This window comes from Anabrus simplex, chromosome 4 (assembly GCF_040414725.1).
Source record: "Anabrus simplex isolate iqAnaSimp1 chromosome 4, ASM4041472v1, whole genome shotgun sequence".
Taxonomy (NCBI): domain Eukaryota; kingdom Metazoa; phylum Arthropoda; class Insecta; order Orthoptera; family Tettigoniidae; genus Anabrus; species Anabrus simplex.
The window spans coordinates 196,781,820-197,358,535 of NC_090268.1; the positions used below are offsets into that span (position 1 = coordinate 196,781,820).

The following is a 576,716-nucleotide window of genomic DNA, read 5'->3' on the forward strand; positions in this document are numbered from 1 at the left end:
ACTACACCGACCCTGAATACATTGGAGGAAGGTATATAAGCTTTTAGGTTTTTCTCAATGAGACTGAGGTGCCGCATAAAATTGTTAGCAGCGTAAGCTGTGAAAAAAGTTAACTGGATACGGTTTCTCCCTTTTCTATGAATAGCTTTGATGCCCTGAATTTTCCGCTTATAAAAGAGCCAACAATTTTTTGCAAATGACAGGATTAAACATCTAAGATGACACTAAAATAGAAATCTGCTGTGGTAGAGTTTGAGGTTCAAATGTGATCTTCACAGTTTCAGTCAATAGGTGTAAGTTGCCCACATTATTGGTGGCATTTGCTTCGACGAACACTACGTAGGGGCCCATATGATTGCCAGGGTATCGTGTCGATGGTGTAATCTTACTCCTGGGAGTCTTTTGGGAATTATTAATTCCGTCCCCAGGCGGGGGTTTTCCTGACTGCTGAGTAGGGGTGCTTGGTGTTTGTGATAGGTTAGTAAGGCAACCCGCTTGTGAATCGATAGAGTCATAAGCCTCATTAGTTGAATTGAGGATCGTTGAATCGTCCATATCAACTGTTCCATCAACCAATAAATCGTCACCCACAAGGAGGTTCGGATTACAATTAACTCCTCCTCCCCCACTGTCAAAAGCCATTGTGAATGAATTACATTAAATTCACTATAGAACAGGGTATGTAGCACACGATATATAACACTGAGTCACTATGCTACCAAGGTAGCAACTTGCACACGCTATGAACAATTACACTCATCTGCGTTGTGAACGACTGCATTCGGTGAGAGCTCGAACACGACTCAAAGCGATAAACCAAAGCGATAAGCGGCCCAATCGACCGGGAATTCTCAACTCTTCTTCTTCGTTTTTACTTGGACTCTGCGCAGCGCACTACGTCCAGTCACTGCGTTCTTCTTCTCCTTGAAATTTGAATGGGCTCTTCAGTTTTCACCCAGTTCCAATACCTTTAAAAAGTAAACACTTCACAATACGATTAACCATAATATGCGATGGTGTATAGAAGTACAGTACAAAAACAATTTCCGTATGTGCCAATATTTGGGAACGTCTTGCTAAAGATGTCTAACGGATACCTCATTAATATGTAAGATTGATGCTACTATGCGTGATTTATTATGACCCAATAACGTCTAATAGTAATGAGAAACAACACATAGTCAGAAGGGTAAATAAACATAGGAAAAAAGCACCAGGACACAAGGTTCTAATCGTCACGCCGAAGTGATCCATCTTGGCGACTTATTACCAGGCGAACAGGACTGGATCAACAATTGGGAAGAAAGGGAAGACATGTGACAGCAACATTAAACGAGGTCATTTTGGGGATTGGAGAACACCAATGGGAGGGATTACATTGAAGGAGGGATCTAGGAATGTGTGAAAAATACCTGAAGATTTGGTTATTGATGTCGGCGTCATAACCGAAACCCGTAACGTATGATGTTTGGACTTGTGAACAAAAGTAGTACGCACATAGACACTGGTAGTAGGAATAACAAAAAACAGTCGTAATGCAATTACAGGCACAGTAGCTGCAGTAACTATAGCGAGAAAAGAACCTACACTCGGGCGCAATCCAAGTTGCTTGCAGTACTATTATATACAGTGATGATTCTTGTAGTATGATGTGCAATTTATGATATTTATGTCATATAACCCTAGCATTCCATAGTAGAATTTTCATTGTCTAGACCGAAAAGTAGCTGGATGCATTGATTCAATTGGCCAATCATAGGTAAGATATTGGGCTGATCCTTAAGTAAGTGTGTAAGGTGTAACATGAGCGGTTGAATGGAATCTGGGACCTGTCCCATTTGTGTATTGGGGGAACTGGCACAACGGTTCGTTGTGCCGGTTGCAGGGGTATGAGTTGTCTGGATGTAGATGGGCGAGGCTGAGCAGGGGAAATGGGACCTTGCTGATTCGGAATATGTACTTGCCGTGGTAGATGATATAACTGAAGAAGGTCCAAATGTCCGATTCTATCACATCTTGGGGTTGGTTTAGGAGGCAAATCCTTAACAATAACTTGAGTAAACTTCCGCTTTCGCGGAGCTTCAACAGTAATAGGAGGTGCAGGAAGGGGAGGGAAATTCTGAAGAGAATCATTTGGAGCAATCTGTGTGGGATATAACCGGGAAGCAGCCTCATAAAATGAGATATTCTCTAAAAACAATAATTTCTTAATGTCTACCATCGCTTATGTAACGCGCACTCGGTAGAACCCGTGACATGATGGAGGTTGCAATGTAAACATTGTAGGACATTAGACATGCAGTCAGCTGTTGTTCAAGGCACAGTTCCGACATCGAAATGAGGAAGACTGGCAATTGCGTATAGTGTGGCCATATCTTTGGCATTTAGAACAAATAATCTGATAAGAAATGAAGAGAGTAACCTCTAATATCACTTGGAAGATAGAGACATATTTTGGGAGATTTTTCCCACCAAAAACAATTTTCACTGATCCCGTAGGCACATATACTACTTTGCCATCTTGTAGGGTCTTTCGATGTAGTCTCTGTACAGAGTGCACATTTATTTCACTTTTGATTAGGGCTAGTATGTCAGCTTCAGCAAGATCTTTATCTACACCTCTAATGATCCCAATACGAAAGATGTTTGAATGCGGCATGAATGATTGGAGCTTATGTGATGCAAGAAAAGTGCTTTGCAAAAACGTATAGGCATGTATAGCAGATTGAAAAGTAAGCTGTATTCTGTTTCTACCTTTGGGCTTAATAGATTTTACCGGAAATTTACTTTCATACATGAGTCTACGTAGTGCCATTGGGTGCAAGTTACCAATGTTATTAGGACTTTTTGCTGAGACAAATACTATATACGGTCCTGGATGGTTAATTGCGTAATATGGGTCACACTTAGTGTTAGTGGTATTAGAACGTGAATCATTAGAGTTACGAGGGGTGGTATTATCCAACGTAGATGTCTTCAGGAGGCTATTTGACGAAAGTAGATCCGTATTCACTATTTCTTCCCGTCCTACATTTGAATTAGGTGCAGGATCAGGCTCCTCGTCGCCACCACTTTCACTATTCATACTGTCACACACCGATGCACCCTATGAATCGGCAAGAACAAGGTAGAAATTTCGAGAACCGACACGCACTCGCGAAACAACCTCACTACTCGAAGGAGCAAACGAGACTAGTATGACCAGCTGACTGGAACACGACTGTAGTCACTGGGTTGATTTAAACATCACCAATCAGAGGAACTGTTCAAAAGGATAGATTAGAGGGTAGTGAGAGACGGAAGTACACACTAGTGTCTTGGTAGAGGTTGTGTATAAAAGATACATTAGGAATATTCTAGGCGTCTAACATACAGTTATGAACAAGTATACATTTGTTAGAGTACAGGTATTTAACACAGGGACACAGGGTTCTAAATCTTCACGCCAGTGTGATCTACCACGGCGATTTACTACCATAGACAAGCATGACCAGATCACAAATAAGGGAGGCAGGATCGTCCATATTAAATCGTGATATTACATTCGTGAAAACAATTAGTCAGTAACTCAGCTAAGTGAACTGTTGGATGGTATACTAAACAAGAAATATTGAGAGGAAGTTGAAATCCGAGTGATATTAAGGTGGAAATGAAACGTTGTTGCTGTCTTGGATATTTATCACATTGAAACAAGATATGTTTTATAGTGCCGACATAATTACCACATTTACACAAGTTGTTATGCTTAATCTTTAAACGATACAGATGTTCCGGTATACAGGCATGATTCAAGCGAAATCTGAATAGAGTAGTTATATCGACTTCGAGTGTACTGTACTTTTGCGAACCATGGTTTAATAGCAATTGTATTTTGAATATTGTAGAAATGTTTACCTTTAAATTGTGCAGATTGGCGCCATTGTTCGTTCCACTTTTCTCGGATAACTTTCTTACACAGTGTCCATACGTTATTTTGTGGGATTGCAATATGATAACGTAAGCCTTGTCCTTCAGCTGCCTCGTTTGCCAGTTTGTCGACCGGGATCATGCAATAGTTTCCGAAGGTTTTCTATATACCAATTGTCCGCCTTTGTAGGATTTTGTAATGTTTTAAGAACACTGAGAGAATCGGTCCATATGATATCGTTTTAGATAGTGGAATGCTTAATAAATATTAACACTTGACGAACTGCAAATATTTCCGATGTGTATATGGATGCCAATTGAGGTAATATGAATTGTTTGGATAATTGCAGCAGAGGGGGGTAAAAAGCGGCTCCAACTTCGGATGTGTCATGATGTTTTGTCCCGTCAGTATAAGATGTGATATATTTATCATATTGATCTAGAATAATTTTGAATGACTTAGTTGTTATCAGTCTGTTTAAATTCCCATATGCCCATAGGAGTGCCGGATATTTGTCTTGTAATACATTTCCGTTTCCATAATATTCGGATAATAATTTCAGCTTGGGAAGAATCGGCTGTTGATATCTGGCCATTTTCTTAAGAAGATATTTAGTAGCTACTGTATATATTTGCGTCGCAAATGTAACGGTGGTTCGGTAACTTAAGCTACTAAAGCATTTGTAGGAGTCGAGTTCATGGTACCTGTAATCAGTCTAATAGCTTTTGCCTAGTCTCTGCTTTTGATCCTATAAACTGACTACCAAAGTAAAAAACAGACCTGATTATGTTTTTATATACAGTTAAAAGGGTAGCTGTGTCAGCTCCCCAAGTTCTGTTCGTTAAGGATCTTAATACATGTAGTTTTTGTTCTGTTCTTCGACATATCTCTGCAATATGATGTTTCCAGGATAGTTCATTGTCGATCTCTACCCCAAGATACTTAACTGTTTCTTTAACGGAGATTTCCTATTCACCGCATCTAATGGGTGACTGATCATATATACGTTTTGTGGTAAATATGCTATCTCTAAGCCATTTTTTTCGTCCATGTCTGAAGTACATCTAAGTCTTCTCTAGAGTAATCCGACATTCTTCTATAGTATTGTGAATGCAATAGATTACTATATCATCAGCTTATTGTAGTATCCGAGCTGTTTTTACAATTTCTCTTTCAAGATACGCAGTATACAAAATATACATAATCGGACTTAAAATGACACCTTGTAGAAGCCCAACGGATGCGGTATGGCAATTGCTTTGATGGGCGATTTGTTGGAGACATACTCGTGGATGCGTATATAGAGTTGTCCTATGATATTAATCAACGTTGAAGGAAAATCCATATTCCTTACTTTCTGGAGTAAGATGGGAATATTAACATTGTCATAACGACCCTTATTATCTAAAAAGGCAGCCATAACGACTTGTTTTCTGTATTTTGCTAACAATATATCTACTAATAAAATATTCAAAGCATCTATCGTTCTGCGGTCTTTAAGAAATGCAAATAGGTACTTCAGTAGAAGGTCATAGTATTTTAGAGCCCACATTTTTCTGTTTAGTAACATTTTTTGAAACAGTTTCCGAATACAAGAAGTTAAACAAATTTCTCTGTAACTAGTTGGATCATGTTTCGGTTTACCAGGTTTCTTTATAGGTACTAATACGCAACAGTTCCACTCCATAGGTTTATTTCCAAATTCCAAGATAAGGTCAAATTTTTGAAGGAGGATAGTTTTACCTTTTGGTGGTAAGCATGTAAGCCTATGATATGATATATAATCCATTCCTGGGAAGTGTTTTCCGTATTATATAAAGCAACATCGAATTCCGATAGGAATATTGGTCGCAGCAATGTTTGAAATGTATGCATAACTAGCAAGATACCTGTGCTTCGCTACGATATTATACTGAAATTTATAATTGAGTGCTTATTGTTTTATATATGTGTTCGCGATCTGACTCGTTTTCTGAGAGATTACGGCAACGTTCCTCCCATTTTTCAATCTTTTTTCCAGCAATTGATTTCGTACTTCCCGGGATAGGTCCAGGTATTCCACCCGGTCAGTTGGGTCCCTAAATCTTTGCCTTCTTTTCCTATAACCATTTTTAATGTGGATCAAATCCTTGAGGAGATCCGGCGTGGTGTCGTCTTGGGTGCCTTGGCGGTACTGAACCGGCGATCGGACTGCAATCGTAGTCATTACCCGTCCAGGACCCGTTTCCAGCAGGGTCCGCACATTTTGATGACGGTCCAGATCATTATTATTATTATTATTATTATTATTATTATTATTATTATTATTATTATTATTATTATTGATGTTCTGGACCCCACTGCAAGATGCAAGACCTTTACTTGGCGGTAAATTACATCTGCTGCCATTGTCATTGATGAGAGTATGACCAGCACCATTGTCGCCCGTAGGCAAGTGCGCAGGAATGACATACTTCCGTGCATTATTGACCTTATTATAGAGGTGAACAATTGCACGGTCAATCTTATACCTATCGTTTATTTCAAATGTGTTTAAAATTTTACTTATATGCCAGAAGAATCTACTGTAATCTAAGAAGGTTCTCCAAAGGAAAAGATGGCTCTTGAAAACGAACCCAGGAAAGATTAAAAATGATCGGTTTATGATCAGAATAAGTACATTGAAAATCCACAGCCTGTTTCCAGTCATTCGACCGGGTCAGGAAAGGAATGAATAAGCCCCCAGCTAGCAGTGAGGATATGAATTGTGCCTGCTGCCGAAGACTGTCGAACTCCTCTGGGGCAATGATTAATGAATGACACATGAAATGAAATGATATTGGAGAGTGTTGCTGGAATGAATGATGACGGGGAAAACCGGAATATCCGGAGAAAAACATGTCCCTCCTCCGCTTTGTCCAGCACAAATCTCACATGGAGTGACCGGGATTTGAACCACGAAACCCAGCGGTGAGAGGCCAGCGCGCTGCCGCTTGAGCCACGGAGGCTCCTTATAAGTACATTAGGAACAGTAAAATCAATTGGTCTCACCTCCGTTTTCACTCCAACGCGGTTAAGTTGATTTACCCCTTCCCCCCAAAAAAAAGAAATAAGGCGTGTTTCTTTATGTTTAAAGGAGATTCCAAATACCAATGTTCACGCGTGTTACCTTCAGTTTTGAGATATAAGTATTCCCATAAAAATAATTCACTTAATATTAAAGGATCCTCTAAATACCGATTATTTCACACCCGCCCCCAATGATGATTACCCCCCCCCCACACCCACAAAATGCGTCGTTTTATTTTTAAAGAAAATCTAAATACTAATTTTCACGTCTGTAACAACTTTAGTTTTTATTAGATGTAAGTATCCTCATACAATTAATTTTTCCATTTTTCACCCCCCCCCCCCATTGGATTTTCCGAGAATACTTGTTTCTTTACTTTAACAGGAGATTCCAAATACCAGTTTTTACGTCTGTAACATTTTACGTTCCTGAGATAAACTGTAGATATAGTCTTTTTAAAAATTCACCCCAATCTGTTTAACCCCCATTAATTAGATTTTCCAAAAACAAAAAAATTAATGTTTCTGTATTTTTTAAAGGAGATTCCATATGCTAACTGTCTCGTCCGTAACATCTTCAGTTTCTTAGATATAAGTATACTCATTAAAGACATTCAACCCATTATTCACAATTTTCACCCCTCCTATTGGGATTTACAGAAAACAAAAAATACGTGTTCTTTTATTTTTAAAGGAGATTCTAAATATCAATTTTTACATCTGCAAACTTTCGAAGTTGTGATATATAGATACAGTCGTTTTTAAGATACACTCCCCACTATTTGGATTTTCTAAAAACAAAAAAGACATGTTTCTTTGTTTATAAAGGAGATCCCACATACTGTACCGTTTTTCAGGTCTGTAATATCTTCAGTTTCTGAGATATAAGGATCCTTATTAAAGGCATTCAACCATTATTCACCCGTCCTATTGGGATTTTCCGAAAACAAAAAATACGTGTTTCTTTATTTTGAAGGTAGATTCTAATTACCAACTTTTACATCTGTAAACTTTGAAAGTTTTGAGATATAGACACACTCATTTTAAAAATTCACCCCCCTTTCAACCCTCCACTATTTGGATTTTCCAAGAACAAAAAGTACACGTTTCTTTATTTTTAAAGGAGATCCCAAATACCTTTTTTCAGGTCTGTAATATCTTCAGTTTCTGAGATATACGTATCCTCATTAAAGGCATTCAACCAATTTTTCACTCCTTTTCACCCCTCCTATTGGGATTTTCCGAAAGCAAAAAATACGTGTTTCTTTATTTTGAAAAGAGATTCTAAATACCAATTTTACGTCTGTAAACTTTTACAGTTTCGAGATATAGATACACTCATATTAAAAATTCACCCCCCCCCATTTTCACCCCTATTAATTGGATTTTCCAAAAACAAAAAATACGTTTTCCTTTATTTTTAAAGGAGGTTCCAAATTTAAATTTTCATGACTGTAACCTCTTCAGTTTTTGAGATATAAGTCTCCTCATGAAAGGTATTCAACCGATTCCCCCCCCTTTTCCCCCTTCATGGGATTTTCCGAAAACAAAAATACGTGTTTCTTTATTTTGAAAGGAGATTCTAAGTACCAATTTTTACATCTGTAAACTTTTAAAGTTTGAGATACAGATACACTGATTTTAAAAATTCACTCCCCTTTCAACCCCCCACTATTTGGATTTTCTAAAAACAAAAAAATACATGTTTCTTTATTTATAAAGGAGATCCCAAATATCGATGTTCAGGTCTGTAACATCTTCAGTTTCTGAGATATAAGGATCCTTATTAATGGCATTCAACCATTTTTCACCCCTTTTCACCCCTCCTATTGGGATTTTCCGAAAACAAAAAAATACGTGTTTCTTTATTTTGAAAGTAGATTCTAATTACCAATTTTTACAGCTGTAAACTTTGAAAGTTTTGAGATATAGATACACTCATTTTAAAAATTCACCCCCTTTCAACCCTCCACTATTTGGATTTTCCAAAAACAAAAAGTACATGTTTCTTTATTTTTAAAGGAGATAACGAATACCTTTTTTCAGGGAGTTCATGTGGATGGTACGTGTCTAAATACAGCTTTATAATATTTAGTAATATCTAGTCTTAAGAAAATAACTGAATCAAGGCATAAAAACTCAGGATGTCCATGGATGACTCCTGAACTCCTCAACCTCATAAATTATAAAAATAAAATATATGGGAAAATCAAGAGACGGCATTATAGGTTGGGAAGGGGATGCCAGTATGTCTCAGAATATCTAAAAGAGGAATATAAAATACTCTGTAATAAGGTCACTAAACTCAAAAGAGAAGCTGAAAATTCTTATTACAGTAAGGTTAGCTTCTAGTAAAAATCCATGGAAATTAGTTAACGAGATACTTCAAACAACAAATAGCAACAATAGAGATATTCAACTAAAAATTAATAATAATAATAATATAATCACCAACCCCTGTGATATTTCAACAACATTAAATAAATATTTTACTAGTATTGGTCAGGATCTAGCTGTTAATTTGCCTACAACCAATACCAGTAATCCATATAGTTATCACACAGCTCCAAGAAATTCTTTATTCTTGTACCCAACTGACAATGAAGAAGTAGCAAGTATGATAAAAGAACTAAAAATTCCAGTAGTTGCGATTGTTATGGTTTAAGCAACACAATTCTCAAACAGTTATCAACCGAAATAGTTCTATACATCGCTGCATTTATTAACAAATCATTAGCTGAAGGTACAGTTCTTACATTGTTAAAAATTGCCAAAGTTATACCCTTCCATAAAGGCTTACATAAACTAGACATAAACAACTACAGACCAATCTCTATCGTGCCCATTTTAACCAAAATATTAGAAAAAATGGTTAAAATAAGATTATTGAAATTCCTTCTTAAGAATAATTACTTTTATAAATATCAATATGGCTTTATTCCGAATTCCAGCACATACAATGCTGTTGAGGATATTATCATTAGACTGCAGGAAGCTCTTGATTCACGAAATTAGCTTCTGGGTTATTTATAGACTTAAGAAAAACCTTTGACACAGTTGATCACGAGATCATGATGAGAAAACTGGAAGACGCAGGAGTAAGAGGTGTAGCGTTGAACTGGTTTAAGGATTATCTCAGTGATCGATCACAATTCGTCTCATATAAAAATGCTAAAAGTTTATGTCTTCCTATGTCAATTGGAATTCCTCAGGGATCAGTACTGGGTCAAATTTTATTTGTAATATTTGTGAATGATATAGGCTCCCTAAAATTACAAGGACAATTATCTCTTTTTGCATATGATACAAATATTTTCTATGTTGGTACCTCTGCTAAAGAACTTGAGGTAAAAATGCAGTATGACATTAGATTACTACAAACTTGGCTTTCAAACAATAGACTATCCATTAATCTTAGCAAGACCAACTACATGATTTTTCACAAGCCCGCATGTGCAACTCCTCTTGATCTTACATTAACATTCTTCGATCATCCTTTACCAAGAGTTTACTAAATTTATAGGTTTAAAAATAGATGAAATGCTTGACTGGAACGAGCAAGTTAAAACCATATGCAAAAAACTAACTCCAGCAATTGGAGTGCTTCACAGACTAAGATATAAATTCAACCATAAGTTTTTAAAATCTATTTATCAGGCTCTCATTGAAAGTCACCTGACTTATATGATTCATGTTTGGGGATGTTGCAATAAGGAACTCTTTGAGAAAGTTGCCATTTTACCAAAAAAAAGAGCACCAAAAACACTTTTTAATTTACCACCCTTAACACCTGCAGATTATTTGTATAAGAAATGCAGACTTCTACCACTCCACATTTTACGTGATAGAGCTTCAGCTATAATGGTATATAAAATTAAGCATAAATTGGTTGATACAAACACTATCTGTATTATAAATTCTGACATGCACTCATATAACACTCGAGGAGCAAAGAGAGACCATACCGAATTTGTAAAAACTAGTAAGTATGGTTGTAACTCCTTATGGCACTACTCTGCGAAGGTGTACAATGCTCTTCCAAAACATATACAACAGGCAACAACAATTTCAAAATTTAAACAAAAAATAAATAATCAATGGACAAAAGAAAATGAGCAGTAAATTTTACAACCAAGAAATGTACAGTGGTATTATATATTTGTATTTATACTTGTAAGACTGTAACGTATTTAGAAATAAGCTATTATTGTATTGTCAATATTTTGTAAACTCTGCCAATATTTAATCTTGTATTGCGCCATAAGAGCCTCGGCTCAGGTGCCCTTTCTAGAGTAAATAAATAAATAAAATAAATAAAATATTGATCATTATTCCCGTTGTTATCGACAATGGACAATTTATCCTGAATATATCTTAGAAATAACGAAGTATCCTTATGTTTTATTTGTCGTACACTCATCGGAAATTGTTGTGTCTTTCGGACGGCGTTCGAGATGATAGTAATGAAAATAGGAAAATGATCTTTTTGGTGGGTATCATTCCCTGTTTGCCACAACAGCTTATGTGCCAAATCAATAGTTGCAATAGTTAGATCGACAGCACTGGGATTTGTATTGGGCGTAGTGATCCGTGTTGGTGATCCATCATTCAAAATTGTAAGAGGGGACTTATTTATGATGTTCTCTATATCCCGGCAGTTTTTGCAACAAGAAACACATCCCCAAATCGAATTATGGGCATTGTAATCGCCCCCAATAAAAGTGGACGTTTGGAATTGTGCGAAGAAATTCTTCCATTGCTCATACGTCGGTCTAATTTTAGGAGGACATTGGGAATCTCATTTATGATCTCTCTGACTTGGAAATCTATAGTATTCTTAATAAGGATACACACACCATTCGCAACATAGCCATCTAATCGTATGGCATTGAAACCAGTGACTCGGAAGGGATATTTTCGTTTGAGCCATGTTGCACTAACGATAACGATTTGTGGATCAAAAATGTGTATAATCTGAATTTATTCATGTTTCTTGTTTAAAATACTCCGACAGTTCCACTGCAAAATTCTCATTTTAGTTATTTTTTAATAAAGTCAAAACTTTATCGTGTAAAACTTTAATTAAATGACGCCACTGAACATCTTGTCCCATTTGGTTCATTATGAATTCAAATTTTTTCGAAAATTCTAGAACTTTCCCCTCAGACTGAATGCTTACATTAGAAGATTCGCCCGGCATAGAAACAGAAGCCTCAGTAACACAGTTCCCAGAACGGACTTGGTCTGTACTGGTAGCGCTATTAATTAAGGATACATTCCCAGAAATAGAAAGTAACTGAGATCTGATTTCCGGAATAGATTGTGTGTCTCGTGGAGAGTCCCTTATCAAATGGATGTAGTTACTTCTATCGAAACCTGCTCTGCAAGGTTTTCGAGGTGGGCTATTTATAATAGCAGTAAACTTCCTTTTACGAGGGGTAATGGTTCATATGTACTAGAAGAAGGCACTAACGGGGGGAAATGTTGTGGTATTGTTGTTGTTGTTGTTTGAGTCATCAGTCCATAGACTGGTTTGGTGCAGCGCTCCATGCCACCCTGTCCTGTGCTAACCTTTTCATTTCTACGTAACTATTGCATCCTATATCTGCTCTAATCTGCTTGTCATATTCATACCTTGGTCTACCCCTACCGTTCTTACCACCTACACTTCCTTCAAAAACCAACTGAACAAGTCCTTCGTGTCTTAAGACGTGTCCTATCATTCTATCTCTTCTTCTCGTCAAATTTAGCCAAATCGATCTCCTCTCACCAATTCGATTCAGTATCTCTTCATTCGTGATTCGATATATCCATCTCACCTTCAGCATTATTCTGTAACACCACATTTCAAAAGCTTCTATTCTCTTTCTTTCTGAGCTAGTTATCGTCCATGTTTCACTTCCATACAATGCCACGCTCCACACAAAAGTCTTCAAAAACATCTTTCTAATTCCGATATCAATGTTTGAAGTGAGCAAATTTCTTTTCTTAAGAACGCTCTTCCTTGCTTGTGCTAGTCTGCATTTTATGTCCTCCTTACTTCTGCCATCGTTAGTTATTTTACTACCCAAGTAACAATATTCATCTACTTCCTTTAAGACTTCATTTCCTAATCTAATATTTCCTACATCACCTGCCTTCGTTCGACTGCACTCCATTACTTTTGTTTTGGACTTATTTATTTTCATCTTGTACTCCTTACCCAAGACTTCATCCATACCATTCAGCAACTTCTCGAGATCTTCTGCAGTCTCAGATGAAATAGCAATATCATCGGCAAATCTCAAGGTTTTGATTTCCTCTCCTTGGACTGTGATTCCCTTTCCAAATTTCTCTTTAATTTCCTTTACTGCCTGTTCTATGTAAACATTGAAAAGGAGAGGGGACAAACTGCAGCCTTGCCTCACTCCTTTCTGGATTGCTGATTCTTTTTCAAAGCCCTCGACTGCAGACTGATTCTTATACAGATTGTAGATAATTCTTCGTTCTCGGTATCTGATCCCTATCACCTTCAGAATCATAAATAGCTTGGTCCAATCAATATTATCGAATGCCTTTTCTAGATTTACGAATGCCATGTACGTGAGCTTGTCCTTCTTGATTCGGTCCTCTAAGATCAGACGTAAAGTCAGGATTGCTTCACGTGTTCCTACATTTCTTCTGAAGCCAAATTGATTTTCTCCCAACTCAGCTTCAACTTGTTTTTACATTCTTCTGTAAATAATACGTGTTAAAATTTTGCAGGCATGAGATACTAAACTAATGGTGCGGTAGTTTTCACACCTGTCAGCGCCGGCTTTCTTGGGAATAGGTATAACAACATTCTTCCGAAAATCGGATGGGACTTCTCCTGTCTCATACATCTTGCACACTAAATGAAATAACCTTACCATGCTGGTTTCTCCTAAGGCAGTCGGTAATTCAGAGGGAATATCATCAATTCCAGGTGCCTTGTTCCTATTTAGGTCACTCACAGCTCTGTCAAACTCTGACCTCAAAATTGGGTCTCCCATTTCATCAGCATCAACAGCCTCTTCATGTTCCAGAACCAAATTATCTACATCTTTACCTTGATACAACTGTTGGATATGCTCCCGCCATCTTTCTGCTTTGTCTTCTTTCCCTAGAACTGGCTTTCCATCTGAGCTCTTAATATTCATACACCTAGATTTCCTTTCTCCAAAGGTTTCCTTGATTTTCCTGTATGCAGCATCTACCTTTCCCAGGACCATACAGCCTTCGACATCCTTGCACTTCTCCTTCAGCCATTCTTCTTTAACTACCTTGCACTTTTTATCCACTAGATTCTTTAATGGCCTGTATTCTTTTCTGCCCTCTTCATTTCTAGCATTCTTGTATTTTCGTCGTTCATCAATCAGGTCTAGTATCTCCTGAGTTATCCACTGATTCTTAGTTGATCTTTTCTACCTTCCTAACATTTCTTCAGTAGCCCTACTGACTTCATTTTTCATGACTCTCCACTCTTCCTCTATAGTGTTTCCTTCAGCCTTTTCATTTAGTCCTTTTGCAACATGTTCCTTGAAACAATCTCTCACACTCTTTTCTTTCAAATTGTCTAGATCCCATCTTTTTGCATTCTTTCCTTTCTTCAATTTCTTCAACTTCAGATGGCATTTCATGACCAACAAGTTGTGGTCAGAGTCCACGTCTGCTCCTGGGAAAGTTTTGCAATCCAACACCTGGTTTCTGAATCTCTGCCTAATCATAATGAAGTCTATTTGATACCTTCCAGTGTCTCCAGGTCTCTTCCACGTATACAGCCGTCGTTTGTGGTGTTTGAACCAAGTATTGGCAAGGACTAAATTATGATCCGAGCAGAATTCAACCAGCCGACGTCGTCTTTCGTTCCTTTGTCCCAATCCAAATTCTCCTACTGTACTACCTTCTCTTCCTTGGTCTACCACTACATTCCAGTCTCCCATCACAATTAGATTATCGTCACCTTTTACATATTGTATGAAGTATTCTATCTCCTCATGTATTCTTTCGATTTCTTCATCATCCGCTGAACTAGTAGGCATATAGATCTGCACTATTGTGGTGGGCATTGGTTTGGTGTCTATCTTGACGACACCAATTCTTTCACTATGCTGGTTATAGTAGCTTACCCACTGCCGTATTTTCTTATTTATTATTAAACCAACTCCTGCATTTTCCATGTTTGATTTTGTGTTGATAATTCGGTAGTCGCCTGACCAAAAATCCTGTTCTTCCTGCCAACGTACTTCACTTATACCAACTACATCTAACATTAGTCTATCCATCTCCCTTTTCAGATTCCCTAACCTACCACAACGATTGAAACTTCTAACATTCCACGTTCCGACTCGCAGAATGTCAGTAATCATCTTCCTGATGATCGCCCCCTCTCGTGTAGTCCCCACCCGGAGATCCTAATTGGGGACTAGTTTGCCTCCGGAATATTTTACCCGGGAGGAAGCCTTCATCAGTACATCATTCATACAGAGAGAACTGCATGTCCTCGGGAGGTAGTTACGGCTGTAGTTTCCCGTTGCTTTCAGCCGTGTGGCAGTATCAACACAGCTAAGCCATGTTGAGTATTATTACAAGGCCGTATAAGTCAATCATACAGACTGCCGCCCTTGCAACTACCGAAAGGCTGCCACCCCCCTTTCGATGAACCATTCGTTAGTCTGGTCTCTCAACAGATACCCATCCGATATGGTTGCACCTGCGGCTCGGCTATCTGCATCATTGGGACACGCAAGCCTCCCTACCGCGGCAAGGTCACATGGTTCGCAGAGGAGGGTGGTATTGTTAAAGGATTAAAAGCCTGTTCCAAAGGACCAAAATAATTTTTTACCTCCAAGAAGGACTTATTCTCAACACTCATTATGCTTTTAATTTCCTTCTGTCGCTGATGTTCGGTTCGCCTTTCATCCTCTGCCGGATGATTACCTTCACAATTAATGCATTTAACCAGTGTCTGTGTACAGTCCTGGGTGTTATGATTAAAAGCACATTTCCCACAGCGTTGTTCCCCAGCTCTACAATTTGTCGATCGATGGCCGTATCTTTGATATTTTCGACAAATGAGAGGTGCAAAAATGAATGTTTGTACTTCCAGAATTACGTTAAATATAGAAATGGTCTTAGGTAGATTTTGAGATTGAAAAATTACCTTTACTGTACCGGTAGGTATGTGTTCAACCTTACCCTCCTACGGCAGTGCAGCATATGGCTCAGCAAGGCCAAACGTGCTTGGGAAGCTGAACAGCATCCACCACAGCGGGGTTAGGTTGGCGACGGGAGCTTTCCGTACAAGCCCCACTGCCAGCCTGCTCGCTGAGTCTGGTGTGCCGCCTTTACATCTGAGGCGCCAGCAAATGCTTCTTTCGTATGCTGTAAATTTGCGACAGATGCCACTTCATCCAAGATATCCTTGCGTGTTCAACAATGGCAACCGTTTGCTGTACGCTGCTTGTTCTCGAGCAACGCGGCCTGTTGGAATACGCTTGGATGGCAGTTACGGATTGTTCGACCTACCTTCGGTTCCTTGCCTTGTCAGACAACCAAGTGGGGTACCTCCGTGGGTAGTACGACGACCTGAAATAATCCTGGATCTGCACACTGGCCCGAAAGAAAACACGGACCCTTCGATTTATCGGAGGCTCTTCCTGTCCGTTGTTGGCTGCTATCCAGGTTCAGTCGTCGTCTACACGGATGGTTCGAGGACAGATACGAAGGTGGGCTGTGCGTTCGTTGTCGACAATGATAGGTTCCTTTTTGCTCTTCCGGAAACCTGTAGTGTGTACACAGTAGAGCTCTATGCTATCCGCGTACCTCTGCGGTACACACTGTACAATGAACGCCGACACTTTCTCGTGTGTACTGACTCCTTGAGTTCGCTCCAGTCTATTGATACTTGTTTCCCTCGGTACCCTCTGGTGGAGCGGATTCAGGACCTGCTGGCCGGGTGTTCGGGTGCCGGCACCAGAATCACGTTTCTGTGGCTCCCAAGCCACATGGGCATAGAGGGAAATGAATTAGCAGATAAGGCTGCCAAGGAGGCAGTTACACTGCCCCCGTTGCCTTTCAAGGTTCCAGCAAATTATATTCGCTCTCAGCTGAGACATCTGGTTATGTCCTATTGGGAGATGGAGTGGCAGGCCATTCCACTTCCCAATAAGCTGAGAGCGATAAAAGGAACAACGAAGGTTTGGAGGACTTCCCTTCGGGCTTTGCGGAGGGAAGCCGTGGTATTATGTCGTCTTCGGATCGGCCATGGTATCCTGACTCACTCGCATCTTTTGAAAGGGGAACAGCCTCCGATGTGTACCTGCGGCGAACACCTTACCGCGGTACACATCCTTACGGAGTGTGTAGATCTGGTCGATCTGCGCCGTAGTCTTAACCTTCCGAGTACAATCTCCCTTATCTTGCGAGATGACGAGCAGTCAGCAGACCTCGTCATCCGCTTTATGAGGGATAGGGGTCTGTTTTATCGTGTGTGAAAATGTCCTTTGTCCTAGTGTGTGTCAATAGCGCTTTTATCCCATTGACTTGATTTTAGTTTGTGTTGCGCATTTTAATGTGTTCTTTTACAGTCTGATGTAAAGGACGTATATATATCTGTCCTAGCAAGCAATGCCTTATTCCTTTGTCTCCTGTATTTTCTCTTATTTTATTACAAAATAAGGCATTGCGAATCAGATCCACTGATTGTTTTAAACTCATACTCATTTTCCATCACCATTGTTTAAACTCTAGTCAGTGGATACGTTTTAAAATTTTAACTGTCATGTATCCTGTCGTCCGTCTCGTTCCATTAGGGGCCGATGACCTTCGATGTTAGGCCCCTTAAAACAATAAGCATCATCTTCATCATCATCATCATCACCTTACCCTCCTTGGATGATCTTCGATTCATTCTTTGAACCTTGATAACCGGGTATGGTGAATCTATGTACTGTAAGAGTTCAGACTCTGATATAGGTGTATCATATCTCCTCACCAAACCAACTCCATTTACATTTGAGGATGGTACAAACGGTTTCAAGTGTTTTTCTTGAAGAATCGAATTGGAAAGAAAATTGTCAGCAGCCTGTCCAGAGCTAAAAGTAATTTGAATTTGTTGCGGCCCTTTTTATGAATGGCTTGGATGTTGGGAATCTGCCGTTCATAAAAAAAATTCTGCCTAAGGCCATAGGGTGTAGATATCCTATTTCTTCCGGATCATCCGATACGACATAGACAAATACGGCCCTATATGAGTTTCTGTATAGGTGTTTATTTTATCAATGTGAGACACTGCATTATTATTAACTCTTTCGCTATCCATACCTTTTTCATTAGGTAACTATTTATCAACAATCATCGCATCTAAAGAAACTTGTTCCAAGATTAGATTTCCTTAGATACCGGAATTGGATCTGGAGGTCTAACCAAAGCTCCACCTCCACTATCTACAGACATCCCTTAAACTATTCACTCTACTACTTGTCTATAGGTAGCCAGTGACAGGACGTAGTCGCTTCAAGAAGGCACTAACGGGGGAGAATGATGTGGTATTGTTAAAGGATTAAAAGCCTGTTCCAAAGGACCAAAATAATTTTTTTACCACCAAAAAGGACATATTCTCAACACTCATTATTCTTTTAATTTCCTTCTGTCGCTGATGTTCGGTACGCCTTTCATCCTCTGCCGGATGATTACCTTCACAATTAATGCATTTAACCAGTGTCTGTGTACAGTCCTGGTATTATGATTAAAAGCACATTTCCCGCAGCGTTGTTCCCTAGCTCTACAATTTGTCGATGGATGGCCATATCTTTGATATTTTCGACAAATGAGAGGTGCAAAAATGAATGTTTGTACTTCCAGAATTACGTTAAATATAGAAATGGTCTTAGGTAGATTTTGAGATTGAAAAATTACCTTTACTGTACCGGTAGGTATGTGTTCAGCCTTACCCTCCTTGGATGATCTTCGATTCATTATTTGAACCTTGGTCATCGGGTATGGTGAATCTATGTACTGTAAGAGTTCAATCTCTGATATAGGTGTATCATCTCCCCTCACCAAACCAACTCCATTTACATTTGAGGATGGTACAAACGGTTTCAAGTCTTTTTCTTGAAGAATCGGATTGGAAAGAAAGTTGTCAATAGCCTGTCCAGAGCTAAAAGTAATTTGAATTATGTTGCGGCCCTTTTTATGAATGACTTGGATGTTGGGAATCTGCCGTTCGTAAAAAAAGGTCTGCCTATAGCCATAGGGTGTAGATATCCTATTTCTTCCGGATCATCCGATTCATGTAAATAATGTAAATACGTACATAGCCAACGGATGAGGCAAACTACTGAATCCCGGTGACATAATTGGTAACGGCCTAGAAGGTTGAGAATTCTCCGACAGCATTATTTAAAAAGAAGGGTGGAATTGATGTGCGACGATCGTCTGCACAATTTGATCTTCTGGGAAATGAAGAGCGAATACCCTGGTGTAAAACTTAATATCTTGGATGAAGTCTGCCAGGTTTTCATCCAGTCGCTGTACTCTGAAATAGTACTTTCGAATTAATGATGACATTACTCGAGCCGGAATGAAGTTAGCTAGCAGATGGGCGTGGAAGTTTTCTACAGAAGATTGTTCAGCTATTGCTCTGACTATTTTGTCCGAGAGGACACCAATGGAGTAAGGATAAATAATTTGAAAAATTTGAGGAGAGAGAGAAAACACTAGAGCGTGATCTTGAAATTCAACTAAGAATCTTAAAAATGAAATGACATCATTAGTAGAATTAATAGAAAACTTAGAAACACCTATACAGAAATTCATATAGGGCCGTATTTGCCTATGTCGAATTTATAAAATCCTTAGAAGCATCAGGATGGCCATCTATGAACTCACTTCTGAACTAAGATGTGTATGTGCTGCCATCTATCGATAAACTTTTAAACCAAGAATCAGTTGTTCAACTTACAGTGTGTTTCAGAGTATGGCTCCAACAAACAAAGCAAAACTTGCTGCTTTAGCTGCAATTATATCTTGTACAGTGGTAAAAAGGAAGAAAAGAAATGCCAGGAAATGATAGACTCGGGATTGGATCAAAAGAAGAGAAGAAGGTAGAGGATTGTTGTCCTTGGTCGAAAATTAGTTGAGGTTAGAAGACCAGCATTCATATAGGAATTCGGCGATTGTGTTTTCTGCCTCTCTTCTTGTATTCTGTTGTGGTAAAGTGGTGTTTTAACTTCGTACAAAGAAGGATATTTCTGGTATTCGTCAGTAAAACACTAACAGCTTCTTTAGTCCACCCGGATCCTGCCACTTTAGAAAGAAGTGTTTGTTTACAATCGAGCTACACAATCTTCTCACGACCTAGCGCCAGCATCATCATGATGTCAGCTTCGCTGATTGGTTCGTTTCGTAAAATTAATTTTACGGAATAGAACATGTCCTATTTTATGAAGAGTTTTATCAAAGGTTTTATAAAACTAGAATTTGACCATGATCAATAGAAATTTTATAAAATTAATTTATTGTACAATAAATTTGACAGAAAATTTTACCGTGAGCAACAGGCATTCCTGAGATGTATTGTGGAGAGAACACAACATGTAATAGTTTAAGCTCTGTCATGGAAGGGAGCATACCTAATGAAGTCACAGCTAAGTTGTATGAAACATTGGTTTTTTTTTTTTTCACGTTTAAGCTCGCATGCTTTAGATCTAAACTCAAAGGACGCGTACATTTATCGTCTTATTACTGTAATGTCCTTACTGTACCCGAAAATATGTGTCAGAGCCCACCTGGTGGCATTGAAGTCTAAACAGTCGGACACCGTGGTTAGCCAGTTCGAGTCCCATTGGTCGAAAAATAATTCATTATCAGAATGTTGGCCGGCAAAGTAGGGGAGGTGATGGTATACAATATCCAATCATTAGATTGCGTGCCAAAAGCCAGGATTAAATCACAAACCACTCCGCAGTGCTCAAATGGAGTGAGTGCATATGACGCTGCTGATGGTGATTCGCCCGTCGGATGGGGAAGATAAGCCTCGAGCAGGCCCCTTGGTGCTATTCGACAGGAGAAGACTATGTGGCGGCATCGGATTTCACCCTCTCCCTTCCTACTATCATATATCACGTCATTCATTTCATCTCATTAACTCCTCTGTTGAGGTTGACGTCAGGAAGGTCATCCGGTCTTAAAAACTCGCCACGACAGATTCATCTCACTTCATATCCGACCATGTACAAAAACGGAACAAGGGTTGGACAAACAAACAAACCTGAAAAACGTGCAAATCGTTCTGTAAGAGTGTTGAATTGAAACAGATTTGACCATAGATCGGTCTAAAACAGGTTGGCTATTTTTAAGCATTCGTAAATTGATATACCAGTGTTTCTTTCTTTAACAGTAAAAGGAAGGAACCAGTAGGTCTAATTATTCAGTGTTGTTGTTATTATTTCGATGTCCTTTTAATTATTTTAATTATCTCCTGTCAAATATTCCCGCTTCGCCTACTATGTTACATTAATACATCAGGGTAGTATAGTGACGTAAGATGGCCGCGGCCGCACGCTTCCGCCTTCAGAATCCTGCTGCTCATTGCCAGTCTAGATCTATATATCTGTGGTTTTACATTAATCGTGCTGCTCATTGCCAGTCTAGATCTACATGCCTGTGCTGGGGCCCAATGAGTTGACCCTTTATAGGGCAAAACCCTGGGGAACAAAATATATTACTTATTTGATTAAATGCCATGTCATTGGGGTCTATTGTTTGACTTTCCACTGTGTTTTACAAATAATAGGTGCAAAATGCATATGAAAAGCATGGAACAAGAAGTACATATAATTATAAATGTCACACTGGCTCTGAAAATTGCACTAGAAACATGGGATCATGGGGTATGTGATGAAATTGATGAGAGCCCCTTCTGAGAGGCCTTTGTTCGTAAAAGACATTCCTGGAACAATATCACAGACATAGAACTAAGGCACATAGTTCTCCTTACAAACTATACGATGCAAAACAAGCCATAGTCTAAAATTAATTTCTAAGATCGTATAAGAATATCTTACAAAGTAACATAAATATGCATTCAGGCAGGTAAGTGCCTAGGGGAGCGAGGGATATTTTGGGGTATATCCCCCAATACATGTTTGATTTGTCAACTCCTCCCCTGTGGAAAGCCCTGATGTCAGCCACTACATGAGGCAGTCTATTCTTACATCCATAATTACCCTAAAATGTATATTATTATTATTTTCTATATACGGCCCTGAACTCAGAGGAACTGAATACGATGCAGATGGACTAAATTTATATTTTTTCCGAAATACGCTTGAAGTGTTGTTTGGATATAAATCCATTTTTCATAATTTGGGAAGCTAATATATCTTGTGACTGATAAAACGTACGTCAATTACCTTACATTCCTGCTGCATGTTTTCATATTAGTGAATATAACATGTTGGCCAGAATAGTGTGGGAAAGGGCATATGTAAAACATGTAACTAGAAGCTCTGAAGTCTATTTTCCGATATTTATATTACCAATTGCATTGAAAATGAGTACATTATTAATATGCAAAACGAGCACACTATTTCGCCTTTCTTGGTACCGTACTTTATGTGTAGGCCAATGATAATTTGGACAAAATCTTTCAAAGTTAACCACAAAATATGCAATCTATGTTCACAAAACAATCAAAATATTCAAAAATATACATTGTTGTCTTATTTAAATCGGGGAAACCTAGTATCTCGCTTAAAATGAGCTGTATTTTACGGTCAACACAATGCTTACACGAGTGAAGTTCAAGTAACGCTCTCTGGTAAACATACGTACCACTTCCCGAAGCGGAACGATTCAAATAGCCGTGAAGCGCGAGTTTCGGAAAAACTGGTAAATATTCTTACCAGAGAGCGTTACTAGACTAGAAAGCAGACAGTTACGGCCACTTAGGGTATTACCATCTGAACAGTTTCTATGGAAACCCAACTGGTAAATATATTTACCAATAACCTATAAAGGGTTAATGTATTAATAATAATGCTATTTACTTTACGTCCCACTAACTGCTTTTACGGTTTTCGGAGACGCCGAGGTGTCGGAATTTAGTCCCTCAGGAGTTCTTTTACGTGCCAGCAAATCTACCGACATGAGGCTGACGTATTTGAGCACCTTCAAATAGCACCGGACTAAACCAGGATCGAACCTGCCACGTTTCAGAAGGCCAGCGCCTCAACCGTCTGAGCCACTCAGCCCGGCAGTTAATGTATTACTTGTATTATTTATTGCACTTAACTTCGCCTAAAATAATTCCAAATATCACTTAAATGTGCTTTACATTGCATCAAATTACTCTAAATCATACTTAGGTCCTAAATTAATTATTTGTAGCTTTTTACATATTTAAATCCAACTATTAAACTATCTATCTATCTATCTATATAAAATCGGTATAAAGAGTTTTGTCTGTACATTGCTCAGAATTTGAAAAGAATGGTATTTCTGTATCGGTCATGTCCACAGTAACAAGGAAATGCAGTTTTTACTTTTCCGTAATTTCTGTCTGTCTGTCTGTCTGTCTGTCTGTCTGTCTGTCTGTCTGTCTGTCTGTCTGTCTGTCTGTCTGTCTGTCTGTCTGTACGCGCATCAAGAGAAAACGGCTGAATAGAATTTAATAAAAATCGGCATATAAACCTAGGCTATAAATCATTTTATTCACGCAGAGTGAAATGGTAGTTTAGGGGAAGGCCTAAAATTTAATTCTCAAATATTTATATTATTAATGTTCATATCGATAAACTACATAACTAAAGTTATATAGAATTAAATTTTCTTTCATTTATGTCTTATACATTTTTACCGCACCGGCTATGATAACACAGATATTCATGACTTTGTATTTTTATTGCTAAGGCCATATCAACGCTGAGTCCCGAGAAAATGGGTAAACAGAATTTAATGATAATCGGTGTATAGAGTCGGGAAATAAGAAACTACAGTTTAAGCTGTAAACAATTTTATTCACCCTGGGTGAAATGGTAGTTTATGGGAAAGCACCTAAAATTTAATTTTTAAATACCCATGTTATTGGTCCTATGGAAAAGTACTACACAACAAAAGTTATAGAGAATACAATTTCCGAGCATTTATGTTCTATTTAGTTTTACCGTGAGAGTGGTATTTCAGAGCCGGAAGAAAATTAAATGTGAAGGCCTACAATATCGAAAGCGCGTAATACTGATCAACAATAACATTACATTGACAGTTGTTTGTTGTGATGTTCTTTGTCTCTTATGCTGACACTCAACTCCGATAGATGGGATTACTGCTGCGTTCCGAGTATAACAGCCTGACTGAATATTGGCGGGAAATAGCTGGGGAGTTAGATAACTTTCTTCTTTAGCATGCCATTCCTCTGGTTCATACATTTTCTGATACTGCTGGTACGTAACACACTCCTTCGTCATAGTATTCCAGCTATTCGATCCCTCCTCGGACGCGCTGTTTTGAATTAGCAGTGTGCACACTTAAGACAGAGGCTCACTTAGTAGTGGTAGTAGTAGTAATAGTAGTATGAACTGGTCTAGAATTACAATTTAGGCCTATTCCACATTATAGTACCACAATTCACTAAATAACTCGAAATTCAACCCTGAAAAGAGTCGTTTCTTAAGAAAAGCTTCTTCCTCTTCACTTTTATTAAATCTACATTCATTTTATTCCAAATTAGCAGCGAAGATGTGGTTCTCCTCTGGCTTGGAGGAAAAATTGCCACCACGCCAGATAGTATTTCCCCCGCCAGTGTAGTGAATTGAGATTTTCCGACTCATCGGGTACTCCAAGGAAACAGGTAAGTAAACGGGCATAGTTTTTGCCCTGGGACTATCCACTATTCCACGAACCTACTACGATGGCTTAGCAGGGGGAGAGGTGATACTCCCACGTGGCGCGTCCCAGGTGACGGATAGGGGGGTCCTAACCGGCTTGCCGACGGACTTGAGGGAAATAAAATACCTCTCGCGGACCAAACACACTACCCCCTGCGGGTGGGGGACACACATGCAGAATACACCCGCGGTATCCCCTGCCTGTCGTAAGAGGCGACAAAAAGGGGCGACCTTGGCGCGGACATGGATTGCGGTTGGTATAATGTGATGGACCTCCTGTGGATGGGAGAGGCTGAATACATCCATAGGTAATCCCTGCCTGTCGTAGAAGGCGACTTAAAGGGTCATGTGGCCATGGCCCCCTCTTTATTTTTTATTATTTTTCTGAGGGTCAGATGTAGACCATTCAAAATTTGATGTGCGTGCTGCCCGGCGATGGAGCTCCTATGTGTGCGACTACGCTCGAAAGCCCGTGCCAGCAACCACCCAGGACGCGGCGGGTGGGAGTATCATGTACCCGGGCAGTGGTATCCGCCTGACAACGCAGGTCCCCGCACAGCCGAATGCCAGAAGGACATATTATTATTAATTATTTTTATTTATTTTTTCTATTGTTAGTGCTCTGTACACGCTATGGGGTACATGCTATTGCGGGTGACCGGAGGAAGGGAGTCCTAGTGCTCATTGCCTCAGTCATCCCGTATTAGGCATCGTTCAACATCGGACCCCGGGCAATACCTGCTACGACCAGGTGGGTATTGCCTTGGCTGCTTGGTTCGGCTACAGAGACCCCTGATCGGAGTGGGTGGCATTCGGGGAGGATGCTATCGGGCATGGCTTCCAAACGAAGTCGGCTCTCACAAGGTGGTCGCCCACCTAAGTCTTTAACTTTTGCTTCCCTGAGAGGTTCAACTCCCTGGGAACATGCGCAGCGTGAAGGAATGGGATCTAGCTTCCCTAGGTTTCTGGTCGCTACCAGAACCGATGGGCAGGATTTTAAGCTGGTGAAGTCGATCCTGTTTAGTAAACACATCGAAGGCGTCTATGGCGAACTGGAGGATCTTAAGAAAATGCGCAACGGTAGTTTGCTTCTAAAGACTCGTACAGCACTGCAAGCTGATCAGTTGCTTAAGTGCGAGCACTTTGGCGAAATCCCCGTCAAAGTGGAGGAGCATAAGTCCTTGAACCTGGTTCGCGGAGTCATCTTTCAACGCGACCTTATTTTGAACACTGACGACGAGTTGATGGAAGACATGAAGAACCGTGGCGTGACACACGTCCGGCGTATTACGCGCAAGGTCAACGGTGAAGACGTTGCCACTGGTGCCTTCATTGTCTCCTTCAAGTTGTCAGTGTTACCAGAGAAAGTCAAGGTAACAACTTATCGTTGCGATGTGAGGCCGTATATCCCGCCTCCTATGCGATGCTATCAATGCCAGCGATTCGGACATATGGTATCTCGCTGTTCGAATCAGGCTGTATGTGGTACATGTGGACGAGTAGCTCACGGCGCGGAGGAGTGCACAACTCCATACAAGTGCACTAACTGCTCCGGTTTTCATTCTCCTCGGGATCGGAATTGTCCGACATACCTGAGTGAGAAGAAGATCCAGGAGATCAAGACCCTGGATGGTCTTTCCTACCAGGAAGCGCGCCGTAAGTTTCATTCTATGAATACACCTGCCCGTACACTCGACTATAGCTTGATAGCTCAGAGTCTTCCAGGTTCGTCATTTACGACTAAGACACCTGTCCAGACCGCTGCGCCCAAGGCGACTGTTGCTGCTCCCAGCAACGTCGCAAATAGTCAAAGCTCGAAGGGGGGGACCACCCCACCTTCGACCAACCAGAAGTCTATGCCGGCTGGGAACTGCCAGCCGGCACAGCAAGGGGGGAAGACTAAGTCTCCCCCCCCTAGGAGGTCGACGAAAGTCGTGCCCCAGCCGGCGGAGGCGGCTTCGTTGACCAGGGCTGGGAAACCATCTCCCAGCCCGTCTAAACTTGAAAAGAAAAAGGGGAAGAAGAGCGCCCGTCCTGAGCGCTCTCGGACTTCCCCTGCGAAGGAGAAGTCATGCCCTCCATCTGGGGGTTTTGAGTCTGCGCCGGGAGGCACTCCTGCTCCCAAACCTGCGCGCTCTCCTCGTAGGGGACCCCCTCGCGCCCGAAAAGCGTCGAAGTTCTGGGCGGCACCCCTGCCATCTTTTGATGACGGGATGGATGTCGCGCTGTCCTCTACATCTACGGATGTAGAACTAGATAGTGTTTAGGCTTACGAGCATTTTGTTGCTCATAACCTAACACTCCTTTTATAGTCCACACTATGGCACTGTTACAGTGGAATTGTAACGGTTATGACAGGCATCTTGCTGAGTTACGGCAGCTTATTAGTGAGTACGCAGCGAGTATAGTCTGTATTCAGGAGACCAATTTCCGACCTGGTCATCACACGGTCTTGAGGAATTTCAAACTATACTCGACAGAACGATACTATGCTCACCGGGCTTCCGGAGGCGTTGGCATTTTTGTACGTTCTGATAGCTACAGCGAAGAGGTTCCTTTAAGAACCCCTCTTGAGGCTGTAGCTGTTCGCGTCTCGCTGCCTATCATAGCCACAGTGTGTAATGTTTATCTTCCACCAGGCCAGCATCTGAACATCACTGATGTCGCTGATCTTATAGATCAGCTTCCACCACCCTTCCTCTTATTGGGGGATTTTAACGCCCATCACCCCATATGGGGCTCTGAGACGCCTTGCCCCCGAGGAAGAGAGCTGGAAACACTCCTATCAGATCTGGATTTATGTATTTTGAACACAGGGGAACCAACTCACTTTAGTGTACGTTACGGCACATATTCTCGCATAGACGTTAGTCTATGCAGCCGAACGTTGGTTCCACTGTTTCGGTGGAATGCACACGATGATCTCTGTGACAGTGACCATTTTCCCATCGGTCTTACTTTGTTGAATCATAAACCCGTCGAGGCTCGCCCTCGATGGATTCTTCAACATGCTGATTGGCCAAAGTACACATCACTAGCTGTCTTTAGCGAAGATGTCAGGCGGACCGTCGGCGAGGAAATAACTTACATCACCCAAGTTATTCTTGCTGCTGCTGAGGAGTCCATTCCGTTCTATTCGGGGACTCCTCGCCGAAAACTCGTTCCTTGGTGGAACGATGAAATAGCAGCAGCCATCAAAGAACGCCGTCGCGCTCATAAGCGTTACCGTAAACAGCCTACTGTGGCCAACTTGGTAACATTTAAGAAATTCCGCGCTAAGGCGCGAGTTCTTATTCGACAAAGTAAGAAGGCTTCATGGGAGAGATATGTGTCGTCCATGACGTCACATACTCCATCATCTCAAGTGTGGACGAAACTTCGACGAATTTCGGGTCTTCAAGGATCATCTGCTGTACCGGGAATTTCCATTGCAGGCAGTGTCGCCACTGATCCCCTCGCGATTGCTAACCATCTCGCTAGTCATTTCGCGGATGTCTCTGGCTCCGGAAATTACAATCCTGATTTCCTTCCTCTGAAGCGGGAGGCAGAACGTCATCACCTGAGTTTTGCCACCCAAGCTTCAGAGGACTACAACGTGCCCTTTACGGAGTGGGAAATCCGCAGCGCCTTAGCGCTTTGCAAGGACACGTCTCCTGGACCGGATAACATCCATAACCAGATGTTGAAACACCTTAGTGATGATAGTTTACTATATCTCCTTCGTGTGTTCAACCGAATCTGGACAGAGGGTGATTTTCCGTCTCAGTGGCGAGAGGGCATAGTCATCCCTGTCCTCAAGCCTGACAAAGATCCTAAGTATGCAGGAAGTTATAGACCGATTTGTCTTACAAATTGCCTGTGTAAGCTATTTGAGAGGATGGTAAATCGCAGACTCGTGTGGTGTCTGGAGAAACAAGGACTCTTGTCCGAGTACCAATGTGGATTTCGAGCCGCTCGATCCACCACAGACCACTTGGTACGCCTGGAGAGCTCTATCCAGGATGCGTTTCTCCGAAAACAGCACTTCGTAGCTGTCTTCTTTGACTTGGAGAAGGCCTACGACACCACCTGGCGATATGGCATCCTTTCAGTCCTGCATCAATGGAGATTCCGAGGTAACTTGCCGGTATTTATTGCGAATTTTTTGTCCCTCCGTCTATTCCGTGTCCGAGTAGGGAGGACATATTCGCAATACCACGTTCAAGAAAATGGAGTCCCACAGGGATCGGTTCTTAGTGTCACTCTGTTCGCGATTGCCATAAACGGTATTGTCGCTGCTGCTGGTCCAGCCGTAATACCGTCCCTATATGTGGATGATTTTGCTCTGCACTATAGCTCGTGCAGTATGGCAGTCGCAGAGCGACAGTTACAGCAAGCTATTAGGAGGGTGGAGAAGTGGACCTTAGAACATGGCTTTCGGTTTTCTGCCGCAAAGACCTCCGTTGTCCACTTTTGTCGTCAACGTACACTTCACCCTCATCCTGAGCTTTATCTAGGTAATGTCGTTCTTCCAGTTGTTGACACCTACCGATTTCTTGGGCTCCTTTTGGACAGTAAATTATCGTGGGAGCCACACGTGCGGGAGCTAAAAGTGCAATGCACCAAGAGGCTTAACCTCTTGAAGTTTCTTAGCAGCACTAATTGGGGAGCTGACCGCGTGGTGCTCCTGCGATTCTATCGGGCACACATTTTATCTCGGTTAGACTACGGCAGTGCAGCATATGGCTCCGCAAGGCCAAGCGTTCTTGCGAAGCTGAACAGTATCCACCACTGCGGGGTTAGGTTGGCGACGGGAGCTTTTCGTACTAGCCCCATCGCTAGCCTGCTCGCTGAGTCTGGTGTGCCGCCTTTACACCTGAGGCGCCAGCAACTACTACTTACGTATGCTGCAAATTTGCGACAGATGCCACTTCATCCGAGCTATCCCTGCGTATTCAACAACGGCAACCGTTTGTTGTACGTTGCTCATCCTCGTGCGACGCGGCCGGTTGGGATACGCTTGGATAGCAGTTATGAATTGTTTGACGTACCTTCGATTCCTTGCCTTGTCAGACAACCAAGTGGGGTACCTCCGTGGGTTGTACGACGACCTGAAATCATCCTGGATTTGCACACTGGCCCGAAGGGAGACACGGACCCATCGATTTATCGGAGGATCTACCTATCCGTTCTTGGCCGCTATCCAGGTTCGGTCGTCGTTTACACGGATGGTTCAAAGACAGATACGAAGGTGGGCTGTGCGTTCGTTGTTGACAATGATCGGTTTCTTTTTGCTCTCCCGGACACCTGTAGTGTGTACACGGCAGAGCTCTATGCTGTCTGTGAGGCTCTGCGGTACGCACTGGACAATGTACGCCGACACTTTCTCGTGTGTACTGATTCCTTGAGTTCGCTTCAGTCTATTGATACCTGTTTCCCTCGGCACCCTCTGGTGCAGCGGATCCAGGACCTGCTGGCCGGATGTTCGGATGCCGGCACCAGAATTACGTTCGTGTGGCTCCCCAGCCACATGGGCATAGAGGGAAACGAGTTAGTAGATCGGGCTGCCAAGGAGGCAGTTACACTGCCCCCGTTGCCTTTCAAGGTTCCAGCAAGTGATATTCGCTCTCAGCTGAGACATCTGGTTATGTCTCATTGGGAGATGGAGTGGCAGGCCATCCCACTTCCCAATAAGCTGCGAGCGATAAAAGGAACAACGAAGGTATGGAGGACTTCCCTTCGGGCTTCGCGGAGGGAAGCCGTGGTATTATGTCGCCTTCGGATCGGCCACGGTATCTTGACGCACTCCCATCTACTGAAAGGGGAACCCCCTCCGGTGTGTACCTGCGGCGACCATCTTACCGTGGTACACATCCTTACGGAGTGCGTGGACCTGGTCGATCTGCGCCGTAGTATTAACCTTCCGAGTACTATCTCCCTTATCTTGCGCGATGACGAGCAGTCAGCAGACCTCGTCATCCGCTTTATGAGGGATAGCGGTCTGTTTTATCGTGTGTGATGATGTCCTTTGTCCTAGTGTTGTTTATGTCAGTTGCGCTTTTATCTCATTGACTCCATTTTAGTTTGTGTTGCGCATTTTAATGTGTTATTTTAACGTCTAACGTACATTTTGTGTTAATATCTTTATTACTGGGCGATGCCTTATTCCTTCGATTTCCTGTACTTTCTCTTATTTTAATAGAACATAAGGCATTGCGTATTAGATCCACTGACTGTTTTAATCTCACCCTCATTTTTCTTCATTACCATTCTTTTTTAACTCTATTCAGTGGATACTTTTTAAAATTTTAACTTCATATCTCATGTCCTTCATTTCGTTCCATTAGGGGCCGTTGACCTTCGATGTTAGGCCCCTTAAAACAACAAGCATCATCATCATCATCACTATCCACTATTCGAACCCCCCCCCCCTCCCGCCGATAAAAAAAACGAAGAGTGTTCACGGATCACGGATGTCTGCGTCTTGGTCATTCCAGCTCTGTAACTTTGGACTGTTAGTACGGCAGCGTAGTACTGTTCGTTAAAAGTGAGAAAATCTGTGGTTTTTCATTTAATCGAGTATTTCATATGAAAGCACTGCTTTTAATCGCGCCATTCCTACTGACGTCATTGTCATTGTAATGTTCATTACAGTTGGATATTCCATCGGTAAGGGGGTAAAAAGGGGGGGGGAGAATTTTTAAAATGAGTGTATCTCTATCTCAAAACTTTAAAAGTTTACAGATGTAAAAATTGGTATTTAAAATCACCTTTAAAAATAAAGAAACGAGTATTTCCTTTGTTTTCGGAAAATTCCACTAGGAGGGGTGAAAAAGGTTTAATAAGTGATTCAATTCCTTTAATGAGGATACTTATATCTCAGAAACTGAAGACTTTACAGACCTGAAAATCGGTATTTGGAATCTCCTTTAAAAATAAAGAAATGCGTATTATTTGTTTTTGGAAAATCTAATTAATTGGGGTTAAACAGGAGTTCAAATGGGGTGAATTTTTAGAAAGACTAAATCTACAGTATATCTCAGAAACGTAAAATGTAACGGACATAAAATTGGTATTTGGAATCTCCTGTAAAGTCAAAGAAACATAGGTGATTTGTTTTCGGAAACTCCACTTAAGGGGAATTAAAAAGGGGTGAAATTTTAAAACGAGCATGTCTACAGTATATCTCAAAAACGTAATATGTTACAGAAGTGAAAAATGGTATTTTATTCTCTATTAATAATAAAGAAACATGTATTTAATGTTTTCGGAAAACCACCTGGGGGGGGGGGTAAAATGCCTGAAAATGGAGTTGAATTATTTTCATTAGGATACTGATATCTCAAAAAATTAAAGATGTTACAGGCGTGAAATTTGGTCTTTGGAATCTCCTTTAAAAAGTAAATACGTATTTTTTTGTTTTCGGAAATCCACTTAAAGGTGAGGAGAACTGAAAAATTAGTTGAACTATTTGTATGAAGATATTATTATCTCAAAAACGAAGATGTTGCAGACGTGAAAATTGGTATTTGGAATCTGCTTTAAAAGTAAAGAAATACGTATTCCTTTAATTTTGGAAAATCCAATGAATTGGGGGGGGGGGTTGAAATAATTGAAAAATTGATTGAATTAATTGTATGAAGAAACTTACATCTAATCAAAATTAAAATGTTACAGACGTGAAAATTGGTATTTTGATCTCCTTCACAAAGAAAAACTCATTTTTGGGGAAAATAATCTTGGGGGCGGGGGTGAAAAGGAGTTGAATTCATTTTATGAGGGCACATATCTCAGAAACTGCAGAGGTTAACGTCGTGATAATTGGTATTCAGAAGACCCTTTTTTTGTTTTCGGAAAAACCACTTGCGTGGGGTTTAAAAATGATTGAAAATGTGGTTGAATTATTTTCATTATGATACTGATATCTCAAAAACTGAAGTTGAAACAGACGTAAAATTTGGTATTTGGAATATCCTTTAAAAATAAAAAAATCCTATTTTTTGTGTTCGGAAATCCACTTAAAGGGGGGAGGAATTGAAAAAATTAGTTGAATTATTTGCATTAAGATACTATTATCTCAAAAAGGAAAGATGTTTAAAGGTAAAGAAACACGTATTCCTTTGCTTTCGGAAAATTCAATGAAAAGGGGTGTGAGAAAATTGAAAAATTATTCTTCTACTTAATCTGCTTACGCTCCAGGGTCGGTTTTTCCCTCGGGCTCAGCGAGGCATTCCACCTCTACCGCCTCATGGGCAGTGTCCTGAAGCGTAAGGCATTAGATCTGGGATACAACTGGGGAGGATGACCAGCACCTCGCCCAGGCGGCCTCACCTGCAATGCTGAACAGGGTCCTGGCGGGGGGATGAAAATATTGGAAGGGATGGACAAGGAAGAGGGAAGGAAGCGGCCGTGGCCTTAAGTTAGGTACTATCCCGGCATTTGCCTGGAGGAGAAGTGGGGAAATCACGGACAACCACTTCGAGGGTGGCTGAGGTGGGAATCGAACCCACTTCTACTCAATTGACCTCCGGGGCTGAGTGGACCCCGTTCCAGCCCGCGTACCACTTTTCAAATTTCGTGGCAGAGCCGGGAATCGAACCCGGGCCTCCGGGGGTGGCAGCTAATCACACTAACCACTACACCACAGAGGCGGACAATTGAAAAATTAATTGAATTAATTGTATGAGGACACTTATATCTAATCAAAATATTACAGATGTGAAAACTGGTATTTTGATCTCTTCACAAAGAAAAACTCGTTTTGGGAGGAAAATCATCTTGGGGGCAGGGGTGAAAAGGAGTTGAATTCATTTTATGAGGACACATATCTCAGAAACTGCAGAGGTTACCGTCGTGATAATTGGTATTCAGAAGACGCTTTACTAATATATATTTTTTGTTTTCGGAAAAACCACTTGCGTGGGGGTTAAAATGATTGAAAATGTGGTTGAATTATTTTCATTATGGTACTGATATCTCAAAAAATGAAGTTGTTACAGACGTAAAATTTGGTATTTGGAATATCCTTTAAAAATAAAGAAATACCTTTTTTTTTTTTTTTTTTCGGAAATCCACTTAAAGGGGGAAGGAATTGAAAAAATTTAGTTGAATTATTTGTATGAAGATACTATTATCTCAAAAAGGAAAGATGTTGCAGACGTGAAAATTGGTATTTGGAATCTGCTTTAAAGGTGAAGAAACACATATTTCTTTGATTTCGGAAAATCCAATGAAAGGGGTGTGAAAGAATTGAAAAACTCTTCTTCTACTTAATCTGCCTACCCTCCAGGGTCGGTTTTCTCTCGGACTCAGCGAGAGATCCCACCTCTACGGCCTCAAGGGCAGTGTCCTGAAGCGTGAGACATTAGACCGGGGGATACAACTGGGGAGGATGACCAGTACCTCGCCCAGGCGGCCTCACCTGCTATGCTGAACAGGAGCCTGGCGGGGGGATCGGAAGATTGGAAGGGGTAGACAAGGAAAAAGGAAGGAAGCGGCCGTGGCCTTAAGTTAGGTACCATCCCGGCATTTGCCTGGAGGAGAAGTGGGGAAACCACGGAAAATCACTTCGAGGATGGCTGAGGTGGGAATCGAACCCACCTCTACTCAGTTGACCTCTCGAGCCTGAGTAGTCCCCGTTCCAGCCCTCGTACCACTTTTCAAATTTCGTGGCAGAGGCGGAAATCGAACCCGGGCCTCCGGGGGTTGCAGCTAATCACACTAACCACTACACCACAGAGGCGGACAATTGAAAAATTAATTGAATTATGTATGAGGATACTTACATCTAAGCAAAACTAAAGTTGTTACAGACATGAATGTTGGTATTTGGATCTCCTTTAAAAACAAAGAAAACTCATTTTGGGGGGAGAATCACCTGGGGGGCAGGGGTGAAAATAAGTTGAATTCCCTTTATGAAGACACATATCTCAAAAACTGAAGATGTTACAGTCATGATAATTTGTAATTATAATATCCTTTAATAATAAAGAAACAAGAATTTTTCCGGAAAATTTACGTAAGTGGGAGTGTGAAAGGAAGTGGGGGAAAAGTGAATTCTATTTATGGGGATACTTTTATCTCAAAGCTGAAGGTGACAGACGTGAACACTGGTATATGGAATCTCCTTAAAACATAAAGAAAGACGGCTTCTTTTGGTGGGGGTGGGGGAAATCAACTTAACGGTGGTGGTGTGAAAAAGGAGTTGAGACCAATTGATTTTACTCTTCATAATGTACTTGATTTTGATCATAAACCGATCACTTTTAATCTTCCCTGGATTCGTTTTCAAGAGCCGTTTTTTTTCCTTTGGAGAACTCAAAGTTAGATTACAGTAGATTCTCCTGGCATATAAATAAAAATTTAAACACATTTGAAATAAACGATGGGAATGATATTGACCGTGCAATTGTTCACCTCTATAATAAGGTCAATAATGCACGGAAGTATATCGTTCGTATCGCCAGAAATCCCGCGCACTTGCCTACGCGCGACAATGGTGCTGCTCACATTGTCAGCAATGACAATGACAGTAGATGTAATTTACCGCCAAGTAGCGGTCTTGCATCTTGCTGCGGGGTCTAGAACATTACTACTACTACTAATAATAATAACCTAAATTCAACTAATATCACCCACCCTAATAATAATAATAATAATAATAATAATAATAATAATAATAATGTGCGGACCGCGCTGGAAACGGGTACTGGCCGGATAATGACTACGAATGCAGTCCGGTCGCGGGCATAGTACCACCAAGGCACCCAAGATGACACCACGCCGGATCTCCTCAAGGATCCATATTAAAAATACTTATAGGAAAATATGGCTAAGATTTAGGGATCCAACTGACCGGGCGGAATACCTGGAGCTAGCCCGGGAAGTACGAAATCGATTGCTGGAAGTAAAAATTGAAATATGGAAGAAACTTTGCCGTCAGATCGCGAATTTTTGCGGATTATATATAAAATGTTAAGCATTCAATTATAAATTTCAGTATAATATCATAGCGAAGCACGGGTATCTTGTTAGTTTAATATAATTTGCGCGAGCAACATAGCTCAATGTTGAGACCTCTAGCGGACGTTCGTTAATCTACTTGCGACCCGCATTTCTATCGGTCCACTTCCCGGCCTTGTGTATCTCGTAGGCAACGCCCTGCATCGTGATTGTCAGGTAAGAAATGCTATACATAGGAGGATGGGAACACGCCGCCATGTTTTACAAAGTACCTTTCCATATCTCCTCCTAAACCACTGAAGCAATTTCCGGCTAACTTGGTACACTTATGACTTACTAAATGCGGACAAACACTGTAGTGGTAAGTCAACTGTAGCACCCATTTATCGAAAATAGTGTCGAATCCATAGTTTTCGGGGTCGTTGTAATATCAAGTACGTAATGCCGGTTGTAATTGGAGTATTATTATTTAGCGTTTGGCTGTACATATCAACATTAGTCAAAAATAAATTACGTATTTACATTATTTACATGAAGATGATGATGCTTATTGTTTAAGGGGGCCTAACTTCGAGGTCATCGGCCCCTAATGGTACGAAATGTAATGAAAAATTAAAAGTCCAAAATCCTCCACTGACCAGAATTCAAAACGTGAGGGCGAAGAATGAATGGATGGATATGAATTTAAAACAATCAGTGGATCCGACCCGCAATGCCTCACAGTCACAGAAACTGACGTAAAACAATAGTATTACTGGCCAACGGACTGCCTCTATAACATAATACTGAATCGATGATGCTTGCAGTCTAAAGGTGTCCGAAATCCAAATCATCGGCCCCTCATAATGGTACTTATCGCTAGGAAAGTAGAATCATGGTATTTGTCATTTTGCGATACTTGTCAAAAGTAGCGTAGACTCGCGGTATCCCACACATTATGATACTACTCACAGGTAATGAAATTCGCAATGTAATACAGACCTTATGGTGTTTCGCACATTGCGGCGCCATTTACAGGGAACGCAAACCTATGGTGTTCATCACATACGTGTACTAACCACAGGGACCTGCACTACTCCGTGGTGTTCCTCGTATAGTTGAGTAGACCGTAATTGGAGTACAACTCTGTTACAGGCATATATAATACATAAAATAAATAAATAAATAAATAAATAAATAAATAAATAAATAAATAAATAAATAAATAAATAAATAAATAAATAAATAAATAAATTCAATAAATAAATAAACAGAAGCCAGAACCATGGTGTCGCTCCTAATGTGGTACTAATCACAGGTTCTGCAAAAGCCGGCAACGCACTCTGTAGCTACTAATCACAAACCTATTTTGTACATAACATAGTGGTACTACGCGCAAGTAAAAGCGACCCACCGAGCTCGATAGCTGTAGTCGCTTAAGTGCGGCCAGTATTCAGTATTCGGGAGATAGTAGGTTCGAACCCCACTGTCGGCAGCCCTGAAGATGGTTTTTCGTGGTTTCCCATTTTCACACCAGGCAAATGCTGGGGCTGTACCTTAATTAAGGCCACGGCCGCTTCCTTCCAATCCTAGCCCTTTCCTGTCCCATCGTCGCCATAAGACATATCTGTGTCGGTGCGACATAGAGCCAATAGCAAGAAAAAAAGCGACCCATGGTGTTCCCCGCGTGGTGGTACTAATCACAAGTAGTTTCATGGTTCTAATACAATAATCCATTGGTCGCCCCTTTTAGTCGCCTCTTACGACAGGCAGGGGATACCGTGGATGTATTCTTCGCCTGCGTCCCCCACACACAGGGGGTACATTATTTACAGTTTGACTTCAAGTATTTAATAAAGTCTATTACAGGTGGACCTGCTTCCAACAAAGTCACTGAAGTTGCCACTATAGGAATGCGTTGGCCAGTCATTCACTATGTGCCGTATGGTCTGCCTGGGAGCACCACAACTGTATTCTGGCGAAGATATATGTCCCCACTTGTAGAGAAGATCTACACATCTGCCATGGTTTGTTCTTATTCTGTTTAGCTTTGACCACGTTTTCCTGGGTAGGTGAAAGCCAGTTGGTGGTGTTGTGGTGCTTATGATGTCTTGCAGCTGACGTGGAATGTTTTTCACCAGTTCTTCCTTCCAGGTTTGCAAGAGGTTGAAATTATTGTTCACCAGGTGTCTTGCTGTCTGGATGGAGGGGTTCCGTGATTGTAGACGTCTGGCTTCAACAGCAGTGATGTCCTTGTGTATTGGTAGCTGATCGTTTGCATTTATCTTCTTATACTCCCGGAGTAAGTCGTGTTTGCGTTTGAGTTCCCGCTGGTAGAATGTGACTCAGTGCTGGTAACCAGAATGTTGGTGTTGATTTTTCTGTGCAAGATACAATTCTCATTGCCTGATTCAATTGGGCATCAACAAGTTTGGTATAGCTGCTGTTGAACCACACTGGAGAACAGTACTCAGCTGTTGAGTAGACCGTAATTGGAGTACAACTCTGTTACAGGCATATATAGTACATGAAATAAATAAATAAATAAATAAATAAATAAATAAATAAATAAATAAATAAATAAATAATTCAATAAATTCAATAAATAAATAAACAGTGACACCCTGGATGCCGTTTAAGCCAAATTTCAGCCCCCATCGGCATGGGGGTTAAGAAGAAAATGTCCAAAAATGACCAAGATTATGGATATATGTGTGTATGTTCCAGAATAGCTCTCAACCAAACTTGGTGCAAATATGACTTACTATCTGGAAAAAATACTGTGTGTGCAAGACACCTCTAGCACCCCTAGGGGAGGGGATGAAATGTAAACAAATGTAAAAAATAATCGAAACCGGCAGATATTACTGTCGAATCCATAGTTTTCTGGGTCACTAAGATGAAATGTGGCAATCTGAATGCCGTGTAAGTCAAAGTTCAGCTCCAATCGGAATGGGGGTTAGAAGGGGTAAAAAGAAATATGTCCAAAATGACCGAAATTACGGGTGAATGTGTGTGTGTTCCAGCACAGTTCTCAAGCAAACTTGGTACACACATGTCTTATTATCTGAAAAATACTGTGGGGGGGTTAGACACCACTAGCACCCCCAGGAGAGGGGTTGATAAGAAAAATAAGCGAAAACGACCGGTATTAGAGTCGCATCCATGGCTTTCGGGGTCGCTGAGATGAAATGTGACACTCTGGATGCCGTTTAAGTCCAAATTCAGTCTCAGTCGGCATGGGGGTTGAGAAGGGGTGAACGAGGATAAGTCCAAAATGACCAGTATTTGTGTTGAGTCCACAGTTTTCGGGGTCCCTAGTCTGATTGGTGACAGTTGGCATTATGTACATCACATCTATTGCGTGAGGTGTAAATACCTACAATTATAACTTACTTTTATTATTTGATTGAAAGGATCAGCTACTTCCCTGACAATTCGGGCTGTCGCAAGGAAATAGTTATAATCTCAAATTAAACTTAAAATTAAACACCTAGCTATAACTATAATCTTACAAAAGAGTTCGTGAATTATCAGCCAACGCCTCGATAAAGGAATTTACAAAAATATCACTTCAAGCAGTTAATACAAATTAAACATTGAAAGAAATTGCCCGAGCAGAGCCGGGTACTGCAGCTAGTAGTATACATAGATGAACACTAGTTGCCATGTTTACAATAGAATGTTATTGCTTCTACGTCCCGGTCGGGAAGCTGATGACGCTAATTCCAGATAGACGTCGAGTCCAAAAAATCCATGTTAAGTACAATGACTACCAGAAGGTGCAATTACGTTTCGTTCCTCAACAACGACGCGTGATGCTTAGTGTTATACACCGAGTGGCAAAAAGTCATGGGAAGACACTGAATGTGCTGTTAATAACGAGTTGCTCCTTCCTCAAAACAGCAACAATACGGCGAGGCATCGACTCTACAAGGTGTTGGAATCGTTCTGGAGGGATCTGGACTCACGCATCTTGCACTGCTACACACAATTGATCTTGTGTAGTTGGTGCGCATCGATAGCGTCCCATAAATGCTCGATTGGATTAAGATCGGGGAATCTAAAGGGCAAATCCATGGTCGAGCCTTCAGTGGATCGTTCCTCCAACCATTTCTGCCACCACAGAGCGGTGACATGGCGCACTGTCCTGTTGAATCATGACATGCAGATGCTCTGAAAGAATGTCCACATAATGTGCACCTGTCAGCACTCCCTGCAGCCGGACAATGGGGACTAATGTGACCATGGAAACGCTGCCCAGACCAGAACTGAGCCACCTACCGCATGGACACGTCCTCAGAGGGCACCCCCTGTGAGTGGGGGCAGTAGAATAACACCCGCGGTATTCCCTGCCTGTCGTAAGAGGTGACTAAAAGGGACCTCAGGGGCTCTGAACTTTGGAGCGTGGGTTGGCGACCACGAGGACCTCAGCTGAGTCCTGGCATTGCTTACATTTACTTGTGCCAGGCTCCTCACTTTCATCTATCCTTTCCGATCTCCGTTGGTCAACTCTTGTTCTTTTCCGACCCCGACGCTATTAGGTTTGCGAGGGCTTGGGAGTCTTTCATCTTCACGCCCTTCGTGGCCCTTGTCTTCCTTTGGCCGATAGCTTCATTTTTCGAAGTGTCTGACCCCTTCCATTTTTCTCTCTGATTAGTGTTATATAGAGGATGGTTGCCCGGTTGTACTTCCTCTTAAAACAATAATCACCAGCACCACCACCTCAGAGGGCAGTCCTTCCCAAGGTTTTCCACAGTCACAAGCAGGAGAGAGAGTTGCAAAGTCCCCATTTATACATGGAAGTGTTGCATTTGTCCATAGTCCGTTCAATCTAGTCCACTCCTCCTTCTTTAGACTGAATCCCTACAGTTTCTTGGTAGCATCTCTAACATCTTGGTTGTTAATTGGTACTGAGTTCCAAACCAGGCGCTATTCTTCTTTAACGTTGAATTTATCTCGTTTACATTGACATACGTGGTCCCTAGACTTCAGCCGACTTGATGAAAGAACATTCAAGACCACCTGGATTGAGAGATCATGCATTTGGTTTGGATGGTCTAGTTTCCAGCATTCCCGATCGTCGCTTCATGTCTTCTCAAGTGTGGTGGCGAGATATTGCTGATTTGGTATGCAGCCATCTTTTTTTTTTTTTTTTTTTTGTTTACATTTTGCTTTACGTCGCACTGACACAGGTCTTATGGCGACGGTATATGAAGCCAGGGAATAGGAGCAGGAGTAGATTTCAGTGCTCCCCTGATAATTCTCACACATGCATTTAAATGGACATTGATCTTATTAGTATAATAATAATAATGGCTTGTGGCCCCCGGAGAAGGCTGGTGCAGGTCTTTTGATTTTACACCCGTAGGCGACCTGCGCGTCGTGATGAGGATGAAATGATGATGAAGACGGCACATATACTCAGTCCCCGAGCCAGGGGAATTAACTAGTTCTGGTTAAAATTCCCGACCATGCCGGGAATCGAACCCATGACCCGTGTGACCAAAGGCCAGTACGCTAACCTTTAGCTATGGAGCCGGACATCTTCTTACTGGGGGCACCGCGCATCCACACTGGATCACTGTATTTAGTGGCGGGCAGTTGCGTCGGCTCCCCAAGAAGTGACAGCCAGTTTACTAATGATGCTGTTGCACTTTCCTACTCAAACTTGGTAACCAGTTTCATTACTCTCCTTACTAGTATTTTTGATTGTATAGCACAAGGTAAAGTCATCTCCATACAGGCCATGAAGACCTTTGGAGGAGTAAAGACAGCCACTGTCCGTAACCTCGACCCTCAGGGAATAGGAGCCGTGTGCAGTGCCCTTACTAGGAAGATCAGTACCCTCCTGAATGCATGTGTGAGAATTATCAACGGAGCACTGAAATCTACTGGGAGAGAGTGGTTAGCTTAGCTTTGTCTCCAAGAATTCACCTGGTACTCATTGGTGATGTAGGATAAGTGAACCTCAGGGCCATTCACGTCTTCAGAAGTTGAAATCATGTTTCTATATTTTTTTCAATTTCTTGAAAGGGAATCGAACCACGTCCTTTCGAGTGAACCGAGCATGCCTCTATGGTCTCGTATAGGCACCTCCTACTTTATAAACCCACATAGTACACTTACGGAATTTTTATTTTTTCTTAACACTTTTATTCATATTTTACTTGTGTACGAATTATTACATTTCAACTATCAATTTATAACTTAATTATATAGACGTTTTTTAGAGATTGAAGACATTGGGAATGGCTCATAAACTCACTCTACGACGTTACAACAAACGATCGATATCGTTCCAGGCACCACACAACTGTAATTAAATCATGGATCGGAATGTTTAACGGCGAGCAAGAGGAATTACAAAAGAAAAAAGAAAGAAAAATACTTAGGAAAAAATTTGGGGACCCCATAAGTGTAAAGATATTTGGATGAAAAGAACAAATCAAGTCTGCCTCTGTGGTGTAGTTGTTAGTGTGATTAGTTGCCACCCCCGGAGGCCTGGGTTCGATTCCCGGCTCTGCAACGAAATTTAAAAAGTGGTACGAGGACTGGAACGGCGCCCACTCAGCCTCGGGAGGTCAAATGAGTAGAGGTGGGAATCGAACCCGCCTCAGCCATCCTGGAAGTGGTTTCCCACTCCTCCTCCAGGCAAATGCCGGGATGGTACCTGACTTAAGGACACGGCCGCTTCCTTCCTTCTTCCTTGTCTATCCCTTCCAATGTTCCCATTCCCCCGCAAGGTCCCTCTTCAGCATACCAGGTGAGGCAGCCTGGGCGAGGTACTGGTCATTCTCCCCAGTTGTATCACCCGACCCAATGTCTCGCGCTCCAGGACACTGCCCTTGAAGCGGTAGAGGTGGGATCCCTCGCTGAGTCCGAGGGAAAAGCCAACCCTGGAGGGTAAACAGATTAAGAAGAGGAAGAAGAATAATAATAAGAAGAAATCAAGAACTCTTCCGCAATATAGAGAAAATCACAGACACAATTAAAAGACGAAGACTACAATTTTATTGTCTCGTTCACAGAATGAACAACGACTGGCTAACTAAGAAGAGTTTGATTATACACTGACTGACAGTGACAATGCAACACCAAGGAGGAGTGGTTCGAAAGGGATGAAAGTTGGGGAAAAAACAGAGATGGCACGGAAGAATAATTGATGTTTATTTCAAACCGATATGCAGGTTACACAATGCGCACGGCATCGACTCAGTAGGATGTAGGACCACCGCGAGCGGTGATGCACGCAGAAACACGTCGAGGTAGAGAGTCAATAAGAGTGCGGATGGTGTCCTGAGGGATGGTTCTCCATTCTCTGTCAACCATTTGCCACAGTTGGTCGTCCGTACGAGACTGGGGCAGAGTTTGCAAACGGCGTCCAATGAGATCCCACACGTGTTCGATTGGTGAGAGATCCGGAGAGTACGCTGGCCACGGAAGCATCTGTACACCTCATAGAGCCTGTTGGGAGATGCGAGCAGTGTGTGGGTGGACATTATCCTGCTGAAACAGAGCATTGGGCAGCCCCTGAAGGTACGGGAGTGCCACCGGCCGCAGCACATGCTGCACGTAGCGGTGGGCATTTAACGTGCCTTGAATACGCACTAGAGGTGACGTGGAATCATACGCAATAGCGCCCCAAACCATGATGCCGCGTTGTCTAGCGGTAGGGCGCTCCACACTTACTGCCGGATTTGACCTTTCTCCACGCCGACGCCACACTCGTCTGCGGTGACTATCACTGACAGAACAGAATCGTGACTCATCGGAGAACACGACGTTCCGCCATTCCCTCATCCAAGTCGCTCTAGCCCGGCACCATGCCACGCGTGCACGTCTATGCTGTGGAGTCAATGGTAGTCTTCTGAGCGGACGCCGGGAGTGCAGGCCTCCTTCAACCAATCGACGGGAAATTGTTCTGGTCGATATTGGAACAGCCAGGGTGTCTTGCACATGCTGAAGAATGGCGGTTGACGTGGCGTGCGGGGCTGCCACCGCTTGGCGGCGGATGCGCCAATCCTCGCGTGCTGACGTCACTCGGGCTGCGCCTGGACCCCTCGCACGTGCCACATGTCCCTGCGCCAACCATCTTCGCCACAGGTGCTGCACCGTGGACACATCCCTATGGGTATCGGCTGCGATTTGACGAAGCGACCAACCTGCCCTTCTCAGCCCGATCACCATACCCCTCGTAAAGTCGTCTGTCTGCTGGAAATGTCTCCGTTGACGGCGGCCTGGCATTCTTAGCTATACACGTGTCCTGTGGCACACGACAACACGTTCTACAATGACTGTCGGCTGAGAAATCACGGTACGAAGTGGGCCATTCGCCAACGCCGTGTCCCATTTATCGTTCGCTACGTGCGCAGCACAGCGGCGCATTTCACATCATGAGCATACCTCAGTGACGTCAGTCTACCCTGCAATTGGCATAAAGTTCTGACCACTCCTTCTTGGTGTTGCATTTGCTCTGTCAGTCAGTGTATTTCCAAATTAAAACACTCCACCGTTTGGCTGGAAGAGATACGATCGGATCTACAAAGACTGAAGATTTCAGATGACATAATAAACAAGAGACCACTTCTGAAGATTTTTAGCTTTTGAAAATTCAACGTCAACTTCGGAGAATGTTATCGGAGAGACATTGGCAGACGATCAGCCTACGTATGAGAAGTTCTGGGAAGAAAAGAAAAGAAAAATACTGTACCAAAAATCTGAGGTTCTAAGCGCTAAATAATTGACCAAATACTTTAATAAAAATATACTAATTTCTTATTATTGCTTTATCTCATATTTCTGAAATACTGAAGACGGCACAAACAGCCAGTCCCGAAGCGAGAGGAATTAACTAACGGAAATTATAATCCGCGACCCAGCCGGGAATCGAATCCGTGACCCCTTTGACCAAAGGCCAGCTTGTTAAACATTTAGCCATAGAGCCGGACATCTAACAGAGACTGAATAAGACGGAACCTTAAACATATTTATTGTACTTATATACCTTATGGCGACAATGGGGTAGGACTGGAGAGGAAGTCACCGTGGTTTCTTCAGGGTTGCCCACAGTGCGGTTCGAACCCACCACCTCCCGAATGCAAACTCATAGCTATAGTACGTGACCGAAACCGCGGTAATTATACCGGTTGCCTCCGTGGCTCAGACGGCAGCGCGTCGGCCTCTCACCGCTGGATACCGTGGTTCAAATACCGGTGACTCCATGTGAGATTTGTGCTGGACAAAGCGGAGGCGGGACAGGTTTTTCTCCGGGTACTCCGGTTTTCCCTGTCATCTTTCATTCCAGCAACACTCTCCATTATCATTTCATAGCATTTATCACTCATTAATAAATCACCTTGGGAGTGGCGACCCCATTGTAATAACAGCCTATGTATGTTTCATTCATTACATCCCTGACCCGGTCAATGACTGGAAAACAGGTTGTAGGTTTTCATTTTCAGAGGTAACCGGCTGTTCTACCTGACGTAAAACTCTACAGCTGCTACAGCGTCCTCTTGAGCAACAGACGTGTATTTAATATTCATGTACCCGCATTTCGGAGCTCTGATGGCATGGCATGATTAGGTAGCTTAAAAAAAATTAAATAAATCTAGTGCTTCCAAAATGAGACGATCATGGACTTCATCCATAATAATTTATTAACTACGAAAGGAACTCCTTGGTTAGCAGCACCTGTACCTTGTACGTGTGAATGTTATTTAATTTACTGTATAATAAATGTTTCTTCATTCATTCATTCATTCATTCTTTCTTTCTTTCTTTCTTTCTTTCTTTCTTTCTTTCTTTCTTTCTTTCTTTCTTTCTTTCTTTCTTAATCCGCTTACCCTCCAGGTTTGGTTTTTCCCTCGGACTCAGCGAGAGATTCCACCTCTACCGCCTCAAGAGTTGTGTCCTGGAGAGTGAAACTGGGTTGGGGATACAACTGGGGAGGGGGCCAGTACCTCGCCCATGCTGTCTCAGCTCCTATGTTGTGGGGGGATGGGAAGATTGGAACGAATAGCCAAGGAAAAGGGAAAGAAGCGGCTGTGGCCTTAAGCTATGTACCATTCTGGCATTTGCCTGGAAAAGAAGTGGGAAACCACTTCGAGGATGGCTGAGGTGGGAAACGAAACCCCTCTACTCGTTTGAACTCCCAAGGCTCCTGTTCCAGTCTTCGTACCACTTTTCAAATTTCGTGGTAGAGCCGGGAATCGAGCCCGGGCCTCCTGGAGAGGCAGTTAATCATATTAATCACTACACCATAGAAGCGGACATGTTATTTAATAACGATTTTATTATCTATGAATATATAGTTTGGGGACTGAGGTCGGTGTCCCATGGGCATTTGCCTGAAGGAGAAGTGGGAAACCACAGAAAACCACTTCCAGGATGGCTGAGGTGCGAATCGAACCCACCTCTACTCAGTTGACCTCCCGAGGCTGATTGACCCCGTTCCAGCCCTCGTACCACTTTTAAAATTTCGTGGCAGAGCCGGGAATCGAACCCGGGCCTCCGGGGGTGGCAGCTAATCACACTAACCACTACACCACAGAGGCGGACCACTATTGTAGTACCTTCGAAGAATAAGTTGGTAGAAACCCCCGGAAGGGAAACACGGGATAGCCGTGAAAAATTACCTCAAACTGGGATGGAAACGTTCAGTTTTGTCTTCCGGATACTCTTAAATATAAGGAAAGTAGATTAAAACCTTCACAACACTAAACTTGGAGAATTTGATCTTGAGAAAATCAATTAAAACTGTTTGTCTTTGGACGGAGAATGTCAGCAGCCTAGAAGTTCTTGAGACAATCTTGTAGGTAACATCTTATTATTTGGAAGGTCGGCATAGCCGAGTGGCTTTGCAACAAGAAGGCTGTAGTTCGAATCCACAACAATGCATGTGAATTTTTAAAATGTTAAGTCCCGTCCCTGTGGTTCAGAATCCACGTAGGACTGGAAGTAACTTAGCCATGCTCACGATATTATCAATCACGTAAGACCACAAGCTTTCTTCTTTTTTCCTTTCTTTCTTAATCCGCTTATCCTCTAGGTTTGGTTTTTCCGTCGGACTCAGCGAGAGATCCCACCTCTACCGCTTCAAGGGCAGTATCCTGGACTTTGGGTCGGTGATACTACTGGGGAGGATGAACAATACCTCACCTGCAATGCTGAACAGGGCCTTGCGGGGGATGGGAAGATTGGAAGGGATAGGCAAGGAAGAGGGAAGGAAGCGGCCGTGGCCTTAAGTTAAGGAGAAGTGGGAAATCACGGGAAACCACTTCGAGGATGGCTGAGGTGGGAATCGAAAGCCCTCCACTCAGTTGACTTCCCGAGGCTGAGTGGACTCCGTTCCAGTCCCGCACCATTTTTCAAATTTCGTGGCAGAGCCGGGAATAGAACCCGGGACTCCGGGGTGGCAGCTAATCACACTAACCACTACACCACAGAGGCGGACTTGCTTGTTTGTTTTTAATTTCTTGATATTTTTGTCACCCTCGAAAGACACAACGCATTTTTGGAGGAACGTACACTTTGAAGACAAAATCATGGACAAAATAACAAAACAGGAAGGTAGGCTTAGTGTAAAAACTTCTGTGAGAGAGAAAATAAAATCTTAAGCAAATAGATAGTAGAGGATGGAACGTGTAGAACAAATATATATATCCTAATAGACCTTACATCGATGTTGGCAATACACTCTCACAAGCTAGTGTTGTTCACCAGCTTTAGAAAACGTTTATAACTGTTCATGCTCAGAGGATGGCACGGAAAGCATAGGAACTTGTGCGTGCGGTGTTGCGTTTAACACTTCAATGGCATTGTACTCTTCACGCACGCTTGAGCGTAAAACATGTGTTGCTGTTAGATAGTAACTAATCAAATTAGAGGGATTCTTGTCGTACTCAAAGAGAGAGTTTGTTACAACACCATCCAACAAGATAAAGTGGTGAACACTGTTTCAGTGAAAACTACTGTCATTTCCCACTTGAGAATAGCATTTTATGACGAGAATGTCTCAAATAACCGAATCTTTATATGTATTCACTTTATATATATTAAGTGAAAGCTATTGAATTGTTATCTAGACCAAAAGAACCATAACAGAGTTAACTAAGTTTAATATTTTTGTGAATACTATATACATGCTATAACTGAATTTAAACTGTCGTCATTTTGTATCATAAGGAAAATTCCTCAGCAAATATTCGTGTACAAAATCGTAAATAATGCGAGTGATGACAGTGAGCCACTTGCTAGAGTGAATTTTAATGTGAACATTACGCATTTACGGACAAGACAAACGTTTTATTGAGAACACTCCAAAACAGTGAGTCACAAAACACCTCCAGTAGTTAGAATATGCCATCTTTTCAACAAAATGCTCCATATAATCTGAGATTATTAAGACCACATGGACTTGGACTCAATACTAAGAAACCTGAGTACATGAAGTGCGGTCCGCAGACACATGGAACCATTCAGATAGATGGCCAAAATCTCAATAAAGTAGCACAGTTTAAGCACCTTGGTTCTTTGGTCAACGCTGACTGTAACACTATTGCAGACGCTCGTGCACGAGTAAATGCGGCGTGGATGAAGTGGCGGCAAACTACTGGTGTTCTCTGTGATCGTCGGATACCAATCCACATGGAGTTTAAGGTTTACAGGACTGTTGTTCGGCCAGTCGCTCTGTATGGCTCTGAATGCTGGCCAGCCGGAGTCAAGCACTTCATGTCATGGAGATGCGAATGCTTCGCTGGTCACTTGGACTGACCCGGCTAGATCATGTCACTAAACTAGAAATCCGGACGATCATGGGAGTTGCCCCGATCGTAGAAAAGATGCGTGAGACCCGACTTCGGTGGAATGGCCACGTAATCCGTAGAGAAGGCTCATCTATTGTACAGACTGCACTTTGTATCACGCCATCTTGATATAGGCCACGTGGTCGACCCAAGAAACGCTGGCTTGATCGCCTTCAACAAGCCATGCGCTACGTTCATCTTGTTCAAAATGATGTGCTTAATAGAACCGAATGGAGATAGGCATGCAAAACAGCGGACCCTGCTCCATTGCGGGACAAACGCTAACAATAAGAATAAGAATAAGATGATGGTGATGATGATGATGATGATGATGATGATGATGATGCATGTAAATAGTGAGTTGACTTTACTATGACTCTTCGAGACTTAATGCATCATGTGGAAACTGCAGCATCAAATATTATATTATTATTTTGAAGTTAGTATGTATAAAATCGGGTATAACAGGATTTGTTAAAATATTATTATAGAAAAATTGTTTTACTGTATAATAACATTAATATTTATACTAAACTAAAGCTGAGTTGGGAGATCAGTTTGGCTTCAGAAGAAATGTAGAAACACGTGAAGCAATCGTGACTTTTCGCCTGATCGTAGAGGATCGAATCAAGAAGGACAAGCCCACATACATGGCATTCGTAGATCTAGAGAGGCATTCGAAAATGTTGATTGGACCAAGCTATTTAAGATTCTGAAGGTGATTGGGATCAGATACCGAGAACGAAGAATTATCTACAATTTGTATAAAAATCAGTCTGCAGTGATAAGAATCGAGGGCTTTGAAAAAGAAGCAGCAATCCAGAAAGGAGTGAGGCAAGGCTGCAGTTTGTCCCCTCTCCTTTTCAATGTTTACGTAGAACAGGCAGTAAAGGAAATTAAAGAGAAATTTGGAAAGGGCATCACAGTCCAAGGACAGGAAATCAAAACCTTGAGATTTGCCGATGATATTGTTATTTTATCTGAGACTGCAGAAGATCTCGAAAAGCTGCTGAGTGGTATGGACGAAGTCTTGGATAAGGAGTACAAGATGAAAATAAATAAGTCCAATACAAAAGTAATGGAGTGCAGTCGAACGAAGGCAGGTGATGTAGGAAATATTAGATTAGGAAATGAAGTCTTAAAGGAAGTAGATGAATATTGTTACTTGGGTAGTAAAATAACTAACGATGGCAGAAGTAAGGAGGACATAAAATGCAGACTAGCACAGGCAAGGAAGAGCTTTCTTAAGAAAAGAAATTTGCTCACTTCAAACACTGATATCGGAATTAGAAAGATGTTTTTGAAGACTTTTGTGTGGAACGTGGCATTGTATGGAAGTGAAACATGGACGATAACTAGCTCAGAAAGAAAGAGAATAGAAGCTTTTGAAATGTGGTGTTACAGAATAATGCTGAAGGTGAGATGGATAGATCGAATCACGAATGAAGAGATACTGAATCGAATTGGTGAGAGGAGATCGATTTGGCTAAATTTGACGAGAAGAAGAGATAGAACTATAGGACACATCTTAAGACACCCCAGGACTTGTTCAGTTGGTTTTTGAAGGAAGTGTAGGTGGTAAGAACGGTAGGGGTAGACCAAGGCATGAATATGACAAGCAGATTAGAGCAGATGTAGGATGCAATAGTCACATAGAAATGAAAAGGTTAGCACAGGACAGGGTGGCATGGAGGGCTGCATCAAACCAGTCTGTGGACTGAAGACTCAAACAACAACAGCTATATTATCCGGCGCTGCTCGAGCACTTCATTAAATGTTTACTTTTAGGCTTTTTATTACCTGTTAATTTTGCGTGAGGCGAATGTTTGCAGATGTCATTATTGTGACGTTGATATTTTACAAACTATATTGTAGTTCAAGAATTATCAGAACATCTTCTCTTTACTTTTACCCCTGATGATTGTTGCCCCGATGTTCGGCATTAGCTTTTTTGATGGCAATTCTGGTTCCGCTGTATAGCTTCGGTGGATCTAAATTTCGAAAGAGCCATTATTGGTGAGTCAGCTTTCAAAGTCAATTTGTGCAGTGGCATGCCAGATGGTTTGCATGATGCACGATGTTCATTGCAATGCGAGTAGTCACACGACATTCTTTTTCCGTTTTTAATCTGATGCGAAAATGAACAGATTCTTCGGCGTGCCCGCTCGGGAGCAAACAAGATTCAGATAAAAACACTATTTTTCCAAATTCAATCCAGCAACGCTTAGCGATTGTCCTTGGGCTTTATTGATTGCAATCGCAAAAGCTAGATGCACTGGAAACTGTAATCGCTTGAAGTCGAACGGCAAATCCTCCAAAGCTCATTGTCATTAGTAACATCTTTTGTTCGAAGTAAGTTCATACTGTTAACCCTCAAGAGAATGTGTATATTTTGCCATCATGGACGAACATCATTTTTTATGACATAATAAAAATTATTACCAGCCACTGATAACATCAAATCATATATAAAGAAAAAGTGTTCCGATTGAAAAATCGAATGTGAAGAACTAAAGACCCTTGGTAGCAACAAAGCATTTAAGTTAGGAATTCCATTTCAGATATTAGAAGAAATTGAAAAGCCAGAGTTGTGGCCAAAAGGAGTCATAATACGACAGTTTATTTTTCGGAGGAGGCAACAATACAGTGGAGTCAACCTCGAATAAAAAGACGACGAGGAACAAAACGAAGAGGATCGATCAACGAAATATAAATGTAATATCGTGTGATAATGAAGACCTTAAAACAACATTAATCCCAAGTATATCTTTGGAAGAAGAACTTCATTTGGACATTCTAATTTGGAATACTGAAGGACTTAAGTCACTTATCTCGCTAATTCCAGATAGCTTTTGGTGCCAGTTTAATATAATCATAGCAACTGAAACCTTCCTTACAGAGCAAATCAGCATACCATATCTGTACAGCAAGCATGCCTTAGCCACTCCAAAAGAAAGAGGAAGACCGGAAGGTGGAGTCAGCATATTCCACAAAAACAACATAGGTGCTGTAAAGGAAGTTCACCCAGAAGAAAACATGATATTTATCAGAACAAACAAAATTACTGTTATAGGTATCTACATAAGCCCGGCTAGAAAGGTAGATGATGTAATTGAACATATAGTGAAAGCCATTACATTATCGAAAGAAGACCAAAACGTGGTCCTGGGCGGTGATATCAACTGTAGAATTGATAGATTCGATCACAAATCCAAACTTATCCTTGACCTTCTATATGATGAAGGATACACATTGATTAATAGAACGGAAGAAGTTACCTACATTAGTCCCAATGGGAAAAGTACTATTGACCTAGCTTTAGTTAAAGGCGAATGCTTTAAAATACTTGCTCGAAAAGCTATGTACCAAGACCCAGTGGCCACATTAAGAAAGCACATTCCAATTTCAGTATCTGTTGACTTCGGTAAAACAAGAGGAAATCTTAAGAATAATTTTCAAATGCTCACCACAAAGATCTTGAAGTCCTTGAAAGGAAGATGAGCAGCCTAGAGAAAATCCCAGAAATGATTGAGGAGGGCCTCACCGACCTAGCCCTGGACATGACGCTGAATCTCATTAAGGAAGCCCAACTAAAAAGACCTCCCAAAACTGCAAAGATATGGTTCGATAAGGAATGTTACTACCTTAGAAAAGAGACTTTAGAACTTCTGCAAAAAGCAAGACAGTCGGACAGTAATTACATACTGGCAGAATATGCGGCGAAGAGAAAAGAATATAAAATAACAATCAGGAAGAAAAAAGCTATATTCTTTGAAAACCAAGCTCTCACGCAAGCTAGGGATGCTCAGAGGGACCCCTTCATCGCTTTAAAGAAGAGAAAGGATTGTATCACCCCAGACTTCCCAATAGCATCATGGGAACAGCATTTCTCTAAGACTCTAAACGCAAAAAATGTTCAAATAGCTCTACCACTTCGTGAGAACACGGAAGCAGTGTCCGAGCCGATAACACAGGACGAAGTTAAAGCAGCAATACTCAGCTCAAAGGATAAAATGGCTGTGGGACCAGACGGCATATTCAATGAAAATCTGAAAGACACTATCGATGTACTACTAGATATATGGACCACTCTGTTCAACAAATGTTTCTCTTCAGGGAAAATTCCGGAAATTTGCAGACAATCAAACTTAAAAATGTTGTACAAAGGAAAGGGAGACAGAGATGATCCTGATTCATATAGAGGAATTGCTCCAGAAAATAACATCTACAAAGTGTACTCAAGAATTTTATAGAACAGGCTCGTCGCAGAGACCTACACAAATATTCCAGAACAGCAGTTCGGCTTTATGAAAAGAAGAGGAACACTACATGCAGTAGCAAACCTCATCGATAGCATACATGACACAATCAGACATCAAAATGGTAAATTCTTTGCAGTCTACTTGACAGAAAAATTATAATTACAAAACTGGCCAATATGATTGGACAAGATAATCCACTAACCATAGCAGTCAACAATATCCTAGCCTTCAATCAGATCACAGTGCAAGATGGGAAATCATAATCGAACAACATAACTCAGGGAAACGGAGTATTGCAGGGCGACCCTTTAAGCCCCCTCCTCTTCAACATAACCTTAGCAGATATCATGCAGGTCATTGACAATAGTTAAGTTGTACTTTATCAATATGCAGACGATATTGTTATGGGTTCGAGTAGCAGGGAAGAGCTACAAAGATCAATGGACAAACTTGAAGAGTACGCAGTCAAAAACAGCCTTGTTATAAATAAGAATAAAACAGTTCAGATGGTTTTCCGGAAAGGGGGGAGAATCGCATCTAGTGACAGAATACAATGTGGAGGGGTGGACCTAGACATAGTGAACTAGTTCTCATATCTGGGTGTCACTTTACAACCTACGGTCACCTCATTTAGAATTCACGTAAGAGAAAGATCTTTAGCAGCCATCAGAAGCATATATGACATTACAAACCCGAGTAGACTATCGCTAGACACAGCCATGGCCTTATTTTACGCCAAGGTCCTCCCAGTTCTCACATATGGTTTGAAACTTATTTGGTAAAGACTAATGGTGTCCGACCTTCGGACTATTGAAAATGTAAAGGCCAGTTTTCTGAAACGAACACTGGGCATCATGACTTGCGTATGAATTATCCAATGAAACTTTTTTACTGGAAGATTTGAAAATGAGAATGCAGCTTCCACATACGCAGCAAGAAGAGGAAGTTCTCCAAGAGAGAAAGAGGAAACAAGCAGAAATCAGCCTGGACTTTTACTCAACTGATGCTATGATTGACCGCAGCTGGACCGGTCCAAATAATGGCATGAGAAGTGCTTTGAATAGGCTGGCGGTACATGGGTTTCACCATCGTCTATGCCGGCGATCAGGCTTCCATGAACCGTCTCTACATTGTGTGTGTATGTTGTGTGACAAACATTGCGATCGATATCATTTCAGCAAGTGCAACAAGAGAACAAAATCTTTACTATAATATGCGAAAGATTAATGTATTTTTAATGCACATTTGTGCGCTATTAAATAAATAAATAAATAAATAAATAAATAAATAAATAAATAAATAAATAAATAAATTTTATTAAATGATTTACTCTACCATTATTATAAGCTCATCATCATCATCATCATCTTCTTCTTCTTCTTCTTCTTCTTCTTTATCTGTTTACCCTCCAGGGTCGGTTTTTTCCTCGAAGTCAGCGAGGGATCCCACCTTTACCGCCTCAAGGGTAGTGTCCTGGAGCTTCAGACTCTGGATCGGGATACAACTGGGGAGGATGAGCAGTACCTCGCCCAGGCGGCCTCACCTGCTGTGCTGAACAGGGGCCTGGTGGGGTGATAGGAAGATTGGAAGTGATAGACAAGGAAGAGGAAGGTAGCGGCCGTGGCCTGAAGTTTGGTACCATCCCGGCATTTGCCTGGAGGAGAAGTGGGAAACCACGGAAAACCACTTCCAGGATGGCTGAGGTGGGAATCGAATCCACCTCTACTCAGTTGACCTCCTGAGGATAAGTGGACCCCGTTCCGTCCCTTGTGCCACTTTTCAAATTTCGTGGCAGAGCCGGGAATCGAACCCGGGCCTCCGGGGATGGCAGCTAATCACACTAACCACTACACCACAGAGCCGGACTATTATAAGCTCACCGGACAAAAAAAAGTCATCCCTGGAGAAATCTTTACAAACACCGTATGACTCAGCCTCTGAACTTGATAACCGTCTGGATTCGGTTACGAAATGAGTCCACAAGGTTGTACTCGTATGTCACATCCAGTTTAAGCCACTCGCTGAGGATTTGGTCGCGCAATTCCACCAAATTTCGGAGAAGATGATGTTGGCGTTTTACCCGCTATCCCAACATGTCACACAGATTTTAAATGGGGTTGAAGTCAGCTGATTTTGCAGGCCAATCGAGGTATAATAGGGTGGGGGAGTGTTCATTAAACCGATAGCATATGCGTCCAGCCCGATGAACATTGCTGTTGTCATCTTGAAATATCGGAGTATCAGTAGCATACTCATTATGCAGATGTTGACTGAAAGGTAACATCTGATCGTCCAGAATGTTTAAATAAACATGGTGGTTCATGTTAGTGGTCACCTCAGTGATCGAGTCCTCAGTGATACAAAAAACACCCCCAAAACATCTCCGGCTTGAACCTGACCTTGCACACATCCAGGATGAAATGCTTCATTTGGCCTTCGGTCCACTCGACGACGTGTGTCATTGGAATACAGGCGAAAACGTGATTCGTCAGACCAGTTAATTTCCGCCAGTCAGCTACTGTCCACGTTCGATGATTTCTAGTCCAGTGAAGACGCGCAGACGTATGAGAAATGCGAGTGCGGTTGAGCATGGGACTCGATCGCTGCGCCATCTGTACAGGCTTAACGATCCATCTCTGCGTGCGCACTAGGGTGAATTTAATGTTTTGTCGTTCCGTTTATGTATTCGGAGTTAATTCACAGCCACGTATAAGACCTTCCTTAAAATGCATGGTTATATTTAAGAACCCTATTTTGTTTGCGTGTAGATTTTGTACAAAAACAAATGTATTTGGAGTCCTCTTTGCTGTTGTCTGACTTCATCCAAGATTTCTCACATTTCTAATTCACTTTTCCTTCTTCTTCAGAAGTTCTTATTTGAAAAATAAATTCAACACGAGGGTTTTGATGGCAATGAAGTATGGTAGCAGTGAAACGATTTATGATTCCCAGAACAAGCTGGATTTTTCGAGGTAAAGGCACAAGAGAACAGATATTAAACATCCGTCAGTTGATTGTAAAAATTCAGAGAATTTCATCTTCCTCTCATTGTCTGCTTTTTAGACAACCGGAAGGCCGGAAGGAAGATGATGATGATGATGCTTGTTGTTTTAAGGGGCCTAACATCGAAGGTCATCGGCCCCTAATGGAACGTGATGGACGACATGATACAAGATATTTAAAATTTTAAAACGTATCCACTAACCAGAGTTAAAAATATGGTGATGAAAACATGAGTATGAGATTAAAACAGCAGTGGATCTAATTCGCAATGCCTTATTTCTAATAAAAGAAGAGAAAATACAGAGAGAAAAGGAATAAGGCATTGCCTGGTGGTGCATATATAGATACTTCATTTACATTAGACGTTAAAATAACACATTAAAATACGCAACACAAACTAAAATGAAGTCAATAGGTTAAAAGCGTAATGGAAACAAAGACACGAAGACAAAGGACATCACTAGACACGGTAAAACAGACCACTATCCCTCATAAAGCGGATGACGAGGTCTGCTGACTGCTCGTCATCTCGCAAGATAAGGGAGATGGTACCCGGAAGGTTAAGACTACGGCGGAGATCGACCAGGTCCACACACTCCGTAAGGATGTGTACCACAGTAAGATGGTCGCAGCAGGTACACACCGGAGGGGGTTCTCCTTTCAAAAGATGCGAGTGAGTTATGATACCGTGGCCGATCCGAAGACGACATAATACCACGGCTTCCCTTCGCGAAGCCCGAAGGGAAGTCCTCCATACCTTCGTTGTTCCTTTTATCGCTCTCAGCTTATTGGGAAGTGGAATGGCCTGCCACTCCATCTCCCAATGAGATATGGCCAGATGTCTCAGCTGAGAGCGAATATCACTTGCTGGAACCTTGAGAGGCGACGTGGGCAGTGTAACTGCCTCCTTGGCAGCCCGATCTGCTAACTCGTTTCCCTCGATGCCCATGTGGCTTGGGAGCCACAGAAAAGTAATTCTGGTGCCGGCATCCGAACACCCGGCCAGCAGGTCCTGGATCCGCTGCACCAGAGGGTGCCGAGGGAAACAGTTATCAATAGACTGGAGTGAACTCAAGGAGTCAGTACACACAAGAAAGTGACGGCGTTCATTGTGCAGTGCGTACCGCAAAGCTCTACAGAGAGCATAGAGCTCTGCTGTGTACACACTACAGGTTTCCGGGAGAGCAAAAAGAAACCTATCATGGTCGACAATGAACGCACAGCCCACCCTCGTGTCCGTCCTTGAACCATCCGTGTAGACGACGACTGAGCCTGGATAGCGGCCAACGACGGACAAGAAGAGCCTCCGATAAATCGAAGGGTCCGTGTTCTCCTTCGGGCCAGTGTGTAAGTCCAGAATTATTTCAGGTCGCCGTACTACCCACGGAGGTACCCCACTTGGTTGTCTGACAAGGCAAGGAACCGAAGGTACGTCAAACAATTCGGAAATGCTATCCAAGCGTATCCCAACCGGCCGCGTCGCTCGAGGACGAGCAGCGTACAGCAAACGGTTGCCATTGTTGAACACGCAAGGATAGCTTGGATGAAGTGGCATCTGTCGCAAATTTGCAGCATATGTAAGTAGAAGTTGCTGGCGCCTCAGGTGTAAAGGCGGCACACCAGACTCAGCGAGCAGGCTAGCGATGGGGCTTGTACGAAGAGCTCCCGTCGCCAACCTAACCCCGCTGTGGTGGATACTGTTCAGCTTCGCAAGAACGCTTGGTCTTGCGGAGCCATATGCAGCACTGCCGTAGTCTAACCGGGATAAAATGTGTGCCCGATAGAATCGCAGGAGCACCGTGCGGTCAGCCCCCCAAGAAGTGCTGCTAAGAAACTTCAAGAGGTTAAGCCTCTTGGTGCATTGCACTTTTAGCTCCCGCACGTGTGGCTCCCACGATAATTTACTGTCAAAAAGGAGCCCAAGAAATCGGTAAGTGTCAACAACTGGAAGAACGACGTTGTCTAAATAAAGCTCAGGATGGGGGTGAAGAGTACGTTGACGACAAAAGTGGACAACGGAGGTCTTTGCGGCAGAAAACCGAAAGCCATGTTCTAAGGTCCACTTCTCCACCCTCCTAATAGCGTGTTGTAATTGTCGCTCTGCGACTGCCATATTACGCGAGCTATAGTGCAGAGCAAAATCGTCCACATATAGCGACGGTATAACTGCTGGACCAGCAGCAGCAACAATACCGTTGATGGCAATTGCGAACAGAGTGACACTAAGGACCGATCCCTGTGGGACTCCATTTTCTTGTACGTGGTATTGCGAATATGTCCTCCCTACTCGGACACGGAATAGACGGAGGGACAAGAAATTCGCAATAAACGCCGGCAAGTTACCTCGGAATCTCCATTGATGCAGGGCTGAAAGGATACCATATCGCCATGTGGTGTCATAAGCCTTCTCTAAGTCAAAGAAAACAGCCACCAAGTGCTGTTTGCGGAGAAACGCATCCTGGATAGAGCTTTCCAGCCGTACCAAGTGGTCAGTGGTGGATCGAGCGGCTCGAAATCCACATTGGTACTCGGACAAGAGTCCTTGTTTCTCCAGACACCACACAAGCCGGCGATTCACCATCCTCTCAAACAGCTTACACAGGCAGTTTGTAAGGCAAATCGGTCGGTAACTTCCTGCATACTTAGGATCTTTGTCAGGCTTGAGGACAGGAATAACTATGCCCTCTCGCCACTGAGACGGAAAATCACCCTCCATCCAGATTCGGTTGAACACACGAAGGAGATAGAGTAGACTATCATCACTAAGGTGTTTCAACATCTGGTTATGGATGTTGTCCGGTCCAGGAGACGTGTCCTTGCAAAGCGCTAGGGCGCTGCGGAGTTCCCACTCCGTAAAGGGCACGTTGTAGTCCTCTGAAGCTTGAGAGGCAAAACTAAGGTGAGAACGTTCCGCCTCCCGCTTCAGAGCGAGGAAATCAGGATGGTAATTCCCGGAGCCAGATACATCCGCGAAATGACTAGCGAGGTGGTCAGCAATCAGGAGGGGTTCAGTGACGATATTGCCTTCAATGGAAATTCCCGGTACAGAAGATGATCCTTGGATACCCGAAATACGTCGAAGCTTAGTCCACACCTGAGATGATGGAGTATGTGACGTCATAGACGACACATATCTCTCCCATGAAGCCTTCTTACTTTGACGAATAAGAACTCGCGCCTTAGCGCGGAGTTTCTTAAATGTTACCAAGTTGGCCGCAGTGGGCTGTCTACGGTAATGTTTGTGAGCGCGACGGCGTTCTTTGATAGCTGCTGCTATGTCTTCGTTCCACCAAGGAACGAGCTTTCGGCGAGGAGTCCCCGAGTAGAACGGAATGGACTCCTCAGCAGCAGCAAGAATAACCTGGGTGATGTAAGTTATTTCCGCGCCTACGGTCCGACTGATTTTGTCGTTAAAGACAGCTAGTGATGTGTACTTTGGCCAATCAGCATGTTTAAAATTCCATCGAGGGGGAGCCTCGACGGATTTGTGGTTCAGCAAAGTAAGAATTATGGGAAAATGGTCACTGTCACAAAGATCGTCATGTGTGTTCCACCGAAACAGCGGAACCAACGTTCGGCTGCACAGACTTACGTCTATGCGAGAATAAGTGCCGTAACGTACACTGAAGTGTGTTGGTTCCCCTGTGTTCAAAATACATAAATCCAGCTCTGTTACTAATGTTTCCAGCTCTCTTCCCCGGGGGCAAGGCGACTCAGAGCCCCAGATGGGGTGATGGGCGTTGAAATCGCCCAACAAGAGGAAGGGAGGTGGAAGCTGATCTAGAAGATCAGTGACATCATTGATGTTAAGAGCCTCACCTGGTGGAAAATAAACATTACACACTGTAGTTATGACAGGCAGCGGTACGCGAACAGCTACTGCCTCCAGCGGGGTTCGTATTGGAACCTCCTCGCTGTAGGTATCAGAACGGACAAAAATGCCAACGCCACCGGAAGCCCGGTGAGCATAATGTCGTTCTGTCGAGTATAGTCGAAAATTTCTCAGTACCGTATGATGACCAGGTCGGAAATTTGTTTCCTGGATACAGACTATACTCGCCGAATACTCGCTAATGAGCTGGCGCAACTCGGCAAGATGCCTATCATAACCGTTACAATTCCATTGTAACAGTGCCATAATGTAAGTGTGGACTATTGTGGTTTAGGTTAGGAGCAGCGTAATCCCACCTAACCTAACCTACACTCACCTCCCCATCCGAGGATGGAGATTCATGCTCCACGTGCATCTCCCCGCCACTAGACGAGGTGAAGCATGCCTTCAATTTCTTCGACGTTGTTTTGGGGTGGGGTTTCCTCTTACGAGGGGAGCGCGCAGGTCTTCTAGGAGGAAGACCCGCTGGCGTGGAATCAGGCCCTCCGGGTGGAGGGCGTGAAGCCCCATTCGTAGGAGAAGTGGAAGAACGCCTGCTAAGGTCGCTCTTCTTCCCCACAGTCGATTCTTGTTGAGACGGGCTGGGAGGTGGTTTCCCAGCCCTGGTCGACGATGCCGCCTCCGCCGGCTTGGGCTCGGCTGTCGCCGACCTCGGGAGGGAAGGAGACGTTGTCTCCTTCCCCTTTTGTGCCGGCGTAGGTTTCCTAGCCGGCACAGGTATGTTGGTGGTCGAAGGCCGGGACGGACCCATCTTCGAGCTAGTTCTCTTTGGCTTGGGCGCAGCGATCTTCTGGGCAGGTGTTCCAGTTGAAAATGAGGAACCTGGCAGGGACTGTGCTATCAAGCTGAAGTCAAGTGTCTTGGCCGGTGCATTCAGAGAATTAAACTTACGGCGCGCTTCCTGGTAGGAAAGACCATCCAGGGTCTTGATCTCCTGGATCTTCTTCTCGCTCAGATAGGTCGGACAATTCCGATCCCGAGGAGAATGAAGACCAGAGCACCGGAAGGAAGAAAATGTGGCAAGTTTTGATGAAAATGGTTGTTCCTGCACACCTGGTTTGGCTGATAAGGAATTTTTATGAATACAACTCAGCTATGGTTAAAATAAATGGAAAACTCTCTGGGAATTTCAAGATCCAGGAAGAGATCTGACAGGGCTCTATACTGTCACCCGCGCTCTTCAATATCTATGGCGAGTACATAATGAGAGCTGCACTTCAGGAATGGGATGGCGGATTTCCTAGTTATGGTAAGAAAATATCCAACCTCCGTTATGCAGACGATATCGCACTCATTGCTAGTGATGAGAAGGAAATGGTAGAGCTCACTTCTTGTGTCAAAAATGCCAGTGCTCAAATGGGACTGCAAATTAACACGAACAAGACCAAAATAACGATTGTTGATAGAGCCGAGAATTTAGCGAGCACAGACATCTTCAAGGAATTGGAGAACGTCCTAGAAATGCTATACCTTGGTTCGGTCATTTCCAGTTCAGGTAGTTGTGCTCCTGAGATTAAGAGAAGAACAGTTATGGCCAAAAATGTAAAGACGAATTTGTCCCATTTATGGAAGGATCGTTCTATATCCTTACCACTGAAAATGAGAGAAGTGTCCAGTCTGGTATTTTCAGTTTTCATCTATGGAGCCGATACGTGGACTCTACAGACCTGAAGGAAATCGATTCTTTCTAATGTGTTGCTGGCGAAGAATGCTACACATACGTTTGAGAGCAATTCGCACCAATTATTCCATTATAAACCAGTTCAACCCCAGAATCAGATTATCATCATGTAAACAAAGAGATATAGAATTCTTTGTACGCAACATGCGACGTGAGAATGACAGCATAAAAAACTGATCATTCTTGGAAATGTTTCCGGCAAGAGATATCGTGGACCAGTTCCCACTCGATGGTCGAGCATTATCAAGAATATAACTGTACTAAACCTCTTCGGTGCAGCACATATGGCCGAGGACCGCAAGAGATGGAGACAACTGACCAATAGCCTACTCGGAGATCACGATCCTCAGAACTGAGCGAACGATAAGAGAGAGACATTAATCTAACTCTGTAAGGAACTTAAATTCTTAATATTTTTTCTAACATTGTAAGCTATTCTTATTTCTTTATGTTTAAAAATATAACATGATTTCGTTTCCTTTATCTCTCTACATTGTTAAATTTCACTATGTGAAATTTCCGACGATTTGACACTCGATAGTCAACAAAAGTCTCAGTATCGGCAGCTATAAGTGTTACGGCGCGTTGGGAACTTAGTAGATCATCCACCTTCCAGCCGTGTATAAAAGGTATATGGAACAGAAGGTTGTTGATGATGATGATGATGATTGTTGCTTTAAGGGGCCTAACATCGAAGGTCATCGGCCCCTAATGGAACGAAATGAATGACATGAGACATGAAGTTAAAATTTTAAAAAGTATCCACTGAATAGAGTTAAAAAAGAATGGTGATGAAGAAAAATGAGGGTGAGATTAAAACATTCAGTGGATCTAATACGCAATGCCTTATGTTCTATTAAAATAAGAGAAAATACAGGAAAACGAAGGAATAAGGCATTGCCCAGTAGTACAGAAATTAACACATAATTTACGTTAGACGTTAAAATAACACATTAAAATACGCAACACAAACTAAAATGAAGACAATGAGATAAAAGCGCAACTGACATAAACAACACTACGACAAAGGACATCACACACGATAAAACAGACCGCTATCCCTCATAAAGCGGATGACGAGGTCTGCTGACTGCTCGTTATCTCGCAAGATAAGGGAGATTGTACTCGGAAGGTTAAGACTACGGCGCAGATCGACCAGGTCCACACACTCCGTAAGGATGTGTACCACGGTAAGATGGTCGCCGCAGGTACACACCGGAGGGGGTTCTCCTTTCAGTAGATGGGAGTGCGTCAAGATACCGTGGCCGATCCGAAGAAGACACCACGAACCTGCTACGCAGGCGTAGCAGGGGGAGAGGTGATACTCCCACGTGGCGCGTCCCAGGTGGCGGATAGGGGGGTCCTAACCGGCTTGCCGGCGGACTTGAGGGAAATGAAATACCTCTCGCGGACCAAACACGCTACCCCCTGCGGGTGGGGGACGCACATGTAGAATACACCCGCGGTATCCCCTGCCTGTCGTAAGAGGCGACAAAAAGGGGCGACCTTGGCGCGGACATGGATTGTGGTTTGGTATAATGTGTTGGACCTCCTGTGGATGGGAGAGGTTGAATACATCCATAGGTAATCCCTGCCTGTCGTAGAAGGCGACTTAAAGGGTTATGTGGCCATGGTCCCCTCTTTATTTTTTTATTATTTTTCTGAGGGTCAGATGTAGACCACTCAAAATTTTGATGTGCGTGCTGCTCGGCGATGGAGCTCCTATGTGTGTGACTACGCTCAAAAGCCCGTGCCAGCAACCACCCAGGACGCGGCGGGTGGGAGTGTCATGTACCCGGGCAGTGGTATCCGCCTGACAACGCAGGTCCCCGCACAGCCGAATGCCAGAAGGACATATTATTATTAATTATTTTTATTTATTTTTTCTATATTTAGTGCTCTGTATACGCTATGGGGTACATGCTATTGCGGGTGACTGGAGGAAGGGAGTCCTAGTGCTCATTGCCTCAGTCATCCCGTATTAGGCATCGTTCAACATCGGACCCCGGGCAATACCTGCTATGACCAGGTGGGTATTGCCTTGGCTGCTTGGTTCGGCTACAGAGACCCCTGATCGGAGTGGGTGGCATTCGGGGAGGATACTTTCGGGATGGCGTCGAAACAACTTCCGCCAGCAACCTCGGGTAGTTCGCTACCCAAGTCTTTAACTTTGGATTCTCTAAGGGGGGCAACCCCTTGGGAACAGGCGCAGCGATTGAATTTGGGATCCAGCTTCCCTAGGTTCCTGGTTGCTACCAGAACCGATGGGCAGGACTTCAAGCTGGTTAAATCCATTCTATTCAGTAGGTACATCGAAGGTGTATATGGCGAACTTGCGGACCTGAAGAAAATGCGCAATGGTGGTTTGCTACTGAAGACGAGCACTGCGCTCCAGGCCGATCAATTGCTTAAGTGCGACCATTTTGGCGACATCCCCGTCAAAGTGGAAGAGCACAAAACATTGAATCTGGTTCGTGGAGTTATTTTCCACCGTGATCTCGTCCTGAACACTGACGATGAATTGATGGAAGACATGAAGCACCGTGGCGTGACCCACGTCCGGCGTATCACACGCAAAGTCAACGGTGAAGACGTTGCCACGGGTGCGTTCATAGTCTCCTTCAAATTGTCAGTGTTGCCCGAGAAAGTCAAGGTAACAACCTATCGTTGCGATGTGAGGCCGTACATCCCGCCTCCTATGCGATGCTATCAATGCCAGAGATTCGGACACATGGTATCTCGTTGTTCGAATCCGTCAGTGTGTGGTACATGTGGGAAAGTAGCTCACGGCGCGGAGGAGTGTACACCTCCGTTCAAGTGCACTAACTGCTCTGGTCTTCATTCTCCTCGGGATCGGAATTGTCCGACCTATCTGAGCGAGAAGAAGATCCAGGAGATCAAGACCCTGGATGGTCTTTCCTACCAGGAAGCGCGCCGTAAGTTTAATTCTCTGAATGCACCGGCCAAGACACTTGACTTCAGCTTGATAGCACAGTCCCTGCCAGGTTCCTCATTTTCAACTGGAACACCTGCCCAGAAGATCGCTGCGCCCAAGCCAAAGAGAACCAGCTCGAAGGTGGGTCCGTCCCGGCCTTCGACCACCAACATACCTGTGCCGGCTAGGAAACTTACGCCGGCACAAAAGGGGAAGGAGACAACGTCTCCTTCCCTCCCGAGGTCGGCGACAGCCGAGCCCAAGCCGGCGGAGGCGGCATCGTCGACCAGGGCTGGGAAACCACCTCCCAGCCCGTCTCAACAAGAATCGACTGTGGGGAAGAAGAGCGACCTTAGCAGACGTTCTTCCACTTCTCCTACGAATGGGGCTTCACGCCCTCCACCCGGAGGGCCTGATGCCACGCCAGCGGGTCTTCCTCCTAGAAGACCTGCGCGCTCCCCTCGTAAGAGGAAACCCCACCCCAAAACAACGTCGAAGAAATTGAAGGCATGCTTCACCTCGTCTAGTGGCGGGGAGATGCACGTGGAGCATGAATCTCCATCCTCGGATGGGGAGGTGAGTGTAGGTTAGGTTAGGTGGGATTACGCTGCTAATAACCTAAACCACAATAGTCCACACTTACATTATGGCACTGTTACAATGGAATTGTAACGGTTATGATAGGCATCTTGCCGAGTTGCGCCAGCTCATTAGCGAGTATTCGGCGAGTATAGTCTGTATTCAGGAAACAAATTTCCGACCTGGTCATCATACGGTACTGAGAAATTTTCGACTATACTCGACAGAACGACATTATGCTCACCGGGCTTCCGGTGGCGTTCGCATTTTTGTCCGTTCTGAAACCTACAGCGAGGAGGTTCCAATACGAACCCCGCTGGAGGCAGTAGCTGTTCGCGTACCGCTGCCTGTCATAACTACAGTGTGTAATGTTTATTTTCCACCAGGCGAGGCTCTTAACATCAATGATGTCACTGATCTTCTAGATCAGCTTCCACCTCCCTTCCTCTTGTTGGGCGATTTCAACGCCCATCACCCCATCTGGGGCTCTGAGTCGCCTTGCCCCCGGGGAAGAGAGCTGGAAACATTAGTAACAGAGCTGGATTTATGTATTTTGAACACAGGGGAACCAACACACTTCAGTGTACGTTACGGCACTTATTCTCGCATAGACGTAAGTCTGTGCAGCCGAACGTTGGTTCCGCTGTTTCGGTGGAACACACATGACGATCTTTGTGACAGTGACCATTTTCCCATAATTCTTACTTTGCTGAACCACAAATCCGTCGAGGCTCCCCCTCGATGGATTTTTAAACATGCTGATTGGCCAAAGTACACATCACTAGCTGTCTTTAACGACAAAATCAGGCGGACCGTAGGCGAGGAAATAACTTACATCACCCAGGTTATTCTTGCTGCTGCTGAGGAGTCCATTCCGTTCTACTCGGGGACTCCTCGCCGAAAGCTCGTTCCTTGGTGGAACGAAGACATAGCAGCAGCTATCAAAGAACGCCGTCGCGCTCACAAACATTACCGTAGACAGCCCACTGCGGCCAACTTGGTAACATTTAAGAAACTCCGCGCTAAGGCGCGAGTTCTTATTCGCCAAAGTAAGAAGGCTTCATGGGAGAGATATGTGTCGTCTATGACGTCACATACTCCATCATCTCAGGTGTGGACTAAGCTTCGACGTATCTCGGGTATCCAAGGATCATCTTCTGTACCGGGAATTTCCATTGAAGGCAATATCGTCACTGAACCTCTCCTGATTGCTGACCACCTCGCTAGTCATTTCGCGGATGTATCTGGCTCCGGGAATTACCATCCAGATTTCCTCCCTCTGAAGCGGGAGGCGGAACGTTCTCACCTTAGTTTTGCCTCTCAAGCTTCAGAGGACTACAACGTGCCCTTTACGGAGTCGGAACTCCGCAGCGCCCTAGCGCTTTGCAAGGACACGTCTCCTGGACCGGACAACATCCATAACCAGATGTTGAAACACCTTAGTGATGATAGTCTACTCTATCTCCTTCGTGTGTTCAACCGAATCTGGATGGAGGGTGATTTTCCGTCTCAGTGGCGAGAGGGCATAGTTATTCCTGTCCTCAAGCCTGACAAAGATCCTAAGTATGCAGGAAGTTACCGACCGATTTGCCTTACAAACTGCCTGTGTAAGCTGTTTGAGAGGATGGTGATTCGCCGGCTTGTGTGGTGTCTGGAGAAACAAGGACTCTTGTCCGAGTACCAATGTGGATTTCGAGCCGCTCGATCCACCACTGACCACTTGGTACGGCTGGAAAGCTCTATCCAGGATGCGTTTCTCCGCAAACAGCACTTGGTGGCTGTTTTCTTTGACTTAGAGAAGGCTTATGACACCACATGGCGATATGGTATCCTTTCAGCCCTGCATCAATGGAGATTCCGAGGTAACTTGCCGGCGTTTATTGCGAATTTCTTGTCCCTCCGTCTATTCCGTGTCCGAGTAGGGAGGACATATTCGCAATACCACGTACAAGAAAATGGAGTCCCACAGGGATCGGTCCTTAGTGTCACTCTGTTCGCAATTGCCATCAACGGTATTGTTGCTGCTGCTGGTCCAGCAGTTATACCGTCGCTATATGTGGACGATTTTGCTCTGCACTATAGCTCGCGTAATATGGCAGTCGCAGAGCGACAATTACAACACGCTATTAGGAGGGTGGAGCAGTGGACCTTAGAACATGGCTTTCGGTTTTCTGCCGCAAAGACCTCCGTTGTCCACTTTTGTCGTCAACGTACTCTTCACCCCCATCCTGAGCTTTATTTAGACAACGTCGTTCTTCCAGTTGTTGACACTTACCGATTTCTTGGGCTCCTTTTTGACAGTAAATTATCGTGGGAGCCACACGTGCGGGAGCTAAAAGTGCAATGCACCAAGAGGCTTAACCTCTTGAAGTTTCTTAGCAGCACTTCTTGGGGGGCTGACCGCACGGTGCTCCTGCGATTCTATCGGGCACACATTTTATCCCGGTTAGACTACGGCAGTACAGCATATGGCTCCGCAAGACCAAGCGTTCTTGCGAAGCTGAACAGTATCCACCACAGCGGGGTTAGGTTGGCGACGGGAGCTTTTCGTACAAGCCCCATCGCTAGCCTGCTCGCTGAGTCTGGTGTGCCGCCTTTACACCTGAGGCGCCAGCAACTTCTACTTACATATGCTGCAAATTTGCGACAGATGCCACTTCATCCAAGCTATCCTTGCGTGTTCAACAATGGCAACCGTTTGCTGTACGCTGCTCGTCCTCGAACGACGCGGCCGGTTGGGATACGCTTGGATAGCATTTCCGAATTGTTTGACGTACCTTCGGTTCCTTGCCTTGTCAGACAACCAAGTGGGGTACCTCCGTGGGTCGTACGACGACCTGAAGTAATCCTGGATCTGCACACTGGCCCAAAGGAAAACACGGACCCTTCGATTTATCGGAGGCTCTTCCTGTCCGTTGTTGGCCGCTATCCAGGTTCAGTCGTCGTCTACACGGATGGTTCAAGGACAGATACGAAGGTGGGCTGTGCGTTCGTTGTTAACAATGATAGGTTCCTTTTTGCTCTTCCGGCAACCTGTAGTGTGTACACAGCAGAGCTCTATGCTATCTATGAAGCTCTGCGGTACGCACTGTACAATGAGCGCCGACACTTTCTTCTGTGTACCGACTCCTTGAGTTCGCTCCAGTCTATAGATACCTGTTTCCCTCGGCACCCTCTGGTGCAGCTAATCCAGGACCTGCTGGCCGGGTGTTGGGATGCTGGCACCAGAATCACGTTTCTGTGGCTCCCAAGCCACATGGGCATAGAGGGAAACGAGTTAGTAGATCAGGCTGCCAAGGAGGCAGTTACACTGCCCCCGTTGCCTTTCCAGGTTCCAGTAGGTGATATTCGCTCCCAGCTGCGACATCTTGTTATGTCCCATTGGGAGATGGAGTGGCAGGCCATTCCACTTCCCAATAAGCTGAGAGCGATAAAAGGAACAACGAAGGTATGGAGGACTTCCCTTCGGGCTTCGCGGAGGGAAGCCGTGGTATTATGTCGTCTTCGGATCGGCCACGGTATCTTGACTCACTCGCATCTTTTGAAAGGAGAACCCCCTCCGGTGTGTACCTGCGGCGACCATCTTACCGTGGTACACATCCTTACGGAGTGTGTGGACCTGGTCGATCTGCGCCGTAGTCTTAACCTTCCGAGTACTATCTCCCTTTTCTTGCGTGATGACGAGCAGTCAGCAGACCTCGTCGTCCGCTTTATGAGGGATAGTGGACTGTTTTCTCGTGTGTGATGCTGTCCTTTGTCCTAGTGTGTTTTGTGTCACTTTCGCTTTTGTCCTATTGACTTAATTTTAGTTTGTGTTGCGTATTTTAATGTGTTATTTTAACGTCTCTCGTAAATTATGTACTACCAGGCAATGCCTTATTCTTTTGTTTTCCTGTAGATTCTCTTATTTTATTCGAAAATAAGGCATTGCGTATTAGATCCACTGATTGTTTTAATCTCACCCTCATTTTTCTCCATCATTTTTTTTTTAAACTCTAGTCAGTGGATATGTTTTTTAAAATTTTAACATCATCTCTCATGTCGTTTATCTCATTCCATTAGGGGCCGATGACCTTCGATGTTGGGCCCCTTTAAACAACAAGCATCATCATCATCATCACCGAAGAAGACATAATACCACGGCTTCCCTCCGCGAAGCCCGAAGGGAAGTCCTCCATACCTTCGTTGTTCCTTTTATCGCTCTCAGCTTATTGGGAAGTGGGATGGCCTGCTACTCCATCTCCCAATGAGACATAACCAGATGTCTCAGCTGAGAGCGAATTTCACTTGCTGGAACCTTGAAATGATGATGATGATGCTTGTTGTTTAAAGGGGCCTAACACCGAGGTCATCGGCCCCTAATGGTACGAAATGAAATAACAAAAGAAATCAAATTCATCCACTGACCAAAATAAAATAAAAATGTCGTGAAGAAAGAATGGATGGACATGAACCAAAAAAACAAAAAAAACGAGCAAACAAAAAACAGTGGATCCAATTCAAAAAAGATCATAATTAATGTATGACTGACCAAGGGACCACCCATAAAGCACAATCCTGAATCGAGAATGCTTGATGTCGATAGGGGTCCAAAATCCAGATCTAAGGCCCCTCAGAATGGTACATGTCGCGAGTAAAGTAGAACCATGCTATTTGTCATGTCGGGGTACTAATCAAAAGTAGCGAAGACTAACGGTGTTCCACACAAGAAGGTACTACTCACAAGTTTTGCACTTCGTACAGGGAACGCAGACCTATGGTGTCTCGCACACAATGGCGCCACTCATAGCCAACGCAAACCGATAAGGTTCCTCACCTAGGTGTACTAACCACACATCCCGTGGTGTTCCTCACAGAGTGGGTACCAATCACAGCCAACGCAGACCCACGGTGTCGCTCATATAGTGGTACAACTCACAGGCAACGCCCAGACCCGCGGTGTTGCTCACATGGGTACGACGCACGGGTACTGGAAACCCACAGGAGAACCCCCTCCAGCTGCTACTAATCACAAACTTATTTCATACCTAATATAGTGGTACTACTCGCAAGTACAGGCAACCCATGGTGTTCCCCACGTGTTGGTACGAATCAAAAGTAGTTTCATGGTTCTAATTCCGTCATCCCTTGGTCGCCCCTTTTAGTCGCCTCTCGCGACAGGCAGGGGATACCGCGGGTGTATTCTACATGTGCGTCCCCCACCCGCAGGGGGTAGTGTGTTTGGTCCGCGAGAGGTATTTTATTTCCCTCAAGTCCGCCGGCAAGCCGGTTAGGACCCCCCTATCCGCCACCAGGGACGCGCCACGTGGGAGTATCACCTCTCCCCCTGCTACGCCAGCGTAGCAGGTTCGTGGGGAACCTTGAAAGGCAACGGGGGCAGTGTAACTGCCTCCTTGGCAGCCCGATCTGCTAACTCGTTCCCCTCTATGCCCATGTGGCTGGGGAGCCACACAAACGTAATTCTGGTGCCGGCATCCGAACACCCGGCCAGCAGGTCCTGGATCCGCTGCACCGGAGGGTACCGAGGGAAACAGGTATCAATAGACTAGAGCGAGATCAAGGAGTCAGTACATACGAGAAAGTGTCGGCGTTCATTGTACAGTGCGTACCGCAGAGCTCCACAGAAAGCACAAATCTACAGGTTTCCGGGAGAGCAAAAAGAAACCGATCATTTCCGACAACGAACGCACAGCCCACCTTCGTATCTGTCCGTGAACCATCCGTGTAAACGACAACTGAACCTGGATAGCGGCCAACAACGGACAGGTAGAGCCTCCGATAAATCGAAGCGTCCGTGTCTCCTTTCGGGCCAGTGTGCAAATCCAGGATGATTTCAGGTCGTCGTACAACCCACGGAGGTACCCCACTTGGTTGTCTGACAAGGCAAGGAATCGAAGGTACGTCAAACAATTCATAACTGCTATCCAAGCGTATCCCAACCGGCCGCGTCGCACGAGGATAAGCAGCGTACAGCAAACGGTTGCCATTGTTGAACACGCAAGGATAGCTCGGATGAAGTGGCATCTGTCGCAAATTTGCAGCATACTTAAGTAGGAGTTGCTGGGGCCTCAGGTGTAAAGGCGGCACACCAGACTCTACGAGCAGGCTAGAAAGCTCCCGTCGCCAACCTAACCCCGCTGTGGTGGATACTGTTCAGCTTCGCAAGAACGCTTGGTGTTGCGGAGCCACATACTGCACTGCCGTAGTCTAACCGGGATAAAATGTGTGCCCGATAGAATCGCAGGAGCACCACGCGGTCAGCTCCCCAATTAGTGCTGCTAAGAAACTTCAAGAGGTTAAGCCTCTTGGTGCATTGCACTTTTAGCTCCCGCACGTGTGGCTCCCACGATAATTTACTGTCAAAAAGGAGCCCAAGAAATCGGTAGGTGTCAACAATTGGAAGAATGACATTTCCTAGATAAAGCTCAGGATGTGGGTGAAGAGTACGTTGACGACGAAAGTAGACAACGGAGGTCTTTGCGGCAGAAAACCGAAAGCCATGTTCTAAGGTCCACTTCTTCACCCTCCTGATAGCTTGCTGTAATTGTCGCTCTGCGACTGCCATACTGCACCACCTATAGTGCAGAGCAAAATCGTCCACATATAGCGACGGTATTACTGCTGGACCAGCAGCAGCGACAATACCGTTTATGGCAATCGCGAACAGAGTGACAATAAGGACCGATCCCTGTGGGACTCCATTTTCCTGAACGTGATATTGTGAATATGTCCTCCCTATTCGGACACGGAATAGACGGAGGGACAAAAAATTCGCAATAAATACCGGCAAGTTACCTCGGAATCTCCATTGATGCAGAACTGAAAGGATACCATATCGCCATGTGGTGCCGTAGGCCTTCTCTAAGTCAAAGAAAACAGCTACCAAGTGCTGTTTACGAAGAAACGCATCCTGGATAGAGCTCTCCAGGCGGATCAAGTGGTCAGCGGTGAATCGAGCGGCTCGAAAACCACACTGGTATTCCGACAAGAGTCCTTGTTTCTCCAGAGTCTGCGATTTACCATCCTCTCAAATAGCTTACACAGGCAGTTGGTAAGACAAATCGGCCTGTAACTTCCTGCATACTTAGGATTTTTGTCAGGCTTGAGGACAGGAATGACTATGCCCTCTCGCCACTGAGACGGAAAATCACCCTCCATCCAAATACGGTTGAACACACGAAGGAGATAGAGTAGACTATCATCATTAAGGTGTTTCAACATCTGGTTGTGGATGTTGCCCGGTCCAGGAGACGTGTCCTTGCAAAGCGCTAGGGCGCTGCGGAGTTCCCGCTCCGTAAAGGGCACGTTGTAGTCCTCTGAAGCTTGAGAGGCAAAACTAAGGTGATGACGTTCTGCCTCTCGCTTCACAGCGAGGAAATCAGGATGGTAATTCCCGGAGCCAGATACATTCGCGAAATGACTGGCTAGATGGTCAGCAATCAGGAGAGAGTCAGTGACAATATTGCCTGCAATGGAAATTCCCGGTACAGAAGATGATCCTTGGATACCCGAAATACGTCGAAGCTTAGTCCACACTTGAGATGGAGTATGTGACGTCATAGACGACACATATCTCTGCCATGAAGCCTTCTTACTTTGACGAATAAGAACTCGCGCCTTAGCGCGGAGTTTCTAGAATGTCACCAAGTTGGCCGCAAGGCTGTCTACGGTAACGTTTGTGAGCGCGACGGCGTTCTTTGATAGCTGCTGCTATTTCTTCGTTCCACCAAGGAACGAGCTTTCGGCGAGGAGTCCCCGAGTAGAACGGAATGGACTCCTCAGCAGCAGCAAGAATAACTCGTGTGATGTAAGTTATTTCCTCGCCGACGGTCTGCCTAATATCATCGTTAAAGGCAGCTAACGATGAGTACTTTGGCCAATCAGCATGTTTCAAAATCCATCGAGGGGGAGCCTCGACGGATTTTTGGTTCATCAAAGTAAGAATGATGGGAAACTGGTCACTGTCACAGAGATCATCGTGTGTATGCCACCGAAACAGCGGAACCAACGTTCGGCTGCATAGACTTACGTCTATGGAAAATATGTGCCGTAACGCACACTAAAGTGAGTTGGTTCCCCCGTGTTCAAAATACATAAATCCAGCTCTGTTACTAATGATTCCAGCTCTCTCCCCCTGGGGCAAGGCTTCTCAGAGCCCCATATGGGGTGATGGGCGTTAAAATCGCCCAACAAGAGGAAGGGAGGTGGAAGCTGATCTATAAGATCAGTGACACCAGTTATGTTAAGAGCTTGACCTGGTGGAAAATAAACATTGCACACTGTTGTTATGTCATGCAGCGGAACGCGAACAGCTACAGCCTCGAGGGGAGTTCTTAATGGAACCTCTTCGCTGTAGGTATCAGAACGTACAAAAATGCCAACACCACCGGACGCCCGGTGAGCATAGTACCGTTCTGTCGAGTATAGTCTGAAATTTCTCAAGACCGTATGATGACCAGGTCTGAAGTTGGTCTCCTGAATACAGACTATACCCGCTGCGTACTCACTAATGAGCTGATGTAACTCAGCAAGATGCCTGTCATAACCGTTACAATTCAACTGTAACAGTGCCATAGTGTGGACGATATAAGTAGTGTTAGGTTATGAGCGATAAAATGCTCACAAACCTAAAGACTATCAACATCTACATCCGTAGATGTAGTGGACAGCGCGACATCCATCTCGTCGACAACAGACGGCGGGGATGCCGCCCAGAACTTCGACGTTTTTCGGGCGCGAAGGGGTCCCCTACGAAGAGAGCGCGCAGGTTTGGGAGCATGAGTACCTCCCGGCGCAGACTCATACCCCTCAGGAGGGGGGCATGACTTCTCCTTCGCAGGGGAAATCCGAGAGCGCTCAGCACAGATGCTCTTCTTCCCCTTTTTCTTTTCGAGTTTAGACGGGCTAGGAGATGGTTTCCCAGCCCTGGTCGCCGATGCCGCCTCCGCCGGCTGGAGCACGACTTTCGTCGACCTCCTAGGGGGGGGGAGACTTAGTCTTTCCCCCTTGCTGTGCAGGCTGGGAACTACCAGCCTGCACAGACTTCTGGTTGGTCGAAGGTGGGGTGGTTCCCCCCCTCGAGCTTTGACTCTTTGCGACGTTGCTGGGAGCAGCAACAGTCGCCTTGGGCGCAGCGGTCTGGACAGGTGTCGAGGTTGTAAATGACGAACCTGGAAGACTCTGAGCTATCAGGCTATAGTCAAGTGTACGGGCAGGTGTATTCGTAGAATTAAACTTACGGCGCGCTTCCTGGTAGGAAAGGACATCCAGGGTCTTGATCTCTTGGATCTTCTTCTCACTCAAGTATGTCGGACAGTTCCAATCCCGAGGAGAATGAAAACCGGAGCAGTTAGTACACTTGTATGGAGTTGTGCACTCCTCCGCGCCGTGAGCTACTCGTCCACATGTACCACATACAGCCTGATTCGAACAGCGAGATACCATATGTCCGAATCGCTGGCATTGATAGCATCGCATAGGAGGCGGGATGTACGGCCTCACATCGCAACGATAAGTTTTTACCTGGACTTTCTCTGGTAACACTGACAACTTGAAAGAGACAATGAAGGCACCAGTGGCAACGTCTTCACCGTTGACCTTGCGCGTAATGCGCCGGACTTGTGTCACGCCACGGTTCTTCATGTCTTCCATCAACTCGTCGTCAGTGTTCAATATAAGGTCGCGGTGAAAGATGACTCCGCGAACCAGGTTCAAGGACTTATGCTCCTCCACTTTGACGGGGATCTCGCCAAAGTGCTCGCACTTAAGCAGCTGATCAGCTTGCAGTGCTGTACGAGTCTTCATAAGCAAACTACCGTTGCGCATTTTCTTAAGGTGCTCAAGTTCGCCGTAAACGCCTTCGATGTGTCGACTAAAAAGGATCGACTTCACTAGCTTAAAATCATGCCCATCGGTTCTGGTAGCGACCAGAAACCTAGGGAAGCTGGATCCCATTCCTTCACGCTGCGCATGTTCCCAGGGAGTTGAACCTCTCAGGGAAGCAAAAGTTAAAGACTTAAGTGGGGGACCACCTTGAGAAGGACGACTTCGTTTGGAAGCCATTCCCGATAGCATCCTCCCCGAATGCCACCCACTCCGATCAGGGGTCTCTGTAGCCGAACCAAACAGCCAAGGCAATACCCACCTGGTCGTAGCAGGTACTGCCCGGGGTCCGATGTTGGACGATGCCTAATACGGGATGACTGAGGCAATGAGCACTAGGGCTCCCTTCCTCCAGTCACCCGCAATAGCATGTACACCATAGCGTGTACAGAGCACTAAATATAGAGGAAAAATTAAAAATAATTAATAATAATACGTCCTTCTGGCATTCGACTGTGCGGCGACCTGTGTTGCAGGCGGATACTACTGCCAAGGTACATGGCGCTCCCACCACGCAATGGTCCTGGGTGGACAGTTGCGGGCTTTTGGGCGTAATCGCACACGTAAGAGGCCCATCTCCGGGCAGCACGCACATCAAAATTTGGAATGGTCTACATCTGACTCTCGGAAAAATAATAAAAAATAAAGAAGGGACCATGGCCGCATGACCCTTTAAGTCGCCTTCTACGACAGGCAGGGATTACCTATGGATGTATTCAGCCTCTCCCATCCACAGGAGGTCCATCACATTATACCAAACCGCAATCCATGTCCGAGCCAAGGGCGCCCCTTTTTGTCGCCTCTTACGACAGGCAGGGTGTACCGCGGGTGTAGTCTGCATGTGCGTCCCCCACCCTCAGGGGTAGTGTGTTTGGTCCGCGAGAGGTATTTTGTTTCCCTCAAGTCCGCCGGCAAGCCGGTTAGGACCCCCCTATCCGCCACCTGGGACGCGCCACGTGGGAGTATCACCCCTCCCCCTGCTACGCCATCGTAGTAGGTTCGTGGTGGAACAGAAGGGGAACCTCCGATAGTTCAACATTATTTCCCAAATGAACTTGAGTAATAATTCTTTGTATCGCTGCAATGGATGTGCAGCGAAAAGGTTACACAGTTGTGCAAAGTGAGAACTATGCAATTGTGCTAATGTTATCATCACCATCGTGTGTTATATCTGTACCGGGCGGTACACCTCCACGCCGCTAATTTAAAATGTGCGCCAATTGAAACTCCTCTGCTGGAGGAAGTCTGAACTTTATCGACGGTATTAATTTTCAAGTTTCTCAGAAGATGTCACTACGTGGAAAGTTTGGAGTTTTTGAACTGTGCCACTTTTGATGTATTTTTGTTTTACCGGTAGTAAGAAGTGTGAACTTTCTCTTCTAGAGGACACTACTGAAAAACTACAATGGTGCACCCTAGTGCGACGTGAAAGAACTATGTTTTGGAGAAATTTTTATTTCAAAAGTTTGTTTCTTGTTAAATTTCTTTCTGTTATTGTTTAAGTTGGCTGTATACCCCTCTCTTTCCCCTTGTTTTGTATTTAGCCAATCCCGAATTTCTTTTATTAATTTCTGACCAATCTGATGTATCTTCCCCCAACTTGAATATGTTGCTGTACCCTACCCAATAAAAGATTGTGGGTGGGTGTTTTCCTTCCTAAAACGCCTCGAACCTTCCGCGAGAGTATATAAACTGCTGATTTTAGGGTCTCTGCGCCACTTCTGTTCCATCTTTCAGTGTGTAAAGTACATAGCAGGGGGCGGGAAGCGCCTCTTTCTTCGGCAGCGGTCAACAACAAGGTAATGGCCGATTAATAACTTCTTTCTTTGCTAGCTCAGCAGTTTAACTCTCGGGGCGGGTCCGAAGTTTTTCCATAATGTAACCTTCCTTAAAATATATCTATCGTATCTTTAAACTGCATATCGGGATAGAGAGTGCTTAATCCTCTCGAGCTCCCAATCATATGGTTTTGAGGTGAACTTATTTTTCTCAACCTATTTTTCGTTAACGTAAAGCAAATTGTTCTTTTCTAAAGTCACCTCTGTAGTATGGGATTAGCCCTTGCATTAGTGGCCTAGAGCCAGATGAGGTTTTAAAAACAAATGCATTAGGAGTGCAGATCGCCTCCTCTGTAATTGTTATTTTGGAGGTCATGTAATTAACCTTCTTCTCATTTAATAGACCTCAGTAGGTTGGGTATTTTACCCCTGTGTCTATGTCCAGAGAGGACAACTTGAAGGTGGAGTTTGGTGTGGCCTTTGAGAGGCTTAAAGTTTGAGAGCGAGCGGCTCTTTCTTGAAAATTGAGTGTTGTATGCCTCGAGGAGGCTTTTCTGTGTAATTTGGAGCAAGTGCTCCTGAGCATGAATGGGGTTTTCTGCCCCCCTGTTAATACTTATTTTGAAGTAAGGTTGGGCTGATTGCCCAAGCATTGTGAAGTCGGGGCGCGAAGCCCAAATCCAGTAAATATTGTAACTACATATTGTTGACTTGCTACTCTGTACCTGTCTTTTGTGTTATTTCTGAATTTTGGAAAAGAAAATATAACCTTGTTAATTTTACATGCACTATAATTTCGTAGCTTGAGACCCGTTCACACCCGCACCTTCTTTCACGCATAACTACCGCAAAAACACGGTAACAATATCAATTCATCATCAGATGCTTGACAGCTCTTTGTCTCTCTCGTTTTGCAATAGCGAATAATTGCTCCGTTAAAACCCTTATCTCCTGTACGTAAATGCTGCTAGAGTCGAGTGGAAGTTCCGTTGAAAAATAAAATTAACGCTGTGATTAAGTTATAAGTACAAACTGTATCTTATCAGTATCATAGTCCGTATCTGGGTGTCTCGTCACAAGGAAAGTACTCAAACATCTTGGTTAATGATTTTAAATTCCAGAGCCATTGAACTGATAACTTATCTTGTGAATTGCAAAAGACTACTTAATTTTGGTCATTTCGCGAATTCCCTCAATCTGCGTCTCTGGGATTGTGAAATTTATACTTGGTATAAACTTTGAAATAATTGGTTATTTAAAAATGAATGCGCTGAAAGTTATCCCGTTTCCTTTTATAATAGGACTCATTTAAGAGAACAGATCCGTTGAAATAATTTGTAAGTATGTATTCGTATTTTTGAATGTTGCTGTCCATTAGGTAGTAATAATAAATTAACACACCATCAAACTGACTTCACTACTTCTTCCTGTGGTTAACGAATTACTTTGTACCGAGCGAGTGGCTGCATGGTTTGGGTCACGTAGTTGTCAGCTTGCATTCGGGAGAAGGAAAGTTCGAACCCCACTGTCGGCAGTCCTGAAGATGGTTCTCCGTGGTTTCCCATTTCACACCACGAAAATGCTGGGGTTGTACCTTAATTAAAGCCATGGTCGCTTCCTTCCCGATCCTAGCCCTTTCCTATCCCATTGTCGCCAAAAGACCTACCTGTGTCAGTGTGACGTAAAGCAAAGTTTAAAATGAATTACTTTGTTTTGCTTTCTAAATCAAAATGAGTTTAAACAGTCGAACATGTCTATCAAACGTAGCGTAAATCTAAATACAAATAGTAAATATTTGTTATAAATTTAATTTATATTACAAATTATCAAATTTCATATACATTTAGTATGAATTTGATGAAAATAGACATTCGCATAAGTAATGCTTATCCGAATTAGTATCATTATCTAAATATAATTCGTATAAATATTCAAAGCGTCTAGCAAATTTTGTATCATTTGAGGTGAACTCAATAATAGTATAATTGGTTAAATTACTTATCGAATTTCGTACGAATTTAGTATAAATCATGATTAATGAATACTTTAATTTTGAAACAAAGATTTTTCAGCTTCTCTGTTTTTGTTTCAGTGCTCTGGTGTGTTTGGTGTCCCATGTTTTGAAAAATTCGGACGTTTAGTCCACGTCGCAGAAAGAAGAGTGAAGCTAGTTGGATTCTGTTTTGTTCTTTGAAATGCCATTCTAAGATATAAAAGAATGGGATTGAAAAATTGAAACTTGTGGAAGCACATTGACAAAGATAACTGTGCCGCTAAAAGGTACTGGTAGTATCCAGTATTCGGGAGATAGTAGGTTCGAACCCCACTGTCGGCAGCCCTGAAGATGATTTTCCGTGGTTTCCCATTTTCACACCAGGCAAATGCTGGAGCTGTACCTTAATTAAGGCCACGGCCGCTTCCTTCCCACTCCTAGCCCTTCCCTGCCCCATCGTCGCCATAAGACCTATCTGTGTCGGTGCGACGTAAAGCAAACAGCAAAAAAAAAAAAAAAAAAAAAAAAAGAAAAGGTACTGGTACTATTTTTTGAATGCCGACGCTGTTGCCCTGATGGAGTCCTGCTCTCGTGATAACTTCTTGGGTAAGAAACCCACGTGCTGTTGGCTAAAGGAGGAGCCGAAAATAAATTCCGGCTGAGAGTGCCCGATAAGTGGTTCCTGGCCATCTCACTAGACTAGGCCATCAATGCCCAGTTACTGGTTCCTTTCATTTTACAAAATCAGATACAGATTAATAAACATCAATATTGAACATGTATAGCAGAAGCAACAGGGCAGTCAGACTCCCCCGAATTATGTTGTCTGTTGATGAGACGTCATGTTCAGATGATCTAGTCTAAGGCTAGGCGCGTACTTGCGATTTATAATCTCGCGAATTTTTAGCCGCAAAAAATCAAACGCATGCTACAAATACGAATGCACATATATGCGACTGTAAAACAGAAGCGATTTAAAAGATGCAACCGGTCCTATTTTCTTGGCGACGGGACTGTCGCGCTCCCGGCATGAGTCACATAGAAAGAAATGAACCTGCGCGCACAAGCGACCCTTCAGTCGTAGTTCAAGTACCGTACGGAAGACAGAAGCGCTTTGTGTACACTGTCTCACTGTGTGAATTTAAAATAGAGCCAAAATTTCTGACAACGAATCAAATGGTGAAGATGATCTTGTAAATAGTGTCAGTGTACGGACATATTGATAATGGAGATGGAAAAGGGACAAGTTCTTTACAATAAGGAACTCAAGGAATATAGTGATCGTAACTTAAAGGAAAAGCTTTGGGAAGAAATGTGTACAAACTTTTATCGAAATCAGAGAAGAAGAATAGCTACTGAATACCTAATTATATTACTTACAATATTTTCATGAATTCGCTGTTCCAATTTGTAATAACCACGCCACTTAACGAAAAATATAGAAATGTTTCCCCTCGGCCCAGAAAGCAAAGCAGTTATTTTACTTATATTTAGTTGTATGTATGTATTTTCTTTCTTTCTGTTTCGTACTTCTATAATTTAATTATAAAATTTGCAGCTATATTACATTCTTCATTAAACTACCAGCTACAATAAATGGCAATAAATTTTCACATCTACGCCTTTCTCTTTTCTTCTGTTTTGTCGCCTTTGTATAACCAAACATTCTTTTACAAAATATACATATATCAAGACTACTCCCAACGTTTGTTCACTGAATATAAAACTATACTCAACTCAGGGGCGTAACTTTAGGGCCTACATTGCAGGCGGGCCCGGGCCTTTGATAGGCCCCACAGACTCCTCTCAACGGAAACATATATACCTTGGCTCAAAAAAGTATTGGTCTGTCGAGATATGCTACATGTAAGGACGAGGAACGAAGGGATTTATGATAAAAATGGACATATACTAGAATCCTTGATTATTTATCACTTTGTGTAACATGTACGTTGTAAAAAAATCATCATTCTTCCATATCCATATAAATGAAACACCATAAATTAAAACAATTATTTTCACTTGCCGCCAAAAAAGCATTGCTCTGAATTAACACAACACAGTTTCTTGATCCTTTGTGAACGTTTCAGTGCTTGCTAGGTCCTCTTTTCCTCTTTATAATCTCAGCTAACCTATTTGGCATCGATCATACCAAGGTTTCCGTAGATTCCTTTGGTATGTTATTCCATTCGGTGAGCAAGGTTTCTTTCAGGTCAGCTTTGTTTGATATTGCATGTTTTCTCACGTTTTGCTCCAAATAGTGCCACAAATTCTCGATGAAGTTGATGTCGGGAGATTGTGGTGGAGTTTTCATCCAAAGCGGTGTATTATATAACAGCCATAAATTCGTGTTCAGGGCTGTGTGTTGGGGTCGTTATCTTGCATAAACGTATACTTTGCTGAACGTCCCATTTTTGTACACGTGATGGAAGATGTGTCTTGAGGATGTTAATGTATGCTTTGTGATCCATAGTCCCTTCAGTAAAGGCTAATTCACCCACAACATTGTACTAATGCAACCATACTCCATCAGAGAACCACCTCCATGTTTCACAGTAGCTGTCAGGTTCTTCTCTTCAAGTTCAGAATTCGTCTTCCTCCACACAACCATTCGTATGTCTGATCTGAAGAGGGTAAATTTACTCTCATCGGTAAAAACGACTGTCTTCCAATCCTCATAGCTGTTATTTACTTAGCGTACGCAAGTGTCTTCCTGATAGCCTTACTGATGAACGGCTTTTTACGGAGTGTTATGCCTGCATATCCTCTTCCGTGTAGCACATTTCGGATGGTTTCAGATGACACTTGCACTCCTACTTCTGGTTGTAACGCAGCTGCTATCTTCGGCGCACTTAGCTGAGGATTTTGGGCCACTTTACGCACAATTTGCCGTTTGTCTTGTACTGATAACTTTGAGGGGCGGCCACTTCTTGGTCTATTTTCTATTGTCTTTGTTCTTTTGTACCTGTACACAATATTTTTAACAGTTTTAACAGAGAACAGCTCTTCCGATAATTTAACTTGTGTCTTTGAAAGATTTACCTTTTTGAAACAGTCGCACTACAGTCCTCGTTTCTTCCACTTATTTTTTCTTTCATTTTCCTTTCCATTGCTAGCTGAACACGGGAACAGTGCTGAATATTAACTTCCAGCGTGTCAGCACAGACACAATGAGCCCGAGCTGCGGCAGATAGCACGATGTTACGATGATATTGTTTACTAGACCAATACTTGTTTGACGTGTAATGACGCACGCTGTTGTATTACTAGTCCATTTGCAAACAGCGTGAACCTCCTTGGGTCCATATTCAATCTGTAGATGCAGTTGAGTGTTCTACATATCTGCATAGGTGCAATTCCATTATATGAAATATTATTTTTACTATACTGATCCCTTCATACCACGGCTATGGGCAGACCAATACTTTATGAGGCACTGTATAATGTCACTCTGCTCGGGTCTGTTTTGTAGAATCAGTCGAAATAGTTTGTTTTATAATTCGTACGTACAGGAATAATTGCCACTTGGTTGCAAGTAGCAGCAGTTATTATAGTTGTGTACAGCTGTGAACAATATTTGCTTTCACCGTCTCTCGAAATACCGCAACAATCTCCTCACAAAAGCCCCGCGCCAATTTATTTAAATATATAATCACACCAATGAAAATGGATACAAAAATACTTACTTGATGTGTAGTGCATCTGAGATCGCATTATGTACAAATTTTTCTGAACATTTTACTTTTATCACACATTATTTGACAAAAAAGTTTGTGTAATAACTATTAGTCAGTTATTTGCAGTAAGGTAATACCAGGATTATCAGTTATGCGGTTTTATGGTTTCAAAATTTATTTGAACAGATTTTCACCTAATTTTGTTCGCATATTTTTCTGTGTTAGAATCGAATAAATTATTATACTTTGGTATCGGTTACAGAGTAGTTCTGCAGTTACTAAAACAATGAAACCAGTTTCAAGTACCAACAACTAAGTGGTGTATAGTTGGCAATTCAGCAGCTTGGCTGTCCCTAAACCACCGAGGCAATCAAATAAAACCTATTATACATTATTTTTAATAGTCTTAAAATAATAATAATCACCTTGTTTATACAATTTCACAACATATTACAATATTACTAGACTACTTTATGTAATTTATATATATAAAATAACTTGTCCTGACTGACTGACTGACTGACTGATTCATCATCGCCGAGCCAAAACTACTGGACATAAAGAAATGAAATTTTGGGTATATATTCATATTAAGATGTAGGTGCTCGCTAAGAGAGGATTTTTGGATATTCCGTCGCTAAGGGGGTGACATTTTAAAATGAGTGTATCTATATCTCAAAACCTTAAAAGTTTACAGATGTAAAAATTGGTATTTAGAATCTTCTTTAAAAATAAGGAAACACGTATTTGTTTTTGTTTTCAGAAAATCCCAATAAGAGGGGTGAAAAAGGGTGAAAAGGGGGTTGAATGCCTTTAATCAGGATACCGGTACTTATATATCAGAAACTGAAGATATTACAGACCTGAAAATTGGTACTTTTGATCTCTTTTAAAAATAAAGTAACATGTATTTTTTTGGTTTTTGGAAAATCCAATTAATGGGAGGGTGAAAATGGGGGTGAATTTTTAAAATGAGTGTATCTATATCTAAAAACTTTTAAAGTTTACAGATGTAAAAATTGGTATTTAGAATCTTCATTAAAAATAAAGAAACACGTATGTTTTTGTTTTCGGAATATCCCAATAGGTCTGGTGAAAAGGGGTGAAAAACGGGTTGAATGCCTTTAATGAGGATACTTATATCTCAGAAACTGAAGATATTACAGACCTGAAAATTTGTACTTTTGATCTCTTTTAAAAATAAAGAAACACGTATTTTTTGTTTTTGGAAAATCCAATTAATGGGGGGAGGGGTGAAAAAGAGGGTGAATTTTTAAAATAATTGTTTATAGATGTAAAAACGGGTGTTTAGAATCTCCTTTAAAACTAAAGGAACACGTATTTTTTTGTTTTCTGTAAATCCCAATAGGAGGGGTGTAAAAGGGTGAATAATGGGTTGAATGCCTTTAATGGGGATACATATATCTCAGAAATGAAGATATTACAGAACTGAAAATTTGTATATGGGATCTTCTTTAACAATAAAGAAAGATGTATTTTTTGTTTTGTTTTGGAAAATCCAGTTAATGGCGGTTAAACAGGAGTGACAAATTAGGGTGAAGTTTTTGAAAGACTCTATCTACAGAATATCTGAGAAACGTAAAATGTTACAGACGTAAAAAGTGGGTATTTGGAATCTCCTGTAAATGTAAAGAAACATAAGTGATTTGTTTTTGGAAACTCCACTTAAGGGGAACTAAAAAGGGGTAAAATTTTAAAATGAGAATTTCTACAGTATATCTCAAAAAACTGAACATGTTACAGAAGTGAAAAATGGTATTTTTATCTCCATTAAAAATAAACAAACGTGTATTTTTAGTTTTCGGAAATACCACTTGGGTGGAGGGGGGTAAAGTGACTGAAAATGGTGTTCAATTCTTTTAATTAGGCTACTGATATCTCAAAAATAAAGATGTTACAGACGTGAAATCTGATATTTGGAATCTGCTTTAAAAGTAAAGAAACACGTATTCTCGGAAAATCCAATGAACGGGGTGGGGGTGAAAGAATTGAAAAATTAATTGACTTAATTGTATGATAATACATACATCTAATAAAAACTTTGTTACAGAGGTGAAAATTGGTATTTAGATCTCGTTTAAAAACAAAGAAAAACGCGTGTTGGAGGGAAAACCATCGTGGGGGGCGGGAGTGAAAAGGAATTGAATTCCTTTCATGGGGACACATAAATCAAAAACTGAAGAAGTTAGACTCGTGATAATTGGCATTTAGAAGATCCTTTACTATTAAAGAAACAAGTATTTTTTGCCGGAAAATTCACTTGGGGGGGGGGGGGTAAAAGGAAGTGAAAAAAGTTAATTATTTTTGTGGGGATACTTATATCTCAAAACTGAAGGTAATAGACGTGAACATTGGTGTTTGGAATCTCTTTTATACATAAAGAAACACGCCTTCTTTTAATGTTTTGGGGGTGGGGGTTTTAATAAAATTAACGGCGGTGGGGTGTAAAAGGAGGTGAGACCAATTGATTTTACTGTTCACAATGTACTTATAAGGAGCCTCCGTTACTCAGGCGGCAGCGCGCCGGCCTCTCACAGCTGAGTTCCGTGGTTCAAATCCCGGTCACTCCATGTGACATTCGTGCTGGACGAAACGGAGGCGGGACAGGTTTTTCTCCGGATACTCCGGTTTTCCCTGTCATCATTCATTCCAGCAACACTGTCCAATATTTCATTTCATTTGTCATTCATCAATCATTGCCCCAGAGGAGTGCTTCGGCAGCCGGCACAATTTCTATTGTCGCCGCTAGATGGGGCTTTATTCCATCCATTCCTGACCCTGTCGAATGCCTGGAAACAGGCTGTAGATTTTCTATGTACTTATTCTGATCACAAACCAATCATTTTAAATCTTTCCTGGGTTCGTTTTCAGCCATTTTTTCCTTCGCAGAACGTTCTTAGATTACAGTAGACTCTCCTGGCATATAAATAAAAATTTAAACACATTTGAAATAAACGATATAAATGAGATTGACCGTCAAATTGTTCACCTCTATAATAAGGTCAATAATGCACGGAAGTATGTCATTCGTAGCGCCAGAAATCCCGCACACTTGATACGCGCGGCAATGGTGCTGGTCACATTGTCAACAATGACAATGGCAGCAGATGTAATTTACCTTCAAGTAGCGGGCTTGCATCTTGCTGTGGGGTCCAGAACATCTAATAATAATAATAATAATAATAATAATAATAATAATAATAATAATAATAATCTGGACCGTCGTAAAATTGTGCGGACCGCGCTGGAAACGGGTCCTGGCCTGGTAATGACTACGAATACATTCCGGCCGCGGGTTCAGTACCGCCAAGGCACCCAAGACGACACCACGCGGATCTCCTTCAGGATTTGATCCATACTAAAAATTCTTATAGGAAAAGCTGGCAAAGGTTTGGGGACCCAACTGACCGCGTGGAATACCTGGACCTAGCCCGGGAAGTACGAAATCGATTGCTGGAAAGAAAGATTGAAAAATGGGAGGAACTTTGCCGTGATCTCTCAGAAAACGAGTCAGATCGCGAATTTCGGCAGATTATATATAAAACGTTAAGCATTTAATTATAAATTTCAGTATGATACCGTAGCAAAGCTTGGGTATCTCGCTAGTTAAGTATATATTAGTTACTCGTAGTTTTTATATTTTATTTGAGGGGCTCGAAGATTTATATTTACAAACGGGCCCGTATCGTATTCCCGTATCACATTTGTTGCGCCCCTGACTCGCCTCAATGTCACCGATAAATATTCTTCAGGTGGAATAGTCTTTCTGCATCTTCTCTTTTTGTATTTAGGTTTTTGTCCAATCAATTTAAGCAGCTCCTCAAAACTAGTTTTACGTATTCGATAATACCGAAAAATTCCACGGGGATGCTCACATAAATCTTCATATAACTTGTAAAATTGTCCTTTCAGTAATCCTTGGCTTGAAATCGGGTGAACCCAATAGCACCTTCTACGTCACCGTTTATTTCTCGCACGGAGCAAAAGAGCAATCACGTAATCGATTTCAATGAAACCCGTTGTTCAACTGCAAAGAATCAGCGGTCTATCAATCGCAGTACGCGTATCACAATATATTCCTGCGACAGCAATTTTTATGTCGCAGCGACCAGAAATCACAAGTGCGCGTCTAGCTTAAGAGGATATTGTAAATGAGACTCACCTGCCGCCATACAATGGGGTACTCTCTTCATCGTCAGAGAATTTGTCGTCATTGACTTCAGTTCGCTTCGTGTTGTGCACCCCTGACATATTACTCTGAAACACAAATACAAGAACTGCAAGTCAAAAAAACGCCACCCTTAACATGTAATGCACCGATAACAAAATGTTAATCGTCCTCCTTCTCTTCCTTATCAACATCATCAAATCGTATACTAGGCAGGAGGAGTATTAGAATCTCTTATTTGTTTGCAGTTCAAACGCCTCACTAATTTATAAATACTATTAACCCGAAATGTAGTGAAGTGTAAAGGTACGGTATGTATAAGAAAGAAAATAGACATGAATTAATGAGGGACTCTCAGGCACCCTAGAACGGGGATGGCGAACACGGCTTCTAAGGCACGCCACACAACATATTAACATATCTAAATGTTTTATCATGTAACAAATAGGTCGAAAATCTTGCAACATACCATGTTTTACCAATATGCTCTAACAATGATGATTGTCACACTTACAACTTGAGCATAGTTTTTACTATTTTTTTAGGTTAAAGCAAAAATATTCTTAAAATTTTCTAGTTATTAAAACGTAATTTTTAGTGATGTTAGGAAAATAAAACCATGAGACATTCAGTCGAATGAATTTATATGTAATACCTAAACTAAGCCCAATGAAAGGGTTTCATGACGATTTGAAAAGAAACTAACCGATCGCACACTAGATAGTAAAAAGGAATAAACAAGATCTTAACTGACAGTATAGTCGGAAAGGGTTTGCCATCCGTGACTTAGAACATCACAGACTCCGAGATCCCTTGTGAAATCGAAAATTCACTTCCCGAGGGAACAGAAATGGGAGGGTTCGAAATTGCAATTCAAAAGCAAGACTAACATAAGTACGCAGGCGTAAGCACTATTTCATCCAGTGGGATACTTTTTCAAACCTGGCAATCTACAGTCTTCTTGAGCTTAAATTAATTCATATTTAACATTGAACCTCGAGATGTATTTCAGGGAAATTTTTGTTATGTTAACGAGGTAAGTACTGTACCGGCTCACCTCCTGAGTCCCAGACTAGCCTTAATCTCAGGAATGATCAGTTCGTATAAGACGTTAAAAATTTATAATCAAAAACAATAAAAATATATATGCGCACCAAATGAAAACAGGGATGAACGGGGCATGCAAATTAAGGTAAGGGAGGGCGGCTCATTCATAGATACAAATTATAGACTCCACAATAGGACTGGGAAGTGACAACTTTAATTTCATGGTCATACTGGACTAACTACAATAAAAAGATATGGAAACTGTTTCCTATTGAAATTGCAATGAGGGGCTATTTATTGACTTATTTTGCAAACTGCACATGATGACAATTATTACATTGGGAAACTTCCATCCTAAAAAAGAAATTACATAATACTTGGATTCACCTCACTACCCTGGTAGTGTAAAATATTTCGTGAATTCGCCCCAATGGTTACTGGGGATCGAATCCACATCCGTATGAGTGGACGTTTCACCGCTGGAGATCTTCTTTCGGAGACGAAGGCATGAGAGTAACTATTTACTGTCATCTCCCCGTTCCGTTGGACATGAGTCACTTCTGGTATGTACATTTTAGTGGGCCGGACATCCACCGTGCAAATGTTATCGTATCTAAAACGGGAATTTATAGTACGGACAAACTCTAGCCTATATTTCTAGATTCACAAATATGCCAGGTGTAGCTCATTAACTCAAAGCTTATCTCAATATTTACTTTTGTCAATACGACAAGACGTACGGAAAAGTTCATTACTATGCTCTGACAATGAAGACATGTGCCGTCCGTGGGTTATTTTGCATCTACCGTTAACAATCTCCCACGTGGAAACCCAACATCTGGTTCCGACCAGTTCGACACATGACGACTGTCCCTATCATATCTTCCTATGATTATTAAATAATTATCATTATCATCCTTTATCTGATCATGATTGCACCCTACGGGTCAGGGTAACCACAGTAATTCCCAACTAGTCAGTTAAACACATCTCAGGGTATCCTTGCCTCCAGAAAAATGGTTAATTTTTCTATGTTTGGTTTTACGTGTGTCCGAGGAGAAATACCGGTACCATACGCAGTTCAGAGAAAGTAACGATACCATACGCTCAGTAGTTGTTTTGTAAACGCAAATTTCAGTCATCCTTTAAGAAATAAAAAAATATATATATTCACACAACGAGAACCTTACATACTAAGTAAAACTATTAACTACCAATATAAATGAAAACTCACTTCATTATATAAGAAACTAATCAAGAAACACATTTATTAAATTGTCAAGTCTCGCAAAAGAAATGGTTAATATCAGGTATGTCTCATTAGCTTCGATTATCAACTTAATAAATAAATATTTTAATCAATGAGTCAAATATCTTAGGTCAGCGCTGCCTATTTCCTAAACTAAGCTTTCATCTTAATACATTGAGTAACGTATTCCTGAAATGAATTATCTTCCATTTAAAAATTACATTTGGTCACAAGAATATATTACTTCACAGTCTTTTGGCCACGGTCGAAATTCGTTATTTCAATAAATTATTCCATCAGTCACGGTATAATTATATACCTCATTGAAATACAACCATCACGTTGTTCAAGTCTCTACGAAAAAGAATTGAATTTGAATAATATGTCCTGAATACAAATATCAGTGACCTATGTTATGTTGAAAAGTATCTGAGTTCGTTGGTGCAGGTTAGCGTGAAGAAAATGAAATATTGAATGACGCACTAAGTTCCTCGGTCCTATTGCCACATAAATTACGGCTCCTAACTAAGTATTCACTCTAATAATATTCCATATAAACAAAACATCGATGATATCCTACGTAAATGTCAAATAAATTCCCTATTCTAGCTAAATAATTTCTTATGTATCGTATTCCAGCTCGATATACATACAGTCAGTAAGCATTTATCATATATAGGTGTGCTAATGCCAACACAAAGATATTTCAATACTACATTACGTTACTACTTGCATACACGCTTATTCTTCCATGCAATATCCATTCATTCAGTATATGACATAATCATGTATTCATTTATACATCACCGGTTGTTATTCCTGTCAAACCACTTTCACACATCATTAAAATATACGAAATATTATTGTTCGTACCTTGCTGTAGTTCCTCGCTGGGGCATACTTATATTCTGTAATGGCACTGCATGTGCTCCAACATCACATATTAAACATATCAAATATGCTTTACTTCCTATTACTCTGCGCAATATTTCATTTCAAATACTATACACACTTCCAAAATCTCACCATTAACCTCCAATTCAATTCATATTTAACTCATCTAGCATTCACAACTAGCGCGTTTAACCTCCAATACTTAATTATACAACGATATGTATCCCATCAATAGCGCAGAATTTGTTCCTCAGAACGCATTTTTAATCTTGCAATTCCGTATATAACCCCAAATTCAGTATCTTTCCTTTCAATAAAATCATACAGCAAAGAGTATGGTAACTAGTCTTAACCAATTCAACGTGCGTCCTTCTGTGACGTAACCGGGTTTGACTATTACTACATCACGCATGAACCTTCCTAACTAACCGGGATTCCTTGAAAATGGCTGTTGCACTATTTCGTATTTTTAAATGGTATTCCTTCATCCTTGGATAAAGTAATGTAGTAACACGCTATCACCTCATAACGAAATGTCAACTTAAATATTTCACATTGCACTTTCTTATATTCATAAGCACACTTAATTATCTCATGCTTAGGCTATTCAGATCTACTGTATATACTGGTAATACTCCACATAAGAAATTATATTATTTAATACTATTACTTAGCTCGCCATTCAATATCTCGGGCCTTAGTTGCTTCTCGGTGCGGTCGTAGTCCTTGGGTCAGGAACTAGGTAGAAATTCCACCAGTGGGATGTCAGGTAGAATGATCTCCTCCGCACGGGTCGGGTGGTTTTAACGGCCAGGACGACATCTCCCTCCAGGTTGGTCTATGCCGATTTAGCAAGCCATCATCTGCTCAGCAAGACAGTAGACAAAATGCGATGATTCTGAAAAATATAAGCTCATCATAGTTCTGCGTAGAATATATATTTTATGGTGATTGCTTCCTTATTTTGTTTTCCTAGTGATTATTTTCACTCAGCGTGGCTTAATCTCGAGCTCTCTCGTCTCAATCAAGTTCCTATTTTCAAACGGCTTTGCGTCTGAGTATCTGGACGTATTATTCTAAGCTTCAGGATTTTACTTGCTCTTTCCAGTATTTTAACGCTTATTTATTCAATTCGCTCAATACTTCCTTGTTCTCAGCGTAATACTTCTCGCTAAATGTTGCCAATATTGCTTATTTTAGAGTGCGAAGTTCGGAACGTCTTGTTCTCACCACGTCAGTTTTTCAAGTCAGTTTTTTGTAATAATCTGTTTTATCCTTCTTATTTTAAAAAAAAAAAATTCTATCGATTCTCCACCATTGTACACCGCCTTCATAGTGGTAGGTTTAAGTTAGTCAAGGCCTCCTAGCATACATCAATATCGATATCTTGTTATACATTTCTTTGCCTTGGCTGGCCTCTACCTTCCGTAGGCGCCATTTTGAATACGTCCAGTAAATGCATCGGGTACATTTTATTCCCCCAGTACAGATTAAATATATTGCTTGCGATATATTTATTCTCTTGAATTATGATTGACAAATGTGACGATGCATTTCTGGTATTTCTCCATGGTTCTTTGATCGATTAATGGATTTTATTTCTCTATGGAATCGTATCGATTATTCTGTTATTACGATTGATGTTTTTTAGCTTCTATAAGCTTATCTCTTTGCATATCAGCTGACTCACAAACGTTGCCTACGTTATAATACAAGGCCTGGAAAAAGAGCCCGTAAAACGCTATGGAAGTGGTTACACTGAAGTTCAATGCCGGGCCGATAGGATCGCTTTCTTGCCAGTAGTATAATGGGAGAGTTCGGCGGCCACCGCCACCTCCGGCTCCCAGTGGCCACCTCCACCTCCACCTCAGCCAGAGGCCTCCCAGTGGCCACCTCCACCTCAGCCAGAGGCCTCTTCCAGTGCTGCCAACTTAACCTAACTAGCGCGAAATTTGAATTTGTAAACAAAGCCACGTGCTTTTTGACAGCTGACATCGACAACAACGCATCGCTAACCTCAGTACTGCCATCTTGACGGGCCTAAACCTCAGTAGTGCCAACATAACCTAACTAGCTCGAGATAAACAAAGCCACGTGTTTTTTGACAACCACGTGCTTTTTGACAGATTTGTAAACAAAGCCACGTGCTTTTTGACAGACAACAACGCATCGCTAACCTCAGTACTGCCATCTTGACGGGCCTAAACCTCAGTAGTGCCAACTTAACCTAACTAGCATGACGTAAACTAAGCCACGTGTTTTTTGACAGCCACGTGCTTTTTGACAGATTTGTAAACAAAGCCACGTGCTTTTTTGACAGACAACAACGCATCGCTAACCTCAGTACTGCCATCTTGACGGACCTAAACCTTAGTGGTACCAACTTAACCTCACTAGCGAGAGGTAAACAAAGCCACGTGCTTTTTGACAACCACGTGCTTTTTGACAGCTGCCATCCGCCATCTTTGAGCACCGTGCTGCCCTCTTTCGTCACCTGTCATCGGCAGTGCTGCCATCTTGACGGGTCTAAGCCTTAGTGCTACCAACTTAACCTAACTAGCGCGAGGTAAACAAAGCCACGTGCAGCTGTCATCCGCCATCTTTGAGCACAGTGCTGCCCTCTTTAGCTACTTACCTTTGAAATGTGGTGGCGGATAATTTGAAAAATGCTTTTTTTTGACAGCAGCCATCTTGCATCGCAAACCTCAGTGCTGCCCTCTTTAGCTAGATACCTGTGGTGGCAGGCAATTCCACGTGACAGCAGCCATCTTTAATCAAGAGAGCACCGTGCTGCCCTCTATGTGGTGGCGGCAAATTCCACGTGCTCTTGTTTGAAAACAAACTCACGTGCTTTTTTGACAGCTGTCATCCGCTATCTTTAATCCAGAGAGAACAGTGCTGCCCTCTATGTGGTGGCGGCAAATTGAAAAATTCCACGTGCTCTTGTTTGAAAACATACTCACGTGCTTTTTTTGACAGCCGTCATCCGCCATCTTTAATCCAGAGAGAACAGTGCTGCACTCTATGTGGTGGCGGCAAATTCCACGTGCTCTTGTTTGAAAACATACTCACGTGCTTTTTTGACAGCTGTCATCCGCCATCTTTGAGAACAGTGCTGCCCTCTATGTGGTGGCGGCAAATTGAAAAATTCCACGTGCTCTTGTTTGAAAACATACTCACGTGCTTTTTTTGACAGCTGTCATCCGCCATCTTTAATCCAGAGAGAACAGTGCTGCACTCTATGTGGGAGGTAAACAAAGCCACGTGCTTTTTGACAACCACGTGCTTTTTGACAGCTGCCATCCGCCATCTTTGAGCACCGTGCTGCCCTCTTTCGTCACCTGTCATCGGCAGTGCTGCCATCTTGACGGGTCTAAGCCTTAGTGCTACCAACTTAACCTAACTAGCGCGAGGTAAACAAAGCCACGTGCAGCTGTCATCCGCCATCTTTGAGCACAGTGCTGCCCTCTTTAGCTACTTACCTTTGAAATGTGGTGGCGGATAATTTGAAAAATGCTTTTTTTTGACAGCAGCCATCTTGCATCGCAAACCTCAGTGCTGCCCTCTTTAGCTAGATACCTGTGGTGGCAGGCAATTCCACGTGACAGCAGCCATCTTTAATCAAGAGAGCACCGTGCTGCCCTCTATGTGGTGGCGGCAAATTCCACGTGCTCTTGCTTGAAAACAAACTCACGTGCTTTTTTGACAGCTGTCATCCGCTATCTTTAATCCAGAGAGAACAGTGCTGCCCTCTATGTGGTGGCGGCAAATTGAAAAATTCCACGTGCTCTTGTTTGAAAACATACTCACGTGCTTTTTTTGACAGCTGTCATCCGCCATCTTTAATCCAGAGAGAACAGTGCTGCACTCTATGTGGTGGCGGCAAATTCCACGTGCTCTTGTTTGAAAACATACTCACGTGCTTTTTTGACAGCTGTCATCCGCCATCTTTGAGAACAGTGCTGCCCTCTATGTGGTGGCGGCAAATTGAAAAATTCCACGTGCTCTTGTTTGAAAACATACGTGCTTTTTTGACAGCCGTCATCCGCCATCTTTGAGAACAGTGCTGCCCTCTATGTGGTGGTGGTAAATTCCACGTGCTTTACAAACCTATGCGCTTTTCTGACAGATGTCATCCGCCATCTTTAATCACCGTGCTGCCGGGTGACGGCAAATTCCACGTGCTCTTGTTGGGAACTTGCGTCAGGAAGGGCATCCGGCTGTAAAACAATAGTTCGTGATTTAAAATCTAAGAAGTGGATCTAGCTGTAAATCCCCGATTCCCGTGTTAGACGTTGTAAAACAGATTCTTAATCCGAGTTGTCAGGAAGGGCAACCGGTCGTAAAACTATAGTGTATGAGGTTAGATACTGCTAGTTTTGCATCAGGAAGGACAACTCAACACATTGATGTGATTTAAACACATTTTTATTCCCAAGAGAATCGAACCCGAGACTACCGGGTGAGAGGCATGCATACTGTAGGCTATAGATTTGTTCTACAGTCCTCGAAGTATCGGCACAGTCATTCTGAGCGAGTTGTGTGGAATGCGCGTGTTAGCTGAAATTGTACACGTATCTTCCGGCTCGACCTTGAGCGAGGACACTACATGCTGACAAGCGGCTTGTAACTCGCGAACGTCTTCTTAGCTGAGTACCATTCAAGCTCTTAAAACACAGTACTAATTAAGGTTGTAAAATATTCTGAAATAGTCCTCTTCTGTAGTGCAGTAGTTAGCTGCTACCCTCGGAGGTCCGAGTTCGATTCCTGGCTCTGCTACGGAATGTGTAGCATTTAGCCTATGTAAGTTCCTAACGTAAAATATCATGATTGTACGGAGAGGTTAAAACACACACAGTGCCTACTCCTATCGAAAGAACCTGCACGGTACCGGCATGTAGGCTTCTCCTGGTGAAGGAGCTTGCACATGGTTTAACGCCTCCTATCAACAGCCCTTACTTAATGCTGGCTTTTTTGCACACCCCGCCCTACACCATAGTTTTACGACCGGCTGCCCTTCCTGACTAGGATTTTAAATCGCAGTATACGTGATAAATTTGTTGTAGCGGGTTTTATAACTAGATATCCCGGTACCGATACATAGCCTACTCCACTGAAGAAGCCTGCACAAGGCTTATTGCCTCCATCCGACAAATGAATCAGCATCAACACTCTTGTACTCAAAAAATCATTTTCGAAGGAGTCTGCACAAGGTTTAACGTCCCCATCAACAGCCCTTACTTATTGCTAGCTTTTTTTGCACGCCCCGCCTCACACCATAGTTTTATACGACCGGCTGCCCTTCCTGACTAGGATTTTAAATCGATATCCCGACATAGCCTACTCCTACCGAAGAAGGCAGCTTAACGCCTCCATCCAACAAATGAATCACACTCAAACACTCTTCAATCATTCTCGCTACTTCGGAAGATAGCGGGTTCGAACTGGAAGCCGTAAATGCTAGGTGAGGGACCTGCGCGATCGTCATAACATGATCTAGCTAGATGCCCTTCCCGACGGCATAAGTTACTAGGATTTGAATCGCGTACCCCGACTAGAAGAAGCCTGCGCATAGCTTAACGCCTCCATCCGACGAATGAATCACCCTCAACACTCTCCAATCATTCTCGCTACTTCAGAAGATAGCGGGTTCGAACTAGAAGCCGTAAATGCTAGGCGAGGGGTCTGCGCGATCGTCATTACATGATCTAACTTTAGCTCAATACCTACAGGTAAGGAATACCGCGTATGTACCCTCGAGAATTCGAGGATCACACGCTAACTTTCCAAGGCTCGAACTCTTAAATTCTGACACCTCGGCATCAACAGGAGGTTCAAATACGTCAGCCTGCAGGTAGGAGCTCTTGTTTGCATTCGTCCCGACTGTACCCGCAGTTTGTCAGCGATTTTTTCACATCCGGTTGGTGACAAGCAGAATATTTAGCCGCTGCAGTCTGCGCGAAGTGCTCACAGTTCTCTGTATGCGTTTATTACGTACACACACATCTCCCGTCTGCTGTGAATATTATTCTTCAGCCTTTATCTTAAGGTAAGCTAGAACTGTTAGTTACTTTTTTTATTTGCAAAGCAACTTCTACGCTAGACATCTACATTCATATATGTTTGTTCTTTTTTAGGTACCGTTCGAAAGTACGCAATTTTATTCATCCGAGTAACAGTCTGCAGCACGTGCATTTTTAAGGTATGTTTTCGAACTTTGAGTTGTAAAGATAATTAGGTTAGATGATGCACCCTACACTACATTCATATACGTTTCTTCTTTTTTTTAGGTACGACCAGAATATTATCATTCGAGTTTCAGGCTTGAACGCACGCATTTTATACATCCGAGTGACAGTTTGCAGCGCGAAGATTTTAAGGTATGTCTGACCTCTATTCGTTGAAACTTGGTTTCTTCTAAAACATCGTAACTTTAGTCTATTGATAAATAGTTGTTCTCTTTAATCCTCACGCGGGGTACGTACATAGCTATGTCTGCCCTCAACAGGCTGAAACTTGGTTTCTTCTGTAACTTTAAGCTAATCATAAATAGTTGTTCTCTTTAATCTACATACTATAGACGTGGTATAATTTCAAACACGCACACATAGCTATGTCCATCCTCAACAGGCTTAAACTTGGTTTCTTCCGTAACTTTAGTCTATTGGTAAATAGTTGTTCTCTTTAATCTACATACTATAGACGTAGTATAATTTCAAACACGCACACATAGCTATGTCTGCCCTCAACAGGTTGAAAGTTGGTTTCTTCCGAACATCGTAACTTTAAGCTAATCATAAATAGTTGTTCTCTTTAATCAACATACTATAGACGTGGTATGATTTCAAACACGTACACATAGCTATGTCTGCCCTCAACGGGCTGAAACTTGGTTTCTTCTGTAACTTTAAGCTATTCATAAATAGTTGTTCTCTTTAATCCACATACTATAGACGTGGTATAATTTCAAACACGTACACATAGCTATATCCGTCCTCAACAGGCTTAAACTTGGTTTCTTCCGAACATCGTAACTTTAGTCTATTGATAAATAGTTGTTCTCTTTAATCTACATACTATAGACGTGGTATAATTTCAAACACGCACACATAGCTATGTCCGTCCTCAACAGGCTTAAACTTGGTTTCTTCCGTAACTTTAAGCTATTCATAAATAATTGTTCTCTTCAACCTACATACTATAGACGAGGTGTGTACATAACTATGTCCGTCCTCAACAGGCTTAAACTTGGTTTCTTCCGAACATCGTAACTTTAGTCTATTGATAAATAGTTGTTCTCTTTAATCTACATACTATAGACGTAGTATAATTTCAAACACGCACACATAGCTATGTCTGCCCTCAACAGGTTGAAAGTTGGTTTCTTCCGAACATCGTAACTTTAAGCTAATCATAAATAGTTGTTCTCTTTAATCAACATACTATAGACGTGGTATAATTTCAAACACGTACACATAGCTATGTCTGCCCTCAACGGGCTGAAACTTGGTTTCTTCCGAACATCGTAACTTTAGTCTATTGATAAATAGTTGTTCTCTTTAATCAACATACTATAGACGTGGTATAATTTCAAACACGTACACATAGCTATGTCTGCCCTCAACGGGCTGAAACTTGGTTTCTTCCGAACATCGTAACTTTAAGCTAATCATAAATAGTTGTTCTCTTTAATCAACATACTATAGACGTGGTGCGTACATAGCTATGTCTGCCTTCAACGGGCTGAAACTTGGTTTCTTCCGTAACTTTAGTCTATTGATAAATAGTTGTTCTCTTGAATCTACATACTATAGACGAGGTGCGTACATAGCTATGTCTGCCCTCAACAGGCTGAAACTTGGTTTCTTCCGTAACTTTAAGGTAATCATAAATAGTTGTTCTCTTTAATCTACATACTATAGACGAGGTGCGTACATAGCTATGTCCGTCCTCAACAGGCTTAAACTTGGTTTCTTCCGTAACTTTAGTCTATTGATAAATAGTTGTTCTCTTTAATCTACATACTATAGACGTAGTATAATTTCAAACACGCACACGTAGCTATGTCTGTCCTCAACAGGTTGAAACTTGGTTTCTTCCGAACATCGTAACTTTAGTCGTTCTCTTCAATCCTCATGCTATAGGCCTAACTCACAGCCATGTCCAACCTCTATAGGTTGAACATCGCAACTTTAGGCTAATCTCTATTGGTTGTTCTCTTTTCAGAACTTGTTGCATACGCTGTTCACCTAAGCACTTTATTCGAAGAAAGAGAAGACACTATGTTCCCATGCGAGCTGTGTAAGGCAATGTTCACAAGACGTGACAGCCTTACACGCCATGTAAAAACAAAACATCATCAGCTATCTGCTTGCGACTATAACCCTACTATGTTCCCCTGCGAACAGTGTAAGACAACGTTCGCAAGACGGGATAACCTCGCACGTCATATAAAAGCAAAACACCCTAGCATAACATCTGCTTTATGTGATGTTTGCGGGCTGTACTTCGCTAATGTAGAGCAATACCAGGCTCACTTAGCAGAGGTACATCAAATATCTACTCGCCCTCAGGTAGTAGTAGGGAAAAAGCGTGCAGCTACTGATGTAGCTGTAGAAAGTACTAGTAGTAAAAAACCTAGGAAAAATGAACTTCAAACTATTCACTGCGAGCACTGTAACACTGATGTACCATCTTCGCATTTTCAGGGACACTTACGGAGTAATGCGCATAAAAATAATGCGTGTAGAAGTGGTAGTAATGCAAACATCGAGGAAATTAATACAGCATTTAAAAGTAGGATTGCTAGTTACCGAATTCGCACCAGTCAAAAGTTTCAGAGCACTTCAAACTTTTTAAATTGCGTTCAACCGGATGTACAACAGCTTCTTGCTAAATCTTTGTCCAATCATAGTTTATTTAAAGTTAATTTTGAACTTTTCGCCTTGTACATTAAAAGCACGGATGAATCCGAAATAACGGACATTAAATCATTTAATACGAAGAATTTTGTCATAAGTGAGTCGACTAATTTTGGTGATGTACTTAGGGATGTCTCTAACATTATTTCAACTAAGAGCGAGGAATTTCAGGAAAAGGAATCAGGGTGGGCTTTAGTTGAGATAATGTATCTAGAAGTTAACATCAATAAGTACAATCCCATGCGAGGTTCATCGTACATCGAGCTGCCGGCATGGATTCAGCGAAAAGAAGCTGTTGTAAACATCCAAAACAATGACGAAGCATGTTTCGCATGGGCGGTGATGTCGGCTTTAAATCCTGCGAAATCAGACGTAGCTAAGAGAACATCATCCTATCCACACTATTCAACGCGGCTAAATTTCGATAGTATAGAATTTCCTGTGCAGATAAAGGATATTAAGCGCTTTGAGGAACTAAATAACATTAGTATCAATGTGTATGGTGTAGAGAAAAAGTCTGTAGTAGGTCCTCTGTATTATACATGTCATAAGAAGAGTACTCACGTTAATTTACTCTATATTGAGAACAGTGAGAATAGCCACTTTTGCTGGATTAAAAATCTGAGTAGACTTGTTGGCAGTCAGTTGTCAAAACGTAATGGTAAAAAGTGGCTATGTGATGGATGCTTGCAGTATTTCAGAAATGAAGATCAGTTAACGAAGCATTCCAAGAATGACTGCAATCATGTACGTACGGAGATACCTACTACAGGCAATAATGTTTTAAAATTTACAAATTTTCATAAGCAGATGTGGGTACCGTTCGCGATTTATGCAGACTTTGAAGCCATCCTCACGCCATGCAACACATGCTCACCTAATCCTGACAACTCTTTCACTAATACTACGCACATGCATGTCCCGTATAGCTTCGCGTATTACATCAAGTGTAGTTACGATAGTACGCTTAACAAGTTAGAGCTGTATCGAGGACATGATGCTGCTAAAGTATTTTTAGAAAGACTTGAAAGTGATGCAGTTCGTCTCGGTCGTATTCTGAATAGTAATATTCCTATGAAGCCACTCACCGACATTCAGTTAAATGATCATGAACGTGCTACAAAGTGTAGCATTTGTGATGGGGAATTTTCCGAAAATGACCCTAAAGTTTTTGATCATGATCATTTAACTGGTTTCTACAGATGTGCCGCTCATTATAGCTGTAATCTTAAGTATAGAGTTCCTAAATTTATCCCTGTAATTTTTCATAACTTATCTGGTTACGACTCTCATTTCATCATTTCACAATTTGGAGCTTCGGATGAAAAAGTAGATATAATCCCTCAGAATAAAGAGCGGTACATTGCGTTTGCAAAGTCTGTAAAAGTAGATGCTGAGCATTCTATAAAACTGAGATTCCTTGACTCGTTTCGCTTTATGGCGAGTAGCCTCGATAAACTTTCTAGTCATTTACAACCTGAACAATTTACAGAAATTCGACGCGTTTTCCCTGAAGAAGCGCAGTTAAATTTACTTCGGCGTAAGGGTGTTTTTTGTTACGAATATCTCGACTGCTTAGACCGCCTCGAAGAACGTGCCTTACCATCGAAACAATCCTTTTACAGCTCGCTGAATTCAGCAGATATTAGTGATGATGACTATTTACATGCACAACATATCTGGGAGCAGTTCCACATTCAAACGCTGGGTGAATACTCCGATTTATATTTAAAGACAGATGTACTTTTGTTAGCTGATGTTTTTGAAAATTTTCGCTGTGTTTGCATGAACACCTACAGCCTTGACCCATGTCAGTATTTTACTGCACCTGGGTTAAGTTGGGACGCGATGTTGAAACACACGCGTGTGAATTTAGAACTGCTAACTGATATTGATATGGTGCACTTTATAAAAGCATCCATTCGAGGCGGTCTGAGCCAGTGCAGCGGCCGGTATTCGAGTGCTAATAATAAGTACATGCCGAGTTTCGATTCCAGTCAGGAATCTCGGTATATCGTTTACCTCGATGCTAATAATCAGTATGGGTGGGCGATGAGTCAGCATCTACCGGTGAGTGGTTTCCGCTGGCTGACGCAGTGCGAAATTGATGCTTTACAGCTACACGCCCTAGGTGATGAAGCTGATAAAGGTTATTTCCTCGAAGTTGACTTACAGTATCCTAAAGAGTTACACACTTCTCATAATGACCTACCGTTCTGCCCTGAAAATATGAAGTCCCCGTACATTGCATCAACGACGAAAATGCTCATTGCTAATTTATGCGATAAATCTAAGTATATCATTCATTACCGAAATTTAAAACAGTGTTTGCAGCATGGTTTGAAGTTATCCAAAATTCATCGCGTACTAGAATTTAATCAGTCACCGTGGCTAAAGCCATATATCGATCTGAACAATAATTTAAGAACGAATGCGGTTAACGAGTTTGAAAAAGATTTCTACAAGCTCATGAATAATAGTGTGTTTGGTAAGACTATGGAGAATGTTGACAAACGCGTTGATGTAAAATTGATTACAAACTGGGATAATATTAAGAAAAGGTATGGTGCTAACTATTTAATAAGTAAACCAAATTTCCACAGCTGCACCATCATACATGAGAATTTAGTTATTATACAGATGAATCGTGTCAAGGTTAAGTATGACAAACCTACCTACGTCGGCTTCACAGTACTTGAATTGGCTAAAACACTCATGTATGAATTCCATTACGATTATATGATGAAGAAGTACGCGCATAATGCGCAATTGCTCTACACAGATACCGATTCGTTTATTTATCAAATCAAAACTGATGACTATTACAATGATATAAAGCCTGACTTGGGTAGGTTTGATACGAGTAACTATCCTGCAGATAATCAATATCATCTACCGCTAGTGAACAAAAAGGTTCTAGGTAAAATGAAAGATGAATGTGCTGGGAATATTATCGATTCATTTGTAGGTACTAAATCCAAGTCATATTGCATAAAACTCTTAAATGAATTACAAATAAAGAGATTGAAGGGGGTTAAAAGAATGTCGTTCAGAATCAGCTAAGTTTTGAAAACTATAACAATTGCATTAAAAGTAATCCACCTGTTTTGCATAAGCAAATGTCTGTCATTAGAAGCAAGAAGCATCAGTTGTACACTCATTTAATTAGTAAGGTAGCCCTTAATAGCGATGATTGTAAACGGTTTGTCATTCCAAATTCTACCAACACGCTAGCCTGGGGGCATAGTAGTATTGATAAGTACTACTTTACATAAACATTATGCTAGAGGTGTGTGTACTTACGTTACGCTGTCTTACATCACAATTCGGGAGAGGAACGCTGGTACGGCAAGTCTAAACTTGTACATTCAAGAATTGCATCGAGAAGTACGCTAGGGTAAAATGATTCGAGATAAAACTTGTACATACAAGATGTAAATAAATAATGTAGAATTGGCATATTCTTTTATTTTAGGTTAGGTATCACCTTCCTCCCGCTCCTTATTTGCAGGATAGAGTTTTTGTTTATTACTCATAGAAGAAGAAAGAAGGTGATGAGCAGTTTCGTAAGTATAGTTCGGTAAGTATCTCGAGAGCAGAATTTTTTTTTTTGTCAAAAAAGCACATAGCTTTGTAAAGCACGTAGAATTTGCCACCACCGGGGCAGCACTGTTCTCTCTGGATTAAAAGCTTTGTTTCCAAACAAGAGCACGTGGAATTTGCCGCCGAGGGCAGCACTGTTCTCAAAGATGGCGGATGACAGCTGTCAAAAAAGCACGTGAGTATGTTTTCAAACAAGAGCACGTGGAATTTTTCAATTTGCCGCCACCACATAGAGGGCAGCACTGTTCTCAAAGATGGCGGATGACAGCTGTCAAAAAAGCACGTGAGTATGTTTTCAAACAAGAGCACGTGGAATTTGCCGCCACCACATAGAGTGCAGCACTGTTCTCTCTGGATTAAAGATGGCGGATGACAGCTGTCAAAAAAAGCACGTGAGTATGTTTTCAAACAAGAGCACGTGGAATTTTTCAATTTGCCGCCACCACATAGAGGGCAGCACTGTTCTCTCTGGATTAAAGATAGCGGATGACAGCTGTCAAAAAAGCACGTGAGTTTGTTTTCAAACAAGAGCACGTGGAATTTGCCGCCACCACATAGAGGGCAGCACGGTGCTCTCTTGATTAAAGATAGCTGCTGTCACGTGGAATTGCCTGCCACCACAGGTATCTAGCTAAAGAGGGCAGCACTGAGGTTTGCGATGCAAGATGGCTGCTGTCAAAAAAAAGCATTTTTCAAATTATCCGCCACCACATTTCAAAGGTAAGTAGCTAAAGAGGGCAGCACTGTGCTCAAAGATGGCGGATGACAGCTGCACGTGGCTTTGTTTACCTCGCGCTAGTTAGGTTAAGTTGGTAGCACTAAGGCTTAGACCCGTCAAGATGGCAGCACTGCCGATGACAGGTGACGAAAGAGGGCAGCACGGTGCTCAAAGATGGCGGATGGCAGCTGTCAAAAAGCACGTGGTTGTCAAAAAGCACGTGGCTTTGTTTACCTCTCGCTAGTGAGGTTAAGTTGGTACCACTAAGGTTTAGGTCCGTCAAGATGGCAGTACTGAGGTTAGGGATGCGTTGTTGTCTGTCAAAAAAAGCACGTGGCTTTGTTTACAAATCTGTCAAAAAGCACGTGGCTGTCAAAAAACACGTGGCTTTGTTTACGTCATGCTAGTTAGGTTAAGTTGGCACTACTGAGGTTTAGGCCCGTCAAGATGGCAGTACTGAGGTTAGCGATGCGTTGTTGTCTGTCAAAAAGCACGTGGCTTTGTTTACAAATCTGTCAAAAAGCACGTGGTTGTCAAAAAACACGTGGCTTTGTTTATCTCGAGCTAGTTAGGTTAAGTTGGCACTACTGAGGTTTAGGCCCGTCAAGATGGCAGTACTGAGGTTAGCGATGCGTTGTTGTCGATGTCAGCTGTCAAAAAGCACGTGGCTTTGTTTACAAATTCAAATTTCGCGCTAGTTAGGTTAAGTTGGCAGCACTGGAAGAGGCCTCTGGCTGAGGTGGAGGTGGCCACTGGGAGGCCTCTGGCTGAGGTGGAGGTGGAGGTGGCCACTGGGAGCCGGAGGTGGCGGTGGCCGCCGAACTCTCCCATTATACTACTCTTGCCCCCTGTCTACCAGGTTCGTGCCTTTAAACGTGTTCATTAACGTAGTTGGTTGTGAATGTGTTATGTATTCGTCTGATGTTAAGCATTCGCAGTTCCAGTCATGGTTTATTCACGAGAAATTAAAGGTAGTGGAATTTTGTTTCACAAGTTTCCAGTGAATGTTCGAAACATTATACAGAGGAAGTATTACGCATGAGATACGACTTCAAGCTGATCTAAGTAAGCCTCTGTTCCTAAGTTTTGATCCGAGTTACGTCATAAGAATCGGGCGATCCCAAAATTTGTCACTGGAATTTTTTGTAAACAATACTACCGTGACCGGCGATCATTTGAGAGGCATCTTCAAACTCAGAAATATTAAATTACGAAACCAACGAGGAAAATAATTTGCCCAACAAATTTGGCGAAAATGCATGTAGCAAGAGCTAAAAGTACTTTTCCTCCCTGAAACAATCTCTGGTTTGAAAAGTATGGGGGTGGTTTGTCCCGAGAGCATTAAATACAATTTAAAATAAGCCATTTGTTTTATGGAGCATTTTATGAAATTGTTTGATGCGCATGACGTCTGTAACACCTCACATAGGACATATTCCAGGGACGAGAACAAACGAGCATCTTTTAACCGGGCGAGCTGGTGGTACGTTTAGGGGCGCGGGGCTGTGAGCTTGCATCCGGGAGATAGTGGGTTCGAACCCCACTGTCGGCAGCCCTGAAAATGGTTTTCCGTGGTTTCCCATTTTGACACCAGGCAAAGGCTGGGGCTGTACCTTAATTAAGGCCACGGCCGCTTCCTTCCAACTCCTAGGCCTTTCCTATCCCTTCGTCTCCATAATACCTATCTGTGTCGGTGCGACGTAAAGCTACTAGCAAAGAAAGCATCTTTTAGTACTGAAGATGAACGCCTCAGTTGGTTAATTAATGATTTCCTGCCATATATTAAGAAATTTCGAATGCATTCAGAGAAAGTAAAAAAGATTCATGAGGGAAATGTATCAGGCATAGATCTTGACTACCCAATCCACTGTGGCCTGCGTAAAACACCTCATAAGTATACATTTGCATTATGCATTGACGAGGAACCTAACGAGCTATGACATCGAGCTCTTCTTCAGCTACCTAAGACGCCAAGCGGAATAAAATGACATTATGGTTCGTGTGGCAAAAGAAAAAAACAGACTGTAAAGGCTGTTTAGAACATATTTCTTCTCCAGCTACTCAAAGTTCAACATTGTGTCTTATTCGTTTTCAAGATCGAGGAACCCTCAGATACCTAAAATCATCGTCTATGGCACTTCTGCAAAACGACGGAATTTGTTACCTCCGCTACGCAGTACTTACCCCGAAGAGAGTTACTAAAAGGTGTATGTTTATTTTTTCGAAAGACGTGTTCAACAGTGACATTAAGTGTGGAAAGTGTAAAGGCGACAAACCACCTCTTATTCTACTGTGAAAATTTCTGAGACCTCTGTTAGACAACATTGCTTTGAGCCACTCAAGTACTAGAGAGAACGTTTTGAAACTTGATAAGAAGCCCCTCAAAAGGAAAGTTTTGAAACTTCAATGACATATCCACGCCAATGCAGCACCGCTCTATAAATAAAGTACCGTCAATACTCTCAAAAACATTCAGTTCTTTTTATTTAGGGTATAATTTACTTATTGACATATACGGCCATGCGAATAGAAGGGGGCAAGGACGCGATCCAAGCGGCTGAATGGTGAACTAGGAAGCAACCCGTTTCCACGAGTGCATTTCAAGGCTTTGTATTATAGCGTAGGCAACGCTCACAAATATGTTTACTCTAGACTTGGTTTGCACTTCTGTAGGACTTATATTATCGTTTCTCCAGCCTTATTTTCTGGGAAATATAACTTCATATTACACGCATTGTGAACGTTTTTGTATTTTCCATCCATGCTTGTAATAAGATATGCGTTATTTCCATAAGCATGTTCAATTCTATACGGTCCTTCATATAAATGGTTGAACTTAGCGCATATTTTAGCTGGTGCGTTCGTTATTGGTGCCTTTTTAATTAAAACGAGATCGTTTTTCTTGAATGGTGCGCGAAATCTTGTCTTTCTTAACCTTCTTAGTCTCTTCTCAGACTGTTGTTTTAGCCTCTCTTGGACCATTTTATTGATCTGCTGGATGTCTGGTTTCTCTTCAAGTGATATGTTTAATATATTGTCCCATGTTCTTCGTGATTCTCTATTGTGATGTACCAAGTTTGGGACCTGAGCAGTTGATTCATTTATGGTGTTATTTAGGCATTCCTCTATTGTCTCTATTACATCAATCCATTTCCAGTGACAATGATTGCAGTATATCCTACAGAATTTTGCTATTTCTTTCATGTATCGCTCCACTGGATTTGCAGATGGTTGTCGAACTGAACATAATGTGTGTTTTATGCCCATACTTTTCATTCTTTCTCGGAACAGCATAGATGTGAATTGTGTTCCCCTGTCTGACAATATCCTTTCGGGCTTGCCCATTTTAGGAAATACATTCTCCACTAATCTGTGTAGAACTTGCTTCGTATTTGCCCGTTGTATTGGCTGTAGCGATATGTACTTCGAAAAGATGTCAATTACTACCAATATGTATTTGTTTCCCTTTTTGGCTGTCGGTAGTTTTCCAAAAATATCGATTGCATATATTTCTCTTACTTTAGATGGCAATATGGCGATAGGTTGGTTACTAGTGATAAAATTGTTGTGTTTGACCCGCTGACAAATATCACAGGTCTTAATTGTGCTTCTGACTGACTTCCTCAATCCTGACCATGTGAACTTCTCTGATAGTGTTGCAATGACTTTATCAATTCCTGCATGTCCTGTTACTTTATGCACGTGCCAAATTAATTCACATTGTAGTGTTTGTGGTACTATTATTCTTTCCTTGTTTGTGGTCTTATCTATGACTTTCGTTAATAAGCCGCTCAACATCTCATATTTGTCTTCTATTAACGGTTCCCTCTCATCAGCCATCAACTTGTCAATTATGATCTTTAATTTTTCATCCATTTTCTGATATTCAGCAAGGTCTTCTAGTTTTGATAGCAACTCCTGGTCTTGACTATCTAGCGTTAACTGTAAAACATTCTCCTCATTGTCTGCTGGATTTCTGCTTAATGCATCAGCTAATATATTTTCTTTCCCGCTGCAGTGTTCAATTTTTAGATTAAATTGCTGTGTGTAAAGCATCCACCTAGTTACTCTTTCGCTGGTCATCATTGCTTTTAACCCAAAGGTTAATGCCTTATGATCCGTTCTGATGATCACGGGGTATCCATAAATAATTCGTCTCCATTGCTGTAGTGCATGTATTATGGCAAGGAGTTCGAGCTCCGTCGTCGTATAATGTAGCTCGTGTTTTCGCAGTTTCCTGCTCGTAAAGGCTAAGTATGTCCGTCTCTTACTCTCCTTTTCCTCTTGGTATAAACATGCTCCAACACCAATATTTGACGCATCTGCCTGGACAATAAAATCTTTCTCAAAATCAGGGTACCCTAGTTTGATGCTTTGCCTAAGCAATTCTTTCATTCTTATGAATGCGTTTTCGGCTTCCTCGTTCCATTTCCAACGGTTATTCGCCTTTAAGAGTTCCTGGACCGGTGCAGCTATTTCTGTATAACCTCTACAGTGGTCTGAAAAGAATCCAGTCATACCTAGGAATTGTCTTATGTGTTTCACTTTAGAAGGACGTGGGAAATCACAAATTGCTTTGATTTTTACCGGGTTTGGCTTAACTCCTTCGCCGTCTATTATATGTCCAAGGAAAAGCACTTGCTTTTGGCAGAATTTTGACTTTGCTAGGTTAATTTTAAATCCGGTTTTCTGCAGGTTACTCAGCAATTTTTCTAATTTTTCACAGTGTTCTTCGAAAGTTGTACTGCCAAATACTAGATCATCGACATAACAGTTGACAAATCCTTTTACTTCATCGGTTAGGTTCTTATCTAAGGCCCTTATCAAAACGGCAGAACTGTTCTTCAACCCAAAAGGCAACCTGCAGTAAGCGTACGTTTGGTTATCAAACATAAATCCCGTCAATATCCTTGATTTCTCCTCCAGTACAATGTGATGGAAGGACGATGTGCAGTCTAAGCTTGAAAAGTACTGCAGACATCTAAAATTTTTTATTATATCCTTAATCCTTGGGACCTTATTGTACTCTGGGATAAGGCTTTCATTGAGGACCCTGGCATCCACGCACGGCCTGAGTTTTCCGTTGCTTTTCTTTACTATTACCAGCGGGTTCAAATAAGGTGTGGTTGTCTTTACTATTATTCCGTCAGCCATCATTTCCTGAATAATTTTTCTTACTTCTGTTAAATATCTTTCTGGTACATCGTATAATTTTCCTTTATATGGTGTCCAGTCATTGACTAATATTTTGTATTTAAAGTTGGGTATTTGACCCGGTTTATTGTCGAAAACTTCGATATGTCTCTTCAAAATTTCATAGATTTTCCGCTTTTCTGTGGATGATATTGTGGCTTCGGTCATAGTCTTCCAAATTTCAGTTTTCTCTTCCTCCTCCTCTTCGATAGCCATTATTTCTTCGAGCCTATCAATTAATGCTAAATCTGTCTCTTGTTCATACACGTCTTTCTTTTGATCTTGGCCTTCCATGATCTCAGGATCAATTTCCTTCACCATAATCTTCAAGTGTTCATTTTCGTCTGTAAGATTATTAAGTTGTATGGTTTCTATAGATTGCATTCCACCGTTTTCTGTTACTGGGAACCGGACTTCTCGTCTTTCCATATCAATGGTCATTCGTGTCGTTAACATGAAGTCTATACCAAAGATGATATTATATTTTATCCTCTTCATGATCATGAATGGATGTTCAAATCTGTGTCTTCCTATCATGACTGTAACGTATGCTTGCAGCTTGCAATCAACAGATTTATCTGGGATTATTCCTCTTATTTTAACTCCTGATACTGGGATTGTCGGTATGTCGATTCTTTTAGTAAGCTCTTGGAAAAATGTCGATGCCATTACACTAATACTTGCTCCAGTGTCCACCAAGCAATGCAACTTTATGTCGGCCACTGTTACTATGATTACGGGTAACCTAAATTTTGTTCTCTCTTTGCCATGATCATTTTCGTCAAGCAGGTCATCAGGTCGAATATCCCAGTGGTCTACTTGCGCAATTATCCAACTACGAATTTTGTCAATTTTTCCATTTCTTTTGCTACTTGTTGTCTCCTCATTTTTCAATTGGAATTCGGAGTTTTTTTTCCAGGTGGCTCCGAATTTCCTATGAACTCAGGAGTGTTAGGGTTGAGTCTCCCCTCTTCAGCTTTCCTTCGTTTATACGATTGTAATTCGAGGCTCTCCGCTCCCTCGATGTCTCCATTTATATCTTTGTCTTTTATCGCTTCTTCCCATCTGTTCTTATTTCGTCTTTCCTCTCGCAGTTGTTGTATATACTTACGATTTTCTTCGTTCCTGCGATAACTGTTCTGCCCTTTCCGGTTATTAAACCATGATCTGTTTCTGTAATGTTGTTGGTTCCTGTTGTCTCGAAACCTTGAATTATTTGTATAATATGGGTTGTGTCTATTATTATTCTGTCCACATTGCCCATTAGATTTTCCACTGCATTGGCAACAACATCTCTTTCTGCCCTTCTCTCTGTGTTCATCATGGTCCTCTGGCCTATTCTTTGATTTATGACTTTCCCTATGGTTTGTTTCCTCGGGACTGATGGTATTTATTACTTCTTCTTGGGCCGTATTCCGTATATTTCTATTCAATGGGTACGAGGATGTCATATCGATCTGTCTGAGCTTCCTTTCCATATCGACTGCGGTTTCAACATCTGAGGCTGCTAATAACCTCTGCACCTCCGGTGGGAATTGCCTTTGAATAGTTTTTATGGCCTCTAGCTCGCTTGGAGCTGAGTCTAAGTCCTGAAACCTGTGAAATTGAAACGAGAAGTAATCACTGAATCGGGTTTGGCCTGTTAACGAAAACTTTCTTGCGTAAAGTTCGATTCTTAGTTGTTGTTGAATTTCTGGACTCCAAAACTTTCTTAGGAACGCTGCTTTAAATTCCTCATAGCTGTGGAAAGTATATTTAAAAGCTTGGAACCAGATGTTCGGGTTTCCGTCTAGATGTTTTTCTATCACGCGCAGCTTCTTATCCTCTTGAATTCTACCTTCGCGGAAATGTTCCTCCATATCTCTGAGAAATTGCTTGGGTGAGATTTTTGATGTGTTATCAAAATGCTTTGGGTGGTCGTCGTAAGTTTTTATGACGTTTATTATGGTTGGACTTTCATTTTGGCTGCTTCCATTTACCAAATCTATGCTCTGCCTACTTGGATCCAGTGTTCTTGATGGTGTAGTCTCCCTTTCATTAATCTGAATCTCTATCGCTTTTTGCCGTTCACTACAATTCGAAATAACGGATTTCGTTGTCTGGTTTTCTATCTTAATTTCTTGCATTTCCTTCCTAATCTGCCTTAACTCCTCTTCTGTCTTCTCCATCTTCTGGTCCGCCTCATTCTTATCGCTCTCGATCTTCTCTTTTAATTCATTAATTTTTCCGGCCACTGTGCCAGCTGCCTGATCGAATTTCTCCTCTAATTCTTGATGTCTGACCTTCAATCCTTCCATGCCGCTTGTTATTTCACTTAATTCGTCCCATTTCTTCTCATTACCGATTTTTAGTTCTCGGAGATCGCTGGTCAGTTTGCTAATCTCCTCATCCTTTAACTTCTTGATGATTTCCTGGCTCTCTGTAACCTGTCCTTTAATTCTGTCCATTTCTTCGTATATCTGCTTGTTTCTATTCTCCATACTCTGAGTCATTTCATCTAGCTTATTCTGTATTTCCAATCGAGTTCTTGTGTTGTCTTCCTTTATTTCCTCCAGTTCCTTTTTCCTCTCTTCTCGTTGTTCTTCCTGTTCTTTCCTCCATTCTTCACGTTGCTTTTGTTGCCATTCTTCCTGTTTCTCTTCTTGTTCTCTCCGGAACTCCTTTAAGAACTCTTGTTGTTCCTTTTTCCTTTCTTCTCGTTGTTCTTCCTGTTCTTTCCTCCTTTCTTCACGTTGCTTCTGTTGCCATTCTTCCTGTTCTTTCCTTCTTTCTTCACGTTGCTTTTGTTCTTTCTCTGCCCGTCTCCTATTCTTCTCTTCTTCCTGTTTCTTTTCTTTCTCCTCACGTTCTTGTTTTTCTTTCTTCTTTTCATCCTCTCGTTCTTGTTTTTCTTTCTTCTTTTCGTCCTCCTGTTTCTTTATATATTCTAGAAACCATAACGGCATTCCTTCATGCTTTTCCTGTGCTCTTTTCATTTCTTCTTCTTGTTCCCTTCTGGTTTGCACTCTTCCCTGAGTTGCCATTTTTTCGTCAATTTCAGTTAAATTTCGAATAATTCCTTAATTTCCTAACCAACTTTAAGTTTTTAGGTACTCTAATATCACACAGTGTCAATGGATATGTGAAATATTCAATTACTAAATCTAAAATATCCTTAAAGCTAGCAATCAAGTCTTATATACTAAATGTTCAGTTAGTTTCTCAAAATTATTTGAAATATAGACCTTCCTGAAGATCGATATCATCCTACCCGTTAAAATATGAGCAACTTCCCAACGAACTTAGATCATTTTCCTTTGAATTCATTTCAGAAATAGTTTCCCAAAAAGAGAAAAATGGTTATCCGCCATGTGGTATTCATCATTTACTTACATACTAATTATTAATTCAAATATCAAAAGTAAATTCAATCATACTTTAAAAATAAAAAAAAATGAAATATGAAAACCTACAATTATTTCAATAAAAATGGTAAAATATCCTCCTATCACTCCACCTAATAATCTACCTCTGGAAAATATTCATATTTACACATCATTCTCTCAATACTTAATTATCAGTTTCTCATCTGAGCCTATTTTCTTGAGAAATCTCCAAGTATTTCTTTCACCAACTGCACGTTGGGTTCCTTTGCTTCCCACAACGTTCCGCAATATCATTCTCTTTTGACCTCCATGTTGGTTCAGCAGTAAGTTATCGGGCTATTCTCTCGGGTCTAACTCTCAATTAAATATTCGATCCCGCGGTGTCTTTCTCTTCAAGCGCCCCATTCGTGTATACCTTTTCCTCATTTCGCACGGCACCTTTCTCCTTATTTTGCTCCACTGTTGGGGGCCAAAAATTACTTCCTTTGGCAACCAACAGTTCCCACGGCGTCTTTCTCCATTTGCATCACGTTGAGGCGCCAAAAATTACTGCACCCTACGGGTCAGGGTAACCACAGTAATTCCCAACTAGTCAGTTAAACACATCTCAGGGTATCCTTGCCTCCAGAAAAATGGTTAATTTTTCTATGTTTGGTTTTACGTGTGTCCGAGGAGAAATACCGGTACCATACGCAGTTCAGAGAAAGTAACGATACCATACGCTCAGTAGTTGTTTTGTAAACGCAAATTTCAGTCGTCCTTTAAGAAAAAAAAAATATATATTCACACAACGAGAACCTTACATACTAAGTAAAACTATTAACTACCAATATAAATGAAAACTCACTTCATTATATAAGAAACTAATCAAGAAACACATTTATTAAAATGTCAAGTCTCGCAAAAGAAATGGTTAATATCAGGTATGTCTCATTAGCTTCGATTATCAACTTAATAAATAAATATTTTAATCAATGAGTCAAATATGTTAGGTCAGCGCTGCCTATTTCCTAAACTAAGCTTTCATCTTAATACATTGAGTAACGTATTCCTGAAATGAATTATCTTCCATTTAAAAATTACATTTGGTCACAAGAATATATTACTTCACAGTCTTTTGGCCACGGTCGAAATTCGTTATTTCAATAAATTATTCCATCAGTCACGGTATAATTATATACCTCATTGAAATACAACCATCACGTTGTTCAAGTCTCTACGAAAAAGAATTGAATTTGAATAATATGTCCTGAATACAAATATCAGTGACCTATGTTATGTTGAAAAGTATCTGAGTTCGTTGGTGCAGGTTAGCGTGAAGAAAATGAAATATTGAATGACGCACTAAGTTCCTCGGTCCTATTGCCACATAAATTACGGCTCCTAACTAAGTATTCACTCTAATAATATTCCATATAAACAAAACATCGATGATATCCTACGTAAATGTCAAATAAATTCCCTATTCTAGCTAAATAATTTCTTATGTATCGTATTCCAGCTCGATATACATACAGTCAGTAAGCATTTATCATATATAGGTGTGCTAATGCCAACACAAAGATATTTCAATACTACATTACGTTACTACTTGCATACACGCTTATTCTTCCATGCAATATCCATTCATTCAGTATATGACATAATCATGTATTCATTTATACATCACCGGTTGTTATTCCTGTCAAACCACTTTCACACATCATTAAAATATACGAAATATTATTGTTCGTACCTTGCTGTAGTTCCTCGCTGGGGCATACTTATATTCTGTAATGGCACTGCATGTGCTCCAACATCACATATTAAACATATCAAATATGCTTTACTTCCTATTACTCTGCGCAATATTTCATTTCAAATACTATACACACTTCCAAAATCTCACCATTAACCTCCAATTCAATTCATATTTAACTCATCTAGCATTCACAACTAGCGCGTTTAACCTCCAATACTTAATTATACAACGATATGTATCCCATCAATAGCGCAGAATTCGTTCCTCAGAACGCATTTTTAATCTTGCAATTCCGTATATAACCCCAAATTCAGTATCTTTCCTTTCAATAAAATCATACAGCAAAGAGTATGGTAACTAGTCTTAACCAATTCAACGTGCGTCCCTCTGTGACGTAACCGGGTTTGACTATTACTACATCACGCATGAACCTTCCTAACTAACCGGGATTCCTTGAAAATAGCTGTTGCACTATTTCGTATTTTTAAATGGTATTCCTTCATCCTTGGATAAAGTAATGTAGTAACACGCTATCACCTCATAACGAAATGTCAACTTAAATATTTCACATTGCACTTTCTTATATTCATAAGCACACTTAATTATCTCATGCTTAGGCTATTCAGATCTACTGTATATACTGGTAATACTCCACATAAGAAATTATATTATTTAATACTATTACTTAGCTCGCCATTCAATATCTCGGGCCTTAGTTGCTTCTCGGTGCGGTCGTAGTCCTTGGGTCAGGAACTAGGTAGAAATTCCACCAGTGGGATGTCAGGTAGAATGATCTCCTCCGCACGGGTCGGGTGGTTTTAACGGCCAGGACGACATCTCCCTCCAGGTTGGTCTATGCCGATTTAGCAAGCCATCATCTGCTCAGCAAGACAGTAGACAAAATGCGATGATTCTGAAAAATATAAGCTCATCATAGTTCTGCGTAGAATATATATTTTATGGTGATTGCTTCCTTATTTTGTTTTCCTAGTGATTATTTTCACTCAGCGTGGCTTAATCTCGAGCTCTCTCGTCTCAATCAAGTTCCTATTTTCAAACGGCTTTGCGTCTGAGTATCTGGACGTATTATTCTAAGCTTCAGGATTTTACTTGCTCTTTCCAGTATTTTAACGCTTATTTATTCAATTCGCTCAATACTTCCTTGTTCTCAGCGTAATACTTCTCGCTAAATGTTGCCAATATTGCTTATTTTAGAGTGCGAAGTTCGGAACGTCTTGTTCTCACCACGTCAATTTTTCAAGTCAGTTTTTTGTAATAATCTGTTTTATCCTTCTTATTTAAAAAAAAAACAATTCTATCGATTCTGCACCATTGTACACCGCCTTCATAGTGGTAGGTTTAAGTTAGTCAAGGCCTCCTAGCATACATCAATATCGATATCTTGTTATACATTTCTTTGCCTTGGCTGGCCTCTACCTTCCGTAGGCGCCATTTTGAATACGTCCAGTAAATGCATCGGGTACATTATCATATTCTGTGATTACCATCAATTATTTATTATTATCGTTAATTTCAATTATAATCCTATATTTGATTATTATCATTTGTCATCCGGGATGATTATATGCTAACCCTTGCCGACGTTTCAAACGAAGGGTCGTTCTTCCTCGTAATTTATCCGCACAAATTAATGATCAGTTTCCTAATAAATTATTATTATTATTATTATTATTATTATTATTATTATTATTATTATTATTATTATTTCATATTCGTAACACTGAATCATCGTCCATTAAATATCTTAATTTCCTTTCAACATAATTATTATTCTCAAAATACTATTGCAAGTTCTTCTTCTGCTTCTTCAACTTTTATTATTATTATTATTATTATTATTATTATTATTATTATTATTATTATTATTATCAGTGGCGATTATCATTATCGCATAACTTATTATGAATTTAATATTTTACCTTGATCTCACCATAATTATTCTCAAATTAATCGAATAAATTCTTCCTATTATTCCTCTTCATATTATTATTATTATTATTATTATTATTATTATTATTATTATTATTATTATTATTATTATTATGGTAACTTAATTCCACGTGTTACTCTACCGTTAGCGATATTTATGGTTAATGCATAAGCTTTTACAATTTCGGTCTACTTTGGCACTAAGCAATTGATTTAAGACAAGATTCACTTGGATTATTATTATTATTATTATTATTAAATGGGAAGTTTTATATTTTTATCTCCACTCTCTAGAATTTAGTCACTTATGTGAGTCCGAACATGAACCACCAAGATCCGATTTACATTGATCGGGACACCACGGTATTCGGAACCGCAACCTTCATTTCGTACTGCCGCTAATTTTATGGGTACACCATGTCCTCCCAAGACACACCTCATATCCCATGGCACATCGCGGCTGGGCAAATACATCCAATGCCTGCGATTGCTAACTTTTAATATACTAATTAATCCTCGGTGCGTAGATTCTGCCACTCATAACACGGGAATCGACATTATATCGTCTTAGGCATCGAGATTTCTCTCTTTCATCATCAAAAACAGTACGGCTCAATTCGCATCTCATGCCGGATTTTCGCCCCGCACGGCTTCCGATCTTAAAAATGGGTTCAAACCACTCTGGGCTTTCAACATAACGTGACCTTCCTATACACGTGCCTCTACCACTTCTAAACAAATTGTTATGGTAATTATAGAGTCCAAAACGTGAAATCAACAATTTACGTAAACATATAATTTACTGCCCGAATTAAGTTCTTTAACGCTACATGTTATCTCAACATTGATTACTATTTTCACTAGCCACTCACGAAGCACTGTCATTATTATTATACTTTAACTTGCAAGCGCACAAAATCTTATTATTGTTATGACCTTCCGTACGCAACACAAATTTTACACTCTCTGGCACTTTCATAATCTGGTTGTCTGGTAACAAATATTCATTCTAAAATACAAATAATCACCGCAGTGATTGAAATGGGTTAGCACAAAAAGACATCTAACACTTAAAATGAACTTAAATCAAAGTATTCACAAACAGCATGCATTAATTGAAAGAAATATCCCATATTTACATTATATACAACAAACAAATACTCAGTTAATTAATCTAACCCATAATTACGTTAATACAAATGAGTTCGTCCGTCTATCTCAAAAATCATGGATTCGGGAGGCGATCCATGTTAAGTAACCATGATTAATCTACACTGAATACCGTTTTGTCGCGATAACATCCCCAAATATTAAATTCGTGTACTCATTCCTATGTAGAATTTTTTTTATTAAGATAATTTAGAGTCACTTTAACCCTAAGGTCTTATCGTGACTTCTAACTGTAGAATTTACATTATATTACAGTAGGGTGAAGAATGAAAAAATCTAGATTTTGGTATTTTAAACTGAACAGTTAAATTTTTGAATACAGATTAGTGTCTTTGAAAAACTTGATAATTTGTTTACACAGTGAAGGAGATGAGTGTGCCTTCTTAATATCCTTAGGTATACCATGGTACTGGCGCCATTTGTCATACAGTGAACAGTCTGTTATGATGTGCTTCACAGTCAACACACTATTGCATGCTGTACAGATGGGAGGCAGTTTCTTCCCAAGGAGGTAGCTGTGACTTATCTTGGAGTGGCCGATCCGTATTCTAGTTATTAGGACTTGATCTTGCCTGTGAAGGTTGTGAAGATAGTGTTGTACTGTAGATTCCGTTGTTACTTCGTGGAGTTTGCTGTTCGAAGTTTGAAGCCATTTTATCTTCAACTGTTGGTATAATTTTGTTTTAGCATAGGCAATAATGTCAGAGTGAGGGGTTGCTATTGTTAGGTCGCCTAGCGGGAGGTAAGTAGCGTCTTTAGCTGCTTGATCAGCAGATTCATTGCCTTGAATACCTCTATGAGAGGGTATCCACACAAGGATGACTTGTTTGCCTTCTTTCATGATGTTGTTAAACAACAGTTGTATTTCTTGTACAAGGATGTGTTTCGATGATGGACTTTCTATTGCGTTTAATGCACTTTTTGAATCAGAAAAAATGATGGAGTTATTACAGGTGCTGGTTTTCAAAATATATAGCATAGCCTGCTTTATTGCGTACAGCTCATTAGAGAAGACTGTATAGTAGTCAGGCAATCGGTATAGCATGGTACGTTCAGGATATATAATCCCACATCCATTTCTTTCCTCACATTTAGATCCATCAGTATAGATTGCAGTGTGCCTAGGGTATTTATTAGAAATTTCAAGAAATAATTGATGGTAGTGAGATCTGTCAGTTTCATCTTTGACACTGTAATTTATTTCAAAGTTAATTTTTGGAAGGGTAATAGTCCATGGTGGGACATTAAGAGAGTTGTCTGCGAGGAGTATTGGAGGGATATTTAAATTTAGTTCTTCAAGAAACTTGGCTATTCTGACATTGAAAGGCTGTGGTTGTGATCCTGATTTAATGAGTGTACCTTGATGCTTGTTAGGAAAAACATACAACTTAATTCTTGATTCACTCATAGTTGCTACCTTGAGCGCGTAAGTCAAACTTAGTTGTCTACGTCTAATTGTGAGTGGTGGTTCATTTGCTTCTATTTGAATGCTGGCTACTGGACTGGTACGGAAGGCTCCTAGAGCAATTCGAGAGCTGTGGACTGGATGGAATCAAGGATTTTGAGTGAAGATATTCTTGCGGAATTGTATACAATGCTGCCATAGTCTAATTTAGCCCTAATAATGGCTTTGTACGTGTTCATTAGCACTTGGTAGTCTGCCACCCAGTTCTTTGCTGCCAGGATCTTCATTATGTTCAGCCTTCGCAAGCAGTCATCTTTAAGGTTTTTCAGGTGAGGTATCCAACTTAACGTAGTGTCGAATAAAACTCCTAAGATTTTCATAGTTGTTACTGTTTCAATTTTGTGATTGTCCATGTACAGCTCAAGGTCTTGTACAGTATGTTTACATTTGGAGAAGAGTATGCATTTGGTTTTAGTTTTGGAAAACTTGAACCCTGTAACTTTAGCCCATTTTTGGATATTATCAATTGATTCTTGAAGTAACTGTTGAGTAGTTAATTTATTTCTTCCTGCACTTAGTATAGTCAAATCATCTGCAAAAAGGCAAGCCTTTACTGGTAGGTGAATGTTGGAAACAATGTCATTTATTGCAACGAGGAATAATGTGACACTGATGACTGATCCTTGGGGAACTCCATTGTCAATGGTTACTTCATGTGAAAGAGTTCCATTTGTCCTGACTTGAATTCGGCGATCTTTAAGGAAATTATAAATGAAGTGAAGCATGTTTCCTGAAATATTATGTTTCATCAGTGTTTCAATTAGATAGTCTTTCCACACCATGTCGTATGCCTTCTCAATGTCTAAACTAACAGCTATGAGGTGCTGATAATTTCATTCCTATGTAGAAATCCATTGTCTCGTAGCGGATGAGAAGCCTCATGGCCCCATGGTGATTTACTCGTACATCATATCGCACTTTATAAAATTAACACAACAAAACACTTCTGGGCGATTACCCATGATTAACACCTTACTAGAGAATTTACAATAATTTATACAAGAATAAAAAAAACACTTATAGGTGCCCCTAGACCCATTAAACTTGCACAATATATTCTTCCTTGAGCCCGAACCACAAGTCGTGACACGTTACGACGAAGTGTCGTTTCATTCGAACCGGCGCGTATCGCGTTCTTCAACCGGCACTTCCTGAAGTATACGATGCCGTCTTGTGATCGTCTCGCTCCTACAGTTCCCTGCTACAATAATTGTTACACCGTTTATCTTGAAATATTTATTTCGGTCTCTGAACACTGCCTTCAAGAAGTACTATCGGCGTTCCGTCGATCCTTTAAATTCCAACACATGAAATGTTGAGAAATGTATTAATATCACATACAGTGATACTGATTATTTACACTCGCTATTCTAAATAATTCTCACCGTTCGTCTTCACCTTCATGACTACTAACGTACTTTCAACTCTAACAGAATCTATAATGCGTTTCCTGGCACAGAGTCACCGTGTCAGCGTATCAAATTATTCCAAACGATTGGTTGGTGTGAATTTTTTTATTTTTTTATACGGGGGGCCCCCGTAGCCCGCTCCCCCGCCGTGACCATCGACTCAATCTACATGGCCTCCGATATGCTATTAATTTCTAAGAAGCTCGATTCCCTAGTATATATGGTCGACCTGGTTTCGCGCGTGGGTTATCTGCGTTCACTCCAGAGGGAGGGGGTTGGTTATCCTAAATCGGCATTTGCAGGTGGATTTGGATCTCTGAATTTATCCCACTTAATAAACTGGCGATACACATTCACGTGTCATATTCTGATCTCATATCGTTCGGCGATTACGGAGATATTACTTGATTTCTGTCCTCCACTTTTCGCGCGCTAAGTCGGCGTCCCTGATGAAGTGATCGTCTTGACCATGGCGAGATAGCGTGGGTCATTTCCTAGAATTCTTTACTTTAATTCATTACAATTACAATTAATCAACATTGGGATGATATCACAAAAATCCCCTCTGTTCAATTTGGTGGTTGGAATATTTTAATTATTGTTATCGGAGAAACTAACTGGAGTTCATATTGGTTTCACTTATGTTGGCGCATCTCCGAGTCCTTTACTAATTTTGTCATTGGCTAATACTGCAGCGGTTCGTTTAAATATCTTCTTCTGTCAACTTAACAGCAATATGCCTGCAGGCATGGGACACTCTATTTCGTCATATTCTCCGTATTGGTGATGCATTTGGCCTCGCCTTGTTCAGAAATAAATGCTCCTTCACTTCCTTGTAGCAATTATTTCTGTTGTTGTGAGCGCTTGATTTTAATCCTCTTAGCTTCTGACAAGGAAATTATACCATCCCTTATGACAAGCTTAACTTTGGCGACAGATTGTCGAGTACACGTCTATGTTGAAACTCTTCCTTCCACACCAAACTGATTCAATATTCCCATATGTCTACATTTATTTTATATTAACAAATCATCATAACTATGGCCCATCTCATCCGGGTACAGTCAAGGCTCGGACCGTGACGTCACAAAGTGGCTGGCGTTCAGCATGGCAGTGCAGGGCCCGCTCTCATTTTCACCATGATATTGTTCATTTATTCAACCTTAACGATATAATTGAACACTCCTTCAATTGTGGCTTTACTTAGGCTTGTATACTACACGAGTTTTGTGCGGGGAGAAAACTGGCAGGGCAGTATATGTATATTTCTTTACGTAAAATTATGCTGACGTCTGTCACTTGTAACTGAACACGGTATCATGTAAAAGATTAGAACGCATAATACGTATATAAATAGTTGTAATGTTACTAGGAAAATACATGATGGCAATTCACAACAATAGTCTGAAACCTTTTTTAGAAATTAAGCTGCAACTTAAAACTTACCTAACAATTCCTAAGGTTTCAGTTTATACATATTTATTTTCCTGAGGATTTCTTCTTCTTAGCCATGAGTTTGTCTACGGTAACTTTTCAATTGTTATTCAATAATATATTACAAAAGATGTATATACATTTGTCAACGAAATGTTTAAAACTATTTATTTAATCACTGCATGTTTTAAACATGACGTTTTCGTTTTCCAGAACATTGTTGACAAGCGAAATCAGAATTTTTATCTGAGAATCTTCATGTAAAAACATTAGTATACAGGTTTACATTTTGTAGCTCTAAAAGAGTCTGTACAACACCTTTTGGTCCAGGGCAAGAGCAAACCAAGGCCGCACTAGATAGACATTTTTTTTGTCTGACTCAGGGTTGGCAAAGTCAGGATAAGTTGTTAGCTTGATTAAGCCAGTTATTTATTAAGATTTTAAATAAATGACCAGTATCAAACAATTATTTATTTTTTGTGTTTCGTCAAATGGGTTTTGAAAAGTGGTTTGTAAATTGCTTTTGCACAGCTTTTCAAACATTTTCCTACTAACACTGTTATTAAAAATTACGCATGCTACCATATAAGCTATAGGCCTATCTGTTAATACTTTAAAGACTTGCAAAGTTAGTTCTTCTAAGAAATGTCACGTTAGGTTCTTACATGGAAATAAATCAACACGTCTTTATTTTTTAAAGACTGGATGACAACATAAGAGTTTGTGCAGCTGTAGCTAATGTAGTGTTATTTTCTCCGCTTTTACTACTAAAAGCAACTCCCTCTCCCTTTCCTCCTACCGGGAGATTTGGCCGTGTGGTTAGGGGCGTGCGGCTGTGAACTTGCATCGGGAGATAGTGGGTTCGAATCCCACTGTCGGCAGCCCTGAAGATGGGTCCGTAGTTTCCCATTTTCACACCAGGCAAATGCTGGGGCTGTACCTTAATTAAGGCCACGGTCGCTTCCTTCCAGCTGTTAGGCCTTTCCTATCCCATTGTCGCCATAAGACCTATCTGTGTCTGTGCGACGTAAAGCCACTAGCAAAAATAAAACCTATCCTCCTCTATAGTTCAGGTCACGTTTTACGTAGACTCCATGCAACAAGTTACAAAATCTTTCATGCTCCTTTAACAATTTTAGTTTCTTTTTCAAGTAATTCCAATGTAAATCATCAATACCCGAATTTCCCGTGCCTAGTTTTGCAGTAAAAGATTGTGAATAACCGGGTGAGGCATTGTAAGAAACGTTGACTGTCTTATCTTCTTTTACGCCCCAGGAAATGCGAAAAATATTGAAGTGAACCATGTTATTGGTATACAGGACTAAGATACTTTCTTTGCAAAGGCTATATTTAACTGTTCCTTACAAAATTATACTTCTATTTTGTCGTGGACAGTCACTTTTGAGTTACAAGCAGGTCTAAACAGGAAGTTATAAATACTTTTCTAATATGACCATTTTAATATCTTGCCCCCGTCACCTAGTGCACGTATATCAGGGTTATCACTCATGAAAATATAATGTTTAATGGCTTTAAAATCAACAGCCTCGTTTAATGTTAAGGAAGTGCCAATTTTCGGAATATTTTCCTCAGTCATATACATTTTGAAAATACAGAGACTTTGGCTGTTAAAATTGACGAAAACTTTGTCCAAATCTAATTTGCGTTCAATACTGAAATTACCCTGAACGTCATCGAAGTCCTTGATCCTGTCATATTCCTCAGCTTTCTTTTTTCCTTCCTCTTCCCGTTTTTCAATTTCTTCATGTCTTTGAATAGGATTTTTGCTCGGTGTTGGAAGATTTTTAGACAGATAGGCAGACACATTTTCAAATTTAGGAACAGCGTCGTTTGAGAGTTTTAAATGGTTAGATTTTACAGTTAAAATAGACTCATCAGGTCTTTTAACAGAATCGTCCCTGATTACGAAACTTCGTCGAAGTGTTTTATGCACACAACTGAGCTTGCTGAAGGGACGAATTCGGCTCGATGGATGGCTATGATCCACTTTTGTTTCCGAAACAAGTCAGTAGGAAATTTAAACACTGAAATACAACCAGCTATACAACACGACGTGGCCATAATTCACAATGTTCACACACGTTTAAATAATTCAACATCATCGATAGCCTCACTTCTGCGAGGTTCAGATCAGCCTACCGCCGGGCTGAGTGGCTCAGGCGGTTAAGGCGCTGGCCTTCTGACACCAACTTGGTAGGTTCGATCCTGGTTCCGTCCGGTGGTATTTCACGGTGCTCAAATACGTCAACCTCGTGTCGGTAGATTTACTGGCACGTAAAAGAACTCCTGCGGGACTAAATTCTGGCACCTCGGCGTCTCCGAAAACCGTCAAAGAAGTTAGTGGGACGTAAAACAAATAACATTATTATTATTAGATCAGCCTACAAGTCACTGGCGAGAAGTGAAGCGGCTGGCGACTTGTGTGACGTAGCGTCCGAAGTGGAGGGGTGCCTTATGGCTTGTCTATCTAGTTGGCCTTGGTACAGTACACATACTGCAAGTCGAAGAGTAGCAATGTACAGTACGACGTAAAGTATTAAAAAAAGAGAAATATAAATGAATTATTAATAAGGCACATCCAGGCGCCATAGAAAATGAAAGCTTGAAAAATAAACAGAAAATAGAAGCACAAAACCCTGGCGTTCTGTGACTCTACAGCGGAAAGAGGTTCTTGGTTAATTTCAGTTTATAAAACTGACCACTTAATAGAGTGATAGCGTCTACCTCCCACTCCTGCAGCGACATTCATGACTTGTTTGGATATGGCCTTCTCTTGATTTTCCTTTTTAAAAGAGGGACGAAGTTGGAATTCAAAAGCGAGACTAACATAAGAACGCAAGCGTAAGCACTATTTCATCCAGTGGGATACTTTTTCAAAACTGATAATTTATAGTTTTCTTGAGGAATAGAAAACTCCAAAGAGAAATCACTTTTCCCTTTGCGAAAACCAAATGATCATAAATATCTCTCTCTGTCATGGCAATCCATCAACGGCTGCTAATTTCAGATGACAACCAGCCATATGACATAGCCTTCACGGTTGCTAAGTATCACTGTCTTGATATCCATCCTTACCATGTGTACCGGGTACACAACGAGTCTCGTTGAACTGCCCGCCCTCTAGAAGGCCATCTGTGCTGTGAATCCTGAACTAATGTAATTCATGATACGTGGACTTTTAACCATTAGATGGATCTACCATCGGCCTATGTGCTCCCTCTGGCGGGATTAAGGAGAATTAATTCTGAAGGGAATTTCAATTTTTTTAAGGTGGCAAACCTTAAGTTTTTGTAGATAGTTTTTAATGTATCTATGTTGTCAAGACTCCTGCGGCTTCCTTGTTCCTTAATTTATTAACCAACCAGGAATTTTGTGTATATTTCTCTAGCCAATTAAAATTGGGAGTGTGTACAGGCATTCTGCCTATCTCAGGAGAGATCTGGAATCCTCCCCTCTGAGATGCTATAACAGCTGGGCGCTTTAGGGCCGTATTGTCATCATCTCTCCGATCTAGTGTGTGTGCGGCGTAATAAGGAGGCGGGGTGTGCCTGCTGTCGTTCGGAAGGTCCATCTACTCAAGGTAATGGCAGAAATGTCTTAACATATGATAGCTCCAGGCAGATAACTTGAGGGGAAGGTTTCAGACTCCTTTTACTAATGTAAAGTTCTAAAGTCACTGTTTAAATGTATTTTTTCGGCAAGTCTGAGGACTCTGTTTAAATCTCTGCTGGGAAGCATGTAAATTAAGGGAACAATGAGTGTTCTCCCTCTGTTGATTCCCATTCAACTTGGAATGGGTTGACTAAAATTGTCTAAACCTCTCTCGCCTTCGGCATTTCATATTTTTCGTTTAGTCGCCCCTTTATAGTATAGGCTTAGCCATTTAAAATGGGCATTCATTGCCACTGCTGTGTTGGTAATCGTTGATAAACGAGTGTGTAACAGATCGTTGAGCAGAAATGACTGTAAACACGGTGTTTTAAAGTTGTAAGACATAATTTTGTAAGAAACGTGTGCCTCTTAGAGGCTCAACTACAGTAACCTTTCGGAGCTAAGTCTCCTAAAATGCAAATGAATGGAGCAAATGTCCTTATAAACGTGTACTGGTTCAGAGCAATTACGCTTATCCCTTGTATATTATTGTGTCGATAATGTTCTCTATTGTACCTGATTTTTGGACTTATAGTCCACTGCTGTTATCCGAGCTGACGAGCTCTTTGACTGTTATTTGTTGTTGCTTATTCAGATTATATATCAAATTTTAAAATAAAAAAGGAGGAAAGAAATCAAATTTCAAAATTTATTGCTGCAACCCGACAAAGATAAAAACAGGAATGATAATAAAACCCCATAAATATAACCAAATGTGCACAAGAAGCAAAATACTTACCATCGAGCAGGAGCAGTATTAACAAAACCAGCGTGGAGGGCACAGAACATAGGACTGGATCGAGCTAACTACTTGAGGGGTTGCCAGGTCAAGATTGCTAAATGAAAGCAAGATTAATGTTTAAATAACTTGAACTTTACTTAAAATTAGGAAAAATATAGACAGAATTTAGGAATGAAAACTGCAGAGCAAAAAAAAATCTGTAAATAATGTCTTTAAATTATAGATAAAAATCAATTGTCAAAGCAAAATATACTATGAGTGCGCACTCGGATAACAACGTAAAATAATTTTTATGTAGTAATAAATAAGTAAATAGAAGAAAGATAAAAATTGTAATAATTCAACTCATTAAATTAGGAGACAAATGTCTATTTTTAGGATAAATAAAATCGTGAAAACACACTCAGATTACAAGCTACACTTTGCCTTAGAATCAATGAATGACAAATGTTAAAACGGATCCGTGCATTAAATATTAATTACATAACTGGCCAGCTTTTCTTTGTGAGCAAGTATACTACAATTAATCACAATAAACTGGAATTTGCTTCCGGAACCAGTACACAAGGATTTCAATCACCCCGAAACACGGAAACACACTCAATATTTAAGGCAACGATAGCAAACCCAAAAAAAAAATTCCACACGTAAATAATTGAAAGGACACAAGAGAAAATCGCACGAACCCGAATAAAAATATGTCTCAAATAAACTACAAATTACGAAGGGAAACACATAAAATTTCACAGACAACAAAACAATGGTACACACGAAGCATACAGCTTCCCCAAAACCGAAGCCAACATCCGACTTAAAGAGACAATAGGCAAAGCCCACACAAAATTAGCGTACCGGAGATAAGATAAAAACATGGCACGCAATAATGAAAGAAGAAGGAAAGAAAAACGGACGCGAATAATCTGAGGAGGGCAAAAGTATCATCAAGAAATAGGGAACAAATTCCAGTTTATTATAACCAGAATATTACAATAATTATGTATAGTCTTTTAAATTTAACATTTCTTCCAGCCAAAATATTAATAAAGGATTTAAATGCCGGTTACACAATTTTAATTTTAAGAGGCCTTGGAAAACGGTAATGGCCGAATAAGACCGGAAATAAACTATCCCATTAAGTAATTAAACAATGAGCCATTACGAAAACAATACTAGTACATAACGTCTTTCAAAACGTTGTCAACAGTCCATCGGATGCCACAAATTTGAACCAAGAAAAGTAAAAAGTAATCCACCAACAAAATTAATAATAATAATAACTTTAAGAAACAGAAAAAGGCAGCACAACGATAATCTCAGTTAAATTAAAGTAATGGAATAATAGGTCTCTCACCCGCGCATATACCATGTTCCAGAATTACTCCATAAGAATAATTTGGATATAGAACATTACCAAAATCACGTTAAGTTACATTTTAATATTTAGCAGATACAATTTATATCATTAAAATGTCCGATGAAGAAGAAAGTCCAGCTTAATTTAATGAATAAACGGTGGTCGCCAGGTCCATAAACTATAGGCCTAATTTCAATTACAGTAGCGGAGTAGAGACGAAGTAATATTAACAGCGTTGCCAAAACATTTCTTCTAATATAATAGTTGTCGCAGATAGCTTGATACACACGTTCTTCTCCAAATAATCCGGCAGCAGAACAGTTTCGAAACAATTAAGTAGATACTTGTACTTACATTTTTGGGTGTCCAATTTAATATACTGTAATCCAATAGCTTACATTCTAGCTCATTTTGTAATGAAGAACCCTCCTTCAGATAGTGCGGTCACACTAATATTAAAAAAACTGTAAATATGAAACACACAACATTATTGCGCTACAATGAAGGCAATGCCTTAATTAACGAGGCTATTAGCCTGGTTTATCAAACTCCACTCCAACAACTTTCAATCGCATTTTGTACACAACTTCTCCAAACGCGTCCATCTTGGCGATCTGCCGGGAACAGACTGGCGTTCAGTCCAGTCAAGCCGCGGGTCGCTCAGTTGAAGATCGACACTGCGCACGCTCAAGTCAAAAATTTGGTTATAGAGCCAATCAGAATTTCGAAGCAACCGACGTAACAATGGCAAGAAGATACATTTTAAATCGCCACAGTTTCAGGCACATAATTTAACGGCAATGCAAACAATGGCCGAGAATTGCAGATAAAAGTCCCCACACACAAATGTATATGTCCAACAAATGAGGGTATGGAAAATTATTGTCTCAATTGCTTTAACTTATGCTCTGGTCATTTCCCTCTCCACCCATTCGCCCGGCAACTTTTTACACCTCTGTGTTCTATGAAACCCCGGAACACCTTACATCAGAACCTGCACGGTTGCTAGATAACATTGTCTGGATATCCATCCATCCCTTGCATTACAGCCTGCACGGTTGCTAGATAGCATTGTCTGGATATCCATCCATCCCTTGCATCACAGCCTGCACGGTTGTTAAGATTACTCTTCCGTCACACTAACTCCCGTAACACGAATTTTCAGATGGCCCCCAAACATAAGACATATTAATGTCAAAAAATCAGTATGTTTAAATAAGTTGCTAAATTAATTTTACATACACTTTTCTCTATGTCCAGCCGTTCAATATTCTTTTGTAAGTTTTTTAGTTTTTAATTTTTTAAATTTTTTTCATAATCTTCATGCACCCCTGCTTTACTGAATTCCGCTCCGTGTTGACTGTTGCAGCAAGTATGCGACTTATGTTACGGATGCCAGTACTTATCCCGTACATAGCAACCTTGCCGGTCACTTGCTTACACAGAAGATAATTATGTAACCTTTTCTCTTTTTTTTTAAGAATCGGTAGTCGCTTAAGTTAAACGTCGGTCGTGTTTTGTAATTTGTAACAATAAACACGTTGAAATGTTCATATCTTTTTATTTATTAATTTACATTTTCACTTGTACAATTTTGAGCAATTGTCCACATTTTTTGAACAATGGTGAATGATGTGAGAAGTATGAGATGTGTGATTTACATTGTATATCTGTGTTTTTTTAGATATGTTAAATCTAGTCAGGTTTTATTCATTACCAGAAGCCAGTGATAAACTGAATTGTTATCTCTGAAACTTGTGCAATTTTAAATTTGATGTGTCTACACTAAAGTGGTTTTACAAAAGGGCAGGACTGTAGGCTCAAGTCTGAAATGCTCCCGTAGCTGCTTCATTATTGTATTGGGATTATTCAATCCGTAATTGAGTCAAGTGTCTCCTGCATACGTTTCTTATAGGATTGTATACGCTTATTAGTAATTGTTTTGGACATTTTTGTGAAGTATACGAAAATCTGTCAATTTACAATCACAAAATCTTCAATATACTTTTTGCTATAGTTACATTTTAATTTTTCTCTTATTTTCTGATAGATTTCGTCAAGGCAAATCAAATTATACCTCTCTCTCTCTCGTCTCTGCGCGACTTCTGCACATCATTCTAATACCGCGCGGTAATTTACTTTACCGACAAAACATACCTGAAATGTGCGGCCGTCTTATGAAGACGTCATGTGCATGATCTCAGCTGCCATGGTCACATCTTGTGTACTCATATATCTACTTTAAAGATATATAAACCATTCCTGCATATGTAGTACATTTTCAGCTTTAAGTTTCTGTTACATGAAAAGATTTTCATTTTTTGTGGATTAGGAAGGAAGCCAGTCTTTTTTCAGTATCGACTTAGTTAATATAACGTCCAGCTTCTTGGATGGATGGTCGGCGTATTCGCTTTCGGTTCAGAGGATCCCGGGTTCGATTCCGGCCTGTTCAGAGGTTTTCACCTTAAACTGGTTATTTCCTCTGGTTCGGGGACTGGATGTTTGTACTGTCCCCATTCACACACAACACTATTCTCCACTACATGAACACGCAGTTTTCTATACACAGCAGATGACCACAGACTCTCGTTGGAGGGTCTGCCTTACAAGGGCTGCACCAGACTTGGAACAGCCACACGAAATTATTATTATTATTACTATTATTATTATTATTATTATTATTATTACTAGCAAGATACCCGTGCTTCGCTACGGTATTATACTTAAATTTAGAATTGAATGCTTATTGTTTTATATATAATCCGCCAAAATTCGCGATCTGACTCGTTTTCTGAGAGAATCCGCCAAAATTCGTGATCTGACTCGTTTTCTAATAGATTATGGGAAGTTTCCTCCCATTTTTCAATCTTTCTTCCCAGCAATAGATTTCGTACTTCCGTGCTAAGTCCAGGTATTCCACCCGGTCAGTTGGGTCCATAATCTATGCCATCTTTTCCTATAAGCATTTTTAATATGGGACAAATCCTTCAGGAGATCCAGCGTGGTGTCGTCTTGGGTGCCTTGGCGATACTGAACCCGCGGCCGGACTGCATTCTTAGTCATTACCCGTCCAGGAACCGTTTTTCAGCGCGGTCCGCACATTTGACGACGGTCCAGAACATTATTATTATTATTATTATTATTATTATTATTATTATTATTATTATTATTATTATTATAGATGTTCTGGACCCCACAGCAAGATGCAAGACCGCTACTTGGCGGTAAATTACATCTGCTGCCATTGTCATTGTTGAAAATGTGACCAACACCATTGTCGCGCGTAGGCAAGTGTGCTGGCCATACGAATGACATACTTCCGTGCATTATTGACCTTATTATGGAGGTGAAAAATTGTACGGTCAATCTCATTCCTATCGTTTATTTCAAATGTGTTTAAATTTTTATTTATATGCCAGGAGAATCTACTGCAATCTAAGAACGTTCTCCGAAGGAAAAGATGGCTCTTGAAAACGAACCCAGGAAAGATTAAAAATGATCGGTTTATGATCAGAATAAGTACATCGAAAATCTACAGCCTGTTTCCAGTCATTCGACAGGGTCAGGAATGGAATGAATAAAGCCCCATACAGCGGCGAAAATAGGAATTGTGCCGGCAGCCGAAACCTGTCGCACTCCTCTGGGGCAATGATTAATGGATGACAAATGAAACGAAATTATATTGGACAGTGTTGTTGGAGTGAATGATGACAGGGAAAAACGGAGTATCCGGAGAAAAATCTGTCCCGCCTTTGTTTTGTCCAGCACGAATGTCACATGGAGGACCGGGATTTGAACCACGGAACCCAGCTGTGAGAGGCTGGCGCCTGAGCAACGGAGGCTCCTTATAAATACATTATGAACAGCAAAATCAATTGGTCTCACCTCCTTTTACACCCCACCGCCGTTAAGTTTATTTAGCCAACCCCCCCCCCCCCAAAAAAAAAGACTAAGAGATGGCGTGCTTCTTTATGTTAAAGGAGATTCCAAACACTAATGTTCACGTCTATTACCTTCAGTTTTGAGATCAAAATAATTCACTTTATTTCACTTCCTTTCACACTCCTCCAACCCCCCCCCCCCCCCCATAAGAGAATTTTCCGGCAAAAAATACTTGTTTCTTTAATAGTAAAGAATCTTCTAAATACCAATTATCGCGACTCTAACTTCTTCAGTTTTTGGTTTATGTGTCCTTATGAAAGAAATTCAACTCTTTTTCACTCCCGCCCCCCCCCCCAAGATGGTTTCCCCCCAAAAAAACGCGTTTTTCTTTGTTTTTAAAGGAGATCCAAATACCAATTTTCATGTCTGTATGTCCTAACAACTTTAGTTTTTAATAGATGTAAGTATTCTCATACAATTAAGTCAATTAACTTTTCAACTCTTTCACATCCCCCCCCCCCCCCCTTCATTGGATTTTCCGAGAAAATGTGTTTCTTTACTTTTAAAGAAGATTCCAAATATCAAATTTCACGTCTGTAACATCTTCATTTTTGAGATAACCGTAGCCTAATTAAAAGAATTCAACACCCTTTTCTGTCGCTTTACCCCATCCCTCCACCCAAGGGGTATTTCTGAAAACTAAAAATACACGTTCCTTTATCTTTAATAGAGATAAAAAATACCATTTTTCACTTCTGTAACATGTTCAGGTTTTTTTTTAGATATACTGTATAAATTCTCATTTTAAAATTTCACCCCCTTTTAGTTCCCCTTAAGAGCAGTTCCCAAAAACAAATCACCTATGTTTCTTTACATTTACAGGAGATTCCAAATACCACTTTTTACGTCTGTATCATTCTATGTTTCTCAGATATTCTGTAGATATAGTCTTTCAAAAAATTCACCCCAATATGTCACTCCTGTTTAACCGCCATTAATTGGAATTTCCAAAAAAAATACGTGTTTCTTTATTTTCAAAGGAGATCCCATATACAAATTTTCAGTTCTGTAATATCTTCAGTTTCTGAGATATATGTATCCTCATTAAAGGCATTCAACCCATTATTCACCCTTTTACACCCCTCCTATTCGGATTTACAGAAAAAAAATACGTGTTCCTTTATTTTTAAAGGAGATTCTAAATATCAATTTTTACACGTGCAAACTTTTAAAGTTTTGAAATAGAGATACACTCATTTTAAAAATTCACCCCCCTTTTCCCCCTCCCATTAATTGGATTTTCCAGAAACAAAAAAATACGTGTTTCTTTATTTTAAAGAGATCAAAAGTACCAATTTTCAGGTCTGTAATATCTACAGTTTCTGAGATATAAGTACCGGTATCCTGATTAAAGGCATTCAACCCCTTTTTCACCCTTTTAAACCCGTCCTATTGGTATTTTCTGAAAACAAAAAAATACGTGTTTATTTTTAATGAAGATTCTAAATACCAATGTTTACATCTGTAAACTTTCAAAGTTTTGAGATATAGAAACAATCATTTTAAAAATTCACCCCGCTTTTCCCCCTCCCATTAATTGGATTTTCCAAAAACAAAAAAATACGTGTTTCTTTATTTTTAAAAGAGATCAAAAGTACCAATTTTCAGGTCTGTAATATCTACAGTTTCTGAGATATAAGTATCGGTATCCTGATTAAAGGCATTCAACCCCTTTTTCACCCTTTTTCACCCGTCCTATTGGGATTTTCTGAAAACCAAAAAATACATGTTTCCTTATTTTCAAAGAAGACTCTAAATACCAATTTTTACATTTGTAAACTTTTAAAGTTTTGAGATATAGATACACTCATTTTAAAATTTCACCCCCCTTTTCACCCCCTTAGCAAAGGAATATCCAAATATCCTCTCTTAGCGAGCACCTACATCTTAATATGAATGTATCCCCAAAATTTCATTTCTTTATGTCCAGTAGTTTTGGCTCGGCGATGATGAATCAGTCAGTCAGTCAGTCAGGACAAGCTATTTTATATATATATAGATTATTATTATTATTATTATTATTATTATTATTATTATTATTATTATTATTATTATTATTATTATTATTATTATTATTATTATTTATTGTTTGTGTTGTTAATAGTATACATTTTAAGATTTTCGGTGTAACGAAGCACCACTGCGATTGTTCGCATGAGACCCACGGCCCCAGTTTAAATGAAATTCCTCGTCATATGTATATTTAGTTTACCAAAATATAATTTGTTACTGTGTTAATGTCTTCCCGGTGATAACAGCCACGGGCAGCAATTAGTACGCAATGACCTCGACATTTGTGCATCCTGTTATGGAATTTGTGTAGAAATGATTATGCATGTTGTTGAAAGGGGCCTAACATCTAGGTAATCGGCCCCTAATGGTACAAGGTGAGACGAAATGAAATGATAATTAAAATGTTACAATGTATCCACTATATCACCTACCTATTCTGGAGGCGCGTAGAGGCGCGCGGCTGTGAGCTTGCATCCGGGAGATAGTAGGTTCGAATCCCACTATCGGCAGCCCTGAAAATGGTTTTCCGTGGTTTCCCATTTTCACACCAGGCAAATGCTGGGGCTGTACCTTAATTAAGGCCACGGCCGCTTCCTTCCAACTCCTAGGCCTTTCCTATCCCATCGTCGCCATAAGACCTATCTGTGTCGGCGCGACGTAAAGCCTCTAGCAGCAACCTATTCTGGATCGGTCGAAACTGGCTAATACTGCCAGGAGCTGAATCCGGGTCTCTTAGACTAGAAAACCAAAGTATAAAAGGCATGTCCCCAAAGTAGAGAGACAATAACGTAGAGCTGAGGTCGATTTAAATGAATTAGGTTCATTAACATAAACTGGAGATAAAAGGCTTGAATATAGGCATAAAACAAATACATGAGGAATACAGGGAGTCAAATACTCGCATGCATGGTTTGTAAAGAAACTCCAATCACAATAAAATCGCTTGACTTATCAGTCTGTATCTTATAGAATCTTACACCATCGCAACAGAGGTATCGTGAACTGTGATACAATTTAGTTATTACCAGACAGTGGCAATTAAAACGTGATCCAAAGTATTTCTCTCTTAAGGACCATTTGCAATCATGAGGTGAAAGAAATAGCTTTCACACAATAAAATTATCACGCCTCCCCAGACAAAGCTAAGTCCTTTTTGTCAAAAAAAAGAAACATTGCTCCCAACAATCTTCATAGAAACAGCATCCCCAGAAATCAAAGACGCCAGTGAACCAAGTCTGGCAGAAAAGTAAACAAATATGGAACACAAGGAGGTAAGAAAGGAGTTGCCATAGTTACGGAAACAAATAAACATGATTCCTAAAGCAAGCAAACCGACAGAAAAATTCTGAAATAAACATATTAATCGGCTGAGGAAGCTGGAAACAATAACGAGATAAAATAAGAATAATGATAAAGCAAATATCCATAAGATACTGAAAAGTAACACAGATCCGATAACTATTGCACACCCACACACACTCAGAGACCAAATATGCGAAGCAGAGTGAATAAAAATGTAATATCAATACACGTTACGACAAGAATCATAACAGCATGACATGAATCAGTCAACGGCTCATGAGCTTTACCTGAGATCACAGGTCAGATACCTGGGTCACCGTCAAGAGGCTGGCTCACCCAGTCAAAACACATAACGTATATAACATACACGCCGCATGAAACGTATCCATATCGCACACACCAAGGCGAACATGAATCGTACAGTATCAGCGTTAAACCATAATATAGAACATAAGCTCGAGCCAGACGTCGGAGACCTAGAGAAATAAAAGGTCTCCAATCGAAACCACAAACAAACTCATCACACACACGTATGATCGGATCGGTGCTACCTTTCGCTCTATGTAGGAACGATTACATAACAAGCAGACATGAGGAGAAAGGAAGGACATTGAAATAAGTCTGCAGGAATTTCCGGACATTCACTGCTAAATTAATTCAGAGTAAACTGTACTTGACTGGTTTCAGCACGCGACAGAAAGACGAACTGTGGTAGCAAGTGATTCAGCCAATTTCGTAGCGAACAACTTTGGTGTACTTCAGTGAATTAGACTTTCATTTAAAGAGCTTCAGTGCTAAGCTTAGCAATATTACTGTATAGAAACCTTGTAATGAACAACTTTATTGGTTTGCTCTGACGGAAGTGAAACAGAGAAGAAAACGAATATCTGTACACAATTATAAAAGAATAATACACTAAATAGGGACCCTTCAGAAAACAAACTAGCATAACTATGGCAAGCCAAGAAAGGATAAGTAGGATAAATACCTTGAGATTGAAGAAATCATATTCATTGACTGAAAGTAGTCACGTTAATGGACTCTAAACTAAGAGAAAAATACAAGATATTTGAATCTTTTTGTAGAACCATTTGAACGAGATGAAAGTCATCTCGTAGACCAACGTCTCCATCTTTTCTTTTAAAATATTTTGTCCGAAGACCAGAGATAACTCGAATCAAAGATAAGCTAGAAAGAAATCCTCCGTTATATGAGGTGCCAACTGTCTAATCGGGAAGAACTACACGCCAAGTCAGGCATAGACAACACTAAGCAGCCTTGACAGACTGATCTATGACATCGTAAAGAATGCGATATCTGTAAATTATAAAAGTAAGCTATGAAGGCAATGAGGTGCGGCTCACCACTGACATTAATTTAAAACAAACGGCGCTGAAAAAGATTGTGAATTTAAGGGCCGGTTGCATAAACATAGCTGATCCGAGATCAATTTTGATTCGAGATCAGAAAATGATCCTTTCCAAGCTGCTCGTTGTGTTGTATAACATTGATCTCGGATCTCATGATCCGGATCAACTTTGATCCGTCATCGTAGAATTTCGCTTGGCAACGTCGTAAACAGCGTGGGAAATTCGTACTAATCAGGAGTATGTTGGTAGTAAAGTCACGTTATTTCATGTTTTTAATCTCTGTGACGTAGTGTCAATCTTGGTGTCAATCAGATCTCAAACACCGATTGAAAAATGGACATGAACTTGGATGTCAATGAGCGAAGAAATCGAGCGCCGAATTTTACAGCGTACGAAAAGGAGTTGTTGATTGATTTAGTTGTTACTAAATATAAGAATACGATTGAAAATAAAAAGACAGATGCTGTAAGTACGAAAGAGAAGGAAAACGCCTGGAAAGCACTAGCTTCAGACTTCAATTCCCACGCAAATGTGGCGCGACGGGATTGGAAAACATTGCAGTTATGTTACAAGAATGTAAAACGACGAACGAAGAAGTCGGCTGCAGACGATAAAGTAAGTAAAGAAATACATATTTGCGCATTAATCACTAGTTGAGACTTCGGAGTATCGTACTTAACCAACTGTACATTCTTACTAGGTCAGCATTCATAAAACAGGCGGTGGTCCATTCGTACAACCTACGGTGGATGAAGCTGGACGGAAACTCGTAGCAGCATTAAAACCCCAATTCCTTCCACTAGCCTGCGAGTCCGATTGCGATGCGAACTTCCACCAAGAAGTTATTTTTGGTAAGTTAACCTTGAAATCCTGATATAAATAATTAGGAATACCGGTACAGGATGTTCGAAGTGTAGACTCATACAGAGCTACGCTTTTCACAAGCATAAGGCATTGTAAATTAATTACCGATACACAGGACTATGTCTGATGTTAGTTTGTTTTTCGTTCTGGTAAATATTGCGATAAGCCCTTTCCCTTAATTAATCGGTCCTCAGTAACTCCAATAAAAATGATAAACTACCCCTTGTTGACGAATGACAGGTTAACTAAATACAGTGCACATTTACTATGGAAGTACATAATGTCTAATTTTATGATTTAGATGTACGTGAATGTGATGTGGAGGATCCTGCACTTGCAATGGAAACTGCAGTGAACGAATCACAATCTCAATCCGTTGCTTTCGTGGAGGAAATAGCTGTCAGTGGGGTTTCTTACAACATGGTAATGTATCAAGTTACGTGACTACTGTATGTTGCAAAAAACTTAAGGGTGTTAATTCAGATAGATATTACATATAATGGCCGGTTTCTGGTACACTACATTTCTCTATGAGTTACCTAAATGTGCTTGTAACTAACTGCGCTGTTAACTTTAGTGTGTTTCTGGAAACTTAAATCCATATTAATAAGCCCTGGTAATGAACAGTACAGATATCGTCATGTTTAGTATTTCTCGTCCTCCAATAGATGTATCTACGCAAATGTTTTTAGGGTAATTTTGGTAATATCTAGTTACTTTTACTAGCAGAAGTTTCCTATAATGAGAACTGGTTGGCAAATATGTACACAGTCATTTCAATCAATCTGATTCAGCATGTAATAATCTCTCATAATAAGAATATATTTGATCTAATAACGCAAAAACTAGTTATATTTCCCCTTCTTTCTAATTCACAGTACGCATATATAGTCTTAAATTTCACCTAGATGCGTTGCCGTCACTAAAATTATAGAAATACACCGTGATTACCAAACAGATCACTTTTCTCTGATCCAGAACACAAGCGTAAACAATAATAGTATAAATGAAAAAAGTGCATGTAATTTCACCTGATCAGATGCCAAACTCTTCAAGAATTCCATTTCTTCTGGGCTTTCACGGCACAACTTGAACAGCACGAAAGCGTTACAAACTGCAATCTCCAATAGCCGAAAGAAAATAGATACCGGTACCACTATATTTTTCATTAGTATTTCCGTAATGTACTCTTCGAACTGAGGATTTATATTTCTTATAACTGCAACGGACTAGTCTCTTGAGAAGTTTTACTTGCACTGACCACGCAACATGCATTGACAAAAATACTCTCGCAACTGCTGACGTTAAGTCCACAGATAAGTAGCTAACATAAACTACAGCTCCCTGCGAGATTTTTAATTAAAGAAGTCCAGATGTTTTATGTTTATTGGGAGTCTATCAGACCTCACGTCACCGGTTAAAATATATAACAACATTAAAAAAGCAACAAAAATCGGTAGAGTATTTATTATTCAGCAGGCTTATAGTAAGTGCATACCGGTACCTAAGAGATCATTTAGTACAAATGTAAATGCTAATGGTAAATACTCCATAATTTCAGATTGGGTGTTCACGAACTGTTGGTGAGACTCGTGGTAAAAGCCTGATGAAAGAAATTTTTAACATTATAGTTGTACTGAAAGATAAATTTGAGCCTGGTGAAAATCCGTTTGATTTGAGTTCCATTTTATTTGACGATTCATTTCCCGTGTTAGAATATTTATCTACAGTAGGAGCGTCAAGCTCCGAGGTGATTGTAATCGAAACAGCTGAGACAGATGACACCATACAGGTGGAATCAGTTACTAAGCCAGTGATAACGTGGAAGTAAACCTACGGACCGAAATATTGTAAACTCTAGCACACCCAAGCACGTTAAAACTAGAATGAATGACTGTAAATATAGTATAGTCAGTTCATTATCACTAATGTTTACGAAACAAATTTGCTGGGATCAGTTCTAGCAAAGAGGTATCTACATACAGCACTAGCTGCAGTTACCAGTCTTTGCGCAGATAACTGTGAATAAGCCGATAACTGTTGTTTCGGAAACTCATTTTAAATGTACACTGACTGACAGAGCAAATGCAACACCAAGAAGGAGTGGTTCGAAAGGGATGAAAGTTGGGGAAAAAACAGAGACGGCACGGACGAATAATTGATGTTTATTTCAAACCGATATGCAGGTTACACAATGCGCACGGCATCGACTCAGTAGGATGTAGGACCACCGCGAGCGGCGATGCACGCAGAAACACGTCGAGGTACAGAGTCAATAAGAGTGCGGATGGTGTCCTGAGGGATGGTTCTCCATTCTCTGTCAACCATTTACCACAGTTGGTCGTCCGTACGAGGCTGGGGCAGAGTTTGCAAACGGCGTCCAATGAGATCCCACACGTGTTCGATTGGTGAGAGATCCGGAGAGTACGCTGGCCACGGAAGCATCTGTACACCTCGTAGAGCCTGTTGGGAGATGCGAGCAGTGTGTGGGCGGGCATTATCCTGCTGAAACAGAGCATTGGGCAGCCCCTGAAGGTACGGGAGTGCCACCGGCCGCAGCACATGCTGCACGTAGCGGTGGGCATTTAACGTGCCTTGAATACGCACTAGAGGTGACGTGGAATCATACGCAATAGCGCCCCAAACCATGATGCCGCGTTGTCTAGCGGTAGGGCGCTCCACAGTTACTGCCGGATTTGACCTTTCTCCACGCCGACGCCACACTCGTCTGCGGTGACTATCACTGACAGAACAGAAGCGTGACTCATCGGAGAACACGACATTCCGAAATTCCCTCATCCAAGTCGCTCTAGCCCGGCACCATGCCAGGCGTGCACGTCTATGCTGTGGAGTCAATTGTAGTCTTCTGAGCGGACGCCGGGAGTGCAGGCCTCCTTCAACCAATCGACGGGAAATTGTTCTGGTCGATATTGGAACAGCCAGGGTGTCCTGCACATGCTGAAGAATGGCGGTTGACGTGGCGTGCGGGGCTGCCACCGCTTGGCGGCGGATGCGCCGATCATCGCGTGCTGACGTCACTCGGGCTGCGCCTGGACCCCTCGCACGTGCCACATGTCACTGCGCCAACCATCTTCGCCACAGGCGCTGCACCGTGGACACATCCCTATGGGTATCGGCTGCGATTTGACGAAGCGACCAACCTGCCCTTCTCAGCCCGATCACCATACCCCTCGTAAAGTCGTCTGTCTGCTGGAAATGCCTCCGTTGACGGCGGGCTGGCATTCTTAGCTATACACGTGTCCTGTGGCACACGACAACACGTTCTACAATGACTGTCGGCTGAGAAATCACGGTACGAAGTGGGCCATTCGCCAACGCCGTGTCCCATTTACCGTTCGCTACGTGCGCAGCACAGCGGCGCATTTCACATCATGAGCATACCTCAGTGACGTCAGTCTACCCTGCAATTGGCATTAACTGTCATTCCAGAAACCGGCCATAAATCAAATATACTTTTCACACGCTTAACTGTTCCTTATTACTATTCGACTAGCTTTTACAGCACGGCCGTTCTTCTTCTTCTTCTTCTTCTTCTTCTTCTTTATCATCACATTCTCGTATTTCAATTCTGACTGACTGATTTTAGGAACAAGTACCAGATACAGATGTCAGTCCTGGCCCCAGCAGCCGAACTTCACCTCCTAAAAAGAGAAGAGCTAAAGCTGAGGGAAGTTTAAGGGACAACTTCTACAAGAGAAGACTGGAATGTCTAGAGACAGAACACGCTAAAAACATGGAAAATCTCAAACTAGACCAGGAAATTAAAAAAATATGAGCTAGCGGAGGCTAAAGCCAAAGCAAATGAGCATTCTTGTTAATACAAATGTACAGTCTTGTTAGTACTTAGAAATATTAAAAACATACCTGAACACGTTGTTAATTATTTCATTCCTAACAGCAGTATTTCCTCCATTCATCCCAGCTTCCTCGAAGACAGGAAGTTCCTCGAAAACCCTTCTTCCTGCAAAAATATCTCCTTCTACTTCAGGTTCACCATCTATGGAATCTAAAGCCATGTTATGTAGGACAATCGTTGCCACTATAATAGGAGGAACCCGAAGTAATTTCACTCGAAGACCCATCTTCAAGCAGGGAAATCGTCTTTTAGCTAGCCCGAAAGTTCTTTCAATTGTGGATCGCGATCTCTTATGAGCTCTGTTATATGCCATCTCTGCAGGTGTCGCTTCGTGTAATACTGGAGTGAGAAGGTACTCGCAGCAACGGTAGGCACTGTCTCCGAGAAGAAATCCTTTGGGCATTTCCCCCGCCTCAAACCGAGCATGAACTCTAGAGTTATCGAATATATTACTGTCATGTGCAGATCCAGGCCACCTTGCTATTATGTCTAGATAACGCAGATTAGCATCACATATAACCTGTACATTCAAGGAGAACCATCCGTGCCTGTTCCTAAACACTTCGGCGTTGTTACCCCCTGGCGATATGATAGGCACATGTGTACAGTCTATAGCACCAAGAATTCCTGGAAAATGAGCTGTGTCATAGAAATTACGCATGATTCTCCTTGCTTCTCTCTGGTCAGTCGGAATATTGATAAATTGAGGTCTCAACGCAACAATTTCTCGCGTTGCTTTATGGATGACTCGACAAACCGTAGCTTTATCAATTTTGAATAAATCACTAACTACGATTTGAAAACTCCCTGTCGCGTAAAATCGCAGAGTCAATAGAATCTGGAACATTGGAGTAAGTGGCTGGTTTCTATTCGTTCGTCTCATTAGAGAGTTTCGAAGTCTACCTTCAATAACCTCAACAGTGTGTTTGGTTAGACGGAATCTCATCTTAAAAGCTTTGTCGCTAAGTTCTAAGAATGGGTTTCCTCTTTCTTGGAATACTCGGAGAGACCGCCGAAATTCTTCATTATCGTCATCTGAAGAAAAATCGGAGAAGTCAGACATCTGTAATTCAAAGACAGAATCGCGATAAAAATCCCTTCATCAGATTAAATACCGGTAAAATGCAGAACATCTTTTTTTTTTACCATGATTATTGTTACGGCACTATTTTGCACTACAAAAACCCTCTTCTTTTCTCGTTGATAAATGCGGCCTACATTAACAAGAACACTACTTGATCCGGCTCACAAGGCTTGATCCAAGGAAATCGTTGGATCAATTTTGATTCGTGATTATGATCTCGGATCAACGTTTATACAACACAAATTTGAGGATCAACGTGATCTAGAATCAGTTTTACGCCTTGATCTAGGATCAACTGTTTTATACAATCGGGCCTTAAACAATCATTGGATCTACACTGACTGAGCAAATTTCATGGGATAGTGGAGCACTGATGCGCAGGTGTGTTGTCTGCGCACCACACGCCCCCTGTGCCAGACGCAGTTGCATAGGAGACCTTGTGAGCAGTGTCTGTGCATGTGACAAGTGTAATATGGAATGCCGTCGTGAGCTGACACCGTTCGAACGGGGTATGGTGGTCGGTGCCCGACGGATGGGAAGTGCGATTTCGGAAGTGGTGCGGGATTTCGGCTTCACACGATCAACGGTGTCCAGGGTGTATCGTGAATGGTTGAATGCGGGTATCACCGTCCACAACAGACAAGCGACTGGCCGTCCAGACACCCTCGATGACCGTGACCGGCGACGTCTGAGACGGATTGTCAGTAGTGACAGACGGGCAACCGTGCAACAAATCACGGCTCAATTCAACACAGGCCGTGTTAGACACGTCTCCCAGTGGACAATCCGTAGGAACATGGGTTCTATGGGTTATGGGAGCCGGCGCCGCACACGGGTGCCAATGTTAACTCAACGTCATCGGGCACAACGACGCGGATTTGTCGCCAGTCACCAGGGATGGACACTGGAACAATGGCGTAACGTGATATGGTCGGACGAATCACGATTTCAACTGCACCATGCCGATGGGAGGCACCGTGTATGGCGCAGATCACATGAAGCGATGGATCCCGCCTGCCTCGAATGTGTGGTCCAGGACGCTGGTGTCTCTGTTATGGTCTGTGGTGCTTTTTCCTGTTATGGAATGGGCCCCCTAGTTGTTATCATCTTGAAACACCACAGAATCGTCTGGGTCCAGCGCCCAGACGATTCTGTGGTGTTTCAAGATGATAACGCGCCGCACATCGCTCCCACGTCGCCCGGGAATGGTTCCAGGAACATGCAGCGGAGGGCCAACGACTGCCATGGCCACCCAGGAGCCCCGATATAAACCCTATCGAGCATATCTGGGATGTCCTGGAATGCAGCCATGGAACCTGCACTCACGAACAGACCAACATTGGCGGCCGCTCTGCAAACTATTTGGTGTCAGCTGCGTCCAGAGGACTACCAGGGACATGTCGACTCACTTCCACGGCGTCTCACTGCAGTTCGCAGAGCCAGAGGAGGCCTCCGCACGCTACTAGGTGACTATCTCATGACATTTGCTAAGTCATTGTATTTCACAATGCCTTATTTTCTGATATAATGCTAGAGAAAAAATACGGTACAATAAGTTCTTGCTTTGGGATCCAGTAATATATATTATTCAATGTAATAATCAAGAATGACACATTAAAATATACAAACATAGACTTAAATAGAGTCGAGTGAATAAAACGAAGTGAAGTCCGGCTCTATGGCTAAATGGTTATTGTGCTGGCCTTTGGTCACAGGGCTCCCGTGTTCGATTCCTGGCAGGGTCGGATATTTTAACCATCATTGTTTAATTTCACTGGCACAGGGGTGGATGTATGTGTCGTCTTCATCATCATTTCATCCTCATCACGACGTGGAGGTCGCCTACGGGTGTCAAATGAAAAGACCTGAACCTGGCGAGCCGAACTTGTTCTCGGGCACTCCGGGCACTAAAAGCCATATGCCATTTCATTTCAACGTAGTAAACAATAATATAGAGACTAATAGGAAATACTACGTTTATACGCGATAAAACAGCCCACTATCCCTCATAAAACGATGACGATCTCTGCTGACTGCTCGTCATCTCGTACGATGAGGGAGATGGTACACGGGAGTTTTATACCACGGCGCAGAACGACCAGGTCCATGCACTCCGTAAGGATGTGGACCACGGTAAGAAGGTACAGACCGGAGGGGGGTCTCCTTTCAGTAAATAGGAGCGCGTTACTATACTGTGGCCGATCCGAAGATGGCATAATACCACAGATTCCCTCCGAGAAGCCTGAAGAGAAGTCCTCCATACCTTCGTAGTTCCTTTTATCGTTCTCATCGTATTTAGCAGAGGGGCGTCCTGCCACTCTATCTCCCAATGGGACGTAACCAAATGTCGCAGCTGAGAGCGAATATCACTGGCCGAAACTTATAAGGCAACGGGGGGGGGGGGGAATGTAACAGCCCCCATGGCAGCCGTATCAACTAACGCATTTCCCTCTATACGGATGTGACTTGAGAGACACATAAAGGTAATTCTGGTGCTAGCATCCCAACACCGGCCAACAGGTCCTGGATCCGCTGCACCAGGGTGCCGAGGGAAACATACATCACTAGATTTTAGCGAGCTCAAGGAGTTCGTACACAGCAGAAAGTGCCGGCGCTCACTGGACAGCGCGTACCGCAGAGCTTCGAAGATAGTATAAAGCTCTGCTATGTACACACTACAGACTTCCGGTAAAGGAAAAATAAACCTGTTATTGTCGACAACGAACGCATAGCCTACTTTCGTTTCTGCCCTCGAACCATCTGTGTAAACAACTACTGAATATGGATACCGGCCAACAACGGACAGAAAGAGCCTCCGATAAACCGAGAGGTCATTGATCTCTTTTGGGCCAGTGTGCAGATCCAGGATTACTTCAGGTAGTCGTATTATCCACGGAGGTACCCTACTTGGTCGTCCGACAAGACAAGGAACCGAAGGTACATCAAACAATCTATGACTGCTATCCATGCGTATTGTAACAGGTCGCATTGCTCGAGGATAAGCAGCGTACAGCCGACGGTTTCCATTGTGGAATATGCAGGGATAGCTTAGTTGAAGTGCCATCTGTCGCAAATTTTCAGCATAGGATAGAAGCATCTGCTGGCACCTCAGGTGTAAACGCGACAGGCGAGCAGGCTAACAATGGTGCTTGTACGTAAAGCTCCTGTTACCATCCCAACTCCGCTGTGGTGGACGCTACTCAGTTTTGCAAGGACGCTTTGCCTTGCTGATCCATGTGCTGCACTGCCGCAGTCTAACCGGGATAAAATATGCGCCCTACAAAATCATAACAATACTGTGCGGTCTGACCCTCAAGTAGTGCAGCTAAGAAACTTCAAAATATTCAGCTTTTTAGCGCATTTCGCTTTTAACTGCCGCACGTGTGGCTCACACGGTAATTTGCTATCAAAAAGGAGCCCAAAAATAGGTAAGTGTCAACTACAAGAAGAGTGACACCCCCGAAATAGAGCTCAGGATGGGGGTGAAGAATGCGCTTCCGGCAGAAGTGAACAACAGAAGTCTTTGCAGTTGAAAACCGAAAGACATTTTCTAAGGACCACTTTTCCATTCACCTAATAGCTTGCTGTAATTGTCGCAATTCGACTGCCATATTTTGCGAACTATAATGCAGAGAAAATCGTCTGCAAATAGCGACGGTATTACTGCTGAACCAGCAGCAGTGACAATACTGTTTATGGCAATCGAGGACAAAATGACACTAAGAACCGATCCCTGTGGTACTCCATTTTTCCGAACGCGGTATTGCTAATATGCCCTCCCTACTCGGACAAGGAATTCGCAATAAAAACCGGCAAGTTACCTCGGAAATTCCACTGATTCAGAACTGAAAGGATGCCATATCACCAAGTGGTGTCATAGGCCTTTTCTTATTCAAAGAAAACAGCAACCAAGTGCTGCTTTCGGAGAAAAACGCCTTGGATAGAACTCTCCAGGCGTACTAAGTAGTCAGTGGTCGAGTAGCGGCTCGAAAACCACATTGGTACTCGGAAAAAGTCCTCTTTTCTCCAGACACCACACAAGTCGGCGATTGGCCATTCTCTCAAATAGCTTTCACAAACAGTAAGTCCTGCATACATAGGATTTTGGTCAGGCTTCAGGAGAGGAATTAATGTTCCCTGTTACCACTGTAACGGAAACTCACTCTATACCCAGATTCGGTTGTACACACTAAGGATATATAAGAAACTAGCATCACTAAACATCACTGAACATTATCTGGTCCGGGATCCGTGTCCTTGCAAAGCGCCAAGGTGCTGAGGAGTTCCTACTCCGTAAAGGACGCGTGAGTGGCAAAACTGAGATGATGACGTTCTGTCTCCCGCTTCAGAGTGGGGAATTCACGATGGTAATTCCTGGAGCCAGACACAACGTCGAAATGACTGGCTAGATGATTAGCAACCGAGAGTAGTTCAGTTTCGATACTGCCTGCAATGAAAATTTCCGATACTAAAGATGATCCTTGTATACCCGAAATACGTCGAAGTTTAGTTCGCAATTGGGATTGCGGTTTATGTGATGTTATAGACGACACATTCTCTCCCATGAAGTTTTTTTTTTTACTCTGTCGAATAAGAACTCGTGGCTTAGCGCGGATTTTTTAAAAATGTTTCCAAGTTGGCCACAGTGGGCTGCCTATGATAGCGTTTATGAGCGCGACGTCATTCTTTTATAGCTGCTGCAATTTCTTCGTTCCACCAAAGAACGAGTTTTCAGCGAGGAGCCCCTGAAGAGGTGTTGAATGGACTCCTTTGCAGCAGCAAGAATAACTTGTGTTATGCATGTTATATCGCCGTGAACTCTCCGCCTGGTCGCGTCGTTAAGGACAGCTAGTGATGTGAACTTTGGCCAATCAGCACGTTTAAGAATCCATCGAGGATGGATTTCGGTTTCAACAAAGTAAGAACAATATTGGAAAGTGAGAGTTTGTGCTGTAACGTGCAGTGAAATGAATTGGTTCACCTGTGTTCAAAATACATGAATTCAACTCTCTTCCTAATTGTTCCAACTCCCTTTCCCTGGGGAAAGACATTTCAGAGCCCCATATATAGCGTTGGGCGTTAACATCCACCAATAAGAGGAATGGAGTTGGAAGCTGATCTATAAAGTCAATTACATCATTTATATATTAAGAGGGCTGGCATGGTGTAAAATAAACATTACGCACTATTGCTATGACAGGCAGTGGATCACGAACTGCTACAGCCTCCAGCGGGGTTCTGAGAGGAACCCCTTTGTTGTAGTTATCAGAATGAACAAAAACGCCAACGCCACCGAAAGCCCGGTTAGCATAATGTCGTTCTGTCGAATATAGTCTAAAATGTCAAGACCGTATGATGACCTTGTCTGAGATTGGTTTCCTGTATGCAGACTATACTCGCCGCAAACTCACTAATGAGCTGGCGCAGCTCAGTAAGATGCCTTCCATAACTGTTACAATTCCACTGTAACTGTACCATAGTGTGGACTGAAAAGGGCGGGTGTTAGGTTATAAGCGGCGAGGTTCTTTTAAACCTAAACCCTAACATCAACATCTACATTCGTAGATGTAGGTGAAAGTGCGACGTCCATCCCGTCACCAACGGATGAGGGGACTAACGTCCAAAACTTCGACGTATTTTTTGGGTGAGGTTTCTTCCTACGAGAGGAGCGCTCATGTTTTGCAGCAGGCATAGATGCTGGTGCTGATTCATATCCTCCAGATGGAGGGCATGGTTTCAACTTCACATGAGGTTTACGGGAGCGCCCGGCAAGGACGTTCTTCTTCTCCGCCTTTTGTTGTTTAGACGGTCTGTGAGATATTTTCGCAGCCCTGGTAGACGATGCCGCCTCCGCTGGCTTGGGCGCGGCTTTCGCCGACCTCTGACAGGTACTCTTCGTGGCTTTTCCACAGGTACAACAGCCGCCTTAGGCGCAGCGATCGTATCAGGTGAAGCTGATGTAAACGACGAACCTGCTAGACTCTATGCTATCGTACTGTAGCCTAGTGTCTTGGCAGGTGCATTCATTGAATTGAACTTACGGCGCGCTTCCTAGTAGGAAAGACCATCCAGGGTCTTTATCTCCTGGATCTTCTTCTCACCGAGATATAACGGATCCAATCTCGTGGGGGAATGAAGACCAGGGCAATTAGTGCACCTGCAATAAGGTGTGCACTCTTCCGCGCCGTGAGCTCCTCTGCCACATGTACCACACACAGACTGATTCGAACAACGAAATACCAAATGTCCGAACCTTTGGCACTGATAGCACCGCATGGGAGGCGGGATGTACGGCTTCACATCGCAACGATAGGTTGTAACCTTGGGTTTCTGTAACAACACTTACAGTTTGAAGGAGACAAGGAACGCTGCCGTGGCAAAGTATTCACCGTTAACCTTGCGCTTAATGCGTCGGACGTGTGTAACGCCACGGTGCTTCATATCTTCCATCAACTCATCACCAGTGTTCAAGATGAAATCACGGTGGAAGATGACTCCACGAACCAAATTAAGGATTTGTGCTCTTGCACCTTGACGGGAAGTTCGCCAAAGTGGTCTCATTTGAGCAACTGATCAGCCTGAACTGCAGTGAGCGTCTTCAATAACAAACAAGTGTTCCGCCTATTCTTTAAGTCTTCAAGTTCACCATAGACACCTTCTATGTGTCTACTGAATAATATAGACATTTGAAGCTTAAAATCTTGCCCGTAGGTTCTGGTAGCAACCAGGAACCTACGGAAAATGGATCCTATACTAACACGCTGCGCCTGCTCTCACGAGTTTGTCTCCGTGAGGGAATGAAATGTTAAAGACTTCGGTGGCAGACCACCTTGGACAGGCCGAAGACGTTTCTAAGCCATGCCTGAAATCATCCTTCCCGAATGCCGCACGCACTCCGATCAGGGGCCTCACTAGCCGATCCAAGCAGCCAAGGCAATACCCACCTTCTCGTAGCAGGTATTGCCTGGGATCCGATGTTAAACAATGCTTAATACGGAATGACTGAGGCAATGAGCACTAGGACTCTCTTCCTCCAATCACCCGCAGTAGCGTGTACACCATAGCGTGTACAAAGTAATAAGTACCGGTATAGATTTACAAAAACAATAAACAATTAATAATAATATGTTCTTCTGTCATTCGGCTGTGCGGTGGGAAATCTGTGTTGTCAGTCGTATACTACTGCACGAGTACATAGCGCTCCAATCCGATGTGATCTTTCGGAATACCGTAGGGTGTTCGAGCGTAATCGCACACGTAAGAGGTCCATCTCTGAGCAGCACGCACATCAAAAATTTGGAATCGGTCCACAACTAACCCTAAAACAAACAAAAAAGTGAAGTGGGAACCGATGACCACATGACCCTTTTAGTCGCCTTCAAAGACAGGCTGGGATTACCTGTGTTGTATTCAGCCCCTCCCATCCACAGGAGGTCCAACACATGGTACCAAACCAAAATCCATGTACGCGTCTCTTATTATTATTATTATTATTATTATTATTATTATTATTATTATTATTATTATTATTATTATTATTATTATTATTATTATTTTGTCCGACTCGTTTGGTGAATGGTAAGCGTACTGGCCTTCGGTTCAGAGGGTCCCGGGTTCGATTCCCGGCGGGGTCGGGGATTTTAACCTTCATTGGTTAATTCCAGTGGCTCGGGGGCTGGGTGTTTGTGCTGTCCCCAACATCCCTGCAACTCACACACCACACATAACACTATCCTCCACCACAATAACACTCAGTTACCTACAAATGGCAGATGCCGCCCACCCTCATCGGAGGGTCTGCCTTACAAGTGCTGCACCCGGCTAGAAATAGCCCACGAAAATTATATTATTATTATTATTATTATTATTATTATTATTATTATTATTATTATTATTATTATTATTTCTCTACTCGATTTTGGCCATCTTAGGACCACGTAAGGTAACCCACTGCATTCATTTCCGTTTTCCTTCTAATCTTCCTCCTTTCCAATATTTCTTCATTATTTCACTGGGTTTTTATTCCCCCCTTTCTTTTGAATTATAGTCATTATGAAACATTAAAGCCATCTTATTAACAGTACTGATAGTAGTACTTATTCTTATAATTAACCATATACAGTCGCATCCGTTCCTTCTTTCCTTCCTTCTGGAAACCCTTGTACTTTTGTTTCAGTCTCCTAAATGTTGTTCTGTCCTGTGTTATATCTGCTGTTATTCCCATCTCTGCCATATCTCTCTTTATACTTTGCATCCAGTGACTAGCATTCTTATTCTTGTGAGTATGATTTAAATTTAGTTTTGTGAGTCTGGCATTATCCATCCTCATTATGCGACCAAAGAACTTAACTCTCCTCTTCCTGATCGTATTAGACATTCTTTCAGTCTCTTTATTTTTTGTAGATATCTTCATTCTTCCTGTGTCTGAACTCCCCATTTTCAATTTTTAATGGCCCCCGATCTTTCTTAGAATTTTCCTTTCCTTTATCTCTAACTCTTATATTTTACTTATTATTATTATTCACCTTATTATTATTATTTTTTTTGCTAGTTGTTTTACGTCGCACCGACACAGATAGGTCTTACGGCGACGATGGGACAGGAAAGGGCTAGTAGTGGGAAGGAAGCGTCCGTGGCCTTAATTAAGGTACAGCCCCAGCATTTGTCTGGTGTGAAAATGGGAAACCACGGAAAACCATTTTCAGGGCTGCCGACAGTAGGGTTCGAACCTACTATCTCCCGAATACTGGATACTGGCCGCACTTAAGCGACTGCAGCTATCGAGCTCGGTATTATTATTATTATTATTATTATTATTATTATTATTATTATTATTATTATTATTATTATTATTATTCACTCACGTTCATAAAAAACAGAACACCTTGAAAGACTAGAGATAGGAAGTTGATATTCACAGGACATGTTCATTAGTATGTTCTGCAGAAACGATTAGCGTTTCAGTCACATAGGTTCAGCACGTGTCCTGTTGCCTATTTAGGCACTGGGTCCTCCATGAGGCACTGGTAACTTGTTCCATGCGTGATGGCATCGACGCGTATAAGGCGCGAATGGCGTCCTTGTGTGTAACCATCCATGCTGCATTCACCTGGTTCAGCACCGCATCCATCGTTTCACCATATCCTACAGATTTTCCATTGGCGACAAGTCCGGTGATAAGGCGGGCCAGGGCAACAGTCTGACATCCTGTGACAACAAGAAGGCACGTGTTCGAGCAGTAACATGTGATCCCGCATTGTCCTGCTGAAATATGGCGTCTGGGGTGTCGTGCAGAAAGGGTATGGCTACGGGTCCCAGATGTCATTCACGTAGGTCAAACTGGTCACAGTACCCTGGACACGCCCCAAGTGTGATTTGAGGTTTTACCCAATAACACCCCCCATCATAAGGCCTTGAGTTGGCGCTGTATGTCTTGTGTGAATGCAGCCAATGTCATGCCTCTCCCCCTGTCTGCGACGATCCAAAATGTGGCCATCCTTTTCAAACAAACAGAACCTGGATTCGTCCGAAAACACTATCTGCTGCCATTTCTGTCCCCAGTGACGTCCTTCCACACACCATTGCAGTCTAGCATGTTTATGCACATTAGTCAAAGGTAGGCGGAGAAGTGGACGACGCACCGGTAACCCAGACCGTAATAAACGACGAGGGACTATCACTCCTGACAGCGTACGATGTGTTACACTGTTCCACTGTTGCGCCAGAGCCGAGGAGGACGCATATCTGTCCTGCAATGCCATTCAGATGAGGTGCCGATCTTCTCGGGAGTTCTACGGCCTTCTGTGAACCATTTTGTACACACCCGTTGCACTGCCGGCACACTTCGTCCCACACGAGCAGCAATTTATCGGATGGATGCATAACGCGCCCTCTTTCAAATTTACTCATTTGATGATATGATTCTCGCATACGTCTCCGAGGCATCCTGCACGTCTGCTCAAGTAACACTGATCCATTGCCTTCGGTTTGTAGTGACAACGAGAGCCGCAGGTACATTTTACTAGTCGGTGGTGGTACGCCGAGATATCGATGTGGACCTTGAACTTGAGGGCCGACATAGTTCAAATGCTAGTCACAACATACTAATGCCCATGCCCTGTAAATATCAACATCCTATCTCTATTCTTTCAAGGTGTTTTGGTTTTTATGAACACGAGTGTATTATACATTATTATTATTATTATTATTATTATTATTATTATTATTATTATTATTATTATTATTATTATTATTATTATTATTAACCTGTTCACGTAATAATACTATTATTTACGCGAACTTGCTAACTTGCTAACTTAAGGAAGTGAGTAAGTGATTTATTTTCTTACCGTCTTAATTATCTTCATTCTTCAACGAACACTGTATTAAAATGTACTGATTCGAGACCTTTTTTTCCGTTTCAGCACCGAACTACCCACTCTTGCTTCTTAGCAGGCACCTGACGCCGCATTCTGTTATAAGTGACATTGCTATCAATATTATATAAATGACATCTGTATGGCAAATCTACGTTTATGCTTCGATACCACAGAACTTTATCTTCCTACTTATAAAAGACTTTATATGACATGATAGAGTAAGTAATGCTTATAGCACGGATCAACGAATACTGGCACTGGCAATTCCATATCATTCTTTCCTTTACTTTCTCCCCACCCTGCTCACCTTCTGTGATAGCCTTATCTTGATGGGCAAGAGGTTTCTGATTAGAAATTCTCTTACATAGAGGAAACGATGGCTTGGGAATATTTACAAGAATTACATGAAGGAGCATGGATTCGAAGCGAAGAGTATACGAAATTGACATAATTTCTAAGTTCTACTCTTTGTGTTTCATCCGGTGATCGCGTCAATTGCAGATTGTGAATGGGTGGCTGTTCACCCAAGAATGCCTCTATCCACCCACCTAGGTTCGGATTTAGGGTGCACAGCAAAATTTGGCATCCGAATACAGGATAGTAATAAAACCTGATATTTAAGGATTCAATGTTTACTAGCTGAAACCCGTCGGGGTAAATATTTATTGAAGGATTTCCTTATACCGTACTTTTTTCTTCTTTTACAATTGTCTTTACGTTGCACCGACACAGATGGCCACGCTGGGACGGGAAAGGGCTAGGAGTGTGAAGGAAACGGCCATGGTGTGAAAGTGGAAAACCAGTCTTTTCATCTGACTCCCGTAAGGGACCTGCGCGTCATGATGAGGATGAAATGATGAAGACGACACATACACCCAACCCCCGTGCCAGAGAAATTAACCAATTATGATTAAAATTTCCGACCCTGTCGAGAATAGAACCCGGGACCCCTGTGACCAAAGGCCAGCTCGCTAACCATTTAGCCATGGAACCGGCCTCTATTTCCTGTGACTTAACTTTTTTCCAATTCATCTTTCTCGAAACGTATCGTTTTAGCTTCAGTCGTGTGTCTCTGTAACTGCGTATTTTATCTTTGTCACTTCTGCCTTTGTTTACTCATTTCGTCTTCCTCGTGGAGTTTTAGTATGGCTCATTTAAAAATTTGTTCATTTAACATACGAAATTCATACAGCCTTTGACGATCGAAAATTCTTTCAAGTGAGACCTCATACCTTCATGAAGGTCATGTTCTCCGGAAGTATTTCTGATGAAGTGGCGGATGCAGCAAAAACGATGGCTCAAACTCCACAATCGATTTTGTTTGACAAATGATCTACTCGGTGATAAACACCGGGACATAAGTCAAGAAGAGCCTAAATATAAAATCCTTCTGTCGTGACAACGAAGTATTAGTGTTTAAACTAGAGGCGGAAAACTATCGATAGCGACCACTATCGTCATACCAAGACCGACTCCAATCCTCAGACCGTAATATAAGAAAAACATGGCGGCCGAAGTAGCCGAATTGCTGGTATTGGCTAACACGAAAATATCACGTGCATTTTATATAAACGGCCGTAATTTAATATGATAAATGTAACATCGTAAGGAAAATCACTTTTACACGAATGAAATTGCTTCGCCAACAAGTACGCATCACATATAATCAACTAGAATCACATATATTCTACTAGAAAAGAGACCAACAAGCTGATTATTTAGACATTTCAATTCGTCAAATAACGTTTTCTCTTAGATTTCACTTCGCTGGATAGATGAAAATACTTGATAAAACTGTTAAAATGATATTTCTAACATCATTTTGAATGTTTCAAAATAAATTAAGGTGCAAAATTCCTCGATTTATTCGCTCTCATGAGAACTGTGAAACACAAACATAACTTGTTGCCTGAGTTTTGAAGTGGTAGATAATTTCTTAAATTCACCACCCAATGAATGGGAATTACACCCGAAATCATAATGTTATTCGTTTTACGTCCTACTAACTACATTTTTTACGGGTTTCGGAAACGTCGAAATGCCGAAATTTAGTCCTGCAATAGTTCCTTTACGTGCCAGTAAATCTACCGACACGAGGCTGACGTATTTGAGCACCATCAAATAGCACCGGACTGAGTCCGGATCGAATCCAGCAACGTGGGATCAGAAGGCCAGCTCCTTAACCGTCTGAGTCACTCAGATCATTGCTAGTTTTTTGCTAATTGCTTTACGTCGCACCGACACAGATAGGTCTTATGGCGACAATGGGACAGGAAAGGTCTAGGAGTGGGAAGGAAGCGGCCGTGGCCTTAATTAAAGTACAGCCCCAGCATTTGCTTGGTGTGAAAATGGGAAACCACGGAAAACCATTTTCAGGGCTGCCGACAGTGGGGTTCGAACCTACTATCTCCCGAATACTGGACACTGGCGCACTTAAGCGACTGCAGCTTTCGAGCTCGGTGTCACTCAGATCAAGTACACCCGAAATGATTATGTTAACATGATGTTAATATAATGTTGACATATGGCATAACAGCACTTCACGCAATGATAGTAACCTTAGTAATGAAACGTTCAGACACTAAAGATATAGCCTAATAGGTTTTTACCCATTAAATAACATGAGTGGAAAAACTCTATTGACTAAACATTGATATTTAACCACATGCACGAGCTTCAGTTCGGCACAGTCTGCTTGATAACTGATAGCCACAGCATGAATCGGAAGGTGTTGGTAGTGTAAAACCCTACGTTACAAACCCAACTAATCCCTCTAAGTCACTATTTCTTTTGTGTAACAGTATACAGATTGCTCCATCTGTCACACTTATAAGTTTTGTTATACTCCAAGATCCAGCCAAACATTTCCGCAGGCAAAGCACAGATTATTGCAAAATACACTTGCATTTAAATCACTAGACACTTTGAAGCACATAGACACTGACGGAATAACACAATATCAATTATATTCTATCTAAGTTAATATTTTTCGAGGAACACGAATAGTTTGGAAGTAGAGAACTAGATTTCCTAACCTCAGACCTATTCTCAAAATGATGTATGCACGCTACGGTTCTGCCATGGACTTCAAAATAATCACGATGTATATTCCTAATCGATTTCTCTTCTAATGTTCTATTTCGTAGGAAACTTAAGAATAGTTGTATGAGAGGCATTGCCATAGTTATACTAAAAACTGGTCCTCCTAGTGCACTCATGTTTTTTAATGAGTACAAATACGATCAAAACAAGCACATTCTCACATTACTGCGTATAATTACAGATCCTATGTACCCACCGACTCATATAAATACACTCGCATACTTATATTCTACAAAGAAACTAACATTTATCGTCAAATTTAATAAAATTACACCGACTACATACGATAACAACAAACCAAAACAAACCCACATTTCCAACAATTTCGGCTACTCGATTCGCCATCTTTGAACGATCGAGAGTAGCATTAAGGTCTGAGGATTGGAGTCGGTCTTGGTCATACCAAGACCATCTACAATACCTCAGACCTTAACCGACCTATCGAAACTGTCCATAATGGCGGCAGCTGGAGTGCTAGCATGCGTTTGTTTTGATTTATGGAAGTCGTGTTGTTACCAAATATTTATGGAAATTTGAATATTATTAATCGTACACTACATTTACTTATAGTATTAAGAGGTTATAGATCCTCTTTCAGTGCCGTAAGAAGCTGTTTGTTCTCAAATGGTTATTTATTCCAACAGTATTGGTGGTGATTAGGTTAATGTTGATTCTCGTGTTCTTCTCTGAAAGTGTTTTCTTTATTTTTAGTTACCTATGCAATGTGTTTATAGTTTAATGTGCTGTGTGCCTGGTTGTAAGTAAGAGGTAGGGCACAAGCTTCAGTGTTCCCGTTTCCAAAAGCCTAGTATTAAGGCAAAACTGGGTTAAAAGCATTCGTAAGGAAAACTTCGAACCGAATAATAGGCATAATAATGTTGTGTGCATTAATCATTTTATCATTTCTGAAATGAAATGCATTGTTAGGGAAGATATTATATACCCATAGAAGGTGGTGATCTAATTCGAGTATCGCGCAAACTTCCGAAATTAAAACTAATGATGCCTATCCTAGCATTTGCCCTATCAGCCAATGTACCTTACTACAAAGAAAATTAAACCACTCCCGGAAAGATCCGGAAAATCATGACCAAGATTTATTATTTAGAGACTAAATTAATCTTAAACGGTGGTGCAAGAATGATGTAATTAATTTTCAACGTTTTACAATGAAAGTGGGTAAACTAAACCTAACCCCAATTCCCATGGGTGAACATGAGGATTATGTTCTCTTTTTATATAAAATACAATTGTGCCATCAATTCTGGTGAGTTTTAAGGTGACGAGTTCTTTAGATGGTCAGGTGTATCATACAAATATCGCTTGTACCTAATCAGTAATACAGATGGATTTTGAAGAATTGAAATTCTCTTGGAGAAATTTGTTTGCGTGTTTTACATAAAGGACTGTGGTTAATGGTGGTATTGCATAATATTTTCATATAAGGTTAATAATGTTATTTGTTGACATCTATATTATTATCTTATTTGCTGACCGGAGTTTGAACCATGCTTGTTGCATGTTCATTTATTTGGCACTTTTATGCAAATGGCTTCTATCACCCTCATTTTCCCATATTTACTTATGTATGTCTTGTAATGACCAGTAGAGAGCAGCACCTTCTATGTTTAAACTGGGAGGTCGTTCGTTTTACGAGAGCGGTGACTTTTTCTCTTTGAAGCTCATGTTCTCTGTGTGTATGTGGCAGGTAACAGCAATGCAAGCCACGATGGTTGAGGTGGTTTTTGTGTCATAAATATTCATTTAACGTCTTCAAGATTGGATTATTTACGTTTATCTTTTCTTATTTTAACTATTGATAACTGCAGGTATGTTGGTTTTTTTTCTAATATTTGTTTTTGGTGATGATTTATTCCCAACTGTCACATGCATCTTTTCCGCTCCGTCGTATGATATGTTTCGTGTGGGTGTGGCTGTGATCTTGTGATGATGGCAAAGGGGTCTCTGTGTGGCTACGTTTTGGTGCACTGCGCTCCCCCATACTTCGTAATCTCAATATATATATGCCTCTCGTCTCGACCAAGGAGCTACATCCAGGTCGCACGAGACGCGCCATGTTGATGGATGTGAATAAAGCGATGGCTTGCCCCGACCTAATAATATAATTGCACGGTGCACGCAAAAACTTGGAATATGGGAGACCTGTTGATAATGACCGTGGGGTCATAAATTTATGATTTGCATTTGACTGTGTTATTTGAATGGCCGTTCGCCTTTTACTTCTCGATACCCTCATGTGTGCGTGCGAATGCTGGAAGCGTATGTGTTGGTGTGTGGAGGAGTGAAAAAGGTGGTATGTCGGTCGACCTGCCTTTATTGTTTGTTTGTATCCGTGCCCCGTTTGGTTCTCGGCACAAATCTGTCAATTTATTTTTATCCGTGGCCGATACTCGCTCGAATAGCCGCCATGTTGGCTGCGTATTTATGCATTGGGCGTGCCTGTAGTATTCTTTGGATTTATCATTCTTGGTTTTGGTCCATGGAGGCTGGTTTTAGCCTCACGCCGATATTTCCCTTCTTCTTACCTGTCTTTTGTTCTCCGTGATGGGCGTTTTGATGTGTGAGCTATTCATATTCCTGATTAAATAATGGTGTAGTAAAGCAGTGTCGTGAATGAATGGCATTTTATCGTAAAACGGGCGACTTTATTAAGATGTGAATACGGTAATTACACTGCAAATGATATAATGAAGGTGTGCTTGACAGGCGCTGAGCTCACGCCATGATTCAGAGATGTTTATTAATGCAAGGTAAGTCCATGTTTACTATCTTTACACTTCTTTAGATTTCACTCATGGGTTATGTTTTCTGTCTTAATGTTTCATTTTAATTTTATTAATAAACCCTAGTTGTAAGTCATTTTTTCTTTTATTGCTAGTAGTCATAGTCTTGCCCCTTGTTTACCAATTACAGGGGTGTGTTTCCAGCTTGGGGTGATATTTCAGCCTTTCCTAATCGAAGATCCCGCACCTCGAGTTATTCCTTACGAAAGTGTTAATGTCGATGTTGTGTGGATTACTAATATGTCTAGGGGTGGTTCAGGGTTCAGGGGGTTTGACACAAATGGTAGCAGAGGCGTGCTCGATTAGGTTACCTCCTCTGAGGAGAAATCAGACGGGGTAGAGCTGGAAACGCATTTTAAGTCAGTTCTCGTTGCTTTAATTTAGCCTTATGATACTATGAATTTCCGAGCTTAATCTAAAGTTAATTTATAGTTTATGTGCATTGTTGTCGCCTAGCGTATGCGTCTTGTGTCTGATATCTCTGAAACTTGGGTTACGATATGGAGAATCAAAAGGCTTTAGAAATAAGTAATCGTACTGATAGTGTTACTGGAGATATGTCGAACCTGGAAAGTGAAATGAGGCAAGGTGCAAACGAGCTCGATGATTCCCTTGTGGGGAATAGGAATGGTAATAAATGCCCTGATGATAATAATGCTGTTGCCTGTCGTAATTGTGCTCTTGGTGAGAATCGTGTGGATCAAATTTCTCCCATTTCTAGGTCTGTTTCCGATTACCATGCTAATGTGAACCCCGTATTTGATGTTGTGAGAAAGTGGAGGCTAAATTTCTCAGGGGAAGGGAAAACTTCCAGTGTGATTGAATTCTTGGAACGGGTTGAAGATATCGCTGAGTGCAGCTCGTTGCCTCTTGATTTGTTTGTCCCTGTTATCCCGGGATTGCTAGAGGGACCAGCTCTTAAATGGTTCAGGCTTATAAAAAGTAGCATCCTGGCGTGGGACGAGTTTGCTAGCCGCATCAAACAGCGCTTTGGGGTGTCCGATATGGACTACTGCTTGAAGCAGGAAATATTCCGGAGGACGCAAGGAGTAGGGGAAAGTATTGACGATTATGCCACCGGGATCCTAACTCTTTTTAACCGCATGTGTGTTAAGGTGCCCGAAACTGAGGTTTTCGACCAGTTCTACAGGAATCTAACACCCGAGTACAAACTGCACATTAAACGATCTCAAGTCGAAAGCGTTGACGACATTACTGACCTAGGTCGCGAGTTCGAGTCCACTGTAAGTCAAAACAAACAGTACCGTCCGCCTCCTATTCCGTCCGATTGCTCATTTCCTGACGTTGCTTGTCGTGCGCCCGTCAAATCTGTTACTTTTGGTACCTCTTCCTCTCCATCTCGTTCCGTCCGTAGCCCCGAACGCAAGGCCAGCTTTGAAACTCCGCACCAATATTACATCAATGCAACCCAACCGTCCAACTCGGTCACTGTAAATAGGGGTAGAGCCAGGTCGTGCTGGAATTGTGGCAAATTAGGTCACGTCTCGAAGAAATGTAGGTCTAAGTCCACTGTAAAGTGCTCTCAGTGTGGTCCTGCTGGTGTCACTGTGCGCGTGTGTCCTCGGGGTTGCAACCCTCAGCAGGGAAAGTAGAGGCGCGCCGACGTGATGGCCCGCCGTTGGCGCCTGATGTTGGTCTAAATAAGAGGATCTGGGGCCTTCCCTCATCTACCCCATGGGCCAAAGTTTATGTTGGATCTCGTATATTGTATGCCATGTTAGATACCGGTTCGTGTATTTCCTTTGTTGATCAATCCCTTTTGCTTTCTATGAATTTAGAGTATCTCCCTGAGCGTGAGAGCCTGAGAAGGCACGTGTCTGTCGATGGTCGCGAGGTATGTCCCGTAGGTCGGACCAAATATATAAAAATGCATGGTCTTTCGTGGGATTTTACCTTCAGTGTTGTACCTAACCTGCCCGCGCCGATCATACTAGGGAGTGATTTTATGCTTTTATGATTTCATCAATCGCACTTTCGCCTTCCGCTTTAAATCTGATGTCAGTCACCCCTTTGAGGCCCCATTTCAGCGTCCCACTTTGTGCGCCCTGTCGAAATCTCCACTTGCCAATGGGTCGTGTGAACTCACCTATAGTCAAAACCTCATGTTCAACTGCTTGTTGGAGGAATTTCCTGATGTCTTGACTGATAGGCTTGGGTGTGCAAAAAAAAAAAAAAATTCTCCTATTCCATTGAACTCAAAGATGATACGCCCGTCAGGTCTCCTCCGTTCAGTTGTTTGCCCCCGAAATTGTCCGCTATGAGAGAATGTGTCAACGACCTGTTGGATAAGAAGGTCATCAGTCCCTCCAAGTCTCCCTTTAGTAGCCCCGCCTTCCTAGTCCCTAAAAAGGACGGTAAATTTAGGTTCGTTATAGACTATCGTAAGGTAAATAAGAACATTGTCTTTGACAGCTTCCCCTTACCCACCATTGAAAGTGCCTTCCAAATTTTCATGGCGCAAAATACTTTACCGTGTTTGACTTTAATTCTGCATATTACCAGATTCCCTAGGATGTCAATAGTCGTCCTTGTACTGCTTTCGCTACTCCGTTTGGATTATTCGAATTTAATAAAGTCCCGATGGGCATATCGATTGGAGGACAAGCGCTTAGCCGCGTGATGGATTCGATCTTCGGAGATCTCAAATTTTCATGTGTCTATTTTTTTGGATGATCTTCTGATTATTTCATCAAGCTTTGACGAGTACCTGGCTCACCTTCGTGAGGTTCTCAGTCATTTGCGTAAGCACGGTTTCACGATCAACCCTAAGAAGGTGTCGCTTTGCTCCCAACGTCTAAATTTCCTAGGTCACATCATATCCGATTCTGGAATCGCTGTAAACCCAGACAGGGTCAAGTGTATCAAGGAGTTTCCTCAGCCCAAACACGTTCGTGGCGTGAGAATATTTCTGGATATAGTCGGTTTTTACAGCCGATTCATAAAAAAAAATTCTCAGATTTCGGTCCCCTTAAACCTGCTGAAAAAGAAAAGCTGTCGCGTAGTCTGGAGCCAAGATCAAACCCATGCCTTCGATCAACTGAAAAGAGCACTTTGTGAAGCCCCATTGTTGCACAGTCCAGATTTCTCCCGTTATTTCGTCCTCCAATGTGACTCCAGTGAGCTCGCTATTTCGGCCGTGCTTAACCAAGCCGATGAGGAAGGTAGGCTAGCCCCGGTCGCGTACTTTAGCAAACTGTTACATGGAGCTGAACTGAGGTATTCCACTTACGAAAAGGAATGCCTAGCCGTAGTTTTGGGTGTCGAGAAGTTTCGCTCCTATTTGGAACACCGCCATTTCTACGTCCATACGGACAATCAGGCCCTATCATGGATGAGCGATAATGTGAAAAGACTTGGTCGAACTGCTAGGTGGATTCTCCGGTTGTCCGCTTACAAATTCACGGTGGTACATGTTCGTGGGAAAGACAATGTTGTAGCCGACTGTTTGTCGCGCATGTTTGACGGGGTAAAGGAGAGTGAGGTCGAACCCGAGGAAGACCGTGTTCTGATTGAAGAAGTTAACAGCATTAGCATTTTACAAAATTACCATTGGTCCTCCGCGGACATTTCCGAATACCAGAAAGATGACTCGGAGTGTCAAGAATTGTTGAAACGTATCGCGGATGGGTCTCTCGAAGACGACTCGTATATTGTCAAAAGAGGGTTGTTGTTCCGTAAGAATCGCAAAAACGTTAGCGACAAAATTTACGTTCCTCTCAAATTAAGGTCCATGCTGCTTCAGTTTTATCATGACTCCTGTCTGGGTGCCCATCTGGGTCAATATAAAACCTTAAATCGCATCTCTCGTGACTTCTTTTGGCCCAACCTCAAAAAGGAAGTTCTGGAGTATGTGAAAAGTTGCGACGTTTGCCAAAGAACTAAGCCCGCGCAGTCGTCTCTTACTGGACTCCATTCTGCTGACGTAGCAACGTGCCCTGGGGAAAGGTTGTTTGTTGACTATTTAGGCCCTCTCACAAAATCCAAGAATGGCAACGTTGGGATTCTGTCCGTCGTTGACGCATTTTCAAAATTCATCTGGTTGTTCCCTGTACGTAAAATCAATTCGAATAACGTCGTGCACCTTCCATCCCGGCATATTTTTGGAATTTATGGACCCCCTAAAATGATAGTGACCGACAATGCGTCCACATTTAGCTGCCGTAAACTCCGACATATGTGCTTTGGATGGGGAGTGAAGCATGTGTATCTGAGCCCCCATTATCCCAAACCCTCGCACGTTGAAAGGTTGCACCGAAACCTCAAAGCCTGTTTGACGACATTTCACAGCGCTGATCACCGCAATTGGGACTGTAACTTGGATGTTTTTGTTTTAGCTTTCAACAGTGGTGTGCATGAGTCGCACCGGCAAGCCCCGGCAACTCTGTTTTTAGGAAGGAACCTCGTCGACCCGCTGCAGTTGAAGTGGCATATCGGGTATCTGTCCAAGCCGTCCAGGACGATGGATGTGGAGGCCAAATGGAAGGAAGCTGTGGCACAGTTAACCAGAGCCCGAGACCGCGTGGCAAAGAGGTACAATCAAGGCAGGAAAAAGGTAAACCTGGAAGTCGGAGACCTGGTCGTGGTCAAGACTTTTCCTATAAGCTCAGCGGCAAATCAGGTCACGGCCAAATTGTGTAATAAATGGTCTCACCCCAAGAAAATAATCATGTTTTTGGGACCTGTGACGCTCGAACTGGAAGATGTCGTAAGTAAAAGGTTGAGTAAGGCCCACGTTTCGTTGGTGAAACCTTACCACCAAAGGAGCCAGTAAACCTTGAGTATTTTGATGATGTTTCGTATCAGTTGTGATGCATATGAACCTTGTCCTTGTCGAATTCCCCAATTTCTAAACTAGTTTTTCTTTCAGGTAAAAATCATGTTTAACGAATGAGGACGGAAGGAAAAAAAAAGAGATTGGTTCGCTGGAGATGAACTGAATGAAATTCCAAATCCCTGGTTACTTGACCGCATCATGCCTGATTACTCTGTTTCTCTTGAATGCCTGATTTTCGATCTGTGAATGAGTGGAATAAATTGTGTAATAATGGACTGATTCGATTCAGCGTTACACGTATCAGGCAAGAACAGAGCTCTCTTGAGCAAGACTGTTTTCTTTTTAACTGTGTACATTGAAACTGACTTTGAAAATTTCATGTGTCTGTAAAAATGTAGCTATAAGTAGATTATAAGTTTCTAGGTTAATTGGGCGCGCGCTCGTAGTTTTAAGTTTCTGGACCTCGTTTAAAATGCGACCGCTCGTTTTGGCGCATTTTAAAAGGGGGCCGCTGGATGTTTGAACCATGCTTCTTGCATGTTCATTTATTTGACACTTTTATTCAAATGGCTTCAAGCAGCCTCATTTTCCCTTATTTACTTATGTATGTCTTGTAATGACCAGTAGAGAGCAGCACCTTCTGTGTTTAAACTGGGAGGTCGTTCGTTTTACGAGAGCGGTGACTTTTTCTCTTTGAAGCTCATGTTCTCTGTGTGTATGTGGCAGGTAACAACAATGCAAGCCACGATGGTTGAGGTGGTTTTTGTGTCATAAATATTCATTTAACGTCTTCAAGATTGGATTATTTACGTTTATCTTTTCTTATTTTAACTATTGATAACTGCAGGTATGTTGGTACTTTTTCTAATATTTGTTTTTGGTGATGATTTATTCCCAACTGTCACATGCATCTTTTCCGCTCCGTCGTATGATATGTTTCGTGTGGGTGTGGCTGTGATCTTGTGATGATGGCAAAGGGGTCTGTGTGGCTACGTTTTGGTGCACTCCGCTCTCCCTTACTTCGTAATCTCAATATACACCGACTGACAGAGCAAATGCAACACCAAGAAGGAGTGGTTCGAAAGGGATGAAAGTTGGAGAAAAAACAGAGACGGCACGGATGAATAATTGATGTTTATTTCAAACCGATATGCAGGTTACACAATGCGCACGGCATCGACTCAGTAGGATGTAGGACCGCCGCGAGCGGCGATGCACGCAGAAACAAACACGTCGAGGTACAGAGTCAATAAGAGTGCAGATGGTGTCCTGAGGGATGGTTCTCCATTCTCTGTCAACCATTTGCCACAGTTGGTCGTCCGTACGAGGCTGGGGCAGAGTTTGCAAACGGCGTCCAATGAGATTCCACACGTGTTCGATTGGTGAGAGATCCGGAGAGTACGCTGGCCACGGAAGCATCTGTACACCTCGTAGAGCCTGTTGGGAGATGCGAGCAGTGTGTGGGCGGGCAGTATCCTGCTGAAACAGAGCATTGGGCAGCCCCTGAAGGTACGGGAGTGCCACCGGCCGCAGCACATGCTGCACGTAGCGGTGGGCATTTAACGTGCCTTGAATACGCACTAGAGGTGACGTCGAATCATACGCAATAGCGCCCCAAACCATGATGCCGCGTTGTCTAGCGGTAGGGCGCTCCACAGTTACTGCCGGATTTGACCTTTCTCCACGCCGACGCCACACTCGTCTGCAGTGACTATCACTGACAGAACAGAAGCGTGACTCATCGGAGAACACGACGTTCCGCCATTTCCTCATCCAAGTCGCTCTAGCCCGGCACCGTGCCAGGCGTGCACGTCTATGCTGTGGAGTCAATGGTAGTCTTCTGAGCGGACGCCGGGAGTGCAGGCCTCCTTCAACCAATCGACGCGAAATTGTTCTGGTCGATATTGGAACAGCCAGGGTGTCTTGCACATGCTGAAGAATGGCGGTTGACGTGGCGTGCGGGGCTGCCACCGCTTGGCGACGGATGCGCCGATCCTCGCGTGCTGACGTCACTCGGGCTGCGCCTGGACCCCTCGCACGTGCCACATGTCCCTGCGCCAACCATCTTCGCCACAGGCGCTGCACCGTGGACACATCCCTATGGGTATCGGCTGCAATTTGACGAAGCGACCAACCTGCCCTTCTCAGCCCGATCACCATACCCCTCGTAAAGTCGTCTGTCTGCTGGAAATGCCTCCGTTGACGGCGGGCTGGCATTCTTAGCTATACACGTGTCCTGTGGCACACGACAACACGTTCTACAATGACTGTCGGCTGAGAAATCACGGTACGAAGTGGGCCATTCGCCAACGCCGTGTCCCATTTATCGTTCGCTACGTGCGCAGCACAGCGGCGCATTTCACATCATGAGCATACCTCAGTGACGTCAGTCTACCCTGCAATTGGCATAAAGTTCTGACCACTCCTTCTTGGTGTTGCATTTGCTTTGTCGGTCAGTGTATATATGCCTCTCGTCTCGACCAAGGAGCTACATCCAGGTCGCACGAGACGCGCCATGTTGATGGATGTGAATAAAGCGATGGCTTGCCCCGACCTAATAATATAATTGCACGGTGCACGCAAAAACTTGGAATATGGGAGACCTGTTGATAATGACCGTGGGGTCATAAATTTATGATTTGCATTTGACTGTGTTATTTGAATGGCCGTTCGCCTTTTACTTCTCGATACCCTCATGTGTGCGTGCGAATGCTGGAAGCGTATGTGTTGGTGTGTGGAGGAGTGAAAAAGGTGGTATGTCGGTCGACCTGCCTTTATTGTTTGTTTGTATCCGTGCCCCGTTTGGTTCTCGGCACAAATCTGTCAATTTATTTTTATCCGTGGCCGATACTCGCTCGAATAGCCGCCATGTTGGCTGCGTATTTATGCATTGGGCGTGCCTGTAGTATTCTTTGGATTTATCATTCTTAGTTTTGGTCCATGGAGGCTGGTTTTAGCCTCACGCCGATATTTCCCTTCTTCTTATCTGTCTTTTGTTCTCCGTGATGGGCGTTTTGATATGTGAGCTATTCATATTGCTGATTACATAATGGTGTAGTAAAGCAGTGTCGTGAATGAATGGCATTTTATCGTAAAACGGGCGACTTTATTAAGATGTGAATACGGTAATTACACTGCAAATGATATAATGAAGGTGTGCTTGACAGTTGGTAAAACCGGGAAAGAACAAGGTTTAATTCCCAGTTTTACGGGAATGAAAGATAAAGGATCAGCAGTCAACAACAATATTTTTATTATAATCTTTCAGAAAAAAACAACAATAAATTATTTGAATAACTTGATCCATGATTAAATACGAAATTCAAGTGACGTACACCTAGCCTTGAGCCGAACTGACCACCGGCCGTGCACATGATAGTGATTATAAATTGAAACTGAGAAAATTCAGAACTATCTGAATATTGCATTAAATGTGAAAGGCTGGCGCAAGCCAAACCAGTATTGAAACTTTACATAGTAGTAAATGAATATTCAAAAACATCAAATGACGAAGCTAAATAGAAAAACCATGGGTTGCTTTAACAATAGATTGTAAAAGACACGAAATTTAATAACGAACTTGAGGCAGACTTGCAACATTTAATTCTCCACCGGGGAGATAACATTAACAATAATGAAAACATTGAGCTGTCAGATTAATAGTCCAACACTGCAGTGTAAAATTCAAATCCTTTTAGGCAAACCAGCTCAGTAGGAAATGTCATCTTCTAGATCAGACATGCCGACAAACGTAGATTAAAAGTGTCCATATAATAAAGCTGAATGCTAACTCCAGGCTCGCATTAATGAAATTTAATAGAGTTGAATTGCTGAATAGGCCAGCTGGTGCGAAGTAGAAGGTACTCGGCTTGACATAGTTTTGTTTATACAGGAGGGCAAGCCCGTGTCAACGGCCCCAAGCAGGGCGAAGTGATTACATGTCATGAGAAATGCCGCTTCCAAACACGCGGCGAGGCTTGCAGGCTGGGTGTGTAGTCCCCATGGACGTTGCTGCGAATTGACAGTTCTAGCGGGCTGCCCGAAGCAAAGTGAGGAGCCAAGTCCTCACGCCGAGTCCTCAAGTCGAGCCTTGGAACAGAGTCCAGGTTCGGAGTCTAGTGCAGAGTGCAGAGTGCAGAGTAGAGTGGAGTGGAGCATGTTGAGTAGCAGTCCTTAAGAAGCACTGCAGAATATTCCAGATTCAAAAAAGTAGTGCTGCAAGACTAACCATAATAATTACTAAGAAGTACATGAGAAACCTTACCAAAAAATACAAAATAATGAAAAAAGAGAAGTCCAGAAAGAATATTCATAATTTCCATACAATTAATAATATAATAAAGGCAAGGGAAAAAGCAGAAATAACCAATGAAAAAATAGAAAGACGCGGAAGAACACATTCTCGGTACCAGAAGGAGACAAGTTACAGGTGACGCAAGCAGTCATGTGAAGGTAATGTGACCAATCAACAGGTGACGTAAAAATGACGTAGTTTAGCGAAGCGAAAGGAAGAAATAAGCAAACAGTGTTCGTATGACCTGCAACATGAGTGCACGCCAAGGGAAACTTGTTATAAATCAACGAAAAATAACTAAACGTAACATAATTAAAGGTAAGCGCAACATCAAACTTAAATTCAAACAAGTAGAAAAGTACCGAAAATAGTGAGAATTGCCAATAAATCATACGTTCATGGGCGCATGAACCATACTGGGGAGAGGGCGAAAAGAAAAAAAGAAAAAAGATATTCTTTCGGGACTTGAAAATAACAAGGTTACAACTTCATTCATTTACATCAAGAGGGAGAGGGCACAATGACGTAATGGGTCTAACAAAGATTCCATTACTAGTGCGGATCTTTACCACCCTAATCCTTTTATCCTGACCAGAAAAAAACTTGAACAATTCTGCCCAACGGCCATACTAAAGGAGGACTTGGATCCCGCAAGAGAACCAAATCGCCTTCCTTAATGTTGGGTTGCTCAAATTTCCATTTGCTCCTTACCTGAAGCTGCCCCAGGTATTCCAGGCGCCAGCGCTGCCAGAATCTTTCACGAGCAGCCTCTACTTTTCTCCACAAAATCGGCAAAGGTAAATCTAGCCTTCGGAGCAGTGCCGGAGGAGAGGAGACCATAGATTGCCCTATCAAGAAATGTGAAGGGGTAAAGGGAAGAAGATCTTGAGGGTCCTGAGATAAAGGGGTGAGTGGCCTAGAATTTATCACAGCTTCAATCAAAATAAGTAGCGAATTAAATTCTTCATAGGAAAGAAAAGATGAATTCAAAGTTCTCCTCAAATGCCGTTTTAGAAGTTTAACACAAGATTCCCATCTGCCTCCATGGTGGGACCCATATGGAGGAATAAAATTCCACTTAAATCCTTTTAAAAATGCAAAATTTTGAATTTCCTGCTGAGCTGAAGAAGAAGCAATAGCTCGCCTTAATTCTTCGGAAGCTCCACAAAATGTTTTAGCATTGTCAGAAAAAACTTCTGAGGGGAACCCTCTACGAGAGAAGAACCTAGAGAAAGCAGCTAAAAAATAGGAAGTAGAAGCATTAGTAACAAGCTCGAGATGTATAGCCCCAGTGACCATAGAAACAGACAGAACAACATAATCCTTACCTAAAGTCTTAGAGGCAGGCCTTAGAGGATTGGTTTTATAAGAAAATTGACCAGCATAATCAACACCGGTGTACTCAAAAGGGCGACAGGGTTGAGATCTAAATGAAGGCAGATCACTCATGAGCTGATATGAAGGTATGGGAATGGCACGAAAACATTTTACACATTTACGTATCACAGAATTAACCTCATGAATCCCGTTAATAATCCAATAATATTCACGAATAAGGTATAGCAAAGTGCGAGCACCGGCATGCAAATGCTGATAATGATATTGCCTTATAATCAATTCGGTAACGTGATGCTTAGAAGGTAAGATGATGGGATGCTTCTTATCTTCTGATAGAACAGAAGAAGACAACCGACCACCTACTCGTAAGAGATTATCCTGATCAAGATAGGGGGACAACGACAGAAGTTTACTGCCCTTCTTTAAGGGAGTGCCCTTACTAAGTGATCGAATCTCCTCCAAAAATACTTCTTGCTGCACTAAAAACAATATTTTATTAGTAGCTGTTCTTAATTCTAAAGCAGTTAGAAATTCTCGAGGCCTTAAGGGTTGATCTAATACAAAAAATTTCCATCTGAGAACATAAGCCATAACTCTTACGAGCTTGTGAAAAGTGGAAAATTTGTGAAGCAATGGATAAGTTGCAATAGCAACATGCGCAGAAATTAAAGTCGTGCGAACTTCAAATTGCTCAACAGACTCTAAATTAGGATGGCTAGGCCATAGAGGGGTAGGTTGAACAAGCCAAATAGGACCGTGCCAATATAAAGCAAGGTTAGCTAAACGCCTAGGACTACAACCTCTCGAGATCACGTCAGCAGGGTTGTCGCGAGTAGGAACATACCGCCAAGAGTCTACTGAAGTTTGTTCCTGAATTTTAGCAACTCTGTGAGAGACAAAGGGTTGCCAATGATATGAAGGCTTAGCAAGCCAAGACAGAACGATAGTCGAATCAGTCCAGAAAAAAGTTTGAGAAATGTGAACCTTTAAATTTTGAAGTAGTTTATTAGACAATTCCACAGCAAGTAGGGCTGCACAAAGTTCTAACCTAGGCAATGAAACGACCTTCAAAGGAGCTACCTTGGATTTCGAAGATACAAGATTGGAAAAAATTGGTTCGTTTCTCGAGACAAGGTAAGCACAACACCCGTATGCCTTTTCAGAACTATCAGAAAACAAATGGAGTTCCAGAATATCAGCAGGGGGATGCTTAATGAGAACTCTAGGTATAAAAATAGTAGAAACCTCAAGAAGGCTGTCTCTATATTTAATCCATTTTTGAAGATAACTAGGGGGGTCAACTTCATCCCAAGTTGTTTTCAATGTCCACAACTCCTGCATGAAAAGTTTAGCCAGGACAACGATAGGAGCTAAATATTGCAAAGGATCATAGATTTTTGCAATTTCAGAAAGGATTTGACGTTTAGTGGTAGGCGGCTCTGAAGAGAATGCCAATTTATAAGTGAATATATCCTGCTTAGGACTCCCAATATATCCCAAGAGTCTTAATGGTAGTTTCTTCCTTAAACAATTCAACACAATCATTAATCAGATCTCTATCCTTAAAGGCGTTTAAAAATAGGTTGTGATTGGAACACCACTTGTGTAAGACGAATCCACCACCTTCAAGCAATTGAATCAAACCCTTAGCAACCTGGGCAGCTTCTTCGATTGAATAGAAAGAGGACAAGAAATCGTCCACATAAAAGGATGTAGTTAGAGCCTGACTTACCTCAGGAGGAAAAAGATGACCATCTAATTCAGCAAGATGATGAAGAGTTCTGATCGCCAAAAAAGAGGAAGGTTTCAATCCATAAGTTAGAGTTTTTAACCTGAAGACCTTTAGCGGTTTATTAGGATCATCGCGCCAGAGGATCCTTTGCAGGTCACGTTGAGCGGGATCAATCAGAATTTGCCGATACATTTGTTGAATGTCAGCCATCACGGCAACCGGGAATAATCTAAAATTTAACAAAATAATAGATAAATCAACTTGAATAGAAGGACCAGCCAAAAGAGTATCATTTAAAGAAGTTCCTTGATCATCCAGGGCTGAACCATTAAATACTACTCGTATTTTCTTAGATTTTTCATTCCCAGTCTTCCAAACTGGATGATGATTAAGATAGACAGAATCAGTAAGAATAGTGTCTTCATATTTCCTGACTACTTCCATGTGATTTAAAGCTTCATACTCTTCCATGAATTGAGCATATTGAAATTTAAGACAAGGATCATTCCTAAATTTCGATTCAATAGCTATCAGGGCCCTAAGAGCACGAGGCTTAGTATTACTTAAAGGAGGGGGGTTGGAGACACGAGGAAGTTGAACCACGAATCTACCATCACAATTACGAAGAGTAGTTTGTTTATAAAGTTGTTCACAAATTTGCTCCTGCTCAGAGAGCTGAAGTGAATCTAAAGAACATTCTTCCAATTTCCAAAATCTTTCCAAATTATGTTGATCCTGAGCGGAGATGAAATGACATTGAGGTTTAATAGCTAATAGGATTCTTAGGGAGGCGCCCGGTAAGAATCCAACCCAGCTTAGTTTGATGATGATGATGATGCTTGTTGTTTTAAGGGGCCTAACATCGAAGGTCATCGGCCCCTAATGGAACGAAATGAATGACATGAGACATGGAGTTAAAATTTTTAAAAAAATATCCACTGACTAGAGTTAAAAAAGAATGGTGATGAAGAAAAATGAGGGTGAGATTAAAACAGTCAGTGGATCTAATACGCAATGCCTTATGTTCTATTAAAATAAGAGAAAGTACAGGAAATAGAAGGAATAAGGCATTGCCCAGTAATACAGATATTAACACATAATTTACGTTAGACGTTCAAAACACATTAAAATGCGCAACACAAACTAAAATGAAGTCAATGAGATAAAAGCGCAACTGACATAAACAACACTAGGACAAAGGACATCATCACACACGATAAAACAGACCGCTATCCCTCATAAAGCGGATGACGAGGTCTGCTGACTGCTCGTCATCGCGCAAGATAAGAGAGATAGATCTCGGAAGGTTAATACTACGGCGTAGATCGACCAGGTCCACGCACTCCGTAAGGATGTGTACCACGGTAAGATGGTCGCCGCAGGTACACACCGGAGGGGGTTCTCCTTTCAGTAGATGGGAGTGCGTCAAGATACCGTGGCCGATCCGAAGGCGACATAATACCACGGCTTCCCTCCGCGAAGCCCGAAGGGAAGTCCTCCATACCTTCGTTGTTCCTTTTATCGCTCTCAGCTTATTGGGAAGTGGGATGGCCTGCCACTCCATCTCCCAATGAGACATAACCAGATGTCTCAGCTGAGAGCGAATATCACTTGCTGGAACCTTGAAAGGCAACGGGGGCAGTGTAACTGCCTCCTTGGCAGCCCCATCTGCTAACTCGTTTCCCTCTATGCCCATGTGGCTGGGGAGCCACACAAACGTAATTCTGGTGCCGGCATCCGAACACCCGGCCAGCAGGTCCTGGATCCGCTGCACCAGAGGGTGTCGAGGGAAACAGGTATCAACAGACTGAAGCGAACTCAAGGAGTCAGTACACACAAGAAAATGTCGGCGCTCATTGTCTAGTGCGTACCGCAGAGCCTCACAGATAGCATAGAGCTCTGCCGTGTACACACTACAGGTGTCCGGGAGAGCAAAAAGAAACCGATCATTGTCGACAACGAACGCACAGCCCACCTTCGTATATGTCCTTGAACCATCCGTGTAAACGACGACTGAACCTGGATAGCGGCCAACAACGGACAGGTAGATCCTCCGATAAATCGAAGGGTCCGTGTCTCCTTTCGGGCCAGTGTGCAAATCCAGGATTATTTCAGGTCGTCGTACAACCCACGGAGGTACCCCACTTGGTTGTCTGACAAGGCAAGGAATCGAAGGTACATCAAACAATTCATAACTGCTATCCAAGCGTATCCCAACCGGCCGCGTCGCACGGGGATGAGCAGCGTACAACAAACGGTTGCCATTGTTGAACACGCAAGGATAGCACGGATGAAGTGGCATCTGTCGCAAATTTGCAGCATACCTAAGTAGTAGTTGCTGGCGCCTCAGGTGTAAAGGTGGCACACCAGACTCAGCGAGCAGGCTAGCGATGGGGCTAGTACGAAAAGCTCCCGTCGCCAACCTAACCCCGCTGTGGTGAATACTGTTCAGCTTCGCAAGAACGCTTGGCCTTGCGGAGCCATATGCTGCACTGCCGTAGTCTAACCTGGATAAAATGTGTGCCCGATAGAATCGCAGGAGCACCACGCGGTCAGCTCCCCAATTAGTGCTGCTAAGAAACTTCAAGAGGTTAAGCCTCTTGGTGCATTGCACTTTTAGCTCCCGCACGTGTGGCTCCCACGATAATTTACTGTCAAAAAGGAGCCCAAGAAATCGGTAGGTGTCAACAACTGGAAGAACGACATTACCTAGATAAAGCTCAGGATGAGGGTGAAGTGTACGTTGACGACAAAAGTGGACAACGGAGGTCTTTGCGGCAGAAAACCGAAAGCCATGTTCTAAGGTCCACTTCTCCACCCTCCTAATAGCTTGCTGTAACTGTCGCTCTGCGACTGCCATACTGCACGAGCTATAGTGCAGAGCAAAATCATCCACATATAGGGACGGTATTACGGCTGGACCAGCAGCAGCTACAATACCGTTTATGGCAATCGCGAACAGAGTGACACTAAGAACCGATCCCTGTGGGACTCCATTTTCTTGAACGTGGTATTGCGAATATGTCCTACCTACTCGGACACGGAATAGACGGAGGGACAAAAAATTCGCAATAAATACCGGCAAGTTACCTCGGAATCTCCATTGATGCAGGACTGAAAGGATGCCATATCGCCAGGTAGTGTCGTAGGCCTTCTCCAAGTCAAAGAAGACAGCTACCAAGTGCTGTTTGCGGAGAAACTCATCCTGGATAGAGCTCTCCAGGCGTACCAAGTGGTCTGTGGTGGATCGAGCGGCTCGAAATCCACATTGGTACTCGGACAAGAGTCCTTGTTTCTCCAGACACCACACGAGTCTGCGATTTACCATCCTCTCAAATAGCTTACACAGGCAATTTGTAAGACAAATCGGTCTGTAACTTCCTGCATACTTAGGATCTTTGTCAGGCTTGAGGACAGGGATGACTATGCCCTCTCGCCACTGAGACGGAAAATCACCCTCTGTCCAGATTCGGTTGAACACACGAAGGAGATATAGTAAACTATCATCACTAAGGTGTTTCAACATCTGGTTATGGATGTTGTCCGGTCCAGGAGACGTGTCCTTGCAAAGCGCTAAGGCGCTGCGGAGTTCCCACTCCGTAAAGGGCACGTTGTAGTCCTCTGAAGCTTAAGTGGCAAAACTAAGGTGATGACGTTCTGCCTCCCGCTTCAGAGGGAGGAAATCAGGATTGTAATTCCCGGAGCCAGAGACATCCGCGAAATGACTAGCGAGATGGTTAGCAATCGCGAGGGGATCAGTGGCGACACTGCCTGCAATGGAAATTCCCGGTACAGCAGATGATCCTTGAATACCCGAAATTCGTCGAAGTTTCGTCCACACTTGAGAGGATGGAGTATGTGACGTCATGGACGACACATATCTCTCCCATGAAGCCTTCTTACTTTGTCGAATAAGAACTCGCGCCTTAGCGCGGAGTTTCTTAAATGTTACCAAGTTGGCCACAGTAGACTGTCTACGGTAACGCTTATGAGCGCGACGGCGTTCTTTGATGGCTGCTGCTATTTCATCGTTCCACCAAGGAACGAGTTTTCGGCGAGGAGTCCCCGAGAAAAACGGAATGGACTCCTCAGCAGCAGCAAGAATAACTTGGGTGATGTAAGTTATTTCCTCGCCGACGGTCCGCCTGGCATCATCGCTAAAGACAGCTAGTGATGTGTACTTTGGCCAATCAGCATGTTTAAGAATCCATCGAGGGGGAGCCTCGACGGGTTTATGATTCAACAAAGTAAGAACGATGGGAAAATGGTCACTGTCACAGAGATCATCGTGTGCATTCCACCGAAACAGTGGAACCAACGTTTGGCTGCATAGACTAACGTCTATGCGAGAATATGTGCCGTAACGTACACTAAAGTGAGTTGGTTCCCCTGTGTTCAAAATACATAAATCCAGATCTGATAGGAGTGCTTCCAGCTCTCTTCCTCGGGGGCAAGGTGTCTCAGAGCCCCATATGGGGTGATGGGCGTTAAAATCGCCTAATAAGAGGAAGGGTGGTGGAAGCTGATCCATAAGATCAGCGACATCATTGATGTTCAGATGCTGGCCTGGTGGAAGATAAACATTACACACTGTTGCTATGACAGGCAGCGAGACGCGAACAGCTACAGCCTCAAGAGGGGTTCTTAATGGAACCTCTTCGCTGTAGCTATCAGAACGTACAAAAATGCCAACGCCTCCGGAAGCCCGGCGAGCATAGTATCGTTCTGTCGAGTATAGTTTGAAATTCCTCAAGACCGTGTGATGACCAGGTCTGAAATTGGTCTCCTGAATACAGACTATACTCGCTGCGTACTCACTAATAAGCTGACGTAACTCAGCAAGATGCCTGTCATAACCGTTACAATTCCACTGTAACAGTGCCATAGTGTGGACTATAAAAGGAGTGTTAGGTTATGAGCGACAAAATGCTCGTAAGCCTAAACACTATCTAGTTCTACATCCGTAGATGTAGAGGACAGCGCGACATCCATCCCGTCATCAAAAGATGGCAGGGGTGCCGCCCAGAACTTCGACGCTTTTCGGGCCCGAGGGGGTCCCCTACGAGGAGAGCGCGCAGGTTTGGGAGCAGGAGTGCCTCCCGGCGCAGACTCATATCCCCCAGATAGAGGGCATGACTTCTCCTTCGCAGGGGAAGTCCGAGAGCGCTCAGGACGGGCGAACTTCTTCCCCTTTTTCTTTTCAAGTTTCGACGGGCTGGGAGATGGTTTCCCAGCCCTGGTCAACGAAGCCGCCTCCGCCGGCTGGGGCACGACTTTCGTCGACCTCCTAGGGGGGGGAGACTTAGTCTTCCCCCCTTGCTGTGCCGGCTGGCAGTTCCCAGCCGGCACAGACTTCTGGTTGGTCGAAGGTGGGGTGGTCCCCCCCTTCGAGCTTTGACTATTTGCGACGTTGCTGGGAACAGCAACAGTCGCCTTGGGCGCAGCGGTCTGGACAGGTGTCTTGGTCGTAAATGACGAACCTGGAAGACTCTGAGCTATCAAGCTATAGTCGAGTGTACGGGCAGGTGTATTCATAGAATGAAACTTACGGCGCGCTTCCTGGTAGGAAAGACCATCCAGGGTCTTGATCTCCTGGATCTTCTTCTCACTCAGGTATGTCGGACAATTCCGATCCCGAGGAGAATGAAAACCGGAGCAGTTAGTGCACTTGTATGGAGTTGTGCACTCCTCCGCGCCGTGAGCTACTCGTCCACATGTACCACATACAGCCTGATTCGAACAGCGAGATACCATATGTCCGAATCGCTGGCATTGATAGCATCGCATAGGAGGCGGGATGTACGGCCTCACATCGCAACGATAAGTTGTTACCTTGACTTTCTCTGGTAACACTGACAACTTGAAAGAGACAATGAAGGCACCAGTGGCAACGTCTTCACCGTTGACCTTGCGCGTAATGCGCCGGACGTGTGTCACGCCACGGTTCTTCATGTCTTCCATCAACTCGTCGTCAGTGTTCAAAATAAGGTCGCGGTGAAAGATGACTCCGCGAACCAGGTTCAAGGACTTATGCTCCTCCACTTTGACGGGGATTTCGCCAAAGTGCTCGCACTTAAGCAACTGATCAGCTTGCAGTGCTGTACGAGTCTTTAGAAGCAAACTACCGTTGCGCATTTTCTTAAGTTCCTCCAGTTCGCCATAGACGCCTTCGATGTGTCTACTAAACAGGATCGACTTCACCAGCTTAAAATCCTGCCCATCGGTTCTGGTAGCGACCAGAAACCTAGGGAAGCTGGATCCCATTCCTTCACGCTGCGCATGTTCCCAGGGAGTTGAACCTCTCAGGGAAGCAAAAGTTAAAGACTTAGGTGGGTGACCACCTCGTGAGAGCCGACTTCGTTTGGAAGCCATGCCCGATAGCATCCTCCCCGAATGCCACCCACTCCGATCAGGGGTCTCTGTAGCCGAACCAAGCAGCCAAGGCAATACCCACCTGGTCGTAGCAGGTATTGCCCGGGGTCCGATGTTGAACGATGCCTAATACGGGATGACTGAGGCAATGAGCACTAGGACTCCCTTCCTCCAGTCACCCGCAATAGCATGTACCCCATAGCGTGTACAGAGCACTAACAATAGAAAAAATAAATAAAAATAATTAATAATATGTCCTTCTGGCATTCGGCTGTGCGGGGACCTGCGTTGTCAGGCGGATACCACTGCCCGGGTACATGACACTCCCACCCGCCGCGTCCTGGGTGGTTGCTGGCACGGGCTTTCTAGCGTAGTCGCACACATAGGAGCTCCATCGCCGGGCAGCACGCACATCAAATTTTGAATGGTCTACATCTGACCCTCAGAAAAATAAAAAATAAATAAAGAGGGGACCATGGCCACATGACCCTTTAAGTCGCCTTCTACGACAGGCAGGGATTACCTGTGAATGTACTCGACCCCTCCCATCCACAGGAGGTCCAAAACGTTATACCAAACCGCAATCCATGTCCGCGCCGAGGTCGCCCCTTTTAGTCGACTCATACGACAGGCAGGGGGTACCGCGGGTGTATTCTACATGTGCGTCCCCCACCCGCAGGGGGTAGTGTGTTTGGTCCGCGAGAGGTATTTTATTTCCCTCAAGTCCGCCGGCAAGCCGGTTAGGACCCCCCTATCCGCCACCTGGGACGCGCCACGTGGGAGTATCACCTCTCCCCCTGCTACGCCTGCGTAGCAGGTTCGTGGCAGCTTAGTTTTACGGGCAAACACATTGGGCATGATTTGCACCTTCTCAGGCAATAATACTTGCCAAAACATATCAGCACTTAATAAAAGATCTATTGGTGCACTCTCAAAGAAACTAGGGTCTGCTAATTGAACTTGAGGGGGGATATTCCAGTCCTTAATATCGAAGGAAAGATGAGGTGTGTTACTACTGATAACTTTCATAGCTAAACAATTCAAATTAAAAAATACATTGTTTTGAATAGAGTCCCTTACACAGATCCTAACAAAGCTAGTAGAACATGTTTTGTTGTTATTGATGCCTGTGACCTCCACATCGGTGGGAATGTTTTGCAGTCCTAACCTTTCTATCAGATTTTCACTAATAAAGTCGTGGGTGGCTGCATTATCCAACAGACATCGAACAGAGTTCCACTGACCTTCGGAATCCTTTATCTGAACAACCGCTGTGGAAAGCAGTACTTGAGAACCTCGCAAAGTGGATGAGCCCTGAGTAAAGGTTTGTGCACTAGCAGATGGAGTACTGTCTTGAGCAGAATCTGCCGATGAAGCATTAACTCCAGTTTCGATATGACGGTGTATTAAAGAATGATGCTTAGAGCCACAATGCTTACAAGAATTAGTAGAGTTGCATTTGTTTAGCAAATGATTGCTGGATAGGCAATTAAAGCAACGCTTGTTTGCCTGGAGAAAAAACCTCCTGTCATCTATGGACAGCGATTTAAATTTAGGGCACAAATATAATAAATGACCTTCCGAACCACACCCGCATTTGGCATTTTTGGTCTGAACATTCAACACCTGAGGTTTTGAAAATGATCTGAATTTAGAGACCTTTGTGGGCAGCGGAAATTTATTCGTCAATTTTGAAGGCTGACCATTCATTTGAAAATCAACAGCTGAAAGAATCTGACATCTCTGCTTTAGGAATTGAATTACATTTTTATAAGTAACTGTTTGAGAATTGGAAACCTCCGACTCCCAGATTTTTAAAGTATCCTGATCAAATTTAGAAGAAACCAAATATACTAATAAAGTATCCCAGTGCTCAACCGGTTGGTTTAAAATCGCCAAAGCCTTAACATGAAGTTCAACAGTGTCTAATAATGCTCTAAATGTTTGAACCTTATCTACTCTTGTAGCAGGTAAATTAAATAGGGCTTGCATATGCCGATGTATCCTCAGACGGGGGATTAGCATAACGCTCCTTCAATAACCCTAGAGCAACCTTATAATTATCATTAGTAAGAGAAAGAGACGCAACGAGTTTCAACGCCGAACCCTGTAACGAAGAACGAAGGTAGTGAAATTTTTGAATGTCAGGAAGCGACTCATTCTGGTTGACTAAAGAGTCAAACAATTCAAAAAAAGAATCCCATTCTTCTTCATTACCGTGAAACGGAGGAAGCTGAATTTTAGGCAATGAGGCCTGAGCGGGAGTGTCAGGAGTTTTCAACAATCCTGACCGGGGAGTAGAATTTGAAAGTTCTTCCTGCTTTAAGGAATGAGTAAGACGTCTATAATTTTAACAGCTTGAGCGTGTCCTTCATAATAGAGGTTCTCAACCTCCTCCCTATCAACTGACTGCTCCGGACATTGAATTTCTAAATTCGTTTGGTCTTCATAACGACTGTAAGCCACCCCGTAATTTTTCAACCTTTGAACAAGATTGTCAACATTACAAGTTTCGTCTTCCCAGCTGGCAAGGAACTTACGAAACAGGCTTAACTGTCCCTTGCAGGCTGCGCGAGCACGTATGAGCTAGTCCTCGGGCAGCATGCTGGCTTCCGGGTTAACTGGGGCAACTGCAGGCTGCATCAGGAACGCAATGAAGTAATTACAAAATCAACTTCTGAAACAGTAACAATTCAAATGAATACAAAATAGTAAGAAACCGAAATCTGCTGATCCTGGTCACGGCACCATATGGTAAAACCTGGAAAGAACAAGGAGTAATTCCCAGTTTTACGGGAATGAAAGATAAAGGATCAGCAGTCAACAACAATATTTTTATTATAATCTTTCAGAAAAAAACAACAATAAATTATTTGAATAACTTGATCCATGATTAAATACGAAATTCAAGTGACGTACACCTAGCCTTGAGCCGAACTGACCACCGGCCGTGCACATGATAGTGATTATAAATTGAAACTGAGAAAATTCAGAACTATCTGAATATTGCATTAAATGTGAAAGGCTGGCGCAAGCCAAACCAGTATTGAAACTTTACATAGTAGTAAATGAATATTCAGAAACATCAAATGACGAAGCTAAATAGAAAAATCATGGGTTGCTTTAACAATAGATTGAAAAAGACACGAAATTTAATAACGAACTTGAGGCAGACTTGCAACATTTAATTCTCCACCGGGGAGATAACATTAACAATAATGAAAACATTGAGCTGTCAGATTAATAGTCTAACACTGCAGTGTAAAATTTAAATCCTTTTAGGCAAACCAGCTCAGTAGGAAATGTCATCTTCTAGATCAGACATGCCGACAAACGTAGATTAAAAGTGTCCATAAAAGTAAAGCAGAATGCTAACTCCAGGCTCGCATTAATGAAATTTAATAGAGTTGAATTGCTGAACAGGCCAGCTGGTGCGAAGTAGAAGGTACTCGGCTTGACATAGTTTTGTTTATACAGGAGGGCAAGCCCGTGTCAACGGCCCCAAGCAGGGCGAAGTGATTACATGTCATGAGAAATGCCGCTTCCAAACACGCGGTGAGGCTTGCAGGCTGGGTGTGTAGTCCCCATGGACGTTGCTGCGAATTGACAGTTCTAGCGGGCTGCCCGAAGCAAAGTGAGGAGCCAAGTCCTCACGCCGAGTCCTCAAGTCGAGCCTTGGAACAGAGTCCAGGTTCGGAGTCTAGTGCAGAGTGCAGAGCAGAGTGGAGTGGAGCATGTTGAGTAGCAGTCCTTAAGAAGCACTGCAGAATATTCCAGATTCAAAAAAGTAGTGCTGCAAGACTAACCATAATAATTACTAAAAAGTACATGAGAAACCTTACCAAAAAATACAAAATAATGAAAAAAGAGTAGTCCAGAAAGAATATTCATAATTTCCATGCAATTAATAATATAATAAAGGCAAGGGAAAAAGCAGAAATAACCAATGAAAAAAATAGAAAGACGCGGAAGAACACATTCTCGGTACCAGAAGGAGACAAGTTACCGGTGACGCAAGCAGTCATGTGAAGGTAATGTGACCAATCAACAGGCGACGTAAAAATGACGTAGTTTAGCGAAGCGAAAGGAAGAAATAAGCAAACAGTGTTCCTATGACCTGCAACATGAGTGCACGCCAAGGGAAACTTGTTATAAATCAACGAAAAATAACTAAACGTAACATAATTAAAGGTAAGCGCAACATCAAACTTAAATTCCAACAAGTAGAAAAGTACCGAAAATAGTGAGAATTGCCAATAAATCATACGTTCATGGGCGCATGAACCAACAGGCGCTGAGCTCACGCCATGATTCAGAGATGTTTATTAATGCAAGGTAAGTCCATGTTTACTATCTTTACACTTCTTTAGATTTCACTCATGGGTTATGTTTTCTGTCTTAATGTTTCATTTTAATTTTATTAATAAACCCTAGTTGTAAGTCATTTTTTCTTTTATTGCTAGTTGTCATAGTCTTGCCCCCTGTTTACCAATTACAGGGGTGTGTTTCCAGCTTGGGGTGATATTTCAGCCTTTCCTAACCGAAGATCCCGCACCTCGAGTTATTCCTTACGAAAGTGTTAATGTCGATGGTGTGTGGATTACTAATATGTCTAGGGGTGGTTCAGGGTTCAGGGGGTTTGACACAAATGGTAACAGAGGCGTGCTCGATTAGGTTACCTCCTCTGAGGAGAAATCAGACGGGGTAGAGCTGGAAACGCATTTTAAGTCAGTTCTGGTCGCTTTAATTTAGCCTTATGATACTATGAATTTCTGAGCTTAATCTAAAGTTAATTTATAGTTCATGTGCATTGTTATCGCCTTGCGTATGTGTCTTGTGTCTGATATCTCTGAAACTTGGGTTACGATATGGAGAATCGAAAGGCTTTAGAAATAAGTAATCGTACTGATAGTGTTACTGGAGATATGTCGAACCTGGAAAGTGAAATGAGGCAAGGTGCAAACGAGCTCGATGATTCCCTTGTGGGGAATAGGAATGGTAATAAATGCCCTGATGATAATAATGCTGTTGCCTGTCGTAATTGTGTTCTTGGTGAGAATCGTGTGGATCAAATTTCTCCCATTTCTAGGTCTGTTTCCGATTACCATGCTAATGTGAACCCCGTATTTGATGTTGTGAGAAAGTGGAGGCTAAATTTCTCAGGGGAAGGGAAAACTTCCAGTGTGATTGAATTCTTGGAACGGGTTGAAGATATCGCTGAGTGCAGCTCGTTGCCTCTTGATTTGTTTGTCCCTGGGAATGCTAGAGGGGCCAGCTCCGAAATGGATCAGGCTTATAAAAAGTAGCATCCTGGCGTGGGACGAGTTTGCTAGCCGCATTAAACAGCGCTTTGGGGTGTCCGATATGGACTACTGCTTGAAGCAGGAAATATTCCGGAGGACGCAAGGAGTAGGGGAAAGTATTGACGATTATGCCACCGGGATCCTAACTCTTTTTAACCGCATGTGTGTTAAGGTGCCCGAAACTGAGGTTTTCCACCAGTTCTACAGGAATCTAACACCCGAGTACAAACTGCACATTAAACGATCTCAAGTCGAAAGCGTTGAGGACATTACTGACCTAGGTCGCGAGTTCGAGTCCACTGTAAGTAAAAACAAACAGTACCGTCCGCCTCCTATTCCGTCCGATTGCTCATTTCCTGACGTTGCTTGTCGTGCTCCCGTCAAATCTGTTACTTTTGGTACCTCTTCCTCTCCATCTCGTTCCGTCCGTAGCCCCGAACGCAAGGCCAGCTTTGAAACTCCGCACCAACATCACGTCAGTGCAACCCAACCGTCCAACTCGGTCACTGTAAATAGGGGTAGAGCCAGGTCGTGCTGGAATTGTGGCAAATTAGGTCACGTCTCGAAGAACTGTAGGTCTAAGTCCACTGTAAAGTGCTCTCAGTGTGGTCTTGCTGGTGTCACTGTGCGCGTGTGTCCTCGGGGTTGCAACCCTCAGCAGGGAAACTAGAGGCGCGCCGACATGATGGCCCGCCGTTGGCGCCTGATGTTGGTCTAAATAAGAGGATCTGGGGCCTTCCCTCATCTACCCCATGGGCCAAAGTTTATGTTCGATCTCGTATATTGTATGCCATGTTACATACCGGTTCGTGTATTTCCCTCGTTGATCAATCCCTTGTGCTTTCTGTGAATTTATAGTATCTCCTGAGCGTGAGAGCCTGAGAAAGTACGTGTCTGTCGATGGTCGCGAGGTATGTCCCGTATGTCGGACCAAATATCATATAAAAATTCATGGTCTTTCGTGGGATTGGACCTTCAGTGTTGTACCTAACCTGTCCGCACCGATCATACTAGGGACTGATTTTATGCTAGCTACCGGTTTATCTATCGATTTCATCAATCGCACTTTCGCTTTTCGCTTTAAATCTGATGTTAGTCACCCCTTTGAGGCCCCATTTCAGCGTCCCACTGTGTGCGCCCTGTCGAAATCTCCACTTGCCAATTCCTCGTGTGAACTCACCGATAGTCAAAACCTCATGTTGAACTGCTTGTTGGAGGAATTTCCTGATGTCTTGACTGATAGGCTTGGGTGTGCAAAAAAAATTTCTCCTATTCCATTGAACTCAAAGATGATACGCCCGTCAGGTCCCCTCCGTTCAGTTGTTCGCCCCCGAAATTGTCCGCAACGAGAGAATGTGTCAACGACCTGTTGGATAAGAAGGTCATCAGTCCCTCCAAGTGTCCCTTTAGTAGCCCCGCCTCTCTAGTCCCTAAAAAGGACGGTAAATGTTGGTTCGTTATAGACTATCGTAAGGTCAATAAGAACATTGTCTTTGATAGCTTCCCCTTACCCACCATTGAAAGTGCCTTCCAAAATTTTCATGGCGCAAAATACTTCACCGTGTTTGACTTCAATTCTGCATATTACCAGATTTCCTAGGATGTCAAAAGTCGCCCTTGTACTGTTTTCGCTACTCCGTTTGGATTATTCGAATTTGATAAAGTCCCGATGGGCATATCGATTGGAGGACAAGCGCTTAGTCGCGTGATGGATTCGATCTTCGGAGATCTCAAATTTTCATTGGTCTTTAATTTTTTGGATGATCTTCTGATTTTTTCATCAAGCTTTGACGAGCACCTGGCTCACCTTCGTGAGGTTCTCAGTCGTTTGCGCAAGCACGGTTTCACGATCAACCCTAAGAAGGTGTCTCTTTGCTCCAAACGTCTAAATTTCCTAGGTCGCATCATATCCGATTCTGGAATCGCTGTAAACCCAGACAGGGTCAGGTGTATCAAGGAGTTTCCTCAGCCCAAACACGTTCGTGGCGTGAGAAGATTTCTGGGTATGGTCGTTTTTTACAGCCGATTCATCAAAAAATTTTCTCAGATTTCGGCCTCCTTAAACCTGCTGAAAAAGAAAAGCTGTCGCTTTGTCTGGAGCCAAGATCAAACCCATGCCTTCGAGCAACTGAAAAAAAGCACTTTGTGAAGCCCCTGTGTTGCACAGTCCGGATTTCTCCCGTGATTTCGTCCTCCAATATGACTCCAGTGAGCTCGCTATTTCGGCCGTGCTTAACCAAGCCGATGAGGAAGGAAGGCTAGCCCCGGTCGCGTACTTTAGCAAACTGTTATATGGAGTTGAACTGCGGTATTCCATTTACGAAAAAGAATGCCTAGCCGTAGTTTTGGGTGTCGGGAAGTTTCGCTCCTATTTGGAACACCGCCATTTCTACGTCCACACGGACAATCAGGCCCTATCATGAATGAGCGCTAATGTGAAAAGACTTGGTCGAACTGCTAGTGGATTCTCCGGTTGTCCGCTTACAAATTCACGGTGGTACATGTTCGTGGGAAAGACAATGTTGTAGCCGACTGTTTGTCGCGCATGTTTGACGGGGTAAAGGAGAGTGAGGTCGAACCCGAGGAAGACCGTGTTCTGATTGAAGAAGTTAACAGCACTAGCATTTTACAAAATTACCCTTGGTCCTCCGCGGACATTTCCGAATACCAGAAAGATGACTCGGAGTGTCAAGAATTGTTGAAACGTATCGCGGATGGGTCTCTCGAAGACGACTCGTATATTGTCAAAAGGGGGTCGTTGTTCCGTAAGAATCGCAAAAACGTTAGAAACAAAATTTACATTCCTCTCAAATTAAGGTCCATGCTGCTTCAGTTTTATCATGACTCCTGTCTGGGTGCCCATCTGGGTCAATATAAAACCTTAAATCGCATCTCTCGTGACTTCTTTTGGCCCAACCTCAAAAAGGAAGTTCTGGAGTATGTGAAAAGTTGCGACGTTTGCCAAAGAACTAAGCCCGCGCAGTCGTCTCTTACTGGACTCCATTCTGCTGACGTAGCAACGTGCCCTGGAGAAAGGTTGTTTGTTGACTATTTAGGCCCTCTCACAAAATCCAAGAATGGCAACGTTGGGATTCTGCCCGTCGTTGACGCATTTTCCAAATTCATCTGGTTGTTCCCTGTACGTAAAATCAATTCGAATAACGTCGTGCACCTTCCATCCCGGCATATTTTTGGAATTTATGGACCCCCTAAAATGATAGTGACCGACAATGCGTCCACATTTAGCTGCCGTAAACTCCGACATATGTGCTTTGGATGGGGAGTGAAGCATGTGTATCTGAGCCCCCATTATCCCAAACCCTCGCACGTTGAAAGGTTGCACCGAAACCTCAAAGCCTGTTTGACGGCATTTCACAGCGCTGATCACCGCAATTGGGACTGTAACTTGGATGTTTTTGTTTTAGCTTTCAACAGTGGTGTGCATGAGTCGCACCGGCAAGCCCCGGCAACTCTGTTTTTAGGAAGGAACCTCGTCGACCCGCTGCAGTTGAAGTGGCATATCGGGTATCTGTCCAAGCCGCCCAGGACGATGGATGTGGAGGCCAAATGGAAGGAAGCTGTGGCACAGTTAACCAGAGCCCGAGACCGTGTGGCAAAGAGGTACAATCAAGGCAGGAAAAAGGTAAACCTGGAAGTCGGAGACCTGGTCGTGGTAAAGACTTTCCCTATAAGCTCAGCGGCAAATCAGGTCACGGCCAAATTGTGTAATAAATGGTCTCACCCCAAGAAGATAATCATGTTTTTGGGACCTGTGACACTCTAACTGGAAGACGTCGTAAGTAAAAGGTTGAGTAAGGCCCACGTTTCGTTGGTGAAACCTTACCACCAAAGGAGCCAGTAAACCTTGAGTATTTTGATGATGTTTCGTATCAGTAGTGATGCATATGAACCTTGTCCTTGTCGAATTCCCCAATTTCTAAACTAGTTTTTCTTTCAGGTAAAAATCATGTTTAACGAATGAGGACGGAAGGAAAAAAAAGAGATTGGTTCGCTGGAGATGAACTGAATGAAATTCCAAATCCCTGGTTACTTGACCGCATCATGCCTGATTACTCTGTTTCTCTTGAATGTCTGATTTTCGATCTGTGAATGAGTGGAATAAATTGTGTAATAATGGACTGATTCGATTCAGCGTTACACGTATCAAGCAAGAACAGAGCTCTCTTGAGCAAGACTGTTTTCTTTTTAACTGTGTACATTGAAACTGACTTTGAAAATTTCATGTGTCTGTAAAAATGTAGCTATAAGTAGATTATAAGTTTCTAGGTTAATTGGGCGCGCGCTCGTAGTTTTAAGTTTCTGGACCTCGTTTAAAATGCGACCGCTCGTCTGATCAACGAGTTTTGGCGCATTTTAAAAGGGGGCCGCTGGATGTTCTTTAAATTTAACTCATGAGTTATGTATTCTGTCATAATGTTTCATTTGAATTTTATTAATAAACCCTAGTTCTAAGTCATTTTTCTTTTATTGCTAGTAGTCATAGTCTTGCCCCTTGTTTACCAATTACGAGGGGATGTTTCCAGCTTGGGGCGGTATTTCAGCCTTTCCTTATCGAAGATCTTGCACCTCGAATTATTCCCTACGAAAGTGTTAATGTCGATGTTGTGTGGATTACTAATATGTCTAGGGGTAGTTCAAGGTCAGGGGGTTTGGCACAAGATTCATATGTGAAATATTTTTATACTCTGTGTCTGTTTCAACCTGACGTTGATACAATAATTCTCCCTTCGTTATTTCTCCCTCTGAAATTACATTTAGACTTACAATACGCGATAACGCTACTTTGGTGTTTAATTATTCATATTTTGAGTTAGTGAGTTGCATTTCATGACGTTCGACTTGTGATCTTTTCTTTAGGTGACTCGAAATAAACATGCATAACCTTCCCCTCAACCTCTCATATCGCCCACCGATGTCCGCCATGTTTTTTTCTGGATTACGGTCTGATGTAATTGTAGTTGGTCTTGGTCATGCATGGATAGTGAGCAAGACCGAGTCCAATCCTCAGACCGTAATATAAAGAAAACATGGCGGACGAAGTAGCCGGATTGCTGGTATTGGCTAACACGAAAATATCACGTACATATTATATAAACGGCGGTAAATTAACATGATAAATGTAACATCATAGGGAAAATCACTTTTATACGTATGAAAATGCTTCGCCAACAAGAATCACATCTATTCTTTTAGAAAAGAGACCAACAAGCTGATTATTTAGAAATTCGTCAAATAACGCTTTTTCTTAGATTTCACTTCGCTGTATAGATGAAAATACATGATAAAACTGTTAAAATGATACTTCTAACATAATTTTTAATGTTTCAAAATAAATTAAGGTACGAAATTCCTCGATTTATTCGCTCTCATGAGAACTGTGAAACACAATTTGTTGCCTTAGTTTTGAAGTGGTGGACAATTTCTTAAATTCAGCACCCAACGAATAGGAAGTACATCCGAAATAATAATGCTATTGACTTTACGTCCCACTAACTACATTTGTTGCGGATTTCGGAGACGTCGAAGTGTCGAAACTTAGTCCTGCAGTAGTTCTTTTACATGCCAGTAAATCTACCGACACGAGGCTGACGTATTTGAGCACCTTCAAATACTAACGGACTGAGCCAGGATCGAATCTGCCAACTTGGGGTCAGAAGGCCAGCGCCTTAACCGTTTGAGTCACTCAGCCCAGGTACACCCGAAATGACTATGTTAACCCAGTAAACAGCCCAGGTAATGTTAACATAATGTTTACATACGACATAGCAGCACTTCACACAATGTTAGTAACCTTAGTAATGAAACACGCCGGGCTGAGTGGCTCAGACGGTTGAGGCGCTGGCCTTCTGACCCCAACTTGGCAGGTTCGATCCTGGCTCAGTCCGGTGGTATTTGAAGGTGCTCAAATACGTCAGCTTCGTGTCGGTAGATTTACTGGCACGTAAAAGGACTCCTGCGGGACTAAATTCCGGCACCTCGGCGTCTCCGAAGACCGAAAAAGTCGTTAGAGGGACGTAAAGCAAATAACATTATTAGTAATGCAATGTTAAGTCACTAAAGATATAATAGGTTTTTACCCATTAAAGAACATGAGTGCAAAAACTCTATTGACTAAACATTGATATTTAACCACATGCACGAGCTTCAGTTCGATGCATTCTGCTTGATAACAGATAACCGCAGCATGAATCGGAAGGCGTTGGTAGTGTAAAACCCTACGTTACAAATCCAGCTAATCCCTCTAAGTCACTATTTCTTCTGTGTAACAGTATACAGACTGCCCCATCTGTCACACTTATAAGTTTTGTTATACTCCAACATGCAGCCAGACATTTCCGCAGGCAAACCACAGATTATTGTAAAATAAACTTGCATCTAAATCACTCGACACTTTGAAGCACATAGACACTGACGGAATAACACAATATCAATTATATTCTATCTAAATTAACATTTTTGGAGGAACACTAATAGTTTGGAAGTAGAGAAATGGCTTCCCTAATCTTAGACTTATTTTCAAAATGATGTATGCACGCTACAGTTTTGTCATGGACTTCAAAATAATCGCGATGTATATTCCTAATCCATTTCTATCTTAATGTTATATTCCGCAGGAAACTTAAGAATAGGTTTATGAGGGGCATTGACATAGTTAGATTGAAACCTGGTCCACCTAGTGCACTCACGTTCTTTAATGGGTAAAAACACGATCAAAACAAGCACATTCTCACATTACTGCGTATGATTACAGATCGTATGTGTCCACTGACTCATATAAATACACTCGCACACTTATATACTACAAAGAAACTAACATTTATCGTCAACTTTAATAAAATTACACAGACTACATACGACAACAACAAACCAAAACAAACCCAGATTTTCAACAATTCTGGCTACTCGATTCGCCATCTTTGAACGATCGAGAGTAGCATTAAGGTCTGAGGATTGGAGCAAGACCAACTACAATATCTCAGACCTTAACCGACCTATCGAAACTGTCCATAATGGCGGCAGCTGGAGTGTTAGCATGCGTTTGTTTTGATTTGTGTAAGCCGTGTTGTTACAAATATTTATGGAAATTTGAATATTATTAATCGTACATGATATTTATTTATGGTCTTAAGAAGATTATAGATCGTCTTTCAGTGCCGTAAGAAGTTGTTTGTTCTCAAAGAGCTTATTTATTCCAACAATATCGGTGGTGATTAGGTTAATTTTGATTCTCGTGTTCTTCTTCGAAAGTACTTTCTTTACTTTTAGTTACCTAAGCAATATGTTTATAGTTCAATGTGCTGTGTGCCTGGATGTAAGTAAGAGCTCAGTGTTCCCGTTTCCAATAGACCTAGTATTTAGGCAAAATTGGGTTAAGAGCATTCGTAAGGAAAACTTCGAAACGAATCATAGGACTAATAATGTTGTGTGCATTAATGATTTTATCATTTTCGAAATCAAATGTATTCTGAGGGAAGACATATACCTATAGAAGGTGGTGATCTAATTCCAGTGCGCGCAAACTTCCGAAGTTAAAACTAATGATGCCTATCCTAGCATTTACCCTATCAGCCAACGTACCTTATTACAAAGAAAATTAAATCAGTCCCAGAAAGATCCGGAAAATCATGACCAAGATTTATGATTTAGAGACTAAATTAATCTTAAACGGTGGTGCAAGAATGATGTAACTTAATTAATTTTCAACGTTTTACAGTGAACATGCGTTAACTAAACCTAACCCCATTTCCCGTGAATTAACGTGAGGATTATGTACTTTTTTATATAAAATACAATTATGCCATCAGTTCTGATGAGTTTTAAGGTGACGAGTGCTTTAGACGGTCAAGTTTATCATACGAATATCGCTTGTACCTACTCAACAATAGGGGTGGATTTTGGAGGGTTGAAATTTTGTTGGGGAAATTTGTTTGCGTGTTTTACATAATGGACTGTGGTTAATAGTGGTGTTACATAATATTTCATGTAAGGTTAATAATGTACTTTGTTGACATCTATATATCGTATTTGCTAACCGGAGATTCATCTGTGAAATATTTTTATACTCTGTGTTTCAATCTGACGTTGATACAATAATTCTCCCTTCGTTTTTTCCCCTCTGAAATTTCATTTAGACTTACAATACGCGATAACGCTACTTATGGTGCTTATTCATATTTTGAGTTAGTGAGTTGCATTTCATGAGGTTCGACTTGTGATATTTTCTTTAGGTGACTCGGAATAAACATGCATAACCTTTCCCTCAACCTCTCATATCGCACGCCGATGTCCGCCATGTTTTTTCTGCATTAGGGTCTGATGTATTGTAGTTGGTCTTGATTGGAGTCGGTCTTGTAGTGAGTTGCCTATTATCGATAGTCAACGATAGTTTTTTTGCCTCATTGGCCTATTTTTCGCGCTAACAGAAAATGTACAGCTTTTTGTAGTTAACTGGTGAGGACTGAAGAGTGTGTTCCAATTCATAGGTGTTTATTTAAGTATCTCTGCGTACCTGCGTCTTCAGTGCTGGCAGAAAGACTATTTAGCATTTTGGAAGGTGGGATTCTTCATTCAACCTAATCTTAGTCGAGTTGATGCTAATAAGGGACAAAAAATGAGATTTTTTATGTTGTCAGAGACTGTATGTAGGCGAGAGAAGATAAGGCACATTTTAGGTCAAAGACTTCATGAAAGCACCAGAAAACTCTCCTGCCATCTGTTGAGAATGCTGTAAAGCATTTTTCCAAAGATACTACAACACCCGAGAAAATGTCGGACGTTCGCAAAATGAACATTGCAGCTAAACGACAATTTCTCGGGCGGTCACGTTATGGGCAAGCGCGTGCAGCCCGAGAATGTCTCGGACGTGCCACTGAAGAGATTTATGAGTGATTCCGATTTGAATTTAAGAAATTAAATAGTATGAAATAGTTGTGCTTTCTACTGATTTTTTGTGGATTGTGTTCAACACATGTTCTATTTTCGGGCATAATGATATGACTCGTACCACTTTTTGAAAACTATCGATTACTATCGATAGTAGAGCTTATAATATCGGAAAATATCGATGGCGATTATTATCGATAGTTTGCCGCCTCTAGTTTAAATTAACGTACATATTGATGTTGAAGCAATCATAAAAAACACGCATTCAATGACAAAATCAGTGTTTTGACATTTCCTTTAATTATTATATGCCTATGTCTGGACGTATAGCCGGTTGAACTTTGTTCAAGACTCCAAGCTGCAATAAATAAACATTTTGTGGCGTAAAATATGTTTCACTGGAGAGAATATCATGAAAAAATAATTAACTTGATATCCCGGTAAATAATCACCAGATTATAATTCACTCATTAAATCTGCCATTGTAGTCCGAGCAAATGGAGACGAAACACTTATATGCACATAATACAAAAATATTGAATAATTGTTATTTGCGAATTTGTGTATCTGTAATGCGAAGACATCAAATCGGGCAGCAGGACTTGGTTCAGTCTAATGCCATTAGATTGCTTTAAAATGACAACCTCACTCCATTGAATGAGAAGCATCGATGATTGTTGTCTGTTATCGCATTCAATACTCGGAAACTTCAGCTGTTGAAACCTTCCTGTTTTCTCAATATCGCTGTGAATGACAGACGGAATTTAGGATGTTATATATATACAAGATTATCTTAGATTAGCGGCCAACCTTTCTCCGATAAAATTTTAAACCGAGATAATACCGGTTATCCAAGATAATGTTGTTGGTAAATACAAATGTAACTGTTATCTCGGTTTTCTTAGCGTTAAACTTTTAATCGCATTAGTGAATACGGGTCTTAGTAGCCTCTTCCGACATGCAAGGGTACAGATAATGCATCCTTTCATTCCAGCCACAGGAGAGATAATGAAGTCCGATAAATTGAAAGAAATATGTAGCATAATGATCTGCGTCCAACAAAATAGTCGTTGATTTAACACACAATTCCATGGCCATAGATATTCGCAAGATACGTATTATGAGAAAAATTCCGCTGCCTTCCTCAATAGCAATTCTGATTGGTTGTTGCGTAGTGATCTCTGATAAGTCGTATTGCCTGACTGAAGGGCCCCACTCCGAAGCAAACAAGCACGAGGTTATGAGAGAAAGTGTATGTGACAACACATCACAGGCAGTAGCAACACATTAAATTCATTATAGAACTTAAATTACAATAAAGTCCTGTGAGTCCAGTCAAGTGCTGTCTTTTCGATGGCTCCTACGGGCCTATCCAATGCTGTTGAGAACATTCTCCCGGGCTCTAATTACTCCCAATGAGAACACCATCTTTTTTAGTTTTATTCTATCATTTCGGAGGCGTTGCTTTTGACGACAGCGATTCTTCTTCGATAGTTTGCGTAACATATCCCACTACAAACCTACCTTCGGTTTATGTAAGGATTATGGGTCTTGGCCAGAGGTCTAATGTGGGGGTGAATACTTTCTTAGAGGAAGTAACCATCCTCCATTAAGACTAATTAGAAGGAAAATCGAAGAGGTCAGCCACTTCGAGAAATGAAGGTATCGGCAAGAGAAAGCCAAGGATCATGAACAGCGTAAAAATGATTCCTTAGGCCTCTAAAACCAAATATCATCGGGTTAAGCTGAAAGCAAAATTTGATAACGTAGGAATTACATGTTTTCGAAGGCTTTCGTCTGGAGCGTGGCAATGTGTAAAAGTGAAACGTGGACGATAACGAGCTCAGAAAGAATGAGAATAAAGCTGTCGAATTGTGGTATTACACAAGAATGCAGAAGATGAGATGGGTAGATCATTCACGAATGAAGAGATGCTGATTCCGATTGGTGAAAGGAGAACGATTCGGTGAAATTTGACGAGAAGAAGGACGCATCCTAAGACATCCAGGACTTGTTCAGTTGGTTTTTGAGGGAATAACGGTAGGTGGACTACGGATTGAATATGATAAACAGTTTGGAGTAAACGTAGGGTGTAGTAGTTACGTAGAAATGAAAAGGTTTGTACAGGATAGGATGGCATGGACAACTGCATCAAATCAGTCTATGAACTGACTACCCAAACAATGTATTTAAGGATTAAGAGTAGCTGATTAACAATCTAAAAATAAACTTGTGTATGGTTAGGTTATTACTTGACGTACTTGGCTTAATTCCTGTTGTTGCTCCTTTTGGAGCATAGGGCTTTCGCGAAACACTTCCCTCTGTCCCTATTGTTGGCCAACCTCTTTACTTCGCTCCAAGTCTTTCCCGTTGCTAGACACTCCTCCTCGATCGTCTTTTTCCAGGTCTTCTTCGGACGGGCCGCATTTCTAGCACCTTCGGAGTTCCAGCCGGTTGCTGTATTTTCAATGGCTCCTGCGGGCTTCCATAAAGTATGGCCTATCCAATGCCATTTTCTTTTCCCTTATCTGTATTTCAACTGGATGCTGATTTACTTCTTCCTATAAATCTTCATCTGCAATAACATCAGGCAATGTTCCGTTGATGATACGTCATGAAACAGCCATTCATGAAGACTTGCAGTTGTTCGGAAGATTTCTGAGTTACTTTCCATGTTTCAGAGCTGTAAAGGAGAACGGCCTTAACAGCCGTGTTAGAATTAAGTTATGCAGTGTATTGTTAAAAACATGTTTTGGTATAATAACATTTGTCTACATAAAATCATTGATTACATCTTACACATTTAATAAAGTCATTGACTTTGAAATGTCTTCTACGATCTACGTGTGAACAGCATGGAATTAGTGGGCCTATATTAATGTCGCTACATTGTTTGTATGTGTCAAGTCAATGAGTTTTGGAGACTTAGTACAGATAGATGACGAACACTGGTTGTTATGGTTAGCACGGTGTCCATGTTAATTTCAGATAGATCCCAGCCCGAAAAGATATATGCAAATTTCTCCGCTACGTGGAATAGCATAGAATCATGGATATATTTCTGGGCTTAGAAGACGAGAGAGCCAGTGCACATTCTATGATTCTTCCCCTCTTAGTAGCCTTTTACGACATGCAGAAGATACAGAAAAGGTGAGGAGCCTGACACAGCTAAGTAAAGCAATACCAGACTCAGCTAAGGGAACTATGGTCGTCAACCCACGCCAGCAAGTTGAGCGCCCTTACGACTGGAAGGGAATACCCTGAATCCGGACGTCCGCGATACTTTTTATGTGATAATAACAACCCGTGATGCACCAGGTTTCTATCTTCGCCCAGCTGCTAGGTTATTGAGGGAAAACGTGGTCATCAAAACCGCGAATTTAATGTAATAATGGTTTTGCGTCCCACTATCTACGTTACAGTTTTCGGAGCCAGTGGGACGTAAAACCAATGGATCAGTGGTAGTGTGTTGACCTCCGGATCCCAATATAGCAGATTCAAACCCGACAGAGGTAATCGGATTTTTGAAGGGCGGTAAAAAGACCATTCGTCGCTCCTTGTCGTACGACGTCGGCATGTAAACGATCTCTGGTGACACATTTGGTGTTTACCCGACAAAATTAATTAAACCTCAGCCGTAGACGCCCAAGAGAGTTTCGGTTTACTCTGCCGTCTAGTGGGCCTACAGTAAAACGAAACGTCGAAATTGACGAGCAAGCGGTCAGATGGCTTAAAATTAAAATGCTTGCACACGGTAGCTCAGATCGTACAATTATTATTATTATTATTATTATTATTATTATTATTATTATTATTATTATTATTATTATTATTATTATTGGATCGTCTAATGTGCCAGAATTTTGTCCCTCAAGAGTTTTTCAACGTGTCGGTTTGGAATGGCGATTGGTTCCGGTGGTGGTTATTGTTTTAAGGCGAAGTAATTGTAGAAAACTACCCCGTTTTTATTCTAATCAGAAGTGGAAAAGAAAGAGGCCCGAACCTTCAAAGAATGAAGTTAACAGCAAAAGGGAGGGAAGGGACACGAAGTGGATGACAATGAAAGTCACCCTGGCCTTTGCAAGCCTACAACCATCGCTTGGACCAAGGTAGGTGAAGTGGGTGAAAGCTATAGTGGACTTCCAAGGTTTCCTGGTATGTTTTCACCGTAAAGCATTCCATCACATGAACCAGGTTCTTGACCACACGTGTCTTTCATTTAAGAAGAAGAAAAAGAAGAAGCTTGGCTGAATACCTCGGATGGTAGGAACTCTAGGCTTGTGACTCCAAATGGGTTGGTTCGATCCAGGATCGGAAATGTGGTATCTCAAGATGTTCGAAAACACAACCCTCCTGTCAGTAAATATGCCGGCAAATAAAAGAACTCGTGCGAGACAAAACTCAAGCACTCAACGTGTAGTTATACAAGGAGTTAAAAACCAAAATATTGTTATATTGGCGGAGATAACTGATCGGGGTCAAAAATGCATAATTTTGAAAACTATGTTCTCTGAATTCAACTTTGTAGCTGAACAGGAATTATTTTAAAAATGACTTTGTTATAGTTGCTGTATTAATTTGACCACGCCATTAGAGGTCTATTAACCAGTGGAGATCTCAAGCTTCTCTTCGAGTTCGGATGTTGCGATGCTACGTTTTTCCTGCCCTCCTGTACGGTTTCGAGGGCTGGACGCTCAGCCCTTTGGTGGAGAGAAGGATTGAAGCTTTCGAAATATACTTGTACAGAAGAATACTTCGAATATCCTGGGTGGAATGGAAGTCTAATAAGGAAGTCCTCAACTCAGCTTATAATAACCATCCAGGTACATCGTGCACATCATGAGAGGTGAACGATATTGATCTTCTTCAGCTCATCATCGAGGGCAAAATTGAAGGACAACGATCTTTGGGGAGACGCGGAAATTCTTAGCTTAAAGACTTGCGCCACTGGAACTTCTATTGAAATCATTCAAGCAGCTGTTTCGAGTGTTATCATAATCAGCTGGATCGCCAACCTTCGTGGAAAGACGGCGTTCTAAGGAGAAGAATAGGAAATTTAAGCGCTGTTCTCTGAGCTTTCAATTGTTTCAGGACATAGGTGTACGTTCCTCTGAAAGTACGAGCGCTAATGCTAATTTTGACACAAATGTTAAGTCTGTTTTCCTTTACAGCTGTGAAACCTGGAAAGTTACTCAGAAAACTACTAAACAACTGCCAGTCTTCATGAATCGCTGTTTATGACTTATCATCAACGGAAGATTGCCGGATGTTAATTCAAATGAAGATCTATAGGAAGAAACAAATCAGCAGCCGGCTGAAACACAGATAAGGGAGAGAAAATGGCATTGATTAGGCCATACTTTAAGGAAGGCCGCAGGGGCCATTGAAAAGACAGCACTCGTGGAACCCCGAAGGTACTAGAAAGTGCGGCCGTCCGAAGAAGACTTGGAGAAAGACGATGGAGTCACGTCATAACCTAATCATAAAAAAGTTTGTAGATTGTTAATCAGCTACTGTTAATCCATAAATGCGTTTTTGTGTAATCAATCCATATACATTTGATGCAGCTATCCATGTCATCCTATCCTGTGCAAACCTATTAATTTCTACGTAACTACTACATCCTACATTTACTCTAAACTGTTTCTCATATTCATTGTTTTGTCCACCTACCGTTCTTATCGTCTACACTTCCCTCAAAAACTAATTGAACAAGTCCTGGATGTCTTAAGATGTGTCCTATCATTCCATTTCTACTTCTCGTCAAATTTCGCCGAATCGTTCTTCTCTCACCAATTCGAATCAGCATCTCTTCATTCGTAAATCGATCTACCCATCTTTGAAAGCCTTCAAAAAATTCCTACACCAATTTCCTTTCGTAAAGGAAGGTCTTCCTTTTTTGTGCTAGTCTGCATTTTCTGTGCTCATTACATCTGCCACCATTAGTTATTTTCTACCCAAGTAACAATATTCTCCTACTTCCTTTAAAACTTCATTTACCAATCTAATATTACCTGCATCATCAGACTTCGCTCGACAGCACTCTGTTTATTTATTTTCATTTTGTACTACTTCTCCACAACTGTGCACATACCATACAGTAATTTCTCCAGATCTTCTGTGGACTCACATAAAATATCATCGGCAAATATGAGAGCGTTGATTCCTTTCCTTGGATTGTTGTGATTCTCTTTCCAGTATAGTCCTATTTGGTTTCTTTTATCGCCTGTTCTATATAAACATTCAAAATTCTTAAATGTCAGGTTTTATTACTATCCTGTATTCGTTTATCATACAACACGAGGAAATGCCAAAATTACCTGTGCACCTTAAATCCGGGTCTAGGTGGGTGGATGTATGGGTGGGTAGAAGCATTTTTGGGTGAACAGCTACCCATTCACAATTTGGTATTGACGGCATCACCTGATGAAGTATAAAAAGCAGATCTTAGAAGTGATATGCTCTCAAGATATCAATTTCGTATACTCTTCGCTTCGCACCCACGCTCCTGCATTGTAATTCTTGTAAATATTCCCAAGTCATCGTTCCCTCTATGTAAGAGAATTTCTAATCAGAAACCTCTTGTCCATCAAGATAAGGCTATCACAGAAGGTGAGCAGGGTGGGGAGAAGGTAAGGGAAAAAATGATAGGGAAGTGTCAGTGCCAGTATTCGTTGATCTGTGCTGTGAGCATTACTTATTCGATCATGTCATATAAAGTCTTTTGTAAGTACTAAGATAAAGTTCTGTGGTATCGGAACATAAACGTAGATTTGCTGTACAGATGTCATTTATATAATATTGATGTCTATGCCAGTCACTGATAATAGAGTGCGGCGTCAGGTGCCTACTAAGTACCAAGAGTTGGCAGTTCAGTGCTGAAACGTAAAAAATAGGTCTTAAATTAGTACATTTTAATATAGAGAGTGTTGTGCACTTTTGGAAGAATGACAGTAACAAAGACGGAAAGAAAGTAAATAAATAAATAAATAAATAAATAAATAAATAAATAAATAAATCACTTGCTTCCGTATGTTAGCAAGTTCACGAAAATAACAGTATTGTTACATGTACAGGTTAATAATAATAATAATAATAATAATAATAATAATAATAATAATAATAATAATAATAATAATAATAATAGTCGTAGTAGTAATAGTAATCAGAATATTTCTATTCATCATAAACACTAATTTTGAAAAGCAGACCTCGAAAATATCAGGAAAGAGCGTAAAATCATGACGAGAGTAATAGGTCCAAAACTCACAGATGTACAATAGTGACAGAAACAAACGGAATACGTGCTTTTTTTAAATATGGAGTATGTGAATTACGTGCAACGAAAAAGTGAAATAAATTAATGCTAGGATTGGGAAGAAAGCGACCGTGATCTTAACTGAAGTACAGCTGGTGTGAAAATCGTAAACGACGGAAACTAATCTTTAGCGCTGCGCGCAGTCGGTTCAACCCCACTATCTCCCGAGTGCAAGCTAACAACAACACGTCCCGAACCACATAGCCAACTCGCTCGGCAATAAGGAAATCAAACTGTCTTTTATTTTCGTTCCCTCAGTTCTGAGGATCGCGATTCCCGAAGAGGTCAGTTGTCTCCATCTCTAGCGGTCCTCGGCCAGACGGGCTGCACCGAAGATGTTCAACCCAGTTATATACTTGATAATCTTCGACCATCAAGTGGAAACTAGTGCACGATCTCTCTTGCCGGGGACATTTCCAAGAATGATCAGCTGTCATCCGTCGCATAGTGTGTCCAAAGAACTGTAAAATTCTAGTTGCTCGGTCTACCACCACGCTTGCGCTTAATACCTATGAATTCGAGCACAGTTCGTGCGACGGAACTTCATTTAAATGTCTGTACTTGGAGACAAAACATGACGACCTCGCCCCACCACTGCTCTCCAGCAGCAGCCCGGTATATATTAGCGGCTTATAGGATTTACTATGTAAACTGTAGCCGGAGTTATCAATTCGTCGACTGCACTCGACACGAAGAAAGGGTAAAGATTGAAGAGAGTGTTTCGGCAAACCAGGATCACTTAGAGTTCGTTAAGGGGAGTCGGAAAGCATTTTTTTTTTAAATTACTTTTTTCAAATGTTGCCTCATTCAGTTATTTGGACTCTGCTGATTAAAATGGTGTATAATTTATTTTAATACGACACATGGAAGCACTGTAAAGAAATATTTTAAAATATCAATGCATAAGTGTCAAATTGGGCAACTTGGACATGTTTATTTTTGAAAATATAAATATCTAGAACATTTTAATCTAGAAGGCTGTGGTTTTCACTGTTTTATTCCTGAATGTCATGCGCAGAGGTTTCGGGCACTGCCATAACAAACATTTCAATAGTTCTGATTAAATAGAGTTGTATTTTAGGCACTGTTGTGAGTAAATATGTGAGTGAACAATCATATTCTGAAAAATGACTTTCTTTTCCACATGATTGACCCATTATCTCAGAAACTACACTGGATAGGCAGTTCATTGTTTGCAGAGAGTCATGATACAGCTACTGAACCAGATAAAAGCACTTCACATATAGTTTCAGATTTACATATATTTTTAATGACATTTTTTGTTAAAAATTTGGAACTTATTAAACAAATTCACAACTTTACAATCGTTTGCTCCAACCATTCCATCCTGGTTCAGTACTTATAGGAAGGGTGTATATGTAAGTAGGAAAAATATCAAAGCTCTAAACTTAATACTTCTTGAGATAACGGGGCATCTTTTCTGTCAAATTAACATTATCAAGATGGGGCTTTCCGACTCCCCTTAACTCAACAGGGTGCAGGGCGTGATTGACTGCTGGCTCCATGCTTTCTTCCAAGAACTGAGGCCGTCATGTTTTGTCCCAAAGTATACCACTCTAATGAACTTGTCAAGGACTTTCGCGTGTGAAGTCCATTGAATCTTCCGCATGTTGAAACACTAACCTTTCTACACTAATTGCATAACACCAGGTACAAATGTCGAGGCTCACTGCGTACTAATTGCTGCCCTTGGCTATTCTCACCATGAGGACATTAACACAACCGAACCAGTCTCGTAGATCAGTGTTGCAAAAACTTTATTGCATTTCTTTCTTTCTTTCTTTCTTTCTTTCTTTCTTTCTTTCTTTCTTTCTTAATCCGTTTAACTTCAAGGGTTAGTTTTTCCCTCGGACTCAGCGAGGGATCCCACCTCTATCGCCTCAAGCCTCAAGGACAGTGTTCTGGAGCGTGAGACTTTGGGTCGGGGATACAGCTTGGGAGGAGGACCAGTTTCTCGCCAAGGCGGTCTCACCTAGTATGCTGAACAGGGGCCTTGGGATGATTGGAAGAGATAGACAAGGAAGAGGGTAGAAAGCGGCCACGGCCTTAAGTTAAGTACCATCTCGACATTTGCATAGAGGAAAAGTGGGAAACCACGGAAAGCCACTTCGAGGATGGTTGAGAGGCAAATCGAAACCCCCCCCCCCCTCTACTCGGTTGACCACCCGAGGCTGAATGTACCCCGTTTCAGACCTCAATTCACTTTTCAAATTTTTTCGGCAGGGCCGAGAATCGAATCCGGGCCTTCGGATGTGGCAGCTAATCACACTAACCACTACACCACAGCGGTGGTCCTTCCTTTCTTTTTTAGCACTAAATATACTTCTGACGGGAAATTTAATTTAAACTGGGGTCGTGGGTCTCCTGCGAACAATTGCTGTGGTGTTTTTCTGGTAACATAACTTTTGAATTTTAATTTTTGGTTTGTCAAAGCACGAAATACAGGACTTAGAACACAGTAACATACCAGTAAAAGAACATATTTTTCAGCCTATCGAAGCATACAATGTGTTCTTTTGTAGGTATTTTACAGTGTTCACCGGGCGAGTTGGCCGTGCGCGTAGAGGCGTGCGGCTGTGAGCTTGCATCCGGGAGATCGTGGGTTCGAATCCCACTGTCGGCAGCCCTGAAGATGGTTTTCCGTGGTTTCCCATTTTCACTCCAGGCAAATGGTGGGGCTGTACCTTAATTAAGGCCACGGCCGCTTCCTTCCAATTCCTAGGCCCTTCCTATCCCATCGTCGCCGTAAGACCTATCTGTGTCGGAGCGACGTAAAGCTCGTAGCAAAAAAAAAAAAAATACAGTGTTCTACGTGCTTCGTTCAACTTAAATACTTAAAATTTATATTAACTGTAATAATAATAATAATAATAATAATAATAATAATAATAATAATAATAATAATAATAATAATTTCGTGTGACTATTCCAAGTCTGGTGGAGCCCTTGTAAGGCAGACCCTCCAACAAAGGTGGGCGGCCATCTGCTGGTTATAGAAAACTGCGTGTTTTTGTAGTGGAGAATATATTTGTGTGTGAATGTTGGGGACAGTACAGATACCCAGTCCCCGAACCAGAGGAAATAACCTTTTTAAGGTGAAAACCTACTACCAGGCCGGGAATCGACTCCGAGCCCTCTGAAGCGAAGGCGACTACGCCGACCATTCAGCCAAAGTGTCGGGCGTTATATTAACTAAGTCGATACTGAAAAAAGACCGGCTTACATGTAACCGGCCTTTCATGTAACGGACCACGAACCTGCTACGCAGGCGTAGCAGGGGGAGAGGTGATACTCCCACGTGGCGCGTCCCAGGTGGCGGATAGGGGGGTCCTAACCGGCTTGCCGGCGGACTTGAGGGAAATAAAATACCTCTCGCGGACCAAACACACACCCCCTGTGGGTGGGGGAGGCTGACGAATAATACACCCACGGTATCCCCTGCCTGTCGTGCGAGGCGACTAAAAGGGGCGACCAAGGGATGAATGAATTAGAACCATGCAACTACTTTTGATTCGTACCATCATGCGGGGAACACCATGGGTTGCATGTACTTGCGAGTAGTATCACTAATATGGTACTAAATATGTTTGTGATTCGTTGCAGTAAAAAGCCTGGCCTGGTGGATTCCAGTACCCGTGCGTTGTACCCATGTGGGCAACACCGCGGGTCTGGGCGTGGGCTGTGAGTTGTACCACTATATGAGCGACACCGTGGGTCTGCGTTGCCTGTGATTAGTACTCACTATGTGCGGAACACCACGGGGCCCTTGGGACCGGCACCCGTGACTAGTACCCTAGGTGAGGAAACTCATCGGTTTGCGTTGGCTGTAAGTGACGCCATTGTGTGCGAAACACCATAGGTCTGCGTTACCTGTACGAAGTACAATACTTGTGAGTAGTACTATCTTTTGTGGAACACCGTGAGTCTTCGCTACTTCTGATTAATACCCCAACATGACACATACCATGGTTCTATTTTACTCGCGACATGTACCATTCTGTGGGGCCTTAGACGTGGATTTTGCACCCCCTTTAGACACCAAGCATCATTGTGCTTTATAAGTGGTACCTTGGTCGGTAATACTGTTATTTTCGTTCTCTATTGAATCCGATCCACTGGTTTTTGTTTTTGTTTGTTTTGTGTTTTGTTGGGTTCCTGTCCATCCATTCATTCTTCATGACATTTTTTATTTTTATTTTGGTCAGTGGATGCCTTTGTAATTTTTGTTCTTTCATTTCGTACCATTAGGGGCCGATGACCTTCGCTGTTAGGCCCCTCAAAACAACAAGCATCATCATCATCATGTAACGGAAAAGTTCTTAAAGCTCAAGTACTACATATGCAGGAATGGTTTCTATATCTTTAAAGTAGATATATGAGTACACAAGATGTGACCATGACAGCTGGGGTAATATGCATGACGTCATCAGAACATGACCGCCCACTTCAGTATGTTTTGATGGTCGAAAGTCAATTACCGCGCGATATTAGCATGATGTCTTTGGAGTATACAGACCGGGAAAGGGTAGCGCAGACGCTGATTCAGAATTATTTGATAAGATAATCAGCTATGTGAAAAACGATAAGGAAAGAAACGTGATTGTAGCGGGTGATCTCAATTTACCAAATGTCAATTAGAAAGGTAATGCGAACGACAGGAAGCATGACCAACAAATGGCAAATAAGTTAATATGGGAAGGGCATCTGATTCAGAAAGTGATGGGACCAACTAGAGGGAAGAATATTCTGGATGTGGTGCTGGTAAAACCAGCTGAATTAATAGGTGATCACGAAGCTGTTTTTGTGGTAGTTAAAAATAAATGTGAAAGAAAGGCAGATATTAAAATTAGGACTATTAGGCAGTGCCATATGGTTGATAAAACAGGCATGAGGGAGTTTAAAAAAGTCACTATGATCGGTGGAAAACGGTAAATAAAAATGTAAACAGACTCTGGGATGGGTTTAAAGCAATTGTTGAGGAATGTGAAAATAGGTTTGTACCTACAAAGGTGGTAAGGAAAAGATACACCATATTATAATAGAGAAGAAAAGAAACTAAGAAGGAGGGTGCAGGTTGGAAATAAAGAAGAGTTAGAAATGGCTGTGGAAGTAAGGAGAAATTGAAGGGACTTACTAGGAAATTGAATCTAGCAGAGAAGTCAGCTAAGGGTAATATGATGGCAAGCATTATTGGCGGTCATACAAATATTTATTTATTTATTTATTTATTTATTTATTTATTTATTTATTTATTTATTTATTTATTTATTTATTTATTTATTTACTTTAGCAGTGGCGAAGTTAGGGCTCGTGGCCCTCTCTTACACTTAACCACATAATTGATCTACAGATAATACATATATAAAAGAAATGTACTATTCTATCATAAAATCAAAGATAAGCTAAAAATTACAGATTTGGACAACATATAATGAAGAAAGAAAGCAGAGTTCAACAAATAAAATAGAATAAAATTCGGAGCGTATAGGTAATGAGAAAGAGACAAAGTCATAATGAAAAAGTAAGATACAAACTGACAAAATAAGCAATACTTAAAGAGAACACAATAAGTAACAAAGTAAATGGAAATATAAGTATGGCAATGAAAGTGATCTATGTACATGAGTAAGAAGCTAAATATTATGTACATTACACTATAATAATAATAATAATAATAATAATAATAATAATAATAATAATAATAATAATCACAATCACACAACCTATCATACGTCATCATACCCATGAAACAATCACTCGAAACAGTCAGCGGTATTCAACAGGTAATCTCTACATGCAATCTTAAATTTCGATATTGAGTTTGAGTTCCTGACAGCAACTGGGAGTGAATTCCAAAGTCGTGACCCAGCCACAACGAAGGATCTGTTATATATTGAGGAGTGGTTGACGAGTATAGTGAGGGAAGTGCCAGATCTAGTGTTACAATTATGGAATGAGGATAATAAATGGAATTTTGAAGAGATGTATTTGGGTAGATTTTCCTTCTGAGTTCGATATATCAACGTAAGTACGTGGAATTTCCGTCGCCTCTCAGGTTTCAGCCAGGAAAGAAATGTGTAGCTAGGGGTTATGTGAGCATCATAACTCAAGTTAAAAACAAATCGAAGACCAGAGTTCAGTGCTCGTTGAAGTTTCATAGTTTGTTCACGGGTTGCATCAATGATGACAATGTCGCAGTAGTCAAGTATTGGTAGTATCAAAGTTTGGAGTAGTTTTATCTTTACGTCTTGTGGCAAAATGTCCTTATGTCGTTTCAGTGGGTGTAGCGTCGCGTACATCTTTCTACATGTATTTCAAGAGTTACAGACAGGATCATACCTAGGTTCTTCACTTCCTTACTGAACGGGATTACGGTGGCATTTAATGTCACCGGACGAATAGCATAATTTTTATACATGATGTTTAATAATTTCTGAGAACCGATAATAATTGTTTGAGTTTTTTTAGGGGTTGAGGAAGAGAGAGTTTTCACTGGCGTACACACTGATTTGTTGAAGGTCGGAGTTAATATCTCTTATTGCATTCGATATATCGTTTATATTAACGTGGCAGTAAATTTGGAGGTCGTCGGCAAAGAGGTGATATCTATTATACTTTATTTTAGAGGAGATATCATTTATATAGAGGACAAACAAAAGGGGACCGAGAACAGAACCTTGGGGGGTTCCTGCCTTCCGAAGTCGCCACTGAGAAGCAGTATCTTGTACTGTAACACGTTGCATACGATTTGTAAGATATGCGGTGAAAAATTTTAAAGCAACATTACCGAAGAACGATTTGAGCTTCATCAGCAATGTCTGGATGTTTATCGTGTCAAAATCACTGCTGAAGTCAAGGAGTGTGAGTATTGTCACTTGTCTTTCGTCCATTGCTTGTCTAATGTCCTCAGTCACTTTGAGTAAGGTAGTGGCTGTGCTATGACTCTTCTTGAAGCCAGATTGCAGGGGGTCAAGAAGAGAGTGAGCCTGAAGGTATTCCAATTTTTGCGCATGTACCAACCGTTCTAACGCTTTGGAGAGAGCAGGGAGAATCGAAATGGGACGGTAATCGGATAGGAGTTTCGAACCTGGGTTTATAGGAAGTGGAATTACATTGGCGTACTTCCAAATTGTCGGTAATGTGCCGTTTTTGAGACAATAATTAAAAATATGGGTGAGAATGGGTAGAATAGCGCCAATAATATTATGTATGAAAGTAATAGGAATTTCATCGACACCGCTTGCTTTGGATTTAATAGAATACAAGACTTTCTTAACTTCATTAGTGCTGACGATACGAAAGGCAAAGCAGGGGCGATTTTGTGAGACAGGTGCTGGGACGTTATTTACGTGTGGTCTGTTAAGCGGATTAGAATGAGCTCTCTCTTCCGTGAAATACTCATTTAAATCGTCGAGTGGAATGTCAAGTACCTGAAGCTGTTCATGTGTTTTTCCTATGCTCATGGCTCGGAGATGCCTCCAGGCACTAGCCGTGTTTAGGTTACTTACTGATTCGCGAACATATTTACATTTAAGACTACGGATGATTTGTTTAGTTTTATTCCTAATTATTCTATACTGTTCATAGTCATTTGGGTCCTGAGTAGGTTTGTAATGTCGGTAGAGAGCATCACGTTGACACGTCATATTTTTAACTGCAGGGGTTAGCCATGGATTAGGTTTGCGGGATATTCTTATCTGTCTTTTCGGTGCATGTTTGTTGTATAGATTGTGTATTAACGAATTAAATGTATTTATTTTTTCATCAACGTCTGTCAGATTTAAAATGCTATTCATGGAAGATTGTAGGCATCGTGTCTTAATTCATAGATGTCGATATCTTTCATATTCCTGCACGTTATATACCTAGGTTTATATTTTGGAACGCGAAGTAAGTACGCAAGAAATATAAGATCGTGGGTGGACACGCCCGGTACTGAAATTTGTCCGTGCCTTACCACTTTCTGAGGGTTGTTTGTTACTTTGAGATCTATCGAAATGTTGTTGGCAGTACGTACATGGTTTGTAGGGTCAGAGGGAAGGATAGTCAAGTCACATGAGGAAAACAAGTCTTCTAGTTTCTTAATATCGTATTTCTTCGTAAGTAGATTTGTATTGAAGTCGCCTAATATAATGATATATTGATAGGCTGGTAGCAAGTTAAGCAGGTGCGTTTCAAACTCGGTCAAGTAAGATACTTTAGGTGGTCGGTAAACCACTACAATAAGTATTTTCTGTCCACTAGCAACTACTTCAACGAACATAAACTCTGTTCTCGGCAATTCACCGGTCGATGAGGTACAAATGACACGGCTCTTCAGGTCATTTCTACAGTAGATAACAATACCTCCACCCCTCTTATTTGTACGATCATGGCGGTAGAGATTATAGCCATCAAGACGAACCATGTTGTTTGGAATTGACGGCGATAACCAGCTTTCACTAATACCTATCAAATGGACACTATTTTTGTTAAATATAGCCTGAATTTCGTTAATGTGTGCGGGCAAGCTTAGGCTGTACAAGTGACAACACTAGGTTCCAAGAAGGATACTCCAGGAATTATTAATGAACAAGAGGAGTGTGTGTGCTAGGGTCTTCAAAAGGCAGGAGTATTCAGTCAGCAGTATGTAAAGATTGTTGGTTATGAGGATAATGTCCAGATAGAGGAGGTGAATAATACTAAAGAAATATTAAAATTTACCTATGACAACAATGACATTTACAGTAAGATACAAAAGTTGAAAACTAGAAAAGCAGCTGGAAATGATAAGGTTTCGGGGGATATGCTAAAGACAATGGGCTGGGATATAGTACCATATCTGAAGTTCTTATTTGATTAATGATTATTGTTTGCATGAAGGAGCTATACCAAATGAATGGGGAGTTGCTATAGTAGCTCCTGTCTATGAAGGAAAGGGTGAGAGACATAAAGCTGAAAATTACAGGCCAGTCAGTTTGATATGCATTGCATGTAAGCTTTGAGAAAGCATTCTTTCTGATTATATTAGACATGTTTGCGAAATTAATAACTGGTTCTATAGAAGGCAGTTTGGTTTTAGGAAAGATTATTCCACCGAAGCTCAACTTGTAGGATTCCTTGGACTATCGCGATTGACCTATCTAAGGCATTTGATAGGGCAGATTATGGAAGACTACTGGCAAAAATGAGTGCAATTGGACTTGACAAAAGAGTGACTGAATGGGTGGCTACGTTTCTAGAAAATAGAACTCAGAGAATTAGAGTAGTCACAGCTTTATTTATCTCTGTAAAAATTAAGAGGGGAATTCCTCAAGGCAGTATTATTGGACCTTTATATTTTCTTATATATAAATCAGTGATATGTGTAAAGAAGTGGAATCAGAGATAGGGCTTTTTGCAGATGATGTTATTCTGTACAGAGTTACAAATAAGTTACAAGATTGTGAGCAACTGCAAAATGACCTCGATAATGTTGTGAGATGGACAGTAGGCAATGGTATGGCGATAAACGGGGTTAAAAGTCAAGTTGTGAGTTTCACAAATAGGAAAAGTCCTCTCAGTTTTAATTACTGTGTTGATGGGATGAAAGTTTCCTTTGGGGATCATTGTAAGTACCTAGGTCTTAATATAAGGAAAAATCTTCTTTGGGGTAATCACATAAATATGATTGTAAATAAAGGGTACAGATCTTTGCACATGGTTATGAGGGTATTTAGGTTTTGTGGTAAGGATGTAAAGGAGAGGGCATGTAAGTCTCTGGTAAGACCCCAGTTCAGTGTATGGGACCATCACCAGGATTACTTGATTCAAGAACTGAAAAAAATCCAAAGAAAAGCAGCTCGATTTGTTCTTGGTGACTTGCGACAAACGAGTAGCGTTACAAGAATGTTGCAGAGTTTGGGCTGGGAAGACTTGGGAGAAAGGAGACGAGCTGCTCGACTAAGTGGTATGTTCCGTGCTGTCAGTGGAGAGATTGAGTGAAATGTCATCGGTAGACGAATAAGTTTGAGTGGTGTCTTTAAAGGTAGGAAAGATCACAATATGAATATAAAGGTGGAATTCAAGAGTACAAATTGGGGCAAATATTCGTTTATAGGAAAGGGAAATGTTTAATAAATTTCCAATTTCTTTGCAATCTGTGTTTTTTTGCTAGGGGCTTTACGTCGCACCGACAAAGATAGGTCTTATGGCGACGATTGCAATCTTTTAAGAAAAGGCTAGGAAGACAACAGATAGGGAATCTGCCACCTGGGTGACTGCCCTAAATGCAGATCAGGATTGATTGATTGATTTTTTGAGTGATCGGTGTGTAGATGTCGCTCAGAAACGAGAGAGAGAGGTGAAATTTGATTAGTCTTTACGAGACCTATCAGAAAATAAGAGAAAAATTTGACTATAGAAAAAAAAAAATTGATGATTTTGTGACTGTAAACTGACAAATGTGCGCATACTTCACATAAATGTCCAAATATATTAATATTAAGCGTATACAATCTTATAAGAAATGTATATAGGAGGACACTTGATTCAATTACCGACTAAACAAGCCCAATGCAATAATGAAGCAGCTACGGGAGCAATGCAGACCTGAACCTACAGTCCTGCCCTTTTGTAAAAACACTTTAGTCTAGTTGGCTGAACGGTCAGCGTACTGGCCTTCAGTTCAGAGGGTCCCGGGTTCGATTCCCGGCCTGGTCGGGGATTTTAACCTTAGTTAGTTAATTCCAATGGCACTGGGGCTGGGTGTGTGTGTTGTCTTCATCGTCATTTCATCCTCATAACGACGCGCAGGTCGCCTACGGGAGTCAAATAGAAAGACCTGCACCTGGCGAGCGGAACCCGTCCTGGGATATCCCGCCACTAAAAGCCATACGACATTTCATTTTTTTTTTTTATTGTAGACACGTCAAATTTAAAATTGCACGAGTTGCAGAGATAACAATTCAGTTTATCACTGGCTTCTGGTAATGAAGGGACTACCTTGATGAAAACCTGATTAGATTGAACATCTGTAAAAATGACCTATGTACAATGTAAATCACACATCTCCTATTTCTCACATCATTCACCATTGTACAAAAAAAATTTGACAATTGCTAAAAATTGATCAAATGAAAATTTAAATGAATAAATAAAACGATATGAACACTGCAACGTCTTTATTATTACAAATTACAATACACGACAGATATTTATCTTAAGCGGCTGCCACGTCTTTTTACAAAAATGGGAAACGAAATGGTTAAGATATTTTCCGTGTTACTAAGTAACAGGCAAGGTTGCTATGGACGGGATACGAACTTCGGAGAAGCGCAGCCCGAGGACTGGCATTCATGACATCACGCCGCATACCTGCTCCAACAGTAAATATGTAGCGGAATTCAGTAAAGCACGTGTGCATGAAAATTATCAAAAGAACCATATGAAGGCTGTTCTGTAGTTAAAACAAATACAGAATATTGAACGGCTGGACATAGAGAAAATTATATGTAAACATTAATTCAGCAACTTGTTTAAAGATACAAATATTTTTTGACATAAATACGTCTTATGGCTGAGGGGCCATCTGAAAATTTGCGTTACGGAAATTAGTGTTGCAGAAGTGTAATCCTAACAACCGTGCAGGCTGTGATGCAAAGTATGGATGGTTATCCAGTCAATGTTACATAGCAACCGTACAGGCTGTGATGCAAAGTATGGATGGATGGTCAGACAGTGTTACCTAGCAACCGTGCAGGCTATGTCTTACGGGTGGTTGTCATCTGAACTTACTAGGCGTTGATGAATGACCATGTCCGAGAGACATATTTATGATCACTTGATTTTCGCAAAGGGAAAAGTGGGGTCGCTTTGCATAAATAATGCAACGTTACTCTTTTAAAAAAGAAAATCAATAAAATACCATATCCAAACAAGTCATGAATGTGCTGCAGGAGTGGGAAGTAGACGCTACCAATCTAGTAAGTGTTTAGTTCGATAACCGAAATGAACAAAGTGCCTTTATTGGTGTAGGCTCAGAGAACTCCAGGGCATTGTGCTTCTCCTTACTATTTATTTTTCGAGCTTTCAGTTTCTAGGGTGCCTGGACGTGCCTCATTATTTGTTTGATAATTTATGTCATACTGTACATTGCTACTCTTCGATTTGCAATATGTCTACTTACGTCGTTAACATAACATAAATTTCCCTAAAATACTTCTCGAGGTTCAATGTTAAATATTAATTCGTTCAAGCCCAAGAAAACTATAGATTATCAGTTTTGAAAAAAATATCCCACTTGATGAAATAGTGCTTACATTGTGTACTTATGTTAGTCTTGCTTTTGAATTCCTATTTCGAACCCTCCCATTTCGGTTCCCTCGGGTAGTGAATTTTCGATTTCTCAAGGGATCTCAGAGTATTTCATTTTCTAAGGCAGGGATGGCAAAGCTTTTCCGACTACCCTGTCAGTTAAGGTCTTGTTTATTCCTTTTTACTATCTAGTTTGCCATCGGTTATTTTCCTCTAAAATCATCATGAAACCCCCTCATTTGACTTCGTTTGGGTATTACATTGCATTACACATAAATCTATTCGACTGAATGTTTTATGATTTTTTGCTAACATCACAGGAAATTACATTTTTTAAACAGGTAGATTTTAGGAATATACAGTATTTGCTTTAACATAAAAAATAGTTTTAAAAATGTGGTCAAAGTAGTAATTGTGACATACTTCTTTATTAGAGAGTAATGTTTAAATAAAGTATGAGCAAGATTTTAGACTTATTTATTACATGTTAAAAACATTTGGATACATTAATATGTTGTGTGGCGTGCCTTCAAAGTCGTGTTCGCCATCCCCGCTCTAGGGTGCCTGAGAGTCTCTCATTAATTGGTGCCAATTTTCTTTTTATACATACCTTTACACTTCACTACATTTCAGGTTAATAGTTTTTATAAGTTAGTGAGGCGTTTGAACTGGAAACAAATAAGAGTTTCCAATATTCCTCCTACCTATTCTATGATTTGATGATGTTGATAGGGAAGAGAAGGAGGACGATTAACATTTTGTTATCGGTGCATTACATGTTAAGGGTGGCGTTTTTTTGACTTGCAGTTCTTGTATTTGTGTTTCAGAGTAACATGTCAAGGGTGCACAACACGAAGCGAACAAAAGTCAATGACGACAACTTCTCTGACGATGACGAGAGTACCCCATTGTATGGCGGCAGGTAAGTCTTATTTACAATGTCATCTTAGACTAGTTCATCTGATCGTGACGTCTTACCAACAGACAACTTAATTCAGGGGAGTCTGATTGTCCTGTTGCATCCGCTATACATGTTCAAGATTTAAGTTTATTAATCTGTACCTGTAAATGGACATTGATGGCCTAGTCTAGTGAGATGGCCAGGAACCACTCTCAATAGGAATTTCTTTTCGACTCCTCCTCTAGCCAATAGCACGTGGCTTTCTTAACCAAGAAGTTACCACCCCCATGTTGAATGACCTCTGAGGGCTCACGGGTTGCAGGGCTCCATCATAGCAACACCGTCGGCATTCAAAAAAATAGTACGAATACCTTCTAGCGGTACAATTTTAAAGTAAAAGCCATTAAGCAGTTATCTTTGCCAATGTGCTTCCAAAGGTTTCAATTTTTTAATCCTTTTATTTCGTAGAAATTGCATTTCAAAGAACAAAACATAATCGAACTAGCTTCACTCTTCTTTTTGCAACGTGAACAAACCGTCAGACTTTTCAAAACATGGGATACCGAACACACCAGAGCACTGAAACAAAACAGAGAATCTGAAAAATCTTTGTTTCTAAATTAAAGTGTTACATTAATCATGATTTATACTAAATTCGGTAAATAATTTAACCACTTTTATTATTCTTGAGTTCACCGAAAATTATACAATTTTTTTAAACACTTTGAATATTTATACGAATTATATTCAGACTGAATTGATACTAATTCTGATAGGTAGCTTTCTATTTATACGAATGTCGATTTACATCAAATTCATACTAAATGTATATGATATTTGATCATTTATAATATAAATTAAATTTATAACAAATGTTTAACTATTTGTCTTTAGATTTACACTAAATTTGATAGACTTAAACTAATTTTGATTTAGAAAGCAAAACAAAGTCATTCATTTTACACTTTGCTTTACGTCACACCGACACAGATAGGTCTCTTGGTGACAGTGGTATAGGAAAGGGCTAGGAATGGGAAGGAAACGACCGTGGCCTTAATTAAGGTACAGCATGGAGTGAAATGGGAAACCACAGAGAACCATCTTCAGGGCTGCCGATAGTTGGGTTCGAACCCTCCTTCTCCCGAGTGCAAGCTGACAACTGCGTTACCCTAATCACTTAGCCACTTGCTCGTTACAAATTAATTCGTTTACAGCAGGAAAAAGTAGTGAATTTCAAAGGATATCTTCTCTTAAATGAGTCCTAATACACTGTGTTTCTCTCATCGGTTGTCCGGCAGGCGCGCCCAGCTTATCTGCCTCCCTTTGAGTCATCACTTCCCGTTACACAGCGCAGCGACAGACGGGAATGCCCGCACTTCACAGTTCAGGTCCGTGATTAGAACGTGCATTAAGTGATGATCTCTCGCTCCAATTGTTCTCGAACAGTGAAATGTTACTTCAGGGTTAATTCTCACAATGCCTCCACATGTGTACACGGTAGAGGAAAGGGTATTTATGTACGATAATCATGTGAAAACAGAGTCTTGCAGGGAAGTCGTTAGGCGATTTGTAACACATTTTTCAGGTGTACGCCTTCCTCATAGAAAGACCATGCGGAAACTTGTACATAAATTGAGAGGAACTGGTTATTTACTCGATAAGAAGCGAAGTGTTTAAAAACTTGTACTTGACGAGGATAGAGTAAATGAAATCGCAGAAATATTAGAGCATACGCCTACAAAATCCCTAAGACGACTTGCTTGGACAAGAAGTCGGGGTTTCGAAGAGCTCAGCTTGGCCGACTACGAAAATGTTAAAATTTAATCAATACAAGGTAACTGTAGTACACGAACTACATCCACGTGATCATAATAAGCGGGTACGTTTTTGTAATTGAACGTTGCGAAACGTTCGTGATGAAATAATTGATCCACGCATAATGTTTTTTTCTCTGACGAAGCATGATTCCATTTACACGGGTATGTTTCGATGCAGAATAACAGATATTGGAGTACAGAAAAATACCATCGCATTTGCGAAATTCCTCTACATGATGAACGGATCAGAGTATGATGCGCAGTGAACGGATACAGAATTATAAGACCTATCTTTTTTTCAGGGTACAATTAATGCCACAAAGATACACGAATGATATACTCAAACCATTTTTTGACGAACTGATTGACACTGACTGTCGAAATGAATATTTTCAGCAAGATTCTGCCACCGCGCAGACAGCTAGCGACACATTAGACTTAGTTGAGGCATTTTTTGAAGACCGTACGGAGTTATAGCCGTTACGGTCCCCAGCTTTAACTGTTTGTGACTTTTATTTATGGGACAGGTTAAAAAATAAAGTTTGTGCAAGAAACCCTCACACGTTTGGACGAACTGAAAGAACATATCCAGAGAGAAACAGCCTCCATTAGGGAAGATGAACTTATGCGTGTGAATCGGAGTCTCCTAAGACGACTCCAGACATGTCTGGATGCGGGAGGAGAACATTTCCAACATCTCCTATAATAAGGTTCGAGCGTATTTTCGTAATTATTAATTACTAATTTTCTTCATTCTTATTTTCTTATTTGTAATTGTTATCACATGTCATGCACGGATAAAGTGAGCTGCACATCCATTGTTGCTATGCCGTGGAGCGGGGAGTGATGAGTCAACGGTAGGCAGATAAGCTGGGCGCGCCTGCCGGCCAACCGATGAGAGAGACTCACTGTACATTTTGAAACAGGATCAGCAACTATTTCAAAGTTTTTGGTATACATTTCACAATCGCATAGACGCAGGATTAGGAAATTCGCGAAACGTCAAACATTTAAGTAGTCTTCTGCAATTCACAAGATAAGTTATCATTTCAAGTGCTCTTAATTCTAAAAGCATTAACCAAGATGGTAGAGTACTTTCCTCGTGATGAACCACCCAGATACGGACTATGAGACTGATAAGATACAATAGGGAACATGCATGATCCGGGGTTTTAATTAAAAATATGATAATCTGATACAAAATTGCATGCAGAATTCAAAAATGTGATCAGAATGTACAAATAATAACTCCAAACATGATAAAAATCTACGAAAATGTCACGTCACGCAAGTACGCGATCTCATTGGCCTGACGTCATCGTACAGGTTGACTGAATTAGCAGACGAAATAACACGTAGTGTGCTGTGAGAAGCAGGATACACTTCGCGTATTTCTACTTTACGTTAGTGTCTAGTATGGTTAAATTCGAGGTCTATACATTGGATAATAATCTGAGTGGTATATTTTAGACTTAAAATGAATCCTGCGCAGACAGTGAGGCAGAAAACTTATAAATGGTGTAGAGTTCCGATGTGCAATAGCACATCGCATACCATCCCAAACAAATTGTTTATAAACGTTCCAAAGACGCTAAAACTAGGGAGAAATGGATTTTGGCGAGCTGGAGAAATGCTGGTGATATATCGGAAAAGTCTACAGTTTATTTTTTTGAAGATTTTAACGTAAGATGAATTTGTTTGAATTTTCAAATCACTTTTCCATGTCAGCTGTTCTAGTGGTAAAACTTTAAATTTTAGTGTATGATGCTTTATTTAAATGCTTCAATTACATCTTGGAATATGAAAGTAATAAACGGTGCATTAAATAATGCTGATTATTAAAGTATTCTCCAAACCTAACCTATGTTTTGGGTGATCCATGTCAAGATAATAAATCAAAGGGGTTATGAACCATTTTGACAGCTCTAATTCTACCAATATATCTTGGCATGGGCTTATTCTTCTATTATTGAAGAGCTTAATTGGTAAAGAAATTTAAGGCTGTATCTAAATACCCTATAATGTAACAAAGAATAGGCGTGTACATCATAAAAGGAAACGACGTGAATTTAACAAATGTATAACTCTACACAAAACCAATGCTTGTCTGTTGGAGTCTTATAAGTTAACAATGCTCAATTATAATAATTATCATAATATTAATGAAATAAATAACATAATTGCATACAGGTGAAAATAGTGATGTAGGTGTTTAAAATATAATCCAACTTAGCCTAAGTTTTAGGTCATACAAGCCAAGTCAATAAACCGAAGGGTAAACATACCGCGCGAGCTGGCCGTGCGGTTAGGAACGCGCAGCTGTGAGCTCGCATCCGGGAGATAGTGGGTTTTGAACCCCACTGCCGGCAGCCCTGAAGATGGTTTTCCGTGGTTTCCCATTTTCACACCAGGCAAATGCTGAGGCTGTACCTAAGGCCACGGCCGCTTTGTTCCCATTTCTAGGCCTTTCCTGTCCCATCGTCACCATAAGACCTATATGTGACGGTGTGACGTAAAGCAAACAACAACAACAACAACAACAACAAAATTAAAGTCACAGCACCCAAAGACATTCCTGTATTGAGCGACTAAAATGTCACCAGGACACTTTTCTTTCCTGATATGCTCAGCTTGTTAAAAGCCAAATGTAATTAATGTTACTGGCTTCACGCCCCGCTAACTACTTCTACGATTTTCGGAGACGCCGATGTGCAGGAATTTAGTCCTGCAGGAGTTATTTTACGTGCCAGTAAATCTACCGACACGAGGCTGACGTATTTGAGCACCTTCAACTACCACCGGACTGAACCAGGATCGAACCTGCCAAGTTGGGGCCAGAAGGCCAGCACCTCAACAGTCTGAACCACTCAGCCCGACTTGTGAAAACTAGATGAAGTCATATTTACCTTTATCATGTTTAACTTTTTCCCTCCACAAGGATATTTAATTCTCTTTCATGGGCCCCGGAAGTGGGTAGGCCAGTTGTCCCAACCATAAATATATATTTTTTTGGGAATGATAGATTATAGCCCTATAGTACTATGATCTTTCTTTCTTTCTTTCCTTCTTTCTTTCTTTCTTAATCAGTTTATCCTTCAGGGTTGGTTTTCTCTCGGACTCAGCGAGGGATTTCACCTCTACCACTTCCAGGGCAGTGTCCTGGAACGTGAGACTTTGAGTATGGTGATGCAACTGGTGAGGAGGGCCATTACCTCTCCCAGGAGGCCTCACCTGTTATGCTCAACAGGGGCCTTTGGAGGATGGGAGGATCGGAAGGGATAGACAAGGAAGAGGGAAGGAAACGGCCGTGGCCTTAGGTGCCTGGAGGAGAAGTAGGAAAATACGAAAAACCACTTCGAGGATGGCTGAGGTGGGATTCGAAACCCTTCTACTCAGTTGACCTCCCGAGGCTGAGTAGACCCCGTTCCAGCCCTCGTACTATTTGTTTTCAACTTTCATGGCAGAGCCGGGAATCGAAACCGGGCCTCCGGGAGTGGCACACATTAACCACTACACCACAGAAGCGGACTAGTACTATAATGCTACCTATAGGTTTATGTTAGTGCTGAAATCCGATTTCTTACTTTACTAATGCTGAAAGCCCGAAAATGTAATGTTATTCTTTAATAGGGGAATCAGTCTAGAAGGAAATGTTGAAAGTGATGATATATCTATCCAGGTTCGTTGTTATCCTAATACTATGGGTTACAGTACATTGCACGTATATAAAAGATGCCACTTACAAACTTGTTTTTTATCCGCGAAATTCTGCGGCCACAAAAGTCACTATTTTTCAAGAATGATGACATCTACACATGATAGATTGTCTGATTGTGCTGTTTTGAACCTTTCTTCTGTCATTTTGAAGTTATTCGCGATCATGAATAATAAACAATCGGCTTTTAGCAACGGCTGATGCACAACGGCTGGTAGAGCTCCATGCGGTACTGGATCGTGACGTCACAGCGCGCCGCTTACGTCAGATGCCGTTTCACTCGCCTTGCGGAAAGGCACTATTAAATATTTTTTTAATGGTAGAAAACAGGGCAACATACCACAATGTAATACGTTTACGTACTATTTCATTGGTGTACTTTTCAAAAAAAATATTTTTGAAAATGATGCATGTTCCCAATTTGTACATACTGCTTAATCAGTGCGTTCATTTTGTTCTTCAACGAAACTTCCACTAGATTCTAGCATCATGTACGTACAGGAGTAGGGGTCATAACGAAGCAATTATTCGCTATTGCAACAACGAGACAGACGAAGATGATGAATTGACGTAGCACATGACGGTGATGATAGCATTAGCACAATTGCATAATTCTCACTTTGTACAAATGTGCAACCTGTTCTCTGCACATCCATTGCGGCGTGACAAAGAATTATTGCTCCAGGATATTTGGGAAATATTGATGGACTATCGGAGGTTCCCCTTCTGTCCTTCTGTTTCATATACCATCTACACACGGCTGGAAGGCGGGAGATCTACTGAGTCCCGAACGCGCCGTAACACTTACAGCTGTCGATACTGATACTCTTCTTGAGTATGAAGTCAAATGGTCAGAATTTTCACAAAGTGAAATTCAACAAAGTAGAGAAATAAAGAAAAAATGTGTCAAAATATTTTTAAGAGTTAAGAACGTTTTATCCAAGACCGACTACAATTGAGGACCGTTTTTTCAAAACTCGCTCCTTGAAAAATCATAATTTTTCAGGAGACAAAAAACTGGTTAGACAATAGAGTAAAAAGGATAATTTGACAACGTACACCTTAAACAGTTTATTTGTTAGTTACAATTTGATATAAGTATAGCCAAAAGCACAAATTTGAATAGTTTTTACAAAAAAGGTAGGGAAAAATGTTCGTTTTTTTTCTTCAAAACTCGCTCATTGCATAATCCTATTGAGTAAAAATTTCCTCCACGGCAGATATAAAACAAATTTAAAAACATAAAATGTCAGAATTTACACACGGACACACAATACTATAAATGAAGAATGGTAGTGGCAATAGTATATACGATACCAGTGTTTCAAAATTTAACAGACATAAAATTAATGAATCTCTGTCTTTATTGACTAGACCTCTTTACTTCTCAATCAGTTTCCCCAACTTCTGTATCCTCCATCACATCACTTACATTCAGCTTGTTCTTGGTATGATTTCCCTGAAATGAAATGAAATGTCGTATGGCTTTTAGTGCTGGGATATCCCAGGACGGGTTCGGCTCACCAGGTGCAGGTCTTTTCATTTGACGCCTGTTGGCGACCTGCGCGTCGTGATGAGGATGAAATGATGATGAAGACAACACACACACCCAGCCCCCGTGCCACTAGAATTAACCAATTAAGGTTAAAATCCCCGACCCGGCCGGGAATCGAACCCGGGACCCCCTGAACCGAAGGCCAGTACGCTGACCGTTCAGCCAACGAGTCGGACATGTTTTCCCTTAAGAACCGCTTCATAGAACTACGTAGCTTCCCCAGGTATTTGTATGAATTTCATTAATTTTGCCATATCTTGGCTCTTTTCCTTACTAACGTGATTTACTATTTCCATTTTTTAAGCCAAGTACATTTCTTTGAAGGAAATCTTTCCTTTATTGAGTATTCCTACAATGGTTGATTCACCACTGTATGTGTATCGAACAGCGACTTGTACCTTGAAGTTTTCATGTTTCCCGTATTGAATGATGCGGGTTTTTGTGATGTTGAAAGGTAGTTTCCCTTTCAAAATCTTTCTTGATTTTGCCTTCAGATCATAGATGTTCCAATCTTTTTGCAGCATTCTCACTTGTCCGTGACCACTGAGTAGGCTATGATACTTCATAGGCGATACAATCTCTTCTTTCTGTCTGTATTTTTTCTCTACGTTCCCGAACACACAATCTGGCGGCAAAAAGCTATGACCTCGAATGGGAAAATAATGTTCAACTGATGTGAAAACTTTAGACTTTTCGAGGAAACATGCCACAGATCCTAATAACATACTATTCTTATTTTGGGACACACAAGAGTCTGAAAATAGTCTGAGTTTTTTTTTTTAATATCTAGCCCCTTCCTTGCGAAGATTATTTTCTAAGTGCTCAAGATAGTCTTTTACATCCGAAGCTATTTCATTCGCTCCATGAGCCCCCTTCTGTCTCCAACCACGTATAAAAGAAACCTTTATTTTTGTCCAGTCGTTTTTCATTTGTCATGACACAAAGATTATATAGCCATGCTTTTCTCAGTAAAATGCTTCCTCTATAGATATTTTAGGAATGGGTTGATTTTGTTGCGTGTCAAATATAACATCAACATGACTATCATCCTTTTCTTTAAGTATGGCAAAAAATGTATTAGCTCGTGCTTTGTGTAATTTATAATCAATTCGAGCCTTGTTCCTTACAACGTCATTTTTCGTATCTTTAATTATCAATAAAAGTTCTTTACACGTCGAACATGTATCTGAGTGTGGATTCCCAAAACCTAAATTGAATTTCGTATAGAAAATTTTCTTGTACTTTGAGATTGAACATTTTGATTTCCCTTCTAAATCTCTTTCTTTGCAGAACTGAATGAGCATTTTATTGATATTAAGGTCCGGAGGCAAATACTATCGTGTACACTTATTGTGACTATAGTGGCTTTGCCTACACTTATATTTCAATATGTGATGAATAACTGCGTCCGTAGTTTCCTTACATGTCAGCAAAATATCCAGCAGTCTAGCGACGTTTGCTGTAATGAGCGAGTTTTGGTATACCACATATCGTAGTAATGAGCGAGTTTTGGGAAAACGACCCATATTTAGCGGCTTGTTATGATGACAATAAACAACTTTTGCTAAAACCAGTTTAAGGACATGAAAGCCAAGTGACCTAACATTCACGTCCCGTATATAACTCAATTCACCCCATTTTTGCAATGAGCGAGTTTTGAAAAAACGGTCCTCGATTGCACCACACCGTAACCCAGAAAAACAAAACAAAAAAATACATGGCGGCCCTCGGTGGGCGACATGAGAGGATGAGGGAAAGATTGTGCATGTTTATTCCTAGTCACCTAAAGAAAACATCACAAGTCGATCGTCGTGAAATGCAAGTCACTAACTCAAAATATGAATAATTATATTGCAAAAGTATCGCTAACGTTATCGAGTAAATCTATTTAAGTCTAATTGTAATTACAGTGGAAAAATAACGAAGGGAGAACTACTTTATCAACGCAGGTTGAAAGAGATACACACTATAAAAATATGCCCCATGTGAAACTTCGGCCAGCAAATTAGATAAATAGATTTCAACAAATAACATTATTTACTACCTTTTCTTTTACAATCTGCTTTACGTCGCACCGTCCTAAAGCGACGATGAGACAGGAAAGGGCTAGGAGTGAAAAGGAAGCGGCCGTGGCTTTAATTAAGGTACAGCCCCAGCATTTGCCTGGTGTGAAAATGGGAAACCACGGAAAACCATCTTCAGGGCTACCGACAGTGGGATTCAAAGCCACTATATCCAGAATCCAAGCTGATAGCCGCGTGACTTATTAACCTTACATGAAATACAATGCAACATCACCATTAACTACAGACCATTACGTAAAACATGCAAACAAATACTTTTCTGGAACAAAATTGTGTAAAACTTAAAAATCCACCTGAATTGTAGAGAGAAAGAGAATCCACAATGCATAGCTGCCCTAGAACAAGGGGTACCGTACGGTAAAAGCATCAAACAGATAATAATTTTCGCACTATTTAGCTTAGCAGAGAATGAGCTTATATTTATACTTTTTTAAATTTTGAATTTCCCCTGCTGTAGGCCTGCAGCTATCCCTGATCAGGAAAACTTTATTTTTCTTTACACATACCGTACCGTACAAATGATGATTTACAATTGCCAATGAATCTCGTAAAACATATAAACAAATATATTTGAGATATGAAACAGGAATACCAAAACGAAGGAAGAAATTCACTGAAAATTTTGTGACAGTTACTCCCGCACCGAAGAGTAACCCAGTCACTTCCCAGCAACTGGCGGGTATGTGATACTTTTCTTCAAAGTACTTAAAACAGGGTTCGTAGTGTCTCTTCTTTTTAGAATCAACTTCTTTACCTGTGAACTGTTATTCTCAAACTATATTGTTGGATCAGAAACAACGCCGATGTTTCTTTTCCTGTCATCGCGACATTATATAATATACTGTATGATATCCTTCAACATCTAAAGCACCAGTCACGTTAAAACTCACCAGAATTGATGGCACATCATACACTTGTGATTTATAAAATTTAAAAAAACGCAATCCTCATCTTCACTCACGAAAAATGGATTTAGCTTTAGTTAACGCACCTCCGTTGTAAAACACTGCAAATTATTAATTACATCATTCTTGCACCACCGTTTAAAATTATTTTCGTCTCTCAATCATAATTCATGATCACGACTTTGCGGATCTCTCCGGGACTGATTTACTTTTCTCTGTAGTAACGTACGTTGGCTGATAGGTGAAAATGCTAGGATAGGCATAATTAGTTTTAACCTAGAAATAATAATATTATCATGTGGCTATTTCTAGCCGGATGCAGCCCTTGTGAGGCAGACCCTCCGATGAGGGTGGGCGGCATCTGCCATGTGTAGGTAACTGCGTGTTGTTGTGGTGGAGGATAGTGTTATGTGTGGTGTGTGAGTTGCAGGGATGTTGGAGACAGCACAAATACCCCGCCCCCGGGCCACTGGAATTAACCAATGAAGGTTGAAATCCCCGACCCGGCCGGAAATCGAACCCGAGACCCTCTGAACCGAAAGGTACTACGCTGACTGTTCAGCCAACGAGTCAGACAATCAAAATGATTAATGCACACAACACTATTTGGCCTATAACTTGTTCGAAATTTTCCCTATGAACACACTTAACCAATTTTTTCATTTTCACTAGATCTTCCCGAAATCTGAACATGGAAGTTGTACACTACACCTATAATTGGACTTACATCTAGGCACACAGCTCATTAAACTACAATTATAATGCGGAGGTAATTGAAAATATAAGATAAATATAAGTTAAGAATACGAGAACAAATAATAACATAAACACCATAGGCATTGTTCATAAAGAGCTTATTTGTTCGAACAAACAGCGCCTTGCGGCACCGAAAAAAGGCTACATAGCCTTTTAAATACTATAAATAAATATAATTTACGATTAATAATATTCAAATTTCCGTAAATATTTGGTAACAACACGACTTATACAAATCAAAACAAATACGCGCTAGCACTCCAGTTGTCGCCATTATGGGCAGATGGGCAGTTTCGATAGGTCGGTTAAGGCCCGCTCCCACCTAGTGGAATGGTATCGAATCGAACCGAACAGAATTTGTTTTTAACATGTGTTTAAATGGGAGATAGAGATGGCGATCGCCACGAATCGAATCGAACCGAACGGAACAGGATTCTCTGCCAAGAATATTTTTCGACTAGCGGAGCGGAATCGAACAGAATTATCAAGATTCGTGCAACTTTGTAGACGGTCGGGTCGAGATCTGTCGGGCTACCATTTGGCGGCAAATGTGTATCAGCTTCAGCTGGAAAGTCAGCTTTTTGTTGGATACGGTCGGGAACGCTCTGTTTTGTGATAGTTTATTTAACTTATTATTACTAGACACGGAAAAAATTATTTTACTTCAAAAATATAATTCCCTCTACTATAAGACCCACGAGCATTACTGCAAGAACGTAAAACATAATGCCTGGGAGGAAATAAGCTAGGCCATGAAAAACCAAACTTATTAGAATATTCAATTTTGTGGTACGTTACTGTAGTCTATATACAATTTATTTCATAATTTTTGTTGACTTCATCACAAAATCATGTTATGTTGGAGTCCACATACTGTATATCAGTACGATAATTGACATCACATCTCACATGGGATGTATCATTTAAATGTTTATTATATTTACAGTGAACGATTTCGTAAATAGCATTCCCTAGGTTTCAAACTATCACATGTGTGTTCCTAACAAATAGTAGGCTACTGTATACGAAATTGCTCTGCTGTTGACAATAAATGCACCTCACGGTCTTTAATTAATGTTGCAGACAGTTGGCCATGGGGTTAGGGTCGCGTAGGTGTGAGTTTTCATTCGGGAGATAGTGGGGGGTTCGAAACCCACTATCGGCAGCCCTGAAGATGGTTTTCCGTCGTTACCCCATTTTCACACCAGACAAATGCTGGGGCTGTACCTTGATTAAAGGTGACGGTCCTAGCCCTTTGCCATCTTACCTATCTGTGTAGGTGCGACGTAAAGCAAATTGTAAAAAGAAAAAAAGTTGCCACGGGACGCAATCTACTGCATTAAAGTAGTTTTAAAAATGATCACGGACTCCCATTGCATCTGAGGTAGCATTTCCTCCTGTAAAATTGAACGTTTCTGTTAAATTCTACTATCTGAAATAGTTGTTGAAATTGCAGTACAGGAACTCTGAAGTAGGCCTACCGTCCAAGGTTCTTAAACACTACTAGCGTCGAGACTTAGCTTCATCGCGCAATAAACATTCAAATAAAATTGAATACTCTCCTTTTGGCGCTCTTGTTAATTTCATGCACCCATAAACTACTCCGATCTCTCGTAATTTTCTGTCTCCTCACACCTTCTATCAGACCGTCCATTGCAAGCCTGAAGTTTCCCGTTGAATGCTGTTCGATTCTGTTCCGCCAGATGTGAGCGGTCGAGTGGAAATTTCGGCTGTTCGGTTCGATTCGATTCCACTAGGTAGGAGCGAGCCTTTAAGGTCTGAGCAGGACGAATAGAAATGCACAGTGTAACGACTTTTGCGGGTTGATACGTTCCTACACTACGCGGCGCTGGTGTAGATAGGAGGTGATCAGCTGTTTCCGAACATGTGATTCTAAATGAGATCTGATGTGACTTAATTCGGAATTTATCGTTTAAATAAATGATTTAAAATAGTGTGTTCATTATTGTGATGTTTCAGGACTGTGCATTCTGTTTACTGACCAATGACTGTGTTTATGGGCGACAGTGTTTTCGTTCAAATTAAGATATAGTGTTCGTTGTTTTGAAAATAATATGTGAAAAATACGTAAGAAATATTTTACATTTAGTAATAATGTAATGACATTACTTCTGAAATTGGCTCGTCAGTATCTTAACGAATATCTCAAACGTGTATGTGTCTATAGAGCTAAGTGATCTTTCATTAATTCACTCCGAAATCAAACTCAGTTGCAATTATCAATTATAACCTTAAAAACCTATGTTCAACTGGTAGTGTACATGCTACGTAATATAAACATATTATAGCTCTGAAGGCAGCCACATGATTGTTACGTACCGGAATGTCATATACATTTAATTCCTATATAACAACTTAAATTATATATTAACATGCTCAGTTTAATGAATCTTACCAGCACTTCACCCCATCAGTCAGTTAACTGGACATTATTTTCCGGGTATGTACGGGCCTGCATTTCATTCCTTACTTCGGTATCGTATGTAATGGAAAATTAATTTCGATACCAATTCCTGAGCATGTTCAGTACAGCACCCAAGTCCATGAGGAACAGTAATTGGAGGTAAACTATCCCGGCAGTCTTGAAATATTTCTCCCCTTAATGCTTCTTGTGCATTAAAATTTCTCACAACTTCCTCTACATGAGAAAACAAAAATGATAATTAATTCCTCGTCAAATCGAAATACCTGCAACTCCTCTGTATTAAATAAAATGACGTATGGCTTTTTGTGCTGAGAGTGTTCGAGGACAACTTGGCTCGCCAGATGCAGGTATTTTGATTTGACGAGGCGACCTGTGCGTCGTGATGAGGATGAAATGATGAAGATGACACATACACCCAGCCCCCGTGCCAGCGAAATTAACCAATTATGGTTAAAATTCCCGATCCTGCCAAGAATCGAACCCGGGACCCCTGTGACCAAAGGTCAGCACGCTAACCATTTAGCCATGGAGCCGGACTCCTCTGTATTGTTTTGCAGAGAACCAATACATGTTGTAAAATCTGTCACTTTCCTTGCATGTTTAAAGGTACCCACAAAGGTGATGAATAACATTCATTTTTGAACTGGTAAAAGGAAATATTTCTTCATCTTCCCAACTTGAAAATAGTGGCTGATCAAAGGTAAGCTAGCTGTATTTTTTTTCCTGAGCTGTACTTACGATTTTGGCATTCTCTTTGACAACAGCTTTTGCCATGGCTCTAATCTGACTGAAAAATGATGTTAAGGGTACTATCACTTAAAGGCAGATTTTGACGTGGAATAGGCGTCGACCACATTGAGAATAGAGTGGGATCTTTTGGGGGTGAAAAAATGCCGTTTTTCATTCGAATGTTCATCGTAACCCGACTTGCAACCCTGCTTAATCTTTTTCAATTTTCAGTTCACGAAAAGTTAACGCCAGATATTTTGCACGTATAAAACTGGATAACGTATAAAACTACCGAAAAAGACCACAAACTGTTTACACACTTCCACATTAAGCCGACAAAAAGAGCGCGTACATGGACATTCACCGACAGCAGCGCTGCTGGTAGCGAAGAACGCGTACACCGTGTCTGTTAACATGTGATTCAGAGGAAGTCGTCACACTATTCTTTTATATTCTTCCTGGTCTGAGGTATTGTAGTTGGTCTTGGCTCCAATTACCGCCGTCTCGAATTTGGTCTTGCTCAAATTAAGATGTTTCTTGTTACACCGTATGTGCGTTGCAAAGTAACAGAAAGGTCATCAGACGGATCAGGGACGAATGTGGTAAAAGAAATAGAAAATAAAAAAATAAAAATACAAATAATAATAAAAAATTAAAAATAAAATTATTTATTCTTGTGAAATCTCTTTCTTCTTGCGCTGATGATATTTTCTCGATCGCTGCACATTCGATTTTGGTCCTGCAGGACTGTTTTCTGCCTCAGTTTGCTTGGAATTCAATCGTCTTATCCATGGTGGAGTAATTAGACGTTTTACTTGCTTTTTGATGGTTTAAATTAGACGTTATAAACATTTGTCGAAAATTTCACTTTTCTTTTCAATGAGACGTCCAACGTGAAATTATTTCTAAGTCACTCTGTAGTGTATTATGTAGGCTTTAAAACGACACTTTGTTTTTCGAAATCGGACTGACGGTTTGCTTATTTGACGGCCATACTGTTTTGACTACTGACGTCACACATTTAGTTTTTTGTTTGTGTGTCAAATTGTAGTGTAAGAGTTCTTCTTTGCAATTACAATGGCGATAAGGTCAATAGATACGGAGATATCATCGATGCAAAATATCTCGAACCACCATTATTAGAATTCTCAGTATCTCGAAGTAATTTCAATTTCTTGGCCGTCATTTCTGTTCTTCCCGTGTATCTATTTATCTGTCACGAAAAGTTCAATTATACGAATTTCCCGATTTCTCGAAGCAAACGTTTCCTTCCCAAAAGCTGAAAATATTCTGAATTTCGATTGCTGTACAACAGTAACTCTGCAATACAGAATTTAAAGCTTGTGTGTCGTTATTCCTCAACGTACTACAGGCTACAGCTGGCTAAATCTTCCCGGTCGACTTCGGTATTTTTACATCTGCCACTGGTGCATTCAGTTGGAGCTACATGAGCCCTTTCTGTATAAGCGTTAAATGCAGTGGGTATTCTTCGATCCTACATACAGAGTCAAATGTGAATAATAGTGTTTTCACAACAATAAAGAATAAACCAATGTATTTTTCTCAAGGTGATAACGGAGGTATTTTTAATGGTCCTCTACTGTATGTAATGTGTCAATAACGAGTCACTATAATAAGGGCTGTAATTAAAATAATAAAATACTTCGCGTGCATTTTATATGGCGAATTACTATTTTGTCAACTCGTAGATACATATGATTCGGTTATACATGGTCTAAACCGAGAATTGTCCATATCACGAAATTTCGATAACTCGCAATAATATTTAGCCACGAGGAATAGAAATGAATAGTGTGACGACTCTCTCTAAATCACATGTTCACATGTTAACAGACACGATGTACATGTTCTTCACCGCCAACAACGCTGCTGTCGATATAAAGGCAAAGTAGGCGCGGTTTTTGTCGGCTTAAAACGGAAGTGTGTTAACAATTTCTGGTCTTTTTTCGGTAGTTTCATACGCGCAACATATCTGGTGTTAACTGTTAGTGATTTTTTTAAAATTTCGTATGGCTATTTCTAGCCGAGTGCAGCCCTTGTGAAGCAGACCCTCCGATGATGGTGGGCGGCATCTGCCATGCCTGGCCATGTGTAGGTACTGCGTGTTATTGTGGTGGAGGATACTGTTATAGTGAATTGAAAAGTGAAAAATATTAAGTATTTGAGGAGTAGGGCGCATTTTTCCAAATCTTCCATTATATTTATCTTGTAACATCATAGTAAAAATATGCCCATGTCAACGCCAGTCTACTAAATCAAATGTTCCTTCCAGTCATGGTTATTCCATACTGGACTCCTCTAGTATTAGCTCTGTATGATCAAGTGCTGGTGATAACACAAAGTTAGTCTTGATAATCACCAGGAATTCATCTCGAAAAAGAGAACTAAGCCTCTCCAGATGAAGTTACTAGCATGATTCGCGATTAAGCTGAGCATGTTAACATATAAATTAAGTAGTTATGTAAGAAATACATGTGTATGACATGCGTATTTATAAGAATGATATGACAAGCCTCCAGAGGTTCAATATGTTCACAGCTATATATTTCGCAGCATGTACACTGAACAGTTGATATATTATTTTTAAGGTTATAACTGATAATTGCTACAGAGTTTGATATGCAGTTATTTTCGTGGTTTATTGCCGAAATAACACTTAGCGCAACTATGCACAAACGTTTGATATATTGATTTCGTTACTGACGAACCAATTTCTGAAGTAATGCCCTTATGTCATTATTAACTGTAAAATGCGTCCTACGTATTTTTCACAGATTACTTTCAAAACATGAAACACTATAACATATTAATTTGCATCAAACATATACAGTAGGCATACCACATAAACGGTATATAAGGAAAGCTGAGTAATGACACATACATTGCTATGACCCACACACTTAGTTCACTGGTCGAATTATGCAAATATCTGTGTGATACATATAACTGAGGCTACATTTTGACTGCTAAATTAAATCAAGGTATGGTGCCTACAGACGATTAAGTGGTTGTAGCTATAATATGTCTGTGAAACAGGTTCTGGAATCTGAAAGGAAACTGAAAGTGTTAAGTGTGTTGAACCTCAAGTCTGCTAAATATGGAGAACTGAACTTCAGTGATTTCACTATGACAGTTCAAAAATGTAGTAAAGGTAGTGTACCTGATAATCTAGAATATCTGGAACCTGCAACAAATGAAATATCGCATGTTCCAATCTACCCTGAAACGCAGATAATTCTTTATATGTACTGCAAGTTACACTAGCAAGATAGTCATTGAGAAATTAAATAAACATGGAAACTGTGATGAGTGTTAGGTAATGTTACAGTCCAATGATGAAATGCAGGTGGTATGTGATAGGTACCTTTTTCATACTTCTCACAACTAAGTCGAGGGGGCTGAAATGTCCCTCGCCTTTCTTGATTACCTTGTGTTCAAATGTCTGTGCACTGTGTCAAATTTTGATAAGCTGTGCATATGACCCTGTATTTATAAAATTAAATAATCAGCAAGATGCAGTTACAACATTAGTGATTCAGATTTGCGAACTGAATATCAGTCACCTGGATAAACTGTGCAGATGTGCTGTGCCTCTGAAAGTGATTGTTAAAAAGTGTGTGAAAGTGTTAAGCAATATTTTCATTAACAATTACACCAAAGCGATAAATGAGAAAAACACCTTACTAGAATTAGCTAAAAAGCTTGCGAGGAAGAGAAATGGCAGCGTCTGTGGTCATGAACTTTGTGATAAAGTGAGACCGCGTAAGCAGCTGAAACTCAGCAACTAACAGCTCCTTCAGTCATCTATCAGGTACGCCCCTTTGGTATGTAATTACTTGTTTTTAATTTGATAATTAGGCCCACGTAGCATTCTCTGTGTGTTTATCAAAATAATGTAAACAGTTTAATAATACAGTATGTGCAACATTTAGAGGTAAGAGTGTCCATTAAAGCAAGTACATTTTAATTAATTATATTCCTTCGTGTATCATACTGTTATTTATAAGTAAACGTTCTGATTTACAGTTGATGATGAATATCTGTTAACATAATTAGCGCAAAAACATCGCACTTGGATTCTAGGTTATGCACGTTGAAGTTTGATATTTAGTTATAAAAGCGTGTTAAATTTTCGTATTACTTCCAGAAAGTTTTCAATATTTCATTATTTTCGTTCTAGAAAACGTGCTTTGATTAAATTTGTAGACCATTCTGGGGAGGACAGCACTTACAGATCTTAAACAAAATGCTGTGATAATACAGTACAGAACTGTACACGTCAAACCGATACGGCGGCCATTTTTATTTTGCATTAAGGTCTGAGCAAGACCGACTACAATATCTCAGAACGCAATATCAAAACCAACATGTTGGGCGTCAAAGGGGGATCAGCTGCCTACTGTTCAAGGTTAGGGTGTCATCTAAATAACTTCATTTCAATGCGAAAGCTTCGCATATTAGGTTTATTTCCTCCAAGAACACTAAGATTAATGTCAAAACCATGTACTTTGTAGACAATAATTGGAATGATGCTTAATAAACAAGACGAGGATTATGAACGAATGTATTATAGTTAGGTTAATGCATTACCTTAGCCTCGTTTAAAATACGAATAACACAACACTGACATAACCAAACATGTAAGTAAATATGACATGCAACACATACATTTTATCTAACAACCAGCTGGTTCCACTTAACATGGTAATAAAGGATGATATCGTTCCTTTTATTAAGGTCACGATGGCGGTAGATTTGACGGAATCCATCAATGCGATCCTAACTGAGCAGTTACAGAAATATTAAGACAGATTTGCTACGGTAGGAAATTCAAAGTAAGTTAATGTGAGCATATAGACTGGACACACCTCTGTTAATCCACTATTTAGGTATTACATTCAGAAATTGGATACCGGTAGTAGCCTCAGAAATAACAGAACACTAATTATGTAAAATCGTATAATATGCTGTTATGTTATGACAAATGCTAATAGCTAGACCAACTTTCTCTCGATAACTGTGGGATACAAGGAGTTCCTGGTCAAATTTTAAAGCAAGTTGTAATAGTATTCGTACGAACCTATTCTGTCAAAAATATACATGATGAGACAGACCCATAATGTTAGTTCATTGTATGAACTGATAGACTCCTGAATATGTGTGAGAAATTGTAGAAGTCCATATCAGAAGCTCTGGTGGATACTGTGCTCTAAACTGAAACTAATAACTTCAATATCATTCCAAAGCAAATGTTATTTTCCTACATCTTACTATACCCATATCACTATCAGAAATAAAGGCATCATCAAAAATATTCACTAGGATATAAATCCTGTTGGAGTTGGTAAGATGTTCATAATTGTAAACTGACTCGCTAAATTGTACAGCTTATCCCAGCTGTTATACAGAAGGTCGCGGTTGGCACACATCTATTTTCTTATAAAACACCTTCACATTCGAGGTACTAGAAACTTCGAAGCAGCCGTTCCTTGAAAAGATATGGTCAAATCTGCCATCATCGTGTACATTATTAAAAAAAGAGCGCTATCATCCACATTTAGTGGAACCAGAAGTTTTTCTAAGGTCATCAAAAGTAGATCAAATCTTATCAAAATTCAACTCGTCTCCCTAAAATACTACCACTTTCTGTTGGAAAGAGAAGCTTCCTAACCACAAATCTTGGTTCAATACGTTGAACGGTTTAGCCTTTGACTTACTTTTCCAGGTGACTTAATTTTCCTTACATATTTCTCACTTAGAGCTGTATTTTCAGGGAATTTAAGAACTGAAGTACGGTATCTGCAACAGTACCATATCATTTAATCTACAACCTAGTACGCAGCATGAACGAGCCATTTTGGCAAATGCTACAGCCGTTATAGCACAACAATAGACTCTGTTATGCACAATTATTTACGCCTCTATAACATTATGCGTACCGGTACACAATATGCTTGTTTTTGCGAGTGGCTTTACGTCGCACCGACGCAGATGGGTCTTATGGCGACGATGGGATAGGAAAAGCCTAGGAGTTGGAAGGAAGCGGCCGTGGCGTTAATTAATGGGAAACCATCTTTAGGGCTGCCGACAGTGAGATTCGAACCCACTATCTCTAGGATGCAAGCTCACAGCCGCGCGCCTCTAACAGGCATGGCCAACTCGCCCGGTACACAATATGAATTACTCGTTAATGACTACGTACATACTGTATAATTAATAGCGCGGATGAAATAGTACTTCCTATCCTCTAAACACAATGTAAACAAACATAACCATATGGGAACCACACATCCCTTACGACCACCACGAATTCCACCATCTTCCCGCCAATCGATAGTAGCATTAAGGTCTGAAATTTTGTAGTCGGTCTTGGTCTGAGTATTGTAGATGGTCTTGGCTCCCGAGATGATTCGGGATATCAAGATTCTACTGTAGCGTCGCGTTTTTTGGCGGGCGTTTCAACGCTAGTCCACGCCGGACCGAAAAGAAACACTTTTTCACGTAAAAAAACATACATTTCGTACACACCTTGAACCTGCTGAGGTGAAAGATACAAATAGTTGTATTTCTTATACGCACAGCCCGGCTCCATGGCTAAATGGTTAGCGTGCTAGCCTTTAGTCACAGGGGTCCCGGGTTCGATTCCCGGCAGCGTCGCGAATTTTAACCAGCATTGGTTAATTTCGCTAGCACGGGGGCTGGGTGTATGTGTCGTCTTCAACATAATTCATCCTCATCACGACTCGCAGGTCGCCTACGGGCGTCAAATCAAAAGACCTGCACTTGGCGAGCCGAACATGTCCTCGGATACTCCCGGCAATAAAAGCCATACGCCATTTCATTTTTTCTTACACCCACAAAATAAAACAGTTCGTGTGTTCTTGTCTTAGTCCACAGAATAAGTGGCGTACAGTAGTCTACTCGTCAGGTAAAGCTATACACTAAAAGGCAAATATCGCCGCCCCATTTTTCTAATGGCTCATCACTGCTGCCTACTTGACTAGTTACATATTGAGATCACGAGACATAACCATCAACAAACTAACCTCAATGTGTGTACCAATAATGGAGGTTCCCTTATCCAAGTAAATGATAAATACCGGTACATGTTCATTCAATATATTTATAATTGAGTTGGTTGTAAAGCTTAATGAGGAATTTGGGAAATGCACACTCTCCCTCAACCTCGGTTAATTTAATGTTATATATTTCTGCCTTTATTTTGGTATATGCATTACTATAACCGCATTCTTCGGTGTTTGCCTTGGGTAAATAATTCAGCTCCCTTCTTGAAATTTGCTATCACTTGTCGGACTGAAGTGAAACCACGCTGTAATAACAGACACACAAGAAAATGCATTACATGTACAGATGTCGTATGTCAATAAGAATAGACAAAGACTAAATCTGCAAATCGTACCAAAGTCGTGACAAGACAAGGTTAAGTTAGGTTGATAACGAAATTTCGTTCCATTTCAACTGAACTGATCTTTATAGAGGAGACAAAATTGCTTTCCTTTTCGGAGGAATTCTTGCAGATTTTTCTTGCTTCTTAGATATTCTGATCGAATTCTGTATTGGACGAAATAAGGCCGTAATTCATTAAATGCTGCGTTCGTCATTTCACACCAACTACATTATTAAATGAATTATTCGGACATGCCAACCTGTAAAGTATGCTTTATTTATACCCGCAAATGGGAAGGGCCCCATACACGCGCAGACGTCTGGAATACTTACCTGCACAGACTTCCCTCCGGGAGGTAAGTCGGAAGTATGCAGTTGTCCACACACGCTCAGACTAAATGACTATTTACCGAGGAAGTTGAATACGTCACGCTCAGCTGTTTTCTGTTGAAGATTATGGGCTTCGGATGGTTGAAAAATGTATACGATCGAAATTAATTAGATAGTCGGTATAGAAGGTGAGTTGTTATTTGGACACAATTTAGCGCTCTGCACGAAAAGGACGCGCAAAAAATAAATTTCAGTTTTCATATTTGTAGGTTACCATATTTACATTTCTGCCGCAACTCTGAGATGGCGCTTTAGTCGCAAAGTCTCCGGCTGAATTCAAGCAGCGCTAGAATGTCAGAGACTTGCCTGCAGACTTTATGTCGGCAGACTTATCGGCCATACACACAGCGACATGTCTGAAGAGACTGGTTTGTGCAGACTTACCTCCGACTAAGTCTGCGCGTGTATGGGACCCTTAACACTAGTGATTTTAACAATACGGTCCGGCAGTGGCAATACATAATTCTCGCAAGTCGCGAAATAAACCATTACTGTTTAGGGCCAGATTAATAGTAACTGTAAGACGTCTTATCGGCAAGTAGGATCCCTAAATTGTATGGTTAGCGATGCTGAATCGAACCCAATAGTTAGAAAATAATAAATCACTACCTTCAGTATTAACTGGGGAAATGCGTAAGGTTGTACCCTTAGTGTAAATCACAGAACACCAATATATATGCTTACGTGCCAGGGAGTATAACTAAGTTTGTACTATCCACCGCCGTCTCGATCCTCCTATACTGCCTGCTCTATGCGAGCCTTTTTGCGACTACGCTGCGACAAAATTTCTCCGCTAGATGACAGACATAGACGCACAATGTTATAAACTTATTCTAATGACGACAGCCTACAAAACACTATGGAGTATGGTCATATGGTCACTGAAGCTCGTAAATTACATCAGTAATATTAAATATCGGTCATATTACCTGTATGAAGTCGCAGTTGGCCTCTTCATGCACAATTTAAAGATTTTCCTGGAGGAAGGCTTGGAGTGGCACCGTAATTTTTATGTTCTTGCCAACGCAATATCAAATAATAGAGGTCTTACGAACTTCGTTAGGATAATATCACTAACAGTTTGCTGATGTTCTTTGACTTCAAACTGTAACAAAACACATTCTGAAAGGTGGTTTTTGCTATTTGTTTTACGTCGCACCGACACAGATAGGTCTTATGGCGACGATGGGATAGGAAAGGCCTAGGAATGGGTAGGAAGCCGCCGTGGCCTGAATTAAGGTACAGCCCCAGCATTTTCCTGGTGTGAAAATGGGAAAACATAGAAAACCATCTTCAGGGCTGCCGACAGTGGGGTTCGAACCCACTATTTCCCGAAAGCAAGCTCACAGCTGCGCGCTCCTAACCGCACGGCCAACTCGCCCGGTATTCTGAAAGGGAAGACGTCATAAGTCCTCGTATTACGCTCGTACGTTTGAAGGACTTCGACAATACTGCACAGCAGCTTAAACGAACTCCTGCAGATGTTTCACCAGAGCAACAAAACAAGGTTTTGGGTATCGAACTCCTCCTCCGTCCTGATATACACTGACTGACAGAGCAAATGCAACACCAAGGAGGAGTGATTCGAAAGGGATGAAAGTTGGGGGAAAACAGAGTCGGCACGGAAGAATAATTGATGTTTATTTCAAACCGATATGCAGGTTACACAATGCGCACGGCATCGACTCAGTAGGATGTAGGACCACCGCGAGCGGCGATGTACGCAGAAATACGTCGAGGTACAGAGTCAATAAGAGTGCGGATGGTGTCCTGAGGGATGGTTCTCCATTCTCTGTCAACCATTTGCCACAGTTGGTCGTCCGTACGAGGCTGGGGCAGAGTTTGCAAACGGCGTCCAATGAGATCCCACACGTGTTCGATTGGTGAGAGATCCGGAGAGTACGCTGGCCACGGAAGCATCTGTACACCTCGTAGAGCCTGTTGGGAGATGCGAGCAGTGTGTGGGCGGCCATTATCCTGCTGAAACAGAGCATTGGGCAGCCCCTGAAGGTACGGGAGTGCCACCGGCCGCAGCACATGCTGCACGTAGCGGTGGGCATTTAACGTGCCTTGAATACGCACTAGAGGTGACGTAGAATCATACGCAATAGCGCCCCAAACCATGATGCCGCGTTGTCTAGCGGTAGGGCGCTCCACAGTTACTGCCGGATTTGACCTTTCTCCACGCCGACGCCACACTCGTCTGCGGTGACTATCACCGACAGAACAGAAGCGTGACTCATCGGAGAACACGACGTTCCGCCATTCCCTCATCCAAGTCGCTCTAACCCGGCACCATGCCAGGCGTGCACGTCTATGCTGTGGAGTCAATGGTAGTCTTCTGAGCGGACGCCGGGAGTGCAGGCCTCCTTCAACCAATCGACGGGAAATTGTTCTGGTCGATATTGGAACAGCCAGGGTGTCTTGCACATCTGAAGAATGGCGGTTGACGTGGCGTGCGGGGCTGCCACCGCTTGGCGGCGGATGCGCCGATCCTCGCGTGCTGACGTCACTCGGGCTGCGCCTGGACCCCTCGCACGTGCCACATGTCCCTGCGCCAACCATCTTCGCCACAGGCGCTGCACCGTGGACACATCCCTATGGGTATCGGCTGCGATTTGACGAAGCGACCAACCTGCCCTTCTCAGCCCGATCACCATACCCCTCGTAAAGTCGTCTGTCTGCTGGAAATGCCTCCGTTGACGGCGGCCTGGCATTCTTAGCTATACACGTGTCCTGTGGCACACGACAACACGTTCTACAATGACTGTCGGCTGAGAAATCACGGTACGAAGTGGGCCATTCGCCAACGCCGTGTCCCATTTATCGTTCGCTACGTGCGCAGCACAGCGGCGCATTTCACATCATGAGCATACCTCAGTGACGTCAGTCTACCCTGCAATTGGCATAAAGTTCTGACCACTCCTTCTTGGTGTTGTATTTGCTCTGTCAGTCAGTGTATAATCAGTTCCATTTAGCGGTGTCGAAGCTTTAGGCAGTGAGATGTTGCTGAAACAAATGTCACACTCCATCCTCTCTTTAACAACACGAACCTAGTACCCGCAAATTAGAATTTGATTTCCTGTTCCTAGTTTGATTGGAATATTATCGTCTGGATATCTGAGGTTGTCCAAAATGTCTAAACATGAAGAGTTTGTTTTGTGATTGTCCGTCACAGTTCTTATCACAAGGAATCCACTATCCTCCACGGCTTTATTCACCTTCTGGAAAAACCCGTCATTCGACCGGGTCAGGAATGGAATGAATGAAGCCCCCATCTAGCAGCGAGGATGGAAACTGTGCTGGCTGCCGAAGCCTGTCGCACTCCTCCGGGGCAATGATTAATGAATGGCAGATGAAATGAAATGATATTCGAGAGTGTTGCTGGAATGATATATGACAGGGAAAACCGGAGTATCCGAAGAAAAACCTGTCGCGCCTCCGCTTTGTCCAGCACAAATCTCACATGGAGTGACCGGGATTTGAACCACAGAACCCAGCGGTGAGAGGCCGGCGCGCTGCCGCCTGAGCCGCGGAGGCTCCATCACCTTCTGAAATAAGTTGTAAAGGCACAGACGCGAGGGTAATCTGAGGATATCCAAATTTCTTCCTTCAATAGGCCCTTGCCGAGATAAAGCTGACAGCCACTTTTCTCTTAATTCCCTTCTAGACGGTATTTCATGGAGTCGTACCTTTTCTGGCTGCGAACCACCTTGCCGAGATTGGCAAAATGGTACACAAGTGTTGAATATTTCGGGGAAAGTATCTGAAGTTTCAGTTCTACGAAAAATATGCCTTGCATGAACAGGAAGAAACAAGTACCAACACCTTAATATCACTTTTGAAATATCTATAAGCATAACATGATTAATTCATTTCACAGTTCTATACAAAATATCTCATGTACGAACGGAAGTGACCAAACACGTTTACTCATTGTACGGAATAACTCAGGTTTTCACACACATTCATGCTCCAATAACACAATGCTACACCCCATACTGACAGCCAAGATTGTGCGTCTACTGCTGCACTCTTACGGCGACTTGGAGAAATATTGGTAGTCGCGCCTTCCTGTGTTAAACTAGTGGCATAGAGCAGGCAATATAAGAGGATCGAGACGGCGGTGGTACTATCATATCGGTCATAATGTTGATGTGATTAGAATTTAATTTTCATTCCTGATTTTCTTGTGTGTTTCAGCCAACGTGTTATCCAGGAAATTAAAGGATGGGACGTGTTCCGGAATCCACCACCAAAGACAGACAGTGGTTCCATGGCAAACCAACGATGCGTGGAAATCACTGTCAAAATGCTCAAGGTGGTCACGTACCTGGTAACGTTTATCATTGTACTGGTATCTGGAGTCATTGCGAAAGGCACAACGCTCTTCATGACGTCGCAGCTCAAGAAAGACAAAATCCTTCCGTATTGCAACAAAGTCCTCGGTAAGTTACACTTACTACTGTCAGGCTGAGTCAATTCAGAGAGTCTCAGGTTTGGTTCCCGGTCGGTTCAGTTATTTTAGCCGCATCTGGTTAATTGCTATGTATCAGAGACTGGCTGCTTTTGTTTGTCCTAATACATATCTCTTCAACGCAGGACACAACACTTCTAACCAGCACAGAGACACGCGATATTACCTCTCTCATGTGGGGTGGGTGGCAGGTGCTGCAGGGCATCCAGCCGTTAAACTGGGCAAAATTAGCGTCAACTATTGACCCCAAATTATCGGGAGAAACTCGGGAAAAGAAATTAAATAATTTAATATTTGTGCCTATGTAGCTGCCGTAAAACGCGATTAAATGCGATCAAATGTGCGACTAGGGGCCCCTAGCTGAGTCTGGCATTGTTTCCCTTTAATTGTGCCAAGATTATCACTTTTGTACTTCAAATCACATCTTTCTCGGTCAACTCTTGAATTATTTCTAGTGTCGGATTACCCAATAGGCAGAGTAGGCCGCCACCGCCGCTTATGGGTCCCGCCATCCTAGGGGCCCCAAGACAGCAGGTCAAATTTAGTAAACTGTGTGGCTATGTGAACTGCGGATAAGTGTACAAACAAATTTGCGAGTAGTTTCTGAATTACAGTGGCGAGCTGAGTTTCTTTCAAATAACGTCCGCCCTGCGAATGGCACTTGCCTTCCATACAGTTCATGAAGCATACAGCTCGAATTGTGTTACCGTAGTTTGTGATTAATAAAAATATCACACCCTCGCACTGTATTCACAACTAAGAGATATTATTAATATTATTATTATTATTATTATTATTATTATTATTATTATTATTATTATTATTATTATTTCATTTGTATGTTTATTCTTAATACTTTAAGCTGGAAGGTCTTCACATGTAATATTAGTAAATTGTTTTGTACAAGCGGATGGGAAAACAGTGCTATTTACAACTCGGAAAGTTTTCGTGAGTCATGTGGAACAGCCCAGATTCCGACGACGTGGCCTTGATGTTATTGTCTTGGCAGCCGGAAGAGGTTCGGTGCGTGGTCTTGGTATGGCAAGAGGACCTTCCACTAGTGACTGGATGGCCAGGATGAACCTAGACGCATTATGAGAGAGTAGGGGTAAGCTGAGGTCTATATAGGCATGTGAGAAAACTTTTGTAAAACGTGGTATATATTACAAATGGCGCCCAAGAGTGAGGCCATTAAGTATTTTATTTTATTCATATTTTATTATTTTAATCACATTCCATTGGCACCCAGCAGTGGCGCAGTGGCTATTAAAGGATGTCCCTAGCGACCAGTTTTACTGTCCAAATTTCCTTCGGTGCCATACAGACACGTTTAAAAAAAAAACAAAGTGCAATGTATATTTTCAAATGTCGTGACAGCATTGAGTATTCATAACAGTCTCATGATAACAAACGCTTCTGGTGAACGGACATTTATCAATTACAATTACCTAAGGAATGTCATAGAACTTCAGTGGTAAAAGAACGACCAAATTATCTTGTTATTATTTCTACTAGTAAACTGGTGTCCAGTCCGCCTCTGTGATTAATGTGATTAGCTGCCACCCCAGAGGCCCGGGTTCGATCCGGCTCTGCCAAAAATTTGAAAATAGGTACGAGGGCTGGAACGGGGTCCACTCAGCCTCGGGAGGTCAACTGAGCAGCGGGGTTTCGATTCCCACCTCAGCCATCCTCGAAGTGGTTTTCCGTGGTTTCCCACTTCTTCTCCAGGCCGGGGTGGTACCTAACTTAATGCCCCGGCCAATTCTTTCCTTCTTATTTTTCTGTCTCTTCTAATCTTTCCATCCGCCGCAAGGGCCCTCTTCAGCATGGCGGGTGAGGCCTCTTGGCCTCCTCCCCATTTGTATACCCGACCCAAAATCTCACGCTGCAGGACACTGCTCTTGAGGCGGTGGAGGTGGGATCCCTCGCTGAGTCCGAGGAAATAAACAACCCTGGACGGTAAACGGATTGGGAAAGGAACTCGTGTCCACATCCCGAGATAGTGCAGCTCTTTTCAGATACACAGCTTCAGGTTTAGCTGCATGTAGGGTTGCCAGACGTCCCGGATATTACGGTATAGTACCGTATTCTTGTTAAATGTCCCGCGTCCCGGACAGTTGACCCGTATTTTGAACCTCGAGCGAAATACGCCACTGTTTCCACCTCTGTTAAGTACCAAGAGCTTTTCTTCTTTCTTTCAAAGAAGATACATTTCTTCACTCCTTGGTGTCTAGTGAGTTCGTAGATTTTAAAAATAGTTTTATAAAATTTTATTGTTTGCAATTCTCGGGTTGTCCATCCTGGCGAATAAGACGCGTGATAGTGGACAGCTACCTAAGGTAGTCCGAGTCCACCGCATGCTCGAGAAAAATTGTCAGCTGTGAGAAATATTATTTTCTGTTGATTTGATTAGTCTGAGCTGTTCCTTTCTGTAAATTTTTCTTCAATGAAACTGCTAATAATGACAAAAATCTTTTAACAGCACTTCAGGAAATTAAAAATATATTGAAATTGAAAGAACTGGTACGAATAATGAAATAAACTAAGTTTTGTCCTATTTATTTTACGTCACACCGACAGAGGCAGGTCTTACGGTGACGATGGGTTAGAAAAGGGCTAAGATTAGAATCGACCGTGACCTTAAGACAGGCTACAGCCCCGGCATTTGTTTGGTGTAAAATGGGAAATCACGAAAACCTTCTTTAGGGTCACCACAGTAGGGTTCGAACCCATCGTCTCCAGAATAGAAGCTCATAGCTACATGACCCAAACCACGCGGCCAACTTGCTCGGCACTGTAAGTTTCAGTCTATGTATAAATATTAAGGGATCCATTAATAAACTGCACTATGATGTCAAGATAATAATAAGCGCATCATTTTGAAACGAAGTTTAAACTTGTAGAATACGAGCCCGTTGATCTCGATCGCACATCTGGCCCGTATTTTAATTTCAGGTATCTGACAATCCTGGCTGCATGTGCCAATTTATATAGATACCATCCCTCCTACCATTCTTAAATCTCTGACACTATCGGGAATCGAACCCAGGCCTCCGAGGATGGCATTTAACAGCGCTAACGGAACGCTACAGAGAGAAACATTATTTCTACTGAATATGACATCTTGCAAAACAAAGAAAAAATTTCGAGATAATGTGAATGGTTCAATTGCAAAAATATGTTAGGGAAGAGAATGTTGAAAGTTATGGTAGTTTGTTTAGATTTAACATGTTCTTTTCTGTTTTGTAGTGCTGTATTATATTGCTTAACCATTGTTATAAACTGGGTGCTTTTACGGTTCTCGTTAATATTTTGTTACTGGCGAAAATATAGTATAAATAAAACATGGTCGTAAGAAACAATCAGTACCGGTACTGACAAGTTAATTACTTGAAATATTAGTGTTATTCCCAGCATTTTGGTGACCCCAACGTGATCTCCATGACTATGCGATAAGATTAAGACATACCGGCAACAAGCATCTAGTTAATTGGAAGATGTCAGTCAGTCCCGTTTGCTCCTTCGAGTACTGAGGTGGTTTCGCGAGTGCGATTGAGTAATATCGTGTCGGTTCTCGAACTTTCTACCTTGTTCTTGCCGATTCGTAGGGTGCATCGGTGTGTGACAGTATGAATAGTGAAAGTGGTGGCGACGAGGAGCCTGATCCTGCACCTAATTCAAATGTAGGGCGGGAAGAAATAGTGAATATGGATCTACTTTCGTCAAATAGCCTCCTGAAGACCTCTGTGTTGAATAATACCACCCGTTGTAACTCTGATGATTCACCTTCCAATACCACTAACATTAAGTGTGACTCATATTACCCAATTAACCATCCAGGACCGTATATAGTAATTGTCTCAGCAAAAAGTTCTAATAACATTGGTAACTTGCACCCAATGGTGCTAGGTAGACTCACGGATGAAAGTAAATTTCCGGTACAATCTATTAAGCCCAAAGGTAGAAACAGAATACAACTTACTTTTCAATCTGTTATACATGCAAATACATTTTTGCAAAGCACTTTTCTTGTATCACATAGGCTCCAACCATTCATACCGCATTCAAACATCTTTCGTATTGGGATCATTAGAGGTGTAGATAAACATCTTGCTGAAGCTGGCATATTAGCCCTCATCAAAAGCGAAATAAAGGTGCACTCTGTACAGAGACTAAATCGAAAGACCCTACAAGATGGTAAAGTAGGATATGTGCCTACGGGATCAGTGAAAATTGTGCTTGGCGGGCAAAACCTCCCAAAATATGTCTCTATCTTCCAAGTGACATTAGAGGTTACTCCCTTCATTTTTTATCCGATTATTTGTTCTAAATGCCAAAGATATGACCACACTATACGCAATTGTCAGTCTTCCTCATTTCGATGTCGGAACTGTGCCTTGAACCACGCCACAGCTGACTGCATGTCTAATGTACTACAATGTTTACATTGCAACCTCCATCATGTCACGGGTTCTACCGAGTGCGCGGTACATAAGCGACAAGTAGGGATTAAGAAATTAATGTGTTTAGAGAATATCTCATTTTCTGAGGGTGCATCCCGTTTATATCCCACACAGCTTGCTCCAAGTGATAATCTTCAGAATTTGCCTCCCCTTCCTGCACAGGCATCTCCAATAACTGTTGAAGCTCCGCGAAAGCGGAAGTTTACTCAAGTTAATGTTAAGGATTTGCCTCCTAAACCAACCCCAGGATATGATAGAATCGGACATTTGAATCTTCTTCAGTCATATCATCTACCACGGCAAGTACCGATTCCGGATCAGCAAGGGCCCATTTCCCCTACGTCTAGACAACTCATACCCCTGAAACCAGCACAGCAAACCGTTGTGCAAGTTCCCCCAATACACAGAAGGGACAGGTCCCAGATTCCATTAAATCGCTCATGTTACACCTTACACACTTACTTACCTATGATTGGCCAATTGAATCAATGCATCCAGCTACTTTTCGCTCTAGACAATGAGAATTCTACTATGGAATGCTAGGGTTATATGACATAAATATCATGAATTGTAAATGATACTACAAGAATCATCACTGTACATAATAGTACTGCAAGCAACTTGGCTTGCACCCGACTATAGGTTCTTTTTTTCGCTGTAGCTACTGCAGCTACTGTGCCTCTAATTGCATTACGACTGTCTTTTGCCATTCCTACTGAAAGTATTTTATACTAACGACTAACAGGGTGTGGGGTAATAAGCTTACTTTTGACAACATACCATATAAGTTCTGGGAAAAGGAGATTGGCGTTCGGTTTCCCCATTAATTTTGAGGTTAAGATATTTTACTGTCATTGAAATAAAACTATGAATTCGTTTGATAGAACAAAATATATTCGTTAAATAATATATGAAAAATAGTGAGTCTTGTTGCGATAAAACAGATGAGAATATGAAATTATGACATTGCAACTGAAAGAAACTAGGCATGAATTTGAATTCTTCTTGACCGGACATTTAACAATTTATACGAAATATTTCCCTCACTGATTCACTTGACTGTACCTTCAACACTTTGAGTGTAATTACGACGTATTCCTTTGATCTGGTGTTTACTGTAGATGTGTCACGCCTAACTTGGTGATACATCCTTGTGACTGCTTCTTCTCCATATTATCTGACTTCTTTGTAAGTCAATATGGTATTACCTCATAGCAGGTGGTATCCCTCTCTGACTCCATGGTAAGCCCTTGCGTCCGTGTCTTCAACTAAGTAACCGACCAACTAACTTTGGCCTCACTGTCTCAATGACCAATGATTAATGGCTCACTGAGTCTTCTCCATCTCTCGTTCACACTCGTTGACTGACCGACTGAGGCCTCTTCATCTCGTAGACTTCTTCACTGTTCAGCTTCCGTTTAACTAATGACTGACGCTACAATATGCACCCACCTTATATAGGTACAGCATGGCACACCTACGTAATCTCCAGAAATAACAATGACCTACTCCCACATATGCGACAAGTATTACATGTAATGGTGAAATCCCCTGGGGCGGCTGAGTCTCTGAGCGCATTGCTAAAAGCTCACGATGACGTAGCCATGACGTAGCAATGATTTGGCAGAATCGCCAGCAATATTGCACAATGTAACGATGCCATATCCAACATCTGATATATAACAATTCTCACTGTACATGTATTGAGTGTTATTCTACACATACGTATATATGCATATATCTAAGTACAATCCTGCAAGCGACAAGCATTGCAAAATTGAATTGAATAGGAATGATAATTACAATAATAGTAATAATTTCATAGATAAAATAATAATAATGCTGACATAATAATAATAATAATAATTGTTACGGAGATTTCCGTGGTAGTTAGAGGTGAAAGAAGGTGCGGGGTGGTGAACAGGTCTCAAGCTACGAAAGTAAAATTAATTTAAAAATTTAACAAGGTTATATTTTCTTTTCAAAATAAAGAAATAACAAGTACGGCAGGTACAGAGTAGCAAGTCAACAAAATGTAGTTACAATATTTACTGGATTTGGGCTTCGCGCCCCGACTTCACACTTCTAGGGCAATTAGCCCAACTTTACTCCAAAATAAGTTTTACCAGAGGGGCAGAAAACCCCATTCATGTTCAAGAGCACTTGCCCCAAATTACACAGAAAGGCCTCCTCGAGGCATACAACACTTAATTTTCAAGAAAGAGCCACACGCTCTCAAACTTTAAGCCTCTCAAAGGCCACACCAAACTCCACCTTCAAGTTGTCCTCTCAGGACATAGACACAGGGGTAACATACCCAACCTACTGAGGTCTATTAAATGAAAAGGGTTAATTACATGACCTCCAAAATAACAATTAGAGTGGAGGCGATCTGCTCTCCTAATGCATTTGTTTTTTAAAACCTAATCTGGCTCTAGGCCACTAATACAAGGGCTAATCCCATACTACAGAGGTGACTTAAGAAGGAAACAATTTACATTAGGTTAAAGAAGAATAGGTAGAGAAAAAAATAAGTTCACCTCAAAGCAATATGAGTGGGAGCTCGAGAGGGTTAAGCACTCTCTATCCCAATATGAAGTTTAAAAGATAGAATAGATACAAGTTTCTTTACATTTTAAGGAAGGTTACATAATGGAACAACTTCGGACCCGCCCCGAGAGTTAAACTGCTGAGCTAGCAAAGAAAGAAGTTATTAATCGGCCATTACCTTGTTGTTGACCGCTGCCGATGAAAGAGGCGCTTCCCGCCCCCTGCTATGTACTTTACACACTGAAAGATGGAACAGAAGTGGCCCGGAGACTCTAAATCAGCAGTTTATATACTCTCGCGGAAAGTTCGAGGCGTTTGGGGAATGAGAACACCCTCCCACAAAAACTTTATTGGCTAACCAAGAAAACCCCTACACAATATGAAGAAGAAACACCTAATTGGTGGAAAATTAATTCAAGAAATTCGGGATTGGCTAGATACAAAACAAGGGGAAAGAAAGGGATAATATTGCCAACTTAAATAATGACTGAAAGAAATTTAGCAAAGAACAAACTTTTGAATTCAAAATGTCTCCAAAAAAACAGTTCTTTCACTCCGCACTAGGGTGCACTATTGTTGATCTTCAGTAGTGTCCTCTAGAAGAGAAAGTTCACACTTCTTACTACAAGCAAAACAAAAAATCGTCGAAAATGACACAGTTCAAAAACTCCAAAATTTCCAGGTAGTGACATCTTCTGAGAAAGTAAAAAATTAATACCGTAGATAAAGTTCAGACTTCCTCCAGCAGAGGAGTTTCAATTGGCGCACATTTTAAATTAGCGGCGTGGAGGTGTACCGCCCGGTACAGACCTCCCCCCCCCCCCAAAAGTTCCTCCAGGGGTGACACTGGCAATTTGTTTGGAAACAAGTTTCAAGTTTTGATGTTTATATGGAGATTAATTGCACAAGTATTTATAGGATTTTCTTAATGTGGTTTGATTCAGTTTCAAAATTTTTGTTGTGACAGGCGAAGTAAAGTCTTTATGTTTGTAGAAATTCAGAAGGAAAACTTTAGTTTTTAAAGTTGAGGAAAATTTTCTAAGTCCACCAAATATTGCAGTAGAATACCCAAGAAAAGGTAGTAAAGTTAATCTGGAATGTCCATATAGTTGATGTTGATTAAGTTGGATGGCCAGACCGGCCGTTGCAGCTTGCATCCAAAGGCGGCCGCTCGGACCCCTCAAGTACCCTGAGATACCGCTCGCCCGCACTATGAGGGGAGCAGTGGTGTTGAAGCACGCCGCGCCCGCGGTGAACATATACAGGCTGCGGGCAAGTAGCAGGTCGTGCGCCGCACATCAGCCTTGGCCGGGAGGAGGGCTCCGGCTCGCCGTGCACATGTCGTCCTCGCTGGGACCGAGGGGGCCCTTCCTCTAAGCCAGTCGCAGCGCGGCGCCGCGCGGCTGCGGGGGCACTGAAACATTAAAGCTAGGCGGCAGAATTGTTGGACCATCATCATTTTTTGAGGGCACAGGCTTTGTGGAGAGGTTGAGGGGCCAGCGGCGTGCAGAAATTCATTTCAGATGCGAGCCACTGAGTGTAGTGGAGCAGGAGACGGGAGCGTGGTAATGGCCGTGGCAAGGACAGGATGGCAGTTTAATGGTTCGGGGCAGGTTTCACAAAAATGCTTACATATAAAACAAAATACTAGAGAAGGGGCAGAAAGCCTTAAAAGTGAAACTCAAAAAAAAATATATATATATATAACCTTCATATTCCTTTCACGATTATATGAAGCAAGTTAACCCAGAAATTACACCGGTTTCACCTGTGACAGGTGAACCCTGAATATCTTCTCGGTGGCTGGATTGCTTAATAACAACATAACCGGCATAAGGAAATCGAGAATGACACACGGCCCATGGAATCTGGGGGCAAGCTTGCCCGCGGGAACAAAATTCTTGACCATTACTTGGTCACCTACCTTCAAAGGGGTGGGTCTCCGTCCACGATCATACCTTTCCCTAACCTTTTCATGAGACACTGTGAGATTGGCTTTAGCCTTCTTCCAAAGATCTTTAATGTTGTCCGGATCTATTGTCTCAGGTAGAATGTCACTCAGGGACCAGAGGTTAGAGAGCGGCGTGTTGGGAACAAACTTGAACATCAAAGAGGCTGGAGTAAATTTATGTGATTCATGAACCGCCGAATTCAAAGCAAAAGCTAACCAATGCAGGGACGTGTCCCACCTGGAATGATCTTCATGATGATAGGCAATAAGCGCGGACCTGAGATTACGGTTAACCCGTTCAGCCAGAGATGGTTGAGGGTAATAAGCAGAAGTAGTTACATGAGAGATGGACAAGTCAAAACAGAATTTACGAAAAAGATTTGATGTGAACGCCTTAGCATTATCAGACACAATATATTGGCACGGACCAAAAGAAGCAAAAATAGAATTTAGGCAAGTAATGGTGGACTGAGCGGTAGCCAGCTTAGTCGGAAATAACCAGGAAAATCTTGTAAAACCATCTACGCATACAAAGATGAACTTGTTGGCATTTCCCTTTGACTGGGGGAAGGGTCCTACATAATCAATATACAGGCGTTCCATGGGGCGCGACGCTTGATGCGAAGACAAAAGGCCTACCTTAGTGGACATGGTTGGTTTACTAAGCAAACAAGATTTACAAGCTTTTACTAGTTCTCGGATTTCACCGTCCATACCCTTCCAGATGAACCTTTCACGAATCTTTCACGAGTTTTAAAGATTCCAAGATGCCTCCCTAATGGGGTCTCATGATAGTATTTGAAGATCATAGGCACAAGAACAGCTGGAACGACAACCTTCATCATCTTATCATGCCTCGAAGGGCAACATAAAACACCATTCCTCAGAACATAAGGGACAACATGTTCCCCAGAAGAAAGGGTTTCCATTATCGGAGCCAGCGTCGGATCTTCACGTTGGTATTTCTCGATATCCCTAAAGAGCATGGGAGCATCTGTTAAGATGGCATTAACATCAGATAGCATGGACTCGGGAGGAGATGAACTATCGACCGGTTCATGGTTCTCAACGTCGTTGGAAAACATTCGGCTGAGTCCATCAGCAACAACATTTTCGGTGCCTCTGATATGCCGGACATCGAATTGGAAGGCAGAAATACGGATGGCCCAACGGGCTATACGACCAGTACGACGCGGCCTACCTAAGACCCAGCTTAAGGCTTGATTATCTGTCTCCAGGTCGAATTTGACATGTTCCAGATAGAGACGGAACTTCTCTAAGGCAAATAAGACTGCCAACCCTTCGAGCTCATAGATAGAATACTTGGCTTCTTGAGCCGATAGAGTCCTAGATGCATAGGCGATGGGTCGCCTCCCTAGTTCAGTCTCTTGAAGAAGGACTGCAGCTACTGCTGACGACGACGCGTCGGTTTGGACGATGAATTTCTTCGAGAAATCAGGCATAGCAAGTACAGGGGCATTACAGAGAGCTAATTTAAGATCTTCGAAAGCGGCTTGTTGAGAAGGTCCCCACTCGAATTTGATGTCTTTCCTACGAAGAAGGTTCAAGGGCGCCGCTCTATCAGAGAAGTTAGGAATAAACTTCCTGAAGAAATTGACCATACCAATGAATCTGGCGATACCTTTAACGTCCTTGGGAGGTTTAAAATCACGGATGGCCTGTGTTCTAGAATGATCGACTGCAACACCATCAGGTGACACAATATGCCCTAGGAATGGCATAGAGGGCTTAGCAAAGGCAACCTTGGACAACTTGACAGTTAACCCAGCCTTACGAAGGCGATTGAGAACTTCTTGCAGATGATCTAGATGTTCTTCAAATGTCTCCGAAAATACGACGACATCATCCAAGTAGTGATACAAGTACTCAAATTTGATGTCGGAGAAGACCCTATCTAGCAGCCTAGTGAGTACAGCTGCTCCCGTGGCGAGCCCGAAAGGCACGCGGTTGTATTCGTATAAATTCCAGGCGTGGCAAACGCTGTAAGATGTTTAGACTCTTCCGCTAGGGGAATTTGATTATAGGCCTGATTCAAGTCCAAGATAGTAAAGAACTTGGCCTTGCGAAACCATGAAAAACAAGAATGAAGGTCATGAAGGGGCACGGATTGCAACACCACCTTCCGATTGAGAGCCCTATAATCAATGACAGGCCTGAAGCCTCCTTGGGGTTTCGGGACTAGAAAAATAGGCGAAGAATACGCCGACTTAGAGGGCCTAAGAATACCATCCTTCAACATCTGATCGATGATTTCTTTCAGAGCCTTCATTTTAGGTGGAGATAGTCTATAAGGTGGAAAACGGACAGGAATCGAATCCGTGACCTCAATTTTGTATTCAATAAGGTCAGTAACACCAAGAGTATCAGAGAACACCTCTGGAAATGACTGACATAATTTACGAATACTATCAGCCTGCTCCTCAGGTAGATGTCTAAGGTCTAACAACATCTCATCCTGGGTAGGCGAAATAGATGAACATGATACAGAATTACACTTTAACAAGGGAATTTTACAATTGGAAGCAAATTTGAATGTGCACGACTTACTCTGAAGATCGAGCACAAGGCCAGTGTGAGAAATGAAGTCAGCTCCCAATATGATGGGGCAAGACAGGTGCTTAGCCACAAACAATTTGGTTTTCCATGTAAATTTAAAAATACGAATTTTGACCTGTACAGAACCTAGAATTTCTAATGGAGATGAATTAGCCGAAACATATTGAACAGTAGATGAGCCATAGTCAGGTAGTTTACAAACAGACTTCAATTTAGAATACCACTGGTCCGAAATAATTGAACAAACACTGCCTGAATCTAATAGAGCGGTTATAGGCTCGTTATTCAACTCAATCTTAAGAAAAGGAACAGGTGCGGGGGTATCCGCCGCAATCCTAAGACACTCTTTGGGGCATTCAAAAGATAGATTTGCAGATTGAACATTCCCTGAATTTACGACGAGTTTGCCAGGGGCTGAGCCTCGGGAAGATGGATTAGTCGACTCAGCCGAAGCCACTAGTCACTTTTGATTGTTGTTGGAAGTTGCACCTGAAGTTGAGCAGGAGGGGGTGCTATTTGAATTTGGGCAATTTTTGGCGATATGTGAGAAAACCCCACATTTAAAACAGCCTTGTGATGAGCCAGCTCCCTTATTTGCCCTACTATCTTTGATCAATGGACACTTATTGCGAAGATGGTCAGGCGACCCGCAAGCATAACATTTACGGGGTGTGACTGGTCGGCGAGGTGGAGGCCGAGGATTACTAAACGAAGGAGGGGGTTCTTTCGCGACACGCAAGGAATCGGCGTATCTAACTCCTTCCGCTGAGACGGCCAATGCTTCAAGTTCAGAGAAGGTTTGCGGACACGCCGCGAAACACAAATATGACCTATAGGATGGTGAAATTCCTTCTACAATAGCCTGTACAATTTGATCTTCAGGAAAATGAAGGGCAAACACCCTAGTATAGAATTTAATATCTTGGATGAAGTCTGCCAAGTTTTCATCCAAACGCTGTACACGATAATAGTACTTCTGAATAAGGGAGGACCTGGCCCTAGCCGGGATGAAGTTAGCTAGCAAGTGGGCGTGGAAATCCTCAATAGATGATTGCTCGGCGATGGCTCGTACTATTTTGTCGGAGAGAATCCCAATTGCATAGGGATAGATGATTTGCAAAATCTGACATGGGGAAAGAGAAAAAACAAGGGCATGGTCCTGAAATTCAACTAAAAATCTTAAAAATGAAATTACTTCACTGGTGGTATTAACGGAAAACTTAGAGATACCTCTGAGCAACATTGCCAATGGATGAGGCAAGCTGCTAAACCCGGGTGACATAGTAGGTAAAGGTTTCAATGGCAAGGAAGTTAATTCAGGACGTATATTACTCAACGATGCACGTCGTTCCGACTCGTTGTCCAATGGGGCAGAGATAGTTTGAGCGGCAACGGTTATCCTATTGGCTTCTCCCTTAGGAGGCTCTTCCTCGCTACCTACATTCATCGTGGTGGGTTGATCAATTTTGGGAGGAACTTCCCCAGTTAACAATTGAGTGACCTTGCTAGATAATTCAGAAATACTTTCAAGCAACGTACTAGCTTCCTTCCTCTGAACGTCATTCAACTTCAGAGACAACAGATCGTTAACTCTATTTGAAAAATGATATAGCCTGGCTTGCACACGCTTAATTTGATTAGGAGAAGGATCATTTTCGTCAAAAAAACTAACTACCGATGCTAGCCCAGTAGTATTCTCGGTGATCGTGGAAAGAGAGTCGTCAATTTCTTTCTCTCCCAAATTGGGGATGGAAATGGGCAAATCAAGGGACTCTCTAAGCTTGTTGGTGTCTATCGCAACCGTGCCTCCAGATTGCACATTTCTGATAGTTAACTCATAGATCAACTCCTCTTTGCGCAAATAGTTAAGATGGAGAACATCGCGAGGGCCGGGCATGATGGCAGAACAATTTTGAAAAACTCAAAAAATTCCAGCAACTGAGAAAATGGTTAGAGTTCGGAACAAAACAATGTTTAGCCGTCAAAAGGGGCTAAAATGAGACCCATTCAACCACGCTCTGCTACCACTTGTTACGGAGATTTCCGTGGTAGTTAGAGGTGAAAGAAGGTGCGGGGTGGTGAACAGGTCTCAAGCTACGGAAGTAAAATTAATTTAAAAATTTAACAAGGTTATATTTTCTTTTCAAAATAAAGAAATAACAAGTACGGCAGGTACAGAGTAGCAAGTCAACAAAATGTAGTTACAATATTTACTGGATTTGGGCTTCGCGCCCCGACTTCACACTTCTAGGGCAATTAGCCCAACTTTACTCCAAAATAAGTTTTACCAGAGGGGCAGAAAACCCCATTCATGTTCAAGAGCACTTGCCCCAAATTACACAGAAAGGCCTCCTCGAGGCATACAACACTTAATTTTCAAGAAAGAGCCACACGCTCTCAAACTTTAAGCCTCTCAAAGGCCACACCAAACTCCACCTTCAAGTTGTCCTCTCAGGACATAGACACAGGGGTAACATACCCAACCTACTGAGGTCTATTAAATGAAAAGGGGTAATTACATGACCTCCAAAATAACAATTAGAGAGGAGGCGATCTGCTCTCCTAATGCATTTGTTTTTTAAAACCTAATCTGGCTCTAGGCCACTAATACAAGGGCTAATCCCATACTACAGAGGTGACTTAAGAAGGAAACAATTTACATTACGTTAAAGAAGACTAGGTAGAGAAAAAAAATAAGTTCACCTCAAAGCAATATGAGTGGGAGCTCGAGAGGGTTAAGCACTCTCTATCCCAATATGATTTTTAAAAGATAGAATAGATACAAGTTTCTTTACATTTTAAGGAAGGTTACATAATGGAACAACTTCGGACCCGCCCCGAGAGTTAAACTGCTGAGCTAGCAAAGAAAGAAGTTATTAATCGGCCATTACCTTGTTGTTGACCGCTGCCGACGAAAGAGGCGCTTCCCGCCCCCTGCTATGTACTTTACACACTGAAAGATGGAACAGAAGTGGCCCGGAGACCCTAAAATCAGCAGTTTATATACTCTCGCGGAAAGTTCGAGGCGTTTGGGGAATGAGAACACCCTCCCACAAAAACTTTATTGGCTAACCAAGAAAACCCCTACACAATATGAAGAAGAAACACCTAATTGGTGGAAAATTAATTCAAGAAATTCGGGATTGGCTAGATACAAAACAAGGGGAAAGAAAGGGATAATATTGCCAACTTAAATAATGACTGAAAGAAATTTAGCAAAGAACAAACTTTTGAATTCAAAATGTCTCCAAAAAAACAGTTCTTTCACTCCGCACTAGGGTGCACTATTGTTGATCTTCAGTAGTGTCCTCTAGAAGAGAAAGTTCACACTTCTTACTACAAGCAAAACAAAAATACGTCGAAAATGACACAGTTCAAAAACTCCAAAATTTCCAGGTAGTGACATCTTCTGAGAAAGTAGAAAATTAATACCGTAGATAAAGTTCAGACTTCCTCCAGCAGAGGAGTTTCAATTGGCGCACATTTTAAATTAGCGGCGTGGAGGTGTACCGCCCGGTACAATAATAATAATAATAATAATAATAATAATAATAATAATAATACAGATAAATAATAAACTAATAAAAATAGAGATATCATCTTGTAACGGGATTTGAACCGTTACAATTCGCCTCCCTCATAAATAAATCGAAGAACAAAGAATTGATTGATTTATGAACAAAATTATATGTATAACACTGATACAGTTAAACACTTTAAATGAGTATACAACAATAATTTTCTTTTTTTACATCCATATATTTTATAAAATATCAAAGGTATGAGAATTTTTCTCGCACATTGTCATCGCAGATAACTGTCCAGTGTCCTATTCTCTGTCTCTCTCATACAATTCACAAGAGTATAGCAATTGCTTAAACACATACAAATAATTTTAATTGATTATACTACATTCTTCTTTTTTTACATATGAAAACGTTTTGTGAAAATTCACTTATACGAGAACTTTTCTTGCATTTTGTCATCACAGATAACTGTCCAATGTCTTGTTCTCCTCTTTGTCACACAGTACATGACAATGTAGCACTTATTCTTCCAATACACCAATACAACACTTGGTTCACACGCAAATCGCAGATGTTAGTTTTATTTTGCCAGTTTCTCACTAAAATTAATCATTGTTATCTCAACAAATCTCACGTGAAGTACTTCTTTAAATTCTTAATGTTGTAAGTACCGACAATCTTCCCTTCCTGATCTTTTAAGGAATATGCACACTTCCCGATACGGTTCACAATAGTGAAATACCCCTGATACAAAAGAATAACTTCAACATATTTCCCGCCTCTGCTGATGATGAAATGGAACTCTGAATAGCACTCCGTCACTCAAACTGAATCAATTTTGCCCTTATTAACTTACATATCTCAATAGATCACCTCCTCCTTGGCAGCAACAATTAAAGAATCAATACTATGGCTACAAGATGGTTCAATTATTCTGTAATCCAGCATAATGTTTATTTGTTCTTAGACGTCACTAGCATATTTAAGTTGAATGGGGTACTTACCTCCCACAAATGATGAATGGTCATGTACTACAAATTTATGTTCATATACGTGTTCTTCCTCACTTACCACTAAATACATCTCGATGCTTACCTAACATCGAACACAATTACTCCTCCTGTAATTCACTCAAATTACCTCACGTCACTGCCTCATACCGACTATCCCTCGGATACTGCTCGTTATAGACACGTAACACACACTAACATTTCCTCTCACTAGGAACACCTTCACTTACCTCTCATATATCTTTAAAGAACACACGTTACCCAAACACTCACCTCAGACCATCATAATTAACACGTACTTCTTTGCTAGTTTTTTAGAACAAACACACACTACCTAAATTAAAGTCTATTCTACTTCCATGATTTGCAACCACGTCAGCTCCTAAAATGACTGAATACACAAGTTTGGGTACAATAAGGCATGGCTGAAACTTACAATTATATTCAATCGTGCTTGGTACCGCTATCATCTTATTTACTCACTGTGACTTGCCCAACGGCTGTTATAATATCTAATAGTACCTTTGCTTACCTTCTTCGTATCACAATTTCTATCGTCGGAGTTATCACCTCACTACTAACATCATATTCTCAGTATTATAAGTACTTACATCACTTAACAGAACACTTCTTACGTCTACCTTACTGCTACCATTAATTACTTCATTATCTAAGACTACGTCACTACTTAAATATCTCACTTAACATTACTTCGGTCACAATCACACTATACTCTTAAATCTACTTTCATTACATAACTACTTATACTAAATACCAGTTCATCTTCTACCTTCGGACTGTTCACTTAATTTACCCGATTCCCTGTGAATCTGAAATACTCTGACTCGACACCTGGATAACATTCATATTCAGACTATCATAGTCTCTTTGATAACTCAAATCCGTACGCCTCCCATCTTCCGATTCTCTCTGGTTACTCCTTTGACCCTCTCTCTCATAACACAAATCCATACGCCTCCCATCTTCCGATTCTCTCTGGTTACTCCTCTGACCCATATCACCATCGACACAACTATTAATTCTCTGCTCATCAGGATTACCACCTCTCCTCTGATACACGGCTAACATTTCCCCCCTCTCTCTACTATACTACTTTCCCCAGCCATCATGCGCTCTCTCTTTCGCGCGCGCCCTTGCACACATTCCTCCCAAAACCTATCAATGAACTTGTCTTTCAATTCTCCTAAATTAGACATATTATCCCAGTACACTCGAAACCATACTTTACTTTCACCGATAAAAACAGTAGACAACATTTCCAGCACGTATTCCCATTCAATAACATTATTCCTCAACTTACTTGCAAATCTTTTCTCGACTACTTTTACAAATCCTGTAGTACTGAACTGTTTTCCAGAAAACTTGGTTAAATCACGATCCCTACTGAACAAACCACTCGCTACTATCACCTCACCCGCCGACTCACCTCTAATTTCCTTCCTATCACTCCCTGGCAGTTCACAATTTCTTCTTCCGCTACGCTCTCAGCATTCTCTTCCACTATTCTCACTTCTTCCTGCAATTCTACCCCTCTCTCTCTCACCTGCTGTGATAGCGTTTCCTGTTCGTTCCGTAGTTCAGTGACCTCCACAAGCTTGCTTTCAATGTGTTCGATACTACTAACCTGTTTCCTCGTATCTTCCCCAACTGCATTGTAAAGCTTGTCCAATCTTTTCTCTACTACCACATGAATTTCTTCCCGATTACTTGAAATTTTATTACTTAACAGTACGATCTTATCTGTACGTGTTCCTTTGGCATGCTCAATTTGAGTATGAAGATCGCTCCGATTCAACTCCATTTCTCCTCCAAAGTCAACACACTCTTTATTAAACTTATTTTCTAACTTGCATATTTGACCAGTTACCTCTACTATCTTAGTATCTATTTTAGAATTTAGTGATTCACTTAACCTATCTATTTTATCATCGATCACATTAAAATTTTCGTTACTGCTACCAATCATTTCTTCCATATGTTTATTATTATTTTCGTAGAGCTCGGTCATTTTGGCCTTTAAAAAATTAAAAATCTCGGTTCATTCCCCCTGCGATTTTCTTTTGGATTTCAGTGTGCTTCTAAACTTCTGCCCTTTCCTGAATTACCTCAGAAGCTTCCATCGTATTCACCTGCTCCCTACTCTGAATTTCACCTTGGATGTTCATAGAAGCAACAACCTCGTCGTCACATGACCTGTTATTGTCTTCCTTGTCAATCTTTGGTTCACTAGTGATAGTACGCGATCTCAAACTAATTTCCCTCTTCAAATCCCTTGACATATCCCCAAAATACAAATATACCGGGTGGTACAGCTGCCCCTATTCACGCAGTTTTATGGAACCCGCAGATTATAGTCGAACCTAAAAATATTGACCTTGACTACTCAGTACAATGTCTGCTCTTACAACGCTTTCCATAATTCGTTTATTCGTGTCAAGCAAATCAGCATTAATGATAAAATACCGATTGATGGTAAAGAATCGTGAAAATTATGTGTCGCAGAAACGTCCTGTACAGAGAAGATTATTGGTGAATGACTAGAAGTAGCAGCAACCCGTGATAGCCGAGCTTGCTAAAAGTTAGAGGAGAGTACCGGGGTTCGTTAGTAGGCGGTTCGAGTCCTGTGTACGACGAATATTTTTATTGCGTTGTTGATGTTCGTGAGCCACGAACCTGCTACGCAGGCGTAGCAGGGGGAGAGGTGATACTCCCACGTGGCGCGTCCCAGGTGGCGGATAGGGGGGTCCTCACCGGCTTGCCGGCGGACTTGAGGGAAATAAAATACCTCTCGCGGACCAAACACACACCCACTGTGGGTGGGGAGGCAGACAAATAATACACCCACGGTATCCCCTGCCTGTCGTGCGAGCCGACTAAAAGGGGCGACCAAGGGTTGATTGTATTAGAACCATGAAACTACTTGTGATTAGTACCACCACGCGGAGAACACCGAGGGTTGCTTTTACTTGTGCGTAGTACCACTACATTAGGTACGAAATTGGTTTGTGATTAGTAGCACACAGGAGCACTGCGCGGTCAGCTTTTGCAGTACCTGTGATTAGTACCACCATATGAGCAGGACCATGGGATGATAGCTACCATGGTTCTGCCTTGCCTATGATTAGTACCCACTATATGAGGAACACAACGGGATAGGGAGAGGTCCCTGTGGTTAGTACTCTTATGTGATGAACACCATAGGTTTGCGTTGCCTGTAAATGGCGCCGCAAAGTGAGAAAAAACATAGGTCTGTATTATAGGTCGAATTTCATAAGCTCCGAGTAGTACAATAATGTGTGGAATGCCGCAAGTCTCTGCTCCTTTTGATTAGTACCGCAACAGAACAAATACCATGGTTCTATTTTGCTAGCGATCAGTACCGTTATGAGGGGCCGACAAATTCGATTTAGGACCCCCTTTTGACTGCACGCATAATCGATTCAGTGTTATGCTATAGCAGAAGTCCCTTGGTCAGTAATACTATATTGTCACGTCTGTTTATGTGCATGTGAGACATTGCGGGTCGCAACCACTGATTGTTTTAAATTCATGTCCATCCATTCATTCTTCGTTCTCACGTTTTTACATTCTGGTCAGTAGATAATTTTAGACTTTTAATATGTCCTTCCATTTCGTCTTATTTTGTACCATTAGGGGCCGATGACCTAGATGTTAGGCCCCTTTAAACAACAATCATCATCATCATCATCTGATGTTCGTGAGAGTCGTGTTGTTGACGACAAATCTAAATCATGATCAGTTCTCATATTGCAGGTACTCAGCTATGTTTGTTTTTTAAGGAGCTCTTAAAAGAGCTATTTGCAATAAAGTGAGATTGTACCGACAGCGGTGCGATGGGCTTATGCATGGCCATTCGATTAATGAAGCAAATGTTCAAAATGACCACCTGCTTTGTTAATGCACATCTGAGCACGGTGGAGGAGAGACATTCTTGCTTGCTGCAACATATGTGGTGGAATCTGCCTGCAGCCTTCCGTGATGAGCCGCCGTAAATGATTCGGGCTCTCAGGCTCCTGCTCATAGACTCTTTCCTTTAAATAACCCCAGAGGAAAAATTCGAGTGGAGTAAGGTCAGGTGATCTAGCCGGCCATGTGACCGGAGCACCTCATCCAATCCATCGTCCAGGATATGTCCTATGCAAGTGGTTCCGTACTGCCAACGACCAGTGTGGGGGAGCTCCATCCTGCTGGAACCACATCCGTAACCGTGTCATAAGGAGCACATCCTCCAATAAGAGTGGGAGGTACTCAAGAAGAAACTCTAGATAGCGTCGTCCCGTGAGGTTTCCTTCGAAGAAATATGGTCCAATTATCTTGTCACCTAGTATCCCGCACCACACGTTGACGCCCCATTGTACCTGAAATCGAGCTCCCCTGATCCAGTGAGGATTTTCAACGCTCCAGTAATGGAAGTTGTGACGATTAACAGTTCCGTTGTTGTGAAATCTGGATTCATCACTAAAGAGAATGTCCATTAAGAAATTCGCATCAGCTTCAACTCTTTGTAATATCCATTACGAAAATTCTATCCGTTTTGGAAAGTCATCTCCGTGAAGTTCCTGGTGCAGCTGTTGATGGAAAGGGTGGAATTTATGGCGGTGCAATATTCGCAGTACAGATACATGACTGATGTTCAGTTCATTTCCTATGGCCCATGAGCTTGTGTGTGCGTTGTGTGCAATTGCATTTTGAACAGCTTCGTCGTTATTTCCAGACGTCACTGGAGCATCCCGAACGGGGGGCAATGTATGAAATGACCCCGTTGCACGCAACCGTCTTTCAACACGTCGAAATGTATCTGCAGTTGGCAGCCTTCGTCCAGGAAATCGTTCTTGATACAAGCGTCTGGTTTCCCGTGCATTTTGCCTTGCTTCTCCATAAAGTAGTACCATATTCACATAATCATCACGTGAATACATAATGTTTGCTTTCGTGCTAACCGAACAGTACGTGCTAACACGTTGCTGCTAGGATTACGATATTCTGTTTCATGTTCCCGACGTATGAAGTGTAGACCGCTGTTAGTTGGTCTTCGAGTCGAACGTGCGCAGTTGATTGGTTGAATGCGTGGGTCAGATGTTGACCACACGTGCACTGCGCTTCATTCCCTGTAGTCGTTTGCCATATGGAAGTCGCATGTTATTATTCCTTTCGTATGTATGCTTTCTTTGTAAAGGTGGCAAATTACTTTTGAGACTTAAGAACGTTAAATATTTATTACGAATGGCCTTACAAGTATAATATAAAAATAAAATTGAAAAGCTCGTAACTAGATTCGAACTCTAAATGCCTGCTAACATATCGTATGCTCGCTGCGATTGGTGCCATGTAGCCACTGCAGGCGACAAAGAATTGGTCTCGTAGCACTGTACTAATGGAATTACCTAGGCTATCGCTTCGATACTGATCGTTGATGTTAAAAGTTCTGAACTCGAATGTGCAAACACCACAGTGAACTAAAGAATCGCGCCTTTCTTACGCCCAGATAGTTGCAACCATTTTCTACGCGTTACTTGGTTGAATGAGTCCAGCGTTATGTTTCATGTGGTATTCACAATCGGTGCGTATGTGGCGATATTTATGATACCTGTTTATTATAACTTCCGTAGAAGAATATCGGAGACTTCAGAAAGGTCTTCGTAAACGATGCCTAGGCGAATACGAAATGACATTAAAAAATGCATGACTCAAGAATGGTTGGAACCCTTCCTACTTCAAGTAACCTATCGAGGTACGTCTTCAATACGTAATTCCGCGCAGCTATTTGCAACGTACAAGCGCCATCCTTGTAACTCTGTATTCACGAGGAGAGCGGAAGTTCCCGCTTCGACAAGTTACTGATGAGTTACAGCCTTATGGTCCCGTTTTATGCCTTTTTGATCGCTCTAACGGTAGTAATTACATGGCGTAAGCTATCACATCTGCTGTACAGCATTTGCGTGCCACAGATTATAAACTACAGTGCAAAACACGTTTCTATCAATTTCGATGTGATGAGACTGTACAAAATGGTGGTGCATTGACATGTCTGTAATTGGTCTTACCCTATCACGTTTTCTATGATACCACGACCGCCCTTTCTATCAAAAGAAAATGGCCTCTTGGACCAATCAGGTGCGCAATTCTCTACCGACAGCTATAGGCGTGTTTATGGTTTGTACAGTATAGTAACATTTCGTAAAAATTAGTAGAGTATTGGACACCGCTCTACATAAAATGGTACAGTGTTTTTGAGATGGACCTCACTTACTGCCTCTTGTACCATTTTTCCATTGTGCGGAGAAGTCTACATCGGGTTAACTGCACATAACATTGCTGTAAGGTGTTGCGCAAGATGGGACTAGGAGGCATTTACGTCCTAGCTGGTTGCATATATTTGGGAAAAATAGGGGCAGCTATACCAGCCGGTATATCACAAATTACACTCCTAACATTTACCGATTATAATTCCGTTGGCTTAAATGTGCATACTCCTCCTAAAATGAACCTATGTTACGCTGTTATTCAGAACAAATTCTGAATTTATTCGAGCCCCACGTTGGGCGCCACATTGTAAGTATTTTATACTAACAACTAACAGGGTGTGGGGTAATAAGCTTACTTTTGACAATATACCATATAAGTTCTGGGAAAAGGAGATTGGCGTTCGGTTTCCCCATTAATTTTGAGGTTAAGATATTTTACTGTCATTGAAATAAAACTATGAATTCGTTTGATAGAACAAAATATATTCTTTAAATAATATATGAAAAATAGTGAGTCTTGTTGCGATAAAACATATGAGAATATGAAATTATGACATTGCAACTGAAAGAAACTAGGCATGAATTTGAATTCTTCTTGACCGGACATTTAACAATTTATACGAAATATTTCCCTCACTGATTCACTTGACTATACCTTCAACACTTTGAGTGTAATTACGACGTATTCCTTTGATCTGGTGTTTACTGTAGATGTGTCACGCCTAACTTGGTGATACATCCTTGTGACTGCTTCTTCTCCATATCATCTGACTTCTTTGTAAGTTAATATGGTATTACCTCATAGCAGGTGGTATCCCTCTCTGACTCCATGGTAAGCCCTTGCGTCCGTGTCTTCAACTAAGTAACCGACCAACTAACTTTGGCCTCACTCTCTCAATGACCAATGATTAATGGCTCACTGAGTCTTCTCCATCTCTCGTTCACACTCGTTGACTGACCGACTGAGGCCTCTTCATCTCGTAGACTTCTTCACTGTTCAGCTTCCGTTTAACTAATGACTGACGCTACAATATGCACCCACCTTATATAGGTACAGCATGGCACACCTACGTAATCTCCAGAAATAACAATGACCTACTCCCAAATATGCGACAAGTATTACATGTAATGGTGAAATCCCCTGGGGCGGCTGAGTCTCTGAGCGCATTGCTAAAAGCTCACGATGACGTAGCCATGACGTAGCAATGACTTGGCAGAATCGCCAGCAATATTGCACAATGTAACGATGCCATATCCAACATCTGATATATAACAATTCTCACTGTACATGTATTGAGTGTTATTCTACACATACGTATATATGCATAAATCTAAGTACAATCCTGCAAGCGACAAGCATTGCAAAATTGAAATGAATAAGAATGATAATTACAATAATAGTAATAATTTCATAGATAAAATAATAATACTGACATAATAATAATAATAATAATACAGATAAATAATAAAATAATAAAAATACAGATATCATCTTGTAACGGGATTTGAACCGTTACACTACTATCAATGTTTATGTGCTTAGGCCTACTTCTTTTGTTCACAAGTCCAAACATCATACGTTACTGGTTTCGGTTATGACGCCGACATGAATAGCAAACTCTTCAGGTATTTTTCACATATTCCTTGATCCTTCCTTCAATCTAACCCCTCCCATTGGTGTTCTCCAGTCCCCAAAATGACCTCCTTTAATGCTGTTGTCACATGTCTTTCCTTTCTTCCCAATAGTTGATCCGCCCCTGTTCGCCTGGTAATAAGTCGCCAAGATGGAGCACTTCGGCGTGAAGATAAGAACCTTGAGTCCCTGTGTTTTCTTCCTATGTTTATTACCCCTTCTGACTATGTGTTGTTTCTCATTACTATTAGAGGTTATTGGGTCATAGTAAATTACGCATAGTAGCATCAATCTTACATAATAACAAACACAGTAGAGACAACACGCGACACTTCCGGATTTAGCCTTGTTAAAATGGAAGACAAGTCGCAAATGGCGCTCCTTGTGGCGTGACCTGAAAATTCGCGCTAAATTCTAATATCAATGGAAATGTATATCCGGAAATGGATAAATAAATTACGTCTAGAAAGAAAGTGTTACTAAGATATTAACTTCCAAGTTGCTAAAGCAATTCTGGATAAATGAATGAAGAATTATTTAACCGGTTATTATTTAAATACTGAAATTAGACACATAATCAATATGTGAAAAGGCTTGATCTTTCATTTATCCATTACTTTTTTAGCTTTAGCATTACTGCCTGAACTTTCACGGCTAGATTTGTCAATTTTCTCATTTAAAAGCATTTTATCATCACATTAAAACACTTGTCAACAAAAATATCGGCACATTGCTTACACGCATGATTCAATGAATTTACATTTAAGAGCTGGACAATTTTCCTTTTAACCTGCAGCCTACTAACAGAAAGAAAATCTATAAACTTAGCCTCAAAAACGTTCAAACTTTCCCCATAAGCAATACTTGCCATATTGCCATTACATTAGGATAAAGCAAATTTACATCATCATGTTGTTTCAACAAAATATGTACCGTACGTTTCTTAAATCGCCCAAGCCAGTTAAAATGTGGGTCGCGCAGGTCAGAAGTTTTGGAAGTACTATAAAAATCTCTTTGTAACTGGAAGAATATACTGTATATGCAAACACAATATTTACTTACATTTTTTTGTCACGGGGGAAACGGAAGAAAGACCGCGAATCCTTCCGCACTTCATAGTTATTGCAGCCAAACGCAGCACATATCTTTCCACTCATATTGACTATTTACTTATGTTAACTTAATGCAAACGCATAAATGACGCCAAAACTTCACAAACGAATATGACAGAATCAGTAACTCTCAGGTCACTCCGCTCTAATCGCTGTCTCTCGATATCTCGCAGAGTGCCGCGTATTGTCTCTACTGTATTTGGTAATAATGAGGTATCCGTTAGACATCTTTTTTGCAAGACGTTCACATATATTGGCACATACGGATATTTTTTTGTACTGTGCTTCTATACACCATCGTATATTATGGTTAATCGTGTTGTGAAGTGTTTACTTTTTAAAGGTATTGGAAATGGGTGAAAACTGAAGAGCCCATTCAAAATTCAAGCAGAAGAAGAAGAAGAAGAAGAAGAAGAAGAAGATGTGAATGACAAAATTATTCTCGTGAAGAATTTGATTACAGTTCGTCAGTACCTGCGGTGCGGTACACATCGTTTCTTAGCTGACGTGTGCTTTCGTGTAGTTTTGTTAGTGGGGAGTGAAGTGTGATACATGGCGACAGCAGTTGGAGGCGGTGGCACTAATCGTCCCCCGAATCTGGACATGGATTTGGAGGTCGATCACGAAGAAGAAATTCCCGCAAAGAATGAACAGGTAGCATTGAACTCTACTGATGAACGGCCTCCTGCCGACAAAAATCTCTCCACAAGTAACGATAGCTCAACACCTCTCGAATTGTATCCACGTACTCATAGGGGACCTTTTTTGATTAATGTTGAACCTGTTGGTACTAATAATACCGGCAATTTACATCCTATGGCCTTGGGTCGCCTTTTTTATGACAATAAGATCCGTGGCATAAAAACTGTCAGTCGTAAAGGTGCTCGCCGGATTCAACTTGCCTTTAAGTCTGGTCAACACGCCAACAGTTTTTTGCAACATCTCCTCTTACCAGAAAAGAAACTTAAAGCCTACATTCCATCTTCCATCCTTTATCCAGTCAATTCGTGGTGTGGATAAAGATTTATCCAACGAAGACATCATGCAATTTATTGACTCTCCCGAACCCATTAAACAAGTGCAACGTATGAACAGAAAGATTAGTGTTGGTGATAAAATAGATTACGTGCCTACTGGTTCTGTAAAAGTAATCTTCAAATCTCAACACCTACCGGAACATGTTTCTATTTTTAATGTGCTCTTAGAGGTTGAAGTATTTATTTATAATCCTATTATCTGTCAACATTGTCAACGATATGGTCACAGTGCCAAAAATTGTAGGGCCAGCAGTTCCCGTTGTGAGAGATGTTCTCTATCCCATTCCACACGGGACTGTCAGCAAACAATGTTAAAATGTCTGCACTGTAATCTTAATCATTCAGTGGGATCACATTTATGCGAAGTACATCACAAACAAGTTACTATTAAAAAAATTATGTGCATTCAAAATATATCTTTCGAAGAGGCACAAACTCAAGTGCAGCCAAAGGTATATAACCCACTTTCAGTTACGCAGCAGTTTCCCCCATTACACTCCTCTGAATCCAACCCAACTGTTGAGCTTCCTAGAAAAAGAAAATTTACGGAAGTTATCTCTCGTGAACCTCGGGTCCCTCCTCCACCTGGTTATGATAGGGACAGTTATCTTTAATTAATTGGAACTCCCCGAACTGAACATCGTTCATATCACATCACTCCTCCTACACACGCCCCGAGTGGTTCCGGGATTCGGTCTACAGTTTCATCCTCTAATAATGAACCTGGAAGTAGTTTCCAGAAGGATAATTCATCCTCCTTTAACCCGAGTAAACTACAATCAGCCCTACGTGCTGAGTTTGTACTACTCATGGAATTATTAGGGGGTAACCCCCAATGGAGTCACTTAGTTAAGAGTATCAATGATAAAGTCAATAGTCTTTTCGAACATGGCAATTTCGATTCTCCAATGAAATTGTAAAAGTATACTAGGTAAGAGACATGAGTTAGTTAACCTTATTACTGAATATCAGCCCCATATCATATTAATTCAAGAATCTTGGTCGAAACCCATGTATACTTTTAGATTTGCTGGTTATAAGGCGGAACGTATGGATGGTGGTGGATATGGTGGCGTGCTAACCCTTATTGCCACTGGAATACCATATCAACGGTTGGAGGTTGCTCAATGTATAACAGGCACCTTTTTTGTAGTAGTGAAAATTAATGAATTAGTCATTGGGAATCTTTCTTGTCCCCCGCGTATACAGGGTACAGCCACACAATGGTATAATTTTTTCTATCAGTTTACTTCTTATTCTCAATTTATAATTGTCGGAGATATGAATGCCCATCACACTGCATGGGGATCTCCCCACATTTCTACAAAGGGTAGGAAAATTCTTCATGTAACACAAACCCTAGACCTCCTTATCTTAAATGATTGCTCCCCAACACGACTCACACCACCGGGGCAAGCTAAAAGCGCTGTCGATCTTTCTATTTGTAGTCTCTCATTGGGTCACCGAAGTTTTTGGCAAACCATTAAAGATACCCATCTCAGTGACCATTTCCCCATATTTCTTTCACTTAGTGGGAATATTGGATCTCTACATTTTGATTCCTCTACAACTAACCAACACCGGCTTGATAGGTCCCTCCATGATTTTGATTTCGATATGTTTAATAGCTATTTGAATGCCCAGCTCAAAGTCAGTTCTTCCCCTACCATGCAATATTCATCCCTTCTTACCGCAATTACCGAATATCTCAATATGTATCATCCTATACACCCCACAACATTCAAGTCCAAGCCTGAACAAATTGTAATTAGATGGTGGGATAAACAATGTGAGGCAATGGTCAAACGCCGCAAAATTCTCTTTCGAAAACTTCGAACTAACTTCACCTATTATAACTATATCCTTTATCAGAAGTATACTGCACTTATGAAACGCACCTTTAATCATAAACGAAAGGAATCCTGGAAAAAATCATCTCTACTATTCATAGAAATACTAATCCTCAACTTATTTGATCTGCTATTCGATCCATAGGTCATATTCCCCGACGACACAATACTGTTACCATTCATCATGATAATCTCCAAACATTTTATAATGAACTAACTCCAGATTTTGTAATTCCCCAATTTCCGTTGTCTACGTCCGTACATAATGTTCAATTTGACACACTTCTGCAACCTATTGAACTAATTGAATTCCTCACCGCTGTTGAAGGTAAGACTTCCACTTCCCCAGGTCCGGATTGCATTACCTATAAAATGATACATCATCTTCCTCACAAAGCTCAAAAAATTCTAATCATGTACTTCAATTCGGTTTTAACGTCCGCCACAATTCCCCAGGACTGGAATCAATTTCTTCTAGTGCCATTAGAGAAACCCCCCACTGAAGGACAAGTATATCCACGGTACCGAGGCATAACCTTGGGATCCTGTATTAGGAAAGTTTTTCTACGTATAATGCTCAGTCGCTTATTATGGTGTTTAGAATATCATAATTTATTGCCCAAATACCAATTTGCGTTTATCAAAGGACGAAGTACTTTTGATGCTATCAACATTTTCTTAACTGATCTTACCTTAGCTAGATTTCGCAAACATGATACTATTGCCCTTTTCATAGATATCAAACAGGCATATGGTAATGTTAATATTCATGTATTACTACAAAAACTAACGGCTATGAAATTCCCTCACAACTTTATAACTATCATAGGGCAACTGTAATACTATCGATGCCTACACGTTAAATCATCATGGCAGCCTCCTAACATTCGTTATAGTTCCAAGGGCCTACCCCAAGGTGATGTCCTAAGTGGTCTTTTATTCACATTATACCTAAAGGATCTAGAAACACTCATTACTCGTGATGCTCGTATAATTACGTATGCTGATGATGTCCTACTATATGTTACTAAAAGTACCGTTTTGGAAGCCAGACAAACCATCTCGCATGTACTAGACAACGCACATCAGTGGTTCAATGAACATGGATTTGAAGTTTCCCAGCATAAGTGTGCTGCCATGGTATTCACCAATAAACGACATTATGATCAATCACCAATACAAAGTAGTATTTAAAGCATTCCAATTCGTACAACCTATAAATATTTAGGTATATATTTAGATCATAAGTTAACATGGAAATATCATTTTGAATCCCTATCTTATAAAACAAACCTTTTTTTAAATATTCTCAAAGCTATCGTCAGGCGGAACTGGGGGGCGGACCCAGTCATGGCGTTGACAATATATAAGAATACCATACGATCCAGGTTAGATTACGGTTGCTTCTTTTTTAACATGGCAGCTGCCACCCTTGTTCATAAATTAGACGTAATTCAATACAAAGCGATACGGTTATGTATTGGTGCATTGCAATCAACCCCCACTAACGCGTTGCTGGTTGAAACTGGAGAAATGCCGTTGTTCTTACGTAGAAAATTTCTAGCAAACAAGTTCTTACTAAGAAAAATTTCGCTTACCTCCTATTTGTTATTTCCTAAATTACAACTTCTTTCGGAATATTTTCAAAAATACCCTAATACTAAATTAAAACTACCTGTTCTCTTAACAGCATTTGAAAACATTCGGGATTATAACACTCAAGTCATTAAATGTCCCTCTTTACCTCATTATTCTTTCCCATACTCTATATCATTGTACAAACCACAACTTATTATCTCCCATTTCGGATTCACTACCCACCAACGTATACCATCGTCTCATAATATTTCTTTTCCCTTCCCAGTATGCCTATCTCCTCACCAGGATACCTTAAGCATTTATACGGATGGTTCTCGCAATGACCAAGGTGTTGGAGCAGCCTACTATATACCTTCATCCAATACATCCGGTAAATTCTCATTCCCCAAATATGCTTCTATCTTCACTGCTGAAGCATTTGCTATTCGGCAGGCCCTATTATATGTCAAACTTCATGCTATACCCAAAACCATCATATTTTCTGATTAACTGAGTGTTCTGAAATGCATACATTCAACTCAAAATCACAGTTCGTGGTACGTTCTCAATATTAAAAAACTATTATTTAACCTAGATCAAAACCATCAGGATATAACGTTGGTCTGGATTCCAGGACATTCTAATATTCATGGTAATCTTAAAGCTGATTTTCTTGCCAAAGACGCCGCTTTAGGACATGGGTTCAACTGTAACATTGCTCTTTCCGCTACTGATATTCAACCTCTCATCAAACAGGCACTTTGTCGGGAATGGCAGGATGATTGGAAAGGATCTGCGACTTTTAAGGGTGGTTTTTATTTTAGTGTGCAACCTTCTATCTGTTTACGGCCATGGTTTGCTAAAGGGAACTACACACGTCGGCATGTTACCACTATCATTCGCCTTCGTTTCAACCATGTACTAACACCAGCTTATAAATTTAAATTACAATTAACTGACTCACCGCTATGTAACTGTGGTAACGCTATTGGGGATGCTAATCACATTATTCTTCAATGTAAAACGTTTAACTCACAACAAAATATTCTTTTTCGTAGATTATTAGAACAAAAGGTTGCCTTTCCCACATGTGTCTCTTGCCTGGTATCCAATCCCACACCGGAAATTGTACTAGCCATCACAGACTACTTAAACCAATGTAATATTTGGCTTTGAATCCTCCCACACACTTGAAATTCCTCAATGTGATGTATCTCGCTCTACGTAATTTCAACATTCATTTTCTTGTTACTAATAATTAATTGTTCTAATCGTATAAATGTACTTTTCATATATAATAATAAAACATAGAGACTAAAGTGTTCAAGCGAGTGTACATTTGGTGACTGGGTAAATTGCGTGTGTGCAGCACACACACACATCACACTCATTATTTACATTTAAAACTTTCAAAATATATCCTGCTACATATGTCACGGCTTGATTGTCTTCCAACAGTTCAGAGTGGGATTCGCTGGTCTGACTTACACAGTAATTTATGCCTTCAGGATCAACAGAGCCAGTGCCACTTACTCCTGGATTGTCATCATCAGCACTCTTCAAAAACTGGCATAAATTGCTAAGAGGAAAACAATCATCACTCTCGCAGTTACTCATAGTCTTGAAAGGCAAAGCCATATTATTTACGATACAGGTTTTTAGAGCTGCTATAAACTGAAAACATGTAGAATTTGTGTTGGAAATGCCGTGCTGTCGAATGCAACAAAATGCATTCTCCAAAGGGTCCTGATTGAGAGCTTTCAAATTAAGATATTTGAATCCTACTTTCTTCAACCTATTCCACAAAAATATAACAGATCTTATAGTGATCTGCCACCCATCAATAAAGCTAAACATGCATGTCTTGTCTCTACCAGTTTTAAGGTCTATTATCTTCCAGGTACCTATCTCTTTCAGAAACTTGTTCCAAAACTCAATGTGTGGAGAATTTCCTGAAAGGGCACATCTATACAGCTTACTTTCATGGGCATTCTGGTTACAACTGTTCAAGGAATCCAGAAGGTTGTCAATTGTTTCCACAAATTCTGCTGTGTATATAGCTTCTGAGGGCAACACTTGAAGAGCCACATATGTTCCAATTACAGCTGCCACAGTATGGCTTAACTGTGCAGCAGCAACTTTAACTTTCATTTTTACATAACTATCCTGGAAGTTGAAATGTTGTTTTCTCAGTTTGGGCAAAGTTTTAAATCTTTTCTCTTGGTCTAAATTGAATACCCTCTCAATGTATTCAAATTTTACCTCTTTATGATCATTAACCTGAATCTTATTTTCTATTAAAGCATTTCTGGTATTTTTTAGAAGATGGGGAACATCATATATTACAACAACAGGTTCCATATTCACAAGAAAATGGAATGGGCTGGGTCTATCTAAATTACCTTGACAAAGATTTCTCAATGCTCTCTGATTTGTCGAGCCTTGGTCACAAACTGTGCAAACAACTTTCAACCCAAGTTCCTGTAATTTACTTATAATAAACACAATCAGCTGCTGTAAGGCTACACTACTTATTGAATTTGTGGTGAAATAATAAGCAATAATTTGTTTCCAAGTTCTGTGAATACCTCTTAACATGAAAACTAATGCATGATTTGCTAGAGCAGGTGACCTTCCTAAATGACCAAGATCTTCATACCCACATATGCGTTGTTTATTAGCCTCATAATACAACCCCTTTTCTAGTGACATTTCATCAAATAGGAGGGCACAGTATTTGTCATTGTCAGACATTTTAGAAACCTCTACTTTGAGCACTTCAACTATGGATGGATTAAGACCAGTGTCGAAAGGTATTCGAGATAGTAAAGACTTCAAAAGCCTGACAGAGGGAAGATAAAAATGAGTAGCCAAATATCTATACAAGGGAGGCCCACGTTTATAAATTGAAAGTGCCATAACTTTATCCTCAATATTCCACCGCATAGCAGATGGAGCTTTGTTAGAGTTCCGTAACTGAGCATTGATAAATGATTTGCTGACCTCATTTAGATTTTCCTCAATATATTGTAATTTCTTGGCTTCATACAAATCTTTCAGTACCTTTAATTCCTGTCTTTCACTTTTTAACACCTTTCTCAACTTTGCTAACTTCGCAACTGTGTTTCTGTGAATAGTGTACATTCTTGATTTCTTAGGTGTCAAATCAGATTTTTTTACACCTGACCCTAAAACACCACACTTTTGTTTTGTCTCTGTTATGGGTGAAGACAAAAAATGATACTCCTCTCCATCCATATCAGATTGTGTGTTTTCTCCACTTTCAATCCCTTCAACATTACTTAGCAGTGAAAGATCTGGATTACAAATTACAAATCCTGCTTGTGAAATTACTGAAATTTCATTTCTATTTCGTGAAATACTATTACCGGTACTTGACATGGGAATCTCTAAATTACATGGATTATAGGGGATAAGTTCCAGGTGTTTGGGAACAACATCATAATTTAATCGGTGCCTAGTGTGGTTAACGAAGTCCTTCTCACGGAAATGGTCTTCACAAACAAAAAAACTGGAACATTTTACACTATCACTCACACGGCACACATGCTTCCACTGCTTCAGAACATCCTTCTTTGTTTCCTTAGGAAATTTATAAAAATGCTTGTTCTTGATTTTGAGGTTGCCAGTAATATCGGCATAATAGCCACTTGTACATGCTGGAAACTTGCAGGAGTACTTTAACCTCACGGTGTTACCGGTACCTCTCTGAAATAAAGAACATGACGTTTATAAACAAAGTTTCAATGCCGAAAACAAAGACATGGAAGGAATGATAAAGTATAATTTAATACACTATTTACAATTATATTTTCATAACTTACCTTCGCTATACTTAGCATCTTTGGACAGAAAATAACAATGTTTATGTTCTGATTACATGTAGCTTACAATGAAATTGCAAACTACAGAACTCAAACATACAACAACACTTGGATATTAAGCGTACTGTATCTAAAAACTTTAACGTTTCCTTCTTCTCATAACCATACAGAATTAAACAGTATTAAACAGTATAGAACTGAATCGCCATTTTCAATTTTACGAGCATAGGCCACGATGCAAGTCAGCCAATCAAGACGCGACTCTACACCCTACAGCGCTTCCAAGTGGTCTGGATCTGAAATACGGCCTGTTGCACTTTTGTCGTATCTCACCTTCACCCCCATGGTGTGCAGCGCCCAACAACACAAAGAAAGAAAGAAGAAGAAGAAAGAATTTGATGCCGTATATTAACCTTCTGTGAAAATCGCACTTAGAAGAAAACAGTATTGGAATTAGTACAGATTAAACCCAAATAAGCTAAGAAATGGAGAAAATTACAAATTCTAGACGACCAGTGAGAACTCTGTTTACTAGGAAAGTTAAGGAAATGAAGGACATGCTCGCGAGAAAGGTTATGACGTCTGACGATGACGATCGTTTGGAGGTTATCTTTCGGAGACTTGAAGAACTGATGAAAGAAATGAAGGGATGGAATGAAAAGGTTATGGACATGTTATTAGGGGACGATGCGAGTGAAGAAAATATTTTAGAAGAACTTGAGAATGTTCAAGAGTATCGTACACAATTCGAGAACATGATACTTCAGGTAGATAAGACTTTAGCCACCAACGCAAGAACCGAGGATGCTGATCGTATTTCCTCTGTGAATTGAAGCTTCAGAGCATTCAAGTTGCCAACAGAAGAAAAAAAAGTAGGTCGTTTAAGTTGCCCAGAATCGAACTTAAAACATTTAACGGGGATTTAAAAGAGTGGCTTGGTTTCTCGTCTCAATTCAAGAAGATAAGACTTTGCATGGAAGTGACAAGTTTCAATATCTGCTCCAAGCTATGAAACCTGGGACTGAGGCAAGAGAAATTGTTGTAAGTTATCCGCAAACAACAGAGAACTACAACAAGGCAATTGAAGCACTGACCGAACGTTTTGGGAGAAAGGATTTACCCCTGCAAATGTATGTGAGGAAACTATTCAAGTTAGCTATTTCAAATCCAATAATCAAGGAAAAGCTGGCGCTATCGATGCTGGAATCTCAGCTTCCATCATTGATGTTGCTTGAGCTTGATTCCGCAGATTCAAATAAGTTATGAGGTTGTTCTCTCTTGTGGAATCGAGTCTCCCTGAAGAAACTTTGCGAGCATGGCCGAGAAACTCAAGTTATAGAATAGCAGAAACCCAAGAAAACAGTTCACAAACATGGCTTGATTGTCTAATGGAATTCGTTAGAATGGAAGTCCGAAGTGAACAACAAATCACGTTAGCCCAATCTGGATTTGACAATTCTTCAGTAAGAGGGAGACAGGAAAATTGTGTCAGACATTCCAATGAGAGAGAAAAGCAGATGAAGAAATGTGATTGGATTCTTTCTGTAGCAACTCTTCTTGACGGCAACTTGGAAGAATGTATCTTCTGCAAGAAAAACCACCCATGTAAGGAATGTTTTTCCACTCATTCTATGACATTGGCAGATAGAAAAATCAAGGTAAAGGAGAAGAAATGTTGTTATAACTGTCTTAGGCTGAATCTTATGGTGAAATGTCCCAAGCTCTTTGATAAAGAACGAGAGAGAAATTTGGCATTACATCAGACATGGCTAACTGTATATGCACTAACAAGTTAGTACTTCAAACTCCGATGGTCACAAACACAAAATCAAGCCAATTAGAGCATTTCTGGACTGTGGTTCTCAACGTTCCTACTAATAATTTCGTGTGGCTATTTCTAGCCGAGTGCAGCCCTGTAGGTAACTGCGTGTTATTGTGGTGGAGGATAGTGTTATGTGTGGTGTGTGAGTTGCAGGGATGTTGGGGACGGCACAAACACCCAGCCCCTGGACCATTGGAATTAACTAATTAAGGTTAAAATCCCCGACCCGGCCAGGAATCGAACCCGGGACCCTCTGAACCGAAGGCCAGTACGCTGACCATCCGGCCAACGAGTCGGACAACGTTCCTACTTACTTAAGAGGACAATAGAAGATCTGGAGTTGAAAGCTGTTGCTGAAGAGTCGGTTACCCATGTTCTTTTTGGAGGCAGCCAGACGTCGAAAGTAAGACATCTGAAGTATAACTTGAAAGTACATAAGATGGGAGGCCAGTACCTTCACGAAATCCAAGCGAGAGATACAGAAAAGATTTGTCAGTTCATCCTGCGGGTGTCAAAGAGTTCTACAATACTGATTGAAGAACTGAAGGAAAAGAAGATATGGATTATTGACTTTGGAGAAAGCTGCCCTGAGATTTAGTTACACATAGGGATGGATGTCTACGCACATATTCTAACAGGGAAATTGTTCCACTATCAAATAAACTTACTGCTGTAGGAACCAAATTTGGGTGGACGCTAGGGGGTGAGAGACGTTACGAACTAAGTTATCTGAAACTAATGTGGCCAACCTTACCATAACCATGACTTGTAATGATGGATCTATCGCACAGTTATGGGATCTTGAAAATATTGGTATTTTGGATCCTGTAGAAGTACAGTCATCAACAGCTTGAGATGAAGAAGCAAGGGATTACTTTCTAAGTATCTTGAAGAGAAATGGAGATGGTCGTTATGTGGTAGGACTGCCAAGTGCTGATGGACATCTTGAGCTATCATGTAACAAGGAAGTTGCCGAGACTGTCTCAAAAAAGTTAGAGAAAATAAACCTTTTCTATAAGTATGGGGAGATCTTCTAAGATTGGGAACCAAAAGGTTTTATAGAGGAGGTACCTACAGAAGAGTTAAAAATAGGTGTCATTACCTTCCTCACCGTCCATTGTTCGAAGAAGCTAGTGTAACCACTCTCATACTCCCGTGTTTGATGCTTCTTGTAGGACAGTTGAAGGAGTCACTCTCAATAAATGTTTAGAGAGGGGCCCCAACTACATACAAGAAATTTCAGAACTTTTAATGGGGTTACATGAGAAGAAGATTGGGATTATCTCAGATATCAGAAAGGGTTTTCAGATGACTGAAGTACAAAAAAAAAGATAGAGATTTTTTACAGTTTCTTTGGTGAGAGGATCATACAAAGATGATTCTAAAGTACTACAGACACAAGAGGATAGTATTTGGAGGTTTATCAGGCCCTTTCATCCTAGGAGCTGTTATCGACTACCACTTTTCAAATGCAAATGCAAGAATCATCATTAATTTATGAAGAGATCTTTGTATGTAGACAATTGTGTCACATCAGTCCATCTTTGGAGGTCTATCAAGAGTTTTGCAACAATAGTACACGTATTCTGTCTGGAGCTAAAATGGAGTTAAGATGTTGGGAATACACGTACGAGCACACACCATATCGTGACAACAATTTCAGTTTTAGTAGTGAAACAAGAAATTAACCCTACTCGGATGTTTTAGGTCTCCTGTGGAATAAGCGGCTGGACACATTGGAAGTGTAATTAACTCTAAAACTACAGGATATTCCAAATGTATTGACAAAGAGAGTTATTCTTTCAGCAATCCAATGAAATTTTGATGTAATAGGTTTTCTTTGTCCTGCACTTCTGCCATTTAAAATACTGTTACGGAAGTCGTGGCAAAGTAATGCTGCATGCACGTCCAATAGGAGCGCAGTCAAGTCATGCTGTCATTTACCCATATCGGAAGATCTGACAACAGAGTTTTGTAAACGAAATGAAGAAATACCATTGTTGAGTAAAATATTCAGTGCTTAGCTACTGATGGAGTAATGGATAGACGACACTGGTCGCTGCATACATTCACAGATGCTAGTCGACATGCGTATGCAGGTGTTACTTATTTGAGAACCCAAACGAATGAAGGAGTAGTAATACAATTAATGTTGGCAAAGGCCTGTGTCGCTTCACTGAAAGCTGTAACAATACCATGGTTAGAGCTCTTGGGTTGCTGGATAGGAAGTCTGCTTGCTGCTTTAGTAAGAAGAAATGAGAATTGGACAACATTTGTAGGAAACAGGGTACAAGAAATCAACAAAACTGACTAGAATTGGAGACATCTTCCTGGTGTACATAATCCTGCAGATTTAGCATCACATGGTTGTTATCCTTCTGAACTACTAATGTCAAAATGGTTGGAGGACCCTGAATGACTAAGATTTCCACAAGAAGAATGGCCTTGTAACACTGGCAAAGATGAAATAGATGAAAATGTAATAGACGTTAAGAAGAGATAAACAGCTGAGAAGAATTTGACTATGATAAACCTGGAAAGATCAGGTGTTACACATTTATACAGATGGTGAGAGATATAGGTTGGCTTAGGAAATGTACAAATAATGCAAAAAGAGAAACCTCAAGAATCTTTGGTCCCATCTCACTTCAGAAATGAAAACAAGCTGAATTGACTTTGATTCATAGTGTGCAGTTGAAATCCTCCCCTCAAAACAGTAATGACATTGAGAGCATCCAGATTGTTAGAGATAAAGCGGGTCTTTTGAGTGTCAAGACGAAAATCATTATGCGTGAAGACTTTTTAAGCTTCCGTTATCCAATGTTGCTCCCTAGGAAACATAAGGTAGTTGAGGTACTTATTAAAGAACAGCATCGTTTACATTGTCATGCAGGTATACAATTTTTTATGATGCAGCTCGAATGAAGTTCTGAATAATTCAGAATAGGAGTACCATAAGAAGCATTCTGTCCAAATGTGTTCAGTGTAGACAGCAAAATGCTAAACGAGTAGAGACGGACACTGCGGCATTACCAGTTGACCATATGAAAGATGCATCCCCCCTTTGAAGTTACAGAAGTTGATCTCGCAGGGTCACTGTTACTAATTAATGAAAGAATAAGTGTGGATCGTTCTATACACATGTGCTGAGTACAGCGCTGTTCATTTAGAATTGACATCAAGTCTCACTACAGAAGAATTTCTGCAGACTATGTGGCGCTTCATAGCCAGGCCAGGTCGTCCTTCAATTCAGATAATGGGACTAATTTCAATGGACCCCTTAACGCTCTGAGAGCTCAAGACATTCAGAAGATAAAACTCGAATGTGGAGTTCAAGGAATTGGATGGAAATTGAACCGTTCCACAGCAAGTTGGTGGTAGCGTCTAGTACAATCCATTTCAGACCTACTGAAGAGAATGCTAGGAAAGTCTGTCCTCACGATGAATTGCATACATTGTGTGTTGTTTAGTCGGTTATAAACAATAGGCCCTTAACAACATATGTATCTGAAAACTCTGAGGACTTGACTCCTCTCGTGCCAGCAATGTTCCTCCAGGTAATAAGAGAAGTCAGACTTCCAGACAGTTGGAAAATAATAAGTTCCAACAAAGACTATGATTTCAACAGTATCTGCTGAAAGAACTGCTACAACAATTTGGTAAAGAATATCCTGCCCTGTTAATCCAGCAACCTAGAGGAGAGCAGATCATCTTGAAAGAAGGAGATATTGTCCTAATAGGGTAAGACGGAAAGAAGAGAATTGAATGGCCCCTTTCTTGAAAAATGGCTTTGATTCCAGGAAGAGATCGTGTTGTCTGAGTTGCCAAACTGAAGACAACAGATGGGATTTTGGTGGGACCAGTCCAGCACCTGTATCCTTTAGAAGTGAATCGTGATACTCAGGAATTAACTGAATAACATGATTGCTGCAAACTTATTATTGTGTTGAAATCACAGAAACAATTTCAAGATGGGAGGAAATGTTATAAAGTGGGTACTTTGAAGTTTCTTGGGTGCTTTGACAGTTTTCGTTAGTACTTTGTACACTGGTGAAAATAGAGTATAAATAAAATAGGTCGTAAAAACAATCAGTATTGACAAGTTATTTGAAATATTAGTGTTATTCCCAACAGCCATGTTAATATTATGTAATATGGTTTTCTGCGGTTTCCCATTTTCACACCAGGCTAATCCTAGCGCAGTACATCTGAAGTAACTGCAATCTTAATGAAAACTTAATGATTTGTTAGCTATTTTATTAAAATTTGGGAGTGAAATTAAATATATATATATTCCATGGCTCAGACAGCAGCATGCCGGCCTCTCACCGCTGGGTTCTGTGATTCAAATACCGGTCACTCCATGTGAGATTTGTGCTGGACAATGTGGAGGAGGGACAGGTGTTTCTCCAAGTATTTTGTTTTCCCTGTCATGTTTCATTCCAGCAACACTCTCCAATATCATTTCATGTGTCTGTCATTTAATCATTGTTCCAGGCCCTGAGGAGTACAATAGGCTTTGGCAGCCGGCGCAATTCCTGTCCTCGTCACTACAGGGGGCATCATTCATTCCATTCCCAACACGGTCAAATGACTAGAAACAGGCTGTGAATTTTTTCATTGTTTTTACGTACCACTAACTACTTTTGACAGTTTTTGGGGATGCTGAGGTGCTGGAATTTTGTCCCAGAGGAGCTCTTTTATGTGCACCAACACGAGGTTGACGTATTTGAACACTTTCTAATACCTCCGGTCTGAGCTAGGGTCAAACTTGCCAAGTTGGGGTCAGAAATTAGTGCCTCATCCGTCTGAGCCAATCAGTCTGGTGTGAAATTAAATACTTGGTAGGATGTATTTGTCAAGGGGACTCAAGTGCCTATGGGCCTTGATCCTTTTGATCCCAAGAGTTTGTAGAAACTTCGAGTGTCTCATCTTAGGCCCCAAGGGCTCTGAAATATGGAACGTGGGTTGGCGACCTCGGGGCCCGTAGCTGAGTCCTGGCATTGCTTCCATTCACTTGTGCCAGGCTTCTTACTTTCATCTATCCTATCCGACATCCCTTGGTCAACTCTTGTTCTTTTCTGACCCCGACGGTATTAGTTATGAGGCCTAGGGAGTCTTTCATTTTCTCGCCCTTCATGGCTCTTGTCTTCCTTTGGCCAAAAGCTTCATTTTTCTCTCTGATCAGTGTTAATAGAGGATGGTAGCCTAGTTATACTTCCTCTTAAAACAATAACCTCCACCACCTGTCTCATCATAATGCTCTTCCTGCCCCTTCTCTACTTTCCTTCTTCCATGGCTAGCATTATGAAGGGATCATTCCTTGATCTTGTCTGGTCCATGGGTAAGTGGTTAGCGTACTGGCCTTTGGTCCAGAGGGTCTCAGGTTCGATTCCCAGCCGGGTCAGAGATTTTAACCTTCATTGGTTAATTCTGATGACTCGGGTGCCGTCCTCAGCATTAAAATTCATCATAGGTAATTCCCCATTCTCATAGATGTGCAGGTCGCCTTTATGGTGACCAGGCCTCTTTGCAGACAACACACCATAAATAAAATCTCGTTCTTCTTATCCTGGACATTTTCCCAGTCTCTTGGGGCTGGTTTTCCGTTGTACGGCCGGATGCCTTTCCAGACGCTAACCCATTGTGTAGGGATGTCTTCACTATTGTCTGTTTCAGTGGTGGTTTGTAGTATGATGTGTCGTATGTGTGTTAATACAAACACTCAGCCCCCGAGCTAGGGGAATTAATCAAAGTTATAATCCCCATCCCAGCCAGAAATCAAACCCCGGACGCTCTGACCCAAAGACCAATACGTTGACCATTCGGCCAAGGAGCCGGACTATCATTACCTTGTTTTACTTTTCCCTAAACTGTAAGCGGCACACATGGTGATCATTATTTCGATATGAAGTTTACTAGTAGATTACATTCCCTTCTTAAATCAAATCAGAAGAGATAAAGGAAGAGGCCCAACCTTTCAAAAAATGAAGATTTCAGAAAAAAGGAATAGGAAGGCCTGAAAATTAGACTCCATAAACTTTGTAAACCTAATACTGCCAGAGTCGGACAGAAAAGATGTAAGTGAGGAGCCTGGTACCAAAAAGTGAAACCCGTGCCATGCTCAGATAGATTATCTGTGGTCATAAACCACACTCCTGGGGTTGTCCCCCATTTTTTTAAAACAATGATAATTCCAACCATTATTTACATGTGGGGCAAGGCCAGATAGGAAAGATGAAAAAGTTAGCAGCCGGGCATAAGAAAGTGGAAGTAATGCCAGACTCAACTACCTTCAGCATGGTTGCCAACTCGCCCTCCAGATTTGAGAATTCCTGCAGGTCCCCTGTTTTTAAAAACAATGAAGACCAACACCACTACTTACGAGCGGTATACTTTGAAATATGTTTCTTGTACAGTATTAAAAAGTGCAGGGCTAATCGTACACAACATACTGGTACTTAACGACTGCTGTGCGATGTTGCTAATAATTGGACCTCGCAGTGGCGTATACTGAGGGCTACCAAGGCTATCAGTGAATCCCAAACCTCAATTGAGAATGATGGAAGTCTAAAGCACATTATCATGTAAGCATCTGACACATTGTTCCATTCACAAAACTTGAAAGCAATGAGAAAAAACGTCACACGTATTTCTGAGAACAAGGCATCGGAGACTGATATCGCAGACCAGACTCTCGCCTCTCTCGCCTCGACTCGCCCCGCACGCGCGGCTTGCTGCTGTATATCGGCCAGGAGCGGGGACCAGGGCGGATAGGTGTGCTAAGCTTCTGTCCGTTGAATCACCACTGCTAACTATCAACCGTGCGTTACTCATCATATATACTTCCTCGCCTCATACTTCTGACTTAATTATATAGATAACATAGTGCTGGTATTTCACTTCTGTTTAATTCTACATCCTTGTAGGAAGACACTGCAGGGCTGCTGTTATAGGAGTAATGTAGTTTTCTGTTTATTCGTAGATCTGCTAAAATAAAATGCAATCTTTCAGGTTTAGTGTTCTCTTTCGTTGGTTGGAATCGAACCTGTGATCATGGATCAGACACCACCACTGATCTCCCGATGAAGCTAATTAACCAGTGAACGATGGGCACGACCGGTGTAAAATTCAACTTTTTTACTTAATAATAATATTTATTTACGGAGTTTATGCCCACATTGGAGCACTTAAATCAGACTACAACAAATTTGTCTTCCTTTTCTTTTCCCAAAAAGTCTTGAGTCTGGTTGACCTGGCTGCCCTCTCCGCATCCGTTATAACATATTGTTTCCTCTGTACAGTGGTCAGAGGAAGCCTGATGCATTTATTCTTCAATACTTTTCTTGCCTCTGTTTTCTATGGTTTGCATGGTAATATTCAACTCCTCCAAATCACTTTCGACTTCTTTAAACCAGTTGTTTTTTGATTTATTATTCCAAAAGTAATTAAATAATTGTTTTAAAACTCTGTTATCACTTAGTCGAAATATATGACAAAAAAAGGCAATTCTTCTTTTTCTCATCGTGTCTGTGATGGACTCACTTTCCCGATAGATAAGCTCATTCGGCAACAATCTCCACTGTCCATCCACCTGATGTTTCTTGTTTATGATCGTCCTGAGTATCCTTCGATCAAATCGTTGTAAGCGTTCTGTTGTTGATCTAGTATTGAGTTTAAATGATGTTTCACAAGCACAAGTTGCTTCTGGTTTAATAACAGAGTTATAATGCCTAAATTTAGCATTAATCGAAAGACATTTCTTTTTGTATGTAGGCCAAGTTATCCGTTATGCCTGCTTCAGTTTATATATTCTGCTCTCTATTGATGGTTTTTCATTGCAATTCCAAGTGAGATTTTCACCCAAATATTTAAATGTACGTACAATTTCAATTCGTTTATTATTATTATTTAATAATAGCTCTGAATTTAAAGTTCTGAAAGTAGGCATTATTTTTGTTTTATCATACGAAATTTGCAATCCAACTTTTTTTGCTACATTTGCAAGTTCTTCGAATTGAACTTTAGCCTCTTCGAAACCATTTGCCAGTATTGCAAGATCATCCGCGAATGCCAAGCAATTTAGTTTGATATTTTTTCCAATTTTGACTTTTGGAGGACATACCTTAGTCCACTCTCGCATGACCTTTTCCAATACACAATTGAACAATAATGGCGAAAGTCCATCTCCCTGGCGGAGGCCTGTTGTAATTGCAAATGATTTAGATAACTCATTTCTGAATCTAACTTTAGATTGAGTATTCTTAAGAGTCATACCAATCAGGCTAATAAGTTTGGAATGTAGACCAAATTCCTGAAGGACATTCAACAGTGATTCACGATGTATACTATCATACGCCTTTTGAAAATCAACAAACGTAATAACTAAATTTTTGTTTCTAGATCTTTGATGTTTCATAATCCATTTTAAACTGATGATTTGGTCAGGGCAGCTTCTTCCTGGACGAAATCCACCTTGATATTCCCCTAGTTCACAGTCAAGATGTCCCTGTATTCTGTTATAGATAATCTTAGATAAAATTTGTATGTAATATCCAATAATGATACTCCCCGATAATTATTTGGATCAGATCTATCGCCCTTTTTATGCAATGGTTGAATTATTGCCATATTCCACTCTTCAGGCATTGTAGCAGTATTCCAAATATCTATAAGATGTTTATGTAGATTCTGAACGGTTTGGTCATTAGCATTCTTCCATACCTCTGCGACAATTTGGTTCTCTCCTGGTGCTTTATAATTTTTAAGGGAATCAATTGCTGTTCGTACTTCATTATAAACGGGCGGTGTAACCTTTTCTAAAGGTATCCTATTTTTTGGATGTGTGTCATATTGCAGATATTCTGAAGGTTCCTCACTGTTAAGTAAGTTCTCAAAGTATCTAGCTAAAATTTCCGCATTATCTTGATTAGCATGTGCCTGTTTTCCATTAATATCTCTCATTAGGAGTGTTGGGGGAGTATAATTAGTTTGGTATTGCCGAAATGTTTTATAGTAATCTCTTGTCTTATGTTGAGTAAATGGTTCGTCAATAGAATGTAACATCTTCGTGTGATAATTTCTCTTAACCCTTCGGATGATTTTAGCCGTATGTCGTCTAGCAGTAACAAGTTCTTCGCGTGACTGTTCTGTTTTCCGTTGTTGATCAATCAACCATGCCTTGTGTCGGTGTTGAATCGCTGCATCGCACTCCTCATTCCACCAAGCATGTTTTTTCCTCTTTTTAACGGGAGAGTTTTCCTCAGCAATGGTTTTTAGCTTGTTAATTACCGTCCCCAAATCATCACTTAGATAGGTTTTAGATTGTTCATAATATAATTTATTATTAATGAGATAGCTAGGGTCATATGTTTTCTTCCTATTACATTTGGAGAGAATGCGTTTCTTTTTTGGAGTTAATTTTATTTTAATTTTGGACAAATAATGATCTGAATCTATGTCCATTCCACGGAGGACCCTCACATTGTAAATTTCCTTATGATAGTTCTTATCCATAGCTACATGATCAATTTGGAACTCCCCTAATTTAACATTAGGGCACTTCCAAGTCATCAGTTTATGTGGTCGTCGTTTGAATCGTGTGGTTTCCAAAAGTAGCCCATGATTAATACAAAGATCGATCAATCTCTGACCATTCCTGTTAGATGATGAGCTGGCCACTTACCTACAATATTACGAAACTTTTTCTCACGGCCTATTTTAGCATTGAAATTGCCAAGCATGATTTTAATATGGTTATCGGAAATGGATGATAATAGTTGGTCTAGTTCTTCCCAAAATTTGTCTGTGTCTTCCCTGTTGGTCCTGTTTTTTTCATTCGTTGGAGCATGGACGTTTATCAATGTGTACGTTTTATTCTCTACTTTGATTGTCATCAATGCCGTTCGGGGGGAGGTGGAAGAAAAATCTTCAATTGAATCTAAGATACTAGTATGAACCAAAAAGCCGACTCCAAACTGAGGAACACTCTTTAGTACTCTTTCACCTGGGGGACCCTTGTATAAGCAATATCTCCCTGACTCAAGGGGGTCTTGATCCGTATTACACAATTCTTGAAGAGCAGTTATCAGTATCTTATGTTGATCTAAGACATCTGTGAGATGTTTTAATTTGCCCACTTTCATTAATGAATTTATGTTCACTGTAGCGTAATATGAGAACTGTCCTGATTTATTAAATTTAAGTTTCCTCTTGATCGGATGGGTCTGCATATTGTTTAATGGGTTGCAGGCGCTCCGACTCGCCTTGGTCTTCCATGTGACAGCCCACCGTATCCGAATGGTGTCTTTGTTTGGATCTGATGATCGTGTGTATCCAAACCGGTGGATATTTCATTAGAAGACTAATCATAATAGGCTGATTGTCTGATCAATGATCAATACATTTCTGACCGAAGTCAGGGCTTACAATGCCAGATGTGATCTGGCAAGGTGATGAATGGTGAATGATGGGTAATGAAAGATGAATTGTGAAGAAGGCTTTTTGCCTTATTTCATCCTAGTTGGTCAGGACTGGGAGTAGGCACTTCCTCCATACCCCGCGAACGTTATGGTTTTCCCGCCAATACTCGGGTAGCTGATTGCAGTGGTTTCCCACTGGGCGATGGGGTTGCCACATCCCTACGCCATAATAATAATAATAATAATAATAATAATAATAATAATAATAATGGTGAATGCCATCTGTATAGGCTTGGTGGTTGACTAATGAGGATAAAATGAATGGCGAAGACATCATAAATACCCAGTCCCCAAGCCAGGGGAATTAACAGTATGAGGGGGTTGATCCTGAAAATTGAACCGGGACCATCGGACCAAAGGCAAGCATTCTACCCATTTAGCCACAAAGCCGGACTTGAAATTGGTAAACCTTAGGCTACCATCTCCACTGATCAGGGATTGAGCATTGGCAGTAGTAGAGGCCTGGGCAGTAGCTTGTGAAGCAGCCTTGACAACACAGCAGGCAACTTGCGGTGGCTACTGGCTGCAGCTCAAAACGCCGAAGACATGACTTTCACTAAACCAACCATCGAAATGGGGTAACCTAAGTCTAGTGGTAGCCCACGTCTTGATCCCAGCATATGCCACTGGGACCTCGGATTCTTAGGTGCTAAACAATGTTATTTCAGGTGCATAAATTAGGCTCTCAAATATGTAAAAGTAGGTTTTAAAAAATATTTTAGGCAGCTTCAATTTTATGTATTTAATAGGCATCAATTATAGCAGGCACCATATTTATTTTGCTAAATTGATAATAACTCATTAGGAGGAAATATAAAACAAATTTCACTCACCTCTTTGATGCAAATGTCACAGAAAATAATTTTACCATCTGATGTGAAAAATGGAGAAACTCCTGTACTGTTTAATTAAGGGGACCGATGACTGAAATTTCGTGATTTTCTTACAAAAAATTATTTTCACAATTATTGTTAAAAAAATAACACCAATTGAAGAGCCTGGCACAGGAACCAGACAGCTCCAAAATGTTCAGGAGAGACAAAAACTCCCTTCATGCGTGATGAGTTGAGCAGCTTAGTGGGGGTGCTTGGAGAGCTTGTTTTGAGGACGTTAACAAGTCTTTTGTCTTTCTGATTTAAACTATTGAGCGAAAATATTAATTGTTCGTAAAGAGGGCTTCGGTTGTCTATTGGATCATTTAAATTTTTATTCTTATTATATTTTTGGTCCAAAAAAATGTATAAATTTTCGAACTCTGTCATGAGCCTGCCTTTATCTAGTCTTTTTAAAATTTGGAGATCCTGTTCGATTGTGGTAAAGCTATGTCCGGTGTCTTTCATATGGATGCTCATGGCTGAGTGTTTATTGTGCTTTTGGGCATTGAAATGTTCTGCATATCTAATTGCAAAGCTTCTACCAGTTTGACCGATATATGAACTGTTACATTCAGCACATTTCAGTCTATAAATGCCAGAGCCCGAAAATTTATTTATTCTCCCTCCAATACACACAACTCCTCCCCAAGCGCCAATCACATACCCACAGCCCCGCCTTCTCAAATTCACTCCCCTCCTCTAAGACGTCACACGTACAACACGAGGAGCAGGATATTAGCGACAGCCAGTGCTCCACAAAACTCCTAACAATTAGGTAACAGCTCAACAGCTTTCAAGATTTCCCTCACATGTAGGACAGCTCAAACACCGATTGCACTGCACAACATTTTCGACCGTTGCCCATTCAACCAACAACTGACTTTCCCACACTTCAACAACAAAATATACGCAAACCTTTAGTCAACTAGGAAGAACCTAATGATGTTTTTAACTATCTTCATTTGAAGCCGGTGTTGTTTTAACTCTGTCTTAGCACAGCCTCATTTTATAATCAACAAAAGCTGTTCACTTGCACTGTGCACTCCATTCAAATAGAGAGTGACCAACGGAGTTGACTACCTCAGGAATCCTAGGGCGAATTATTTTGGTTGGAGCCAAATTACAAATAGACAAATTACCTCATCAATTTTAACAATTATAAATAAGTGTACAGTAATTATAAATTGTGTTTTATTTTGCCAACATTTGTATATACTACGTAGAACTACCATCGAACTCAATATCATATAGACTTTGATTACTTTCATTTTTATACTGTGCATATGATGGCCTCATTTTAATATTAAGAAACCACTAGCGTATTTTACTATGTGTAACTAGTCTATTATTATTTCGTTTAGGATAGGACTTTGTACGTGTTTTTTAATGTATTCTCTCTTACATATTATGTTCATAATTTCCAACCAGACGTCTGGTTTAATTTTGAGGTGCTTTGATATGACTGATGATGCCCCACATGGAGGGCGAAACATGTCTCCATTTTAACGATGTTTAACTAAAAATGTTAACATCCTGTAATGTATTGAATAGGTTGGAGTCCAATAAATTCTCTTATATTATTATTGAGATTCTTTCAATACGGAAAATAAAATGATTTTCATTACTTGTAATCATAACTAGATATCAAAAGATAATAATTGAAGAAGATTGAATCAACCCACTGCTTTGAAACTTGGTATAATAGGTAATATTTCCTTCACAAATGTGCTCACAAAATTTCATGCAGAGATCTGCAAAATTGTAGAAGTTGAAAATTTCAGTCATCGGTCGCCTTAAAGACGACTTGGAAGCTGACAGTTTTGGAATAATTCATACACTGCCCTAACTGAAACACCAAAATGTTGTAACAGAATGAAATGAAGAGGTTTGTTCCCAGCAGGATTATGGACACTGTCTCCCCTATCGCGACACACAGCCTATGTGTAGCCCTGCACAGATGCAGATAATCCGCAGATATCCGCAAAGTTAGTGTCTTGGCGGATACAACCTGTATGGTAGTGTGGATAATTTTGCTGATAATTTCAAAATAATGACGTTTATTGATTTTCACTCAGGTATACTCTTGTTTTTGTTTGTGGTTAGGTGACCCTTGACATTGGTATAGGAGAAACCATAAACCCGTAAATCTGACCTAAGCCTAACTGGCTCCTGCCCGCAATTAATGGAAGGAAGGAACAAAGGTCTATATGTCGCTAGTTGTCACAAGAGAAAATCCCTCATAAACCTGCAACTGTAGGGGTTCTGGTGCCAGGTGTCTGGCCTATTGTATTATGTTAACAGATCTATCCATTTCAATACGTTGGATGTAATATACTGTAGTTAAATATTTAAATTATCCACAGATAACCATTTTGTGGATGCAGATAACCATTCGCAGATGCGGGTGCGGATGAAGGAAGTGCAGATGCGGAGCGGATACGGATATTATTTTGTATATCCGCGCAGGGCTCTACCTATGGGCATGTTTACTGCAGGAGGTTCTGAAGGACTACTGGGGAGTGGGGTTTAAGATATTGTTTTAAAAAATGTCAAGAATATACTGAAAAAGAGACAGAAAATATTTGTATCTCAGAATAAATTAAAAGTATGTTAAATCAATTTAGGGAGGAATTATAGGAATATAGGCATTTTTAACCACCATAGGACCACCATTTCTAACATTATAAATACATGAAACATGTAAATACAACTTCATTTTAAGTTATCTCTTCAGGAACAGAATAAGTTTTTGTCTAAAATCCAAGCCATTTGATATCTACATACCCAATACTTTTAAAAAAATAAAAAATTTACTTTACGTTGCACCGACGCAGATACGTCTTATGACGGTGATGGGATAGGAAAGGGCTAGGAACAGGAAGTTCAATCAATTCAATCAATCACTACTGACATGCATTTAGGAAGTGACCGTGTCTTCAGTTAAGGTAGATCCGCAGCATTTGCCTGGTGTGAAAATGGGAAACATGGAAAACCACCTTCAGGGCTACCAAAAGTGTGGTTTGAACCCACTATCTCCCTAATGCAAGCTCATGGCTTTGTGATCCAAACTGTGCAGCCACTTGCGCAGTATATGTCCATTGAACCCGGCATTGGCAGTCGCCAATTCAGGATGCAAAATGTGCGATAGATTGAAAATCACAATTTTTTAAATTTTAGAGGACAAGTCTACTAGTGTATTAACTCTACTTTGAAAACAAGTATTAGTTCCTTTTACTGTGTGATTAAGAGAATTAATTTTAATTCTTCCATAGTCAAACTCATACATTTTGAGTGATTCTCCAGAATAATTAAGTTATTTTGTTTCAGGTCGAGAAAAATTATTGGTAGCCAGCCTCCCCGACGAAGAGCGAGTGGCGTGGATGTGGTGCCTGATGATAGCGTACATGGTGCCAGATCTGGGAACATTGATCCGTTCGATTAGGATATGTATCTTCAAATCCAGTAGCAAGCCTACGATGGTGGAATTCTTCCTCGTTTTCATCATGGAGACATTCCACACTGTGGGTGTAGCGCTCCTGGCCTTCATCATCCTGCCCAACTTGGACGTCATCAAGGGGGCCATGCTTACCAACTGTGTGTGTTTTATGCCAGGTCTTTTAGGTAAAATATTTCTCGCCAATTACATTTCAAAAGTAAAAGAAAAATTATATAATTGGTCCACCTTAATCATACAATTATAGGAATAATTCACACAGTTGATACATCTTTCGGCCCCACTGGGCCTTCTTCGGCCTTGAAAATAGAACATAAAAATATTGTAAGATACGATATAAAACACACAGAAAATCGCAATACTAGAAGTCTTCTGAAAAATCAAACTTGAAATAGGCCTACTATATGATACTATAAGTTACAATATAAAACACTTGAACAAAAGAAGTCCCATGAAAATTCAAACTTGAAATACTATATGACCCCCTGTGGGTGGGGGACACAGGTGAAGAATACACCCATGGTATTCCCTGCCTGTAGCTGGCCCTGTGGTGTAGGGGTAGCGTGCCTGTCTCTTACCCGGAGGCCCCGGGTTTGATTCCCGGCCAGGTCAGGGATTCTTACCTGGACCTGAGGGCTGGTTCGAGGTCCACTCAGCCTATATGATTAGAATTGAGGAGCTATCTGACAGTGAGATAGTGGCCCCGGTTTAGAAAGCCAAGAATAATGGCTAAGAGGATTCGTCGTGCTGACCACACGACACATCGCAATCTGCAGGCCTTTGGGCTGAGCAGCGGTTGCTTGGTAAGCCAAGGCCCTTCAAGAGCTGTAGTGCCATGGGGTTTGATTTGGTTTCTTTATCCCCTGCCTGTAGTAAAAGGCAACTAAAATGGGTGACCAAGGGATGATGGATCTTGAGCCATGAGATTACGTGTGAGGAACAACACGGGTCGACTTTACTTGTGATTAGGACCACTATGTCAGGAACACCATGGGTCTGCGATTATTATCATTGGGGTGGATCACTATGGGTTTAAAGTACCCGTGATTAGTACCACTACATGTGGAACACCATGGGTTTTTACGTTACCTGTAATTAGTACCATTATGTGAGGATTACCACAGGTCTAGATGTTGCCTGTGATTAGTACCACTTTGTGAGGAACACCGTGGGTTTGCGTTACCTGTGATTAGTACCATTATAAGAGAAACATCACAGGTCTGGGCATTGCCTGTGAGTTAGTACCACTATATGAGCGATACTATGATTCTACATTACATTGCCTATGATTAGTACCACTATGTGAGGAACATCACAGGCTGCTCCAGTGATTAGTACCACTAGGTGAGAAACACCATGGGTATGCGTTATATATGAGTGGTGCCATTATGTGAGGAACATCATAAATCTATGTTACCTGTGAGTAGTACATTACCTGTGATTAGTACCGCTACATGAGAAACACCATGGTTCTACTTTACCAGCGATTAGAACCGTACCATTATGAGGGGCCAGCGATCTGGATTTTGGACAGCAAGTATCATTGATTTAGGATTTTGCTTTGGAAGGAGTTCCTTGCTCAGTTTATACCATTGTTTTAAGTTATTTTATGGGAAAGTGGGACATCGTGGGTCAGATCCACTGTTTGCTATAAGTTCATAATCACGGTTCATTATAGTTTTTTTGAATTAGAGTCAGTGGATGGATTTTGGAATTATTTTAACTTTCAATATTGTGAGTTGAACCCACTGATTATTTTAAATTCATATCCATTAATTCATTCTTCATCATCATGATGTTTTGAATTCTGTCATTGGATGAAATTTGGAATTTTAATTGTCATTATATTTTGTCTCATCTTGTACCATTAGGGGCCAATGACCTAGATATTAGGCCCCTTTAAACAAAAAGCACCACCACCTCCACCATCACCATCATCATCAAATACATATACTATAAGTTACTGTAAAATACGATATAAAACACTTGAAAAAACACAACACTAAAAGTCCTATGAAAAATCAAACTTGAAATACTATACGATATTATAAGATATGATATAAAACACTCAAAGAAACACATCACTAAAAGTCCTATGAAAAATCAAACTTGAAATACTGTACAATACTACAAGACATGATATAAAACACTCAAAAAAACACTAGACAATATTATAAGATATGACATAATACACTAAAAAAAACACAACACCAACATTCCTATGAAATATCAAACTCAAAATTTAATATATTTCAGGCTTTCCTATGAAAAATCGAACTTATAGTGTTGTGTTTTTCGAGTATTCATTAATTTTATATTCTATTTTTAAGGTTGAGGGCGGCCCAACGGGGCTGAATTCGCTACCAACTGTGTCAGTTTTCTTAAATTTTTCTTTCCAGACACACTTGTCTTGACTGATGAGGACCAATTATATAATTTTTCTTCTACTATACAGTCCATACAGAACAAAACAAATATGTGATACAATTTCATGTTTCTCCTTCAGCTGTTCTCGACGGGTGTGCCAAGAAACTCCCAATCCTTTGTGATATTAGTGGTAATGGTATTGGATTCCATATAAATCTGGAGGTTCTGTGACTTTGATCAGGATACCATCAGTTTTATAAAACTACAAGCTTGTTTGCCGTTTGAAAGTGTATTCAAATCTAATAGCAAACAAAAGTTTTTATAGTAATCTGGAATTACTGTAAGTTCATATGACTAATTTTTGTTCTAGGAATGATATCAAGAACGAACAAACAAACAAATGAACAAACGAACGAACGACTGAACAAAGAGACAGGCCGATTCTTTAAAGTCATCATTGATCTAATCGCCTTGGCTGCCCAAGCCACTGGTTTTGTAGTGTGGCCGTTACTGGAAGGCCGCCAGAAACCAGAACTATGGCTCATCCCTGCAACTGTGTTCCTTATCTCCTGCGGCTGGTGGGAGAACTACGTGTGTGTGGCAAAAGAGTCTCCTCTTGGTGAGTACAGGAGAATTATTTCATACCGTAACACATATAATCAGTCTGAGTGAGAACCAGGCCACATGGGAAACAGTCAGTACATTCAAGCAAATAGTTTATTTTTTGTTCATAGTCATCTGCTTCTGTACATTCAAGCAAATTTTGTTCATAGTCATCTGCTTCTGTGGTATAGTGGTTAGTGTGATTTGCTTCCAGCCCCCGGAGATCAGGGTTCTGCCACAAAATTTGAAATTTGGTACGAGAGCTGGAACGGAGTTCACTCAACCTAGGGAGATCAGCTGAGTACAGGGGCTTCGATTCCCACCTCGGCCATCCTTGAAGTGGTTTTCCGTGGTTTCCCACTTCTCCTCCAGGCAAATACCAGGATGGTACCTAACTTAAGACCACGGTTGCTTTCTTTCCTCTTTCTTGTCTATTTCTTCCAATCTTCCCATCCCCCAACAAGGCCCCTGTTCAACATAGCAGGTAAGGCAGCCTAGGCAAGGTACTGGTCCTCCTTCTCAGTTTCATCCCTGACCCAAAGTCTCACGCTCCAAGCACTGTCCATGAGGCTGTAGAGGTGGGATCCCTCGCTGAGTACGAGGGGAAAACCAACCCTGGAGGGTAAACGATTAGGAACCAACCAGTCATTGTGAAAGTGTGGAAAATGCCATTTATGCTTCACAGTTAGGCAAAGCAACTAACATTCTGATCATTCATGGATATGAAAGCTTACAACTAAGTTCCCGTTATGCACATTATTTTGAATTTTTTCAAACCAGAAAATTTATTTTTATGTTGTTTGTATAATTCTCTCATGCAGCTCCTGTCTCTTATTCTACTCCTTTCACATCAAAGGTTTAAAGTATTTTAACTAACTCTTATGATTTTTCTACAGGTTTTGCAAAATCCCTAGGAAAAATCATGGAAAGACTGAAGAAGACCCGATATTTTACCTATCTTTTCATCTCCATGTGGAAAATGCTGTGCTTCTTCTGTTCTGTCCTCCTTATCCTCCAACTACAAGAAGGATCTGTTTCGCATTTATTCAGCTTGATTCCAAAAGCCTTCTCAGAACATAAAATCACAGTTTCAGAGGTAAGTCAAAATGTATAACGAAGTATATGTATAATATCAGTCCCAAAGCAAAGGAGTACCTGTACAGAGAAGTTCATCATCATCATCACCTCCCTTCCAAGTATTGGGCCATGTGTCCCGTTACAGTCTTGCATTTTTCTTTTTGCAAAACTTGAAAGCAATCAAATGTCCTTCCAACGGGTTGCTAGCCTGAAGGAAGTAAGACCATTGGTGGGGCTGCCACCTCTCAGCTAATGGACTAGCTGAAATTACAGCATTTCCTCTGTAATTGATGTAATGGTTATACCGCCGTGACTCCGTCGACAAGGTCTCGTCTATGGGAACGGGTTTGTTCATCTCGGGAAGGTGAGGTTGGCATTTGAGCAGGAGAGGTTATGTCATCATCATCATCATCATCATCATCATCATCCTTCCAAGTATTGGGCCGTGTGGCCCATTACGGTCTCGCATTTTTCTTTTTGCAAGACTTGAAAGCAATCAAATGTCCTTCCAACGGGTTGCTAGCCTGAAGGAAGTAAGACAATTGGTGGGGCTGCCACCTCTCAGCTAATGGACTAGCTGAAATTACAGCATTCCCTCCGTAATTGATGTAACAGTTATACCGCCATGACTCCGTCGACAGGGCCTCATCTGTGGGAATAGGTTTGTTCATTTCGGGAAGGTGAGGTTGGCATTTGGGCTGGAGAGGTTATGTCATCATCATCGTCCTTCCAAATATTGGGCCGTGTGTCCTGTTACGGTCTTGCATTTTCTTTCCATCGCTTCATTGGACATCCTATAGATCTCTGTCCTCTTGGTTGAGCGTAGGATCTCCTTTGGTAGTCTTCCAGATTCCATCCTTTGGACATGACATTTCCCGTTTTCATTTGATGGCCAGGCAGGCATCTATTTTTGGAAATGAGACATAGCTCTCATAGTGCATTGGCACTGCTGGTGGCTTCAAATAGCCTGTGCAGTGGCCTCCACGGTAGTATGCACTAGCCTTGCGTCTTGGGTGGTGTGTTAAGTCCCAACTGACGAGCCTAACTTAGCACACGAGGGCGAAACGCAGGCAACCAAGAATGAGTTAGCTGGAAAATTTATAATGTCCAATAACGGACCATTATATTGGTATTATAAATTTACTCATTCGGGACAAATATTTTAGGTTCCCTATGGGAATCAACATCTACATCATTTGATGGCTAGGCAGGCATCTATTTTTGGAAATGAGACATAGCTCTCATAGTGCATTGGCACTGCTGGTGGCTTCAAATAGCCTATGCAGTGGCCTCCACGGTATGCACTAGCCTTGCGTCTTGGGTGGTGTGCTAAGTCCCAACTGACGAGCCTAACTTAGCACACGAGGGCGAAACGCAGGCAACCAAGAATGAGTTAGCTGGAAAATTTATAATGTCCAATAACGGACCATTATATTGGTATTATAAATTTACTCATTCGGGACAAATATTTTAGGTTCCCTATGGGAATCAACATCTACATCATTTGATGGCTAGGCAGGCATCTATTTTTGGAAATGAGACATAGCTCTCATAGTGCATTGGCACTGCTGGTGGCTTCAAATAGCCTATGCAGTGGCCTCCACGGTATGCACTAGCCTTGCGTCTTGGGTGGTGTGCTAAGTCCCAACTGACGAGCTTAACTTAGCACACGAGGGCGAAACGCAGGCAACCAAGAATGAGTTAGCTGGAAAATTTATAATGTCCAATAACGGACCATTATATTGGTATTATAAATTTACTCATTCGGGACAAATATTTTAGGTTCCCTATGGGAATCAACATCTACATCATTTGATGGCCAGGCAGGCATCTATTTTTGGAAATGAGACATAGCTCTCATAGTGCATTGGCACTGCTGGTGGCTTCAAATAGCCTATGCAGTGGCCTCCACGGTATGCACTAGCCTTGCGTCTTGGGTGGTGTGCTAAGTCCCAACTGACGAGCCTAACTTAGCACACGAGGGCGAAACGCAGACAACCAAGAATGAGTTAGCTGGAAAATTTATAATGTGCAATAACGGACCATTATATTGTTATTATTTCCCGTTTTCTTCGTAAGCATAGATGTAATTGATTACTGGTTTCACATTCAGTCCCTTAAGCACATCTTCATTTCTTATACGATCCCATTTTGTATAGCCTGCTGTTCTATGCATGAACATCATTTCACGTGCTGTAATTCTGGAAATGTTTTGAGTTCTTATTGTCCATGCCTCACTGATGTAGCAAAGGGTTGGTCTGGATAAAGTGTTATAAAGACGTAAGCAAGTGTGTTTTTGGGCAAGAGATGGTTTCATGATATGATTTGTGATTCCTGTTGTTCTGGTAAATTTGGTTATTTTTGCAGAGATATCAATTTTCCCTTGGTAAGATAAATTGTATCCCAGATAAATGAATTTGTTGACTCTTTCCAAAATGTTATTATCTAAACAGATTTTACTGGGGATAGGATCCTTCCCCTTAAAGGCCATTATTTTACTCTTTTGTGGTGAAATGATCATGTCAAATTTTGAAGAGACTTTCTGGAGATTAAATACTGACCACTGAAGATCATCTTCTGATGATGCTACCAATGCAATATCATCAGCAAAGAGTATGGCATCTAGATCTGCTGACTGGGATTGATCCATGCCTTTCATGCCTCCATTCCTGTATTATGTTGTTCATCAAAGGAGAAAGTCCACAAGCTTGTCTCACACCTCTGCTGATCGGTTCCCATTCAGTCTGGTGATTACCTAACTTTATTGCAATAAGGTTGTCACTGTACATGTTGTATATATTATCTATTAACTGTTGTGGGACATTATTTTCTGCTAAGATATTGATTTTCTTATATGCAGCATCCACTGTACCTTTCATGCAATCATACAACCTTCAACATCCATCTTTCATCCATTAATCCTTAGCTGTCCCACACTTTTATCTACTTCATTCCTTAATCATCTACTGTATATTCTTTTCTGCCCTCCTCGTTCTTTGAATTCTTTTACTTCTACCATTCATCAAAACAGGTCTAGTATCTCATGAGTTATCCACTGATTCTTACTTGATCTTGCCTTTTTTGTACCCCTTTCTTCAACAGACTAACATATCTCATTCTTCACAACTGTCCACTCTTCATCCATTGCATTTCTTCAGCCTTTTTGTTTAGTCCTTATGCAACATGTTCCTTGCAACAATCTCACTCTTCAACTTGTCTAGATCCCATCTCCTTGCATTCTTTCCTTTTTTTCAACTGCAGACAGCATTTCATGACCAGCAGGTTTTGGTCAGAGTCCATGTGTGGTCCTGGGAAGGTCTTGTGATCCAACACCTAGTTTCTGAATTTCTACCTCATCATAAGGAAGTCTATTTGATACCCTCCAGTGTCTCTAGGTCTTGTCCATGTATAGATCTACAGCCATTGTTGTGGAGTTTGAACCAAGAACCAAGTATTAGCAAGGACTAAATTATGATTGGTGCAAAATTCTACCACGCAACTTCCTCTTTCATTCCTTTGTTCCATTCTGAATTATCCTACTACATTACCTCCTCTTCCTTGGCTTACCATTGCATTCCAGTCTTCAGTCACAACTAGATTTTCATCTCCTTTTACAGTACGATATATATTCTTTGCATTTCTTCATCATCTGTTGAAGTAGTAGGCATATAGACCTGCACTATTATGGTGGACATTGGCTTGGTGTCTATCTTGACAACAGTAATCTGTTCACTATGCTAGTCATAGTAGCTTATCCGCTACCCCATTTTCTTATACATTATTAACCCAACACCTGCATTTCCCGTTTAATTTTGTGTTAATAATTCTCTAGTCACCTGGCCAGAAGTCCTGCTCTTCCTGCGATGTCATTTATACCAACTACATCTAAATTTACTCTAGCCACTTCAGATTCTCTAACCTACCGGTACCGCAATGATTCAATCTTCTAACATACCATGCTCCAATTTGCAAAATGTCAATACCGGTATTCATCTTTCTGATGATTGCCCCCTTTCATGTAATCCGCCTCCCAGAGATCTGAATAGAGGAATATTTTACTTACTTCTGGAATATTTTATCCAGAAAGAAGCCATCATCAGTATATCATCCATTCATACAGATAGAGCTACATGTCCTTGGGAATTAGTTACAGCTGTAATTTTCCATTGCAGCTGTATAGCATTATGTACAAAACTAATCCATGTTAAATATCATTACAAGGCCATATCAGTCAATCATCAGACTGCTCCCCTCGCAACTTCCGAAAGGCTGCTATCCATCTTTCACTAAACCATTCTTTGGTCTGGTCTCTCGACAGGTACCCATCCAAAACAATCGCACCTAAGATTTAGCTACCTACTTCATTGGAATGCACAAGCCTCCCCGCCACAGCAAGGTCACATGGTTCCGATGTTCTCTTTACCAGTTTGATCCTTCAGGAACTTTCCCCGCTTGAATTTTTGAGAGGAGTTCTCCCCATCTCCCACTGTTCCAACCAGCTACATAAACAAATGTAATAATTTGCTTGTTTAAGAACATTCCACTGCATTTTAAAAATGTCAACACACATACCCATACGTTTTTATGGACACAAATTTTATATATTCATATAATCAGTTGGACTTTAAGTGTAATTATGATGATAATAATAATAACATGTTTGGCCTGCATAGGCTTGTTTGACTGTCCTTCGACATCAAGAATCATGTTTCTAGAGACTTTTTAATGTGAGACATTATAATGACATTTTCTTAAGACTATTAGTGGACAGAGTATCTACAAATTTATTCAATGTACGGTATATCTTTCTATGTCTTTTGGAACTGTTCCTACTTCATTAAGTATCTGAAGATGAAGCATGTCCTACTTGACATAATATTGTGTTTTCATAAGTGAATACATGGTTTTTAGTATTGAAAAAAGATGGACATCCCTCAAAATATTTATAATTAATCACCGTCAGTATGAGCTTTAAACCATGAAATTTATTTCATACAAACAATTACATGTCACCATTTCACCACCTGATAATGGAACAATGTTTCTGAAATGTTTAGCCCTAGTAGAATAAATCATTTAATAAAACTTCTGACTAGAAACAGACACAGACAAGGCCTACCTAAAACAAGGTTATTGTTATTTTTTACTGTAGCTGTTATTTTACTCTACCAGGTCAAACCAATCATGAGTGGTACGAGTATCATTCCTGATTTCTCAGATGCTATTCCTGTTGGTGATAGAGAAGACGTTGACGCCTGGCACAACACTGCCATTTACGTACTCATCATCCAGATACTGTCAGCTTATTTATGTTACATATTTGGTAAGTCTTTTGTCTAGAATTAATGCAATATCCACAAACAAGATTAATTTCTGTAGTCTGACTATTCTCCAATCTGATATGAGCACCTGTCACATGATATTTTCATTGTCAGGTTCTAAAAACCTCTTTAAAAGCAAAACAAGATTAAAAAAACAAAAAAACAAGAATAATGATCTTATTTTCCAGAATAAGCCTGTAATTGATGTAGAATATACTGTAGACTTTACAGAAATTAATCATGGTTGTAAATGCTGTTCAGTGAATAATAAAAATTAACCTGCAATGTACAGTCATAGGAGATTTTATTGTAATGTGTAATGCTTTGTTCTGGAGAAGTGAAAGTGCAGTTTCCCACAGTAGAATACCATTTTATAGGATTTAAAAGGCATTTAAAAGATGTTTACTGGGAACTTCATCTCTGATAGATCTCAAAAGATACACTACTCCTGATAGGCCTAGTTTACTTAAAACCCATGTAAGCATCCCAGTTCAGCTTTGGATCTAAGCATAGTTATCCTGGACATCCATGGTCACTTTATCAGTAAGGAAGGATCCACTTTTTTCAGAATAAACTAAATAATAATTTCACAAGTTCATATCATAACATAAGTAACGGATTTTTGTAGTCTGAACATTTAAAAAATCTATTACAACAAGCTCACATTTACCAGTACCATATCTCCTAAATACAAATGACTGTATTCATTGTCTGGAACAGGAAAATTTGCCTGCAAGATCATGATTCAAGGCTTCAGCTATGCATTCCCTGTGAACTTAACCACCCCTGTGTCAATCTCTCTCCTTATTGCTGCCTGTGGAGTGAGAAATCGTGATCCATGTTTCTTCCATGATGTAATACCAGACTACTTGTTCTTCGAGTCTCCACCTCTCTATTTCCTGACTGATTTCATCTCTAGAGAGGTAGGTACCATCAACTCAACATTAAATCACAAATGAATAAGTACCAAATCTGATATTTTTCTATTTAAGTGCCTTTTTTGAGTATACAACAATAATATTGTATTTCTTTTTAAACGATCTGCCCTCGAGTCACTTGCTATAGGGAAAAGACTTAAACGTAATTGAGGAATTCTTGACTAAGGAGAACCGCCAGCATAATCAGGGACAAATACATGAGTAGGAAACCAAGTTCGGCATGGCATGTGTAAACAAGATTGGAAACAAGTAAATCAATAATTTTTGTCCATGGCAATGTGTAGTAAATCACAAATTGAGAAATAGCTTCTGCCTGTAAAGGATGTGAGAAATTAAAAATAAACAAACTATTCCTCTTTTATATTGTTTGCTTGAAAATCTTCTTTGAGCATTTGCTGGTTGTCACAATGACAAAAAGTACCTAATGGCAGGCAGTTAGTTACTATTTAAAATTATATTTTGGCATTTAGAACTTTAAAAAAAATATCTGTCTTAAATATATTAAGGCCTATAGGTATGGTTCCTGAATTTAAAACATTAAATAATTAATATTTCGTTCAATAGGTCTAATGTAATCCTTATGTTTTTCTGCTTGTATGTTTTACTAGCTATATTACCCAGCACTGCTCGTGCACTATATTGATTATTTTCTTTTAGGTATTTTATTACCTGTTAATTATGTGTGAAGCAAATTTTTGTAGATTTCTTTACTGTGACGTTGACTGTTATTTTAATATAGTTTAAGAGTTTTTGTTATGTGTTTAATTTCAAGTTTCAATTATAGATTACTTTGTTTCTAGTTAATTAAACTAATGTCAGTCAGTTTGGACATTCATCATCACTTCTCATTATGCCCATATAGCTGAATTGGTACTTAAACAGCATCTAGAGTGTCACAATACATTTCATTGACCATGGAAAGAGTGGATTTGATGCTAATATTGGTCGTTTTCAATTATTCTTGTATGTCATTCCCTCGCCTAGGTTTGCTAAAGGTGTCTTACGCCTCCAGTATCTTTCGAGATAGTAATTCATATTTGTACGAAGTTTGGTTGAGAGCTATTCTGGAGGATACTGTAAACACATACATCTACAGTCTTGGTCATTTTGATCATTTTCTCTTTCACACTTTTTACTTTTAGTACTTGTATTACCGTGAAACAGGGTAACTTCGGCCATCCAGCGTAAATTCAGCCACTGACACATGGCAACACTGATTTTTCCTGCCCGCTATACTATAAAAGACGAATCACTTGCAACAACTAAAATACGCGTGCAATAGAATGCTCTATCGACACTCGCTAGTTCAAGGAATATAGGCAGGCTCATTGTCGAGTAAAGCGATTTATTTCACAGCACCGATTATTTTCCTGTTGGGTAACATTGGAAAACAAACTGTTCTCCAGCCCCAGCATCTACTCCAGCAGTTTATGGTGTTAGAAAGTAAGTATGTCTGGTAACTGATCAACTGAATTTGATGTATTTTATTCAAATAGGTTTTTCATGGAATAGTTTTGTGATAAAAGTTGTCCTCTTCCAGGGTAACTTCGGCCATGCCAAGAGGATACAAGAAAGTTTTAGGCGGGTGCGGGTATTGGAATTACAATCCCGTTTACCTAAAAAAAAAAAAACACATTAGAAGTGATAAAGGAAGGTAAAATAAGGATTCGATAAGCCTTGGAGAAATATGCTGTTCCACGATCGACCCCGCAAGACAAGCTGAACAAGAAGCACATGGGAAAAATAGGACGTCCATGCATTCTTTCAGCTGAGGTTTGCTTTGACACTTATATGTATCTACTTCTTTTATACCCCCCACGGTATTGCTGACCGAGATTTTTTATTTACCTGTCATCTCTGGTGTTTGTTTTCAGAAAGAAGCCGACCTCATTCATGGACTTACTATGTGTCCTGTATGGGGATGTCCGTTAACACCTGGAGACATCAGAATTGTGGTGAAGGATTGTCTAGACAGAGAAGAAAAAACAATTTCCATCTTCAAAGATAATGTGCCTGGTGCAGACTGGCTCAAAAGTTTTCTTGATAGACATCGAGATTTATCGTTTCACTTTGTGGAAAATATCAATCATGCTAGAGCCTCCGTAGGATCAGTAGAAATTGGTGAATACTTTGACAACTTAGAAACATCACTGGACAGAATTCCTCCAGAAGATATTGTAAACTACGATGAAACTAATTTTGTAGATGATCCGGGTAAAGTTAAAGTGATTGTAATAAGAGGAAGTAAACACCCTCAGAGGATTACTGACTCATCAAAGAGTGGAACTACTGTCATGTTGGCAAGAACAGGCTCAGGAGAGTTGTAGCCTCCATATGTGCTCGATCGTGCACATTATAACAGAAATGAAAGTGGTTAGTTTGATGTGGCCATTTTTGAGGAACGGTTTTCTACAATATCTCAAGAAGTTAGCTGGTAAAAAAGTAATAATAGGTGACAACCTGTCCAGCCATCTTTCAATGGAAGTGATCAGACAGTGTGAGAACAACAATATATTGTTTGTACTCCTACCATCAAATTCAACTCATCTAACACAGCCATTGGATATTGCACATTTCCGTCCACTTAAAATGTCTTGGAGGAAACAACTGAACAAATGGAAAGAATAGAGGAACACTACCTAAAACACAATTTCCCAGAGTTTTCAAGGTGGCCCTGGAGGATATAGGAGATGAAAGGTTGAAAACTAGTCTGAAATCTGGCTTCAGAGCTCCTCTAAATAGAGATGCTGTCCTGAAAAGACTTCCTGACTTTACCGAAAATCAGAGTTCGGAAAAGTCATGGAGCGAATAATTCACGAATCTCCTGAAGACATCTCGATTAGGAGAGAATAATAATTCCAGATTCAAAGGAAAACGGCTGAATGTGAGGCCTGGACGAAGTGTAACCACAAACCACATAATAGAGCAACCCCAAGATGAACAGGAGCAGGTTGAAGAAAATGATGAACTTTGCAGCCAAGGAGAGAGAATTTCAACTGAAGTCAAGACAGCAAGTTTGGAAATGCAAGTAGATGAGATTGATGAATATGAAGTAGAAAACTTCGCACTTATAACATTTTTCAAGGACAAAATTCAGCGATTTTATGTTGGAGAAGTTAAAGAAACTGGAGAGCACTTGGTAGTGAAGTTTTTGAGGAAGAAAGCTAGAAAGGATGTGTACTTCACCTTCCCAGTTATTGATGATGAGTGTGACGTCCAAAAATATGATATTGTGAGGAAATTGGAAGCTCGTGATCCAGTCAGACGTGGGCGATAAAAATTCAAGACCTTAATTGACAGGCCAGATATATTATAATATAGACACCAGTGTATTGTGAGAACAATCCAAAAGTATTTTCTTTTTTCAACTTGTTTCTTTCTTCATACATTGGACTCAAGAGAATATGATTTTGTGATCTTGATTATCTTTCATGCTATTAAAAATAGTTACATAATATAATATATAACTTTTATATCATTCAATGCTTATAAGCTTAAATAAACTTGTTTCTTCTTTGGGGAAAACGTAAGTTGTTTGGAAATATCTTGTAAATTTGATCATTATATGTCTATTTTACCCTGAATGGTTTTAATTTGTTTGCCGATTATTGATATAGGGTGTTTTACAAGTTTTTAAAAAACTTTTACGGTGGCCGAAGTAACACTAAGTTGGAGGAAACTTCATTGTTGAGTTATTTATACGGTGGCCGAAGTTACTCCAAAACACATGGTAACTCCAGCTGCTTTTTTGATAATCATATTTCTTTACTGAATTACAATTACTATTATGTACATACATAACAATGAAGAAAAAATACGGCAGAACTTATATATTTTTTCCAGAAAATTAGAAGAAATATTCCGTGTACCTGAATGAAATGATTTTTTAATGTTTTCTTTATTGTGACTTTGTTTGATAGTTTATGAACTCTTTTGTAGATTTATGAATATTGTTATGCATATAATTTTATGTTTTAGTTTGGGATTTTTTAGTTTTGCATTAAAGTATTTCCTTGTGGCAGCCCAGATTGTCTGGAAAGTAGTTGATCCTTACAAACAAATAAGTTGTAACGTAATGTATTTATGCGTTACATTGTAGATAGGCCTATGATGTATATGATTCCAACTGTCACTGGGACTGTCACCAATCAGCTGAGGGACCCTAAAAACTGCATAATCAGCATTATTCCCTTAATCAAAAATCAGTAGTTGAAAGATATCATTAATCAACAACAAAAACACATACTCAGAACCTCTCAGGACACACCCCCTCCCATCCACTCTACCCCTCCAAACTTCCCCTTCACCTCTCTAAACCTCCTCTCCTTTACTTCCAACATCAGCCCTCGTAGAACAAGGAGCAATACACAGAGCACCTCCAATAGGGCCACAGGCAACCAGCCCGGGAAGCAAGAGAGTAAATCATGTAAATAACCTTATATACTTTCGACAATTCAGTAGATAATCTCTAACACCACTTTTTCTTCTTTCACTTTAGACATCCTATATCACCACACAGATCGATACCATCAGCTCATGATCAATCGAATCAAATTACTTGAATTAAGGGATGTTCTCTCCTAATCAAAGCCACATAAACAATAGTCCATAAGAGACACTACATCACTAAGACGGCAGACTCAAGTTTTATATCAAAGTATATCTGTTTTTGAAGTGCTGCAAACAAATCTTAGCCCCATTTTACTTAGATAATTGTAATAACGACATTATTCATTTACCAATTTTAACTATGGTAGAGTATACATTTTTATTACAGACTGTGATCTAAGCATTTATTCAATATGTGCACATTTGATTGGCACAAACAAAATCTATCTATATATATATATATAAAATAAGAGTTTTGTCTGTACATTGATCAGAATTTAAAAGGAATGGTATTTCTGTATTGGTCGTGTTCATAGTAACAAGGAAATGCACTTTTTAATGCATATCGAATTTTCACGAACGCATTTGTAATCGAAACAGACTTTCAATGTATTAGGTCGTGTTACGTACATGTAGTACGTGTTGAAGAGATGTTAAGTACAGAACAAAAATGGCCAGCCGGACACCAGTGGGAGGTTGTGGGTTCGGATCCCACTGGTGCCCGGCTGGCCATTTTTGTTCTGTACTTAACATCTCTTCAATACGTACTACATGTACGTAACACGACCTAATACGTTGAAAGTCTGTTTCAATGCACTTTTTATTTTTCCGTAATTTCTATCTGTATGTATGTATACACATCATGAGAAAACGGCTGAAGAGAATTTAATGAAAATCGGTATGTAAAGTCCGGGAATAAGTTGCTACAACCTAAGCTATAACTAATCTTATTTGCTGAGAAAAATGGTAGTTTAGGGGAAGGCCTAAAATTTAATTCTCAAATATTTATGTTATTAATGGTCCTATCTTAATGAAAATCGGTATGCAAAGTCGGGGAAAACGTCTCTACAATCTAGGCCATAAATAATCTTATTCACACTGAGAGAAATGGTAGTTTAGGGGAAGGCCTAAAAATAATTCTCAATTATTTGTTATTAGTGGTCCTATCATAATGAAAATCGGTATGCAAAGTCGGGTAATAAGTTGCTACAATCTAAGCCATAAATAATTATATTCACGATGAGTGAAATGGTAGTTTAGGGGAAGGCCTAAAATTTAATCCTCAAATATTTGTGTTATTAGTGGTCCTATCGACAAATACTACATAACTGAAGTTATATAGATCTAGCTGATGTATCCGTGCTTCGCTACAGGATTCTCAGAAAGACTTTGTGGTTTTCGTAACTGAAGTCAACTTACGCCATTACAGAAATGTCAGTAGGAATGTAGCGATTAAAAGCGATGTTATCATATAAAATACTCAATCAAATGAAGAACCGCGCATTTTCTCACTTTTAACGAACAGTACAACGCTGCCGATCTAACAGTCCAAAGTTTCCGTACTGGAATGACCAGGCCATTGACGGCCGTGAATACTCCTTTGCCATTATTCCGTTAAATATGCACGCTGCTCATTCCAAACAGTGCCTCAGAGTAGGGATTGCATAGCTCGAATGCTATGATGAACCAGTGTGTTATGTAGCAGTAATATCCGGAAATTTATGAACCAGAGGAATGGCATGCTAAAGAACAAAGTTATCTAACTCCCCAGCTACTTCCTGCCAATATTCAAGCAGGTGGTTATACTCGATACAATCGGGTGAGTTGGTTGTGCGGTTAGAGGCGCGCAGTTGTCAGCTTGCATCTGGGAGGTAGGGTTCGAACCCCACTGTCGGCAGCCCTGAAGATAGTTTTCTGTGGTTTCCCATTTTCACACCAGACAAATGCTGGGGCTCTACCGTAATTAAGGCCAGGGCCGCTTCCTTCCCACTCCTAGCCCTTTCCTATCCCATTGTCGCCATAAGACCTATCTGTGTCGGAGTGACGTAAAACAAATTCAAAAGAAAATACCTTGTATACAGCAGTAATCCCACATATCGGAGATGTGGCAATAGAAGACATAAAGCACAACAAACAATGGTCAATGTAATGTTATTGTTGATGAATGTTATGACCTTTCTATATTGTATGCCTTCACATTTAGTTTTCTTTCACCGAGCTCGATAGCTGTAGTCGTTTAAGTGCGGCCAGTATCCAGTATTCGGGAGATAGTAGGTTCGAACCCCACTGTCGGCAGCCCTGAAAATGGTTTTCCGTGGTTTCCCATTTTCACACCAGGCAAATGCTGGGGCTGTACCTTAATTAAGGCCACGGTCGCTTCCTTCCCACTCCTAGCTCTTTCCTGTCCCATCGTCGCCGTAAGACCTATATGTGTCGGTGCGACGTAAAACAACTAGCAAAAAAAAAAAAAAAAAAAAAAAAAAAAAAAAGTTTTCTTTCGACTCTGTGATATTAGGGCGTCTTACAAAATTATTTATAGCGTAGACTGTAGTTCCTTATTCCCCGACTTTACATACTGAATTTTATATTTTACGGTCAGACGCACCTCATCATTTCAACTGGTTATAATCTAACAGTGACTTTATAGGTGCTGTCATGTATTTTAGATGGTCATATGCAACTTACCCTCATCATTTTAACATTACATTTAAAATTTGCCTTAGCAGGTGCATTCAAGTGTTGTATATAGATACACCTCATGTTCTACAAACCTCAAGCTGGACTATTTTCTCGTGTATCATACCCTAACAATTGTGTTACCTTCTCTGATTTGCTTTCATTGTTATAGTCATAGTTTAATATTTGTCTTGTAGGTGCTATCATGTGTTATATATTGCTATTTAATAAGTTGTATTTTGCTCAATTGATTCATTGGCTGATGATGACGCGCAATGAGCATCGAAACTAGTACCAATCTTCTTTAAACGTTATGTGATATTTACTCACATCAATAAACATTCATGGTACTGAAAAGGTGGCCCTTTAACATTTTCATTTTACTGTAATCAGCACTAATCTCGGTTAATTTGGACATTTTCTTTTTCACCTCTTCTGAATCACCATGCCGATAGGTGCTGAACTTGGACTTAAACATAATATCCGGAATGTCACTATTCATCTCAGTGACCCCAAAAACTGTGGATTCAACACTAATATTGGCTGTTTATTTTATTATTTTACACATCACTCCCTCCCTTAGAGGTGTCTTACCCCTACAGTACCTTTTCGAGATAGTAATTTATATCCATACCAAGTACTGAGAGCTGTCCATCCGATCGGGCTGGATCTATGACTTAAATGACATCCATAGTCACAGTGTTAGGGGAGTCCTGTCCTCACAGTCATTTTTTCAGATAGCAAGCCGTATGTGTACTATATTTGGTTGAGAATTATGCTGGAAACATACACACATTCATTCATTATTTTGGATATTTTTTTTCACCCCTTTTCAACACCTATACCGATGCAGCTGAACTTGGACTTAAAGCAGTGTCACTGTTCATCTCAGCGACCCCGAAAACGATGAATTTTACTTTAATATTGGTAATTTTCTATTACTTTTACATCCATAATCTCTGTCATTTTGGACTTTTTTCACATCTTCTCATCCCTCATGCCAATGGGGGCTGAACTTGGACTTAAACGACAATTGGAATGACACTGTTCATCTCACCATCCCCAAAACCTATGGATTCAACACTATTTTCGATTATCTTTATATGCCACCTCCTCTCCACCTCAACCTCCTGATGCCTTACCTCCACAGTGCTTTTATCCAGACAGTCATATATGTAGCATTATCTCTCCTTGGCCTAGCCTACATTTTACGAACGTGCCTACTTCGAACACCAGGCCTGTATTCTACTGTAGAATCCTTGAGCAGATGTTGCCATGGTTATGACTGGTCTTTTCATCATACAATTCCTAGAGCAGGGTATTGTAATGCCAATATCTCAATAAAACATGGTTTCCGGGGCCCATATACCGAATTTCGTTTTTTGCGTCATGAGCCTTAAAACGAGCTTTGTCTCGAATTTGTATGACAATAATACCAATATAAATGGTCCGTTATTGGACATTATAAATTTTCCAGCTAACTCATTTCTGGTTGCCAGCATTTTGCCCCCATGTGCTAAGTTGGGCTCATCAGTTGGTACTTAGCACACCCACCAAGATCCATGGCTAGTGCATACCATGGAGGCCACTGCGTAGGCTACTTGGAGCCACTGGCAGTGCCAATGCACTATGAGAGACCTTGTCTCCTTACCAAACATTGATGCTTGCTTGGCCATCAGATGATATAGAGGTTGATTCCCATAGGGAACCTGAAATATTTGTCCCAAATTATTGGTAAGGAGACAAGGTCTCTCATAGTGCATTGGCACTGCTGGTGGCTCCAAGTAGCCTACGCAGTTGCCTCCACGGTATGCACTAGCCATGCGTCTTGGTGGGTGTAGTAAGTACCAACTGATGAGCCCAACTTAGCACACGGGGGTGAAACGCTGGCAACCAGGAATGAGTTCGCTGGAAAATTTATAATGTCCAATAACGGACCATTTATATTGGTTTTATAAATTTACTCATTCAGGACAAATATTTCAGGTTCCATATGGGAATCAAGCTCTATATCATTTGTATGAAAAATTCAATTTTTTGCTTATATTAGTGTATGTTAATGTGCCAAAGGGCCTAAATCTGGAGAATGGAGAGGGCTGTTAAAATTTTTTGTAGATGGGGTCTTGAAAGGTAAGTATACAAAATTTGATTCAGATTAGTGGAATGGTATGGATTTGTATAAGAAATATATGGACAGACAGGCCGACATTCTGCTTTATATATAGAGAGATTTTTAATCTCCTAATTTTTTAACATCATATTCCTTGTTTATGGTTGTTACTGCATTTTCGTGGAACAGAGAGGTGAAAGAAAGGTGCTGGTTTGAATGGGTCTATCTACGACAGTCAAAAGATTCATTTAAAACTTTAAAAATGAAGGTTATATTTCTTTTCAGGTATTCAGTTTTAACAAACAACAAGATTTCAGTACAGAGCTAGTTTGTACAAAATAGAAAAACAGAAAAACCCAGAAAAGATTAGTTACAATTTGAGCTCCCTATTTACAGAAGCCCCTACATCACTTATGTTGCGTTTAGACAGATAGACCAGGAGATGAATCTCCCAATTTCTTTTACAGGATTTTTAAAACACAATTTCCAAGAGCACTTTGCTCCAATGGTTACAGGTTACGGCCTTCCAAAGGCACCACTCAGTATTTACATAAATATCTTTTACCTTACAAGAAAAGAGCTCGATAGTTATAGCAAGGAGACTACGCTCCCAAACACTTACAGCCTACACAAAGGCAACCTTTAAGTTAAGAGATTAGAACACCGTTGCTCAATAAAATTTACATTTTCAGGCCTCTCTAGGTACAACCTACATTTAACAATACTGTATCAGTTTTCTTTTACATGGAAGAAATAATGCAGGGGTATCGAGTACTCATTCTACTGAGCCTTTATGGAAAACAACAGGTTCAATTACTGGCCCCAAAATCAAAATGTATGGAGGCGGACACTTGCACTGCTTGTGCTTGTGGCCCAACAACGCAGAGGCTAATTCCACACTACTGAGATGACTAGATGGACAAGGTAATTTACAATTTACAATAGTGAAAACAGTTACAAAATCGTAGTCAACTCAAAATTAATTGAAGGGGAATTTGAGAGGGTAATGCACTCTCTATCACTGGTTTTCAGTTAAGTACTTTTACATGAGAAGGAAGAAAAATTTACATTTTAGGAAATTGACGGTTACATAATTAAAGATAGAGGACCTTCCCCTTGAGTCAGCTTGCGGAGATAACTACTGAGGTAGAAAAATGGTGGCCACTACCTTAGCTGATGTTCTGCCTGCCAATGGATGAGGCCCCCCCCTCTTCTCTTAACACACACACTCAATAACACGACGATCAATAAGATAAGTTAGCTCGCAAAGGTGTCGGCTTTTATACCCGAGAGGAAGGTTCGCAAAGGCTCTGGACTAAAACCAGACACACCCTCTCATTTTTATTGGGCAGTCGAAAAGTTACAAGAAGCCTTTGATTGGCAGGATAAGTAAGAAGTGTTGCAAACCTTGAAGTATCAAAAACAAAGAAAGTCAATTCAGTTCAGAAAACCAATAAACACAAATTTTTTTTAACTTTCTAGTTGTTCCACTTTGCACCACAGTGCATGACATCAGTTTTTTAATGGGGACATCTATGGAGGAAAGTCTCAACTTCTTGAAGTAGCTGTTGTAAACTTTGTGTGTTAGATAGTGTTTTTCCAGGTGCTTCATTTAAATGCATGGGGTTGAGGTTTACTTCCCGGTACAATGGTATAGTTACTTTATATTGTATTTCATTGATAAGTTTTGTTGATTTGGCAATCTTGCTAGTCCAGGAAGATGGAATGACGAAAAACATGCCAAATTTTTCACAATCTTGCAATTGGCTTTATGATGCACTGACACAGATAGGTCTTATGGTGACAGTGGGATAGGAAAGGGCTAGGAGTGGGAAGGAAGTGGCAATGGCCTTAATTAAGGTAAATGACATTTGGAGTGTCACTGTTCATCTCAGCAATCCCAAAACCTATGGATACCACACTATTTTTGAATATCTTTATATGCCACCGCCTTCCCACCTCGACCTTAAAATGAACTTTGTGTCGACTTTGTATAGCATATTCAATATTTTGCTTATATTAGCCTATGTTCATGTGCCAAAGGGGAATGGAGAGGACCCATACCAAGTTTCGTTTTTTGGATCACAAGTCTTAAAATCAGCTGTGTCTCAACTTTGTACGACAAATTCAATATTTTGCTTATATTAGCCTATGTTAATGTGCCAAAGGGCCTAAATCTAGGGAATGGAGAAGGCTGTTTGAAAGGGGGAAGCCACGTTTTCACAATTTAAGCCAATTAAGTTCACGACTGTTTCATATACCTGCTGTCATGGTTTTATTTACACTTACTTAAAATCAACCAAACTGAATATCCTCAGATATTCACACTATAGACAAGTCTTAATGAAAAGAAAACTCAGTTACATTTTCTGTAAGTAAATTATAATTAAAATTTGAATGAACAGTTTCAGGCAGGAAAGATTATGCATACCAGAACCTCCTCTCTGCTAATGAATCTTAGTCTCTAGATTGCTTAAACTTTCCAGATAAACTAAAGGAACGGCTAATGATATTTACAAAATTTGACATCATAGAACTGAAATAATCTCCTTGTATTTCTTTGCTGTAGCAAGCATGGGTGTGGTTACTGTGGCTGCTATCCCAGACATGGATAACCCTTCACATCTGGACACCAAAAGCAGAACGCCTGGCCACCACTGAGAAGCTCTTTGTGACACCTATGTACGATTCACTCCTCATTGATCAGTCTCTGGCTCTGAACCGCAGAAGAGATGATGGGGACGACTATAAGACTGAGGTAATGTTCATTTTATTTTAAGAAAAGATTGATGATGATGATGATTGATGATTGTTGTTTAAAGGGGCCTAACATCTAGGTCATCGGCCCCTAATGGTACGAAATGAGACGAAATGAAATGACATATTAAAAGTCTAAAATTCTCCACTGACCAGAATTTAAAAATGTGACAACGAAGAATGAATGGATGGACATGAATTTAAAACAATCAGTGGTTGCGACCCGCAATGTCGCACAGGCACATAAACGGACGTGACAATATCGTATTACTGACCAAGGGACTACTGCTATAGCATAACACTGAATCAATTATGCGTGCAGTCAAAAGGGGGTCCTAAATCGAAGTTATCGGCCCCTCATAACGGTACTGATCGCTATCAAAACAGAACCATGGTAGCTGTCCTGTTACGGTGCTAATCAAAAGTAGCAGAGACTTGCGGCATTCCACACATTATTGTACTACTCAGAGCTTATGAAATTCGACATTTAATACAGACCTATGTTTTCCCACTTTGCGGCGCCATTTACAGGCAACGCAAACCTATGGTGTTCATCACATAAGAGTACTAACCACAGGGACCTCTCCCTATCCCGTGGTGTTCCTCATATAGTGGGTACTAATCATAGGCAAGGCAGAACCATGCTAGCTATCATCCCATGGTCCTGCTCATATGGTGGTACTATTCACAGGTACTGCAAAAGCCGACCGCGCGGTGCTCCTGTGTGCTACTAATCACAAACCAATTTCGTACCTAATGTAGTGGTACTACGCACAAGTAAAAGCAACCCTTGGTGTTCCCCGCGTGATGGCACGAATCAAAAGCATTTTCATGGTAATAATAATAATAACTTAAATGTTTCCACCTTTTCAATACAATATATTCACATTTAAGTTATTATTATTATTACTTATATATTGTTCAATACGGACCAAAAACATGAAATTCATAACCATCAATTTTCATGGTTCCAATTTAAACATACCTTGGTCGCCCCTTTTAGTCGCCTCTCACGACAGGCAGGGGATACCGTGGGTGTATTATTCGTCTGCCTCCCCCACCCACAGGGGGTGTGTGTTTGGTCCGCGAGAGGTATTTTATTTCCCTCAAGTCCGCCGGCAAGCCGGTTAGGACCCCCCTATCCGCCACCTGGGACGCGCCACGTGGGAGTATCACCTCTCCCCCTGCTATGCCTGCGTAGCAGGTTCGTGGTTTTAAGAAAAGAATAGGATCCAGTAATAGAAAAATATTCTAAGGTTTCAAGGTCTTAGTAAGAGAGAAATATTACAGTACTTCTTTGCAAAACACAGTTCTTTTCCCTTTAGTAACCTCATTTTTAACAATCCACTAGCTCTTATGCAAGACATGGCTACATATAGCTCTCCATGACTGAATAATGACTCGTTTAAAGAAATTCCACTTTTAACCCAAGAAGGATGGAGATTTTATTTTTCTCTTAACTGGTTTATTTTATAAAATCTGAAGATATTCATTGTTGAGAAGCAAAGAAAACTATTTTCATGTAAATTGGTCCTCTGGGTGGTCAATAATAGCCTGGTACAATTTGGTATCACATGTCTGTCACGAGAACAGATTTTTGCGAAATTTTGTAATCCACTTAAGTTGCATGATTATTGAATGTGACCCTATGAGGTCTTTTCTTTGGATGAAAAGTAACCTGCACAGGAAAAACATAGGAACGTAAAATTTAAAAAATTATACTTATACCCTATTATTTACAACTGTTCCTAAAACTAAGCTGCATTTAGTTTTCTGTTACAAGAAAACAAGTGGAAGTTTGTTTCCTTACATTACACAGGTATGTTCTGTGGAGTCAACTTCAACAACTAATTTATTTTTCCATTTTTTGGGTTTTATTCCTCATCAAAGAAGCACTCAAATATTTCAGTGATGACATACTGGAGTGAGGAATAGTCTGATTTGGGAAACGGTATGGATTCAGTAAGGAAATTATCCCAGTTCTATGTTGAGGGGACTAATTTTTCTTTTACCTTTTACTCATTAGAAAACCCTCTTCAAGGGAAACATTGCACTGTTTATTACAATCATGGCTGAAAACTATTTCAGTTAGTGCGCGCAACTGTCACTGTGTAAGATTGTCTACTAAATCTCCTTCATTCCCTTGTGCAGATTCCTTATCAGAATATACAACCACATCCAGTGGGGCTCAATGAATATATTCCTTACGTCTTTGTCGTCCTCTTCCAGTACACGTAATACAGGGTTAGTCTAAATTATTTACCGGTAAGTATCAATGAATAATTTTGAAACTACTGATCGAAATTTATTCAGACGCATGTCAAACCTCATGCCATATCATCTACTTTTGACCTAGCTGACAGACTTTGTTCCATGCACTCTCCTCACTCATCTGGCAGGAAACATGATGCAGTTGCCATAGAGGTGTACAACAATGCAGAGCAAGCGCAGTGTTGTCTGCAGTTTCATGAAATGAAATCACAAATTACCGTACAAAGATGTTTCAGAGAAGAGTATCAGAAGGCTCCAACACAGGTGACAACTATTAAAGCATGGTATGATCGATTCATGGAAACAGGCTGTGTGGCACACCGAGAGAAAGGACAGGAATGCCCTCGTGTAGCAGACCACATTGTGGAAGCCATGAGAAGAACGTATACACGAAGTCCAAAGAAGACTACACCTAGAGCAAATTTGGAGCTGGAACGGTGAACTGGATGTTAGGCCCCTTTAAACAAAAATCATCATGAAGCTTGGCGCTGGCCATTCCATAATCTACGCATGGAGAACTTTACGATGACAATTGCAGTGTAAGGGGTTCAGTTTGCTACTGGGTCAGGGGTTGTGTGCTTATGACAAGCAGAAATTGTACAAGTTCTGTGTGGAGATGATGAATATGTTTCCTGCCAGACGAGCGAGGAAAGTGCATGAAGCGAAGCCTGTCAACTAATGGTACGAGATTTGACATGCATCTGAATAAATTTTGATCAGTAGTTTCAAAATTATTCATTGATACTTTCAGGGAACTTAGAATAACCCTGTACTTTCTCTAAGAGGAGGCCACTGGAGAGGGAAACAAATTACCAAGTTTCTATGCTTGGATGTCTGAACACACTGTATCCTATACCTTAAAAATATGTAGTAAAAATCCATCCAGTTCGTATTCATACATTTATGAAACCTAACTTTTGTAATAATCCACTTGTCAGTATGATAATAAAGAAATAACAGAACAACATGAAAAACTACTGTAAATTATGTGTGGTACCATACAGTACCCGCATGTTTCTTCTGCTCCCAGATCAAGCTAATGGGAAATTATGGTATTTATTGGTATTTATGACATTCCTTTCATCTATTACGAATATATCTAATGCATTGAAATGTTCCTGTACACTTTCTTGCATAATCAATAATGCTACTTACCTCAGACAAGCAGCCATAATCGCTTCACATGAAGAATGTGCCAAGTGTGGCACACAATATAGGAACACTAACTGTACTGGATAATTCTTCAAATTCTTTCTTTCCATGTGCAATGTTTCCATAATTATGGTCCCTATTTTGATAATAGTAATAAGGATAAAATTGTTAGTAGTACACACTGGTATCGTAAGTCCTTCTCGATTTTAACATAAGTCAGCCCCGACTTTTGTTGATAGTTATAGCAAACACCAAATATACTTGGAATCATTTTCTCTAAATGAAACGGTAATGTTGAGGCAGAAGGTATGAGGTTTAATCTGGGTAAGATTGCATATTTGCCCTTTGATTCCCATTAGTACAGGGAGTATAATCTAAGAATTTGCACTTCTGCTCACAGGCTGCGGGAATTCCAAAAAAAGAGTAGCGTTACAAAAATGTTGCAAAGTTTGGGCTGGGAAGACTTGGGAGAAAGGAGACGAGCTGCTCAACAAAGTGGTATGTTCTGAGCTGTCAGTGGAGAGATGGCGTGGAATGTCATCAGTAGACAAATATGTTTGAGTGATCTCTTTAAAAGTAGGAAAGATCACAATATGAAGATAAAGCTGGAATTCAAGAGGACAAATTGGGGCAAATTTTCCTTTATAGGCAGGGGAGTTAGGGATTGGAATAACTTACCAAGGGAGATGTTTAATAAATTTCCAATTTCTTTGCAATCATTTAAGAAAAGGCTAGGAAAACAACAGATAGGTAATCTGCCACCTGGGCGACTGCTCTAAATGCAGATCAGTAGCAATTGATTGATTGATTGATTGATTGATTGATTGATTGATTGATTGATTGATTGATTGATTGATTGATTGATTGATTGATTGATTGATTGATCGATCTCCAAGCAAACGCCATATGGCTCATGTCAGGTATGGCATGTGCCATTGGCTTGTATCAAGCTTGGCATTATAGGAATTCTTGACAGCTGATGCAACAGTTCACTAGTAACCATTGGACTTTAGAGGTGTGTTGTGAGGATATTACAATGATTGTTAAGGTACACTACAGCACAGAGAGTATTTTCAGTAAAGTGTTATTTGCACAAGAAGAAGAAACCAGGTAAAAGGTGCCTTCAAAAATTCCATAGATAGTTTCCCGGGTCTACAGCACCATCAAAACATGACATGCAACAACTCGTTCACAAGTGGCGTAGTACTGGTTCTGCAACTAATAACAAAAAACAGTGAAGGAGAACAGCTGTCACACAGGAGAGGTTAGAAGATATACAGGCAAGACTGCAAGTCAGTCCACGTAAGTTGCTTCGGAGAGTAGCTCAGGATGCTGGTATTTCATATTCATCAGCACATAAAGCAACAAAATTATTACCATACATCTATGATCTTTCTGGACTCATTCAGTCCATAACTTACAGACAACAGATTTCATTGCAATTGGCTAATAAATAGTGTCGACGATGATGTAGTCGATCCAAACTTTTTTTGTGAGTGACAAAGCATGGCTTTATTTGAGTGGATATGTCAATTTACAGAACAATAAGACCTAGGAGACAGAGAATCTGCTCATTTTACATCCGACAATTCTGCACGATGTGAAGCTTGCAACACAGCTCAAGGAGCTCACTTTCAACATCTTCTCAATTCAGTTTCATTTACTAGTTTATTTCTTTCATTTATTTATTTATTTGTCCTGAGCACGTATATAGCTGGCGAGTTCAGATTCATTTAACCGAGCTCGATAGCAACTGTCGCTGAAGTGTGGCCAGTATCCAGTATTTGGGAGATAGCGGGTTTGAACCCCACTGTCAGCAGGATGGTTTTCCGTGGTTTCCCATTTTCACACCAGGTAAATGCTGGCGCTGTACCTAAAATTAAGGCCACCTACGCTTCCTATGTAGCTCTTTCCTATCCATCATCGCCATATCTGTGTCGGTGCGACGTAAAGCAACTTGCAATTTCGTTTAGTTTCTATAAGCGTAATCATACCGCTTCTTTGAGACGACTATCTGCTCGCCATTGCGGGTACTGCACTCGCTGTCAGAGCTTCCCTGCGTTCCTATGCCTTAGTACTCCACTATGAAGTCTTAAATTATACTCCCTGTATTTTAGCCGCAAGGAAGTACCATGCATTGCTCATATGGTAAGTCTCATGGCATCACTACAGTGAGCTTGGCTGCAACAACTTACACAAGTAAAATGCGCAGATCATACAAAGTTCCCCTAATCCCAAAATGGACTGCTGTAGTGGATACTTCATCTGTGTAGTGTCAGAAGGGAATGTAAACAGTAATGTCATGTTTAATCATTAAAAATATATAGTCACATTATGAAATTGTTTCATTCCTATATGGGGCGTAGGGTAGCAAGCTTCCTCCAGCGAGTCTTACCTGAAGCAGCAACTTTCATATCCTCCTACAGTTACATAAGTTTCTAACTTGAAAGACATGCAGGCAATATTCAGAAAGAGATCTTTATTTTGAGACAATTATGAACACAACAGGTGTAGATATTTATTTAGATCAGTGATTGCCAAACCATCAACTGCAGGCTACTAGTAGCTCACGGGGACATTTTCGGTAGATTGCGGTAACGCTCAGGTTGGCTAACCTAGAATTGCTCCATTGAACTCACACCATGCAACTGTCATTGTCAGTCAAGAATACTATATTATCAGTCTCATACTTGATTGTATACGCATGAGGTTGTGAACGTTATATTTTTCGTGTATATATCAGACATTTGCTAATGTGGATAGTGTGATTTATACATCGATACTAAGCTAGGTTTGTTCTAATAATGGCATTTTCAAGCAAAAAGCAAAAAAGTATCACTTTCAGTCGCAATGGGAAACAGATTACTTCTTTACCCAGGTAAGGGACAAATGTATGTGTTTACTGTGCTGTACAAGTGTATCAGTTGGGAAGAAAGGGAAAGTCAAACGTTACTTCAAAACCGTTCACTCAGGGATTGAAAAAGATTTCCCACTGGATTCGGCTCTAAGAAAAGAAAAGGTAAAACAGCTAAAATCCAAACTTAATGCTCAACAGTCAACTATTTAAAACCATTAGACAAGAAACCGTACAAAGACAGCATCAATTAGATTTTTAGAAGCTGCAGATACATTATATGATAGTTTCAAACATGAAACTGAGATAATGTCATGTACAGAGTTGAGGTTATGAGTTTTTTTTTTTTTTTTTTTTTTTTTTTTTTTTTTTTTTTTTTTTACAATTTGCTTTATGTTGCTCCGACGCAGATAGGTCTTATTGCAACGATGGGATAGGAGAAACCTAGGAGTGGGAAGGAAGCAGCCATGGCCTTAAATAAGGTACAGCTCTACCATTTGCCTGGTGTGAAAATGGGAAACCACGGAAAACCATCTTCAGGGCAGCTGACAGTGGGGTTTGAACCCATTATCTCCCGAATACTGGATACTGATATAGATGTTAATTCCCATAGGGAATCTGAAATATTTGTCCCAAATGAGTAAATTTATAATATCAATTTAAATGGTCCATTATTGGACATTATAAATTTTCCAGCTAACTCATTCCTGGTTGCCAGCGTTTCACCCCCGTGTGCTAGGTTGGGCTCATCAGTTGGTACCTAGCACACCTACCAAGACGCTGGCTAGTGTATACCGTGGAGGCCACTGCGTAGGCTTCTTGGAGCCACCGGCAATGCCAATGCACTATGAGAGACTTTGTCTCATTACCAAAAATTGATGCCTGCTTGGCTATCAGATGATATCGATGTTGATTCCCATAGGGGGCGAAACGCTGGCAACCAGGAATGAATTAGCTGGTAAATTTATAATATCCAATAACGGTCCATGTAAATTGGTATTAAAAATTTACTCATTCGGGACAAATATTTCAGATTTCCTATGGGAATTAACTTCTATATCATCTGATGGCCAAGCAGGCATCAATTTTTGGTAATGAGACAAAGTCTCTCATAGTGCATTGGCACTGCCGGTGGCTCCAAGTAGCCTACGCAGTGGCCTCCACGGTATGCACTAGCCAGCGTCTTGGTAGGTGTGCTAGGTACCAACTGATATATCCAACCTAGCACATGGGGGCAAAACGCTGGCAACCAGGAATTAGTTAGCTGGAAAATTTATAATGTCCAATAGCAGATCATTTAAATTGGCATTACAGGATACTGGCTGCACTTAAGCGACTGCAGCTATTGAGCTCGGTGTTATGAGTTCTGAAGTTACATCACAACTTAAAACTGACTTTGTTCACTGCAGCTGTTATTCCCTACAACTTGATGAATCAACTGATATAGTTGATGCAGCTCAATTGGCTGTTTTTGCAAGAATGGCTTTTGATAATTTTGAAATGAGAGAGGAGGTGGTAAAAATTATACCATTAAGAGAACACACTACAGGACAGGACATATTTTTAGCAGTTAAAGATCTTATCAATTCTGAAAATATTCCTGTAAAGAAGTTGGTGGGGTTAGCAACTGATGGAGCTCCTGCGATGGTGGGCAGAGAGAAGCGATTCATAGCCTTGTGTCGTAAAGACAAGAGCTTTCTGAATTTTCTGTCTTACCATTGTGTAATACACCAGCAGTCACCATGTGGAAAGTTTTTAAGTATGAACTACGAAATGAAAACAGTCATAAAAGTAGTGAACAAAGTTAGAGCACTTGTAATACAGAGACATTTGTTCAGAGCACTGATTGATGAGCTAGATTGCCAGTATGGTGGTCTACTGCTTCATATGAAGGTTCATTGGCTTATTAGAGTCAGAGTGTTACAATGTTTTAAAGAGTTGCTTCCTGCCGTAGTAGAATTTTTGAAAGAATGAACGAATCCTTCCATGAACTAGAAGATCCAGTTTGGCTTCAGGATTTTGATTTTCTTGCAGACATCACCAAGTCTCTTTCCTTATCTTTCAGCTTCAAGGTAAGGATAAAGATATTAGCGGAATAATTGCAGAATGTTGCTTCATTCCCCCCCAAAAAAGCTGGAACATTGGGGAAGAAATCTCATCCAGGGTGAATACCAACACTTAGCGACTGATGGAGCTCCTGCAATTGTAGGCAGAGAGAAGGGGTTCATAGCCTTGTGTCGTAAAGACAACAGCTTTCCAAATTTCCTGTCTTACCATTGTGTAATACACTATCCCAGGAGCTCCATCGGTTCCTAAGCATTTGTATTCATCTGGATGAGATTTTTTTCCCCACAGTTCCTGCTTTTCTTAAGAATGAAGCAACACTTTGCCTGTTTGAAACAAACCCTTGAAAAGCAAGGTTCTTCAATGCCTCCTTGCAACAGCAAACAATACATTGAAATTCTTTGAGAAGTCAATTCAACAAATGCTTCCAAGATTTCAAAAGCATTTCAATTGTTGCACAGCTTGTCAAATTGCCTTTTATAGAGATTCATGCTGAAGAGTTCTCTACTTGTGTCATAGAACATTTTGATTTTCAAGAAGACAGTACTGCAGTGGAGTAGGAACTGATTGATTTTTCAAAATGATTTATCTGTAAAGTCACTTTCTTCAATCTCTGAAAATATTTAGCCTCTTGTTCCTTAAGAATGATACGCAGTTTTGATCCAGGTTGCTCTCAAAGTGAAGGCAATGTTCAGCAATACATATCTGTGTGAGGTTTCTTTTCCCAGTATGAAAAAAAAAAAAAAAAAAAACAAGTACAGAAACAGACTGACTGATGAACACTTGGACAACTGTATTCGAATGGCAGCCACTACCTACTCTCCCAACATTAAAACACTTGTTGATGTCAAAAAAGAGTGCCATCCTTCACATTAAAATGTATAGTCTGATTTTAAAAAATTTGTTCTTACATTTGTAATTTATTACTATCTACCCTCAGTTTCTTTCTTATGTACAATTCTATTTCAGTTTGTTTTTCTTATAAATAGTTTAAGAAAAATTAATTTCATATTTACTAGAAATATAAGTTAATGCACATTAAACAAATGTAAGATTTTTTTTTAAGTTATTATTTCTTTTAGTAGCTCACAGTTGGATTTAAAAATGGTACGGTAGCTCAGAAGCTTCATAAGTTTGGCGACCTCTGCTTTAGGTGAATTAATGTATTAAACGTTCCAAAAAAATTCCATTTACCCTCCACAGTTGGCTTTTTCCTCATACTCAGCAAGGGATCGATCCCAGCTGTACCACCTCAAGGACAGTGTCCTGGAGAATCAGACATTTGGTCGGGGATACAACTGGGCAGGAGGACCAGTGCCTCGCCTGCTGTGCTGAACAGGGGCCTTGTGCGGAAGAAGTTTGGAAGGGATAGCTTAGGAAGAAGGAAGGAAGCAGCCATGGCCTTAAGCTAGGTACCATCCTGGAATTTGCTTGGAGGAGAAGCGGAAACCATGGAAAACCACTTCAAGGATGGCTGAGGTGGCAATCGAATGCCCCTCTACTCAGTTGGCCATCTAAGGCTGAGTGGACCTCATTCCAGTCCTCGTACCACTTTTCAAATTTCATGGCAGAACCGGGAATCGAACCTGAGCCTCCGGAGGATGGGTGGGTGTCAGCTAATCACACAAAGCACTACACCACAGAGGTGGACTTGATGCATTAATCTATATCAAGATACGAAGGTAATCTCAAAAATAAGGTCTCCTATATTTTTATAAATGCATAGACCTGTTTATTTCTACAATGGTTTACATCATTTTACAGCTTGAACATTTTGCTATTTTCCTACATAATCACCAATTTGGTCGATGCATTTTTGTAGACGCTGTGACAGTTTTTGTATGCCCATGTCATACTAACTCACCGCCATGTTGTTCAGGAAGTTGTGAGCGGCGCTTCGGGAAACCTCAGGAACCAAAGTGCAGAGATCATCCAGGGTGATCCGCCAATCTTCACGCATGATTTGCTCAACCTTCACGACTGTCTCGATGGAAATTGATGGTCTCCCGCTCCTTTGTTCGTTCGTCGTGAATTTCAGTCCGACCGGCTGCAGAGTCTCTAAACCACTTACGAACATTTTTGACATCCATGCACAACTCACCATACACTTTCATTAATTGGCGATGGATTTAAATTGGTTCAGTACCTTTTATGTTCAAAAACCAAATAACTGCCCGCACTTTGTACTTGCAATAACATCCTATGGGAGCTCCATTCTCAACGGCTGCGAAGCCAAGACTGAGTGCCTCAGCACAACGCGCGCATGTTTATATGCGAGCACGGGAAACACACTTCACAATATTGTGGCCAACAGCCACACAAACAGAGTTCTGTATTTATAAAAAGAAATAGGAGACCTTATTTTTGGGATTACCCTCATATAAAGGTTTACACTGATAGTTCAAATAAATCAGAATAAAGGAAAGAAATCTAAGAGTAGAAGAAGGTACTAATTAATTTTCACATTAATTTTTGCAATCTGTTTTACATGGCACCAACTCAGAGAGGTCTTATGGTGACGATGGGATAGAACGGGGCTAGGACCGGGAAGAAAATGTCCAGAGCCTTAATTAAGGTATAGTCCCAGCATTTGTCTGACAATAGGAAATAAATCTAAGAGACTAAGGAAGAGATGATGGAAATGTTGAAGTCCATCTTATGAGTGGATGAAGATCAATTGGCAAGGAGAGGAGAAATACCTGAAAGTCATGGATCCTGATTACCATGAGTTTGAGATTGAGTACAAATTCTGAAATCAGAGTCAAGCAGCTAGTTAACTCTACAAGTGCCATGTGTTAGTACTAGAACGGTTTAGAAAATATTTTATAAAATTGGTAAATATTATCAGAAACTAACAATATATGCACCATTTTGATCAGAAAGAGTTGTTTCATGATAAATAATAATAATGAGAATATCACACAATGTGCATTAATTGTTACAGAATGTCATTATAGATGTCTTACGTTCACTGCATATTAAAACATGGTATCTTTCACAAAGCTTCTCACACAGTATACGCACACAGTTTAAGTTCTCTTTACAGACCTTAAAATGAAAGCCATGCACCACCATTCATGTAATCATGTGGCAGAGTTCATAATTAGAGTTCATCCACTCACAGGCTGGCATGGCGTCTGTACAGAAAAAATCACTCCAGATATCCTTCTTCCTGTCGTTAAGTTCGCACAGTAGTTTATCACATGTTCCAGTGACAGGCAGCATCCGTTGGCTTCTCAAATCTTCTATATAAAATGGTTGATTGGCTAACACATATACCAGACAGGAGGATGTATATTTTGAGAGGATGAGTAACTTCTTTAAGAACACTACCTTCACTTTTTCAATTTTCATTAGGTCCTTCTTGGTCAGGTGATCCTGTATATTTTCTAATGCATATATCAATATTGGTGTAATTTTTAGCTTGAATAGTGCCATTCCTGTATCAAGCAACAGTTTCCCAATTTGTCTTATCTCGTTCATTGCCACCATCGCTGTGTCAACTTTATCTTGTATGTGTTTCTTAAACACAGTTCCCTGTGTTTGTAATATTACTCCTAAATTCTTAAACCTGTCCTCTATCTCTATGATCCTTTCATGAGGAAAACTATAAAGTAGCCAAAAAAGGTTTTTTTATTTACTGTACTGCTCACTTTTTCATGCATTTCGGCTCTTCCAGAACTCAAATCCTCAAAAATCAAAAACATTTCTGAATTTCATGCAGACAAAAGTTAGGAACTTGCTCCAGGAAAAAAGTGAACCTGACATACAAGTACAGTCGCCTCTCTCCGACATTTCAGCTCCATCTACTTCATCAGTTCCAAGTCAACATCCAACGATTTTGCCACCAGAAAGGGCAGCAGCCAAGGATCCACCATTTGGGTTAGATGGAAAGATAAAAGAGCATATTCTCTTGAAGTTTCCACCATCATATAAAGTCAAGTTCTCCTCAAGAAGGTGCAAAGTGTGCTTCAAAAATAAAATTATTAGTGAAACACGCTATTTTTTGTGGAAAGTGTGGTGTTCCCATTCACCCAGGAAAGTGTGACATTACCTACCACACCCTACAGAGATACTAGAGGACTTCATTAAGGTATGTGGAAACTTTTGTTTCCATATCTTGTTTAGTTTAGAACTTATTATGAAAAGAATTCATTGTTGTTTGCTCTGCCACTAACAGGTGGAATAGCTGGGCCAGCTCTTTAAATAGCCAGCTCAGATGATGAGCGTGAATGTGTTAAGATGTGTCCTATCATTCTATCTCTTCTTCTCTTCAAATTTAGCCAAATCGATCTCCTCTCGCCAATTCGATTCAGTATCTCTTCATTCGTGATTCGATCTATCCATCTCATGACATAACAGTCAAGAAAACACATATTTACTGAGGATCTCAAAAAGCTACCCTGGCACCACAGGAAGGCACAGTGAGCCACTTTTAGAGATCCTTAGCACTTCTTGGGTTAAACACCTACCCAATATGGTGTAGGTCAAGTGTCCAACATTGCTTCTAAATACAGATTAACTGAAACTGCTAGAACCTCTGTGCAGTTCAAGTCTAAATGCAGGATTCTCTGTTCTAAGGAAACCACAGATAACCATTTCCAGGAGTTTCAATAATGGGGGTTGAGACCACCATGTCCCGAATACGAGCTAATTGCTTCATGGCCTGAACTGCACAGGCAACTCTCTTGAGTTCAACCTTAGATTCTTTTCATCCATCAAGAAGCCATATTTATAAGATCAGCAGGATTTTTGTTAGCCAGATTAAGTTTTTTCAGACTGTTGTTCATTTTATGGACCAAGTTACAGATAAAAATACCATGATAATAAAATAAATCTAGACTGCCAAGGAAACGAGTATAAGTTAGAAAATGTTCATGGTGTGAGTCCTGGAAGAGATTTTGATCTTTGGTCTAAGTAGTATAAGTCAGAACTAAACTATATGTACAATATTTAATTTGGTCCCTAACAGTAGAAGTAAACATGTTAATATCGATCTAGGAGAGAAGAGCGCAAGTCATTTTCTGACTTACACTCATTTTCCCTGGCAACCTAGAAATATGGAATACATCATATAGTATAAACCTTGTTTTGTTTATAGGAACTGGCTGATTTCAGTAATGATAACTACTACGAAAGAATTTCCATCCACTCAACAACCAGCAGCACATCACCCAAGAGCGACGTGGAATCCTCGGATAAAATCACTCGAATTTATGCTTGTGCAACCATGTGGCACGAGACTAAGGAAGAGATGATGGAAATGTTGAAGTCCATCTTACGAATGGATGAAGATCAATCGGCAAGGAGAGTCGCACAGAAATACCTGAAAGTTGTGGATCCTGATTACTATGAGTTTGAGAGTGAGTACAAATTCTTTCTGGTCTGAGATCAGAGTCAAGCAGCTAGTTAAACACCTAGTCAATGTGGTGTAGGGATAGTGTCCAACATTGCTTCTAAATACGGATTAACTGAAGCTGTTAGAACCTCCGTGTAGTTCAAGTCTAAATGCAGGATTCTCTGTTCTAGGATAGTCTCTTTGTTCATGTTTTCTACTTTTAAATTCCTTGTATTCATTATACCTTTATTCAGAGCCAAATCTAACTTCACTTCAATTGTTCTCTTCCTCATTGGTCTCCCCAGCCTGCACCTGTCATCAATGTCTGCTTTACTGCAGTTTGTTTCCTTTTTTTCCTTCCCACATCCAACAAGTTTTTCACCAAGTCATTTAAATTGCCATTGTCATTCTCTGTCACACTGTTTATAAAAATACTTTTACTCTTTGCTTCCTAGTTCACCATATTATCTTGCCACATTACTTGCATTCTCTAAGCTTCCTCTGATCCCCTCATTTTGACCTGCAACATTTCTCCAGTATTCTACACAAACTTCACTGTTATAATTCTCAGATCTTCCTTTATGCATTGTTTTATCTCCTTCATTTCATTTTCCTGTTTGCAGATGAGCTCTCTTGTTTGCTCAATCTGACAATCCTCTCTCAGTAATCTTGTCCATCAATCTCAGCCAATCAATCTCACTGGTCCAACATCAGAATTCATCTCGACATCTCCTATTACAAGCATTTAGTACTGCCACTTCCATTGCTGCCATCAGAGTTACCTGCAGTCCAGAGTGTTGCTGATGACTCTTCTTACTTGCTGTAAAGTTGCACTTCACACACCCATGCTGTCGACCAAAGGCCACACTTTACTGTTGAACAGTAATTCCCTTATTCCTTATTTCCAGTTTCTTCATAATGATTGATGTACGAGAGATCAGCTCTGTCAACTTGTGGATGGCTCAGCTTGGATCTGCAGCAATATTTAAACATTGTTGCAAGAACCAATGATCTGCTTGATCTACTTTGTATATAAGTGCACTTAATCACTCTATCATAAAATACTGATTATATTTTAAGAATGTAAGAAATTACTTAAGAGAATAGTTTCTAATACAGAATTAAATTTCTAGTCGATACTAGGAATAATGTTTCTTTTTCAATATTTCAGCTCACATCTTCTTCGATGATGCCTTCAAACTTGATGACGACAATGAGAGTGTGGTGAATCCCTATGTCAAGTTGCTGGTTAGCACCATCGACGAAGCAGCTTCTCTTGTTCACAAGACTAGGATCCGAGTGCGACCTCCTAAGAAATATCCTACACCATATGGAGGAAGACTTGTCTGGACACTTCCAGGAAAGACAAAAATGATAGCCCATCTGAAGGACCAGAAAAAGATCAGGAAAAGAAAGCGCTGGAGTCAGGTTGGTCATGTAACACAATAGCAAAGTTATTTTTTCAATATAATTAGTTATATGTAGATATAATTAGATAAGGCATAAATAGTTTTCAAATTAAATGGTTAATTAACTACATGGTTAATTAACTACTACATTAACTGTATTAACATGTTCAGTCAAGTTTTCTGTATAATTTCCTAAAGTTAATGGATAAACTTTACAGAGTCTTATCAAAACACAGCTTGTTTCTTTCTTAAATTACTGAATGTATTGATACACATGACATGAGTGAAGCAGACCCAGCCAACAGCTGGAAACTGCATGTGATGATGATGATGATCACATGAGTAAAGAAGTGGAATCAGAGATAAGGCGTTTTGGGGATGATGTTATTCTGTACAGAGTAATAAATAAGTTACAATATTGTGAGCAACTGCAAAAGGCCTCGATAATGTTGTGAGATGGACAGCAGGCAATGGTATGGTGATAAAACAGGGTTAAAAGTCAGGTTGTGAGTTTCACAAATAGGAAAAGTCCTCTCAGTTATACGTTTCGTGACATAACCTCAAAAACAACGTGATCATATCGTATGTACACATGATGTAATAATAATAATAATAATACTAATACCAAATGGATGTAATACTTCACAGCTATACACACAATAATAATAATAATAATAATAATAATAATAATAATAATAATAATAATAATAATTTTAAAATAATAAGATAGGAGCTCGATATCTGCATTAGTTATCCGTGGGTGAGAGAACATTGTTTTCAAGTTATACCTGTTATCGCACTTGCGTCAATAGACTTTGTGGGTGCCTACATTGATGGAATGTAATGTAATTGTATTCGTTAGTTCATTAAATATAGTGTTCTATCAATATTGCCACTCTTTACCAACAGCACTCGTATAAGTTGTAGCGATCAATAATTCTTTTAAAGAAACTCAGTTAATATTTAGTGATGATGAAGTAATTGTATGTAGATGCAACCTGGTTACTTTTTAAAGGTGTCTTATTTAACTCCACATCCTAGCATATTCCGTAAAGTGGGGTAACTTCGGCCACTGACGAATAGCAACACTTATTTTCTCTTGCCTCCTAAACTGAAAAAGATAAACCACTTGCAACAACTGAAATGCACGTACAATAGAATGCTCTATCAACACTCAGCAGTCCAAAGAACATTGGCGGGCTCATTTTTGAGTCAATCCATTTTTTTCGCAGCACCGACTATTGTCTTGTCTGGTAACAGCAGAAAACAGACTGTTCTCTAGCCCCAGCATTCGATTCTCCATTCCAGTAGTTTATGGGGTCAAAATGTAAGTACGTCTGGTAACTGATCAACCTAATTTGATGCATTTTATTCAAATAGGTTCTTCAGGGAATAGTTTTGTGATGAAAGTTGTCCACTTCCGGGGTAACTTCGGCCATGCCAAGAACGTACAGGAAAATATTACGTGCCGCGGGTTTTGTAATTACGAGCCTGTTTACTTCAAGAATGCTTTAGAAGAGATTACTAAAGCCACAATAACAATAAACGGGGAAGTTTATTCCGACAGGGAGGAGAAAGACGGTTCCTATTTTCAATGATAAATAGACGGAAATCAGTTGACATGGACGAGGCACAATTAAGAACTTGATTGATGGCCCAGATATGTCCTAATTTAGAAGACAGTGTATTATGAGAAGAGTCTACAAGATTGCTTCTTTTCTGATCTCCTTTTCCCTCCATACTATTGGGTTTTTTGATTTTCGTACGTTTTATTTATTATCTTTTGTACCATTATGAATAATTACACAATGCAACACGTAATTTGTAATATCGTACAATGCTTGTATGCTTAGGCTGAATAAAATAGTTTCTTCTTTGTGAAAAATGTGAATTTGATCACTATACTTCTGTTTCACCACAAATCGTTTTAATTTGTTTGTGATTGTTGATACTGGGCTTTTTGCAGGTTTCTAAAAAACATTCACAGTGGCCGAAGTAACACTACATCGAAGAAAACTTTGTTTCAAGATATATTTTTATGGCGGCCGGAGTTACTGAATAACAATTAGAATTATGTTCATATTTAGAAATGAAGAACAAACATGGCAGAACTTATATTATATTTTTCAGAAAATTAGAGGGAATATTTCACATTTTAATTTTAAAAATATACGAGAAAGTGGCCGAAGTTACCCCGTTTTACGGTTCCAGGACATAAGAGTTAGAGGAGTAAAGATTACAACCAAAGAGAAAGATTAAAATGTTTATCACTATATAAAATGATATAATAAGCACAATAATCATAGAGAATTGATTTCAGCATTTACATATTGATGTAGTACTCTTACATTAGTGTGGAGGTGAGTTTTCTCTCCTTAACAAGAAAAAGTGAGTGTTAATACTGTGGCTGATCTGCAGATGGCACACCACCACTGCTTCTTTTCATGAATCCCAAAGGGAAGACTTCCACTCCTTAATCATCATCTTAAATGCTATCAGCTTGTAGCTAAATTGCTCTCATTAGATGTTTATAAATAGGTTACTTTTGAGATGTACTGTACCTGCTATGTTCTTTTATATTGATGCTTCACGGCCCATATTGATAAACATGATGGAGTAGCTTTAGGGTTTTTGCTGTATCAAAGAAAACAAGGATATATTCTTTACATTCCAGAAGAGGACACACATCTGTCCATGAGGAAGAGTTCTCTAATAGTGATCATTTGTCTATTGTCCCTTGTAAGTGGTACTCTCGTTCAGCATCAGATGGCTCACATTGCACCAGTCTTCCAAGTGGAAAGTTTTGGTGCCACCTTAGCTCCAGTTAACATGTTTCCTGCTCAGTATGTCTGAGCATTGTGAAATAAGACAACAAGGTCACCAGAGAATGAAAGGAGATGGTGGAGAAATATGGCAGAATAAAAAATGTTAATAAAGTGCAACAATTGTTTTTTCTTTTTGCAATTTGCTTTACGTCACACCAATACAGATAGGTCTTATGGGATAGGAATGGGCTAGGAGTGGGAAGGAAGCAGCAGTGGCCTTAATTAAGGTACAGCCGCAGCAAAATCTTCGCAAAACGTAAAGAATTTCTCCTTTATTTCTTTGACATGGCAAAATTCCTAAAGCTACGTTGTCATGTCCATATGTTCTTACTTATCCTGATATTACATTATACCATGAAGTGTATTCAATAACTATTTCTGCAGGTGATGTACATGTACTACCTCCTGGGCCACCGGCTCATGGAGCTGCCTATCTCTGCAGATCGTAAGGAAGTCATGGCTCAGAATACCTACCTACTCACACTGGACGGAGATATTGACTTCCAGCCTCAAGCTGTACATCTTCTTGTTGATCTTATGAAGAAGAATCCAATCCTGGGAGCTGCATGTGGTCGTATTCATCCAGTAGGCTCAGGTATAGGATACTATTTAATTACTCTCTGCAGTAGTATACATTACTGCTTCATATACTTGATGGATCTCGGATGACTGCCTTAGATCTCAAAATGAGCTATATAGTATGCTCATTCATTGTATATCTTAATAATTCAAAATTTTTGAATAGGAGGTACAGATTAGCATCTTCTACCACCATTTTTTAAGTAGAAATCCTTGCTGTAAAAAAAGATGATGCTCCTATTGTGCGTCTGTTCTGTGATAAAACTCATGACAGTAAGTAATGTTTGTATGCCCAAAAATTATCCCTTAGCCACAAACACAACTTGGTGAGAAAAGGGAAAGGATGTTGCCATCGAGGAAAGGACTGCAAGCAGAGAGTAAGTTGCATAATCTGCTCCAAAAGACATTATACAATCATGTGTCCAAATATAGAAAATACACAGAGAAATTTATCTGTAGAAGATAAAAATGTAGATGACAAAACATGTTTATCTAGCCAGTGTACCTCAGAGGTTTTTCTTCAAACACTCATGATAAATCTCATTGTAAATGGAAAAAAGCGAAAAGTTCGGGTGCTGATTGACTCAGGTTCACAACGATCATATATCTTGAAGAAGATTACAGAAGAAATGAAGTGTCGACATGTAAATACTGAGGTGGTAAAACACGCCTTATTTGGTGAAAGCTCAACCAAGAAAACGGAACACCGATGTTACAGCATCGGCTTAGAAAGCTTGTAAGGAAACTACGCTAGCAACGTTGAGGTACTAGACCCATAACATGTGGATCCATATCTCAACTCTCGTTTGCGGCTTGCTTGAAAAAGTTAAACCAATGTGGAATCAAAATAACTGATGTCAGAAACGGACAGCCAGCAATTGAGATACTGTCAGGAGTGGAGACTGTGGCGATGTTTTACACTGGAAAAGTTGAAGAAATGGAATGTGGGCTCACAGCAGTGGAAACTACCATGCTGTGATATTAACCACCATGCTGACACAAACCAATAATTTACCAGAGCTATGGAAGTTGGATGTTTTAGGGATTCTTGATCCTTCTGAAAGTGAAATGAAATGAAATGTCGTATGGCTTTTAGTGCCGGGATATCCCAGGACGGGTTCGGCTCGCCAGGTGCAGGTCTTTCTATTTGACGCCTGTAGGCGACCTGCGCGTCGTGATGAGGATGAAATGATGATGAAGACAACACATACACCCAGCCCCCGTGCCATTGGAAATAACCAATTAAGATTAAAATCCCCGACCCGGCCGGGAATCGAACCCGGGACCCTCTGAACCGAAGGCCAGTACACTGACCGTTCAGCCAACGAGTCGGACCTTCTGAAAGTCAGACCAAGGAAGAGCAGGAAGCAATGGTTATGGAGTATTTTGAAAAAATTGTGAGGAGGGACTATGAGGGGCACTATGAAATTAGTTTTTTTTTTTTTTTGCTAGGGGCATATAGATCTTATGGCGACAATGGGCTAGGAAAGGAAGCGGCCGTGGCCTTAATTATAAATTAGTCCACCTTGGTTATAGGGTAGAGAAGAGTTACCAGATAACAGGATCCTTGCTGTGAAAAAATTACTATATACAACTTTCAAACTCAGAACTGTTAATAAGTTACTAGATTACGATCAGGTACTGAAGGGTTGGCTCAGCAGAAAACATAAAGAAGAAAGAAGAATAGATTTCTTCCTCCTTAATTTGCTGAATTTTGAAGCCTTCTTAAAAGTATCCTCCCCATAGAGGTTCTTAATATTGCTATTGATTTTAACAAACACAATATTAGCTGCCGATACTGAAGTACAGTGCACGTACCCACCAAGTTAACAAATAGATATCTCCTGCTGAGGGCCCTTTAAGTTAGCAGGCGATTTATTGAACCGATAGATGTATCTTATGTTTGTGCAACGCCAAAACACAAGTTAACCATTCGATACGGCTATAGGTTTGAATCTCTTGTTCCAGAAACTGGGCATAAGTATGGTAGGATCACTTCACCCCCGAGTTTATGTGCCTCTTTGAAAATAGAATCTGGCCCACAAGATTTTCTTTTCTGAGTTTAGAAAGACCTTTACATGATAATGAAGCTTTAATTTGGAAATCATTATTAGTTTTCAGAAAATTGTCCCTGAATAACTGTGCCGCCAGATTAAAAACCTTTCTGTAGTGCTTATTTAACGCTTCTGCTTTATCTATATCTGCTGTTGCCAATAAATCCCCTTCTATAAAAAGAGAAGGAATTGACTTGTTCTCTGCCTTAAATCTTCATATGTATTTTTAAAAAAGGGTTCCAGGAATTTTGATTTTCATTTAGGATATTGTCAAGATATTTCTCTTCAGCCACTTTCTTTACTGCTAGCAAAAGCTTCACCAACCTTCTATACTCCGCTTTGCACGCATCATTATTATTTCTTCTGTTGACCGCTCTCCTAGTCTTACGTTTAAGCTTCCTAATAGATGCAGTGTAGTATGGGGGATCTGAATTTTTCCTAATTATCTTTGAACGAAATTATTCAGCAAAGTATTTAAAATGGTTTTGAAATTCTCCCAAATATCATCCATCCCCTTGCCCTCCTTTAACCAATTAGTATAGCACAACCTCAAATAGTTTTGACAACCTATGGAGTCTCCCCTCGCCTAGCACCAAATAGTCTTAGAAATTCCCACATGCCTCATAATACAAGTTTCCCAAGACAGATCGAGTACCACTGCACTGTGATCACTAATCCTCTGAATTACGTCACAAGATATAACTATATCATCCGGTCGGACTGGAAAAAACATCTAAAAGTGCTAGTTTACGTGTGGTCTTTGTAACAACTTGGGAAAAGCCATTATTCTACACTACTAAGTTAACTGCTGGCCCCATGGTGTAGGGATAGCGTGCCTGCCTCTTACCCGGAGGCCCCGGGTTCGATTCCCGGCCAGGTCAGGGATTTTTACCTAGACCTGAGGGCTGGTTCGAGGTCCACTCAGCCTATGTGATTAGAATTGAGGAGCTATCTGACGGTGAGATGGCGGCCCCAGTCTAGAAAGCCAAGAATAATGGCCAAGAGGATTCATCGTGCTGACCACACGACACCTCGTAATCTGCAGGCCTTCGGGCTGAGCAGCGGTCGCTTGGTAGGCCAAGGCCCTTCAAGGGCTGTAGTGCGATGGGGTTTGGTTTTAATAAGTTAACTGCTTCTTGCGATAGTCCCCCCATAGTTGACCCAGCACAGTTTACTGACGGTAGGTTTAGATCACCTGCAATTATAGTTCTTTTCCTGTAACTTATATTTGCATATGTCAATTCTGAAAGATGAGTGATCCCACTGGTGTCCGGTTGGTCATTTAAGTTCTGTACTTAACATCTCTTCAACATGTACTAAATGTACGTAACACGACCTAATAGATTGAAAGTCAATTTCGATTACACCTGCTCCCTTCAACAGTCAACTAGCAACCCATGTTGGACATGTTATGAGGATGGAGGAGGGAAGGATACCAAAACAAGTGATCGAGGCTAAGATAGAAGGAAAGAGAGTAAGAGGGAGGCTCAGAGCAAGATGGATGGACTCCGTCAAGAACAATATAAGAAAAAGAAGACTGGACTGGAATACAATTACTAAAGAAGAGTGGTGGAAGGAGAGGCAACAGTGGAGAAGTACCATCAACACCCTGACCTCGCAGGAGCTGGACAAGGGGAAATGAAAATGATGATGACTGTATACACCTAAAATCTGAATTAAATATATCTGGTTCATTCCCTTGTAGACTCTCCTGTACAACTTTTGTACATGTTCTGCAAGAAATGGATGCAATAGTTTTAATGTTCCATTTAAGTGTGCTATATCTGACTTTGAACACTTCTTTACAGGTCCAATGGTGTGGTACCAAATGTTTGAGTATGCTATTGGTCATTGGCTCCAGAAGGCAACAGAACATATGATTGGCTGTGTGCTGTGTAGTCCAGGATGCTTCTCTCTTTTCAGAGCAAAAGCTCTCATGGACGATAATGTGATGGCTAAGTATACCACCAAATCGGAAGAGGCTCGGCACTATGTACAGTACGATCAAGGTGAGATACTTCTTAGCTCTGTAAATACTGACAAATATATATCCAAAAAATTGTAATATATTTTAAATATTCTTTGGGACATTTACAATACTCATTGCATATCTGCAGTCCTAGTACCTATCTCCTACTGAATTTACTCAACAAGCAGAGCAGGTAATAATGAAGAACCTTGTTTGTTACCCAGGATTGCAACAATGTTGGAAAGGAAAAAATAATAATAATGTTATTTGCTTTACGTCCCACTAACTACTTTTTAAGGTCTTTGGAGACGCCGAGGTGCCGGAATTTAGTCCCGCAGGAGTTCTTTTATGTGCCAGTAAATCTACCGACACGGGGCTGTCGTATTTGAGCACCTTCAAATACCACCGGACTGAGCCAGGATCGAACCTGCCAAGTTGGGGTTAGAAGGCCAGCGCCTTAACCGTCTGAGCCACTCAGCCCGGCAAGGAAAAAATAAGTATATGATAAATCAAGTTGTACAGTATGGCCCAGAATAACATATACCAAAACTTGGCAACACTGTGCTGTGGGACAAGCAGAAGAACAGGTGGTTTGTTAGACTGCAATTTGTCCTTGACTTGCCACCAAAGTAGTCACACTGCATGGTGGTTATTAATGGCTCTAGGTTTGGTAGAAAAACATTTGTTGTTTTTTTTTTGCTAGGGGCTTTACGTCGCACCGACACAGATAGGTCTTATGGCGACGATGGGAGAGGAAAGGCCTAGGAGTTGGAAGGAAGCGGCCGTGGCCTTAATTAAGGTACAGCCCCAGCATTTGCCTGGTGTGAAAATGGGAAACCACGGAAAACCATTTTCAGGGCTGCCGATAGTGGGATTCGAACCTACTATCTCCCGGATGCAAGCTCACAGCCGCGCGCCTCTACACGCATGGCCAACTCGCCCGGTAAAACATTTGTTGTAGAGCATTATTTCTGCTCATAAGGAAAGGGTCGATTGGGGGACTGAGTGTGAAAATTGTGATGGAACATTTTTGAGAGGAATTAAATAAACCCCCTCCCATGAAAAGAATAGTGCTACAGCTGGTGTAAAAATTTAGACAAATCAGAAACGTTCTGTGTCAACAAAAAAAGCAAGAAATTTGCGTTTTACAGAGCAGTGGTTCCAGCAAGATAGAGTGACGGCACACACAGCTGGGAACATCATGCATCTACTGCGAGAACATTTCAAAAATGCATCATCTCCTTACAAACCGATTATCCATTCCCGCCAAATTCCCCCGACCTCACACCACCGGATGCATGTTTGTGGGGTCTTTTAAAGGAAAAAGTGTACAGAGATCCAGTGCCTTGAGATATTGAACAGCTGAAGACCAGATCAGACGTGTAATCCATTCTGTGTCTAGAGACACAATAGCAGGGATGTTTAACAACTGGCAGCACAGGTATGAAAGATGGTTCTTATCTGGAACATATGTTGTGTTGATAACTTGTACTGTATTCTCAAATAAATTCAAATAAATCATACTCGATATTGGTATATTCTGGGCCATTCTGTATATAGAAAGATAGGAATAGGAACAAAATAGGAGAACCTCAATAACAGATCAGTATAGTAAAAGAGAGCAAGTAAAAGAGGATAAAAGACTGAATATGAAAACACAAAAAGACAAAGATAATTTCCATAATTTTATACACTGCCATCTCCACATCTCAGTTCTTTTATATCCATTTCTTATCAGCCCTCTAGCAAACTCATTTCTGCTTCTCAGCTTAAAAAAAACCTTCATGGAAAAATTGTTTGACATCATACATCTCTTAAAATCTATTCCAAGTGAGGAATACTGAATATCATCATCATCATCATCCTAAACCATCTCCAGTTTCCCGGGTGTGGTATATGAGCCTCCTCCATCTCATCCTGTCCTTGTACCATTCTTCCTCCACCAACTTGTCCCAATCATGACCTCTCAGCATTACATCATTCTTAACTAAATCTATCCATTTCCTTTGTGGCCTTCCCACGGGTCGTCTTCCTTCTACTTTTCTGTCAAATTCCTTCCTTGCAGTTCTGTTTACTGGCATCCTCTTCATGTGACCAAACAACTTCAGTCTTGATATCTGAATCTTATTGAGGAGAGAATCATCTATTCCTACTTCTTCTCTAATTTTCTCATTCCTAATCTTGTCTTTCCTGGTTTTCTGCATCATAGTGTGTAGGAATTTCATTTCAGCTGCCTGAAGTTTGGAATTATCTCTATTGGTCAGTGTTTTGGTTTCAAGACTGTATGTAAGAATTGGTGTATAATAGGACTTGTACAATGTCATTTTTGTTTTCATGGGTATTTGCTCATCCCACAGCAGGTGTCTTACCTGGTGGTAAAATTAAGTTGCCTTATTGATTCGATTGTTCACCTCATGTTTTGCTAGGTTGTAATTTGATATAACGCTACCCAAGTATTTGAAGACTGGAACGCTGTCCAGTTGGGCTTCATTTAACATGACTATTGGTTCTGCTCCTTTCCCATACACTTTCATCACCACCTTCTTGGTCTTGCTGATGTTTAAACCATATTTCTTAAACTCCTCATTCCAGCTTTGCATTCTCTCTCCCAATTCTTCTTCTGAGTCACTCCAGATTGCAACATCATCTGAAAATGTGAAGGCTTTGATATCTCCATGTTCTTTCCTTTTAACAGATTTCATTACTACATCCATTACAATAATAAATAGAAGTGGTGACAATGAGCTGCCCTGCTGCACTCCTCTCTTTGTTTCAAACCAGTCCGACAAACCACATCCTACTCAAATACAGCTTCTATTCCCACTATACAACATTTTCACTTTGTCTATGAGGCTGTCTTGCACTTGAAGTTCTTTCATGCATTGCCAAATTCTTTCCCTTGGTGCACTGTCGTATGCTTTCTCAATGTCCAAAAATATTAGAAATAAAGGCTTGTTCTTCTCCCAGTATTTTTCCATTAGCATCCTAATTGCATATATAAGGTCTGTAGTTGACCTTCCTGGTCTGAAACCATACTGCTCTTCTTCCAAAATTGGTTCAACAATATCTCTGATTCTGGTCTCTATTAATTTTTTCCAGTATTTTCAGGACATGAGACAGTAGTGTGATACCATGGTAAATAGTACAGTTTCATCGGCTTCCTTTCTTGAACAGAGGTACAATGATGCCCATCTTCCAGTCCTCTGGAATAGTATTTTTTTCCCATATCTTGTTGAGCAGTCTGTAGAGCTATTGGATTCCTGGAATTCCCGCTGCTCTCAGCATATCTGCACTTAGTTCATCTATGCCCACTGCCTTTCCTTTCTTCATGCTCTTGAGCGCATTTTCAACCTCAAGCCATGTAATTGGTGGTTCCTCCTCGACTTGGCTCTCCTCTATCCGTTGTTATGTTTTCTGTATCTCCATTCAGCAGCTTTTCGAAATAGATCTTGAGTTCTTGTTTAATTTCTCCTTCTTCTCGTGCCAGAGTTCCATCATCACATTCTATTGCTTTTATGGTCTCTTGATCCCTTCGCTTGTTTTTTCACTACTCTGTATAGCAATTTCATATTTCCTCTACTGTCCTCTTCCAGTTTGTCTGCAAACTCATTCCATTTCTTCTCTTTTTCTTCCCTTACAATGTTCTTTACAGCAAGTTTCTTGTTCCTGTATACTCCTTGAAGTCTTTGTATTTCTTGTTCATTTCGTTCTTGTCGCTGTTTTTGTTTTTCCTTGTCCAGTGCCTTCTTTATTTAGTTTCTTTCTTTCACCGCTGTTTTGACTCTATCATTCCACCATGGTGTCTCCTTTTTTCTAAACTTGTAACTCCACATAGGTTTTTGGCTTCTCCCACAAAGGTGTCTTTGAAGGCCTTCCACTCTTCATTAACACTGGTTACTTCACCCTTCGGCAAACTCTGTTGAATCCTTAGTTTGTATTCTTCCTTTATTTGGACTTCTTGCAACTTCCAAGTTTTAACCCTTAGTTTTTTCATAATAATTTTCTGCATTTCATTAGTCTTATGTTTGAAGTCTACTACCAACAATCTGTGGTCACTGTCCATGCTTTCCCTAGGGATGACCTTTACATCTGTGATGTACCTACCACCATCTTTATTCATGATTACGTAGTCAATCAATGTTCTATACTGAATATATATAACATTATTATTTCTACACTCAGCCCTCAACCATTTCAAGACACAAATAAACCATTTCAACTCACAGTACTTGATTAGCTTGCCTTCAGGCCAGGTTCTTTGGCTGGTTATTCCCACAGAATATGAAAAATCTGCTTGTCGGGGCGACGACATGGATAATATTTATAGTTTGATATACCGCAATGAAATAAAATGTACCATAATTGATAAGATAACGTTAGGCGATCAAACGTGCTTAATAAAATATAATAAAAAGTAGGCTATGATGAGGAAAATTGCACAGTAAGGAAGGAACTAGGCCCAAAAGAAGATGACCAGAATAACAGTGCAAAATAATATATAAATATATTTTAACAACCATAAGTTAACAACCAGATAAAAATTTGGAAATGGAAGAAAAATCTAAAAAAGATGTGCCACATTTACAAAAGTATACAATATGCATCGAAACCAGAACCCTGAAAAGAAAAAGGACGCATGGGAAGGGAAAGGGGACTAGGATGAGAAAGGATCTTCTTCACCGGGTAATTGAATAGTTTAGCAGTAGCAATAGATCATAAATGAGAACTGAAGAAGCTTTCTTTTTGCAAATAGTCCGTAGCGCAGTTCATAAGTAGAAAGAGTCTATGTGAAAGTTTTAAAGCGAAGCATTGCCACTCGACTAAGTAAAGTATTTATAATAGGCAAATGCCAGAATGAAGGTAAAGTCCAAATGTAAACAAATGTGTTATAAGCCTTGCTCACCGAGTTGTAGCAGATAATGTCCAGCTGAAGTTGACATAATAGCACAGCACACAGTTGTTAGCGTGTGTAAATCCACCACTCCGCCACGAAAGCCCGACTCAAGGATGGATGGGCGGAGAGAGCAATTTAAAGAGGAAAGGAAGTTTCCAGAAACGAAGCGAAGGCTATACACACAAGCGAGTTCTAGAAAGAATAAAGTCACGTGGTGCACAGTACACAAGCACGGCAAAGTGTAGCACAGCTGACGTAATCAGTCGAGTTGACAGTAGGTGAGCAGAGTACATCATGCGGCGAGCATAGAATAGAAGCAAGCAGCGCCAAGCAAGGTAGGGAAACGTAGAGTATATAGGGAGATCGTAATATGCTACACACTTTGCTCCTCCAAGTTTGTTGGACAAGTAATAATGTACACTAAATTCAAAGTAACTATCTGTTACTTCTATCTGTTAACATGAGTTCCCATGTATATTTAAAAACACATGTAGAACACAAAGGTTAGTAGCTAACAGAAAAAAAAAACACTCAAATAGGAATAATTTTAAAATGCATTTTGGAATTAAAAGGACATGATAGTAAGGAAAATGTTAGGAGGGAAAGATAAAATTTAAATGTCTTTTATTTTCAGAAACAGTTACATGTCATGTGAATGAATAAGGTACAGGGTAATTCAGTGGAATGTCCTACTTTTTAATTCAATCTAGTCTTTGAATGAATAAGAGAATATAAACATACCCAACTTGAAATGAGAGGTCATCTCTGGGAGAAATAATGACAGTTCCAAGACGTGTTGGAAGTGCCCCCCTCCTCCTGGAGACACATTCTTGCCTGCTTCACCATGTTTTCAGATACATGCCTATTTCATTATTTCAGTTGTGGTGTTTCTCTGAAGATCTTGGATGATTCGTGGCTTGTTTCTGTAAACTCTTTCCTTGAGATGCTGACATCAAGTCTGGTGATCTTAAAAGCCACAAATCATTAGAGATAACACAGTGCTCAAAGAAGCTTCTGATGTGTGCCATGGATTCGTTGGAAGTGTGGCATGTGGCGCCATCCTGTTGAAAATATCCCTGCATAAGTTCGATGTCATCTAGCTGCTCCATGAATTTTATGAAAATGTTCTTATACACATCCGTATTAACAGTTTCGTCAAAGAAAATTGGTCCAATGACTCTGTGACTGGATATTGCACACTACACTCCAACTTTTTCTGGATGAAAAATGTCTTGTGGAAGACATAAGGATTTTCTGATGCCCATATCCTTGTGTTTTGAGCATTGACGTATCCAGAGAGATGAAACCACGCTTCATCAGTAAACCATGTCATTTTCAATATGTCTTAGTTTCTTTCTACCGGGCGAGTTGGCCGTGCGCGTAGAGGCGCGCGGCTGTGAGCTTGCATCCGGGAGATAGTAGGTTCGAATCCCACTATCGGCAGCCCTGAAAATGGTTTTCCATGGTTTCCCATTTTCACACCAGGCAAATGCTGGGGCTGTACCTTAATTAAGGCCACGGCCGCTTCCTTCCAACTCCTAGGCCTTTCCTGTCCCATCGTCGCCATAAGACCTATCTGTGTCGGTGCGACGTAAAGCCCCTAGCAAAAAAAAAAAAAAAAAAAAAAAGTTTCTTTCTACAAAGTGAAGGAACCAATTGCAGTAGTGAATGCACTTCATTTTGTCAGGTTCTTTCAGCTCCTGTACTGCTGTAACTTTGTATAGCCAGAGGTTTGCATGTTTTGCTGCTCTTTGGCACATCATTACCGAGTAGCCGGCGTAAAGACTTTTGTGGGGAACTAAGCAATCACTCACGAACATTGACAGAGCGCTGTGGCACTACTGATGGTGGATTATACTTCCCTTTTTTAATGACTAATGAACTGGTTCATTCTAGCTTCTCTACTAACCTTAGAATTGTCTTTCGATCAGGAACATCACAAACACCGTACTCACATCGGTAAGCTCTTTGTGTAGTGGTAGCAGAATTGGTCACCCAATACTTCTTCACAGTAAATACACACCGTTGAATTGTGTACTCCATTTTAAAACTTTATATGACAAAAACAACAGGGTACATTGATATTCCTCCATGGCCACAGTGGCGTCATTACATGTTATCGATGTATCGAATCCAATCTGTCATCTGCCAGCATCCACTGAAACTCTTGACTATGTACATCATTGCAATGTATGTACAATTTAAAAGTCATGTAAGGATGTGGAGTTATAACTAATTAAAAAGTGTGACATCCCACTGAAACACTCTGTACAATAATAATAATAATTTCGTGTGGCTATTTCTAGCCGAGTGCAGCCCTTGTAAGGCAGACCCTCCGATGAGGGTGGGCGGCATCTGCCATGTGTAGGTAACTGCGTGTTATTGTGGTGGAGGATAGTGTTATGTGTGGTGTGTGAGTTGCAGGGATGTTGGGGACAGCACAAACACCCAGCCCCCGGGCCACTGGAATTAACCAATGAAGGTTAAAATCCCCGACCCGGCTGGGAATCGAACCCAGGACCCTCTGAACCGAAGGCCAGTTCGCTGACCATTCAGCCAACGAGTCGGACACTCTGTACAATATAAAGAAACAAATGAACTGGATTAAAGCCACTATATATAAATTTATTTAATAATAAAGCCAAGCTTTTAGCCAAATTTCATTGGCCTTCATCAGGGCATGTGAAAGTTTTGCCTCTGACAGTAAGCAAAGAAATTCTCCCAAGGAACGTGGAAGTCATGCCCGTACTATCCACGGCCTACCCCGCTAGCTGGACTCAAGGATCGTCGCGCTGTGCTGTGGTGGTTAGGAGGGAAGTTACTGATTCACCACCCTCTTTCGACAGTTTGAGTGCGTCCCACTGTGTCATGGTGGTGTTATGCATGTATTTCTGCAATACAGGTCTCCATGTATTTGATAACTTGAAGCCATCTTCCCTGTTGATGTTATTTGGGCGCAGCTCCATCTCTATGGCTTCCGTCACAAGACGAGCATAGAAATCTTTTAAAGGTGCGATGACCTTCGCCTGGTCAAAGAGGATTTCATGGTCTGTACTGTAGAAATGTTCTGCTATGGCAGACTGGCTTAAAGCATTCTCCGTGGAGGATGAAAGAGCGACATTCTTTACTGACCTAATGTGCTCTTTCACCCTGGTGCTAACAACCACAACCACATGGAATTTCATATACGCCCGGTGTTTCCAGATGTGGTTTTTCTTTGACTGGTCGAAACAGGGATTTGAGCTTCCGGTCTGCGGTGAAAACTGGAATTATATTGTACTTCTTAAAAATGCGCCCTATTCGGTCAGTTATACCTGCCATGTAAGGAAGGAATACTTCTTTCTTTTTGCTGTAGTCCTGGTTGGTACTATCCAAGTTTAATCCAGTTCATTTATTTCTTTATGTTAATACAATGAGCCATGAAAACCTACGTTCACTCTGTACAATGTTTATTTTCTATGAAGTCTGAGAAGGATGGAAATTGAAGTGAATCACATATTTTCCCATTAAGGCAAAGCTAAAAAAACATTAATAGAATATTGTGCTGTGTCACACAGGGGAGGACAGATGGCTGTGTACGTTGTTACTTCAGAGAGGTTATCGAGTCGAATACTCAGCTGCAAGTGACGCCTACACCCACTGTCCTGAAGGTTTCAATGAGTTCTACCAGCAGCGGCGACGTTGGGTGCCCTCCACCATGGCTAATATCATGGACCTGCTTGCGGACTACAAGAAGACCATCAAGATGAATAACAACATCTCACTTCCCTACATTGGTTACCAGGTACATAGAGAAACAAAATTTTATATGAATACAGGAAAAAGGATAGGGCCATACACACCTTATTTTTCTCTCTTCCCTTTTCCTGTGTTTATCTTGATTTATTTTTTATACTAGCTGATGTACCCGTGCTTCGCTATGGGATTCTACAACAGAATTATAGGTGAAGTAGTGTACACGTTGTAATTAAGATGTTATTAAATTACAAAGCTCTTAGCGTTACGGGAGAAACAGGATGGAAATGTCGCCATATGTAGTTTCTCATCTAAGACTGGGTTAGGGAATTTTCACTATAATGGCAGGCCCTCTTGCCTACAACCAGTCACAATGGATTTGGAGAGTTTTCATTATGGTGGCAGGTCCCCTTGCCTACTGCCAGTCACATTGGAGTTGGGCAGTTTTCATTATAAGGACAGACACTCACTATCTACCTGCCTTTTTATGTCTCAGAGGTTTCCCCAAAGTCTTAAGCTATCTGCCAATGGGCAGAAAATCAACGTGACAGTAGGATTACTGCGAGAAAGCTGTATTTCAATCCTTATCTGCATTAGTACAAATCCAAAGTACAGGTCAGCTATGCTTGTGGTTGAGGTAAATGGAGAAAATAACGTGATTCACAGCAAGAGGGTTTTTTTTTTTTTTTTTTTTTTCTACTTGCTTTACGTCGCATTGACACAGATATGTCTTATGGCGACGATAAGAGTTAAATTATGAATATGGCAGTCTGTTATTAAAAGGCCAGTCTTCCTGGTAAGTAACGTATTAATTTTAAAATGAGAGTATAATAATAATGTTATTTGCTTTACGTCCCACTAACTACTTTTTAAGGTCTTCGGAGACGCCGAGGTGCCGGAATTTAGTCCCGCAGGAGTTCTTTTACGTGCCAGTAAATCTACCGACACGGGGCTGTCGTATTTGAGCACCTTCAAATACCGCCGGACTGAGCCAGGATCGAACCTGCCAAGTTGGGGTTAGAAGGCCAGCGCCTTAACCGTCTGAGCCACTCAGCCCGGCTAAAATGAGAGTAGTGTAGATAGTATGGAATACGCTATAGGTAGCATTGGGTACCTTTAAGATATCCGTTCTGTTAGTGGAAGGGATACCATTCTATTGGAGAGCTTCGGTATAAACAATATTCTGGGTCTCACCGCCTGGCACATGTATAAAGAGAGAATTAGAAGAGCTGACCCGAGAGCAAGCAACGTATAATTGTCCATGTGAGAAACAACCTGAATTTCCAAGTTCTACCCCAGCGGTACTTAGTGTTTGGCCTTGCGACTTATTTATCGTCATGGCAAAGTAGGCGCTTATGGGAAATTGAAGTCGCCTAAATTGGAACGGATAATTGGTAGGAATCAGGGGAATACATGGTATATACACAATTTCACCCCTTCCGCTACCTGTTAAAATATCGGCCTCAATGATATTCCTGTGCAACGTCCTTACTCTCAGGAGGGTACCGTTGCACAATTTTGGTGCGTTTAGGTTCCTCAGTAGCATTATCGGCACTCCTGTTTTTAAGGTAATCTCATGTGCTGGCAAACCGGGTGCAGAAATAGAATTGAGGAACTCAAGTGGATAATGAACAGCATCGTCGTCGTTCATGACCGAATTAACTGACATGTATTTTCTTTCTTCGCCCGGAATTCTAGACATGATTTTCCTATTTATTTCTGTGACCGGTTCATTTTTTGGAGCCAAAATAGCTCGCTCACAAAGCCACGTATTTTGAGCAGTATGGATATTGTGAGACTGAACGATTTTAGCCAATGATGCAGGAATAGTAATAATATCACCAGAACCCTGTAATGTTCCATTTCCAATTTTCAATAGTATCTCACTGAATTCCTTTTCTCCCTGACTGCCAAGTTGCACACGCATGTTGATTGTGAGAGAGAATTTCTCAATCAAGGGCCATAAGTAAGATTTCTTCAGTGAAGCTTGCACTTCGTCCGCTCTCGTCCCACCTGCTACAACTGGCAGAGTCTGACGGAAATCTCCCGCGAATAACATCGTTATGCCCCCCATAACCATGTCCGTCTTCCTTATGTCCTTTAGCGTCCGATCTAATGCTTCAACCACCTTTTTGTTTGCCATGGTGCACTCATACCAAACAATCAAGCGGCATTCTCTTATAACCTGAGCCATTCCGCTGTTTCTTGAAATAGAACATACGGGCGATTCCATCCGGTCAGAATCTACGGGTATTTTGAACATTGAATGAGCTGTCCTTCCTCCAGGTAAGAGAGTCACGGCGATCCCGGAAGATGCCACTGCCAAAGCAATCTTCCCCTCACTTCTCACTCTAGCCAAAATTAAATTGATGAGGAAAGTTTTGCCTGTGCCCCCCGGAGCGTCCAGAAAGAAGAGTGTGCCCATTTCTTGACTGATACTGGAGAGAACTCTCTGATAAACGGCTTCCTGCTCTCGTGTAAGATAGCGCTCGTTGTCAGTCACAATCGTTCTGAGTGCAGGGGTATCGTAGGATGTTTCCCTCAAATAATCTTGATTAATAGTTTGAGCTATGACTGGTGCAGGTGGCAAACTGTACTGTTCAAGGTTTAGCCCTCCAATGTGGCAAACAACCTGTTGTAACTCTGCAAGGCACCGGTTGTATACATGTGGGCTAAATTCCAAATTTATTTGAGGGTTGTTTAGTCTCTCTTCGTAAATATAGTCTTCTGCGAGGGCGTCACGGAATTTCACCCATAGATCTACAGCGTCACTCAAGTTACAAAACACCAGCATAACGGCAAATAAGTGTCGTAGCTGAGGTGCACTGTTGCGTAGGGCTGCCTCCCTGAGCGTATCTTCCCAGTGAGTGTCATCCTCAAGGAGCCCTAGAGCCCTACAGGCAGCCTGATAGGTCGGGTGCACCACTCCATGGACAGATCTCAAGTGTTCAAAAGAAGTAGGTCCCCTGACTGTGTGCAGGAGCAGCCTGAGATGGTAGCACTCACTGTTACACGGGTGAATCGTGTACACCCTACCAATAGCGGGATCCTTCTTTATGCCTGGGTAGCCCTCTAGGGGCAAACCTACTTTCCTCCTCGAAAATTCCCCTTTCTGCTTATTAAATGTGTAGTAGCTTGGTACTTCGTTGTACAGCAACGTTTGAGCGAAAGGATCAATTTGGCAGAGCTTAAAGAAAGCCATTAGCATTGTGTTTCGCGGATTCTCCACTCTTTCTCTGACGTTTGAAGGTTGGAAATAAACTCTTTGGCCGTTTTCTAAGTGCACGTCCAAATGAATGACAGGAGGGTACCTCTCATGAATGGGAAAGGACAATTTTCTCCAGGCTGCCTCCGAAGTGCTTATGTAACGTCCAGTTTGATAAGCAGAGACTTCATCGTTGTCATTTTGGATACAGAAAGTGGCCTGGTCGCTACCTTTATTGACATATTTGCATATGTATTTAACAGACTTAACGCTGCTGCAATATTCTACATTAATGTGTGTCATGAAAGTCCGAGCAAGGACCGGTGAGTATGGGACAACCCACCTATTGTCCACACATACAGTTTCGCCACCGACTCTTATGAGTGCCGTGAAACCTCCAGAATTTGGGTCCCTCCTTTTGTATATGGGATAGCTATCGTCCCCTGTAACTGTATGATCGACAAATTTCCTAGGATACTTTTTGATGCAGTGTCCTTCCTTCATACACGGCGAGGAACGGTTGAGTTCACCACAGGGACCGTGCACCATATGACTCTTCACAATTTGGTAGAGCTCTGGATCGATATCAGGGTCAGGGAACTGAGCGTGAATGACGTTATCTATCCTTCGGTCACGAATTGGTTCTTCAAGCCACAGCAAGATATGTGCGTGAGGCAGTCCTCTCTTCTGCCATTCCACCAAGTACATATAGCAGCGTGAAGTGCCGAATATTTTACCCTTCGTCAGAAGTTCAATCAATGCCTTCAATTTGAGATAGAAGACTCGGGAGACTATGTCATAACGACACTGAGGGGATTGTTCTGGCAGTAGAGCAGACTTAATTTCGTCCCAGTTAGGGTTGGTTGTTAAGGTTATGAAAAGACCGGGCCGTCTGAACTTGCGGACATAACAAAAAGCGTCCTTGGTCTTAGCATGCATGTACCGCAGCCCTCCAGTAAAACTCGAAGGCAGAATGACGACTCGACCCAGTTCTTCCACATTCGTATCTTGTCTGAGCGCGTCCTGGAGGTGAATGTAGCTCTCGGCATGCAATTTGGATTGGTTACTTCGTATGAATTGTAACCATTCACTTTCTATTTTCGCATACATATCAACCAGGTACTGATTAAATAGCTGCCTGAAAGAAAATAGATAATTAGTGACCCCATCTCTATCCGTAAGTCGGTAACAGTAGAACTCCATCGCTGACGTCTTCTTATTTGTCGCTTCTCCGGTGGAAGGGTTGACATGGAAAATGGAGAAGTGGTATCCGTCCTCTCCTTGGGTGAACATCAGAGGGTACTGAAGAGCATCGTATGACCAGTGTGTCTCGCAAATACGCCTTAGTCCTTCCTGTCGTGTCCGCAATATAATATCCCTGCGATCACTCAATTCACCCACCATAAGCACAGCCATTTCATTTGTGGTGGGAGCATTATACCTCCCGGGGTGCTCCCCTGCGGGCTTTCAGTCTGCCTTTATTACTATTTGGTAGTCTGCGATCCTCTCTGCTTGTAGGGACTCCAGAGTTGACTTGAGATCTCGGACATAAGGGTTCACGCTTTGTAGCATCTCCTCTATTCCTCTTATTAATGTTGTGTTTAAATCATTAAAATTGGAGGTTCTTACCCTCACTTGTTCGTTAGTATCGGACACAAAGTAAATTTGTAGGTAGGAAGGTGACTGATCTTGGGCAGGGAAGAGGGACCCAATAAGATGGTAAACCTGGCCCTGAACTTTGAATGTCGGCATATATCCGGACTCTCTAATTTCCTTAGTGCCAAAGGAGGTCATTTGGAATGCGCTATTGTACGCTCTGATATGAGTAAGGAAATGTCGGGATAAGGGATGTGTATTGGTAAGCAAGGATAGCAGGGGTTCCGGTGGCTCAGGTAACGGGGGCAGTTTTACTTTTCCAGAACAACAGCAAATACCCTTGGGTTCTCCATTCCATCGCAAGGCTTTACAAAATTGGCAGACAACTTCCATTGCGCCTATTTTTGCTCCTTCATTGTAGATGATAAGTGGATCATAAGAAAATCCACTGTTCACTTTATCAGCCCATCTTCTTCGGTTCCGTGTAAGATGCCTCTCCCTCTCAAATTCCAGCCTCTGCACTCTCTCCTCATTAGACTCTACTTGTCTTATGGCTGCATGCCTCTCACAGTCCTCTTTCAACCTGATATTTCTATCCTCATCCTCTTCATTCCGCCGAAGTTCTCCAATCCTCTCATTCTCCCTATGAAGAGTCAAGTGCCTTGCTTCAACATTCAAGCGGTACCTCTGCCTCTCCTCAGCAAGTCTAACTTCCCTCTGATCATTAGTTTCATGCAATCTTGTTACAGTATAGCGAGATCTATTCAGGCCAACCTTTCTTCTCTTTCTCCGCTAGATTCCCTGTCCAACAATCGAATGTGGCGTACCCTGTCTCGTTCCAATCTCTCCTCTCTTTTGGCCTCCGTCTCTTGATCCCTGAATTCAGTGTGGTGCACCCTGTCTCGTTCCAATCTTTCCTCTCTTTCGGCCTCCGTCTCTTGATCCCTGAATTCAGTGTGGCGCACCCTGTCTCGTTCCAATCTTTCCACTCTTTTGGCCTCCGTCTCTTGATCCCTGAATTCAGCGTGGCGCACCCTGTCTCGAAGCAATCTTTCCTCCCTTTCGGCATCTGTTTCTTTCTCCTTTAATTGAATGTGGCGAACTCTATCTCAACACAACCTTTCCTCTTTCTGGGCTTCAGTCTCCAGTTCCCTCAACTGAGTGTGGTGTACCCTGTCTCGACCCAATCTCTCCTCTTTTTGGGCTTCGGTCTCCTGTTCCCTTAATTGAAAGTGGCGTACCCTGTCTCGATCCAATCTTTCCTCCCTTTGGGTTTCAGTTTCCCATTCTCTAAGTTCCGAATGACGCCCCCTGTCTTGAGTTAATCTTTCGTCCCTCCCGAATTCAGTTTCGTTCTCCCTCAGCATAACGTGTCGTACTCGGTCTTGATGCCGTCTTTCCTCCCTCTCAACCCCACTTTCTCGTTTTCTTAACTCTGTGATACGTGCATGATTCTGAGACAGCCTTTCCTGTGTCTGGGACTCAGTCTCTGCTTGTCTTGACTGCGAAGCATGCTCCCTCAGTCCCATCAAACGTTGAAATCTTTGCTCTTGGGATTCACGTGAGCGAATCAATCGCAAGCGCTTAGCCTGCCTAGATACAGCGCTGATATTACTCCTCTTTCGAGAAGGCATAATTGGAAAGAAATAAGACGATAATTATAGAGTCAAGAGAAGCGAAGAAGAGAAAAAAAAAAAGGAAAATAATCCTTGGCTAATCCCAACTACTATATAGTAGTAAGTGGGACGTAAAAACAATTATTATAATTATTATCCAACTCCAATAAGACAATGACATCAATAATTCAAAGCCATACGATATATTGGATCAAATGAAAAGCGGAACAGGTTCTCACTTTTCACGAACAGAAATCAGTTGGCGTAAGAATATAATTATAGTGTGAACAGAATATTGAAGAAGAGAATGCAGACAATATGCCTAGGCTAATTCCAACCAAAATAATATAATGATATCAGTATTCTTGTCAGAATAAAAAATTCAACTGGAAAGTCGCCTTTGAAAGCAATGCTCTTACAAAAAAATGTTCGATCAAATTAAAATTGGCTTAATTTTTCACTTTTAATGACAGTACTATGCTGGCGTTCAAACCGTGTAAAGTTCCAGAGCTGGAATGACCCAGGCACCCAACAGTGCTGAACAATGCTCTGCCACGGTCCGTTAAGTGAGCATCCTCCCCATTCCTATAAATATAAGATATAACAGAGCAGGGATGGAATAGGTGGAATACTGTGATGAATCAGCGTGACACATACCAGTAGCTATCAGACCCTGTATGAACCAGAGGAATGGCATGCTGAAAAATAACAATTATTTAACTCTCCAGTAACTCCCGCCAATATTTAGGCAGACTGTTTTAGTCAGGTAGTTAACTCCCTTATTTCAAGCAATACGCAGCAGCAGTGCTATCTATCGGCGATGAATGGCAGCATAAGAGACAAAGCACACCACAAGAAACAATAACCAATGTAATGTTATTGTTGATCAGTGTTGAGAGCTTTCCGATATTGTAGGCCTTCACATTTGGGTTTCCTTCCTACTGTCTGATATCTGGGCATCCAATGTAAGGGAGTCCTCTTCTATTAATCTTCAAGCGATCATTCCTTCATGATTCTTTTTTTCTTACTTAGATAGTCATATTCACATTTTTGTTGATGATCACGCGGCTTTTAACCTTAACATAATACCGACAGAATCCACCCCGATCGCCAGGTAACAGGATTGAACAATATTTCCATGTTAAGGGTGTTCGGTCTTGATGTGGAGCAAGGAACAAAAATGTAAAGTCATCAGAGAAGTACCATTTCACCCATTCATAGCATAGAATGTAATACCTTATTCCTGACTGAACATATCGATTTTCATTGAACACTCTCGAGCCATTTCATATAGATTACGCCACAAATGTGTAAATCATGAATATCTAGGTTATTATAGCCAGTGCGGCAAAACTGTACAAGACATGAATGATCGAAAATTGTATTTTCTATAACTTTAGTGATGTAATATTTGTCTATATAACCACTATTAAATTCCACTTGAAGTACTTTTTCGATAGGACCAATAACATAGGTATTTAAACATTAAATTTTAGGTGCCTTCCCCTAAACTATCATTTCACCTAGCGTGAAGGAAATTATTTATACCCTAGACTGAAATGCCTTATTCCCTTACTTTACATACCGACTTTCATTAAATTCTGTTCACTTATTTTCTTGTGGTTCGGCATTGACATAGACTTAGCAGCAAAAATTGCAATTCATAAATATCTGTTATCATAGCCGGTACGGTAAAAACGCATAAGACATAAATGATTGGAAATGTAATTCTATATAACTTTAGTAATGTAGTATTCATCGGTTGGAGCACTAATAACATAGATATTTTAGTATTCAATTTTAGGCCTTCCCTAAACCACCATTTCACTCAGCGTGAATACAATTATTACAGACAGATAGACAGACGACAGACAGATGTACCCCGGCGTCACCACGAAATTCTACACTGCATACAGAATTCTAGGTTAGGTAGTGTACACGTTGTGAGCAAGATTGTATTAAATTACATAGCTCTTAACGCTACCCTAGAAACGTGACGGGGAAGTCACCAGACGTCTTTCCTCGTATGAAGACTGGGTTAGGGAATTTTCATTGTAATGGTGGGCCCGCTTGCCTATCTTATTTTTTCTTTACAACTTGTTTACATCGCACTGACTCAGATAGGTCTTATGGCGACGGTGGGACAGGAAAGGGCTAGGAGTGGGAAGGAAGCGGCCGTGGCCTTAATTGAGGTACAGCTCCAGCATTTGCCTGGCGTGGAAATGGGAAACCACGGAAAACCATCTTCAGGGCTGTCAACAGTGGGGTGTGAACCCACTATCTCCCGAATACTGGATAATGGCCGCACTTACATGACTGCAGCTATTGAGCTCGGTCGCTTGCCTACCATCAGTCACAATCAGACACACACTCTCCACCTGACTTTTTACATCCTCAGAAAAAACTGTTTTAGTGGTGTTCCCAACTGAAATGAACATAGGTCATTACAATGACGTCAGTAGGAATGGCGCGATTAAAAGCAATGCTTTCATATGAAATACTCGATGAAATGAAAAACCACACACTCTCTCACTTTTAACGAACAGTACTACGCTGCCGATCTAACAGTCCAAAGTCCCTGAGGTGGAATAACTAAGCCGCAGACAGTCGTGATCCATGAACACTCTTCGGTGCGGGTGTCGAATAGTCGAGAGTCCCAGGGCAAAAACTATGCCCGTTTACTAATCTGTTTCCTGGGAGTAGCTGATGAGTCGGAAAATCTCAATTCACTACACTGCTGGCGGAAACCCCCTCTTCACTGCTAATTTGGAATAAAATGAATGTAGAATTTAATAAAAGTTAAGAGGAAGAAGGTTTCTTAAGAAACGACTCTTTTCAGGGTTAATTTTTGACTTATTTAGTGAACTGTAGTGCTACAATTTGGAATAGGCCTAAATTGTTATTCTAGACCAGGTCATACTACTGTTAATACTGCTACTACTAAACGTTTTCATTCCTTTCCTGAAGGGGGAGGTGGGCCTCTTAGACGGTTATGCCGTGTCTCAGGCCGGGAGATTTGTTACGGTGGAGGAGATATGCGGAGAAGGTGTGGGGGTGTGGGGGTGTGGGGGTGTGGGAGTGGACGGCCGTGGCCTATACTACGAACTGTCCCGGCATTCGCCTTAGTGCTGGAGAATGGAAAACCCAGGGCTAAAGCTATGTCCTTTTACTAAACTGTTTCCTAAGAGTACCCCCGATGAGTCGGAATATCTTAGTTCACTACGCTGGCGGCGGAAAAATCTATCTGACTTGGAGGCAATTTTTACCTCCAAGCCAGAGGAGAATGAAAGTGAAGAGGAAGAAGCTCTTTTTAAGAAACGACTCTTTTCAGGGTTGAACTTTGAGTTATTTAGTGAATTGTGGTGCTATAATTTGCCGGCCCCGTGGTGTAGGGGTAGCATGCCTGCCTCTCGCCCGGACGCCCCGGGTTCGATTCAGGGCCAGGTCAGGGATTTTTCTCTGGACCTGAGAGCTGTTTCGAGGTCCACTCAGCCTACGTGATCAGAATTGAGGAGCTATCTGACGGTGAGATGGCGGCCCCGGTCTCAAAAGCCAAGAATAACGGCCGAGAGGATGTGTCGTGCTGACCACACGACCCCTCGTAATCTGCAGCCCTTCGGCAGGCCAAGGCCCTTTGAAGGGTGTTACGTGCCGTGGGGTTTGGTTTGGTTTGGTTTGGTTTGGTTTGGGTGCTATAATTTGGAATATGCCTAAATTGTAATTCTAGATCAGGTTATACTACTACTATTACTACTACTACTAATACTACTAAGCCTCTGCCATAAGAGTGTACACTGCTCATTCAAAACAGTGCGACAGAGTAGGGATCGAATAGCTGGAAAACTATGATGAACCAGTGAGTTACGTACCAGCAGTACGGTATCAGAAAATGTGTGAACCAGAGGAATGCCATGCTAAAGAAGGAAGTTTTCTTACTCCCCAGCTATTTCCTGCCGATATTCAGTCAGGCTGTTATACCCGGTACGCAGCGATTTACCATCCTCTCAAAAAGCTTACACAGGCAGTTGGTAAGACAAATCGGCCTGTAACTTCCTGCATACTTTGGATCTTTGTCAGGCTTGAGGACAGGAATGACTATGCCGTCTCGCCACTGAGATGGAAAATCACCCTCCATCCAGATACGGTTGAACACACGAAGGAGATAGAGTAGACTATCATCACTAAGGTGTTTCAACATCTGGTTATGGATGTTGTCCGGTCCAGGAGACGTGTCCTTGCAAAGCGCTAGGGCGCTGCGGAGTTCCCACTCCGTAAAGGGCACGTTGTAGTCCTCTGAAGCTTGAGAGGCAAAACTAAGGTGATGACGTTCTGCCTCCCGCTTCATAGCGAGGAAATCAGGATGGTAATTCCCGGAGCCAGACACATCCGCGAAATGGCGAGCTAGATGGTTAGCAATCGAGAGGGGTTCAGTGACGATATTGCCTGCAATGGAAATTCCCGGTACAGAAGATGATCCTTGGATACCCGAAATACGTCGAAGCTTAGTCCACACTTGAGATGACGGAGTATGTGACGTCATAGACGACACATATCTCTCCCATGAAGCCTTCTTACTTTCTCGAATAAGAACTCACGCCTTAGCGCGGAGTTTCTTAAATGTTACCAAGTTGGCCACAGTAGGCTGTCTACGGTAACGCTTATGAGCGCGACGGCGTTCTTTGATGGCTGCTGCTATTGCATCGTTCCACTAGGGAACGAGTTTTCGGCGAGGAGTCCCCGAGAAAAACGGAATGGACTCCTCACCAGCAGCAAGAATAACTTGGGTAACGTAAGTTATTTCTTCGCCGACAGTTCGCCTGATATCATCGTTAAAGACAGCTAGGGATGTGTACTTTGGCCAATCAGCATGTTTAAGAATCCATCGAGGGGGAGCCTCGACGGATTTATGTTTCAACAAAGTAAGGATGATGGGAAAATGGTCACTGTCACAGAGATCATCGTGTGCATTCCACCGAAACAGTGGAACCAACGTTCGGCTGCATAGACTTACGTCTATGCGAGAATATGTGCCGTAGCGTACACTAAAGTGAGTTGGTTCCCCTGTGTTCAAAATACATAAATCCAGATCTGTTAGTAGTGCTTCCAGCTCTCTTCCTTGGGGGCAAGGCGTCTCAGAGCCCCATATGGGGTGATGGGCGTTAAAATCGTCCAATAAGAGGAAGGGTGGTGGAAGCTGAGCTATAAGATCAGCAACATCATTTATGTTCAGATGCTGGCCGGGTGGAAGATAAACATTACACACTGTTGTTATGACAGGCAGCGGAACGCGAACAGCTACAGCCTCGAGGGGAGTTCTTAAATAAACCTCTTCGCTGTAGGTATCAGAACGTACAAAAATACCAACACCACCGGAAGCCTGGTGAGCATAATACCGTTCTGTCGAGTATAGTCTGAAATTTCTCAAGACCGTATGATGATCAGGTCTGAAGTTAGTCTCATGAATACAGACTATACTCGCTACGTACTCACTAATGAGCTGACGTAACTCAGCAAGATGCCTGTCATAACCGTTACAATTCCACTGTAACAGTGTCATAGTGTGGACTGTAAAAGGAGTGTTAGGTTATGAGCGAAAAAATGCTCATTAGCCTAAACACTATCTAATTCTACATCCGTAGATGTAGAGGACAGCGCGACATCCATCCCGTCATCAAAAGATGGCAGGGGTGCCGCCCAGAACTTTGACACTTTTCGGGCGCGAGGGGGTCCCCTACGAGGAGAGCGCGCAGGTTTGGGAGCAGGAGTGCCTCCTGGCGCAGACTCATACCCCCCAGACGGGGGGCATGACTTCTCCTTCGCAGGGGAAGGCCGAGAGCGCTCAGAACGGGCGCTCTTCTTCCCCTTCTTGTTTTCAGGTTTAGGCGGGCTGGGAGATGGCTTCCCAGCCCTGGTCGACGATGCCACCTCCGCCGGCTGGGGCACGACTTTCATCGACCTCCTAGGGGGGGGGGGGGAGACTTCGTGTTCCCCCTTGCTGTGCCGGCTGGCAACTGCCAGCCTGCACAAACTTCTGGTTGGTCGAAGGTGGGGTGGTCCCCCCCTTCGAGCTTTGACTATTTGCGACGTTGCTGGGAGCAGCAACAGTCGCCTTGGGTGCAGCGGTCTGGACAGGTGTCGAGGTTGTAAATGACGAACCTGGAAGACTCTGAGCTATCAAGCTATAGTCGAGTGTACGGGCAGGTGTATATTCATAGAATTAAACTTACGGCGCGCTTCCTGGTAGGAAAGACCATCCAGGGTCTTGATCTCCTGGATCTTCTTCTCACTCAGGTATGTCGGACAATTCCGATCCCGAGGAGAATGAAAACCGGAGCAGTTAGTGCACTTGTATGGAGTTGTGCACTCCTCCGCGCAGTGAGCTACTCGTCCACATGTACCACATACAGCCTGATTCGAACAACGAGATACCATATGTCCGAATCGCTGGCATTGATAGCATCGCATAGGAGGCGGGATGTACGGCCTCACATCGCAACGATAAGTTGTTACCTTGACTTTCGCTGGTAACACTGACAACTTGAAAGAGACAATGACCTTGCGCGTAATGCGCCGGACGTGTGTCACGCCACGGTTCTTCACGTCTTCCATCAACTCGTCGTCAGTGTTCAAAATAAAGTCGCGGTGAAAGATGACTCCGCGAACCAGGTTCAAGGACTTATGCTCCTCCACTTTGACGGGGATTTCGCCAAGGTGTTCGCACTTAAGCAACTGATCAGCTTGCAGTGCGGTACAAGTCTTTAGAAGCAAACTATCGTTGCGCATTTTTTTAAGTTCCTCCAGTTCGCCATAGATGCCTTCGATGTGCCTACTAAACAGGATCGACTTCACCAGCTTAAAATCGTGCCCATCGGTTCTGGTAGCGACCAGAAACCTAGGGAAGCTGGATCCCATTCCTTCACGCTGCGCATGTTCCCAGGGAGTTGAACCTCTCAGGGAAGCAAAAATTAAAGACTTAGTTGGGGGACCACCTTGAGAGAGCCGACTTCGTTTGGAAGCCATGCCCGATAGCTTCCTCCCCGAATGCCACCCACTCCGATCAGGGGTCTCTGTAGCCGAACCAAGCAGCCAAGGCAATACCCACCTGGTCATAGCAGATACTGCCCGGGGTCCGATGTTGGACGATGCCTAATACGGGATGACTGAGGCAATGAGCACTAGGGCTCCCTTCCTCCAGTCACCCGCAATAGCATGTACCTCATAGCGTGTACAGAGCACTAAATATAGAGAAAAAATTAAAAATAATAAATAATAATATGTCCTTCTGGCATTCGGCTGTGCGGGGACCTGCGTTGTCAGGTGGATACTACTGCCCGGGTACATGACACTCCCACCCGCCGCATCCTGGGTGGTTGCTGGCACAGGCTTTCGAGCGTAGTCGCACACATAGGAGCTCCATCGCCGAGCAACACGCACATCAAAATTTCGAATGGTCTGCATCTGACCCTCGGAAAAATAATAAAAAATAAAGAGGGGACCATGGCCACATGACCGTTTAAGTCGCCTTCTACGACAGGCAGGGATTACCTGTGAATGTACTCGACCCCTCCCATCCACAGGAGGTCCAACACGCTATACCAAACCGCAATCCATGTCCGCGCCTAGGTCGTCCCTTTTAGTCGACTCATACGACAGGCAGGGGGTACCGCGGGTGTATTCTACATGTGCGTCCCCCACCCGCAGGGGGTAGTGTGTTTGGTCCGCGAGAGGTATTTTATTTCCCTCAAGTCCGCCGGCAAGCTGGTTAGGACCCCCCTATCCGCCACCTGGGACGCGCCACTTGGGAGGATCACCTCTCCCCCTGCTATGCCTGCGTAGCAGGTTCATGGTGAAGCAGTATCAATGTGCAATGAAAGGAGGTGAACGGTAGTAGAAAACCCTTTTGAAATGTTTGAAAACATTTCGGTACATTAAAAATGCTGCATCTAGATGCATGGAGTCCATCAAATATCTTATTAAAACCCAACACATGTTCCTCATGTCAAAGAGATAAGAAGAATACATTCCAGTGGAAAGTTAGACCGTCCGTGACAGAGAACACAAAGGCTGCCATCTTTCCTACAACCATGGAAGTTACGGGATTTTCCCACGTGAAGCAGTAACGAGGCATTTTGGCAAATAAACCCAGCTTGCGATGAAAACGAACTGACACAAGAATCAATTATGGCTCAGCACAAACAGGCTGATCAAAGAAATCAATGCATTTTGAATTATTCTGACTAATTTTGATAGTAATTTTCAATTTGCACAGTATCTGTTAACAAATACATGTAGGTAAGTACATACTAAGTTGTAAAACTTTACTCTACATTGTGTATATATTTTATAGACTGTAATTTAATTGTTTTATGTAATATTACCCATTCCATAAGCATTTGCTGGTGTCAAACCTCACTGCTAACTTAATGCTAATTTTGTCAGTTCCTGGCTGAGAGTTGGTCACTTTACAGGGAGAACAATAGAAAGAAGAGACAAGAACAAGGACAAAAACTAATTTTACAAATGTTCTCCTCTCCTCATGAATTCTATTTCTCCTTGTTTTCTTTCTTCTATACCTTTGATGGGCTACTTCCTGGGTTCACATGGACAAGCAAACACTCCTCGATTGAGACATGCTATTAAGGATGTCAAAGTACAATGGATACAGGAAAAGTATTACTACCTGTAGCGTAATGTTAGCGGTATTAGCTACCAATCTCTGGGGTACAGGATCAATTTGCGGTACTGCCAGAAATTTAAAAATGTCAGGAGGGCTGTATGTGATTAAAATGGTACATGCTGCTCACCTCCATCGCCGAGCAACACGCACATCAAAATTTCGAATGGTCTGCATCTGACCCTCGGAAAAATAATAAAAAATAAAGAGGGGACCATGGCCACATGACCCTTTAAGTCGCCTTCTACGACAGGCAGGGATTACCTGTGAATGTACTCGACCCCTCCCATCTGCCTGAAACGGGCTGCACCACCTGAAGATGGGGATAGGTGTTTACTTTATTACCTAGTTTGATAGAATTGCACTTCTTATGCATTCATAAACTGGTTGGGAAGATCAATAACATCATCTTGTGATATTGTGTACTTCTTTATTTGAAAACTTTATGTGAACGATACAGAGTAGATTATTATTATTATTATTATTATTATTATTATTATTATTATTATTATTATTATTATTATTATTATTATTATTATTATTATTATTATTATTCGTGAATGGTCCCTTTCAGAACACACAATGCTTTATTTATGATTTCATTTGCGGAGGATCCAGGATGCTTTCATCTGTTGACTAAAGATCCTCTTCCTTTCTTCCATCCACTTGGTACCTGCTCTTTTTGGTACTTCATTCTCTGGAGTAACTTCCCACTTGTCAGTTTTATTTCTATATATATTTCGATTCAAAATGTCTTCAGGCTGAATTTGTGCGTTTATCATGTCTGCTTTTGTTTGTTGTATCCAAGGAAAATTCTTCTAGTTTATCAACTCTTTCAAGAACTTGGTGGGTTAGTCTGGTTTCTGGAAGCATCTTAAAATGTCCATAAAATTTTAGCCTTCTTTTCCTGAGGTCTGCCGCAATATTAGATAATTTTTCTGTGGATTTCCGGGTTTGGAGGCGGTACCCTTCTCCTGTGTGTATTATTATTATTATTATTATTATTATTATTATTATTATTATTATTATTATTATTATTATTATTATTATTATTATTACCGTGTTTTGATGGATCAGCAGAGGTGAAAGAAGGTGCGGCCTGGAATGGGTCTAACTACAAGTCCGAAAGATGAATTTAAAAATTTAAATAAAGGTTATATTTTCAACAGACAACAAAATTTAACAACTTTTCACTAGGTGAAATAACAATGAAAATTCAGGTACGATAGTAGTTTTACAAATAAAGCACAAGTTAAGAGGTCTTTACAAATTCTGGGCTTTGTACCCCAAGTTACAATTCCTGAGCCCTCAGCTCACAACCACAAATTACCAAAGGGCAGAAAACCCCTCATTACCTGGAGCACTTGCTCCCCACTTTCAACCTCAAGCCTCCCGGAGGCACTTTTCAAACCCAAGAAAGAGCTGAGCCACTCTCAATTTTCCAAGCCTATTAAAGGCTTTACCTAGACTTCAGAATCCACTGCCATCAAGGCACAACTTACAAATATAAACAGGGGTATCTCGTACCCAACCTAATGGGCCTTCATGGAAAAAGAACAAATTATTTATTTTTTTTTTTGCTAGGGGCTTTACGTCGCACCGACACAGATAGGTCTTATGGCGACGATGGGATAGGAAAGGCCTTGGAGTTGGAAGGAAGCGGCCGTGGCCTTAATTAAGGTACAGCCCCAGCATTTGCCTGGTGTGAAAATGGGAAACCACGGAAAACCATCTTCAGGGCTGCCGATAGTGGGATTCGAACCTACTATCTCCCGGATGCAAGCTCACAGCCGCGCGCCTCTACACGAACAAATTAATTAAATGGCCCCGAAATACCAAGATGAATGGAGGCGTGAACTTGCACTCCCACATGAAGCTTGTTAAAACCTAAGTGGCGCTAGGCCGATAAGCAGGGGCTATTCCCACACTATGGAGGTGACACGTATACAGAATAAATTTACACATTAAGAAGGAATAGAGGAACGGTTACGAAAACATAGTCACCTCAAATTCAAGATGAAGGGGAGCGCGAGAGGGTAAGGCACTCTCTATCCCCGATTTACAGTTAAAGTTATATGAAGATTTTACAAAGACCGGAAAGATTTTACATGTTTCAATGGATTGTTTACATATTAAAGGTTTCGGACCTGCCCCAAGAGTTAAACTGCTGAGCTAGCAAGAAATAAAGATGTTAAACGGCCATTACCTTGTTGAAGAACGGCTGCCTGAAGAAAGAGGCGCTTCCCACCCCCTGCTACATATCCACACACTGAGCTAGATGTTGTTCGAGTCACCAAAAGCCGTGAAAATCGGCAGTTTTTAAACCCTCGTGGAAGCTTCGAGACCTTTCATGAATAATTAAGACACACCCACTCAACTTTATTGGGTAGCTAAAAGTTATACATCAACATCGAAGAAGAAAGTTACTATTGGTCAAAAATTAATTAAAGAAATTTGGGATTGGCTGAGTTCAAAACTGGCGGTAAGAAAGATAAATATTGCCAACCCAAAAAATGAAAGAACAAAATTTAGTACAGACAAACTTTCAAATACAAAATTTCTTCAAAAGTTCCTTCCCTTCGCACCAGGGTGCATGATCATAGTTATTTTTAGTAGAGACATCTGTCAGAGAAGGTCCACACTTCTTGGTCAACCAAAAAAACAAAAATAAATCGAAATACACACAGTGGCATCTTCTGTGGAACTGTTGAATTAATTCAGTTGTTAAAGTTCAGAGTTTCTCCGGTAGAGAAGTACTTTAAGGTGGAAAATTCAAATGTGCAGCGTGGAGGTGTACCAGCCGGTACAATTATTATTATTATTATTATTATTATTATTATTATTATTATTATTATTATTATTATTGTTGTTGTTGTTGTTGTTGTTGTTTCCAGAAGTCTATACAGAGTTTCCTCCAATTAATCACAATCACAATCAGCCAGTTCTATCAATAACTGATGTGGCCTCTTGAAGTCTGAAACTTAGATAAGAATTTAGGAGTTGCTTCCACTTCCAGCGATCTTGAGCAATGTTTTGTCACTTAATTCCGGCAATTTTATGGATGTCCTTTTCCCAGAAATCCGGTGGCCTTCCTCGCGGTCTCAGTTTATCTCTTGGGCTCCATTCGAGAACAACCTTTGTCCATCTGTCATCCCTTCTTCGGGCCACATGTCCTGCCTATTGCCACTTCAAGGTTGAAATTCTCATTATGATGTCAACGACATTTGTGACTGCTCTTATGTCATAGGCCCTCTTTCTATCTCTTCTGGTAAACCCAAGCATAGACCTCTCCATTCCTCTCTGGGCAGTTCTTAGTTTCCATTTAGTGAACTCATTATTTGTTCAGGTCTCACAGGCATAGGTCATGATAGGGAAAATGCATGGTCATGAATTTGCTTCTTTAGGTTTTCTGACACGTTGGATTTGAAGATAGTTGAATATCGTCCAAATACCTGCCATCCTAATTTGATTCTTCAGAAATTTTCTTGACTTATATCTCCTTTCATTTTGATTTGTTGACCAACATTTTCAATAGTTATTCCCTCTATCACTACATTTTCTGAAGTTGCCCACTTGTTATGCATTACTTTTGTCTTGGACAGATTAATCTTGAGGCCTACTTGCTGACAAACTAGTACAAGATCACGTACTTGTGATTGCAATTCTTCCTTATCTTTAGCCAACAATCCTATATCATCCGCAAATCTCAAGTGATTTAGCCTCCTCCCATTGATTCTGATGCCTCGATCTTTCCATTGAATTTTGGACATTGCCATTTCTAAGACTGCAGAGAAGAGCTTTGTTGAGATGGAGTCACCTTATTTTACACCACGTTGAATGGAAAAATCTTCAGTTGTTTCACCGACACTAACAAAGGCAGAAGATGATTCGTGTATATGTCCTTAAGTATGTTGATTAGCGTGCTTCTACTCCCTGTTCAGCTAATGCAAAAAAGGACAGACGAGTGGTTAACAGAATCAAATGCCTTTTCGAAATCAACAAATGCTAAGCAGAGGGGCAGTTGGTATTCATTCATTCGGCTGATTACTTCCCATAGAGCAAGTATGTGGTCACTGGTGCTCCTGATTTTGTAAATGAGGGCAGGTCATATGAAGAGTGGTTGTCTCGAGTGGTAAAGTAGGAAGTATAGGACAAAGTCGGGTCAATATATTCACTGATTTAAGAAAGAAACAAGCTGTCCTTTGATAATATTCCAATTAATAGACCCTATGATATCTGGAACTTATAATATTCTTTCATGCAAGTACCCGCACGAGCGCATATGACAACTCCACCCTCCAGTCATGAATAACCACCAACCAGGAGCCAGCCTCCTATCTCTCCCTGCCACGGATTTCCGGCAGCTGAGAAGAACACGCAATCACCTCATACCCTTATCTCAATAGGTTTCCCAACTCATATAACTCCTATATAAGCTAAGCATGTCCATGCACACACCATAGCCTACTCCCCCAGCTGCGGGTACGCCCCTGTCTCTCTCAGTACCTGAGTAATTGTGCACATAGCTTTTACTGATTACCACTACAATTTCCTTCCTTCCTTCCTTCCTTCCTTCCTTCCTTCCTTCCTTCCTTCCTTCCTTCCTTCCTTCCATTACTATAACTGCTCCTTTCCTGTAACTTTTGTATACACATATTTCTAACTACAGCTAAGTACTTAATTACATTACTAGGGTTATTCCATTAATGATTGATCTTATTCTGGTGGAGAAGGAGAAACATAGACAACCGGAAGATGTGACAGCAAAGCCAAGAGCAGATTTCGAAAGAGGCCATAAAGTGGTGGTAGCCAAATTAAGACTTGGTAAAATAACGAAGTTAATAGAAAAAAGGGAAAGAATAATAAAGAAATGGAAGTTAAAAGAGAAAGAAATAAGGGAAAAGTTGCAAGGGAATCTGAAGAAAGAAATTCCCAAAGATGACATGAACAGCGTGGAAGAGGAATGGACATGTTTCAGAAATGGATTTGTAAAGTGTGCAGTAAACACCTGTGGAAGACTATCAAGGAGGAAAAAGGAAAAGGAGACTCCTTGGTGGAACAGCAGGGTAAAGGAAGCAGTTAAAGAGAAACAAATGGCTTGGAGGAAGTGGATAGACAGCAATAATACAAAGAATTGGCAGAAATATAAAGAAGCCAAAAATGTATGTAAGCAAATAGTACAAGAAGAGAAACGGAAGAGCTGGGAACGTTTCACAGAAACTTTACAGGAGGATATAAAGGGAAGTAAAAAGGTTTTGTATGGTTTGGTGAAGAATAGTGTACAAGATAGGGAAGATACAAAATTTGTAAAAACTGAAACAGGGCAGATATTGATGCAAAGAGATGACATACTAAAAAGATGAGAAGAATACTTCTCAGAATTGCTAAATATTAAATACAGTGAACTGGTAGATGAGAAGGAGCAAGAAGAAACAATGGGGAAAGAAAAAACATAAAAAAGATGAAGAGCAGTAAAGCAGCAGGAATGGATGAGGTAACTACGGAAATGATAAAAGCAGCAGGACCAATAGGGCTACAGTGGCTGTATAGATTATTTAGAATAACCTGGGGGAAGAAAGAGATCCCAGAAGAGTGGGGAAAGAGTTTAATTATCCTGATATTTAAAAAAGGTAATCAAAAAGGAATGCAATAACTACAGAGGGATCACTCTTATTGCCCATGTTGCTAAGATATTTGAGAGAGTATTGAAAAGAAGACTGAGGAGGAAGCTAGAAAGAGAAATAGAAGAAGAACAGTAAGGTTTTAAGAAAGACAAATCAATGTTTAACCCGATCTTTATATAAAGACATATTGAACCTTCCTAAAAAAAGGTTTGCAACTACAAGATGCAGTGCAACCATATTTTTTTTATTGCAAGCTCATCTCGCGCTCTGTGGTGTGACAACTCATTGTGGGGAGCGAGCCACCAAAAATTTGAACGAGGTCAGAACCTTCCGGCAGTCCTCGGGTAATTATAAAGAAATTCTAGATAATAACCCTTAATGCGAGAGATTTTGGCACTGTCATTAACAAAGAAATAAGTAATCAAGAATTTTAGGAAATATTTGATGAAGCTAAAGTCCAGAAGGGGGAAATGTATTTAATTAGGCCTGGCATCCATGTTGGTTGTGAGGAAAACACGTGTCAAGGACATACACTAAAAATGCGTGGCAACCCTAATGCACAAAATTAATTAATTATACCCGTTAGAGTAACGGGAAAAATCAGCAAACAACACCATCATGACTGGGAATTTAGTTGGAATCTCTGGAGTGAGTCTCGAAAGAAATTGGTCCAGTGGTCTTCAATCGGAATGATTGCACCACAGTACATCATGCAAAGCACAGCATCCCCAGAAAATGCATAAATACTCCCTCCTCAGTCATAATTCTATGTTCCGAGAGTTCAATACGGACAAAAATGAAATTCTTAGGTTTAAATAAGTGTGAACCTACGTCAGGCAACATTAAAGAAGACGACTTAAAATGGGTGAGATAGACTTGTAGAATCTCTAAAGCCAGTTGGTTTGAGGGATGAATATTTTACCAAGGGGTAAATGTTGAACGAAGACAAACCAGCTATTGAACATTGTAGTTACATCTATCATGGTCGGGGAAGAGAATCAAATGTTTAATAATTATAGGATTCCTGAACTTCTCTTAGGGAGACAGCAGATTCATAGTTAGCTCTTGTGAATTACTGCGGACAATGTTATATTTTTGTAATCAGTAAGGGAAGACGATAGTCTGATGGAGACAAGCTTTATGTCTCACGTTCAATCACACTTGTGAACATCCGGTTAGAAGGAAGTTGGGAAAATTCCACAAACTACATTAGTTGAGTTCTCGACATGAAGCGAGGAGGGGGTTTAGCTGTTATATGTGTACAGAATAATTTATGGTAACATGTGTTGCTTCAAGCTAAGTATGAAATCTGTGTATGTATGTATGTTGGGTATTCAGCCCGAAGGCTGGTTTGATCCTCTGCAGCTCCGCCAACAGCTGTCATAAATAGCCTAGGCGTCACTGAAGAGGCGTACTAGGGAAATGAGGAGTGAGGTAGTTTCCCGTTGCTTTCTTCACCAAGCCAGCCACTGCTATTACATATCAGTCTGCCAAGCCCACTGAAATGCATGCACCAACCAAACCTATGAGCGATATTTTCACACCATTCATAACAGGGCCTGGCTGCATAAGCAATGGTATTACTAGCATCACTCATACCACAGTCACTTTCATATTGGCAAAGCCAAGGATAAGACTGAGACAGGTCAATGAAAGTAACAAATTTGATGTAGCCAATACCAGAAGACATAGAGCACTGTAAACACTACATCTCGCCAGCAAAGGCAGATCAGTGTATGTATAAAGTAATATTTAATTGAAGAATGTATCCTACAATCATGAAGGGCTAAGCTGGAGTTAGCTGGCATAAGATGAAGCCAAGATAATGTCATGCCACATGACTACAGTTACAGGTCTGTCTAATTTAAATATTATGTTTTGTAGTTGGATGGTCATATGCCAAATTGACCTAAGTGCCAAAAGAAACATTCTGAGAAATTAAGGCTTGAAGTTACAGTATAGTTAAATTGAAAAATCTGCTGTTGACTCTGGTTTCTAATATTTTGCACCAACAATTTACACAGTTATACTTTTCTTTTCATACTTTCAGGAACCATGCAGCACATTTCCATTCTGAATTACGTTACTTTTTCCAGATGATTGGGATATGGTCCATTTTGGCATACAAAGTATTTTGATTTATTCTTAATTCACATTCAGACATTACAAACAAAGATGAATGAACAAATAAAAGTTAACAAAATACAAGAAATGATACCCCTGGTAAAATAAAATCCATGTACCAGTACCCTTTCAAATTAAATTGTATATGAATGCCCTTGAAAATCATAAATCATGCAGATTCAGTACCGATTTCCTCACAGGTATTGTCAGAGCAGTCATGTTCAAAAGCAGTAATGTTTTGTACACTAGCACCTGTGATGATGATGATGCTTGTTGTTTAAAGGGGCCTAACATCGAGGTCATCGGCCCCTAATGGTACGAAATGAAAGAACAAAAATGTCAAATTCATCCACTGACCAAAATGAAATAAAAATGTCATGAAGAATGAATGGATGGACATGAACCCAACAAAAAAAAAACAAAAAAAAACAAAGGAAACAAACAACCAAAATACAGTGGATCAGACTCAAACAAACATCATACATAATTGATTACTGACCAAGGGACCACTCATAAAGCACGATGATGCTTGATGTCGAAAGGGGTGCAAAATCCATGTCTAAGGCCCCACAGAATGGTACATGTCGCGAGTAAAGTAGAACCATGGTATTGGCATGTTGGGATACTAATCAAAAGTAGCGAAACTCACGGTGTTCCACACAAGATGGTACTACTCACAAGTACTGTACGTCGTACAGGTAACGCAGACCTATGATGTTTCTCACACAATGGCACCATTCATAGCCAACGCAAACTAATGAGTTTCTTCACCTAGGTGTACTAGGCACGGATGCTGGTCCCACGGGCCCCGTGGTGTTCCTCACAGAGTGGATACTAATCAAAGGCAGCGCAGACCCACGGTGTCGCTCATATAGTGGTACAACTCACAGGCTACGCCCAGACCCGTGGTGGTGCTCACATGGGTACGACGCATGGGTACTGGAAACCCCCAGGCCACGCTCATGACTACTACTAAACACAAACCCATTTCGTACCGAACATAGTGGTACAACTCGCAAGTACAGGCAACCCATGGTGTTCCCCGCGTGATGGTACGAATCAAAAGTAGTTTCATGGTTCTAATTCAATCATCCCTTGGTCGCCCCTTTTAGTCGCCTCTCACGACAGGCAGGGGATACCGTGGGTGTATTATTCGTCAGCCTCCCCCACCCACAGGGGGTGTGTGTTTGGTCCGCGAGAGGTATTTTATTTCCCTCAAGTCCGCCGGCAAGCCGGTTAGGACCCCCCTATCCGCCACCTGGGACGTGCCACGTGGGAGTATCACCTCTCCCCCTGCTACGCCTGGGTAGCAGGTTCGTGGACTAGCACCTGTGATCCTTTCATAAAATGAATGATGTACTGGAGGGACGTATTTCAGTAGACTTTTCACATCTTTACGCTTGTCTTCACTCAGAGGTCTACCCTTTGTGTAGAGTATTGGAAGATCAAATTCACCAAGGTTTGCTGGTCTCCCCTTCAGTCCTTCATTGAAGTTCGCTGAAAAGTATTCATAGTCCTCGTTGTGAGTGCATTTATAATCCATTATGCCAGGCTTTCCTTTCGTAATCTCATTTCCTTGATCTTAAGCCATTCAACTTTGTCAGCTGAATCATTCTTTTTATGGTTAACAAGATGTTGCTGCAGAATGTCAGTACATTTAAAATTTTCTGTTTCCATTACACTTATTTCAAAAGCATTTTTCCATACTCTTGCACATGAAATTATGTCAAGCCTCTGTGATGGAGCATAGACCTCTGGGTGATACTTAAGCTTTATCTCTCTATCTCCAAATGCACTGTCGTTAGTTCAGTGAACTTGTGGATAACTTCTTTAATGCTTATCTCTGAATACTGGACCATAAACATCCAGAAACAAGCCATCTTGAAGTTTCTGTTCTGACCACCGCAGCTGTCTGACCATGCTATTAGCGTTTCTTTAGCTCAATGACTCTTCAGGTATTTTAAGATGCAAGATTCTATCTCGTGTGCATCTCTGGATGCCACACTCTCATTCCAAAGATGCATAGTGTCTTTATTAGAGCAGAATCGTGGATTCCTACATTGAAATAAGAAACCTGTCTTTCATAGTAGACTTCGTTCGTGGTTAAGCGAGGTAAAGACATTACCTTATGCATGTCGAATGATATCACGCTGGGTCCATCTTCAGATTTGCTCTTCATAGCATCTCTTGCACGTTCTGCTTTACGGTGATGAAGTTCGAGCTTTGCCTTCAGCTGTGTCACATCATTAGGAAGATTACTGGCCTCAGCTGACTGAATTTGAATTTTCATACAATCACATGTGTGGCATGTGTCCCTTTTAGGGGGACGGAAGCTTATATTGAAGTCACGCCTGAAGACTCTCTCATACAGTGACTGACAAGGCATCTTCTGAACACAACCTTCTTCTTTAACGTTCTCAATTAATAGCTTGTACATTAAATTTAAATTAGTATTCATGTAATTTTTACTTTAGTCTTTCCTGGTGCAGTGGCATTAAACTGCAGGGAAGCTTTCAATGTGTTCTCTAAGAAGGTCTACAGTACTGCAGGTACTTTTATTATGTGGTTCATGCACCCCTTGTTGGTCTTGTATTGAACCTGTCTTAGCCTTCAGCAGTGCCCTATGAATTTTAGCACTGCTTACTTGCAATGTCTTCATAAACATGTCTTTGCATACCTCAGTGTCCCCATCTGTGGATGAACGTATGAAGTATTTTCGGCTGAGATTTCTTGAAGAAATGCCTACATTTTTCACTCACCTGCGGCTGACACCATGGCAGAAGTATTCAGTCAGCAGTATGTAAAGATTGTTGGTTACAAGGATAATGTCGAGATAGAGGAGGAGACTAAGGCCAAAGAAGTAATAAAATTTACGTATGATAACAATGACATTTACAATAAGATACAAAAGTTAAAAACTAGAAAAGCGACTGGAATTGATCAGATTTCTGGGGATATACTAAAGACAGTGGATTGGGATATAGTACCATATCTGAAGTACTTATTTCATTATTGTTTGGTCGGAGGAGCTATACCAGATGAATGGAGAGTTGCTATAGTTGCCCCTGTGTATAAAGGAAAGGGTGATAGACATAAAGCTGAAAATTACAGGCCAGTAAGTTTGACATGCATTGTATGTAAGCTTTGGGAAGGCATTCTTTCTGATTATATTAGACATGTTTGTGAAATTAATAACTGGTTCGATAGAAGGCAATTCGGTTTTAGGAAAGGTTATTCCACCGAAGCTCAACTTGTAGGATTCCAGCAAGATATAGCAGATATCTTGGATTCAGGAGGTCAAATGGACTGTATCGCGATTGACCTGTCTAAAGCATTTGATAGGGTGGATCATGGGAGACTACTAGCAAAAATGAGTGCAATTGGACTAGACAAAAGAGTGACTGAATGGGTTGCTATATTTCTAGAAAATAGATCTCAGAGAATTAGAGTAGGTGAAGCTTTATCCAACCCTGTAATAATTAAGAGGGGAATTCCTCAAGGCAGTATTATCGGACCTTTATGTTTTCTTATATATATAAATGATATGAGTAAAGGAGTGGAATCGGAGGTAAGGCTTTTTGCGGATGATGTTATTCTCTATAGAGTGATAAATAACTTACAAGATTGTGAGCAACTGCAACGTGACCTCGAAAATGTTGTGAGATGGACAGCAGGCAATGGTATGTTGATAAACGGGGTTAAAAGTCAGGTTGTGAGTTTTACAAGTAGGAAAAGTCCTCTCAGTTTTAATTACTGCGTTGATGGGGTGAAAGTTCCTTTTGGGGATCATTGTAAGTATCTAGGTGTTAATATAAGGAAAGATCTTCATTGGGGTAATCACATAAATGGGATTGTAAATAAAGGGTACAGATCTCTGCACATGGTTATGAGGGTGTTTAGGGGTTGTAATAAGGATGTAAAGGAGAGGGCATATAAGTCTCTGGTAAGACCCCAACTAGAGTATGGTTCCAGTGTATGGGACCCTCACCAGGATTACCTGATTCAAGAACTGGGAAAAATCCAAAGAAAAGCAGCTCGATTTGTTCTGGGCGATTTCCGACAAAAGAGTAGCGTTACAAAAATGTTGCAATGTTTGGGTTGGGAAGAATTGAGAGAAAGAAGAAGAGCTGCTCGACTAAGTGGTATGTTCCGGGCTGTCAGCGGAGAGATGGCGTGGAATGACATTGGTAGACGAATAAGTTTGAATGGCGTTTATAAAAGTAGGAAAGATCACAATATGAAGATAAAGTTGGAATTCAAGAGGACAAACTGGGGCAAATATTCATTTATAGGAAGGGGAGTTAGGGATTGGAATAACTTACCAAGAGAGATGTTCAATAAATTTCCAATTTCTTTGAAATCATTTAGGAAAAGGCTAGGAAAACAACAAATAGGGAATCTGCCACCTGGGTGACTGCCCTAAATGCAGATCAGTATTGATTGTATTGATTGATTGATTGATTTTATAGAGCCAGTAATCAGTGCTGTTTGTGTAGTCCAAAAAATGCTCTCCTATCGTCTTTCGACACTTTAGTATGACACTTCTTCAAACACTTACACTCATAATCGATGAAGTGTTTTTCAGGAACTAGTCTTCCTTTCACAGTTGTGTATGCCTTTCCTCTGATTCTGTTGACCTTCCTAATGTTTTTTTTCTTTTTCTTTTTTTCACTTTGCAGGTCTCCTTTCTTCTTTTTAATGAGACTGAATGTGGGTGCTCCATTCTCTTCTTCTTTTTGTCCATTTTCTGTCCGATTTTCCCTTTTTCTGCTGGTTAATTTCCTGTTCTTCTTTGTGCTACATTGTTCTTCATCCGTATTTGGCTCTGAAAAAGTTACAGAAAAATACCTGAAAGCTATACAATTTTGCATTGAAAATATTTACCAAAGTGGACCAACTCCAAATACAACATCATAGCGACCATTGGAAATATATGCCAAAGAGAACCAACTCCAAACACAGTACCACTAGGACCTCTATTCATGAACTCACGAAACTAATGAAACTAAACTATTTATTCTTTGGATACAATGAATCGAGTATGGTAACACTGGCTCTCAAAACAAAAGAGTAGCTATGACTCTAAACTATAAACGCACGAAAAGCATGGTCCATTTTTGCAAATGAATAGCTGTTCTTACTAATCTAAAAATTTTCGTCACTACTTAAAAAGTAAACAAGTAAAATTGGCATTTAAATTTATCATTAATGGACTAGACATTAATTACATAATATTGATAAGATGTCATCACTACTTAAAAATTAAACAAAATTTTTTTTGACAATTAAAATTTATCATTAATGAACTAGACATTAATGACATAATATTGATGTCCAAGTCATATTAAATATGCCAATTAAATTGAAATATTTGGCTAATTTTCGTTTGTTTCTTGATTTTTCAAATACTATTAGTGTATTTATCGGAGTTTCAAATGAAATTAGTGAAAGTTAAAGGATTAAACTTGCAGTATTTTGTTGTTGTTGTGTTTTCATTAAATGAGAACTAAATCATTATTAAGGGATGGACACTGTTATGTGCATTATACTTGCAGTCTTCACAATCTTCAACTGGTCAAATTGTTGTTAAGCGTAGTTTAAAGGGACACCAAGAATTGTTTCATAGATGTGATGTGTTGTATACCTGAGTATACTGTAACATTATACTCTTCATTACACATTATTTTTGGTGTTCTCAAACCTCTTGTAGTTTTTAACTATAGTACTTTTCACTTTTCCCATATTCCACTAATGTTCTCTTCTATCTTGTGCCTTCTTAATGTAATATGAATTGAGAAATGGTGTGACCATGTCTGCCACCAACGATCATCTCCCATGATCAGGTGCTGTCTTTTAATGTAGGCCTTTAGTCCTTGATATCTGGCTTTCCCTAGATGTCTGCGTAGAATACTTTGTTACTTGATGGCACCAGTGTCCATGTCCCTTCTCACCCAAATTTTCTCCTCTTTTAGGTTCCTGGTATTTCTTATTACCATTTCCGTCATCAGGGTTGATGTTAGTCTAACCTTGATCGGCCTCATACCCTTCACTTTCGCTACTTTGCATGCATCATCTATGTCCACCTCACTAAAATTTATCTTCATTTTGCTTTGTATCACTTCTACCACTTTATATACTATTTCAACCTTATTTTCGTCGTCTCCTTCTGGCACACCATAAAGAAAAAAGGTTTTTCCTCCTGAGTTCTTGTTTATTCCTGTTTTCTGACCACTTTACTTGGCTAAGTTCCTCCTCCAAATCCCTGACTTTGATCTTCAGCCATTCTACTTCATCCGTGTTTTGAGCCACTTTCTCTTTTATCACATTCACCCCTTCTTTCACACACTGTTTTAGCTCTTTTATTTCCTTATTTACTTCCTTAGATTGCTCCCTAATTAAATCCCTTGTTTGCTCATCCTGGCATGCTTCTTTGACCACTCCCTTTATCATTTCAAATTCTTCCCAGCCAATCACATCCACTGGCCCAGGCCCCGGATTTCATTCAACGCCACCAATTTCCAACAAAACTACTATCACTGCTGCTACCATTAAGGTTGCTAATACTCCAAGTTGCTGACAATTTTTCTTCTTTCCTATCATTCTTTTGCATTTCACTCCTCCATTCCATCTTCCTATAGCTGCCCTATACTGATCTAGTGAATTACCCATATTCAGCACTCTCACTCAGCACATCCGCTCACTCCACTGTCTCTATCACGACTGACAGAGTAGAATACATTGGACATCATTTCTACTCTCATAAGATGATCAGTAGCTTTTTTTGGAAACATTTTCAGACTGGTTGCATAGCATAATTGGTTGATGATGATGATGATGATTATGCTTGTTGTTTAAAGGGGCCTACTGATGAAGGATGAAGATGGTAAGCTGGCCCATAACAATAAAGACAATGCAGAAATTCTGGCTAAACATTTCAACAAGCTTTTAAATTGTTAGGAATCTACAGAACTCCTTCATTTGGACACCAACACCCCGATAAAAACATCACCAGAAAACATCAATCCCCCCACAATAAAGGAAGTCTACCAAGCTCTGAATAAATTAAAAAACTACAAAGCGCCAGGAGAAGATCAGACCTTTGCGGAAATCTGGAAATATGCAGGAACCTCAGCAAAAGTTGCCCTCCATCAACAACTTGTCTCTATCTGGATTAAAGAAGAACTACCAGAACACTGGACAACAGCCCTCATTCATCCTCTGCACAAAAAAGGGGACAAAACTGACCCTAATAACTACAGGGGAATCTCTCTCCTAGACATAACATACAAAATATTTTCAATAATCATCCTTAATAGGATAAGTTTACAACTTGAGAAAGAACTAGGAGAATATCAAGGAGGTTTCAGACCCTGGAGGAGCTGTCCTGATCAGATCATGAGTCTTAAGTTGATAATGGACTATAACAGGAGAAGAAACAGAGATATGGTGATAACATTTGTAGATTTCAAGAAAGCTTATGATTGCATCCATAGAGAATCTCTGTTTAAAATTTTAAGACACCTTGGACTACACCCCAAATTAATAAACATGATAAAATTGACTCTCACCAATACCAAGTCAAAAGTGAAGTTTAGGGGGGAAACATCAGAGACATTTGAAATTAAAACTGGACTACGGCAGGGAGATGGGCTCTCACCACTATTATTTAACTGTGCTCTAGAAATGGTAATGAGGGAATGGTTTAGAAAATATCCCCCCAAAATAAAGATTGGCCGAAAAATCAAAACAAATTGCCTGGGTTTTGCTGACAATTTAGCATTACTAGCAGTGGACATAAAAGAAGCAAAAACCCAGATATCAGAACTTCAAAACATTGCAAATAAAATTGGCCTCAAAATATCATTTGAAAAAACAGAAATTATGCCCCAAAAACCAACACAGCTAAAAGAAGTCACCATAAATGGTAATAAAATCAAAATAGTAACTCAGTTTAAATATCTTGGAGAAGTAATAACACATAACTTAAATGAAAAAATCTCAATCCAAGCAAGAACAAATAGATTAGCTAAAGCACAAAAATTAACATGGGATATCTACAAAAAGAAATGTCTATCAATAAATACAAAAATAAAACACTACAACACAGTTATAAAACCGGAAGCTACATATGCAGCAGAAACACTCTTTTACCTGAATAAACAATCAAAGACTGACAGACTTCAGAAAATTGAAAGGAGGATTGGAAGAACCTGTATCAACAAAAAATATCAGAAAGATGGACAGTGGCGGTTAATACCTAACAAAGTCGTGTACAAAGAGCTAGAACCCATTACAGATACTATGCGTAAGAGGAGACTGGGATTCTTTGGACATATCATGAGGATGCAGGACTCGAGACTTCTGAAACAACTAGTACAACACAATCTCGTCTCAAAAAATACCACAACAGGATGTAAATGGATCAGAGAAGTAAGAGAGGATCTGAAGGAAATAGGCCTTACAACAGAAGACACCAAAAATAAGATAAAATTGAATACAAAACTCAAGAATACAAACCTCCGCTTTACCCTTACACAAAACAAACCAACAACACGCACATTTTCAACTGAGGAAAGGGCACGAAGATCGGAGCGTCTGAAGAAGTACTGGGAGGACCGCAAAGCCCGAACAATCCCTTTAAAGAGACCTGAACGACGGACTGACTAAAGTGATCCTATGTGGTCATAAAAGAAGAAGAAGAAGAAGAAGAAGAAAGGGGCCTAACATCGAGGTCATCGGCCCCTAATGGTACGAAATGAAACGACAAAGTAAAAGTTCAAAATTATCCACTGACCAAAATAAAAAATGCCATGAAGAATGAATGAACGAATGAATGAATGAATGAACATGAATTTAAAACAATCAGTGGATCCGACTCAAAAAACTATCATAGTTAATAGTATTACTGACCAAGGGACCACTTCCAAAGCAAATCGAGGATGCTTGGTGTCTAAACGGGTCCAAAATACAAGTCAAAGGCCCCTCAGAATGGTACTTATCGCTAGTAATGTAGAACCATGGTATCTGTCCTGTTGCGGTACTAATCAATGGTAGCAGAGACTTGCGGTATTCCACACATTATTGTACTACTCAAAGCTTATGAAATTCGACATTAATACAGACCTATGTTTTTCTCACTCTGCGGCGCCATTCACAGGCAACGCAAACCTATGATGTTCATCACATAAGAGTACTAACCACAGGGACCTCTCCCTATCCCCTGGTGTTCCTCATATAGTGGGTACTAATCACAGGTAAGGCAGGTCCATGGTAGCTATCATCCCATGGTCCTGCTCATATGGTGGTACTAATCACAGGTACTGCAAAAGCCGACCGCGCGGTGCTCCTGTGTGCTACTAATCACAAACCTATTTCGTACCTAATATAGTGGTACTACGCACAAGTAAAAGCGACCCTTGGTGTTCTCCGCGTGGTGGTACTAATCACATGTAGTTGCATGGTTCGAATACAACCATCCCTTGGTCGCCCCTTTTAGTCGGCTCTCACGACAGGCAGGGGATACCGTGGGTGTATTATTCGTCTGCCTCCCCCACCCACAGGGGGTGTGTGTTTGGTCCGCGAGAGGTATTTTATTTCCCTCAAGTCCGCCGGCAAGCCGGTTAGGACCCCCCTATCCGCCACCTGGGACGCGCCACGTGGGAGTATCACCTCTCCCCCTGCTACGCCTGCGTAGCAGGTTCGTGGATAATTGGTTGAAGTGCTTACATTTCATGCTCTGGGTTGTGAAAATGAATCCCAGTGCAGTCATTTGGTATTTAACAATGCGTAAATGCAAGGGATCCTGATGGTGGACTTAACATTAAACAAAACCTTTCTGGCCCTCTGACATCCCTTAAGATCTGTAGAAATAGAGAGGTTGTTAAACTCATATTATTGAAGTGAAAATAATGTTTTAACAAACTGAATGTTTGTTTTCCATCCTAATGAGATCACTAGTTGTACTTTAGCCAGCTGCTGGTATCTTCCTGTTTTTCAAATCTGTGCTATTTTGTATTTTTTCAGATTTTGCTGATGGGAGGAACAATCCTTGGCCCTGGTACTATATTCCTTATGTTGGTTGGAGCCTTCGTAGTAGCTTTCCATATAGACAATTGGACGAGTTTTCAATACAATATAATTCCTATTCTTATTTTCATGTTCATCTGCTTTGTCTGCAAACCAAACATCCAGGTATGCATCAGTGATATCACTGACATAGTTTAAATGGTAATGAATAATATATATTTCCTTTTAATTATAATTCAGTAACAATTCCTTTAAATTTCATAAATAGGAAAGACTGATTTTTGTATGCTGAAAATAACTTAAACTGATTTTTCTGCTTAATGTACAGCTACAGCAGCTTTTGTCCTTGTGCTGTGTGCTTGAGTAATACTTAATTAGCAATAATTAATTACTCTTTCAATGAATTAAAAATTCCCTTACAAGTAATGATAAAAATAACTTATTACAGTTCTCATATTGCTTTAATTTCATCTGATAGTCAGTGTATTTTGATATTAGCTCAACATGTATTTACTGTCAATTGTGTGAACTGGGGCAGGCAATGTCGGTGATGTAAAAGGTTTTCCTTGATCTTGGTTTATGAAAAATGATTTTCTTCACTTTAACAGTTGTTTTAAGATCTTGATATATATTCAACTTCTCCCTGAAATATAACCCATAATACACTCCTCAGTAATGCAACCTGTTATATGTTGCTTGTGAAATGTATAGTCTGGCTCCATGGCTAAATGGTTAGCATGCTCACCTTTGGTCACAGGGGTCCTGGGTTCAATTCCTGGCAGGGTCGGGAATTTTTACCACCATTGGTTAATTTCTCTGACATGGGGGCTGGGGCAGATACTCCCGGCACTAAAAGCCATATGTCTTTTTGTGAAATGTATTTTAAATATCAATGACGTTAAGGTCCTTCCAAGTGAAGACCTTGGTGGAGACCATAGACTGTCGGTTGCAGTTATTGCAGAGGAAAGACCTCCCAAAGTCTGTAACAAAAGAGTCCCAAAAATAAAAACTTGGCGACTAACCGAGCCAAGTGTAAAGGAAGAATTCAGGGAAGGTGCCCGCAGGTTGTTGCCAAGAGAAGAACTGAAATTGGTAGATGAAGAATGGGATACTCTAAAGAAGGTTGTGGTTGGTACAGCAGAGAAAGTATGTGGACGACAGAGTCAAATAAGAAAACCTAAAGAAACTGATGCTTGTTGTTTTAAGGGGCCTAACATCAAAGGTCATCGGCCCCTAATGGTACGAAATGAAAGAACAAAAATTGCAAAGGCATCCACTGACCAAAATAAAAATAAAATATGGCATGAAAAATGAATGAATGGACAGGTACTCAACAAAACACAAAACAAACAAACAAAAACCAGTGGATCAGACTCAATACAGATCGAAAATAACATTATTACCAACCAAGGAACCACTTATAAAGCACAATGATGCTTGGTGTCTAAAGGGGGTGCAAAATCCCCGTCTAAGGCCCCACAGAATGGTACATGTCGCGAGTAAAATAGAACCATGGTATGTGTCATGTTGGGGTATTAATCAGAAGTAGCGAAGACTCACGGTGTTCCACAAAAGATGGTACTTCTCACAAGTATTGCAATACGTACAAGTAACGCAGCCCTACGGTGTGTCTCACACAATGGCCCAACACAGAGTCAACGCAAACCGAGAAGGTTCCCCACCTAGGTGTACTAAACACGGGCGCCGGTATTCCTGTGGTGTTCCTCACATAGTGGGTACTAATCACAGGCAACGCAGACCCACGGTGCTGCTCATATAGTGGTACAACTCACAGGCTACGCCCAGACCCGCGGTGTTGCACACATGGGTACGACGCACGGGTACTGGAATCCACCAGGCCAGGCTTTTACTGCTACTAATCACAAACCTATTTCGTACCGAATTTAGTGGTACTACTCGCAAGTACAGGCAACCTATGGTGTTCCCCGCATGATGGTACGATTCAAAATTAGTTTCATGGTTCTAATTCAGTCAGCCCTTGGTCGCCTCTTACGACAGGCAGGGGATACCGCGGGTGTATTCTACATGTGCGTCCCCCACCCGCAGGGGGTAGTGTGTTTGGTCCGCGAGAGGTATTTTATTTCCCTCAAGTCCACCGGCAAGCTGGTTAGGACCCCCCTATCCGCCACCTGGGACGCGCCACGTGGGAGTATCACCTCTCCCCCTGCTACGCCTGTGTAGCAGGTTCGTGGCCTAAAGAAACTGCCTGGTGGAATGATGATATTAAAAAGGCTATCAATGACAGAAACCGTGCAAGAAGATCCTTATATCAAGCAAGAATGCAGGGAGATCAACATGAAATAGAGGAGAAGCTGTCACTTTACAGAAAGAAAAAATTACATGCCAAACAGTTGGTTGTAGCTGAAAAGCAGAAATGCAAGGAAGATCTGGCTACCAAAATAACGCAGGATGAAAATAAAAAACTGTTATACAGTATTGTTAAGAATAAAAGAACTCAAAATGAATCTATCCAATCTGTAGAACTTCCTAATGGTGAGGTGACTAGGGATAAGACCAAAATATTACAGGAGTTCCAAAGGCACTTTGAAACTTTGGTGAACTGTTACGAAAATGTCACCCCATTAGATGACAAACCTTATGATTTTGGCAGCACAAATACCACTAATCTAACATGGTTGGAAGTAGAGACAGCAATATCTAAGCTGAAAAACAACACATCAACAGGATCAGATGAATTAAGTGATGATGATGCTTGTTGTTTTAAGGGGCCTAACATCGAGGTCATCGGCCCCTAATGGTACGAAATGACACAAAATGCAAAGACAAAATAAAAATACAAAATCCTCCACTGACCAGAATTCAAAACTTGAGGACGAAAAATGAACGGATGGATATGAAGTTAAAACAATCAGTGGAGACGACCCACAATGCCTCAGTCTCAGAAACTGACGGAAACCAATAGTAATACTGACCAAGGGGCTGCTTCTATAGCTCAATACTAAATCGATGATGCTTGCAAGCTAAAGGGGTCCAAAATATAGGTCATCGCACACTCCTAATGGTACTTATCGCTTGGAAACTAGAACCATGGTATTTGACATGGTGCGGTACTAAACAACAGTATCGTAGACTCGCGGTATTCCACACATTATGGTACTACTCACAGGTAATGAAATTCGCACAGGTAACACAGACCTATGGTGTTTCGCACATAGCGGCACCATTTACAGGCAAGGCATACCTATGGTTTCCATCACGTACGTGTACTAACCACAGGGACTCGTACTATCCCGTGGTGTTCCATATATAGTGGGTACTAGTCATAGGCAAGCCAGAACCCTGGTGTCGCTCATATAGTGCTACTAATCACAGGTACCATAAAAGCCTGACCGCACGGTGCTCCTGATTGCTACTAATCATAAACCTATTTGGTACCTAACATAGTGGTACTACACGCAAGTAATAACGACCCATGGTGTTCCCCGTGTGGTGGTACTAATCACAAGTAGTTTCATGGTTCTAATCCAATCATTCCTTGGTCGCCCCTTTTAGTCGCCTCTCACGACGGGCAGGTGATACCGTGGGTGTATTATTTGTCTGCCTCCCCCACCCACAGGAGGTGTGTGTTTGGTCCGCGAGGGGTATTTTATTTCCCTCAAGTCCGGCGGCAAGCCGGTTAGGACCCCCCTATCCGCCACCTGGGACGCGCCACGTGGGAGTATCACCTCTCCCCCTGCTATGCCTGCGTAGTAGGTTCATGGGATGAATTAAGTGTTGAGATGATCAAAGCACTAGGAGAGGTAGGACAACAGTGGATGTACAGGGTACTAAATAGAATCTGGAAAGAGAATGTAATACCCAATGACTGGAAGTAAGGAGTCATCATCCCATTGTTGAAAAAAGGTGATAGAAAGAAAGGTACCAACTACAGAGGTATAACTCTGCTGTCACATGGCCTCAAAATCTACGAATCCATCCTTGAGAGCAGGATTAGAAAATATGTTGAACCTACACTTGAGGAGGAACAACATGGATTTAGACCTCATAGATCAACTATAGACCTCATTTTTGCCACCAGAATGCTCTATGAGAAGTATTGGGAGAAAGGTAAAACACTTATAACTGTTTTTCTGCACATCGAGAAAGCATATGACCATGTACCACGCAGGCATATATGGGAATGTTTGAGACATAAGAAAGTGCCCGATGACATCATAGCACGAGTACAACGATTATATGATGAAACCAAGTGTTGTGTCTAGGTCAAGGATGGAAGGTCAGGTTGGTTTGAAATGAAGAGTGGAGTTCAGCAAGGAAGTTGTCTTTCACCACTTCTCTTCATAATCATAATGGATGAAGTTTTAAAAGCAGTTAAGAGAAAGGATCCAACAACTAATGCCCTGGTTTTTGCTGATGATGTAATGGTATGGGATGAGACAGAAGCGGAAGTACAAACTAGACTAGATCTCTGGCATGAAGCTTTTACAACCTTTGGTCTCAAAATCAGCAAAATGAAGACAGTTGGTAGAGTAGAAACTCTCCAACTGTTCGTCTAAGAATTGGAGATGAGGAGATGGATATTGTAGACAACTTCCAGTATTTAGGTAGTGTTCTGTCATCAGACAATACCATACATCAAGAGATTAGTAACAGAATACAGAAAGCTTCTAAATTCTATCACGCTGTACGTCAAATACTTTGGGATGAAACATTTCCATTAGTTTCCAAAATCAGCTTGTACAAAATATATCTAGTACCTATATTGACGTATGGCCTGGAAGCAGCAACACTTACTGGATCAACAAAGAGTCGTCTTCAGGCAACAGAAATGAAGTTTCTCTGTTCTTGTCTACAAAAAGCAAAAATGGATAAAATAAGGAATGTGGATATCCGACAACAGCTTGAATTGGAAAGAAGCTTGCTGGAGACTCTAGAAGTGAACAGATTGCATTGGTATGGTCACATGAAAAGAATAAACCCTCACAGGACTCCTCGAACATACTTTGACCACAATGTTCCTGGGAAGAGACCAAGAGGAAGACCTCGTGATGTTTGGGAAAAACAGATAATGAAGGACCTTAAAATTAGAGATGTGAACTGGTGTCGCATATATGAGCAGCATCTGTGGATGAATAGAACAAACCGGAGGAGGCTTGTACACAACCGCACCCGGCTTGCTGGAGCGATAAAATGATGATGATTATGATGATGTGATGTGTCCATGTACTGAAGTCTTGTATATGTTCAGCTTCTAGCGACTCAGATACGCTCCAGAGGATATGCGCTGATCATGATGGCTACCATTGTAGGTACAGCTCTGCAATTTTCTTCATCGCCCTCTCTGGTTCATTCTTTATAGCAGCCTGTCTCCATCCTCAAGATTTCTGGTACATTGTTCCTGGCGTTATCTACCTTTTGTCAATCCCATCCATATACCTACTTTTGATTCTGTACTCGCTCAACAACTTGAACGGTGTCTCATGGGGAACTCGAGAAGTAGCCGCCAAAAAGACAAAGAAGGTTTGTCTGAAACAATTATATCACTACTCCTGTTTGCATGAATGTATGCATGCTACTGAGGTAGCACACGGTGCTTGAATAGTTACAAATTTCTACTACATAATCATTAAATTAATTACCTAACACTTCCTAAAAATTCGTAATAGCTTACCTCATTTCTTAACCTACAATCTCTACTGTTCCCTAGGTTCAACTTGCATGGCTTCCTTTTAATGTATCTATTTGTCACAAATTACAATCATTATCTGAAATTTCTGTCACTTGAAATTACAAGTTCACAGCACATGGTTGGACTAAAGAGGTATGTCCTACCTTGTGAACAGAAATGTCTACAATTTCTCCTCATCTGAGTTCAACTCTTTGTATGTTGGATCTGCTACTGAGTTGATATGTCGTAACTCTTCCAAAATGCTTTTTCTAAAAACTGCAAATATTAATTGTAACATTAAGCTTTTAGCAACTACCGAACAACATCACAAATATAGAGTAGCAATTAATAGTCTTTGAAAGAGATTTTTCCAAACAAGACGAGCAACCACTGAACAGAAAGCCGCACTTCATCTAACCCTCACTCAAAATATTACAAAGGCCAGTGGTAAGTACAGCAACAGAGAAAACAAAAAAATACTAAGAGAAACCCACTTATTCTCTGAAATCTTTTCGGTTATATTCAACTTTCACCGAGGTGTTTGCTTAAGACGTGCTATTCAGAGAACAAAAATGAATAAGGGAAGAATTATGCATTTCCAGTAATTATGTAATCATGTAAGATAATGTATTTCATTTTGAGATAGTACAAAAACATTTTAACCTTAACACTATGCACCAGCAGTGTTAATATTAATAACACACTTTGCACACCTGTATGCTACTGGCAGTAGTGGGGCTACTACTACCACAAACTTCCAAATTCAGCTGCACGAAAGGTAGTCGTGTTACCAATTCGGTTCTTGCTTTAGAGTGTTGTTTGTTATTTTTCAACCAAGAGATCTCATTATTTTTCATTAGTAATTGGTGGTCCTGTCTAGGGACAACTTTTCATAAGCACATGTACTCAGCTAGCTCTTATGTCACTGTTTAGATTTCATGTAATAGACTTGGATTTTCTAAATTATACTGTATATACAGTGAAACCTCGTTAGTACGTTCATCAATAATACATTTTCCCACTTAGCACATCGTAAATTTGAAGTCACGATTCTCAATGTATTAAATTTATATATAAATATGAATTTTCGCCATTACGATCACATTTTTCCTAGCCCTGAAAATGTTATTTGTCATCCCTTGTGCAATTAGCATGATTTCCAACTCAGGTAAGAGTCCTCCCCGCAGTTGTGTGGTAACAGGAAAAGGCTACGAATTCCTGAACTTCACAGGATAAGTTGCACCTTTGAGGAGCAAGCCGTTAGCCTAAAAAATGATCAGTTTTGTTTGCCGGTTAGCAGTGAGGCTGCAGAATAACACAGTTTGCTCTTGTTTTTCGCATTCCGTTCAGAAGTTTGTGTTGAGTGGTACAGTGAAAGGTAGTGAATATTTGTTGCGTGATAGCCTACATCTGTATTATTAACATAATCGTGTGAAACTGAACAGTGCGGTACATACTTGTCTCGTGATAGCCTAGTTATGGATACGGAAAAAGTTGTGAGATTCCTTACTTATGAAGAAAAAATTAAAATCTGTCAGAAAGCATCTTTAAGCATGTAGAGGTGGCATGAATCTTGAAAATTGCACTTTCAAGTTTCGACTCAATCACTCGAGTTGGCTGAAGTTTTTTCGGATTCAAAATGGCGGCCAAAGTAATTCTAATCTTAAAGTTTATACAAGGAGTAATTTTAATACCACCTATTCAATACAAATTTATTCCACTATAGTGTGGTTAAATACACATGGAAATTATCAGAAATTTGAAGGGTACATGTTTCGCCCACTATTTATTGGGCATCATCAGCCTCAATCAATCTTAAAACACACATGGTCTCTAAGGAGTCATAATAACTTACGTAAAACGTATTGATGAATATTTACAAGTGTTAATACTGTGGATGCAAAATGTTTGCAGTACAAAAATATTGAATAAAACAGAACTATACTAAAATCCCTTTGAAAAATTGAAATGTTCATCTAAGGGTAATAGCACACATTGTTTTTAAAAAGTAATCCATGTCTGACACTGAAATGGATCTTTTTAATGAAAAGCTTGAACAATATTCAGTAATTAACAGCAGTTTTTATCCTGTTAGGGGTTGTAGGATTAAAAAAAAATAGAGCACGATTAAGTAGTATTGTAGTGTAGTCGTATATTAATTACCTTATTGTTGTGTACTATCCCAGACAATATATCCCTCCGTTCATTTATTTTTTTGCAAATAAGTTACTTTATTTTTTTAATTTATAATTTTCCCCCCATAAAGAATGGCTAAGGAGCGCGAGTGTACTTATTGTGGGTGTGGTGAGGCATTGAGGGGTATGAGGGAGGAGTTGGAAAGTTTGAGGGAGATAATTAGGATTCTCACAGAAGACAGGAAGGAAGATAGGACTCCCTCAAACAATGTACAGGTTACAGTAGGTGTACAAGAGGGAGGGGAAGGAAAGGGAGGAGTTGTAGAAGATAGGTGGTCTAATGTTCTAAGGGGAAGGAGATTGCAGGCCAAGGGCTCTATTCAGGATCAGAATTCAGGACAGGTGTCTGTGCGAAATCGGTACGAGTCACTCCAGGTAGAACAACAGAGGGAAGATGAATGACAGGGAACTGTTGCTGAGATGCATGCAAGTAGGAGGAAGGGAAAAGGTAGGAAAGGGAAATGTAGAGTAGAGGATAGGAAAAGACAGGTGGAACAGGGTAATGGGAAGGAGAAAAGGGAGGAGGAAGTAGCTTCTGCAGCTATCAGGAAAGATAGGGTTGACCAGGAGGGGAGGGGATCAAATGAGGTGGGTAGGGTTGAGGCTCTGGTCATGGGGGATTCCATTGTTAGACACGTGGGGAAAGCGTGTGGAGGAAAGGGAACCAGGGTAGAATGTTATCCAGGAATTAGGTTGAGGCAGATGTTGAGGAAAGTAGAAGAGAGGGAGGAGGGGAAGGAGAAGGTGGTAGTGTTTCACGTTGGTACCAACAACGTAAGGCAAGCTGATATAAGTACCAACATAGTTGGAGATGTGTGGGATCTGGTAAATGCAGCACGGGTGAAGTTTAAGAAAGCGGAGATTGTTATTAGTGGAATACTGTGTAGGAGGGATACTGACTGGAGGGTGATTGGGGATTTAAATGAGACTATGGAGTGGGTATGTGGGAAACTGGGAGTGAAATTTCTGGATCCTAATGGGTGGGTAGGAGATAGGGATCTGCGCTCGGATGGCCTTCATTTAAACCGCAGTGGTACGTATAAGTTAGGAAATTTGTTTGGAAGGGTAATAGGGAGGTACATTCAGGGAAACGGGATGGCCTAGGAAGCGGTGATAAGGGAACAGGGAACTGGAAATCAAGTAGGGATGACATAAAATTGTTAGTGCTGAACTGTAGAAGTATTGTAAGGAAAGGAATAGAATTAAGTAATTTAATAGATATATATTTACCAGATATTGTAATAGGAGTTGAATCATGGCTGAGAAATGATATAATGGATGCAGAAATTTTCTCACGGCACTGGAGTGTGTATCGTAGAGATAGGATAGGAAAGGTAGGAGGGGGAGTTTTCATTCTGATGAAAGAAGAATTTGTAAGCTACGAAAAAGTTAAAGATGAGACACATGAAATTCTGTGTGTAAGGCTCATTTCTAAAGATAATAGGCAACTTGATATATCTGGAGTGTACAGATCGGGAAAGGGTAGCACTGATGCGGATTCGGAATTATTTGATAGGATAGTCAGCTATGTGGGAAACGACATGGAAAGAAATGTGATTGTAGCGGGAGATCTGAATTTGCCAGATGTAAATTGGGAAGGAAATGCGAACGACAGGAAGCATGACCAACAAATGGCAAATAAGTTAATATGGGAAGGACAGCTGATTCAGAAAGTGATGGAACCAACCAGAGGGAAAAATATCCTGGATGTGGTGCTGATAAAACCAGATGAGCTCTATAGGGAAACTGAAGTAATAGATGGTATTAGTGATCATGAAGCTGTTTTTGTGGTAGTTAAAAATAAATGCGATAGAAAGGAAGGTCTTAAAAGTAGGACTGTTAGGCAGTACCATATGGCTGATAAAGCAGGTATGAGGCAGTTTCTAAAAAGTAACTATGATCGGTGGAAAACGGTAAATAAAAATGTAAACAGACTCTGGGATGGGTTTAAAGAAATTGTTGAGGAATGCGAAAACAGGTTTGTACCTTTAAGGGTGGTAAGGAATGGTAAAGACCCACCTTATTATAATAGAGAAATAAAGAGACTAAGAAGGAGGTGCAGACTGGAAAGAAATAGTTAGAAATGGCTGTGGAAGTAAGGAGAAATTGAAGGAACTTACTAGAAAATTGAATCTAGCAAAGAAGGCAGCTAAGGATAACATGATGGCAAGCATAATTGGCAGTCATACAAATTTTAGTGAAAAATGGAAGGGTATGTATAGGTATTTTAAGGCAGAAACAGGTTCCAAGAAGGACATTCCAGGAATAATTAATGAACAAGGGGAGTGTGTATGTGAGGATCTTCAAAAGGCAGAAGTATTCAGTCAGCAGTATGTAAAGATTGTTGGTTACAAGGATAATGTCGAGATAGGGGAAGAGACTAAGGCCAAAGAAGTAATAAAATTTACATATGATAACAATGACATTTACAATAAGATACAAAAGTTGAAAACTAGAAAAGCGGCTGGAATTGATCAGATTTCTGGGGATATACTAAAGACAATGGGTTGGGATATAGTACCATATCTGACGTACTTATTTGATTATTGTTTGGTCAAAGGAGTTATACCAGATGAATGGAGAGTTGCTATAGTAGCCCCTGTGTATAAAGGAAAGGGTGATAGACATAAAGCTGAAAATTACAGGCCAGTAAGTTTGACATGCATTGTATGTAAGCTTTGGGAAGGCATTCTTTCTGATTATATTAGACATGTTTGTGAAATTAATAACTGGTTCGATAGAAGGCAATTCGGTTTTAGGAAAGGTTATTCCACCGAAGCTCAACTTGTAGGATTCCAGCAAGATATAGCAGATATCTTGGATTCTGGAGGTCAAATGGACTGTATCGCGATTGACATGTCTAAAGCATTTGATAGGGTGGATCATGGGAGACTACTGGCAAAAATGAGTGCAATTGGACTAGACAAAAGAGTGACTGAATGGGTTGCTATATTTCTAGAAAATAGATCTCAGAGAGGTAGAGTAGGTGAAGCTTTGTCTGACCCTGTAATAGTTGAGAGGGGAGTTCCTCAGGGCAGTGTTATTGGACCTTTATGTTTTCTTATATATATAAATGATATGAGTAAAGGAGTGGAATCGGAGGTAAGGCTTTTTGCGGATGATGTTATTCTCTATAGAGTGATAAATAAGTTACAAGATTGTGAGCAACTGCAACGTGACCTCGAAAATGTTGTGAGATGGACAGCAGGCAATGGTATGTTGATAAACGGGGCTAAAAGTCAGGTTGTGAGTTTCACAAATAGGAAAAGTCCTCTCAGTTTTAATTACTGCGTTGATGGGGTGAAAGTTCCTTTTGGGGATCATTGTAAGTATCTAGGTGTTAATATAAGGAAAGATCTTCACTGGGGTAATCACATAAATGGGATTGTAAATAAAGGGTACCGATCTCTACACATGGTTATGAGGGTGTTTAGGGGTTGTAGTAAGGATGTAAAGGAGAGTGCATATAAGTCTCTGGTAAGACCCCAACTAGAGTATGGTTCCAGTGTATGGGACCCTCACCAGGATTACCTGATTCAAGAACTGGAAAAAATCCAAAGAAAAGCAGCTCGATTTGTTCTGGGTGATTTCCGACAAAAGAGTAGCGTTACAAAAATGTTGCAATGTTTGGGTTGGGAAGAATTGAGAGAAAGAAGAAGAGCTGCTCGACTAAGTGGTATGTAATACCAATATAAATGGTCCGTTATTGGACATTATAAATTTTCCAGCCAACTCATTCTTGGTTGCCAGCGTTTCGCCCTCGTGTGCTAGGGTGGGCTCATCAGTTGGTACCTAGCACACCTACCAATACGCTGGCTAGTGCATACTCTGGAGGCCACTGCGTAGGCTAACTGGAGCCACCGGCAGTGCCAATGCACTAAGAGACTTTGTCTCATTACTAAAAATTGATGCCTGCTTGGCCATCAGATGATATAGATGTTGATTCCCATAGGGAATCTGAAATATTTGTCCTGAATGAGTAAATTTATAATACCAATATAAATGGTCCGTTATTGGACATTATAAATTTTCCAGCCAACTCATTCTTGGTTGCCAGCGTTTCGCCCTCGTGTGCTAGGGTGGGCTCATCAGTTGGTACCTAGCACACCTACCAATACGCTGGCTAGTGCATACTCTGGAGGCCACTGCGTAGGCTAACTGGAGCCACCGGCAGTGCCAATGCACTAAGAGACTTTGTCTCATTACTAAAAATTGATGCCTGCTTGGCCATCAGATGATATAGATGTTGATTCCCATAGGGAATCTGAAATATTTGTCCTGAATGAGTAAATTTATAATACCAATATAAATGGTCCGTTATTGGACATTATAAATTTTCCAGCCAACTCATTCTTGGTTGCCAGCGTTTCGCCCTCGTGTGCTAGGGTGGGCTCATCAGTTGGTACCTAGCACACCTACCAATACGCTGGCTAGTGCATACTCTGGAGGCCACTGCGTAGGCTAACTGGAGCCACCGGCAGTGCCAATGCACTAAGAGACTTTGTCTCATTACTAAAAATTGATGCCTGCTTGGCCATCAGATGATATAGATGTTGATTCCCATAGGGAATCTGAAATATTTGTCCTGAATGAGTAAATTTATAATACCAATATAAATGGTCCGTTATTGGACATTATAAATTTTCCAGCCAACTCATTCTTGGTTGCCAGCGTTTCGCCCTCGTGTGCTAGGGTGGGCTCATCAGTTGGTACCTAGCACACCTACCAATACGCTGGCTAGTGCATACTCTGGAGGCCACTGCGTAGGCTAACTGGAGCCACCGGCAGTGCCAATGCACTAAGAGACTTTGTCTCATTACTAAAAATTGATGCCTGCTTGGCCATCAGATGATATAGATGTTGATTCCCATAGGGAATCTGAAATATTTGTCCTGAATGAGTAAATTTATAATACCAATATATTCAGGACAAATATTTCAGATTCCCTATGGGAATCAACATCTATATCATCTGATGGCCAAGCAGGCATCAATTTTTAGTAATGAGACAAAGTCTCTTAGTGCATTGGCACTGCCGGTGGCTCCAGTTAGCCTACGCAGTGGCCTCCAGAGTATGCACTAGCCAGCGTATTGGTAGGTGTGCTAGGTACCAACTGATGAGCCCACCCTAGCACACGAGGGCGAAACGCTGGCAACCAAGAATGAGTTGGCTGGAAAATTTATAATGTCCAATAACGGACCATTTATATTGGTATTATAAATTTACTCATTCAGGACAAATATTTCAGATTCCCTATGGGAATCAACATCTATATCATCTGATGGCCAAGCAGGCATCAATTTTTAGTAATGAGACAAAGTCTCTTAGTGCATTGGCACTGCCGGTGGCTCCAGTTAGCCTACGCAGTGGCCTCCAGAGTATGCACTAGCCAGCGTATTGGTAGGTGTGCTAGGTACCAACTGATGAGCCCACCCTAGCACACGAGGGCGAAACGCTGGCAACCAAGAATGAGTTGGCTGGAAAATTTATAATGTCCAATAACGGACCATTTATATTGGTATTATAAATTTACTCATTCAGGACAAATATTTCAGATTCCCTATGGGAATCAACATCTATATCATCTGATGGCCAAGCAGGCATCAATTTTTAGTAATGAGACAAAGTCTCTTAGTGCATTGGCACTGCCGGTGGCTCCAGTTAGCCTACGCAGTGGCCTCCAGAGTATGCACTAGCCAGCGTATTGGTAGGTGTGCTAGGTACCAACTGATGAGCCCACCCTAGCACACGAGGGCGAAACGCTGGCAACCAAGAATGAGTTGGCTGGAAAATTTATAATGTCCAATAACGGACCATTTATATTGGTATTATAAATTTACTCATTCAGGACAAATATTTCAGATTCCCTATGGGAATCAACATCTATATCATAAGTGGTATGTTCCGAGCTGTCAGCGAAAAGATGGCGTGGAATGACATTAGTAGACGAATAGGTTTGAATGGCGTTTATAAAAGTAGGAAAGATCACGATATGAAGATACAGTTGGAATTCAAGAGGACAAACTGGGGAAAATATTCATTTATAGGAAGGGGAGTTAGGGATTGGAATAACTTACCAAGGGAGATGTTCAATAAATTTCCAATTTCTTTGAAATCATTTCGGAAAAGGCTAGGAAAGCAACAGATAGGGAATCTGCCACCTGGGCGACTGCCCTAAATGCAGATCAGTATTGATTGATTGAATATATATTACATTAGGAAAACAGAATATCAAAAATAAGGCGTCAACAGGATAAGAACAAGACGGTTAAAAGAGACAGTATATGCTCATGTTTGAGGCCAATATTTAAAATAAGGATGGAAATAAGTAGTTGAATTGAAGGCGGTATAGTTCAAGACGTCTTGGAAAGTTGGATAAAAATCGTGGTATGTCATGAAGTGCTAAAAAACATCGAAGAATTTGCCGTAAAACGCTGCTAAAATATCAAATAAAAGAAGTGGGCAAAACATATACCCTTCAAATTTCTGATAATTTACATGTGTATTTAACCACACTATAGTGGAATAAATTTGTACTGAATAAGTGGTATTAAAATTACTCCTTGTATAAACTTTGTGATTAGCTAGTTTTCAATACGGAATAATGACGAGATTAATGGTTTGCAAAGTAATTCTGTTGCAGTCGCACATGGCCGAATATAACCTCCAATTCATTGTCTAAGAGTGTGACCAGAAAATAATGTTTTATAACCCACTGGTCCAAAATGAAAGGCTTTTGCTTACATTTGTTTTAGAAAGAGTGTGATCAGCATTAAAACCCATTAGCGCCCACTGATACCATATGGTATCAGGAGACAGTAGAAGTTTAACTGAGCTGTTACTGGCTTGAGTCGCAAGAGGGGTTTAGTTGGAGCTTTATACGTTCTTTGGCTTGAAGTGACACATGCGCCTGAAGAAGCTTCCGACACTTACGAGTGGTTTGTTGGCGGGAGCGCTTGCATGAATTCAGGTGTGATTCTCTGGAATGAAAATCATGGATGTTCGATATGTGTAAGTATAATATAGCCCTTATTATCTATTATTCCTTTCTAATCAGTATATTATAACATTGACAATGAATCAAAGAAACCTTCTGTAACATTTGAATTTCAACAATGTTATTTGTGACAACACAGCAATGCCTCTAAGTGCATGATACCATATGGTATCACTGGGCGTTTATGATATCAAGCCGTTGATACAGTAATTTTTAAAATATTATATCGTACATTCGAAGGTTACTTGTGTGCTAAATGTAGTTGATTACATATTTTTCTTTTATTATTCCAGGGGTGGACTGACCTTATCAGAAGTGATGGATATATTGGAAGCAGACGATGAGTTAGGACATCAGACTGAAGATATTTTCATTGAACCACCGGATGGTAATGTTGACACAGATGAAGATTCAGCCAATGAAGATGAGATAGGAATTGTTCATAACCTAACTGGACATCAGCTGCGTGCTGCAGCTGAAATACGCTTAGCAAACAACGAACGTATTTGAGGAGATTATGAACCCTTTGAAATTTCCTCTAGTACTTTCTCACCATCCATGCAGCCTACGGAGAAAAATCAACAACAGCAGCAGCAGCGACAACAACAACAACCTGGAAAACAAGCTCCTGAGTGGATTCTAGAAAGATTAGCCAACCTAGCTATTTATGAATGGATTGACGGTGACTTAGAACGCGTTGATGTTCCCTGCCCTCCTCCTGACTACACAACCTATTCAAATATGTCCTGTGTTGATTTATTTGAATTGTTTTCTGATGATGAAACACTAGAATACCTTGCTGAAGAGTGTAAGCGTTATGCACAGTACCAAAATGAAACCAACCCCAAAATAACAGTGCCAGAACTGCGATGCTTCTTTGCTATTTTGTTTCTAAGTGGGTACAATCCTTTGCCTTCAAAGAGGAGTACTGGGAAGCTAATGAAGATGTTAACAATGTCCTTGTCAGCATTTCAATGAGGAGAAATCGCTTTCTTCAGATACAGAAATTTCTCCACTGTGCGGACAACACAAAACCAAATGTTGAAGACAAGATGTGGAAGATGCGACCACTGATGGACAGAATAAAGAAAAAATGCCTAACTAATTTTGTTCCAACTGTGCCATTGTCGTATGATGAATCAATGATTAGGTAGTATGGACACCATGGTTGTAAACAATTTATACGCGGTAAACCGATAAGGTTTGGCTACAAAATGTGGTGCCTAAACACAAGTGATGGATATTTGATAGACTTTGACCTGTATCAGGGCAGAAACCCGTGTGGTGACAGTGACTATGAAAGACTATTTGGTAAAGCTGCATCTCTGTTAGTGCTTATGCTGGATGAACAGCCTAATAAACTTATTCCGTACAACATTCATATGGACAATTTATTCACAGGAATAAATCTATTCAGTTATCTCAGGCATTTAGGATACGGCGCAATTGGTACAATAAGAGAAAATCGCATACCCAAGTCATTCCCCTTGCCAGAAAATAAAGCTTTTGCTACAGAGCCCCGCAGGAAGTTTCATCACACTATTGAATGCAACAATGGTATTGCTTTTGTACGATGGAAGTATAATGCTACTGTCAACATTGTTTCTAACAGTACTGGAGTGGCTCCAGTAGGAAATGTGAAGAGATATTCCCAGAAAGACAAGAAAAATGTAATGGTTCCTCGTCCAGCCTGTATCTCAAAATATAACCCTGGTATGGGAGGAACAGACATAATGGACCACGGTATTGGTCAATACCATGTCAGTATTCATGCAAAAAAATGGTACTGGCCTATTTTCACTTGGCTGTTGGATATCGCCATTGTGAACGCATGGTTCCTTTACCGCAAGAATCACAAGGGCACATCACAACTTGACTTCTGTAGAGAAATTGTTCAAGTGTATCTAAAATGCTATGGTGTCCCACAAAAGATTCCTGGGAGAGTAGGTGTTGCCCGAAATACAATGCCAGCTTTGAGATTTGATGGACTCAATCACTTTGTTGCAAACTGCAATAGGAGAAGATGTGCCAATGAAGGGTGCAAGTCATTCGGCAGAACAATGTGTCTGAAGTGTAATGTAGGTTTATGCGTAACATGTTTTGCTACATACCATACTCAGTGAGCTGTGTCAACAGGTTGGAACAATATTAACAATTTATTGTACCCTGTACAATGATAGCAGTGTAACCACCCAGTGATACCATATGGTATCAGCTAATATCTCGTAAAATAAATTCTTGTTTGAAAATATTGTGTTATTTTCCCAATTCATATACCCTAACCATCTCAAATTAATGAAAATATCATTAAAGTCGGAACATTTCTTTTCTGGGCGCTATTGGGTTAATACTTTGATATTTTTGCAAATGTTTTCATATTTGTTCTGTTATGTTTTTCACACCTTTTAATACTCTCTTCTCATATAGTTCTCACTGTGCCCATGGATAGGCCGGCCCCGTGGTGTGCGGGTAGCATGCCTGCCTCTTACCTGGAGGCCCCAGGTTCGATTCTTCGTCAGGTCAGGGTTTTTTACCTGCATCTGAGGGTTGATTTAAGATCCACTCAACCTATGTGATTAAAGTTGAGGAGCTATCTGACAGTGAGATAGCAGCCCCAGTCTAGAAAGCCAAGAATAACGGCCGAGAGGATCCTTCGTGCTGACCACATGACACCTCATAATCTGCAGGCCTTTGGGCTGAGCAGCGGCTGCTTGGAAGGCCATGGTTCTTCGGGGCTGTTGCACCCAAGTGTTTCAATATCCCTGTTGGATAGTTTATATTCATGTATTCAGCAGTACACTTTCTTTTTCCTTGTCCCCTGCAGAAATGAGGTTTTACTGTATATATAATTGTATAATTTACACAGCAAAAGACTGGCGTCTTGACAGAAAGGTCAGCGTCCAAGACTTCGGTTCAAAGGGTCCCAGGTTCGATTCCCAGCTGCTTCTAAATAATTCCTCTGACTCAGGGACTGTGTGTTTGTCTCAATACACTCTTCTTCATTTATCCACAACACATGACACTACCAACCACCACAGAAACATGCAATAGTGTACACATCCGTCCTCATAAGATTCGCATCAGCAAAGGCATCGGGTCAGAAAATATGAGCCAAGTTTGCACCCATAAGCCTACCAGAATGTGAGAAAAGGAGCAGAAGAAAAATAATAGGATATAGTAAGAACTGACAGAACTGTGATTACGTTCCTGAGAGTCTAAATTATGATTGCGAGCAGTGATGCCTTTTTAAATAGTCCTGGTGCACAGAGTTAAGAATAACATACAGTGGAATCTTGATTATCTGTTCCTGGAAACTACGTTTTCCCAGATTATTCATACAAATCCTGTGGTCGCACAAGCTTTCTAATTAAATCATGTTGTAAAAATCCCACATTATCCGTACCTCAAAGAAACGACTTCCCGGATCAACTGTCCAGAAATTTCAGTTCCATAAATGCTAAATCCTCGATCAAGCATTTTTCAAGGAACAGTATCTCACGAAAGGATGGCTACGGCATTCCTATGAATCTTTGCTTTAACGTCCCGTTGCTACGATAATTAGAGCAAGTATGGGAAAAGCGATCGACGGCGAACATGCATAGGGACCATCTTTGTATTACATTCGGCTGGTATTGTTTAGGGAGTTTGAAGGAGACAGCGCATTTCAACTGCTCTACTTGAGGACCGAACGAGTTTCATCAAATGTTCGTACTTGTAAAACGTCTACTTTATGTCCAGTGTTAGATGGTTTTTTTCAATTATATCACCGAACATGTTTTCAGCACTTCCTTCAGGGCACTCTATAGTCACTGGGTTTTCAGAGGAATCAAAATTGCTCTTTCTTAACACAAATCTAGTATTTTAATATTATCAGATAAGACTATATTCTCAAGACCAGAACAGATGTTGCACATTACATACAAAACTCATGGGAAGTCTTGAGATTGCCGTATATTGTTTTGGTCCTAATATAAGACGTGGAATTCTACGTTTACACTTTTGTACTTAAATGTCATAAAAGCCACAGTTGTTTTATTTGCGCAGCGTAACATTTAACCCCTTAAGCAGGGAGCTCGGTACACACCGGCTAACTCCCAGGTGGGGAGTGATTTCCCTGATTGAAGAAAATATTTAATTATGCGCTTAAAACAATCTTAGACTGAAATGAATTATGGAAGGGCCCTAAGAGAAATATTTACTTGAATATAGTGTATTTATTTGTTGAAAAATTCTATTATTTTAATTTTTCAATACTTCAAGAACGTACTAAATGCTTTCATGCTGTGATACCGAGCTTGTTTCTTCCTAATTAGCAATGCTTTGGTTTTTGTTTCTACAGTCACTTATACCTAAATATTTTAGGCAATTTACCAGCAATCTCTGCCTGGAAATATTTTTTTCTGTACGTGTACATTATAGATTTACAAAGTTTACATGCCCTTAAAGATTTATAATAGGATATCAAATCAAATCAAATCAAAATCTCTTTATTTGCAAATGAGGTGTCTACCTCGGTGGCAAATGGTACACTAAAATACATTATTGTCAAGCACTAAATATTAAATTAACAAGAGAAGAAAATTTTTCCTATAATACAATATTATACAATTTACGCTAACAATGTTTTCTATTAAACACACAGCTCATCCTTAATAAATTTATATTGTTTACAAAATTCTACTTATAATATAACCTGTCCTACTTACAAATATAGTCAACTGATATACAGTATGTGGAATTACTTCAAATGATACTATACAACTGGTATAACATTAATATTTACATTGCATTTATTTATTTATTTATTTACTTTTTTTTTTTTTTTTTTTTACCCGTTCTGGATCCTAAGTAGCATAACGACCTGCTGCGTCTTAACCAGAGCCCCTTTTGCCACCACTTTTCAGAGTTCCTGAAGGGCCTTCACAGCTACCGTAGCGGTCCCAGGGCCCTCGAAGTCCCCACTGTACTTCACCCCTACAGGCAGTCCCCTACTTTGGCTGTCCAAACTCCTTAGACCAGGGGATGGAATTAATTTATTCACACACATTTTTTTATATACAATAACGTGCACTGGTCGAATGCCCTCTAACATTTCATTTATTTTCTCTGTTGCTGTTTATTCTCTTCTTGAATATCTGTACAGATTTTGGAAAAGGATCAAACACTACCCCTGGTAAACTGTTCCACTCCTTCACACCCTTCCCAATGAATGAAAATTTACCCCAATCGCTTCTGCTAAAATTCCTTCTAATTTTATATTTGTGCTCAGTCCTGCCGATATAATTATTTTCCAACTGAAGCCTCTCACGGATATCTCCCCATGCTTCTTCTCCTGTATAGGCTCTATATAATCCTGTAAGTCTAGTTTTCTCCCTTCTCTTACTTAAAGTTTCCCACCCAAGTTCCTTTAACATTTCTGATACACTACTCTTTCTCCTGAAATCCCCTGTTACAAATCTTGCTGCTTTCCTCTGCACACTATCTATTTCTTTTATTAGGTATTCTTGGTGAGGATCCCAAACACTGTTTGCATATTCCAATAATGGACGAACCATACTCAAGTAACTTTTTTCTTTTAATTCTTTGTTGCATCCTTTAAGTAGCCTCATTATGACATGTAATGATCTGTATGCTTTCCCAACAATGTCATCAATATGACCCTTCCAGTGCAAATTACTTTCAAATCTCACACCTAAGTATTTGCACTTGCCATCTTTTGGGATAACTACCTCATCCAAAGTATATTCAAATTCAGTTTTAAAGCTCCTGTTTGTAAAAGTTGTAACAGTTGATTTGCCTCCATTAACCTTCATATTGTTTTCTTCAACCCATTGTTGGATACTTTCAAGGTCCCTTTGTAATTCTGACCAATCCTCAATGTTGTTTATTTCTCTATAAACAATTATGTCATCTGCATACAATCTTATTTTTGATGTTATATTGTTCCCTAAATCATTTGCGTATATTAAGAAAAGTAACGGACCGATTATACTACCCTGTGCAATTCCCTTCCAAACTTTCTCTTCCTGAGATACATTATTTCCTACTTTGACTTTCTGAACCCTTGAATTTAGAAATGCTTTTATCCAACGTGTAACCTTTACGTCCAATCCTATTCCCTCCAATTTCTTTAATAATATTCCATGTTCCACTCTATCAAAGGCTTTGGAAAGATCTATGGCTATGCAATCTAACTGACCTCCTGAATCCAACTGATCTGATATGTCCTGCTGAAATCCCACCAGTTGTGCCTCACAAGAAAATTTCTTTCTAAATCCATACTGGCTCCTCATGAACCAATTTTTATCATCACATATCCTTCTGATGTACTTCGATATTAAACTCTCCAGAATTTTACAAACTATACTGGTCAGGCTGATTGGTCTGTAGTTCTCTGGTTTCCTTTTATCACCCTTTCCTTTATAAATTGGTATTATTATAGATTCCTTCCATTCCTTTGGTATTACACTATTATTTATGACATAGTCAAAGAGAAATTTTAAATAAGGCACTATGTACCACCCCATTGTCTTTAATACCTCCCCAGTAATTTGATCACTCCCTGCTGCTTTTCCTTGCTGAAGCAGTTGGATTTCTCTGAAAATATCTTCGTTTGTGAATGAGAAGCTTCTTGTTTCCCTCTGTCTCTCTCCCTCTCTATCTTCTGTTTCGGTTTCCAACTCTTGACAATCATCTACTGAATCTCTAAATTCCCTACTAAATAGGTTTGCTTTCTCAGTATCTGTTAAATGGTGTTCACCCCCTTCTCCCACCATTGTAGGAATTTGGATTCCTTTTCCTTTTTGATTCCTGATATATGAATACAGCTTTTTCCATTTCCCTTTGTGGTCATTACCCTCTTGAAGTATGCCATTCATATAATTCTCTTTTGCTTCCTTTTTCACTCTATTCAGTTCCCTCATTAGCTGTTTTCTAGTTTCTCTACTCTCCCTACCCTCTTTGATTTTCCTGTTTACTATTCTACATTTTCTTTTTAATTTTCTTATTTCCCTTGTATAATAAACAGGGTCTGAGGTCATTTTACCCTTCTTAACAGGTACAAATCTCTTCTCTCCTTCCCAAATAATTCCTTTAAATTTAGCCCAAAGTGTATCCACATTACTCCCTTCACTTATCCAACAACTGAATTGTGAGTTAAGGTAAGTCCCAAATTCATCAACTTTAGTTTTTCTGTACAATTTCTTGTCTTGTGTAACCCTCTTATTAAGCCTTTCTGGTACGAGTCCTACATCCATTATTACAGCCTTATGGTCTCCTATTCCTTCAATTACCTCAGTTTTATCAACAATTTCCCATGGTTTAACCAAGAATACATCTAGTAAGTTATTGAGACGAGTCGGTTCTTGTACTACTTGTGTAAATCCTCCCTCCCAAATTAACTTATTTGCCAGTTTCTGTTCATGGGCTTCACTTGCAGCTCCTTTCCATTCAACTTCAGGCAAATTTAGATCTCCCCCAATTATTACCATATCATTATTATTGTTTTTACAAGTATAATCTATTATTTTTTCAAAGATTTCCATGTCTCTTGCCTCTCTTCCAGGCCTGTATGTTCCTATAATTCCCACCTCCTTCATATTATCACAAACTAATTTTATCCCTAATATTTCATCCCTTTCATCGGTAAACCATTCATGTGAACAGTAAGTTTCCTTCACCAGAATAAACACCCCCCCTCCCTTTTTATCTCCTCGGTCTCTACGATAGACTGTGTACCCTTCTGGAAATACTTCTCTATTACCCACCCCTTCTTTCAACCATGATTCCACTCCTATCACCACATCAGTCTCATAAGATTCCATCAATGTACCGAATTTTAATTGTTTATTTACTACACTTTGACAGTTTACCAAGAGCAATCTCAGACCCCCTTCCTCCCTAAAACTTGACTGTTGCAATTGGGTAACTTGAAATTCCTTACTATCCTGAGTTTCTTTTTCTAGTTGACTGAGCCAGCTTAAAGTATAGCTGGCTCTTTCTACTAGTTTTCCTGGTCAGTATTATAACTCAAGGGAGTTGCCTGTTTTACAGTACATATCTTAAGATTAATAAAATCTAGAACAATATTTCCTATCTTTCGTTTACCTGAATTGTTTAGATGGAGGCCATGTTTTGTATAACAGTATCTCTCAAAGCTGCTGCATTCAATAACCTGAGTATTCCGAAAATGTTTACAAATTTTAACAATATCTGTATTGACCTTGTCCACTTCAATGTTCACACACGAATCTCTACTCAAATCATGCCTGTGGGGCACGTTCACTACAAAAACGTTAGTGTGGGTCAGATTCCCTAGTGTATGTTTAAGTTGTGATCTTACATTCTTGGCGTCGTCGCGAGCTACGTCGTTCGTCCCACCGATGATAAGCACTGCATCGCCGCTCCCGAAGTTCCTAGTTGCTGCTTCTACGTTTTCCACAACCCTGCTGATAGAAGCTCCTGGATATATTTCTCCGGTTGCTGCTATATTCTCGTCGTTAATCACTCCCGCAATTCCCCTTCCTTGGCTATCACCAAACACAGCTACCTTCGCTGATTTAGGCCTAACTGGGTCTTGAATCTGAATTCTAGGCCTAAATTTCAAACTCGGCACGGCAACGGATCGCGATGATTTGGTTTCACGCGCGCGATCACTTTCTTCCAGGATTAAATTATTTAGGGCAGAAAACCTATTTCTAATGTTTATTTCCGGAAATTCAGTTGTAGATTTCTTCTTAGCCGGCCATCCACGAACTACTTGACACCACGTGCTCGAGTTTGTTACTTGTACCGGTATATCACTCGAAGAATGGTCAGTCCCAAATTCTAGCGATCGCAGTCTTTCTTTTAATTCTTGATTTTCAACTTTAAGAGTCTCATTGTCCTTTTTTAGAATGTTTATAATTTCTAATGCACTTTTATATTCCTCATCGACTGTTTTCGGTGCTTCGTCAACGCCGTCCCCAACAACAACATTCCGAACACACTGCTCACAAATCCAGTCAACATTTTCATTAGTTTTTACGTCTCTAGGGCAATTTCCGCACTTATAATGCCACCATCGATCACATGAATCACACAACATTCCATTTTTCACTAATTTTCGACATTTTCCGCACTTTTCGTCACATTTTACGGTTAATTTACTCGGAGAATAAAATACTACGTCGTCATTACCGGGCGCCATTTTGAAAAAAAATAATTATAATACTCACAAAATATTCTGTCATATACCTAAATTCCTCAGTGACATACATGGACTATATTACACTACATGTAATATTTACAGTATTTACAGTCTTCACAGTATTACATCTTTTACAGCTGCTCATTATGATATGCACGGAAGCAGATCATGTTACATACCCTGCCCGGCTTCGCATAATTTGTATGATTCCATTCCGAAACACAGTTGTTTTCTTGGTATGTAAACTTTCCACCCTTGCCACGCTTTCCATAACAAGAGGTTCACATCATTTGACACTTTGCCATCAGGGGTAAAAAATTCCGAAAATGTTGCTACCAGGTGGTCAAATACTGTCTTTATTTTGTATACTTTGGGAGGAATTTGTCCATTATATGCGTCTTTGTCAGAGAAATGTAAAGAGCTATGGAGGAAAATTTAATAATAATAATAATAATAATAATAATAATAATAATAATAATAATAATAATAATAATAATAATATTGGCTTTATGTCCCACTAACAACTTTTATGGTTTTCGGAGATGCCAAGGTGCCGGAATTTAGTGCTGCAGGAATTCTGTTGTATGCCAGTATTTCTACCGACACGAGGCTGGCGTATTTGAGCACCTTCAAATACCACCGGACTGAGCCCAAGCTGGGGTGAGATGGCTGGCCAGAGCCTCAGATGACTGAGTCAATCAGTCCGGCAAGAAAAAATCTTTTCAGTGTCATCAGCTCGTATAAAATAGGCGTAATCAACAAGCGATTGTGAGGAATATAATGTCCTAATTTAGGTTTCTGTACAATCCCTGCAGCAACAGTATGCCCATAAGAAGCTTCATTTACCAAACGAGTTGGCCGTGCGGTTAGGGGTGTGAAGCTGTGAGCTGGCATCCGTAAGATAGTGGGTTCGAACTCCACTGTCAGCAGTCCTGAAGATGGTTTTCCGTGGTTTCCCATTTTCACACCAGGAAAATGCTGGGGTTGTACTTTAATTAAGACCATGGCCATTTCCTTCCCATTCCCAGACCTTTCCTATCCCATCGTCGCCATAAGACCTATCTGTGTTGGTGCGACGTTGGTCTTGATCTCAACTGGGTTTTATATGTGATTATAATCGCTGGGCATCAAAGTTTTGTCTGTTCAGCTATATTCTGGCTTATCCCATCATCAAAAAGTAATTCAAAAATTTTGCTCGGTTTTGTTTTCACTAAAACCTTTCCCTTTACATCATTATGGAATTTTGGATCAAAGTCCTTTTCAGTTGACGAAGAAATTGCACTGGTTGTAATATTGTCAGTATTATCGTCACCACTGTCACAGTCATGATCGCTACTTGAACTGGAATCGAACAGGCGTTGTCTCTTTCGCGACTGCTGAACATTTGCATCAGCTGAGCCTGAACCCTGTGCATTCAAGCCTGCAGTACTTGTTCCAGGTAAATTCCTGTCACTTACGAATTCCTCTTCAGCAGAACTTACTTCACTAAGGTCACTGTCCTCCATACTAAATTCCAACATTTTGTTTATCATGCCCCGTAAACCATCTTCCTCTAACGGTGGGGACTGGTAATTCCTTTTAGACATTTTAGCGGAAAGACATGTAAGAAAAAGAATCAAATAAAATCCTGCTCTCTGCAGTTTGGAAGTAAATCATGAATTGTACCTGTATTACGAGACACGTGCTTGCGACAATAAGTGTTGTGTAATTCGCGGTAAACACACCCTCCAGTCGTGAAGGAAGAACTCAAGACTGGGTATAATAAATCAGGTCACAGTTCTCATGTGTCATCAGAGAAGTCTGTTTAGTATCATAATCTCCAGAAATCCCTTCTACAGCAATATTATTGAATCCAGGGGATGATTAGGTGATGAGCTAAAGCTTCAGTGCGAGTCTATTAGGCTTTAGTTTGTTCTTGCCCAGACGTAAGTTGCGTTCTTTATGATGCAACTCGTGGATGACACATTAGTATTGGGAGAACATAGTTGAAAAATTTCACATCAGATGGCAGACCCAGTCAGAATACACTGCTGAAAAAGAAATAAACCTCTGCATGCAGGCAACTGAGAAAAAAACATAGTTAAAATCAGTGGATATATCCATGTTTCCCGCCGAGCAAACGACTTGTAGCTGCGGATCTTGCTGCATCGCCCACCGAATTGGTTAAAAAGTTTGTATCATTTCGCACTCATACTGGCTTGTGCAGCGAGCGTGCTTTCCAGCTTAGCTCAAAGTCACGAATAACAGAAATTTCTGGGTTCTTGATGATATTTTTTCTCTTTCCAATTTACTTGTGATTAGTGATGGGCACAATTGAATATATGATGATGATGATGATGATGATGATTCTTGTTGTTTAAAGGGGCCTAACATCAAGGTCATCGGCCCCTAATGGTACGAATTGAAATAACAAAAATTCAGATTCATCCCCTGACCAAAATGAAATAAAAAATGTCATGAAGAATGAATGGATGGACATGAACCCTACAAAAAAACAAAAACAAACAAACAAACAAAAACAGTGGATCAGATACAAAAAAGATCATGAATAATAGTATTACTGACCAAGGGACCACTTATAAAGCACAGTGATGCTTGATGTCAATAGGGGTGCAAAATCCACGACTAAGGCCCCACAGAATGGTACATGTCGCAAGTAAAGTAGAACCATGGTATTTGTCATTTTGGGGTGCTAATCAAAAGTAGCGAAGACTCACGGCGTTCCACACAAGATGGTACTACTCACAAGTATTGTACTTCATACAGGTCGTTACCAGACCTATGGTGTTTCTCACACAATGGCGCCACCTACAGCCAACGCAAACCGATGAGTTTCCTCACCTAGGCGTACTAGGCACGGATGCCGGTCCCACGAGCCCCGTGGTGTTCCTCACATAGTGAACACTAATCACAGGCAACGCAGACCCACGGTGTCGCTCATATAGTGGTACAACTCACAGGCTATGCCCAGACCCGCGGTGTTGCCCACATGGGTACAACGCACGGGTACTGGAATCCACCAGGCCAGGCTTTTTACTGCAACTAATCACAAACCTCTTTCGTACCAAGTTACTGATACTACTCACAAGTACATGCAACCCATGGTGTTCCCCGCATGATGGTACGAATCAAGAGTAGTTTCATGGTTCTAATTCAATCATCCCATGGTCGCCCCTTGTAGTCGCCTCTTACGACAGGCAGGGGATACCGCGGGTGTATTCTACATGTGCGTCCCCCACCTGCAGGGGGTAGTGTGTTTGGTCCACGAGAGGTATTTTATTTCCCTCAAGTCCGCAGGCAAGCCGGTTACGACCCCCCTATCCGCCACCTGGGACGCGCCATGTGGGAGTATCACCTCTCCCCCTGCTACGCCTGCGCAGCAGGTTCGTGGCAATTGAATATAATGCATTCGAGAACATTTGAGAATTGGCAGGCAGATGCAGAATGGGTCTTGACTCACAAGTGGCCACGGCTGGCCCATGGTCCAACAACTCTGCACTCTGGCCGGCCAACTGAGCAGGGGAGGCGTGGCCACGGCCCTACCGTGGCTCTGTATTCGGAAGACGGAGAGGGGCTGGTCCCTACCATTGGCTGTCCTGAGAATGGTTTTCCGTGATTTTCCATTCTCCTGCACTAAGGCGAATGCCGGGACAGTTCCTGGCATAAGCCACAGCCGCCAACCCTCTCACCTTCTCTGGACATCTCCTTCACCGTAACAAATCTCCCGGCTTGAGAGACAGTATCATTGTCTAAGGAGCCCGCCTCCCCCTTCAGTGAAGGAATGAAAATATTTAGTAGTAGTTTGAGAATCGATACTTACATTTGAAACCATATTCTTGAGTTCATTGCTTCAACATAACCTTTAAAAGTCGATGTAGGCCAAATTTACATGGTACAACATTCCATAAACTACAAACTGTATACTGGTGACCAAATTACAATGGAAGGAAAAAAAAGAAGGGATTTTGCCATCATGTTGGGCGCTTTTGTATCTAATGTGCTTTCTTTTATTAAATTATAGAATAGCTACTTGTGGTCAATTGCTGTTTGGCTTGGCATTATTAGATTTTTTGATGAGTTTGGCTGATCAAATTTGCTGACAGAAGTTTTCACAGGAAACTGATGAAGTTCCCTGGTAAAACTGAATGTAAAGTATTTGAGATTTTTAATTTGCATAATTAATGTTTGAAGCCATCCCTGCGGTCTAGCTTGCCAGCCTCTAACCCGGAGGCCCTGGGTTTCATTCCCGGGCAGGTCAGGCATTTTTACCTGGATATGAGGGCTGGTTCCAGGTCCACTCAGCCTATATGATTAATTGAGGAGCTATACCCCAGTCTAGAGACAAAAGAATACAGTAACTAGCGAGAGAATTCGTCACACAGACCATGCGTTACCTCATAATCTGCAGGCCTTCAGACTTAGCAGCAGTTGTTTGGTAGGTAAAGGCCCATTAGAGGTGTAATTTGGTTTGGTTTAGAAGGGTTTGTAAGATTATAATTATACATATTTTATTTTTATGATGTTTAGCTAAATTGTTGGTGGTTTTAATTCGTTCCTGCATTCTCCGTTTTTCCGATTTGTACGTTTCTTTTCAATGGTCCCTCCAAAAATGGAGAATTGAGCTTCTGCTCTAGTAGAGTTAAATTATGAAGGGATCATGAGTCAGACACTCTTCCACTGATCCATTGAGGCAGCTGTACCCATGAATAAACCTGGTACTGATTTTTAGTGTAGGCTGAATGAACTTCAGGGTCATGTGCCTCTCCAGAAGTTTCTAAATTTTTTGTCTTTCAAATACATGTCCTTCCGAGAGAAATGAGCACGCCTTAATCACATCATCTATGTAGCCCTTTTAAATTCGCTGCTCACCAAATCATCAAAAAATTTAGCATGTGTTGACAAACCGACAAGCCCAAGTTATTATATTAACCACACCACTAATGAGAGTGAATAAAATAAAGTCCAGAGAACACATGCTTTCCAATTCTGTGCTTAGATTTGTTTTTCAGTAACACTATCTTATCAAGCATTTTCTATTGTAGCCCCTCCTTTACAATCATTCTGTTAATACTCCTTTGTAACTGAAAAAAAAAAATGTCCTTTATTGACAGTAAAATTAAAATAATGCTGGTGTTGGTGTAATATAATGTGAATGATGTGTATATTCAACCTTCAGTAGCCATGGGAATAAAGCAGCTTGTTGGCCTATTGCTTCAGTTTTTAAACTAGATCATAGGATATAAACTTCATAGATTTGTTCTGAATTGAATTCTGATTACAATAATAACTAAACTTATGTCATAATGGTCCACCTTTTCAATACTATATTATGCAAAGTTTACATTACATTTTTAATCTGGAAACTAGTTTTGGCCTTGGATGGCCATCATCAGCCTTAATGCAAAACTGTACAAACACACACAAATGATGTTAAAAGGTTTTAAAAACATCTGGGATGAACTATGTGCACAACACGTAAAATATGAATAAATTAAAATCAGGTTCAAATCTCAACTCCTCCCCATTAGAATGAGGCACACAACAGTAGGCCACACACCACTTCATGGACACTGCACTGAATTGCGAATCTCTACCAGCTGCAATCTAAGAACATGCCAGTTATTTAGTCATATCTTTGTGTGCCATCCTTGATTCAACCATTGATAATTTCCAACAGGGAAACTTTTCAGCATTTTCATGATGTTTTAACAACAAGTACTAATGGAACATTTTAATATGATGCAACGCATCTTAAGAATTTTAGAGCCTGATTTTAATTTTGTCATATTTTACATGTTTTGCACATAGCTCATCCTAAATGTTTTTAACACCTTTTAATGTCATTTGTGTGTGTTTGTACAGTTTTGCATAAAGGCTTATGTAGGCCAGCCAAGGCAAAAACTATTTCCTAGATTAAAAAAGTAACATAAACATTGCATAAAGTATTGATAAGGTGGACCATTACGACATAAGTTTAGTTATTATTGTTTTAAACTAGACTCTGAACTTTTAATAACACCACTAACCCTTCCATACTTGTGCAGTTATTTGCAGCACAGGTGATCAGTGCAATTTATGGCTTGGTGATGATGGCTGTACTGGTTGGAATCATGCTACAGATAGAAGAGGATGGTCCATTTGCACCATCATCACTGTTTTTCTTTGTGGTTGCACTCGAAATGATCATTGCAGCCCTCCTCCATCCTCAAGAACTAAACTGTTTGCCCTGTGGCATTGTCTACTATGTAACAATTCCTAGCATGTACCTGCTACTTATTCTATATGCAATCTTCAACCTTAATGATGTCAGCTGGGGAACCAGAGACGATGGCAGCAAGAAGAAGGAAGAGGAGGTGAGAAATATCACAGATAGATTAAAAAGTAATATTCCTCAGGATAAGGTATGACAGTGATATTTGTTTTAAGAGGCCTAATATCTAGGTCATCAGCCCCTGATGGAATGAGGTGGAATGATTATTAAAATTTACCCACTAATTAAAATGATTATGTATACAAATTTAAACCAATAGATCTGATTCACAATGCCTTATTTTCCATAAAATTATTAAAATGTGAATAAAATGTAATCAAATTCCTAAGGCATTGATTTAAAAGTAAAATTATATGTATTATAAAAAGTAAAAAGCTAAAAACAAATTTAAAGTATATGTAGTGGATAAAAAATACAGTTAAAAGATTAAAGCATAAAAAGTGATGGGGTAATTAAATATAAATACGTATTAATTTACAATAAAAGAAAAGTTTTAAAAAACCAACTAGAATAAAATATTACAGTTAAAAAATGATAAAATGGATTTCACTGTCTGTCATAAAATGGATGACGGGGTCTGCTGACTGCTAGTGATTTTGTACGATCCAGGACATGCTTCTGGGAAGTTTTAGATCACGGCGGAGATAGAAGTCCTCACACTCGTTAACGACATGCTACAGTCAGATGGGTGTCGCAAGTATACAATGGAGGGGTCTTTCCTATTCAGTAAGTAGGAGACTGTAGCTGTACTATGCCCAAACCTGAATACGACACAATACCGCTTCTTCTGTCTGGGAGACCCGAAAAGAAGCCTTCCATACCTTCGTTGTCCCTTTTATCATTCTCAGTTTTTGGAAAGAGGTCAGGGTAAGGTCATGTACTGTCAAGTTTCCATTCAAGTTATTCTGGCCTTTGCCTGGGTTGTGTCCATCCATAGCTACTTGATTCACTACTAATTTTAAAATAATCTTATGATTGCATGATATCAACTTCATATCCGTATTGACAGTATCAATTGTACAATATACGTGTTTAAGTGAGTCCTCCTATTCAATACATTATTTACTTTATCAAGATGTCATTTTTACATTATCAACCATATATATTTTTCCAGAAGCCAAAAATGGTGTAGGTTTTATATTAAGAGAGGACATTGATGTCATCAGTGAGGTAATATATGTTAATGAAAATTATTAAGTTGAACATCTCTCTTAACAAGAGTGTGCTGACAGTAGTCCAGGTGTATGCCCCACAGACTGGCTGTAACGAAGAGGAAAAAGAACAATTCCAAACTGATTTAGAAGAAGCTATAGAAAGAGAGGAAAATATCATAGTAATGGGAGATCTAAATGCTCAAGTTGGATCAGACAGGCTTGGATATGAAAATGTACTAGGTCCACATGGTTATGGAGACAGGATCCCAGAAGGAGAAAGTCTTCTAGATCTATATGTAAGGAATGGCTTGAGAATAAACAACAGTTGGTTTCAGAAGCAGCAAGTCATAAACTAACAAGATACAGTTGGAATGGAGATACTAAAACTCTGATAGATTATTTTATATCAGATAATGAAGCAGGAAAGACCATATGTGATGTCAGAGTTATACCAAGTGAAAGCCTGGACAGTGACCACAGACTTCTCCTCGCAACAATAAAGTACATTAAAATTTACAGACCTCAGAAATACAGGAAACCAAAAATCAAGACATGGGAGCTAAAGATGGCAGAGAAACAAGCTGAATACACAAAAAAAGTGACCAATAAATTACCATCAGATGCATTACAAGAAGGCAACATCGAGTGGACTAGATTCAAAGAAAGCATTGTCGGAGCTGCAGTAGAAGTTTGTGGTAAAACTAATAGCAAAATGAAGGCAAAAGGAACTCCTTGGTGGAACGATCGGGTGAAGATTGCTGTGAAAGCGAAAAATGAAACCAGGAAAGCAAGAGGCAAAGAAATGAATCTAGAGTAAACGAACTGCAGCAGAAATACAGAAATCAGAAGCTACGAGTAAAGAAAATTGTGGCCGAAGAAAAACAGAAAGCTTGGACTGATTTCACAGATAAACTAGAGCAAGACAGCAAAGCTAATTTTAAACTACTTTACCGAACAATACGAAATATAAGAAGAGACAATGAATACATAACAGCAATAGAGGAACCAGATGGTAACATAGTCAGGGAAGAGACAGAAATAAGGAAGATCATGAAATCCTATTTGGATAATTTATACAACTTTACTGGGAAAGACTCCAATGATGTAACCATGCAGGTCGGTTTAAGCTACAATGATGAGCCTGACCAAGAGAGCCCGCCAACATGGAAGGAAGTAGAGACTGCCCTTAATAGTGTGCCCAAAGAAAGATAAACAGGATTTGATGAAGTCAGTGCAGATATGATCAAAGCAACTGGTGCAATAGGAATACAGTGGCTTCATAGAGTAATTAATGCAATATGGAAGGATAGGAAAGTCCCAGATGATTGGAAAAAGGGAATAATAATACCTCTCTTCAAAAAAGGAAGCCGGAAGAAATGTAGCAATTATAGAGGGATCACTTTATTGTCTCATGGTTTGAAAATATTTGAGAAAATACTTGAAAAAAGGCTAAGAAAAATAATAGAACCACAACTACAGGAAGAACAATATGGATTCAGAGAATACCGATCAACTACCAATCTCATATTTGCACTTAGAATACTGTTAGAAAAGCATTGGGAGAAGGGCAAAGACTTAACACTAGTTTTTTTGGATCTCGATAAGGCATTTGATAGTGTTCCAAGGAAGACTATATGGGAATGCTTAAGAAAGAAAAATGTACCCAAAGGTCTTATCCAGAAAGTTAAAATGCTTTACGAAGACTGCTGCAGTTGCGTACAGATAGGAAAAGGTAATTCTGATTGGTTCCAAACCACTAAAGGAGTGCAACAAGGCAGTACCCTTTCACCCTTACTTTTTATCACTGTCATGGATGAAGTCATGAAAGAAATTAAGCAGAAGAACAATATGGACATCAATGCATTTGCATTTGCAGATGATGTAGTAATTTGGGGAAATACAGAGAAGGAAGTCCAAGAGAGGCTGAACACCTGGAATGAACATTTGAAAGCACACGGATTAACAATAAATAAATCGAAACCTGTTACTATGTCTGTCAACAGGCAGAAGAAGAAAGGAAAAATAATGCTGGAAGGTACACAGCTGGAAACAGTAGACCAATATAAATATCTCGGGTGCATCATTTCAAGTGATAACAGAATACAGCACGAGATTAACAACTGCATTCAAAAATCAGCTCACTTTTACCATCAAGTTCGGAACCTCCTCTGGAACGAACAAGTTCCCTTAAGATCAAAGCAGATTCTATTCCAATCATACTTCACCCCCATGCTAACATATGGCCTAGAAACATGCACAACAACCCAACAAGTGGATAGCAAACTACAAGCCGCAGAAATGAAGTTCCTACGTACTATGGTACAGAAGACAAAAAGGGACAGGGTAAGGAATGAAAGAATAAGGGAGGAAGCTGGTGTGTACCCATCCCTGAATGAAAAAGTGACAAGGGCCCGTTTGAAATGGTTTGGCCATGTCAAACGATTGGACGATGGAAGGACAGCAAAACAATGGCTACACACAGTCGTGGCCGGAAAACGACCGGTAGGAAGACATAGGAAGAGATGGCTGGACCAAGTGAAAGAGGACATAGGAACAAGGGGAGTCAGCTGGAATGTCATCTTGAGAGAAGAGTGGTACATGGACAGACAGAAGTGCAGAGTGCTCGTAAACCACACCCGGGCAACTGGAGTGGAAAACTGATGATGATATATTTTTCCACCCCTATTTTTGGTCATCTTCAGTGGATTTAATCTTAAAGGTACATAATCTACAGTTCAATGATGTACTGTTTCTAAAAACCTACATATATAGTCATTCCAGTTCAAGAGAGAAGAATAGAAAATTTACTACACATGATTTTATAATTTTAGGAGAAGAGATCATATCTCAATGCCATATTTAACTATGCTTTTACACGTTAATAATCAAGATTGAAGTAAGTATCCATTAACTTTTATTATGATGCTGCTGAACTATAGGCTGTGTACTTCTACGATTCAAGATTTTTGCAAGACTTACATTGTACTAGTGTCCTTAAGCTTTTATTTACATCACTGAACTGTGTATTACCTTTAAGATTCAATCCACTGAAGATGACCCAAACTAGGGGTCGAAATGCGTATGGTCGATAATGTAAAAACAGACATCTCCATAGATGAAGTAAATAATGTATTTGAATAGGAGGACTCAATTAAACTTTTATATTGTACAATAAACAATCTTATGAATTATTAAATCAATCAATCACTACTGATCTGCATTTAGGGCTGTCGTCCAAGTGGCAGATTTGCTATCTGTTATTTTTCTGGGCTTTTCTTAAATGATTGCAAAGAAATTAGAAATCTATTGAACATCACCCTTCGTACGTTATTCCAATCCCTAACTCCCCTTCCTATAAACAAGTATTTGCCACAATTTGTCCTCTTGAATTAAATATTACCCAAGTTTCCTAAACCGTTTCAGTATCATTGCTTGCCTTACTAACGGGCACATGCAAAAGTCTCCTAGGAAGTATTCGTCTATTTCAGGTAAAACAACCAATCCCATAGTCCAACTCCATGGCTAAATGGTTAGCGTGCTGGCCTTTGGTCACAGGGGTCCCGGGTTCGATTCCTGGCAGGGTCGGGAATTTTAACCAACATTGGTTAATTTCGCTGGGTGTATGTGTTTTCTTCATCATCATGTCATCTTCATCACGACGTGCAGGTCGCCTACGGGAGTCAAGTCAAAAGACCTGCGCCTGGCGAGCCGAACTTGTCCTCGGACACTCCCAGCACTAAAAGCCATACGCCATTTCATTTTCAACCAATCCTATATATATTAGAACTCCTACATATGCCCTTATTTCATCAGCATTACAGTAGTGTCTTGCCAGGTAGTATCAACAGTACCAGTTTTTCTTTGTAAATATTCGGCATAAATATTCATCTGCTCTGCTACTAACTCATAAAATTCTGATCCCACATATAATTCAAAAAAATCTTTTTCTGAACTCCTGGAAGGTAAACCGTGATTTTGACTGGATTGTTTTCCCATATTTTCAGTTCATCAAAATGAATATTGTGACTCCAGATATAACTAGTAACATTTCTTTGTGGCCCTGTCATCCGATCTTCACACAATATTTGTTCACGCTCATGATTCCAAGAATCATTATCACTACTACATTTATCAGAATACAATTCTGAACCGCAACTAGAAAGCTCACTATCTCCACTACCTTCTAACATATCTTCAATTTTGCATTCTTTCATTCCTTTCGACACAACTCCGCAATTAGACAACATGGTGTGAACTTGAACAAGAGTAATCTCTAACTGAAAGACACAATGTTCATAATCTAGGTCTGCTTGGAAAATACACACAGGAAATGCTGTCAACAAGGTCCTGACAGCTTGAGTCAAGGGAATACAGTGTGGTTTCACAAGACCCTTCAATATCTTTCTCAACATACTTCTAATGAACGCGAGTGTGACGAGCGCTTTGGAACGTTCAGCATGGCAGGTGGGTGATAATACTCGTGCGCTCTGGAGCATTAGGGACAGCAAAGAGATAAGTAAGAAATATTTCATGGTATACTAAAGCACATGGCTGCAGAAGGTAAGAAAAGTAGAGGTAAACTAGGACATGATGTCAGCATGTTTTAATTTTTTTTTTTTTGCTAGTTGCTTACGTCGCACCGACACAGATAGGTCTTATGGTGACGATGGGACAGGGAAGGGCTAGGGGTGGGAAGGAGGCAGCCATGGCCTTAATTAAGGTACAGCCCTAGCATTTGCCTAGTGTGAAAATGGGAAACCATGGAAAACCATTTTCAGGACTGCCGACAGTGGGGTTCGAACCAACTATCTCCCGAATACTGGATACTGGCCGCACTTAAGCAACTGCAGCTATCAAGCTCGGTATGTCAGCATTTGACAATCAATATTGTTGTTTTGAAACTTTTCACACGTAGGCCATTTGGCAAGATTACCTACTAGAACAAATTTTAAGAGCTAACCAACAGACATGTAAATGACAACTGGATATTTTTTTAAAATACTTTAATTTGTTTTTACCATCAACCAAGAAGAATTTTCATTTATAATAATTCATTTGATTCCTACAAGTCACAGGCGATAAGAAACTTATGAGAAAGAAAAGCAGAGAGGTCTGCATTTGATTAGTATGTGTAACAGATAAACACAATAAACTCCACAAAAAAAAAACTGTCAAATACATTTTATAATAATAATGTTATTTGCTTTTACGTCCCAATATCTACTTTTATGGTTTTGGGAGATGCAGAGATGCTGGAATGTTGTACGGTGGTAGTTCCTTTGTGTGCCGGTAAATCTACCGACACGGAGCTGATGTATTTGAGCACCTTCAAATACCCGACTGAACCAGGATTGAATCTGCCAACTTGGGCTCACAAAGTCAGCACCTTAACTGCCTGAGCCTCTCAGCCTGGACAAATACAGTTTGTTTCCTTTGTGTGAATAATAATAATAATAATAATAATAATAATAATTTTTTTTTTTTTTTACGAGGGATTGTGGAAAATCTTCAAAAGACACTTGTGAAAGGTCTGCACTCCACAAGTGTGTGGGATTCTTACCCACTAAAAACCACACACCCTTTTCCCACGATGTGTGTCATCACCCCCGAACCGGTCTCGCATTACTTCAGGGTGATATCGTGCTTTGTCTTTCAGACCTCTTCTTTCTTTATTTCTTCTTTACGAACGTTCGTATGCTTCCAAATCCTTCTTCTTCTGACAAAGGACGTTCTCCACGTACACTGCCATGCGATCCCAGGATTCCTGGTTTTGCAGTATCACCGAAATAATATTATCTGTTGTCAATTCTCCTAGTTCAGTTTCCACACATCTTCTCTGAATCGTCCAATGGCTGCATACAAAAAAGGTGTGAAGTACGTCGTCAATGTCATCACAGTATATGCATGCTGCGTCACTCGCTCTACCCACTTTATGCAGGAATTTCCGGAAATATCCTTGCCCTGTTAGAAGCTGCGTGAGGTAGTAATTTACTTCACCATGGGCCCTTTCAACCCAGATATTCAAGCGTGGTATCAGTCGCTTGGTCCATTTACCTCGAGGGTCACTTTCCCATCTGTGTTGCCATCGCCTCATCCGTTGACTGAAGGCACGCTTCTTTGCACATTTCTTTCCCAGCTCTCCTTGGGTACGCCAGATTTCATGTCGCTCCAATGCAAGTAGGTCTATTGGGGCTATTGCTGCCACCGTGAGGATTGCAGGTTCGGAAACCATGCGGTATGCACATGCAATACGTAAAGCCGCTCTCCATTGTACTGGCAGCTAGCCTTCTCTGATACCAAGCAAATCTCAAGGATTCAGCCCAGATTTCAGAGCCATATGGAACTGACTGAACCGTCGACATGAGAAGACGTCGTTTACTGGATTTTGGACCTTTAATACTTCCCATTAGGTGCTAAGTGCAGTCATGTATTTTATAATAATAATAATAATAATAATAATAATAATAATAATAATAATAATAATAATAATAATAATAATAATAAAAAAGCAGCAGCAGCAGCATAGCATTATATAAATTGTATGAACCTAGTTTCAATTACTTTTCAAAATGCAGAATTGCATATATAGATTCTACATTTACACATTCTATACATTATAACCAAGTTTCAATTTTTCTTTTTTCTTTTGCCCTCAACTCTTCATGCTACTGAATACTTTAAATAGGCCTACTGCCCTTTTTTTTAGAACCAATTCCAGTCATGAAATATTTTAGTTCAAGAAAACAAACTATGGACTTGAAAGATAATTATGTTGTTATAGCCTTAGAAATAACAATTATAATATTGATTATACCTTATATCTATTTACTAGTGCAACATACTGACATACTTTTATAGGAAATGGAGGAAGAGAAGAAGTCAGTAGAGGAACCAGAGAAGAAAACAAAACAGAGTAATCTACGGAGCTTCTTGCAAGGTAGCGGCGGAGACAAGAATTATAGCGATGAGGGCTCCATCGAATTTTCTCTGGCTGGATTATTCAAGTGTATTCTCTGTACTCACCCCAAGTCTGTTGACGAGAAGCAGCACTTGATATCCATTGGAGAAGCTCTGAACAGTATTAACAAGCGGCTGGACACTCTCGAGAGGTACTATCTAATAATTCAAACTTAGAAATATTTTGCCCTTGTTTTTAGTTTTTGATGCTGGAATGCCAAAAGTCAAGCATTGTCTGAAGCTAATAACAGCAAAGTTAAGCCATAGGTTAGAAAATCTGTCCATATACTGACAGGTCACAGAAGTAAACATGCAGTGATAATATCCATACTCACTATCTTAAAATACTTCTCTGGCTACTTGGCTGAATGGTTAGTAATCTATTTATTCATTCTCTTTTCCAAATTCTCTTTTTTTCCTTCCTTCTTTCTCAGCCTTTAGTGTCACCAATCACAGGAAGGATGTGAACATCCATTATAAAATGATAATACTGAAGGAAAATACAGGAGGTTACACAAAACTATTATTCCTTTGTGCTTCCATGTAAACAACCAGCCACTAAATTTTTACACTATTGAGATTCTTCCACCGTTTTGATACTTTATTTTGCCTTTTGGCAAATTTTTATTTATCAACAGTACATGTTTCGTTCCTTATTTAGGAACATCCTCAGCTGTTATAGTAGCTTAGGTGAATGGTTAAGATTGTAAACACATTGATTTGCAAATACATTGATTCACTTAAAAACTAAAATACGAATTAAGATAGATGATATTAAAAAACAATGTAGGGGTTAGTGTGTTACTGGTATGAGAGCAGATGATTACATAGTTGATTAACTTAAAACTATGTCTATTCATTTGAATAGTTGTTAAAAAAAATTTTCACTTTGTTACATAAAAAGTCTGTATGCAATTAAAATTGTTTAAAAAATGTTTAACTTCATAACATTGTTCGAATTGTTGAAAGTTTTCAACCGTTCCTTCCAGGTAAGTTGTTGTATGTTGTGTGCTTGCTTATAGTGCCTTTTGACTGAGTCTAATGTGGAAACTTCGGAGCTGATTGCTGATCTATTAATGTGAAGGGAGCTTCGTTTCTAATTTCTGAAATGAAATAAAATACGGAAGTGGGAATTTGTTCAAAAACATGTGTCTTTGCGTAATAATAGAATGTGTAAAAAAGTTCTTTACCTTGCTATAGTTGAATTCCAATTCTACTGTGACCCTGGAGGGACGTTTGATGCTCCTTTGTGTCTAGTGAAATAATGGTGTGTGCATTCCGTTGTATGTTCCTCCCTGCAGGGAGGTGGGGCTGCGGAGAGGGGAGGGGGCGTGTCGATTACTGTTACGGCATCAACTTTAGAAGGGCTGGGTAGAGGGGATGTACAAAATGGCGGAGGCTCTGTCTTATTTATCCTTCTACTATTTGTATTGTGTTTTTTGCCTAATGCTTCGAGACTTGATAATGTCCCTTCAAATAAAGGGTTTCTATTGTCAATAGTTTCATTAAGGTTATTGTCTTGATTACTTTTTTGTTCTAAATAAATGTATAGATTTTCTAATGTATTAAGGAGAGCTCCTTTGTTTATTTTATGTAATATAGTTAAATCCTGCTCTATGGTTGTAAATTGATGTCCCGTTAAACTCATATGCTGGCCCATCGCGGAATTTTTTTAATGTCTTTCGGCATTGACATGTTCCTGGTATCTTACATTAAAACTGCGCCCTGTTTGTCCGACATAACTTTTTTTTACATTGATGGCACTTTAATTTATAAACCCCTGATTCAGAGTGTTTGTTATTACCTAGGGAATTGACGCTGTTATGATTTAAAAATTTTTGCTTCGTGTTGTTGCTGGTTGAAAATGCGATCTTATAATTATATTTTCTAAATAAATTAGTTACTGTGTATAAGTTGGGGTTGTTGAATGTGAACTTAGCGTATTTGTCTTTCTTTTTTGTTTCGGGTGTTAGATTGGTATGTAATTTTTGTTTGAATTTACCGATTATTTTGTTTATTATCTTTGGTTCAAAACCGTTATATTGGGCTTGTTTGCGAATAAAGAGCAGTTCTTTTTCTCTTTCTGTGTGTGTAAGGGGTATGTTAAATGCTCTGTATATATAACTGTAATAAGCTGACCTTTTTTGCGATTCTGGGTGGAATGAGTAGTTCTTTATAGTGATGGGAGTGAAAGTGGGTTTTCTGTGTATCTTGAAGACGAACTCTTCCTTTTTTCGTGTTACATTTATGTCTAAAAAATTTATTGAGCTTTCTTTTTCTTTCTCTAGTGTAAACTTTATTCTGGAATCAAGTGTGTTTAATTTATTGAGGATATCGTCACTGTTATTCTCATTTTGATCTATTACGGCAAAAATGTCGTCTACGAAGCGTATCCATAAAATGAGACCTTCTATTTGTCCTATTATTTTGGTATGTTCTAGGTAGTTGAGATGGATATTGGCTAAAATGCCCGAAGCAGGAGCACCCATTGGGGGCCTTCTTTTTTGTATATTTTGTTACTGAAAGTGAAGTAGTTGTGTTTCGTAATGAATTTGAGTATATTAATGAAATCCTCTACTTCTGGAATGCCGAGTTGATTATGTTCTATAAGATTCTTTCTGATAATTTTTATTGTTTCGTCCACTGGAATGTTTGTGTACATGTCCTTGATATCGAAGGAACATGTTACTTGATGTGGTGTTAACTTAAAGTTTTTGAGTACTTTGCAAAAGTCTATGGAATTTTTTATTGGTGTCTTGTTGTGAAAAACGTAATGTTTGGTTAGGAATGTGTGTACATATTGTGATGTTTTATAAGTAGGACTGTTGCGGAAGTTTATTATTGGTCTTATGGGGATTCCTTCTTTATGTAACTTGGGTAAGGCTCTTGCTGTTGGAAGGCCGGGATTCATGTTTATCAGTTTTTGGACGTCTTGTTCATTTAAAATGAAAGTTGCGTTTCTTAATAGTGTTTTTAACTCTTTCTGAGTTTTAGTTGTAGGGTCTCGTTCTATTTCCGAAAAAGTGCTATTGCTGAAGAAAGTTTCTGTTTTTTTGATGTATTCCTCTTTATCTAAAACTACTGTTGTCCCTCCCTTGTCCGCTTTGGTAATTACTATTTCCTCTTGTTTTATTTTATGTGACAAGCTTGAAGTAGATTTATTTCTGTTATGAGAAACTTTTAAACCTTTTACTAGGTTCAGAATTTTCTTTTTTACCTCGTGTCTGACGTCATTCTGAACTTCGTTAGGGAGTTTTTGTATTGCCGTTTCTACTTCTGCAATAATACGGAAAATGAAGCTGATTACTTGCAACAACCAGCCATGTAATTACGTTCATGAAATCAGTTACAAAACCTAATGCCATTGTGTAAACCATTCTTAAGAAATCTAATCTCAGAACATGCTTATGATAATAGTAATCTCTCTCTTTCCATTTTCCTCTTAATGGTATAATGACATTATGATGTCGCTGCCTCGACTGTCATTTTCCAGGCTTCTCTGTCAGGCTACTACAGGGTCTTTTTTATGGCTTTCTCCGTGTGTCAGGGGAACACGCATGGAAGGCGATAGCCGGGTGACTCATTTTCTGAGAGATATATTGCTCTGAGTGGTGCTGCGGAGCCAGCTAAAAAAAGAAACCCTGTAGTACAGCATCAAAGAAATTAGCTGATCTAACCACTGTGTGAGGATGACCATTAAAATAGATGTATTTATTATAAGAATCACCTCGTTGGTATGTACAAACAGGATAAGAATTGCCATGTTGCCAATATGTATGCTTTAAGAGAGTAGTGAATAATAAATTATCAACATTGGTGCTGGCGCTGGAATCTTACAATTATAAATCATTATGAACATGCTGCCAGTCCACAAAGAAGGAAATAAGAAAAATAAATTGAATAAATTATAAAGAAATGAACGATTCTTGAATTGAATTTTCTTCAATTCAAGCACTGGTTCGTTTGAATTATTCTTCTACTGGGAGGATGCACAGTTTATGAATTGGTCTTTTCAACACGCCACAGTTAGATCAGACCTTTGCTACACGTACTCGTTTGTCGTTACCAGGGTGAACTGCTTCAGTTACACCATATTTCTAGCAAAGTGGTGGTAGATTGTCATCTTTGATGAGAACCATAGTCGAGCATAAATCAGGAGAACTTCTGGTCCACTTGTGACATGGTTAAAAAGTGTTTAGATATTCCTTCATCCATCTCTGCCAGAAATGTTGCTTCAGTTGTTGTATGTATTGCCATCTAGAGATTATATTAATTGGTTTTGATTCAATATAAAAATTCAGGAAGCAATGTAAGGGGTTCTCCGATTAAGAAATAAGCATGTGTAAGATATGAAAGATCTAACGAGTTGTCATTACTTTTGATTACGGGTCTGGAGTTAAGACATGCTTCGATTTGAGAAACTTGAGTAGTCAGCTCTTCAAATGTAAGTGAACTCATTCCCATTATTCATCTGAGATGATCATTGATTTTATGGCAGCTTCTGATAACAATTACATTAAAAATTAAGAGTAAAATTAAGAGTAAAATATTTCCACCTTTTCAATACAAAATCAAGTAATGTGGGTTACATGACAGAAGAAACATTTTTTGGAACTAGTTTCGACCTATTTTTAAGGTCATCATCAGCAATTGCGAGTTGCACAATGCACAATGTATCTCAATAGTTCATAGAAATTGTAAAAAGTCATGAAAACACAGTGGTTTGACACTATAAATGTGAAAAAGTCAAAATTTTTGTAGAAGTTTTGGATAATGCACAAAATGCATAAATTAATGCACTTAGCTGTTGAAGGAAGAATTCATGAAGAATAATTTGGGCGTTGAAGATTCTTGAGGTTTGTATATATAACTCCTTATGAAGTTATGATAGTTGCGCTGCAATGTGTTGGACGTATTGCAGGTAAGGTATCATTGGTGATCAAAGTTTCAGATTATGTTTAAAAATGCATTGAAGGATAACAAAGACTCTTGAAAATTACGTATCACATGATACTGAGTTCTAAAAGCTGCAAATCATCAATGGTAGTAGTAGTGCTGAGGAAACAATCCATGCACACGCAGTGAACAATGTAAAAAGATGGTAAATAGAAGTCATTCAAAGAGATTAAAGTCCTTAAAAAACAATACGTCCAACACAACACAAGGTGAGTCACATATTACATATTTTCTTTATAAAATTTTTTCTAGTTTTCCTCTTTTCCATTACCATTTTACTAATTTGCCTTTTATTACTATTTACAAGTTTATTCATTTCATTTATTTCCGCACTGAACTGCAAATCTTCTCCACCATTTTTAATATTTTTAAAAAACTTTTTAAACTTTCAAGCACTACTTTCACTTTCAGTTTGAAGAAATGCTGACGGTTAGGGCCACCCGAGGCTGTGCTCAGGGAGGAGTTCTTTCGCCTCTGCTGTGGAACCTCGTGGTGAACAAAATCATAGCTATGCTCAACGAACAGGGTTTCTATACACAAGGATAAGCAGATGACCTAATGATTGTGGTACGAAGTAAGGTGATGAGTGTTATCCAGAACCTCATGCAAAGATCACTTAACCTTGTGGAGAACTGGTGTCGGGAAGAAAAACTATCAGTCAACCCAAACAAGATAACTATGGTCCCTTTTACAAGAAGGAGAAAATTAGAGGGGAAGAGATCAGTGAATCTCTTTGGGCAAGATTATATATATGGAAGAACAGGCACTGCACCTAGGTGTAGTGTCAGATAAAAATCTAACCTGGAATCCACATAGAGAAAGGACACAACCCGGGCAAGGAACTTGCTGTATGCATGTAAAAGAGCCGTTGGGAAGACCATCAATGGTAATGTGGATATACACAATGATCATTAGACCTTTGATGGCCTATGCTGCAATCATCTGATGGCAGAAAGTAAGTCAAGGAAAAGTCGTCAGTAGATTGGATAGCCTACAGAGAATGGCATGCATAGCCATAACTCGGGCTATGAGAACTACGCCGACAGAAGCCTTGAATACTTTACTAGACCTCCCATCACTATGCAATTTTTTTTTTTTGCTTTACGTCGCACTGACACAGATAGGTCTTATGGTGACGATGGGATAGGAAAGGCCTAGGAATGGGAAGGAAGTGGCTGTGGCCTTAATTAAGTACAGCCCCAGCATTTGCCTGGTGTGAAAATGGGAAACCACGGAAAACCATCTTCAGGGCTGCCGACAGTGGGATTCGAACCCACTATCTCCCAATTACCGGATAACAGCCGCACTTAAGCGACTGCAGCTGTCAAGCTCGGTACTATGCAATTTCAAAAAAGGACAGGCTAGAATAAGTTCATATAGATTGGCACAATCAGAGTGCTGGAATGCACAAAGACCCAATCTAGGACACTGTAAAATTAACAGAGTAATAACAGAGGAAGTTATACACATGCCTTCTGATCATATGATACCAAAGTATAACTTTGAAAAACTGTTTGAAACCCAGATAATAAAAAAAGAAGACTGGGATATCAACAAATGGAATACTGAAAAAGAAGATATAGTGTGGTGGACTGATGGCTCAAAGATTGTGGATAGCACAGGAGGAGGGATCAACAGGGAAGACCTGAGAGATCAATCCAGATGAGCCTGGGCACACACACTACAGTCTTTCAAGATGAAATGATGGCTATCACAACATGTCTTGAAGATAATCTGAAAATGAACTATAGGAATAAGAACATTTTCATTTTTACGGACAGCCAAGCAGCCATTAATGCACTAGACGCAGTCCAGATAATATCCAGAATTGTCTGGTATTGCCACTCATTTCTCCTGAAGCTCTCAAAGTACAAAATAGTCAAAATAATATGGGTACCAGGGCATGCAGGTATAGAAGGAAATGAAAGGCAGTTAAACTGGCGAGGAAAGGGGTAGAAACACATTTTGTAGGCCAAGAAACAGTATGCGGGATTTTCTATGGAAAATCCCGACACTACATAGGAAAATGGGTACAAAAGAAACAAATGGAAAACTGGAAAAATACTCCAGGATGCAGGCTTGCAAAGGAGCTGATAAAAGGACCAAACAAGAAGCATACTAAAGAACTGTTGAAACTCAGCAGAGAAAATATAAGATGGGTAGTAGGACTGTTGACAGGACACTGTCATCTGAAAAACACCTACATAGAATTGGAGTAATAAGAGACAACATATGTAGGAAATGCAATGAAGCAGAAGAATCAGCTGAACACATACTTGTCAAATGTGAGGCACTGGGTAGAATCAGACTCTCCACTCTCCACCTAATAAGAACAATCTGCAGCTTTGTGAAGGGTGCAGGTATATCTAGGTGGGAATGAAGGAAAAACATGGTAGCAAAAGATCTTAGAGGTCAACGCTAATTAGGAACTAATATTTAGAGGCCCCATGGAGAAAAGAATACCACTTTTATGCATGACAAAAAGAGATACAGATAATTCTTTATAAAGCTGTGGCTATTAACTGACAGGGATTTCAGTTTATTTAATTGTAAATATACCAAGGCATGGCACAGAGGTTTTTTTTTTTAGTAACTAGTCTGAGTGACTTAACTTGTAAATATGGGTAAATTTATCTGTGGGGGAATTTGCCTTTCCTTTCATTTTATTTGTGGTTTACATTTCTGTGCAGCTGTTTTCAATATAATGAGTGAACTTGTTTTGCTAGTGGCTTTACGCTGCACCAACACAGATAGGTTTTATGGCGATGATGGGATAGGAAAGGCCTAGGAGTTGGAAGGAAGTGGTCATGGCTTTAATTAAGATACATCACCAGCATTTGCCTGGTGTGAAAATGGGAAACTACGGAAAACCATCTTCAGGACTGCCGACAGTGGGATTCAAACCCACTATCTCCCAGATGCAAGCTCACAGTCGTGCGCCCCTAACCGCACGGCCAACTCACCCGGTACTTAGTTTTTGGGATGGGGGTGGTAAGTAACCGGCTGACCTATCATGCATGCCGAGTAGTATTAGTGTATATTTAGTTGTGTGAAAGAAGAAATGCAGCAGTGAGAATCACCCAAAGAACCGAACCATGAGCTCCAATGAAATATTTAGCTAGGGACTAATTTCATTTTTATTGTGTTTGTTTAACATGTGTTTCAATAACTGTAGGGCTCATTACACTTTGAATCAAGTGAAATTATCATAGTGCTTGTTGTTTTTTGTTTTTCTATTAACGTGTGTTTTTCTGTTGTCATGACGTGACAGATTAATGACCATGTAAGTCACGTAGGCACATCAGGTAGAGAGTAGGCCTATTTAAAGGATCCATGATAATAATGACAATAATAATAATAATAATAATGATAAGAAGGAGAAGGATAAGAATAATAGAAGCCGGTGTTTTGATATTCAGATATCCGTGTTTGTTTGATTACTATTGGACCAGCTGTGTGTAAGATTGTGTGTGTCAATAAGGATTAGTTTGCTGACAAATGCGTCAGACGACGAAGTTAGGATGATTTTAAGTCAGGACTCACGGTGTGAATTTTCCTGAAGGTAGATTGTGGTTTTACTCATGATGGAAGCTTATGAATTGAGAAATGCATTATGAATCACCACACTGTAATGAAGAAGTTATTTTATGTTGTGACTTAATATGAATGTGATATTCTAAAGGGACGATTGTTCCCCCTCCGACTGTGGTAAGATGTCCCACTGTCACGCCTCCAGCTGAGAGGGTCGACAGACTTGGGGGACTGTGTTTATGAGCAAGCCTCTTGTAGAGTATTTTTTATGTGCCTTCAACCTCACCATGGACTTGTAGCCTGTCTGGCATTTTGTTCCTGCGGGACGTGCTAATTGATTTATTTCCTCAGCTGATTTAGATAGACTTCAGAATATGTGACCCGATTTTCTTTTTATTTATTATTTTCTTGCATATAAAATCATCAGTACAGCTTTCAGGATCCCTAGAGATGTCGTGGACCCCGGTTTAGTTCTGGGCTTGTGTGCAGCAGTCTCACAATGTTGGGACAGATGACTTTCACATGTATTGTGTATATATGAGTTTTGTATTTCTCGTGAGTGCTTATTGTGTATTGTGTTATGATGTCATTCAGCGTTGACAATGGTGTTTACCATTGGTGCAGCAAATTTGTGTTTATGGGTGAGGGTTCAATCCGAACCCGAGGCCTTTGAAGTTTGTGTTTATATTATATTATTTAAAGTTATTCCAATGGGAAATTGATTTATGTTAGATTAGGTGTCACTCAGATTTGTTTACATTTGAGTATTATAATTTTGTTTGCCCAATAAAATTGCAAATACCTTCAGTGATTTATGCTCAATATTCCTTACACGTGAAGTTTTGATATACTTCCATAAATAATAGTAGAACTCGGTCTTATCCCTCAATATAATATTTTTCAACAATCTGCAATGATGTAAAAATTTAATCTTCTACTCGCCTTGTATATGTGTATCATTCTTCATAATCATCAGGATTCAATAAACCCCTTTGATTTGGTTTAAACGTTAAATTTTTTTGTTCTCATTCAATTATATATGACACCCGTTTTCTCATACCCTTTATGCCACTAAGTTATTTTTATATTTGATGCCCACTAGATTTTAACCTGTAAGCGACCCTGTAGATTTAATGCTGGAGACCCTATGGGTAGGGGGCGGGGTGCAATAGGTACATATCTTGGATCATCTTCACATACACCTCAGAAAATTTTTGATGTTGTAGTGCTGCCCAGATAATATTTCTAGTCACGCAATTGATAGCTTAGGCTTTCTCCAGATTGATGAATACCATATTGAGGTCTCTACGTAGCTCACATTGTTTCTCAATCAAGATCCACAGAGTCTGAATTGCATCACTTGTTGACACATTTATTTGAGGGTAAGTTTCCATATTACGCAATTGTAACAAAAACTCACTTTTCTTATCTCCAAAAGTTCAAACCCACTAAATTGTTTTTTTTTCTTTCCAGACCTTGTCTCATGAATTTTATCAGATTGAAAGCTTCAGTATACTTTAGTTGATGAATTAAGAAATTATAAGGATCTCTTCTCCCATTTTCGAGGCCAAAGCTTAACTTCTACCTCATTTAGTACACTGAAGCTATGTCAAACCTCAAGCAACATTAATTAGAGGATAATGTTATGAAATCAAATTTTGACATTTTTTTTCTAAGAAAGTGGTGGACAGTATTATAGGAAAACAGAGTGTATTGATTTTAGTGTTTTTTAAACAAACTAGAAAAGATATGGATTCATCAATTTTTAATTATTGAACAGTAATATTTCTGTATTTTAATTAGATAAAATAATTTTTGAGATACTATGGCTGAAGAAGTCTCAAATAAAAGACAAAACGTACGAAAAAAGGCATAAAATATTTTCAGTTTAAGTGGATTCTCACTTGTAAAGCATAAAGTAAAGTGTATTGATTGGGTGGATCATTAAACCAAATGCATCTGATGGATCTGGTGGATGTTAATCAAACCCTTGATGAAGTCTAAAGCTAAAATTATACCAAAATAACTTTTTTAAATGACAAAATTAGGCAAAAATTTTCTCCACAAACAGGTGCATCTGATTGTAGGATAAATACAATGATAGGTGAGTGTGGGAAGAAGGAGCAATACAAAGAGGAGACTAGGACAACATGAAAACACAAAAGGACAAGGACATTCTCCACATCTTCACACTGATGGGTTTTCTCCAAAAAAATCCCACTTCTTCCACATCTATTTCTTCTCAGACTCTGACAAGCTTGTTTCTACTTCCCAGCTTCGTCAGGAAAGTGGAGTTCAGCACACACTGGGGGGTACTTTGACAAGGTCTCAGTCTTGAAGTGGAAAGTGTACAGTAGGATAAGAAAGATGGATGAATAGAGGAACAAGAAAGAGACAACATTAATTATGAATACAATTGGTAAAAGAGAGGACAAACACAGCATGTGAAGTTGGTCTACTATTCTGTGAGAATGTTCTAAACACAATCTGATAAATTACTGTAGGATCTCAACTGCTTACTAAAACAGTGATTGATATGCAGGGTACTGGATCCTATTGGCCACATCAATGGACGTACACATAAGGTCTCAGTAAACAGTCGAGCTGACCATCCGGGACCGCATGCTGTGACTGTTACATCTGGTAAGAAGAATCTATATTATTCTTTGCAGCATGTTTGTATATTAAAAGAATAGATATCAAATCATTCCTAGCTTTTAGATTTTTCTCAACATTTGTTTAAATTTCCTTTTCCTTTTCAGTTATTAGTTTCATAAATTAACTGCAACTCCTTCAAAGTATTGAGCTTTAGATTAAGATTTTTGAAGTAGTACAATTTTCTCCACGATGAAACAGCATTAATATTTTACATTTTATCAACAATATGAAGCTGTAAAGTGGAAAAAAAAAAAAGATATATGAACTGCAATTTTTGAGATAGTCAAAAGCTGAAAGTGAAAAATCTATTTTGCATTCCAAATTTAATAATAATCAGAATCAACCAAGTGAGTGGCTGTGTGGTTTGGGTCAGGTACAGTAGCTGTCAGCTTGCATTCAGGAGATAGTGAGTTCAAAACCCAGTCGACAGCCCTGAAGATGATTCCCTCTGATTTCATATTTTCACACCAAACAAATGCAGGAGCTGTACATTAATTAAGGCCACCGTTGCTTCCTTACTACTCCTAGGCCTTTTGTGTCCCATTGTCACCATAAGACCTATCTGCGTTGGTGAAACTTAAAGCAAACTGTGAAAAGAAAAAAGTAATTAGAAGTTCACCAATTAAATCACAAAATAGTCAGCTCTATGGCTAAATGGTTAGCGAGCTGGCCTGTGGTTCAAGGGTTCTCTGGTTCAATTTCCAGCCAGGCCAAGGATTTTATCAATCATTGGTTAATTCCTATGGCTCAGAGCTGGGCTTATGCCATTTTCACCATTAGAATTCATCACAGGTAGGGTCCTATTCTCCCAGACTAGTAAGTTGCTTATAGGCATCAACTTGAAAGATCTGCACCAAACCACTCCAGAGGCCACACACCATTGTCACAAAATTGTACATTTCTTTGTTAGGATGAAAATCTAAAAATGTCAACATTTTTGGTTTTTAGTGTTCTAACTCTTTGTAATTAAACTATGTATTTATTTCAGAGCCAAAAGAGGAACGAGATGACCTTGTGAATCCATACTGGATAGATGGTGATCCTGAATTAAAGAAAGGAGAAGTGGACTATATTTCAACACCAGAGAAACTTTTCTGGCAGGACCTAATAGACAAATATCTCTTACCCCTTGATGACAACAAAGAGAAAAGGGTTGGTTTCTGCATTTCAGTTTCCAATAAATTTAACAAACAGTTCAAAGCAAGCTTTGCTGGGCTGAGTGGCTCAGACGGTTGAGGTGCTGGCCTTCTGACCCCAGCTTGGCAGGTTTGATCCTGGCTCAGTCCGGTGATATTTGAAGGTGCTCAAATACATCAGCCTTGTATTGGTAGATTTACTGCCACGTAAAATAACTCCTGTGGGACTAAATTCTGGCACCTTGGCATCTCCAAAAACCATAAAAGTAGTTAGTGGGATGTAAAGCCAATAACATTATTATTAAACCAAGCTTTGTGTATCATTCCCATTTGTATCTTATAATCACTGAATTTTCATTTCTGCCCTTGAAGAGATGAAGGTCCATCTCAGTGTCATTAACGTGATTTGAAGGGAATCTCATTTTGCTGCATGAGATGTACGAGATTGGATCATAAAATTCCGGTATTGTAAAATTTCTGATAAAAAATTACATACTTTTACACTTCAGATAGATTGAATAAAATGTAACTTAATGGCAAAATTTGATCTCACAGTGATTTACAGGTTTTCAAGAATGTATGAACTTCTACGGTGTATTAGGAGTCAGAGCATATAAGTACTGATCAGAAAATAGTGTCCAGAGACATGCAGTTTTTTATATTATCAGATCACTGTGTGTCTCTCAGCAATGGAAGTGAATAACATGCCAGAATGGCATTACCATATTGTGCAGAGTGAACAGAATGTGTGATTTCAGCTGATCATCACATAGTAAGTGCGGTACCCTATCTAATGTTAACTTCTACTGTCTGCCCTGAAGAGGCACAAATTCAAACTTAATCTACTCTCATTTTTCTATAAACCCTATATATTTGAGAAGAATACCCATGTTTACTCTATAAAGTATAATATTTTAAACACTTGAGGCATACAATCAATGTATGTATTTTGTTTGTCAAAACATTACTAGAGATTTAAAACATTTGCTTGGGAACATTCTAAGCTCTCTGAAAACTTTTATCTTTTATTGCTATTTGCTATCATTTTTTAAATTGAGTTCCCAAGGTATTCTTGGTTTATCTTAAAAGACACGGGTTCAATTTCTCATCAGGAAGTCAAGAAATTTAGAAATGTGTCTTTCCAACTTTGGAGAGATAAATGGTCCTGGGGTTCAATCCATCAGCCTACACCAAAAATGAGTTCCAGGTTACTTTCCAGAGGCAAAGGTGCCTAGCATAGGGCTAACCACTGCATGCTGAGATGATGAATAGTAGAAGCTTTCATCTTCCACACCTCCTACTAAGAGCCTGTAATAGAGATGATTTTGACTATTACCTATATCGCACCCCTGCAAGAATAGCAGCACAACTCAAAATTACCATTTTTTAGTTATGACATGCACCACGTGCAAAACAAATCACTCTTTCAATCTATAAAACTGCCATCAGTGTAACTCCTTTCTTTCTTGCGAAAAGTCACAAATGCTGTTATACCACTTCAGCATACTGAACATTGTCAGTCAAGAATATTGACACTTCTTCATTGTGATTTATTTCATTGGAAGTCCGTGAAGATGTGATGTAATATGTGCTAAATTGTATCATGCAGAAATAGTCTGATAAAATATTAACCTTTTGATATGGTGTCTTAAAACTTTAAAGCTTTGTTTTCTCACAATTCATTTTTTATGATGATGATGATGATGATGATGATGACGATACTTGTTGTTTAAAGTGGCCCAACATCTAGGTCACTGGCCCCTAATGGTACAAAATGAGATGAAATGTAATGATAATTTAAAAGTCCAAAATTCATCCACTGACCAGAATTCGAAACGTGATGATGAAGAATGAATGGATTAATATGAATTTAAAATAATCAGCGGTTCCAGCTCACAATGTTGAAAGTTTAAAAAATTCCAAAATTAATCCACTGACTAGAATTTAAAAAAAAGGGACGATGCACAATGAGTATGAAATTAAAACAATCAGTGGATTCGATCCACAATTCCCCACCTTCCCAGAAACTATCTTAAAACAATAGTATATACTGACCAAGGGGCTGCTTCCAAAGCACAATCCTGAATCGATGACGCCTGTTGTCTAAAGGGGTCCAAAATCCAGGTCATCAGCCCCTCATAATGGTACTTACCACTAGAAAGTAAGAACCACGTTATTTCTCATATAGCGGTACTAATTATGAGTCACGTAGACTTACGGTGTTCTACACATTGCAGTACTACTCACAGGTAATGCAATATGCACAGGTAACAAACGCAGATCTATGGTGTTTCTCACATTACGGCACCACTCATATGCAATGCAAACCCATGGTGTTCCTCACATAGGTGCGCTATTCACAGGGATTCAAACTATCCCGTGGTGTTCGTTACATAGTGGGTACTAATCACAGGCAACGCAGACCCACAGTGTTGCTCATATAGTGTTACTAATCACAGGCAACGCCCAGACCCGTGGTGTTTCTCACAGTGGTACTAATCACAGGCAACGCAGACCCACAGTGTCGCTCATATAGTGGTACTAATCACAGGCAACGCCCAGACCCGTGGTGTTTCTCACAATGGTACTAATCACAGGCAACGCAGACCCACAGTGTCGCTCATATAGTGGTACTAATCACAGGCAATGCCCAGACCTGTGGTGTTTCTCACAATGGTACTAATCACAGACAACGTAAGCCCATGGTGTTCAACATATAGTGGTACTAATCACGGGTACTGTAAAACCTATACTGATTAACCCTCTGTTGCCCAAACCTATTGTGTACCTAACATAGTGGTACTACTCACAAGTAGAGGCAACCCATTGTGTTCCTTGCATGATGGTACTAATTACAAGTAGTCTCATGGTTCTAATTCAGTCATCCCTTGGTCGCCCATTTTAGTTGCCTCTTATGACAGGCAGGGGATACCGTGGGTGTATTCTTTGTCTGTGTCCCCCACCCACAGGGGGTAGTTCAGTTTTTAATTGTGTCACTATTCTTGTGGAGGTGCGATATATTAATGTATGAAAAATATTGATCCTTGAGATCCTTTTCTCCTTCTCTGTCTTGTGTTACTAGTCTCTTTCCACATGTATTCACCTTCAACGGTGTGTTATCTTTCTGTCTCTTCACTTTTCCCATTTTTACCTGGCTTTCTTCTTCTCGTAAACTTTGCACATCAGGACATGATCTGTTCAGATGGCCCCTCAGTTAGTGTGTTGATGCCCATCCTCATGATGAAGCTGGAAAGCAGAAAAAAGCCCATCTTAGGGTGAGAAGGAATAAATGTAGAGAAGAACTCTGACTGGCGGGGAAAGAGCCCATCTATATGAAGATGTAGAGATTGTCCTTGTCCTTTTGTGTTTTCATGTTCATCTGTCTGCTGTTCCATCTTTCCACACTGACCCATCATTGTGTTTATCCTATTATGTGTCCCTTTTCATGTTCCTATCTTTGTTATATATGACAGTCTTGTTTCTTTCAGTTTCTTACAATGTAATGTATGAAACTGTGAAGTTGAATGTAGGCTGATGTACAGTATAGCCATGTTACATGCATATGAACTGAGCATAACAATATCAGAATAGGCATTTATGCTCTTCGTTAGAATGGTGAATGATACACAAAACAATGGTGATTAAATTTTAATAATATATTTTTTTTTCTAAAACAATGTAAGAAGAAGATAAATCTCAGCAAATATCAGAATACATTCAATACAGCTTATTGTTCACTGATGAAGAGACTTTACAGGTTGTATGACTAACCAGACAAAAGCATAAACATTTTTTCTTAATAGTTAATTTAATAAGTACAGAATGAAACAACATGTTCAGCAAAATGATTGCAACCTACCAAACTCGACACAGACATAAAATATTCTTCTACTAACATTCTTGCATGCTGTTGTTCTTTTATTTCCTAATAAACTGGCAGTAAAAATTTGAAGACGAGTTCACTAGCATCTCTGAGGATGTAAAGACTGGAGGTAGGGAGGAGTTCATATTCATAGAATGAGATCAAAGTGTTAAAAACAAAACAAAGGATTATGAAGACACATAAATTTAACAGTGAATTTATTTCAGATTTGGAAAAAGGAATAAAACTGAAACCTTGATATTTCTCTAAATATGTTCATCATCATACCTGGAAAGATTTGTAGTAAAAGGAAGTAATGAGATATCTCACAAATTTTACTTGCAGAAGTTTGTATTTCTATAGATTTTATATATTCTATAGGGTGAGCTTGGGTTGTGATCTGGCCACTTAGTTTTCAACTGTAACACTCCACCCTTAGAAAGAGTCAAGACCTTACCTACCTAGATTAGGTAACCTATCATCATCATCATCATGATCAGCAAAGTGACCAATTTTAAAATAGCAGAGTTTAGAGAGTGCAGAAAATCAGTACATTAATCTTACAGATCCATTCAATCGTCTGATCGGGACAAACAGAAAACAGTTCGAAGTAAAACCGCCCTGTCCTATCAATACCAATCAAGAAAGGTACATAAGACTATGTTTAACCAAGGAAAAGATGAAAGGAGGATATTCAGAAATTTATTATAATATAAAAAATTAGGGAGGGAAAATGAACTCATAAAGTCACAGCATAAGGAGTTCATAAGCACATAGTATGCGTACTTACATTTTCATCACATGAAGCATTTGAATATGTTGCTTCAATGTCCAATTTGGTATTCTCATAATACGGTAGACCTTCTAAAAGCAATGTCAGTGTTGTTTCAAACTCATTATAAATAATCAGTAAAAACAAAGGCAGAATAGCCATTCTACCTCCCATAATAAGCTTGATGTAACCAATGGAAGAATTAAAACGGGCTACTCTAGCATGAATTCACAGCCCAGAAAAAAACACAGAAGATAATCCTCTAATAATTTACAAAGAAAAGAAAAATGGTAAGCCAAAGTAAACGTCGCCTGAGGACAAAACTTGTAGTATGAAAAGGAAGTGTTTTGCATAGAATTTTAAGAATAAGATGTCTACCTTAGTGGGATACTCAAATAAATAAATAAACCAATAAGATATTACCACTGGACCATATTACAGTTAAAAGAAAAAGACTCGAGGTTGTCCTAGAGATTAAAACAAACTCATGAATTTAAAAAGAAAACAAATGAAAAAAGAGTTGAACCTGCCTCCTTCAGATAGTGACAAGTATGATCTGTAACATTCAATCACACAATCACCACATAGAATCTCCCATCTTCAGAATTAATGTGCCAATAAAATATAGCCTTCAATCAAAAGGCAAGGTCAGCCAATAAATACCAGGATAAAGCCATAGAAATGGTCCAACATACACTCCAATTGTATATTACCCCTGGACACAATCATAATTATACACCACTCATCTACCCTCAGGTCCCAAAGGTGAACAGCTTTGATTATAAATATATTGGACATATTTACAAAGCAGTCTTGGGAACCAGATTAGCCTGATGAACCAAGTATAATACCTTCAAAGCACATCCCTGGCATTATGACCATAGAAAGAATCACAAAGGCACAACATTACAGAGATTCCAACTACACACATACACAAATTAGGATCATACTACAGTATGTCATAAAATTAAAGCAGTATAATCAAATAGGGTAAAGGCCAAGCAAATAAATATAATGTTACGAGAGAGATGTCAAACAGGTGAACAATCAAGATAAAATCCAAAGCAAATTCCTCATATGCAAGAACTATAGCCATGCAGTAACCAAAGACATCAGAATCGATTAACTAATATCATACAGGTAACAATTTCTGTATGAATTATAAGTTCAGGCTTATTTAAAACTTTCATAGATCTCACAAAAATAGAGAAGGGCTTTTGTGAATTCTTTTGCCACCATCATGCCAGAGTAAGAGTCCAACAGAATGTACAAGGAACAAAAGCAGTTAGATCAAGGAGATAAAATCTTAATCACGAAGTGGACCACCAGATCCATCTGCCGACTCTCTAAGTCAAGGTAATTTCTAGGTCAACATATTGAAAAGAATTTGCAATCCTAGATAACAGAGAAGTCAGTCAAGGACAACATACACTGAGAAGCATGGTGTGTTCCACAACACAAACCTGACTAAGCCTGGGTTCCTGGGTATTAGTACAACCTGCAAACACAAGAAGGTTGTGGTGAGGAAAAAAAAAATAAAGAAACACCCTGTTATTCTTTATTTTACCATGGAAAAGCTGAAAACTATTTTGAGAAGGTGGCCATTGCAGTTAAGGCTGTTAGTCCCAGAAGTTTTGTCAAGTCATTCCTATGCCAATAATCACTACATAAGAAAGATGAATCTTTTTCAGAAAAATTGTAGGCTATATAATATTCATTTTAGTTATTTTTTTAAAAAAATTTGGATTATTTTACTTCAAAATCTTTCCAAACACTGAAATGCAGTTAGTAAATCTACACATCCAGAGTCTTAAAATAGAGATGGATCTAAATATTAACCAATTTTAAGTTTATAAAATTTTTGGTGAGAAAGTATCTTGTTTTTCATCCCCCATCCCTGTATCCTTGGAGATGCTTGTGAAAAAACTGACTTGCCTTTTCCCAGAGAAATTAAATGATTTCTTGGACTTTTAATACAATAAAATTAACATTTGTTTCAATATCTAAATAACAACACCTGACAGATACATATGAAGACACTCCCACACATCACTAAGAAGAAACAATGATGTCATATTTTAACATAGGGACTTAACTATCACATTCTTACTGACATCCTAAAAAGTACTCTTCCATTAACTAATAATATTTGGTTAACCTGATGGTGTATTTCAGGATTACTTTCATATGTCTTGGGTTCTTCCAAACTTTTAATCCTTCTTTTTCCAAACACAATTATTATTTTTTAGGCAAGGATAGCCAAGGACCTGAAAGATTTGCGGGATACATCTGTATTTGCTTTCTTTATGATGAATGCCCTTTTTGTGCTCGTCGTGTTCTTACTACAAATGAGCAAGGATAAGATTCACATTAAGTGGCCACTTGGAGTCAAAACGAACATAACATATAATGGAGAGATTCAGGAGGTAAGAGATGAGACAATTTTGAAAAAGTTCAATGCAAATGGCTGTACTGTTTCCCTAAGGAAAGAAGGAAACTGAAGACAAAGCTACCTCAAAATTCATTCACAAATACGAGTTCTACCTATAAGTAAAAAAAAAAAAAGAGTATACTGTTAGTGGTTCCCAAACTGGGGGAACTGTTAATATGGGGTATGTGAATATGTGAGAGGGAGAAAATTGAAATTCATGGCTTTATTAAAAGTTATTTAATTCCTCTTCTTTGTCTTCCAAGCTTTGTCATCAGTCTATCTTCATTGATGACGTCCTGGTTATGGAGTTGCTAGTGCAGATCTTCCAGTGTTAGCAGAACGCAGTTGCACTATCTTGCTGGCAGCCGCTTGTTTTTTAACGTCAGTGGACCTCTAAAGTTGTTGTCGGCTCATCTGTTGGGCCCAGCTTTTCTTAGGCCTTCACCTTCTTCGTACCCTGGGTAGCTGAGGGTCAAGGGCTGTTTTGATGATGATGATGCTCGTTGTTTAAAGGGGCCTAACATTGAGGTCATCGGCCCCTAATGGTACGAAATGAAATGACAACAAAAATTCAAAATCATCCACTGACCAAAAGAAAAAAAATCGTCATGAAGGAGGAATGGATGGACATGAAGCAAAAAAAACAAACAACAAGAACAAAAAACGAGCAAACAAAAAAATTAGTGGATTCAACTCAAAAAAAGGATCATATATAATTTATTACTGACCAAGGGACCACTCATAAATCAGAATCCTCAATCGAGAATGCTTGATGTCTAAAGGGGTGCAAAATCCACGTCTAAGGCCCCACAGAATGGTACATGTCGCGAGTAAAGTAGAACCATGCTATTTGTCATGTGGCGGGTACTAATCAAAAGTAGCGAAGACTCACAGTGTTCCACACAAGATGGTACTAATCACAAGTATTGTACTTCGTACAGGTAACGCAGACCTATGGTGTTTCTCACACAATGGTGCCACTCATAGCCAACGCAAACCGATGAGTTTCCTCACCTAGGTGTACTAGGCACGGGTGCCGGTCCCCCGGGCCCCGTGGTGTTCCTCACATAGTGGGTACTAATCACAGGCAACGCAGACCCACGGTGTCGCTCATATAGTGGTACAACTTACAGGCAGCGCCCAGACCCGTGGTGTTTCTCACAATGCTACTAATCACGGGTACTGGAAACCCACAGGGGAACCACTCTCTGTTGCTACTAATCACAAACCTATTATGTACCAAATATAGTGGTACTACTCGTAAGTAAAGGCGATCATGTTTTTCCCCGCGTGATGGTACTAATCATTAGTAGTTTCATGGTTCTAATACCAGCATCCCTTGGTAGCCCCTTTTAGTTGCTTCTTACGACAGGCAGGGGATACCGTGGGTAAATTCTTCGTCTGCCTCCCCCACCCACAGGGGTGTGTGTTTGGTCCGCGAGAGGTATTTTATTTCCCTCAAGTCCGCCGGCAAGCCGGTTAGGAACCCCCTATCCGCCACCTGGGACCCGCCACGTGGGAGTATCACCTCTCCCCCTGCTACGCCTGCGTAGCAGGTTCGTGGAGGGGCTGTTTTGGCTACATAGCTTTTGTGCAGTTCATTCACCTTCACGAACCATGTCATCCACTCGCATAGAACCTTCTCCACAACAGTTTCCTTCACGTGTAACATGCTTCTGGTATGCCGATTTTGGACATAGTCTTTCTTCAGAACTCCTGCTGACTTTCTCAGCAGCTTCATTTCTGTGGCATTCAGATGATGCTTGTGGTGTTCATAGAATATCCAACAATTATGAAGCACAAGTCAGTGCAGGTCTCATCACTGTCATGTAGAGCTTTTCGTTAAGCCTCAGTGGCATCCAATTATCGCAAAACACAGGAAAATTTTGTTTCCACTTCAGCCAGCCACTGATCCTGTGATTTACATCCTCATCACACCCACCCAGTTTTTCCATCACACAGCCAACGTACTTAAAATTGCTGCATTTTAGAAGTGGTTGGGAATCAAGCAAAATCTCTTGTGTTAAAGACACAGGATCTTCATTATTTAATTGCTTGTGCAAAATTATTTAATGCATCAAGATGATATTTTAATTATCATGCATCTCCAGACAGATGGATTATAAAGATGAATTACAGAGGTAGGCTGTATGTACATATTCATTTATTGAAGTTTCATATGTATAACTTCAATGATTTTGAAATTTGCATAAAAAATATATGTTTACCTCTACATCTCAGAGATTCCCCTGCCCCCCAAGTTTCAATGTAGTCTCCTAGCCTTCAGAAGAAAGGCTTGTATATTGACATTCACTTCTATAATAAACTATTTTATCATTCACCAGAATGTCTTTTACAGTGTCTTGCATTTTAATACATTCATTGGCTTTAAAGTTGTTCCAGTGTCCAACAAATGGCAGAAAAATTTCACTATGAAACTTCATATACCGTACTTTTAGAATTCTGCCATCTGATGAAGTAAAACAGAACATCAAAATTGACATGCAGGCAGCCTAAGTGCCATCACATTAAAATTCTTGCACATTCTAGCTTCATTTTTTCAAATGGGCCTGCTTGGGACCACACTTGTTCAGACGTTGGGCTTTGATTTTTGAACATCTGTCGCAACTTCTCACGGTGTGGTTCTTTTCTTCCTTGTAAAAAGAGGGTACCTTTCTTGTTCAGTGGTTTTTCCTGAAAAACCACAAACTTTCTTCAGGATCTGCCTCAAAGCCTTCTGTTTTGTAATTCTGACAACCCTAGTTCTTTTATGTCCTTCTCAGTCTCTGTCAAGAAAGTGGTGTGGATTTTCTTCTTTCACCAGAAGGTGAACAGGTGGTCGGTCTATCTGTTGGGAGACAATCTTGCCACATGACCAGAAAAAGCTACCACCCTTTTCCTGGCACAATCAGAGAGCCTCTCTGTTTGGGAAGAGAACTCTGAATTGTGACGTCTCAGGTATTCTCCATCTTCCAGTACCGGGCCTAGGATCTTTCTGAAAATTCTTCTCTTTCTGACTTCAAGTGTTTCAGTCAAGCCTTTTCTGTTCAGTGAGACACTCCATGTTGTACAGGCATTGTTGTTGTACATCTTTTGAATAAGGCAATAGGCCAGTTCCAGTTTGTCAACTCTCGTGGAGAAGACTGCTTTCTCTGACAAGATGGTTTTTATTCAGTCATCAAGGTACTTACATTTCTCCACTCACTTGATTTTGCCCTTGTTGGAGACCATAGATGATGACGATGATGATGATGATGATGATGATGATGATGATGATGATGATGATGATGATGATGATGATGATGATGATGATGATTATTATTATTATTATTATTATTATTATTATTATTATTATTATTATTATTATTATTATTATCCAGATGGTATACTTGCAGGAGTGCTAAAGATAATATCAGAACTCTGTCCAGAACTGTTGCTGAATATGTACAATCACTGCCTGCAAGTGGGTATTTTTAGCCCCCGATGGAAAATGGCCTGACTGGTTTTGATCACTTTACAAAGGTGAAAAATGAGAGTATCCTCCTAATTCAATACAATAAATATTCCGTCATTAGACGGAGTAAACAAATTCAAACATGTTTCGGCTCGTTTGAGCCATCTTCAGTGAAAAATGAGGGGAGATTTGAAATAATTTACATAATATAAGTTGAAAAAATGCTATAAAAACAAAATGAAGGAGCAAATGAAAAAACAAACAAAAGAGAGCCTAGACGGAAACAAAAGTAGCACAGGCTTTTGTCACAGGCTTTTCGCCTGCACGTCATATCAGGCTTGGTTTCTCAAAAATGTTTGCTCCCGCTCCCCTCCTGACCAATTTAATGTGATGGGTTTCTACAAGGATGATTTTCGACAGCGATTTCAACCTGTTTGTTATTGTTACCAAACAATATTTTGTAAACTATGAGGTCCACAACCTCACCATGTGCTACTATTGTTCATTTCCGTCTGCATCATTTGTTTTTTCATTCCTTTGTTTTCTTAGGTTAATACAGTTTTTAGTTTCAATTTATATTTTAAATTAACACCTTTTCACTGAATTTTGTTTGCAGTGAGTTGTTTTTTGCTCCGCATATTGATGTAAATATTGTATATTTGTGCTAATTTTGTTTCCGTCTAGGCTCTCTTTTGTTTGTTTTTTCATTTGCTCCTTCATTATGTTTTTTAGCATTTTATCAACTTATATTATGTAAATTATTTCAAATCTCCTCTCATTTTTCACGGAAAATGGCTCAAACGAGCCGAAACATGTTTGAATTTGTTTACTCCGTCTAATGACGGAATATTTATTGTATTGAATTAGGAGGATACTCTCATTTTTCACCTTTGTAAAGTGAAAACCATCAATACGGAATGATTCTAATATCTTGTAATGGTTTTGATCAGCAAAGGAAAGCTTGGTGGTATAGACCTTTATGTATGTTGGACACAGCTGGAAAAGGCCTGGTGAAACTTCTGCAGTCCAGAATTCTCTCAGCAATTCAGCTAGCAGGGGATTTATCTGTTCGCCAGCATGGATTTCGGAGAGGGCAATCGACGTTGGATGCGATATGGGCGGTGGTGAATACAGCAGGAAGAGCACAAATGGGCAATCATCATTCCCATAAATTGACACTTCTTGTGACCCTGGATGTGAAGAATGCATTCAATTTGGCAAGGTGGAGCGACATGTTGGAAGCTCGTAAACAAACTTTCAAGCTACCACAATATCTTATGCACATAATGAGAGACTACTTCAAGGATCGCACTCTGCTGTATGATACGGAAGATGGACAAAGGGCAAAATGACTGATGGCTGGTGCAGCGCAGGGATCAATCCATGGCCCAGATCTTTGGAAGATCATGTATGATGGCTTGTTACGTTTGGAGATGCCAGAGGATACGAAGCTTGTTGGCTACGCTGATGATGTGACCACTTTGATAGTGGCTCATAATGTTGAGATGGCTCAAATCAAACTGAACCAGATGATGCGGCACATAAAAGAATGGATGATGAGTCACAGGCTAACACTAGCAGAACACAAAATGGAGATAGTTCTTCTGATGAGGAAAAGGATCGAGACTCTTGTGCCAATGACTTTTGGAGAGTTAGTGATTGAAACGTCTACAAGCACAAAATATCTAGGAGTGACACTTGACTCCAAGCTCACATTCTGGAATCATATTCAGAGAGTGACAGATAAGGCAGTAAAATACATGACTGCACTTAATAGACTGATGGGAAATATTAAAGGTCCGACATCCAGTAAACGATTCAGTCAGTGCTCCTGTATGGCTCTGAAATCTGGGCTGAATCCTTGAGATTTGCTTGGTATCGGAGAAGGATAGCTGTCATGCAACAGAGAGCAGCTTTACGTACTGCATGTGCATACCGCACGGTTTCCGAACTTGCAATCCTCACGGTAGCAGAAAAAGCCCCAATAGATCTACTTGCATTGGAGCGACAAGAAATCTGGCATACCCAACGAGAGCTGGGAAAGAAATGTGGAAAGAAGCGTGGCTTCAATCAATGGATGAGGCGATGGCAACCCAGATGGGAAAGTGACCCTCGGGGTAAATGGACCAAGCGACTGATACCACACTTGGATATCTGGGTTGAAAGGATTCATGGTGAACTCAACTATTACCTCACACAGCTTCTAACAGGACATGGATATTTTTGGAAATTCCTGCATAGAGTGGGCAGAGCGAGCGATGCAGCATGAATATACTGTGATGACATCAATGATCTACTTCACACCTTCTTCGTGTGTGGCCATTGGATGATGAAGAGAAGATGTGTGAAAACTGAATTGGGAGACCTGACACCAGATAATATTATTTCTGTGATGCTACAAAACCAGGAATCCTGGGATCATATGGCAGTGTATGTGGAGGATGTCCTTCATCAGAAGAAGAGGGATTTGGAACCGTACAAACACCAGTAAAGGAGAAATGAACAAAGAAGACGTCTGAAAGACTAAGTAAGCATAATATCACCCTGAAGTAATGTGAGAGCAGTTCTGGGGTGATGACACACATCGTGGGAAAAGGGTGTGTGGTTTTTAGTGGGTAAGAATCCTACACACTTGTGGAGTGCGGACCCTTCACAAGGGTCTTTTGAATATTTTCCACAGTCCCTAATAAAAAAAAAGAAAAAGTATTATTTTCTTTTAAATTATTATTATTATTATTATTATTATTATTATTATTATTATTATTATTATTATTATTATTATTATTATTATTATTATACATACATCATCATTATAGACCGTTATGCCTTTCAGCGTTCAGTCTGCAAGCCTCTGTTAATTTACTAAATGTCGCCACAATCCTCTATTTGCAACTAGTGGTGTTGCCTCATTTAGTTCTATACCTCTTATCTTTGTTAGAAACTGAGTCTAACCATCGTTGTCTTGGTCTCCCTCTACTTCTCTTACCCTACATAACTGAGTCCATTATTCTCCTAGGTAACCTATCCTCCTCCATTTGCCTCACATGACCCCACCATCGAAGAGGATTTATACGTACAGCTTCATCCATCGAATTCATTCCTAACTTAGCATTTATCACCTCATTCCAAGTACCCTCCTACCATTGTTCCCACCTGTTTGTACCAGCAGTCATTCTCGCTACTTTCATGTCTGTTACTTCTAACTTATGAATAAGATATCTTGAGTCCTCCCAGCTTTTGCTCCTGTAAAGCAAAGTTGGTCTGATGATGATGATAATGCTTGTTATTTTAAGGGGCCTAACATCAAAGGTCATCGGCCCCTAATGGTACGAAATGAAAGAACAAAAATTGCAAACGCATCCACTGACCAAAATAAAAATAAAATATGGCATGAAGAATGAATGGATGGACAGGAACTCAACAAAACGCAAAACAAACAAACAAAAACCAGTGGATCGGACTCAATACAGATCGAAAATAACATTACTACCGACCAAGGAACCACTTATAAAGCACAATGATGCTTGGTGTCTAAAGGGGGTGCAAAATCCACGTCTAAGGCCCCACAGAATGGTACATGTCGTGAGTAAAATAGAACCATGGTATGTGTCATGTTGGGGTATTAATCAGAAGTAGTGAAGACTCACGGTGTTCCACAAAAGATGGTACTACTAACAAGTACTGCAATACGTACAAGTAACGCAGACCTATGATGCGTCTCACACAATGGCCCAACTCAGAGTCAACGCAAACCGAGAAGGTTCCCCACCTAGGTGTACTAAACACGGGCGCCGGTATTCCCGTGGTGTTCCTCACATAGTGGGTACTAATCACAGGCAACGCAGACCCACGGTGCTGCTCATATAGTGGCACAACTTACAGGCTACGCCCAGACCCGCGGTGTGGCACACATGGTTACGACGCACGGGTACTGGAATCCACCAGGCCAGGCTTTTACTGCTACTAATCACAAACCTATTTCGTACCGAATTTAGTGGTACTACTCGCAAGTACAGGCAACCTATGGTGTTCCCCGCTTGATGGTACGATTCAAAATTAGTTTCATGGTTCTAATTCAGTCAGCCCTTGGTCGCCCCTTTTAGTCGCCTCTTACGACAGGCAGGGGATACCGCGGGTGTATTCTACATGTGCGTCCCCCACCCGCAGGGGGTAGTGTGTTTGGTCCGCGAGAGGTATTTTATTTCCCTCAAGTCCGCCGGCAAGCCGGTTAGGACCCCCCTATCCGCCACCTGGGACGCGCCACGTGGGAGTATCACCTCTCCCCCTGCTACGCCTGCGTAGCAGGTTCGTGGAAAGTTGGTCTGAAAACAGACCAATGTAAAGATAATTTGGTCCAGGAGCTGACTTCCTTCTTACAGAATATTGTTGATCGCAACTGTGAGCTCACTGCATTAGCTTTACTGAACCTTGATTCAATCTCACTTACTATATTACCATCCTGGGAGAATACACATCCTAAATACTTGAAATTCTTTACCTGTTTCAGCTTTGTATCATCAATCTGACATTCATTTCTCTCAAATTTCTTACCTACTGACATCAATGTAGTCTTCGAAAGGCTAATTTTCATACCATACTCATTGCACCTATTTTCAAGTTGCAAGATATTAGACAGCAGGCTTTCGGCACAATCTGACGTTAAGACCAAGTTCTCAGCATAGGCCAGACTGCTTACTACATTTCCACCTAACTGAATTCCTCCCTGCCACTTTATACCTTTCAGCAGATGATCCATGTAAACTACAAACAACAAACGTGAAAGATTACAGCCTTGTCTAACCCCTTTAAGTACCCTGAACCAAGAACTCATTCTATCATCAATTCTCACTGCAGCCCAATTGTCAACATAAATGCCTTTGATTGATTTTAATAATCTGCTCTTAACCCGCGAGTGGTCGCTATATGAGATTTTCTCTCACATTACTTTTTATTGTGATATTACTTCACAGTGATGAAAGGGAGGTGACTGTTCCCTCGTCTAGCTGAGTTTATAACTTTCGTGAGTAGAGCGATTCACATTTGAAGGGTAAGAATCCCCTCCCCTCGTCAGAACAAAGGTTCCTGTGTGTCCGTGCACGCTCCGTGAGAGTTTCTCTCATCGCGCGACTAATGACGTTGGTGTTATTTTGAAGTGGAGCGGGAAACTTACCCCTGTTGTACTCGTCATATTTGTATTATGAGCACTTTTTTTTGAAAATGTTATTGTTCAGAAACCTTGCTGTGTACGTAAATATTACTAGTGTGTGAGATTTTAATTTTTACAACTTCAGGACGGAAGATTTTTTTTTTTGTACATTCCATATGTTATTTTAAGTAGTAATTTGTCTCTTTAATGAACAGTTAATCATGTCCGGCTCCATGGCTAAATTGTTAGCGTGGTGGCCTTTGGTCACAGAAGCCCCGGTTTCGATTCCCGGCGGGGTCGGGAATTTTAATCTTAATTGGTTAATTTCGCTGACACGGGGGCTGGGTGTATGTGCCGTCTTCATCATTTCATCCTCATCATGACACGCAGGTCGCCTACGGGAGTCAAATCAAAAGTCCTGCATCTGGCGTGTCGAACTTGTCCTTGGCACTCCCGGCGCTAAAAGCCATACGTGATCTACCTCTTTCTCAGAGCTAATTATTTTGTCTTTATCTAAAATATATAAGGTAGAACTTTCGTTTCATTTCAGTAGTAAATTTCAGCCTTATGCCCCACAAAACTGTGAATTATGTCATATTTATTTTAATGTGAGAGGAAGTCTCACGCGCGACCACTCACGTTACATTTTGGTTAGCGACCACTCGCGGGTTAATCCCATAGTCCCCCAGTATGGTGAACATCTTTTCCCTCGGTTATTATTATTATTATTATTATTGTTGCTGTTGTTTGTAATATCTGGCCTCTAGGGGTACTTCATATAACAAACACAAAATAAAAGTTTGGGAGCCATTAGTGTAGCACTGAAGACATTACAGCCATTCTATATACTATGATGTAAAAGTGTGTACATGAACAACCATTTGCAATGGGCTTTTATTATGAATGAACTGCAATTAATCATTTTGCATGTGTCTTTGTTAATGATTATTTCAGGCAATGATTGCAGCTGATCTCATTGAGCTACGGAATAAGTTCGTGTTTGCTTTCTTCATATTCAATGCTTTGTTTGCCCTTATCGTTTTCTTGCTGCAACTCAATAAGGATATGCTTCACGTTGATTGGCCACTCGGGGTCAAGACAAATATCACCTATGTCGAGGAGACAGCTGAGGTAAACTGAGTGTAACACAGAGCATGGAGGGTACCAGGGATTGGTGGTACTTGAAAATCTGTGTAATAATGGGAGTTGGACACATCCATCATTCTTTTCTCTGTAACATGGTCTGTATTTCAACTCATAACAGTCTTCTTATATCTCACAAATAATTTCATGTGTTGACTTTACTATATCTTATAAATATTTTCCACTTCCTTCTTGTGGCTAAAACATTCCTGCTGGAAAGAAAGGTAACCACTTTCCTACAGCACTAGCTAAGTAGTGTATCCCTTTCAGACCTGAAAGAAAACTGGCGGTGTGAATTTTTGTTTATACATCAAAAAGTGACTAAAATGCTCTTAAATACACATATTTTTAGTTTATTCTACAAAATGAAAATTAACATCTGAGAAAAAACACCCACACAATTGTGCGCGTCAGGACTGAATTCACTACTTCCAAAAAAGAAAAATTACCTCAATGCATGTGAATATATATATATGTACATGATCAGATGTTCTATTTTACAGTGTGGAACAATTAAAATCTTTGTTCAAACACAAGTATACATTATATTTTCTACACTGAGGACGAGTTTTGCTTTTACAGCCCTTTTGGTGGCAGCACCAATTCGTCACACCTGAAAGAAAACTTAAGGTGTGAATTTATGTTTGTACATCAAAAATTTACTAAAATGCTCCCAAATACACATGTTTACAGTTTATTTTACAAAGTAAGAACTATCGTCTGAAAAACAGCACCCACAAAATTGTGCGTGTTAGGACTTAATTCACTACTTACAAAAAAGAAAAGGTTTTAAAAATTCAGCTTGGCGCATGTGAATATACGTATGTACATGATCAGATGTTCTATTTTACAGTGTGGAATGATTTAAAACCATTAAAATCTTATACATTACATTTCTCACGTAGAATACGAATTCTGCTTTCACATTGCTTTTTGTGGCAGCACCCAGCACTCCTGCATGCATTGTCTGTAGGAAAACCTAGCCCACACAATTGTCCATATCAGCATTCAATACCTCATGATATTATGTATGATGTTATAAGTTCACAATTTTACGTTTGCTAAACAATTTACACACTTCATAGATTACATTCTGATATTCAGCGAAACTTCTAGATTAATATGAATGCAATAAATAAATATTTACTTTAGGCTTTACTGCTTCCTGCCACCTTGCCAATGAACTGCATTTTAAAACTCTTCTTCTGGCCCCCTGGTGGCCAAGCGCTAAATAAAAACAACTGAAGTACATGCTACGTGTCCCGCACAATCACTGCAGTCCGGTCTAGCACCAAAAAAAGGTCAAATAAGCTCAGACATAAATAAAATATGAACCCGCACAATTGTGCGTACAGGGTCTGAAAGGGGTATATACATTACACTGTACGTGAACAGATGGGAGAGATCTATTATTAGAAAAGGGAAGGTGGCTAAAATAACTTTCATCAAAGGTGTTTTTAAAAAATTTGTTTTATGTCACACCGACACAATTAGGTCTTAGGTGACGATGCGATGGGAAAGGACTAGGAGCATGAAAGAAGCGGCCGTGGCCTTAATTAAGGTACAGCATTTGCCTGGTGTGAAAATGGTAAACCACGGAAAACCATCTCCAGGGCTGGGGTTCGAACCCACTATCTCCCAGATGCAAGCTCACAGTTGTGTGCCCCTACCACATGGCCAACTCGCCCAGTATCAAACGATAATGCAGCAGGTGTATTCAAGGGGCAATAATGATAAACACACTTAAGTTACTATTAGAAAGATAGAGACTTGGAAATTTATAGCACGATATGAAAGTAAAATTCAGGCCAGTAAGATGAACTTCCTGAGGAGTATGGTAGGGAGGCAAGGAGAGACAGAGTAAGAAATGTCTAGGTCAGAAAAGAAATAGTGGTAGAAAATCTGAATGATAGAATGGAGAAGAATAAACGGAGATGGTTTGGACATGTTATGAGGATGGAGAGAGGAAGGATACCAAAACAAGTGTTGGAGGCTAAGAGAGACGGAAAGAAGGTGAGAGGGAGGCCCAGAACAAGATGAATAGACTCTCAAGAACAGTGTAAGAAAAAAGAAGACTAGACTAGAATACAATTATTGAAGAGGAGTGGTGGAAGTAGAGGCAACCGTGGAGAAGTACCATCAATACCTTAACCTGGCAGGAGATGGACAAGGGAAATGTTGATGATGATGATGTTGGAAAACATGAATAGGATAAACAGAATGACAGGTCAGTATGGGAAGAAGAAGCAACAGGAGGGCCAAACTGCATTGTACTGTATACAGATGGGTCAGAAAAATGTAGACACTCTTTGATAGGTAATACCTTTGGAACAAAATGACATATCGTTGCAATTCTTGCGCGGTAGCATAGTCCATTGTTTTCTCAACAAATGATGTAGGTCACATGAATGGCGCAACAATCTTGGTGCATGTTTTCCAGCAGATGGCAGTGCAACAATGAATGAAGTAAGATTGTTGTTTGAGCAATAAAAGGCCATACTGAAGTGGTTGGTACTGGACGTACAACGGCAATGGCATAACCCTTTCAGACCGTGTACGCACAATTGTGCGGGTTTGTATTTTTTTAATGTCTGAGCGTATTTGATGTTTTTTTGGTGCTAGACTGGACTGCAGTGCTTGTGCGGGACACGTAGCATGTACTTCAGTTGTTTTTATTCAGCATTTGACCACCAGGCTGCAGGAAGAAAAGTTTAAAAATACAGTTGATCAGCAAGATGGCGGGAAGCAGTAATGCCAAAAGTAAGTATTTAATTATTGCATTTATATTAATCTACAAGCTTTACTGAATATAAGATTGTAATCAATGAAGTGTGTAAATTGTTTAGTGAATGTAAATTGTGAATATACAACATCATACGTAATACCACGAGGTTTTGAATGTTGATATGCACAATTGTGTGTGCTAAGTTTCCCTACAGGCAATGCATATGGGAGTGCTGGGTGCTGCTACCAAAAGGACTGTAAAAGTAGAACTTGTACTCTGTGTACAAAATGTAATGTATAAGATTTTAATTGTTTTCAATCATTCTACACTGTAAAATAGAACATCTCATCATGTACATGTGTTTATTCACTTGTACTGAGCTGAACTTTTTATTACTTTTACTTTTTGTAAGGAAAAAGTTAAGTCCTGACATGCACAATTGTGTGGGTGCTATTTTTCAGATGATATTTTTTATTTTGAAAAATAAACTATAAACATATGTATTTAAGAGCATTTTAGTAAGTTTTTGACATACAAACAAAAATTTGCACCTCCAGTTTTCTTTCAGGTCTGAAAGGAATAATGCATATGGAACTCAGCCACCAGCATGTACAACAATTTATCATATTCGGGATAAATTTGAACCCAATGGTACTAATGAGGATGTGCATAAGAAAAGATCTGGCTGATCAAAAACATCAACAAGTCCAGCTTCCAGTGCTGCTGTATTGCAACATTTTACTAGGTCACCTCAAAAATCTGTGAATCAGGGTGCACATGAAAGTGGGGTAAGCTGATTGTTGTATGTCCGGCGCTCCCTTCTCGCTCCGCCAGCCAGCTGCACGCGCGCCTGTGTATCATTCTGCTAGCTTCGACGCGCAGCCCTCAGTGCGCGTGCCTGACCATCGAGTGTACTATAAATAGGAGCTCCCGGCCTGCTCACTTGCCCACTTGCCCCGGTGTCCAGCTCCAGAATACACCCTACGTCGAGCACGGAGGCTACTCCTCTTGAAAATGTGCTTCGACCAGGTGGACTGAATTTCTGGCAGTACGAGGTCTCACCTCTGGTCACCGCTCCCTTACCTGTTTCCGCTGCCTAGGTTCCGTAATTCTTTTACAAGCCATTTTCATTCCCTAATTTATGCAAGCTCCCTTAGTTTCGCTAGGTGGAATTTCTTCAATCAATTGAACTTGCTTTTTAGGAATTCAGGCACTTCAACAAACAAGGACTCTCATAGACATTTATGTTAGTGTGCCAGATAGTTTTCGACTATCAACGTGTCAATTCACAAAGACTATCTTTTCGAGATAGAAGTGTATATAAAGACTGCAAACCTGTACATATTGTATAAAGACAGACTTTTCTCAAGATTCAATATTCCTTTTTGCTTCAAAATAAATTTCAGTTATTTGTGTAAATATCATAAAGTGAAGCAAATAAAGTTGTGTTCTGTAAACTTCAACCTTGGTTACAACACTGATCAACCGTATGATGAATTCTGAAGGCTGCTAAGTGGAAAGTACAGATTCCAAGATTGCTGCTTGTTATGAATGAGGACAATCTGGATCGAAGGATGGAGTACTGCGAGTGGTTTGAAGGCATGCTTTGCAAGGTCTGACGAGGCGCAGTTCAAACTAAACGGTACTGTAAACCGCCACAACTGCGTGTACTGGGCTTCTGAAAATCCTCACGTTTACGTGGACAAACATGTTAATCTACCCGGTGTTAATGTGGGGTGTGGTCTGTCATTGCACAGTTTCATTGGCCCATTCTTCTTTGAAGGTACCGTAACTGGTGAGGTGTATCTTCATATGTTGCAAACATCAATTTTACCTGCCATCTGAGAGGTGTTCTGAAATTAAAGATTTTACCTACAACAAGGTAGTGTTCTGCCTCACTACCACAGGGATGTCAGAGCCTACTTGGATGAAAATCTACCTGGACGATGGATAGGTCGAAGAAGAGCTGCTGAGTACACACCATGGTCTACAGTCCTTACACCTCTTGACTTCTACCTATGGCGGACCTTGACAAATGAAGTTTATCGACAGAAGCCAGCTACACTGAACAAGCTATGAGAAACCAATGAGGCATCCTATGCACCGTCAACACTGACAGCTGTAATTCAGTCAGCAGTTCAGCGGCATCGACTTTGTTTGGCTGCTAATGGGGGTCACTTTGAACACATAAAATAACCTTCCCCCCATGCAAGAATTGTAATGGTATGTCATTTTAGTTCATTAATATTGACTATCAAATAGTGTCTACATTTTTCTGGACCCCTCTGTATTATTAGGATGTGGGAAAGTGATAGAAAACTAGTGGCTTTGCACGTGGGAAATCCCTTCGGTTTAATATGAATATCAACCAATAGCAGCTTGTATCTGCTTGCTCATGAGACACCAGCAGTCTTTCACCACCCTATGCAAACAGTGTCTGAACCCTGTCCATATGAGCGTAGCTGGCAGATGAAATGGAGGGTTGGACTTCAGAAAAAAAATTAAGTAGCAGTGGGACGAAGAGGGGCCGAACAGACAAGTCTTGGAGAAAGAGTTAAACAGACTAAGCTAAGGAAGCCCCCAGGAGCCATATGTTCATAGTACTATTTAATAACATGTTCTGTTGCTAGATGGCAATTGATAGGAGATTTTTTTATATTTATCATGAATCAAGAATGCAGCACAGAGAAGTGAAAGAATATAATGTATCATCTATGACTGTAGCAGTAAAGATAGAACAAAAAGTCTAAGAGAAGACAAAATAGTAAAATATAGACAATTCTGATAGTGAAATAGATGAACTGGGAGATATTACTGGAATGTTTGAAGGCATGTATCATAAATCATTTCAAGTAGGCCTAAACGGTAATGTTTTCAATATGTCTTTTCCTAGTTTAACTCTAGGATTTGTAATGAAAACATCAATGAGAGGGACAACTTTTAGTTAGAATTTTAGAATTAGTTAGTAGGTATTATGAATTAGTAGCTTATATTACTTTTATAATCTGTATTTAACATTAACAGAGGTAGAAATAGGTTGAAATTTGCTTTACTTTTTCAGTTTACATAGTGATAAAAGACATAATACTTGTGCTCTATTCAGGATATTTGAATGCAAAAAGTGGTATATAAATGTAGACTTCTGCACACTTTAGATGATGTATCATAAGTTAAAATCCACTGAGTAGGTTCAGAAGAGAATTTTTTTTTTTTTTTTTTGAAAAATCACTCAAATCTAAAATTACCTGGTTTATGGGGTCAGGTACAAAGCATGGGCTTGGTCCTGAGAATTTTAAGGTTGACAGGATATACTAAGGATTGGCATGCAGGCAGTAAAATTGGTTTCGGTAGACAGCTGTGTTTTTCAATTAGGAGAAGTGAACAATGACTTTAAGATTATAATTTAACCAAGGAACAAAAGATATTTTAGGAACAGATGTAGGTATATTTTGATGCAGATCACTATCCTCGGACACTGTGCTGCTTGGTCAACTACACACCTGGCTTACATACCAAAGCAGAGTGAGGGAACAGAAACATAGAATGCACTAAATGCTAACCTGTGAAGTATAAATTTTGGTCCCAACACTATGAAGGGAATAAGAGAATAAGGAAAACCCATTTACCACTTAAGGGCAAGAAGCATTTTTACAGATTCAGCTCAGAAGTATACAATTAATACAGGTATCATCTTTGCTTAACATTTCTTGGTTTGATAGTTTGTGAACACCACTTGTTCTACTTCAGCCTCTAGAGTTATGCTGTGATGAGATTCTTTTAGCCATTCTTTCCTATGTGTAGTGTTGGAATAAAGGCGAAGTAATATACAGTATTCCAGAATATTTACTGGTTTGGTTTCAAAATGATGTACAGAAAGAAAATATAAACTGTAGCAGAATTCAAGTATGATGCATCACGAGAAAATTTTAAATCAGAGTTAATCTAATGGATAAGTTTGTGGCTTCAGCTACGAATATTGATGACTTAACCCATGCGCATCCAGCTCCCATGTTCACTGACATTGATAGGAATCTGCCAACTTTCTAGTATGCAGCTTTGGTGTTGCAGACTGGAGTCAAAATTACTTCAGGAAGGCTGTTCCGAAATACTATGAACAAATCTGATATAACCGTATCTGCAATGAATAAGGAACAACAACAACAACAACAACAACAAAACAACAACAACAACAACAACAAGCCATATTTGATCAAGTAAGCCGCCGACAACTTTTCCTTTTCTTTTTTTCTTTCTTCTCCTAAAGAAGAAGTAGAAGAAGAAGATGAAGCCATGTTTCATCGAGTAAGTTGCCAGCAATTTCTCTTTATTTCTCTAGCACTTTTCCAAAATAAGAAGAAGAAGAAGAAGAAGAAGAAGAAGAAGAAGAAGAAGAAGAAGAAGCCGTGTTTGGCTAAGTTAAGCCCTCAGTCTTTCTTCTATTTCTTTCTTTCTCCACCATTTTCCAAACACTCTAATGTAGTCACTGGAGTAGACCAGCATGTTTATGGATGTTCAGCCCAGAGGATAGAGCATGTACCAGTCCGCTTACAGGTGCATTTGGGTTAAGACTGTTTCATTCACCCTGACCTCAATGAGGCAGGCAGTTGGTCATCATCCATCCGTTCCCAAGGTAGTGAGTTTGATCTCAGTTGATGATGTTTAAATATGACAATTTTGTGTCATTGGATTCCAGCACATTAAAGAACTCCTGAAGAACAAACTTCTGACATCCTGGCTTCTCTTAAAATCTACATCAATTAAAGGGTGATTAAATAACTTTTATTATTATTATTATTATTTCACTTAAAAAGAGACAAGAGGAAAATAAAATGTGCTGAAATTAAATGGACATATGTATATATATATATATATATATATATTCAAGACTTGAAATTATTCAAAAGAGATGTTAATGCTCATGGTTAAATACAAGAGGTTGTCTGCTCTCAAAAGAAGGGGAATCCTAACCTCTCAAGGTCTTTATAGTGTCTGGGTAAGTAAGAACAACTGTTGATAAAGGAAGGCCTACAAGGAAGAGGAAAGGGGGAGTTAAGTGGAAGTAAGTGTATATGTTACCCAAGATTGGGCAAGCCAAAAATTTGTTCAACAGTATGAGATCTCAACCTTCAGCTACGAGTTCAGATGTTGTAATGCTATGTTTTTTCTGCACTTTTATATAGTTTTGAAGGCTGGACACTCAGCCCTTTGCTGGAGAGGCAGATTGAAGCTTTCAAAATTTACTTGTACAGAAGAATGTTTAGAATATCCTGGGTAGAATGGAAGACCAATGAGGAACCCCTCAATTTGTTAAATAAGAACAAAAGAACTTCTAACAACCATCAAGGAATGAAAGCTCAAGTACACCGGCCACATCATGAGAGGTGAACGATATGAACTTCTCAAACTCAACATTGAAGGAAAACAATCTTTGCGGAGATGCAGAAATTCCTGGCTTAAAGACCTGCGCCGCTGGCACGGACGACCTTGCATTGAAATCTTCCAAGCCACTGTTTCACGAGTTATCATAATTAACTGGATCGCCAACATTTGTAGTGAGATGGAGTCATAAGAAAAAGTGGAAAGGATGCAAGAATCAGTTCACAGCCCACAATTATTATCTATAATATCTATGCAAACATCTATCTAAAAAGAAATTGCATTTCTATAAACAAATTCCGAATGTATAGAACTTCATTTATGTTGCATGATTTCTGAAGTAGTAATAATTGTACCGGGCGGTACACCTCCACGCCGCTAATTTAAAAGTTGCGCCAGTTGAAACTCCTCTGCTGGAGGAAGTCTGAACTTTATTGACGGTATTAATTTTCAAGTTTCTCAGAAGATGTCACTACCTGGAAATTTTGGAGTTTTTGAACTGTGTCATTTTCGACGTATTTTTGTTTTGCTTGTAGTAAGAAGTGTGAACTTTCTCTTCTAGAGGACACTACTGAGGATCAACAATAGTGCACCCTAGTGCGGAGTGAAAGAACTTTTTTTTTGGAGAAATTTTTATTTCAAAAGTTTGTTTCTTGTTAAATTTCTTTCTGTTATTGTTTAAGTTGGCTGTATACCCCTTTCTTTCCCCTTGTTTTGTATTTAGCCAATCCCGAATTTCTTTTATTAATTTCTGACCAATCAGAGGTATCTTCCCCCAACTTGAATATGTTGCTGTATCCTACCCAATAAAGAGTTTGTGGGAGGGTGTTTTCATTCCCCTAACGCCTCGAACCTTCCGCGAGAGGATATAAACTGCTGATTTTAGGGTCTCCGGGCCACTTCTGTTCCATCTTTCAGTGTGTAAAGTACATAGCAGGGGGCGGGAAGCGCCTCTTTCTTCGGCGACAGTCAACAACCAGGTAATGGCCGATTAATTACTTCTTTTCTTGCTTGCTCAGCAGTTTAACTCTCGGGGCGGGTCCGAAGTTTTTCCATTATGTAACCTTCCTTAAAAATGTAAAGAAACTTGTATCTGTTCTATCTTTTAAACTACGTATTGGGATAGAGAGTGCGTAACCCTCTCGAGCTCCCACTCATATTGTTTTGAGGTGAACTTATTTTCTCAACCTATTCTTCCTTAACATTATGTAAATTTGTTTCTTTTCTAAAGTCACCTCCGTAGTATGGGATTAGCCCTTGCATCAGCGGCCTAGAGCCAAATTAGGTTTTGAAACAAATACATTAGGAGTGCAGATCGCCTCCTCTCAAATTGTTTCTTTAGAGGTCATTGTAATTACCCTTTTTCATTTAATTGACCTCAGTAGGTTGGGTATATTACCTCTGTGTCTATGTCCTGAGAGGACAACTTGAAGGTGGAGTTTGGTGTGGCCTTTGAGAGGCTTAAAGTTGAGAGCGAGTGGCTCTTTTTCGAAAATTGAGTGTTGTATGCCTCGTGGAGGCTTTTCAGTGTAATTTGGAGCAAATGCTCCTGAACATGAATGGGGTTTTCTGCCCCTCTGGTAAAACTTATTTTGAAGTAAGGTTGGGCTGATTGCCCACGAATTGTGAAGTAAGGGCGCTGAGCCCAAATCCAGTAAATATTGTACCTACATTTTGTTGATTTGCTACTCTGTACCTGCAATGCTTGTTATTTCTTCATTTTAAAAAGAAAATATAACCTTGTTAAATTTTACATTAACCTTGATTCCGTAGTTTGAGACCCGTTCACGCCCGCACCTTCTTTCACCTCTACCTACCGCTAAAACACGGTAACAATAATAATAATAATAATAATAATAATAATAATAATAATAATAATAATAATAATAATAATAATAATAATAATAATAATAATAATAATCGTATGGCCTCAGTTACCGCGTGCAGACATTTCGATCTGACGCCATCTGGCTGTCTGCTCATCAATTTCGACGTTCCGTTTTACTCTAGGTCCGCTAGATGGCAGACAGAGTAAACTGGACCTCTCTTGGGCGCCTATGGCTGAGATTTAATTAATTTTGTCGGGTAAATACCAAATGTATCACCAGAGATCTTTTACATGCCGACATCGTACGACATGGAGTGTTGAATGGACTTTTTTCCGCCCTTCAAAAATCCGACTACCTCTGCCGGGTTTGAACCCGCTATCTTGGGATTCGGAGGCCGACACTCTACCACGGATCCACATGTTTTAAAATATACTATTAATCAGCCTGTGACTGCAAGGATCCAGAACACTACAACAAATTAATAGTCGACAATCCATGTTGTACAATGTTGACATACAGAACTCTGGTGACATATTTGGTGTTTTTCTTTTACCATTTTCGTTACGTCACCATTTACCTGCTATCTTCTGGGGTGAAATGGAGCATCAAAATTAAAATCTTGTCTAAAAGATTATATACTCTCTCAGTACTGTCAGCAATGAGTACAGTGTTGTCTGCTACTGTGTATTGTTGATGACTTTACCATTTACCTTTATTCCATCCGGTGCCGTGCATTTTGGGTCACATAGCTATCGGCTTGTATTTGGGAGATAGTGACTTCGAACTCCACTGTCGGCAGCCATGAAGATGGTTTTCTGTGGTTTCCTATTTTCACACCAGGCAAATTATAAGGTTGTACCTTAATTAAGACCACGGTTACTTCCTTCCCATTCCTATCCCAACATCGCCATAAGACCTATCTGTGTCGGTGCAAAGTAAGTAAAGAAAATTGGAAAGAAAAAAAAATGTCCATCTGGGACATTGTTGGGCGCTTCTCTGCAGATTAGCTCAGAGTATAGGTTGAACAGCAGTGGCGATGACACACAGCCCTGTCACATGCCTCTAGTGATCGTGAATAGTTCGGAGAGCTAGTTTTCAATGCACACAGTCACTTCTCAACCCCAGCTGAGGTTTCAGATTAGTATTAGTATTAGTATTAATATACAGTTATCCCCTGTACTCTGCAGTGCATTGATCATTTTGTTGTGAAGACACCTATCATAGGCCTTGGAGAAGTCCAAGAAACAGGCATACACATTGCAGTTCATGTCCCTGCAACTCTGGAACATCACTCAAATTCTAAACAAGGCCAAACAGGTGCCCAGACCTCTATAGAATCCAAATTGAGATTTGCCCACATTTTCCTTACATTTCTGACATATTTGATTGTGAATAATTTTGAGGAATACTTTCAATGTGCGACTCATAAGGCTGCTTGTTCTAAAGCTGGTGTATTCTTTGGCATTCACTTTCTTTAGCAAGGTAATAAATGTAGATCTAAGCCATCTTTAGTGATGATGCAAATATCTTTATTGGACAGCTTTGTTAATATTTTCATGCATTCCTCCTCCATGACCTTCAAAATTTCTACAGGGATGTTATCTGGCCCTGCAGCTTTTCTGCAGATAGTTATTTCATGGCTTTCAATAACACATCTTTTACATGTCAAAATCATATGATACACAGTGCCAAATGGAAATTTTTCCCTTCAAAAATCTGACTAGCACAACCAGGTTTGAATCTGTGATCTTCCACTGCAGAGGTTGACACTTCCCACTGGTCCACAGAGGGAGCTGAATATAAGACATCAAAATATTTATTTTTTAGTAATTATAATCAACTATCTGTGTGTAAGTTTGACAATCATTAGCTAAATCATCATCATCATCATCATCATCATCATCATCATCATCATCATTATCATCATCATCATCATCACTGATATTGTCTGAAAATTACCTCTTGATTAACAAATGTAAAGGCTTTGAGAAATCAGTAAACATATTACTGCGTATAGAATTGTGTTTGTCCTGGTGGAAGAGATCATGTATTATAATTTTAAAAAGTGTATATTGTGTATAAAAGCAAAAGTGAGTTCATTTTCTTTACCCGGGTCATGTACATCTAGAAAAGACTAAAAGTCAGAGATTTTGCTAAATTGAGAATTTCAATAGAGTTATCTAAATTTCTTATTTTAAATTCAAAAAGAAAAGCTAAGTAGGGAGAAGTTAAGTTATTCATTCTCATTACAATTCCAGCAAGCAAGGTATGGTTTCTCAGGTAAGGAGGCTGTAATATCATGGCCAATAGACCTGCATACTCATTGTGTATGAGGAAGTCTGACAATTGTGTGGCTGTGGTAACTTTAATAGTGCATTACAGCTAGGATGGCTTACATATTGGGTACTGTTCTGGCATTCACAAAGTGTCTTAAATGTGGGAGACCATGTCAGTAGATTAACTCTCACAAACTTGTTATTTCACCTTCCATCTGTCTCTCTCTTTTTTACGTCATCGAGGGTCCAATGATATGCCATATTGTCTTCCTTTCTCTCTGTTGCTTGTGTTTTCATGATTCAGACTGACAACTTGTATATCCTCCTTGATGTTATCTGTGCAGCACTTCACATACGTCTGACATGGCCAGTGTCCTCCTGGGTCAAACTGTTGCCACAGATCTGTTGTTGCTTCCGACGATATGGCCGTACCACCAGAATCTCACCTTCTGTACTTTCTTAACAAACAGTACTCCAGAAATTCTCTGCCAAACATGTTCATTTCTAAACATGATAATAAGCTTTCAGGCTTTTGCTTTGTGAGAAAACAAGGTGAAATTTTTTTACATTTTGCAGAGAACTTTGCTCCAAGCCTTCAGGAGAAATTCTCATCTGTCCACAAGCAAGACTGCTCTAATAATGAATTCATTATTGAAACTTGACACTTAAGTATAAAATGCTTCTGAGTGTGGTGAGCGCACTATAATAAGAGAGCCATCCAAAAATTAAGTTTCCCTATTTGGAAAAAAAAAAAAGTTACATGAAAATCTTTTTTGGCACCCGATACAGAAATGATGGAGCTGTTTTTTGACATAATCGCCACCAGAATTGCGATACTTATCATATCGGGCATCAACTTTCCCATGCCGGTTTCATAGAAGTCTGCCATCTGGGATTGAAACCAGTGTGTGACATTCATCTTCAGATCTTCATCCATGTGAAAATTCAGACACCGGGCGAGTTGGCCGTGCGGTTAGGAGTACGCAGCTGTGAGCTCGCATCTGGGAGATAGTGGGTTCGAGCCCCACAGTCAGCAGCCCTGAAGATGGTTTTCCGTGGTTTCCCATTTTCACACGAGGCAAATTCTGGGGCTGTACCTTAATTAAGGCCATGGCTGCTTCCTTCCCATTCCTAGGCCTTTACTATCCCATCGTCGCCATAAGACCTATCTATGTCGGTGGGATGTAAAGCATCTAGCAAAAAAAATTCCAACAGGAGGACAGGAATTTCTTGAGGTCTAAGAAAAGATGAAAATCAATGGGAGCAAGATCAGGACTATACAGTGGATGATCAAACACCTTCCAGCCGAACTCCTGCAGAACAGGTATTGAGTGCCGAGCTTTATGTGGCCGAGCATTGCCGTGGATCAGCACAACACCTGCACTGAGCAGCCCATGCCACTTGTTTTGAATGCCCCATTGCAATTTCTGTAGAAACTTTATCACGGACCAAACCTCACAGACGGCAGGAAATAGAATATGAGCCACCATTTCGAGCCACTGCTGCTGCGCTACTGACACCAGATGGAACTTGCCTGGACAGTATATGATTGCTATGTCATAGATCCGTCGCACATGCTTATGTCCCAGCTAAATGTGTTTACAATAAGAGAAATAGGGAAACTTAATTTCTGAATGGCCTACATAATAGCTTATATGAAGTGTCAAAATGGATCGGAGCAAAGACATAAGGAGAACCCTAGAAGTGAAACACATATCTTGTGGCTCCAGGGAGGTGCGAGAAGTAGATGAAGGTCATTGATCCATAGCCCAACCCAGGAACTCCCTGGATAAGGTTTACAGAAGAAAAGGAAAGATGGGCCACTGTAAATGCAATGTTGAATAATTTTTTAAAATTTTCTTTTTCAATTTTATGGTCTTACCCCACATAACAGTCAAATTTATGAGCCAACAGTTTTTATAACTTGATAAAGAAATGTTCTAAGCAATAATAAGAAAATGTAAATGTACCGGGCGGTACACCGCTACGACGCAAGTTCAAATCTTGCGCCAATTGAAACTCCTCTACAGGAGAAGCTCTGTACTTTAACTCTCTTGGAGCCATGCGGTACTGCGAGCGTCCGCCCTTTAAATTGCCAGAGTCGATGAGATCGGCCTTTAAATATCCGTGCGGAAGTTGCCAGAGCCGATTACATTGACCGGCTGGAAATTCTATGATATACATAATTTTTTGGCAGTCTATAGTGACGTGCATACTTTTGTGACAATCTGTAGTAAAGGGGCTACAAGTGTGCCTGACCTTGCTTTGGAACTTCTAAGAGGGTGTTCTAGCTTTCACAAGAGTTGTTTCCTGTGTTTAGAAATACCGCTAACCAGTCAGTACAAGATTGCTCCTTGCAGTGAGTGGATTCTTGACAGCAGAATGGCAAGTGGATCACGTGATATATTTTCAGCAGGTATTGATGACGATAAATTAATGGAATATTTGGAACAATGCGAAGTGAACGTGGATGATTTATCGGATAGCGATAGTGAATTTAGTTCAGAGAGTAGTGATGAAATTATACCAGACACGCCCCCGGGATCACCAAAGCTAAAGAAGAGGCGTTTATTTGTTTCTAATGGCAGTAAAGCTACTGTGAATACTGTTGTTGTTGAAACTAGTGATGACGAAGATGACGAAGATGATGATGATGATGATGATGATGATGATGATGATGATGCCTCTGGAGAACATTTTGTGGAAATTTCTCCCATTGAACCTGACAACGTTCCTCATCCTCCTGTTTCGTTCATGGAACTTCCTGGACCTAAACATGCCCCTCTGCCTGATTCTCCGCCCATATCATACTTCAATTTATTTTTCACTTTTTCTCTGCTAAACCTTATAGTCACAGAGACCAATCGCCACGCTGACCAACTCCTTACTTGTAACGAACTGTCACCTAATTCCCTCTCTCGATGTTGGAGACGCACTACAATTGATGAAATAAGGGCGTTCATAGCTGTCATCATGAATATGGGACTGATAAGAAAACCTACCATTGTTTCGTACTGGAGTACTGTAGACCATTTCATTACCCCTTGGTTTGGTGAAATGTTCTCAAGGAATAGGTTTCAGCTTACTTTGAATTTTTTTCATTTAGTTGACAACAGTAAACTTTCTCCTCCTGGCTCTCCAAACTATGAACCCTGTGCTCGATTCCAGCCTCTTGTAGATCATGCTAATAGGCTATTTAGACATCATTATACTCCTCATCAGCAACTTTCCATAGATGAAAGTTTAGTTGGAACTAAATGTCATACAAAACTACTCCAATACATGCTGAATAAGCACCATCACAAGTGGGGAATAAAATTTTGGATGTTGTGTGATGCAGTTAGTAAGTATTGTGTTGGTTTTTTACCTACCGAGGAGCAAGATCCACTGAAGACAGAAACAAAATCAGAATTAATGGCCTGGCCTACACTGTAGTGACCAAACTCATGTTCCTAGGGAATAATTTTATGAAAGGTTTACACATTTACGCAGATAATTATTTTACGTCAATCCCCCTTGCAAAACATTTATATTCAGTTGAAACATTTATTACCGGCACTATACGAAGAAACAGGAAGGGACTACCAGATGCTGTGAAAAAGCCATTTAAATTAGTTTGTAATAAATATTTCAGACAGGGGCCAATTTTACTAGTGGGATCCAAACAGAAAAAATCTCAGAAAAATCAGGTGGTGGTTATAAGTACATGCGGAGCTGCAATAGAAACAGAAGTGCCTGCAACTGCTAGAAACATTAATCAACCCAAGAGGAAACCTAATGTGATCTGATGATGATGATGATGATGATGATGCTTGTTGTTTTAAGGGGCCTAACATCGAAGGTCATCGGCCCCTAATGGAACGAAATGAATGACATGAGACATGAAGTTAAAATTTTAAAATCTATCCACTGACTAGAGTTAAAAAAAAATGGTGATGAAGAAAAATGAGGGTGAGATTAAAACATTCATTGGATCTAACACGCAATTCCTTATGTTCTATTAAAATAAGAGAAAATACAGGAAAACGAAGGAATAAGGCATTGCCCAGTAGTACAGATATTAACACATAATTTACGTTAGACGTTAAAATAACACATTAAAATGCGCAACACAAACTAAAATGAAGTCAATGAGATAAAAGCGCAACTGACATAAACAACACTAGGACAAAGGACATCATCACACACGATAAAACAGACCGCTATCCCTCATAAAGCGGATGACGAGGTCTGCTGACTGCTCATCATCTCGCAAGATAAGGGAGATTGTACTCGAAAGGTTAAGACTACGGCGCAGATAGACCAGGTCCACACACTCCGTAAGGATGTGTACCACGGTAAGATGGTCGCCGCAGGTACACACCGAAGGGGGTTCTCCTTTCAGTAGATGGGAGTGCGTCAAGATACCGTGGCCGATCCGAAGGCGACATAATACCACGGTTTCCCTCCGCGAAGCCCGAAGGGAAGTCCTCCCTCCATACCTTCGTTGTTCCTTTCATCGCTCTCAGCTTATTGGGAAGTGGAATGGCCTGCCACTCCATCTCCCAATGAGACATAACCAGATGTCTCAGCTGAGAGCGAAGATCACTGGCTGGAACCTTGAAAGGCAACGGGAGCAGTGTAACTGCCTCCTTGGCAGCCTGATCTGCTAACTCGTTTCCCTCTATGCCCATGTGGCTGGGGAACCACACAAACGTGATTCTGGTGCCGGCATCCGAACACCCGGCCAGCAGGTCCTGGATCCGCTGCACCAGAGGGTGCCGAGGGAAACAGGTATCAATAGACTGGAGCGAGCTCAAGGAGTCAGTACACACGAGAAAGTGTCGGCGTTCATTGTACAGTGCGTACCGCAGAGCCCCACAGATAGCATAAAGCTCTGCTGTGTACACACTACAGGTTTCCGGGAGAGCAAAAAGAAACCGATCATTTCCGACAACGAACGCACAGCCCACCTTCGTATCTGTCCTTGAACCATCCGTGTAAACGACGACTGAACCCGGATAGCGGCCAACAATGGACAGGTACAGCCTCCGATAAATCGAAGGGTCCGTGTCTCCTTTCGGGCCAGTGTGCAAATCCAGGATGATTTCAGGTCGTCGTACCACCCACGGAGGTCCCCACTTGGTTGTCTGACAAGGCAAGGAATCGAAGGTACGTTAAACAACCTGTAACTGCTATCCAAGCGTATCCCAACCGGCCGCGTCGCACGAGGATAAGCAGCGTAAACAAACGGTTGCCATTGTTGAACACGCAGGGATAGCTCGGATGAAGTGGCATCTGTCGCAAATTTGCAGCATACATAAGTAGCAGTCGCTGGCGCCTCAGGTGTAAAGGCGGCACACCAGACTCAGCGAGCAGGCTAGCGATGGGGCTTGTACGAAAAGCTCCCGTCGCCAACCTAACCCCGCTGTGGTGGATACTGTTCAGCTTCGCAAGAACGCTTGGTCTTGCGGAGCCATATGCTGCACTGCCGTTGTCTAACCGGGATAAAATGTGTGCCCGATAGAATCGCAGGAGCACTACACGGTCAGCTCCCCAATTAGTGCTGCTAAGAAACTTCAAGAGGTTAAGCCTCTTGGTGTATTGCCCTTTAAGCTGCCGCACGTGTGGCTCCCACGATAATTTACTGTCAAAAACGAGCCCAAGAAATCGGTAAGTGTCAACAACTGGAAGAACGACATTTCCTAAATAAAGCTCAGGATGTGGGTGAAGAGTACGTTGACGACAAAAGTGGACAACGGAGGTCTTTGCGGCAGAAAACCGAAAGCCATGTTCTAAGGTCCACTTCTCCACACTCCTAATAGCTTGCTGTAATTGTCGCTCTGCGACTGCCATACTGCACGACCTATAGTGCAGAGCAAAATCGTCCACATATAGCGACGGTATTACTGCTGGACCAGAGGCAGCGACAATACCGTTTATGGCAATCGCGAACAGAGTGACACTAAGGACCGATCCCTGTGGGACACCATTTTCTTGAACGTGATATTGCGAATATGCACTCCCTACTCCGACACGGAATAGACGGAGGGACAAAAAATTCGCAATAAATACCGGCAAGTTACCTCAGAATCTCCATTGATGCAGGACTGAAAGGATACCATATCGCCATGTGGTGTCGTAGGCCTTCTCCAAGTCAAAGAAAACAGCTACCAAGTGCTGTTTACGGAGAAACGCATCCTGGATAGAGCTCTCCAGGCGGACCAAGTGGTCAGTGGTGGATCGAGCGGCTCGGAAACCACACTGGTATTCGGACAAGAGGCCTTGTTTCTCCAGACACCACACAAGTCGGCGATTTACCATCCTCTCAAATAGTTTACACAGGCAGTTGGTAAGACAAATCGGCCTGTAACTTCCTGTATACTTAGGATCTTTGTCAGGCTTGAGGACAGGGATGACTATGCCCTCTCGCCAATGAGATGGAAAATCACCCTCGATCCTGATACGGTTGAACACACGAAGGAGATAGAGTAGACTATCATCACTAAGGTGTTTCAACATCTGGTTATGGATGTTGTCTGGTACGGGAGACGTGTCCTAGCAAAGCGCTAGGGCGCTGCGGAGTTCCCACTCCGTAAAGGGCACGTTGTAGTCCTCTGAAGCTTGAGAGGCAAAACTAAGGTGAAGACGTTCTGCCTCCCGCTTCACAGCGAGGAAATCAGGATGGTAATTCCCGGAGCCAGATACATCCGCGAAATGACTAGCTAGATGGTCAGCAATCAGGAGGGGTTCAGTGACAATATTGCCTGCAATGGAAATTCCCGGTACAGAAGATGATACTTGGATACCCGAAGTACGCCGAAGCTTAGTCCACACTTGAAATGATGGAGTATGTGACGTCATAGACGACACATATCTCTCCCATGAAGCCTCCTTACTTTGACGAATAAGAACTCGCGCCTTAGCGCGGAGTTTCTTGAATGTTACCAAGTTGGCCGCAGTAGGCTGTCTACGGTAACGTTTGTGAGCGTGACGGCGTTCTTTGATAGCTGCTGCTATTTCTTCGTTCCACCAAGGAACGAGCTGTCGGCGAGGAGTCCCCGAGTAGAACGGAATGGACTACTCAGCAGCAGCAAGAATAACTCGGGTGATGTAAGTTATTTCCTCGCCGACGGTCCGCCTGATATCATCGTTAAAGGCAGCTAACGATGAGTACTTTGGCCAATCAGCATGTTTCAAAATCCATCGAGGGGGACCCTCGAAGGATTTTTGGTTAATCAAAGTAAGAATGATGGGAAAATGGTCACTGTCACAGAGATCATCGTGTGTATGCCACCGAAACAGTGGAACCAACGTTCGGCTGCATAGACTTACGTCTAAGCGAGAATAAGTGCCGTAACGCACACTAAAGTGAGTTGGTTCCCCGGTGTTCAAAATACATAAATCCAGCTCTGTTACTAATGTTTCGAGCTCCCTTCCCCTGGGGCAAAGCGTCTCAGAGGCCCATATGGGGTGATGGCGTTAAAATCGCCCAATAAGAGGAAGGGAGGTGGAAGCTGATCTATAAGATCAGTGACATCAGTTATGTTAAGAGCCACGAACCTACTACGATGGCGTAGCAGGGGGAGAGGTGATACTCCCACGTGGCGCGTCCCAGGTGGCGGATAGGGGGGTCCTAACCGGCTTGCCGGCGGACTTGAGGGAAATAAAATACCTCTCGCAGATCAAACACACTACCCCCTGCGGGTGGGGGACACACATGTACAATACACCTGCGATATCCCCTGCCTGTCGTAAGAGGCGACAAAAAGGGGCGACCTTGGCGCGGACATGGATTGCGGTTTGGTATAATGTGATGGACCTCCTGTGGATGGGAGAGGCTGAATACATCCATAGGTAATCCCTGCCCGTCGTAGGAGGCGACTTAAAGGGTCATGTGGCCATGGTCCCCTCTTTATTTTTTATTATATTTCCGAGGGTCAGATGTAGACCATTCGAAATTTTGATGTGCGTGCTGCTCGGCGATGGAGCTCCTATGTGTGCGACTACGCTCGAAAGCCCGTGCCAGCAACCACCCAGGACGCGGCGGGTGGGAGTGTCATGTACCCGGGCAGTAGTATCTGCCTGACAACGCAGCTCCCCGCACAGCCGAATGCCAGAAGGACATATTCTTATTAATTATTTTTATTTATTTTTTCCATATTTAGTGCTCTGTACACGCTATGGGGTACATGCTATTGCGGGTGACTGGAGGAAGGGAGTATTAGTGCTCATTGCCTCTGTCATCCCGTATTAGGCATCGCCAACATCGGGCCCCGGGCAGTACCTGCTATGACCAGGTGGGTATTGCCTTGGCTGCTTGGTTCGGCTACAGAGACCCCTGATCGGAGTGGGTGGTATTTGGGGAGAAAGCTATCGGGCATGGCTTCCAAACGAAGTCGGCTCTCTCAAGGTGGTCCCCCACCTAGTTCTTTAACTTTTGCTTCCCTGAGAGGTTCAACTCCCTAGGAACATGCGCAGCGTGAAGGAATGGGATCCAGCTTCCCTAGGTTTCTGGTTGCTACCAGAACCGATGGGCACGATTTTAAGCTGGTGAAGTCGATCCTGTTTAGTAGACACATCGAAGGCGTCTATGGCGAACTGGAGGAACGTAAGAAAATGCGCAACGGTAGTTTGCTTCTAAAGACTCGTACAGCACTGCAAGCTGATCAGTTGCTTAAGTGCGAGCACTTTGGCGAAATCCTCTTCAAAGTGGAGGACCACAAGTCCTTGAACCAGGTTCGCGGAGTCATCCTTCACCGCGACCTTATTTTGAACACTGACGACGAGTTGATGGAAGACATGAAGAACCGTGGCGTGACACACGTCCGGCGCATTACGCGCAAGGTCAACGGCGAAGACGTTGCCACTGGTGCCTTCATTGTCTCTTTCAAGTTGTCCGTGTCACCAGAGAAAGTCAAGGTAACAACTTATCGTTGCGATGTGAGGCCGTACATCCTGCCTCCTATGCGATGCTATCAATGCCAGCAATTCGGACATATGGTATCTCGCTGTTCGAATCAGGCTGTATGTGGTACATGTGGACAAGTAGCTCACGGCGCGGAGGAGTGCACAACTCCATACAAGTGCACTAACTGCTCCGGTTTTCATTCTCCTCGGGATCGGAATTGTCCGACATACCTGAGTGAGAAGAAGATCCAGGAGATCAAGACCCTGGATGGTCTTTCCTACCAGGAAGCGCGCCGTAAGTTTAATTCTACGAATACACCTGCCCGTACACTCACTATAGCTTGATAGCTGAGAGATGTCGCGCTGTCCTCTACATCTACGGATGTAGAACTAGATAGTGTTTAGGCTTATGAGCATTTTGTCGCTCATAACCTAACACTCCCTTTATATCCACAATATGGCACTGTTACAGTGGAATTGTAACGGTTATGACAGGCATCTTGCTGAGTTACGTCAGCTTATTAGTGAGTACGCAGCGAGTATAGTCTGTATTCAGGAGACCAATTTCAGACCTGGTCATTATACGGTCTTGAGGAATTTCAAACTATACTCGACAGAATGGTACTATGCTCAGCGGGCTTCCGGAGGCGTGGGCAATTTTGTACGTTCTGATAGCTACAGCGAAGAGGTTCCATTAAGAACCCCTCTTGAGGCTGTAGCTGTTCGCGTCTCGCTGCCTGTCATAGCATCAGTGTGTAATGTTTATCTTCCACCAGGCCAGCATCTGAATATCAATGATGTCGCTGATCTTATAGATCAGCTTCCACCACCCTTCCTCTTATTGGGCGATTTTAACGCCCATCACCCCATATGGGGCTCTGAGACGCCTTGCCCCTGAGGAAGAGAGCTGGAAGCACTACTAACAGATCTGGATTTATGTATTTTGAACACAGCGGAACCAACTCACTTTAGTGTACGTTACGGCACATACTCTCGCATAACTTGCAGTAGACGTTAGTCTATGCAGCTGAACATTGGTTCCACTGTTTCGGTGGAATGCACACGATGATCTCTGTGACAATGACCATTTTCCCATCATTCTTACTTTGTTGAAACATAAACCCGTCGAGGCTCCCCCTCGATGGATTCTTAAACATGCTGATTGGCCAAAGTACACATCACTAGCTGTCTTTAACGATGATGTCAGGCGGACCGTCGGCGAAGAAATAACTTACGTCACCCAAGTTATTCTTGCTGCTGCTGAGGAGTTCATTCCGTTTTTCTCGGGGACTCCTCGCCGAAAACTCGTTCCTTGGTGGAACGATGAAATAGCAGCAACCGTCAAAGAACGCCATCGCGCTCATAAACGTTACCGTCGACAGCCTACTGTGGCCAACTTCGTGACATTTAAGAAACTCCGTGCTAAGGCGCGAGTTCTTATTCGACAAAGTAAGAAGGCTTCATGGGAGAAATATGTGTCGTCCATGACGTCACATACTCCATCATCTCAAGTGTGGAAGAAACTTCGACGAATTTCGGGTATTCAATGATCATCTGTTGTACCAGGAATTTCCATTGCAGGCAGTGTCGCCACTGATCCCCTCGCGATTGCTAACCATCTCGCTAGTCATTTCGCGGATGTCTGTGGCTCCGGGAATTACTATCCTGATTTCCTCCCTCTGAAGCGGGAGGTAGAATGTCATCACCTTAGTTTTGCCACTCAAGCTTAAGAGGACTACAACGTGCCCTTTATGGAGTGGGAACTCCGCAGCGCCTTAGCGCTTTGCAAGGACACGTCTCCTGGACCGGACAACATTCATAACCAGATGTTGAAACACCTTAGTGATGATAGTTTACTATATCTCCTTCGTGTGTTCAACCGAATCTGGACAGAGGGTGATTTTCCGTCTCAGTGGCGAGAGGGCATAGTCATTCCGTTCCTCAAGCCTGACAAAGATCCTAAGTATGCAGGAAGTTACAGACCGATTTGTCTTACAAATTGCCTGTGTAAGCTATTAGAGAGGATCGTAAATCGCAGACTCGTGTGGTGTCTGGAGAAACAAGAACTCTTGTCCGAGTACCAATGTGGATTTCGAGCCGCTCGATCCACCACAGACCACTTGATACGCCTGGAGAGCTCTATCCAGGATGCGTTTCTCCGCAAACAGCACTTGGTAGCTGTCTTCTTTGACTTGGAGGAGGCCTATGACACCACCTGGCGATATGGTACCCTTTCAGTCCTGCATCAATGGAGATTCCAAGGTAACTTGCCGGTATTTATTGCGAATTTTTTGTCCCTCCGTCTATTCCGTGTCCGAGTAGGGAGGACATATTCGCAATACCACGTTCAAGAAAATGGAGTCCCACAGGGATCGGTTCTTAGTGTCACTCTGTTCGCGATTGCCATAAACGGTATTGTCGCTGCTGCTGGTCCAGCCGTAATACCGTCCCTATATGTGGATGATTTTGCTCTGCACTATAGCTCGTGCAGTATGGCAGTCGCAGAGCGACAGTTACAGCAAACTATTAGGAGGGTAGAGCAGTGGACCTTAGAGCGTGGCGTTCGTTTTTCCACCACAAAGACCTGTGTTGTCCACTTTTGTCGCCAACGTTCTATTCACCCTCCTCCTAAACTTTATTTTATAAATGTAGCTATACCTGTAGTTGACACTTACCGATTCCTTGGGCTCCTTTTCGATAATAAATTATTGTGGGAGCCACATGTGCGGCAGTTGAAAGTGCAATGTGCTAAGAAGCTTAATATCCTGAAGTTTCTTAGCAGCACTTCTTGGGGGGCTGACCGCGCGGTGCTCCTAGGATTCTATAGGGCACATATTTTATCTCGCCTAGACTACGGCAGTGCAGCATATGGCTCAGCAAGACCAAGCGTTCATGCGAAGCTAAACAGCATTCACTACAGGTTCGGTTGGCGACGGGAGCCTTTCGTACGAGCCCCATAGCTAGCCTGCTCGCTGAGTCTGGTGTGCCGCCATTACACCTGAGGCGACAGCAACTGCTTCTTACCTATGCTGCTAATTTGCGACAGATGCCACTACATCCAAGCTATTCTAGCGTTTTCAACAATGGCAACCGTTTGCTGTACGCCGCTTGTCCCCGAGCAATGCGGCCGGTTGGAATACGTTTAGATAGCAGTTACAGATTGTTTGACGTACCTTCGGATCCTTGCCTTGTCAGACAACCAAGTGGGGTACCTCCGTGGGTAGTACGGCGACCTGAAATAATTCTGGACCTATACACTGGCCAGAAGGAGAACACGGACCCTTCGATTTATCGGAGGCTCTTCTTGTCCGTCGTTGGCCGCTATCAAGGCTCAGTCGTCGTCTACACGGATGGTTCAAGGACTGACACGAGGGTGGGCTGTGCGTTCGTTGTCGACAATGATAAGTTTCTTTTCGCTCTCCCGGAAACCTGTATTGTGTACACAGCAGAGCTCTATGCTCTCTGTAGAGCTTTGCGGTACGCACTGTACAATGAACGCCGTCACTTTCTTGTGTGTACTGACTCCTTCAGTTCACTCCAGTCTATTGATACCTGTTTCCCTCGGCACTCTCTGGTGCAGCGGATCCAGGACCTGCTGGCCGGGTGTTCGGATGCCGGCACCAGAATTACTTTTCTGTGTCTCCCAAGCAACATGGACATCGCGGGAAACGAGTTAGCAGATCGGGCTGCCAAGGAGGCAGTTACACTGCCCCCGTTGCCTTTCAAGGTTCCAGCAAGTGATATTCACTCTCAGCTGAGACATCTGGTCATGTCTCATGGGGAGATGGAGTGGCAGGCCATTCCACTTCCTAATAAGCTGAGAGCGATAAAAGGAACAACGAAGGTATAGAGGACTTCCCTTCGGGCTTCGCGAAGAGAAGGCGTGGCATTATGTCGTCTTCGGATCGGCCACGGTATCATAACTCACTCGCATCTTTTGAAAGGAGAACCCCCTCCGGTGTGTACCTGCGGCGACCATCTTACCGTGGTACACATCCTTACGGAGTGTATGGACCTGGTCGATCTTCGCCGTAGTCTTAACCTTCCGGGTACCATGTCCCTTATCTTGCGAGATGACGAGCAGTCAGCAGACCTCGTCATCCGCTTTATGAGGGATAGTGGTCTGTTTTACCGTGTCTAGTGATGTCCTTTGTCTTCGTGTATTTGTTTCCATTGCGCTTTTAACCTATTGACTTCATTTTAGTTTGTGTTGCGTATTTTAATGTGTTATTTTAATTTCTAATGTAAATGAAGTATCTATATATGCACCACCAGGCAATGCCTTATTCCTGTTCTCTCTGTATTTTCTCTTATTTTATTAGAAATAAGGCATTGCGAATTAGATCTACTGCTGTTTTAATCTCATACTCATTCTTTCATCACCATATTTTTTATCTCTGGTTAGTGGATACGTTTTAAAGTTTTAAATATCATGTATCATGTCGCCCATCACGTTCCATTAGGGGCCGATGACCTTCGATGTTAGGCCCCTTAAAACAACAAGCATCATCATCATCATCAGCATCTATGTTAAGAGCATGACCTGGTGGAAAATAAACATTACACACTGTTGTTATGACAGGCAGCGGAACGCGAACAGCTACAGCCTCGAGGGGAGTTCTTATATGAATCTCTTCACTGTAGGTATCAGAACGTACAAAAATTTCAACACCACCGGACGCCCGGTGAGCATAGTACCGTTCTGTCGAGTATAGTCTGAAATTTCTCAAGACCGTATGATGACCAGGTCTGAAGTTAGCCTCCTGAATACAGACTATACTCGCTGCGTACTCACTAATGAGCTGACGTAACTCAGCAAGATGCCTGTCATAACCGTTATAATTCCACTGTAACAGTGCCATAATGTGGACTATAAGGAGTGTTAGGTTATGAGCTACAAAATGCTCGTTTCAATGCTCGTTGTATAAACAACAGTAAAATGCTCGTAAGCCTAAACTCTATCTAGTTCTACATCCGTAGATGTAGAGGAGAGCGCTACATACATCCCGTCATCGAAAGATGGCAGGGGTGCCGCCCAGAACTTCGACGCTTTTCGGGCGCGAGGGGGTCCCCTACGAGGAGAGCGCGCAGGTTTGGGAGCAGGAGTGCCCCCTGGCACAGACTCATACCCCCCAGATGGGGGGCATCACTTCTCCTTCGCAGGGGAAGTCCGAGAGCGCTCAGGACGGGCGCTCTTCTTCCCCTTTTTCTTTTCTAGTTTAGACGGGCTGGGAGATGGTTTCCCAGCCCTGGTCGACGATGCCGCCTCCGCCGGCTGGGGCACAACTTTCATCGACCTCCTAGGGGGGGGGGAGACTTAGTCTTCCCCCCTTGCTGTGCCGGTTGGAAACTGCTAGCCTGCACAGACTTCTGGTGGTCGAAGGTGGGGTGGTCCCCCCCTTCGAGCTTTGACTATTAGCGACGTTGCTGGGAGCAGCAACAGTCGCCTTGGGCGCAGCCGTCTGGACAGGTGTCGAGGTTGAAAATGACGAACCTGGAAGACTCTGAGCTATCAAGCTATAGTCGAGTGTACGGGCAGGGGTATTCGCAGAATTAAACTTACGGTGCGCTTCCTGGTAGGAAAGACCATCCAGGGTCTTGATCTCCGGGATCTTCTTCTCACTCAGGTATGTCGGACAATTCCGATCCCGAGGAGAATGAAAACCGGAGCAGTTAGTGCACTTGTATGGAGTTGTGCACTCCTCTGCGCCGTGAGCTACTCGTCCACATGTACCACATACAGCCTGATTCGAACAGCGAGATACCATATGTCCGAATCGCTGGCATTGATAGCATCGCATAGGAGGTTGATGATGATGATGCTTGTTGTTTTAAGGGGCCTAACATCGAAGGTCATCGGCCCCTAATGGAACGAAATGAATGACATGAGACATGAAGTTAAAATTTTAAAAAGTATCCACTGACTAGAGTTGAAAGAATGGTGATGAAGAAAAATGAGGGTGAGATTAAAACAGTCAGTGGATCTAATACGCAATGCCGTATGTTCTATTAAAATAAGAGAAAGTACAGGAAATCAAAGGAATAAGGCATTGCCCAGTAATACAGATATTAACACATAATTTACATTAGACGTTCAAATAACACATTAAAATGCGCAACACAAACTAAAATGAAGTCAATGAGATAAAAGCGCAACTGACGTAAACAATACTAGGACAAAGGATATCATCACACACGATAAAACAGACCGCTATCCCTCATAAAGCGGATGACGAGGTCTGCTGACTGCTCGTCATCGCGCAAGATAAGGGAGATAGTACTCGGAAGGTTAATACTACGGCGCAGATCGATCAGGTCCACGCACTCCGTAAGGATGTGTACCACGGTAAGATGGTCGCCGCAGGTACACACCGGAGGGGGTTCTCCTTTCAGTAGATGGGAGTGCGTCAAGATACCGTGGCCGATCCGAAGGCGACATAATACCACGGCTTCCCCCCGCGAAGCCCGAAGGGAAGTGCTCCATACCTTCGTTGTTCCTTTTATCGCTCTCAGCTTATTGGGAAGTGGGGTGGCCTGCCACTCCATCTCCCAATGAGACATAACCAGATGTCTCAGCTGAGAGCGAATATCACTTGCTGGAACCTTGAGAGGCAACGGGGGCAGTGTACCTGCCTCCTTGGCAGCCTGATCTGCTAACTCGTTTCCCTCTATGCGCATGTGGCTGGGGAGCCACACAAACGTAATTCTGGTGCCGGCATCCGAACACCCGGCTAGCAGGTCCTGGATCCGCTGCACCAGAGGGTGTCGAGGGAAACAGGTATCAATAGACTGAAGCGAACTCAAGGAGTCAGTACACACAAGAAAGTGTCGGCGCTCATTGTCTAGTGCGTACCGCAGAGCCTCACAGATAGCATAGAGCTCTGCCGTGTACACACTACAGGTGTCCGGGAGAGCAAAAAGAAACCGATCATTGTCGACAACGAACGCACAGCCTACATTCGTATCTGTCCTTGAACCATCCGTATAAACGACGACTGAAACTGGATAGCGGCCAAGAACGGACAGGTAGATCCTCCGATAAATCGAAGGGTCCGTGTCTCCTTTCGGGCCAGTGTGCAAATCTAGGATGATTTCAGGTTGTCGTACCACCCACGTAGGTCCCCACTTGGTTGTCTGACAACGCAAGGAATCGAAGGTACGTTAAACAACCTGTAACTGCTATCCAAGCGTATCCCAACCAGCCACGTCGCACGAGGATGAGCAGCGTACAACAAACGGTTGCCATTGTTGAACACGCAGGAATAGCTCGGATGAAGTGGCATCTGTCGCAAATTTGCAGCATACGTAAGTAGTAGTTGCTGGCGCCTCAGGTGTAAAGGCGGCACACCAGACTCTGCGAGCAGGCTAGCGATGGGGCTAGTACGAAAAGCTCCCGTCGCCAAACTAACCCCGCTGTGGTGGATACTGTTCAGCTTCGCAAGAACGCTTGGTCTAGCGGAGCCATATGCTGCACTGCCTTAGTCTAACCGGGATAAAATGTGTGCCCGATAGAATCGCAGGAGCACCGCGCGGTCAGCTCCCCAATGAGTGCTGCTAAGAAACTGCAAGAGGTTAAGCCTCTTGGTGCATTGCACTTTTAGCTCCCGCACGTGTGGCTCCCACGATAATTTACCGTCAAAAAGGAGCCCAAGAAATCGGTAGGTGTCAACAACTGGAAGAACGACATTTCCTAGATACAGCTCAGGATGAGGGAGAAGAGTACGTTGACGACATAAGTGGACAACGGGGGTCTTTGCGGCAGAAAACCGAAAGCCATGTTCTAAGGTCCACTTCTCCACCCTCCTAATAGCTTGCTGTAACTGTCGCTCTGCGACTGCCATACTGCACGAGCTATAGTGCAGAGCAAAATCATCCACATATAGGGACGGTATTACGGCTGGACCAGCAGCAGCGACAATACCGTTTATGGCAATCGCGAACAGAGTGACACTAAGAACCGATCCCTGTGGGACTCCATTTTCTTGAACGTGGTATTGTAAATATGTCCTCCCTACTCGGACACGGAATAGACGGAGGGACATAAAATTCGCAATAAATACCGGCAAGTTACCTTGGAATCTCCATTGATGCAGGACTGAAAGGATGCCATATCGCTAGGTGGTGTCGTAGGCCTTCTCCAAGTCAAAGAAAACAGCTACCAAGTGCTGTTTGCGGAGAAAAGCATCCTGAATAGAGCTCTCCAGGCGTACCAAGTGGTCTGTGGTGGATCGAGCGGCTCGAAATCCACATTGGTACTCGGACAAGAGTCCTTGTTTCTCCAGACACCACACAAGTCTGCGATTTACCATCCTCTCAAATAGCTAACACAGGCAATTTGTAAGACAAATCCGTCTCTAACTTCCTGCATACTTAGGATCTTTGTCAGGCTTGAGGACAGAAATGACTATGCCCTCTCGCCACTGAGATGGAAAATCACCCTCTGTCCGGATTCGGTTGAACACACGAAGGAGATATAGTAAACTATCATCACTAAGGTGTTTCAACATCTGGTTATGGATGTTGTCCGGTCCAGGAGACGTGTATTTGCAAAGCGCTAAGGCGCTGCGGAGTTCCCACTCCGTAAAGGGCACGTTGTAGTCCTTGAAGCTTGGGTGGCAAAACTAAGGTGATGACGTTCTGCCTCCCGCTTCAGAGGGAGGAAATCGGGATTGTAATTCCCGGAGCCAGATACATCCGCGAAATGACTAGCGAGATGATTAGCAATCGCGAGGGGATCAGAGGCGACACTGCCTGCAATAGAAATTCCCGGTACAGCAGATGATCCCTGAATACCCGAAATTCATCAAAGTTTCGTCCACACTTGAGATGATGGAGTATGTGACGTCATGGACGACACATATCTCTCCCATGAAGCCTTCTTACTTTGTCGAATAAGAATTCGTGCCTTAGCGCGGAGTTTCTTAAATGTTACGAAGTTGGCCACAGTAGGCTGTCGACGGTAACGTTTATGAGCGCGACGGCATTCTTTGATGGCTGCTGCTATTTCATCGTTCCACCAAGGAACGAGTTTTCAGCGAGGAGCCCCCGAGAAAAATGGAATGGACTCCTCAGCAGCAGCAAGAATATCTTGGGTGACGTAAGTTATTTCCTCACCGACGGTCCGCCTGACATCCTCGTTAAAGACAGCTAGTGATGTGTACTTTGGCCAATCAGCATGTTTAAGAATCCATCGAGGGGGAGCCTCGACGGGTTTATGTTTCAACAAAGTAAGAATGATGGGAAAATGGTCACTGTCACAGAGATCATCGTGTGCATTCCACCGAATCTGTGGAACCAACGTTCGGCTGCATCGACTAACGTCTATGCGAGAGTATGTGCCGTAACGTACACTAAAGTGAGTTGGTTCCCCTGTGTTCAAAATACATAAATCCAGATCTGTTAGAAGTGTTTCCAGCTCTCTTCCTCGGGGACAAGGCGTCTCAGAGCCCCATATGGGGTGATCGGCGTTAAAATCGCCCAATAAGAGGAAGGGTGGTGGAAGCTGATCTATAAGATCAGCGACATCATTGATGTTCAGATGCTGGCCTGCTGGAAGATAAACATTACACACTATTGCTATGACAAGCAGCGAGACGCGAACTGCTACATCCTCAAGAGGGGTTCTTAATGGAACCTCTTCGCTGTAGCTATCAGAACGTACAAAAATGCCAACGCCTCCGGAAGCCCGGTGAGCATAGTATCATTCTGTCGAGTACAGTTTGAAATTCCTCAAGACCGTATGATGACCAGGTCTGAAATTGGTCTCCTGAATACAGACTATACTCGCTGCGTACTCACTAATAAGCTGACGTAACTCAGCCAGATGCCAGTCATAACAATTACAATTCCACTGTAACAGTGCCATAGTGTGGACTATAAAAGGAGTGTTAGGTTATGAGCGACAAAATGCTCGTAAGCCTAAACACTATCTAGTTCTACATCCGTCGATGTAGAGGACAGCGCGACATCCATTCCGTCATCAAAAGATGGCAGGGGTGCCGCCCAGAACTTCAACGCTTGTCGGGTGCGAGGGGGTCCCCTACGAGGAGAGCGCGCAGATTTGTGAGCAGGAGTGCCGCCTGGCGCAGACTCATATCCCCCAGATGGGGGGCATGACTTCTCCTTCGCAGGGGAAGTCGAGAGCGCTCAGGACGGGCGCTCTTCTTCCCCTGTTTCTTTTCTAGTTTAGACAGGCTGGACTTTCGTCGACCTCCTAGGGGGGCAGGCTTAGTCTTCCCCCCTTGCTGTGCCGGCTGGGAACTGCCAGCCGGCACAGACTTCTGGTTGGTCGAAGGTGGAGTGGTCCCCCCCTTCGAGCTATGTCTATTTGCGACGTTGCTGGGAGCAGCAACAGTCACCTTGGGCGCAGTGGTCTGGACAGGTGTCGAGGTTGTGAATGACGAACCTGGAAGACTCTGAGCTATCAAGCTATAGTCGAGTGTACGGGCAGGTGTATTCGTAGAATTAAACTTATGGCGCGCTTCCTGGTAGGAAAGACCATCTAGGGTCTTGATATCCTGAATCTTCTTCTCACTCAGGTATATCGGACAATTCCGATCCCGAGGAGAATGAAAACCGGAGCAGTTAGTGCACTTGTATGGAGTTGTGCACTCCTCCGCGCCGTGAGCTACTCGTCCACATGTACCACATACAGCCTGATTCGAACAGCGAGATACCATATGTCCGAATCGCTGGCATTGATAGCATCGCATAGGAGGCGGGATGTACGGCCTCACATCGCAACGATAAGTTGTTACCTTGACTTTCTCTGGTAACACTGACAACTTGAAAGAGACAATGAAGGCACCAGTGGCAACGTCTTCACCGTTGACCTTGCGCGTAATGCGCCGGACGTGTGACACGCCATGGTTCTTCATGTCTTCCATCAACTTGTCGTCAGTGTTCAAAATAAGGTCGCGATGAAAGATGACTCCGCGAACCAGGTTCAAGGACTTATTCTCCTCCACTTTGACGGGGATTTCGCTAAAGTGCTCGCACTTAAGCAACTGATCAGCTTGCAGTGCTGTATGAGTCTTTAGAAGCAAACTACCGTTGCGCATTTTCTTACGTTCCTCCAGTTCGCCATAGACGCCTTCGATGTGTCTACTAAACAGGATCGACTTCACCAGCTTAAAATCGTGCCCATCGGTTCTGGTAGCGACCAGAAACCTAGGGAAGCTGGATCCCATTCCTTCACGCTGCGCATGTTCCCAGGGAGTTGATCCTCTCAGGGAAGCAAAAGTTAAAGTCTTAGGTGGGGGACCACCTTGAGAGAGCCGACTTCGTTTGGAAGCCATGCCCGATAGCTTCCTCCCCGAATGCCACCCACTCCGATCAGGGGGTCTCTGTAGCCGAACCAAGCAGCCAAGGCAATACCCACCTGGTCATAGCAGGTACTGCCCGGGGTCCGATGTTGGACGATGCCTAATACGGGATGACTGAGGCAATGAGCACTAGGGCTCCCTTCCTCCAGTCACCCGCAATAGCATGTACCCCATAGCGTGTACAGAGCACTAAATATAAGATAAATAAATAAAAATAATTAATAATAATATGTCCTTCTGGCATTCGGCTGTGCGGGGACCTGCGTTGTCAGGCGGATACTACTGCCCGGGTACATGACACTCCCACCTGCCGCGTCCTGGGTGGTTGCTGGCACGGGCTTTCGAGCGTAGTCGCACACATAGGAGCTCCATCGCCGAGCAGCACGCACATCAAAATTTAGAATGGTCTGCATCTGACCCTCGAAAAAATAATAAAAAATTAAGAGGGGACCATGGCCACATGACCCTTTAAGTCGCCTGCTACGACAGGCAGGGATTACCTGTGAATGTACTCGACCCCTCCCATCCACAGAAGGTCCAACACGTTATACCAAACCGCAATCAATGTCCGCGCCTAGGTCGCCCCTTTTAGTCGACTCATACGACAGGCAGGAGGTACCGCGGGTGTATTCTACATGTGCGTCCCCCACCCGCAGGGGGTCGTGTGTTTGGTCCGCGAGAGGTATTTTATTTCCCTCAAGTCCGACGGCAAGCCGGTTAGGACCCCCCTATCCGTCACCTGGGACGCGCCACGTGGGAGTATCACCTCTCCCCCTGCTACGCCATCGTAGTATGTTCGTGGTCTCAGGGTACTTGAAGGGTCCGAGCGGCCTCCACTGGACACAGGCAGCTGCGGCAGGTCTTGCCGTCAAAATTATTCGGCAGCTAATGTACTTCTTTTGCTTCATGGACACTATTTCTGCAATTAATACCTTTTTGCTTCAAATCAACCTTTGGTGGACTTAGATAAATATTACTTCCATGAATTAATGTTTTGTTTCGCAATTCTACTACTACAAAGAAATTCTAAAACTGGACTTAAACTATTCCCACCCATCTATATCAAACAACTTAAGTGACCTCCGACTACTGATAGGTTGTATTTTCTCTTCTAAATTCTTCTTCAACCAATCAGCAACAAAATTGGACTTTGTTTTGGAAACATATTTTTTCTTCTGTGTCACCCCTTGGAAGGACTTTCGGGGGGGGGGGGGGGGGGGGAGGTCTGTACCGGGCGGTACACCTCTACGACGCAAGTTCAAATCTTGTGCCAATTGAAACTCCTCTACAGGAGAAGCTCTGAACTTTAAAAAAGGAATCAACTCTACTGTTTATCAGAAGATGTCACTGTGTGTTTTTGATTTGCTTTTGTTTTTCATTGGTCAAGAAGTGTGGACATTCTCTAACAGATGTCTCTACCAAAAACTATGATTACGCACTCTGGTGTAAAGGAATAAACCTTCTTGGAGAAATGTTGTATTCATAAGTTTTGTCTTTACTAAATTTTGTTCTGTGGTTTGTTGGTTGGCAATATTAATCCTTTCCTTCCGCCTGTTTTGAATGTAGTCAATCAGTAATTTCTGTAATTAATTTTCCTCCAATCATAGCTTTCTTCTTCGAATTTCCATGTGTAACTCTTAGTCAACCAATAAAAATTGAGTGGGTGTGTCTTCTCATTCCTGAAAGGTCTAGAATTTTCCACGAGGGTATAAAAGTGCTGATTTTCTTGTCTCCGGGCCACTCGTATAACATCTAATTCAGTGTGTGAATATGTAGCAGGGGGCGGGAAGCGCCTCTTTCTTCTGGCAGCAGCTCTTCAACAAGGTAAATGGCCTTTTAACATCTTTATTTCTTGCTAGCTCAACAGTTTAACTCTCGGGGAAGGTTCGAAACCTTTAATATGTAAACTATTAAACATGTAAACCCTTTTTGTGGTAAACTTCAGTTTTCTTGAACTTTAATTCGGAGATAGAGAGTGCTTTACCCTCTCGAGGTCCCCTTCATTTGAATTTGACGTGACTACTTTTTCGTGTCCGTTTCTTCTCTTCCTTAATGTATTAAAGTTTCTCGTACGAGTCACCTCCCTAGCTTGGAATTAGCCCCTGTGTATAAGCCTAGCGCCACTTAGGTTTTAAATGTGTATTTAGGAGTGCAAGTTCACGCGTCCAGTCCTTTCTGTACTTTGGGCCAGTAACTTAACCTGATGTTTTTTTTTCTTCATTCGAAAGCCCTGTAGGTTGGGTACAAATACCCCTGTTTCTTTGTGAGTGTGCTTTGAGGGCAGTTAGAAGTAAAGTTTGTTGTAGCCTTTGATAGGCTTGTAAAATTGAGAGCAGGTCAGCTCTTTCTGGTATTTTGGAAGGTGCCTCTAGGAGGCTTGACATTACTAAGCAGGAGCAAGAGCTCCATGTAATTAAGGGTTTTCTGCCTTTTGGTATTTTGTGGTTGTGAGCTGAGAGCTCCAGGATTGATGAATGTGGGCCCATGGCCCAGAATTTGTAAGGACCCCTTAACTGGTGCTTTCTTTGTAAAGTTGCATTGTACCTGATTTTCTTTGTTTCATCTAGTGGAAATTGTTAATTGTTAAAATTGTTATCAGTTGAAAATATATTTATTTAAATTTTAAAATTCATCTTTCGGACTTGTAGTTAGACCCATTCCAGCCTGCACCTTCTTTCACCTCTGACTTCCACGGATACCTCCGTAACAGTAAATATAAAATTATTTGCCCCAGCAGTGCTGGGGTAGCTGGGGTTCAGTGCATGCCACTGGATTTTAGTAGATTGTGGGTGATTTAAGTGGGAAGAATTTGAAACAGCAGATTTCGTGCACATGTTCCACATTTTGATGTCTGCTTGAATTTTACGTAATACCATAGAGTTCATGGAAAGATAAATGAAATATTTAAAGAATAATCAAGCTGGATCTAAAATTAGATATTTTTTATTTTTTAATATTTTTGTTTGAAAATTGAATCATTTCTAATAGTTACAAGATTAATAAAATAAAGGTACATACTTTACCAACACATGTTCTTTGCCATTTGTTGCACTGTTAATACATCTTCATATATTCATAGGTACATATCTCCAAAGAATACCTCCAGTTGGAACCAATTGGTCTCGTTTTTGTGTTCTTCTTTGCACTCATCATGGCCATCCAGTTTGTAGCCATGATGTTCCATCGCTCTGGAACTTTATCACACATCTTGGCATCAACTGAACTGAATTGGTACTGCAATAAGAAGGTAATTACACTGAAAGAGATGAGTCAGGTAAATGAATATTGCAGATAACTTTGCACTGACTGTTAACATTCCTTATTCTTACAGGGTGAAGACATGTCTCAAGATGCCATTATTAATAAAAACTTTATGGAGATAGCCAGAGACATGCAACAACTACGAGGACTGGATGACGACTATGAGGATGATTCTGGTGCAGACAAGGTAGAGAGGCGTCGCACAATCCACAACCTTGTAAAGCAAAACCATAAAACAAGAACAATTGAAACACTGGATACTGCCTTCACGATGAGATTCTTCAACATGCAGAGTGATGGAGCAGTTCCAGGTTTGTTCCAACTAATTTCTCCACTCTCAGTTAACAAAATCTTCCATTCTTTCAAAGGGCATCGACATATCCTAGGATGCTGCTTGGGAAAATGAAGTCAATCAGCATAAGAAAACTAGAATATTCTTTTGTGAGCACATGTTGATGGGGAGAACTGTATAATTTAACAAGTTTATGATGGCGATTATTGTTTTAAGGGAAAGTATAAGTAGGCGACCATTTCCTCTTAACCCTACACGAGCGGAAGTGTTTTATGTCTATACACAGACCGAACCACAATATGACAAATTAAAATTCATCCAGAATTATCGAACACTAGCTATACCCATGCATATGGACGTAATATTAATTACTTATCTTGAACATTGGCTGTACTCCATCACAGAGGTCCATTGGATATTACTGATTTTTTTCATGACAGCATGCTAGTGCAAAAAAAAAAAAAAACAGGCATAAGAGTCATTCCTATCAAAGGGTAGAGAAGGGCCCACCTATTCAATACCATTAATTTGTATAGTGTCTTACATAATTGGGACTAGTTTTGACTCCATATACACTGGGTCATCTTCAGCCACGATCCAATTGGAAAAACATATGCTCACATGCAACACATAATAAATTAAACAATCCAGTATGTTTCAATTTACAATCCAAATTTTAAAACATTGATGAAGTCCAAACATTCTACAGTGCGTACCGCAGAGCCTCACAGATAGCATAGAGTTCTGCTGTGTACACACTACAAGTTGCCGGAAAAGCAAAAAGGAACCTATCATTGTCAACAACGAACGCCCAGCCCACCTTCTTATCTGTCCTTGAACCATCCGTGTAGACGACGACTGAACCTGGATAGCGGCCAACAACGGACCGGAAGAGCCTCCGATAAATCGAAGGGTCCGTGTTTTCCTTTGGGCCAGTGTGCAGATCCAGGATTATTTCAAGTCGTTGTACGACCCGCGGAGGTACCCCACTTGGTTGTCTGACAAAGCAAGGAACCGAAGGTACGTCAGACAATTCGGAACTGCTATCCCAGCATATCCCAACCGGCCGCGTCGCTCGAGGACGAGCAGCGTACAACAAACGGTTGCCATTGTTGAACACGCAAGGATAGCTTGGATGAAGTGGCATCCGTCGCAAATTTGCAGCATACGTAAGTAGCAGTCGCTGGCGCCTCAGGTGTAAAGGCGGCACACCAGACTCAGCGAGTAGGCTGCCTATGGGGCTTGTACGGAAAGCTCCCGTCGCCAGCCTAACCCCGCCTTGATGGATGCTGTTTAGCTTCAGAAGAATGCTTGGTCTTGCTGAGTCATATGCTGCACTGCCGTAGTCTAGGCGAGATAAAATATGTGCCCTATAGAATCGTAGGAGCACCGCGTGGTCAGCCCCCCAAGAAGAGCTGCTAAGAAACTTCATGATGTTAAGCTTCTTAGTGCATTGCACTTCTAACTGCCGCACGTGTGGCACCCACGATAATTTACTGTCAAAAACGAGCCCAAGAAATCGGTGTCAACAACTGGAAGAATGACATTTCCTAAGTAAAGCTCAGGATGTGGGTGAAGAGTACGTTGACGACAGAAATGGACAGCAGAGGTCTTTGCGGCAGAAAACCGAAAGCCATGTTCTAAGGTCCACTGCTCCACCCTCCTAATAGCTTGCTGTAATTGTCGCTCTGCGATTGCCATATCGTGTGTATTCCACCAAAACAGTGGAACCAACGTTCGGCTGCATAGACTTATGTCTATGCGAGAATATGTGCCGTAACGTACACTAAAGTGAGATGGTTCCCCTGTGTTCAAAAAACATGAATCCAGCTCTGTCACTAATGTTTCCAGCTCTCGTCCCCAGGGGCTAGGCGTCTCAGAGCCCCATATGGGATGATGGGCATTAAAATCGTCCAATAAGAGGAAGGGTGGTGGAAGCTGATCTATGAGATCAACGACATCATTTATGTTAAGATGCTGCCCTGGTGGAAAATAAACATTACACACTGTTGCTATGACAGGCAGCGAGACATGAACAGCTACAGCCTCAAGAGGGGTTCTTAATGGAACCTCTTCGCTGTAGCTATCAGAACGTACAAAAATGCCAACGCCACCGGAAGCCCGGTGAGCATAGTATCGTTCTGTAGAGTTTCTTAAATGTTACCAAGTTGGCCACAGTAGGCTGTCGACGGTAACGTTTATGAGCGCGACGGCGTTCTTTGATGGCTGCTGCTATTTCATCGTTCCACCAAGGAACGAGTTTTCGGCGAGGAGCCCCCAAGAAAAACGGAATAGACTCCTCAGCAGCCGCAAGAATAACTTGGGTGACGTAAGTTACTTCCTCGCCGACGGTCCGCCTGATATTGTCATTAAAGACAGCTAGTGCTGAGAACTTTGCCCAATCAGCACGTTTAAGAATCCATCGAGGGGGAGCCTCGACGGATTTATGCTTCAACAAAGTAAGGATAATAGGAAAATGGTCACTGTCACAGAGATCATCGTGTGTATTCCACCGAAACAGTGGAACCAACGTTCGGCTGCATAGACTTAGGTCGATCCGAGAATACGTGCCATAACGTACACTAAAGTGAGTTGGTTCCCCTGTGTTCAAAATACATAAATCCAGCTCTGTTGCTAATATTTCCAGCTCTCTTCCCCGGGGGCAAGGCGCCTCAGAGCCCCACATGGGGTGATGGGCATTAAAATCTCCCAATAAAAGGAAGGGAGGTGGAAGCTGATCTATGAGATCAACGACATCAGTTATGTTAAGATGCTGGCCTGGTGGAAAATAAACATTACACACTGTTGCTATGACAGGCAGTGAAACGCGAACAGCTACAGCCTCGAGCGGGATTCTTAATGGAACCTCTTCGCTGTAGGTATCAGAACGTACAAAAATGCCAACGCCACCGGAAGCCTGGTGAGCATAGTATCGTTCTGTAGAGTATAGCTTAAAATTTCTCAAGACCGTACGATGACCGGGTCTGAAGTTGGTCTCCTGAATACAGACTATACTCGCTGCGTACTCACTAATGAGCTGACGTAACTCAGCAAGATGCCTGTCATAACCGTTACAATTCCACTGTAACAATGCCATAGTGTGGACGATATAAGTAGTGTTAAGTTATGAGCAATAAAATGCTCACAAACCTAAAGACTATCAACATCTACATCCGTAGATGTAGTGGACAGCGCGACATCCATCTCGTCGTCAACAGACGGCGGGGATGCCGCCCAGAACTTCGACGTTTTTCGGGGGCGAAGGGGTCCCCTACGAGGAGAGCACGCAGGTTTCGGAGCAGGAGTACCACCCGGCGCAGACTCATACCCCTCAGGTGGGGGGCATGACTTCTCCTTCGCAGGGGAAGTCCGAGAGCGCTCAGGACGGGCGTTCTTCTTCCCCTTCTTTTTTTCGAGTTTAGATGGGCTGGGAGATGGTTTCCCAGCCCTGGTCGACGATGCCGCCTCCGCCGGCTGGGGCACGACTTTCGTCGACCTCCTAGGGGGGGGGGGAGACTTAGTTTTCACCCCATGCTGTGCCGGCTGGGAACTGCCAGCCTGCACAGACTTCTGGTTGGTCGAAGGTGGGGTGGTCCCGCCCTTCGAGCTTTTACTCTTTGCGACGTCGCTGGGAGCAGCAACAGTCGCCTTGGGCGCAGCGATCAGCACAGGTGACGATGTTGAAAATGATGAACCTGGAAGACTCTGAGCTATCATGCTGTATTCGAGTGTACGGGCAGGTGTATTCGTGGAATTAAACTTACGGCGCGCTTCCTGGTAGGAAAGACCATCCAGGGTCTTGATCTCCTGGATCTTCTTCTCACTCAGGTATGTCACAGTTCCGATCCCGAGGAGAATGAAAACCGGAGCAGTTAGTGCACTTGTACGGAGTTGTGCACTCCTCCGCGCCGTGAGCTACTCGTCCACATGTACCACATACAGCCTGATTCGAACAGCGAGAGACCATATGTCCGAATCGCTGACATTGATAGCATCGCGTAGGAGGCGGGATGTACGGCCTCACATCGCAATGATAAGTTGTTACCTTTACTTTCTCTGGTAACACTGACAACTTGAAAGAGACAATGAAGGCACCAGTGGCAACGTCTTCACCGTTGACCTTGCGCGTAATGCGCCGGACGTGTGTCACGCCACGGTTCTTCATGTCTTCCATCAACTCGTCGTCAGTGTTCAAAATAAGGTCGCGGTGAAAGATGACTCCGCGAACCAGGTTCAAGGACTTATGCTCCTCCACTTTGACGGGGATTTCGCCAAAGTGGTCGCACTTAAGCAGCTGATCAGCTTGCAGTACTGTACGAGTCTTCATAAGCAAACTACCGTTGCGCATTTTCTTAAGGTCCTCAAGTTCGCCGTAAACGCCTTCGATGTGTCGACTAAAAAGGATCGACTTCACCAGCTTAAAATCATGCCCATCGGTTCTGGTAGCGACCAGAAACCTAGGGAAGCTGGATCCCATTCCTTCACGCTGCGCATGTTTCCAGGGAGTTGAACCTCTCAGGGAAGCAAAAGTTGAAGACTTAGGTGGGGGACCACCTTGAGAAGGACGACTTCGTTTGGAAGCCATTCCCGATAGCATCCTCCCCGAATGCCACCCAGTACGATCAGGGGTCTCTGTAGTGTAAGAAATATGTTATGGGACAAAGATGTGCCAATGGAAGCAAAGGATACTATGTACAAGATGTATTACATACCCATAACAACTTACGGAGCAGAAACTTGGACAATGACAAAGAAGGATGAGAGTCGAATACAGGCAGCCGAAATGAAATTCTTGAGGAGTATGATACAGAAGAGTAGAAGAGACAAAATAAGGAATGAGAAAATCCGGGAAGAAATTGGAGTGGAAAAAATGAATGATAGAATAGAGAAGAGCCGACTAAGATGGTTTGGGCACATAAAGCGAATGAGCGACGAAAGAATGCCAAAAAAGGTGATGGAAATGCAAATCCAAGGAAGGAAAGGCCGTGGACGACCACGATTGAGATGGAAGGATACCATCCAACGCAGCATTATAGAAAGAAACCTGGACTGGGACACAGTGTTGGAGGAGGAGTGGTGGAACGACCGAAGAAAGTGGAGAGGAACCATATTTGCCCCTACCCGGCTACAGTTGGATAAAGGGAAATGATGATGATGATGATGATGATGAGGTTATTTAATTCAAAAACATGCATGAGCCATCCGGAGCTAGCCTTAAAACCCGTAATTTTTAACTCTCTTGCTATAATTTCAACCGACACATTTCACTCGTAACTTCACATCCAAACTGTCCCTTTACAGTCACATATTCACATATCCCATTTTCTCGTTTTGTCCGTATAATCCAGATGAGCTTTATTTTTCCTCCAATAACATGGCCCAACTTTTATAAACATTGTACTTTCTTCCTACAGTGTGATGACCAATTTACTCTGCCTCTTCAATAATAGAGCTTTTCTGTAGCCATGAAGTCTTAATACTGAGAACTTGTGTGCCAGCCTCTCTGAAGACATGCTACGATTTAAACTGACTCCACGTATATGACATGATATGTACACGTTACGCTTCTTGCTTGTGGTGGGAACAAAGTTGCCAACAGCGTGGATGGAACAATAACTACTTCCATACTTTTGTATGTCATGAGCACTATACCAGCCATTGTACAAACAGTATCCAAACACCAACTTTTTGCTGCCAGATTTTGAAAAATTATGCAGGGATTATTTGCTTATAAACAGTACCATCTTCTCAATATTTTAAATAAGATTATTCAAACAAAACTTGATTGGGGTTGACAGTGAAGTTGTTTAGTCCCTTAAATAACGCAATAATCGCTACAACAATGGGATTAAATTTTATTATCTCATTTCCTATTTTTTCATTTTTGATGTGCCTCTGATAAACTGTAGCATTCTCATTTCCTGAAAGGAAATCTAATATTTATTACAATTCATTTTTTTCTTTTTTTTAGGTGCACCTATGGTGGGCAAGAAAATTTCTCTACGAAGGGAAACTATTAAGGCTCTAGAAGTGAGACGCAATTCTGTGATGGCTGAACGTCGTAAGTCACAAATGAAGACTCGGGGTGCAAATAACGATTATGGTCTCACATCAAACAACAACATTGCAAGTGGTCCCAGGCATCAACCATCGTCTGCTGGAATTAGTGTTAAGGGTGTTGTCAAAGCACCAGGGGTTAGACATGTGAACAGAACATACAATCAATATGACGAGTGAACAGAACATACAATGAATGTGACGAGATTGATAAGAGGAACTCTGTAAGAATACATAACATTGGAAGGAATTCTGTTAGTTGGAGGGACAACGATTTGGGAGGGCAGCATCGGTGAAGAAGAGGCTGAATTTCTTCCAATTCAACATAAAAAGTTCTTACCATTTCTGATATGAATTCAGGAATATCTGACCATGTGAAGAATGTTGCATCAACATTAGAGATTTTGCCATGACAAGTTGAATCAACCTAAATGCCTAGACAATGGTTTTTTCTTCCAGTGACCTGTGATTTTTTTAATTTCTAGAAATAAAATTTGGCCTAATAAAGCTTTTTAGAGAATTGTATCTTGATTCAAAATAGTTTGATTATAATAATCATTATTCAATTCCAGCATTATGCACTGCCTGATATTTTATCAAGTGAATGTTATTGATCAAGATACTGCCTGTACATTTCAGGCAAGTATTTATTTTAGTGATATTTTAAAATAAAATTTCTACTTTGATCACTTACACTACACTCACTCAGCCACTATGTCACATTCATTGGCATTGTCACAGTCTACAGTGCACAGCCCGCGCACAACAGTCTTGTAGCTTAGGATGAGGTTTGTTGTCCGCACTCTGATGGAACTCCGTTCGCAGGCTACACACGTTGGCACCCAGTGTCCCTTTAAGCTGCACCAGAACACCCAATATCCTACTACAGCAGCTGGCCCCCAAAGGCATATTTATATATGACGTCAGGTGACAGCTACAACAGGTGAACACTCGGCAGACTGGCACACACATACTGACTGCAGTCCTTACCCCCTTTGCTTATTCGCTGACTAAACTACATCAACTCACGGCTGAGCTCCCCGCTAACTCACTCCTGTCTTATATACCTGCGGCCGGCCCTTCAAGATGCATCAGTCTTGCAAAGCTTGTGGAAGCCTCCAGGCATAGAAATCTGTTGGCCTGCAGAACTCTTAGTTGAGGCTACTAGCAACGTAACAGCCAATGACAACCACTGTAGCAGAGTCTGACCAATGAGCGCCGGCCTTCTCCCGTCACGTCAGCTGTGCAGCGGGAAGCGCCACCCTGGCACTTCGACGTCACATATGGGATGGGGCCACAACCAATTGCTCCCCCTTTCTCATCCCTGCTCCACAAAACAGCAAACATATCACAATACTGCAGCTTAGTTCTTTAAATCTGATCAATCTAATCTAGGTGAACACTCCGCAGACTGGCACACACATACTGACTGCACTCCTTACCCCCTTCGCTCATTGAACTAAATCAACTCACGGCTGAGCTCCAAATGGGCTCCCCGCTAACTCACTCCTGTCTTATATACCTAGAGCCGGCCCTTCGAGATGCGACAGTCAATGTAATAGACAAGAAAAATGTTCCACCGATCAATACTGTACCGTGAAGAAAGTTCTTTCCACTCCTCGTCTTATTTCATTTGTGTGTAATTGTGTTTGCATGCTGTTTGAATTCAGGTGTTATTTATACATGTTATATTGTATTATGTTTTCTTTGGATTGCCCTTTTCCTTAAAAAAAAAACGTTGTCCTCATTCCCTCATGGCCCCAGGATAAAGGGAAGTTTCTTCCCGTCCTGGGGTATTTTCCATCTTATGTTGGCTATCGTCCTCTTGCCTCCACGATCTGGTGAGAAAACTCCCCTCCCCTTTGGGTGTGCGCGCGCCTCTACCTGCTGGGCAGGCGAGCGCTCGCTGGACCTTGCCGTCATTCTTTCTGACTGACTTACTCGCTCGCTGCACTTTGCAGCCGGTCCACCGCGGCCTCGAACCGAGGACTCACCAGACGTGGAGGTAAGACTTTAGAGAGTTACCCCCTTGTGTAGCGCGTTAGGAACAGTTTGAGGAAGCGGAGTGCAATCATAAAGAATCTATATGTTGGGTAGGACTAAGCTATAGTTTATGTAAGGTTTTAATAGGTTCTCGCCCCGGGCATGTTTCACTCTAAAACAGAGTATGTATGACAGATGTACTTTAGGGTCTTACGACCTGTGTTTCTTTTAGCCATGTTGTCCTTGAGTATGGGACAGATCACCTTTAAACATTGTCTTTAAATTTGTATTTGCGTAAAGCATTTCGGTCTCAGAACTTTAAAAGAGTTTCTGTAAATGAGTGTAATTACTCAGTACGAGAAGGTACCAGAAGGTCGGGGTAGACTGAGCAAGTATTATGGTGTTTAAATTCCTTACTGTTATGTGTGTTTACCTTCGAGGTATATGCTTTCGCGCAGTTTTCTAAATTAACGATTTTTCTAGCGTGACCCAGAACCTTTTGGTACTGTTGGCATGTCTGGGATACCAGGAGACCCTAAGTTGGGTAGTTGTAAGTAAACGATGTATTCTGTTTTCAGGGCTAGGCCCGGTTTATAACGAATATTATACTAATTAGCAAATTGTGCTGGTCACATGTATTTACACTGACTGACAGAGCAAATGCAACACCAAGAAGGAGTGGTCAGAACTTTATGCCAATTGCAGGGTAGACTGACGTCACTGAGGTATGCTCATGATGTGAAATGCGCCGCTGTGCTGCGCACGTAGCGAACGATAAATGGGACACGGCGTTGGCGAATGGCCCACTTCGTACCGTGATTTCTCAGCCGACAGTCATTGTAGAACGTGTTGTCGTGTGCCACAGGACACGTGTATAGCTAAGAATGCCAGGCCGCCGTCAACGGAGGCATTTCCAGCAGACAGACGACTTTACGAGGGGTATGGTGATCGGGCTGAGAAGGGCAGGTTGGTCGCTTCGTCAAATCGCAGCCGATACCCATAGGGATGTGTCCACGGTGCAGCGCCTGTGGCGAAGATGGTTGGCGCAGGGACATGTGGCACGTGCGAGGGGTCCAGGCGCAGCCCGAGTGACATCAGCACGCGAGGATCGGCGCATCCGCCGCCAAGCGGTGGCAGCCCCGCACGCCACGTCAACCGCCATTCTTCAGCATGTGCAAGACACCCTGGCTGTTCCAATATCGATCAGAACAATTTCCCGTCGATTGGTTGAAGGAGGCCTGCACTCCCGGCGTCCGCTCAGAAGACTACCATTGACTCCACAGCATAGACGTGCACGCCTGGCATGGTGCCGGGCTAGAGCGACTTGGATGAGGGAATGGCGGAACGTCGTGTTCTCCGATGAGTCACGCTTCTGTTCTGTCAGTGATAGTCACCGCAGACGAGTGTGGCGTCGGCGTGGAGAAAGGTCAAATCCGGCAGTAACTGTGGAGCGCCCTACCGCTAGACAACGCGGCATCATAGTTTGGGGCGCTATTGCGTATGATTCCACGTCACCTCTAGTGCGTATTCAAGGCACGTTAAATGCCCACCGCTACGTGCAGCATGTGCTGCGGCCGGTGGCACTCCCGTACCTTCAGGGGCTGCCCAATGCTCTGTTTCAGCAGGATAATGCCCGCCCACACACTGCTCGCATCTCCCCAACAGACTCTACGAGGTGTACAGATGCTTCCGTGGCCAGCGTACTCTCCGGATCTCTCACCAATCGAACACGTGTGGGATCTCATTGGACGCCGTTTGCAAACTCTGCCCCAGCCTCGTACGGACGACCAACTGTAGCAAATGGTTGACAGAGAATGGAGAACCATCCCTCAGGACACCATCCGCACTCTTATTGACTCTGTACCTCGACGTGTTCTGCGTGCATCGCCGCTCGCGGTGGTCCTACATCCTACTGAGTCGATGCCGTGCGCATTGTGTAACCTGCATACCGGTTTGAAATAAACATCAATTATTCATCCGTGCCGACTCTGTTTTTTCCCCAACTTTCATCCCTTTCGAACCACTCCTCCTTGGTGTTGCATTTGCTCTGTCAGTCAGTGTATATTGTTTTAGAATGGTGCTTTAAATTGGGACATGTCCCTGGTGTTGTTAAATATTGTGTACCGAAGTAACGCAAAGTTTTCCATTTATATAATAAATTGTTATCGGGCAAATTTATCGTGACTTTACGCCCCATTCCCTTGGCCCACCGCTTCTTCCCATAAAAGCTACCGGGTATAAACCCAGTATAAAATCTGGTAGCAGAGCGTGGTTGAATGGGGCTGACCTTACTTATACTTGTCAGTTAACCTTGTGTAGGGGTGGAGTCTGGAAGTTCTTTCGTCAGGATATTCCTTGAGTTTTGGCCTTTCTTAAGATGTCTACTCGTGACGTTCCCTACCCGGGGGTGCTCCGAAAGGAGGAGCTACTATATGAGCTAAAACTTCGTAATGTTGAATCCAGAGGTACAGTGAAGGGTGATGAAGCGTTATTAAGGTCAAGCTTAGATAGGGCTATTTCTGTCCCTCAATGTACTGACGACGAGGTCGGGACTGCTGCGGCCCTGATTGACGCGAATCTTTCTGATATTCTTTCAGTAATCGATTTCCAAGAAACTGATGTCGCTTCACATCATCAGCTTCGAAGAGTTCAAGGTCGCTTAACCCACTATGTCCATCGTATCGGAGACATTCTCTCCTTGGACTTAGGCGAGGAAATAAGAAGCCAGGTTAAGGTATTGGAGACTAAAGCACTTAATCTCTTAGAGATGATGATGATGCTTGTTGTTTTAAGGGGCCTAACATCGAAGGTCATCGGCCCCTAATGGAACGAAATGAATGACATGAGACATGAAGTTAAAATTTTAAAATCTATCCACTGACTAGAGTTAAAAAAAATGGTGATGAAGAAAAATGAGGGTGAGATTAAAACATTCATTGGATCTAACACGCAATTCCTTATGTTCTATTAAAATAAGAGAAAATACAGGAAAACGAAGGAATAAGGCATTGCCCAGTAGTACAGATATTAACACATAATTTACGTTAGACGTTAAAATAACACATTAAAATGCGCAACACAAACTAAAATGAAGTCAATGAGATAAAAACTCATCTGACATAAACAACACTAGGACAAAGGATATCACACACGATAAAACATTCCGCTATCCCTCATAAAGCGGATGACGAGGTCTGCTGACTGCTCGTCATCTCGCAAGATAAGGGAGATTGTACTCGGAAGGTTAAGACTACGGCGCAGATCGACCAGGTCCACACACTCCGTAAGGATGTGTACCACGGTAAGATGGTCGCCGCAGGAACACACCGGAGGGGGTTCTCCTTTCAGTAGATGGGAGTGCGTCAAGATACCGTGGCCGATCCGAAGGCGACATAATACCACGGCTTCCCTCCGCGAAGCCCGAAGGGAAGTCCTCCATACCTTCGTTGTTCCTTTTATCGCTCTCAGCTTATTGGGAAGTGGAATGGCCTGCCACTCCATCTCCCAATGAGACATAACCAGATGTCTCAGCTGAGAGCGAATATCACTGGCTGGAACCTTGAAAGGCAACGGGGGCAGTGTAACTGCCTCCTTGGCAGCCTGATCTGCTAACTCGTTTCCCTCTATGCCAATGTGGCTGGGGAGCCACACAAACGTAATTTTGGTGCCGGCATCCGAACACCCGGCCAGCAGGACCTGGATCCGCTGCACCAGAGGGTGCCGAGGGAAACAGGTATCAATAGACTGGAGCGAGCTCAAGGAGTCAGTACACACGAGAAAGTGTCGGCGTTCATTGTACAGTGCGTACCGCAGAGCCCCACAGATAGCATAAAGCTCTGCTGTGTACACACTACAGGTTTCCGGGAGAGCAAAAAGAAACCGATCATTTCCGACAACGAACGCACAGCCCACCTTCGTATCTGTCCTTGAACCATCCGTGTAAACGACGACTGAACCTGGATAGCGGCCAACAACGGACAGGTAGAGCCTCCGATAAATGGAAGGGTCCGTTTCTCCTTTCGGGCCAGTGTGCAAATCCAGGATGATTTCAGGTCGTCGTACAACCCACGGAGGTACCACACTTGGTTGTCTGACAAGGCAAGGAATCGAAGGTACGTCAAACAATTCATAACTGCTATCCAAGCGTATCCCAACCGGCCGCATCGCACGAGGATAAGCAGCGTACAACAAACGGTTGCCATTGTTGAACACGCAGGGATAGCTCGGATGAAGTGGCATCTGTCGCAAATTTGCAGCATATGTAAGTAGCAGTTGCTGGCGCCTCAGGTGTAAAGGCGGCACACCAGACTCAGCGAGCAGGCTCGCGATGGGGCTTGTACGAAAAGCTCCCGTCGCCAACCTAACCCCGCTGTGGTGGATACTGTTCAGCTTCGCAAGAACGCTTGGTCTTGCGGAGCCATATGCTGCACTGCCGTAGTCTAACCGGGATAAAATGTGTGCCCGATAGAATCGCAGGAGCACCACGCGGTCAGCTCCCCAATTAGTGCTGCTAAGAAACTTCAAGAGGTTAAGCCTCTTGGTGCATTGCACTTTTAGCTCCCGCACGTGAGCTCCCACGATAATTTACTGTCAAAAAGGAGCCTAAGAAATCGGTAAGTGTCAACAACTGGAAGAACGACCTTTCCTAAATAAAGTTCAGGATGTGGGTGAAGAGTACGTTGACGACAAAAGGGGACAACGGAGGTCCTTGCGGCAGAAAACCGAAAGCTATGTTCTAAGGTCCACTTCTCCACCCTCCTAATAGCTTGCTGTGATTGTCGCTCTGCGACTGCCATACTGCACGACCTATAGTGCAGAGCAAAATCGTCGACATATAGCGACGGTATTACTGCTGGACCAGCAGCAGCGACAATACCGTTTATGGCAATCGCGAACAGAGTGACACTAAGGACCGATCCCTGTGGGACACCATTTTCTTGAACGTGATATAGCGAATATGTCCTCCCTACTCGGACACGGAATAGACGGAGGGACAAAAAATTCGCAATAAATACCGGCAAGTTACCTCGGAATCTCCATTGATGCAGGACTGAAAGGATACCATATCGCCATGTGGTGTCGTAGGCCTTCTCCAAGTCAAAGAAAACAGCTACCAAGTGCTGTTTACGGAGAAACGCATCCTGGATAGAGCTCTCCAGGCGGACCAAGTGGTCAGTGGTGGATCGAGCGGCTCGGAAACCACACTGGTATTCGGACAAGAGGCCTTGTTTCTCCAGACACCACACGAGTCGGCGATTTACCATACTCTCAAATAGTTTACACAGGCAGTTGGTAAGACAAATCGGCCTGTAACTTCCTGCATACTTAGGATCTTTGTCAGGCTTGAGGACAGGAATGACTATGCCCTCTCGCCACTGAGACGGAAAATCACCCTCCATCCAGATAGGTTGAACACACGAAGGATATAGAGTAGACTATCATCACTAAGGTGTTTCAACATCTGGTTATGGATGTTGTCTGGTACGGGAGACGTGTCCTTGCAAAGCGCTAGGGCGCTGCGGAGTTCCCACTCCGTAAAGGGCACGTTGTAGTCCTCTGAAGCTTGAGAGGCAAAACTAAGGTGATGACGTTCTGCCTCCCGCTTCACAGCGAGGAAATCAGGATGGTAATTCCCGGAGCCAGATACATCCGCGAAATGACTGGCTAGATTGTCAGCAATCAGGAGGGGTTCAGTGACAATATTGCCTGCAATGGAGATTCCCGGTACAGAAGATGATCTTTGGATACCCAAAATACGTCGAAGCTTAGTCCACACTTTGATGATGGAGTATGTGACGTCATAGACGACACATATCTTTCCCATGAAGCCTTCTTACTTTGACGAATAAGAACTCGCGCCTTAGCGCGGAGTTTCTTGAATGTTACCAAGTTGGCCGCACTAGGCTGTCTACAGTAACGTTTGTGAGCGCGACGGCGTTCTTTGATGGTTGCTGCTATTTCTTCGTTTCACCAAGGAACGAGCTGTCGGCGAGGAGTCCCCGAGTAGAACGGAATGGACTCCTAAGCAACAGCAAGAATAAGTCGGGTGATGTAAGTTATTTACTCGCCGACGGTCCGCCTGATATCATCGTTAAAGGCAGCTAACGATGAGTACTTTGGCCAATCAGCATGTTTCAAAATCCATCGAGGGGGAGCCTCGACGGATTTTTGGTTCATCAAAGTAAGAATGATAGGAAAATGGTCACTGTCACAGAGATCATCGTGTGTATGCCACCGAAACAGTGGAACCAACGTTCGGCTGCATAGACTTACGTCTATGCGAGAATATGTGCCGTAACGCACACTAAAGTGAGTTGGTTCCCCCGTGTTCAAAATACATAAATCCAGCTCTGTTAGTAATGTTTCCAGCTCTCTGCCCCTGGGGCAAGGCGTCTCAGAGCCCCATATGGGGTGATGGGCGTTAAAATCGCCCAATAAGAGGAAGGGAGGTGGAAGCTGATCTATAAGATCAGTGACATCAGTTATGTTAAGAACATGACCTGGTGGATGATAAACATTACACACTGTTGTTATGACAGGCAGCGGAACGCGAACAGCCATAGCCTCGAGGGGAGTTCTTAATGGAACCTCTTCGCTATAGGTATCAGGCGTACAAAAATTCCAACACCACCGGACGCCCGGTGAGCATAGTACCGTTCTGTCGAGTATAGTCTAAAATTTCTCAAGACCGTATGATGACCAGGTCTGAAGTTGGTCTCCTGAATACAGACTATACTCGGTGCGTACTCACTAATGAGCTGACGTAACTCAGCAAGATGCCTGTCATAACCGTTACAATTCCACTGTAACAGTGCCATAGTGTGGACTAGAAGAGGAGTGTTAGGTTATGAGCGACAAAATGCTCGTAAGCCTAAACACTATCTAGTTCTACATCCGTAGATGTAGAGGACAGCGCGACATCCATCCCGTCATCAAAAGATGACAGGGGTGCCGCCCAGAACTTCGACGCTTTTCGGGCGCGAGGGGGTCCCCTACGAGGAGAGCGCGCAGGTTTGGGAGCAGGAGTGCCCCCTGGCGCAGATTCATACCCCCCAGATGGGGGGCATGACTTCTCCTTCGCAGGGGAAGTCCGAGAGCGCTCAATACGGGCGCTCTTCTTCCCCTTGTTCTTTTCTGGTTTAGACGGGCTGGGAGATGGTTTCCCAGCCCTGGTCGACGATGCCGCCTCCGCCGGCTGGGGCACGACTTTCGTCGACCTCCTAGGGGGGGAGCCCCTTGCTGTGCCGGCTGGCAACTGCCAACCTGCACAGACTTCTGGTTGGTCGAAGGTGGGGTGGTCCCCTCCTTCGAGCTTTGACTATTTGCGACGTTGCTGGGAGCAGCAACAGTCGCCTTGGGCGCTGCGGTCTGGACAGGTGTCGAGGTTGAAAATGACGAACCTGGAAGACTCTGAGCTATCAAGCTATAGTCGAGTGTACGGGCAGGGGTATTCGCAGAATTAAATTTACGGCGAGCTTCCTGGTAGGAAAGACCATCCAGGGTCTTGATCTCCTGGATCTTCTTCTCACTCAGGTATGTCGGACAATTCCGATCCCGAGGAGAATGAAAACCGGAGCAGTTAGTGCACTTGTATGGAGTTGTGCACTCCTCCGCGCCGTGAGCTACTCGTCCACATGTACCACATACAGCCTGATTCGAACAGCGAGATACCATATGTCCGATTCGCTGGCATTGATAGCAACGCATAGGAGGCGGGATGTACGGACTCACATCGCAACGATAAGTTGTTACCTTGACTTTCTCTGGTAACACTGACAACTTGAAAGAGACAATGAAGGCACCAGTGGCAACGTCTTCACCGTTGACCTTGCGCGTAATGCGCCGGACGTGTGTCACGCCACGGTTCTTCATGTCTTCCAATAACTCGTCGTCAATGTTCAAAATAAGGTCGAGGTGAAAGATGATTCCGCGATCCAGGTTCAAGGACTTATGCTCCTCCACTTTGACGGGGATTTCGCCAAAGTGCTCGCACTTAAGCAACTGATCAGCTTGCAGTGCTGTACGAGTCTTTAGAAGCAAACTACCGTTGCGAATTTTTTTAAGTACCTCCAGTTCGCCGTAGACGCCTTCGATGTGCCTACTAAACAGGATCGACTTCACCAGCTTAAAATCGTGCCCATCGGTTCTGGTAGCGACCAGAAACCTAGGGAAGCTGGATCCCATTCCTTCACGCTGCGCATGTTCCCAGGGGGTTGAACCTCTCAGGGAAGCAAAAGTTAAAGACTTAGGTGGGGGACCACCTTGAGAGAGTCGACTTCGTTTGGAAGCCATGCCCGACCGCTTCCTCCCCGAATGCCACCCACTCCGATCAGGGGTCTCTGTAGCCGAACCAAGCAGCCAAGGCAATACCCACCTGGTCATAGCAGTCCGATGTTGAACGATGCCTAATACGGGATGACTGAGGCAATGAGCACTAATACTCCCTTCCTCCAGTCACCCGAAATAGCATGTACCCCATAGCATGTACAGAGCACTAAATATAGAGAAAAAATGAAAAAAATAATTAATAATAATATGTCCTTCTGGCATTCGGCTGTGCGGGGACCTGCGTTGTCAGGCGGATACTACTGCCCGGGTACATGACACTCCCACCCGCCGCGTCCTGGGTGGTTGCTGGCACGGGCTTTCGAGCGTAGTCGCACACATAGGAGCTCCATCGCCGAGCAGCACGCACATCAAAATTTCGAATGGTCTGCATCTGACCCTCGGAAAAATAATAAGAAAATAAAGAGGGGACCATGGTAACATGACCCTTTAAGTCGCCTTCTACGACAGGCGGGGATTACCTATGAATGTACTCGACCCCTCCCATCCACAGGAGGTCCAACACGTTATACCAAACCGCAATCCATGCCCGCGCCTAGGTCGCCCCTTTTAGTCGACTCATACGACAGGCAGGGGGTACCGCGGGTGTATTTTACATGTGCGTCCCCGACCCGCAGGGGTAGTGTGTTTGGTCTGCGAAAGGTATTTTATTTCCCTCAAGTCCGCCGGCAAGCCGGTTAGGACCCCCCTATCCGCCACCTGGGACGCGCCACGTGGGAGTATCACCTCTCCCCCTACTACGCCTGCGTAGCAGGTTCGTGGAATATCTTAGAGAAAATTGACCAATGGCTTTCTAATTTGGTAACTAAACCTAAGTCGGTTCCTGCCAGTTCTATTTTACTTGGAGAGGAGCTAAGTAAACCTACGGAGAATGGTGCGTTTACTGAACAGCAATCCGTACGGCCCACCTTACCGTCTTATGTGTCTGCCTTTTCTAGCATTCCCCACCCGCTGACATTAATGTTAAAGGGGGCTCTCCGGTACTCTGTCAATTCGGCTAGTGACGCGGTGTCTTTTCTCCGATTTTTCGTTGAATTTCAAGATCATGCCTCAGTTTTCGGGTTATCGCATGATCAAGTTTTACAGATTATATACCCGCATACGGATGGAGTTCTTTATCAAAAAATCGTCAGTGCTATTACCGAACAAAGGTCCCTTCAGCAGTTTCATGCGTATCTATTGACCCATTATATTCCAGCTAGGGCTCTCAATTCATTTATTCAGAAGTTTTATTTCAGGGTACAACGTATGGAGGAATCATTATCTGCCTTTATCTCTGATATTAGATTTTGATGATGATGATGATGATGATGCTTGATGTTTTAAGGGGCCTAACATCAAAGGTCATCGGCCCCTAATAGTACGAAATGAAAGAACAAAAATTGCAAAGGCATCCACTGACCAAAATCAAAATAAAATATGGCATGAAGAATGAATGGATGGACAGGAACTCAACAAAACACAAAACAAACAAACAAAAACCAGTGGATCGGACACAATACAGATCGAAAATGGCATTATTACCGACCAAGGAACCACTTATAAAGCACAATGATGCTTGGTGTCTAAAGGGGGTGCAGGGGCAGGTACTGCCTGGGGTCCGATGTTGAACGATGCCTAATACGGCATGACTGAGGCAATGAGCACTAAGACTCCCTTCCTCCAGTCACCCGCAATAGCATGTACCCCATAGCGTTTACAGAGCACTAAATATAGAGAAAAAAATAAAAATAATTAATAATAATATGTCCTTCTGGCATTCGGCTGTGCGGGGACCTGTGTTGTCAGGCGGATACCACTGCCAAGGTACATGGCGCTCCCACCACGCAATGGTCCTGGGTGGACAGTTGCGGGCTTTTGGGCATAATCGCACACGTAAGAGGCCCATCTCCGGGCAGCACGCACATCAAAATTTAGAATGGTCTACATCTGACCCTCGGAAAAATAATAATAAAATAAAGAGGGGACCATGGCCACATGACCCTTTAAGTCGCCTTCTACGACAGGCAGGGAATACCTATGGATGTATTCAGCCTCTCCCATCCACAGGAGGTCCAACACATTATACCAAACCGCAATCCATGTCCGCGCCTAGGTCGCCCCTTTTTGTCGCCTCATACGACAGGCAGGGGATACCGCGGGTGTATTCTGCATGCGCGTCCCCCACCCGCAGGGGGTAGTGTGTTTGGTCCGCGAGAGGTATTTTATTTCCCTCAAGTCCGCCGGCAAGCCGGTTAGGACCCCCCTATCCGCCACCTGGGACGCGCCACGTGGGAGTATCACCTCTCCCCCTGCTACGCCAGCGTAGCAGGTTCGTGGATATTAGATTTTGTGCGAGGGTGTTTGCTCTGGATTATTCGGAAGAGCAGATGGTTGCTACGATTGTGGAGGGGATTTCACCTATCTATAGGTCTTGTTTGTGTTTCGTGGCTCACCCCCACACCGTCGTTGAATTGGAGGCTATGGTCGTCTCGGCCGAAGGGTTTCGCCATGCGGATTCTTTACGTATGGGTAGCGAGTCCTTGCCAGCTAAAGTTGCTAGTGCCCCTATGTTACGAAAGCCGGTTCCTTCTAGGAAATGTTATGCATGTGGGTCCGCTGATCATTTACGAAACCGCTGTCCTTCTCGTACGTCGGGCGCGCGGCCACCTCATGTGGCAACTGATGTGAACATTTCCGCTAGTAGTGGCAATGTTATTTGTTTTCGCTGTGGGCTCGCTGGACATATGGCGATACGTTGTACCGCAAACCCGAGTTCCAGTTGACTAGGACAGGGGGCCAGTGTGGTTTCGTCCACCGGTGGCACCCCATTGGATAAGCGCAGTAAAGTTGAGGCGGTAAATCAGTGCTCTATTACGTGTCCGGTGGAGTGTTCGCGCATTTCCGCTGATGTTAGAGGATGTGTCCCTTTCATTAAGGTCGAACTTTCGAACGAGCCCGTTTCTGCGCTCTTGGACTCTGGCAGTGTAGTGTCTCTGGTTAGTGAGCAGTGGTATGTTGCTCATAAAACTATTTGTAAGTTTTCCAATTTAGAACCCAGTTCCATTACTTGCGTTTCCGCTAATTCCTCTAAAGTTGAGATTATGGGTTTGGTTAAATGTAAAGTCCGTGTCTCCAATTTTACTTGGAGATTTTCCTTTTATATAGCAAAAAATTTGTCGTGCCCTGTTATTTTGGGGACGAATTTCTTTTCCTATTCTGGATTAGTATTGGACCTCCAGGACCGTTCCTGCTGGTTCAGGTTTTGTGAGGCGGTGAAGATTCCGTTAACTATCGTTAATTCTGCTTCGCTATTTTCTGTCACGCCCCCTCAGTGTGAGATGGTGTGTGATCTTAGCCATCTACCTGAGGAGCAGGCGCGGAGTATTAGGGAGATGTGTAATACCTTTTCTTATGTATTCACGGAAAAATTAGGCATGACTAACATCTTAGAATATAAAATTGAGGTCTCGGATTCGATCCCTGTCAGGATTCCCCCTTATCGGCTCTCCCCTCCTAAGATTAAGGCTTTGAAGGAGATTGTCGATAATATGCTTCGGGAGGGAATTATTCGGCCTTCTACGTCTGCCTATTCGTCGCCTATTTTTCTCGTCCCTAAACCTCAAGGTGGGTTTAGGCCTGTCTTGGATTACAGGGTCCTGAATAAGAAGATTGTATTACAGTCGGTTCCTCTCCCGGATTTACACTCGTGCTTTGCCTGGTTTAAGAAGGCCAAGTATTTCACTGTGTTAGACTTAAACCAAGCCTATTATCAAATTCCTCTCGCGGAAGAATCGCGCCATTTGACCGCCTTTGCCACCGATTGGAATTTGTACGAATTTTGCCGCCTGCCTTTCGGAATTTCCACTGGCGCCGCTGTGCTCACGAGGCTCCTGGATAAGCTCTTTTCGGACATCAAGTTCAAGTACCTTTATCACTATTTGGATGATGTAGTTGTGTACTCCGAGACATTTGAAGACCATCTCCTACATCTACGTGAAGTCTTGACTCGTCTTCGCCACGCCGGGTTGACCGTCAAGCTGTCTAAGGTTTCCTTCGCGAAACCGCAGATGTCCTTCCTTGGGCATATTGTGTCGGCCGAGGGCGTGTCTGTGGATCTGTCTCGTACGCAGACGATTCGTGAGTTCCGTTCTCCGAACGATGTGAAAGGAGTTGCTCGCTTTGTGGGCATGATCAATTTCTTTCGGAAGTTTATCCCGGATCTGGCTAAGCGTGCGGCTCCGCTTAATTTGTTGCGTCGTAAAGGGGTAAAATTTGAGTGGGGTCCGTCCCAACAAGCGGCTTTCGACGACCTCAAGTTAGCCATTTCGAATGCCCCGGTCTTGGCGATGCCAGACTTTTCTAAAACCTTTATCGTGCAAACTGATGCCTCTTCATCTGCGGTAGCTGCTGTATTGTTGCAAGAGTCAGAGTTTGGGAGACGTCCGATTGCTTATGCGTCTAGGACGTTTTCGCCCCTTGAGTCTAAGTACTCGATGTATGAGCTGGAAGGGTTGGCTGTATTATTCGCTCTTGAAAAATTCCGTATGTACTTGGAGCATGTAAAATTCGAGCTCGAGACGGATAACCAGGCATTGAGCTGGGTGTTAGGGAGGCCAAGGAAAACTGGTCGATTAGCTCGGTGGGCGATTCGAATTTCGGCGTTCCAATTTGACGTCCGTCATATTCGGGGCACCGATAATGTCTTGGCTGACTCCCTGAGTCGTATGTTTGGTCATCCCGAGGTTCAAGACGACGACTCGTCCCTTCCCCTGATTAATGGTTCACCGACCCTTACGGGCGCGAATTTGTCTGACACCCCGCTTTTGTACCATGATGTTGCCAAGTTTCAAAGCGAAGATCCGGTGTTAGGTCCTATTGTGCGAGATTCGGAGAGTTGGAAACACCTCCCTCCGTATGTTCTGAGAAATGGGGTCCTCTGTTGTCCCGCTAGGCACGACCAAAAGATGAAGGTGGTGGTACCTGCTATATTAGTACCGATGATATTTAAATATTATCATGAGACTCCTCTTGCGGGGCATCTGGGAGTGTTCAAAACGAGGGAGAGAATCAGGGAAAATTTCATTTGGAAAGGTCTAGATGGTGAAGTACGGGAATTGGTTAAGGCTTGTAAGATCTGTAGAGATAGTAAGCCAGCGTTGAATACGAAGGTAGGATTTCTCTCCTCTGCTCAAGCTACGCGCCCCATGCAGCGTCTTTTCATCGATTTCGTGGGACCCTTACCTAAATCTAAGGGAGACGGGAACAGGTTCCTTTTAGTTTGTGTTGACGGGTTTACTCGTTTTACGTGGCTGTTCCCAACTAAACTCGCTACCGCTGAAACCACGGTAAGGTGTTTGAAGTCCATATTTTCCGTCTTTGGTCCCTGCCAGGTTTTAGTTTCAGATAACGCTAGGGCTTTTACTTCCAATTTATTTAGGAAGTTTTGTTTCAGTCTATCCATATCACATGTTACCACATCGGCGTACTATCCTCAACCTTCGTACGCTGAAAGGGTCAACCGTAATTTGCGTTCTGCCCTCATTGCGTTCCACCATGAAGATGTTTTGAGGTGGGATACCTCGATTCCCTGGTTGGCTTTCGCCTTTAATACGGCTAATCATGAGGCCCATAAGGCGACCCCCTTCTCTTTAATGTTTTCGTTTGTCCCTAATTCTCCCTTATGCAACTTGTGGAGCATTGGTGAACTATTGCCTGAGAACATCGATCCTCCTAATATTAGGGCCACCTGGAAGCGTGCCTTGAATAATTTTAAGAGCTACCGCTTGAAGAAAGAGGAGCGTTATAATCAGGGGCGTAGGCCATCGAACATTGCCGCCGGTGACAGTGTATTTGTGAAGAATTTCACCCCGTCTGGTAAATTAGCTCTTCGGTTTCGGGGGCCCTGTACGGTAGTGGATTTTCTTATTCCCATAACTCTTCTTCTCAGGGACTCCAAGGACGGAAGAATTTTTAGGGTCCACCTCTCGCAGGTTAAGCCTGCCTAAGTTTTCTTTTGTTCAAAGTGGAACGAATTTGCCTTGCTTCTGTATTGCATTGTGGGGTTTCTTGGTATTCCTAAGGTAAACTGTGTTTATGTTTATGGGGCGTTAAATTAAATCATTGTTTGAATTTGTTATGCTTCCGCTTCCTCATCCTTTCCTGTATCACCCTCCCCCTCCCTATTGGGTTTTGGGTATGGTCCTTACCTCCACGTCTGTGCTCGGTTATTCCGTGTGCGGTCGCTCTCCCCTCTCTATGCCCGTCCCTCCCTTTGAATTGGGATGTTGGTGAAACATACTGTTGGCTCTGCATTTATTTTTCCAGTTGCCTGGAGTTTCTGCCTCGCCGTTTGCTCTCTGAGAGGGCCCCTCAGTTGAGCCTCTTGTCGGCTTCTACATCTCCGGCAGCCGTTCCTTACGGCTGGTATGTACATTTCCTTATGCACTGAGCCCCAGGGCTACCATGCTCCCTGGATTGTTCTTCACATGGAGGTTGCTTGGCTCTCAGTCTCCTTCGATCCTGATGGAATTTCCAACTGTGCTACGGTATAAAGCACAATTACATCGCTCAGTGCTGCTGGGCATTGGACCCTGCTCTCCAGAGTGCTGGTAACCTTCTTCGTAACATCTAGTGAAAAGCTATCCTCGGAGGTGTCATGTGGCCCAAATTGTTGGGTGCGTCTCATGTACGACCACCTTGTTTGGGTCTGGAACTTAGTCCTGAACGACAATCACTTCTACTTAAACCAAGGTTTTCTATGGAACTTTACACCCTGTTTGGAGTTTTGAGGGGGGAGATCTGTACCGTGAAGAAAGTTCTTTCCACTCCTCGTCTTATTTCATTTGTGTGTAATTGTGCTTGCAAGCTGTTTTAATTCAGGTGTTATTTATACATGTTATATTGTATTATGTTTTCTTTGGATTGCCCTTTTCCTTAAATAAAATGTTGTCCTCATTCCCTCATGGCCCCAGGATAAAGGGAAGTTTCTTCCTGTCCTGGGGTATTTTCCATCTTACATTGGGTATCGTCCTCTTGCCTCCACGATCTGGTGAGAAAACTCCCCTCCCCTTTGGGTGTGCGCGCGCCTCTCCCTGCTGGGCAGGCGAGCGCTTGCTGGACCTTCCCGTCATTCTTTCTGATGATGATGATGCTTGTTGTTTTAAGGGGCCTAACATCGAAGGTCATCGGCCCCTAATGGAACGAAATGAATGACATGAGACATGAAGTTAAAATTTTAAAAAGTATCCACTGACTAGAGTTAAAAAAGAATGGTGATGAAGAAAAATGAGGGTGAGATTAAAACAGTCAGTGGATCTAATACGCAATGCCTTATGTTCTATTAAAATAAGAGAAAGTACAGGAAATCGAAGGAATAAGGCATTGCCCAGTAATACAGATATTAACACATAATTTACGTAGACGTTCAAATAACACATTAAAATGTGCAACACAAACTAAAATGAGGTCAATGAGATAAAAGCGCAACTGACATAAACAACAGTAGGACAAAGGACAGCATCACACACGATAAAACAGACCGCTATCCCTCATAAAGCGGATGATCAACCATATAATGTGCATAGACGAGAGAGGTGTCACCACCTACTGCTCTAAAATCAAACCCTGTCTCGCTGTATATATAAATCTTACTGGACTACATCAAAAGTTGAATTGCACAGTACTCAATTTTTCAAATTTTAATGACAAGAGTTCTTATAACATACCAATACAAAGTATATCAGCCATAGAACATTCTCGATGATCACCAAATACAACTTAATCAACACAAGAACTACAAGAGGATTGAAGAATGAATGCTACACAACATGAACTAAAATTTTAATAGACGTTTTTAAAATATACTATATTTTAATGTGTTTAATGTGCTATATTTTTTAGTGTCTTATGATGTGGCCTATATATTTTAATGTGTTTATGTACTCATGTCCATGCACACTTAATAGGTTTTAGTTTATTATAACCATCACCACCTTTAATCAGAGATATTTTAACGCAACATACTGCAATATATTTTACTTCCAATTTTCATTAGACATCTGGATGCTCTAACGTAACACCTTTGTAATTTTGTCTAATAACTGTAAATATTGTGTGCTAGCTGATGATGGCCAAGAGAGGCCGAAACCGGTACTAGTGCAATAATTCATTCACAATAAATAGTATTGATCGGTGGAACATTTTTCTTGTCTATTACATTGAATCCAATCAATACGGAATATGAAACTTATAAATAATAAGTCGTATGGACTCAGCTACCGTGTGCAGACATTTCAATTTAACGCCATCTGGCTGTCTGCTCGTAAATTTAGACGTTCCATTCTACTCTTGGCCTACTAGATGGCAGATCGAGTAAACCGAACATCTCTTGGGCGTCTATGGCTGAGATTTAACGAATTTTGTTGGATAAAAAGCAAATGTGTCACCAGAGATCTGATGATGATGATGCTTGTTGTTTAAAGGGACCTAATATCGAAGGTCATCGGCCCCTAATGGAACGAGATGGACAACATGATATAGGATAATTAAAATTTTAAAATGTATCCACTGACTAGAGTTTAAAAAAAAAAGGTATATGAAGAAAAATGATTATGAGATTAAAACAATCAGTGGATCTAATTCGCATTGCCCTATTTGCTAATAAAATTATACAAAATACGAGGTAATAAAGGAATAAGGCATTGCCTGGAAGTACAGATAAATATATAATTCACGTTAGACGTTAAAATAACACATTAAAACACGCAATACAAACTAAAATGAAGTTAATGGGATAAAAGCGCAATTAACACATATACACGAGGAAAAAGGACATCATTACACATGATAAAAAAGACCACTATCCCTCATAAAATAAATGACGAGGTCTGCTGACTGCTCGTCATCTCGCAGGATACGGGAGAGGGTACTAGGGAGGTTAAGCCTATGGTGCAAATCGACCAGGTCCACACACTCTGTAAGGATGTGTACCACGGTAAGATGATCGCTGCAAGTACACACCGGATGGGGTTCGCTGTCAAGAGATGGGAGTGAGTCAGGATACCGTGGCAGATCCGAAGACGACATAACACCACTGCTTCCCTCCGAGAAAGACTGATTGATTGATTGATTGATTGATTGATTGATTGATTGATTGATTGATGTTTAAAGGGGCCTAACATCTAGGTCATCGGCCCTGTGTGATACAAAATGAAACAACAAATTGGATGGATGGATGCATGGACGGACGGACGGACGGAACCAACACACAGTGCCTCACATGCACAAAAGCTTACGTAGAGCAATAGTATGTTGATGATGATGATGATGATGCTTGTTGTTTTAAGGGGCCTAACATCGAAGGTCATCGGCCCCTAATGGTATAAAATGAAAGAACAAAAATTACAAAGGCATCCACAGACCAAAATAAAAATAAAAAATGTCATGAAGAATGAATGGATGGACAGGAACCCAACAAAACACAAAACAAACAAACAAAAACAAAAACCAGTGGATCAGATTCAATAGAGAACGAAAATAACATTATTACCGACCAAGGAACCACTTATAAATCACAATGATGCTTGGTGTCTAAAGGGGGTGCAAAATCCACGTCTAAGGCCCCACAGAATGGTACATGTCGCGAGTAAAATAGAACCATGGTATGTGTCATGTTGGGGTATTAATCAGAAGTAGCGAAGACTCACGGTGTTCCACAAAAGATGGTATTAATCAGAAGTAGCGAAGACTCACGGTGTTCCACAAAAGATGGTACTACTCACAAGTATTGTACTTCGTACAGGTAACGCAGACCTATGGTGTTTCGCACACAATGGCGCCACTTACAGCCAACGCAAACCGATGAGTTTCCTCACCTAGGTGTACTAGTCACGGGTGCCGGTCCCACGGGCCCCGTGGTGTTCCTCACATAGTGAGTACTAATCACAGGCTACGCAGACCCACGGTGTCGCTCATATAGTGATACAACTCACAGGCTATGCCCAGACCCGCGGTGTTGCCCACATGGGTACAACGCATGGGTACTGGAATCCACCCGGCCAGGCTTTTTACTGCAACGAATCACAAACATATTTCGTACCATGTTAGTGATACTACTCGCAAGTACATGCAACCCATGGTGTTCCCCGCATGATGGTACGAATCAAGAGTAGTTTCATGGTTCTAAGTCATTCATCCCTTGGTCGCCCCTTTTAGTCGCCTCGCACGACAGGCAGGGGATACCGTGGGTGTATTATTCGTCAGCCTCCCCCACCCAGAGGGGGTGTGTGTTTGGTCCGCGAGAGGTATTTTATTTCCCTCAAGTCCGCTGGCAAGCCGATTAGGACCCCCCTATCTGCCACCTGGAACGCGCCACGTGGGAGTATCACCTCTGCAGACGTAGCAGGTTCGTGGAGCAATAGTATTACTGATGAAGGGACTGCCTCTACAGCACGATAATGAAACAATGATGCTTATATTCAAAAGGAGTCCAAAATCCAAATCATCACCCCCTCGTAATGGTACTTATCGCTAGAGAAATAGAACCATGGTATTTGTCATGTTGTGGTACTAATCAAGAGTAGCGCAGATTCGCGGGTATTCCACACATTATGGTACTACTGGCTGGTAATGAAATTCGCACATGTATTACAGACCTAATGTGTTTCACACATTGCGGCACCCTTGACAGGCAACGCAAACCTATGGTGTTCATCACCTAAGTGTACTAACCACAGGGACTTGTACTATCCCGTGGTGTTCCTCATATAGTGGGTACTAATCATAGGTAAGCCAGCACTGTGGGTTACTTCATCCCATGGTGTCGCTCATATAGTACTACTAATCACAGGTACTGTAAAAGCCATCAAGCCCTCGTTTGCTACTAATCACAAACCTATTTGATACCCAACATAGTGGTACTACGCGCAAGTAAAAGCGTCCCATGGTGTTCCCCGCGTGGTGGTACTAATCACAAGTAGTTTCATGGTTCTAATACAGTCATCCCTTGGTCGCCCCGTTTAGTCGTCTCTTAGGACAGGCAGAGGATACCGTGGGTAAATTCTTCGCCTCCGTCCCCCACCCACAGGGGGTAGACAAAGAGAAGAAAGAAGCAGGGATCCATCACTTCAAAAAATGAAGTAACGGACAAAGAAAGACAAGGGCTACGAAGGGCGTGAAAATGAAAGACTCCCTAGGCCTCGAATGCTCTAATACCGTTGGGGTTGGAAGAGAACAAGAGTTGAGCAAGGGAGGTCGGACAGGATAGATGAAAGTGAGGAGCCTGGCACAAGTAAGTGGAAGCAATGCCAGGACTCAGCTAAGGGCCTCGTGGTCGCCAACCCACGCTGCCAAGTCGAGAGCCCCTGGGGCCCTTTTAGTCGCCTCTTATGACAGGCAGGGGATACCGTGGGTGTATTCTTCATCTGCGTCCCCCACCCACAGGGGGTCACCAGAGATCTTTTAAATACCAACATCGTACGACATGGAGTGTCAAATGGACTTTTTTCCGCCCTTCAAAAATCTGACTGCCTCTGCCAGGTTTGAACCCGCTATCTTGGGATCCGGAGGCTGACACTCTACCACTGATCCACAGAGGCAGCTTTACAATTGAAAGAGCACAAAAGAGAAGCACGCGATGTGTTGCGTGATTTTAGTTTGTCCCTGTGGACTGTGCATTGGGTTCTGTGTGAAGAACGCTGATGTATGTATCATGTGCAACGTGTACAGTGCCTGCAAGATGAGGGTTTTCCATAAAGGTATGAATTCTGTGTGTGGTTTCTAAACAAAACGGCACAACAGCCACTGTATCCCGTCCAAGTGCTAGCCAAAGATGAAGACTGTTTCACAAGGAATGGGGTGTTAAATTTCCATGATACCCAAAAATGGACACTCATTAACCCACATATGATTTGGCAAGGTAATTTTCAGGCATCATGTGTTACCAATGTGTCTGACAGGTGCAAATGACCAAATGTTCCTCAGACATAAACTACAGTACCAGCATCTTGAGAATGCATCATTCAAATGCACATGAAAATGTACTTTCTTCATGACAATATACCATCTCATATCATCTGCAGTGTACATGAAGACGTCTACCATACATTTCCACGCTATTAGATAGGGCACTATGGACCACTTCGGTCTCCTGATTTAAATCCCCTGAATTTGGGCCATCTCAAGAGTCTGCTGTATGTATGTGAAATCAACACAGATTATGATCCCTGCCAATGTATTTTTCCTGCAGCGGAATCCACATGGGCAGACCTCGAAGTATTTGCATGTGCTGGGGCATCATACATTTGTCGCTATGAAGTATGTCTGCAAGTAAATGATGGACATACACACACACATACTCTAGTAGCTTGAGCATCCTCGGTGTTAATTTGGAAGTATTCCCACCATTTCCATCATCGTGTGTCCAGGTAGTTTGTGCGAAGATCAGTGTCCACAGTATGCAGTTTGACACACACACGCACCCCCCCACCCCCTTCTAGATGATAACAGGATATTGACAGTTGTATCATATTGTAGCAATCTTTTTTTTTTTTTTTACGATTTGTTTTACATTGCACTGACACAGAAAAGTCTTATGGCAACAATTCGATAAGAAAGGGGCTAGGAGTAGGAAGGAAGCAACCATGGCCATGGCCTTAATTAATGCCTAATGTTAAATAGGCAACCATGGAAAACCATTTTTAGGGCTGCTGACAGTGGGGTTCAAACCCACAACCTCCCAAATGCAAGCTCACAGCTGTGCGCCCCTATCAGCATGGCTTGATCGATAAGGTCCTAAAACTAACCATTTTTGAGATACTGGCACAACACTCCTCCACTGTACCAATCAGATGAAGAAATGACCAGCCGTAACCATGACGTCAACTCAATGATATTAGAATGCAGGCCTGGTGTTCAAAACAGGCCCGTGCCTGAGTGTAGGCAAGGCCAAGGAGAAATTCTGTTTAAATATTAGAAACTCATTGCTAGCATTAACCTGCAAGTCTGATACCTTTCATTAACACACAGGCTAAGCCTGCCTGGTAGCCATGATCGTTAAGGTGTCAAGTGTATATAATCTGACACCGTGGTTAGCCGATTTGAGTCCCACTGGTCGAAAAAAATTTCACCATCAGAATGTTGGCTGGCGGGGTAGGAGAGGTGCTGATACATGATTTCTAATCACTAATCACTAAATTGGGCGCCAAAAGGCTGGATTCAGTTCCACACCTCTCCGCAGTATTCATATGGAGTGAGGGCATATGACTCTGCTGATGGTGATTCGTCCGTCGGATGGGGATGTAAAAGTTTGAGCAGACCCTTTGGTGTTATTCGACTGGAGTGGGCTACGTGCTGACACTGGGTTTCACCCTCTCCCTACATCATCATCATCATCCCACATCCAGATGCGCAGGTCACCCATAGGTGTCAAATAGAAAGGCCTGCACCAGATGAGCCGAACATGTCCTTGGATACTCCTGGCACTGAAATCCATACAATAAGTAACACACACACTACTTACTGTAGTATTATGCTACCTTTTAACCTCTACGCTGCCGAATGAAATTTGGAACTTTATTGTGAAAATGTTTAATTATGCAGTGAAAAATGGATTTTTATTTTTACCTGTAATAATGCGATTCTCTTCTTAGATAAGTATTGATAACCACCGAAAAGTTATGTTTTGAGAATAATATTGATACTTTGTGGGAATAACTGTAAAAATAAACAAAAGGTGGGAAAATTACAAAATTTATTTTTCTGGTACCCGCCTGACCATGAATATGGCTTCCGATTGAGATAGCTAAATAAAATTCAGGAAACTCAATCATCGAAATGACCAGTGTTTTGCCCCAGTGCGGCATGGGCTCATCAGTTGGATACCGCACCTTCCCAAGACACTGACCGGCTAGCACGCCGGTAGCGACACCACAGCAAGCTATACATGTGATAAGCATAATGCAGTGCCGACGTACTAGGGGAGAATTGCATCTCCACTTGCTATAATACCCTCCCGGGTTAGCATGACAAAAATATGGCTTCTGATTGAGATAGCTAAATAAAATCCAGGAAACTCGATCATCAAAATTACCAGTGTTTCACCTACCAAGCAGTTCTTAAATATTTTCACCACACTGACACAGGATGATGATGATGATGATGATGATGATGACAATGATGATGTTTGTTGCTTAAAGCTAGGTCACCAGCCCCTCATAATGGTACTTGTACCGGGCGGTACACCTCTACACCGTTTATTTAAAAGTTGCGCCAGTTGAAACTCCTCTTCTGGAGGAAGGTTGAACTTTATCTATTCTATTAATTCTCTACTTTCTCAGAAGATGTCACCACATGGAAAATTTTGAGTTTTTGAACTGTGTCACTTTTGATGTGTTTTTGTTTCGCTTGAAGTAAGAAGTGTGAACTTTCTCTTCTAGAGGACACTACTGAAGATCAACAATAGTGCGACCTAGTGCGAAATCAAAGAACTATTTTGTTGGAGAAATTTTTATTTCAAGAGTTTGTTCTTTGTTAAATTTCTTTCTGTCATGGTTTAAGTTGGCTGTATACCCCTCTTTTTCCCCTTATTTTGGATGTAGCCAATCCCGAATTTCTTTAATTAATTTTCCACCAATAATGTGTTTCTTTTTCCTCTATGTAGGGGTTTCTTTTCCCGAACCAATAAAAACCTTGAGGGAGGGTGTTTTATTTCCCCTAACGCCTAGAATCTTCCGCGAGAGGATATAAACTGCTGATTTGGGGTCTCCGGGCCACTTCTGTTCCATCTTTCAGTGTATTAAGTACATAGCAGGAGGCGGGAAGCGCCTCTTTCCTCGGCAGCGATCTACTACCAGGTAATGGCCTATTAATATCTTCTTTTATTGCTAGGTCGGCAGTTTAACTCTCGCGGTGGGTTCGAAGCGTTTTCCATCATGTAACCTTTTCCTAAAAGGTAACTACTCTTTTCTTCTATTCTCTTGTAAAGCTACATTATGGGATAGAGAGTGCTAACCCTCTCGAGTTCCCACTCACATCGTCTTGAGGTGAACTTATTTTTCTCAACCAATTCTCCCGTAATGTAATGTAAATTGCCATTAAGTCACCTCTGTAGTATGGGATTAGCCCTTGTATTAACGGCCTAGTGCCAAGTAGGTCTTAAGCAAAGTGTATTAGGAGTGCAAGTTCGCCTCCTCTCAAGTTGTATTTTAGAGGTCATGTATTAATCTTTTCTCACCTAATAGACCTCAGTAGGTTGGGTATTTTACCCCTGTGTATATGTCCTTTGAGGACAACTTGAAAGTTGAGTTTGGTGTGGCCTGGGAGAGGCTTAACTTTAAGAGCGAGTGGCTCTTTTCTAAAACTGAGAGTTGTATGCCTCGAGGAGGCTTTGCTGTGTAATTTGGAGCAAGGGCTCCAGGGTTTGATTGGGGTCTTCTGCCCCTTTTGTTGAAATTGGTATATCGTAAAGTTGAGCTAGTTGCTCAAGAATTGTGTTTTCAGGGCTCGAAGCCCAAATTCTTTAATCCCTGTAATTGTACATTTCTAGTTGTATTTCGGCTACTAAGTACCTGTTCTATTTGTTGTTACCTAATTTTGAAAAGAAAATATAACCTTGTTAAATTTTAAAATTTAATTTCTCTTTAGTAGCTTGAGACCTATTCACCACCCAGCACCTTCTTTCATGCTTAACTACCACAAAAACCCGGTAACAAGTGGTAGCAGAGCGTGGTTGAATGGGTCTCAATTTAGCCCCTTTTGACGGCTAAACATTGCTTTGATTCGAACTCTAATAATTGTCTCAGTTGCTGGAATTTTTTGAGTTTTTCAAAATTGTTCTGTCATCATGCCCGGCCCTCGCGATGTTCTCCTCCTTAACTATTTGCGCAAAGAGGAGTTGATATACGAGTTAACTATCAGAAATGTGCAATCTGGAGGCACGGTTGCAATCGACACCAACAAGCTTAGAGAGTCCCTTGATTTGCCCATTTCCATCCCCAATTTGGGAGAGAAAGAAATTGATGAGTCTCTTTCCACGATCGTCGAGAATATTACTGGGCTAGCATCTGTAGTCAGCTTTTTTGATGAAAATGATCCGTCTCCTAATCAAATTAAGCGTGTGCAAGGCAGGCTATATCACTTTTCAAATAGAGTTAATGATCTGTTGTCTCTGAAGGTGAATGACGTTCAGAGGAAGCAAGCTAATACGCTCCTTGAAACTATCTCTGAATTGTCTAGTAAAGTCACTCAATTGTTAACTGGGGAAGTTCCTCCCAAATCTGATCAGCCCACCGTTGTGAATGTAAGTAGTGAGGAAGAACCTGCTAAGGGAGAAGGCAATAGGATAACCGTTGCTGCTCAAACTATCTCTGCCCCGTTGGACAACGAGTCTGAACGCCGCACATCGTTGAACAATGTACGTGCTGAATTAACTTCCTTGCCATTGAAACCTTTACCTACTATGTCGCCCGGGTTTAGCAGCTTGCCTCATCCATTGGCAATGTTGCTCAGAGGTATATCCAAGTTTTCCGTTAATACCACCAGTGACGTAATTTCATTTTTAAGATTTCTAGTGGAATTTCAGGATCATGCTCTTGTTTTTTCTCTTTCGCCATGTCAAATTTTGCAAATTATCTATCCGTATGCTATTGGTATTCTCTCTGATAAAATCGTAAGAGCCATTGCCGAGCAATCATCTATTGAGGATTTCCATGCCCATTTGCTAGCTAACTTCATCCCGGCTAGGGCCAGGTCCTCCCTGATTCAGAAGTACTATTACCGTGTACAGCGCTTGGATGAAAACTTGGCTGACTTCATCCAAGATATTAAGTTTTATACTAGGGTGTTTGCCCTTCATTTTCCCGAAGATCAGATTGTACAGGCTATTGTAGAGGGAATTTCACCTCCCTATAGGTCATATTTGTGTTTCGCGGCGTGCCCGCAAACGTTCTCGGAACTTGAAGCATTGGCAGTCTCAGCGGAAGGAGTTAGATACGCCGATTCTTTGCGTGTCGCGAAAGAACCCCCGCCTTCCTTTAGTAACACTCGGCCTCCACCTCGCCGACCAGTCAATCCCCGTAAATGTTATGCTTGCGGGTCGCCTGACCATCTGCGGAATAAGTGTCCTCTGATCAAGTCAAGTGGGACAAGGAATGGAGCAGGGTCATCACAAGGCTGCTTTAAATGTGGGGCTTTCTCACATATCGCCAAGAATTGCCCAAACTCAAATAGCACCCCCTCCTGCTCTGGTGCAAATTCCACCCATGCCAATAATAAAAAGTGACTAGCGGCTTCGGCTGAGTCGACTAATTCTGCTTTCCAAGGCTCAGCCCCGGGCAAAAGGGTCGAGAATTCAGGGAATGAGCAATCTTCAAATTCTTTTTTTGAATGCCCCAGAGAGTGTCTTAGGATTGCGGCGGATACCCCCGCACCTGTTCCTTTTCTTAAGATTGAGTTAAATAACGAGCCTATAACAGCTCTCTTAGATTCAGGCAGTGTTTGTTCCATTATTTCGGCTGATTGGTATTCTAAATTGAAATCTGTTTGTAAACTCCCTGACTATGTCTCTTCTCCTGTTAAATATGTTTCGGCTAATTCATCTCCATTAGAAATTCTAGGTTCCTTACATGTCAAAATTCGTGTTTTTAAATTTACATGGAAAATCAAATTGTTTGTGGCCAAGCATTTGTCTTGCCCCATCATATTGGGAGCGGACTTCATTTCTCACACTGGTCTTGTGCTCGATCTCCAGAGTAGGTCGTGCACATTCAAATTTGCGTCCAATTGTAGAATTCCCTTGTTAAAGTGTAATTCTGTATCATGTTCATCTATTTCGCCTACCCAGGATGAGATGTTGTTAGACCTTAGACATCTACCTGAGGAGCAGGCTGATAGTATTCGGAAATTGTGTCAGTCGTTTCCCGAGGTGTTCTCTGATACTCTTGGTGTTACTGACCTTATTGAATACAAAATTGAGGTCACGGATTCTATTCCTGTCCGTTTTCCACCGTATAGGCTATCTCCACCTAAAATGAAGGCTCTGAAAGAAATCATCGATCAGATGTTGAAGGATGGTATTATTAGGCCCTCTAAGTCAGCGTATTCTTCGCCTATTTTTCTAGTCCCGAAACCCCAAGGAGGCTTCAGGCCTGTCATTGATTACAGGGCTCTCAATCGGAAGGTGGTGTTGCAATCAGTGCCCCTTCCCGACCTTCATTCTTGCTTTTCATGGTTTCGTAAGGCCAAGTTCTTCACCATCTTGGACTTGAATCAGGCCTATAATCAAATTCCCCTTGCCGAAGAGTCTAAACATCTTACAGCGTTTGCCACGGACTGGAATTTATATGAATACAACCGCGTGCCTTTCGGGCTCCCCACGGGGGCAGCTGTGCTCACTAGGCTACTAGATAGGGTCTTCTCCGACATCAAATTTGAGTACTTATATCACTACTTGGATGATGTCGTCGTATTTTCCGAAACCTTTGAAGAACATCTAGATCATTTGCGAGAAGTTCTCAATCGCCTTCGTAAGGCTGGGTTAACTGTTAAGTTGTCCAAGGTTGCCTTTGCTAAGCCCTCTATGTCATTCCTAGGGCATATTGTGTCACCTGATGGTGTAGCAGTCGATCATTCTAGAACACAGGCCATCCGTGATTTTAAACCTCCCAAGGACATTAAAGGTATCGCCAGGTTCATTGGCATGGTGAATTTCTTCAGGAAGTTCATTCCTAATTTTGCTAATAGAGCGGCGCCCTTAAACCTTCTTCGTAGGAAAGGCATCAAATTCGAGTGAGGACCTTCTCAACAAGCCGCTTTTGAAGATCTGAAATTAGCTCTCTGTAATGCCCCTGTACTTGCTATGCCTGATTTCTCGAAGAAATTCATCGTCCAAACCGACGCATCGTCGTCAGCAGTAGCTGCAGTTCTTCTTCAAGAGACTGAACTAGGGAGGCGACCCATCGCCTATGCGTCTAGGACATTGTCAGCTCAAGAAGCAAAGTACTCCATATATGAGCTTGAAGGTTTGGCAGTCTTATTCGCCTTAGAAAAGTTCCGTCTCTATCTGGAACACGTCAAATTCGATCTGGAGACAGATAATCAAGCCTTAAGCTGGGTCTTAGGTAGGCCGCGTCGTACAGGTCGTATAGCCCGTTGGGCCATCCGTATTTCTGCCTTCCTATTCGATGTACGGCATATCAGAGGTACTGAAAATGTTGTTGCCGATGGACTCAGCCGTATGTTTCATAACGACGTAGAGACCCACGAACCGGTCGACAGTTCATCACCTTCCGAGTCCATACTATCTGGTGCTAATGCCATCTTAACAGATGCTCCCATGCTTTTTAGGGATATTGCGAAATACCAACGTGAAGATCCGACGCTGGCTCCGATAATGGAAACCCTTTCTTCTGGGGAACATGCTGTCCCTTATGTTCTAAGGAATGGTGTTCTATGTTGCCCTTCGAGGCATGATAAGTTGATGAAAGTTGTTGTTCCAGCGGTTCTTGTACCTATGATCTTCAAATACTATCATGAGACCCCATTGGGGGGGCATCTTGGAATCTTTAAAACTCGTGAAAAGATTCGTGAAATGTTCATATGGAAAGGTATGGACGGTGAAATTCGGGAACTTGTAAAAGCTTGTAAATCTTGTTTGATCAGTAAACCCACCATGTCCACTAAAGTAGGCCTTTTGTCTTCTCATCAAGCGTCGCGCCCCATGGAACGCCTGTATATCGATTATGTGGGACCCTTCCCCCAGTCAAAGGGTAATGCCAACAAGTTCATCTTTGTGTGTGTAGATGGTTTTACAAGATTTTCCTGGTTATTTCCGACTAAGCTGGCTACCGCTCAGTCCACCATTACTTGCCTAAATTCTATTTTTGCTTCCTTTGGTCCGTGCCAATACATTGTATCTGATAATGCTAAAGCTTTTACATCAAATCTGTTTCGTAAATTCTGTTTTGACTTGTCCATCTCTCATGTAACTACATCTGCTTATTATCCTCAACCATCTCTGGCTGAACGGGTTAACCATAATCTCAGGTCCGCACTCATTGCCTATCATCATGAAGATCCTTCCAGGTGGGACACGTCCCTGCATTGGATAGCTTTTGCTTTGAATTCGGCGGTTCATGAATCTCACAAGTTTACTCCAGCTTCCTTGATGTTCAAGTTTGTTCCCAACTCGCCGATCTCTAACCTCTGGTCTTTGAATGACATTCTACCCGAGACAATAGATCCGGATAACATTAAAGATCTTTGGAAGAAGGCTAAAGCCAATCTTAAAGTGTCTCATGAAAAGGTTAGGGAAAGGTATGATCGTGGACGGAGACCCACCCCTTTGAAGGTAGGTGACCAAGTTATGGTCAAGAATTTTGTTCCCGCGGGCAAGCTTGCCCCCAGATTTCATGGGCCTTGTATAATTCTCGATTTTCTCACGCCGGTTACATTGTTAGTAAGCAATCCAGCCACCGAGAGGATATTTAGGGTTCACCTGTCCCAGGTGAAACCGGTGTAATTTCTGTGTTAACTTGCTCCATATTATTTTGAAAGGATATGAAGGTTATATTTTTTTTGAGTTTCACTTTTAAGGCTTTCTGCCCCTTCTGTAATATTTTGGTTTTAGATGTAAGCCTTGTGTAAAACCTGCCCCGACCCGTTAAACTGCCCTCCTGTTCTTGCCACGGCCATTACCACGCTCCCGTCTCCTGCTTCACCTTACACTGTGGCTTCATAATAGTAAATGCCATGGATATCTACACGCCGCTGGCCCCTCAACCTCTCCACAAGCCTGTACCCTCAAAGAAGATGATAGTCCAACACAATTCTGCCGCCTAGCTTTAATGTTTCAGCGCCCCCGCAGCCGCCCACCGCCGTGCAGCGACTGGGGAGGGGGATGGGCCCCCTCCTCTCCAGCGAGGACGACATGTGCACGGCGAGCCGGAGCTCACCTCCCGGCCAAGGCTGATGTGCGGCGCACGACCTGCTACATGCCCGCAGCCTGTATCTGTTCACCGCGGGCGCGGCGTACTTCAACACCTCTGCTCCCCTCATAGTGCGGGCGAGCGGTATCTCAGGGTACTTAAGGGGTCCGAGCGGCCTCCCTTGGACGCAAGCTGCAACGGCCGGTCTGGCCATCCTTCTTAATCTACATCAGCTATATGGACAGTCACCATAAGCAATAACTATACTTGGGAATTCAGCTACAATATTTGGTGGACATTGCCAAATTTTTCTTCACCTTTAAGTATTAAAAGTTTATCTTCACAAATTCAAATTCTACAAACATAAAGACTTTCATTCACCTGCAACAACAACATTTTGAAACTGAATTAAGAAATCTTGTAAATGCTTCTGCTATCTACCTTCGTATCAACATCATTTCTTGGACTTTGTTTCAAACTGATTTCATGTGTCACCCCTGGAGGAACTTTTGGGGGGGGAGGTCTGTACCGGGCGGTACACCTCTACACCGTTTATTTAAAAGTTGCGCCAGTTGAAACTCCTCTTCTGGAGGAAGGTTGAACTTTATCTATTCTATTAATTCTCTACTTTCTCAGAAGATGTCACCACATGGAAAATTTTGAGTTTTTGAACTGTGTCACTTTTGATGTGTTTTTGTTTCGCTTGAAGTAAGAAGTGTGAACTTTCTCTTCTAGAGGACACTACTGAAGATCAACAATAGTGCGACCTAGTGCGAAATCAAAGAACTATTTTGTTGGAGAAATTTTTATTTCAAGAGTTTGTTCTTTGTTAAATTTCTTTCTGTCATGGTTTAAGTTGGCTGTATACCCCTCTTTTTCCCCTTATTTTGGATGTAGCCAATCCCGAATTTCTTTAATTAATTTTCCACCAATAATGTGTTTCTTTTTCCTCTATGTAGGGGTTTCTTTTCCCGAACCAATAAAAACCTTGAGGGAGGGTGTTTTATTTCCCCTAACGCCTAGAATCTTCCGCGAGAGGATATAAACTGCTGATTTGGGGTCTCCGGGCCACTTCTGTTCCATCTTTCAGTGTATTAAGTACATAGCAGGAGGCGGGAAGCGCCTCTTTCCTCGGCAGCGATCTACTACCAGGTAATGGCCTATTAATATCTTCTTTTATTGCTAGGTCGGCAGTTTAACTCTCGCGGTGGGTTCGAAGCGTTTTCCATCATGTAACCTTTTCCTAAAAGGTAACTACTCTTTTCTTCTATTCTCTTGTAAAGCTACATTATGGGATAGAGAGTGCTAACCCTCTCGAGTTCCCACTCACATCGTCTTGAGGTGAACTTATTTTTCTCAACCAATTCTCCCGTAATGTAATGTAAATTGCCATTAAGTCACCTCTGTAGTATGGGATTAGCCCTTGTATTAACGGCCTAGTGCCAAGTAGGTCTTAAGCAAAGTGTATTAGGAGTGCAAGTTCGCCTCCTCTCAAGTTGTATTTTAGAGGTCATGTATTAATCTTTTCTCACCTAATAGACCTCAGTAGGTTGGGTATTTTACCCCTGTGTATATGTCCTTTGAGGACAACTTGAAAGTTGAGTTTGGTGTGGCCTGGGAGAGGCTTAACTTTAAGAGCGAGTGGCTCTTTTCTAAAACTGAGAGTTGTATGCCTCGAGGAGGCTTTGCTGTGTAATTTGGAGCAAGGGCTCCAGGGTTTGATTGGGGTCTTCTGCCCCTTTTGTTGAAATTGGTATATCGTAAAGTTGAGCTAGTTGCTCAAGAATTGTGTTTTCAGGGCTCGAAGCCCAAATTCTTTAATCCCTGTAATTGTACATTTCTAGTTGTATTTCGGCTACTAAGTACCTGTTCTATTTGTTGTTACCTAATTTTGAAAAGAAAATATAACCTTGTTAAATTTTAAAATTTAATTTCTCTTTAGTAGCTTGAGACCTATTCACCACCCAGCACCTTCTTTCATGCTTAACTACCACAAAAACCCGGTAACAGTACTAATCACAGGTAACGTAGACTCAAGGTGTTTCTCGCATGGTGGTACTAATCGCAGATAATGTAGACCCATGGTATGTCGCACACAATGGTACCACTCACAGGTAACACAAACCTATGGTGTTTCACACATAAGGGTACTGGTATTCCTGTGTTGCTTGTAGACATGATATAGACTTTTGGGCTTATGCCGCGTCAAGAAAATAAGGTGAAACTCTTTACGTTTCACGGAGAAATTTGCTCCGCGTCTTCAGAAGAAAATCTTGACTGTTCATGAGGAAGGCTTCTACAATAATGAAGGTTTGAATTTAGACGTTAGTAACAGAAGTGAAAATGGTACGTTCATTCGTCACCAGATGGCTCACCGTATGCGATACAGTGCTAGCATTCAAAGTGGAAGCTGACGGCACCATCAGAATCGGTCTGGGAGGGAGGGGGGCGCGGTTTGTAATTGGTGTAACACACATACGAAAGCATGACACTGACACAAACCTCAAATGAAACATCTGGTGATGAGGAACGTACGAATTTGGAAAGCACTGAAATGAAATAATGTTAGTGAAAAAAACGGAGATGTAGTTTATAGTAGTATGAGCAAAACACTTTCATGTCGACTACAGCGAGCCTACAATGCTTGTGCTCGATTCGTATTAAATATCCCAATCCAAACTCATATTAGACCTTTCCTCTATCAGCTGTCATGGCTAAGATTGATGATGATGATGCTTGTTGTTTTAAGGGGTCGAAGGTCATCGGCCCCTAATGGAACGAAATGAATGACATGAGACATGAAGTTAAAATTTTAAAACGTATCCACTGACTAGAGTTAAAAAAGAGTGGTGATGAAGAAAAATGAGCGTGAGATTAAAACAATCAGTGGATCTAATACGCAATGCCTTATGTTCTCTTAAAAGAAGAGGAAGTACAGGAAATCGAAGGAATAAGGCATTGCCCAGTAGTACAGATATTAACACATAATTTACGTTAGAGGTTAAAATAACACATTAAAATGCGCAACACAAACTAAAATGAAGTCAATGAGATAAAAGCGCAACTGACATAAACAACACTAGGACAAAGGACATCATCACACACGATAAAACAGACCGCTATCCCTCATAAAGCGGACGACGAGGTCTGCTGACTGCTCGTCATCGCGCAAGATAAGGGAGATTGTACTCGGAAGGTTAAGACTACGGCGCAGATCGACCAGGTCCACACACTCCGTAAGGATGTGTACCACGGTAAGATGGTTGCCGCAGGTACACACCGGAGGGGGTTCTCTTTTCAGTAGATGGGAGTGCGTCAAGATACCGTGGCCGATCCGAAGACGACATAATACCACGCCTTCCCTCCGCGAAGCCCGAAGGGAAGTCCTCCATACCTTCGTTGTTCCTTTTATCGCTCTCAGCTTATTGGGAAGTGGGGTGGCCTGCCACTCCATCTCCCAATGAGACATAACCAGATGTCTCAGCTGAGAGCGAATATCACTTGCTGGAACCTTGAAAGGCAACGGGGGCAGTGTAACTGCCTCCTTGGCAGACTGATCTGCTAACTCGTTTCCCTCTATGCCCATGTGGCTGGGGAGCCACACAAACGTAATTCTGGTGCCGGCATCCCAACACCCGGCCAGCAGGTCCTGGATCCGCTGCACCAGAGGGTGCCGAGGGAAACAAGTATCAATAGACTGGAGCGAGCTCAAGGAGTCAGTACACACGAGAAAGTGTCGGCGTTCATTGTACAGTGCGTAACGCAGAGCTCCACAGATAGCATAAAGCTCCGCTGTGTACACACTACAGGTTTCCGGGAGAGCAAAAAGAAACCGATCATTTCCGACAACGAACGCACAGCCCACCTTCGTATCTGTCCTTGAACCATCCGTGTAAACGACGACTGAACCTGGATAGCGGCCAACAACGGACAGGTAGAGCCTCCGATAAATCGAAGGGTCCGTGTCTCCTTTCGGACCAGTGTGTAAATCCAGGATGATTTCAGGTCGTCGTACAACCCACGGAGGTACCCCACTTGGTTGTCTGACAAGGCAAGGAATCGAAGGTACGTCAAACAATTCATAACTGCTATCCAACCGTATCCCAACCGGCCGCGTCGCACGAGGATGAGCAGCGTACAACAAACGGTTGCCATTGTTGAACACGCAGGGATAGCTCGGATGAAGTGGCATCTGTCGCAAATTTGCAGCATACAAAAGAAGCATTCGCTGGCGCCTCAGGTGTAAAGGCGGCACACCAGACTCAGCGAGCAGGCTAGCGATGGGGCTAGTAAGAAAAGCTCCCGTCGCCAACCTAACCCCGCTGTGGTGGATACTGTTCAGCTTCGCAAGAACGCTTGGTCTTGCGGAGCCATATGCTGCACTGCCGTAGTCTAACCGGGATAAAATGTGTGCCCAATAGAATCGCAGGAGCACCACGCGGTCAGCTCCCCAATTAGTGCTGCTAAGAAACTTCAAGAGGTTAAGTCCCTTGGTGCATTGCACTTTTAGCTCCCGCACGTGTGGCTCCCATGATAATTTACTGTCAAAAAGGAGCCCAAGAAATCGGTAGGTGTCAACAACTGGAAGGACGACATTTCTTAGATAAAGCTCAGGATGAGGGTGAAGAGTACGTTGACGACAAAAGTGGACAACGGAGGTCTTTGCGGCAGAAAACCGAAAGCCATGTTCTAAGGTCCACTTCTCCACCTTCCTAATAGCTTGCTGTAACTGTCGCTCTGCGACTGCCATACTGCACGAGCTATAGTGCAGAGCAAAGTCATCCACATATAGGGACGGTATTACTGCTGGACCAGCAGCAGCGACAATACCGTTTATGGCAATCGCGAACAGAGTGACAATAAGAACCGATCCCTGTGGGACTCCATTTTCTTGAACGTGGTATTGCGAATATGTCCTCCCTACTCGGACACGGAATAGACGGAGGGACAAAAAATTCGCAATAAATACCGGCAAGTTACCTCGGAATCTCCATTGATGCAGGACTGAAAGGATGCCATATCGCCAGGTGGTGTCGTAGGCCTTCTCCAAGTCAAAGAAGACAGCTACCAAGTGCTGTTTGCGGAGAAACGCATCCTGGATAGAGCTCTCCAGGAGTACCAAGTGGTATGTGGTGGATCGAGCGGCTCGAAATCCACATTGGTACTCGGACAAGAGTCCTTGTTTCTCCAGACACCACACGAGTCTGCAATTTACCATCCTCTCAAATAGTTTACACAGGCAATTTGTAAGACAAATCGGTCTGTAACTTCCTGCATACTTAGGATCTTTGTCAGGCTTGAGGACAGGGATAACAATGCCCTCTCGCCACTGAGATGGAAAATCACCCTCTGTCCAGATTCGGTTGAACACACGAAGGAGATATAGGAGACTATCATCACTAAGGTGTTTCAACATCTGGTTGTGGATGTTGTCCGGTCCAGGAGACGTGTCCTTGCAAAGCGCTAGGGCGCTGCGGAGTTCCCACTCCGTAAAGGGCACGTTGTAGTCCTCTGAAGCTTGAGAGGCAAAACTAAGGTGATGCCATTCTGCCTCTCGCTTCAGAGCGAGGAAATCAGGATGGTAATTCCCGGAGCCAGATACATCCTCGAAATGACTGGCTAGATGGTCAGCAATCAGGAGGGATTCAGTGACAATATTGCCTGCAATGGAAATTCCCGGTACAGAAGATGATCCATGGATACCCGAAATATGTCGAAGCTTAGTCCACACTTGAGATGATGGAGTATGTGACGTCATAGACGACACATATCTCTCCCATGAAGCCTTCTTACTTTGACGAATAAGAACTCGCGCCTTAGCGCGGAGTTTCTTGAATGTAATCAAGTTGGCCGCAGTAGGCTGTCGACGGTAACGTTTGTGAGCGCGACAGCGTTCTTTGATAGCTGCTGCTATTTCTTCGTTCCACCAAGGAACGAGCTTTCGGCGAGGAGTCCCCGAATAGAACGGAATGGACTCCGCAGCAGCAGCAAGAATAACTCGGGTGATATAAGTTATTTCCTCGCCGACGGTCTGCCTGATATCATCGTTAAAGGCAGCTAATGATGTGTACTTTGGCCAATCAGCACGTTTCAAGATCCATCGAGGGGGAGCCTCGACGGATTTTTGGTTCATCAAAGTAAGAATGATGGGAAAATGGTCACTGTCACAGAGATCATCGTGTGTATGCCACCGAAACAGTGGAACCAATGTTCGGCTGCATAGACTTACGTCTATGCGAGAATATGTGCCGTAACGCACACTAAAGTGAGTTGGTTCCCCCGTGTTCAAAATACATAAATCCAGCTCGGTAACTAATGCTTCCAGCTCTCTCCCCCTGGGGCAAGGCGTCTCAGAGCCCCAGATAGGGTGATGGGCGTTAAAATCGCCCAACAAGAGGAAGGGAGGTGGAAGCTGATCTATAAGATCAGTGACATCAGTTATGTTAAGAGCGTGACCTGGTGGAAAATAAACATTACACACTGTTGTTATGACAGGCAGCTGAACGCGAACAGCTACAGCCTCGAGGGGAGTTCTTAATGGAACCTCTTCGCTGTAGGTATCAGAACGTACAAAAATCCCAACACCACCGGACGCCCGGTGAGCATAGTAGGGTTCTGTCGAGTATAGTCTGAAATTTCTCAAGACCGTATGATGACCAGGTCTGAAGTTGGTCTCCTGAATACAGACTATACTCGCTGCGTACTCACTAATGAGCTGACGTAACTCAGCAAGATGCCTGTCATAACCATTACAATTCCACTGTAACAGTGCCATAGTGTGGACTATAAAAGGAGTGTTAGGTTATGAGCGAAAAGATGCTCGTTAGCCTAAACACTATCTAATTCTACATCCGTAGATGTAGAGGACAGTGCGACATCCATCCCGTCATCAAAAGATGGCAGGGGTGCCGCCCAGAACTTCGACACTTTTCGGGCGCGAGTGGGTCCCCTACGAGGAGAGCGTGCAGGTTTGGGAGCAGGAGTGCCTCCCGGCGCAGACTCATACCCCACAGATGGGGGGCATGACTTCTCCTTCGCAGGGGAAGTCCGAGAGCGCTCAGAACGGGCGCTCTTCTTCCCCTTCTTTTTTTCAGGTTTAGACGGGCTGGGAGATGGTTTCCCAGCCCTGGTCGACGATGCCGCCTCCGCCGGCTGGGGCACGACTTTCGTCGACCTCCTAGGGGGGGGGGAGACTTAGTCTTCACCCCTTGCTGTGCCGGCTGGCAACTGCCAGCCTGCACAGACTTCTGGTTGGTCGAAGGCGGGGTGGTCCCCCCCTTCGAGCTTTGACTATTTGCGACGTTGCTGGGAGCAGCAACAGTCGCCTTGGGCGCAGCGGTCTGGACAGGTGTCTTGGTCGTAAATGACGAACCTGGAAGACTCTGAGCTATCAAGCTATAGTCGAGTGTACGGGCAGGTGTATTCGTAGAATGAAACTTACGGCGCGCTTCCTGGTAGGAAAGACCATCCAGGGTCTTGATCTCCTGGATCTTCTTCTCACTCAGGTATGTCGGACAATTCCGATCCCGAGGAGAATGAAAACCGGAGCAGTTAGTGCACTTGTATGGAGGTGTGCACTCCTCCGCGCCGTGAGCTACTCGTCCACATGTACCACCTACAGCCTGATTCGAACAGCGAGATACCATATGGCCGAATCGCTGGCATTGATAGCATCGCATAGGAGGCGGGATGTACGGCCTCACATCGCAACGATAAGTTGTTACCTTGACTTTCGCTGGTAACAGTGACAACTTGAAAGAGACAATGAAGGCACCAGTGGCAACGTCTTCACCGTTGACCTTGCGCGTAATGCGCCGGACGTGTGTCACGCCACGGTTCTTCATGTCTTCCATCAACTCGTCGTCAGTGTTCAAAATAAGGTCGCGGTGAAAGATGACTCCGCGAACCAGGTTCAAGGACTTATGCTCCTCCACTTTGACGGGGAGTTCGCCAAAGTGCTCGCACTTAAGCAACTGATCAGCTTGCAGTGCTGTCCGAGTCTTCATAAGCAAACTACCGTTGCGCATTTTCTTAAGTTCCTCCAGTTCGCCATAGACGCCTTCGATGTGCCGACTAAAAAGGATCGACTTCACCAGCTTAAAATCCTGCCCATCGGTTCTGGTAGCGACCAGAAACCTAGGGAAGCTGGATCCCATTCCTTCACGCTGCGCTTGTTCCCAGGGAGTTGAACCTCTCAGGGAAGCAAAAGTTAAAGACTTAGGTGGGCGACCACCTTGAGAGAGCAGACTTCGTTTGGAAGCCATGCCCGATAGCATCCTCCCCGAATGCCACCCACTCCGATCAGGGGTCTCTGTAGCCGAACCAAGCAGCCAAGGCAATACCCACCTGGTCATAGCAGGTACTGCCTGGGGTCCGATGTTGAACGATGCCTAATACGGCATGACTGAGGCAATGAGCACTAAGACTCCCTTCCTCCAGTCACCCGCAATAGCATGTACCCCATAGCGTTTACAGAGCACTAAATATAGAGAAAAAAATAAAAATAATTAATAATAATATGTCCTTCTGGCATTCGGCTGTGCGGGGACCTGTGTTGTCAGGCGGATACCACTGCCAAGGTACATGGCGCTCCCACCACGCAATGGTCCTGGGTGGACAGTTGCGGGCTTTTGGGCATAATCGCACACGTAAGAGGCCCATCTCCGGGCAGCACGCACATCAAAATTTAGAATGGTCTACATCTGACCCTCGGAAAAATAATAATAAAATAAAGAGGGGACCATGCCCACATGACCCTTTAAGTCGCCTTCTACGACAGGCAGGGAATACCTATGGATGTATTCAGCCTCTCCCATCCACAGGAGGTCCAACACATTATACCAAACCGCAATCCATGTCCGCGCCTAGGTCGCCCCTTTTTGTCGCCTCATACGACAGGCAGGGGATACCGCGGGTGTATTCTGCATGCGCGTCCCCCACCCGCAGGGGGTAGTGTGTTTGGTCCGCGAGAGGTATTTTATTTCCCTCAAGTCCGCCGGCAAGCCGGTTAGGACCCCCCTATCCGCCACCTGGGACGCGCCACGTGGGAGTATCACCTCTCCCCCTGCTACGCCATCGTAGTAGGTTCGTGGATGGCTAAGATTGACTGAACGACGTAAATACCACGCTGTTTCCCTTCTCCACAGTATTCTGCAAACAAGCAAACCAGACTATCTTAGAACAGACTTTAAATATCTCTCCCCTTCCGATAGAGCTCCCTCAAGGTCATCCACACGTTCCCTCTTGTCCATTCCCATTCACCACAGTAACTCGTACAACAACTCATTCATACCTGCTACCATACGTTCCTGGAACTCAATCCCAGCTGAAATTAGAGGCATAGGCAATCCGAGGCTATTTAAAAGATGATGATGATGATGATGCTTGTTGTTTTAAGGGGCCTAACATCGAAGGTCATCGGCCCCTAATGGTACGAAATGAAAGAACAAAAATTACAAAGGCATCCACTGACCAAAATAAAAATAAAAAAATGTCATGAAGAATGGATGGATGGACAGGAACCCAAGAAAACACAAAACAAACAAACAAAAACAAAAACCAGTGGATTGGATTCAATAGAGAACGAAAAGAACATTATTACCGACCAAGGAACCACTTATAAAGCACAAAGATGCTTGGTGTCTAAAGGGGGTGCAAAATCTATGTCTAAGGCCCCACAGAATGGTACATGTCGCGAGTAAAATAGAACCATGGTATGTGTCATGTTGGGGTATTAATCAGAAGTAGCGAGGACTCACGGTGTTCCACAAAAGATGGTACTACTCACAAGTATTGTACTTCGTACAAGTAACGCAGACCTATGGTGTTTCGCACACAATGGCGCCACCCACAGCCAACGCAAACCGATGAGTTTCCTCACCTAGGGTACTAGTCACGGGTGCCGGTCCCAAGGGCCCCGTGGTGTTCCGCACATAGTGAGTACTAATCATAGGCAACGCAGACCCACGATGTCGCTCATATAGTGGTACAACTCACAGGCTACGCCCAGACCCGCGGTGTTGCCCACATGGGTACAACGCACGGGTACTGGAATCCACCAGGCCAGGCTTTTTACTGCAACGAATCACAAACATACTTCGTACCATGTTGGTGATACTACTCGCAAGTACATGCCACCCATGGTGTTATCCGCATGATGGTACGAATCAAGGGTCGTTTCATGGTTCTAATTCATTCATCCCTTGGTCGCCCCTTTTAGTCGCCTCGCACGACAGGCAGGGGATACCGTGGGTGTATTATTCGTCAGCCTCCCCCACCCACAGGGGGTGCGTGTTTGGTCCGCGAGAGGTATTTTATTTCCCTCAAGTCCGCCGGCAAGCCGGTTAGGACCCCCCTATCCGCCACCTGGGACGCGCCACGTGGGAGTATCACCTCTCCCCCTGCTACGCCTGCGTAGCAGGTTCGTGGCTATTTAAAAGGAAATGTTTAATGTGGTACTCAAATATGTAAAAAAGTGGATTTCACCAACGTAAAAATTTAATAATTAGCTCTTAATTATCAATAAGGATACAAAATTATAGAAGTTAAGTAAATTAATTTTAGTGATTCTTAGAAATATATTTTTTTTAAATGATTTTATGTACATTATTCTGCAAATTGTACAAAACTGTTGTATAATACGGTTTGACATAATAGCAGGCTTCATAGCCTGAGCCCCGCCATATAAGAAAGGCAATAAACTAAACTAAACTAATGGCTGGCAAACAGGTATTACTTAATTGATAGCCATTTTCCCTGTTGAAATTGTTAGGATTTCTACATATTTCCTATCTCCTATTTCCTATCTGAATGTTTCAGATGGTTAAGGTACTGGCTTTCTGAACCCAAGTTGGCAGGTTTGATTCTGGCTCAGTCCGGTGGCATTTGAAGCTGTTCAAATTTGTTAACCCCATGACGGTAGATTTACTGGCACATAGAAGAGCTCCTGCAGGACAAAATTCTGGCACCTCAGTGTCTCCGAAAATGGTAAAAGTAAAAGTAGTTAGTGGGACGTAAAATTAGTAACAATGGAGCTGAGCAGGTGCAATTAAATTGGGTGAGTTGGCTGTGCAGTTAGGGGTACGCAGCTGTGACCTGTAGTGTCTAGTGTGGGTAAGAGCTCGGAACATCTTGGAATATGATATCATGACCTGAGGTTAGGGTGTGCTTAGCTATTGCTGATTTGTCTGGCTGGTTGAGATGAATATTTCTTTGATGTGCCTTGATGCAAGTCCCAATGGACCGGCATGTTTGGCCAATGTATACCTTGCCGCAAGTAAACGGAAACGTAGAGAATTTCACCTTGTTTTCTTGACACTGCTTAAGCCAAAAAGCCCATATCATGTCTATCATAAGCCAATTTTAATACTTAAATTATTTAGGAATTGAACAGAGAAAGAATGGCCTAAAATGAATTTTAATAAATGTTATTAAATGGAAGTTAAAAAGAAAAAATAACGAGACTTCTCGGACATGCTGTAGAGGTCCATTGGTTATCCCCCAAAGTGATGGTCACCAAAGTAGTCATCCTCAGTCCCTACATACTACGTCCGATATCTCAAATGAATATTAGTATTATATTATCAAAACATGCAATCTAAATAGAATCTGATGATTCATTATTTATATGAAACATGTTATGGGAAAATACATGCTGGGAGCCATCAAAAGTTAATAACCTGCCTAAGCTGTAAGTCAATGAGCTGGAATCAATGAGTGTACTTACAATTCCATTTTCTAGAAAGAAGTTTATCATCACTTCCTTTGTAATTCTAACAGTATTCCAGAAAAAGATACTTTTCTATGTTTTACTGCCACACTATCTCTTAAGTGGGCCATGTAGTGAAAGAAAATGTGAAGCAATTCAGGGGAAAACATATGCCTGGGACCCATAAAGTGAGTAAGCTGCCTGAATGGTTAGTCCTATTAAACACTGGAGCATGGAACTGAATGTCTCAGATGGTTAAGGTACTGGCTTTCTGAGCCCAAGTTGGCAGGTTTGATTCTGGCTCAGTCCGGTGGTATTTGAAGGTGTTCAAATACGTTAACCCCATGTCGGTAGATTTACTGGCACATAAAAGAATTCCTGCGGGACAAAATTCTGGCACCTCAGTGTCTCCGAAAACTGTAAAAGTAGTTAGTGGGACGTAAAACTAGTACCAATGGAGCTGAGCAGATGCAATTAAACTGGGTGAGTTGGCTGTGCGGTTAGGGATACGCAGCTGTGACCTTGCATCCGGGAGATACTGGGTTCGAACCCTGCTGTCAGCAGCCCTGAAGATGGTTTTTCAATGTTTCCCATTTTCACATAATCAGTCAATATCAGTCACTACTGATGTGCATTTAGGGCAGTCGCCCAGGTGGCAGATTTCCTATCTGTTGTTTTCCTAGCCTTTTCTTAAATAATTGTAAAGATATTGGATATTTATTGAACATTTCTCTTGGTAAGTTATTCCAATCCCTAACTCCCCTTCCTATAAACAAATATTTGCCCAAATTTGTCCTCTTGAATTCCAACTTCATATTGTGATCTTTCCTACTGATCTGCATCAAACTTATTCGTCTCCTAATGTCATTCCACGCCATCACTCCACTGACAGCTCAGAACATACCACTTAGACGAGCAGCCAATCTCCTTTCTCCCAAGCGTTCCCAGCCCAAACTATGCAACATTTTTGTAACGCTCCTCTTTTGTCGGAAATCACCCAGAACAAATCGAGCAATGCTGCGGCTATATCTTAATTAAGACCACGGCCACTACCTTCCCACTCCTAGGCCTTTCCTATACCATGATTGCCATAAGACCTATCTGTGATGGTGCGACATAAAGCAAATTATAAAAGAAAAAGAAAGTGTACTTAAAATTTGATTTACCAGAAAAAGGTTATATGTATTTTCTTTGTAACTCTAATATAATCTATTCAGTATCTCTCTATACTAATATATAAAGAGATAATGCATATGTTTATATGTAACGGGGATCTGAGAAACGATGATGATGATGATGATGATGATGATGCTTGTTTAAAGGGGCCTAACATTGCGGTCATTGGCCCCTAATGGTATGAAACGAAATAACAACAAAAAGTTCAAAATCATCCACTGACCAAAATAAAAAAAATGTCATGAAGAATGAAAGGATGGACATGAAACCCAAAAAACAAAAAAAAACAAGAAACAAGCAAACAAAAAACAGTGGATTCGACTGAAAAAAGATCATAAATAATAGTATTACTGACCAACGGACCACTTATAAAGCACAACCCCGAATCGAGGATGCTTGATGTTTAAAGGGGTCCAAAATGCAGGTCTACGGCTCCTCAGAATGGTACATGTAGCGAGTAAAGTAGAACCATGGTATTTGTCATGTTGGGGTACTAATCAAAAGTAGCAAAGACTCACGGTGTTCCACACAAGATGGTACTACTCGCAAGTATTGTACTTCGTACAGGTAACGCAGACCTATGGTGTTTCTCACACAGTGGCGCCACTCATAGCCAACGCAAACTGATGAGGTTCCTCACCCAGGTGTACTAACCACAGGGACTCGTACTATCCCGTGGTGTTCCTCACATAGTGGGTACTAATCACAGGCAACGCAGACCCACGGTGTCGCTCGTATAGTGGTACAACTCACAGGCAATGCCCAGACCCGCGGTGTTGTTCACATGGGTACGACTCACGGGTACTGGAAAACCCATACTGATTCACCCCCCTGTTGCTATTGAACATATGTAATATAGTGGTACAACTCGCAAGTAAAGGCGACTCATGGTGTTCCCCGCGTAATGGTAATAATCAAAAGTAGTTTCATGGTTCTAAGAAAATCATCCCTTGGTCGCCCCTTTTAGTCGCCTCTCACGACAGGCAGGGGATACCATGGGTGTATTTTTCATCTGCGTCCTCTAGAAGGGGATAGAGAGAGAGAAAAAAGAAGAAAGAAGGGTTTCATCACTTCGAAAAATGAAGTAACGGGCGAAGAAAGGCGAGGGCCACGAAGGGCCTGAAAGTGAAAGACTCCCTAGGCCTCAAATGCTCTAATACCATCAGGGTCGGAAAAGAAGAAGAGTTGACCAAGGGAGGTCGTACAGGATAGACGAAAGTGAGGAGCCTGGTACAAGTAAGTGGAAGCAATGCCAAGACTCAGCTAAGGGCCCCATGGTCGCCAATCCACACTCCCAAGTTGAGAGCCCCTTGGGCCTCTTTTAGTCACCTCTTACGACAGGCAGGGGATACCGCGGGTGTACTCTACATGTGCGTCCCCCACCCGCAGGGGGTAGTGTGTTTGGTCCGCGAGAGGTATTTTATTTCCCTCAAGTCCGCCAGCAAGCTGGTTTGGACCCCCCTATCCGCCACCTGGGACGCACCACGTGGGGGTATCACCTCTTCCCCTGCTACGCCAGTCCAGCGTAGTAGGTTCGTGGGATCTGAGAAACTACAGGACGGATATTGAAATGTCTTTCACTGTTTGAAGGATAATATAATGCCAGCTAACATAGGCTATGTATCATTCCAGAATATCTGCAGGTTCATGTAAGAACCAAGATTTAAGTGGGGGGGAGACAGTAATAATAAATCTCATAACTTATACGTTTGCCTGAACATGTTCTTCACGTAGAAACTACGTGATCGATGGAGCTCAAATCTGGCTAGTTTATAGTTGATACTTTTGGTTAACACACAGGCTACTTCCTATCACGCTGTCTTTTAAGTGAGCTATGGTATGTAGCAAAAAAAAATGTGAAGCAAGTTAGAGGAAAACGTACACTTGGGACTCTTAAAACTGAATGCGCTGCCTAAATGGTTAGTCTTATTGAATACTGGAGGGCACTGAGTATATCTGAAATTCGATTTCGCACATAAAAGTTTAGATGAATGTTCTTTGTATCTTTAATAATTTCTCATACAATATAAGTTTCAATCAATTGAGATTGTTTATTTACCTGTCATCTCTGGTGTTAGTTTTCATGAAGAAGCCGACCTCATTCATGGACTTACTACGTGTACTGCATGGGAATATCCGTTAACACGTGGAGACATCAGAATGGTGGTGAAGGATTATCTAGACAGAGAGGAAAAATTAATCCCATCTTCAAAGATAATGTGCCTGGTGCAGACTGGCTAAAATGTTTTCTTGATAGACATCAAGATTTATTGTTTTGCTTTGCAGAAAATATCTAACATGCTAGAGCCTCAGTAGGTTCAGTAGAAATTGGTGAATACTTTGACAACTTAGAAACATCACTGGACAGAATTCCTCCAGAAGATATTGTAAACTACGATGAAACTAATTTTGCAGATGATCCGGGTAAAGTTAAAGTGATTGTAAAAAGAGGAAGTAAACACCCTGAGAGGATTATTGACTCATCAAAGAGTTGAACTACTGTCATGTTGGCAAGAAGAGGCTTAGGAGAGTTGTTGCCTTCATATGTGCAATATCGAGCCAAACGTTTGTGCTCGGGCCGGACAGGAGGAGCTGTTACTGGTGCACATTATAACAGAAATGAAAGTGGGTGGTTTGATAATGACCATTTTCAAGGAATGGTTTTCTACAATTTGTCTGCAGTATCTCAAGAAGTTACCTGGTAAAAACGTAATAACTGGTGACAACCTGTCCAGCCATCTGTCAATGGAAGTGATCAGACAGTGTGAGGACAATATAATATCATTTGTTCTCGTGCCACCAAATTCAACTCATCTAACACAGCCATTGGATGTTGCATTTTTCTGTTCACTTAAAATGTCTTGGAGGAAACAACCGAAGATATGGAAGAATAAGAATAGAGGAACCCTACCTAAAACTGAATTTCCCAGAGTTTCCAAGATGGTCTTGGAGGATTTAGGGGATGAAAGGTTGAAAACTAGCCTTAAATATGGCTTCAAAGCTGCAGGGCTTTGTCCTCTAAATAGAGATGCCGTCCTAAAAAAGACTTCCTGAATTTACCAAAAATCTGAGTTTGGAAAAGTCATGGAGTGATTCATTCACAAATCTCCTGAAGACATCTTGATTAGGAGAAGAATAATTCCAGATTCAAAGGAAAATGACTGAATATGAGGCCTGGGTGAAGTGAAACCACAAACCACATACAAGAGCAACCCCAAGATGAACAGGAACAACTTGAAGAACATTATGAATTTTGCAGCCAAGGAGAGAGAAAATTTCAACTGAAGACATGATGGCAAGTTTGAAAATGAAAGTAGTTGGGACTGACAATTATGAAGTAGGAATGTACTTGTACCATTTTCCAAGGACAAAATTCAGTGATTTTATGTTGGAAAAATTAAAGAAACTGGAGAGCACTTGATAGTGAAGTTTTTGAGGAAAGCTGAAAAGGATGTGTTCTTCTCTTTCCCAGTTAGGGAGGATGAATATGAAGTCCAGAAAGATGATATTGTGAGGAAACTGGAAGTTCGCGACCCAGTCAGATGTGGGCAATACAAATTCAAGTGCTTAATTGACAGCCCTGATATTTTTTAAAAGTAGAAGCCAGTGTATTGTGAGGACAAAATAGGAATTTATTTAATTGTTTTCAATTTGTTTTTCCCTTCATAAATTGGACTCAAGAGAATATGATTTTGCTACCTTCATTATCTTTCATGCCATTAAAACTAGTTATAACAAAATATGTATTATATTACATATTATTCAGTGCTTGTACGCTTAAGGTAAATAAACTTGTTTCTTCTTTGGGGAAAATGTGAGTTGTTAGGAAATATCCTAGAAAATTGATCAATATACATTTTAATTTATTTCGCGATTATTGATAGTTGATGTTCTACAGGTTTTTAAAAACGTTCATGGTGGCCGAAGTAACACTAAGTCAGAGGAAACTTTATTTCTTGAGTTACCCCCCTCTCCTCAGCCACTTTTTTTGATAATCATAATTCATTACTGAATAACTATTACAATTATATACATACATAAAAAAGAAGAACAAACATGGCAGAACTTATACTTTTTCAGAAAATAAGAGGGAATATTCCATGTTTAAATTTTGAAAATATACCAAAAAATGTGGTCAAAGTGACCCCTTTTTATGGTACACTTCATCTGAATGTGAGTTATGGATGGTCTATAAATCACAGCCTGTTACTTTGTCACCAATATTTTTCCTGTCACCGATATATCAAATATGCTATCCCGGAAGTATCTGTGACAAAATATTGTTTAAGTTGTGTACGTGGATTACATTCACAGAGCTATGTTATCTGCTGTAGCCTGTTTTTCATTTACCAGTTACTTACGACCATCAAGACAACGCTGAATGAAAATCTGACCAATCAAGTGTCCATTCCCTTTAACCAAATCCAGCTAGGTCCCAAGTCCATATTATCTATCATATGGTTAACGCTTTAATACTGTTCTACGACTGTTAGATTTCATGTTCTACAATGATATGTGCAAATTACCCAGCTGGTAATTAGTGATCATAACAGCTTAAGTTAATACACTATATATATGGCCAGATTAAATGCCGTGCCATTATTAATTCCGTTCTTGCGAGCATGGTTGCTATACCATCCAGAAATGGAACCCTTGGACGAATCTCCTAACACGACGACTCAGATTGTCACCGATGAAGTCGTCAACACCACAGCCTGTCCACATTGTGGTAAACACTATAAAGGGAAGCTAGGAGTGAGCATCCACATAAGCCGATCTCATCCACAAGAACATAGAACTGCACTGTTAGCTAAGCAGCCCGAATGGAAATCAGCAAGAAGTGGTCGTGCACCCCTTTCAAATGATAGTGATATCCGGCAATATCAACGAAAGCACACCAGACATAACGAATAACAGTGCGTTTACACAAAATCAAAACACACAGACATACAACGAAACGATGGAAAAATACAAGTTGGAATTCCAGAATATCGGTAATGACGATGACTTCTGTAATCATGTCAATGAATTCATGGAATTCTTATCCAAAGCCGTGCATCAGCTTCCCGGTCCAAAACACCCGGCAGTTAAATTTTATGAGATACAGCGGAGGAAAAAGTTCCTTAATAATCAACGAAAATTTTCGCAATCAAGCAATCCGGAAAGGGCGACCAAGAGAGATAGAGTAAAACGCCGTGAGAAGTATGAATTCCAAAAAACTCAATTCCTATACTACAACCAGAGACGAAAAGCAGTACGTGCGGCAATCAGTGACACCAAAGAGGTCTGTAAGGTGGATATAAATAAAATACACAACTGCTTTTCCTCTCGTGTCTCAATCCCTAATGATTTGGAAAGACCAACATACACTTCACACACATCTGAAGCAGAATATGTAGAATTAGATGATACAATGAATACGGTCATTTCTAAACAAGAAGTAGAGTATGCAATCAACAAAATAGCCGTCGACACATCCCCTGGCCCAGACCATATATTGATGAGGGCATTTAAACATGACACGTGCTATGAAATTATAGCATTGATTGCAACAACTATGTTAAAAAGAACACTGGTGCCCGAGATTCTTAAGAGAGCTAGAATTGTGCTTATCCATAAGGGAGGAGACCCCATGGAACTAGATAACTGGAGACCAATAACCATCTATTCACTAGTGAGAAGAGTAATAGAGCGCATATTAGATTCATGATTACGTAGCTATGTGAGCTTTAATGAAAATCAACGTGATTTCACAAACTCTGCCGGCACTCATATCAACACTTCCATCCTGGAATCTATTCTGACATCAGCCAAACACCAAAAGGTCGACTGTAAACTGGTTTTCCTGGATATCACTAAGGCCTTTGACAACGTAGGGCATAAACACTTGAAGAATGCCCTCTCCTCCATCGCCCTACCATCAAAACTATCTGATCTAATAATGGCACTCCAAACTAATAATACTACTGAAATTGAATCCCATCACAAGAAGACCAAACCAATTGTTCTCAATAAAGGTATAATGCAGGGTTCTCCCTTATCGCCGGCGCTTTACAACATTGCAACTGACCACATCTTAGAAGAACTTTCATCAACAGAGTTCCAGGAAGAACATGGATATTGTATAATGCCGGGCCTTCCTAACGTAACCATTTAGGCTTTGCTGATGATACGTCGATTGTAGCAACAAACGAGACTTCAGCTAGAAAGATCACCGAAATGGCTATCAAGAGATTCGAAGAAACTGGCCTAACAATCAATGTCAACAAATCTAAATCCATTTCCATAGTACAAGGAAGTCCTACCTATAAACCTCTAACATTGGATGGTTACAATGAAATTGCATCTATAACTCCTGCAGAGACAATCCGCTACCTTGGAGCAAACTATCACAGTGCTACCATATTTGATGCTAAATTAACGATGGAAAAACTTAAGAGTAAACTAGACGCAGCATCAACTCCACTATTGCAACCACACCAGAAATTTAATGTGCTATCAACCTACATATGCCCATCTTTGATCTACAAATTCCACACTACACTTTTACATCATATACCTGTGAGTTTTCTAATTGATACTGACAAACTAATCAAAAGCACTTTGAAAGAAGTTCTTCAACTTCCAATAGATACACCAGACAGCATGTTATACTCCGACAAAAAGTATAAAGGACTCGGTCTTTTCAAGTGTGGTTGGGAGGCTTATCTACAGCACATAAATGCATGCCAAGTTCTCCATCGATCCAACAATATACACATCAGTCATACCAGAGACCTCCAAACCGAAACAAAGAAGTGCTTCGAAAAACTTGGCCTACTCCTGAATACTGAACGCGAATCAGTCAAAGTCTCGCTCCTGCGACAACAACTCCGTGAGAAAGAATTCGATGCCTGGTGTGCCTTACCACAAAAAGGTAAGGGTGTTATACTGTATAAAGAATACACTCCAGCCAATCAGTGGGTAAGAAAGCCCGAAGGTTTAACCAGCAGCGACTGGAGAAATGCCATAAAACTGACAGCAAATGTAGTTCCAGTTCGTGCATTACCTGGAAGGTCCCAAGACAATAACCACTGCCGGCGTTGCCACAGTGAGATTGAAACACTTGGTCACATCTTGGGTTCCTATCCATTTAGTGATGCCCTGTGGAATTCACATCATCGAGTAAGATCTATGATTGCCGAAACCCTGAGAGAAAAGCACTATAGTGATTCCGGAAGAGATGGCGCACCGGGTGAGATGGCGCAGGGTAGGCCAGTGCGGCAATCGCCCGCTAGATCGCTCGACCACTGCTTCTCGTGTGTACAGTGTGTTCGTGAGAACAAAAGCTATCTGTTGGATGTCACATGGTGCGAGTGATTTCGCCTGAAATCATGGATATTTCTGGCAAGTACGTCTTCTCTACCTTCAAAGTTTTGCAACGGCATGATATAAAAGCCCACTGACTGGGTTGTTCAAGTTAAATTAACTTTGCATTGGCACAGGCGGGTGACTAGGTTAGTCAACGACTATGCTGGTGTGATATACGCCATGTTGGGCCAACGTAGTTCTTGGAGCAGGGGTGCGCCATCTCCCCCCAAATGTCGGGTGAGATGGCTCGCTACATTTCCGGGAGAGATGGTGCGGCATTCTTTGAATTTCCATTTAGGTATAAAATGTGTCTCCATCCTCTGATCAGTTTGTTAATAAAATATATTGTATAGCCTATATGATTTTTTAAAAATTCTGTGTCAAATTATACTAGTTATGGAGAAGAGGAAGCAGCTACAGCCTAATCGAAGTTTGTGGTACATGCCTTTAATGAAACTTTAAAGCGTAACATCTCCAACAAAAGAGAAATTTCAGTGAATGAAAAGAATAAAGTGCAAAGAAAAATTGCAACCACTGCCACAACGGGAAAGAGTAAGAAAGGAGAAAAACCTCATTCCAATGAAGCAGCCAAAATTATTCAAGGTGGGCAAAATAATGCAATATCCGATGATTGCAACAAGTGTGTGGAGTGCTGGGGGAACTATTATTTGACAAAAAAGAAGGATGATTGGATAAAGTGCACCGTCTGCAACAAGTGGCTGCATGAATTGTGTTCAGTGTATAAGAACTTGTGTAATGATTGTGGACGAGAGATATTAAGCAAAAACATATCCTAAAAGGACTGAGGGATAAATCTTGAAGTTTAAATAATTAATTGATTTATTAATGACCAAGAAATAATAGACAAGTGAATGTAAATAAGGTAAATAAATGTCTTAAACCTGTAATCATAGTTTACGTCTTAATTTCTTCCCTCCTTAGCATATCAAGTACATAACACCATCTCACCCGGACACTACGGGAGAGATGGCACAGGTGACACACTTTCAAATAAACGATCCCTCTCTGTAATCTACTTACATTAAGACCATTTCCTTCAAAAGGCAGTGAGGAGAGACATAAGGAATGACGTCTAGCATAAAAATAAGCTAATCGAAATGTTGGCGAAGACTTGCTGCACGATCATTACAAAATGTGCGCCATCTCTCCCCGACTTACTCTATACAGTTCACGAGGAGGTACATGGATTGTCTCAAACAGGGTCAAACCGGTGGATTGACGTGATTGCTATACCACCGGGCTCAAGTAAAGGGTTCATAATAGACCCCACAATTAGAACCGAAGCATCATCCACTCAACCACATGATGTACACAAGGAGAAATGTGATATATATGAACCTAGAATTCCATACTATGCCGAGAAATATCATCTGGACTCCATAGATATGTTAGGATTGATGATAGGAGCAAGAGGCACCATTACTCACACGTTTCATAACTTTTGTAAGAAATTTAATTTGCATAACCAACTCATTAAGGACATTGGGTTAGCAGCCCTGAAAGGATCGTTAGCAATAGTAAAAAATCACTTATACTCCTAGTTATATCTTTGTCCTATGAGGAATTTCTCATGGATTTCATAACTATTGACTGATAAAAAGTTTTATTATTTAGGCTTTACTGTAGTATACCTATTTATAGACACATTTTAAACGGTCCTTGTAATTACTAATCAAAATTTTTATGTAAGCTTTGTCTTTTTGGCAGCCTCCAAATGGGGGAAGCAGAAATAAATGCATTTCTAAATAAATAAAATACCATAGCGCATTTATGAACACAGTAGAGAGAATACTAATATATCAGATAAGCTGTCACAGAAGTATCTGTGACAAAATATTGTTTAAGTTGTGTACTTGGATTACATTCACAGGGCTATGTTATCTGCTGTAGCCTATTTTTCATTTACCAGTTACTTACGGTGATATTAAAGGTGTTAAATCATACATTTTACCGTAGCATATTTATGAACACGGTAGAGAGAATACCTATCTAGTAATTTTGTACGTCAACAGCTAGCTCATGTTTCATATGTAGCACGAATTGAACAGATTAATTCTTAGCTGGCAAATGAGGTATGTTTGAATACATAACATTCTTTCAAGAAATACTTGTCCGATTTTCAAAATAATCTTCATGCTGAATTTGTAATGTTTGTAGATTTAAGGCTATGTGTACAAAATAGTGTGGTACCGTTTAAAATAAAGCAAAGTTAGTACCATGATCTCAGAAAATATTAAGGGCTGATGACCTTAGATGTTAGGCCTCTTTAAACAACAAGCAATAACAACAAGAAAATATTAACGTCATGACACAGCACTTTAAGTCCGATTATTAGCCCTTCGGTAGCATTACTGTAAGTGAAAACAAAATGTTAATATCTTTAACCGTTCACAAGTTATTTGAGGTGGACAACTTTGCTTAATAACCGTGTATATGGGAGGAATCTTTGTATTAAGTTCATAAATTCATTATTTTTAGTCATTTTGTTTTTATACCTACATTAAGTACTGTAAATAATTGGTATCCCAGATTGGGATGGTGGTGGTGGTGGTGGTGGTGGTGATTACTGTTTTAAGAGGAAGTAAAACTAGGCAACCATCCTCTATATAACATTAATCAGAGACAGAAAATGGAAGGGATCCGACACTTTGAAAAATGAAGGTATCGGCCAAAGAAAGACAAGGGCCACGAAGTGCGTGAAAATGAAAGACTTCCTAGGCCTCGAGTGCTCTAATACCGACAGGGTTGGAAAATAACAAGAGTTGACCAAGGGAGGTCGGATAGGATAGATAAAAGTAAGAAACCTGGTAAAAGTAAGTGAAAGCAATGCCAGGAGTCAGCTCAGGGCCTCGTGGTCGCCAACCTGAGCTTCCAAGTTGAGAGCCTCTGGGGCCCCTTTTAGTCACATCTTACAAGAGGCAGGGGTTTGCATGACGAAGCGATGTGGACAGGACGGCTGCGATCGACGCGACATCTTGCCATGAACTTTTAATTGTCTTCTGCTGTGTAATGGTGGAAAGGAGCGTGTCTTTGAACAGCTGTTTTCTAGCCATGTACTTATAAAACTCACCATGATAAAGACATGTAATCACACATTTCCTTAATGTGTACAACAAGATTGGTCAAAATTATATACGGTAATAATATTTTATGAAAATCGTATTCGGAACACTAGATTGTACAAAACATATAGTTTATACATTCTTTTCAATTAGTGCACATATTTTGTGTGAGGGAAGGTGATTAGGTAAATGGGATACAACTAATGTTACCTTTTTGTACCAACAGAGTATTTAATTCATTTAAATCGGCATACTGTACAGAAAAACCTCAATGTAGGCTATATATATAGTATTTAACAACATTTACTTAAATAAGAACACTGTAGGGCCTACAGAAACATGTTCATGTAAGCTAGATGTACAGTATTTAATACAATCCATTGAAACAAACAAACAAACAAACAAACAAGCAAATAAATAAATAAATAAATAAATAAATAAATAAATAAATAAATAAATAAATAAATAAATAAATAAATAAATGGTATGTGGCCTCCAGAGAGGCCTGGTGTAGGTCTTTTGATTTGATGCCTGATAGGCGACCTGCGTGTCTGTGAGAATGGAGTCCTACCTATCATGAAAGAGCACACACACACACCCACACCCACAACCATTGGAATTAACCAATGAATGCTAAAGTTCGCAACCCGGCCAGGAATCAAACTCGGGACCCCTTGGACCAAAGGTCAGTACGCTAACTGTTTAACCATGGAGCCGGACATTCAATGAAATCAGCACACTGCACAGAAAGAGGTCAATTTAATCTAGATAAATAAATAATGGCGTATGACCTCTGGAGAGGCCTGGTGCAGGTCTTTTTGTCATAGACGGCCTATTAGGCGACCTGCATGTCTGTGAAGATAAGGACCCTACCTAGGATGAATTCTAATGCTGAATACTCCACACACACCCAGCCCCCGAGCCACTGAAATTAACGAATTAAGGTTAAAATCCCTGACCCGGATGGGAATCGAACCCGGGACCCTCTGGACCAAAGACCAGCATGCAAACCATTTAGCCATGAAGCCGGGCATTTAATCTAGATGGACAATGTTTAATAATATTCACTGAAATAATCACACTTCAGGAAAATGCCCCCTGTGGGTGGGGGCGGTGGAATGAACACGCACGGTATCTCCTGCCTGTCGTAAGAGGCCACTAAAAGAGACGACAGTGGCTATTAACTTGGGAGCCTGGGTTGGCGACCACGGTGCCCTTAACTGAATCTTGGCATTGCTTCCACCCATTTGTGCCAGGCTCTTCACTTTCATCTATCGTACTTTTTTCTGTTTACAAGTTGCTTTACGTTGCACCGACACAGATAGGTTTTATGGCAACGATGGGATAGGAAAGGTCTAGGAGCGGGAAGGAAGTGACCGTGGCCTTAATTAAGGTACATTTGTCTGATGTGAAAATGGGAAATGGATTTAAGCGACTTCAGCTATAGAGCTCGGTCTCTATCCCATCTGACCTCCTTTGATCAACTCTTGTTCTTTTCCAACCCGCACTGTATTATGTTCGCGAAGTCTAGAGAGTCGTTCATGCTCATGCCCTTCATGGCCGTGTCTTTCTTTGGCCGATTTTTTGAAGTGTCGGATCCATCCCGTTTTTTGCCGCTGATTAGTGTTAATAGAGGTTAGGTAGTTGCCTAGTTGCACTTCCTCTTAAAACAACAATCACAATCACCACCTGTGCAGAGTACAATATGCTGATTTCAATGTTATTAAATACTTTGTTGGCTCTGCCTCTGTGGTGTAGTGGTTAATGTGATTAGCTGCCACCCCCAGAGTCCCGGGTTAGATTCCCGGCTTTGCCACAAAATTTGAAAAGTGGTACGAGGGCTGGAACGGGGTCCACTCAGTTTCTAATGATCTAAAGATAAGAGGTATAGAACTAAATGAGGCCACAGCACTAGTTGCAAATAGAAGATTGTGGCGACGTTTAGTGAATTCACAGAGGCTTGCACACTGAACACTGAAAGGCATAACAATCTATAATTATAATGTATATATGTATGTATGTATGTATGATTATTTAAAACAATGGCAGCGATGATAATAATTTCATTAACGTATTTTGTATCGTCGTCAGTTTTATTTTTCGTACTACATCGGGGCATTTTTAACAGGAAAGGAAAGGAGAGGAAAGGAAAAGAAAATATGGATTTGCTAGTGCTTAAAAGAGTTAACAAAAGTAATGGACATCCTACCCAAATTATAAGGGATGGATTACTGGCATGGTTGGGGACTCAAGAAAAGCCTTCTTGCAGTTATATATGCTCAATCAATTGATATTAAAAATCAAACCAGTAAAAAACATAACATGATAAAAATTCCTTAGACCCTTCGCGTTATGTATGCAAGTACCTATGAGGTGAACGGGTAGTCAGCAGTCTGTTGGGAGACATTTTTGCCACATGATCATAGAAACCTACTCTCCTTTTCCTGGCACAGCCAGAGCACCACTCTATCTGGGAGTAGAGCTGCTGAAACATTAGGCCGTACATTAGATTTGACGAATGAAATGACCACATTCTTTTCCTCGGACGTCTACATTTTCAAAGGGCATTTCCGTTTTCATGAGAATGTCATTGGACCTATCACTCACTCTTATGAATATTCTTAGCAGTGATTTTGGCCAGCACTCTAATGTTTCCTAGCACTTCTCATCATTGGTTTTTACCCAGCATATCAAGATATCTTAATACGTATTGCCTTCAATTTGACCACGTATTTTTTAACTAACTCTTATGTTTTTTAAAAACAGATTTCAATTTCAACATATATATTTTATCATACTATTCCTATTCTTTCAAGCCTTGGGTTCGATTCTGGTCCCCAAGCGTTACATATTGTTCAAGCTTTTTACGAAAAGGATCCATTTCGGAGTCAGACATGAATTATTTTTTAAGAAATAATATATTGTAATCTATCATTCTATCCTATCTATTATATCATGGGCCGACGACCTCGATGTTAGGCCCCTTTAAACAACAAACAAACTATTCTATCATATCTATTCTTTGTGACTGTAAAGAAATAATATGACGCAAAATTCTTTTAGACGAACATTTTAATTTTCAAAGTGATTTTAGTACGAGTACATATGTTTTATCTAATATCTTTGTAATGTAAATTTAATGAATCCACAGTGTCAATACTATTAAGAGTTTGTCATTACAATTTATGTAAATTTGATAAGGTCTTCAGACCAAATTTTGTTTTTAGGATTAAATAAGGTTATTATTATTATTATTATTAGCATATGGTAACGTACACAAAACAACACAAAGATTAAATATACATGAACAGTACGCACAAACTATTATATACATAATTACAAGTTATACACATTAAACCCTTAAATGCATAGTGATGCAGATCTACATCATTATATTTCAAAGCACATGTAGCTCATAACCGACTGTGTACCTGTGTTGTCTTCTCTTAGAAAAATCAGTAGTTTCTTTCATAATCGATTTCTGAAACATCCAATCATGTTTCATCGCTCTTTTGTTTTAAATTGGCGGTTTAGAGGTTGTATGCGAGCTATGCGGTTATGTGTTGTATTGTGCTGCTTTGGAAGGAATATTTCCCTTAATTTATGAGAGTTAGCTTTACATAAATATTTATTCTCAAGATAGTAAAGGTATGTACTTCATTCTATATGTGTAAATTTAAAATATTAGCTCATTTACTCATTGAAATTTGAATTATTTATATGATGTAGAAATACATCACCATATACTGTGTGGGTACTATCCTTTGTATATTTTTGTAGGATGGCTTGTTCATTATGAGAAAAGGATATAGAGCAGTTACATGCTGATCTGGAAGGTGGATATATTTCTGAAGATGGATTAGATGATGATGATACACAAGACGATTTCTACGTGACTGATAATCAACTGATAGAAGATTTACAGGATGATCAGAGCAGTTCGGACAAAGAATGTTTCCCACTGGAAGTTGAAGAGCAGCCCACAAATTCATCTTGCCAGCCACCAGTATGTACTGAAGAGTTCAATAAGAAAAAGTTGATTTGGAAAAAGGAGAATTTAGTTTACAGTGACACTGAAATTATATTCCAAGGCAGTACTATAATGAGCCCTGACATTCCAAATCTAGATACTCCATACAGGTGCTTCCTTCACTTTTTCACCCATGATTTCATTCAAAGAATTACTGATGAAACCAATCTATATTCTACCCAGAAGAATTCCTCAAATCCATTCGTTGTTACAGCAGGAGATATAAAGAAGTTTCTGGGAATACTGATATTTATGTCAGTGAGGAACTTTCCAAGTGTGAGATCATTTTGGTCCACCAAATACAGCTATGATCCAGTGAAAACGGTCATGCCAGTAAATCATTTCAAAAAAATTGTAACATACTTCATTTCAATGATAATGACCACCATCTAACTAAGGGCATCCAGACCATGACAGACTCCATAAACTGAGACCAGTTATTGAGCACCTGAACAGATGATTTTCTACTATCCCTCTTGACCAGACGATTTCACTTGATGAACAGATGTATGCAACCAAAATGTCCCATTTTCTAAAACAATACTTGGCTAATAAGCCTCACAAGTGGGGTTTCAAACTGTTTGTACTCTGTAGTTTGAAAGGTTATGCACATAAATTTGAAATTTATTGTCAGGAGAACAAGACAGAGAAGCCTGTAAATGAGCCTGATTTAGGAGCAACAAATAATGTTGTCCTCCGTCTAGCAAGAGTAATACCAAGAAATGTAAATCATATTATTTATTTTGATAACTATTACACATCTTTACCCTTGGTTCATCACTTAGCTAAGGAGGGAATTCACTGTGTTGGGACAGTACAGCAAAACAGATTGCCTAATTGTGATTTGCCTGGTAAAAGCACTTTGATGAAGAAGAATACTCCTAGAGGAACATATGAAGAACGGGTTGCTGAATGTGATGGGGTTACTTTATCAGCAACAGTGTGGGTGGAGTAGACCTGATGAACAGCTTTTTGGGACGATATCACATATCTGTAACAAGTCGAAAATGGTACTTGCGTTTATTTTACCACCTAGTAGATCTTGCGGTGATAAATTCTTGGGTTCTGTATAAAATGAATTGTGATGCTAACAATGTTGCCACAAAACAGCAACTAAGTCTGGGTCAGTTTAGAAATGAAGTGGCCTATTCATTGTGCAATGTAGGTAGTAACCAAGAGGTCAAAAGAGGGAGACCAAGTAATGGTTCGCTTGAAAAGGAAATACAGGCAAAGAAAAGAAGGGATCCTGCACATCCATTGCCTTCCAAAGACATTCGGACTGACAATGTCATTGGCCAGTGTTTTCCAACCGTTTGTGGAGTAAAATGCCAGAGTGTACTGGAACTACTCAGTGGTCGTGTGAAAAGTGTAATGTTCCACTTTGTTTGAACCAAAAGAACAACTGCTTCAAAGCATTTCATACATCATAAACAGAGAATGTGAAAAGTATGGCCCTTCTTGTAGTATCTGCTAATGTTACAGGAGTTATGTCTGTTTTGCATGGTGATGTAGATATACACCATACACATTTTAGTAAATAACAATGATATTATTAAACTTAGATTTTTAAATTATTTTTCCCTGATTCTGACATATTATTTGCTTTCAATTAATTAATTTTATGAAAATCAAAGAATCATGTATTTAAGGGTTAATATTGAAAACAATCATGCAAGCAAAAGGGCTCAAAGAGTTAGATCTAAATTCTCTAGCCATTGTATGGCCTCAGCAAAAGCCACCACAAAGTCCTGGCTGGATCCAGTGAATGCCCTTCCAATGCATTCGGTGACAATATGGTCGATAGTCTGCTTAACTGCACCACACACAGGCTGGAGAAGATCTCATACCCCATTTAAACATCATTGATCCACATCTCCCGTGGTTAGTACGGACTCTATTGAGGGCTACCCATGTGTTGCTGGGCAAATCAAAGCCAGCTGGAAGATTCTTATAATTGAACAATGTCTGCCATTGAGTCGGAGCTACGCTGTTCCACTCTTGTTGCCGATCAGTTTTTGGATTGAAATCCCTCCTAACAAGTTCCTGTGCTGTTTGAATAGGAGGAGATCTTGATTTGAAGTGGCTGAATCTAACATTAACATTTTCATGGATGAGGAGATCAGGATTGGTTAATATCTTGTTGTATTCTCTAACCAAGTTATTCAATCTTCTAATTCCAGGAGGTTTTATGTGGCTGAGCACTGGCAACCAGGAAAGAGAAGTAGATTTTACTGTGCCACTTATGGCACGCATTGTTTTATTCAGGACCGTGTCCACCTTTTTAGCATTTATTTATTTATTTATTTATTTATTTATTTATTTATTTATTTATTTATTTATTTATTGTGTCAGAAGTACAAAGTAAACGAGACAAAAATTAAACAGAGGAAATTTTAAACATTGGTTGACCAAAAATTGGCCATGACAAGCTCATTTGGAGTTGCCCTCATTAGGTCTTTAATGGTACAAGTGGCTGGAGAAGAAGGACACAGTAGAAGATGCTCATTAGTCTGCTTAGTACCACACTTGCTGTAAACTGTCTCCACAGGAAGGCTCCATTTCTGTAGGTTGGACTTGCATCTCGTGGTACTGGAGCGTAATTAATTGAGAGCCTTCCATGTTGTCCACTTTTCAGAATGTCCAGGAGGAGAGCTGTTGATACAAACTGAAGTACGCAAAGTAGATGCAGAAGCTCCCCATGTGGAGCCAGCAAGTTTGTGGATGTTGTTGCGTGACCTTAATTTGGCTGCTAGGTTGGTTAGATGTTTCCTGTATGATAGCGTTCGGTCAAGAGCAACTCCAAGATATTTGGGGTTGGCATTGTGAGGGAGAAGACTTCCATTAAGTGACACTTTCAAGGTGATATTCACTTGTCGGTTATTTAAATGGAAGAAGCAGGTTTCCGTTTTACTAAGGCTTGGTTCCAAGCACCACGTTTTGAAGTATGTGCACAGAATACCCAGGTCTGCATTTAAAGTACTCTCTATCACATTAGCATCCAAGTGCTCGCTAATTATTGTCAGATCGTCGGCATAAGCAAATTGACGAGAGCTCGTGACCGGTATGTCTGCAATATACAAAGGGCACTAGGAAAGTTTTGCAATACGCAAAAACGGTTGGCTGGACACCCCTGTTATGATGAGGGATGAAAACGGTCTAGAAGACAGTAAGACGCAACCTTCACACCAGTTGTTACCAAGCAGTGGGATTGAAAGCAAGTAAAGATGTCAGTGTGGTCTAAAGGTGAATATCGCGCAATTATCCGCTACAATTTTGTTCATGGATTAACTGTTGACGAATGCCTGGAGGAAATGACTCCTGTGCTAGGGAAAGACTGTCCACATAGGACAACATTTTGATGATGATGATGATGCTTGTTGTTTAAAGGGGCCTAACATCGAGGTCATCGGCCCCTAATGGTATGAAATGAAAGAACAAAAATGTCAAATTCATCCACTGACCAAACAAAATAATAATGTCATGAAGAATGACTGGATGGACATGAACCCAACAAAAATAAAAATAAAAAGAAAAGAAAAAGGAAACAAACAAACAAAATACAGTGGATCAGACTCAAACAAAGATCATACACAATTGATTACTGACCAAGGGACCACTCATAAAGCACGATGATGCTTGATGTCTAAAGGGGTGCAAAATCCATGTCTAAGGCCCCACAGAATGGTACATGTCGCGAGTAAAGTAGAACCATGCTATTTGTCATGTTGGGGTACTAATCAAAAGTAGCGAAACTCACGGTGTTCCACACAAGACAGTACTACTCACAAGTATTGTACTTCGTACAGGTAACGCAGACCTATGGTGTTTCACACACAAGGGCGCCACTCATAGCCAACGCAAACCAATGAGTTTCCTCACCTAGGTGTACTACGCACGGATGCCGGTCCCACGGGCTCCGTGGTGTTCCTCACATAGTGGATACTAATCAAAGGCAACGCAGACCCACGGTGTCGCTCATATAGTGGTACAACTCACAGGCTACGCCCAGACCCGCGGTGTTGCTCACATGGGTACGATGCACGGGTACTGGAAACCCCCCCCGGCCAAGCTCATGACTACTACTAAACACAAACCCATTTCGTACCGAACATAGTGGTACAACTCGCAAGTACAGGCAACCCATGGTGTTCCCCGCGTGATGGTACGAATCAAAAGTAGTTTCATGGTTCTAATTCAATCATCCCTTGGTTGCCCCTTTTAGTCGCCTCTCACGACAGGCAGGGGATACCGTGGGTGTATTATTCGTCAGCCTCCCCCACCCACAGGGGATGTGTGTTTGGTCCGTGAGAGGGACATTATTTTTCCACTGGTAAAGATTTCCAGAGGGAAAATTTTGGCGTTGAAGACGATCCTTGTTCTGGGTGACCGTCTGAATCAGTGGCTGAGGAAAACATTGAAGCTGTGAGGAAAATGTTGCAGCAAGAGAGGCAGTTGACATATCGGCAGGTAGAAGAGACCCTCCACATCCCTGCACCAGCTATTCATTCAATTCTACACGACCATCTCCATGTTAGAAAGGTTTGTTCCCTTTGGGTGGTCCATTCACTTTCAGAGGAACAAAGGGCACATCGAATGAAATGGTGCCGAAAAATGCTAAAACAGTTTGAAAATGGGACTTAGCATAACGTCAATAGCATCGTTACAGGTGATGAAACTTGGCTTTATTATTACTACGATGTACCAACAAAATCCCAGAACAAGGTGTGGCTGTGACTGTGCGAAAGTCAAGGTCAGTGAAGAAAAGGATGATTGAAGTATTCACTAAACGGGGCATCCTGACTTGGGTTGTGCTAGAAACACAAAGGACAGTTACTGCGAAGTGATACAGTGAGACTTGTCTGCCTCAGGTCATCCAGGCTCTCCAAGGTCACGGCTCAACACTTGGCTCTTGCATCACGACAATGCTCCAGCACATCGTGCTAATGTAACAATGGATTTTCTTGCCAGATCAGGGTTGACTGTGCTTGATCACTCTTCATACAGTCCTGATCTTGCCCCATGTGACTTCGTACTCTTCCCAGAAGTGAAGATGAAGCTGAAAGGGTGGTGTTTTGCATCCGACGAGGAGCTTCTGGCAGCATGGGATCAAGAGTGCAAGAATGTAACCGAAGAAAAGTGGCAGAGTTGGTTCAGTGACTGGTTTTGATATATGGAGAAGTGTATGGAGTATGGTGGAAATTATTATTTTTTTTTTGCTAGGGGCTTTACGCGCACCGACACAGATAGGTCTTATGGCGACGATGGGATAGGAAAGGCTTAGGAGTTGGAAGGAAGCGGCCGTGGCCTTAATTAAGGTACAGCCCCAGCATTTGCCTGGTGTGAAAATGGGAAACCACGGAAAACCATCTTCAGGGCTGCCGATAGTGGGGCTCGAACCTACTATCTCCCAGATGCAAGCTCACAGCCGCGCACCTCTACACGCACAGCTAACTCGCCTGATGGGAATTATTTTGAAAAGTCTAAAGAATTCACTCACACTGCAAAACTTTCCTAGTGCCCTTTGTTCAGGTTAAACAGTAATGGAGAGAGAACAGATCCTTGAGGTAGACCATTGTTAAGTACCTTTGTTCTGCTGTGATTTGTATGCATGACTACCTGGATAATTCTATTTGAGAGCATATTGTTAATCAGACATGACATTTGACTACACTTTGTCAGTTTAAAGAACTTATACACAATACCTTCTCTCCACACTGTATCGTATGCAGCTGTTAGATCAATAAACACTGCTCCACTCTTTAATTGCTTTTCAAAACCTGTCTCAATATGTGTTGTCAGAGCAAGCACCTGATCTTCACAACTACATTGAGGTCTAAAACCAGCCTGTTCGACTGGAATGATTTTAAAATTAGAGGACTTCTTCTATTGTAGATAAGCCGTTCTAAGAGCAGACACTCGTTAAGGCAATTGGTCTATAGCTTTCGACAGAATCTGTAGTTTTACCAGGTTATAAGATAGCTAGTTTCTTAGTTAGTTTAAACTCTGAAGGGAGTTAACTTGTTCAGAGTATGTTTGAGAAAAACTGAACTAGCCAGTTCCTTACATTTTTTCCACAGTGCTTCAGAAATTCTGGGTGTATACCATCAAAACCCAGCGATTTTCCATTTTTCAATTCATTTACGGCAAGAAAAAGCTCTTGCTCAGTAAAAGGAGCAGAAATGTTGGAAGAAGTAATGTACTGCTTTCTCAAATGAAACAGTTCGTTTTTTATAAACCTTTTGTGTAGTTTGTCTAGCTTGGATTTGGACAAACTGGCAATATGATTAGGTGAAACCTCTGGTTTCAGCTGGGGCTGTGAGTTATTCTTCCTAGCTTCTTTAGAAGGCTACAAGCTTTTTTACTTGAGTGTCTGAAGTCCAGTGTATCCATGGTTTCCTTCCATCTGCTTCGTCTAGCTTCATCTAGTTTATGAAGGAGCTCGTCACCTACATCTTTTTCACCAATCCTCTGGAAATCCTCATAAAGTACTTCACAAGCCTCATCCCACCCTGGAATAAAGTCCTTTCTCACTCCATGGGGAATATGTCTTTTAGCACATGTTAGAATAGCTTTCACAAACCTAGAATAGTTACTAACCTCAAGAGGAATCCATCGTATGGTACTGTCAAGATCAGCTGAAAGCTCTCCCAACTAGCTTTACTAAAGTTCCAAAGAGGGAGTGGAGAAGATCTTATAATAGGAATCTGCATTCCAATTTCCAGAAGGACAGGTCGATGTTGACTATGTGGAAAATTCATAAGAACTTTACAAAACACAGGTAAGCTGGATCCCTGATGATCACATGAAGCAAAGCACAAGTCAGGATTGGTTTCTGAGTCCCATCTTCCTGACTTGAATGAACGTTTGTCTTGGATTGAAAATCAGTTGCATGTTACAAAGCTCTGCTCATGCTGTAAGTTTTTCTCCACACTGATCACTATATCTATAAGCCACAGAGTATGATGACTATTGAAATCACCCACATAGATGGATGGGTGAGAGATTGTTTGAAGAACACTGTTAGGCCACTGAATTCCTGGAGGTTTATAAATATTTATGATTGATACATCATTAACTTTTGTAGTGATGTTGAAAATGCCTGCATCAGAATTAGCAGAGACTAAATAAGAGCAGGCGATGGAATTTCGAACAAAGGTTGCAGTTCCATAAGACTGATGATAAGTAGCTCCCAGTAACTTGTATCCAGGGATGTTTCCTCTTGAATGAAGCTGAGATTGATCAGAGGCATGAGTTTCCTGAATGCATATTACATCAACATTATTTTCCAATGCCAGTTTGAAAAGGTAGTCACTTTTAGATCTATTGATTCCTTCGATGTTGATTTGAAGGACTCTCTGAAAAGTTCCCAAGGGCTTTGCAGATTGTCTCTGAAAAGAGCTAGTATCGTTTGTTTTATGTACCATTAGCCAGGAGATCACAAGTGATAGGCTGATGATGCCCTAAAAAAGAGGGGCAAAACATGTACCTTAAAAATCTGGTAGTTTCTATGTTCATTTGACAACGCAACAGTAAAATGAACTGTATTGAATAGGTGGTGTAATAAAATATTCCTTGTGTAAACTTAGTGATATACTCTACCCTATCCACATACTCTTCCAGCTGTTTTGAAATTATCAGGCCCACTCCATTTTTCAGCTCTGCCACCACTCCACTATATTGTATATCCTTTCTTCATTCTCTTCTCTCCTTTCCCCTTCCATATAACTTCACTCAACCCCATCATTTCAATTCTCTCTTTCTCCATAAAATCTACCATTTCTTCTGCCTTTCCTGTCAGGGTCATAAGGTTGATTACGCTTACCTTCATGATGTTGGCTACTGGTCGCCCATTTTTCACAGTTCCCTCCCAGTGCCCAAGGAACTGCATGTTGCTTGCTGCACGGTACACCCTAACCTTTCCCGATGCAAGTTCAAAAATACCATACCATATCATATATAGGCTATTATCACATTGGGGTTGCCACTCCCAGAAGCACTTTATACTTACTGCCAGGTGTAACTTTAGGACGCCTTTTGCAGCCGCTTCACTGAAGGACTCCCGTGTTGTGAAAATTATCACCAACATTGCTCTTGAGCCGCTTGAGACTGGAAACAACACAGGTGCTTTTACACTTACCTTTGACTGAATGGATAAAAGGTTCCCTGTATCGCCTGACTGTTTGGCCATATATGCGAGTACCTATGAGGTGAATGGGCAGTCAGCAGTCTGTTGGAAGACATTTTTGCTACATGATCATAGAAACCTACCCTCCTTTTCCTGGCACAGCCAGAGCACCACTCTATCTGGGAGTAGAGCTGTGAATTGTGACGTCTCCAGTATTTCCCACCTTCCAATACCAGGCCTAGGATCTTTCTGAGAATTCTTCTCTCCCCGACTTCCAATTTTTCAATCTTGCTTATCTATTTAGTTACAGACACTCCAAGGCCTACAGGGCTTCTACGTGAATGACCTGTGTAATGTTTCGTCTTCAGATGTTGTGACGGGCATTATGTGTTATAAGTGTTTTGAGTCAGTCAGTCGATAGGCCAGTTCCAGCTTGTTAACACTTTCAACACTATGCCCGTACAGGATACGGGTGCACTGCTTTCCTGGTTGTAGACGGCGCCCATGTGCCATATGGGCCTGATTTTCATGCGCGTTTATAGGCAGCTCCACGTATCCCATACGGTTCCTGTCCCTTGCTTGGAGGTAGTAAGCAAGTAGTAATAGTTTATCTGGTGTTCACTAGAATGCAGCAGTTATTGGGAAGCTCAAACCTAAATGATAAAAAGGGTAGTTTCTCCTTGCAGTGTCCTCTACGGAAGCACTCGATGTGCCGGGTGCTTAGCGCTCCAAATCTGTCAGCGGTCTTACTGTACAAACATGTCCTCACGCTGGCTCAATGACAGTGATATCTTCTACATTTTATTGGCAGAAGTGGGAGCAGAAATAGATGACAGTGATGAATACTCTGCTTATGAACCAGATAATGTATCAAGAGACAGTTTGGGCAATTTTTTTTATTTTTTAGCACTTTCGAGTGCAAGTTTTTTTTGGCTGCATTATTTTACTCTGAATACAAACGATAGAAATACATCACCTCTCCAGAAATTTGGGCTTATTTTTCATTCAGACAAAGAGACGCAGGCTGTTGATTCACCTGTACTGCGAAGAGAAAGTAGATGATGGTGCAAGGAGTGCAAGGTTGGACTTGTAACTATTGCAGACTACTGAAATACTGAACAGATACACGTTGACTCAAATAAGTGTAAATAACAAGGATAATGGGCGCCACCTGCAAAACAATTGCAGGAATATTTAATTATGTAGAGCAATGAGCCACTCTTTCTCTCAAGGCGACGGTCATCAGGCTGACGAGGCTCCAGACTTGCTTTGTAACCTTACCTGTTGCTATATAACCCCTGAAATTAAATTTGGGTAACATGCCAGGTTCAGCCTCACTCCACTGACAAAAGACTCACTTAAAGTTTGATTCTATGACTTTACTCCCAGAATAAGAACTAATATGTGACAAACACCAAAAATAAACACTTATGCAACCCACTTAGTGCTTGCTGTTTACATAGAGCTAATATACACAATACTATCCAACAAAATCATCTCTTCACGAGATTTATTCGTTTGCCGTCTACAAAAGCAAATTACACATCATTAAACTCACCAATAAAAATAGGACATCGAATAAGAACTAATATGTGACAAACACCAACAAAATCAACACTAATGCAACCCACTTAGTGCTTGCTGTTTACATAGAGCTAATATACACAATACTATCCAACAAAATCATCTCTTAAAAATCGAACATCATTATACTTTTAACATACCTCCAGGTAAGAGCCCCTTCGCACTCCACTGTTACCGTGAATTCTAATCTGGTAGAGAAAAGTACGACGACTATTTCTCTACATATGGATGCAACCTTCTTAAGACGAGCATCCCTAACCTTATTTACACTTCTTCGTCGACGTCTTGAATTCTTTCCAACTGCTGGCTGGACAGAAAGTGTTACATCTCCAGAGGCAAGCAAATAGCAAAATTCTTCATCAACTGAAGCTGCATACTCGGGTGACACGTTCCAAACAAACACTTTCTTTTACAGAAAGTCCACTGCAAAGCCGGTAAGTCGTTGAGATTATACCATGTTCTCTCCGTAACAGATACTCCAAACAATAGCAGATCGTATAGCAAACTGCGCAAATACGTCGCTCCCGCAGACCAGTACAAATGAGAAACACACAGTATCAGAATCAGAATAAGAATAAGAATCAGAATCAGAATCAGAGACACAATGAGAACCAGAACCAGAATCAGAATCTCGCCGCACTTTTTTTTTTTTTTTTTTTTTTAAGTAGAAAAGAGATAGCTGGGTAGAGTGGGAAGTGATACAAGGAGTATCTGCCGGTTTCCGAGTCAGACTCGCTACCACGGCAAAGTTTGTATTGGTTGGATAGTGTTAAGGTATGGTATTGAAGGGTCAGGGAAAAACCACACAGGCAGAAAGAAGAAAGAGCCTACATGTAAAACCTGACATCTTTTGATAGCACATGCAAGGATGTGGGCTGGAAAAAGACCAGAGGTTATGTTAGTTAGGAACAGGTAACATGCACAAACATAAACCAATTCCTTGCAATTTTTGTTATTATGGGGATCAGTCCTTCTTGTCACTGCCGGGTCGGCTCGGGTCTGCTAGCGTCTGGGCTTTGGGCCACAGGTTCGTCCCATTGTCCAGCAGCCAGCAGTCCCTGGTGCCAAGTCTCCTTTTGGAGAGGGGGGAATTAGAGCCAAGCCTTGCATGCAAGGGGCTATCTTCTTCCTCCTGTCGATGTCCCTCTATGCGGTGTTGTTTGAACACACTTGTCACTGCAGATCTAAAACTAAGATTATTAATAACATATGCATATACAAGTTCTCATTGGAGTGCCGGCTGTTTGCCTGCTCTCATGTCCAGCTTACAAACTAGATAGGAAAGAGATAACAGATAGATATTAGTGCTGTTTATAGGGCGCGGGCTGGTGTTCCGCTCCCATGTCTCTGTAGGGGGGCGGGGGTGGATTGACACGTCCTTGGCCGTCTGGCTGCGTTGCCGTCGTCTTCTTAAGTTGTACTTTTTTTTTTTTGTCAATCTTCCTCGCCTGGTCCCTGGGTCTAGGACAGCTGAAACATATTTACATATTTACATAGGTGTCTGCAGTGTGTGGGTGTATGTGGTATATAGGTGTCAGCTTGGCGGGAGTGGGTTGGCTATCGGCCCCTCGCCCACCCAACCCTGTGGCTGAACAGAATGTGCTTCGGTGTAGGATACTTTTTGTACAGATCAACGTCGTAGCGTCCGATCCCGCTTATTAACGGGTTGATCTTGTTACTCCATGACTTTCTGTACATGTTTAGTGTCTGTTTACGTATTTGGTGCCTTATTGAGCTGACTTTCGCAATACTGCGTAGTTGGCATATTGGCGTGTCGAAAGGGAGTCTGGTCGCTGCTCGTAGGCATTTATTTTGTATTAATTCCAGCTTATCCAGGTTCGTCATTGCAGTGAACCCCCACGCTGGGGCTGCGTACATGATTATTGGTCTGATTAAGGCCTTATACATGTTTATGGCTACTTCCGTTTTAATACTGGACTTTTTGTTCAGTATAGGATATAGCTGGTTAAGTCGTATGTGTGCTTTTCTTTGAATATCATTGATGTGGTGTAGCATGGTGAGCTTTCTGTCTAGGACTACTCCTAGGTATTTGACTTTGTCATGCCACACTATATCTTCGTTGAAAAGCTTTAGCGCTTTTATGTTGACTGGTTTGCGTGTGAGTCTGTTCTTCTTAGTGAACAGCACTGCTTGGCACTTGTCAACATTGACCTTGATGCGCCATTTCGTTAGCCAAGGCTCGAGAGTTCTTAGTGCTACTTGGAGCCTCTTTCGAGCGCACGCTAGTTGTGGATGTTGAACTGAGATAGCGGTGTCATCAGCGTAGAGGTGTGTGGTAGTGAGTTCTGTCGTAGGCATGTCGTTTGTATACAGGACGAAGAGGATTGGGCCGATAAGGGACCCTTGGGCTACGCCCGCTCTAATCCTGCGAGTACTTGACAGCGTGTTATGTACGTCTACTTTGAACTCTCGGCCCTCCAGATAAGATTTAATAAGTCTTATATAGCCTGGGTGGAATTCGTGGTCTATTAGTTTCGCTAGTAGGCCTTCGTGCCAGACTTTGTCAAATGCTTTCTGGATATCAAGGAAAACTGTTCCTGTGTCTCTTCGTTTGTTGAGACCTATGGTGGCTTGTTCTATGAATCGAGTGAGCAGTTGTGGGGCAGAATGTGCGTTCCTAAAGCCAAACTGCTCGTTGCGAATTATATCTTTTTCCTTGATATGCCCTATTAACCTTTTCAGTAGTATTTTCTCGAATACTTTACTGAGGGCGTCCAGAAGGCTGATGGGTCTGTAGTTGTTGGGGTCTGACTTGTCTTTGCCTGGTTTTCCAAATACGAGGATCCTAGCCCTTTTCCATTGTTCAGGGTAGTATTGTAGTCTGAACATTGCATTGAAGATGCTGGTAAGTAGTGTTAGGGCTTTGTGAGTTAATTTCTTAATTATTATGTTCTGGATCTCGTCTGGGCCTGGCGCCTTCTTGGAGTTAAGATGACCTATAATCCACTTAATTTCGTGTATATTTGTCCTCTTAACCTCCGGCTTAGGTGCGTTTTCAAGGAATTCTGCTACCTTTGCCTCAGTTTGCCTGATGAAGGCTGGGTCAGATGGTATTTCGTTTGGGGTGAAAGCCGCCTCTATGGAGTCCGCTATGATTTCGGCTTTGTCACGGTTCTCGTATACCGGGCCGTTAGGTCCCTTGATGGTAGGGATGTTGTGTGGTTCTCGCGTGAAGTGTCTCGCTAAGTTCCACACTGGCCTGGTGTTGGTGTCGAAAAGTTTGAGGTGGTTGTTCCACTTTTCCGACCTGTATTCGAGTAGTTGCTTTTGTATTTCCGTGTTTAGTTCGTTTTTCATTTCGCGGTCTTCGTCTCTGTGATGTCGAGCCCAGTTACGCCTGTGGCTGTTGCGTCTGCGTATTAACTCTTTTATGTGCGCTGGAATCTCGAAAAGAGGTGTTTCTCTGTGTTTGCTTAGCGGTATGCTCGCAGTTGTGGCTGTTTGAATTGCTTCTACGAGGGTTTTGACTGCTTCGTCAATTTGGGCTGTGCTGTCTATTTGCATGCCTTCGCTTCCCTGTAGGAGTGTGTCTAGCTTGCGTTCGAATTTGCCCCAGTTGGCTGCTTTATAGTTGAGCCGGCGTCTGGGGTTTTTCTCATATTCCTCTGGGTTCGCATCTAGTGTAAATATCACTGGTTGGTGCCTCGACCCCAGGTCGTTCACTACCTTAATGCTATGCCTTTGAGGAATATGTCGCAATAGGGCTATGTCAAGTATGTCGGATACGTGATCGTTCGGTGCTAGGAACGTGGGTTCACTGGGGGCCGTTACCACATAGTCCTGGGTTAGCACGTGGTCATACAGCCTTGTGCCTGCTGGGTTTGGTTTCAGGCATCCCCAGGTGGCGTGTTTCGAGTTGAAGTCCCCTCCTAGCACTGTGTTTCGATTTAGCCCTAGTACTGTTTCTATGTCTTGAGTGTTGAGGCTTGTCGGTCTGGAGTATGCTGCTATTACATTTATGAGTGTTCCTTGCACTGGTAGGGCTATTCCACATGCCTCTAGCGTGACCAGCTCAGGTATGTCTACCTCCATGTGCTTGATGTCCTTCCTTACCAGGACTGCCACTCCTCCAACTTTGTTAGCCTTATCGCTTCTGTGCATTTTGTAGCCTCTTATAGTGAACTTCCTCCCCGGAGGGAGGAAGGTCTCTGTTAGGAGAGCTACGTGTATTGAGTTCGCGGCTAGGAAGGCTTCGAGTTCATATTTCCTAGATCTGACACCCTGGCAGTTCCATATTAGAACTCGAAGCTCCTGCGTGTTATTGTTATTATTATTATTATTATTATTATTATTATCTTCGTGGGGTTGTTCAGCCATCCGGGGTTAGGAGTTCGGAGATTGCATTAGCCAGGTCCCTTAGCCAGGGGTAGGGGAGCATGTTGGCCATCATAACCCCAGTGGTTATGGCTACCGTCAGGTTCAGGTTCGGAAAGAAGGTTTTCAGGATTTCTTCTATCCTTTCCCTGAACGCCTTTACTGCCATGTTCCCCGCTGGCTGTTGTGCCTGTAGCTGTGTTGTTGGTGAGATTGGTGTGGTGAGAGGTGAGGGCGAGGGGGGTGGTGTTGCGGATGCCGGCTGACTATCGGCAGGTTCTCTGCGGGGGGGTGGAGCTGGCCTGGGGTGGGCCTTCTAGTAGCTCGGGAAGTGCTGGCGTGGACTTAACCTGCCTTTGTTTGTTTTCTTGGGGCTGGGCCTTCTTGTTGTTCTTGTTTGAGGTCTTAGCTCGGACGGTGGTGGGGGCTGGTTGGGCTGAGGGCCCGTGGTTTTGCTTGCCTACCGTCCGTACGGGCTTGAAATTTAAAATGCCTCCGCCTGATGGGCGCTGGTTGTCTGAAGGACCTTGCTTTTGGCCCTTTGTGCCTGACGGGCCTGCGAGACCTGAAGGGTCCTTTGTACCTGATGGGCCTGGGTTCTTCTTGCGTGAAGCGCCTGTGCCTGAGGGGCCTGCTTGGGCCTTAGGGTTGCCACGCTTATTACCCTTTGGCCCTTTGCCTTGATGGGCGGCTTCGTAGTCCTTGCGGCTAGGACAGTCTTTAAAGTTGGCCGCGTGTTTTCCCCCGCAGTTAGCGCACTTAGAGTACGCGGGGTCGTTGCCGTGGGGGCAGTCGCGGGACAAGTGGGAGGCGGCGCATCTGCGGCATCTGGGCTCCAGTCGGCACGCCGCCCCTGGATGGCCATGCCTCTGACACACTCCACATTGGGGGCCAGTGGCTGGGGGGCGGTATGGCTCGACCGACACCAGCATGTTCGCGAGCATCCGCATTTTCCGCAGATTGTCCGCGTCTGGGGTGTCCGCCACTGCAACTAGGAATAGGTTGCCCTTGGCTGGCCTATTCCCTGCCCGCATCCGCACAACGGAGAATGCGGGGATATCCTGAGCTTTCAATGCAAGCTGGATTTCGTCCGCATTACTTCCATTAACGGGGGTCCTCACTACGAACCGCTTCATAGTGCTATTGGGCAATATTCTTACAAATGTAATATTCAGCCGTTTTAGCACCTCGATAGCGGTTTCGTAGCTCTCAAAGCTCGTCATGTGCAGCCGAATCGCTAAATGTGCGTCTACTCTCGGCCTAGAGAAATAATATTTTCTCTCTTCATGCGGCAGCTTTTTGAGGAGCTCCGTTTCGAGTGTCTTGGTGTTGGTGGTGTATACCGTAAGGGGTGGGGGGGTTGACCCCTTACGGGTGATCTGTTTCTTTTGTTGTGGTGGTGGAGGTGGGCTCTGACGAGTCTGCCTCTTGTGTGTGGAGTGCTGGGTTTGGGTTGAGCCGATAGATGTTTCGGTGCTACTATCGACTCGGGTACTTGGATTATTTCTCCCGCCTGCCTGGGCCTTGCGGCTCAGGGGCTGGGTTACTTTTCCTTTCCCCTTTCCCTTCCCCCTCTTCCTCCCTTTTGCCTCCCTGAAGCCGTCACCCTGGTTTCCCGGCTGGGTGGCTGGGACCTCGGGTTCGGTCACCCCGTGCTGGCTGGGTCCCTCTCCCTCGGAGCTCTCAGATTCGGCCTCCCGTGATGCACCTGGAAGGTCGATCACCAGTGGGGCCTCGTCCGACTCCGAGTCCGAGTTTCCCGCTCGCCCGGGTGGGGGTTGGACTGTAGTTGGCGCCATCTGCCGAGTCCGTTTCCCCCTCTTATTCCTTCCCTTGTGCGCTGTTGTCTTCGCGCTCGGGTTTGCGGAACTGGGTCCCGCTTTCCCGGCGTCCGACTGGCTGACCACTGGGTTGGGTTCGAGGGTTCGGTTCGTGTTGGGGGGAGGAGTAGCCTCCATTTTGTTTTCGTGTTCCTCCTCAGCCGCTAGCTCAGTGGAGCCATACGACTGTTCCTTCCCGTGTTCGGGTTCCGGCACATCAGGGGCTAGCCCCGGTTCCCGGTCGCCCGAGCACAGCGTCACGCACTCCAGCTCCGCTTCCAGGCTTCGCCTGCTCTTATTTCGGGGGTCAGCCCTGTGGCTGGCCGGCCGATTGGGGAGCGGCTGCACTGGTATGTGCGAGCTGGCTTGTACTGACGGGGTGGTAATCGGAGATGTCGTGGTGTAGGTAGTAGTGGTGGTGGTGGCGCACGCATAGTTACGCACAGCTTGCCCCGTCAGGTAAACGTTTCCCGTCAGGTTTATTTGCTGGGAGTCAGGGGTAAAGTCTGCTCCCAGCTCCTGCACATTTCGTTTCCTGCTCTCCGAGCACGCTAGGCGCTGAGTCACCTCCAGCTCCCGCTCGGCCGGGTCATTGACCCGAGCGAGGACTGGTAGCGACAAGCTATGCGCGCTTGTAGCATTCCACCTTGCAGACAAGTGCAATATATTATTATTAAACAATATATTGCCGGTTGGGGTATTTGGCGGGGGGCGGCGCTGTGATAACTGCGCTATGCCCTCCGCTGATGTACTGACGGCCGTAGAGTGGTCAGAGTGCCGTAATAACGACAGCTCCTCACTCTCCGTCATTTCTAGAAGTTCTCGGAGTTTTGTCTGTGTGGTTCCAGGCTTGCCGACAAATTGCTCTTTCCGAAGCGTGACATTGCTCTTTTCTGAATAACAAGCCTGGTTCCGTGTGTGTAGCTGTTGGGACATACGAATTCGAGCTAGTAGACGCGGGATGATCCGTTGTTAAGCGGGTCCCTGGCCTACAGATTCCCTATCTAACCCTAGGTACCGAGAGGCGGTAACCGGCTGGGACAGGTAGTGTATTCTCTCGAAGTTCTCGGTGAAAGGGTATCATCTCGCCGCACACGCGTACCCACTTATATATCCTTGCTACACGTGGTAATCGCGTCCTGAAAAGTTTAGTGGTAGCAACGCTCACACCGGCACTTCTTCCCGCGTCACTCTGTCAACACAAACCTCGCTCAAAACAAAGCCCTCGCATTGGCTATCGAGTATATGATGTGACATAGACCGTCCACTCATGTATGTCCACATAGATTCACTCCAATTCTTCAACCGATACAACCTGCCGTACCCCGTGTTTTCAAGCCACTTGTTGCAACACATCCAACTGACTTCAACCGTCCTTCCCGATATAGTCGCAGTTTTCCCGGTTGCACAATCCTTACGGCTAGGCCATATTTACAGACTCTTACCCAGACGGAAATTTATACAAAATATAATGATGAACATATGCAATATTCCCTAACTATACATTCTTCTTATAATATTACGTTTATACATTATAAATAAACAAAATTACATGATTTTAACCTTACAAACTATATACGAAAATTTCCTAACCTAAAAACTCGGGGATCGTACATACGTACGGTTACAGACTGTGCATAGCCCAATGTTTTCAGGGCTACTGCACCAAAACAAACTGTTCCTAAATAGGTAAATTGTCTATTTTAAATGTAATTGTGTTTATTTGTGGCTTAAGTAGCCACATGAAATGATTAATTTTTATTGTTTGAACATAGAGTTGGGTCGGAGTCGTTTAAAGAAAGGAGCACGCTCCTTCGCTCCGCTCTCCAGATGGAGTCAGCTCCGGGGAGTCGTTAACAACTATAGGGCAAATTAATATCACAGTTCAACCACCACATATACAGCATCAAAAATACTACGTTTTTACTCAACAAAAATAAGAAGATGGCTCAGCTTTAATAATTCTTCTATATACAACGAACTTTTAATTCAACAAAATAACATATACAAAAAATGAATATCTTAATGTCAAACGGACTGCATTCAACTTCAATCCTCTGATTTAGGATCGCATGTGTAACCAATATTACGAGTGTATGATATTATAGACATTAATGAACCGAAGACCATTCATATACCAAATGAAGAATTTTATAATTTGACCTGCAAGAATCTCCTTGTCACACAAATTAGTTTTAACCTAGCATAGTAAGATGTTAATTTAATTATAACAACATTCTATTGCTTGTATATAAGGAGTTAAGTATGATAATATGCTGTTCATTGTTTTGACCGCCAAGTTTCTATACACTTTTCATGCAGCTGATGGTGTTAAAAATTGTACACCGAAACATGTCCTGTAATTTGTAATAAATAATGTTGTAAACATCAGATAACAACATTGTAAATGTATTGAAAAGGTGGAACCTACTATATGCTTATTTAATTGGCTGAAGAACTCATAAAAGTTGCTCGTGAGTGGAAAGTGGAGACTAAAATCGTGTGTATTGTTAGCGATAATGCTGAAAGAAATACTGCAGATATGTACTTCCTGATTAACATCTTTGTTTTGGATTGCCGACATCTTCATATGATACAGAAATCAGGGATGTACTACGTTTTGCTGTTGTATAATGTATTAAAATTCAGGAAAAAAGACCCAGTTCACTGCCAGGGTCCATGTTATGATGATGATGATGCTTGTTGTTTTAAGGGGCCTAACATCGAAGGTCATCGGCCCCTAATGGAACGAAATGAATGACATGAGACATGAAGTTAAAATTTTAAAAAGTATCCACTGACTAGAGTTAAAAAAAAAAGAATGGTGATGAAGAAAAATGAGGGTGAGATTAAAACACTCAGTGGATCTAATAGGCAATGCCTTATGTTCTATTAAAATAAGAGAAAGTACAGGAAATCGAAGGAATAAGGCATTGCCCAGTAATACATATATTAACACATAATTTATTTAGACGTTCAAATAACACATTAAAATGCGCAACACAAACTAAAATGAAGTCAATGAGATAAAAGCGCAACTGACATAAACAACACTAGAACAAAGGACATCATCACACACGATAAAACAGACCGCTATCCCTCATAAAGCGGATGACGAGGTCTGCTGACTGCTCGTCATCGCGCAAGATAAGGGAGATAGTACTCGGAAGGTTAAGACTACGGCGCAGATCGACCAGGTCCACGCACTCCGTAAGGATGTGTACCACGGTAAGATGGTCGTCGCAGGTACACACCGGAGGGGGTTCTCCTTTCAGTAGATGGGAGTGCGTCAAGATACCGTGGCCGATCCGAAGGCGACATAATACCACGGCTTCCCTCCGCGAAGCCCGAAGGGAAGTCCTCCATACCTTCGTTGTTCCTTTTATCGCTCTCAGCTTATTGGGAAGTGGGATGGCCTGCCACTCCATCTCCCAATGAGACATAACCAGATGCCTCAGCTGAGAGCGAATATCACTTGCTGGAACCTTGAAAGGCAACGGGGGCAGTGTAACTGCCTCCTTGGCAGCCTCATCTGCTAACTCGTTTCCCTCTATGCCCATGTGGCTGGGGAGCCACACAAACGTAATTCTGGTGCCAGCATCCGAACACCCGGCCAGCAGGTCCTGGATCCGCTGCACCAGAGGGTGTCGAGGGAAACAGGTATCAAGGGACTGAAGCGAACTCAAGGAGTCAGTACACACAAGAAAGTGTCAGCGCTCATTGTCTAGTGCGTACCGCAGAGCCTCACAGATAGCATAGAGCTCTGCCGTGTACACACTACAAGTGTCCGGGAGAGCAAAAAGAAACCGATCATTGTCGACAACGAACGCACAGCCCACCTTCGTATCTGTCCTTGAACCATCCGTGTAAACGACGACTGAACCTGGATAGCGGCCAAGAACGGACAGGTAGATCCTCCGATAAATCGAAGGGTGCGTGTCTCCTTTCGGGCCAGTGTGCAAATCCAGGATGATTTCAGGTCGTCGTACAACCCACGGAGGTACCCCACTTGGTTGTCTGACAAGGCAAGGAATCGAAGGTACGTCAAACAATTCATAACTGCTATCCAAGCGTATCCCAACCGGCCGCGTCGCACGAGGATGAGCAGCGTACAACAAACGGTTGCCATTGTTGAACACGCAGGGATAGCTCGGATGAAGTGGCACCTGTCGCAAATTTGCAGCATACGTAAGTACTAGTTGCTGGCGCCTCAAATGTAAAGGCGGCACACCAGACTCAGCGAGCAGGCTAGCGATGGGGCTAGTACGAAAAGCTCCCGTCGCCAACCTAACCCCGCTGTGGTGGATACTGTTCAGCTTCACAAGAACGCTTGGTCTTGCGGAGCCATATGCTGCACTGCCGTAGTCTAACCGGGATAAAATGTGTGCCCGATAGAATCGCAGGAGCACCACGCGGTCAGCTCCCCAATTAGTGCTGCTAAGAAACTTCAAGAGGTTAAGCCTCTTGGTGCACTGCACTTTTAGCACCCGCACGTGTGGCTCCCACGATAATTTACTGTCAAAAAGGAGCCCAAAAAATCGGTAGGTGTCAACAACTGGAAGAACGACATTTCCTAGATAAAGCTCAGGATGAGGGGGAAGAGTTCGTTGACGACAAAAGTGGACAACAGAGGTCTTTGCGGCAGAAAACCGAAAGCCATGTTCTAAGGTCCACTTCTCCACCCTCCTAATAGCTTGCTGTAACTGTCGCTCTGCGACTGCCATACTGCACGAGCTATAGTGCAGAGCAAAATCATCCACATATAGGGACAGTATTACGGCTGGACCAGCAGCAGCGACAATACCGTTTATGGCAATCGCGAACAGAGTGACACTAAGAATCGATCCCTGTGGGACTCCATTTTCTTGAACGTGGTATTGCGAATACGTCCTCCCTACTCGGACACGGAATAGACGGAGGGACAAAAAATTCGCAATACATACTGGTAAGTTACCTCGGAATTTCCATTGATGCAGGACTGAAAGGATGCCATATCGCCAGGTGGTGTCGTAGGCCTTCTCCAAGTCAAAGAAGACAGCTACCAAGTGCTGTTTGCGGAGAAACGCATCCTGGATAGAGCTCTCCAGGCGTACCAAGTGGTCTGTGGTGGATCGAGCGGCTCGAAATCCACATTGGTACTCGGACAAGAGTCCTTGTTTCTCCAGACACCACACGAGTCTGCGATTTACCATCCTCTCAAATAGCTTACACAGGCAATTTGTAAGACATATGGGTCTGTAACTTCCTGCATACTTAGGATCTTTGTCAGGCTTGAGGACAGGAATGACTATGCCCTCTCGCCACTGAGACGGAAATTCACCCTCTGTCCAGATTCGGTTGAACACACGAAGGAGATATAGTAAACTATCATCACTAAGGTGTTTCAACATCTGGTTATGGATGTTGTCCGGTCCAGGAGACGTGTCCTTGCAAAGCACTAAGGCGCTGCGGAGTTCCCACTCCGTAAAGGGCACGTTGTAGTCCTCTGAAGCTTGGGTGGCAAAACTGAGGTGATGACGTTCTGCCTCCCGCTTCAGAGGGAGGAAATCAGGATTGTAATTCCTGGAGCCAGAGACATCCGCGAAATGACTGGCGAGATGATTAGCAATCGCGAGGGGATCAGTGGCGACACTGCCTGCAATGGAAATTCCCGGCACAGCAGATGATCCTTGAATACCCGAAATTCGTCGAAGTTTCGTCCACACTTGAGATGATGGAGTATGTGACGTCATGGACGACACATATCTCTCCCATGAAGCCTTCTTACTTTGTCGAATAAGAACTCGCGCCTTAGCGCGGATTTTCTTAAATGTTACCAAGTTGGCCACAGTAGGCTGTCGACGGTAACGTTTATGAGCGCGACGGCGTTCTTTGATGGCTGCTGCTATTTCATCGTTCCACCAAGGAACGAGTTTTCGGCGAGGAGCCCCCAAGAAAAACGGAATGGACTCCTCAGCAGCAGCAAGAATAACTTGGGTGACGTAAGTTACTTCCTCGCCGACGGTCCGCCTGATATCGTCATTAAAGACAGCTAGTGATGAGAACTTTGCCCAATCAGCACGTTTAAGAATCCATCGAGAGGGAGCCTCGACGGATTTATGCTTCAACAAAGTAAGGATAATAGGAAAATGGTCACTGTCACAGAGATCATCGTGTGTATTCCACCGAAACAGTGGAATCAACGTTCGGCTGCATACACTTAGGTCGATCCGAGAATACGTGCCATAACGTACACTAAAGTGAGTTGGTTCCCCTGTGTTCAAAATACATAAATCCAGCTCTGTTGCTAATATTTCCAGCTCTCTTCCCCGGGGGCAAGGCGCCTCAGAGCCCCACATGGGGTGATGGGCGTTAAAATCGCCCAATAAAAGGGAGGTGGAAGCTGATCTATGAGATCAACGACATCAGTTATATTAAGATCCTAGCCTGGTGGAAAATAAACATTACACACCGTTGCTATGACAGGCAGTGAAACGCGAACAGCTACAGCCTCGAGCGGGGTTCTTAATGGAACCTCTTCGCTGTAGGTATCAGAACGTACAAAAATGCCAATGCCACCGGAAGCCCGGTGAGCATAGTATCGTTCTGTAGAGTATAGCTTAAAATTTCTCAAGACCGTACGATGATCAGGTCTGAAGTTGGTCTCCTGAATACAGACTACACTCGCTGCGTACTCACTAATGAGCTGACGTAACTCAGCAAGATGCCTGTCATAACCATTACAATTCCACTGTAACAGTGCCATAGTGTGGACGATGTAAGTAGTGTTAGGTTATGAGCAATAAAATGCTCACAAACCTAAAGACTATCAACATCGACATCCGTAGATGTAGTGGACAGCGCGACATCCATCTCGTCGTCAACAGACGGCAGGGATGCCGCCCAGAACTTCGACGTTTTTCGGGGGCGAAGGGGTCCCCTACGAGGAGAGCGCGCAGGTTTCGGTGCAGGAGTACCGCCCGGCGCAGACTCATACCCCCCAGACGGGGGGCATGACTTCTCCTTCGCAGGGGAAGTCCGAGAGCGCTCAGGACGGGCGCTCTTCTTCCCCTTTTTCTTTTCTAGTTTAGACGGGCTGGGAGATGGTTTCCCAGCCCTGGTCGATGATGCCGCCTCCGCCGGCTGGGGCACGACTTCCGTCGACCTCCTAGGGGGGGGAGACTTAGTCTTCCCCCTTGCTGTGCCGGCTGGTAGTTCCCAGCCGGCACAGACTTCTGGTTGGTCGAAGGTGGGGTGGTCCCCCCCTTCGAGCTTTGACTATTTGCGACGTTGCTGGGAGCAGCAACAGTCGCCTTGGGCGCAGCGGTCTGGACAGGTGTCGAGGTTGTGAATGACGAACCTGGAAGACTCTGAGCTATCATGCTGTAGTCGAGTGTACGGGCAGGTGTATTCGTGGAATTAAACTTACGGCGCGCTTCCTGGTAGGAAAGACCATCCAGGGTCTTGATCTCCTGGATCTTCTTCTCACTCAGGTATGTCGGACAGTTCCGATCCCGAGGAGAATGAAAACCGGAGCAATTAGTGCACTTGTACGGAGTTGTGCACTCCTCCACGCCGTGAGCTACTCATCCACATGTACCACATACAGCCTGATTCGAACAGCGAGAGACCATATGTCCGAATCGCTGGCATTGATAGCATCGCATAGGAGGCGGGATGTAGGCCTCACATCGCAACGATAAGTTGTTACCTTGACTTTCTCTGGTAACACTGACAACTTGAAAGAGACAATGAAGGCACCAGTGGCAACATCTTCACCGTTGACCTTGCGCGTAATGCGCCGGACGTGTGTCACGCCACGGTTCTTCATGTCTTCCATCAACTCGTCGTCAGTGTTCAAAATAAGGTCGCGGTGAAAGATGACTCCGCGAACCAGGTTCAAGGACTTATGCTCCTCCACTTTGACGGGGATTTCTCCAAAGTGGTCGCACTTAAGCAACTGATCAGCTCGCAGTGCTGTACGAGTCTTCATAAGCAAACTACCGTTGCTCATTTTCTTAAGGTCCTCAAGTTCGCCGTAAACACCTTCGATGTGTCGACTAAAAAGGATCGACTTCACCAGCTTAAAATCATGCCCATCGGTTCTGGTAGCGACCAGAAACCTAGGTAAGCTGGATCCCATTCCTTCACGCTGCGCATGTTCCCAGGGAGTTGAACCTCTCAGGGAAGCAAAAGTTAAAGACTTAGGTGGGGGACCACCTTGAGAAGGACGACTTCGTTTGGAAGCCATTCACGATAGCATCCTCCCCGAATGCCACCCACTCCGATCAGGGGTCTCTGTAGCCGAACCAAGCAGCCAAGGCAATACCCACCTGGTCGTAGCAGGTACTGCCCGGGGTCCGATGTTGAACGATGCCTAATACGGGATGACTGAGGCAATGAGCACTACGGCTCCCTTCCTCCAGTCACCCGCAATAGCATGTACCCCATAGCGTGTACAGAGCACTAAATATAGAGAAAAAATTAAAAATAATAGGGAACATGCATGATCCGGGGTTTTAATTAAAAATATGCTAATCTGATTCAAAATTTCATGCAGAATTCAAAAATGTGATCAGAATGTACAAATAATAACTCCAAACGTGATAAAAATCTACGAAAATGTCACGTCACGCAAGCACGCGATCTCATTGGTCTGACGTCATCGTACAGGTTGACTGAATTAGCAGACGAAGTAACACATAGTGTGCTGTGAGAAGCAGGATACACTTCGCGTATTTCTACTTTACGTTAGTGTCTAGTATGGTTAAATTCGAGGTCTATACATTGGATAATAATCTGAGTGGTATATTTTAGACTTAAAATGAATCCTGCGCAGACAGTGAGGCAGAAAACTTATAAATGGTGTAGAGTTCCGATGTGCAATAGCACATCGCATACCATACCAAACAAATTGTTTATAAATGTTCCAAAGACGCTAAAACTAGGGAGAAATGGATTTTGGCGAGCCGGAGAAATGCTGGTGATATATCGGAAAAGTCTACAGTTTTTTTTTTTTTTTTTTTTTTTAAGATTTTAACGTAAGATGAATTTGTTTGAATTTTCAAATCACTTTTCCATGTCAGCTGTTCTAGTGGTAAAACTTTAAATTTTAATGTATGGTACTTTATTTAAATGCTTCAATTACATCTTGGAATATGAAAGTAAAAAACAGTGCATTAAATAATGCTGATTATTAAAGTATTCTCCAAACCTAACCTATGTTTTGGGTGATCCATGTCAAGATAATAAATCAAAGGGGTTATGAACCATTTTGACAGTTCTAATTCTACCAATATATCTTGGCATGGGACAGTTATGTATGTCTTTATTGAAGAGCTTAATTGGTAAAGAAATTTAGGCTATATCTAAATACTCTATAATGTAACAAAGAATAGGCGTGTACATCATGAAAGGAAACAACGTGAATTTAACAAATGTATAACTCTACACAAAACCAATGCTTGTCTGTTGGGGTCTTATAAGTTAACAATGCTCAATTATAATAATTATCATAATATTAATGAAATAAATAACATAATTGCACACAGGTGAAAACAGTGATGTAGGTGTTTAAAATATTATCCAACTTAGCCTAAGTTTTAGGTTATACAAGCAAAGTCAATAAACCGAAGGGTAAAAATACCGCGCGAGTTGGCCGTGCGGTTAGGAGCGCGCAGCTGTGAGCTCGCATCCAGGAGATAGTGGGTTTTGAACCCCACTGCCGGCAGCCCTGAAGATGGTTTTCCGTGGTTTCCCATTTTCACACCAGGCAAGTGCTGAGGCTGTACCTAAGGCCACGGCCGCTTTGTTCCCATTCCTAGGCCTTTCCTGTCCCATCGTCGCCATAAGACCTATATGTGACGGTGTGACGTAAAGCAAAAAAAAAAGTCACAGCACCCAAAGACATTCCTGTATTGAGCGACTAAAATGTCACCGGGACACTTTTCTTTCCTGATATGCTCAGCTTGTTAAAAGCCAAATGTAATTAATGTTATTGGCTTCACGCCCCGCTAACTACTTCTACGATTTTCGGAGACGCCGATGTGCAGGAATTTAGTCCTGCAGGAGTTCTTTTACGTGCCAGTAAATCTACCGACACGAGGCTGACGTATTTGAGCACCTTCAACTACCACCGGACTGAACCCGGATCGAACCTGCCAAGTTGGGGTCAGAAGGCCAGCACCTCAACAGTCTGAACCACTCAGCCCGACTTGTGAAAACTAGATGAAGTCATATTTATCTTTATCATGTTTAACTTTTTCCCTCCACAAAGATATTTAATTCTCTTTCATGGGCCCTGGAAGTGGCTAGGCCAGTTGTCCCAACCATAAATATATATTTTTTTGGGAATGATAGATTATAGCCCTATAGTACTATGATCTTTCTTTCCTTCTTTCTTTCTGTCTTTCTTTCTTTCTTTCTTAATCAGCGTATCCTTCAGGGTTGGTTTTCTCTCGGACTTAGCGAGGGATTTCACCTCTACCACTTCAAGGGCAGTGTCCTGGAACGTGAGACTTTGAGTATGGGATGAAACTGGTGAGGAGGGCCATTACCTCGCCCAGGCGGCCTCACCTGTTATGCTCAACAGGGGCCTTGTTGGAGGATGGGAGGATCGGAAGGGATAGACAAGGAAGAGGGAAGGAAACGGCCGTGACCTTAGGTGCCTGGAGGAGAAGTAGGAAAATACGAAAAACCACTTCGAGGATGGCTGAGGTGGGATTCGAAACCCTTCTACTCAGTTGACCTCCCGAGGCTGAGTAGACCCCGTTCCAGTCCTCGTACTATTTGTTTTCAACTTTCATGGCAGAGCCGGGAATCGAAACCGGGCCTCCGGGAGTGGCACACATTAACCACTACACCACAGAAGCGGACTAGTACTATAATGCTACCTATATGTTTATGTTAGTGCTGAAATCCGATTTCTTACTTTACTAATGCTGAAAGCCCGAAAATGTGATGTTGTTCTTTAATAGGGGAATCAGTCTAGAAGGAAATGTTGAAAGTGATATGATATCTATCCACGTTCGTTGTTATCCTAATACTATGGGTTACAGTACATTGCACGTATATAAAAGACGCCACTTACAAACTTGCTTGTTATCCGTGAATTTCTGCGGGCACAAAAGTCACATTTTTCAAGAATGATGACATCTACACATGGTAGATTGTCTGACTGTGCTGTTTCGAACCTTTCTTCTGTCATTTCGAAGTTATTCGCGATCGTGAATAATAAACAATCGGCTTTTAGCAACGGCTATGCACAACGGCTGATAGAGCTCCATGCGGTACTGGATCGTGACGTCACAGCGCGCCGCTTACGTCAGAGGCCGTTTCACTCGCCTTGCGGAAAGGCACTATTAAATATTTTTTTAATGGTAGAAAACAAGGCAACATACCGCAATGTAATACGTTTACGTACTATTTCATTGGTGTACTTTTCAAAAAAATATTTTTGAAAATGATGCATGTTCCCAATTAATAATAATATGTCCTTCTGGCATTCGGCTGTGCGGGGACCTGTGTTGTCAGGCGGATACCACTGCCAAGGTACATGGCGCTCCCACCACTCAATGGTCCTGGGTGGACAGTTGCGGGCTTTTGGGCATAATCGCACACGTAAGAGGCCCATCTCCGGGCAGCACGCACATCAAAATTTGGAATGGTCTACATCTGACCCTCGGAAAAATAATAAAAAATAAAGAGGGGACCATGGCCACATGACCCTTTAAGTCGCCTTCTACGACAGGCAGGGATTACCTGTGAATGTACTCGACCCCTCCCATCCACAGGAGGTCCAACACATTATACCAAACCGCAATCCATGTCCGCGCCTAGGTCGCCCCTTTTAGTCGACTTATACGACAGGCAGGGGGTACCGCGGGTGTATTCTACATGTGCGTCCCCCACCCGCAGGGGCAGTGTGTTTGGTCCGCAAGAGGTATTTTATTTCCCTCAAGTCCGCCGGCAAGCCGGTTAGGACCCCCTATCCGCCACCTGGGAGTATCACCTCTCCCCCTGCTACGCCTTCGTAGCAGGTTCGTGGCGGTCCATGTTAAAATATGGTAGTGTTGAAAGTGTTAATTCTCATGGAGAGGCCTGCTTTTTATGACAAGTTGGATTCAATCCATTTGCTGAAGTATTTCATTTTCTCTACCAAAAGGAAGGCCAGGAAAATGCTGGATGGACTGTGTTTGTGAGGATTCTTCCCTGTTTTAATGACATCTCTCTGTCAGCCTCTTTGATGTTTGTGAAATATTTGATTTTCTCCGGTGACATTTGGAATCCCACTTTGGCCGCTTGTCTTCCAAGACAGTTGACCGGGATCGTCGCTATTTCTAAAGATTCAACAATCAGTGCCATGTCGTCTGTAAAAGCCAAACAATCTAATATCAGCCCTTCCCTCTTGTGATACCCAAATGGATCAGTTCCTTGTGCCATTCTCTCACAATATTTTGAAGAATGCAATTGAAGAGAATTTGTTTTGTTGATCTCTAAAGTTTCCAAGATTTCACCTCTGAATGTAAGCTTGGAGTGTGTATCAGTCAGGGTTGGTATGGGGTTATTTATTTATTTAGTATATGGCATACAAATACATTATTATAAATGAACAACAATAATCAATGAACTAAACTACAAGCAACATCTAGACCTTGTATGTACTCAATACATTTTGGGGTTGCTAACAAGAAGTCTTCATATGGCCCTCCATATGCTCTGATGCTGCAGTCCTCCCTAAAGTGTTCCAATAGTTCGTCGCGGTGCACCACAGTCGCATACTGGAGAGGACAGCATTCAGATCAGATGTAAGGCTTTTCAGGCGTTTGCTCTATTAACCAGCGTTTCGTCTAGTGTCAGACCTAAGACGTAACGCTGGTTAATAGAGTAAACGCCTGAAAAGCCTTACATCTGATCTGTTTTAGACAAGCTCTATTCGTGAAAAATATCTAATTCCCTCCATGGGAACTTAGAATTTTACAGGAGGACAGCATTCGCCATTTAAAAAGTGAATTGCCACATCTCCCGTGTCCCGTCCTGAGGCGGTTGAGCATTGACCATACCTTGCGAGGTTGATCAAACCCTGGAACTGTCTTACTGATGCATGGCATTGCCTGGCATGTAGTTGGATAATTTTGCATCCATTCTCCCCTCCAGGAATTGGTGGTGATGAACCCAATGTGATTGATGTCAGTTGCAAGAGGTGGATGTCTCGAATGGCGTCGGTTGATTCTGAGGTCCGAGATGTCAGAGTTTACCTGTAATCCAGGGTTCGCTAGGATCTTGTTGTATTCTCTGATCAAAGCTACTTTCCTTCGCAGGTGGGAGTAGACCTGATTGTTCCTGTAATAATGCGCATAGTACTAAGCTGGACATCAACTTTGTTAGTATGGGCGCTGTTCAACCATACTGATGCACAGTACTACACTGCAAAGTATACCAAGCTCAACGCAGACGTCCGCAGAGTTGTGGCGGATGATCCCCATGTGGTATGGGGTAGAAAGCCATTAGTACAGTAGACGAAGAAGGTTGAGTGATGTTTTTAAAAGCACAAAAGATCACCATATGATGATACAGTTGGAATTCGAAATGATAAATTGGGATAAATATTCATTTATAGGAGGAGGAGTTACGGATTGGAATAATTTAGCAATGCAGATATTCACTAAATTTCCAACTTCTTTGAAATTATTTAAGAAAAGACTACATAAACAACTGATAGGTAATCTGCCACCTGGGCAACTGCCTTAAATGCAGATTAGTGGTGATTGGTTGTGAAAGACTTTGCTGATAGGAGAAAGTTCTTCCATTTTATCTGCCATTGGGACCGTTGGGACTGTTGACCATATTTTCCTTCCCGGTGAATTTATGTGTCAGTTTCTACACAAAGGAAGGCTTTACCTGGCCTCCAAAGGGAGGGCTCCACCGCCCATAGCCGCTGATTCCTCACTTGGGTGTCAAGTTTGGTAATGGCTGTGTAATATACTGCAATCTTCTTCACAAATTGAATACTTTATTTAATCTAATGCTAAGTACAAGTAACATGCATTGTTCATCTTGGTCTTTTCCTTATTATTTCTGTATAACAAAGCACGACATCTGACGAATGACTACCAACAATATAAGCCGATCATTTTATCATATCTAATATCCAAAAACTTCCTGTGGACTCTCAGGACGATCTTAGGTATGAAATAAAGAAAAGACTCCCTCAGTTAGTTAGCTCAAAACCAATATTCCATCAGACAAAACAAAATGTAACAAGGATCTTGGGAATAAAATAAAAAACACCAACGTTATCGTGACTAAGGTTAATAAGGCCAATTGTACGGACATATTGGATAGAAAATATTCCATTGAAAGGACAGAAAGGTTTTTTCTGATGAGACTTTCTCCAGAGTTAAATTTCCTTTGTAAACAAAAGGTTTTATAATCATTATTGAAAAATTCTATGTTTATCCTCAATGAAGACGAAATTCAGAGGATGATAAATATGAACCCCAGGTTACCTACGGCCAGAACGTTGCCTAAAATTCGTAAAGTAGGAGTACCTGTCAGACCTATTATTAATTGTAAGAACAGTCCCACGTATAAAATCTCCAAATTTATACACAAATTTCTTTCTAACAACTATAAGTTTACAAAGGAAATTTAATATGTCGTCCTGTTCAATACATACATACATTCCAACCAGCTGAGTTGCTTGAGGATAAACAGCGTACAGCCAACAGTTTCCCACACAGGGATAGCTTGGGTGGAGTGGCATTATGTCGCAAATTTGCAGCATAGGACAGAAGTATTTGCTGGCACCTCAGGTGTACAGGAGGCACATTAGGTTCAGTGAGCAGGCTAGCAACAGTGCTTGTACGAAAGCTCCCGTTGCCAACCTAACTCTGCTGTGGCGGATGCTATTTAGTTTTATAAGGACGCTTTGCCTTGCTGATTCATACACTGCACTGCCGTAGTCTAACTTGGATAAAATATGTGCCCTATAAAATCATAGGAGCACCGTGCAGTCTGCCCCCCACCCAAGTAGTGCCACTTCAAAATATTCAGCCTGTTAGTGCATTTCACTTTTATCTGCTGCACGTGTTGCTCCCACAATAATTTGCTATCGAAAAGGAGCCCTAGAAATTGGTGTCAACTACAGGAAAGGCGACATTCCCTAAAAAAAGCTCACAATGGGAGTGAAGAGTGTGCTTCCGGTAAAACTGTACAACAAAGGTCTTTACAGTTGAACACTGAAGTCCATGTTCCACTCTCCTAATAGCTTGCTGTAATTGTCGCTCTGCAACTGCCATATTTTGCGAGCTATAATGCAGAGCAAAATCGTCTGCATATAGCGATGGTATTACTGCTGAACCAGCAGCAGCAACAATACCGTTTATGGCAACCATGAACAGAGTGACACTGTAATCGTACAAAATTCCAACCCCATGTCAAGTCAATTTTGTATTTACGGTACTATTTACGCCATGGTATAGGTTACGTGTATGTTTTGTATTGTCAATATCATTTACTTCATTGTAGGAATATTCTATGTATATATTCTCTCTCTCTGGTCGGCACTACAGTCCTTGTAGGTCCTTAGCCTCCTTTATCACCTGCCTCCGTTCATTTCGGTCCTCAGCTTTTCTTCTCCAACGTTTAACTAACTTTCTAAGATCATCCTCAATATCATCAATCCGTCTTTTCCTGGGTCTTCCTCTCCTCTTCCTTCCATTAAGTTTTCCTATAAACACCTTTTTAACGGCGCAGGTTTCCACCATTCTCTGAACATGACCGGCCCACCTAATTCTTCCCTGCTTAATTTTAGTAACAATATCTGGCTGGCCAAATAGTCCTTGCAGCTCTACATTTGTCCTCATTCTCCACCCATCCTGATCTCTTACTGCACCGAATATCTTTCTCAATATCTTCCTTTCCCACCGTAACAGCCACTGTTCTTCTCTGGAGGTCATCACCCAGCATTCTGATCCATACATAACTATTGGTCTTAGTACTGTTGTGTGTACTGTATTTTAATTTTTGTATTCCTGCTGACATTCCTGGATTATATTTTGCAGGGCGTAAAAGCATCGGTTTCCACTTGTTAGCCTCGCCTTATTTCCACGGAGGTTTTATTGTCCTCTGTTATTATAGAGCCTAAATATTTGAAAGATGTGACTCTTTGATATTCCTTCCCATTTAATCTTACTGTGGTCCTTCCTCTTACTCCCTCTGTATCTTCCATCTTCATATATTTTGTTTTGTTTATATTCACTTTTTTTTTTTTTTGCTAGTTGCTTTACATCGCGCCGACACAGATAGGTCTTATGGTGATGATGGGACAGGAAAGGGCTAGGAGTGGGAAGGAAGCGGCCGTGGCCTTAATTAAGGTACAGCCCCAGAATTTGCCTGGTGTGAAAATGGGAAACCACGGAAAACCATTTTTAGGGCTGCCGACAGTGGGGTTCGAACCTACTATCTCCTGAATACTGGATACTGGCCACACTTAAGCGACTGCAGCTATCAAGCTCGGTATATATTCTAGACCTAGGTCCTATGCTTTCTCTTCTGATACTGAGTAGCTCTCTTCAAAAGCTCTTTCATTTCTTGCAATTATTGCTACATCATCAGCATATGCTATCACTTGTACTAATCTGTTCAAAATGGTTCCCCCTGGGTTGATGGGCAATTGATGGATTAGTTTTTCCAATGCTAGGTTAAAAAGCAGTGTGGAAAGTACATCTCCCTGTCTTAGTCCTCTCTCCACTAAAACTCCCTCTGACTTATCTTGCTCCACTCTCACCTTGCATACTGTTGTTTTCAAGGTCATTTCTGTTAATCTAATCAATTTCCTCGGGATTCCAAATTCTTTCATAATCTTGTAAATTTTACCCCTATCTAGACTGTCATATGCCTGTTTAAAATCAACATACAGCTGATGTAGCTGTTTGTCATATTGATAAAACTTCTCTAGCACTTGTCATAATATAAATATCTGATCCAGAGTAGAGCGATGTTTTCTAAAGCCTGCTTGGTAATCCCCTAATATTCTTTCCATCCATAATTTCAATCTTAAGGCTAGTACCTTACCAAAAACCTTGTACGTTCCATCCAGCAAGGTGATCCCTCGATAATTTCCACATACTGCCTTATCTCCCTTTTTATGTATTGGGTAAATTATCCTCAATGTCCAATCCTTGGGTATTTCCTCCTTTGTCCAAACCTCCTTAATCAATTCATAAACAGCCTTTTCTATCCCCTCTCCCCATATCTCAACAGCTCTGACTCCATTCCATCTTCATCTGGGGCTCTATTATTCTTTAATGCATTAATTGCAGCTTTGACCTCTTCTAAGTCTGGCTGTTTTACTGATTCCTCTTCCAATTCTCTTTCTTCCCCATCAACATTTATATTTTCCTCCTCTCTATCATCTTCATTATTTCCATTGAGTAACTCGTAAAAATACTCTTGCCGTCTTCCAAGCACTTTGCTTTTATCACCCAGAAGGTTTTCCATCTTTATCCTTGAAGAAAACAGCTCTTGGTTGAAATCCTCTCTTAAGGTCCTTTGTTCTTTCATAGAACTTTCGAACCTCGTTTCTATCCTTCATTTCATCCAGTTCTTCGATTCTCTTTCTTTCAAAAGCTCTTTTCTTATATCTACATATCTGCTCTTCTTCGTTTCTCTCTATACTCTTCTACTGTTTTTCTTGTTCTCCTTTGAAGCATTCTGTTCCTAGCATCATTCCTCTCTTGGATTAATGTTGAACATTCCTCATCAAACCATTTTGCTCTCTTTAAAATTTCTTCTTTCCCAGGGTACTATCTGCAACTTCACTGATAGTTGTTTTCAGTATCTCTCATTTGTCTTCCACTTCTCCTTTCTCCCATAGTTCCCTTTTTATTTCCAAAGATTCAGCCATTTCTTTTTGTATTTCTCTTGCAATTCCTAATATTTTAGACCTTCAATATTGTGCTTTGCCTTCTTACTTTTTCCATTCTTGCCAAATCTCTTTTTTGTCTGTACTTGACTCTAACAAGATAATGGTCTGTATCTGCATCAGCAACTCTGCAGCTTCTATAACATCCATAATATCTGATGCATGTTGCCTGTCTATGATAACATGGTCTATTTTATTTCTTGTCACACCATCTGGTGAAATCCAGGTCTCCTTGCGAATATTTTTCCTAGGATGCCAAGTACTTTTAATTATTATCTGCTTTCCACTCACAAAGTCAATCAATCTCAATCCATTATCATTACTTACTTCATGCAGGCTTTCTTTCCCTACTAAGTGTTTGTACACCTCTTCTCTTCCAATTTTTGCATTTAAATCTCCAAGGATAATTTTCACATCGTGTCTTTGAACTTTATTAATTTCTTCCTCCAATTTAGTATAAAATGCATCTTTCTTCTCTTCTTCTGCCTCCTCAGTAGGGGCGTACACACAAAACACAGTTACGTTGAAGAATTTTGCCCTAATTCTCACAGAGCACATCCTAGCATTGATTGGAGTAAAGTTGATCACGCTTTGCTTTACCGACTTATGTATGAGAAATCCTGTGCCATTACTGCCTGCTTCTTCTCCACTGTACATCAAGATATGTTGTCCAGACATCATCATCATCATCCCTTGCCCTTTCCATCTTAGTTCCTGTAGAGCTGCTATTTTCACTCCATACTTATCCATTTTATTCCTTAATTCTTTCAACTTGCCATGTGTCTTCAATGTCTTAACATTCCACGTTGCTAATATAATATCCCTTTTCCTTCTCTTTAGCCGTTTTTCTCGCCAGTTTGTCACCAAGTTTTCCAGTCCTGCTTTATTCATTCTTAAGTTGTTTTATTATGAGGTAGGGGAGTTAACCTTACGCTCAACCCCCAACCTGGAGGACCAGGGTATCAGTCTTAGTCTGGATCATCACCTTAGACCTGTCCAGCTTGGGTGGCCCTACCAGGAGCAGAAGCTCCAGCCGGCATAACTCTAAGGATCATTTGACCACACAAGCCTCCAATAAACACCTGGCAAAATATATTTGCCTTTGTCAAGGTGGTGATACCTTCGAGAGGCTATGTATATATTAATGTATCATGAATAATATTTAGGCATTGTAAGAACTCTGTATTAAGTTGGTGGCATTCTGTAGCCGAAAGTGGGAAATCTTGGTTAAGCAAGAAAAATAAATATAGAGGAAGTTGGGTAAGGTGTTGGTTTGCCTAGCACGACGTGTCTCCCAGCACTTTTCAAGGCGTCAGTACGCCAATGTTGAGAGTCACAATTTCGAAAACGGCATGCCACATGTGACATATATGGAAGATGTTGATTAGCTAGGAGAGAGAAAATCATGTGATTTGGAGAAGTTTGTTTTATGGTTGGTTTGGCGGTAGGTTGGTCTTATTGGTGTTGAGTAGTGGAAATGTTGTGATCGGCTCGTTGTCCTACTTGAAGTGTGCGATGTTTAGTTCTATTGCATGCTGTTTGTGTCCATCTCTTGAAGATTTGTCTCATTGATGGACATCCAGTTGGGACACACTACAGGGTTAGAGATCATCATATGTTATATACAGTAGAAGTCTGCTATGAAGAGCTAAGCCAATGTACTTGGCTGAATATAATTTGAGTATGGTGGCACTTAATCTCAATTTTCAACTTGAATCAATCACCAACCTCAATTTTCAACTTGAATCGATCAACCACTATAGATCAGTTCGAGATGGTGCAGCGGGTAATACGGCTGAGGTTCGTGATCGTGTTATTCAGACTAGCCAGATTACATATAAATTCAAGCTAAGAAGATTTTGTATATATGTACTGTTGAGT

General features: G+C 41.5%; 2 protein-coding genes and 1 long non-coding RNA gene across 3 annotated transcripts; 2 read left to right on the top strand and 1 right to left on the bottom strand.

Annotated features, from left to right (window-relative positions):
* Nucleotides 1-135,054: 135,054 nt before the first annotated feature.
* Nucleotides 135,055-139,617, top strand: LOC137500560 (uncharacterized). The gene is made up of 3 exons (XR_011018090.1): nt 135,055-135,851; nt 136,166-136,287; nt 139,472-139,617. It is a non-coding gene; the product is annotated as an uncharacterized lncRNA (long non-coding RNA).
* A 56,903-nt stretch (nt 139,618-196,520) lies between these two features.
* On the top strand, nt 196,521-483,022 carry LOC136871754 (chitin synthase chs-2). The gene is made up of 23 exons (XM_067145304.2): nt 196,521-196,574; nt 210,288-210,382; nt 236,390-236,634; nt 286,589-286,882; nt 289,453-289,701; nt 290,582-290,781; nt 295,935-296,085; nt 296,804-297,006; nt 308,766-308,954; nt 322,396-322,657; nt 323,804-324,060; nt 327,251-327,461; nt 331,308-331,508; nt 339,920-340,146; nt 372,960-373,127; nt 403,036-403,344; nt 411,275-411,525; nt 422,403-422,503; nt 423,507-423,670; nt 430,538-430,714; nt 475,961-476,128; nt 476,213-476,453; nt 482,406-483,022. The coding sequence occupies exons 2-23, from the start codon at nt 210,294-210,296 to the stop codon at nt 482,669-482,671; spliced, it is 4,623 nt and encodes a 1,540-aa protein (XP_067001405.2). The 5' UTR covers nt 196,521-196,574; nt 210,288-210,293; the 3' UTR covers nt 482,672-483,022.
* LOC137500436 (uncharacterized) lies at nt 267,562-268,468 on the bottom strand. The gene has a single exon (XM_068227333.1). The coding sequence runs from the start codon at nt 268,387-268,389 to the stop codon at nt 267,562-267,564; it is 828 nt and encodes a 275-aa protein (XP_068083434.1). The 5' UTR covers nt 268,390-268,468.
* Nucleotides 483,023-576,716: the final 93,694 nt, after the last annotated feature.

Coding starts and splice junctions, on each gene's coding strand:
- LOC137500436 (XM_068227333.1), bottom strand. CDS start 268,389: ATGAAAGTTAAAGTTGCTGCTGCACAGTTAAGCCATACTGTGGCAGCT.
- LOC136871754 (XM_067145304.2), top strand. CDS start 210,294: ATGTCAAGGGTGCACAACACGAAGCGAACAAAAGTCAATGACGACAAC. Junction 236,635..286,588: donor GTATTGCAACAAAGTCCTCG/GTAAGTTACACT, acceptor ATTTTGTTTCAG/GTCGAGAAAAATTATTGGTA. Junction 340,147..372,959: donor TTCCCTACATTGGTTACCAG/GTACATAGAGAA, acceptor GTATTTTTTCAG/ATTTTGCTGATGGGAGGAAC.